The sequence below is a fragment of the Macrosteles quadrilineatus genome, unplaced genomic scaffold, assembly GCF_028750875.1.
Source record: "Macrosteles quadrilineatus isolate MER2022 unplaced genomic scaffold, UCM_ALF_1.0 Scaffold_9__3_contigs__length_116548681, whole genome shotgun sequence".
Classification (NCBI taxonomy): Eukaryota; Metazoa; Arthropoda; class Insecta; order Hemiptera; family Cicadellidae; genus Macrosteles; species Macrosteles quadrilineatus.
This window is the reverse complement of record NW_026542602.1, coordinates 15662629-16190957: the sequence shown is the minus strand read 5'-3', so window position 1 is coordinate 16190957 and position 528329 is coordinate 15662629. Positions and strand designations below refer to the sequence as shown.

Genomic DNA, 528329 nt, shown 5'->3' with positions numbered 1-528329 from the left:
CCACACCGTACCTGACTCGCCATATAATTTCTTATTTTATGTAGCTATAGGCTATGTATTCTAAAATTGACAAGACATTGTATTTTGTAATTACTTAACGGTCATTAAAATGCCATATGCCTTATGTCATAGCTGAAATTAATTCCCTCCATATAAAATAAGCCATAATCTAATAATTAATAATAACATAATCTCACCGATTTATAAGATAAAAGTGTGTTCATGATCACAAGTTGGTACAGTATTTAATTTATGACTCCACTCTTATTTCTCACGCGTTTACATTTTATAGTCAATGTTATGGGACGATCTGAGCACGGCAACCTTAAGGTGGCTGCCATCTGAGACACGGCAACTGGCTCTGTTGGCCATCCGAAAGTTGACGTCAGGCTGGCTGGGTCCGAAATAACGTTTGGTGCAATTTCCAATCAGACTGGCGGACAGCTATAGTATCGATAAGGGCAATGGACGTCTCGTCTAAGATAACCGTGTCGACGGAGGATCGGTCATCTCTGGGGATGCGTTCGTGGCCGACGGTGTTTGTGAATTCCTTTACGAAGCCGGGCGAGCTGCTCTACTGTTTGGAGGTCAGACAGTGTTCCACCCTAAAGGGCTCAGGTGACCCCCGTGGACTGAACGCGATTGGCGTTTTTCGAACCGAAGTTGTGTTGGTGAGTGAGCAACGCGCTGTATATCTGGCAATGGTAGCAACGCAGGACCTCGGGCCTCAGACACTCTTGGGATATCAAATCAAATCAAATCTTTATTCATCATTAAATAAAATGAGTTACAATAGATTTCGTCAAAAATGTATAATGTATAAACCTTAAAGACACCTCAAAAATATGACTACCGGTACACTTATATTGCCTACAAAAATATGAAGATAGGTGACCAGTTTCGTCGCAGTTCCAACACACGAACCGCTGATGGCCCATCGATCGTTCGGCCGTCACCAGGTGAACCAGCGTCCACATTCCCCCGCGAACGTATCTTGGCGAAGGGTCACACGACGCTGGTGGAGAAAGCCTCGTCCGCTTGTGTTTGTCGTCCAAGGGTTCACCAATCAGGACGAGACCTGGTCTTCCCCACCTGTGATCAATTGCGGCGCTGTCATAAAACCAGCTGATGATTTCACGAGCTGATGATTTCACCCAGCTGGTCACGAGCGTAGGCAGTTCCCGGCATCAGGGACATCGAAGGTCATGGTGGTCTGTTGGCGTGCGGAATGTTTGACAACTAAGAACATACTCCTCGTATCACTCTTTCTAGAGGGGTTTTCAGAGCTCTTTCAGCGACCTTAGAAAACAAAAATTGGTGCGACGTAAGGGGCAAGCTTGTACTATGGGCGCATGTTATGGTAGATGAGTTCGAGTTCCCCTTTGTAATATATGCATATTAATTTATAACATTTTATATTTGTAGTGGCAACATCAGTAATATAAAGGATAATTCAGTTAAATAAATTAATACCCTTGGTCGAGCATTAAACCAACCACCGATAGCGTCCTATCCCCCACCACCCCACCTGTCCGGTTCTCCGGTATGATCCTTCTGTTCGCTCTCAGCTGCAGCTCTCGGTTGCCCGCCACCTACACCGACTTTACCATGTAACATAAATATGGAACGTGTCTTACGACAGTCTGCTTAGACTCGAAATGCCAGACGAGACCCGCCTCGTTGGCTACGCCGACGACGTCGCTGCTCTCTGGTTGCAGGCAGAACCGTTGAAGAAGCAGAGCTTAAACGTGGTATAGTGATGCTCCGTGTCAACGAGTTGATGCGGGACCACGGCTTATCGTTGGCGGTTGAAAAAACAGAGATCGTGATCCTAACCAAGAAAATAATTCCCACCGTCCTTCCTTGCAAGTAGACCATGCCCAATTGGAGACCAAGCCGTATGCCAAATACCTTGGTGTTATGATTGACGGCAAAATGTCTTTCGGCGAGCAGATAAAGCGAACTGTTGACAAATCCGCCAAGGGAGTTGTTGCTCTTAGTAGGCTTATGCCAAACGTCGGCGGCCCCCACTCCTGCAAACGCCGACTAACTGATGTCTGCCGTCCAATCAGTACTCTTGTACGGCGCTGAGGTCTGGGCCCACGTGCTGGAGAGGCGTGTCTTCCGTGACAGGCTCTCCCGTGTTCAGCGTCGAGGTGCCTTGCGAGTTGTTTCCTCCTACCACACGGTTTCCGAGCCTGCAGTCATGGTGATTGCCAGTGTCATCCCCGTCTTTCATCTCGCGAGGGAGCGACAGGCGATCTAACGCAGGAGACCTGAAGTAGATAGAGAGACTGCCGCCAGAGAGGAACGCAACCGCAGTTTCGACCGCTGGCAGCGTGAATGGGAAGCCGAGTCTCGGGGACGATGGACCACTAGCTCATTCCTACCATGCTCATTCCTAGCATCCGACCATGGGTGGAACGGGAACATGGTGAGGTTGGGTAAACTACTTGACTCAATTTTTTTCGGGTCACGGGTACTTTCGGCCTTTTTTGCACAGAATGGGGAAGGCTGCCAGCCCAGACTGTTTGTACTGACCTGGCATTGCAGACACGGCTGAGCATACCTTCTTCTTCTGCGACATGTGGCATGTCCGCCGAGCCTCCTTGATCTCCGAGATCGGCGTCGATATTAATCCCGACAACATCGTTGGAGCTATGCTCCAGGGGGAAGGAAACTGGAACCGTGTAAAGCAGTTCCTCGAGGCCATACTTCGGGATAAGAAGGTCGACCTCGATCGGCCTTAGTTTTCTGAGGAAACCAGAAGGAAAGCCCTAGGAGCATAGTTTAAAAGGCCTAGCCCGAAGTAATGTGCTAAACAGTTCCAGGCTAGTGTCCTAGAAGACGAGGGGGTTTTTTAGCCGGTAGTCCGGGGACAATAAGCCCGCGGGAGTCCGGCACTACTGAGTGGCCATTGAGCACATCAGTGTGCGTAAATGCATTTTTACCTCATCCCCATAAAAAAAAATAATGTAACATATACCCTTCACTCTAATGTCAACCGGCGGTAATATAATTACAGTATAACGCGACTTCTTATTTTCACCCCGGTATTACCACAGCTCTTTAAGTAGTGTTTGAGAAGAATCAAGAATCAATAATTCAGTGAGTGCGAACAATTCATTTTGGCGACGAGGATGGGATATCTGGCTTTCACCCTGAAGGCCCGGGTTCGATTCTCGGCATGGGAACCCCCCCACAAAAAACGTATGGGAAGGCATACATGTTGATTTTTTGGGCCCTATCAATAGTAAATTGTACATTATCATAGTAGAAGCTCACAGTAATTGCGGGGTCTTGACTGAAATAAACCCAGCCAGATCCACACTTAATGAAAAACGTGCTGATTCCACTTCCCCATAGCACTCACGAAAACCCTGCTCAGCATAAGCCAGCTTTGATAGGTCTCAAATAAATAGATTAACTACATCTTATTCAACTCTAACTACTCCTCGCCATTGTGAAACGCCTGCAGCAACTTGCCCTAAACATGATATCGATAACCGTAAAGTTTAATTTAGTTACTTGAATTAATTTATTGTTGGTTGATCTTGGTCTAATTTAGAAAAAGATATGATTCCCCTTACCCCCTTTATCCCCCAAAAGATTAATTAACTACTTAGACATTATGGGTACCTTACTAACTGTAGAGTAGACCCAGGAGTCCTTCCCGGTGTGTGGTACAAGCAAGACAAACCTGGTTGCCGGCGGTTGGTCCTTTCCGGCCGGAGCGCTAGTGTCGCTCCGAGTAGAACTGTCTGCTCGCCTTTGGATCAGCTGATGGGGTTGACTCTTACCTTATACCATAATTGTTGGCGGTGATGTGGGTTATCCCCACAGCTCTCCCCCGCTCCCCCAAAAAAAAGGGCTGGAGCTAGGATGCTGGACCTGGAACTTCTGGTTAAAAGGGGCAAGAAAATAGTGTTTGGGGTTTTGGTAGGCAAGATTGCTGCTTGGGCCACACTGGACTGCAGTTCCAGTGGTGGTAATATACTTTGTTGGCGGGGCTTAAAAAAGGGCATTAATAAATATACAAATAGGATAGTAATCCATAAACAAATAAATAAATATCAATAACAAATAACAATGAATAGATAATTTGAACTATAACAATGCGATGAAACATATATCTTAATGATCTATGATCCTGTAGGGCGCTTTTATGCAGGTTCGCTGCCCTAAGGTTGGCATGTTGATAACAGAACTAACTTAATCTACTTAAAACTACCGGTTTGAATATGAGAGATGTGTTTGTGTAAGGATTGGTGTGTTAGTGTTGGTGAGCGTGTATCCTCAAACTATTTCGAAATAGGTTGAGGGGAACAATCCGCTCTTCCCCACGATCATTAGCCCCTGAACTGCGCTAAAAGATGAAAAAAGTTAAAAAAAAGGCTAGGCGCAGTTCACGGTCTAAAAATAAAATAATTTTAAATATGCGCAAAAAATGAATTTACTCTAAAACCAATGACGTGGAGGGGAGCTGCAGCTCAGGTTGTAATGGGCGATCGCTAAACCCTGCCGCCTTCTGAAGGGCGTGCCTACGCGAAACACGACCTTAGTCACAGTTGGCGACAGGTGCAGGCTCCATCACAACCCTGTGTGTGTGTGTGTGTGTGTTACGGAGTGAAAAATTGTACAGTATGGACTAACCTAACTTAATCTAATATCACCAGCTGAGAGGGTTCATGAGATGCGTGAGTTTTGATTTAACGGGTGGGTGGGGGTTTAATTGATGTGGTCGTTCGTGGAAGTCCCTGATTCGGGTGAAAATAGTGCTTGAGCTGAGAGACATGAGCTCGCCTCACAACTTTTCCTGTCTTTGGATCCATTAAAATTACTGTGACAGGTGATGTGTAGGCCTGTATAATAACGGGTTGTGACCAGAGTGGAAGCAATTTAGCATTGATTTTGTTGATTGCCTTGATCTGGTGGTGTAGTCTAAACATGACCCAATCGCCTATCTTGAAGGATGGGGGGTGTCTTCCCTGATTGTATTGTCTTTCGCGGGCTTCTCGTGCTTTAGTTAAATTTTGGTGCGCTTGTACCCATTTGTCCCTGGTTGTTTGGGGGTTTGTGTTGTAATTTAGTAATTGGTCCAAATCCCAGTTTAGTTCTAATGGATGATTGATGTGAAAACTTAAAAAAAGATCTGCTGGGGAAAATCCGGTGCTTGAGTGTTTGGCTGAATTAAAGGCTATTTGAAAAAGATGGATATTTTGGTCCCAATCAGTTTGATGATCTGAGTGATAAATTCGAATGGCTATTTTGATGTTCTTATTCACTCGCTCGGCATGGCTTGGGTTTGGATAGTATGGAGTGGTGGTTATGTGGCGGATCCCTAACTGAAGACACATGTCTGAAAATTCTTTAGATGTAAAAGACGAAACGTTGTCTGACACCAGATATTTTGGGAAGCCGAAGTAAGCAAAAAGGCCTGAGCGTAGAAGTGAAACTGTGGTTGCTGACGTTGTGTTCTTGGCCGGAAGAAAAATGGCAAATTTTGAAAATGAATCGACAATTGTGAGAAGGTATTTATTTCCTTTCTTGGAACGTGGTAACGGACCAATGTGATCTATGAAGATTTTTTCAAATGGTCTTGTCGGTACCTCGGAGGATAAGAGTCCTGCTCTAGTATTTAGGGCTTGCTTAGATCGTTGGCAGAAGGTGCAGGTTTTGACCATGTCGGTTATGGTTTCCTTAAGGGTTGGGGACCAAAAATGCTGCTCGATTCGAGACCAAGTCTTTTTGATGCCTAAGTGAGCTGTGGTTGGGGCTAGATGATAATATTTGAAGAGAAGTGGTATTAATCGGTCTGGAATAACTACTCTGGGTTTGGTTTGGCTCGGAAATTTGTGTGTCAGGATGTTGTCTACCATTGAATAGTTTGGTGGTGGTTTTTTTCCTTTCAATGACTTAATGATTTGTTGTGTAACTGTGTCTTCTGACTGATGTTCCCTAATATCTTTAAAAGCGTCTGGTAATTTAAATAAAACATTAATTTGATGTGTGTGATCTGGTGTGGGTGAACAAGCTACGGGTGATGTGATTGGGGGTGGACAAGCTATGGGTGATGTGATTGGGGGTGGGCCTTCCTCAAACATGCGAGAGAGACAGTCGGCTACTACGTTGTCTTTTCCCTTAATATGATAAACTGTGAATTGAAATGAGTTGATTAGGGTGATCCAACGTGCGATCTTGCCTACCTGTCTAGGATGGTTCAAAAGCCAGGTTAGTGCGTTAGAATCTGTATATAGCTCAAAAGTCAAAATGTCTATGTTCTAAATATACACGGAATTTCTCGAGGAAGTGAGTTATGGCGAGAGCCTCTAATTCGAAAGCACTGTAATTTTTCTCGTGTATGTTTGTGGGACGCGAACCATATACCACTGGTAGAAGTGCATCGTCGTACCTTTGGGACACTATTCCACTAACTCCGTGGATCGTAACCACGCTCTGCTACCAACTGCGGGGTCTTGACTGGAATAAACCCAGCCAGATCCACACTTAATGAAAAACGTGCTGATTCCACTTCCCCATAGCACTCACGAAAACCCTGCTCAGCATAAGCCAGCTTTGATAGGTCTCAAATAAATAGATTAACTACATCTTATTCAACTCTAACTACTCCTCGCCATTGTGAAACGCCTGCAGCAACTTGCCCTAAACATGATATCGATAACCGTAAAGTTTAATTTAGTTACTTGAATTAATTTATTGTTGGTTGATCTTGGTCTAATTTAGAAAAAGATATGATTCCCCTTACCCCCTTTATCCCCCAAAAGATTAATTAACTACTTAGACATTATGGGTACCTTACTAACTGTAGAGTAGACCCAGGAGTCCTTCCCGGTGTGTGGTACAAGCAAGACAAACCTGGTTGCCGGCGGTTGGTCCTTTCCGGCCGGAGCGCTAGTGTCGCTCCGAGTAGAACTGTCTGCTCGCCTTTGGATCAGCTGATGGGGTTGACTCTTACCTTATACCATAATTGTTGGCGGTGATGTGGGTTATCCCCACATAATGGTTGGAAGTAGAAAAAGTTAACTCTACTACAGCAGCCAAACAAACTATTGCTAAGCTCTGCAGGCCCCTATTTGAGAGATTTGGTCTTCCCCACCAAATAGTTTCTGATAACGGACCACCACCACTGTTGACTTCTTTTGAATTTAAAGATTTTTTGAAATCCAATGGAATCATTCACACACATTCCACACCACCATTTCACCCAGCTACAATTGGTACAAACTCAGTCAAAAATGTTAAGAAAAAAATTAAGCTAGGTAGCTATTATGAGGTACACAATTTAGATTTATCTCTTTGTAAGTTTTTTTTAGCCTATAGGAATTCTGTTCATTTAACTAACGAAACTCCTGCAAAATCAATGTTTAATAGACCTTAATGGTGTAGATTAGATTTGATCAGGACAAACCTACCACAGTTTGTACATAACCAGGGCCTAGGGGCAAGCGCCCGGGCCCCCCCCCCACCTCTTGCCCAGTAGTTCTTCTGAATAAGTTCAAAAAATAATTAAGCTTTACCGAATGGCTTCTCTCATTTTGGGTAGTTAAAATTACGTGGGAAACTATTCCAAATACCAGAAATTGCCGCGATCGAAAGAAATCATGACAGCTGTTGCCACGATTGTGGGAAATCATCAAGAATTTTGCCACGATTAAAATATGATCCCAGATAATGACCGCGATCACAAAAAACTGTCACGAGTATTGAGATAATTGTGGATGGTGCCGTGATCCTTTAAGACACCTACGTTACTGCAATTCGGTTGTTGTCGCGATCACGTCATAAACGAATCATCATAACTGACAGAGTAACAGACTAAGCAGATTGATAATTATAGCGGAAGTAAAACAAGAGATTTGTGTGAGGGCCAACCCGTATTCCGTAATTGTAAGAGACTATAGGGGTAGGAACAAATGGATTTCAGGTGTAATTGTAAAACCTCCAAGTACCTACTGTGTCTTACTTAGTAAAGTTGGAAAATGATGTTATTTATTTAGAAACGTCATATCGATCAGATAATTGAGTTAAATAGTGGAATTATTACAGTTATTGAACTTTACTAAGTTTTAAAGGCATATCTTTGGTACATAATGGATTTTTGAAATTCTTCGTTATTTTTCATGACACCACGCAGTTTCTATAAGATGTTTGGCTTTACCAACACACTAAAATTAAACCCTTTCATCATAGATTTCTGTCTTTGGTATCAATCTCTTCTTTAGTCTTGATTTTCATTGTTTTTGCAGGCAGAGAATGAAGAAGGATAATATTAATAATACGGTAAAAGTATATGATAGCACAAGATTTTATTGAACACTAAACAAATACAAGGAAGATAGAAGAAGCCACAGACATTGTATTTTTGCCAGCTCTCACTTATATCTTATGTTTTAAGGTAATTACTTTGCAAAATATTACGATTGGATGATGTAAAAACAAAACAAATAACTTTTCAGTATAGCCCTGTACAACCCATAGCAGTATTCTTTGGATAGTATGTGGTCTTACATTACATTTACATTGGGTTGTTTTTAATTATTGTAATTCTAATTAATTAAAATAACTAAATTTTAATAAATTAAAATTGGGTTTTAGATAATTATGCTAATGGACTATTTGCCACGGTATACCTAGGTTTTTTGGGATTTAATTAGTTTTAAGTAAAAAGTTTTATTTTATCTTAACAATTAATACATCATTATTATCACAATAAAATTTAACTAGCAAATGTAATCCTGCAGATTGCTTTACACAGTAGACCCCCTCTTAAACGAGCTCACATTAACCAATAATCAGATTATCTGCCTGAAAATTTCTCTTTGATCCCCCGGAAAAAATACACTTGTAAAATATTACAGTTTGTTTTAGCTGACCTTGTTTTGAGAGAGGTCTGATTTAACCACCACTTTCTAGGAATCTCGGCATTTCAGCTCCCATGCTCCGGGATGGGAACAATACGCTGAACTCTATACAGGATGTTACTTCCATTGAAAGTATTTGACTTTACCATGTTTTGGTTTGATTCGTCATATAATTATATACAATTCCAAATGAATAGCACTTTAATTTTTTTTAGTAGGCCTATTTAGGGATTGCCTGTTTTAATCGACTTTTTGAGTCCGGTCCCGTTGGGTTCAGTTAGGGGGTCTTACAATTATTTTGAAAGGAAAAAATTTTAATTGAAACAGACATTTTGTTAAAAGTTGGCGGTTAATTTTTTTCTACAATCTTTACCTTTTTCATCTTCAAATTCATTTATTTAGCAGGATTTTTTTAAAACAGAAAAATAACAGTAACATCTCACAATAAGACACTTACTTAGATCCAAACAAGGATACACTTATAAATCTCTGATGTTTTAATTTGCTGATCTTAATCCGTTCTAAAATAAAGAACAAAAATTAAAAGTGATAAAAAACAAAATTTTATTTGCAATGCTATAATTAAAAGAGAAATAATGTATTAATTGATTTTTGCTGATGACAACATATTTAGAAACATTTTCTAGACAACACGTTAAAGTTCTTTAAATAATTAAGAATAGAAACTATGGTTTTTAAAATTTCCTTTCAATAGATTTGGCCGTAGATGAGTTAATTACGCATCAGTGAAAAATCATCACTCCATTCTTCTTCTATCTAGATTACTAAAACAAGCAAATAAATCCCCGATTAACTTACTTTGACCGTCAACATTGTGCATCGTAAGAAACACAAAATCAGTGAAATAAACAAAAATCGTAAGTTCTTTTCACCCGATCAGTTGATTTTTCCAGTTACAGGGAGTAATTGTATAGACTATTCTAGATATTACAGTTATTATTTATGTATATAGGGAGGGGTCAGCGTTGGATATTTATTTTACGAGGAAAGTAAAATAAAGTATGTAAGCGGCGGCTGATCGGCTTCTCGGTTCTTCCATCGCGTCTCTTGCTCCCGTGTCTGTCCTTAGCCTCTCTCGAGGCGTTGCAAGCTTTCAACCGTGACTTTTGCTCGAGGTTTTCCACTTGCTGTGGAACGTTTCAATGTGTTCAATGGTGATCCCTAGAACAGCAGAACATTAGATTACTACATAAACCTAATAAACCAGTTGACGGTCTTTACTCAGGTGAGTTTTAAGTTCCATCAGTGACTTTTAAGCACTTAAGTAGACATCCCATCTATAAGGACTGGCTGTGGCAGATATTTAACAGAACACAATTGAATAAACCACTCTCCGAGTGTGTTGCTGTTAATATTTAATTTTCTCCTTAAGTTTTTCAAACTGTGATAAATGATATGACATATAGGACACTATAGTTTACTGACGATAAGTTGTACTCTCAATTTGGCTTCATTACAACAAACAGATTTGATTTTTTACTCAATAAAAATCAGTAATTGACATCTCTCGGACGGAGGCTCAATTCAGGTCTTGGAAACGGTTTGAATCCGAAGTCACAAAATATGGAGGATTTAGCAATCTTTGATAATCTTCAATATTGCAAGATTGGAGGGATTAATAATTAGTATACATTATTATCTTTATTGCAATAACAAAGGGTTGTTTCCTGTTGTCTGTCAAATCAAAACAATTCAATGTGGAACAAAGGGTTGTTTCCTGTTGTCTGTCAAATCAAAACAATTCAATGTGGTAAATCCGATCCGTTCTAAACTTGATGATAAGCTCTATTTCCAACAGCTCGAATCAGGTGTAGTTAATTGTACTATAACGGATCGTTTTGACTGAGTTACCTGACAGTTAAACCTTTATTGTTACTTCATACAATCCAGAGGCCATCCATAATGAGTTAAGAAGCTTATTTTACAGGTATGACCAGGGTACCTGCAGTGTTGGCGATGCCGAGGGGACTGAAGCCGTTGTTGGTGTTGGGAGAGAGCAGTGTGCGACTGCCAGTCAGTAGAGTAACCAGAGTATCCTTGTCTGTGGTGGCCTGCTGCTGTTGACTCATGAAGTGACAGCACTCAGCTACTTGGAAAAACATCCTGCAAACATACATTTTCTTCAGAGTCTACAGATGGAGAAGAAAAATTGCCAGTAAACTACGCTTCTTGGACTTAATGCCCTGAAACAATTTCACTTTTATCCTATGAAACCTGAAACCTTTACCCTATGAACTATTAAATTTAATTATGCTTCTATCATTTTAGGTGGACCTCTCACCTCTCAGACAGGTAGCCTAAACTGAAACTCCTTGTGAGTTGCAAACAGGACCTGGCCCAGAGAGTATTTAAACCCTATCAAAACGGCTTAATATTACCTTAGGTAGCTTAGCCATGGTCTACTGGACTAGCAACACTTGTTCAAATTCTCATGTGTTCTTAACTTGACTTTCGTTCTGCAGCAGCAGCACATCCCAGTTTCAGTAGTTATTGTTCAGTTATATTTGTACAGATGTAAGTGGGAGTTTGGTTATGTTACTCTAGTGTCCGATACATCTGCCATCAAAGCTCAAAGAGTTAAATTTAAATGCATTTTAATTTAAATAAGTTACTTTTGTACCAGTGGTTCTTAAATCCTGTGGAAATAGGGTTGAGTCAGTAAACTTGAAAAACGATTTAACTTACCAAGCTTCCTTATCCTTCTTCTTCGGATACTTGATGAGAGGTAGTGCTAGATGTTCGTTGGGACGTTGTGCACGCAGAAACCGATTGCCTCGTTGGAACTGAGTCTCGAGCCAACGGATGGTGTCTCGCACTCGTCGACTCGCTCTCTTCTGTTCATCCAGTGAAGAAACCACTAAAATATACAAGCACAGATTACTTAACGTTAAACATTTTTTACAAACTTTTTGTTTTTATTGGTATGGTTTTAGCGAATTTCCCTATAGGGAAGTAGCTATTACCGTAGGTGACACGGTAAGACCTAAACCCGGGCCGATTTACTTTTTCATTTTGATGTCCCCAGAGGCCAAAAACACCATTCGTTCAAATTTTTATATACGTATATATATATATATATAGAGATTTATATATATATATATATATACGTCCGTGAACGCGATAACTTGAGTAATTTTTGTCCGATTTTGATGGAATTTGGTTTAAATGTGTAAAGCGGGATAAACTTGAATGAGTTCGCGAACCAGCATGATCGGACCATGGGAACGGGGCTTTATTTTTGTTTGGTTATTAGTAACAGAGAAAATTAAAAAAATTGTAAATTTAAAATTCCCATGTTATTCTTACAGAGAATATTGTCAAATGTTGCAGTTTGCTTGTTTATGGATATATTTTGATCAAACTTGGCAAATTTATTTATTTTGTACTAAGCTTTCAATATTTTACTAAAAAACACACTTTATTAGTTTCCTTGTAGCAGCAAACCTAGGTACTCTTTAAACCTAATGTTATTAAAATATATTTAATTGAAAATCAATTCAGACAAATGGAAATTCGCTTAGTCAGCAGGTTTGCTGCGGCGGGGGTATTTATGTCAAACCAGGGTCCTCATTCAAACTTTTAAATACAATTTTTGTTTTTTTTACAGTTACATTTACATTATATTTTGTGACGTTGATATGAGTCAGTGGGCTTAGGCACAGACGGAATCACGAGCATTGCAGCATGTTGAAGCACACCTCAGAGACGAATGAAGCAGTAAACAAAGTGATCGGTGGTAGCGATAGATAACGCAGCGATGTTACTGTGTATCATAAAATTTTGCCAGCCCATGTTAAAATGATACACAATAAATACCCCTGCCGCAGCAAACCTGCAGACATATAGACAGAAAACTAGTCAACGGAGAATTATGTTTTTATTGTAAAATGTGTTTGTCTTGACCTAAGGAACAATTTTATACCAAATGTTCTAGAGAGTTCTAGGACACCCTGTATATATAAAAATGTATGAATTTAAACGGAGGGTATTTTTGGCCTCTGGGGACTTCAAAACAAAAATGTCCCGGATCCAGCTCTTACCATGAGACCTAACTTGTAACTAGGAAGATTTATTAACATTTTGACCAAACCCTCTGTATACAAATTTAAAAGTTTTGATATTTTTATTACTTTTTACTGGAAGAATTATAATAGTATAGCAGAGAGAATCTCTAGATGTTAAAGTTATTGCGAGAGATAACCACGATGTTGCTGCAATCGTAAAAGATGACCACAATGTCACTCACCTATGGAAGGTACGAGGATGATGAACTTCCTGGAGTGTACCAGTTGTTTGACCAGAGTAATGTGGTGTATCAGTGCTTCACAGTCCAATACCAGGTATGGAGGTAGAGAGGAGGTGCGTCGCACCTTGGTCTCCAACTCCTTCACTTCTGCCTTCAGCCATAACTGGCCCATGTCCTTCATCAGCCGACCCTTCTCATCAGTTGCCAACTTTTTTTCCTGCATTACATAATTAAAATGAAACTTTGGATGGCTTAAGTACAGTCACAACTAATTATTTTTAATTATATCGGTAATAACTGGTTTGATCCTGAGAAAAGTCAGATGCCATTTACTCCTTAATTTTTGGACTTTAAATAAATGGTTCTATATATTGGAAAGAACTGATCAATCCTAGTAACAATGCAGACAAATAATTTATTAAAAACTCGTCCTTCACTCATCTGTTGCCTTAAAATACACATACTGTATTGTTGTGATAGATTTGCGTTTTTTCTCCCTTCTTTAGTAGAACCTCGATTAACCAGGGGCGGATCAACCGTGTGGCGGATTAATGGTGATCAATAGATGCCTCTAAAATGATGTTATATAACTTCACTAACTCAAGGCAAATACCAAGAAAATTTTATAAAATGTGTTTTTTTAGTCTCATGTGTTAAAATGCTCCGGGCTGCAGTTAGCCATTATGCAACTGAAGCAAATGGGTTACACAAAGATTATTTTTAGGAAACTAATTACAATTTAAAAAGTGATGACAAAATCAAAATAGTCTGTCACTTATCCTTACCTGGATCTGAATCGTAGGTGTGGTCGGGGTGGGGGGCTCTGAGTCTTTAAGTTGAAACCAGTTTCTGTTCTGATCGTAATTCATGTCCGTGCCATCAGCACTGGCCAGCTTCTTGCCCAGCTGGACCAGCTTACAGACTCTCACATAGGCCTGGCAATTAGAGGGCATCTCAATTATAAAATTAATGACCTGAGTTTTGGTAAGCAAAACATATATTATCAGATTTCATAGTATAAAGATTAGTTATATACAGGCCTATAGCTATATAAGTAGCTAATTTGTTATAATAAAAGCCCAACAATCAAAAGGGCACACAGGTTTGTGATTTTACCCAGTGTTTAAGCTGCGGTTGCATTTTGCGACATGGGACACTTAAATCCGACAATTGTTGGACTGTGAATCGTGTTTCTGCTAGATGTGTGCGCATATCTGAAAATTCTGGTCGGATTCAGCGAATCAAGCACAAATTTCATACCCTACACTATCATCCGTTAAATATCTGACTTTTTCTGACAGACTGTATAGTAGCCTAAGATGTTTTAGACAGAAAAAAATCTTCATAAGTTAATTATCATTATTTTTCAATTTCCAAGGTCATTATTTCAACATTAAGTCTCCATTCAGCGGTCTATGACAAATAATGTCAAAACATTAATTGCATTATGAACATTATGAGCATCGTCGCTGTGAAAAATAATCAACAAACAAATGCTAATAACAATTGATGTGCTGCTTTCGGATGAAAATGAATCAGAAACAAGATGGTTATTTTTTATTGACACTAGCTACACAATTGACAGGACATTATATGTATATGAAACGAGTGCAGTTGAGCTGAATATTAACAATCAAAGTAACACCAAACACTTAATTTTAACCTTGTATTCATTCTTTTCTTTTTCGAGTTTTACTTTTGACTAGCCCAAAATATTTGTAATTAATTGTAAGCTCAAAGACAAAGCCGTATGATGCAATACCAAAATCTTTTTTCATAGTTTATCGGGGCTGTTCACTTGCGACTTGATTAATCTAGAACCAATAGATTTTTAGATATATAGATTTTTGCCGCCAGTCTTCTCTAGTCTCTTCGATATCGGAATTTAATTTACAACATCTAGTTTCAAATGTTGGTCGCTTGAATGCTCTTTTCAATCTGGCGGCTTTTTCGATTTTCAGACAACTTGCGACTGATGACAAACACTTGAGGTTATGTTGTTCCAGTTCTCACAAGACAATGAGTTCTATCTCAAGTTGTCGGTTTATATCATTCACACTTTTTGAGATGGATTATTGCCTACTACGGGTTTACCAAGTGTAGAAATCATCACTGATGCACTAAGCCGGGCAAAGCCCTAGCTCACAATTGAATGTTGCAGACGTGTTAATTTGGGCAATTAAGTTATATACTTAACTCTGTAATAGGTTTATATCACACATTTACTGAATAGCTAGATTTCATTCTACATTTGTTTACTGTAGAATTACATTACATATCCTCACTATCCCAAATAAAATACCAATATAATTAATTTAAAAACATTTTTTTAAATCGTAATCCTAGTTGGTTAAAATGAATTGTATGTTTAACAATTACAGTCCGTTATTGATATGCAGTAGGCTTCCAAATTACTGTTATTTTGAGGCTGCCTAAATAACATTTAAATAAATAATAATGTGTATTTAACAGAATTTAAAGAAATAAATAGCAACAAACTAAATGGTCTGTAGTGAAACTGTGAAACCAAGGAGGATACAGTAGACTCTCAGTAATCCGGCAGATATAGGACCATGATACTGTCGGATTAGTGAAAATGCCGGATTACTGGAATGTTATCAATATAAACACTTAAAATGCACTCTTAAACACGTCTCCGAAGATCGTGCGATCAAAAACCGCAATTGCCGCGATCGGGCATGATGACGATGATGTTTCCGTAATCGTGGGAGTCGTTGATAACGTCTAAACGTTAGTGGGAGATGTTCATGATTTTGCCACGATCATGCATGACGACGATGACGTTTCCGTTACCGCAGGATGCGATGATAATGTCTAAACGTCAGCGGGAGATGTTCATGATTTTGCCGCGATCGCGAATGACGGCGATGACGTTTCCGTGACCGCGGGAGTGGATAAGGATGTTTACACGACCAGGAGATGTTCATGATTTTGCCGCTATCGCCAAAGACGATGATGACGTTTCCATGACCGCGGGAGTGGATGATGATGTCTACACGGCCGTGGGAGATAATCAGAATTTTGCTGCGATCGCGGAAGACCTCACCCGTCTAAAGACGCCGGATTACTAGAGTGGTGTAGTGCCGGATTAGAGAGGGTCTACTGTACTTGAATAGCAAGGTTAGTATAGGCTGTACTAACCTTGCTTGAATAGTTCTTTGACTAGGCACCTTGTAGGTGAGGAAATTCAAAATTCTTTTAATAGTACTGTAAATATCACCTAATATGCCATGTTACAACATTTGACTTTTACCTTAAACCATAAGGCCAGAGCCTATATATAAATCATAAATGTAAATTAAGTAAAAAATATCGCAGCAAAATACGAGGCCTATCATATTTTACAAATTTGATGAAAATGCTACCAGATTTAGGGAGCTTGTTTGTAGCATTTTTTCTCCAAGAATATTTTTCCCAGCTTAAACTTTGTTTTACCCTTGGAAAGAAACTATAGGCCTACCCTACATCAATGGGCATTTAATAAATTATCCTAGTTGGCAACAAGCCCCTTTAATATTCAACTTACACATCATGCACTCCATTCTACAATCACCCCGCATTTACAATCAGTCATAGTTGGAGTGACCTGCCTTATTATCCTTCTTGGATGTTTTTTTTTTTAGAAATTGATAGGCCCAATTACAATTCACATCACTTACCTCTTGTCGGGGAGTAAGGGAGATGGTTTTTAGTTGTGCCCAGTCAATGTGTTGGTATGCTGGTTTAAGTGCCAGAAGTCCTCTGACACTAACTTCTTCTACTAATGGGATACGCTCATTCTCTATAACACCTAAAAAATCAAACAACAAATTTAAGAAAACATGATCTTCAGTTTCTAGTATTTTATTATTATGAGTTATTTTAAGACAACACTTTGAGAGTTACACAGAAAAGTTATGTGAGGTCAGAAATTGTCACATAATCAAACATTTTTTATCACAATAGATTTTGAAAAAGATGAAATCAATAACAAGGTATTAGGTATAGGCAGTTTACTAGGTTCTATATCAATGTTAAGGATAAAAAAAAAAATAGTTTGGCAGCCTCTTTTAACCAAGTTTGTTCACAAAGGCTACAGATCTGCACACGGAAAATATCCAGCAAAGCAAGGGGTGAGTCATTACATTACAAGGGTGAAGTGTACTGATATAGAGTAGTGGCAGGTACCATAATCCGAACCCATGACATCACTGGCTTGGGCCCGATGTTCGTGGCACTACTAAATCAGTTAACGACTCACCCTCATAAATATGAATAGATATGGTTGAATTAAGCAGCCAAGAAAACAAAGTCAAAAGAAAGACCATTTATCCAGATGTACTAGTTTAATTATTTATTGTTTATTCCATACTTAATTAAAAATATATTTTGGTATTTTACATAATAAATTATAAAGAAAAGAAATATCTGATATAGTGTACAGATCTACAAAAAATGTAAACAAATTTCAGTAGTTTAAAAATAAGACTGCCAAAATCTTCAATTTCGAAACTTTTGAATCTCAAAACTCGGTAATCGAATCTCGAAACCTAAACTTTTCCAAAGTTTTGATGGTTTTGAGATTTGAGATTCGGTTTTGACACATCACTACTACAGTTGATCTTTATAGATGAAATGTCTACTTCAGTATCCACAGCCTACCGTTGTTGATGACGTCTGGCCGCTCACTGGCTGCTGGAGGCAGTGGTACGACAGTGAGGTGGTTGAGGAACGCTACAGTTCTACCCAGCATTGGTTTTACAGTTTGTGCACAGGCTCGCAACACATCGTGGTTATTAACCATCCAGTCCAGGCAAATCTGCAACAATACCAGGAGTATGAATGTAAAAAATGTTAAACACATGAACAGGTACTAGAGACTATACATACAGAGGAGTGGGACAGCTAGTACTTAGTTAAGTACAGAAGTTATACAGTGGCCAAACTAATATTGTAAAAGTGTGGTGAATGAATTACTATATTTTACCTCCAAAGAACAATTTACTAATAATATAGTTTTGGGCAAATTTATTGATTGTAAATGAACAGATTTATGGAATATACTATGGGTAATGAGTAAGTCACATCAACTTTTGGCTGAATTTTGTCTTGTACCCACTAGAATCCTTGCCTCTGACTGTCATATACTTAGGAAATATCAATTAAAGCACCTTCAAATTGGAGTCCTATATTAATGCCCAATAGACATCTACATATTTTTGTCACATCTATTCCAAAACCTCAAGAAATATTATTCAGTACATCAATACAGTAAAAAACCAAACAAACAAATACATAGCATAGCTAACAGTAGAGATATTACCTTGATGGTCTGCAGCAGGAAGCCCTGTTGACACAGGTGCTCCACATGGTCCAGTGTTGTGTTGGTGGACAGTGCAGGCGTGTCTCCTAGCTGGACCTTCCTTGTGTCAAGCTCGGCCACCACTACCTCTGCAGGCTCACTGTCCGAGTCTGACGAATGAGTGTCAAACACCAACTCCTCCTCACTGAGGTCAGAGTCTGAGTTCAACGTCAACACCTGACAATGCAAAATATGACTTAGGATAGCATTTTTGTCTCTGTGTAAGTATTCTCAAAATCTCTTGCTAATACAGTACTACATTTGATTCATTTTGATACTTTCCAATCTTCAGGTCTAAACGAGTAAGTATGGGCAAAAAACTATAGTTCGATCATTTTGTGCATTGAACCTGGTAATTTCTAAGTTAAAGCCCTCCTTCTGCTGGTAAAGAGAGCAAGGAAACCAAAAGTCCACCACAAGTAATGTGCTGATTTGGATGAAATATGGGGGTTTGTATATTGTAACAAATTATGACTCACTGTCTCAGTGTGTTTCATGTTTATAAGTACTTGCTGATGAAAGAATTATACACTCAAAGAAAGAAAGCAGTTGTTCAGTAATTATTACTTCATAACCCATGTCAATTATTCTTATTTTATTAGTACGGTATCTGAATTCAGAGTAGGGGCCCTATTTTTGAAATTGTTAACTGTTGAGCCACTCACTTTCCAATCGTTTTTCTATTTTTCAAACGATTGACAGTTGACTTATCCAACTGTAATATATTTGTATATGTAAATCACCCCATGAGTCAACCTCCAGACCTCAGTTGTAGCCAGCTTCCATCTAGAGTAACTCCAGCCCGTTCGGTTGTTAGCAGTTTTATAGTGTTAAACAGTAGTTCTTATTAACTTCCTGATTCCCATAGTGTAAGACGTCAGGGTGACGTAGTGACATTAATAGTAACAGTGAATGAGGATAGCAACGTGTCAACGAAGACACTTCAGTGGCTACGATACTTCACCAACCAAAATTACTCACTATTCTTTCTTCTTCCACTCTTTTGGCAGAAATTGCTCTTTTTTAAGTCGACGCCATATTGTTTTAATTTACTAATAATTGCGATTTGCGATTAGAGGTTGTGTATTTGTTGTCATTGTCATAGCACCCAATACGTTATGCGATTGTTTTCTGTAGAATAAATTCCATTTTTAGTTTATTTACTGTGTCAATACTAGACTATTAAATCAAGGGTTCTATCCTTGTTGGTATGTTTGCAATACTTTGAAATGGACTAGGCCTACTAAGTGAACTTATTATAAGATAATTGCTATTGTGATTTATTAAAGATTGTGGTAAAGAGAAACAATATAATTTAGTTTGTTTCAATATCATAATTCACCTAAGAAAGGGATCAAATTTATTTATGTAACAGAATGCTTTCAGTGCAATGGTAAATATCCCTTAAAGCTTTAACTTAAACACAAAAACAATTTAAAATAATATGAAATAAAACGATGAAGGGAACTAAAATAAGGTGATTTATTCTCAAATGGAGATGAAGAAAGCAAATAATTTACTACAGGTATACCTATAACGAGCTATAGCCTAAAACAAGCTTCCATAGTAATTTTATTTTGAATACTTAAACAAGTTACTTTTTGAAATCACTAAGATTAAGACATAACCTCAATCTCTCACAGACGGAGCTGACAGTTTACCTCAGTTTCTCGAAATATTGCGGATTGAGATTAGCCGAGAAAAGGATCCAGAATTTAGAGTGAGAGGTTAGATTGAAGCTCGGAAGTCGCTCTGCACTGTGATTGGTTTAAAATGATGTCATCTGTATTTCGTGCGATGTTGCTGCTTTCTTTTCCAAACGAGTCACTCAACTAGTGATTACCAACTCACTTCTCAACTATTGGATTTCAAAAATACCAAATCCTGTTGTTGGTTGAGTGTTGACGATTAACTCAACTGTCAACCATTTCAAAAAGTAGGGCCCTATCTCACTTGGCAGGGGAGAATTACTCCCCATGGTTCCCCATGGTTAACTGATTCCCATGGTTATATTAATATTATTTTACCAACCACATGTTTTGGCATAATGCTATTTTTAAGATAACATTGTACGTTAAGCTTCACTATTAAATATATTGGTCCAAAAAATCCAGAAAAATATTTTTTACCACTTTGATAGGCTACGTGTACTCTCTTTTGACAGACTTTGGTCTTCTATGTAAGAAAAATATGAAGTAGGCTACAGATAGATCGACTAAGTGTGTACCTCTTCTTCATCGCTAATGTCCGAGGACACTTCACTGCTGTGTCGTCGCCGCCGTAGTCTCCGTCTTCGTTTGTGCCCATTGACAGCAGTCAGTGGTGGGGGTTGTGGAGGGGGCAGCACCTCCTCTAGTCTTCCCACTGCCTTCAGTATCAGATAGTTGACCACAGCCAGCATCACAGCCATCACAACATTCATCTGATCTGAACCTGCACAGTAAAATCTTATTGGTCACAGACAAGTTGTGTTGAGCATAATATAGACTTATTTGCCAACACCAGAAATAGTAGACTTGTTAAACAGGGTGTATACTATTTTATTAAAGTGAAATTCCAGGTTTTTTCCAGGTTTTTCCTGGTTTTTCGAAGTTTTTCCAGGTTCCCGCGTATTTGTTTGGTCCCACTTAAACTATAATCAATTTAAGACTTGCAGCTTAAGTATACAATATAAACTTGCATCAAATTTGTTTCAAAGTCCAGTGAGCTAGTTTTGAAAAAGTAATAATCCTTATTATAGAAATAATTTTCACTATCAACATTACTTAAGGCCACGGAAACATCGTCTCTCTCAATAGCAGAAAAATCATGAATATTATCTTCATTTTTTATGAACACATTATCAACGGCGGCAAAATCCTGAATATTTCATGCGGTCGTGTGGTCGCTTCCCACAGTGACGTAAACGTCATCACAGTCTTACGTTATCATAGAAAAATCCAGGACATCTCCCGCGGTATCGCCGTCTCTCGGGATCACAGAAACGTAATCATCGTCATCCACGATCGCGGCAAAATAACTAAAATGTTCCGAGGCCGTGTGGACATCATCATTGACTCCCACGGTCACGTAAACGTCATCGTCATCGACCGCGATCACGACAAAATAACGAAAATGTTCCGTGGCCGTGTAGACACCGGCAAAACGGGAGTCAATGATCTCCCGCGATCACGGGAACGTCATCGTCGTCGTCCACGATCGCGGCTAAATCATGAACATCTGCGGCCGTGTAGACATAATCATCATCGTCTTTCGCGGTCACGGCAAACCACGAATATTTTCCGCGGCCGTGTAGACATCATCATAGCCTCTCGCAGTTATGGAAACGTCATCGTCCGCGATCTCGGCAAAATAATGAATATTTCCTGTGGCAGTGTAAACATAATCGTTGATCTCGCGGTCACGGAAACGTCATAGTCGTTTCCCGCGGTCACGGAAACGTCATCGTCGTTAACCGTAATCACGGCAAAACACGAAAATCATGAGCATATCACGCGGTCGTGTAGAAATCATCATCGTCGTCTTTCGCGGTCACGGCAAATTTACGAAAATCTTCCGCGGTCGTGTAGACATCATCATTGCCTCTCGCAGTTATGGAAACGTCATCACCGTCGTCCGCGATCTCGGCAAAATCATAAACATCTGCGGCCGTGTAAACATAATCATCGTCGTCACCCGCGGTCACGGAAACGTCATCGCCGTCGTCTCGCGGTCACGGAAACGTCATCGTCGTCGGCCGCAATCACGGCAAAATCATAAGCATATCACGCGGCCGTGTAGAAATCATCATCGTCGTCTTTCGCGGTCACGGCAAATCACGAAAATCTTCCGCGGCCGTGTAGACATCATCATTGCCTCTCGCAGTTATGGAAACGTCATCACCGTCGTCCGCGATCTCGGCAAAATCATAAACATCTACGGCCGTGTAAACATAATCATCGTCGTCACCCGCGGTCACGGAAACGTCATCGCCGCCGTCTCGCGGTCACAGAAACGTCATCGTCGTTGGCCGCAATCACGGCAAAATCATAAGCATATCACGCGGCCGTGTAGAAATCATCATCGTCGTCTTTCGCGGTCACGGCAAATCACGAAAATCTTCCGCGGCCGTGTAGACATCATCATTGCCTCTCGCAGTTATGGAAACGTCATCACCGTCGTCCGCGATCTCGGCAAAATCATAAACATCTACGGCCGTGTAAACATAATCATCGTCGTCTCTAGCGGTCACGGAAACGACATGGTCGTCGTCCGCGATCTCGGCAAAATCATCCCGCGGCAGTGTATACATCATCGTTGATCTCGCGGTCACGTAAACGTCATCGTCGTCTCCCGCGGTCACGGAAACGTCATCGTTGTCGTCCGCAATCGCGGCAAATCACGAACATTTCCCGCGGACGTGTAGATGTCATTGTCGTATCCTGCGATCACTGAAACGTCATCGTCGTCTCCCGCGGTCACGAAAACGTCATCGTCGTCCCCCGCGGACACGAAAACGTCATCGTCGTCGCCCGCAATCGCGGCAAGACGCATTTTACGACTACTACAATCTTCTACCTGGGCTAAAATAAAAATCCCGGAATCGGTCCAAAAATCCCGGCTTTTTCCCGGTTTTTTCCAGGTCCCTTCAAATTCAAGGTTATTTCCCGGTTCTCCCGGTTGGTATACACCCTGTTAAAACAAATGTTGAAACAACCGTGTGGATACAAAATCTTTGAAATATGCAGCTTGTTCACGGATTAAGTTGACATATAAACTATAAATGATAGGTGTGAGCTATTGTATACGGTTCCGTTTACAGAATAAAACCACTACATTTTTTCAAGTTTTTAACGTCAATTCCTCATACGAAGAACTAACTTAAGCAAAATCTATTTATCTAGAGCTTTCCTAAATGAATGACACTAACAAATTAAATAGTTAAGTCCCTACTTATACTTTATTTTTAATGAAGTGATACAACAGGTGCAACAGGTTGTGTTTATTCTTAGTGAAGATACACAAATGAAATCGTATATAGAGTATGAAAACATAAACCTGACATAGATTGTTTACAAAAGTATCTGATGTCTCACCAATTTATAATGTCTTATGATAGTATCTTATAACGTCTATAATTTATTGGCAATCAGTGACCCAAGTTACAAACCTTTGCCCTGTAGTTGCTGAGTGCACATGACAGACACCAGGGTCAATTTGAACAGTATATCGTCAGTAAGCTGAGCTGGCTGGAGACTGTTGTCTTCACCTTCTCCATTGACTACTTCCCTAGTACACTGCAGCATCTCCGTACAGTTCAACCTCTCAATGGCTTCATGGCACAGCTGTAACAGTTGGTGAAAGTTGTATTACTGCAGTTTTAAATTTATTGAATTCTTAATCCCAAGCCTTACAGCTCTAATTCAGACAACATGCAGAAATTGTCAATGATATGATGGCAATACAAAGGTTTTTGGCTATAAAAAACATCTTAAAAAAGTGAAAAATTTGTACATTAAAAATTGACGATTTAGGTAGTTGGTGGGCTATACAGCTGCAACCTAACATGACGAAGGTAACTCTATTTAATGATTCAGTTACTAACACTTAGGCCTATTATGACATAAGAAAGAAAGTTGATCGAGTGCCTGAATGAGAATTCCTTTCTGAACTATGTCAACACTTGAAATGTTTATCTTTACCACTAAAAGTTTCAGGCATATCTACACTACACTGATTTTCTGATTATTCACAGGTAAACTTAGGTACTAAAACATTTGAGGGAGTTGGTCTCAAGTTTAAGATAATTATTTAAAGTGGGTAGGTATACCAGTGGGAATTGATCTACACTCTGCTTGTCAAAGTAGCAGAAGTCAACAATACTCAGAAACTTGGAGACGAGATGGTGGACTGGTGAGGGAGTCATGGTGCTCTCGTAATGTTTCCAGCTGCGCTCCAGCACTCCTGACAGGTTACTCTCTGTACCTTCAAAGGACTGAGCACTCGAGAGGCTGCAAAAATATTAAAATGTTAGAAATACTCACGCCATTTTCTAGAAATAAACAATGTTACAATTTAATTTTATAGGTTTTAGAGTTGGTAAAGATGTTCTGAGACAGATTTATCATATATTATCCATTATAAAGTTAATTGGCTCCCCTGAATTTTAATCAACCCAATATACTAAATCAAATCAAATAAAATCAAATTATCTTTATTCACTTTATACATTTTACATACATGAATAGTGTCAATGCATACAAAATTGGTTATACAATTTAATCTAAAAGACTTAACCATACAGTTTGAGTTTGACAATTATTTTAGAATGGGTAGCTAATTCATTTTTGATTTAAAAACTCATCTATACTATAGGGAGCCAGATTAATTAAGAACTGATTTTAGTTTCTTCAAAAAATTGGGTTTGTTTTGATATGTTTTTAGTAAAGCAGGCAAACTTCTTATAAATAAATTGTCAATATACGAAGGCTTCATTTTTTGAAGTTTTTAGCCAATGATGACTTTTTACAGTAAGACTTTTCCACCTTGTATTGTATTTATGGGATACTTCAGTGTTTATAACTTTATAAACATGCTGAATAGTTTTAAAAATATACAAACCATACACTGTAAAAAATTTCTCCTTGAATTTTTCAATAACTCTCTAATGGCCTGTTTTTGTAATTTTAAAACCTTTTTCAAAATTTTCAAATTTTTTTGTGCTGTCCCACCATAAATTTCGATTCCGTAGCCAATATGTCATTCTATAAGCGAGAGGTATATAAATTTTAACACAGCTTTATCACAGTGATACGCCATTGATCTTAAAAGAAACAAGCCTGAATTAATTTTACCAACCAAATACTTAATATGTTCATTCCAATGTAGAGGTTCATTAATTAACAAGCCTTATGATTTGGTTGATTTCACTTGATTGATCACTATTATTTAGAGTAATTTTAGGGGTTTGATCTTTTTTGATTTTATTTGTATGAAAGAGAACAACATTTGTCTTGTTTGTATTTAGTGTTAAATTGTTGTTTGTTAAAAATTGTTCAATATTTTTGAGCTCCAATTCAGTAAAATCTTTAATATCAGTAATTGAATTACCCGAAGTTTTAAGATTGATATCATCCGCATTAATACTTAATGTACTGGCTGACTCAGTCAATGCATTTGGGAGGTTTTTAATCTGGGCCGTTTGGACATCATCATCGTCTCCCGCGGTCACGGAAACGTCATTGTCGTCTTCGCGATCACGGAATCATCATCGTCGTCTCCCACGGCCACGGAAACGTCATCGTCTTCACCCACGACCACGGAAACATCATAGTAGTCTCCAACGGTCACAGAATCGTTATCGTCGTCACCCGAGGTCACAGAAACGTCATCTACTTGAGCGACTGCGGCAAATTGAAAATTCCCGGAAAAATCTATATAAATAAAATTAGAGTTTTGTCTGTACATTGCTCAGAATTATATATTTTTAGGACATTTTTACGTTTTATACATTAAAGAAGCAGAAACAAGTCTTATCTCTATTTCTGTCTGTCTTTCTGTCTGTCTGTAACACTCAAGATGGCATTTTACGCAATCTTCTCCATGAAAACGAGAGTACCTATCAAGATCCAAGTCATTTTAATGTATTCACTGGATTGGCGAGATGGTCTTTAGCCATTAAAATATGGCCTCACTACTTTGTAAATAAAATTACGGACGTTCAAAAATGCAGTTTTGTGCGATTTTTGTCAAATTTTCGTTCAATTTTTATCATAAAATCATCTATGAAATAACGAACAACTGTTCGGATCAAGATTATTTTTTCTAGCTGTCACTGATATGTTTACAAATACCGCAACCATTTCCGATCACGTTTTGAACGCAAATCCCAACTAAGTGAGATTTAAAACGTTTTTCTTACATAACGGATTTAATTAATCGCAAGTTCAATATTATAGTGTAACCGTAAATGAAATTAAATAACAGGAACCAGAAATTCTTTGCGTATAAATTGTTCTTCAGTTTTGATAACCAGAAAGAAGACCTTGAATCAGTGTTGTATAGGGCTGGGACACTTAATGATCGTCGTAAATAGTTTACAAACAAGGTTTCCACTCATTGACGGCTTCAATGGCGATTGTGTAAAGTGTGAAGTAAATAAAACACAACTGCAGTGGGTGATTGTAACAGAGGTTTAGGGATGATGCTAAACTCGCTTTTCCAATGTGTCACTTTCTACTCTACTTTGTTTCTACTCACCGTGTGATGCAATCGCTGGACCATACAGCCAATATGGGCCCATAGCCCATCTCTTGGGTACGTACGCCTACCTATTTATTCATAACAACCTTTTCGACGACGACCCTTGATACCGGTACTCTTCCGTAGAATACATGGCCTACCTACTTAAGAAATAAAATTACAAATGACCAAAAACCCAACATTGTGTAATTTTTGTCACATTCAACTGTCTACTTGTCTACTATAAGATCCCCGTGCGTAGAACGGGCACACAGCTAGTACGAAATATACGCATAATTCCCGGTAAAAAAAAAATCACGCATAAATCCCGGTTTTCCCCGTCGGTGCACACCCTGTATATCTACAGAAAAAATTAATTCTTACCATCTCATATAGTGATAGGCTGAGTCCAGAAAGAAGTTGTAGTTGCCTACCAGAGTGCCTAACTGATTGTGTGGCATGCCACACTCAGGTTTCCAATACAGCGCCTGAAAAACATATAATTGAAGATTGCGGTATTTAAAAAATTACCATCCATTAAAAAACCAACTAGCTTATAACAAACAACAATTTAACACTGTGTATCAAATAGTCAATGACTGTACCCTAACAAAGGAAAAACATAGTTTGGGCCTAACTAGGGTTTGGTGTTTAAAATAGTACAGTACACTTTCAATTATCCGATATCAATTTAGGAATGAATATATATTTTTGAATTTCTGGTTGGAAAACAATATTAAATTTAAGGAATGTTTCCATTGAAAAATAAAGTGTAAATACTGTAAATAGTAAGTAATTTGCGATTTCTTAAAATTAATACTTTAAATAATGATTACCAAGGTATTATTAAAACGAACAAATTATCAGCAATAACCTAGGTCAAAATAAAATTCCACACAGTACTAGGTTGGCCGATAACCATTACTAAGTTGGACAAGTCGTCTGCAGTACATCAACAAAAGCAGTGGTATTTCTGCCTGGGCATTGCCAGCTCGTATCACCTTTTGTCAGTGTTTGTCATTGCAATATTTGAATACTAACATAATTGTGTCAATTATAGTTAAAAAAAAAATAATTTTATACTTCCCTAACCTCAAAATTTAAGAGACCTTCGTGTTATCCAAGATTCTAGGTAACAGAGGTAGTCTCAGTTCCAACAACCTTGGTTCATCGAGAATGTACTGTACTCTAAATTACGTAAATTTTAAGTTCTGTAAAAATTCTGACTGCATAAAAAATAATCATTTATATCTGAAAGTAATAATAAAATCACAATATAAATACCACAAACGAACACATAATTGCAATTACATTTTGTAATTCAATATAATTATTTATAAGACCAATTAAATATACAAAAGCCTATTATTTTAGATCAAATGCAAGCAAAATGTATAGGAACAGTTAGACGTACTACAATATGTATCTGACTTCTAAGTTAGTCTTTGTAGGCCTATTCAGTACATAAAAGACCCATCTATATGTTAGACAAATAAAATGAAATGAAATGAAATTTATTTTCCTTTAAGCATTGTACAAAATGCAATGGGCATCGTCAAAAAATACACTTGTTATATACAATCATTACAAGACTGAAGTTAAAGTTTAAAAGAAATCAAAATTATTACTAGCAGGGTGTCCGCAGAAATTTTGTCATTAATTTCCCTGACTTTCCATGACCATAAACCGTTGATTTCCATCACAAACTTACTCGAAAATTATAATATACCGTAAACACACGAATAATACTGCCTGGACAGAAAATACTGAAATATGTATTAACAGATAAAAAATTCTACAATAGTCGGTGTTACGGCCGACAAGATCATTGAAAGGACCCTGAAATCCATCCATCATTGGGGATTTCCATAACTTTCCATGACTTTTTGCCTATTTCCATGACTTTCAATGACCAGAATTTTTTTCCATGACTTTCCAGAATGTGGACACCCTGACTAGTTACAATATTGCACGAGTTCATACCAATTTCAAAGCAACAGGTAATTGATAAAATTTTAACCAGGGCCATCATGACTGAATTTGTATGTTTGTACTTCCATCACACTGTGACTGACCTGATGGTAATATCTAGCTGGCAGTTCAGAGTGGTAGCCTGGACACATGTCACTCAGGTAGCGGCTAAGGTCTCCCAGATAGATGAGACAACGGTGAACTGCCTGCTGCGCCCACTCCACACAGCCTGGGTCTAGCGGCTTGTCTTTGCTGCTTGAACTTGACTTTGCTGCATGTCAAACACACAAGAACATAAGTACTTGGTGGGAAATGCTGAGCAGTATTAATGAACAACCTCAAACATAAATTTTGTGAATTTAAGTTTTGAAATGTGATACTGGGCCACACTTCCCGAATGAATAAAAATATCAAAATTCAATCAAGTTTTTTCAATCCTAAATAAAATGATCCTGGTAAGAGATATTGATCCAATGAATTTGAATAAACCAACAACTAGCCTTTATAAGAAATGTTAAATTACATACATTTTTTTAGCCCGTCCTCAGTAATTATCAAAGGAAAATCGATGATCCCTCGTAAGTCCATCTTGAAGTCCAACTGGAACTTGAGCAGTAGATGGTGGTAATGGCCAATACCAGCCTGTAGATGAGCTCTCAGGTGACATTCCTCCACAGGCTTCCACAGCGGTCCCTGAAAAATACTTGTACTGTTTACCTAAATAAGCTCATAGAATTATATTATTAGGAAAACTTGCTGTATAAAAATGTTCTACGCAAGACAATCAGTCCAGTATTTACCGCCAGACAAAATGATGCCTGAGAATATAGGAATTAAAATTTTCTTAGATTAAATTATTATTCTTTTAATTAATTGATAATTTTCAATAATTGTGCAGGTGAAAGTGATGGTGAAAATTATGATGTTGATGTCCTTGTAATTGTGAGATATCTACAACTTTGCCATGATCGAGTTCTATCGGGGAGGGGGGTTTAGGTTAATTGGGTCTAGGGCCGCAAGTACCCACAATCCGGCACTGAAGACAACGTAAATATTTACACCAAAAGAGTTTACACAATGATAGGACTAAGTTCACATTACCTTAGTTTTTTCACATTTAGAGAAAAGGTGTTGAAAGTTATGTTTTTCTACAACACTGCTTTAATTTTACTATGGAGAATATTACAAAACTAAGCTGTACACAATTCACTTTTGCTTCTAAAATCAATTAAATATTTGTAATTACATTCCTTTACTCAATGGTTAGTGTGTAAATCAATGTAAATACAATTAACTAAAGAACGAGTAAAAATAAAAACTGGTATGTATTATATGTTGTTGATTTCTTATTATACTTTTATTTTTATTAGGAACCGTACTCATTATAAATTATTATTCTTATTATTTTAAGGTTATGTTTTTAGGAAAAAGCATTTAGCTTGGATTAAATAAATAAATATAGGATGGAGAGGACACAGCTAACTCACCTGATGAAAGGTTGCAGACGAGTCAACCTAAACGAGTGTTCTTTGACTCGTCTGCAACCTTTCATCAGGTGAGTTAGCTGTGTCCTCTCCATCCTATATTTATTTATTTATTCTTATTATTATAATTTGTGTAGTATTATACAAATTGATCAAATCTGTGCCCTATTTTACAATAATAGGGGTTGGCTTTCTTAAAATCTATATAAATAAAATTAGAGTTTTGTCTGTACATTGCTCAGAATCATAAACTTTTAGGTTTTTTTTACGTTTTATACATTATAGAAACCGAAACAAGTATCATCTAAATTTCTGTCCGTCTTCCTGTCTGTTACGACCCAAGAGCCATTTTACGCGGCCTACTCCTGAAAAACGAGAGTACCTATCAAGTTCCAAATCATTTTAATGTATTCACTGGATTGGCGAGATTGTCATTAGCCATTAAAATATGGCGTCACCACTTTGTAAATAAAATGACAGACATTTAAAAAACCAATTTTGTGCAATTTTTTGTAAAGTTTTCTCCCAATGTCTAGCACATATTCTTCTATGAAATAATGAACAGCTGTTCAAATCAAGATTATTTTTCTTCTAGCTGTCACTGATATGTATACATTGAATGTTGTTTACAAACACCGCAACCATTTCCGATCACGTTTTGAAAGCAAATCCAAACCAATTAAGATTAAAAACGTTTTACCTTACATAACGGATTTAATTAATCGCAAGTGCAATAATATGTAGGGTAACAGTAAATGAAAATAGAGATTTTTTGTGTATAAAATTGTTCTTGAGTTTTGATAACCGGGAAAAAGACCTTGAATCAGTGTTGTACATTGCTGGGAAACTTACATTTTTTAAATGAGCGTTTTCAGTTGAGACTCGGCACACGACCGACGCGCGTCTACTTGTCCATAGTAAAAATAAAAGTAGGCCTACCGTGTATTTATGTTTTATTCGTCATGTATATAAGTGTACAGTTCGTGTATGTGTTTCAAAAACTCCAAGACGCAACTAATGGGGAAGCCCAAGACCTTACATTAGGACTGATGATGGCAATTTAATTTCGCCGAAATGCATCTCCTGTAATAGGATACATTAGGATCGACCGGCGGACACAGGTAATTTAGCCTTTTATTGATTGTCATACCGCAACAACAATCATCATAAAATGAAGTTATGTATAATAAATAGTTTGGCCAGCATATCTGAAAATATGCAAACCAATTGCTGTTCTTTATATAAGAAGGTTTCAACTGATTACTATAAGATCCCCGTGCGTAGAACGGGTACACAGCTAGTATGTAATACAAGTTATCCGTTATTTTATTTTTGCTTACTGTGATATTTATTTACATAATGAGCTGCAGGTAATTATTCCTGACAAATGTTCAGTAGGTAGGGTACAACATAGGCCTATCTATTTTATGTGAAATGATTATAAATTGTTTTTTTTTTGCTTTGATACAGTACCCTATGTTGTGAAATTATTTTTTAATCAACTTTTAATATGCAAGTTTTTAAACTAAGTAAACTTCTATCATCTGAAAATAAAATCGTATGTTACAGAATTTTCATACATGCATCAGCATGTTATATAATTTTTACTAGGAAGCCTTATAAGTTAGTCCAATGAAATTTTGTTCCTGAAATCAAAAGTGGATGTGGTAACTATTTTATACAACAGATTTAAACATCAATATTTTCTCTTCAGTGTCCTCTCCGTTGCAAAGCACGGGTACAGTAGCTAGTCTTTAAATACTTCCATGTTGCACTTTCCAGTATAAGTTTGTTCCATAAAAAAAAACCACAAATAACAGTTAGTTGTCCTACTTACTTTGTGCAGTCTTTTAGCGGTTGAGACAACCTCGTAGTACCCTTTCCTCCATAACAGTTCTTCTCCCTTCCTTCCGCAGCCAACTGGGTCGAGAAACATCAGCTTTTCACAGTACTCTCTTAATTTCATCTGCAAATAAAACCGTTTTTTTAAGAAACACTCAAGGAATTTTCTGACAGAATATAAACCAAATACCATTGTTGCTAATCTTTTTGTTAATTTTGTTATATATTGACTTAACAATACTGATAATTTAAGTATGGATATATATGGATAATAAGTACCTGTAAACATTAGAGAAAACGTTTATTTTAATAACAGTCCAAGAATAATAGTGTCCCTGAAAACATGGCAGAGCGGTTTTTGGAAAGTGGGGTGTGCAAAAAGGCAATTCCAGGAAATTTTCTCCTCACGCAGGAAGAAGGTTAACCATAAGATTTTATTATTTCATTAACAATATATATATGATATCTGCATCTCACAGAAAGTTGCACACTAATTATAAACCTGCAAAGAAGCTATGTTTACATAACAACTATTTATTCAAGTCTAGTTTTGGAGCATTTTGTTATTGCCTGATGTGTAGAACTGTAGTTTGGTAAACAATAAACATTGTTCCCCTTTCTCATGAAAGGGCTTACAAGCATAAATAATATTTATAAAACAATAAATCGATTCTTAAAGTAAGTTAGTTTAGTAACTTAGTCCACAATCAGCATGTTTTAGCGAATTTCCTTATAGCTTATACTGTAGGTGGCACGGTCAGACCTAGACCCGGGACCGATTTACTTTTCATTTTGATGTCCCCAAAAACACTATTTTTTAAATATTATTATGCATATGTCCGCAAACGTGATAACTTGAGTAATTTTTGTCCAATTTTGATGAAATTTGGCTTGAAGATGTAGGGCGGGATAGACTTGAATAAGTTCGCGAACCAGCATGATCGGACCATGGGAAAGGTCTTTTTAAACAAACATTGGGTTTCCTCATTTTTGGCTCTCTTAAAACATAAAATTTCCCATTTTCTCTTCAAACCATTATAAAGACTAAAAAAAAAACAAATAATTTAGTATATTGAAGTGTTTTTGTAATTATTGGTTACACAGAAAAAAAAATGTAAATTTAAATCTCTTATGTAATTTTTACGGAGAATAAGTATGCAGTTTGCTTGTTTATGAATATATATAAATTGATAAAACTTGTCTAATTTAATTATTGTATACTAAGCTATCAACACTTTACTAAAACACACTTTAGGCCTATTCCTTTTTCTGTAGCAGCAAACATATGCATTTGTTTAAGCTCATGTCATAAAAAAATAATTTAATTGAAAATCCATCTGGTAAATGAAAATTTGCTTAGTCTGCAGGTTTTCTGCGGCGGGGGTATTTATTTATTTGTCAAACAATACCACAGCCACTTAGCTGTAGATGTATTAGATTCTTAATTCTTATGAACAAAAATCTTGTTAAAGCCAAGAAGACATCCAAAATACCAGGTCTCTTACAAGTTAATTAATTTTAGATAAGGATAAGTGATGACGTCTCAGTCTTAAAGATTGTGTTATTAGTTAGGCCTAAACCATTAGTTTTTTTTGTAAGACTGCCGGTAACAGTCAAAGAATACCTACACGTTGAGCTTCAGCGGCTTGTGTGAACAAATCTGGGACAGAGTTGGCTTTCTGTCTTTGTTCATCCAAAGCCTTCACGACATCGGCAATGCATCTGTAAAAATAATATAGGGTAATAGGTTAAAAGTTTCACTATTAGAGTAATAACTTATTACAGTAGCCTACTTTTTGAACACAAATCAAGTTGGTGTTGGTACAACTTAGGGCGCAGTAAGTCACAGCTGTTAAGTTTAAAAAATCAACAGAATAGGAGGTATTTTTTTACACTACAAACACATGGGATTTTATTTAAGCAAATTTCCCATATAGGGAATAAGCTATTACCGTAGTACTCATGGTAAGACCCGGGACCGATTTACACTTAGGTTTTGAAGTCCCTAGAGGCCAAAAACACCATCCGTTCAAATTTATATATATATATATTTAATAAGCAAAATAATAAAAACTAGAGTACCCTGAAATTCATTTTTATTTAAACTGATACGTATTTCGGCACTAAGGCCATGATCACAGTATGAGTTATATAAAAGTATGTTATAGCATATTATACATACTTTTATATAACTCATACTGTGATCATGGCCTTAGTGCCAAAATACGTATCAGTTTAAATAAAAATGAATTTCAGGGTAGGCTACTCTTATTTTTATTATTTCGCTTAATAGTTGAAAAAGTAGCCCTAAAAAGTGAACAGAACTATCAAAATATACATATTTATACTATATTTGATATTGTTCATGTGTAGGGCTACTGTAATTAATATTAATAAATAATACACCATAGTACCTTTTTTTAAATTTCAAGAGGTTCTACCCGCGAATCCACAGGTATACAGAAGCCACCATTAAATTAATTTAATTAACTTTGACTTTATATTTAGTTTAAAGGGGCTAAGTTCAAAAGGGGAAAGTATGTTAAAAGCAGTGGTAGCTTCATACCTTACGTCCTAAGGTGGTCGAGGTGGGTAGCCTAAGGTTGTAATTGAACTCGTCGCTCTCTTTCACGACGTCTTTATTACTTGAATACTTTACTTTAATAGCCTACTTTTAAATGGTGACCTGTTAAAGATCGGTGACAACCTCTTAGAACAAACAACATACATGGTTTGTTAATCTCATATTCATCGTGATCCAAACACCTTTAATCACTCACTTGTATCAAACAGCTAGAAATAGCTTCACTGTCCATTCACTGCACCTCTTTTAAGAACATAAAAGTAAATAATAAAATAAGAAAACAAAAATGTAAACAAACAAACTATATTGTCAATTGCATTGGCCAGCTGATGTTCACTAAATTAATCGAATAACATTAACCATAGACTAAGCAACACAAGTAGACTCCTCATCCCATTGTACATTTTGAAGCTAGTTTTTTTTGTCTAGTTCATGTACGTCCACACCGATCGCTGGGGTGGACAAAATTTTGTTTCTATTATTTTAAGGTTATTTTCATGATTTGTGGTTTACTCTTTGGTTATATAACTAGGAGACCAGTTATTGTTTATGATTATATCGTTTTATTTGGTTAAATGAGGTTTTAAATTACTGAAATTGAAAGAAACCAATTGTAAACAAAACACAACCTCTACAGTTGGACGTACAGAACTAACAATTAAATTGGCTTCAGCTGTTACATAAGGATGACAAATCTACTAAGGGAGTATGTTTTATCTATGCATTAACTTCCAAAACATGCAAGGCATAGCCCTTTGGAATTCAGCCTGTGGGGCAGAACCCTTAGGGAATTCGTCCATATCAATACTTTTCGGCAAATCTACACACTCTAAGCTTCATTTTGATATGCCATATGCCTATATTTTTATTTGGTATTTTTTTATTTGGTGTTATTTGGTTATTTGTATTTGGCCTTAACCGTTTACATAAAAATTGATTGTATCACTTTAATAATATAATCGATTTTTAATGACTGATGCATTTCAACACTCTTAGAGTTGTTGAAATGCATTAGTCATTAAAAATAATTTAAAAAAGGGTACTATGGCGTATTATTTATTAATATATATATATATATATATATATGTCCCCGTTAGCACTATAACTCAAACTAAAAAGATCCGTTTTCTATGAAATTTGGTATAAACGTGTAAACCTACATTTATTCAAACGAGTTCACGAACCAGCATGATCGGACTATGGGAAGGGGGGTTTAATGGGGTGAAAATAGGATTTTCCCATATTTGGGGGTTTAATGGGGTGAAAATAGGATTTTCCCATATTTGAACCTAAAAATACAAAATTTCACAATTTCTTTCCAAACCATTTTTTAGAGCTTTAAAAAACAAATAATTTAGTATATTGAAGCGTTATTGCGCGCCTAATGAAATGGTTACAGAGAAAATAAAAAAAAATTGTAAATTTAAAATTCCCATGTTATTCTTATGGAGAATAAGTCAACTGTTGTAGTTTGCTTGTTTATGAACATATTTTGATCGAATTTGGAAAATACATTCATTTCTTACTAAACTATTGACATTTTACATAAAAAAATGTAACCCTCCCTGTTGCAGCAAACCTAAGTACTCGTTAAACTAATTCTAATTAAATAGGGAATAAATGTGATATTTTTAAGGAGGCATTTTAATGTAAATCCAATCAGGCTTATGTAAATTTGCTTAGTCTGCAGGTTTGCTGCTACGGGGGTATTTTTAACATGAGGTTGTGTAGCATAACTTAACACCTAGATCACCATTAGCCTATAAAGTTTTTTTCCGTCACTCTTTTTTTTAATAGAAAATGCGTTGAAATTGTTGAACTAGTTTTCAAATACATTTGCCATGTTTGATGGATGGATGACAAAGAACCATACTACGTGCACTCTAGCGGATATGGGTACAAACAACTGGAATGGAATATCCAAGGCTGTTGCATCACAAAATGGCTACCCTATTCTTAAACTTTTAGTCAAATAGCATCTTACGTTTTCCAATTCCAATTTATTCTCACGACAAAAAAATTACCGTACTCTAGATATTTTTTGTATGTACATTTTATTTAATATCTTTTACAATAGTTATTATTTACATACCGGTAGGCCTATTAGCCTACTAAAAGTTGGTGTTATGGTATGTCATAGAGAGGGGGAATGATAGCGGAACAGCCGACTACCTTAATCTTTTGCATTGTCCTCTTATAGCATCAACGATCATGGAAGTGAATGGGCCGTGCAATTAGTGTGTGTTGAGTCACTACCAACTGAGCCGACCCACTCACCTTAACTTTAACTACTAACTTATTTTTACCCACTTACTCACTTATTTATATGCATGTGAGTAGTGATGTAAAATACCAGGGTATTTAAAACGCGGGGTAAATACCCTGGGTATTTACCCGGGTAAATACCCAAAATCCATAAATACCCGGGTATATTGGGTATTTATGAAATCGATTGAAATTCATTTATACATACCCCTAATTATGTCATTGTTATCATTACATGATAAATTAGGACAGTCCTACACCTTTTACAGTAACTTGACGCTTTGCTAGTACCTTTTATTTAATGATTTAGCACTTTTTAAAATAATACATAAAGTTTCTAAATAAGCATGGGGTTTCGTGTCTTAAATCGAGTAACATCAGTTAAATTTAACTTAGCCTACTAAAAAATAGTATATTTTTAGGATATTATGACTTTTTAACACCTCGTCAGAGAAATAGTGAACCTAAACCTACTTCTACTGTTATTAAATTATGATAGTTAAAATTTGTATAGTATAAATGGATTGGAAGGCTAGACAGACCTAAGGCCTGATTGACATAGGCAGAATACTAAAAGTAATTAAACTTTTTTGTGTTACCTTTTAGTTGGAAACAACAATATATTTGGATAAACCTACTAAAAAATGTATCTCCTGTTATTTTGTCTAACTTAATATAATTTTGAAAGATTTATTGTGCTATAGATTCAAATGTTTTGTATCACAAGTTTATGAAATTAGTTTTTTTTTATTTCGATACCATTGATACCAACAAAAGACCTAGACAACAAATATTATTAAATCCTACCATCTTACAGATTAAATTTTAATTATTTTCTTAAGTTGTTTACACATTGTCCACTACTAGGTTAAATTTTCCTGTCTTTCTTAATAATAATTATTACTTTGCAAATTATTTTTCTTCACTTTCAATAAAATAAATTCATCTATCTATCATAGAAATTACAAAATCATAAGTAGCTGCATATCAAATACCAGTGCAACCATGCGACCAGGGTATTTATGCTCATTATGCTTTATTCTCAGACCTGGGTATTTATGGTGATTATACCCAGAAGTAAAATGCTAATAGTGACCATATGAAATTTTGTTTAATACATTTTATCATCATTTTACTATCCTTACAGGGTAATAATTGTAAAGAAACATCTCAATCTTCTCTAACTTTATTAAAAATTATAAATACCCAGTTTTTGGGTATTTACCCGGGCCTGGGGTAAATAACCAGGTAAATACCCAATTTATATTTACCTACCCACTGGGTATTTACCCGGCCCACATCACTGCATGTGAGGATGGCAGGTTGGTCTCTAAGTTATGCGAATTTGGGGCTTTGTTAACGAGATAAGTGTTTTGAAGTTTAGGTGGAATGTAAAGTTTAGATTCATTAAGGTGAGAACCTAACTTTACCTTGTCCTTAGGCTACATAATCCAACCTAATTTCCCTCTAAGGACTTAAGTTAATGCTCAAAAATCACATAAAGTACGACCCAAGTTAGGCTAACGTACCATCCTTGTGCCTTTTTTGACATGAAAATAAATTTGCTAACGATTATTAGTTTGTAGGCTAACAAATTAGGTTTCATCAAATTTGTTTCATTTTTAAGGCGAGTGCACCACACACTTTAGACCTTTTCTCGGTAATTATGTCAGACCAAGAGAACCATAGTAGGCTAATTTATTTATCATTAGAAACTAGATAGGCCTATTTAGCCTACTGTACCTGAAAACAATGGTGCAAACATTTTTCATTTGTCACAAAAACTGAATAGGTAAAACTACAATCGTTTGAATTTTATTTTGATGTTGTATTAGGAACGTTGATCTGCACATCAATATTTACACTGTAAAATCAAAGTTAACAGCCCAAGTCACATTTATTGATTGATTAGCCTATATGCCATTTTAAAGTAAATATTACTCCCAAAACCCACTTAGACAGGTAAATAAGTTCATTTAAGTAGGCTATATGAAATATTTGATTAAAATGGAATTAATAACGAGGGGACAAAGCAGCATGGCGGTCGTGAAGCATCAGCCTTTGTCGGGTATGTGTAAATTAACAGTTTAAGACAGTGAAAACGCCCTTGAATGTGAAGGTTATTGTTTATCTTGATTTCACACAAAGTGCCTTAAGTTATCAAAGAAGTAATACGATGCAACAAATATCGTTGCAGATAAAATGCAGTGGTTCTGTGCAACTTGCGATCAGCGAGTGAAATCAGCTATCAGCAGAGATTTAAGGACCTGGAGAAGAGGTCGATGAGGTCAAATCTAAAATAAAAATTTTAATAAAATCACATGATAATCTATAAACCAAGCTGGGAATCCATAATCAGAATCCATAAAACAGAATATTAGAGCAAACTGCAATAAACTTAAACTTATCAGAAGTTTTGGCAAACAATGCACGTGACTTGAAACAAAGTTATACATAGATGATGACGTCAGTGACAGCTTCATTCCGCAATAACTTAAGTCGAGTATAAACAGCTGTTTGCTCTCCTCACTCAGTCCCCAGCCCACATTCGGACCCGTCCAGACCACGCCATATTACCATCAGTAGGCCTATTGCTAAATGAACCTTAGATTCGTAATTTTAACCTTCCTTTTACAGCCACTTAGGAATCTCTCCGACAAAAACTGATTGCATTTTTGAATTCAGCGTGAAAAAATCTGTAATGTAGACATCTAAAATTTATATCATATCTCAGTGTAGACATATTAAATAGCTTAATTGCCGGACTGGATGATAAAAAACACATGAAAAGTAAAAATAGAAAATTTTCAAGCCCTAAAAATCATTAATTTCAAGCGTTTTTCGCGATGTTTAAACTCAATTTTCAGAGTGAATTACCCGTACCGTTTCCCCCAAAAGTGCCAAAGGTAAAAAGTGCTTAAAATAACATAATTTTGGTAGATAAGGTAACAAAAATGCAACATAATATAAGTAGTACAAGTTCAGTATTAAGTACCTGTTTATTGGTCAAGAACTTATCTGTAGGCCTACTAGTTTTAAGGTTAAAAATGAGATAGGCCTAAGTAGATGGTCTACCAATCATATGCTAAGTACTTGAAATTTGCTGTTACTGAATGGTTTATGAATCAGAATGGCATATAGAGGAATGGAATGGTTAAATCTCTATTATAATGATTAAAGCTACAACATTCAACTTAGGCCTACTGTAAAAATAGTGCAAGAATAAAGGCCTAGGCAACTTACTTGTATAAGCGTTTTGTCAGGTCAAGACTTTCATTCTTGACATCCGAGATAGGCATATAAGACTTCTTCATACTGTCAACTCATCTTTAAACGGATTGCTAAAACCTCACTCTTTCTCATTTAGAACGGAAATTACGAAAATAATAATTCATTTCTGAGTGATAACACTGAGAACTACAATCGCCTTCCATCACCAACACAAACTTGTTTTTGTAGGATTGTATTGTAGGTTTGGTTTGAATTGACGTCACATCAATCTTCCCCCACTCGGCACTCACTACTAAACCGTCGCAACACCATGACCACGTTTCAAGGGCATCGATCAAGATGACCGGCACACGAATTAAATAATCATCGGCTACAGAGGGTTTTTATAGTCAATGGGTGGTATCAACTAACTATTAGATTACTCAAAATTATTCATGTTTCTGGCCCCTGGACTGCTTTTTTAAGACAATAACAGGTATTATTTATTTCGTGCCTCCGTCAAATAGTCAAACGATTAAGGTCGATTCACACCACAGCCACCGACGGCCACCTTTAACTACAGGGCTGGCAACGTCGCAAGTGTTGTTGTTTAGTCACAGACGTCCCATAACATAAGATAACATGGCACTCATGGCAGACAGGTGACATCAGCTCATTAATTCGCACTTTATTGATTTAAATTTATGAACATATTTATTAAAATATTGAAAATAAAACCATAAAACATACAGAATTGAAAACCGAAACAATATGAATTAAAAATCTATATCTGTACATTTTAAGCGAAGTCAGTAACCAATCTTTCGAAATACACAAACCATTAGCTGCTTCCAAACAAAACAGCTTCAACACCACTTGCGACGTTGCCACTTCGAAGGCCGCGGCCGTGTTCACACATATCAGTTCAGTCACAGTAGTTGCATCCGCAATTTCTCAGTCAACTGTCCGTCAGTTGGTTTCAGTCAGTCTTCCGTCTCTAGTATTTACGGTAATTTACAGTCAACAAATTATCAATCTATATTCAATCAAATTTTCATCATCCATCTTGTAAATTGTTACAAACAGTACTCAAAATATAAACACGATCATTTAAATAAAAAATAAAAAAAACACTATTTTCTAACCTCAAACAGGTCCGTCAGGCGTCCCAATGATCCAAAGATATCGGTGGAAAGAAATCTGAAATTGACTGACCTGACAGGGCAGAGCGACTGACGGAACTGCAAAGGATGAGTGTAGATAGCGCAATAGAAAATCTATTAAAGAATATTTTTATTTAACTGTGACGTGCCGTAACTGATGTGTGTGAATCGACCTTATCCAGATTAGTTAGTAACAGTACCGGCAGCTTAACATTTTCAAAGCTTGCAACTCGTCAATTGAAATGCTTTATTTCCGTGAACATGACACATGTGTGGAAAAAGTCAAAATAAACTAATACCAAGTAAGAGTACTTAAAATTGCAACAATTACATGATTTGTTTGTTGGTTTGTTACTGCAACACTCCATGCATTAAAAATAAAATAAAACCACACTTGTAGAAGTCATAAAATAAAACATACTACAAGTTGTCAGGAAGTAAAAAAACCTCATGGATTTGAGTAAAGTGGGTTAGCCAAAAGAAACTCCCTCGCCTTTTTTTGGAATTCAGTGATTGGCAGGTTCCGAACTGTACAAGGCAAATTTGTTCGTTAATTTTCAAGCTGAAAACAGGTAATTCGTACCTTTGATGCCTTGCGCTGTCGGAGCACTACTCGTTGAGAGTTTGTACACTAACACCGGGGCATTAGAATACAACGATAAACGTATTCTTTCAATGTTAAAAGATGTTAATAATTACGTGATGTTAAAGTATTCTAATGCCCCGGTGTTAGTGTACACACTTTCAACGAGTAGTGCTCTCACAGCGCAAGGCATCAAAGGTACGAATTCACAGCCCAAACGAGTTAACATATCACATTTTTTTAAATTCCAACATACAGATAAATTTTTCCCAAAAACAAACAGCCATTTTTAATTTTTTTTTAATTTTTATAAAAAACAAAATTTTAAATTCTTTCAAAAATTTATAATTATTTTAAATAGCTAGTGATTATTATATTTTTTACCACACCTGAATGCCAATTTTGGTGAGAATTGGGCATTACCCATTCTCCCTGTGAATTGGTACCAAAGATGAAAAATGTACTACTTTCAAGGTCCATATCTCGCTTAATATTCAAAATAATTTTTTCTTACTGTCGGGACCACGTAAGTTTGCAGTTGGTGGCAGCCAAACACAAGACAAGGCTATTGCGACGTTGCCACATCGCCCGTTGACAACACTAATTAAATGTACTAAGCAATATTTTCAAATCAGCTGGTATTCTTAGATTTGGCAACACCGCACGGTTCTCATTGGTTCATTCAAAACCACATGGTAAATAGGCTCCTCCCTCAACTGCAAACTTACGTGGTCCTGACAATATATATTTGTATCTCTAATTTTTAGTACAATTGAACAATAACAAAAAATCAGACATGAAAATTTTCGCCAAACACCCTTAAATTTAAATATTTACAGCTGACTTCAATTGATATATTTACATTCTTCCAAAATGTAAACATTGAAAATTTGGGGCTTAGCCCAAGGGAAATTTGGAAATAAAATAATATAGTATTGCATTGTCATCCATTTGTGAGCTATGTTTCAAGTTTCACGTCTTTAGCTGATCGGGAAGTTAGTTTAAAATCGATATCAAAAATTGTACCGGACAAGAAAGCGAGCTAATAAAAACGTTTTAATAAGGGCGTTTAACGGTCTCATGGATACAAAATTGCAGAAAACATGTTAGTAACTGGGAAAAAGATTGCATCCTCAAACTGGAGACATTTATCAATGGCTTTAAAAAAATCTCTCAGGAATCCACCCCATGGGGTCTCAAAGTTTCAATGTACAGTAATCCTTATGGAAGCAGTATTTGACACATAAACAAAGGCATAAGATCAGCTAATGACTTGAATGCAGTAGATCAAGAAATAGCTTATGGCATTATTCCACGGATGTTTGAACAGAAACTGTATGGATCATAAATTTAATTAAAATTACGACACTATAGCTTCATTCTTATTAATAGCCCTAACATCTTGTTTGTATGTTTATTGATAGTTCAATTTTGAATATTAAAACAAACATGAAAGCTTTGGGCCCATCCAACTAAATTAACAGTTGAAGTTGTGTTTGAAATTTCTAAGCTTACTTGGGAAAAGCTTGTATTTAATCTTTTTAGTAGCCCGTATATTAGAGATCATTTGGTTTGTGATTAGTATACAAATCTTGTAGGATTTTAAAAGAACAGAACCACATATTTTAATGCGAACAAAGTTGACCCGTTTACATGGTAATACATATACAGCTTTTTAAAAATGTGTCTTGGTTGATATAGTTTTTTATGCTAAAGGCTTACTTGAGAAAAATTGAACTTTTAATATTAGATTTCAAAAAAAAAGTAATGAATTAGTTATGAATTAAAACTTAAAAAAGTTTACACATCATCCATACACCGGTTTCCTCGAGTATATAAATGATGTGTTTAAAATGCCGCTAGGTAGCAAGTAGTACGATCTTAACTAAGCACAACAATTTTAGCCAAAACTCAACGTCTCTTCGTCTTCGATCACTTTCCGATTGATTATAAAAATTATTAACGTGTTAACACATGGATTATGGTTCAACCATCGATCTCTATGTAGTAATAATAGAGATCGATGGGTTCAACAAACGCTGGAATCAATGCGAATGTGAATGTTAATATTTAACTGTTGTAAAAAATTTTATTTTGAAATGTTCACATTCATTAAAATCAAAATAAAGTCAAATTACAATTCATTTGAAGTAAATATAAGTTTGATAGGCTTATTGTAATTTTATAAAAAAACACGTTAAATTGTTTTACTGAGTATACTCATCTAGTTGACTAATTAGTTATGTTTTAGTAGTTATGAAGGTCTCAGATTTGAGAGAGTGATATATATTTCGTGTTTTCTCTTATATAATCACCATCACATGAAGTCCTCTTATATTATGCATTTATCAGTAGCCAAAATTGTAGAATCCGAAACTATGTAAGGGTTGATTTCTAGGTTATCACCAGCTGGAACCACTGAGCTAAAATTATAACTGGAGGTAGCACTGCCATGGCAGAAGTCTGTCAAAAGCGAGTCGCTGATTTTGTTAGGTTGGTATAGCAGTAAGTTTTCTTACCATAGCAATAACATGGCTTCTTATAACTAGGTTGTATAGCAGTGAGTTTTTTTGTCATAGCAATAACATGGCTTCTTATGGACACCCACCTCACGCAAACATGGCGGCTGGCGACACGCATCTTTGACATTCAGTGCTACCTCCAGTTAGAATTATAGCTCAGTGGCTGGAACTGTACCACCCAGTTTGGGAAAATTGAAGTTTTAAACTAAACAAGTTGTAGAAAAAAGAGAGAGGCATCTGTAAAATATTCTCTTTTCTGTGGTCATTTACATAAACTTTGACTTATACAGTCCTTATACTTTATACTTTGACTTGAGTTGGAGTAGTTCACTGATACTTACTGATTGATGGGGTCAGAATTTCAATATACAAAATACATTTAAAAACAACTGATGAAATATATGAAAGAGATGTTAAAAAGGCAGACACCAACCCGTAAAATAAATATAAGATAGTTCAATAAGAAATAATTGTAAGAGTTACTGTACTGTGATAAAATGATTTTCCACTGATTTCGTAATGGAACGTTATATTGCAAAACATGACATGATACAGAAGAAAATCAATTTTAAAATCAGAAAATTACATTGCAAATACATCTTTTGGACGATTCAGTAACTCCCAATAAAATGTGTGTTGTTTAAAATACAATTTTTAAATTAACAGCTGTTTCATTAAAAAATATTGTCCACATGGCCAAAATAAACAAATCTGCGTAGGGATCTTTAAAGGCTTCTGGGGCAGAGCCCTAAGCTAATTTACTTCGTTTTTCTTTTGATAACTCATCTACAGACCAAGACCTTTCTTTGGACACCTCTACTAATTTTCTACGCCCAGCCGTTCTCTCAAATTAGTGGAGACAAAGTTTCCAACTAAATATTTAGATTCCCCCATGTTAATCTTATGGGAGAAAACCCAACTTTGATGGAAGATCCTGCCCAAACTAATAAAGATAAACACGAAAAACACTTTGCAAAACTACAGATCAGGGCCATTTTTTTTACACTTTAATCATCAAAATCGGTTCAAAAATGAGGGAGGAGTTCTGTTTACAAAAATCGGCTTAGCGTATTATATATATAGATGTTTTTTACTCCCCTTTACTACTAAACAATGTGTAGCCTGTTTTTACTGTTAATACTGTTCAATGAAATGGCGACCATACAAAGTAGGTATTTTAAGCCAAGTATGAATGAGATGAGTGTAGGATGAGGCGCACGATCTTGTAGTCTTGTTAGTGACTAAGGCCATTGACTTTATATCTACACTGCTAAGGCCGACATTCCTTAGACACAGCTGTTTTATTATCAGCCCATACACCCAATGGCAACTGGACTGGACCTACAGTTTATAGTGGAATCCGAACCACATTTTCGCTTTGGTATGTACGAATTGGTCTAATTATCAGGATAGTACTGCGGATAGTCGTAGTACTCACTCGTGCGGACGTTAATCCACACCAGGGGGGGAGCGAGCTGGCGTAGCGGTTAGAGCGCGGGACTTCAGTCCCTGAGGTCCCGGGTTCGATCCCCGCCAAGTCACCAATGGATTTTATCTAAGTGATAATGCCGCAACCCCTAGGTCTAGTCTGAAGTAATGTGAAAAACAATCCCAGACTCGTGCCTAGAAAAAAAAAATCCACACCAGGGAGTATCGCATCCACAGTGCATGCCTATAAATATCCACAATTTCTGACCTCCTAGTAGTTAGATTACAGGCCAATCCAATTACTGTACCCCGATATTTATCTCTAGACAAATGTTGTCTTCGCTTAAAATTGTAGGTAAAAATAATTATGAAGCTCGATGGAGAAGGTATTACACATACCTTCTATTACACATACATAGAACAATATTACATTATATGAACCCTGATGAATCCGCTCATTTTTTGGACGCCTCTGTGAACGCCACCTAGTTACTGTATTGTGATCTTGTATGGATTAAAATTCCATACCATTATTAAAAACCGAATGAATTGCCGTTGGTATTTAGTTAGAGATACGGTACCACAGTATCCATTTTGTGTCCAAGAAAATTATTTATCAACAGTTTATAGTTAAAAGTAAGTATAACTTAGATAGGCAAAGACAGCTTGAAGGCCACAGCCAGTAGTGGAGCAATTTTATATCTTCTATCGATATAAATTCTACCGTGGCCATTCCGGATAACGAATTTTCCGTTTTCCGGTTAAACCGATGAAAACCATGAACCCCTTCTTCAGCATCTACTATTTAATCTACCTGTCGTCATCCAGTAATTGTATTACTGAGTGGAACAAACGGAACCGTCATGTTGAACAACTACTCGCTAATTTCTTTTGGCTTATACGCATTGATTAGACAAAAAAATTGTTTTGAAAAAGAATATACGAAAGTGCTTTATTTATCTTACATCCATTCAGTGATATCCTTTAGGCTATCTCTGTATGGTGCAAATTGTCGAAGCCGTTTATGAGCTCTTTGTGCAAGCAAACGTTGCTCATATAAACGCCTCTTTCACACGACGCGGCGCCCGCCGGATCCGGTGTAGGGCTATGGGAGTATACGAGCACAGACAATGGAATGTGATACGAGTCCTTTCACACTATGTCCGGCGCACGGCGCGCGAGTTACCGCCGGATGCACCTTTTAGCCGGACAACAGCGCCGCGCGGCGTCCACGCCGAACAACTCGGTGAAGGTGCATTGGTTCTTATGGGAGCTTTCACACGGTGCGGCGCGCGCCGCACGGCCCAACCCCTACGCTGTCTCAATTTAGGCAAACCACCTGACCAAGAGGGTGCAACAGTTAATTAAGAAATTATATATCGTTGTATCGGAAAATAATATATAAGTTATTACAAAACATATATTTTTATGTTCATTTTGACCATCTTGGATTGCATGATGATGTCAAATGGTGTACTCCATATGAAAAATAAATAAATAAGGCATGCTGACTTTTGCACACAATAGTGTACATGGAGAGACCATGAGTATTTATATTTTTGGAAGCACATGGCTTCGTAGAACCTTCCCAATCACATAAAGTGAAATTTCATGAGTTACAACTCAAGATTTTACTTAAATTTGGAAGAACATTGTATTTAGACACGTTAACACTGGTCTGAAATCTCTCCAAGAAGAAAGGTCATTTCAGTACTGCCTACTGAACTTCCTGCCGATCCAGTCCGGTTATTGTGATGTGATGATAAAATTGTCCAGTAAAAAAATATGTCAGTTCTGTGGGCGTGGTCCAGTTAAAAGGTGTTTGGATATGAGGAAGGATACTGTATTCCAATAATTTGTAACCACATGTTGAATTTAATTTGCAGTAATAACAATTTTTGTACAGCTACCTTGCACCAGTTCTACTGTCTACAAAATATTGCTTTCTTCAAACTTTCTCTTATTAACCTAATCAAATTAAATTCAATTTATTGTCATACTACAGCAAAAACAACTGTTTTTAATGTAGGCATTGCGGGTCTAAAGTAGGTAGCATTGTTACTCTCTAGGGAGTAAAATCGTTTTTAGCCCTTAGAGGGAGTAAAAATCAGTTGTCAACTCAGTTGTAAATTTTGATTGTAAACAATCGCATGTATCGAAAGTATAATGTACACTAACACAGCCGTAATACACGAAACAATTGAATCACCTCGGCTTTGCCTCGATCGTAAAACTTGAGGTCGGGTCAAAAAGAGTCACTTTAAGTACTTGTGATGAAAATATACTATTTTGACACATTTATTATGTGAACTGTTTGCAATATTTGCTCAAGTTTGAATTTTACTGAGGTTATTCTGTGCTCAAATTCTTTGAGATTATGCAGAACCTCTTTTATGTAACTTAAAGTTTTTTTGGGAACGTCACTTAAATAATATAAACTTTTCAATGGTCATGGGATCTGGATACTAAGAGATACATATCATTAGTCTGAAGTAACCTTTTGTATGTACTTTTGTTACGAGTTGTAATCCAAAGTTGTTCATTAGTACTAGAAATGTTACCTACCAGCTATTATAACTCTTTTGAGTCATCAGCAATGTTTTTTTAACATTTTCAACTGTAGTTGAAGGCAACCAAAACTTGAAAGTAATTTGACAGTTGATAGAATTCCAATTTTTAAATTTGTCTATGAAAAATCCTGGGGGGGGAGGGAGGCTTACCTTTTTTTGGAACTGGTAACACACCAACACTCCACATCCACAGATATACATTAGCTGTTGATGATTCCAATTATTGTGTTGAATAATTTTAAATTAACATTATCTTTTGTAAATAACTTTTACTGGCACCTAAATTTATTTATTTGAACCCAGGGAATAAATAAAACACAAGAGATTCTCATTTGGCCAACAATGATATTAATCATTTATCTTACAGTCGAGACAAAACAAAAAAACAATCTCTTCCGGAAGTTGACTGATTGATTGTCTGGGATAGTTTCAAAATTCACTTATTCGTATCTATATTCTATGCTACAAGAGGTAACACTTTCAAAACAATTTTCTATTAACCTGAGTGGTTTAAGTTTTTCTAAACATTCGGTTAGGTTCTCTGTGGGAATTCTGGATTGCATAAAATTCAATGAAACACAGTCAGTTGAATGATTTTCTAACCTTTTACAAGTTGGATGAAGAAAGTTAACAGCTTTATCAAATATGGAATTATTGATCTTGTAAAAAAATGAAATAATGACTAATCCTCATAACACTCTATTGTCAAAAGTAATCTTTTTTTATTTGCATAAAAATCTGTAGGAGAGTACTTAAGTCAATGCGGTGCTTTCGGAATATCAAAACCATCTTAACTGATTATGTCCGTCCATTTAAACTGAGAATGAATGTAAAGTTGTAAAAGTACTAATTTATGTTTTAATCCTATTCCTTTAGTGAGTGAAACCATTTCAGGCTCTTTAGTAATTTATTATCTTTGATGAATCTATTTAGTGTGCGATATATTCGTAACTCTTTAAATATCATTGACTACATTATTTCTACCGTACCGTAATTAGAATTGGATTATTTTTTAAACAGTTATTTGATATTTTACCAACAGTCTTTTTGATGTTAAGATTGTTAAGTTCATCTTTACTAATTTATATTATTTAGTTCTAACTAATAGCCTATAATTTCAAGGACTGGAGAACTTTACAAACAGTGTATGAAATTAACAACTGTGAACAAAACAAGATGAACCTGAATGTTATGCAAACCAGATTATAATTTATAGGTTTTGTGGACACCACTTCCACCAGTTGTCAGTTGACAATTCTAATATTAGTAATCTATGTTCTAATTTATAAGGTACATCTAAAAGAAAAACTATAAAAAAGTAGTCAAGGCACAAAAACTACGTTGAACTATTTAAAATCTAATGTAACAATTTATATTTTGATCTAGTTAAAATTGAATTAAATACTGTTTATTAACGTAACATTTAGTGAAATTAGCTCTAATGTTTTTAATATTTAAAAATAAAATGTTAAGAAGTTATTAGTTGTTTTAGTAACTGACTACAACACAGTATCTTTTAACAAGAACAAGACGATATAACTTCCTTTCTAACTAAGCTTATAAAAAGTAGTGTCCACATACTAAATGTTATTATTTTGATAATTTTTACTAGTCCTTAAGATAATTGCATTAAAACAAATTAACTTAGATTAAACAAGCTTTCTAAAATTAGTAAACAGAGTTAACATTTTTATAGTAATAGTATAATATTTTATTTTAGCCCCTAACATTCAGGGCCAAATATTATAATAGAACATTTAAGCTCTGTAAAATCTTTCACATTTGAATAATCATGGGAGTTATAGAACAATTATATTTAACCTTTATATAAAAGGAAACATTGTTTATATCAACACAACCTGGTAAAACAACTATATCGATAGTTTGTACACTTAACACTTTTAGTCCAAATGAACAACATATTATAAGAAGCCACATAGATTTTAACATACATTAGAAAATTTTACCTTTCAAACATTTTGCCTTTGTAATGTACAAATACAATTATTTGAAAAATTCAACAACTATGTTAAGGAATGAGAAATAGAAACAATTTATTTAGAAATTACATTATAAACGTAAGTTTTATTACAAACTACTACGATAATTTTAACTTTACTTTTAATGGTAAAACGGTTTATTCTTCAATGATAAATGTATATACATCTTCCCGGTGTCAAGTTTTAACAGTGACATCTGGGTACTTTGATGTCTCTCACCACAGGTTATAACAACAACATATCACAACATCTGACAGGCAGGACAGCAACATCAGCAAATTTACCTGTTTAGGGAATTAGAATTTGTAACCGTTTATGATTTATAATATCTTTATAATGGGGTTTTTACACTATGACCCCTTTATAAATAAAACAGATTGTATGTAATGATTTTTGTGATGTTTGCAAGAGTATTATTTGGATTTGTTATAGAACGTATATTCTTGTTTGTAGATTTATTTTGCCCTTATATCGATAGGAAATTCCTTGCAAAATTATCAAAAGCTTTACAGATCAACAATATGAAGTAGTTATATCCAAACTGAACCCTATAGACAACCTATTATTGATTGTAAAGTTTATACTGTCATATGAAGCTGTAACAAAATTTACATTAAGTTTTCTTGGTGTTAAAATGTATTGATCCTCAAAAATGTACAAAGCACGTATAAAAGTGAGAATTTTGCTTTCACTGTACATTTCATTTGTAATCATGTGAATACGAACATAATATGTGCATATTTAGCAGAACAAACTAACTATTAAGTAATAATGCAATGTAATATTTAGCAAATTATGAATACCTTTTAATTCCTTAATCGTGATGATAATTTTTCTACTCTTTAAAAAAATTCCTGACATATTAAAAAAATAAATTTTATAAATATTATTGTTTACCTTAAATGAGGCTTACTAAATCAGTATTTTGCCTGTTACTCCTTACTCTTTGCTTAACTTTGAATACACTTTACTAATAAAAAGATAAAACTTTCTGTGAAACTTGCTGATGTGACTGTGTAATTTGTTATATTGAAAATTACTTTACAGTGTTCACAAATTTATATTGGGTGTAGTTAACTATTTACACATATTTACAAAAGTTAGCGACAAGTTAGGAAGACTGCTGGTTGGGATTTGCCAGAATGATTAACGATTCCTACCACAGAATGGAATTTAATTTTTGTACAAATTTATAAAATTGTTAACCTTTTGTACCTAAATCTGCTAAGTTTCAATGAGCATAAACCTATTTTTCTTATAATAGCACCTAAGTAACAACCCATTTTTAACCTAAAGATAATATAGTAATACTTTCATATACCATCTACTCTGTTCCAAAAAATAACGAAAATACGTCTACTTTCTGATTTTATATTGTTATATCTCTAGAGAGAATATTTTTCTATTAGTTCACATCTTAGTAAAATATTTACAAACACTCTTGTTTGATGTTCATTTTTGTTGATGAAACTTCCATTAGGATTAACAAAAAACAAATTCTTTAACTAGGAAAATGTCTGTTATCAATTAAAAGACATTATAATCATTTTTAAAATACCACCCCAGTTGGTTTTTTTATCACAAAGTTGATTTGTATACCTTGCACATGACATTGTACAAAAGTATGACAAGAGATAAAATAAAGTTGTTTTTACGACATAACAAAGTTTTTATGGGTTATAAAGTTGTACTCATTGAGTGTAGTAATAAAATGACTTTCACCCCTCAAGTCATCTTCCCAACTCAGGGGGTTAAAGCCACCTTCAAAATTGTATTGTGTTAAACAAAACACATTGGTTTTATTCTTTAAAATTTAAGTTATTGTGAGTAAAAATGTGTTTTATACTTAAAATGTTTACCAAATTTAATTAATATAATTCACAATTTAATCTATGATTGTAATAGAAATTACTGAACAATCTTTCCTATTCTGCATTGATGTAAATTTTGTAGACATGAATTTTTTGAAAACTGACCACATGTTAAATAACTTGTAACATCTGTTAATGAGTGTCAAAACTTAATAGGAACCAGGTAGACTACACTTTTATAAGTCAAAACATTTTGTAAATTTTATAGTTTTATTTAATTATGCAAAATGTTGTACCATAATAAGGTACTAAGTCGAGGTTCAATTCCCTTATCTGCGAATGAGTGAACAATAAAATTATTCTTCTCTCTAAAGATAATAAAATAAGTCAAAATAATAAAAGTTTTGATTAACACAACACACTATCTGAGGCCCTCGTATTTACAACATACTCATATTGTTAAAAATATATAACAAAACTGCAAATTTAAAATTTTGCATTTGGTTTATAATTTGTTGAATTATGGATTTAAAACAATAATCTTATAAACACATAAAAAGTGTTCTTATAGTTTTACGAATTTATCAGGTAGTTAAGAAAACTGTTTTACATTTTTATGGGGGAGAGTGATAAGATCTCATCCTTGCAAGTTAGAGAATCAAGCAGCAGTAATTAATTGAAAACCCATTTTCTTATGTTTACCCAGTATCATAGTATAAAGTAATACTCAATACTGTATGGGAAAAATGGTACGGGAAAATTTATTTAAAATTAATTTAAATGACTTTAATATCCCTGCACACATTTATTACTTACTAGAGGTCGTCCAGTGGTCGGAAACTCAACCAAAAATATGTAATGTATAGACTTCTCTAGATTCACCCCAAGCTGTAAATAAAACATGTGTTTGGAATTTCTTCCATTTTGTTTTGATTTTCTATTTATATTTCGCTATTATTTTCATCATGAGCATGAATGGTTAGACTTAACCATAAATTATTAAGTCATATATGTTTCTAATTATTAAAACGTGTTTGTGTTTATTTAAAAAATGTAAATACAATATGAGTTTGTGAGTGAGTTTTTGAGTATTCTGAGTAAAATCAATATTTCTTTATGAGCATGGCAATCCATAAGGCCTATGTTAGTTTTAAAAAATTTTAGATTCAGTTGTTCAGTTGTGTTTATTTTTTAGCCTATTTTAATTTATGAAGGGATTCTCCACATTTACTGTAAAATATCTTCCTAACAGTATGCGTAGATTTTCTCTGCGATGCACACAGGCTGAGAAAACAGGTTTCCAATAGACATGCTTTCCTATTAATATATAGAAGGATGTATTGTAGTTCGTTTGGAAAATATGAATATTTCATTCGGAACGCCGAAGAAAATTCAGCTGATGCGAATATTGAGCAATATTATCTAATTTAATAAAATCCACTTAACCAAAACACCATTTCTTTTGACTACTTAACCTTTTACCACTACACCCCCACACAGTGCAAAAATAATTACCACTTACGAAACGCCTCAGATATTGTGTTTAAAATAAACTTTATTAGAAAAACACTCTCCAATCAGTCCTCCTCCGGTCCCATCATCATGAGCATTTTCTTCTTGGCTATCTTGGAATACAGGATGTCTATGGGCTTCGTGGTGTCGTATAGACTCGGTGCTTGTAGGATGATGAGGGCAGTCCCCATTACACAAGCTAGAGTGAACACCCACAGGAACAGACGATCTAGGACCATCGCGACGTACTTCCAGTCTTCTATAACCTGCAAAAATACAGCACTGATTAAAATAAGTAGGACATGAGTCATACATCTTCTTTCAGTTATGTCTTCTATAATTTACAGTCTTCCCTTGCCTGTGGTTTATTTGTAACAACTGATCGAGTTAGGAGTTCAGAAGAACTGATAATCCATTAACCGTTTGTGAAAACGTTAGTCACCTGTACTAGGACTCCAAAGCCCGTAGAACACCCAATTTCTGTAGACAAAATAATTTTTATTTTGCTGCACAATAAGAATTATCAATCTTTGGGAAGATCATTTTGTGTGTGTTTGGTTTCACACCATTGCGGGTAATGCAACTCCTGGATATCCAAATGAGGACAGGTCCTAGAGCAGTCATATGATTGTGGGACTAAAAGTCATATAAGGAGTTATGACTGTGAAATTCCTCTTTACATGAGTTACACGTTGATTTAAAAATGTTTGGAAACATGTTCTTTAATTATATGAGTGTAGCACATGAAACTATAACATCAGTTTTGTAGTGATAAGGGGTGAGATGCTAGAGTGAGTTGTTCCTTTTCTGACATTTTTAAAATAGCGTTTCCATACCCTCCTAATACTATCTCTCAAAATCATAACCCCTAAACAAATCCGACAGTAACATTTTAGACTGTACCACTACTGTCCACTGTACAAAGAACATGTTCGTTAATACTGTATATATTTTAAGATTATTAATTTAACAGAGAAAACTATTGGTTTAGTATAACCTTTGTAATGGTTGGTAGTCCATAATAACCGGTAACATTTTGTTGTGAACAAATCAGCTAATGTGTTAGAGAAATAGTTTTTGCATTGAATGGTTCCTTCATTAATAGCAATTTCTGTAATTATAAGCTGTTCAAACTATTCAACTTTACACAACGTTACATAGATTGCATAGATTTCACACATTATTTATTTTTATGCCACCTCCATTAGAAATGTTGAATAGTTTGAACAACTTATAATAAAAAAATTCTATTAATTTAGGAACCACTCAATACAAAAATCTCTCTAACTCATGAATGAGCTGAGCTGTCACAAGATAAGTAAGATAAATGTATCCCCATTCTAATCTAGTATCATAAAAGTTAAATAACTGATGAAATAATTAACTATACCTTTACTTGGCACAATTTGGCCCTGTTAATCCTTTTAGATTGACCTATATTTTTTAAATACTTAAACTTTTTAAATAAAATATTTATAATTTCTTTTCCTTTTACTATCAGATGCTGAATTTAACCCAAAGCAGGGCACAGCAGTGAATGGAAATTCACTTAGGTGGTTAAGTGACGTAGTCAATATGAAATCAATGACAAAGTGGGCTGGATCACTTGATACAATCACAGCCCAATCTGCATCCTATGGAGAGGCTTGGGACATTGGACATTGAGTTTCGATCAGACTGGTGTTACAATAGATTCAGAACCAATCAAACCTCGGAGCTAATCCTTCTTTTGTTATACTTTTTTGTACCGAGTAAAATCCTGATAAAGGAGTCTCACACCTCTCACTTACAAAAAACAACGTAAAACAGCAACAACAGTACTTCAATGGCTGAATGATATTGTACACGAATTTATACTGTAAGTTACACATTTTAATATTAATTGAATATAATAGCTATTAAGTAAACACCAAATAGGAAAAATAGTTAACTTTATTAGACTTAAAGGTGTTTCCTAACCACATCCACGTGAAAATACATGCATGATTTTTCTATGTAAATATTGTAATTTGTAATGCTGCTTACAAATATTGACAATGATTATTTGATTTATGCCTCTGTAAAATAGTTAACATCAGAAATTAGAGTAAAATTTTGAGTATTATGTCTTTTAATTAACTTTCCTCTTTTGGGTTTTGTTCCAATTTTATGTAAAATATCCTTACAAAGTTATTTTGAGAAAGTGCAATGAATATGAACAAATCATTACTACATGATTCATGTTGAGCCATAGTAATTAACTATAAAACTATAAATATCAATTTCCTTAACTTAAATAACTCGGTTGTAATGAGTACAAAATATTTGTTTTCATCAATGTTCTAAAATATAAAATAACATTCACTTCTTAGTAAATAAAAACTTTGTAACAACATTTGTTTAAGGTTTCTTCCTACAGTTACCTAACAATGTACATGTTCTCTCACCGATTTGAGAAAGCAAAGTGGCCAATTCGCTCACCAGTGAGACAATGTTAACATTGTCTCACTCTAATTACTTTGTCTCACTTCAGATTTGCAACGTGAAGGCACGAAATAGTGAGCGCGTAACATGCAGACAAAATTCGTATGCGCACGAAATACGTTGGCAGCACTGGCTGTAAATCAGCTGGTCAGCTGTTGTACTGTTGTAAAATTAAATGTCGTATTAAAAGTTCACTTCTGTGAAAAATATGTTACGTTTCTTTACCAATTTATTTCTTTTATGGTAACTGTAGGAAAAATATAATGTGCAACTCGAGTGCAAAGTACAATTGCCTCACTCGAGAAACCATTCCTCACTCGCCTACGCCTCGTGAGTAAGTATTTCTCTCGAGTGAGTCAATTGCTCACTTTGCTCACTAGCTGCACAAATAACTATAGTTGTAACTAGTTACCGTACTGTATTTGGGAATATCTGAGACATACATTTTAATATTAAATCAATTACTTCAGTATTTGACATAATGTACAAAATGCACCCCATTTTACATTTTTACAATTTACATGTTTACAGGCACATTCAATATGTTAAAATTTATAGGTTATTATTTTTGAATTGTCCTTATTTTTCCACTATGCTTATGCAAATCCAATATAACATTTTACTATAATAATGGTACTATACCTCGTCAAGTAATCCAAATGTTGTTTGAGGTTAACAACCTACATGTTTCGCCGTAAATACGGCATCGTCAGGGTTACAAAAACGAAGACATCGATGTCACACGCACACAATAAATACACTAATACGAACATTTAATTACGGAAAGACAAAGTAAACATTTAATTGACATTGATAGGCCTATCACACACATTGTCTTTCCGTAATTAAATGTTCGTATTCGTGTATTTATTGTGTGCGTGTGACATCGATGTCTTCGTTTTTGTAACTCTGACGATGCCGTATTTACGGCGAAACATGTAGGTTGTTAACCTCAAACAACATTTGGATTACTTGACGAGGTATAGTACCATTATTATAGTCATATAAAGTAATCCAGGGGCCATCAACATGGAATTTAATAACATTTTTTAATATAGTATTTACTTTCAGTAATCCCTTTTTGATATCATATACTCCTCAAATCATTCAAAATATGCTACTGGGGTAGGCAGCTTACACATTTAACAAAAACAAAACACGAGATTGAAATAAACTCGGAGAAATCGCAATCTAGAAACCAATCAGTGTAAAGTGTTTCTCGTTTTGGATAATCAAACAGATTTGTATTCGTTGAAGTTCTATAAAAGGAAGCTTTGTTCCGTTTCCGTTCTTTTAGTAGTTTACAGTTGGAGTCCACTTTTCACAAGTCCCGGGAGGAATGGATTTTCCATTATGCAAACATGTATTCATGACTCGCACACTGGGTACACTCTTGGGGAACAGTGTTGCCCCAAGGAAACTACACGCTGATCTGTTTTACTTCTTACTTATTCACAAGTACTATTGTATTGTGTTAAACAATAGGATATTGCAATAATTTTTAGAGTCTAATAGTTTTGTGATATTCCAGTAATAAAAATTGCTAATTGAATTATTGAAAACAATTTTGTAATATTCAAATTCACATTAAACAATTTTAAAACTGTTAATATTTTTATTCCTTTCTACAGTGACCATTATTATCTGGACCAATTAAAAAAAAACTAACCAAAAAGATGGATAACATTGATGTACGAGAATCAGACAGAATTAGTTAGAGGGATTATGTGGATTTTGAATATATTCACAGTCAAAAGTAGAGAATAATATTGTTCCATAATTTGTTAGAGGAAAAAACTTTAAATGTTTGGCTTAAACTAGAGATAACTACTAGTAGAGTAGACATCTTATTTCTGTTGTAAATTTTACAGCGAATTTTCGTGAACCAGACTTCACGCAGGAATAAGTTTCACTTAACAACGATAAAATGAGCTCCTATCAACAACAGTTTCATGGAGTTCAACTCTGTGTTCTTTTATATTGAACCTCTAAATTTTATAAAAAGAATACTTTCTAAGTATTATACGAATTTTAAAATAACAACTTCCCCGGAACTTTTTAATATGCATATACTTATATCTACTGTAAAATACGGTCTACACAAAAATAAAAAAGTAAAAAGATATAAAATGCCAATCAATTTCGACCAGTCACACTGGCTATTGTCAGGCCCAAATTTTAAGTTTTTCCAGTATAAATGGAAATAGTTATTTCTTTAAAAGCTGGCCGACGTATTTGATCATATTTGTATAAAAGCCCCAAACTTGTAAAATTATAGCCAAGAGTAATTTAAAAGTATTAAGTTTGAAATAATACCGAAATATTCTCCATTTGTTGATTTTTGGAATAATCTGTACTTAAATTATAGAAATCTTTAGCCTTCTTTCCTCCTTACAAAATAGCAACACATGGAATACTGTGATACCAAATCTACAAGTTGTGCATATTGTTTCAGAACAATTTGCTTCTAAAACATAAATGGCCTTGCAAACACACTTACGTTTTCAAATTTGTCTTTATTTTTGACATGTTGAGCAATAAACTTGGCATCCATGATGGTTTTCTCCATGGTGATGGGCTTGTCGAAGGTGGGACTGGTGTCACTTTGACAGATCGCCACACAGCCCGGGCTGAAGAGGTCGTCGTCTGCACTGGGCAGTGGTAGGGGGAGGGGGGGCTCGCCAAAGCAAGGGACCACTCCCCCGCCATCGTACCTAGACGGAGGGAGGGCGGGAATGTCGTAGTCACCACTAAACCTGAAAAAGTTTCAAATTTAGAGAGGGGATTGTCAAAACTTTAAACTTCAAGAAGTGGTCGAACAATGCTTATTGAGGTTCAACCTAAACGAATCCCTCGTGGGATTTGATCAGAGGCCAAAAGCCTTCAGTTTTTCAAACTGAATCATTATGGCACATACAACACATACAAATTGGCTGTACACACATAAATTGGCCATGTACCTTTACAATTGTACAGAAAAAGATATACATAGAGCATTATACAGTAGGGATGTAAGATATATAGATACAACTTACCTCTTCCCGCCGTAGCCTAAGTACTTGTCTATCTCGGCGGGAACGTCAAACACTCCAGTCAAGATGGCGTCCGGAGGTTTATCCTCATCATCTTCATCGTCTACAGAGTCCTCCGACTTCGGCCTGTCGATCAGCAAGACCTTTGGTAGCACCTAGAGAAGCAATATTTTTCAATGACAGTTACATGTATGTAATAGCTGAGGAGGTCTACTTCACCACAGAGATAACGCAACATTGCAATGTTCATCAAGCATTTGTATTTTACCACCCCAAGATGTGTGTCAAAAAAAGGTTAACAAATACGTCTCATAACAGAAAATTAGTGGCTGTTTAATGTGTGTCAAGATTCAAAAAAGGACATGCTGCAGTCTCTGTTATCCGCTAAGAGGGTTGAGAAACAATTTGAAACTATTTTCAGCTATGTTCTCCTTTTAGATTAAAATTCAAGGAAAATACGTTTATTTAGTCTTTCTTTGCTATATTCAGCTTCCAAAGTATAATCACTCTTTTTCAAAGTAAACGATCTAGACCCTTCATGCTGGTGTAGCTATGCCAAGACCTTTCAAACCCAAGACCTTTCAATATTGCACCAAAATTAAAGGCAAGACATAAAAAAAATATCTGACAAAAGTACACTGTTTTGGTGATCACTGTACACTGTACACTGTACAGTGTACATCTCTCGTAACTATTAAAATTGCATATTTGAATGTGGATGTTATGACAATCCCCTCTGCAATCCTTGTCTGCTACTATTTGAAGTATTAGTATAGCGAAGACTAGGTTTGGCATTGGTTTGGCTACTGATAACAGTTGTATCAGTCTCCTGGCAGAATTATTTGTGATTTTAATTTGTCCGATCATATATGTTGGCACATCGTACGTAAAAAAATGTTTAACTAGGTGCTAGTGTGGCATTTTTTACCTTACTTCGGACTAGGACTAGAGTTAGCAGCATTATCACTTCGATGAAATCCATTGGTGAATGGGAGGATTTTATCCCCGGACCTCACGGACTGAAGTCTCTCGCTCTACCATTAGACCAGCTCGCTCCCCCCTGATTATTGGTAATTGAAAACATCAGATGCCAGTTCCAGTTGTAGTCCCAAGAAAAAATAACCGCCAACTAGCTTTGCTTCAATCCTACATTTCATAGTTCTGTTGGGGAGACAATTTGTATGATTATGAGAAAACTTAAGACTCCTCATTTTTCTACTTCTATTAAATTACATATTTACCTGTATGAACAGTCTGTGAACCCAGGGTCGCATGCGATGCGTGACTGGAGACCTGAAGTTAACATTGAGTACGGCGATGGTGACCACCACCGACAGTGTGACGAGGACCATGGTGAACAGGAGATACTTGCCGAGGAGAGGAACAGTGAGCGAGGTGGGCGGAATGATCTCCGCCAACAGCAGGAAGAACACAGTAAGTGATAGCAGGATAGAGATACACAGTGACACCTGTAAACATGTGTTGTAGGGTTGTAGAGTGATTGCATAGCTGAGTAAATGACGAGGTTGGCAATCCTTTAAGAATTCTGGAATCAGCTTGCTTAGTGGGCGATTTGGTGGTCCCGCCCTACTACTTCATTGGAAATTACCATTCAAATTAACAAAGCTGGAGGACCAGAAAAAAGTTATAGGAATGTGTTATAGGAACCTGGGGGTAATAACAGTGGGAGTAATAACCTGGGTGTGGCAGTTTGCTCAGTGGAAAATTATTGAAGATATACACAACTGGATACACAGCTGAGGGTGGATAAAAAATACAGCATAGTCTACACTATAAAAATTAGAACTTATAGTTAAAAATCATAATCTAATCAATATATCAATATTGCTTCACTATTAAATTTCAAAGGCTTACCTTCTCGCCAGAGTCAGAGGGCAGGTAGAACACAAGTACAGACAGGAATGATATCCCAACGCAGGGTATGATGAGATTGACTGTGTAGAAGAGTGTTTTCCTACGTAGCGTGATGTTGAAAATGATGTCAGGGTAAGGCTCCTCACAGCAGCTGTAGAACTTCTCGTTACGAACAGCTGGCACTCTCATGATGTCCCACTCCACGGAGAGGTAGAAGTCCTGCAGATCGATTCCGACATCCACCGTGTCCGAGTCTGGAGACTGCATGATGTGTCGGAGATCCACCTGTCACAGGAGAAATAAGAATATCGACTGTTTCTTTGTCTGTTTACATGTTTTGCAAGGAAATTGTCCAAAACGTGATCTTGTTGAAACCTCGACCTCGATAGGCTACTTAGCTGATAGCCCCATAACAAATGGGATCTGGGTGCAGAATAGGACCCAATTGTGACCCAACTAGTAACATTCATGGGCGAGGGCTAAATCCACTTAAACGACCAACTATTTCATATGATAAAACTCTGAGAGCTGAAGTAATCGATTCATATACGTGATCTAATTCATCTGAGTGATTCATAACTAGAGTTAAACTTATGACCAACCTCTTTAGATTACAGTATTCATTACATCCCACAGGAACGTGGACATAAAATTAGGCAATTCTTGGTACATCAAATTATCTCAAACGGGAACTTTAAAAATCTTCGGAAACAAAACAAGTGAAACAAACATATTGACGAAAACGGCTCTTCCTATAACTACTTGCTCCTAATGGTGCTTACTAGGTGGCGTTCGCAGAGGCATCCACAAAATTGAGCGGAGTCATGAAGGGTTCATATTATATTGTTTTTGTCATACTGCAGTAAAAACGGTAGTTTTTAATGCATGCGTTGCGGGTCTAAAGTAGCATTTTTAATATTCAGGGAGTAAAAATCATTTTTAGCCTCTATGGAGTAAAAATCAGCTGTTGTCAACTCAGTTGTAAATTTCGATGGTAAACGATTGCATGTATCGAAAATATGTATCGATTCGTGCTTCGTAATCATTTTAACATACAGTCTACAGTCTCTTCCCGTAGCATTTTAGGATTGCAGATACATTAATGTATTTGCCAAAGACAGTTCCCACACTCTGCACTGCTAGCCCTACTACTTCCTTTACCATTTACTACGTCATAGACCTGTTTCCTTCCTTTCCCATAGCATTTAAGTATTACAGATACATTTACTGCCCAAACGTTTCCCCCACTCTGCACTGCCAGCCTTTACTACTCCTTCACCACCTCCTACGTCGTGGGTCCTGTTTCCTTCCCTTCTCATAGCATTTTAGTATTACAGATACATTAATCTAACTGCCACATACGGATCTCACACTATGCTGATGCTCATACTTTACTACTTCCTAAGCCACTTCCTACGTCGTGGACCTGTATTCATCACTTTCTATAGTATTTTAGATACTTTAATCTAATTTCCACAAACATTCCAGCACTCCGTACTGCTAGCCTTTACTAAGTCTTTCACCATGTCGCATGCTTCCATCCCTTCTCATAGCATTTCAGCATTGCAGATACATAAAAACTGCTACAAACGGTTTCCAGTTCCCACACTCCACACTGCTCACCTTACTACTTCTTTCACCACTTCCTACGTCGCGGACCTGTTTTCCTCCCTTCCCATAGCATTTTAAGATTGCAGATACCTTAATCTAATCGTCAAAAAAGTTCACACAGTCTGGACTGCTTGCCTTTACTACTTCCTTCACCACTACCTACGTCACGGACCTGTTTTCCTCCCTTCCCATAGCATTTTAGGATTGCAGATACCTTAATCTAATGGTCACAAACAGATCCCACATACTGGACTGCTTGCCTTTACTACTTCCTTCACCACTTCCTACGTCACGGACCTGTTTCCCTCCCTTCCCATAGCATCATAGGATTGCAAATACCTTAATCTGATGGTCACAAACAGATCCCACACCCCGAACAGCTCGACTTTACTACTTCCTTCACCACTTCCTACGTCGCGGACCTGTTTCCTTCCCTTCTAATAGCATATTAGGATTGCAGATACCTTAATCTAATCGTGATAAACAGTTCCCACATTCCGGACAGCTCGCCTTGACTACTTCCTTCACCACTTCCTACGTCGCGGACCTGTTTCCCTCCCTTCCCATAGAATTTTAGGAATGCAGATACCTTAATCTAATCGTCATAAACAGTTTCCACACTCCAGACTGCTCGCCTTGACTACTTCCTTCACCACTTCCTACGTCGCGGACCTGTTTTCCTCCCTTCCCATAGAATTTTAGGATTACAGATACCTTAATATAATCGCCATAAACAGTTTCCACACTCCAGACTGCTCGCCTTGACTACTTCCTTCACCACTTCCTACGTCGCGGACATGTTTTCCTCCGTTCCCATAGAATTTTAGGATTACAGATACCTTAATATAATCGTCAGAAACAGTTTTCACGCTCCAGACTGATTGGCTTTTTCTACTTCCTTTACCACTTCCTACGTCGCGGACCTGTTTTCCTCCCTTCCCACAGAATTTTAGGAATGCAGATACCTTAATATAATCGCCATAAACAGTTTCCACACTCCAGACTGCTTGCCTTTACTACTTCCTTATATATATTTTTTATATTTTTATTTTATCACACGATATCTTGTAATATAATAGTATTGTATTTTTAGTTAGTTTTGACCTGAGTTACTCTGAAAACAGTAATATTTATACTGAGAGACGCTTGGAAATAAAGGCATTTTTATTTATTTATTTATTTATTCCTTCACCACTTCCTACGTCGCGGACCTGTTTTCCTCCCTTCCCATAGAATTTTATTAATGCAGATACCTTAATCTAATCGTCATAAACAGTTTCCACACTCCAGACTGCTCGCCTTTACTACTTCCTTCACCACTTCCTACGTCGCGGACCTGTTTTCCTCCCTTCCCATAGAATTTTAGGAATGCAGATACCTTAATATAATCGCCATAAACAGTTTCCACACTCCAGACTGCTTGCCTTTACTACTTCCTTATATATATTTTTTATATTTTTATTTTATCACACGATATCTTGTATTATAATAGTATTGTATTTTTAGTTAGTTTTGACCTGAGTTACTCTGAAAACAGTAATATTTATACTGAGAGACGCTTGGAAATAAAGGCATTTTTATTTATTTATTTATTTATTCCTTCACCACTTCCTACGTCGCGGACCTGTTTTCCTCCCTTCCCATAGAATTTTATTAATGCAGATACCTTAATCTAATCGTCATAAACAGTTTCCACACTCCAGACTGCTCGCCTTTACTACTTCCTTCACCACTTCCTACGTCGCGGACCTGTTTTCCTCCCTTCCCATAGAATTTTAGGAATGCAGATACCTTAATATAATGACCATAAACAGTTTCCACACTCCAGACTGCTTGCCTTTACTACTTCCTTCACCACTTCATACGTCACGGACCTCAAGTTAGTGTCGTTATTTGATTATATTTATGATCCATACCGTTTCTGTTCTAATATCTGTGGAATAATGCTATCAGCTATTTCTTTATTTACTGCATTCAAAAGTCAACAGCTGATCATATGTCTTTGTTTATGTGTCAAATACTGCTTCCATAAGGATTACATTGAAACTTTGAGACCCAGTGGGGCGGATTCCTGAGAGACTTTTTTAACGCCATATAGATGTTGGCACTCACCGATATGGTCTTTATCACCATGCAAAATTTGAAAACGATTGATTCAGCCGTCTAGGAGGAGTTTGCGTATTACTAAATGCATAAGAGTCGACGTATAAGAGCTTCGCTCGCTTCGCTCGCTCCGCTCAATAAATTGAAACAAAAAACTGATTGTGATGATATTAAATATTATTTATATTTCAACTATATCATTACTATTCTTATTAAAAAGTTTGTTATTAGACCATCACTGTAAAACTAATCAAATACTATCTGAATGAGAAATATAATTACAAATCTGATAATAGATCTTCAGACGGGTCACAATCAAAAACAAAGGGTCTGTATCAAAGCTTCATGGAAAGATATTATTCCATGTAATTGCATTGAGAGCTGCTTTTCTTTGTACAATGAGTGGCTGCACTCAGCCTAATTTATATCTGGAGAGCCACTGCTTTTATATTTTTGCTGGTTTTGTTTATTTTTTGTTAATCCATCTCTTTGTACTGCCTCATGTTTGAATTAATGTTTTTTGGTGGGCCAGATTATTCATTAGCTCTGCGCTCTTTATAACTACCCTACCTGAACTTGTTAATGGCTAAATGTAGAATGAAAAGATTTCAAAGAATAATCTAAATAACCTTATAACAATTTTTGCATTTTATATTTGGAAAAATGTACATATCGATAGTATTACTCTTAATTGTTGTACTCCTGGTTAACTGTCAAATTGACGTATTTTATTGAAAAGTTGAATGGTTCTGACAGTTTTGCATTTAAGTTACTGTAATGTAAAAATGGCAATTGCCAGAGCACAGACTGTAGAGTAAACCTTAACTTGTTGTCTGGGGCTAGTTGGTTAACCTTTTAATTCCAAGGACACCAGTATTGTCCAAAAGGAGCAGTTTTGAGATGATTCAAACCATCTGTAATCGACGTTATGCTTTTCATGGCCAATAAATCAATAAAAACTAGAGATCGTCCAGTGGTCGAAAAATCGACCAAAAATAATGTACAGACTTTTCTATCTTCACCCCACACTGTAAATAGTACATGATATTGGAATTCCTTTTTTTTTAAATTTAAAATTAATTTATTGTGCTTAATTTTTTGTTTATTTTAACTTATAAAGGGATTCTGTACATCTAAGGGAAAATATTTTTCTAACAGCATGCATAGATTTTCCCTGCGATGCACACAAGCTGAGAAACGGATTTTCAAGAAATATGCTTGCCTATTATAGATTACTAAAGCATAATCTGAACTACGTAAATAACCCGGGTAAATATCAAGCTAAACTCACTCGATATTCATACCGACTTTAAAAATGACAAAAGTTATTGGATTGTCAAATAATAAAATTAATGATTGAAATACGGTCATTGCAGAACTTTTAAATATTATTTTAAAATCTTTTAGTTTAAAGGTATATACACTATTAATTGACAGCAAAACACTGTGTAATACAAATGTTCAACTCGACAGTTACAAAGTAGTGATCTTGGGAAAGTTTTACCAAGTCAAAAACTCGCCATGTGGTACAGATGTTTATAAAACTTAAACTTGTGCCTTCCTTCTTTGACTCACTCTCCCTCAGTTTAATGATGTGCGAGGAATGGAGATCCAATATGAATGTGTGGGAACAGTTTGGAAAGAATGATTTTGTTGCATTGGGTTAAAGTAAAAACTAAAATAATGATTAAGGTGATTAAATATGTCCAACATTGTTTATAAAAATGTAAAATAAAATATCTATATTTAAACGCTATATAATTCAAGTTTATTTATGTTTAAAACATCATATCACGGAGTACTTAGGTAAAAAAATATTGTTGAGGTACCCACAATAAACAAAATTTTGCCAGTTTTTGTGATGTAAATAAAAACTTAATTCATGAAGGAAATTCCAATCACATGTTTTTGATTTACAGTGTGGGGTGAAAATAGAGTAGGATGTACATTACTTATTTTTGGTTGAGTTTTCGACCACTGGACGACCTCTAGTAAGCAACAAATGTGTGCAGGGATGATAAAGTAATTTAAATTAATTTAAAATAAATTTCCGCTTTCCATTTTTCTCTACAATATTGAGCATTATTTTATTATTCAGTTATTTTATATTAAGTTTGCACAATAAATAGTTTTGGTCTTGTTTTCGATCACGAGGCGACCTCTAGTAATTTTTATTACAAAATAACAGGGTTTGTGTCATTTTGATTACAACATATTTACAAAATCTTTGTTTCCATCAAATTGTTTTTAAAAAGGATCTTACCGTAGGTGTTTCAAAAACCAAGGGAAATTTAGCTGAATATTAAACTATCAGTTGGTTTTTATTAAGTTTTGATGGAAGTGCCTTTTAATCACATTTTCGAGGGTGTTCGCTGGCTGAAAGTTGGCCTGAAAGTCGCGTATCGAGTGTTCATACATGAACAATGAGCCTGAGAGAAGCGGAGATGATCCTACTTTTATAGATCAGTCCGATTTTGTGCCGAGAACAGATTCATAAAAGTTTCAAAACAGCTTTTATCTGAAGGGAGGTTTATGTGTGAATGCTTTCCGAGCTTCGGAAACCAATCTCATTATGTGAGCTAAAACAGAAGAAGAACTTTCATCTCCATAGTAACGACGTACATATGAGATAGCGAATATCGATGCTATTATAGCTGAGATAATATATACATTATACCCCCGTCGCAGCAAACCTGCATCCTAAGCGAATTTCCATTTACCCGGCTTGATTTCTACTAAAATATTCCCTATGAATTTTCAGATTTATTTCCTATTTAAATAACATTAATTTTAGTGAGTAGTTAGGTTTGCTGCTACGGGGAAGATGTTGAGATGTGTTTTTTCAATTGAAATATTGATAGCTTAGTATAAAATAAACCAAATTGCCAAATTTGATTAAAATATATCCATAAACAAGCAAGCTAGAACAGTTTATTTATTCTCCATAAGAATAACATGGGAATTTTAAATTTACAATTTTTTAAATTTTCTCCGTAGTCAATGAACATTCAAAAACACTTCAATATACTAAATTATTTGTTTTTTTAAGCTCTTCAAAATGGTCTAGAGAGAAATTTAGAAATTTTAAGTTTTTAAGGTCAAAAATGAGAAAACCCCATTTTTACCCCATAAAACCCCCCATAAACCCCTGATCCCATGGTCCGATTATGCTGGTTCACGAACTCGTTCGAATAAATGTAGGTTTACACGTTTGTACCAAATTTCATCAAAATCGGATCAATTTTGCTCGAGTTATCGCGCTAACGGACACATATATAAATATATATATATATATATATATATGAATTTGAACGGATGGTGTTTTTGGCCTCTGGGGTCCTCAAAACGAAAAAGTAAATCGGTCCCGGGTCTAGGTCTTACCATGAGACCTACGGTAATAGCTTATTCCCTATATGGGAAATTCGCTAAAAGGAGGGAATATTTTATTTCAAGACGAACGCTACAACTACATTTATTTTTTAATAGAGTTAGTTGTACTGGAATGATATTTAAATCACAAAGATATTGAAAAAAGATCGTTATAGTATTAAAAATTCAGTAAAACCTCTGTTGTAGTTTCATAACTACATAGCATATATTTTATATGAACACACCATATTTGATTCAAAACACAATTATGTATAAACATTTCTATATTTAAAATTAAGGAAAGTATTTGTTAAATGCACAATATAAATCTTCATTGACAGACGATATTGTGCCTATTGCTAAGACTGTAGAGTATACTCATAAACGATTTTTAAATAAGACACTTAATAAGGGAATGTCTCCAAGGTAAATATTCTGATTAATGATTCTCGAGGGTGAAATTATGTAAGATATATACATATATTTGGTCCTTGCAGTCTTCTAAATCAGAGGTTAAAGTATACTGTACTACAGGCGTTTTAGAAGTTACTCCGTCGTTGAGTGTGTAGTAGTAGTACCATAGATGAACTTATATATTGCTTAAGTGTAGCGTTAAGAGTGAACTAATAAACTTAGCCTCGAAAGAGCTGAAGAGAAAATGGCTTTGTTGGACCGTAATCACCCGTGCCATCGTCAGTTTATTTTAAGTTTTTTTTTGTGGGATTGAAATTCATGAACACCGTTTTGTCGACAAATATTAGTTAAATTTCAATAATATACTGTCAAATTACAGTTATATAAATGGATGATTTATTGTTGTATAAATCTAAATAACGACTGTAGGATTAATCTGTGTAAATAACTACACAGATATATAGATATCTGTACAGTGTGTATGTTTGTTAGATACACAGCTGTCTGCGGTAATATTACGTACAAGGTAACAGTCGTAGTTTGATACTAGTTTATTGTAGGATATTTTATGATTGGTTTCTTCGTCTCTTAGATCAATCGTGCCTATCGTGGAAGAGAAATTCTAACCTAAAGAGAGTTTATCTGTTAATGGTGGAAACTCTGTGGTAGTAACAGGACTGTTCAGTAGTATCCATTGGCACTATGTATCGGCATGTATGAGCATTGGATATAATTTTAACGAATAATAACAACGAAAATTTATTTATTACCTACTAAACACAGTCAAAGAAAATGTAATAATGTTGCTTGTGTATGCAATCATATAAACCAGGTCAATGTATCACACCATTCAAAGGTTTTAAAGGTGGTCAGAGATTAACGCATCGGTGCTTCAAAATCAATTATTAATAAACCAACAAACTCTGTCGGTGACCCAACTACGCCTGCCATCATTCTAAAACTGACTACAACTTAAACATGGAAATGGAATGTCTAATTCTGTCAATGTCCAAAACTCAATGACTAACAATTAACAAACACAATAAAATGAGACCCTATGTTTCAAACAGTGACTATTGAAGTTCAATGCTAATGTAAAGTACTTACGTGATACCCGTCGTACGTCCAGGAGCCGAACTTCATGAAGCATGTTTGCTCGTCGAAGGGGAAGTATTCTACGTCTATCTCACAGAAGGACTTGTAAATGGCTGGAGGTTTCCACACCACCTTCCCCGTATGATGGAGAATAGCCTTTGTCATTATCGTCACCTCGTAGTTGCCATCCGCACTGTAGAGTAAATTCAAGCATTAATACAACTCCAAGTAAGAGGATTATGCACCAAAGTTTATATAATCCTGCACCACTCTAGTTTGAATCACTACTTAAAGTTTGAATTGGAAGTTTTTAAATCTTTTGTGGGAAAATATTTGGGGATTAAGAAAATCCCGCAGTTCTAATTAAGGTTTTAACACTTTTTTGGAAATGTGAGAGCACACATTGTCGGGTAGTCGAGAGATCATAGTGCTGGAATTCGAATCCGAACGTCGCTGGTTCGATCAATCCTGAAACCCAGATGTCATCGTCACAAAGGTTTGGACAGTTCCCATAGGAAAAGTAATAGATTTTGTGGGAAGGTAGAAAAAATTAAAGAACTGACACTTGAATCACCCCACTTGAAAAAAAATGATAATACCCCTGTCGCAACATAACTACAGACAAAGCGAAGGATAAACGTGATGATAACTTTGTTCCTGACTATGATCAAGTGGCTCTTTAAAAGCTAGGGCTGTTCATTAAAAGCCCAATGAGCAAATCCAGCTGGGCAAGAATCAAACCGGCGAGTTTCTGACTTCTAGCCGCACATTATACCCAGATAGCTGAGCTATCGCTGAAAGCGTTTATGCTCTAAACAGAAAGTAATTAACCAACAAAATCATCATCTCATTTATTACAGAATGCAAAACTAGACGTAATGGTTGAAAGTTTGATTTTTATAGGTAAAAATACAGGGACGAAAGAAAAAAAAACTCTTACAGTCTAGAAAGCTAAACAAACGCAGAAAGCTAAATGATACATGATTGAAATGTGCTTGATTTAATTCAGAATATTGATTAAGTTCAAATGGGCTTAAAAACAAATCGAGCTTAATTAATTTCATTATACCTCATGCTTGAAGGAGGTGATTTGAAAGAGAAGAACTTCCAATGGAATTAAATAATACAACAATAAGTATACTTGAAGGGGATATTTTAAAACACCGTAAAAACTGAGTCAAAGGAAATCCGTTTGATTACGTAGCCTAGTAGAACAATTTAGAACAGCCTGTAAAACCGAAGAAAATTGCAATACTTTGCAAATTGAAATACTCATAGAAGTGAATCATTTTACAAACTTATTCAGAAGAGAATGAAATGATCAATGTAAAATCTGTATTTCAAATAACCACCTTTTGGTTTACAACAATTTTAATTAAACAAAGTACTATTCTTAAGTTAACGAGTTATCCGAAGCTTTCAGAGTTTAGCCTGCAAAGAGTTTACTTGTCAAAGTTTCAATGATTAAAACTTTGAAGGCAACTCATTATTCGTTGAATAAGCTGAAAAGTTGGCCAAGCTTTGGTGGACTTTTCGCCTAAAATAATCTTATTGTTACATTACAGAAAGTTTCAATTGATTAAATAACCTTGCAGTTCGTCCCTGTCTAATTAACTATTTCGATCTCAATTCAGTAAAATCATTACACAATAGTTATTTTGGTTGTCATTTACATATACTTGGGTTTAAGTTGCACATCCATAGGTGATACACAAGGTATATTGAACACATTCTTAAGGGCTTCTCTTATATATCTTACAATATTTGATAAAATTGTTTTAAAACCTACTAATATTTTAAATTTCTCATGTTTACTAGCGTTTATCTATATTTTATACACGAGTATTCCTCCAATAATCACACTTCTAAACGGTATTAATGTTATAGGATTTTAAAATGTTGTAATAATGTTTTCAAGATTCTTCTTGAAATATTTTAATAATATATTCATATATTTATGAAAGATGAAAACGAGTACTACATCTAAAATATAAATAGTGTATTTATTAATTCACCCACAAATATAAACCAATTACTTATGAATAGAAATATGAATTTCCAAGTAATATACGACGAAGGAAGCCTCTCGACTTGTTCATACCTTTACGTCCACAGTTCATAGAGTATGGTCAAGCTCACCACATGTTTTGCCTATTAAATCATATATACATTGTCAAGTGATCCTTCAAGAACGTTTCATCCATTTGTAGACTGGTCAAGAAAATTCAAATACATACACATTTAAGACTACACATTGTATGACAAAACATTAAACAATTATTAGGCCTACTATTAACCGGTCGCGACACCGTACAACGTGTTGTCTTATATGTGTATTTACTTATATGTTCTTGACGAGTCTGATACTTTTCGTACGGATGAAATAAAAATTTTCCTTCTGTCACCATTTAATACCATGATAAATTTTCTGAACTATTATATTTAAAAAAACTAATATTAGCATTTCTATTTTGGCTAGGAGTTTTGAGATTATAATCAAATCTATAAATGGTTGACTACAGTATTTGCAAGTGTTTGAACATTACTATTTGACTATACTATTTGCTATTTACTATTGCACCTATTTGACCTAAGCAAATAATAATTTCAATTCACTCGAAAATCTATTAATTAGGCATAGGTCAACTATACAGCAACAGCGAAATACGTTGGTGTTGTATTAAAACGCAAACAATGAAAGTACAACTGCTGATTACATATTTACTCAATGTCTTCCTTTATGCATGGATGTTTTAGCATGACCATTTTTTTTACGTAGTTACTATTTTAGGTTGATCATCTTGTGAGGAGCGCAAGAAACAGCTATTTATAATCAATCCAAAATTGGCTGCTTTAAAAGAAACATATGATTTTCCCAGAGCGAAACTGTCGAGGCGTCAAAACAGCTAGCCAATAAAACAAACATTAATAGTACAATGTAGGCATAGAACAATGTAGTTTGAGAATTGCCAGATAACAACAATACAGATAATTAACTTATCACATATCTGTGGTTGAAATGTACAAAACAACTTCTTTGTTTAAACATGAATGTTGTAACAAAATAAATAAAAGTCTAAAAACAACAATTTTCGAGAAAAATCTAAATACAGTACCTTCTGAAAACAGCTTTGCTGTGTGTTGAAATAAGTGTAAGTGTCTTGGAAAAAAACAAAGTTATCATTAAATTAACCATATGATGCAATGGTACTGTAATTAAGTGAATTTCAATAGTCTAGTCTCGCCAAGAAGAAGACTCACATTCAGTTGAATTTTTTTATGACTCAAAAATACCATCCAAATAAATAAATACTTTCATAAAAGTATCACATGTTCAAAGTAGATAATAACATAGATTGTTCAGATAGATTGTATGGTAAAAATACGAATAAAAAATTCTTGGAAAATAAATAGCACAGAAATAAAAGTTAAAACGAATGCTTGAATTAGCCTACACTTTTCCAACGAATCCGGGAAATTTCAGAAAGTTTAAAACGAATACAAACTGGTAAACAACCAAATAAACTTTTAAATGAAGAAGATTGGGAAAGTAGTTGTCAGCCACAGCCTTGCTTAACATTAACTCGTTTGCTTGAAAAATCTTTCAGTTATAATTTAAAATAATCATCCAAAAATCAACAGTGCAGTAATCCCTAAATTGAGAAGAAGTTGCGAAATCATGCTAAATGTTAAAGCAATAGTTTAAGTTATTTTAAAGGGATATTTAAAGGTTTTCTCAAATTCAATGATATACTTTAAAACTGTGAGTCATTCGTGTTAATCGAAATTCAATTCCACGAAATCGTTTTGAACTGAAGCCATGACAAATTGTTTAATGGCTAGTTACTTGGCAAATTTTTATCACAAGTCACAATGAAAACTCATTCATTTCTATTATTTTTCCCTGTATTGGAAAACGACGGCAGAACCAATGCTTATTTACTATCCCTAATTCAGTTATTTAATGAGGCATCATTTGATATGCAACTATGTGATTTACATTTCGTTTATTTGTTAAGCGTTTTTGGTACAACACGGCAAACAGAAAATCCGCGATTTTCCAAATATTAAGAAAATAAATGATTCATTGTATGAAATACCCCCGTCGCAGCAAACCTACAGACTAAGCGAATTTCCAATAACTTGATTCGATTGACATTAAATATTTTACTATACCAGTAGGAATTGGGTTTGATGAGTACTTAGGTTTGCTGCTGCAGGGAACCTAAGAAAGATAATGTTTTGTAAAATGTTAATAGCTTAGTATAAAATTTAAAAAAAAATGTCCGATTTAAGTTTAATATAACCATATAGTCAATTGGCATAGTCTAACATGACAATTACAAATGTATATATATATTTTTTGAATTTTACCCGTAACAATTAAGCATACAACAACACTTCAGTATACCAAATTATTGTTTTTTAAGCTCTATAAAATTGTTTAGGGAAAAATTTCAGACATTTATGTTTTGAGGGGTAAAAATTGGAAATCCAAATTCTCACCCCATAAAACCCCGTTCTTATGGTACCTGGTTCGAGAACCATTTTGAATAAACGTAAGTTTACACGTCTGTACCAAATTTGACCAAAATTGGCTTCTGAAGGCATCAAAATGAAAAAGTACATCGGTCCCGGGTCTAGGTCTTCCCATGAGACCTATGCTAATAGCTTATTCTATATGTATGGTAAATTCGCTAGAATTACAACAACATAAATAATAATATTTATGCAATTATATAGTTATGTGAGTAAAACATTAAATAAACTGACCGGTGAAGTTAAAAATGTACCAGAAACTACTACATATTTACAATGTAAAAATATAAGTTAACGTAAACAAAGAACGGAAGAGTTAAAAAACTTGTCAATAGTATCGAACTAATTGAATTTACAGGTTATTTGAATTAACCGGTACTTTCCTGTTAAAGGGAACATTCATTATTATCGATTATTTATTTTCGATATATCGATAGTTTTGTTTTCCATCCGATATATTGATAGTAACAAATTGAAACATATCAGCTGACAAGTACGATATAGGATACAGTAAATAAATATTGTTCAGTATCAACAAACAAACAAAATATTAGCCTATATTAAAATGAAACTGTTCTAAACTAACCTAACCAACCAAACTTGCTGTAACATTTCAAAAATCCGTTTGATAGCCTATTCCCCATATGCCTTTTCTTTTCTGTTATCAAATGGAATTTTGAAATGGTAACTTAGCCTATACAGCAAGTTTGGTTAGTTATGTTAGGTTAGTTTAGAATAGTTTCATGTCCTAATCCAATATATAGGCTATTATTTTTGCCTAGACAAGGTTAGTTCTTAATTTGTAATTTAAATGCGTTTGAAGATAAAACAGAAGGAATACCAATCGTGAAGTAAAACAAAAATATCGATATATCGAAAATAAATCATCGATAATAATGAATGTTCCCTTTAACAGGAAAGTACCAATTAACCTTATGATAATAATTAACTCCTAGTTCGATACATTTTCAGTCACAAGCTTGAGTCGATGGGCAAGGTCAAAGAGGACGTCAACCTCTAGAAATGCATTATCCAGTTACTTAGGACAATCAATTGTTAACATATTTCGTAACTTTTTTTCTTTTTTCAAATGTGAGTAGGAATTGCTGCAGCTACTTCATTAGTGGTTTCATGGTCTATGGTTGAGTTAGTAACAAAAGAATCTTTTTCATACTTTTGGTGACATTTCCAGTAACACAATTAAGTTCGTAACAATGCACAGACCAAATTGTAAAAAATAAAACAGTATCTATTGTTTACTCTAGTCTCTTATCATAACGTAATTGTTAGGTATAGATACCAAATTTACTTTCAAGCTAAACGTAAGTAATATCTGTAGGTAAGATCAACAATTTTTGTTTACTGTATATTTTTATGTGATATAATAGATGATTATATATTATGGCATAATATATTGTTATATTTGCTATTTATATAGAATTGTTTCACGTATACATATTTTAAAATATGCAATTATGTAAGAAATGTGATTTTCCGTATGTAAATCATCAATTTAATTAAGATCTAGCAAATGAGACTAGATTAATTTATTGAACCAATCTTACTTAATTACAAGACAATGAAAACTATGCAAACTTAAAAACGGAAATGTTTGTTAAAATGGTGTTCAACATGTATCCAAACTTAACAGAAAAGTTAACGAAGAAAGAAAGATGAGAAAACGATTTGTCGCGTGTTTTTACGTTTAAAACACAATGCCTGCATAAATATTGCATTAAAATGTATTTTTTCCTAAAATACTCGTATATTCATAGGACGATTGTACGATGCAAATTGAAACGATCAAAAGAGGTTAACGAACATTAACTGCCTAACCAACTACCTATTATAAATGTTATGACGTATTCAATTGGTTGATATATCTATTGTGACCACTATATTATTTCCTCATCTCTGTGTCTAAGGAATATCGGCCTTAGTCACTAACAAGACTTCAAGATCGCGCCACTCATCATACACTCATCTCCATTCATTTGGCTTAAAATACCTACTTTGTATGGTCGCCATTTAATAAGAAAGTATTAAAGTATTAAACGTTGTTGTAAATAAATGATAAAACGATGCAATTGTTAATTCAAAACAATCGGAACCGAATGAAAACAAAAAACCATCAAAATAACATCCAAAGTACAAAGTTACAAATTCAAACAATAAAATAAAAATACATGGCTTGTTCATACAACACAATAATTCATATGCATAAATAATAAAACCGAAACAAAAGACTAGTTTCAAACGGAATGTTAAATAAAGGACTCTAATTATATGGAACAAAAAGACACGTTTTGGCAATTAAATAGAAATAATTATAATTCCAGCTTGTGACAAAACATGTGTTGGACAACCCCATGACGTGTTGTGGTCATCTATCGTAATTTGTCATCGCCGGGACAATTAAACCTGCCAATGTATTCGGTCCGAAAATTAGACTAAAGATAAAAATAGTTAGTTCAACTAATCAATATAATAGGAACAACTTTAATTTGCAAATAAAAATAAATCATGCTTTCAAGAATACATTGGGTTTTAGAGGGTAAAACTTGCCTTACTTCATGCGCATGGACGCATGGTGTTTTGTGATAAGAATAGCTTTTTAACAGCTATAATTAAAAATTATTATTCTTCAAAATTGAAAGAAAAGCTGAACTTTTAGAACCCTACACTTATGCATTGGTTCTTTATTACTCATATCTTTCAATAGGGATTCACGCATTGAAATGGAAAGAAAAGCCTTCTCAATCCAAAATGTATTTATTTACTGAAAGACAATCCAAATAAATAAGCTGCAGAAAACTCATATTTTCATCATTTTCATATAAAAAAAATCAGAAGAATATTTCTGAAACCAAGCGAATTTTCCCCCATGGTATTTAAGAATAACTTAAGTTTTGAAATCCAGAAGTGCAAATGTCCAATGCAAACTTCTCAAACGTCTATTAATCCTTCTAAATTCTTATAACCCTTACATAAATACAAAAAATACAAATAAAAATACAAAAAAGTACATAAAATAGTAGTACTATATATTTTTTTATAAATATACTCTATAGTTTAATAATAATAATAACAGTACGATACCAGTTTAAAATACGCTTTGTTAAATATACTATTTTACTACATGCACATAAAATATGGCAAATAAACATAAAATAGCTAGGAGTCATAGTTCAATAGTCAATAGTTCTTATGAGTCATTTTAACGGAATAATGTTTCTTGGATAGGGTAAGTTTACTTTATAAAATTACAATTTGCTTGACAGATCTAAAATACTTATTGGCAAAAGTGACATCTTTAATTTTATCGGATCTTGAACCGAGAGAAGAAAATGTAATCTTTACAAATATCCGCACCGGTTATCTAAGATGAGGCCATAAAACTAAATTGTCTTCTTTCCGAAACTGGTCGATCAGTCTTTCTACGTTCAGACTTTCATATAAACTATCGTACACAAAAAACGAACACGTTGGTCTCCTACAATATATCCCGAAGTTTCAAAATATTCATCCACACTTAAATGGGGTTAGTAAATGGAAGATATGCCATTTTGTGCGCTAGGTAACAAAAATAAAAACAAATACCCCCGCATCAGCAAACCTGCAGACTTAGTGAATTTCCATATGCCTGATTGGATTTGCACTAAAATGTATCCTTAAAAATATCACATTTATTTCCTATTTAAATATAATTAGTTTAACGAGTATTTAGGTTTGCTGCAACATGGAGAGTAAAAATCCAAAATATAAAAGTAAAAGATCAAAATCTAAAATGTACAATCCAAGAAGAATTTAAAATAGAACACGTTTCTTAATTAACTTGAAACAAAACATAGATTATAGATTCATGGAGGGTACCTCAAGAGTAAACAAGCTGCAATAATAATTTCATAATCTCCCCTTAAAGTGATCGGTCTCTTTTTTGTCACTCATATAAAGTTTTATTCTAAATTTTTAAATTGTCACAAGACGACATTTTTAGTACTCTATCCCGTTTGAGTGCAATCATCAATTGTATTTTAAATTGCATTGGCAAATTTTACTTCGGGTCAACTAATTAAATTTATTGTGAGAAAACACTTGAAAATCTTTGATCTAGCTAAAGAGGGGTGAAACGGAAAGCCCCACTGTATGAAAGAAAAAAAAAAACAAAATACATAGACTATTCGAAACAAAGACTTTATGCAGACATTTCGTTCTAAATAATTATGTTTTCCAATCAACAACAATTTTAATACACAACAGTTTAAATATTTTTTTTATTTACAGATAATTTTAGTAGAATATTTTATCAATCGAATTAGCTAAGATCTTTTGTTCCTGCATACTAGGAGAACACATATATTTTTATCCAAATCCTAATAAATATTATTTTCATTATTATTTAAATGTAATAAAACTATAAACTACACTGTGTGTATGTTATCAGATATAGAACAATATCATAAAAAAATAAAATAAAAATTCAGTTAGAAGATAAATAGTGTTAAAATGCTAGAAGTAATTCCCATTATTTAAATCTTCATAGAGGAAAAATCCAATATGATTGGTCTTCATCACGCTCTCTTTGGAACATGAATTATTCAGTTCAGTGTTTATTTACTGCCTCGAGGCAATTAGAATATTTCAAGCCCAAATCTTGCTAAATTTACTTTGATTTGATATTTTATGCTCAAATTCTCATTTTAATTGGTAATATTTTACAACGTGTTTCACATTTGATTGTTTGATCTATTTTATAGATAGAAGATGACAGGAACCCCAATTATTTTATATGATGGTGGCTTAGGTATAGATAAATTGATAAATGTATAAAGAACTATTAAAATATTTTTATATAATTAAATCTTAAAGTTTTTTTTAAAAGAGCAAAGAGTATTTAAGAACCAATTATGTCTGTTTCAAAACAAAACAAAAATTACATTCATCGAACATTTCAATAATACGAGTAGTTGTTTTCGCGTGACAACATGTTATCTCTGTTGAGTTGAATGGTTAGGACAGTTATACTAGTAAACAATAATTTGCATCTTTAAACGATACTTAAAACTATTAGTTGACATGTATAAAAGATCCCAGTTAAAACCGTAAATACATTTGGTACTAACGGTAATCTTTAGTCTTAACAGATTAATTTTTGTCACATAACGCACCAAAAAAATTACAATCAGCGATAATAAAATATTATTTTTTAATCGGGTTTACACAGCCATAAGCTAGGTAAGTCAATAACAATTTCACTCCTGCACGTGCAATGATTATCAATGATTTTAGGTCGAAAGCTTCTATCTAGTTTATTAACACTTGTTCATTTTATGTAAATAAAGCAGTGTAATTTATAACCCTGATAACATGTTGAGGGTCTGTTTAAAACTGTTTGCCGCACATTTTGTTGGGACTTTTTTATATGCAAATCTTGAATAAGTGAAATCGTTGACTATACACAGAGGGTTAAATAGTAAGAAAATCAAAAACTCCTAAGCCTATTTAAAGACGTTTTATATACGGTATTTTATTTTTAAGCTTTGGATATAACAAATGGTGTTTAAAACTTTAACCTCAGTACAAAATTTAATTTAATAATTCATGTATACGGTAATTTTGACTCATTTCCTTATTTTTGAGACAAAAAGGTTGCAAAAATATTAAAGAAATCATATAGTTGTCGAATACAGCGCGTTGTCTTATGGGAATTTCATGGAGACATGGTATATTATGTAATGACAAGCTGTAAACGTTGAGTTTGATGTATCCGACACCCTTCACCTCCCCCTTGTTCATCCACTACTTTCCCTCACTCATTTATCTTTGAAATTAACTCTATATACACCAGCTGTCGAGCTCTGTGAAAGGACTTACAGTCGGGATCACGTATAAGTTTTCAGTTGAGGGAGGAGCCTATTTATCATATAGTTTTGAATGAACCATTTAGAACCGTGCGGTGTTGCCAAATCTAATAATACCAGCTGATTTGAAAATATTGCTTAGTATATTTCAATTAGTGTTGTCAACGAGCGATGTGGCAATGTTGCACTAGCCTTGTCTTATGATTGGCTGCCAATTATGTTGGTCCCAGTTTTTCCGAAAAAAATAGTATTTTACCGATTTGATTTTAAAGCTTAAATTTTAAATTTGCTGCCTCGGCTTACTGAAATTCCCTATGTTTTTGAAATGACTTTTTTCTTTTAATTATGCGTTACGGTTTAATTACTGTATAAAATCACAAAAAAACCAGAAATAATGATAACAGTTTATCATTGCAAGAATACATTTGTTTTTATTATGTTTTATTTTTGTATGGGTTAAGATGAATCGTTATTTAACTGTCTAACGAAGACGTTTTTACAAGATGACATCATAAAATTGATAACCATATGATAGTAGCATATGGATCCAGAATTAATCTCACTTGAGATAAATCCAGAAGTTTTCAGTTTTGAAGGTGGGTACTATAACTCTGCTCCACACTATTAACGTTTTGATCCACACTTTATATATCCCTTCCACATGGATCACGTGTATTTAAAATAATATTATTTCCAAATTGCATAAGACATCCCCTCGTAAATCTGGAAACATAAGCTGTCTATGTTTGGTCAGTATTTACCATGAATGAATCTCCATCTAATGGTCCATATGGGTTGATCAAAGATTTTATTTTTTTAGAGAGGTAGGTGATTCCTTTCCGTACGTCCTTGAGCCTTGAGCATAGTCAAGCTACACAAGGCATCCCACTACATTCTACACTCATCCTCAACTTATATTTGAGCTGAAATTTGCCTAACCTCAATTTTAATTGCTTTTAATAATGATATTTGAATCTAAATACTGAAGGATAAAAGGTACTTACTTGTTATAGAGGACGATGTCCGGTAGCCAGATGTGTTCTGAAGGCACGTGAAGAGTGTCAACACCTCCGTACTCGTCGGGGTTCCACTTTAGCTTGTAGTCGTTCCATTCCTGCAACAATTGACGTAACATGTCAACAACAACACAACAACAACAGCAACAACAACAACAACAACAACATTATGATTATAGATTGTAAGAAATTTGGTTCAGGGTTTAGGTAGCTTCAGATTTTGACGCACACAATACTCTTTACTGATAATCTGAAGATCTCAAAAATACTTGTTTACAAGAGGCATTTAGTTTGACGTGAAAAAAATTTAAAACGGGTAGGCATATTTAAACTAAAGTTGAGTTTTAAAAGTACTTAAAATCTTGCTATATGAACGTATATTCGGTAAGAACTATGAAGAAAACTTAAAACCTGTTAATAAATTTTAATGTCAGAATTCGTGTGATAAAAACCGATCACATGTGATAACTCTAAGGCATCAGTATTTATGTAAATATATGAGGTGAAGTGTGCAAGGTGATTTGTATAATGGGTAATGAATGTATAAGGTAAATTATTTTTTGGTTATCATTTATGGGGAAAAAATGCTATGATTTTTGAGACGAGAAAGTAGGATGTCTTAAATCCTTGAGTTTCTGATATCTAATTATGCTGGTTTAATTGATTGGTCTATCGTTAGCTGTTTAATGATGTTGGTCTTAATTTGCAACAGAAAGTATGTTGACAAGTTAGTATTAATATGTGTAAACAAGTATGCAGTATCAAGCATGCAATGCACGTGAATAAGCTACAGACGAAACTGCAGCCATGATCTAATTTATGCTTGGTTATAAATACGACTGAGCTGTGTAAAACCTTAACGAGATGTTTGAAGATTTTGATTGGTTTTGGTGCAAATACAAACTAGAAATTTTTTCCTGAGACGCTAGGCGAGGAGGCGGGATTGTTTTTCACATTACTTTAGGCTAGACCCAGTTGCGGCATTATCACTTCGATAAAATCCATTGGTTATTTGGCGGGATTTGATCTCGGAACCTCAGGGACCGAAGTCACTTGCTCTCACTTGCACTCAGCTTGCTCCCCGGAGATTTGGTTTGACAGTGTTGTATGTTTTAATGTAGATGCAGAATCAAATTACTAAGCTACAGGAGCTTACAAATAAAACTCCAATCTATGTCTAACACATGACTTAAAATTCTCCTAACTGTCCCCAATCCAACATAAGATAATATGCCTACGCTCTCACAATCTCCATGCTCAACAGCAAATGTCAATAACTTGTACAAACAACTCCGCAATACGACCAGATGCCTCAGTTAATGGCTCAATGACGTATATCTTCCGTCAACAGATTCATCAATCGATCACCGTCAATTCCAGCGGTCATCGCAACTTTGGTGACGTGCGTCTGTTGATGGTTCTGTGATGATACGCCACAAACCATCTGAACCTTGTACACTTACACACCGCACATTATCATAATCGTTACATCAAATCTCACAGTCATTCATCCGTTCAAGTGTGGTTAACACTTCCTTTGTGTGTCGAAGAGTTGGTAATTGTGTTCGTATCCAACAAGATTTGGCTTGGAAGTGTATTTCTGGGCAGTTGTTTTTAAAAAAGTTGAAGAGCTTAGTTAGATTGATGATTCAAGAAGTATCGATTGAAGTGACAAAAAGCTGACAGGATATGTTATTATTCGTCACCTCATAAATATCTAGTGAAACCATTTTCGTTTTGCCAACTTATGCGATTCAAATTTATGGGCACAAATATGCGTATAGAAATACGAAATTTGCTTTATTAGAGATAATTAAAATCACTGGAGCATGGGTATCTGGTTTATCTTATAAAGTAAATCAAAATCAATAAATTGGTAAAAAATGTAGGAGACAAGACGCAAAAATACGAATTTCTCAGCGTTTTAATGAATACAAATATAAATAATGCTTTTCAATCTTATTATTTCGTCATATACAATTTTACGTTCACAAATTAAATGAGGAATTGAATTATTTCATTGTTATAACCAACAAGATTTATACAACAACCGAGTAATAGTCAGCAACATAATAATACTTCAATCCATCATTTTAAGCCAGCATTGTTTTAGAAATTGAGTGGAATACTATCATGTTTGGTCGATTCATATGTATGAGTTGACAACGTGAGGAGGTCCGTAAGGTTGTGCGCCGGTACCAACGCTGTTCCCTGTGGGAGTACTCGGCTGCTGAGAATTGCAAAACGCCTCCGTGTGGCCAAGTGCACTACACTGAACTTGAGACGAGCAAATGTTGACATAGTCCTTCGACGGTCAAGGGCAAAACCTTTTGACCTCGAGCTTTGGTGATACAGTATACGTGTTGTACCGCTTTTGAATAAACCTTTATAAACCTCGCAGTTTTAAAAACGGACAACCAGAAAATTGAACTTCTTCTGGCTTCTAAAATAAAATATTTTCTTATACATTCATTTCCATTTTAGTAAATTGGTTTTACTAAAAACTTTACTTTTCAAAATTTGAAACAGTATAATTAGAAATATATCAGTTTACTTTTTACAGTGCAGTTTAATTTAGCATTTTTTATAGTACAGTTTAGTTTTTGGAATAAAAGTATTTTGATTTTGATTTGATGATTTGAGAAAATAAACGGCTTGCTAACAACCTTTATCATGTGTAAGCGGTGGGAGTAACTATGATAATTTTGTAGGAAAACAGTTGCAATAACTTTTGAACCGTAATTGGTGTTGCATTATTTGTTTCGAATTACTGTATAAGGACCATAACAAATTAATTTTAATCAAAACCACGGTTTTTTCTAAAATCATATTTTAGTTATTTTATGGGAAAATAACATAAGTTACAATAACTTTTGAACCTTAATTTTACAAGAAATGTGGAATGGGATCTGTACAGTTTTGTTCAGAATCTAAAGGACTATAACATACTAAATTTGTATCAAGAGGCAAACTTTAGTAATATGAAATGCATATGTTCTATTAAAGCTATTGAATAATGTAATTTTATTAGTAGAAAATGAAAGATGTACGAGATTATATGCGTTTAATTACTGTACCAACTAAATACTAGGAATATAGTTTACAAATCTTGGGATGTTATACTGTAAATGTTTTTCTTAAGGGGACAACTAATAAATCTTTAAAATATTTTTTCCATTGAGGAAAGGCTGTAAAGGATGAAATATGAATACCCAATCAAATGGAGTGTAATACGAGGTTCAATGGCCAGCAGTGAACGTTTAGACTTTGTAAGATATTTAAGTAAACTTAAGTTAGAGATTGCACTTAAATGAAATGTGTTATACTAGGGAACCTTATGTATTAAAATGCTGACAAAATAGTTTTTATCCTTTTATAATGTATATTTTTTATGTAAATGCACTAATCCAATAGTGTTATTCTATAAATCAAAATCAACAGTATCTGAAAACTGACATAATACTTCTCCCATTTTCCATTAGCCTGACATTAAAATGGGATCTCTTATTACATTTATGAGCAAACATTCTAAACACTTATAATGTGTAACGAAAGGGGCTCACAGGGAATCGAACAACAGGTGTAGTCTGTAGCTGTACATTTTATTGTAATTAGTTGTGTTTTTATAAGGAATATATCACAAAAATTGCAATATCTTTTGCATAGTAACTTTTACAACGTTGAGTGTTGCATCATTGTAGGCAGGGATGAAAGGACTCTAACATACTAAATCTTTACCAACATCGTTATAGCGGGTTTTCCGTTATTTTATGAAAAAAAAACAACGAAATAAACAATTCGATGAAACTAAAGAATCCAGGAGATACCATTAGTTTTGAAATGATTAGGGAATTTAGAGAGGAGAAAATTTAGCTTTAGGCTTGAGTAATGGAATAGGAATAGAGATTTATCTTTGAATTAATTATTTCTAATCTTGATTACTTGTCTTGAGGTTATATAAATGTATTAGTATTGAAGAGAGAGAAAAATCCTTATAACTTGTTTAGATACTTAAATACTGTGGAGAAAATCCCCAAAAAATTAAAGTAAAAATGATTGAGTACAAATTTGAGATGTATTTCTTATTTAGAACATTTTTTTAAAACAATAATTATCACATGTAAAAACTCAAAAACATGTGTTGGAGGCAGACTAGAAGAAAAATAAACCATAGAACACTTAACAAGTTTACTCACATGTATGTTGTAGTGCATTAAGTTTACAAATAAAGTTAAATACAATAGAAATATTTAGCTCAGCATTCGATATTTAAAATGCACAACACAGTAGTTTGTGTGGAGACGTTCTTCATTCTAAGTGATTACCCACTAAGTTGGTTCAAGCCATTGGTTCGCACCTGAGAAATGCTCAGAGCTAATGGACTACTTGAAATATTACTGCGGAATCTCATTGTAGGAAAACACTCCTGTTTTGTATTTCATTTTATGAAAGTGAAATACTTTATAATCATTGTTGTGGTTGTTGAAAAGTATATAAAAGGGCTAAACTATTAAAAATAGTTCGTCGGAAACGCCCATTAAAATAACTTAAATTATATTTATACACCTGTAGTAATGGTAGTTAATGGTCTACTTCATTTTATAGTTGTATATCAAATGGAAAGGAGAATCAAAGCTATTTCAACTCGAATTTTCAATGCTAGTTATAAAATAATTTTGTAATAAATACAATAAATTCTTTCATGTCGAAGAGCATCTAAAGGTCTACCAAGCACTTTTTAGGTGACAATACTTTTAAATAGGGCTTTCATCCAGTGTTTTTTTAAATAAAAAATATATATCTGCGGTTTCACTAATCCAAAAGTCAGTTATGTATTTTGAAGTAGTTTCAGAGAGGTACTGTAAATATAAGTGGTAAATATTTGGTTTATTTAGAACAATCATAGTCAGTCCTTTGATCAATTAAACGGTGTTATTTAATAATAATTTTAATGAATGTTGTGTTGTGCGTTCTCACATTATTTAACTAGTATGTAGGCAAAGTATACACATGGGAAATAATAACGTGTGTATGTTTGATATATTAGAGTGGTCAATTCAAACTAGCGAGGTGGCGATCAAAGGATTATTGAGTGACATGGGAAAGCTTTCAGGCGAGCAGAACGCGTCAGGAATATTTATACTTAATGTCCACCGACGTAAAACACATCCATGTGAAATATATTAAAGTGCTCTAACTCGTTTTTGCCCATGAATATATAGTATTAAGTGTGACAACATTAGCTTTAATAATTAATTGCAAAATCAAATACAATGGACGGACTAAAACTCTATAAAACCGGTCAAAGCCTAAAAGAACCTTTTTGTCCTGAATCTCCAATTGAGGGGTAATTAATGACCTTGAAACCTTGTTCATAATTTCAAAGCCAGTGGAATGTTTTTAAGAGAGAACACTAAACGCTTTCTGGGATAGTAGTTGAAACTAATTTAAATATTTTGCAGGAATCGAACCCGACCTTTTTGCAACTAAAGCCTGAGACATTAATCACTGGGCGTGCTGCTATCAACACAACCATTTTAAATTTTTATTAGAAAAAAGAAGTCAATCATAACCGGTAGATCAAAAAATTAATGATTTGAATTACCCAATTGGGACAGTTTAAGTAATTAACAATTCGTTTGAAATAACTCAATTTAGTTAAACAACTTTTGTGACAAAATATAATATTAATTCAATTAATAAACTATCACAAGTTCTGAAGGTAGCGTCATTATTTTCAAATATTTAATACGGAGTTAAAAGTCACAAATTTATCGTCAGTTTTAGGAAAAGTTTACTAAGTCAAATCTATTACATAGTATAAAATTTTCATTGAGGTTGGTAACGATAGTTGTCCAATTGTTTCTCTTACATTATAAACATTCCTACTGACTATAATACCATAATCAAAATAGTCAATTTTAAGTAGTCATGTGGTGTCTGGACAAGAATTTACCTTATCAGTAAAAATCCATACAAAGTTGAGTTTCACTTTTAAAGTATAAAAAAAAACGAGCATTTAAAGAAACAAATAAAGTTAGCAAACGCCAAAATTAAAATTCGAAAAATATCCAAATCAAATTATCAAAATTAACTGAGAAAACTTGCGTAAATTCACTTTTTGTTGGGCTTCGATAGAACAAATAGCTCTTGAATTAAAAGTACGTACGTTGAAAACAGGTGTTTAATTGTTCTGAACCTAGGTTAGAGTAATTATCGTGCTATTGACATTTCAGATCGAACTGTTGTACAGTGGTAGTTTGAACAAAACAGGCTTGGTGATGTTACTACAAACATAAAAGGTAATGGCAATATATTTATCTTTCATACACTGTTATATTACTAATTCTATGGTATCGTTTGTAAAAGAGTTTATGCCATACGTATGTAGATATATTATTTAAAATTAATAAAAAATGTAGGCCTAAATTATACTGATTTAAAAATATACATAGCGTTAAATAGTATTCAAAATATTCTATATACTAAAATCCCAGTGTGTGTCTCTAAACAAGGAAAATTGTTTTCGTACAGAAACTTGTTACATTTGGATTACAGTTGGTTGTCAAAAGATTCGGTTGACACTATACAGAAAAAAAGCACAAACAGTGTTTCTGTCGTGATATGTTTTGGACTTACCTTCCTCCTTTTATGCATAGAGAATGAGGCTTATTATTTATAAGATTTTACATTTTGTGAAACGGGTTTTGTAAAAGTCTTCTAATGTCGCAACTCAGTCACTCAAGCTCTCGAGCACTCGAGCTTTGTTTTGTAGGGACCTAATTTCAGAGTATTTTTAGGAGCCTACTCATATATTATGTGTATACATATTTACGCAAAATTTTTAATTCGGAAATAAAATAATTTCCAATAATAATAATCCAATTAGACTAAACTCAAGCAGCAAGTGTACATCGTTTATAAAACTAGTAAGACTTATTTTAAACCCCTTTTAATTGAACATCCCGGTGAAGGCTTTATACATTATGAATGACTTTTATTATAGGAAGAAAGATTCTAGTGATTGCAGTCCCCCCCCCCCCCCAACATCGACAATTCTCCACAAATACTGAGAAGGCTTTGATTCGGATAAATTGCCTCGAATTCTGTTTGCCAAGGCTGGCCAAACGTCCTCTAGCTTTATATCGAATAAAACCGCTGTTTTTTACTTCATTTTCCGACTGATGCATTGAATTAAAGTATTGAAACACAAACGGAAACATTTAATTACGTTTTAGACTATTTTCCCGTGTTTAAAGTCTAACATTTTGTTACTGTTCGAGTTTTAACTTTGTGATGGCATTAGCATTTAGCTCAGTGGCTGAGAAATAAAGATTCGAATTGGGGTTTGAATTTCAAACCAAACGTTTCTTTATTAACGCATCAAGGGAATTAATTATTAAAGAAATTCATACGATATTGATATACTTTTAAACAATATGATAATTTGATAAGAAAAATTGAGTTTAACTCAAATCTCACTACCCTGCATGGTTCATTACAAATTTCTACACCAACTTGACAGAGAGTTTGTTCAAAAAACAATAACATACACACAAATAATGTACAAAATAAGTTTACTAACAGAATGCAAACACACTCGTATCAATTTATTTAATACCAAAACCAAACAAACAATGTTCAGATTTTACAGATTAGTTTGCTTTGATTGATGGTAAAACTTTAAAAACACATTTTGACACTATTAATAGGCATGCAGACATTGATTTTTGCAACCTCTTTAATTTGAATAGTACATTGGTAGTATGGTAATCCACATAATTATTATCATCATTTGAGATGGAGACGCCACCTATGTGCGTATTTTAACCCAGATATGAATGAAGCAAGAGTCTACGATAGAGTGTGATGCCTTGTATAGGTTTGTCACTAAGACCAGCTGTTACAATTTTACAATGTCTGGACAATTTTATTAAAAGTCCAATGATCAAGGACAAGGTGGGTCCAATTTAAATATAATTTTAATATCCCAGCACACAGTTAAACTTTAAATCACAAAAATATGAACTTGAACTTTAATTTGTATTCAATGTAAGTCCAAACAGTAGATCACACCAAAATTGATGGTATTCGAAAACGATCCGGATTGCAATCAGACACTGTAATCCGCAAAAAACAAATCTAATCCAACGGAAACTCAGCTGAGCTGCGCTTCTTCCATAGATTTTAATCAAAAATCTTTGTTTTGATTGTATACCGTACTTTGATTAAGGTCATAAACATTACTTCAATGCAACGAGCACTAGTTGACGAAATGTGAGAGGATTTGTCTCTGGGGTAATAATTTGTTTCATTATTCATTTATTCACGCAATGTGCTAATTAATTTCGAGTAGTCCATAGTAGGAGTATAATTTGCAAGAAAAGGTTTGGCAACAATAAGCATGCATAAAAATTCACAAACAGAAGGTGATGAGTAACCACAATGCAACAAATTAATAATTAAATAAGACAATTATAACAGATGATGAATGAACATGGCTATGGTGAAGAAATTTCTTACTAGTTACGCTACCGGTTAAGGCATCAGAACCAAGGTATTTTTTGAATGTGAAGTCTTTTCTAAAGTATATATTTACACTACAAGTGTACATACAAAAAATATATTCACTATGTGTAAAACCTTTTAAGCTGTGTCATGTATTGTCATGCTGTATTGGTGAAGTAATTAGAGTAATAAGATGATTTAATTTTGACGCAATAATTGATTTGATTTCAATAATTAATATTTGATTGTCCCTATCACAAACCACAATTGGAGTAAAAAAAACTATATTTGTTGAATTAGTTTGAGTGATATTACATGTAATATAAGCGACAATAGGGGCTAGAAAATAATATTCTACATTTTTACATAAAATATTTATAATAGTTTACTCTGGTCAAGGAGTATGTCACAGTGTTCATGCAAGAGTGTGAGAGGGCTTTAGATGATTTGTAGAACGTTTAAACTCTATCAATTCATACATATACAATTACAATAAGTATATCTGTATCGCATTTACAAACTCACAAAACCTAGAAATTGTAATTTGTACACTGATCAATAGTTTCGGAATAAGTCTATTTGATCAATTTTCATTACTAATGCTATATTATAGTTAATTATCCCGACATCCGTAAAACAAATAAAAAACTTGACACTTCCACAACGACACAATTCCACGAAACCACAATATCATCCAATATAAATTGTAATTGGCTGCGAAATTGCCTCATTATAAATGAACAGTATTTATTTACTGCCTAATTAAATAGCGATTTAATTAAATTAGAGATGGTGAATCGAGTTTATTATGTTGATAAATGTAGCAGTCCCAACAATTGCAGTGTTTACAGACCAACCCTGCAGGGCGGGGATGAGTTTGTTTTGTTGGGGGGGGGGGGGGGGGGTTGGATCTCATCACCTAGGGGCGTTTTTTTTAAGTCCCGCTTCACTTTAATACTGCACCTGCTGTTAGGAGTCTACTTAAAGCTGATTTACCCGAGGGTTGGAATAACTTAGCTACTTTTACATCCATTACATATTTCCTCGGGATTGAGAAAACAATTTTCTGGGATCTGTATTTTGGTTCTTTGTTTTGGATGAAATAGTCTTGGGGGGGATGGATATTTTTTTTCTTACTACACCAGTTCTTAGTAATATCGTAATTTTCATTTTGAGTACCTCACTAAAGAATAAATACTTATTCTTTTGACCAGCCATAAATAGGTTCTCATTTTCATAAGGTTGTTTCAAACAGTCATAACAAACAATGCACACACTGTGGACTATGGCTTGGGTAAGATCATCTTCGAAAGTTCAAAACAATATATAGATTGAAACTCTCCAAGAGCAATTTTGGGCCGACTTGGGAAAAGTTAGGGATTTCTATACTATAAGGTACTAGTTTAGAATTCGCTGTTCTTATTGATCTTATAATCTTATGAGCGTACTATTAAAATTCTCCCGCCGTAGCCTATCTGCAGACCAAGCGAACTTCCGTTTTCCTGATTTTTCCTTAATATGTTAGATTCATTCCGAATTTAAATAAGATTAGATTAAACGTGTACACAGGTTCGCTACTACGGGGAAGGTATTAGTGTGCGTGTTTTAGTAAAATGTTAATAGCTTAGGATGAAATAGGTAAGTTAGCCTAATTTAATATAATATATCCACAATACTGTGGTGCTTCCATAAACGGTTTACGTATTCCCTCGTAGATTTACACGTTTGTGGAAAATTTCTTAAAAATAAGATGCTATTTACTCGACCTGTCATGCTAACCTGCACATAAAAAAACAACACCCATATTTACATCAGAATTTGAACGAATGGCATTTTTGGCCTTTGGGGACATCAGAACAAATAATTAAATCAGTCCCGGGTCCAGGCCTTACAACGAGACCTTCAGTAATAGCTTATTCCCTATATGGGAAATATGCCAAAATGATAACGGTAATTTGTTAGTTTGTTAAACGAAATGCAATTAAAAACGTAATTTTGACGAAATTTATGACACTAAATAGAGTAGTAATTAACACGACCAGATATACATAAAGGGGGTCGTCGTGACAATATACCCAAGATTTATTCTCAGACCCAAATACAGACCAAACTTTAACTATTAAAAGTATTAATTTAATTAACTAGCAAGCCATTAAATTTAAATGCACTATTTGGATGTCTCCAACTCAAAAGCTCCAATTAACAAATCATCTCACTATAACAGCTACCCAATGATAAAGAAGTTGCCAGTAAATTAGTCAAGTCATCAAGTCAACATCAGTTAAATACACTGCAAGCCAATTGTGATTCATCAAAATAAAGAAAATGGTTCATATTAATGAATAATAGACGTAAACAGATAAAACCACATATTTATAGTAAATTCCCTATTATTAGCCTCTTAATATGCTATACATTTGTATTTTTAAATTTCAAATCAACCCATTACAATAAAACGTTTAAATATGATATTTATTTTTAATCTTTAAAAAATCCCAGGTACAAGTTGTCAAATCAAATCTAACATAAAATAAGACATATAAATTTACGATTTGATATAAAAAAGACAAACTATTGTGCAATGTTGTGATAGTCGTTGCTTAAATTTACTCTAAGGTTGGTAAAGTTGCAGATCACTTCTAGGGGGGAAAGGACGTGTTTTACGCCCAGACTAAGGGTGCGATGTTAGCTGGTATTGATTGCTTGAAGCTGTGCGGATTGCCCGAGATTGCGAAGGTCCGGGCACTATTTGGCTTAATTATTTATCCGATCTCAAATTTAACGTCTACCCAACTAGTTCATGATCGTCTCTTGAGGGACCAGGTGCTTCCGGATGGTGAATTAGGAACGCGACGTGAATAGTTCGATAGTTCACTGGTTTACGTTGTTGCACTTATATCAGATGTTTATTGTTTTTTTTGCATTGTTAAACATTTCATTGTTCAAGGACCCGTGACTTTGTAGGCAGTAATTGATACTTTTGAATTTTGGGACAGCTAAAACTCTGCAAAACGAAACAAATAGTTTTACATTTGTATCTGTAAGAGACTCTTTTATATACTGTATTTGATACAGTGGTTGTAAGGTAGCACAACTAGGAAAGATTCAAGCATAAGTTACTATCACCTTATTGCAGTTACTATCTAGCTTGTCTCATTCTGAGGGATCTGTTCAGTCAGTGTAATTTTTTGGCGTACAATAATAATGTTTAGTGTAGCAAACGAATTCAAATTGTTACCCGCATTAAAATTTAAATTGAACCCAACCATGACAGTAAAATCAATCAATCTTAATCAGTTTTCCTTAATTAAATCCACTGAAAACCGTCCCCTTAAATGTAATTGAAAATCAGTATATATACTTAACATTTATATATTTGTGAACTGTTACATTTAAGCCTAAGCACAACCTGATAGCCCAATAGCGAAATATGTTAAATCTCAATGATAATTTTAATATTGTATAATGAACACAATTAGTTATAGTAAAACTTATATTATTAACTTTAGCGTTTTAAGTAATTCGATGGATATATATATATATAACATTTGACGTGGGTGTATAAATATAATACCCCCGCCGCAGCAAACCTGCAGACTAAGCGAATTTCAACTTGTCTGATTAAATTTTTACAGAAATATTTCCATAAATAAGACTTTAATATGTTATTCCGAATTTAAATAACATTAGATTTAACGAGTGCTTAGGTTTAATGGTACGGGGAAGGTAAAAAGTGGTTTTGACCAAACGTTAATAGCATAGGATGAAATAAATAAATTTGCCAAATTTTATCAACATATATCCATAAACAAGTAAGCTACAACAGTTTTCATCTTCCCCATAAGAATGACATGGTAATTTTAAATTTACACTTTTTTGAATTTTTGCTGTAACCGTTAGACATACAACAGCGTGTCAATATACTAATTTACTTATTTTTTAAGCTCTACAAAATGGCTTAGAAAGAAATTTGCTGCAATATTTGCGGGTATACAAGTTTTTTTTTTGTTTGGAAAATGTTAATAGTTTAGTATGAAAAATAAATGCATTTTCCAAATGTGACCAAAATATGCTCATAAACAAGCAAACGACAAGTTCGTTTTTTTAAGTTCTACAAAATGGTTTGGAAAGAAACTACTAAATGTTATGCCTTTAGGGTCAAAAATGGGAAATACCCAGTTTTACCCCAAAAAGCCCCCCATTAACCCCGTTCCCATGGTCTGATCATGCTGGTTCGCGAACTCGTTCGAATAAATGTAAGTTTACACGTTTAAACCGAATTTCATCAAAATCGGATCATTTTTGCTCGAATTATCGTGCTAACGGACATATATATATATATGAGTTTGGACGGATAACGTTTTTGGCCTCTCTGGGGACCTCAAAATGAAAAAGTATATCGGTCCTGGGTCCAGGTCTTACTATGAGACCTACGGTTATAGCTTATTCCTTATCGGAAATTCACTAAAGCTGCAGTGACGTGAATAAAATAAAATAATCATTGCCCTTACATCTCAATCAGTAATTCTGTGTTAATGTCCCGTGTCAACTGCTCTTCTGTTACAAAAACGTCCATGAAATTTTCCTCAAATAATTGCAAACGCTGAATTGCTTGGAAAGCAATTTCATCAAGAGAAATTTCTTTGGATGTTCCAGTAAAGAAGTGAGAGATAGTTTACAATACGTAAATATAGAAATGGAGCGCCGGGTGCGCGGAGAGCATAGCACTGTCGAACAACAGGGGGCAGAGGATTCTGGGGTGGTAAATGTAAATATCCCCACCCCATAATACCTTCCTCTGTGACCATACAATAGGTGCTCAGTATGATAATACGGTATCGCGAACTGTACCATCCCTTTCATATCGAATGGTCTGTCGACAATACGAACCCAATTCCATGTTTTACGTTAGCTCACTTATAAGAACAGCTGGTTCTTCAAATGTAACAAGTATAAGTCATTAGAATAATGTTGGTCGTCAATAAAGGTAATGGAGTCACAGTAAATCGTTTTACATAAAAAACACATTGTTTCAATCTAATTTAGAACAATGAAACAAAGAAAGCAACTGGTTCATTACGTAACAATAAATTTCAGTTACGAAGTGTTTTATTAATCACAGGTTTTAAGGTAACCGGTAATTAACTAAACATGAGTGATTAACAACAAAAGCAAAATGTAACGGTTCTTGTTATGTAACGTTAGACTCGATTGAACCACTTGAAGTTTCCATGTAACGGGAACTCCTTTGGCAGCCCGATTTTAACGACTTTTTGTTGAACGGAGTGAACCTAAAGACGTTCATTTGAAGTTTTAAAACAATTGATTGGAAATCAAAAGCACAATTTCCTTGTATAGTGTCACTTAAAGTTTCAAATAAGTTCTGTTGGATCCATCGTCAAATGCTGACACATTATAGACGCTCGCTGTGTACGTGACGCCTATTTTAATTTATAAAGGGGCTCTTCACATCTACAGGAAAATATCTTTCTATCAATATGCGTAGATTTTCCCTGCGATGTACAAAAATGTTTTAAAGAAACATGCTTGCCTATTAATAAATAGATTCCTTTGACCCCTGCAATATTTATCTTACAGTTCTCACATCATTGGCCAAGCATGCCAGTAATCTTTGTTTGGGTGCCTCGGTCCGTTTGATTCTAAAGTAAAATGCAATAATTTACTGATGAAACTTCATCCATTAAATACATTTGTTCAACAATGAAAAACAGGTGAAATAATGTTACATACGTTATGACAAAAGGAAATACTAAAATTAATAGTTTTTTAACAATAAGAATGGGTACCTATTTTAAATAACAGAATTTGATTTTCTACGTATGGAATAATAGTAATTTTTCAGTACATGCTTCAGGTAGTTTACAGGTTAATCTAATATAAATTTATCTCTCAAAACTCTTATAAAATAGAGGAATAAAGAGCGATACAATATTTACTTTCAAGGGTTATTAGGCAGAATCCCCACCTCTATTGTTATTCTTATACATTTTAAGTTGGACAATTTAACTGCTTTATAAGAATGCAACATTGCGGAAAAATTTAAAGAATAAAAATTACTCGCAGGTTTTAAAATATGGTTATAAATGCATAAAGTAGAACAATATTTTAAATAAAAACTGCCATATAACAACAACTTTAAACACGAAAGCTTGATTGTTCAATTGAGGCAGAGTTCACTTCTTATAAGCTTCCTTATATTGTTGGCTTCCTCACACATATCAGTCAAAAATTCATAAAATGAAATTTCGTGAAACATCGAAAAAAAACACTCGAGTTAAAAAGGAAACCACATCAGTTACAGTAATTAGTTCTCTTAAAACTGATGTCACGATATATTTTCAATTGAATCACTTCAATTCATCAGAGTCCTAAACAATAGTCAATGTACTGTTGTACTGTAAAAGAACAGTCAAACATAAGGAACCTCTATGCTTGATGATGTTAACAATGTCAAGTCGAGCCTTATAAAATCTCGTTCGGTAAAATCACACCGAAACATGAACATACAAAACCTTGGTTACTAACAATGGACTTAAGTCCCATGAGGAAATGTGCGTTTCAATATCAAGACGAAACAGAGGAATGGCCGCTAGACACAGACGTGTAAACTGTGAAAGCAGTATTTTTACACATATATTTCATACTGCAGTTTCATTACACCATATTTTTGAAGTCTTGTTTAGAACATATGCATTAGTATTAAGTGACCACTTACATAGAAAATATGCAATAGCAAATCATCATTCTGGAAAATTAAATACAAATTTACAATTCTAGATACTTTTTTTGGGAAGCCAGTCGGTGCCAGTTTTTTTTTTGCTCAGTCGGTAGCATAATGGACTGTGAGTCTATGACAGCAATGTCTGTGAGTTTGTTCTACTGACTAATAAGACAGCAATGTCTGTGAGTTTGTTTTACTGACTAATAATGAGCCTACAGTTCGTTCTTGTCCTGTACATGATTACTCTTTGAATAATGTTTCACGGACAGGCTCGATAGCCACGTGATCAAGAAATTCAAGGTAAGAAGGCCAATAACCTCTTCTTACCACAAATTGCTAATAGTAATTATACTGTTAAATATTATAAGCTCAATATGATTTAACTCTAGAGGATTAACAATCTAATTTAATTTAATTTAACTAGAGGTCTTAGGTTTAAATCTGGTACTAATTCATCTAATTCATAATCTAATTAATCTAATTGATCTAATTCATAATCCAGAAAATCAATAACGTTTGTTTTTCATTGTGTAAATTAGAAATGCGTTTTCTGTCAGCAGATGTAAAATGTATATTTGTGGAATCAGAAACCTTTACAGAAGCCGAGAAAGGTGTTTGAAACACTTTTTCATAAAATTGACAAAATCACCCAATCTAGCAAAACATATTTTTTTCCTTTTTGCAAATTAATTTGGTAAATTCCATAATGAATCCCCCCGTTTAAGGAATTTCTTTTTGCAAACTCTATAATGCAAACACAATAAATTAAAAGAACATCATTCAAATATAATACATTTTGTAAGATAAGATTACACCTTATTCTACGTTTACTGATTACAATATGAAATCAAGCAATATACATTTTAAACACCTAAGTAAAATTTACTCTGCAGTTTATGGAAATGTTTTGAATAAAGTTTGTGTTGCACTTGAATTTATGAGTACTCGTGAAATTTGTGCAGTACTTATGTCGGAGAGTTTGAAGCGAGACTATTATTTACTCCAACCTCGTTTGAACGTGTCAGAGTAAACATACATTTACGGTTGTCTTTGTTTTGCCTTGTAATGCAAAATTATTCTCGCTGTTTTTAAGCTGGAACAATATTAAGTCTTTTGACGTTTGTTTTTATAAGTACGTGCACCTAGTAATTTTAAATTGTCTCGCTTTTCCCTCTTGCATGTTTCGACGATCAACTGTTTAATGATTATTACAATTTTGTATCTATTAAAGATGTAAATGAGTTTTTAATAAATTAAGTAAATCTAGAGATCATAAACTGGTTCTCCGAAATCCCTTTTAGCGAAGAAATACTCACGCGATAATTGTTTAGACGAAACGTATGTTATTGTAGTTGCTAGGTTTGATAAAATTATTACCTAATATTTTTAGTTTAACAGGTATAATTATCGATAAAACACTCATAGTAATGCTTTTTATGTACATTCTACTCAATACTAGAACAGTTAGTAAGATAGGCTTTATAATTTATAAGATTGTTGTAAGTTGGTTGCGCTGATTATTTATATAATGTTACCTACTGTGCTAGAAATAAGGTCGACTAATATTTGTACATGTTTTGATGTTCATGTTTCATGTGTTCATGTTTTGAAATTTATTTAAACATTGGTTTATCAGTCATTGACTCCCAGACGTAGTTGTAATTAGAAAGTCAATCTGATTATCAACACGATCGTGTCTTATTAATTATGAGATTTTTCATTTTGGTGTGTTATTTAGTTTCTTGTAGGTTAATAAATGTTTAACTGTTGACTGGTAATTGTTATTTGTTATGTTTATTATATTTATTGGGTTCAGTTTGAATTTTTTAAATATATTTCATATATGTTTACAACCGGTCTCGTGAAGAAATTTCTTTAGGATATATTACAATCATTCATTGTCAAAATATTCATACGTGTAAGGTCCTTATTAAATTTAGACTTAGGACAAATCGTCGTTTTGAAACAGTAGTGTGCTGTAAGTACAAAAAAATTCAGTGCAATACAAAATCAATAGAGTGGCGTTTAGTATTAAGAACACCGTATGTTAACATCCTCCCTTAAACTCACACAACGCTTTGCAAGACGTATATACCAGGTTGAGGTAGGGATAGGTTAATCTTTCTCATAATACGTTTTTAAACTGACCTCAAACAGTTAGTGATACCACAGTATCTTAATATACAACCAAGATAGAATATTACAGGAATACATAATTTTGTCTCACTGCAGCTCTTGTAAATTCAATTTTTTCAACGACGCACCCTTCAGCACGTATATGTACCTAAATATAAATGAAGGGCGAGTCTAGAAGGGAGTGAGATGATCTGTGTAGTTTTACTGACAAAAACATTTATTACAATCTCTAAGCTTAATCCCTGATAACCAAAATGAAATAGAAACTTAAATTTTCTCCACGAGAGACTTAGTCATGGAGTTAATCTCCATGAAATCACACGCTTGAAACACCTTGAGTTCCCAAATCGGACAATCATTGGACATTGGCAAACGTGTACATGACAATAAGGAACCGAATTAATCAGCTGTTTATTGTTGCAGCCCCCTCCACTGCGCTAGTCTTCGGTGACTCTCACTTGGGTGTTCAGTCGCTGACCGTCAGTCGGTGGTAGTACGAGGTCCAGCGGCGCGGTGTACCAGCGTTACCGGTGGATACAATCACGGCACGACAGGCCTGCAAATCCTAAAGGTAGGTCTAGGTTCAACGTCTATTTGTGGGTGTTAAATAAAGGTGGGGAAATCTGGATGAGTACAATCATGTTTTAGGATTTTAACAAAATGTTACAATTTTGAATAACGATTAAGTTGATCCCGATTGCGATTATTCAGCTGTTATTTGTGTCTTCAGTAGTTTTATTTATTACCATTCAATCTTTGATGTCATTACCATTACAAAACATGTTAAACCTTAAGGGAAGATTGCGTTCTTCTTTTGATGCTCATATTTTCGCAATATTGGTACAACAAGTTGTTACTTACTCCAAGAGCAGAGTGTACGAAAAATATAAAAATTAACAAACCTCCTGAATTATTCTAGGTTTCCCATGTCTTTCTTTGTGACAAAAATTTGCTTTTAATTTGCCCCCTTAATTTGCCCTTACGATTTAATTTCATATGACGCAAATTGATTGATTACCAAAACAATTAAGCCTTTGGTCTAGTATATTACTGAAAAATACCACTAGAAAGTAATAATATCGATGGTAATAAATCATTATGAACCGCAAAGTGAACAAAATCAACATTTGTTTTACCGAACAATGAAAAAACGAGCAACTATTGAAAATAAATAGTTATAGTTTTTTTGTACAATAGTAAAAAGATTGATATAGCTTATAATAATAATAGGAAGGGTAATAGTTAGCTTACATGTTTATCTCTTTCTATTTACGTCAATTGGGTCAAATAAAGGGAATCCAGAGAACAATAAGGGGGATGGAGAGTTTCCGATTTCAAGTTCCCTGAATTGGAACCAAAATTATTGTAACTAATTGGTGCATAAAGATATCCGCTTACCCCAAACATTTCTCAATTAGTTTTGGAACAGTTAAAAAAATCCTTTAGTTATTCTTTCAGTGAGTTTCTTTTTGGGGAGTAGCCATTAGAGCATTTGTTTTATTAAGACCTATTTTAGTGACCATAGTATTTTTTTGTTTTTTGGGTTCCCAAACCCCTAATTCTTTGAAATAGCGTTTTACCTTTATTACATTTAATTTTATTATGCTTTGATAGTGGTGGTTTTACATTTATTGCATAATAATTAGTGCCTAAATCTAAAAAAGTCCAAAACTAAATATTTATTAACAGATGAAAACCAACTCAATTATTTACTAGCCGACCGTAGGACATTCATTGTTTGATTTGTTTTCAAGCAGCGTTGGAAATGGTGTTCAGCAATTCTAGTCTAATTCAAGCAAGAAAAAAAATTAAATTAATCACCCACTCGTCAAATTAATGATTTACATGATACACATGATATTTTTAAAATTAGATAAACAATCAATTATTTTTCGTGTTTTCTACTCAAAGTACCCTTAAACCCCCAGCTGTTTTCCAACATTGTTCGAGTTTTGACAGGTGTGGAAACTTTTGTCGTTGCAACTACATCTTTCATCATGCAGCCAATCGCTTTCATCTGACCTGCAACTGGCTATTATAAGACCGGCTTGTTGGTAACGCTACTTTCCTACTTGTGGGGAAATACCCTATATCAAGAGTGAGAGGCTATGTGTTATTGTGTTTGAAACCGATCAAAAACATTACCTGGTGTGCTGCAATCGGGAGATGTACGCAGGAATACCACGATATGATAGTGTGTAATGTTTCACCTTTACATCCTGCGCTGGGATTAAGTGAAACTGCTACACTTTACTTCGGGCTAAGCCTTGAGGGTGGCAACATTCTTACATGGCTAAAACCATGTGTGATTGGCGGGGTTTGGACCCGGGAATTTGAGGAACGAAGCCGCGCTCTTTACCACTGCATCAGCTCGTTCCCCAATAGTAAAGTTTGAAAATAAAATATTTTCAGATCTGTTTAAACAACCGTATGCATTAATATAGGGTGAAACTAATCTGTTATATAAATAAATGGCAAGTGCATGAATGACATGCGGAAATAACAATACTGTATGTAGGTTAACTATCAACAAGTTAACATTAATGTACAATGTAATGTTACAGGAAAATATAAAGTTAAATACCTGCAAAACTAAAATGCTCCAAACTTTCGTTATAATAAACTTAGGTCTTACTCGAATTTATTACAGCTATATTTTTGCACCTATATATTTGGGTAAATCATTACAATTAATTTTAAGTATGAATTAAGTAAAAAGAAATTATAGTTTTTAGTTAAAACTATACCGGTAATTTATTTTTACTTAATTCATACCTAAAATTAATTGTAATGATTTACCCAGATATATAGCTGCAAAAATATAGCTGTGATCATTAATTCGAATAAGACCTACGTTTCCTATAACAATTATAGTTTAATCGGCATCTTAATCCAACTCTATCAAAAGGTATCAGCAATCTCACACACATTCGCAATTTGGCAAACAAGTTATTTATTGGACGTATGTATACCTATAAACTAATGTTTTTGAAAATGAGTGGGTTTATACAACTTGTGAGTATGCAAATCGACAAATTATAGTATACATGTTAAGTTCTATGTAAATGTATATAGATAAATATTTCGGTAAACATGTCAGGACCTATTGATGGTTCAACTGTACGAGGCATTTCGATGTTACGTTTACCTTGCACAAAGAAAAAAAAACTCTATAACAACAAAGCTATACGCAAAGCAAAACCCTAAAAACCATCCGTCAGATAACTAAATAAGTCCTTTTGATCACAATTAACCCAGAAATGAGAACAACGAGCCATCATTGTACGTATGTTATAAAAGCTTAATAAAGGACAATAACGCTCCACTAACCGAGTCAAATCAGCTCCGATTGTCGGCGTTTTAATTGTATCGTCGGCCAACATGATACAAACAGAATTTCTCACGGTAAACACAGACTGACGTTGTTTACATTGTTGTCATCGCACTCGAAGCCAGCGAGGCGGCATCGGCAAATCATGGACAAATGTTTGAACTTTGCAACTAACAAACTGGAGATAATTTATAACTTTGGGACGTGAACGAACTTTGTTTGAAATTACTAAGTCGAAATGGAAATTGGAATAAAACTATTAGATTGGATTTTTGAATGTAGGCCTAAAAACTAAGTTTGGAAATGTTGTGGTTGGGTTTGATTTTGTAAAACATATATTTTCTACGGCTAGCCCAAAATGAGAATCATAAAACATATTTTTATTACTCGATCTCATTTGTGTGTTTTTTCAAGTCCTAATGTTTTGACTTTTCCTCAGTTAGTAGCCAACCTACGGGATGTGCTTCCAAGTACATAACTAGTACGGAAGTAACAATGCATTGTACGCCAATGTTAACTAGCTAGCGCAAGTAGCGAAATCTACTTACTCCTGCATGCTTGGAAAATTTGGCCTTTCCAGCAGTTGAGGATATATTTGTTTAATTTTGCATAGCAGGAAGTCTAGTATATATTTGTATTCAATGCAAATGCAAATTAATAAAAAAAAACTGTAAATTAGCAAAATACTTTTAGTTGTTAGTCAAAATATCTTTTTATCCAGCATTTAGTTTATCATGTTATTAAACTGAAGTACATATTTCTTTGAGTCCAAACCTTAACTACCATAGCGCAGACCGCTCTCCAAATAGATTAAATCGAGCTGCCGTGTTTGGTAACTGGTACGACTACTAGTGGCACAGTAGTACAATTGAAGGTATATAGTAAATGGAAGTACTAAACCAGCCTCGGGGAAACTAAGTTACGAATCCACTGTTCTATTCGACCGTTTTGAATTGTAGAAAACGAAAGTAGGACCGTGGGCAACCTCTTGGGCCGGTGTAAAGTTTAAACCAATCACTGGCAATTATGACAGTCCCAGTCGGGCTGATGACTATTTTAGTTCAACCATTGACCGACTCCTTCAGAACTACTCGAAACCGGTTCTGGACTTGAACTCGTCCGTAGAGTCGACTCAGATGACCAATGTGTCTGTTCTTTTACTTTGTTTAATAAATATAAAGAATACCAATAGGCTTTATGTAAAGACTAGTAAATGTTAAGATGGTAACATGTTTCGTGGCTGTGCAGGTTGTTAAGGGTTAAATATTTCGGAACAACTACTGTGACTTGAAACTTTTAAACTAGCTGTAGGATAATAGAGATGACCTGGATAGCGGATGGCAGGGTTGTACTGGTGATTGGCGCAGTTGATTGTAATGGCTACTTTAAATGGGGGAAACGTGTCCACGACGTTGGGTGCGAATCAATACCATCATCGTCTATATCAATATGCAATGACGTAACCACTTTGCGAATATCGTAATATATAAATATAACTTAAAAATACCCCCGCCGCAGCAAACCTGCCGTCTAAGCGAATTTCCATTTGGCTGAATTGGTTTTTTAATTGATCTATTTAAATAACATTAGGTTTAACGAGTACCTAGGTTTGCTGCTACAAGGAAACTAATAAAGTAGTGTGTTTTTAGTAAAATATTTATAGCTTACTATAAATAAATAAATTTGCCAAGTTTGATCAAAATATATCCATAAACAAGCAAACTACAACATTTTACAATATTCTCCATAAGAATAACATGGGAATTTTAAATTTACCATTTTTTTAGTTTTCTCCGTAACCAATAACCGTACAAAAACACTTTGATATACTGAATTGTTTGTTTTTTTAAGCTCTTTAAGATGGTTTGGAGAAAAATTGGGAAATTTTGTATTTTGAGGGTCAAAAGTGAGAAAAACCAATTTTTACCCCATAAAACCCCCCATAAAACCCTGTTCCCATGGTCCGATCATGCTGGATCGCGAACTCGTTCAAGTTTATCCTGCCTTACACCTTCAAACCAAATTTCATCAAAATCGGATAAAAGTTACTCAAGTTATCGTGTTCACGGACACATATATATATATATATATATATATATATATATACTGTATATATATTAAACATGTCTAAACCAAAATTATTTTACGTTTGATCAAAAACTCTTCCAACAAAGAGAAGGCTTGGCAATGGGGTCCCCTTTATCTGGTTTGATAGCTGATATTTACATACATAATTTGGAAGAAAACAAAATTAACAATGATTTAAATCCATACCACTCAAAAATCAAATATTGGTACAGATATGTGGATGATGTAATTTGCCTTTTTGAAGGAAATGAAGAGGAAAGTAAAGAGTTTTTAAAATATTTGAACACATTGTCCAAGAAAATAAAATTTACCCAAGAAAATAACGATAATGAAATAAACTATCTCGACCTAACTATTTCAAAAAACATAAACAAACACGATTTCAAAATTTACAGAAAACCAACTCAATCAGACCTAATGATACCATCAAATTCTAACCATCCTTGGAAATACAAACTATCTGCTCTCAGATCCATGCTAAATCGTCTTTTGAACATTCCAATGACAAAGAAAAATTACGAGATAGAATTAAACAAAATTAAATACTTAGCATCAAGGAATGGATATAAGCAAAACATTATCTACAATATGATTAGAAACATCAAAAGAAAGAAAAATCAAAATCAAGAAAACAAAGAAAGAAAGAAGAAAGAGAAATTCATTAGTATCCCATTCAATACAACTCTTAACAGGACTACAAGAAAAACTTTTCAAAATTCTGAATACAAAATTGGCTTTAAAACAAAAAATAACGCTTTCAATATGATAGCAAATAACATTAATACAAATAAAGAACATCAAGACATCTATGACAAATCTGGCATTTACAAAATTAACTGCACTGATTGTGAACACTTCTACATTGGTCAGACAGGATGCTCTTTTAAATCTAGATTCAAAGAACACATTCAAGCTCTTAAGAGTAACAACAGAACATCCATGAAATCAAACTTTGCTGAACACCTTTTATCGACCAACCACAATTACACAAATTTAAAAAACAACATGAAAATTCTAAAAGTTCTAAACAAAGGAAATCGAATGGATTCAACTGAAGAATATTTCATATACGAAGAAAATCTAAAAAATCCAAATCATATTTTAAATAGCCAAATTCCTTCAAGAAACCCAATCTTTGACCAAATTTTAAAATTAAATAATCAGTAACAAAAAGTTTTTCCAAATCCTGTCTAGTTCTATAAACCATCTGTATATATAAATCATATTTATTTACAAACAAACAATATAAACAATGTTAATATATCAGCAGCCCTATTAAGTGAACACCTAAATTAAAACTGTATATATATATATACATATATAAAAATTTGAACGAATGGTGTTTTTGGCCTCTGGGGACATCAAAATGAAAAAGTAAATAGGTCCCGGGCCTAAGTCTTACCATGAGACCTACGGTAATAGCTTCTTCCCTATAGGGAAATTCGCTAAAAAGAATGTCACTGTTCTTACTCTAAAATATAGCTTATATTTCCTCATTTAAGTCAAAACATATTTTCCATCAAGAAATTAAAATATTATTACTTGATTAGTCCATAAAATTAATCAAGAAAGCGTTTACAATTGTAATGAAATACTCCGTTCAACATTAAGAGCAATTAATTCAATTTATTGCAGATAAATAACCCTTGCTGGTGGCCAAATGTCCTAGTATACCGGACATTAACTGCTGATATAAATTTAAACTGTTACAGTGCCATAAACACCAATGGCCTAATGCAACTATAAGCCTTAACTGAATGTCAGTGTTGGTAGCTATTATACTTAGGGCAATCTCAAACACATTGCACAAGTTTCATTCAACTTGGGAAGATAATTGATTTGAATTTAACTCAAATATTAAGTTAAAGCAGTTAAAATCAATGAAAACACAACTCAGTGTTATTTTGAAATAACAATTTTTTTAAGCTGTCTTCAATGACAAACATTTATCAACTCCTTTAAAGTGTAACCTAGGGTTGAATTATATTTATAATAATTAGTTAAAGGTTTCAAAAACCTACATTTATTGAAGCGAAATCGAATTGGCAATGCAGTAAATCGATTGCTAGCTTGAACGTTTGTACATAAGTAGTATCTGTTAAAAGCTATAGTTTTTCTTTATTTAGCTGTTATTTGATTTTAGTGAATTTTTTAAGACGATATAAGGACCAGAGAAGCAGCCTTAACCTTATGGGAAAATATTTTAATTTATTAAGTGTTATATTCATCAAATTCATAATACGACAAAAATTCCTCATTTATATCTCTCTCCTACTTCTTTCCTAGCTGATTAAATAACGCTAGTGGGTTGAATCTCAAACATCTGTGGATTCTCATTTATTTATTTATAGAATCTCGAACTGGTGTTACCCTTTGAACAAACACAAACAACAAAATCCCCACACTGTTGATTCAAAACAATACGAATTTGTTCAGCCAAATTACTTGGCCGACTTATTCTTCAATACTGCACAGAGATTGGTTACAAATCGATATAATATGGCGAGTGTACAAAGAAGTGAATGAATACACTTTTAATTTGAATTTGTGATTGCTATGGAAGGAACGAGAAAGAAAAGAAAGGAGAAGAAGGAAAGGGCAGAAGGGGGGGGGGGAGAGAGAGAGAGATAGAGAGCCAGACGACCTTACGTTATGCAACTTGTGAACACTTTCTACCTTGATGGTTCTACTGGCTCAGATGCGGTATTGATGCGTTCAACGTTACCTCATTCAGTTCTTGCAACTGTTACATCCTTGAAACGGACGTTACACATAAAATAACGGTTACAAGTGGGGTGGGGTCTAGCCGTGTTTGCATATCGTAAATTCAAGGGTTGATCATTTAGTAGATTATAAAATTGGATGTTTTACTGTTGCAACGGACCCTTATCTAAAATTAAAGGTATGGATAAACTTCTCAAACCAAGTGAGGCTTTACTCATATCTAAGTAGGTCATATCTTAACAGGCTAAACATATCTAAGAGGCTTGCCTATTGGAGGTTTGTCCTAAACCTAAGTAAAGTATTCTTATGTAACACGTAACTAAGCTAAATGAAATGTTATTTAAATATGCATTGCAAAGGTTAATGTAAAAAAATAGTAAAACTGCTCTTACTTGATGTATAGGCAATGTCATTTTGACGTCAAAATTAGTGCCGTTTTTGACAGAGGGTCAGGATATTCAGCAACTGTACGAGTTTCAAAGTTAGAGATCGGTCTTCGTGGCTCTCTATATTCTTCATGGAAGTACGTACACACTTTTTTGTGGGATCACACCTCCCTTAGAGATCATATTACTCGTCAGCCTTTTTTAAACAATACTGATTTGAGGTAATTTTTAATACAAATTGTAAATTAAAAATTAATATTTCATATTAGAAATTTGCCACTTAATATTATAATTTAATTGTATTTGAAAAGTTTTTTTCAACCAAACATTTGTAAACGTCACGGGAATATCCTTTAAAATAGTCAAAAATTGGAAAAGAAAATTGTCTACGATGGCAAGGAGAACTAATTAGGTCGAGTCAGCTGCAGAACGGAAAGTTTGAATGTAGGTTAAACCTCCCCTATGGGCTAAGCTATTCGGCTTACCCTGCCTTGTATCCGACTATGGTATGTAACTGTCACGTTCTAAGGGTGATCCATGTTAATTAGAGATGTAACTAATAGTACTTTTGGCCGAATACCGAACACCGAGTATTCGGTGAGGTCTTAGGCTGAAGCACCGAATATTCGGCAGCCGAATATTCTGCTCCAGTTGTAGTTCTTTTATGTTTAGGTTGAGCTATACTATGACTCATAGACAAGTCACTACTTGTCTGTTTGTTGTTATAGTGACAGGGAGTGGCATTGCACCATCATTTCAAACCATCACAATTTACTATTAATTAAGTTCGATTATTATTTTGTAAAGTTCTGAAAATAAATGTTGGTTCTTTTAATAATAAAAATCTTTTCAAAATAATTTATTAAGGTATTATTTTTTCCACAAAGTCTAATAATTATAACTAAATATGGGTATTCGGTATTGGGCCGAATGTCAACTAGTATTCGGCCGAATACCGAATACTGTACTGAAAAATTTGCCGAATATACCGAATACCGAATAGTAACTGAATATTCGTTACATCTCTAATGTTAATGACCTACCTTCATATCATTAGACGCTTTGACTCCAGCCTATGTTTAAGTGTAGGCAGTATTCCGGCACCGTTTTACACATTGTTTTAGGCTAAACCTACACACCCACGGCATTATAGCATTGCAGCATGAGTGATAAGCAGGATTTTAACCCCAGGACCTCACCAACCGAAACCCTGCACCACTAGACCATCTCGCTCCCCGCTACGAATGGTGTTATCAATTGAAGTATAAATATTTAATTCCCTGACAATACTACTTAGTTTTAATACGATAAAAAACTGCAAAATGAATTTTGTTGTAAAATATACCTCTCGTACAGCTAATTATCTAAAAATCACAATGAATGCAATACTCGTTTTAAGATAAAAATAATTAAAAATATTGGGTAAGGTAGTATACAGCAGTTTCTATCAGTTATACTAAACATGTATAATACAAGTTCCTAACAACCTTACTTCAGCTGTTGAACAGGTATTAAAAAATCTATGTGTTTTTTTAATTGAAAATAACTTTATTCGTGTGATTAACACGTACACATTGAATAACGTAATTACAACCGAACCAAACAAATCTACCAATCATAAAATTCATACAATGTTTTCTTATTTACCTATCGCTTTTACATTTGATTATGATCAAATAATAAATCAATATATTAAATAAACTAACACGTATTTGCTATTAACAAACTGGGTTATTTGTTATTCCTAGATTTGTTATCCTATATGGAGAAAGTTTACAATGTTAAAACTATTTTATTAATTGAAATCTTGTAACGTAAAATGTAACACTCTGCGATAATTATCGCTACATTTGCTAAGTGCTTCACTCATATAACGGTAAAAATTATGATATTTGATAGTCAATTTCCTATAAATACCAGTGAATGAAACTGGGTGTGCTTATGATTTGGGGCCTGTCAGACTGGCCCAGTATAAGCCTATAACCAGGTTAATGCCTTCGGTGACAGGCTATGACACACACTCAAGTGGGCAATGGTTGTCTTTAGTATCGTATAAAAACATGACCCGGTGCCTTCTACACAAACATAGTTCTATACAGTAGGCTTACTTATAATCATAATCAATAACATGAAATTGTTAACAGCTATTTAATATTTTAGCCTAATTTATTTGGTAAATTGATACCCATTTCGTGCTCTAGTCATGCTTTAACTAATGTTTTAAATTTTTTGAGTGTAATTTACTTTCAGTGATGAATTTTAACACTATTACTGACTAAAGCTATACAAGGTCACATGGTTAATGGTTCAGTTACAACCAATACATTTTTTTATCTTATCCCGCAAACTATTACAGTATAGAAATATTTTTATATACAGGGTGTCCAAAGAAACTGTTTCAGGACTTTGTATATGATTCATCATGGAAAAAAATAAATATAGGTATATCCAAAAATGCATTTTAATCATATATCCGCCTTTTTATTTTGAAACTCTTTCATCATTAACATTTTTCAACCGATCTTTGTGAAAAATAGTACGTGTGTTCTAATTTTAAATATCTATATTAGTAAAAAATAAGTTAATATTTTGTACTTTCGGACAAACATTCAAACAGTGATATAAACATATGGAGGTTTGTATGAAGGTTATACAGTTCTGGCCTACCAAAACAGCTTTTGCACTAATTTATAATGAAGCTTCTATGAAATATTTATGTTTAAAAATTACTGTTATCACCATGACAATTATAGGTTGGTGTGACATTGCCACACGCCAATGCCGCTGACTTGAGTTACATTTTCGAAGAGTTTAAGTTTTGCAAGTACACGATTTTGTCACCAAAATGTTTTGAACCGTAGTTATATAATCAATGTGACTGGAGTTCCATAGAGTTAAAATCTAGGTCAAAGTGGGTCGTCGCGTCTACTTGTTGAGTTAGTCTTGGTAAAACCTCAACAAACAAACAAATCTGGAAAAAAGGGAAAAAACACACACAAACTGGACACTACTTCAATAATATTGTTGTCAATTCGGATCAACTCAACTTCGGAGAATTCAATCATTACAAAATTCGTTATCATCCCCCAGCGCGTATCACCGATGCGTTTGACGAATTTAATTGAGTTGATGTATCCCCGTTATTGAAATTGTTTCAATTTCACAGAGTTGACATTTATATAGAAGGGTAAAATTTAATTTGTTAAGCCAATAACATCGATTATGTACCACACAATGGAGATCAAATAAAAAGAAAACAATAGAACGATATCATATTTCAAATAACAATAAACATTAGTTTTAGGTAGGTTGGAAAAAATATATATTTTGTAAAGGATTTCTGAGTCAATTCATTGTTTATAATTGTAAAGTAAAAAAATAGTTGATTTTTAGATTAGACAATTAATTGTCATATGAAAACATGCAATTATCTAAAGTGCAATTCGATTATAATTTTAATTTAACAATGCACTGCAAAACGACTATATTTACATATCTTAAAATGCAATTCCCCACCCTCCTAAAATGTTCAAGGATAGTGCACTTAGTTCGTAAACTTTTTAAGCTTATGCAAACAAATTTTATAAATCTAAATATAAATTCTACATTTAAAAATTTATTTAGTTAACATTGGCTTAGGACTACTGAAGGTGGACCAAATACGTAACAATGGCTCATTAAATTCATTTTTAAATTTTATACATGTTGAATTTCACTCAAAATATATTACAATAAACACAGAGTACATAAATCGCTATGCGTATTTAAAGGTAATGTTGATCATAAATTATTTTAAACGAATAAAGTACTTTTTCTTATAATTTTTAAACACGTAGTTTCAAAAGTTTTATATTACAGCTAAGTGGTGCTTGTCATAAATTTACAAATTTTCATTTGCTCACCGTGTTTCGTACAAATAAATCATCAAATACATGTTCAATAAAAAAAACTGGAAAATTAATTATTTAGCTTAAAGCGTGTCATAAGTTGTCAATACTCAAGACCACAACTTAGATTTTGTGATAACTATTTACATATGCCATTTATTACAATTTTATTTTGTGTGTTAAATCAAGTTTATAAACTCTCGTAGTTATGAGTAATGTAAACTATATCGACGGTAACCAAAGCCTTGTTTGGAATTCGAGGGAAATACCTGAATTATTGTGTGTAAGCTCCATCCAAATACACTTAATGATTAAAAAAATTACATTAATCCCAGAAGAGTTTTAGAGTTGCCTTGTAATGCATTGCGTATACAAAACTATTACGAGTAGAGTTTATGTAAACTATAAACTAAGTGATTCTGCAGCGCAAGTCATTTCTAGGCGGAACAAGAAACTCTCACCTTCATAGTTACGACTGCATTTGCAGCTATAATTTATCATAATACGTATATAATCGTCTAGCATCTCCTAGATGACTACCGCACTAGCGTGAGTAGTAGAAATCTAAGGCTTTAAATAGCACATGCTTGTAACATTGCACCTTAATGATCCAACAGGTGTTATGTGAACAATGAAAACCTTGATTGAAGGCTTAAATAATGTTAATTTAGATTTTTCTGCAGAAAAAGTCTTATTTTTCAGAAGAGGGAGTTTCATAGGTAGGTTGGTAGTTTGAAATAGAATTCATTTTTGTAAAAAGAAATTCTTTAATTATAAAAAAACATATTATTAGATTTTATTAATTAATTAAAAAATAACACAAGTGGACATGCATAAATTAAATGCATACAACAAATTTCAAGTACGTCGATTTAAAAGTTTTATTGTAAGTAAACTACCAACTGATGAGAACTTGATGACATAGAAAATCACTCTGCTGTTTGTTTTATTTTTAAAATTTTTTATTGTTAAAATAAAATAAAAGATTGCATTTTAAAAGGGAACATTTTTGCATTTTTCGTTTAAGGAATCTTTTTTCAGAGGTAATAATTGTATAAAATTGCATATTATTATATTTCCCATTCATAAAATAACAGGAATATGACTACAATGTTACAAGGAAAAGAATTTTTCAATATGTTCTCTGCGACCTTTCATTCCAAGAAAGCTTAGTCTTGAAGTAAGTCTGCTAGAAATACCACAACCCAGGAATGCTTTTCAAGAATTCATTTACAATGTGGACATGACATTTTATAAAAGTTACCAACAGGGAAAACTTGTGTAAACAAATTCTGATGATTAAAGTGGAATAATTTATTTGCAAGCATTATTATAACTTAGCAAGAACATTTTCAAGGCATTATGAGAATTTATTGCAAACTTGGGATGTAACAAATATTAGTTGGTTAAAATTCAAGTAAAAAAGAAACGTTGATATTTAGATTGTATAGAAGATAATTATTTCAAAGACGGGTTGCAACGATTGTTAAATAAATTTGTTTATTGCGTATTATTACACCCAATGGTTTTTAATTCAACCTTTGATTGTTCAACACTATACAGTCAACAAATCCAGAGTGGACGTTTTCATATGTTTAATTTACTCGTAGAATATCTTGCCTCACGATCTTTCGTGGTGCTTCCAAAACCTTTCTCAACCCCTTTCATTATCATCTAATCACATGCCCAAAGAAATATGAATTCCAAATAGTATCCTTTTACCTTACTGTTATTCTTTACTGAAAAATCTCTGTATGGCTTTCATGTAAAGAAGTCCAATCAAAATTTAATATCGATAAACGTCAGCGACAGTTATGATAGATTGGTTGAGTGGTGTGTGTTTAACGTAAGTGTCAAGACTGTTACAAAGCCTGTAGGCGAGGGGGGGGGGGTTAACGATAACCGACCATGAATGATGATGGTGGTTGAATGGCTTGTTTGTATTAGTAAGGTCAACCCCTAACACCAACAACGCTTGTATCTACTAAATCCGTCAGCTCAGCTACTTGAGGTATTACAGACTTAGGAAACACAAACACAAAGGCTCAGGTATATATTTTAGAATGTTAAATGGTTTAACTTCGAGAATCTTACTTTGATAGGTCTGTATTACGGGAGTTAGGTGATACTCAAGCTGTAGTTTCAATTCCATTTTTAGGGATTTATTGTTTTTTTTATTTCTTCTTGAAATTATGATAGAGATTTACAAAGTTTATAAGGTAAATTAATTCTAGATATTTTACTTATGAGGATTAGAAAAAGATGATTGCATATGACAAAGTTTGCTTACGAATTTCCTTTAAAAGGACTGAAGGACTTAAGGCAGTGAAAATTAGGTATTCAGAAGTAAATTTGTTAACGGATAAAAAAATTATGCAGTAATACTAGAATATGAACATTTTTCAATTCCGAATGTATTTAAGTGTTACAGCATTTTTTTATAGCAAAACCTTACGTACCAGACATTGTAATTTCAATAGCCAAACGTATATATTATACACATAACTTCATACACTTCTAAAAATAGACATTGTGTCAGTAGCATCGTAGGAATACGTGCGTGTCAAATACTTTCATACAATGTGTTGTCAATAAACAAGTTTCTTCAGCTTTACAATGATAAATACACGAAAACTAGAACATAAGTTATTCCTTGGAAGAAACAAGAAGTGTGGCATCTACAAAACAAATGGCTAATAAATTTATTCTTACTAGGTCAAGAACTTGCAACTTCATGTTTTATGTCCAGTCTTATACTTTACACCTCGACCGGAATTGAATGATCAAAAAGGGAACTTAATAGATTTCAAACTTGAAATAATTTATTGGAATAAACTAGAGAAATAGTACAAATATTTACTATTAACTCCTTACTATTAATCTTAGCAATTTTCCTACGTTAGAAACGTTTTTAGTTGATTTAGTCGTTACAATAACACGAAAGTTGTTGAATACAATTAAAAATGCTTACTTATTTGGATTTCAAGATCCTAAGATTGTTGATTTATTTAAATAAAAACAGAACGTGAACATGAATTTAAACCCTCTGAAGTCAAAATATTTACTTCATATTCATTGCTCCTAGAATAGACTCATTGTTCATCTAGGAACTACGAGTGCATCGATTTGAGTAAACACTTTTGGTAAAATATACTGCTATACTACCAAATAAAAATACTAGCCATTATATAAACTAGCTATTATTATAAAAATACTAGCTATTATTATAAATTGTCAATTATCAAGTCACAAAATAAGAATAATCAATTTCAGTACAACATTTCCATCACTATTTATTTACTCATTTTAACAATATTAAAACATGTGATAATTAATTAATCTTCACAAACAAATCATACAGCATAAATATAAAGATTAATCAATGGTCACACATATATATGAAATTAGTCATTAACACTAGCGGTTCTGAATTATATTCAGTTTAAATGAATACTAGATTCCCGTACGTAGGACGGGCCAACAGCTCGTAATACTAAAATTAAAATACGCATCGCATTATATAAATGTATAAATCCTCGGCTTGTTTCACTTTCATTCTATTGCAATGCATATTTGATTCATAACCACTGCCATTTTGTTGGCTTGTTATTTATGGGTATTGGCTTATAAGCACCTCTGCAAACTGTGACTCAACAAATTCACAATACATTTGAAATTAACACTATTTTTATGATTATTTAAAAATATGTTTCTAGTTATAATAAATGTGTACACTGAATTAAAAGACATTTACAAAATGCGTTTGCACATAGTGTTTTTTTTCACGTTACAGTCATTGTTGAGACATGCTGAGCTATTAAGGATTTATTTTCTGTACTACAGAATGTTTGAGTTGCTATGTTTAGTCAGCAAGGAGTTGGGTTGAAATGGACGTACAAGCGCAATCATTCAGCCTCCACGCGACAAGATCGGCGTCTGGTCCTTATTGCTTTTCCCATGTCGCGATTTCTTCTGGAAATGTTTTGTGAAACAGTCCTTTTATAAAATTCAACCTTGGCTGAAGTTTTTGTGCAGAAAGTTGTTTATTCGTGATCAACAGGCTAAGAAAATATAAATCCATTTCACGACATTTGCAATGCTTTGTTTTACACTCGATACATGAACGTTTTTATCAACAGTAAGATGTAACGAGTCTATGATATCACGTATGAAGATTAATTTAAGTAGTACAGAAACGGCCACAATGTCCTTACCGTGCACGCAATCTTATAGCTTTTGCATAGTTGAAAGATAACTGAACTGAGTGATGCATTCACTTAATATGTGTATGAACAGATGTGTTGTGTTTAGTTCCTGGTACCACTAAATGTATCAGTCGCTCGCCCCTTGCTTTGCTGTATACGTTCCTTGCACAGACCCTAAGTCTATGTGGACAGACAAATGCAAGGTCAAGATGTTGTCGAGCACATCAATGTATAAGTTTGTTAATTAAAAGTACTGTACTTAGTAAAAGTTTTAAACTATTTTCATATGGAATTCGGGTACTTGTATGACACAAAGACATACAGTTTTCAACTAGGACAAAGTCAGATGTGAGCCAACTTGTACACGTTTGAAGTTTGTTGCCCAGTGCCCAGATAAACTCGGACCGAAATCCGTCGACCTCTAACTTTGTCGTGGACCCTTTTCCACTCCGTTTGATATCTGTTTAATATTATCAACGGAATTCACTCTGTTAAGTTAATGGAATTTACCAAATTATTTATCCGAGGATGATCATTCTGTTACAATTAAATCCAGAATACTAAATTGGGAAACAGCCAAAGCTTTTAAGCTTTGAGTTGATCAAGCGAACTCTGACATAACGGCAATGACGTCATGACATTGTGACATCACTCTTGTCCCGTGCGACATAAGCCATCATGAGAGACATTATGTGGTTTATGAGCTCAGACGGAGCCATAAAGCCATAAGCTACCGACACTTATTGATTATGGCGCAGGCAATAAATAAGATCTGTGAGAATTGTGGGGGATACTGTACCATTATGTTTAATACATTGTCATACTTTAAATCGCATAAGGGAAATGTAAATACGATGGTGACATGTATTTTAAAACGCGTAATAAGTTTAAAGTATGATGCATTTGACCATGTATTTAATCCTTAGAGGTCGTTGTTGTCGAAAGACCTTACTTTTTACATTAGATAGTAGTAATTTATTGTACAAAAGAGAAAAAAATATCAGAAAAAAATGATGAATACATTTGAATTTTGTAAGTTACAAATGGGTTTGAGCCTATTTACTACTAATAAACACACAAAAACCTTTATAGCGTGAAACATATTTTCACAGTACCTACACGAATGACTTTTAAATTAAGGAATCACCTATACTATAAAGGGAAGCGGTCTAAACCCATAGTATTTTTGTGGATATGTTGGGATCGAACCCGTCCCCAAAGATGCAACCCGAGATGCAAATCACTAGGCAGTACACTAAATATATTTAAAAATTTTTTAAGGGAGAAAAAGATTTAAATTTAACCCTCCTAGATAATAAGTAAAATTTAACTATACACCTCAACAGTTAAACAACTTCCGACCCATAACTGTAGAGGCAACATTGTAAGACGCTTGCTTATCTAACATGACAAGTTCCACCTAAGTTTGTGTGACAAGACCGTCAAAAACATATGACTGATGAACTGTCACGTACGCTGAATAGTTAAACAGTTAGGATCAGCTGCAAGATGTGTGTAAACGTGACATTCTGTACAGTACACCTCCCGTACTGACGTGCTAGAAACAATTCGTGATCTTTATTTACCGGAGGATCCAAAATTAAAGGAAAATAGTTAAGATTTTGAATCCAAATAGAATGAATGTTTGTTCGGAGCAAGGCTATTGGCAATCATTGAATGCAATACCGAGTAAGTACGCTAAGTTTGCGATTTTACAGTTTAGGTTTCTATAACGTGATACCAAAGAGCAAAACAAACATTTTAGCTCCAATTCTAGCTCTAATGAAAAGAAATCTTTCTCTTCGACCCACTTAAAGCTCAATATATTTTAAACCAAAGTACGATCTTATGATGAGTATTGAAATGTAACTTCATTAACATAGTATGATTTTCTCTAATTAGAACTATATTGACATTTCTAACAAATATATTGCTATCAATAAATTTAATCGGTATGTCAATTACTAATTATTGAAAGCATTATTTATCGACGAAGACCAAATGTGACTAGCTTCGTTGGTCGTTTTGTGGGTAATTAAATATTTTCACTAGTTTTGTAAATTGAGTCTGCATTAAATAAGGTCACACATAATGAAGTCATAAATAAATTAAAGTAATTTGCTGTATTTTAATGAGATTTAGTATAAATTAATTAAGTTGGTTCGAAAGACATTTTCACTACGTTAAAATATTGCATTACAGTACTTAAGGTAAAATACTCAATTCGAACTTACAGAGATAATGATTTTTTAATGGATATTTTAAATAATTGTGCCTTTATACGCATTCATATTCCAAAATTGTATAAAAGAGATTTGCAAATGAGGAAAAATCAATCATGTCATTATAATGTGGATTAAAAAATTTGAAGAAATTTAAATATAACAAGTAAACGTTTTGTATACGTTAGTTAACTTAAAAAAAAAAAAAACTCAATCATTGTAGAAGTTTTTTAATGACGGCAAGTATACGTCAGTAAGATAACTGTACCATCAATAACATCAATGGCTTCAGATAATTGGGAAACAGTACAATGGTTGTAGCTCTAAATGAAAAAAATAATTGGACACGAAATAATTTCATATAGTTTGCGATTATACCTATTCCCTTTTACAAATGTTCTTACTTCATTGTTAAATGTTTGAATTTGAAGGCCAAGGAATCAGTTTTAGAATCTTCTTGAAAATCATAGTTCAAGTAAAAAATGTATTACTGGAAAATGTATAACTTAGATATGAAATATTTAAAATACAACTTTGTGAAAATATTCATACTCAAGACTTAAAAATTTAAAGTAGCCTTTAAATCTTAAACCACATCAAATAATGTTAATTATACCATAAAACATATTTTTCAATGAATTGAAAACATAATTACACTATTAGTTAACAAATGTCAAACGTGTGTGTGTCAAGACAAAGGTCAGGGTTTAATGTTTTCAAACGACCACGTTTCATCTAGGAAACTAGTGACATGAGAGTGGTATCATCGGATGGAAAATATCAAGAAACATTTGCGCAGAAAAATACCAAACAGATGTTGCTGAACGTGATACAGCGACCTTCTCTTTTTATTCCGTCGCTTGACAAATCTTTCCTTGAATATGGATCATGACTTCTTTTGTAATTTGAAATAAACTTTCTTGTACGTTAAAATACATATTGTATCTAACAATGCAACCGAAGCTGTATAGGTGTTATTAGTTTTTAGTCTACTGCGCATTTAGTGGTGGAAACTGAAATTTATAGTGTTTTCAAGGAATAGTTTGGTTTAATTACCAAAAACTAGGCTTTTACGATGGACGTGTGTTTGTTGGTGGCCGTGGAATGACAACACGCTTTCAGTATTGCCCTTGAGGTGAATCATTTCACACTAAATTTATGGTGAGGAAAAAAGGATCCACGGGTCAATGACAGTTACCGCCATAAAAATGTTCAAAACAATTTTACTACCAATAAAAATGGTAATTAATGCAAATTCTGTTAGTGACAATTGAAACATTACATTTAACTGGGCGTCATCGAGTTTTAAAAATATTCACATATACAATAAGCCATATTTAATAACTTTAATTCAGCATGACGGAGTACAAATAGTGAACTTTTTTTATTATACTGAAATTATACACGATTTCAATATAGGCCTAACATTCAGCTATAAATAGAATGACCATTTTCTTAGATCTTCTTACCATAGAAGAGAATGAAAATATTACCGACATTAACTCTTTGATTTATTTTCAAACAAAATAAAAAGATTGAAAGGTGAAAAACATTGTTCAACTAGTTACTAAGGGACAGTCAGCCTTCTATTGACAAAGTACTCGAGTTGTCCCTTGGAAATATTTCAGTCCTTACAGCAAAGAGGCGTAGCCAGGAGGACTGGGCAAACACGGCCTTGATAAGGACGTTCTTTACAAATAACTAAATCAGAGGGGAAAAGTCCGTGTTTAGGCGGGTTGCATAAATGCAACGTATACTGAAACTTCCGTTATCTAATTTTAAGAGTTTAATACATAAATGGATAAATAAACAATATGTGGTGTGAATGCAGTCTTTTAGATAGTGAATGTTTGTGAAGGAAATAAATAATTGAATAAAAGATTTATTTTGGATTAATAATATTTTAAGACTTTAATCAGTTCGAGGTTACTAAAATGAAGATTTCCAGCATAGGCCTACTCGTCTTCAATATAGTACAAAATTAATGCTCATAAATAATGCTATAAAAAGAAATCGAAATACATAGGTGTTTGATACCGTTTATTTTACGCGTAGTTAGGGTGTTTTAAATATAAATAAATTACCCATTTTCTCGTCCTTGAATACAGATTAGAAAAATGTATCCCACCTAAAATCTTAAGATACGACAACTGTAACACGCAAAGAAAATGCAGTACTTGTCATTGTACCATTTAAATGCTTCTGTTGCATGTTAAGATCGTTTCAGGAGATGAAACATGTTTAATGTGATTTGTACTTTCGACAATATAACCACTCACCACTCACCAGCAACCACGAATACTTGAACAGAACCGGCATGGATCATAAACAAAAAAATTACGTTGCTGACCTGAATCCTATACTATTAAACATATGATCTAGACAGTTCCATCCAAGCAAATTTAAATAATGTCCAAATTCGGGCCATTAAAATCATGTTCCTACAGCCACCTGACAAAGTGGCCTCCTTTACACTGATTATAAAACAGAAAATTGCTAATTACTGCATCTACTTACTTTTATTTCACAGTTTTTTTTTTGTTGCACACCAGTATTCCAACCGAACAACAAAAAATGCGTGCTTTTTTATGCGTGACACGTAATGCGTGTGCGCTTGAAAATGAGTTGGCAACTTTTAAATATATTACGCAGGGGTGCCCACAAGGGGGGGCCGTGACGCAGACTGCGTCATTGAAATTATTGGGGGGGGGGCTCAAAAAATTCAAATGGGGGGGGGGCTAAAGTTAATTGCAACAGTGTTCAATGTGACGACAATCCAAAATACATTACGAAGTCGCCAGATAGAAAGTCGATTAATTAATCACAATAGTTATATTATTGAATTAAATTAGTTAAAATAGGATTTTAGGATAGTTTAGGATTCGTGTAGAAAGTTATTATTTAAGATTAGCAAGACGTGAGATCTAAGAGGGAGCGCACGGGATGGCTCAACTGCTGTGATAGGTAAAGATAACGCGTGGTACAGACACGTCCAGCTACACCGCGACTTAGCACAGCAGAACGCTTTGTTGACATAAAGCTCGTTAAAATACAATCAAGTAGCAAGTAGCATAGGCTACAATACTTTACACTATTGTGTAGATACTCGATTACCTGAGTTAATAGTGAGAGGGGGGGGGAATGAAAAATACGGTTAATCCAGTATAGTATAAAAACAGATGACAAACTCATTAAAACACTGTAAACAGCCATTAACGTCACGATTTACATTTTTATAAACGAAATTCAATATTGCACAATCATTATTATTGTAAATTTCAAATCATTTATCTTTGTTCAGTTGTACAAACGGCAACGTTTAAAATTGTAGCTAACTCAAACTCAACTAATCAAACATTGCATGCAAACATTGCATTGCTATAAATAACGTAAATATTAAAGGAACCTTTAGAAAGTGTTATAAGGTACTGCTCATGATGGACAGAGGCTACCGATAGGTGCTGTATCACAGCATAGGAATTGATAGATAAGTAATAAAAAAGTGTAAATTATATTTAGAGATAATTAAAACACTCTTAAAAAAGAATGTAACGAGAACAATTGTTATTCTCTTTCTTTGTTCTTCTGTTCTTTAATAGGTTTCTCTTCAATTCATACACAAATTCAACAAGTCGCCATATTTAGGCCTACTCATTGGCCAATCACAGCCTTACTAAAGTTACCATGGTTATCACTCAATCACAGTGTACTAAGCATTATATCGTCATCTTTCCCCAGCTGTTGGACCTGAAATCTGTTGTAACATAGTGCACAGCAGACAGAAGTGTATAACGGAGCAGACGATTGTTGGCGCAAGCGTTGTTTCCTTTTCATTTTCATCAAAAGAGCTGTGATATTTCTAAAGGGAGGGAGATGGGATCGTTATATCGAGAAAGACGCTGACAATTCGTTAAGCAGAGGTTACGAACGCTATATAGATATTCTGGCAATAAATCAAATTCTTTTAATTGATGTGACTTATAATACTCTAATTTTATTTATATAGGAAGATAAGTTTTCCAGTCCTGTACAACACTGATTCACGGTCTTTTCCCTGTAATCAAAATTCAAGTACAACTTGATACACACAGAATCTCCCGTTCCCGACCTGGATGATGGCTAGTTATTTAATTTAATTTACAGTTACATATATTAGTACTCGTGATAAATCAAACCCGTTATGTAAGCCAAAGCCACACGGTTATTAATCTCACTTGGTTTTGGATTTGCTTACAAACGTGATCGGAAATGGTTAGGGCCTACACAGTATTCTTAAAGAACATTTATGTAAAAATATCAGTGACAGCTAGGAAAAGGAATCTTTATCAAAACAGCTGTTCGTAATTTCATATATGACGTGTTATCTTAACAGATTATTAGCATTTCATAAATTAATGACGTATATAGTAAACATGGAGAAAATAAACTAGAAAAATCACACAAAATTGTGTTTTTGATCGTCCGTTATTTTATTTCCAAAATAGTGAGGCCATATTTTAATGGCTATAAGGACTCTCTCGCCAATCCTGTGGATACAATTAAACCATTAGAATCATAATCGGTACTCTAGTTTTCTTTAGAGTAGGCCATGAGTAGGCTGCATAAAATGCCTTCTGGGCCGTGACAGACGGACATAAATTGAGATAAGACATGTTTCAACTTCTTCAATGTATAAAACATAAATAACCCAAAATATGTATAATTCTGAGCAATGTACAGACAAAACTATAACTTTATTGATATAGATTACCTGGGTTTGAATTTTAAATATCTAAAAAAATGTTAAAACTTCTTTTATAGTTTTACAAATAGTGCTGGGCGGGGGAATAATGTTTCTCATTTGTTGTGTACATTATTTATGGGGGGGGGCTGTTGCTCAATTGGGGGGGGGGGTGCGTCATGAGTCTAGGGGGGGATGGGCACCCCTGTATTACGACTACGATCAGCTGGTGCAGCGTTTCCCATTTCATTCAATGTTTGGATTTAACTTACCTAAAAATGTGTTGTACAGTGTTTGAAAGACTAACTATTTATATGCTTTATACAGTAGTGACTGTAGGAAAATGTGTAACGCGAGTTCAAACTGCCTATGCTGCACTCGAGAAACTTTCCACACTCGCCCACGGAAATAATTTAAGATCACCATTATTAATAAATTATATGTCCATCAATACAAATTTGGAATGAAAATAACATTTCTCATTATGTCTTTTCAAATACGCATTTCAAACGATTCCAAAGAAAAAGGTCAACTCCGTCTTCCAGCTGGTGATAGAATATATTTGTTCGCAAAGTCAAATATTTGCCCCAATCCATTAAACTCATCAACAATGCTCTTTGCTAAACTTCACAGTTGACCTGTCACTATCCCTTTGCCGAAATACTTGCTCGCGTCTCTGTTTGCACTACAACAGACGTGTTTGAGCTCGTCTGTTTGCTTCTGTATTCATCGTCCTCTGTCTTTCTGCGACTGGCTGTTTGTCGGGCTCACACTGTTGAATTTGTTACTAGAAACTAGCTTGATTAAATGTACTGTGTCTTTTGTCGTTTGGTTGGCTCAGAGGTTTTGTGTTTGATTAGGGAAATTGCACCGTTTATCGATTGTGTGAGGAAAAAGACTGCGTAGAATAGGTTTATAAAGTACGGACGAAGCAAATTTAACCTTAATTCAAGTTTACTAATAAAGAAAAGTAACGTGAGGTAAATCAACGACTAAAATTATTTGAAGCCGATCAAAAATAGTTTTCTTTATAAAAATATTTGAGTCGAAAATATTATAAAAATAAATTCCTGTCGAACTGACAGGAATTTATACATATGAATATTTACCCATATCTTTTATCAGTCTTATTGTGCATCAAGTTACAAAAATGTACTTGCTTCGTAAACTAACACTGCAATGTTTTAAAACTAAATTTCCTCTCAACATTGAAGTCTCTTTCCCGTCAGATTTTTACTGCGATAATAATAAATGTCTAAAGAAAACTTAATGTGGTCTAACAATCTTAGTTAAACATTTTTTTAAAAGCGACCAATAAAAGTCTATTGTTGGGAAAACATAAGGAAAACTATACCTACGTTTGAATATTATATTTTCTAGCCTAACAAATGATTACGCAAAATTTTCTGGCATGCATTTGGTTTCTAAAATTTAATTGCCTACAAGTAGATATTGCTGGATATAAGTTTTCTACATTAAGTTCAAAATAACTGATTCTCAGTGGTCTTCAATAGTTTAATATGAAATATACAGCATTACAAAAGCATTTTAAATCGAATATTAACTAACCGTTAGTTAATTGACTTAAAACAACCAGAGTGGCTCCACTTAATCAATATGTTATGAGCAAAGCTATAAATTTCGCTAGGGTTATGGGGATGACATATGGGGCTTTAAGTATTTAAAATAAACCAAGATCTACGGTGGGTCTGTCGTATAATTTTGGCTCCTTGCCTTGCATCTCAGATTACGGTTGGTGAATTTCAAATTCGTATAACCACTATCAGAAATAATATATTGTTGAGTTTTTATTATTTATACAAACTCTACGCGAGTTAAAAACATAAAAAAGTTAATTTATTTTGCCCATAGAGCTATTTTAGATTTAGAAGCAATGCAACAGTTGTTGATGGAAGCTTCAATTTTTGTTTTTAATAAACATATACAGAGTGTATGATTAATTTCGATTGAGTATACATACTTTCTGGCTACTTAAGAAATTATAGTTTAGTCCTTGTGAAAGTTTCCTAGAATAGAAGTTGTTTATATAACAGGTTTAAGTGGTCTATATGAAGTTTCTCCATTATCCGTTGCTTAGTCTATGTCCGTATTCACTAAAACCTAAAACGCAGTTATATCCCAGTATTTATTTTAGATTCGTCCAACTAACAATAAAATTGAAAACATTTAATAGTTTTAACTTTTATCATAAAGTAATAAATGTTTACAACGCAAAATGTATCGTGCTTATTTCTCTGGTTTGGTGTAAAAATTAAATAAGTTTGAAATCAGAGGAATTTTAAAGATACACCTGTTTGGTTGCCCACCATTAATTTATCATAGGTTTATAAGATTGGAAGTGAATGGATTTTTATTTCAATTGAACTATTTAAATATGATGCCTAAAATGTATACCATTCGAATAAATAAATTAATATAGTCCAATCGTCTTTACGGACAAAACCCTTATAACTTTTCTTTGCACTTTTTTGTCATATAAGCAAGAACTTAAAAAATCTTTAATGTCAAAACAGTCCAATGAAAAATCTCTTAACATATAATCGAAAAAAAACTGACATACTAGGTTATTCTTCAATGTCTGTTAAATTGAAAAAAAAAATTCTTCTCTAAGCTAAATTTATTCCTGTATTCCCGCTGTTCCAGATGCCCATGAAGCTACTGGAGCAGTCGTCGGAGTCCCGGACGCGGGTGTACCGGGAGTACGGGATGACGTCCCGTGGGGTCAGCCAGGATATCACAGCTCTCAAGGAATGGCTGGCGAAACAACCGCATCTGCCCATCATCAGGGGAGGTAAGGAATAGAAAAAAATGTATGCTCCTAGGTTAAAGGTCTACGTGAGTTTAAGCTTTGCATTTTGGATTAAATACATTCAAAATTTCCAATCATAAAATCTGAAAATGTTTCTTTAGATTTTAGTAATGTGTTGTATATGTGATATTAGAGATGATATAGCTCACAATAAGATGTCCTTATAGTTTGGTCTTATTGCAAGTTTTAGTATTTGACAGAAAGCAGTAGTGTACACTAGCGCACCCTCTCGGTAGCTCAATTAAAAAAAGTTAATTGTTATTGTTAAGTGGCTTCAGCTTTAACGCGGGATTGTGATATATTTATATATAAAAATTTAAAGGTTTAAGCGAACAATAGTAATTTTTAAAAACTTAGGTACGACGTTCGTAATCCCGTGCATTAACTTAGTTAGCTTCTTGTTGTATACAAGAGTGGGTACAGTCTAAAGAGGTTGGCGGTATAGTTTAACTCTGCATTCACCCATCCACAAGATCTCGGGCTTTTTATCCAGCAAATCAGGGGGTGAGTCGGTACAGTGCAGGAATGACTTGCAGGACAAGAACGCGAACCTACCACATCGCTGCCCAAGAATTGCGATCAAACACATTACCGACTGATCCGAGGAAAGAAATGTCCTTCAATATTTAAAACACAAGTATTTAAGGAAGAAAGTACAATTGAGTAAACCATTAAAGTGCAATGATTTCATTGCAGGGTTTTAAAATTAACCAAAACTAAATGAAAACAACAACATTTATTAATTTACAAAAAACTCGAGAAATCAAAGAAGGCTTACAACATAAAAAAAAATATTATTCATGCTTAAACTAAAAAGTACAACTTAATCTTGAGAACATTTTTCTCAAATAAATTTGAAACCCTCTCCAAGGAGTTTAGGGTGTCAAGAGACTCTAATTGGGATACATTCATCAAACAATCTCGCGGAAGCCTGTGATAAATAGCTTGTCCTTATCAGAAACTCCTGCTGCAGATAGCTAAGACACCCTAAAGATAAATCTGTCTCAGCTTACTTCTGAAACCGTATATCATAATCACTTCAAACGGGATTGGTAACTGGATCGATTATAAATTTGTCTACTTTGTGAAGTGGGATTTTCGATGGCTGCTGAGGAGTAAATGATTAGAAATGTTATCATTTATGTAGTATAGTAAGTAAGTGCTCGTTTTTATTTTTTCCAGAGGATAAGTTTATTTTAATGCGTGATAAATAATAATTAAACAATAAAACCGTCTTAGATAAATGCAGTTTACATTTAATTATATATTTTTGTAGGTAAGTACGTAATAATAAACTAGTCTCATATTTGCTAAAATATTCTAGAGAGAATTATTTAAAAATGCGATCGTTCATTCCAATTTTTAATACTTGAATAGCTATAAATGTTCAACAACTCTAGCTTGTATGAAATGTATGCGTTTTAATAGAAAATTCTTCCAATAAATTTAAGTTTTCACAGTAAAAACAAAAAAAAAAACAGACAGTCAGTGGCTAAACAGTCAAAATTGAGTTATGAAACTATCAGAAAACAAGAAACATCTATAGAAATCGAACAAACACACCCCTGCATATAAATATCACACACACGCCGACACACTGATAAGTTACTAATTCGATTGGCCCTAAATCCCCATAGCATTTTGCACTTCATGTGAGAGGGTTTGGCCATCACACTCAAATCGTTATTGAATATCTCATACGTTTATATGAGTATACAGTCAAATTCTAGTCTAATATCCTAAGGGACATTAAAAACAATACTATATGAATCCGAAGTTGAGTGTTTTGTTTAAATTAAAGTTCAGAATAAAGAAAAGAAGTTTAAGGGCCCATGACCTATTAGAGCAAGGTGAGGCACACCATTAGACTCCTATTTGGATAGCTTTTACAACCTCAAGACCAAACCAATCATTAAGCAACAAAACTGAGTAAAACCCTTTCAACCATTTTGATTTCCTTATGTCACTGACCATGACCTAAATTCATTACTAATTTAGAGTTCGCTGGATCTAAGCATTTCACTTGCCTTCCATGTGTCAGTGGAGTTTGCACCGACCACTTCACGTGTGCACTTTGACAGAACCGGACCAAAGAGCACGGCACATGTGGGACAAGGACAAACTCCAATGGAGTCCGTTGACTCCAAGTTTCTTCATAATGGCAACCTCCTGCTTTAGGATTGACATAAATTGTAGCTCTAGCCAGAAGATTACCTGGAGAACTCGTTATATCTGAAAATCCATTAAGATTCACTCCTATCTTCTCCAAGTTTTAGTGTCGAAAGTCCAATCGTGGAATTTCTTTTTGCTTATCGGTTATTCTGTCAATATTTTGTGAGTGGACATATTTACATTTTTGTGTCAAAGGAAGATTTTTGATTATTACTTATTACCATTTAAATAGGGAACAACTGGTCTATTTGAACCCTAGGAAGAGGGAAGGATGCGTATTGTGTGTAGAATAAATTGAGACGCCTTGTGTAGCTTTGTTACTGATTTTTGATTCTGACCAACTGTTACCAGGCCTCTATAATAAAAGCTCAACGATCAAGGATAGCTTGACCTAGTTTCAAACCATCATAAACTTTATATTAAAAATAGGATCCACCCTTCCTATATGGTAAAAAGGTCACAATATGATCAAACGTTATTGATAAGGACCAAGTTTGATTCTCAGTTTGCATATTATTATCATATTAGAAAGGCATTTTTAATTTTCGAAAATCAAGTCCGCTTATTTTGAAACCTTATTTGAGAGCTGTTTTCACCATATAAGTCTACGATATGAGTTATGTTTTTGTTTGTCCAATTTTATGGTTGTTGACAAAATTGACCAAAATGTTATAGCTGTTCAGCTGTCGTTATCACCAGGTGCAGTTTATGAGGCATCAAACGACCAACATATTTTGAGGCTGTAAAACTACCGTTAAACTATAATACTGTTATTGGGCCGGAAACTTCCATTAGTATACATTAAAGTGGTTCTATTCATCGGAAATTCACCAAATATCCTTTGGCTGTTCAGTACTTTTTGCATAGCATTGATTTTATAACGTTATGAAGTAATTGTTTCACTGGTGACTTAGGTAACTAGGTATAAATAATATAGGACCTCTTCAGTGGAAGGGGATACGTAAATTTATTTCCTTATAGTGGAAATTGGTATTGAATGAACACACCCACTAAAATAAACACACTTTACAAACATTAAAGTATTGTAAACGCACCCAAGTGTACGTAAAACGTTTTAAAGGATTCATTGATTGTACTAATTGGCACTGACAGTCTTTAAACACTTGGTTAAAATCACCGAAGTATGCACAGCACGAACGCACCATAGACCCGAATGTGTGGACACATATGGCACGAACTCTATGACGTACACTATGATGTTCTATAGTTTAGTGTAAGTGACCGGAAGTAGGTTAGGTGGTGGCGGAAGTCAGCTGACCGTGTTACATGCGTCTACTTTCACTTCAACGCGCGGCAGGTCCCATTGAATCATAGGACTTGCTCCTGGTAGGGGGGGGGTTGGACGATTATACGTACAAGTGTTAACAAACTGTTCACCAACTTGTCAAAACGTTCTTTAAGGCTGAGCCTCAAACCCTAAACTTTCGACCAAACCTTAAGTTAAAGCCTATGCAATGTCTTAACTACGAACGTCTTTGACGGTACACCGATTTCGATTACATATTTTACCTCCAAATATGTGTTTTACCGTGTTATGTTTTTTAACCACTAACTAAAAAATTGCTGTAACAAAATTTGTATTCCAAAAAAGTTTTGGTTTTCTGTCCGGGATAGAAAACAAATTCAGTAAAATACAAGTTAATCATAATCACGTTTGGTATAATATAATAAATCTGGCGATTGCAGACAATCAGCGAATGTAACATAGATTGATTATACACAGCGGCGCTTCCGTGTTTCATACTTCGGATGAATTGGGTTCATCAAACGTTGAACAAGCTGATTTATCTAGCAATTTACTGATGAATGAGGAGACGCAAAGACAGTAATGAAAACATATTGATCGATACTTGCCCTTATACGGAAAGCGGTTGAAACGAAAATATGAGACTGTTTAAATGGAAATCTATACTGTTTATACATTATACTGAAGTTTATTCATCTTTCACTATAGTGAGTCCGTAATTAATTTGAAACATCGTAAAAGGAACGTTTAAAATCATTTACTTTCGTGCTACTACGGCGATTAAAATATAAAGAGCTTCGGAAGTCATATAAATTTATTTTAATGAAATTTAAAACAATACATTTTACATCTACCCGTTACCGAACGCGTTATTACACTATAAATAAAAAACTTGTGTAAGAGCGAAAAAAACAAGCGTTAATGTTGTATTCTGCTTTATGCAACACAGGACTTTCTCTACCCAAACATTACTGAAATATAACATAACATTTTGGCGAAACTTATAAACATAGTCGCAGCCAATATAAGGTTATCAAATACAAACATCAGTTAAACAGACGTATAACCTTTATGCCAATCCATTTATCATCGAGTTTTGTTTAGTAGACAAATGCTAACTTGTCAATTAAACATTTATAGTTACACAAAATTACGTCCATTCGAGACCCCTTGCACATAATCCTCAATAAAAATATTAAATGACACAGTTTTCTCATGATATGGTTATGGTTGTGGAACCATCATCATCAGAAACTGAGATGATCAGGAGACCCGGGACTCCAAACTTCTGATAAATGCGTCTCTGGGGAGACATTCTAGACAACCCCTATCCAGCATACTGCGGATATTATCCCGTTAGCAGCTTCGGGGCCTACTACTAACTTGGCCCTAATGTAAATGATCATCTAGAAGGTTTCGGGTTTAGTGGAAAGTGTGGGGAAACAATTCCAATTTCACCAGTCGATACCGTGTGGCCCAGATGGTAAATATGTAATGGGATAAACCTGTAAGTAATTTTAAGACAAATTTAACCATCTCTGTAAAATTGCAGTTCTGTCATAATTAACATAATTTCAACAGTTTAAAAATGAGATTAAAGTGGTTTTATTAACATGTTAAATCCTATACAAGCAATGTTTGCTTGTATGTATGCTTGCACAGAGATCTCGAAAACGGCTTCGACGATTTCTTTCAAACGTTGTAAATAATTTATATCCAGCCCGGAAACGTGTTTACTGCAGTTAAAACTGCCAACAAAATTACGTAAAAAATTAAATTGAAGGTCAAATGTTTTAACGTTGGCCTTAAGGGTTGCCAAGTTGCCATGTTTGTTAAACAAAATAACAATTTGAAAACTAAACAAAAGATAAAAGACTTGTAGCATGAGTTTATAATAAGCCATCAACAGTATAATAACATACTACGATATTGCTACTATTTCTCAAAGGTTACACTGAAGATTACTTGAAACATGGGAAAATAGTTCCGATCAAATGCTAATTATTTTACTTGGCTCTATACTACTAAAACCTTAACCCCGAATTACTGAGGAAAATAATTGCTAGCAAATGTTGATTGAACAGTAAAATAAATATTTTACCTGCGACAGTTTTTTTAAAGTAGCTGTCTCAGTTCAGTTCTTAGAATTGAAAAAATTCACATAGCAGCATTGTTCACTTTCATAACAGCCTAGATTTACTCATAAAAACACGGGTAACGGATTGAGAGAGAAGAAGCAAAATTGTTATGACTCCAACCTCAACCAATCAGGTGTTCAGGCCAATTTAATTGTTGAGTGGTGCAATTAGTGTTTGGTACACAATGTTTCGTTGCATCACTGTCAGTGGCAATGAGAGGTTATAAACAAAAATATAGCCTCTCTTAGAAGTTATGAGTTGTGATTTTTAGTAATTAAAACACTGTCGTAGGTAAAGTATAGTACGCAACTCGCGTAAATAGTGTTAACGCAATCGTTGTGTAAACTATTATAATAATACTGTCCCCCGGTACTATTATTTTAATATGTTGTATGAATAAAACAAATATTTCTACAAATAAAAAGCTAGAAACAGGGAAACGAAAGAAACTAGGTTAGCAGCCAAACTTTCTCTGGAAGCTGCAAACCAGATCGACTTTTTCTAAACGAAGTTTTATGAGTTGAGTAAGTAGGTTGAAATAGTTTTTCTCCTTCTTAATATCCTAATTCAAAGTCAACACACTATCAGCCATAGTAGGTAGAACTTAAAACTAATAGGGGAAAACACATGATTTTTTATTAAATCAAAAAATCATGATATAAACTGAGTCTTTGTTTTGCCATTAATATAATAGTCCGTTTGTATATAATAGTTTTCACATCAACTTCAACATATTGAAACTATGCTTTACTATGATTCTAAGTTTGTGATTGTATGATCCAAAATCAATAAATTAATTAGAGTAATGTCTTATAAATGCTTTCTGAATGTTCCATTCTCAGAAAGGAGTTTGTGAAGATTTGTTTGCGAGTCAAGAGCAACATTTATCGCAGTTAGGGCGGTTGACCATTGGGAATCGCCGTACGTTCCGATAATGAATGTTTAGTGCCGAAGAACCGTCCTTGGTTCAGGTTGAGGTTGGTATACCACGATCGTTCTATCTTACAAGTTAAACGGGTAACTGGGCCAATCGATAAATAGGAATTGTATCTTATACCTAACGGATTATTTAGTAATGGTAGATAGGGTATTTATTCATCAAGAGTATATGCTGTTAAGTAAGGATGGAAATTCATAAATCACAGTTAACCTAAATTTAGAACATTCCCATGATTATGCATAATATTTTACATTAGGCGTATTGTGTGATTTTTACCACTATTGTCAAGAAGTTTTACAAATTAAAATATAAGCTCTAGTTTTTATTGAAAAATGAAGTGCTTCCTCCACAGCTCAAAGGAAATAACGGCTATGGATTTCGTAGAATATAAAATACTAAACACCTTTTCTTTAGAGGTTTGCTCGGAGATAGTGTGCAACACGTCTTACAATAACAAAGCTCAAGTTTTGTGAATTATATCGAGGCAACATTGTATTTCACTTTATTCAATTAATTATACGAATAAATGCTTAACAGCTCTTGAAGTCCGAAAACAATAAGCTCAGGCAGCCCTTAAAAATAAAAGAATTTGGACTATAGGCCTACTCCGGAAAAAACCCTAAATGTGGCTCAGAAAATATAACGGAAAACGACTCCTTTGCCCCCAATATAAATTGATACCCGTCTCAATTCTTAACAACGAGAAGCAAGAAAGAATACACTACGTAGTTTTCCTGACCAAGGCCAAATCTAAGTCAGATTAATCACATTGCGCATCATTAATCAGTTGTTAGGCTGCGATCTCATGAGACATCGCATCACTCTTTATCATTGATTAATAGTGTCTTATCATCAAACCACCCTCAACGTGGCATTGGCCTTCAGCCGCTGATCCTGCTCAAGTTCATTGTTAGGCAGATTGTGTTCTTTTGGAATTTTCAGAAGAAAAATGTAATGCGAAATGACGGATTACAAAAAGGTGTTATATTTTTTTCAAGCGAAATGGAGTGAGCATATGTTCACAATAGAATACTAGCAGGTAAATGCATGCCGAATCATTATTCAGCAAATGGTTTTAAACATAGGTATCTGTCATTTTTATGATTGAAATATGAAGTGACAGTTATCTGTTTTGTACCAGCTTGGAGCCTACTGCATATCAAAAAGTAAATTTTTAGAAATTTCACCTTAAAAAATTCAACTTAATTTTTAAATATTTGTTAAATGTGAGAAATAACGTACAGCTATAAACACAAAATGTGGGAAAACACTATCTTTAGACTGTTAGGGATACAAACAAATGATTGAATGTTTACTCACAATAAATTTTGTTTTGGTCTTTTAGATTGTTTATTACGGTATTCATTTGTTTACAGTGTGTAATCACTATTTCTATTTTTATCACAAAAATCGTTTCAAGTGCAGGAAATTTGTTAGTTAAACAACAAAGTTGTTCAAAACTATAATTAAGCACAAATTATACAATTATACACAATAAAAAAAAATGCCCACTATATTTTGAAAACTTGTAGCGTTACCAAAATACAAGTTTGATGTTTAGTAGTCCGAATAATGGGAGAAAACAAGCATAGAATACAAAAGTAGGCTTTGGCCAATTTTGAACGAAATCTTCACACCAAAGAAAATGTAATCGTACGAATAATTAAACAATTGTTACTTTTAGAGCTATGCAGAATGCAAAGCAGACGTTAATGCAGCGATGCAAAGAAAATCGTCCAAAACGACGTAATTTCTCGGGTTGAACAGCTGTAATTAACCGCAGTTTGCAATAGTTTCTCATAAACGTTTTAATCTTAAATGCTTGGGTTACACTCGTATTTAGGACAAAGAATGTTAAGTTTGTTTTGTTGGACCGGGTTGAAGAAATCGGTCCAGTGAGACGGGAAAATTAAAGCTTGACCGTTCATCCATTTCCTCTTGGTCTTTGTTAACCTCTGACTTGAAAACTACACAACTGTGCTCTAATTGAAATGCTATCGGATAATCTATTTGATAATGTATCCGAGCAGATATCTATTTGATTTTACACGGAAAAGTTTGATTTTTTGTCACCAAATGAATAATTACTTGGTTACAGATTTCACCTTGTTAACATTGTGTTTATGTAAATAATCTATTCGTTTTAGTGTAGGCAAATCTTTCATACCAGTGTGTTCGGTGTAGTATTTATGTGTGAGAGTGTTCTAGACTGCAGACCACACTAGTGTTCAGTTTACGTATGACAACATGTCTAGATTTATTAAATTCATAAGAAATTGTGAACATTTAAGAGTGGGTACCTAATTTTATTTTTTTTCTCAAGTCTAACCAAACCCCCCTTACCCGCTCTCATAGAGAGCCTTTTTCATAACACTAATGACAAAATGTTGTATACATTTTAACTGCATAAGTGATTAACAACGAAGTAATAAGCTACGGACTTGTTACAAGTATGCATACAGAATTTGAAAAAACTTTAGATGTAAAGGATATGTATCAAGTGTTCTCTCTCTTATATGCGTACATCTAAATAGATTCTTGATTCGCAAACATAGCATGTATTATGCCAGGTACGTAGTTAGTAGTTAGTGGTAGATCCCTTCATGACATAACCTCAATAAGATACACACACGTGCACAACGACCTTGATATAGAGAAAGTGACTTGACCAACACAGTACGGCGACTTATACCACAGCTGACTGTATAGATACTAGAAACACAGCCTGTGCATTTCAGTTCAATAAGTCAGTAAAATAAGATCCCACCTGTTCTTTATCACAGCTTGTATGGTATTGGTCAAAGAAACAGCCCACCTTAGTCAGTAAAAAGCTACACAGATGAAAACATTTCATTCTACATTCATAAACTAAAAAATTACTGTTAAAAAAATTATGTTGCTGTCTCAAAAGTGGTTCAGTACTGAAACAAACGTGTGATTGATTTGGTGTTCCATGGCCTTAGGCACTAAATCATAAAACTACTTACCTAGTATTGGTGAGTTATAGAACGTTTTCAGCACTTTTAGGTAACAGTAATATTGTATTTAAAAAAATAATTCAATTCCAATTAAAATTAAATGAGAACTAACTATACCAAATAATCATTGGCTTAAGTATTATACTGTTAAAACTAATTTCGATGTAAATTAATATTGTACTTTAACTAATGTGGGTCTCATGGACAGCGAGAAAGGCTGAAGTGAAAAAGAGCATTTCGTTGGAATAAAGCCCTTAAGTGGTTATAGTCCAGAGAACTAATTGATTCCCCTCCTATCGTTGCACGTAAAAGCAAAGTAATAATTTAAAAGCACTTTAAAGATTCGGCTCAAGAACCAAACAAGATCTTCATCCCACAGCTTTGGTGGCTAGGACCCTTAAGGTCTACAAAACAAATTAATTTGCCTAAGCTAGGCCATCAATTCTCGATGCCGGTTCTTTATCGAGGAGCAAAAAAAGTAATTTAACTCCTTCAATGGTGGCGTAATTAATTGAGATAAATTACAGTTCCAGCCTCTTTCTCTGCCTATCTTCACATAAATTTATTACAAACGTGTTAGTTACGTAGCTTTATGAGCTGGTTACTTTTAAAGTTTTGGCTAAGCTTATGTTTCCTTATAATTGAGGGATTAAAGTAAACAAAATGTCAGTTTTAACTACCTTATTTCTGTATGAAAATTATGAAGCTCACATTAATTTATTAATTGGTTTTATTTGGTTTAACCACCAATTTATCTTGTTGAGGGTGATGCAATTTTTGTTTGACCAATAATTAGTTATCATTCCTACTTAAATCAATACTTTTGGATTTAATAAGGGTTTTAGTAAGAGGATGTTGGGAGGATGCATATATTAAACAGAAACTATTAAAGGTCTTGTAAACATTTAATAGATATTCTATTTTCCCACTCAAAATATCAACAACAATTTTTTTCTATTGAAAAATGCTTTTAGTTTGCTGTGAAATGATACAGTAGTGTTTTTATTTGACTAGCCAAGGAGTATTACATATATTAAACAATGTTTCCTATACAATATTTAATGTTTCCTATAAATAAAATATATTTGTTTGACACTTGACCCAGGAGTTTGCATATTTAACCACCGAACCCAATTTTATAATCGTATGCAAACTGATGCAATATGCATACATATTACACAACAATACAATTGATCTATTAATCATTGGTTTGAATTAAAGTGATAAAACGTCAAAACAGTTTGTTGCCAGGCCTTGTTTGTGATTGGTTGGATTTGTTTTGGAGGCGATTAAATAACCCAACAAACAAACCACTCAGAGCCCAGTGCAGCTCATCACCCGATATTTGGTATTAAACATATTGAACTTCAAAATGGTGATTGCGAATTCCAATCAAACTCATATCTATCTATGCGATCGGGTTGTTGATATATCGCAATGCAATTAGAAATTGCTAATATAAATCAAAACATTGATGTTTAATGTTTGTTTGACATACCATGGTACGATTTATTTTTGTATAGACACCAATGCGTTTGTTTTATCTAAAAAAGTCATGTTTTCCGTGTTAAAATTCAGGTTAAGTAGATAAATCAGACTGAATGGATGTTTTAAAAGTTGTATTACCTATAACATAGAAATAATATAATGCAAAATACCAATGGCCTACTTTTTTTATTTTATCTTAAAAATTACTTATGAATTGGCCAGTTTTTCATTAAATTTCAAAAACGTTTCCTCAAATTAAGGGAGGAAAGCTACTGAAATTTCACTTGTTACTTAAATAGTCAACGCGAATGATGTAAAAATTAAAATATGCAAATATGCATTGGTCTCTCAACCGAGAACCTAAAATTATTAATTATTTACGGCATTACACCCTGTGTAATGATCACTAAGTATTTGAATCTATAGAAGCATTCAAGGAGTCCCTGGAAACTTTCGAGTGTTTTGTACGCGGAGTTAGTCCTCGAGGCCCTCCGTGAGCGGCATGTCGTGGCTTTTATCTAGATTTACACTTAACCTCCACAACTTTTGCCAAATAATCTAAAATTCTCTCCCCGTAGTGTTTTGAACACTAGCAACCTCAATGTTAAGGTTTATGTTGAGTTATGTCTGCCAATAATGTACGTGTCTAAACTGCATTTCCTGTAACATTCAATGAGGAAAATATCAAATTGTTGTCGAGAAACAAGTTTTGTTTCCTAAATGTGAATAGTCGAGGTAAGTTCTTAAATCCTTAGACGTTGTAATATTATCACAGGAAATCCCCTTTAATAATCAAAATATAAATAAATTGTTACTGAGAAGCTATAAGTTTCAAGGACTTTCAGCGTTATACCCTATGCAACACATTACATCACGTTTAAAAGGATTTTAACCATATAGTATTACCTCAATAACGACAAAATATGTTTCGTACCAATATTAATAGGACTTTTATTTACTCTCCGTAAATTTAATAACACGTACAATGCTGATCAAGAAGTTATTATAAGACAGTGAACAGCTTGGTGGGATTCTAATTTACCAACGTATCTTTAAATAAATTAAAATATCCATTAGATTGAAGAGACCAGACTGTTCTACGGTTGTTTGATAACTTTTAAAATTAAAACAAGAAATAAATAAAACAATATTGACTCAATACATAATAAATCCGAAATAAATAATTCTACCACGTGCTTATTAAACATCCATGCAGCGCAGATATCACAAAATGGAAGCAAATCAATGCAAATGTAGGGCAACATAGGCATAACAGACCCAAAGCCTTATACAATGGTGCACATAAAATACAAATTGCTATAGACAATCAAATATTAACCATGACACAATTTCTGTTTAGCCAATATGAAGCGATATTCTGACATTTGGAAGTTGAGTTCCATACGTTGGAATACAACTGAGCATCCGCCATTAAAATTAACGCGCCACATTAATATTGTCCGTTTTAATTATTTGGACGGCTGAACGTATTTGGCGTTTTCCATTTCCTGTTCCCAGTCCATTTATTAGTACCGGGGTGTAATGTTTGTATGATATAATACGATTGGTATTGTCACAGTCTAATTCTTTCCATGCTCATTCTGTAACAGCTGCGTTCCACGAAATCGTTATTAAGTAACGTGACATTACGGATTATATATTGTTTGATTGCCAACTTGTGTCGGAAATGCATGTAGTTAAATCTTAGCCGCTCTCTAAACCCGCATTCTGTACAGTGGATTAGACAAATTTTACAGTTATTAAATAAGAAATCGTTTTCAGGTTTTCACTTAAAAAATTGTATTTTTTTTTTCAATAATATGGTGGAGTTTCACATAAATATTAGTAAATATTGGGAATATTCAGGTGCGCTATTTTGACAATCACGGAAAGAAAACTAATGCAGTACATGCATATTCACTTGAAATTCACTCGCTTTTACACTCAAATCTTTAATGCCAGAGTTCAGAGAACCATTACCAATCCATCAAGCGTTTGTTTGAAATCAATTGCTTGTATAAAATGCAAACGTAGAATAGAGTACACTCCACAAAGGATATTCTCTGACGATTGAAACAATTATGAGACTATGGGATAAATATGAAATAAATAAAGATTAACTACTTTTCTTCTCTCAAATTTGGGTTAAAATACGCACCTAGCGGCGCCCCCAGGTTATGTAATTCATACAATTGTTAATTGATACTTACAAATACACAATACTGCATCAAATTACCTGAAACAAAGCTTAAATTAAGTATTTTAAATATTATAATCATACTTTCACATATCATTAATTTATATTAAAGGGCATCAGAGTTTAAGCAGTATGAATATCGTTTAAATTCAAGACGATAAATATAAATTGAACAAATTTATGTTACTAACGTGTTAGCGTGGTATCCCTCTTTATTAAAATATATTAAAATCTGAAATGCAATTTCTTTCATATTCACATTTAAAAATGAATACTAGTAGTTTAAAAACCATAACACATATTTTTGTGGAAGTTATTGTTTTAAAATGTGCTTGACAAAAATCGTTGTATTTAACTAGAAATGCTCTTTTGCTACATTAACCTACTGTTGTCAAATAAAATGAAAGTGACAAGTGTTAATTATTAGACAGTGATCAGGCTAGTATCTATAACACACAAAGAACAGCCATAAACTACTAATAATACTATATCTAAACAAATTGAAACATCAACAAATCAACAGTTCCCTGTGTTTTAATCCTGCTCGTCACCGGAGACACATGATATAATACGCAGGTCCAGTTGTGGTTATGTAAGATCAAACTTTCACCTTCCCTACCGGGCCGTTGCCTGTGTGATGTCGGTGGGGGGCTCCGCCCCACGGGCGAGCTGCAGTGTCCCCGGGGAGTCACGAAAGTGGGTGACTGGGTGCATCCCCCGTGGGTGTGGGTGAACGACCTAGTGAGATAAACGGGTGATTGTTATGGGATTGCATGGGTTAACAGGTCAACCGGTTAATTAGAATGGCCTGTGTTTATTGTCTTTACATTCGTACTGGAAAGTGTTGTACCACTTCAGTGTGGGAAAATAAAGTGGTTTTTTGTTGTGTTCGGTAATAGATATATTTGTTGGGATTTAATTATTTTTAAGTTTGGTATAAGTTTATATTAAATAAGTATTTACCTTGAAAAACCTCTTTTGAATATAGCTGAGACAGGTCAAAGCTCAACACACCATCGATATTTTCTACTTTGTTGACTAGTCACCAAAATATTAAGATGTTTTTACAACTTATAATACAGTAGCAGATGTGCATAACACGAAAAAATAAAAATTGAGTAGGACTGAAAGTAGGAAGACATATTATTACGCGACTTGAAATCGAAATGGAACTTTTTCACTCAATGAAATAAACTAACAACAAACAAACTTAAGGAAAAATAACGAGTACTCTTTTGCAAATTTATTTAAGTTATGCGAAAAAATATTTGAAAAATTCTATGGAAATGCCTAAATAAAGTGATTAAATTAAAAAATACGTAATAATTTTTACTATGTGTTAAATTGAGGTTCATCGTCACAGAATGAGTTAGTTAAAAATAATTAAGGTTCGTCGTTTTGGGTAACGAATTGCCGTGTATAATTAGAAAACAATGCCGCTTTGAAACACTTATAAATCCACATTTTTCAAATTTGTTTGAACATTGTACCTGTAAACAATAGATAGCCTACATCGACAGATTAGGTGGTTTACCACCTATAGTTTACATGCCTCGTTAAAGCAGCATTAGAACGCATTCATGTCAAAGATTCAATAGGAGTGAGTAATTAATAAGCTTATTATCCTACATGGAAAATCAGATACTGTGGACAATGTTAACAGTTTGAATAGGACTAGGAGTGAATAGAACAGTGAATGGGTAGGTTTAATTGAATGGACAGGAACATATAATTAATATGTCGCAGGATATCCACTTTGTGTGGTTATACATACCCAGCGTAGCGGAAATAGTAATTAGCATTATTGGGTAATCAGCTGATATTCAGGCCATATCATACTTATTGAGTAAAATTGTCTTTAATCAATACTAGTGTCCCTGTTGCTCGAATTCGAGCAATTGCTAAGTATTAGAGGCGTTATTTTAAAAGGATTAACGGTCATAATTTCTGATGACTTTAAAAGATTCGACAAAAAGATTATGGAAATACTCAAGATGTACATAACAGTATTATATCAATTTATCCAGGCTCTCTCGCTTTTTTCCATCGTAATATTTACACTAACCCAAATTCAAATAGTAATATTCCATTTCAACCAAGTCAGTAAATGTTTGTAGCTAACTGTATTAGCAAACTTATTGAATGTTTAGAATTAACATATGTTCTTCTTCTCACTTTTAACTTCTGACAACAGCTGGAGTTTCATAACAATTTTTGTTTCCCATGTTAATCTTATGGAGAAATACGAAACTTTAAAGGGTCCCAGGGCCTCACTCTCTAATTATTTCCCTAAAAAGAAAGTTTCCTGCACAACTTCACGTTACGCTCTTTCCAATGACACCGAAAACATGTCAATCGGTTCGTAATAAGTACTAGTGTACCTGTTGCTCGAAATCGAACAATTGCTAAGTATTACAGGCGTTATTTTAAAACGAGTATCAGTCATAATATTTTATGATTTTAAAAGATTCGACTCAAAGATTATGGAATACTCAAGATGTACATAACAGATCGATATAATCAAAATTTCTTGTAAATATCTTATTATTTTTCAAAAGCCGATTTTGTTTTTTAGTGTTTATAACACAGATTATTTCTATTTCTTCCCCTTGGAGGTGTTCTATGACTTTCCTATGTTTCCATAGTTTACAAATCGTCTCTTTCAATGATTACTAAGAAATGCAGCACAGTGTTAATTCAGTTTTCTTTTTAGTATATCAATTTATCCAGGCTCTCTTGTTTTTTCCCATTGTAATATTTACGCCAACCCAAATTCAAATAGTAACTATTTCATTTCAACCAAGTAAGTAAATGTTTGTGGCACACTAACTGTTAAATTAGCAAACTTATTGACTGTTTACAATTAACATATGTTCTTCTTCTCACTTTTAATTTCTGACAACAGCTGGAGTTTCATAACAATATTTGTTTCCCATGTTAATCTTATGGAGAAATACGAAACTTTAAAGGGCCCCAGGGCCTGACCCTCTAATTATTTCCCTAAAAAGAAAGTCTCCTGCACAACTTCACGTTACGCTCTTTCCAATGACACCAAGAACATGTAAATCGGTTCAGTAGTTTCGGAGAAGTAATTGTCACAAAAAACCTGCTTGCGTATTAAATAAGTAAATAGATGATCCTGTTTATGCGAAATAATTTTAATAGTGTTATTTTGTTCATGGCTAATAATAGATTTTAAAGGGCATCGCACATTCCGAAAATGAAGCATTTGTTTAAGAATTCAACAGGTAATTAATTCAGTAAAAATGCGATAAGGTACGTAAAAGGTAAATATATATACATTGAGCCGGTTCATTAGAATTTTTTTGTTTTATGATCCGGAATCTAAAATGACACTAATTTAATTCAAAAAACAATTTTACCAACCATACAGGGTGGGAAAAAGTCTCGGAACAGGTAAATATACAAAAAAAATATAGAGCTACAGAACGTATCAAAATGTTACTAGTAATAAAAACATTTTAAGCATTATTCCGTGGAATTCTTCGTCCTCAGGGGAATCTTAAACGTATTTAAAAAGCACATAAAATACAAGAGCTTTTGAAATAAAATACAATGCTACAAATTTAAACTCGGACGGACAACCCAATAAAAAATGACAGCCGTTCAAGATATATTTAATTTGGAATGCAATTATACACTACCTCCTCAGGGGGAGGGGGGGGCGGGTGCCTGCGAGAAGTGAGACGAAAATGAACGTAAGCATAGGCTGATATACACATCAAATTAATGTCCTTACTAGTAGAATACAATATCCCAAAACCGAACTCAAACGGACAACTGAGTCAAATATGGGAGCCGTCCAAAAATTCAAAATTGCAAATTTAAGAACTTTTTGGACGGCTGCCATTTTGACTCAGTTGTTCTTTTGAGCTCCAATTTGCGGCATTTTATTTTAATTTAATTTTAATTAAAGAAATTTTCATTTGATGTGCGTATAAACATATGCTTACGTTTAAGATTTTCTTCACACTCCTTATACAGGCCGCTACTTCGAGGAGGTAGCGTATCACTGAATAATGTTTTAAAATGCTTTTTATGTCCAGTAACCTTGTTCCACGTTGTGTACTCCTTAGTTATATATTTTTTAATATTTAACTGTTTCGGGATTTTTTTACCTCGTATAGTGTAACCAAGTAGCGTATTGTGCAAACCATACTTTACTTAAATTACTTTACAAACAAAGCAACGACGAACAAACTTTGGCGAGTTTGAGGTAAAACGTGGTAAAGTTCGGTGGAAGAATCGGCAAATATTTAGCCAACTGCGATAACGTTGTCCAGACAAGAGAACTATTTCTGTGTGAAGCGGTCAGAGATTGACCAGGTGAGATGGAATGTGGAGTTGCGGAGAGTGAACACTAGTGAAGCAGGGATTATATTGGCTTACGTTAACCTGAGATTCTGAGAAATAGGGAAAATATGAGAAATCAAAAACATCTCACGGTGAAATCATCGTTAAAGTATATCTCAAGATAACCAAAGAAAATGGTCTTTAAAACCTTCCTTTTATTTTCAATATCATCAGTATTTACGAGTTTTTCTATAAAACCAAATATGGCTCTAAACATTTAAAATTATATCAATAAATCAGTTTATTCATGTTGAAGCCTTCCGGAATTGGTAATCAATTATAACATTGACTAAGGAATTGTGGACGTCAAGGTATATAACCTGTTATAATAAATCAGTTGATCGTCATTAATCTGGAGGAAGCTGGTTCGATTCCAAGTGTAAACAATTTTTGCCATTTGTCATTAGGTGGTCAATTGATGATGCGATCCAACAAGACCACAGACCTTATCCTTAAACATGTAAAATCTTCCAAGGAAAAATGCAAATTAAAAAACTAAAACACAAACATTAGTTTGCAGTTAATTTGAATTTCAAACAAAACAATTTAAATATTTACAACACTTGAATACATTAACGGTTTAATGACTTCTATTTGCCAGTATACACTAAATTTAAATACGGTTAAAACTGATTCTTAATTTTTGTAATAATGAATGTGTTAACCATAATAGTATGATTGATATTTTTTGAAAATGCGATTCAGTGGCATAAAATATACCAGTACTTACAAAAAGGTTGTAAAACCCTTTTTTAGTCAGATAATAGCAACCAAAACACATTATGAAAATTTAAAGTTGAAGTTACAGTAACACAACCATCCAGTTTTACACAATATGAACCAAGCAAAGATCAGACGAGCTCTTCTACAATAATGAAGGGATCGCTACAATATATGTAGGTAGGTGACCAGGTCTACAGTTATATAATCTGCAAAGGTCAATGTCTGGGATCAGCTGTTTAGGGGTCATTGACCTCACTCTCGGTTTCTCCAGCAATTTCGCTCCTCTCTTAGCTAACCCGAGGAAACGACCTCAGATAACTTCCGTTAACACACTTAACGCAGCTTCCTTGAAAACTGACCAGTAAATTACTTAACGTGGTCACAAAACTGTTATGGGAACACTCATAACGTTTGTACTGTCTCCAACTACTGGTCTGGCTAGAAACATGTGTATTTATGGAACATTCATTCGAATTACGTGACTTAGCGTAGTGCTTTATCATAAGCGAAACTTAAGTTTACATTTTTTGTCAAATATTCACTCGGGCGCACTAGGGTATCGACTGATCATTCATTGAGAAAATTCATACTACTAATGTAATAGTGCTATAAAACTAAATAATGAATTACATTATGAAGTATTGTTAGCATTTACAATTTTTAAACGTTCAAACAATAATTAGAATATATTGTAATTGACAATCCTTCGATCTAAGCATAAATCCGAAAAATTATTTTTCGACACAGTTGCTAATAAGTAGTAAAATGATGTGTGTACTCCGGTTGACATGTGTTCTACGCTAAATCGTTAAGTAATCATGGAGGTGAACCAGTAAAGTGTTTTGCACGGGGAGACACGAGATCCAACTGTAGTAGGGAACGTTGTTTTAGCGGATGTGCATTTTTATTTGCGATCGTCAATGTTGGTCATGGAAACTACCGAGTTTAGTGGCAAGGTTGTAAAGAAGTGGAGACAAAATGCTTTATTTAGAGCCATTTGTCCCCCGGTACTAACTTCTTCGATTTATTAGTTTGTTTTATCTGTTTCGTCCGCGTTTTACAACACGGAATCTATTTGACCTGATTATACACAGTGATTTGGGGCCTTGTCGAGTTAGTCCAAATTAGTAGAGGAACGAATTGTTTGCACTTTGTGAAAATAGTGAGGAACTAATGCACAAAGAAATAAATAATTTTAGAACACAGTTTTTTTTTATAAATCTAAAACTCTTTCATGTTTCAAATGGATTGTTTAACCTGATGTTGAACTATATTTACATAACTAAGCAAATCAAACTTTCAAAACGTACATGATTTACATATTAATTTTTTAAATGTTCATAAACGTAAACTAAAAATATATTTGTCCAAATTTGTTTCATCATTGATCCAAGCATTAGATTTTGTAAATTTACGCTTTTACAACTAATTTCATTTCAGTTATTTTACTATGAAGAAAGTGAAAATATGAACAAGAATTGCAGTTATAAAGTGGAATACTGTTATTTTGTGTGAAATTTAAAAAGTGAAATATCATAGTCCGATGTTAATTACAGCAAGAGATTAATTTTGATAAAGGAATTCTCGGTATAAATTGCTCTAAAGATAGGATTGGACGTCTAGAATAATCAAAGTCTAGGGAAGTTCAACGAATAAAATCTAAACTAGTTATCTTTTACGTGTTCTTGAAGGGATTCACTCCATTACTTTGTCCAATCTACTGAATTATCAGATAGTTCACAACTTTGTCAATTTAGTTTGAGATTTATGATACTGTAAAACTATTAATTAACACTGAAATCAGAAATTTCTCTTTTTAAACAAAATATTGACTAAGAGATTTTGGGTTTTGAGTAACACGATTTGAGTAAATAAATAAATACCAATATTTATAGTTTAAGTTAAATTTGTTTAGTGGAAAACTAATTCCCACAAAAAAGCTCCGTTCGGACATTTATGGAAAATTAATTAAATTATATTCTGTTGTTTCAGAACACGTGGACCAGTGGCTGGAAAACTACTTGATCAGCAGTAAGAACAGTCTACAACGCGCCAAGGAGGGCCTGGACTGCTACTTCAGCGTCAGAACGATCATCCCTGAAGTCTTCACTCTGAGAGACCCACTGCTGCCAGCTGTCCAGAAGAGTTTTGAGGTTATGTAAGTTTCTATTGCACAATATTAAACCTTTGAACTGAAAATAGTATATTCAAAATATCTTAACTTACTTTCCTCAACCTAAGAGTCACATTTCTTCAAATGTTTATACCACTTATCTTTCTTGGTGTAAAACTAAAAACGGGTGAAAGAAAATCATAAATGTTTACCTGTGATTCTCTTACATTGGTTTTAGGTAAATATAAATTGATAATACGACACGGTAACGCTCTTCCTTGATAGATAATGGAAATAATTTTATCAGTGTGATTCTAACATGTTAATAATTCGATTAATAATGTATTCGACATAAAGGTTGTTTACAAGACATAAATGTTGTATTTCTCAGTAAACAGCAACTATTTTAGCATAGGGGGTTTGATAGACATTTACGTACCTCTGTTTAGCAAAACTTAAACATTCCTTCATTTCATGGCCAATCAAAAAAAAAAACTTGTACATTTAAAATGTTTCAATCACTCGTTGATAGATCATACCAGCCAAAAATACCAAGTTATCTTGATATTGGAAAGTATTAATTTTCAGAGTAGGTCAGACATTTTTCGGAATACGGTATTCAGCTACTATTGACTCAATATATCGCAGCTCACAATATTCATAGGGTTTCAATAAAAAGTTGCTTTGAAAAGCATAACAGCAAATTTGGCGATGTGCAGCTGAACCGGACGTGGCTTAGGTATTCTAGTGTTTCTGCTGCGGATTAAGTTCTAATAAGCAAAAACTATCTAGCCTACCTGACCCTCACAATTGCAACAGTTAAAATCTACAATCCAGAAATGGTTCACTGAAATTTTTTTCTCATTTGGTACGTCAGGTTTTAAAGTTATCATAAATGAATAAAAACTGTATGGAGTTGTAAACTAATAAAGGTTATACAAAATCGCAACGATAAGCAACTGTTTGTTTTGCATTGTTTCAAAATAGTAGTAGTTGGTGTTTTTGGATCGTAGTGGAGTAAAAATAATTTCGAAACTCAAAAGATTTTTTACAATGGCAGGTGTTTCAGTCTTTAGTTATCTTTGAGGGTCTTGGAATTTAAAAGTACGCATTTTTGTATTTCTAGAATATTTATTGCCAATTAAATACATTTTGGATTTTATACACACACATACATTTCAATTTTCAGACTGAATATCCTTTGTCCAATTCAATAACCTCGCAACTATGATACATATCTCTGTACTATTAAAATAATGATAGCACGGTTGTATAAACATTTGACTATATACCATAATAATATTTTATTTAGTCAGTCATGTTATAAAAGATAAAATTAACTAGTAAAATATAAAGAAATCTTTCTGAAATCACCAAAGCTGATATATAGGCTTCGATACAAATGATACAGACAACGAAGCAAATATCGCTCGCGCCTGCAAAACCTCAAACGGCAACCTAGGTGCTGCATTTGGTTTGCGTCCTGAGAAATGAAGGCTCTTTCAGACTCGTGCAGCATTAGAAGAGGTTTCGTATGTTTTCTTTTTAACAAATACATAGTTATTATTCTAAAGAACTTCAAGAATAAAAAAATTGTGATTAGACGTTGTAATTGTATACGAATGGAATATATATATATATATATATATACAGATTTATATACTTTTATACAGATTCAATCAAACACTAATACAAATCGTGTACTTTTTTTATAGTAAGTTTATTATAGAGGGATGATTGAAATTGAATAGAAAATCACTTAAACACATGATAAATAGTTACGCACATGACTTATCAATCTATGAGAGTAGACAAACTACATTCTATTTAGTGTGGTTAACTCTGCGATTAATTTTGTTAGTTGAAATTTTGTGTCTCAAAATATTTTGTGGCTCGCTATAGTAGTACTTTTATTATAGACGGGAATTTATATATCTTTTGAGTTTGAGTTTAAGCAATTGTAGCCAATTTTTAAGCCTGTATTGTGTATTATTTATTATACCTTTTTAAACTTCAATAAAATGTCTTGCGTACATTACACAGTATACATTTTGTATCAATACATTGTCCTAGGGGAGTGATTATCCTGCCTAAGCTGACTCCCGAGGGTCGCCGGGTGATCATGTTCTCCCACCTGACTCCCAGCGCGGACGAGTTCGACGCCACTGTGATGCTGAAGAGGATATCCATGATGATGGATGTGATGCTCCAGGAGGGAGTAGACTACACGGGGATGGATGTGCTGGTGGATACAAAGAACGTGGTGTTCGGTCATCTGGCCCGGTACAACGCCTCCATCCTCAGTAGAACTTTCAAGCTAGGATGGGTAAGTGCATGACGGTAACATGGGTACTTGGTACAATACAGGGTGGAACGAAGTTAGTGTTAAAAAATTTTATGTGTTAAACCACTAAGTATTGGTGACAAAATGGCACCAATTTAAGTTTCCATAACCTCACAGGTAGGGAATAACAGACAATTTAAGATTTTTTCAAAATATTTGTACTTGCTCACATAAAATTGCCATAAGTGCATTAAACATTGTTCATTGTAATTTTCAGAATCCAACTTCGTTCCACCCTGTATAACGTTTCCCCCCAACATTTCTTAGGATCAAGAGGACCCGGATATGTATATTTCTTGAAACATTCTATCTTCATTGGTCATTATGTGGGTACAGTGATTAGACTGCACGAATATAGAGGGGGGTCTTGGGCATAAGAAATGCCGTATTTGGAGATAGTTGTATTTTGTAAAATTCGATTGCTCCTAGGCAGATGGTGTACGGAGATGGGGGGATGAGACGTTATTGGGGATCGAAGTGGTATGGGGCAGCAATATTGTTGTATTTAATTGTCATACGAGCTGCTGGAATGGGTAGGTGTAGTAGGTAAGATAGGTGAAAAGAAAGTGAGTGGTGAAGAGATTATACCTACTTCAACTTGAATGTGTTTATTAACACTAACAACGTTTGTTTTGAAACCCAAAACCTGTTAAGTGCTACCTACAATTTGTGTCATAAAAAAGATCTTACATTTTTCTGTATAAAGTAGGTAGAGCATCTTACTGACCATGTCTAACTTGTTTGTACAGCATAAAAGAAAATGTATAGCAAGTGCACGTGGCAACCTACACAATGGAATAATGCTATGGCAATATGTGAATGGATTCTCTTGTGAAATATAACCAATTTCATTTCAGTCATTGTCTTGTTTTTCCAGAAAGGATACCCCTTGAGGGTGAACAAAATCCACGTGGTAAATCCCTGGCCAATGGTGGAGACGGGAATCGCTCTGTTTACTTCCTTCATGACAAACAAACTAAAGAGCAGGGTAAGTGCCCTTCAATAAATGCGGGGGTAAAGTGGGCCTTGAATAGTGGGAAAAATAAATAGAAAACAAAAGTAAAACGAATACAGGTTTTCTATAATTGTATTCATACAAAATCTGTGTTTTCTGGGTAAAATGGTTATACTTGATCCCAGAATAGGTGATGTGACGCATTTCAATGTACGAATAATTTTAAAGAAAATATAGTTTTTGCTTTTTTAAATGAAAATACAATGCTTTTGTAGTAGGTTATGCCAACAAAGTCATTACAGTTTAGAACGATGCAATTTATAAGAATTAAATATTCTATGATTATACTCGTAATCAGACCACATTATATTCACATTAGATACTCGGTAAAAAAATGATATCCAATTAAAGGATATAGAAAATTGTTTGTAAATAAAACCACACTGGCATTAAAAACCCAAGACTGTATTTAAAGTCTTCAAGAAATGTAAAGTATCAAATAACGCATAATTCTTATAAAAAACAGGTTTTGAGAGAAATAAACTTTTTCTAAGTTATATTTTATTTACTAAATTGAGAGTTTTTAAACCCTGAATGCATTTTGCAGATAGTAGTACACAGAAGTGTCAAAGATCTTCACAGACTCATACCTAAGAACGTGCTACCTGCTGATGTCGGAGGAGAAGAACCTTCGATTGCTGAGCTGAATAGTAAGTCCCTACACGGTACACACATCGCTAAACCTTACTTTATTGATGCTTCTGCAGTTCGTTATTCAGGTTTTGTTGGTAAAACTGAGTCTCGCTGACAAAAATGCACTTCAAATAACTATTATTTATGTCTTTAATTACTATTAAAACTCCAAGTCTAAACTAACCAACGTGGTAATTGTAATGCCTACTACCGTTTTGGATTTACAATCGATGCCACTACTTTCTCAACATCTATGAAAATAGGAGATTGCGCTAAAATCAACATTCGCTATAATCTCCTTTTTATGTTACGTTATAAATGTGGACATAAAAATACGACGAAAGTCCTTCTATCAAACGCTTACTTATTACAGTAGTACAGTAGTTGTATTAAGAAATTGTCCGATTTGAACTTGTAATACTAATTTAAATGTGAACTGTAGTGTAATTAATTTATGCAAGTCAGACTCAGTGAACTAAATAGGCCTAAAATTGAGTATTAGAATACATTTAATGAAGACCGCTTGCGACAGTACAGTTCGATCATCCTGTGTAAGGATTAATTTGCAAATATGAAACAAGAATTAAGAATTAAATTTTATTATCCATCAATCAAAAAAACAATGGTAAATCTCAACGCTGTCTAAAGGAAATGCAAAAGAAGTTAAGACTTAAGTTTTGTGACTGTGAAATATGTGACGTTGGGGACAAATCTATTGCCTTTTTTGTAACAAGTTTTATTTCCCAAAGTAGCGTCCCTTTAGGCAGGCTTACAGTTTGGGTCGCAAAAACGTTGCCCTTTTAAACGACAATTCATCGCAAGAATAACGTTTTCTTTATTATTTTGCATATTTAACAGTAAAAAAGAGGAAGTTTGGTTGGTTAACGCAAGTTTCTAATTGTAACTGATCAAAATTGCAATCAAAATTTGTAGTCGTTATTAGTTTTGCTGACTCACACTAACAAATAAGTCACCCACGTGGATTGTGCTGAGTAATTTTAATACTTGCTTCAATACTTAAATGCAATTTTAATCTATAATACATTCGTTGGACCTGGAGTTTTCCTGACCTTTGTGTATGTTATTTTAGATTCTGGGGTGCAGAGAATTGTTATAAAAATGTCAATTTTTCTGTGATTACCTCATTAGGCATATAACGTCCTTATTTATTCCCAACCAGGTTTTTCGCCTTTATAAAACCATCAGTTTTTTGGAGGCTTTGTCCTGAGTATGGTGTCGTTTTGAAGTCAGGTAATAATCTGACGAATAATGAAAATTGTTTAACGTATGCCTTGAAAAATTAAAAATTGAAGTAGCCTTTAGTCTGGCATTCCTGTCTGCTATTACTGTGACTAGCTTGTCATTTCAACATTAATTGAATCAAAACATTAATATTGACTAAATTTTCCTACTAACATCAATACTTTATATCATCTCAGCTCTAAATATTGAATCGTGTTGCAGAGGATGATACACAAATAAGAAAATAACACACAATAATACACAAATAAGTTAATTATTTTGCAATACTGTAATCTTTACCATAGGTGATTATAGAATTGATAAAACAACTCAATTTCTATATATTTTAAATTATTTATTGTGTTGTAGACAAATGGAAACAGAAGATCGAAGAGTACAGAGAATGGTTCATCTCCAACGAGAAAATCAAATCGGACGAAGCCAAGAGGGTGGGAAAATGCAGCTTCGAATCTGCAGCAGAATCTGCATTCGGAAATTCCGGTTCCTTTAGGAAAATCGAAGTTGATTGATAAACTCAACATGTGAGAGAAAACTATGGATAGAAAATTCCTTGTTGAAAACCCGAGATTAGCTTTATCTTTGATAAAGCTCTTTAGCTATGAAGAGTTTTAGTGTAAACGTTAGTAGATATAAAACGTTCAATGCGAGTACAATGTTCAATTCAATATTGATTAGTTATACCTGAATTACAAACGTTCAATTAGTGTGTAACTTTTTCTAATGTTATTACCAATACACAGATGATTTTAATGGTCAAGATGGTTTATCAGGCTTATTGGTAAAACATCTCTTTTCATTTTAAACCTGTTCGAACATTTGGTCCATTGTTTTAAGACCAAATAACCGACAAATTTGGTGTGTTTACAATGTGTTATCTATGCATAATAAGATTCTTCTTATTCTTACACCAACCTTTCTTATTATAGCTTTACATTGATATTGAATTGTTCAAAGTTCAAAGAGATATAACAAAGTGTTTTGTGCATATGGTGTATGAAGACTTCCTCCCTCTTTATATGTAGAAATTAGTTTAATTTTGTAGTTAGAAGGTTTTTTGTTTTAATTCTACAATATATCGTATGAGAATGTATTACATAAAAATCTTGTTTTTTAATATTATCAATATTAATAATATTAATATCTCTCCGCACTTCTAAATTATTAGTGAGAGTGTATGCACTTGATTGAAATAAAGTCTTTCCTTATGTACATACTTGTTATCGCTTGTTTGCAATATTGGTTGTAATTTATTAGTTACTCTGTTATGTAGAATAGTAAGTCCATTTGTAATTTTAATAAAGTGAGATTCTTAAAATTGATCTTATTCTACCAATTAAAATCTGATTAAGTTAAAACATGTAACATAAATCAAAGTTACAAACATGTCAATCACATGCTCTGGGAGCTTCAGTGTATGGGACTTAGTTTTAATTTAGTAATAAGACGCAACATTTCACTTGATAATTATAACAACTAAAATGATTGATTTAGGAATAGCTATGTTCCTCAAATGAATATTAATATTTCCCTCATCGCACGTTATCTTTATAATTGAAATATATATCTTACATATATCTCATTTCATACATCAGAAGTAATATTCAGAAGTAAAATAAGTTGCCTAACAATAGAAAATTATAAAAAGCTCTAAATATTAAGAAATGTCAAACCCCTATGTTAGTAATTTAGATTTTACCATAGCGGAAATTTTTAATGTTCACATAACAATAATGTTGTCAAAACTAAAGAAAACATGTACTAAATTGACTTGACTTCAAGTCTTATACATAATATTCATCTCAAATCTTAAGTAATTAGGACCCTTAAAGGTCTACGAAAAAACTCTACTTCCTTAAGCCAGGCCATCAATCCTGAAGGTTGATTCTTTATTGTGCGCAAAAAAGTAATTTAACTCCCTCAATAGCGTCGTGATTAATAGAGATAAATTATAGTACCATTAGCCCGTTGTTCACCCTTTTCACAGAAAAATCTCGTAAAATTACTTTGATATTTTGGCAAGGAATGCATGATTTGATTCTTTTTGCTCGTGTAACCAAAAGGTACATAACTATAAAAGCGTCAATAATTTGTCATTGTGTTAGTCGTAAAAAGATTAAATGATTAAATAACCGTTGCTTCTTTTTATAGATCAAATCATCCATACTTGGCAAGGTGATAAAATAAATGGTATTTAGGGCTAAAAATTGACTTGACATGATCTTGTTCGAATGTTAAGCACGAGAACATAAGCGACCAACCACAATCGAATAACAAAAGCAAACTATTTGTATTCAGGTTACGAACAGAATTCCATATGTATTGACTGAAATACATTACACGAAGCACGTCACATTAATACTGTCAGTTTGATTATTCGGGACGATTGTAATGTATTTGACATATTCCATTTCCTGTTCGCAATCCACTCTTTAGTTACCAACCCTGTCTGGAACAGAAATGCGAATATAATACTTGATATTTCATAATACCTTCGCTTTTCTTTCAGCAAAGTGGACTAAAATAACACAAAAATTAATTTCAATTCAATACACAATCATTGCAAAGGATATACTTTCATTTAGACAGGTTTAGGTCAACTACAATAGGTCTACTCATGAAATTAAGTAGGCTATACAAATTAAGTTAACTTTGTGGTTCAGGTTTGCCACTAAAATCCAGGCCTAAGTTACTTCCAGCTGTTGTGAAAACAATTATTTAATGGATAGAATAATTGCAAATACTTTAGCTGCAGAAAATGTCTATATCGGTATCGAACCGTGAACTTCTTGACTAGAAGGCGAGCGCTTGAATACCACTCTGGCCAATCTAAGAACATCGTTCTTTTATCGGTATATTTTCCATGACATACTCTACCCTTTGTGATGGGGGAGATCATAACCTTAGATAAATGAATTACTCCATAAATACCGACTCTAGAACCGTCCCATTTTATGGGGGTTCCGACGTAAACCGAGCACACATCTTACAGACAGGAATTGTTTCTCTTCCTGTGTAAATTTTACACAAACTCCCCATCGTAAATATTCTAAGTATTGCTCAAGCTAGACGTTTGTTATTTCTTCTTTAAAATGAACCTTCTAAAGCATGTTTACCAAATATATTAATTATTCAATTAGCTTCTACATGTAGATGACAATGTAACAAAATAGGAAAGATAAAAGTAACATTAAAACATAGTTTAACATTGCAATCTGATTAAAGCTTTTAAGAATCGAAAGATATAATTTTTTTAATGAAAGTTAATACTTGATTATAGATGTAACGCACAGTTATGTTACTATTTCATTATTTAAAACAGAAAAATGCAATGAAATTGGTTCTGCCGAACGAATTTTAATTTAGTTAACGAGTTTATAAAATATATTTAAAATAATTCCCTAACCATGTTTAATGAGACTAAAATACTCTACCTATCGTGTTTTAAAATGTAACTATGAAGTAGTAATAATGTAAGGTAAAAGATATTAATGCATTTTCTAAACTAGGTTAATAAAGATTTAAAGTAAGTTCAAAGATTGAAAAACTAAACTGATTGTATTTTAAGTGCGTCTTAAAAGGATTTTCTCCATCTCCCATCATCCTTTTAACGTAACTGATATATCTAATAGAAGAGAGAAAAGAGGGAACTTGGTTTAAAATCGATTTAAAAAGTACCCATGAAGAAAACGTTATTGAAAGTTAGTACCCGAATGAATAATACGTTACATTACATTTTGTTAGTAATAATAATACAGTAATTTAATTTACTTTGATAAATGGTTGATTTATGGTAATGCAAAATCTTTATAAGCCTAGTCAACCTAGTAGGTTGAAAAAAAAAAAAACGGTGTAAACAGTTTTTTTTTCATGACAATAAAATAATCAATTAGTTTACTAACCAGCCAATGATTAAAATTTATTGGTTAAATCGTTTCGTCCTGAAGTGTTAGTTTCCAAAATTAAGACAATAACAAGATTTCACCTCGTACAATCTTACCTAAGTCATAACTTTATGCCAGCAGAAGTTGAGTTTATGTTTATGGCTATAACATAATTGTAAATTCTGTAATGGCAGTTTTTAAAACCTTATTGCATTTATTAATGTAATTTTATATTGAAAAATGATTATGAATATGAGTATTTTTTTAGGAATAACATTTTATAGTTCATTCAAACTCTGTGACATAATATTGTAAGATAATAGTTCAAAACAAAGGACAGTAGCGTTCAAAAGCTTTGAAACCGATCGTTTTATAAAAACTTCATTAAACTGTGGCTTGACAGCACCAGTCTATAATGACAATTAACTATGCCCGAAATCATTCTTAGGATCTAACTAGCCAACTCCCGATTTATTGAAGGGTTATATTTTAAACGTATTATCTTAATTATTAAATGGAGATTTACAGTCTGTTACACACAATGAGTTATGCTGGATACACCATTTGACAAAAAGATTTTTAAATTACGCTTTGGGAATAATGCATGGAAATGAAATTGAATCGGTGAAAGGAGGGTTCTAAAATCATCACAACTACAAACCCTAACACTATTACACTTTTTATGTTTAATGGTTTATCTTTTGATAGTATCAGTACAAATGTTAAGATAGGTGTTACCCTTGATAAGCGTTCGCTATTTACAACTTAATCCTCAGTGGAGCCAGGTGCTGAATTAAGCATCGCTTAGCACAGCTGACCGCAGCTCTGCGGGTCTGTACATGGGCTTACATTGAAACTTGGCTAAACCACGGGGAACACATCTGGAATATATGTAAACCATAGTATTTGAAACGTAGTGACATTTGGAAATGGTAAAAGTATTATATAGCGAGATGGAGTCTAAAGATTGGTGATTGGATCTTTAGAAGAGAAGAATTTTAACTAAGATTCCGTTCTATCAAGCTGTGTATACAGGTCGACGATTAGGCAGTAAGACCCTACTACGGGCGTTTGGCCCGTACTATAGAAAAATAAAACAAAAACAAAGCAATACATCAAGCGTATCAAAGATTAGTAATCAATTAAAAAACTAATTATAAAACCAGCACTCAATTAAGTTAAATCGGGCTCAAGGTCTTAACACTTATCAATTACAGTGATTGAGCAGTTTAAGCCCCTTGGGGTTTACAAAACAATTTATTTTTCCTAAATTGGGTCGACTGTGTGAAGGTGGGTTATTGTGTATGAGGGCGCAAAAACGTAATTTAACTCCTTCAATATCGGCGTAGTAAATTAAAATAAATTATAGCTTCAGTGTTCCGTTGAATGTGTATTTCCTGACAAAAATCTTTTGAACCATGTTTGTTCTACTGTGAGTAAAAGCAAGTAGTACATTTGTTACGACAAGCATTCAAATATAGGCTGTTACCTTTTTTAGAATTTAGTAACTTCAAAATTTTGGAACTGCAAATATGTAGGTTTTACAACAAACACTTTATTTGTTTCTAGTTCTATCAGTAAAGACTTAGTGGACACATATTACGCAGGGCAAAATAACGAAAACAAAACGATTATTATTTAGATTTTAATGGTTTTCAAGCAAAACTAGTGGAAATATGTGGTTTCATTAAAAAAATAAATAATACATTATACCAATAGTCTGAATATGGTTAGTTAAAATTCCTTTGAATATATTATTTCATTTTATTTGCCATAAACTGATCCTGACTAACTAAACAAAACGGTTCTTAATTAATCTTAACAAACACCTGATCTTACCCAATAAATCTCCTAACTCATAATTTTTACATTAAACCTTTCTTCAAAACCTTCAGACCATCGACCGAATATAAGCTCAAATAAATGGAAATCAACTAAAAAACAGCAAAGTTTATCTTCACGAATAACAACTTTTTTTGTTTAACATAAAGTTTAAGATGGGCTTCAACCTACGGGCTCACATTATCATCACTTTGATGTTTGGCAGGATTTCAATTTACCATCAGGCCAGCTTCACCCTGTCTGGCTTATTAATAAAATTATAATTATTATGCAACCATAGATTATAGTGGAAATTTTACAAAGAAAATAATAGAATAAGTAGATAAAACTTCAGTACTTAAATAACCAATGAAAATTTGTTTCAGTTGGGCAGTAACCGCTTAAATAACAGATACTTGTAATATTCAAAAATTAATTTTAAACAATGGATATGTGTTTCTTACAGTCTTAATGCTATATTTGCTGTGGGAAGCCTGTTTAATAATCGAGATAGTACAAGGATATTAAATCAATACTTAGTACAGCAATACAATTTCTTGCCACAATAAAACCTTGGAATCTTTTAACTATAAGGGTGCATTCCAGTAGCATAACAGAAGATTATGAAAAAATAAATAGTCGTTTAGAATATTTCACGAAAAGTAAATTATGAAGAGCCTTGGAAGGGGGAAGCAGCCACAATTGTTCTCCAGAACTGCCTCAAGAGCAAATTCAGCGTCTGTTTAGTTTACTTGGGAGGTAAACCAAATCTTGCCTCGTTATCATTCACTGGATGCTAATATTATGGTTCAAATTCATTGTAAAATTTCAAACAATATAAAACAGTAACATAGTTAAATAGTAGTTAAGCTACATTGAAATTTTACCATATGTAATATTGTATATGTCTTTAACTATTTGATTTGCACTTAGATATTTTGTTGGGATTTATGGGGTAAAAATTGGGTTTTCTCATTTTTTACCCTAAAACACAACATTTTCCAATTTATCTCTAAACCTTTTTAAATAGCTTAAAAATCAAATAATTTAGTATATCAAAGTGTTTTTGTACGGTCATTGGTAACGGAGAAAATAAAAGAAAATGACAATGAAATCCCCATATATTCTTTAAGGAGAATACAGTATTGTAAAATGTTGTAGTTTGCTTTTTTATGGATATATTTTGACCAAACTTGGCAAATTTGTACTAAGCTATTAATACTTTACTAATAATCACACTTTATTAGTTTCCTTGTAGCAGCAACCCTAGGTACTCGTTAAACCTAATGTTATTGAATAGATTTAATTAAAAATCAATTCAGACAAATGGAAAATCGCTTAGTCGGCAGGTTTACTGCGGCGGGGGTATTAACTTATCACTCTGTAACACCTAAGCTAGTTAACCTTCATAACTATATACTATCAAAGGAAGTGTCCAGGAGAACGAATCTTTGTATAAAATACATAGTTTTCCGCTTTTCAAGTTTGGTGCTATTGTAGAAATTGGCGGCCACTTTTGAAATAATGGAATTTATATATTTTATAGTCTTTTTGTACTAAATGCAATTTTTAAGACTTTATTACTCTTCGCATTTTCGCTCTAAACGTACTACATGATGCAAAATCTACACCGGAAGTAATTTTTTCTTATGTTGTAACTCCTAATTTGAATTTGAATTTGAATCCCAAAACATAATAAATTATAGGGGCCTAGGGTGTTTGATAAGAAATTTCCAAGTTAGCCGCCATATTGGAAAATGGTGGCTGAATTTAGAAAAACTAAATTCATAATATTTTTAACTGCAACAAAAAATAAAGGAATGTCGCTCATTTTAAGTTTTCTCTAATTCTTATTGTTTCCGATATTCCAATGGCGACCTCATTGAGTTGATCACCCTGTAGACAGTATATGTAAGGGTGACATATACTGTGTCCATATGTATATTTGAGCATATTTGAGAGGGTGACAAATATGTAAGGGTGACCCTCTCAAATATGCTATATCATAAATAGGTTTACCTAAAATAATTTTTTTTTGTATTTTACCTACATATTGAACAACATTCTATTTTCGTGAACATAATTCTAATGTTTTAATGAAAATACTTAAACAGTTAATATGAACTATTTGTTATGGTTTTTACTAAAATTGTTTGTATCTTATATATGAAATCCTGTTACCATAATGAGAAATCATCTATATGGCAAACATCAAAATTAATCAGTCTTATAGCTGTATAATCCTTCGATATTTTATTCGTACTATTTTTCTGTGTCATTGGCAACCTTATTTTTTAAGGCAGAGGACAAATGATCTAACTACCAGAGACACCAAAGTCATAAGAATTCGGTGGAAGTACAACAAGAAAGTGTATCGCACAGCGAGAACCAACTTTACATGGGAAGGTTGTTTTACCGGATGTGAATTTTTATTTGCGATCGTCAATGTCTATTTTGTAAATTACTAAGTTAAACTGCAAGGCTTAATTATATTGTATATTAAAAATTAAAATTTATTTATCTCTTATCTTATTTATAATTTCAATAAACCCCACAACAATTATTCAAGAATAATCGTACTTATTCTGTTGTATGTTAGAATCAAAGTTGAGGTAGTAGGTGAGCGTTCTATTGTTGTAGTCTATTGTTGATTGTTCAGCAGATACCACGCTTTAGACAGATAAACAAGTAATACAAATCTACATAAACAAACCTGAAATTGAAAGTATAAGCGACAGTAGATGTTATTTTACTTTTCTTGAGAAACATTCCGTTTGGTTAGAAATACAGGGTGTCACGTAACTCTCTGGACACTTGTATATAGTGTTACTCCTTAGGTCAAGACAAACACATTTCACCATAGGAACATGTGTCTGTGGTGTCTAGTTTACCAACTGTCGGTATTTATGTGTTTTTTACAAAAAAACTAATAAATCCTAAACGGTTTGAGATACAGCTTTGATATTTTGCAAAAATGTTAATCTTAATAAGACCTATTATCGTTAGAAATTATACTAAAAAATCATTAACCGTTTTAAAATGGCGGCCATTTAAAATATTTGATGCCAAATTTCACAAAAACCGTTAACTTTACAAAAAATTTGTTAGCATTGTTTAAATAAAGAAAAGCGGTCATACTTTAGGAAAACAACACGTTTCTCTGTTATTATTTATCCAATCTTAACAAATATGGTATCATTGAAAACTACATATAATTTACAAACTTTTTTGTCTCTTGCAATTCTTTTGTAAAGTTAACGGTTTTCGTGAAATTTGACATAAAATATTTTAAGTGGCCGCCATTTTGAAACGGTTAATGGTTTTTTAATATAAATTCTAACGATAATAGGTCTTAATAAGATTAACATTTTTGCAAAATATCAAAGCTGTATCTCAAACCGTTTAGGAGTTATTAGTTTTTTTGTAAAAAACACATAAATACCGACAGTCGGTAAACTAGACACCACAGTCCCATTTTCCTGTGGTGAAATGTGTTTGTCTTGACCTAAGGAATAACGCTATATACAAGTGTCCAGAGAGTTACGGGACACCCTGTATAATAGCTGTTTAGTTATTTATCACCAAAAATAGTTTATATGCTACATAAACTTAAACTTAAATTTAACTAACATTTTAAAAACTTACATTCGCTACTCTCGTACCTGTAGGCAGTATATGGGGAAAGGCAAAGTAAATAAATATCTAACTGCGATGAAAACCTATATTATGTTAACATTTAAATTATTAATATGTTAAGGTTAAGTTTAAAAAATACATGAGTTTATATTAACAACATCTTACCTCGCAAGGCCTATTTATAATTCTTAAGTAAAAACCTAATGGTTTTAGACATTAAAAGTGGTTTAATTAACTTAAGTAACAGGCTGGTAGACCTGGACGAAAATATCTGACAGATTATGTTTTAATTTATTTTGTTCCAACCACAGATTAGTAGTAGCATAACTTGATCACCCGTATTGTCGTTGTTGCTTCGACTTTAAAAACCAACCCCATTACATTGTACTACAAATAAACATATGAGGTGCATGTGTTTATTGGATGAAAAGATTTTGTACTTGTTAGTTTAAATGTTTTAAATTCGTACTTGTAAAAGGGTTTTAAAGAGTAGGCCTATTGGAATATAGCGTTTTATAGCGTTACTTTGGGTAAAAAGTATCTTTTCAAATCCTCCTGCGATACCATCTCCTTAGGCCCTTGAGTAAAATGTATTATTTAATATTATTTGGCGGGAATGCAGTATACAGTGATTAGGAGTAAATTACATTTGACAATCTCATGTCTTTGCTCGCTAACGTGGTCTGATGCCACTATGTTTTGTTGTTTAGCTGGTTATAAAAAATATATATTAACATGTTGTCTTTCAATTAATTTCATCAGCAAATGATTAGTTGAAAGTGTTTTAAATATAAAAATAAAACAATCCATATTAATGGAATTAACTAACATGGTATGAAGCTTAGTTTTGCGGTTTATTCGTGATCCTGACGATTATTTTTTTCATTTTCACGTATACTACGGCTGGTTTATTGAAGGTTTTAGCCAAATTCAAGTGAATAAACCGGTGGCCTCTAATATGGCCTATTTGGGTATAGGCTATATATAAAACTAACTAACTATTGAAAATATTTTAAAAATGGATTTTCTATATGCTTAAACATTTTAGAAAGTATAGATTGAACTGAACACTAGTAGTATTGGGTAATTTTGACTGACTATCTAACTATTCAGATTAATATTTTGCCGATGTTCTTGAAGTAACAATAAATACATTTCTTCCCATCTTAGCTCAGGAAAGAAAATATAATTATAATTGCTAGTTCAAATAACCCAACAAATCTTTCTTATGAGTTCAAGAGACACACAAACTCTCACAATAGTGTCTACTTCGTTGCAAAAAATAACAAATATAAAACAGTTGGCCAAATAAATAAGCTGTGTTTGTAACTCCGCGAAGTCCCCTGTTGTAACAGAGCTATACCGTAGTAATAAGGACGAATTCCCCATAAATACCAATGGTGGACGACCCTCGCGAGTTTATGTCGGTTTCGACGTAAACTGGGAATAAATTTGACCAACCGTATTGTTTCACGCACCGCGTAAATTTTAAACAAACACTCGACGGAAATAAATGTGGAAACTAAAATATAGCTCTTTTGCAACATTGTTTCGTGCAACTTTCGCTAGAGATTTAAAAATGCTCAGCTTATAAACAATCGTGCTTCAGGATGATACAGGTGGGTTTCGGCACCAATGTTAAAAATATTAAAGACAGACAAGACAAAAAATAAATTAGTACTGTAGTTCCAAACATACGACATTTGAGGGGTTGACATTATTTCCAACATAACGTGGATATGTTTTTCAAAAACTTGCATTAATCCATGATAGAGATTGCCTATCAAGTTTGAACGTTTAATACACTAGATTCTATTAGGGTGAATTTTTCGGGAAATTGTATGAAATAATTGGGGATTGTTTGAATAATTATCACAATTTAGTAACAATTCATTGAGTTTAAATGTTTGATAGTAATATGCGTCTTAATTATGTTAGGTTTGTTTTATTTTAAGTTTTGATATTGAAGCTTTTCTCTTATTTATATATTTAGTTCAAAGTGTTTTAATAATTTAACCACCATCCAATTGGTTTCATTTAAATATTATTATTTACATTAAAATGAAAAATGTTGTAACTACGAACATGGGTAGTTTTGAAGGTATATTTTATGTCCCAACAAATAATCTTTAAAATACAAATTTATTTTTATACCACTTGTATAGACCTGTACCCAAATGACTGCAGATTATAATGAAAACGATTTAAAAGTAATCTTCCAACATCAACCACCTTATAATAGAATAATAACTCCACAGCTTTGGTTCATGACTTTCAAACAATAAATCTAAAAACTTTGATAACCTTTTAAATGAAATCATAAAGATAAAATGTGTTCTCAAACTGATCTGTCTGCTCATGAGGGTCTATTAAGAACTGAAATATACTTTTTAAATCGAAGTTTTAAATCTCTTCAATCACAAACAAGAATCTGTCGACTAAGCTGCTGTAACGAGTGTTGAAGAGAAGAAGCATCTCTTTAGCAAGTCTGATAATTACTGATCCTAGAGCGATCTGTTGGCGATAATTGGCAATTTGTCTTTTCATCAGTCTCCGATGAATGACGCGTACCCAAACAATTATGAGTTTACTGACTGTTCTGTTATTAAACTATGAACTTGATATTTGTATCGTGTTGCATATGCGTTGGAGATAATACTTAATAGGTTAAAAAATAAATTCGTGAAATACTTTAAACTCAACACGGTACTCTTAGTCAAGAGCTAGCTGGTATATTGGCAGATCGTGCGGCTTTGGTGCACAAACCCCCGGGTTTGAATCTCGCCAACTATTATGCAGTAGCTATGCGATAAACCCCCCTGAATTAATGTAAAAATCGGTGATAAGCTTTCCTGGTAGAAAGAAAAACTATATAGGCGTACACACGGATAATCCCGTAAGTAAGTACAAATAGTTCAGCAATAATGATTAGTGTGTCACAACCAAACGAAAATCAAGAAGAAATTCTTTTCCGACAACATTTACCTGGTGAGATATCCACCATTCAGCTTTTTTGTTTTAATTTTATATCGCTATAACTAGTTGATATTTATGAAATACTCTATACAATTTTAAAGAGTTGCTTGTTAAATAATTATTCAATCTATTTATTTATTCAAAAGTGGCGGTCATTTAAATTTGTATTAATACTATTAGAAAAAAAATTGCTGATCTTCTGGAAAAAGCCAAAAAGACGTTCATTTAGCATTTACAGTTTCCTATAAAGAACAATAAGTTAAAAACGTTGAATGATAAATAGATGAAAAAACACTATTTTTAGTTGTCCCGGCAAAATCAGGTGAACCCTAATAGCTGGGCTTGGGTAAGTTAAAAATAACTAGCAATTGGTTTGGTTAAATATAGTTTCAGAAAAAAAACAAGGCTTAGAAGTTACGCATCCATTCAGTGAACGGTTCAGTGAATATTGTTGAATCAGTCACACTTCAATAACTTCATTTTTGCAATTACTTTGGTTAACCGTAGAGTTTAGTTCAGTTATAAACAGCTGCAAGATAATCAACCAATCAACTTTGTAATGTTAAAGCTCATGCTTAACTTTAGTAAAACATGGAAACCGTATGTAATATTTCACTTAGATATTTTAACAGTGTTGAATTATATCAGCAACATAGGTTAGCTATGAATACCTCATATAATATGAGTCAAACCTAAAGAAATAATAAAACGCTTAGTGAATATTCAAAAATCAAGTTCATAGCTTAAGATTATGTATTCGACGGTCCACGCCCAATTTAAATAACATCAAACCCAATAATACAGATTGTTGCTTTGAGGATCACAAATTCTTTTGACGTCATTTTAATGGTCTATAGTTAAACTGGTAATTTCAAGCTATCCCGAGATAAGAATAAATTATACTTACATTAATCCTCCTAAACAACGAATCATGAACCGAATAATTAGCCTATTAGCTTTAGTGTCGCATTGAACCGTCTGTAAAACAACATAAGTAACCTACGATGATTATCTTTTGAAAAACGTCTCCAGTATTTTGGATGCATTAAAAAGTACTTTGAACAGATGGTCTTGGTTGCCACGTCCTATAGCGCCACTCATCTCCATTCATACTTGGCTTAAAATACCTACTTTGTTTGGTCGTCATTTCAAAGAAAAGTATTAAAGTAAAGTATAGATTCTATGTTTTGTCATTGCCGATGCGCACCTTCTTCATTCCCCTAATGCAATTTAGATCAATGCATTGGGGGGTTACTTTATACAAAATGTTAAGCTACATATTTACCATTTTGTTTGTTTTTGTCTTAGTAAGGTTAAGTGTAAGGAGGAGCCATATTGTCCTAACTTTGCTTCATAAAATAGACTAATTGATTTACTTTTAGTTTAGTTTACACTTACTACATTAATCTCTCAAGTGTATATTTTCAAAAAACTGCCTTGACATCCTGCTATGGTAAATGTTTAATTCTAAGGTTTAGTAAGCGTTAAAATGTGTTACCGATCCTTGTGGTTTAGCCAAGTTTCAACGTAAGCCAATGTACAGATTCAGACATGTAGACCGTGGTCAGCTTAAGCGATACTTTAGTTCAGCACCTGGCTCCATTGAGGATTAAGTTTTAATCAGCTATCACGTTATCTTTACCACCAAGACGCTAAATTATTAGTCCAGTTTAATTTGTTAGTCCATTTTGATTTTACTGTTTACAAGAAGTAATATTAAAATTTCAAATTTCGACACCTCTTCCCCAGGCTATTTTATTAGTTTAAAAGAAGGTATTTTATGTCAACTGTGCCCAAATTTAAAAATTATACCAAGACTCAGTAGATAACTGCTCAAATCATCTTGTTTTTCTATTGTTTCACACTATGAATTTTTTTATTGGAAATATGTTTATCATAAAGTTATACTTTTCTTCAATACTTATATGTTTATTCCCAAAATAACGTTTTGTTAAACGTGGGTGTTTTCTACCTTAACATACCAAGTTTCATAAATATCGGTAAAAATAACTAATAAGTAACTATGTATATGTACAAAATAAAAATGGCAGATATCTGGTTATCAAAGTAATTTAGGAAAAAGTTTTGTTCTTGATTTTCTCCTTTTTTACCCAAGAAATCACAATGTACATTAAGTCCCCACATTTTTGAATACTCAGAATGAAATCTACATGCAGTTGAAATATTACTTTTATGTCGACCCAAACTAAATTAACTTCTTACAAGCGTGACAACAATAACAAGCCTAATTAGAAACACTAAACTATTAATCTACTTAAGTCTTCGTTAAAGATTTAATCTTAGCTTTCCTTTCCCACGATACTATGACACATACACGTTGTTTTGTAGGTCATAAAGACGGTTGTTTTGTTGTTCGGTTATCCGACAAAACCATAGCTGAAGTCTATTATTTGGAAATTATTATTGCACCAAAAGTTAGTTCTTCCTGGCACAATAACATACTTCAGATATTGATCCTTTAACAGTCCACACTCTACCAGCCTCCAGTAAAAACGACTATTTAAAAAAACCGTCTAACTTAGTCCCCTCCTTAAACTTTTTCAAAAATTATTTTTTCAACAACTCTTGGTTGTTTTGCCTCTAGATTTATAATTGACTACGAACTTAGAATATTAGTAAGTTTCCAAGTTTAGCTTGCTCAAAAGAAATTCATTTAATAAACAAATATTGCTAAAGTATCTTCCTATAGTTGAAACGTACGACAGTATTAAAATTTTCGCAGGAAACTTTTTTCAATTACAATCTGTATTATTATCGTGTAAATATACACGATACTCAACTACTTCAAGTTAATTTTTGGCCCATAGATACTAAAAGTAATATTTATTACAGTTATTTATAACGTAGACAAACAATTAGATCATGATAGATAATTATTTAATACTATTTTCTCTTATAATAACAAGATTGAACGTATAAATTTCCAACGTATATAGACATAAGATTAACCATAAATAACCCAAGCTTAAGTTGATAGCACACTGTGGCAGCACATGGCCACACTATAGTGCAAAGGCAATAGGCCGTCAAAGTAAATTTACTCCTTATTGCTAGTGCATTAGCTCCTTGCTTGCACATCTCTAATGGATAAATCTGCCGACACCAAACGCTTCCCGGAGGCTATCTTCACTTTATAAACAAACTAAACCGATCACTCAGCAACAGTGTCAATTGGAAGTAAAGAACCTGTCATAAGTGTTGTTTATAATTTTTACGCCATGACATATTGAATTTTGTGTAAATTTGAACGCAAAGTTATTACAAATTTCAAGCTGTAAACATATTTTTATCGTGTACCTCGTGTTGTTAATTATAAAATACTTGATCGCTTGAAATTTCAGCACTGGTAAAACGACAGGGTTATTTCTACCGAGCATAATATTGATAAATTATTTTTCCAAACGACCATTTTTTTCTTGAATGGTACATCTTTAATCTCAGATACAGCTAACGACGATTTGAGAAGTATTTTTAGAATAGTCACAACAAAATATAATGGTATCCCATTAATAATAGCCAAACCATTTTTACACGCAACCTGTTTTCGAAATCATTCATAAGCTACGAAACCCAAACACGTTTAAGTACTGTAATAATCGTATAAAAGTCACAAGGCTTAAAAAAATTTTAAACAATTTGTTTGACTTTCTAGCATCACTAATTTTATCCGTGGCAGTATGATGAATTAGGTAATGGAAAAAATGTAAATAGCTTTAACATTTAATCAAGTGCTTGCCTTGTCTCTCGAAACCCACCTGTTGGTAGCACTTGTGTCGTTGTGTAAAACAGTGTACTTCAAGTTTTAGCATATTATACTGTAGTAAATGTGAAGAAATTGTAGACGCAGAGTAACATCTATTACATATACATAGAAGAATACATTTAGATTTAGATACTATTAAAGAATTAACTTATTATTTTCACATCCAGTTCCATACAAATTTGCAAAGGAAATTCGCCGTCTTTTATTAACGGCCAGGAATATTGAAAAACGGGGAATAATTACGTCTATTGGAGGAAAGCCAAAAGCTCTATATATAATTTGGTAAACTTACATTTCTTTAAAGACAAAACAGTTATCGGAAATTTAAGGACCCTTCTTTGAATTTCTACTTGATATTTACCTCTTAGCAAGTATTATTATGATATGGAAAAGGAGGCACAATATGGCTGAAAAGAGAATAAGATAATTACTTTCATTTTATATTGTGTCCATGTACTTTATATCCATATTGTAACTCGGAAAAAGGTTTAGCTTAGGTAGGTGTTTGAAAAACGTTTTCAAAACATCCCCTAATTTATTTTGAAATCATCAAATTTAGAAAAAAATATATTATTTACTTACAATTTAAGTGCGCATAGATAAATATAGGATAAATACGACGGAATGTCAAAAGCTAATTTAAAACAGTAATAAATTTAATTTTCGTTATAATTTAGTAATTCAAATTATATTGAATTAATAGGGTTATTTTAATGTATACGGAAACTACTAAAAATTCATATTTTGTTTCTGTGTTATTTCACACATCTATAGAGGAATAGAGGGCACACACTGCTGCTGATCCGAAATTTCATTTCCGTCCGTCACTATCGGATATAGGTCCCAATGTTTATTGAACCAATGTAGTGAAAAGGAAAAATAATATAAAACTAGATGTAACAAAATACTTTTGGACTTATCCAAGTTGTCCCACGAAACATAATTGAGCATTTGCAGTTCATTGTGTAAAATATTTTACATTTTTATCATATAGATATTACTTGGGCGGTCATTATATCATTAACGATAGTTACATTTACTTATAAATACACTTGAAGTACTGTTTTTAGTAAATAAATTATTAAATATTACCATTACTGCAAATTAAACTTATAAAATAAATAGTGTTTAGCCATGATTTTTAAAATAGTAAATACACATGTACATTTTACATTTTATTTCATAAATATTTACAATCATTTAATTAGTTGTATCTACATTTATAGTAAAATATTGCATGTTTGTCAAAAATGTATATCCAAACACAAATACAAAATTAACCCGATCAAAAACCAACCCCCTGGTGACCCCCGGTCATGATACCGATTTACTTTAACTAGCTGTTACCCACGGGCTTCACTCCGTTTGACTTCACAAGTATTAATAAAACTATTGATTGGTTAAGAAGCTGAAATAAACAAAACAGAATACAGTAATACAAACAAATAATCACACCTGATTTTAATAAAGTAAAAAATTGAAAGAATAACATACACACAAGTACTACTAAGGTATTTTTGACATTAGGTATATGGAAAGTTCCCTTTAGAAAGGAATTACGACCTTAAAGGGCAATTATTTATGAAATAATGGATAGTGTTGCGCAAGATTTCTCGTCATGACGAACATTTTAAGGATTTGTAGTTTTCTCAAAAGTTGATGGGTACTTTGAGATTTATATATGAATGAAATTGAACGTGCTTTATTGTACACTTGTTTTAACATGGATCAATCATAAATTCAAACAAAACAAAGGATAACGATTTAATTGTTTAATTGTTTAATTGTTTTTAGGAATGTATATGCCTTTCTCAAACGCTAAAATTAAGTATTGACGTAATTATTTATTCAGATAATTTTAATCTTTAAATGGAAATTGAAACAAAAAACTTAAACAAAGATTATTTTTACAAATACTTATCTATAAAGGCACACACATAAGGCATGACACATTTAAATAACTCAATTTAATCGCAATATAGTTCATAATTGAAACATTTTAATTGTGAGTTGGAATGTTCAAGGCTAGTGATTAGATTTTGAAAAACCTCCGATCATTAAAAAGAAAATTCAAAATATTTTACTATTGTATCAGTGCAATTTTGTACTTTCTAAAGGTTTAATAGTAAGTTGAAACGAAAACATTTCGCGAAAGAACACTTTGTAATATATTTTAAATTCTTAACTGTATTTCTAAAGCTTTCATTATTATTTGAATCATTCTCACAATAATTTAGAATCTTTATGATGCAGTAAAGATGCAAATAACTATGCAATAAAAATATTTAAACGTGTATAATAATAATCATTGTTATGAACTACCGAACCTAATAACACGAAGTATGGTTGCAAAAGGACACTGTGTCATATATCAAATGGTCCAAAAATATATGTTTTAATAATGTAGTGTACAATACACTTGTTTAATATGAACTTAGAATATACAAACAACAAGTGGCCTGCACGTCTCAGTTTAAGCTATGAATATATTATACATGTGTATAAAATGTATAAATATACATGTACACATCTAGCTAGAATCCCGTTTTACGGACACTCAGTACAGATCTTGTGCATATTGTGGTCAGTAGTCAGAACCTCACTGTATATTTAGAACAGCAGTTTGTTTCCATATCAAGTTTGCATTTTTCCAGATATTGAGGCAAATATATGACGTCACTTTTACGACAAACCTTGCAAAAGTGACAAAAGAGACAGGCCTTGTAGATAAATGTTACGCGGATGTACAATTTTGTTGTAGTCCGATGATAAAACCAAACACAGCAGTTTATAGATCTTTGGTTCATAACCCTGAGGTAATTTTGAAATTGTATTTAGATGATGGTAGTTATTTAAACAGTTTATGGAAGTGATAAAATAAAAACATTTAATATTCTTGAACATAGGATATACAGCTTACTAAACCTTCTACACTGGTAAATGTAGTAAATACCAGTTCATCATTGCACATCATATATCAGACGTTTTCATTAACAACGACACTCTTGTCTCTCCTATGAACCGCTGATAAATAAGGGCAATAACGCGTTACCAACAGACGTACAAACAAACATGCAGAATAAAAGACGGAATGGAGGTAGGGAATTGACTACTCTAAACAATATACAAAAAGTTAGTACTTAAAGACAATTTTATACATGACACGGTCTTCTCAAAATCATTACTGTTCACATTTACGACTTATTGTATATACTGTGTGATGACTGCTGGAGAATTAGGCCGGGCGTATGCTGAGACGCACGTGACACAACGCACGCAAGCCACGTTTTACGGCGCAAGCCACGCAGCACACGAATTTTTGACTAGCGCATGCTGAGACGCAGCACACGCAACACGCAGTCGCCAAGTAGTAACTGATTTTCAGCTGTTGTAGACAGTTGTAAATTTCGATTGTGGCAATCGTATATATCGAAATTATTTATCGATTGATTTATTAGGTTAGGTTTTAGCCTATTGTTGTCGATTGCTCAACATTTTGATGGTATAATAACACAATCGTAATAGACGAAATAATTTAATCACTTAAGTAAAAAGCTGCTTATTTGCATAGTAGAATTGAAAAGAAGCCGTTTTGAGAGGTTATATTTACATCAAAATTATTTCGTTTTATAGCTCTGTTTTTGTTCATTAATAATCAATATGACGAAAAATATAGTTTACCACACGGGCAAAAAGTTACTTTTTAGCCCTCGATGATTTTCCGACCTCTGCTTCGCATCGATCGTAAAACTTGACCTCTGGTCAAAAAGAGTCACTTTAGGCCCTAGTGACATACTGTACTAGTAATTAGTAAATATACTCAATTCCACCAATTCTTAGCGATATACTATTTATCTTAAATTCTTTTCTAAAGCTACTCGTTTAGGAGTTACAACTTGTTGCATTACAGACAATAGACAATTAATGGTGGTCTATTGTCTGTGGTTGCACCTAAGAAAAAATGGCACGTGGTGTACATTCTGCTCCTGTACCTCCTAAGCGAGTACGTTTTGAGAGGAAATGCTGGGAGTAAATACGTCTTGGTACTTAAAATAGCATCTAAAAAGACCATAAAATACAGAGTGTTTCAATTTTAAAGTTAGTTGTCATTTTAGGCAAATGGTAGTCATTTTTTAATAAATTGAATCAATATTTTTAATGTATTTTTTAGATGATAGATGTAGACATCATACATCATTAGACACTATTTAAGACTTATTTCTATATGCATTTTCCTCTCCAAACATACTTGTTTATGATCTACAGGATGCAGAATGTACAAAGCAAGCCATTTTCTTTAAGTTCAACAAGCCATAACTCCTAAACGAGTAGCTTTATACCTTTAATACCTGCTGCGACGTCGTTGACCACAATTCCTGGATAGACTGTGTCAATGATAAACTAAAAATAATATTTACACTATTTTCAATACTTTTGGCAAGATTTGAGCCTATACTCGGTGGAACGCATCAAAATACTCGTCAACTGAGTACAGTCGTCGGTCGACTAGCCAGGCTTAACTTTCTTTTTAAAAGCGGACGGTTCACAAGACTTAAATCTTTGGGGGAGATTGTTGTACATCTTCAGAGCCCTAATGCGGAAAAAGCTTTGCGTTTTGGACAGCCTGCAGTAAGGTATGTGGAGCTAGTCTCTGTTGCGAAGGTTGTGGGAGAATAAAAAGAACTTAAAGAAAATAAACGTTTTGAAATCACATTTAATTTCCAAAACAATCATCATAAAATAGGCTACACGTTGTTCCATAAAAACATTTAAGTTTGTCAGCAATATTGGAAAAGGCGGTCGTATAAAAAAAAAAACTTCTTAAGAAATCAAGGGGAGCGTCTCATAAGATTGTAAACCTACGTGTATTCGAACGTTTTCGCAAACGCATGATCGGAACATGGAAGTGGGGGGTTGTTCGGGTGTTTTATGGGGTAACAATTTAGTTTTCTCAATTTTGCTCCTAAAAACATATATTTTACCAATTTATCTCCAAACTATTTTGTAGGGTTTGAAAAGCAAATAACTTATGGTATCTTGAATTGTTTTTTTACTGGTAAAGAAAAAAAATCGAAAAATTGTAAATTCCAAATAGGCATTGAGAATGAGTGACTGATGTAGTTTTATTGCTTATCGTCTGAAACTTGGTATACAGTATATATATTTTATTTTATACTAAGCTATGAGTATGTTACTAAAAAAACACGTTATTACCCTACCTGAAGCAGCAAACCTAATTACTCGTTATACCTAATGTTATTTAAATAGGGAATAAATCTATCCTGTTGAAAGATATGTTTTAGTGAATATCCACTTAGGAAAACGGAAATTTTCTCAGTTTACAGGTTTGCTGTGGCGGGAGTATTTTTTCTTTTATTTTCTCCGTGCAATTAAGTTTAGTTTATGAACCTTTAATTTAAATTTTCAGCTCTAAACAGGATTTTAGGAACAAGTAAAATGTGTTACGTGTATTCAAAAATTGAAATAACAATATTTTAAAATTATAAAGTTCCGTTACGATGGTCCTATCATGACGTTTCAAAACTGCATGGTTTACTTCATACACCACAGATAATTCACATTGGAACTTAATGGACGCTCGTTTGTTGTCATCTTTCACTCGAGTTGTGTTGAGTGTGTCTGAAAATCTGTGTCTGTGCTACAAACTGAGACATGCCACGCAGCACACGCATTTAGTTACAGAGAGCACAGCTGGTTAGTTGTAAAGATGGCTGAAAGTACCTATTACTCCTAGTCCGACAAAGGAATTGAGGAATTGGTTCGTCTATATTGTGTTTCGTGCTTGCACCCAAGCTGTGTCGCATGCGTCGAAATCTGTGACATGCCGACCCACGCGTGTGTCAGACACATACACGCGTGGGTCTCAGCTTACGCGGCGCCGTAAGATAACATGACGGCACAGTTTTCTGCCTTGTGCTGCGTTGCGTGCGTTGCGCCGCGTGCGTCTCAGCATACGCCCGGCCTTAAAAAGGGCGTTTGACTGACCACAAAATCCCCACAGAACGGGCTCACAGCTCGCACGAATGAATTATTTCAACAGGATTTGTCTATTCAAAAGCTGGTTACAAAAAAATAAAATAATTATGTATCATCATAAGTATATTTTATCGTGACTTCTATGTGGTGTAGTTGACTTGCATCACGTATAAATTTTAATAAAACCCGAATAAATTACTATATAACGTCACCGTTAAAACATTTTCGGAACAGTTTATGGAGGTAATGAAATAAAAACAATTAATACTCTTGAACATCGACTATTCAAGTATGAGTTTTATTTTAATATGACATTCCTCAAAGGTTTGATATTCAATATAGAGCGTTTAAACTTTTAAATTACCATAGCTTATTCTGAGTTAATTCTGTTATGTAATAGAACAAATAAAAAACACATCATAGGTACTAGGTACTAGGTACTAGGTTTATTAATTTTGTTATGGAATTGCTGAGTTCAATTGCAACGATAAAATGTATAAAACAATCAACAGTTGTGTTCAAAACTTTTAAAATTAATAGTATTGCATCTTTTATTAAGTATTTTGCATACTAACTGCCATTCCATGTATATATTATCTTATGCAGTTGCTTAATCCATTTTAAACCTTCATTACACTTGGACAATATCACTATCTTGTTTCCCGTTTCAATTTACTGATTATCAAATCAAATGTTCATAAAATTAACCATCTTAATGTAATCCCAACATTCTATGCATACGAAGTTTTAAGATACCAAAGACTCTTAAAAGTCCCAATTTAATCTGGTACAAGTCTGCTTTACACAAAGGTCAACGGATTTACTTCAATACCCTGCACAGTCCATTTAATTATCTGATAGACCCTAAGCTTTCAAAGGTAGCGAGGATCCTTAAACAGGGTTTTGTGTGAGCCCTTATTTGTAATGAGGTTGCCTTATCTGTAATGACTACTACTCTTACATGTAATTCTTGAGTTAGCTCCTTGCCAAACCTATTTATGTTGCTTTCTCCTAAATTTAAATTACTTCATGATAAAAAAAGTCTTAAAAATATGTAAGGTTCTATTTATTTCTGACTCAAGCATAATTATTAAGATCCATTTTTAGGTAATTTACTTCGTTTTGGTCCTAATAAATGAGGCTGTGTGCGGTGATAAAGGTCAATTTTCAGGCTTCGGCGATGATTTCGCCAAACACTGTTTTTGGGATACTAAATTTTTATCCTTAGGCCTATGGTTTGGCTTAGTATACAAGTTGATATTATTGAACGGTACATTAACAGGCGTATAGATACGATTTGCATAAACATGTGATTTGAAAAGCAACCATTCTGTATTAAATAATAACGAGCTGTTGGCCCGTCCTACGTACGGGAATCAAATAGTCAATTAAAACTGTATATATTGTGTCTATTACTAATTCAAGCATAGTTTAAGCAGTCCAAAAATTCATAGTAAAGAAAAAGCTGCCAAGATGAATTAAAAACATGTGATCATTGTTATTTTCCCAACCTTTCCTCAAAAAGTCGTGAAGTAAAATAGTTTTCATAAGCTTTCTTTTAAAGATTCGCGAGCTTCGATTCGTATACAGCTATGGTTATAGAATCTTACTTATTTCCTATAATCAATGACAAAATTTCAGAGTAAATAAACTAACCTCATAGGTCTATAGAATATTTTTGTATTCAACCAGCTGTTAGTTATAACAAAGTATAATTCACAAAAACAAACTAAATATTTTAAAGACTGCTCAAAATAATAAATTAGAACATCTAGTACTTTACTATGAATATTTAAATAAACCCTCATCCTCTTACCGATTATGAACGTATCAATGATTATAGCAATACACATAGTATAAATTAAAATTTAAAACTTAATTTCTAAAAAACTGAAACCCTAAACTAAAAAATTATGGCTTCAACATTCCCTAGTTCTCAAATTTATCTTTCTTTCAACAAAAAAATCATGAAAATCCGTCAAGTGCTTGATTCAAAATCGTGAAATAAAAAAAAACCCTGTCACGTTTTAATATATATGATTTAAGTTTCCCGATTTTCAAATCACTTCCATATACAAATTTAATTATTTCGTTTAGTAGGTGCGTGGAAGTGGTTTAATAATAAATGCGTCTAACGTAAATAATGACTAACTATATAATGAAATTATTAAATTCATAAATTAAAACTAGAAAAAGATTTTTGACATCATACAAAAAGCTTTTGACGAAAACCATACTTTTTCCATATACCATGTATAGGGGGAGAGAGTAAAAACACCCTCCTTGTTTCTGTTGAAGACAGTAGTGTACGTTTGTTTTACCACCGTCGTTGTACAAGGTTTAAATTAACCTTTTAATGAAACTTCCGCCACAGAAGGAACTAATGTCGTCAACATACGGCCGTTGGGCGTACGCGAACTGTAATTGCTTTATTGTTGGTGTTAAATTAAAAACAATTTTGTGGCTTATAAAGGTGTCGCAGAAATATATCTCTGCAGTGAGCTATTGGCTTCAATACCTTTAAAAGTCATTTGAACAATCTATAAATAAATATTACTTATTAATATTATTTTTCCAACATTTAATAACATTTTATGACAAAAAGTAGGGTTGAATTCGCGTATTCCAACCAAATTATCGTTTAAAACTAAAACTAGAATTAAGGAGTACTTTATGTTTATTAACTTTTAACGGAATGTTTTTTTACATAAGGCGAAACAGTGTCTTGCATAATAACCGATAATTAAAATAATTCCTAATAAATAAACTGTTGAAAGCATTATTAATGAATAAGAAACTGTATAAATGATGGGTGTATCTATGACTTACTTTCTAGTGTCGTGAGTTAAGAATAAGAATACGAATATTTTTATTGATATTACATAAAACTGTACAATGAACAAAGTCAGAACGAATACTAATTTTCTATCGATTAGGTCAAGTGTATTGATAGAAACTAAATTACAACAGGAATAGAAAAACTACATATTAAATATTTAGTATCCTAAAAAATATTCCACAGTAAAAGACTTCGTTCAAGAAGCCAATCAGCCAATTGTTTTTTTTTTTTATTTAACAAAGTTAAGCTCTTGAAACAGTACAGGTAGCTTATGAAAGAGCTGTTTTATATGAGCTGAACTAAATACATTTCATATAGCTAACTGATCGTGGTCTAAAAAAAAAACACCAAAATAAATAATGTTTCATTTGAAAATAATTCGTCTAATGCTTCAATTTATGGGGGGGGGGAATTAAACATAACAATCTGTTTACTATGTTATTTATTGACTATTGACTCATATTTATAAGTTCATGTTTTGAATAAAAAATGACACCGTGAGAGTACCGCATACATGGCTCCAAGTCAAGTCGACCACTTAGAAAATTGGAGTCTCACCAAATGGGAACAGTATCTCTGTGGCGCTTAGGTTTATCTCGGCCAATCCTTGGAAACTTGAAGGATCTGTCCTCTCCAGGCGCGAAACAATAATGCCTGGATTGTAAATATGGTAAACTAGCTAGGAGGTTTGGACACATTAACGAGAATAAACTGTTGACCATTCTCTCTCAGATTTTATGATTTAAATTCATTAACTCCGTAAGAATTGATATCAATAGCTTATTGTTACAAGCAGTCATGAGTAAATCTATACTAATATAAAAAAATGAGATGGTGTGTGTTTGTGTGTCTGTATGCTTCCTTATAACGCAAAAATCACTGAACCGATTGAAATAAAAATTTGTATGAAGGTAGCTTATATACCTGGTTAACATATAGGCCTATTCCTTTTATCATATTCTCCTTGGGCTACGCCCCATGGGCTTCCAAAGTTTCAATGTTTACATTTTGGAAGAATTTAAATAGTAAAAAATATTAATTGAAGTCATTTGAAAATTGAATCATAAGGGTACATTATTTCCACCAGCGCCTCATATCATTCCTAGCCTTAAAGAAAGATATTTTTCAAACTAAGAGTTTTAATTGAGTTATGTTCCAGAAAACAAAAGGGATAGGGAACTATTTCATACAACAGAATTCAAGATCAAATGTTTCGCTTCAATGTCCTCTCCGTTGCAAAGCACGGGTACAACAGCTAGTACCTAATATGAAGATAAAAAACCTTTTTCACCTCCTTCTGTGTAAAATGCCACTGGGTTAATATGTTGTTTACACTCTAGGTTAAATACTATAATTATCTAACATATGTGGAGCATTTTTATCATGATGTAGTTCTAATTCATCAAAAGTCTTTTAATTAGTAGTTTGCCTAAGTTTAATTTTAAAAGTTTTAAGAAAGTAAATAATTGTTCTTTTCAGTATCTTAAAAATTGCACAAATATTTTCATATAAGGATGGTTGCAGAGTTGAAAGAAGTAGTCATAGTGTTACCTTAAAATATTTCACCGTTCTGATGTGTAGGCCTACTATTGAACTTCCAACCTGATATTGGTGATTCCAAACAAGTTCACTCAAAGTGTCAAGTGTAAAAGTTGAGAGACTCATGTTTCTAACGAGACATAACGAGAGTTAAGCAGGCATCGCTTTAGCAACTCTGATAATTACAGATTCCGGAGTGATCAGTTGATAATTGGAAACTCGTCTCACTTCATTGTCAGTCACGGTGGGTTTGTTCTTAACCAAGATTTGGAGTACGATTCTAAAAATCGTGAATATTTTAAATAAGTATTTAGTTTTAATTAACACTGTGCGAAGTACATGTGACGCACATGTGATATTAATCCTCGAATTTCTAATTTCTACGTTGTTGTGGAAAACATATTTGCTTCAACTTTTATATTTAAAACAGTTATGCGAAAAGTGCAATAGATTTTATTTTATAGATGTCAGCTTTCCTGTATGTTCGTATGCGTAGTAATGAAAAGCGTCATTCATTACTTGTACGCAATGCGATTTTCCGGTACTTCCATTTCTTATGTTCTCTGCTCCGTCTTGTACGTAAATCTCACCCTCACATGCATGGCTTTGCCCCTCACGTGCTCGGCTTTGCCCCTCACATGCATGGCTTTGCCCCTCACGTGCTTGGCTTTGTCCCTCACGTGCTTGGCTTTGCCCCTCACGTGCTTGGCTTTGTCCCTCACGTGCTTGGCTTTGCCCCTCACGTGCTTGGCTTTGCCCCTCACGTGCTCGGCTTTGTCCCTCACGTGCTTGGCTTTGCCCCTCACGTGCTCGGCTTTGCCCCTCACGTGCTTGGCTTTGCCCCTCACGTGCTCGGCTTTGCCCCTCACGTGCTTGGCTTTGCCCCTCACGTGCTCGGCTTTGTCCCTCACGTGCTTGGCTTTGCCCTCACGTGCAATGTGGTGTTCCTTTCTTCGGATTCGTATGACACATTAAACTTAAGAGCACACCAGAAGATTATTACTATTTGTACTTGTAATTAAAAATACTATTCCACAATTTAATCAAGGGATTTGTTTGGCTGATTTTATTAGATATTTCATTTTAACTGACTAACTTAGTATAGAATCTTTGACTATAAAGAAAACTAGACATTCCATTCACTTTTTGAATTTGTAGCCAGTTTGGTAAATAAAATTATTCTTGGATAGAGTAATTGTTTCTATGATTTCTTCATTATATGCCATTTTTCAACAAAACAAAGCCAAACTAAAAGACCAAACTTTTGTGAGCTATATACTATTTACGTTTCATAAACTGTAGTAATAGTAACAAAATATAGATAAGGAAAAAAAGTCTTTCAGTGGCTTAATCAATCAACTGCGGTCTTCCTTAAAATAAAAATCTGCTTCATCTGGCCCGTATATGGCTGTCTACTACAGGCTACAGTATCCAAATTCAATGACATAACTTATTTCATCACATCCCTTTATAAACATTTATTAAGTATGGTTCAACCATTGGTATATAGGTTATTAGCTTAGTTAAGAGGTATTATTAGTATTCCTATTCGTATTTTTTTACTTTAAAGTTTGTTGCATTCTAACGTTACGGTATTATTCATTCAGGATAATGTAAAATAAAACTTGTACTTTGATTGTAATTTTTTAGACTTAATATTCCCTGGAGTATTCTAGTGAAAGAGTCGAGAAGTAAGTACATATATGCTAATCTATTTATTAAATGCATAAACACTCATTTGATAAATTTTATTTGTAATACAACCATACAGCTATGGCCCAGAATCTAGATAAACTAATTCAAGAAGCACCATCAGCATTAACGCTGGATAGAGAACCCATTTGGGTTCTGAAAAAGCTTTTAAGCTATACCTTAATAGAGTCGTTTAAACTACATAGCATTGTCGTAAATAGGGGTTAAAAATCTATTTACGTAAAGCAGTCTTACCACTCCTAGTCTAAGCTGAGGGGTTCAATCTATATAAGTCGCTACTTAGCTGGATTTTAACTCGACGCGTGTTATTTATTTGGCATTAGGATCCATAGAACACCTTTGGCTGTTTAATTTTATAATATTCCCGAAAATATCTTCTATTAAAATTGTTTAATATGTGATTAATTCTGATATGTAAACTGTATTGCGAACGTTTTTGCTACGAAGCCATAAACCAACAATTGAGTCAGGTTTGTTTCGTTAACTCTTTGACAAGCAAATAAATTACATACAAAATAAAGATCTTTTAGTATCATTTCATTTCATTTCATTTCATTAAGTAAGTGACTCACACCGAGTTGCATATTTTAAGCTGAAAACGAATCAAGGCGAGTGTGAAATAAGATGATCTGTTTAGGCTTTGTTACTGACTAAGATCAGCTGTTATCTTAGCCAGGACCAATTAATTATTTAAATTCTAATGATCAGGGACAGCTGGGCCCAGTTTGGAAATATCAAAAAGCTACTTAGTTCTCTCAGGATCGAACCGCTGACCTTTTCATTGCCAGGCGAGCATTTTAATCGCCCAGCTTCCCAACCAGGTACAGTATAAGTAACAGTCAATAGTTAGTCTGGTTATTCACAGCCTTGGAATTAAACTTCGGTTCAATAGTAGTTGGTTCAATTTCATCCTTAAAACTACAGATCATCTACTAAATAAAACCGATGCAAGTTCTATTGATGAAAGTAAGAATAGGTGTGATAAAATGCATAATAAGGCTACGTATTGTTTTAAAGAATTTAATACAAACACCCACTTTAAAGAATATCGGATTGAAAATATAAACTTCAGTAATCTTTATAAGCTCAAACTTATGAAAACTAAACACCAATAACTTTAACCATTTAATTGGATGTCAAACAATTAAAAAGTGATTTAGTGCACACATAGGGACTCGTGGTAGATACAATTTTAGATAGGGTTTGTTTTATCTTTACTGCTCTCTAGGGTAAAACATAAGATAAAGATACTCGATTTTCTCCAAGCAACATATTAGGAGTCAAGCTTTAAAGTCCTTTGTTAGAGCTAAAAGTAGAAAATATAATAATAAACTTCCAAACTTCCACTTCTATTGAATTGACCTGTTTAGGTCCACTTATCGACGTTGCAGGTCTTATGATTGGAGCGCTGGAAGAAACATGCCACTTAAACACTCCGTTTGATCTCATTAGCAAAAGTAGTGAAAATGCAACGTCGCTCATCTCCTGATGATGTGGGACGAGCTGCTAACTATCGTCAACAGATTGCTCTAGGGTCTGTAATTATCTTGGTTGATAAAGATGTACCTCTTTATGACTAATTGCCCAAATTCTAGATATAGTATGGAATTTCATGTTAGTAATACAGTCAGAATGATACACTGGCCTAGTGATAATAGCATGAGATATTTGTCCTTTAATATCGGATCCTATTTTATAAACGAAAATGATAAACTCGTAAAAATATTTAACTTAATGCGCAATGTAGAATTATATTGTACATAGTTTGAAGTGTTGGCTCACACAGTCTAGTATTTAGGTTAAAGTTTAACCGCAAGCTAGTTACAACTTGTATAATAGAACAGCTGTACCCACTGCTACTTGCAGTGCAACAATTGCAATCCTGAATCGTAGAACGTAGTTCTTATCTTATATTAGTACGGCACACGTAGTGCAACTTCTACAAAGTTTAAATATTCTTTTACAATTTTTTATACGGAAAAGCAATATCATGTTTTATTCTGAAATTAAATTAGGCGTAGGTTTTTGTTAGGATTGTGTAAATAAATATCTAATAGTGACTAAAATTTTGAGTCATATTACTAAATTTACAATTCAAAACACGTTTCTGTGTTGCACCTAATTAATCAACAGGGGAAAATATACAATAACAAACAATGAACTGTCATACAACTGGGTTTAAAGATAAACAAAAGTTTCACAATTAATCAGCAAAGCCCATATTAAACCAGGTTTAACGTTTTATTACCAAAGTTGTTTTACAGCTATCAGTAATAGACTCGTGTTAATTAAGATCTTAGCACACGCACTTAAGACTTTGCTGCTGCTTAGTTTGAAAAGGGGGTTTGAATTTGTGCGGAAAGGCCTTAGGTTATTAGTAAGCTTACCATTTAAAAGACACAGCTTGTCTATAAGTACTAAGTTTTGTTTTACTTCACTAATAGCATTATTAACTGACAATCTATAATATTAAAACGAAAGTGTGTTTTTTTATTTCACGATTCTGAATCAACCACTCGACGGATTTTCACGATTTTTGTGTTGAAAGAAAGATAATTTTGAAAACTAGGGAATGTCGAAGCCATAATTTTAGTTTAGGGTCCCAGTTTTTTAGAAATTAAGTTTTAATTTTTAAAAAGTCTAGCAGCCGACGCTAAGATTCTAAACTAGCTTTTAGCATAAAGTAATTTGCTTAACATAACAGCTGTAAATATTCAGCTTTTGTGTCACAAATTAAGCATTTGGATAAAAATGTAAAGACATACTTAGGGTTGACTTATTTATACTATGTGTAATGCTAATCATTGATACGTTCAATTCTTCTGTAAGAGGATGACAGATTAATTAAATATACATAGTAAAATACTATTATGTTCAAATTATTTTTTAAAGCAATCTTTGTAATCTTCGATTTGTTTTAGAGCAATATAATTTGTTTTAACTAACAGCTGGTTAAATAAAAATTATGGAACTATGAGGTTATTTTATTGCTTTGTCATTGATTATAGGAAATAAGTAAGATTAGTAGAGATAATTAGACCACAGTTTAAACCAAAATTAATTAAACCACAGTAAAAATCGAGGCTCTGTACACGAGTCTTAATAAAAAAAGGATAAATTCAAATTATTTTACTGCTCCACTTTTCAAGGAAAGATTAGAAAAATAACAATGTTTACATGTTTTAATTCTTCATGGTAGCTTTCTGTTTAGAATTAATGTTTGTCTGCTTTAACTTTGTTTGGATTAGGCCCGGAAATATTGATGTCATAAAAAGAAGATGAAGAATAATCAGGAATCTCGATTTTAAATTACCACCACAACCTCAGCCGGGTTTTATACAAAGATAAACAGGTGGATGACATAGATTGAACACAACATCAACATTGACCTAGGATACTGCAATTAGACAAACCATCCTTTTATGAAATCGTTTTCAGTTGTAGTTACGTTTGGGGGCGTCTATATCAGCGCCCCCAAACGTGAAAATATCACTTTTATTTCAACTATGAATATATTGTTTAAACTAACTAATATGGGAAATTACGATGTACATTTATTCAATGAGGGTGGGTAATTATCAAGGATAGGACTGATAACGGTATGGATAATAAACATTGACAATTACGTCATTAGCTTTACTAGCGTAGAGTGTTTACTTTTTATATTCCTGCTACATGTGACCAGTTCTTTTTTTCAAATGAATGTTATTTGAACCAAACAGCTGTTTCAAAACAAACTGTTATTGTTTTTACTTTTCTTTGTTTACGCTTATTTATTTAGCAATTAATGCAGTGAAATTGATATAAAGGATAGAGGTGTGACGATTAGTTTTGATGTTATGACACCAAAGTTAAATTATGTGTACCGCGCATTTTATTGGATACTATCGTTTTATTTTAGGTCGTTTCTATTCAGACCTACCGGAAATTGTGTATCGTAGATTTTTGTATTGTGGTGATAATAATTATGGAAGAGGGAGGTATGCTATGGAAGGTGGTATCGTTGACTAGGTCTATACACTTCTCAATTGACTATTACTCTCTACTGTAGGTTACTTATAATCAGTGTGGGTCTGTGCGAATCGGCTGCAAATCTCACTTCAATGCTGTTTTATTGTAAAATTATCGGATTTAAAATGCATATCGTATAGGCCTATGATGGAATAAAAACATATTTGGTCACACAAAATTTGTTTACAAGATGATTTTTCACATTAAAACTGCAAGAAACTTGGTCTTTATATTTGTAAACTAGCTGATCTGAATTGTACACGGTTTTAACTGACTACTGAATTCCCGTACGTAGGACGGGCTAACACCTCGTATATGTTTTAAAACAACACTTTAGCATAATATATTCCTATGTCGTCTAATAAGGGAGTGAGCTGGTCTAGTTGTTAGAGCGCGGTATTTTAGTCCCTAAAGTCCCGAGTTCAAATCCCGCCAACACCAATGGATTTTATCTACGTGATATTTCTACAACTCCTAGGTCTAGCCTGAAGTAATGGGAAAACAATCCCGGGCTCGTGCTTAGCGTCCTAGGGAAAAATAAAATGTCGTCTAATAAACACTAATGGTAATACTACCAAGTAATATACAAACCTTACAACTCAGTGAATTTTTTATTCGTCATGGATTCAAAGAATAGTGTTGAGGGATAAACAGGATGCAGCATACTGAAGCAAAATTATACCATCCATGCTCACCTAAATCCTTAAGGCAAATATTAGACAGATTCTGCAGATCTAATGTAACATAACAGGGATCGCAGGAAATGTCTTTAAGAATCCAGATAGTTACACACACCATAGTTGGCGAAAGTTAGCTCGTTTTGCATAACCAGTCACTCTTAAAAGTGTCTTCACTCGTTGACTGTTGTTACTAGATAGCCATAACGAGTTAAAAGAGAAGCCCATATTGTAACGCTGACGATTGCAGACTCTGGAGTGCGTATACCAGTCAGGTTTGAAAGTTACGCTAATCTTTGGCTACCAATACGATGATAGGTACAGGTCACAACGAGTTTGAACAAGTGCATAATTATTATACATATAGTACGTGTATAATTCATATAGTCCATATATGTACGTATATATTGTATAGTACGCTGACTATTACAGATTCCAGGGCAATCTCTTCACATTAATCATCAACATATCCTACCTCATCACGCTTGAAAGCGTTTCTGCTCTCAGGCTATTGTCAGTAATGAGTCATAATTAGTTTGAAAGTGGAGCCTATCTAGTAACGCTGACAATTGCAGGATTCACCGTAATCTGTTGACTTGAAGTGGAAACTTTTTACAAATCGTCTTGTCGTTTTCGTCAGTTACTTCGGCAAATAACGTTGCTTTCGATTGGTGTCTAATGAGACTTAAGAAGAGTCAAAGAGGCATATCTTTAGCAGCTCAGATAATTACAGGTGCCAGAACGATCTGTTGGCGATAATAATTAGCAACTCACCTCACATCATCAATCACACTGGAGAGTGTTTAATTAAAATTTGAAATATTTTATAGCATCAGAATACTGCATTTATTGCCTGTTTTCAGAATATTAGAAAGAAATATTAGAAAGTAAATAAGATAGTAAATAAGATACCCTAGTGTTACCGTAGGGGATTTAAGTGCAACATTTAATGTTGAAATTAATTGGATATAAGTTCTCATGTATTTTAGTTTTACTGCTATTTCTCAAACTAAAGCTAGTGCTTTATTGATGTAGATAAACGGTTGTAATGATGTTGTAAATAATGATATTGTAATGATGTATTAACCGTGCAATGAACTATTTACAATGTTTATCAATCATTGTAAATAGTTTATTGCACGGTTTTTTAAAATTTTGCTAATCAAGATTACTAGCTTAAGGTTTGTTATTATTAAATATAAAAAGTGTTTACAAAGATTTAAATATCAAAGTTGTTCCCTGTCATTTTACTTGTTTGCTTCAACGAAACACGTGAAAACCGCTACAGGAGGTAAAGTGATATTAACTAAACTACACCAGGAATAAATGTTGGTACTTAGTTTTAAATTTTTATCTATGAACAACAATGATGTATCTACTTCGTATTTGTTATCGTAGTGTAACGTAATTCTCCAAATGGTGAATAAAATATTTCTTAATAACGAAGTTCTCTAAGTTTGATTGCTGAAAGAGATTTTGCGATTAATTTTTTATGTGATTTATACATAAATTGTAAAAACATTATAATAAATTTATCGTACTTGTGTAAGTAAAAGTAAAACTAACCTGTTCCACCCAAACGTTCGTAGTCATAATCTGATTCTTCAAGTTCTGAAACAACACAACCACAATATTAATTATGATTTCCAGTGTCAAAACTGCTGCGAACTGTTTTGTTATCTTTTGTAAATCATAATATTTATTTCAGTAGCCAGGCCTGGTAAGGAATAATTTTATTAACATTTATATCAGACATTAAGATGCTTATAGTTAGTTTTAATTGGTTACAATTAGTATTTTTACGCTCCTTTGTAAGGGAACGGTCCAAACCCTGGGATTGTTGCTGCCTAACGTTGACAATTACTAAACTCACTGAAAGAGCACCATAGCTCTAGTTGATAGGTAGCGTTAGACATAATTAATTAACATCCCAATGATGAATTGCATCTGGCTTTGGAGCTTAACCTACACAGCGAACCTTCATATTTGAAGATGACCACTAAAAATAATCGATTACCCTGACAGTTTTACTAAAAAGATAATGACAAACTCGATACTTGTTGTAAATATGGACTTTGTTCTGAAATAATGGATGTACAGGTACATGAACATATAGAAACCCTCTCGTTTTGATATTTCAATGATCATCGTGGTCAGAATCGTGGTATAACTATGTAGCTATGTAGTGATTTAAATATACAACCCAAATTCCTTAAAATAGTACAACATTAAAGCTTATTTATTCTCCAAAGAAATTGCATACAAGGAAAACCTACACTACACTTAATAATCCAAACGTACAAACAACGATCTAATCTAATTCATTAACTGACCAGCCAATTAATACTTAAAAGGGTTAAATACATGCTATGAAGCAATCCATTTAATTGCAGTTTCAACTAGTTTCGACTCCTATGTTGCGTCATCTTCAGGCGGTACAATGACTTCTTCAATTAAATGCAAATAAAAAACACTACAATACTGCAATGAATTAAATGGATTGCTTCATAGCATGTATTTAAACCTTTTTAATATTATTTGTTAATCCGGAGGCTACTCTCCACAATGCAATTAATACTATCAATCACTTAACTCATGTTACAGTGATTTTTTGTCCAACCCAATTTGAAAGTTTCAAAAACAAGAACTGAAATGCATTGATCAACCTAAATCCAAGCCTAACTAAAGACGGGTTATCGGCACTTCCATGTTATGATGAGGTAAATAATAAAAAAACTGTTATAGACTAATAACCAGGTTACTGAGTTTAATCGATCATTGCGTACCCATTTAACCGACTACAAAAGGTCAATGGAATTATCTTTTGCTCCGATGATCAATAGGTTGAGGTTAGGTGGGTATGGATCTGCGTAAAGGGATGATTTGGGGGGGGTGAGTGGGGGTTCTACGAGAACGCACCTGGGAGTAATGGCAGCATTTTGTAGTATTTTGGGAAGAAATTTATGCATTAGGGGTTGGTTTTACTATCTGCGCCAGAATGGGTTGTTTACGTCTTTACGCTTAGAAAGTGTGTTATCGTACGTTTCCCATCTCAAATGCAACCTTGGAATCTTCTTTATAGAACCGTAGAGATACGAGATCATTTGTTGCTCTTTAATTATACGAAAATTGAAATTTGTTGACGCATTGTCAGTTTATGACTTATTTGAAAAATACGGATTTCCTAATTTAAATGGATTGTAAATAGAGTAGTAGATAAAAAAGTAAGTGTAAATAAAGTTGTAGATTCATAGTAGTATTCAGTGGCATTTCATTTCCAAATTATACATTAAAATGTTTATAATATTATACTTTACGAATAGACACGTAAAATAAATTAGGCCAACAGGAGGATGACTAAACACTATAATACTATATTTTATAATAATAAAATATTATCCTTACTTGCGATTTTTTATTAATAATTTTTTTATTTAGGGATTTTTCCATAAATAGCAAATGTTTTGCAAAACACAACCGTTATGTAATTCAATAATTTTATTTATAACTAAATAGTTAATCTAAACGAAATATTTTTTTACTGACCATCGGCATTGACTATATAACATTATCATACATATCATAACATACAACATTATCATTATCATAATTGTTATATAGTCATTATTGACTATATAACACTAGTGTTAATAATAGTCAATGCCATTGGGCTTGAATTTAATTTTTTTTTTCAATTTTTTAACTAGTAGGCTATGTATATTTTTTAGAACGAAAATAATGCTTAACATGCTTTTACTTTGACTTAATCCAGAATGAAATGGTTATAGGATCTCTCTCAGAAAATATGTCTGTTTTTTTAAGAAACTCAAGTTTTAAATATAACATAATATCAGTGAAAACATTTATGAAGGTTATTACGACTTGGCCACATTAAATCAAGTTCATAGTTATATACAGTTATGGCTTTGTTATACCTAACTCGACAATAGTTTAAATGTTCAGTAAAAATTACCAAAAGAGATAAGGAAATTACCCAAATCGATTCTTTGAGCCGGATTATAAGTTAAAGGACTGAGTCAAAACATATATTTTTGGAAGATCATTCAAAGACAGTTCAGAGTTTCCAGATGTAAGACACGTTCACTTATTGATTGCAAAGTCGTCAAGGGAGTCAAGTTTTAGGAGGAACTTCTTCGTCCACTCTCGATTTTTCTTACTTTATCTTTGACATTTGGTACACTACCGGGCTTACATAGTATATACAGAACGAGATTTCTTATTTGAATGAACAGTACAAAGATAAACTCTGTAAAAAGTAGTGTGTTAGAAAACAAACTTTTAAACAATTGTAAGCTATTGATTTTTCTAAGATTTTTACTTTATAGTTTCTGAAAATTGCTGGGAGGGTTAAAAGTCCAATTCGGTATAAATGTTCACAACAAGAACACTATTCCAAAATTAGAAAATTGTGCCCCTCACAAATAAATGAAGACTTTTTATCTCCCTATGCCATGATTAAAAAGACAAAAAAAAAAGAATCCACAAGAATATTAGAATTTGTAGTAATGCGTAGTATATAACCATTAAATATTTGAAACCATTATATATATTTCAGAAACACAATAGTTTTTATATTTCTTTTAACTAACATTCATCTCATAGTATATCTTAACGTGTTTAATGTCTTATATCTTTGAATCCACTGAAGACAATTTCTTACAATAATAGTACACTTTTAGCTAAAGGTTTTGACATAATTGTATAAGGGGATACCTAATTTAAAGAAACGAAATACATAAACAGACCTAATTCTTTACTAGTCTGATGAAAGAACTATTTAAACACTATTGGTTACATTGACTATTTTAATTTAAATTAATTTTTTACTTATATGATGTGATACTCAGGTAATATTATTCACATATATTTTAACTTCTTATGTTAAGCTAGCAGATTCAGGGAGCCTAGCTGTAGAGTAGGCCTGTAAATAACTGAGTTATTTATTGCCCGACTTTCTTCCTTTCTCTTTTATTCTTGCTTTTAAGAGGAGAATTTATGGAAATCGCGCTAAGACGTATTGTGAAAAAGGGCTCTTTATTTTATACTATGCAGCCTTCTGACTAGTGTTAATTAAACACGTAATGTTGTTTGATTTTCGTTGCCTGGTTTCATAGTCAATAATAACAGTAAATATAAATGCCAATGAAAATAGCATCTATTTTAGTTTAATGCAAACTATCTAAGCAGAAATATCAATAACGCATTCTTTGCTTGCAATATCTTCTTTTAAAACAGTGTCCTGCAATGACGTAGTAACTGAAATTGTTACACTTACAACTATAATAAATGTATGGTAACTTTTAATTTAGTGAAACCAGATGATAATTTGTACAATTCGTTCTTCTTAAATAAATCATAATTAATATTGTTGTGTGAGTTTTATGTGGTGTCTTAGGATAACAATAAGATTTTAATGCACAATTGACCTCAATGTTTAAACACAATGTTGTTGAGTTCAGTTTACTTTTAAGTACTCAACAGCTATCTCCCTCGGTTTGAATGTGTATAGTTTTTGAATTTTTATTTACCTCCTTTTTTATACAACTTATAAATTTTTAAGTTTAATATTATATAAACTTAAACATAAGGACACCTTATGTAACATATTAACCTTGAAAGTGACTTTCAGTAAAACATCGGAAAGTAACCTTTTAATTAAGAAAATATAATAAGTTTTTTAATGTTATATGAATAAGAAAAAAACTAAAGTGATGACTAAAGACATGTTGATTGACGAACATAATAAAATCTAACATAACGAATTCACGGGAGTTCTGGTTGCGTTATTGTAGACCAATATTTAACAATCTGATTAATATTATTTTTAGGAAAGTAGTAATGAGGTTTATTTGGTTATTGTTACTAATAGACCCTTCAGTTTGTTAACGGGAAATATATATTATTTTATGCACTGTGTAAAGTAAAAACCTTGTATCTTGATAGTAACTGCGTACTTAACGACTTATTGTTGATCACATTGTTTATCAGTTATTTTACTTTCTCTCTTATAAGGGAACTAAAAATTAATTATATACGTTCTGCAAACAAACTACTTAACATATCTTATACTCCTTTTGCTTTGGTTTAAGGATTTCCTTTATATAATAAAATCTACAACAATAAATATTAAATATATCCAAGGCGATAGATATATTGGTTAAGGAATACATGTCATGCACAATTTCATAGTATTTTCAAAGTGCAAGGTGTAAGGTGAAAATACTGTTAAATGTTCACATTTACCAGGTTGTTTTCTTAAGGATGAGTTAATGGCGTTGGCAAGAACTCAGGGCTGTAGAAATAAAGAGAAAGGTTGTGAATTTTATTTCACCCATTGTGCCCTAAAACAGAACGAGCCGTGGCCGTTACTCGCAGGTGTGTTTCCATATTAAAATAACCCTTCCCTAACCTCTTTACCGAGATATCTCCCCTTTTGCGTCATCAGTATTTTAAATCGCAGTTTTACAGATTTTGCCAATAAAATTATGTATTTCTGCGCAAAATAATGAACCGCATTTAATAGTAGATATTGATTGAATTTGAATTTTAAATATATTTAAAATCTAAAATAAATAAAAAATACAACTCATTAGATTGGGCCAAATTTAACAAATATTATTGTGAATTTTTTTGTGTTTATTAACTTAATACAACATTAGATGAAATTGTGTCCCCTCTCAAGTAAGCCTACCTACAAAGTGGCACGTGCAAGGCGAAACCGATGACGAACATAGTATCTCACGCAGACGAACATAGACTCACGCATAGTAGCCTACCTCCATGTTTTTTAATTTTTTTTTTAATTTTTAATGGTGATTTTCCCACGAAACCCCTAAAAATAATGAAAAATTAAAATTTTATCAAAAACGGCCCGAATCATTTAAATGAAAATTTAGTTTAAAATATTCCTTTTAACTGTAAACAAAATGGTACAACCCCCATCGCCGTTACATACAATCGCCCAACTTTACATACATCGTTAAAAAAGCATTGAATATAATCGCTTTTTATATTGTCTTAATGTAACTATTCATCAAATAAAACTATTTAATAAATAAACATTTGCGACAATTTAAATGAAATACTACTCTCATGATAATTTTAAATTTAAAATATACAATCTTCATTTATATTTTACATTTTGTAACATAGAACTCGACATCACACAAGTCAAATTTGATGAACCATGATTAAAAATACAATTAACCGTAATTAGTTTGACGTTTTTGTGAATATTTGTGAGATTCAGTGTTATGGCGATGTTTTTTTCACTCTAAAACTGCCAAACTCCAGTGGAAACTAAGGTCGAGAAGCAATGCTTCTTGACAACAACAGTTGGATTGTAATCAATGACAACAATCAGTCTCGACATTTTGTGCAGTAGACTGGGACAATACCTCCCTCAACGAGTCTTATAAGTTAGACTTTCTTAATCTATCGGTGTTAACTAAAAGATTTTAGGCCTACATGCCACATGAAAATATACTTTCGTAAGAAGAAAAAAATACGACCCATCTAAACAGTATTGAACTGAATGATACTTTAAGTTCAGTTTCTTTTAGGAATACTTATATGTTTTAAAAATATTTTGTTCATCATGCGAGCAAATTGAAAAAAAAACATCTTTAAACATCAAAAACTATTTGTAACAAATTTCACAAAAATAATTTATTGTAAACATAATTAAAATGAACAATGATTAAAATTTTAGGGGGTGAAAATGATATAAGAACCATAGAATAGTCACATTTTTTACTATCGACGAGGAAATATTAAAAATGTCATTCAAATAAATATGGTTTAAATATGTTTGTAACAAACAGTTGTAGGGCCGTGAATACTGAAAACGGACTTATAATTGCTGCGATCCGATGATTTAAATAACAGTACATAGTTCTTATATTATTACTGTGTAACATTTCAAAAACAAGAATAATCTAAAATACTAGATCAATGTTGTCATGCGTCAAACTATGTTTTGTAGCCATCCGAAGAATTTAATGTAAATCCAATGTGAATTCAACAAAACCAAAGGAGAAATTCGTTAAATATTTTCCAATCGTTAACATTATTTTACCTAGTTTCATGAGTAAACTCGGACGAATGAACATCCAAACACAAATTCAAAAGTTGATTTTCCTCGTTTGCTCTGCCCTACATTACAGGATTAATCAGTGAGACACCAAAGTAAGCCTTGTAGCGTGTGTCACATGTGAACACTACACGCCAGATACAATGCTTCAGCGGCGATTGAACCCAGCGATATGTTTGTTTGGCGTTCAATAGTTAATGAAGCGAAGCTCATCAGGGCATTTTGCCTTTGTTCATCGAATGTTGCTATCTTAATTTAGTTATGTAGATAATTTCTGTTCCGTTTAGCCATTGTTGTTGTTTTTTTGTTACAATTGTTAAGTGAAGTTTAGGTTTTTATTGGATTTTTGTGAAACTAAACGTGAAATGAAAAAGGTCAGTATTTTTCATTTTTGGAAATCGTTATTTTAATTAAAGAACGAATGGTGTTTGTAGCTAAAAAGATACGTTATTACGGTTAGTAACATAGTTGAAAACTTTTAAATGTTATGATCATGTACATACAAAATACATATCTACACATCGTCGAAACATGAAAGCGATACAATGAAAAAAAGCGTCACGCATCTACTGTAAAGGCCAATCACAGATTGTAGCTGTCGGTTTTAAGATATAAATTAAACAAGAGAAATCCTATATAACAATGCGCTTTGTTAGAAATCATTGGAGAAGTTTTGGTACAATATTTGAAACGTTTTATCACCACTATGGAAAAGATTAAATCGGAAAGTAAGTGTTGTCCGTTTAAAAATTGTGTGAATAACTTTGATGGCATAGGAAATTATATCCAAATTGATCTTTATAGTTGACTTAGCTTTAAACCGATATTTTAAACTTGACCATTCATACTATATACTCGATGATTTTATGTTATCGTAAAATATTTTAGTGTGAACATTTGTTTTTAGTGGGTATCACTTAGTCACAGTGGGAACAAAATTATTAGAATTAAGTGTTTATATTATCTAAGATTCAGGTTGGACTTCAAGGACAAAAAAACTTGTCGAAAATCTACTTTATCATTTAGCTAAAGTTAAAAACCATTTGAACTCACAGCTTTAAGAACTATGTACCAGGACTTTGATGATTAATTTTTGTTTGCTTTTTCTATTTTATTTTATTCTGCTTCTAAACTAAATTGGTGAAATACTAAAGATTTGGAGACGGGTTGATTGAAGGGAGGATCTGTAGTTAATTTGTTAGTATGATTTACGATATAAAATAATTCAAAAATCATAATACAAGAAAGCTACACACAGTTTGCATTTGTTCACTAATATTAATTAATTTCGCGGCTATTAGGGATCAAATGTCAAAGAATAGAAAAAACAACTTTTAAAAAGTACCGTACCCCCAAAAGTATTTGAAACAATAAGTATTAATTTGTTGTAGTCCAAACCATCTAAAAGTCGTGTAAAATATAAAATATAATAAAATATAAAATAATTTTAATGTGAATATTTGTATAATAAACAAATTACATTAAAATACATCAATTTTTGCCCACGTCCCAGTTATGCATCATGAGAATATAACCTACATATGTAGAATTTAACAAAGTTGAGCAAGGTGGGTTCTATGAGGGAGTAACAGTGTAGATTTGGAGTGAGATAGGAGGGTGAGATAACTGAGATTAGGGGATGTAAGGGCGCGAGGGGATGAGAGGTGACTTGCTTTGTCTCCATGTAACCATTCTCTGTCAATCCCTCAATTACCAACTTTAATCGTACAACAAACATTTTTAAGTTATTAATACATGTTTTAGCTCAAATAGTTGCAAATAAATATTGTTTCAAAACTTTTGTGTTTGTATGGATCTGAAGTTTACAACAGTGCTTTGCACTTGCATACAGCGAACACTAAAATATGTGTGATATTCCCTACGACCTAATCCAATTCATAATTTAACGTGGTAGTTAGGTTTTAAAAAACAAAATACAATAAAAAATCATTAGGCAATAAATTTCATAAAAGAAGAAATCCAGTACTGAACCATGGATGTAACCCTGATAATAACCATCAGCGTATATTATATGAAGTGCATTAATTATATAATACTTTCCTATCTAAAATCAAGTGATAATATCGGCAAGAGCTTTCTCCAACTGTAGTTTTTACAATTAATTCGTTTTCCAGCCAAGCAGAGGAAAATTGTTTTTCTGTTGAGTGAAAGTGAAAAACTGCCCAAGTTGGTCGAAATATCAAAACCCCATCCATCGTCCGTCCCACTGGCTTTGCGGTAGGTCATTTGTCTCAAACCATTGTTTATATTTTGATCTCTACGTTTTTGTTTTGGCTAAAAAGAATTTATAAACCTATTTCAATGGTTTTGGCTGTATAGTAAGCAGGTTAGCATGGTTGATGCACCGAGCAGAAATGTATCGTGTGTGGGTTAAATTTAAATTTAATTTAACTGTCATAACCTAACCAAACTAACCAAACTTGCTGATGATGACAAATCGAATAAAGGTTTACTAATAAAAAAAAATAGTTCTGTTGATAAAATAAAATTACAAATGCCTAAAATTAATTTTTTTATTATATAATTAAACTATCATAACCTAAAACCAAATCAACCAAACTTGCTGATAATGAAAAAATCTAATAAAGGTTTACTAATCGGTGGGATTCAGAATTCTCGATTCCCCACCCCTCCTCCGGTGACCACTACCCTCAGGCCATAAATCAGTGGATTAACCCAAACAAAGATCTGGGCCGTTGTCCGTCTCCCCTGGTCTCCATGTCTCCGTCGAAGTCGGACTCACAGTTTTAGCTCGCAGACTATCCTAAATTGTGCGGTTATCCCGTACCGTCCTTCCGTGCCAAACCACCGTAGTGTGCGCGTAGCTTAAGATGGCCTTAATATTTTGTCATATACTGTATATTTTTTATTTGTCAATATGTAAATATTTTATTTAAATTATCATTACCAATTGTATAGCCGTTTAAGATAGAAAGGCATTTGGGCCATTATGGAAAAACGAGTTTTTTCGACACATGATAAAACAGTAAAGACCAGAAGTACATTGCCTATAATGAATAATTAAGTAATTATTATTCCTTTAGCGGTGTAAGTAAATAAAACATGACCTGTATTAGCATTACAATTGTTTTCCAAAGGTTTTGTCGATTAAAAACATTTTATAGAATATAATATGATTAGAATATGATTAGTTAACCTAACTCAAAGTTAAACCTGTGTTATAAGTTCAACTTGTGTAAAAAGAAAGCAAGGTGAAAGAAGTAAAACTTGTTTTGTGCCAAAAGAAAACAAATCAATAAGTAAGATTTTGTGCCAAAACTAAATACTACAAATATAAAAGAGCCTTCTGTAAACTGGTAACGATTTTTTAAACACTGTCACAGAAACTACATTTGATACAAAAATGGCAAACAATAAAGATACGCTGAAATGATTTCAAGCAGCGTCCGGAACCAGTATTAGGAAGGTGTCTGTTGTTTATGTTGGCAATATAGACAAAACGATGCTGTAACGTCCGATAAACATAATATATCACCAGTGGCTTTGGCGAAATCGACTCGTATTTCGCAGTTTTCGCCCAAGCTGAACATATTGTGTTGTTCAATACCGGCCGAGGACAATGGCACAATAACGCCTCTTTGAACCACAATCTTGCTTATAGTGCACAATGTCTCAATAACGTTGGTCCAAAACTGTTGAATAGCGCATTGTACCTAAACCAAACTGTTAGGGCTGGTCTTCATTAAAGCTTTTCTTTAGTCTGTACTAGCCTTCAAAAATTGTGTTGAAGTGATTTAATTTATAAAATCAGTCAAGTAATACATTTTTGTATATTATATACAGGGTTGTATTTAAAATTGTATTTGTATAGCTGGTGCTCAGTGTATAGCTCAGTGGTCATAGTGCTCGCCTGGTAATCAAAAGGTTACCTATTCGATCTTCGATTCGAGAGTGTTAAGTTATTTTAAGGTTCAAAATTCTCCCAGCTGTTTATGATCATTGTGCTTTGGTCCTGGCTAATGAAACAGCCGGTTTTAGTCAGTACATATTCTACATATTCTCATTCTTTTACTCGTATTTGGGCAAAATACGCACCATGCTGCATCCCTATCTCAATTGATGATAATACCAATGAAATTGTCACAAATGTAACACTATACTTAAATAAAACAAACAAACTAGGTACCTACAACACCCAACTTCGCAGAAAACCTACAGACTTCACAAGTTTCTAGTTGTTCAATTGATATTTTATTCAAACAGGTACATACGGGGGATAATTAATGTAAAATTATACTAAAATTATGACCAAAAACGGCTCAGCTTTGTAGGTTTTTCGCAATATTACAGCAAAACATATTTATAAATACAAGCGATGTGGGATGAAGTAGTTATTTTAATTCTAAAGAAAATTAAGAATAATCTGAATTTGAGGGCCCAGCTGTAATTTTGCCTTTTTAAGCCTTTTACTTTGCCTGAAGTCTTATTTACTTATATGTCAAAACACATTGTTTCGATTTAATTATGTTACTACATAGTAATTTGATCATAATTGTGTTTACTATTATGTTTTGATATAATAATACATTAATAATAATAATAACTTGTGGCTTGTAGGGACATAAGTCCATAAAAAACTCAAATGTAAAAAAAAATTTTGTAATAAAAAAAACCCCAGAATAAGATTATCAATGTGCCAGAATTCAAACTTATATCCCTTATCTTAATTAATGAAAAACAATTTTCTTTTAGCTTGTGAAGAGAAATTCACACCCAAGAGAAGAATAACACTTCTGTGTGTGGGCAGGAGTCTCAACTAAAACTTATAACAAACACAAGAAAAAATATCTGTAAAGGATGGCAAAATGAATTAGGAATTAATCCTTTAGTTCAATAATTGTTGAGTGAAAGCTAGTAAAAGACAAAAGAGAAAAACAATATTTACCAATATCTAGGAAGTAAAATGAAACATATGTACTATAATGAGAACACGTTTAAGAAGTGGAACGAAACACTGAAAACACAGATTCTGAAATACAAATACTTACAAAGACAATGCAATATGTATTTACTGAAAAACACTACCACTTAAACTACCACGAAAACAGTGATCCTGAACCTAGGTATCATTATGAATATGGTAATTTATGGCTAATTTGTTTATATGGGCACTCATATAAAATTTGTTACAGAAAGAATATTTTTATAAAATATAAATCCTTTGTCATATTTTTTAGCTGTTTCTTCACATAACGCTATAAAAATAGTGGACGTATATGAGTTGAACATTTCAGATTGAGGAACATAAATAATGAACCTGCTGATAAATGAACCTATTCATGTTACATTTAAAGAAGGAAAAGCCAAATTCGAATAAGGGCATTTAAAAAAGTATCACCATCTAAAATATTGACGGTAACAAAAGTTTGTTATCGGGCAACAATGTTATTTAATTTATTTTAAGATGTAGGAAAAGCTTAATACGACGGGATGGAGCCTTTAAGCATACTTGTGGCGAACTGCCTAAAATGTAATAACCGTTTCTTTAGAGGGGGTATTATGATAAGTTCTTAATAAACAGTGCAGATTACCTCATAACAAAAGTCTCTTGGTCAGTAATTTTAATATATTTATCATATCTACTATCACTAAACAGGCGATTAAAGTATATATAGGCTATTAAGTATATTAGCTCCACACTCGCTACACTTTTCAGATAACTCTTTTAATTTTGTTCCCTTCTGTTACTCTACTTAAGTTTGATACTAATAAAAACTAGTAGGCCTATTCATAACTTTTACTAGCATACAGTTTTACTCGAGGAAGATAACACAGGCTCCTCGTGAAGGTTAAATTCATCAATATTGAAAATTTGTTGTAGCATTTAAGCTTTTAACCATTAAACGTTTTAAGATAACACAAACCTTTTTAAGATGTCAACTGATAGTATATTATAAGATATTGCAGTTTACTATACGATTTTCGTAAATTTTAATGGCTTTGATTTCTTAGGTAAGAGACCACTCTTTGAAAGTGTTGTGTGCACGGCTGGTCATTTTTAGTTGTTATCAATGAGAAACAGTTCAAACTATTTTTAAAAATGGGCCGAAAATATACTTGCGACGAGCAAGGATGAGTCCGAGCGGCGAGCACTGCGCGGAAATTCCTATCGCACAGGGTCTTTCTCCACCGTGAGCGTTGTAGTACATGGTGGTGAGGCGGGTGGTGTTGGACTTTGCCCTAGACACCACTTAAGTGCACCATTTAATGTTTTCATTGTACTTTACTTCTCTTTAGTATAAGATAAAAATACATATATAAATCTGTTGAAAACTAGTCGTACTACCTTGTAATGTACATCATGCACATAACACCATTAACGCTCCATTGTAGGTATACTTCGTGTATTTTTCATTGTATACCATACAAAATTATACTTTTGTATAATCTGGCTGTAGAATTACAAGTTGAAAAACTTGTTAATATTTTGAAATCAACATAACTGCTAAAGGTATTAAAACAATTAATTTACATAATGTATTTGGCTTTACAAGAGTTGCAATTTTCTTAGAAATGAGAGTACTCAAGTGTAATATAATCAGTTCAAGTGTGAGGCGGCGCTTGAATTCAGCTGTGTGAAGATTGCAAGTCCACTTCAGTTAAACGGTCTACCGTAATAACAGTTTCCCCAAGGTGGCAAGAAGATTATAATTGGTTCAACAAGCATATTTCATTTCCCCTCACAGTAAAATGATTCAAGAGGATTTTAAAAACTTTTTACTTTTTCTGATTGGTGTCAACCATGCAATTCTGTAGGAGTATGAAGTTTGTTTTTAGATGTATGTCAAAAAGTATTTAGTAATGATTCAAAAATTACACATCTATAATTATTATACTCTAAACAAACGGGTGTACGGGCAAACCCTTTTTTCGTCCGAGGATTTTTGATTTTTTTTGTTGAACGAGAAATCGATTGGAGTTGGTCATACTGCTGGGGAAATCCGGTTTCTGTCCTACAGCCCTTGAAACTTCCCATGTTATTGGAAACATCTTTTTGTAGTGGCAGTAACAAAAACAGCTGTTACGGGTTTTTTTCATTTTCATAATTTTATTTGACGTGTAAACAAAATTAACTGTATTGGTTAGTTTGGACTAAACTCATGTCGGCGGATGGGGGATATTATAGAATAAAAATTAACTTATTCACGCACATTGCAAGCGGACAATATTAAAAATTTGAAATACCGTGCTACACTAAATGCCGAAACAGGAACGACATTATCCGAATGCTACTGGGAAATAAGAAGGTTTGAAAAAGTTCCAATTCAATAATTAACTCACTTAATAAATGTTTTATTAAATCCGAGCAAAACCCGGTCTTCCGGTACTGAAATATAAAAAAGTGAAACCAACATGAAATGTTAACCAAAATAGAATAACGTGATTATAGGAGTCCAAACCGTTCCATATTTATTCTAGTGAACAATAGTATTGGCTTGCTTTTAAACAATAACACAACAGTAAGCAGTTGTTGAAAACATATTCAAAGAGAGGAAATGTAATCAAACAAAGGATCTCCTGAGAGACGAGAACGACTGAAGTGAGTTAACAAGTTACCTTAGAGGGTTTCTAGCAAGGACGAAGCTTCTTGTTGACTGTTTGTTGTTGTTGTTCAACAGTGACGCTGTTGAATGTGCTACAATAATGATTGAGGACACGATAAAAGGGGATTTTACAGCAATTAGGTCAACATGTAAAATGTTTTAAATTTATTCTTGACAGAGTAATGTCAAAAATATGAGTCTTAGTTTTATAAAGTAATTGTTATAGACACGGGGTTATGTGTAAAAACATGAATGGAAAAATTATTACGATATAATTAATTATTACTAAACGGATTACTGACCATGGCTTAGAAGAAACTCACGGCTAAGCATTATAAGCTATTTAAAATGCTATGTACGCTAGGTTATGCTAATGTAAAAAAAATGTAAATTAACAATCATTTTATATTCCAACAAACTAGGCGATATATTCTCATAATCTTAGCTAATGTAAGTAAAAAACAGAACAGCAAATTAAATTACAAAAATTGAACAAGTACGTTCTTGCAGATTTATTCACCAAGGTTACAAATTTTAAAGTTAGGGACTTTGAGTGCCAGTGAGAAACATAAAGCATTCAGCGCTCGATTGAATACAAATACAAGATCGCGTTGAAACCTTGGTGATGAAACATGATATAAAATGAAATGCTGAAAAGGTCACACTATACTATTCAATGTGCAAGAAAGTGCGGTTTACTTCAGACATATCAATAACTGATACATTAAAAATGATCAAAACTACTATCCTTGGCCATTATATTATAACGTAATAGAGGTCTTGGTGTATCAGACAATTTATAGCACACAATAACGCTGGAAAATAAATCAAACCCATTGTCGGTGTTGCTATTGACTTGCGGGTGTTATAATTTTTCAAGAACTCTCAACTCGGAGACGAAGACAAATTTTAAGTTCACATTCCGATAATATTAAGCATAAATCTTTACGTTATTCTACTAAATGTTATGGAAAAACCGTGTACTCAATCTATGTAAGAATAAACTTTAGTAGAATTATAATGTAATTAATTTAAATTTGTATCTTATTTTCTTTATCTTAATCTGAACAAATAGTAATGAGAAGAATTTTGAAATGGCAATGGTGATGTGCAATCTGTCATGCATACCAAAATTATATTAATAATAATTATATTATATTATATTAATTTGGTCTGATTAAGACCAAAATTATAAAATCGGTTGTATAGAAGAGCCAAACGGACTCGGAAACGAAAAAACAAATTTAACTCCCATAAGAAATGTACAGATAGGAAGTTGCTTTTGTGGATAACTCGAAATATACGCCAGATAATCGTCTCAAAAGATGTATTTCAACTAACGCTACGGTCTCATATCTTAACAAAGAGTTGAATGAAATGGTAGTGGTCATGCTGAAAAATACGTTAAATTCTTTGTGAAAAACAACTATAACAACTACGCCTACTGTTGATACTCTATTTAAAAATAGAATTAGTAAATAGTAACAACTAGAAATTTAAGTATTAAATATTTAAGTGTCTTCACAACTCCGATGATAAAGTCAATCACAGCAAGTATAAAGAAAATGAAAATGACGATTAAAAGGTTAATAATAGATTTAATTATATTTGAATAAAAATATTACATATTAATTAATATTTACATTCTTACATTTTCATTACCATAAAACGAATATTAACGGATTTTAATGATTACGTTTACGGTTTTTGGAATGCATTTATAAAACAGATAAGTGTCAAATACACATCTATATATTAATAGGCAAGCATGTTTCTTTAAAACCTTTTTTCTCAGCTCGTGTGCATCGTAGGGAAAATCTACGCATACCGTTGGAAAGCTATTGTCCTGTAGGTGTGCAGAATCCCTTTATAAATTTAAATAGGCTCAAAGATAAGCACAAAAAATGAGTTTAAAAATTTGAAAAAATTAACATGGATCTTATGCGTTGCTATGCTGGTTACGAAATAACAACGAAATATAAACAGAAAATCAAAACAAATGGAGGAAACTCCAATCACATGTTTTATTTACAGTGTGGGGTGAAAATAGATAAGTGAGTACATTACATATTTTTGGTCGAGTTTCGACCACTGGACGACCTCTCGTTTACTTAATAGTCCAGTAAAATAAGACATTGTGGTATGCAAAAGGTCGGGTAGTTCTGATTTTTGGATATGTTGTTAGTGTTGGGTCCATAACATAAAATCCAATTTATCCACCTCGAGATACCACCGCGCGCCGCGGGGCGCGCCACTTGTTAACGAAATAGCAAAAATCTTACCATTCCTGTGGGTTTTCACTCTATCTCACGAACAGTTGATTTTACTGAAAGTATTACTTTATATAATTAAACTAGGATACATTTGTGACAGTTTAAGCCCAACAGCAAGTATGTAGCGTAAATAACGGTCAAAATACAGACCTTCAAAATAAAAAAGATTTTCCAAAGATGTATAATAATAGTGGTTTTTCAATTTTTCCGCAATATAGTTGTTTGAAGCAAACAGCGTATTGATTTAGAGAGTATGCCAGTCTATTTGCTATTAAAAATGAAAGTATGAATAAAAATACCCCCACCTCAGCAAACCTGCATACTAAGCGAATTTCCATTTGCTTGATTTGATTTTCACAAACCTATTAAATAACATTAGGTTTAACTAGTACCTAGGTTTGCTGCTACACGGAGGGTAATATAGTATATCTTTTAATAAAATAATAATGGTATGATAAGAAACAAATAAATTTACCCTATGTTATATAATGTCGCTATAAAAAAAGAAAAAAAACAATAATTAAAAATCTTCGCTATTAGAATAACATGGGGGTTTTTAATTTGAATTTTTTGTAATTTTCCCCGTAACCAATAACTGTAAAACACATTTTTATGTACTAAATTATTTGTTTTTAAGCTCTACAAAATGGTTTAAAGATATATTGTAAAATTGTATCTTTTGAGGGTCAAAATACGAAAAAGCTGTTCCTAGCAAAAAACCCCATAAAGCAACCGTTCCCATGGCCTGATCATGCTTCGCGAACTCGTTTTAATAAATGTAGGTTTACATGCCGAAAACAAACATTAAAAATATACCCTTCAACGACAAAACTACTCTTCCTAAAGAAGCTAAGCTTTGGGTACAATACTTTCACATGAAAACCAAATAAAAAAGTTTAACATAGTTAACAGTTTATTGAGGCTGAAAGATCAGGCAAATGAGATCTTCCAACTACAATCACTCTACAGATCTTCCATGCAGCGTAGGATTTTTCCATGTACGCCCATCAATACAGGACATGCTGAATATGAATTGAAATACAGGATTGATGTAGAAGAACACAAAAAATCACAGAGAACGGAAATTTCACTACAAGACGTACAGACAAATTCTGGTCTGGAATTTTGTCTGATTAGGCCATCGAACAGGCTCTCATAACGGCAATGGAAAGCTCTAGTGGATTGATTCGAGGACGAGGGATAACAGACTAAATGTTGTAACTTGATGGGCGCTTGGGATGATCCGTCCTCATCAAATCTGTAGGAAGTTGAGAAGTATTATAACAAATGACGTCAGTGACTATTGAGCAACATATTGACGTGCACCATTCTCGCATTGCTCGAGACCACGAAATTGATGAAAAGATTATATAGTGGTTTCCTCAACACACACCATTCAATATAAATAATGTGCTGATTATTAACAAATTTCCCTTATAGGGAATACGCTATTACCTTAGGTCTCATGGTTTGTGAAAATCTAATCAAGCAAATGGAAATTCGCTTAGTCTGCTGGTTTGCTGAGGTGGGGGTATTTTTATTTATACTTTTATTTATTTTCTAAATAGCAAACAAACTGGCATTTTCTCTAAATCAATAAGGTGTTTGCTTAAAACAACTATATTGTGGAAATATTGAAAAAAACAAATTTTTATACATCTTTGGAAAATTTATTTATTTTGAAGATCTGTATTTTGGCCGTTATTTACGCTATATACTTGCTGTTGGGCTTAAACTGTCACAAACTTATCCTAGTTTAATTATATAAAGTAATACTTTCAGTAAAATCAACTGTTCGCGAGATAGAGTGAAAATCCGAAGGAATGGTAAGATTTTTGCTATTTCGTTAACAAGTGGCGCGCCCCGTGGCACGCGGTAGTATCTCGAGGTGGATAAATTGGATTTTATGTTATGGACCCAACACTAACAACATATCCAAAAATCAGAACTACCAGACCTTTTGCACAACAACCCCCTATTTTTTTGACATATTTACTGGACTATAAGTAAAACAAATGTAGATTGTTAGATAAAAGAGAAACATGTATCAATCATGTTGTTTCTTATACATAATAAGTATAGACTTACAAAGGTAAGAAAATCAAAAGACACACATAGTTCACACATTTTTGAATTAATGACTATGGATTTAATTAGATACTAGCTGTGTGCCCGTTCTACGCACGGGGATCTTATATTAGTCAGTTGAATGTGACAAAAATCACACAATGTTGGGTTTTTGGACATTTGTAATTTTATTTCTTAAGTGGGTAGGCCATGTATTCTATGGAAAAGAACCGGTATCAAGGATTATCGTCGAAAAGGTTGTTATGAATAAATAGGTAGGCGTACGTACCCAAGAGATAGGCTATGGGCCTATTGGCTGTATGGTCCGTATGGTCCAGCGATTGCATCACACGGTGAGTAGAAACAGAAAGTGGCACATTGGAAAAGCGAGTTTAGCATCATCCGTATACCTCTGTTACAATCACCCACTGCAGTTGTGATTTTTTTACTTTACACTTTACACAATCGCCATTAAAGCGCCGACAATGTGTGGAAACCTTGTTTGTAAGCTATTAACGACGATATACACAAAGAATGTCTGGTTCCTGACCTGGATGATGCCTAGTTTTTTAATTTAATTTACGGTTACACTATAATATTGCATTTGCGATTAATTAAATCTGTTATGTAAGAAAAACGTTTTTAATTTCACTTGGATGGGATTTGCTTTCAAAACGTGATCGGAAATGGTTGCGGTATTTGTAAACAACATTTGTAAACTATCAGTGACAGTTAGAAAAAATAATCTTGATCCGAACAGCTGTTCGTTATTTCATAAATAAATGATTATGTGATAAAAATTGAACGAAAATTTGACAAAAATCGCACAAAACTGCATTTTTGAACGTCCGTAATTTTATTTACAAAGAAGTGAGGCCACATTTTAATGGCTAAAGACACTCTCGCCAATCCAGTGAATACATTAAAATGACTTGGATCTTGATATGTACTCTCGTTTTCATGGAGAGAAGATTGTATCAGTTTACTTAAATAATTTAAAAGAGACAAACTCATTTAGCTATTGCGATGATAATATATTGAATATTCACTATGAGTCACGTGCAACGAATAAAAAAAAAAACTTGAAGCTTTTGTTAACAGGCTTGGTAGCGAATGATTAAGTCGTCAGCTTTTCTTATTAAGAGTCTTGATTAAAATGCATCATAATGGTGTATTGTGTACTTTGTGTAGGTGTTGTTTTGTATAGCGGCAGATGCGAATCTGAACGAACAAGAAACCCTAATTAATTAATTTGTCTCAAGTTTTGAAAATATCGAGTCAAGTCCTGTTATTGGTACTATCATTATACTCCATTGTTGGATATGACCCATACTACTAGCAGATAGGCGAATGGCAAAAGACGTCAGAAACAGAATCGGGATCGAACCAGCAATCTTCAGACGTAAAGGCAAACACAAATTACCATTTAAAGTCTTAAAGTCTACTTACTACTTTAAAGTCAATGCTATTACCAATCCATCCTTGCCGGGATGGAAGCCAACGGATTTTGATGGGTTTCAATTGGTTTCGTTTGTTAAAAAGCTTTGTAATCAATGTTTTGATAAATATTTATACCTCTTAAATATTTAAAACCAAATCTTGTAATAATCGGAAAGAATTTATGGTTGTTTAAAATAAATTTTCTGATAAGAATGAACATTTTTGAAGATACGATTTTTAAACCCACCAATGAACCTTAGTTTTACATGTTTTAGGGATTTTCAAGCTGCACAAAATATACAGACCTACTATAGGACTTAACAAGATTGAAAGAAAGAAAAGGAGCGAGCTGGTCTAGTGGTAGAGCTCGGGGCCTCGGAACCAAAGTCCTGGGTTTAAATTTCGTTAATCACCAATGGATTTTATTCATGTGATAAACCCACGATCCTCTAGAACAGTTCCGGGCTTGAACCTAGTGTCATATAATGTGAAGGTAGGAAAAGCAAATTAAATGCAACTATTGTACCATTATGGGAATTTAGAAAAAAATCCCATGGACGAAACTGGGCGTTTTCAGTTCCACAAAACCACAGTCACATTTTTGTCTATGATAAAACTGAACTTTATTCCCTAAACATTTTAATCTTTTCGGTCCATTTTTACCTCGCCTCAAGCAAAAAGTGTCTCACAGAAATGAACGCTAAACGAGAGGTTCATCGCTTTCCTTGTATTGTGACACATAGCAATCAGGATTTTAATTTCACGGTGTGGCAGTTTTAATTTTTTCTTAGCACTTTGTGGTTTTTAGTCTCGAGGGAAAATGTTGATGTGTTGTTATGTAGGACATTGTTATTTCTTTGTTCTTTTTCTTAAGATCGGTGATGTTTTAATATTACAAAGAACAATAGGAAAGTTGTGTGATGCTTCGGACTTAAATTTAGTTCCGCTATAATATAACACGTTTACCTAAATAATTTACAATAAGTATTTTACTAATTTAACAATAGGAGCTATTTTCTAAAATACATCTCAATTTTTAACAGGTCAATATTTGTGTTAGTATTTATGTAAAAATTGAAATTAGGTAAAGTAAGTTCTATACTTATGCGCTTTAGCAAATTAATGTGATAAAATGCAATTTTGAAATCAACATAGCTTCACGGGAGTTTACAAAAATATATATTTCATACGAGTATTTTAGGTTTCTACTGATAAAACATTTAAAATGTCGATGATTTTCCTGTTAAGGAGTACAGTATAAAAGGTTGCTAGATTCCTATTTTAAAAGAGTAAATTCAAAGAACTTGACAAACCAGCAAAAGATAAGACTATGACCATTTAAGATTTTACTGATTTGTTTAACATTTTAGTAAACACATTCTGACATTGATACATAAAGGTATAAAGGTAAAATATATAAACAGTTCTAAAGACAAATGATCCTGTGCGAAGCCACTGCTACTTCGGAATGGATGAAGTTGTGATATTTCAGGCAACTTGGAGTTTTCACTCTTGGTCTGTCAAAAAACAATTTATCACAGCGTCACGGCAGAGCGGTATTTTTTAAATCCACAGCTGCAAATTGTATTTGTTTTCAGAATTAATTACTCAAATTTCCAACGTCCGTATTCCTCGTGAATTATTCCTTTGTGATTTCAGAGGATTGCAAGGCCTAATGGTTTTGGTTATGAATAAAGAAGTGGTTATTGGTTAGTTTCAAATGATAAACAGAATTAGGAGTTAGAAAATTTGATAAAATAAAAAAAAAAGTTATATATAAAATTGTATTTTTAATTTTCTCGCACTCTAATTGATTTAACTAGGTAATAACTATTAGATTAACTTCAGCTCTAGGTACTCAAAAGGTATTTTTGTAAAGTTTTCTGTTCAAATGAAAGTGTAACTATTGGATATAGAATATTAAATAAAGAAGGCCTAGGGGATAAGATTCCCCATTTAAAATTTCTTTCAACTAGTATAATTTGACCACATAACCTTTTTGGAAGGTATGGATACTAAAGAAAACAACGTAGGACTGTTGAGTTTATATTCCCTTCATACAGTCATAGGTCTTATAAATGCATTTTCTGGTCATTTTAGGTTTAAATAGTCTCTAACTGCTTACTGTAAAAACATATAACAGAGATTACCGTTACGATACGACTAGTTTGAAAACTATTGTAAATACAGTGACTGATCCTTTCTTTCATATTTACTACCTTAATTTCTTTTAGGTTTTATATTTCATCCAAATGAATATTTTTGTAATTCCTTTAGCTAGCACAAAGTATATATATAATTTGAAATGTTTTTTTTTTGTAAATTTGATATACTCTGCTACAATTGTTTTAGTTCAGGTTCTCCAAACTACCGTCGATATTATGTAAATACAGTTATTGGTAATACTGTGCAAAATGTTTGTAAGAACCTTGAGCACATAATGGAACATTAACTATATGATTAAATCTTAAGGTATTTATAAAAAAATATACGCAAGCCTAAGTTAAGTGTGGGTTTAGCTATTACTTATAACTCCGAACTAAGGTTACTACAGGTTCTTGCAATTGTTGGTACTGGCTTTTTTTGAGTTGCTACTCAAAAATTAGTGAAAATCATAAAAAATTAAAAAAATTCTTTTTGTTTGTAAGTTGTTTTATATATATATATATATATATATCTTTTAACGTCTTAAAACCACCCGAAATCATTTTTACATACATGGACATATATTGCTTACAAGTCTTCGAATCCGCCGGAAAACCTCCGTTTCCCGAAAGTTGTCTTTTTCCATGTTTCAGCCTAAAAAAATTGTTATGAAAAAAACCTACTAGAACTACAGTTCTGAAATTTTTCACATGGATTTTGCATATAAAAACCTAAAAAAACACGTATTTTAAGTCCATTTGGTAAAACACATTTTTATAAATAAATTAAAATAAAATTTAAACAATTATAACAAATTCTTAAATTTGCCGATCAATATAAAAAAATAGAGTTTTGTCTGTACATATACATATAAAACAATAAATGTTTCTGTAATACGATAAAAATATGGAATATTAAAGTGAATTACATCCTAACAAATATATACATCACGTAAGTTCTATAGTTTTCTTTCAATATAATTTTTTTATGTAAAAAAACAAAAGGCGAACCACTCTAAGGCGAAACAATTTTCAGGTGAATATTTTCATTTTGGTTTTAGGTCCTTCAAAGTATAAAGGCATGTTACAAAATGAAACTTAGTTATAATAAACATTTTAGAGATATCAGTAGCTACTCCCCTTAAAAATACTCAAAAATCAATGGACATTTTCTTAAAGTATTTCAATTAAACGACAAAATTTTACCATAGCATAATCATTTTATAGCAGACAGCTCAACACACTTGTATGACATACTCATACAAAATTAGAAGTATAGAGATAAAAATTCTTCCAAAACTTGTATTTACTGGAAACAAACCAAATGTATTTAACTCAATACCATCAAGGTTTAGAGAGGTCACGGAAGGTTCTATACGAATGGTTGCATCGAAAGACAAAGGAAATTACCTCTTCAACCCCATACATCCCTTAATCTTCGCTATCTCACTCGAAAGTCGGCAAAACCATGTCACACCTGCAGAAATCAACTCTGTTGTTACAAATGTTACACAATGTAAAGCAAGCATATTGATGTTTATTATTCTGTTGTTGCAAATCCCAAATACAAGCATTGCAATGTGTTTATTCTTTTAACGTTGGATATAACAATAGTTTTACGGTAAATTGTTAATTATTGTATTTATTACGTCTACTAGTTATGTGCGCCTTAACTATAGGGCACTACTGGTGGTGGACGCCGGAATTTATGCTAACCACAGCACTCCTGTCGGTCTATATTTTTCTATTTGTCCATGATTTAATTGAACGATCTTGATGATATTGTAAATAAACAAATTCGGTTGACCATCATCTATGTTGATAAATGACGGAGTTTGTATTTAGTTTTAAACCTTATGGAGTTTTTCGTTCAAATAATTTTCATAAGATCCGATAACTCAGACTTACTACTTGATCAATGACAGGTAAACCACATAAATGCAGATTTCATATCACGTTATCACAACAACCAAGTTAAACAACTTTATTGAAAAATAATCACGTGATAAAAATAATCTCGGATCACAGACAGTTAAACAATAAGCCAAACAACTATTAGTACACTGTTTAAAATTTTGTGGTTATTTGCTAACCAACAACATTGCAACAAATGTGGTTACCTATAATCTGTGGTTATAATTAATGTATTGAGAGTTGAGCGAGTGTTTTGACTAGATAAACTAACAATGATTGTAGGCATATTCCGCGAAAGGTTACTTTCTGCCATACAATTGAGTTCTTAAACAGCTAAAACATAATATTGAAAATATGCCAGTTCTAATAAATGTTCATTATGTATTAAAGTAGATTACATTGTCGGATTTTAATATGTACTGCAAAGTTAAACAAACCACTGATATTGGTAGAATACATTTACAGAATTTACAGATAGATTGTGTGGATCTATGGATCCTTCGGAGATTCGACCAATTTACTAGAATGGTTTTAACGGAAACTAAAATATAGTTTCTCTCACTACTGTTAAATCTCAGTTTGTTTAAAAGCAGTTCAGTTCAGTTTGGTGCAGTCTTTTGCCATTAGATTAAACCGTTTTAAGTAAAAGGTAAAAGCATAAAATTACTTACTTCCTGTTAACAGACAATGCATACCGGGTTTAGGACGATTAGTTATTTTGCAAAACATACTCAAGAGGCTTCTGTTGACTTGATAAAAACAACTGTTTATGCAATCAATGGAAACCGCATATTTATAAGTTTGTTTTCATTAGGCTATGTTTAAGTGTGCCCGACTTTTTTTTATCGATACGATTTTAAAGTGTGTACGTTTTTTTATCGGAGTTTGATGAGTTTTTTTACTAACTGGGGTTGATGTGACTGTTTAATAAAACTTCGTCATCCAAGCGCATGCAATTAAATCAAGGAAAACTTTTTTACATTTCCGATTTTTATGTTATGTTTTTATTTCCATCTTGAACGTCGAATCTTTTTGACTAAAAATGTTGTTTATCTTGGTTCAATTGCGAATATATTTTGGTGGTATTTTTGGTTCTTGACCGGCCAGTGAAGATTTATCTGCTTTTCAGGTTTGCATTGCAAACGAAGAAACCCCTACAGCGAATAAAATTACAATAATATTTGGGACAAAAAATGATCTGTTTGATTAAACCTCCTGTGCTGTTTGATAATCAGTCTATAATACACAAGAATAAATAGAAATACATTTTACCCACTTTTATTACGTTATCAATTAATAAACGATATAGCAGCTATATGTTATACTTAAACAGCTTTCTCAAAGTTTTGCCATAAGCATCACGAAGCAAATTGTAGAAGCTTCTTTTACAGTGAAACACGTTCAGCAAACTTAATAACAAGTTGGTTATTAGACTCGTTCAGAGAGTGCTTGATATAACTGCAAAGAAAATCGAGGTTTTTTAGTGTTTAAAAGTAGTTTACCTTTCAATTGGAAGAAGAGTAATAGCATTATCCAAGTAATAGGTATGACATTAAAGTCTTTTCTAGAGAGTAATCGTTGCGCAATCACGTACTGCTACGATTAGATCCTCGTTTGCCATTTATAATATTACTCTTTGCCTATGAAAACATCGTCGAGAATATTCCACATACAGCGTATCAATAAGACAATATAAATTTTTTATCGCTCTAAGTTTTTAGGAGGTAATTTTGGATGTTGCAAAATCAGTGATGATAACTTATATTGTTTTATACCCTAATTATACAACGTATTCATTTTTGAGTTTGTTACACTGAAGAAAAAATTAGCACGTTTCATTTCCAACACCAAGAGCCTAACCATCAATATGACTGGTAAAAAATGGTAAAAATGCATAGTTGTGAATGTTTAAGTTCTAATTTTAATCCAAACAAGGACATTTTTTGCTTAAGAATAGGGGCGGCCGTTTATATAAAACCATAAATATTGGGAACAACGTTATAAAGTCGTCGTGTAATATATAGAGGTTTTGAAATTCAACTTAAAAGAGTACTTGACCCCAGATTGAATACTATTAAGTAAATAAGTATCATACATAAGTATAACCACCTGTCTAATTTTGTAATGTTTGCTGATTTTCAGATGACTGTTTTTACTTCTCAATAGTCATAAACTCTGTGATACTAGTTTTAGACCAATTTATTAACTTAAAAATAAATTCTTTTCTTCGTTGACTTCAAAGTACACTCTGTACCTAACAAACTTATCAATTGGACAACTGCTCTGCATGAAACACTTCTAAAACATTGTAATATCCACTGGAAATAAACATGTCTTATGTCTTAGAATATCAAACATAAAAAAGCATTAAACGCAAAAAGAATGTTATGAAATGATGATTAAAACTTTGACAGCGTGCCAAGATGAGAGGTGTTAGGGTGATGTGGATGCCAAACATATCTCGTAGCCTGATATACAGCGAGGTGGCAGTTTGGCCGATATATCAAAACACGGAGCTGACATTGCGAATATTTCATATCGATACGACTACCACGTCTGGACAAGATATATTACAAGATCACCAGTCATTCCCCTGTTGTGTTAAATAATGTAGTAATATGTTTTAAACTGCAATCAATAAAAATATATCTTTATTCGCAAACAGATGCAATGCAGGATTTGTCCAAAATACACCAATAAGAAATTGAGGGGGTTACAAGAAAAATAAACCATCATGAGATGTTCTGTATTTATTACCTTTACGTTGAAAGCTATGTAAATAAAATGCGTATAATTCATTTAGTTGTTTGTTTCTATCTTTGCGAGAGAACAATATTAGCACCTATTATATATATATATAAAAAAAAAACTATTTTGAGAACAAATTTGGCTTATAATACGTGCCTATATGTCTCAAACGTAGTGCTAGTATAAGTAATGATAATGATAATGAGGACACAAGACTGCATACAAACCAAATCCAAAAAAGGTTGTAAGTAAGCTAATTTATTTTAATTGAAGTGCTTGGATACAGGAGAACAAGGTTACCAAGAACCATTAAGGTCTGTAAGGTGGATGTTTTATTCAAAAGATTACGTTTGCTTGAAAGTGGTAGAGCCATTGAGTAGAGGTCATTAAGTTCAAGCTGCCTAAAAATGTTTTTTACTTATTTTATACATTTATGGTATGTAATGATAACAGTTTGATTGGATTGGCAGTGTTAGGGAAATGCACTAGAAATAAAACTAATAAAACTACTGTACATTAGTAGATTAAGAATGGGTTAGGAAATGTTGTTTGAGATAAACTTACGTACCGTATTCATAAGTCTGGATAACATAACGTTATGCAGACAAATTTTATAAACAAAATGGATTATGATAATAGAATATAAAAAAATCTAAAATACCTCAAACATTTCCTAATGGAACGTAATTATAATGATAATCAATCAATGTATTATGGTAACTAATACTAATTTTCACATGAACTTACCAATGGTTGATCAGCACTTACGTTAAATATAGCTTATAAAGTTTCATAAGGCAAAGCTAGTCTAAGTTTTCGTGTTCTTTATCGTTATTCTCTGCCGAGACTCCTTATTTTTATAACGTGCTCTGAAACTTTAGCTATTAAAACTTTATTCACTCTTCTACACAAAAGCAAAGAAATGTTTGTCCTTTTGGTATAACCGTTTTCTCAACAAATTCTGAATAATGCTGTACGTCAAAAGTATTATTAGAAACTATAAAGTGATTAATCTTTTTCACAAGTTTTTGATAAATATTGTTTCCTCCCTTTTCAAGCCTACCTCACATTCAAAAAGGTTTTTAAAAATGCTTTCGACTAGGTGCGTTTGCAAATTCGTAGAAATATGCAGCGTCAGGTTTACAGACTCGACCAATATTGAATACAGATTCTCTCAACACTCAACAATTTCAGGGAGAATTGGTAGAGCTCGAAGACATTTTTGAGTGTTCAAAAACATACCGTAGTGGCCGGTTACTTCAACATTAAATGCGACACTCTGTCAATAATGCTTGAAGAGACAATCTTTTTTGGTCTTAAGGTTTGATCAATGGTCAATGCATAATACTGAAAACCTGTTTTTGCCAAGTAGATACTAGGCAAAATGCTGGAGTTACTCTAGGTGTTTTTTTTTTGTATGGAATGATAAGCTATGTTCATGTACTATGTCAGTGAACACTAAAATAATCCTCTTTGTTCTGAAAAATAACGAGTTTCCTAATAGAGATTTTGAATCCCAGTGATTGGGATCCATTACAGGCGGTAAAAATTTAAAAAGGAAACCCCTCAGTGCAACTAAATAAGCTCAGATGACGGTCTGTATGTTAACGACTGGGTGTTATAGAAAGGGAGGTTTTGAAGTATTTCGCATGTTCTAAATCATCCGGGGAAGTAAAAGGTGGCCATGGCGAAGCCGGTTGAGGATGTTGAACTCTATGAGAGTGTGAGTTAGGTAGAATAGCTCTGATACAGATGGTGATGACGTTCGTTCCAGCTGAAGCTCTAAAGGTTGTGACATGAAGTCAACCGAGGTTATAGTTGTATGTTTTGCCCGTGGTGCAAGACATTGAACTCTGCTTAGTGAACTAGTCATGACCTTATGCAAAACGTTCTGCCTTTACGCAGAGGATTACGTAGGTAATACTGTACGGTTTGAAAATATCGTCCGACAGTGTGTTATGAGTTCGTGCGATATGGTACCCCCCCATTGAATACAACAATAAAAAACTAAACCTTTGGGCACAAACGAATATTTTTGACGTGTTAAAACGGTTTTATTAGATTTCTAGCTTACAAGAAACATGATTGGATCCTCCACTATCCTATATACAATGCGGCTGTGACACTATTGTATCGTCTAATGTGGAATCATTTCACAGACAAAGCCCAAGCCGAGCCGCGGCAACCGTGATATATAATGTAAAACAATAGCGCTTGTATCGCGTCCTTGTCGATATTTAAGGCATTAACAACGCTCTAGTCCGCAACATTGTCGTTAACATAGTTTATGAAATAACGTTCACCCTTGGGAACGATCAAATGGCTTTTCTTTGTTTAAACTTCATTTTTGGTGATAGCGAGCTTATGATGTTTAAGAGACGATTACGGTCATTTCCCATCACGGTTGGAAAAAATGTTTTGTTTGTTTACCTTACAGTTCTCTGTGTGGGTTTTCTATTGTGATTTTACAGCTTTATCTGAATTTATCTAGTAATCTTGTTATGTTACAGGTAGTTTCTATCCCAAGGACGGGATTCAAGACCCAAAAAGATCGTAAAAACTGTGTTTTTTGTATTAACTGTGATTGAAAACGTCCGAAAAAGTCTTTAAAAAATAACTTAAAGTTGCTCGTATATGGAAAATTTGGTCTACGTATTGAGAAAATTCATAAAAAAAATTGTAATACATTTTGATATCTGAGGAAACTATTTAATCTTTTTTAAGCAAAGTCTAATGTCTCAACTATCTGCATACACGCATAAAAAATTTTGATTCAGAGGAAACTTAAACGTGACAATCGATTAATCTAAGTAGTGCGTAGTTTTCACTACATTACTACATTACACGAGATAAGTTTTCACTACATTACGAATTTAACAGCTTTTTGTAAAAAAAGGTACGATAGTTAATTACATGTAGATAGTTGTACATGTAGTATGCATTACTATTAGGCTATTGTAGTCCAAAGAAATTAACCCATAAAGCTCATAAATAATTCGAGGATCATCATGTCCAATAGTATCGTGTTTAATTAATGTAATTACACTACAAGCAACGCACCAGGCCTCGCTCAGGCCAATAGGCTACAGCCGGAATCATGTTACTTGTCTTGTATTAGACTAGTTAATCAACTAACTAAACTAAAACCACATGCATTGGCCTGTTTCCCCATACTGGGTCGAATTTCATGACGGAAAATGGTATTGCAGTTTCTAGGAAGAAAAATACAGACGAAGCTCATAACAAGCTTGAGATCTTTGACAACGTTGCATACTGTGAAGGCAGCTTTTAACATTAGCTTTCTGTTCCTGGAATACAACCTAGATCCTTTAATAATTCTTTCCCCTATTGCCATGTTATGGGTGACTGGCATTATTCTTTGAAGCCTTGTGTTTAAATAATAACGAATCTTATCGAATAATTTTTGTCATCATCTAATCCAATGTGAAGTTTATTTTTGTATATCATGTACAATTAAAGTATTAAATATTACGAAATACGTTCGCTTTTCATTTTAGTATATCTATATTAATTGTACTGTTTTATTATCTGACATTGTGATTGTAGTCATGATATTATACGCTATACGTTATATGAGGTTATATTTTTATGTTTTTAAATAATAAATTTCACCAAGATTAAAATATCTCAGTCCTGTACCAACTCATGTTAATAAATGTTTGAGCATTCCATTTATAGAGGCCACATGTTTCATTTTATCATATTGCTTGAAAACATAAATCTTTATTCTCGTAGGCCTAATAACTATTTAATACAGTTTATAGTATAATAAACGTAATCTTTTTCACAAATTGTTATAAAAGTAGATTGAGCATATTTTAAACTTTAGGTGGATTGTAACCGACACTATTTTATTTGTAATGAATAAACACACCTTCTTACAAAAATATGAATTTACAAGAGAAAAGTCGCCTAGTTACAATGAACTGTATAAAATAAAATCAAGGTACTTCAAAGGAAGGATTAATTTAAAATGATTATAATCAATTTATGTCGTATTGTAATGGACTTGAGGAACATATTCTTCTTAAGTGCGATCCCATTCTGTCTCAAAGAGTGTAAAGCTTTTCATTTTAGTATTTCTTTATTGTACTGTTTTATCCTCTGATATTGTATTATAATTTCATATTCAGTCTTAAACAAACATTCTTAATAATGACTTAAAGGTACAGGGTGTTATTTTTTTTTATAAAAACCTAATTATTGAATTACTAGTATACTATTTAATTAGAAATAACGCCATTTTCGACATTTAAATAGTTTATTAAAGAAGAACGGTTAGATAAAGTTAAAACGCGGGTTTATATTAAATTTACTGGAAAAAGGTTGCATCTACTAAACCTTCCTACGCCAAATTCAACATGTTTATGATCTGGTAAAATAATAAATACAGTTATATAAATAGCAGTTTGGAGTGAAAGTACAACTAAATTTCATCCTACCACTTAAAAAGGTAGGCAGAGTTCAGTGGACTGATAGTCACCTATTCAATTTAAATAATTAAAATTCGTTAAGTCTTATCTGCGTTCGTAATATTAGTTTTGAAGCACAAAAAGCACATAATGTAACTAAACCAATACAAAAAAGTGATTTCAACGGAAAAGGGTGGTCAAGGCTTAGTATCGTAATGTAACTAAATTAATTCATACATGTACTTGTAAGTTCAAAGAATTACGTAGTCTGAATGATGTATAGTTCAAAGTTCTATCAATAAAAAAATACTTATATTGTATATAGTTTAATTTCGACTATTTTTCATGGTTAAGGACAGCATTCTATAAACAAAAAATATTTGGTATTATTGATTACACCGTAAAAGCACTTACACTAAGTTATAGTGGATTGAAACAGCTGCTTGTGGTGTGCCATATACTATTGTAACCAATCTATTGCTGAGTTTACTACATAGCTTCCATAAAATTTAACTACGATTGCCGTTTGAAAGGTTATTGTAATGCTCAGCAAATAAAAAGGCACATTGCAAAGTAACTGGAGGTGTGTTGATTAAGTTAAATGGACAAAAGAGCGATTTATGCTTTTTGTTTGGATAAAATATGATCGTTCCACGTTTAGTTGACCATAAGCCCAATGTCAGCTGCAGACTGTCCTGTTGTTAGTTCTCGGAGCTTGCTCAGTTGTATGTTCTTGTTTGTTTGTTCTGTATGAAACTGTTTGCTGCACAGCCCACATTCAATTAAGGCTTGCCTACATAGCATTCTAGGTTGATATTGTTGAGTTAGTTAGTTTGCACGTGGGCTGGATGATTTTATAGTGATAGTTATAATGGTTGTAAATATATTAAAAACTTTTGTAAAACTGTATACTTAAAAAAATTATTAATTCCAAATAATGAGACTAACTATCATAGTAGAACATAATTTCTTGTGGTTTACTGTTCATAATGTGAGTTAGGATTTTGCTAAATTATGCAATATTTTTATCAAAACTATGTGTGGTAGTTTTTTTTTTCAATTAAGACATAAAACTGCATATTTATCGTTAAGGGTAAGTCGTTAAGTAGTAAAATACTTGAATGAAAACATATAAATATGTTTCACATCCAATATATATAAAATGGCGTTACAAGAAACAGTTGTTTTCATTTCAGATTTATCGTTGAAGGAGCTTAGTTGCGTACTTCAAGAAAACTTTCCATTATTGCTTTACATAAAACCAACTCCTTTGCATAAACAACAATACACCAGGATTAGATATTCTGGGTAGTGACCACCATTCTTTAAGAATACTGTTCTTTAGGAATACTATATGTCTGCAGCGGTGATCATAATCAATAAGTTATTCAAACTGCATAAAATATTGGACAAAAAACACAACCAAAGGAAGTAAAGCTGTTTTGGGGTAGGAAAGGTTAAAGGGCTTCAATCAACAAACACACTGATGCAGAAAATTGTGAATAGGAAGCTTTGGAGCGGATAAGGTCTTAGTGTACTCTACAGGTAAAACCTTTTCCATCGTCAAGTGAAGAGAGGGTGAAAAGAACTTGCTAATGGTGGACAACAAAGGAAAGGATCAGGCCAACGGCAACCATTATAAGCAACCATCTTAGTAGTATTAAGAACAAGAAAATTGCTATTTGATTTGCCGTTGTATATGAGCATGAAATCAATAGTATAGTTTGGAAAATTTGGTAGTTCACATGGATTCTTCACTACTTGAATCATTAGTATGAATGGTTTATATTGTCATATGTTGTTATTCTTTAATATTGACTTTTTAATTATTAAGATCATCTGTGATAGTTGTGGTTTTGTTTTTTACTTAGAATTCAGTTTGTAACCTTTATTCCTAAAATAAAAGTTGTTAAACCATTATAAAACTTCATTATTTGACATAGAGAATTGGACAAACTATATATAGAACCACACAAGCATTTCTTCAATAGATAAATTAATTACGGAATTGTTATTTATTATTATAATAATCTAAATTAAAAAAAAAAATGTATCCTATTTAGTCTTTAAGCTAAAAAATATTGTTCAAACATGAAACTGTTTTAGGCTTTTAAATTTCCTTCTAAATATATTTTGTAAATATCCACACGATTAACGAGTACAAACAAATAAGGCCATACCGGGCTGTAAGCGATGTTTCTCAACAATACGTGAAAATATATTCCACTTTCTTACTAGAAAAAAAACATTTTATTTGTAAAGAAATTGTAGGTAACGTAAAGCACGATTTTAAAAGTAATTTGTGGTAAGAAAGTTGACTGAGCGCTGGCAAGCACATTTCACCTTCTGGTAAAATGTTACGAGATTTTACAAGAGCTTAGTTGCAATTGCATTCTACAATTCATCCTCATTGTAAATCTTACACAATATAGTCCGTAGTTGCAGGTCAATATAAACATTTCATGCAAAATAATTTATAAATTAAATCAGTGTGTTTTAAAAATGTAGTCAACAATGTCAATCGGCAACTTAAGCAAGCGTATTTGGTAGCGTAAAGTATACGATTCAAAATGTAATTTTGTTACCATTACTTGTCTTTTGAATCTTCATATACAATTTATCCTACGTAGTTGGTAGTTCGGTTAAAATATTTTACCTTTAAAATGAATTATAAAGAATATAGTTTGAAAATATATTATAGTATTCCTGAAATACTCTTAATATTTTAACTATTATATTGGTTTTAACTATTAGCCGTTGATTCTATAGTTTTGTATGACAATAAAACCTATAGTTTTTGTAATACTGACATTTTAATTACTTACTTTTAAATTAAATTAGACTTCTAAAAGAAAAAAGGAGGTTTTTTAAATTGCATCAAGTCTTAAATATTGCACTAAGTATGCGATGTTAGGAATAGTTAACATTTAATTTATTATAAATTAACAATATAAACAACAATGATATTGTTCATTAACAATAGTAACAACATTTGTTGTTAATATTACACACATTCCCCTTTTAATAGGAAATACAATAAAATGAACTTTTATGAGGTTGAGTATACATATCAAGCGTACACCATCAACCACGCAAGTGATTGTATAAGGCCAGTGCCACATGAGGCTACAGGGTATCTTGTTAACTAACAAGTTTTTGTTACTCAAGCAACACAAATTATGGTAGTCAGAGACCTGATGGAAGAATTCTCGAGTCTTGTCAATGTCCTGGATTAAACAAAGAAACCCTTTCAAAGTCATTTGACACAGTCTTACACCATCATCTTGATACATTATAATCAACCATAATTTTTTGTAGTTATTGCTTTATCAGTAACCTAGATGCATCTAAAGTGATGCACTCTGAAGATTATGACATGTAATCCACGACCTGGTCGAAGCTTAGCTACAAAATGTACAAGATGACGTCATAATGGAGACACCGCCTCAAAGTGAGGTAATGCTCTTAGCCTGAACCTCTGCTTCTGACACACGGCAAAGCCGAGCGTACACAATGTCACGTTGTTATTATATTTCAAAATAATCTTAAATATAATGAGATTGAATCCAAAACAATTATTGTGACTTAGATTTTATGTAATCTCTCCATAACTACGGAGCCGAGTGGCTAGCCTTCAGATCTGAAGGTCATTGGTTCGTTCCCAAACGAAATCATATCTATACTCGGATGTCATTAGTCATTGGGTTATTAACTAATGATGTTACCCAACAAAAGGTCAACAAATACTAGAGGTTGGACCGTTACCTTACAAACGTAGATGAACACAAAACAATATAAAACATAAGTAACACCGAATACCACTAATACTTAGAGCGTTGGCGGTTGTACTAGTTATGGTTTAGTAAATGTCATGCAACGAATTCTTTTGAGGTATTTTATGTCTCTTATCTCAAGATAAAGATCTAGTGACAAGTAATTTATTTAAAACCTAAAATGTTTGCGCACCTTGGATTAAATCAAAGGGGAATTAGTATGTACAGTGAAATATACTAATTTTTATTGAACTTTAAGAGTATATTTAGTAATGACGAGTAATCCTATGGAACAATATGTACGATAAAATGTCAACTCATTATCATGGGTGCTCAAATCAACTAATCAGACAATTTCAAGTTGTATAAAACCAATTATAATATTTATTTGGTGGCTAATACATAGACGGTTCAATATGTTCAGTTAACCATTTCATTATCTGGTGGAAATTCAAAAGATGATATGTGAATATGGTTTGGTAAGATAGTCAAAGCGACAAAAGATACGAGCGGAAGCGGGGCTCGTATATCAGCTCCTATCTATTTATGGGGTGTTGAAAACAGTTAATGACAGTAAGTTTGGAGAGTAGCGTGAAAATCTGATAAGCTCTTCAAAACAATACAAAACTAGACTGTCTGTAATACAGTGATATTACACCCAAGTAACTCTTAGAATTATTTACATCCTCACTAAACAAATATTATTGTAAACCCTTATAGACTACATGTATTTAATTGTTTTATTTTGTTTTTAACAATATTTTTGTGTGTTTATCATTTGGGATATTGGAGATAAAAGTATAATAGAATTTATTTATCTTGGTAAATATATTATAACCAAGTTGTTTCTCCCTCTTTTAAGATAACAACTAGTAAAATTATTCCGATGAGATCTTTAAATAAGGTTATAAACACTGAAAACACAACTATGCATACCAATAGATAAAGTGTTATTTGCATACATAAAGAAAAACTAAATCAGTTTTTGGGAGAAATCGTTTTATAAATATTGCCAGACTGAAAACAAAGGGAATGAACATTTAGTTTAACGCTCGTATTCAGCTAGAACTTCCAACGATTTCCTCAGGGTTGTTTAACATATATTCTTCTTTTTTATATGCAAGATAATGTATTCATACATACAATGTAAATTACACCTAAATACTTCCGTGTAAATGCGTAAATGTATCAATTTTAGATTTGCCTTTAGGCATTATTGTATTGCTGTATAAATATAATATTGGTGCTACAGAAACGTTTGTAAAACATATAGTATGCTTGTCCTTTTAGCGAATTTTCCTATGGTATATACATAAATCTTTCTATAGTATATCCTATAGTGGCACGGTAAGACCTAGACTCGGTACCAATTTATTTTTAATTTTGATGTCTCCAGAGGCCAAAACACGATTCGTTCAAATGTTACTATACAGGGTGTTTTTTTTTAAAACTTGCATCTTTATTTATGTAAAAACCGCAATAGATAGAAATATGCAGTTTGCGGGAATCATCTATTGACGTAGGGGGCCCAATTTTTTTAATTCAACGTTACATTCACATTCCCCCCTTCCCCCCCTGCCACCAACTAATTTTTTTTAAACAGCAAGGTACCCTTTGTGACATATCAAATGAAAGAGCATGAAAAAAGAAAATGTTTGGTGAAATTTATTTTTCATTTGATATGTCACAAGGGGCACCTTGCTATTAAAAAAAAATAAGTTCCGAGGAGGGGAAAAGGGGGGATTATCTCACAAATTCATGAGCCGATTTTCAACCTTTTTTCGCCAACCATCTTATTTTGTCATGCTCTTTCATTTGATATGTCACAAGGGGTACTTTGCTATTAAAAAAAAATAAGTTCCGGGGAGGGAGGGGGGGAATATCTTACAAATTTATGAACCGATTTTAAATTTTTTTTTCATCAAACATTTTCTTTTTTTATGCTCTTTCATTTGATATGTCACAAGGGGTACCTTGCTATTTAAAAAAAAAATTAGTTGGTGTAAGGGGGGGAAAGGGGGGAATGTGAATGTAACGTTGAATTCAAAAAAATTGGGCCCCCTACGTCAATAGATGATTCCCGCAAACTGCATATTTCTATCTATTGCGGTTTTTACATAAATAAAGATGCAAGTTTAAAAAAAAAACACCCTGTATAGTAACATTTGAACGAATCGTGTTTTGGCCTCTGGAGACATCAAAATTAAAAATAAATTGGTACCGAGTCTAGGTCTTACCGTGCCACTATAGGATATACTATAGAAAGATTTATGTATATACTATAGGAAAATTCGCTAAAAGGACAAGCATACTATATGTTTTACAAACGTTTCTGTAGCACCAATAATACAGGGTGTTTTTTTAAAAACTTGCATCTTTATTTATGTAAAAACCGCAATAGATAGAAATATGCAGTTTGCGGGAATCATCTATTGACGTAGGGGGACCAATTGTTTTGAATTCAACGTTACATTCACATTCCCCCCCTTTCCCCCCCTGCCACCAACTTAATTTTTTTAAATAGCAAGGTACCCCTTGTGACATATCAAATAAAAGAGCATGAAAAAAGAAAATTTTTGATGAAAAAAAATTGAAAATCGGTTCATAAATTTGTGAGATATTCCCCCCCTCACCCCCCCGGAACTTAATTTTTTTTAATAGCAAAGTACCCCTTGTGACATATCAAATGAAAGAGCATGAAAAAAGAAAAATTTTGGCGAACTTTATTTTTCATTTGATATGTCACAAAGGCGGGTACCTTGCTATTAAAAAACAAGTTATGGGTAGGGGAAAAGGGGGGTGATTATCTCACAAATTCATAAGCCGATTTAAAATTTTTTTTCACCAAAAATTTTCTTTTTTCATGCTCTTTCATTTGATATGTCACAAGGGGTACTTTGCTATTTAAAAAAAATTAAGTTCCGGGGGGGTGAGGGGGGGAATATCTCACAAATTTATGAACCGATTTTCAATTTTTTTTCATCAAACATTTTCTTTTTTTATGCTCTTTTATTTGATATGTCACAAGGGGTACCTTGCTATTTAAAAAAAAATAAGTTGGTGGCAGGGGGGGAAAGGGGGGGAATGTGAATGTAACGTTGAATTCAAAACAATTGGTCCCCCTACGTCAATAGATGATTCCCGCAAACTGCATATTTCTATCTATTGCGGTTTTTACATAAATAAAGATGCAAGTTTTTAAAAAAACACCCTGTATATTTATACAGCAATACAATAATGCCTAAAGGCAAATCTAAAATTTATATGTATATATATATTTATATATATATTATATATATATATAGATATATATATATATATACCCTGTATGTATATATATTTATATAAACATATGTGTGTCCGTGGACGCGATCAACTCAGATAGTTTTCCCCTGATTTTGATAAAATTTGCTTGAAAGTGTAGGCTGAGATAAATCTTAATGAGTTCGTGAATCAGCAAGATCAGGTCATAGGAATGGGGTATTATGAATGGGGTTTCAAATTTTCAAAAATTGGCTATGCTCAATTTTCCTTAAAGCCATCGTGTTAAGCTTAAAAAACAAACACGATGGCTTTAATACAAATTAGGGAATACCAGTACCCAATTTTTGAAAATTTTAATCAAAGTAACATGTTTTAATATTAAAGGTCACATAGAAAGTTCTAAAAAATTTACATTTTAGATTCCCATGTTAATCTTATAGAGTAAAATACAACGATTGTAGTTTGCTTATTTATGGGTGTACGTAGATCAAAGTTTGCAAGTTTATTTATTTTGTCATATAAAATTAACATTTGAAAAAAAACACTTTTTATCTACTTTTTAATAGTAAACACTCATTAAATCTAATGTTATTTAAGTTTTTATTTATGGAAATATTGCAATCCAATAAGACAAATTGAAATTAGCTTAGTCTGCAGGTATGCTGTTGGGGGGGGGGGGGGGTGTTATTTCTTAAAAGTAACCTAAAGTATCTTCATGCTTAATCCAAAGAAATAATATTACAAATCACAAATATATATTCTTCACGCTAACCGGTATAATTTCGGTTAGGTAAATTGTTTAGTTAGACAATGATGAATAAAAAAATCTTCACTAGCCAAATGAAAGACGATCTATAATCTTTGGAGAAATACAATCTCATTAATGAAAATTACTAGTCTTAATTTGCACGTAAAATGTGTTTCAAAGTCTTTTGTTGAATAAAATTACCCTTTAACTGAAAAGATTAGCGAGCTAGGCAAATTGTTTAGTATATTCTGCGATTTAAGTCCTTGGGGTAGTTTTATGGTTAAAATCTAATACTTGAACTAATAAATAAACTATAATCTTTTCTTATTTTTTTTTTACAATACATTATATTGTTACAAGACTAAAAAGATTCAGTTGTTAAATCGATATGATGATGATTGCCTATTTAGAAGCATAATCGTACTTGAACGATAAATCATTATGTATGGCTTGATCGAGTTGTAATATTACTGGCTAATAATGTATGAGAGCCTCTGTAATAGGCAATCAGCTATTCAGTGTAGGGGTTGAATTGTTGTTAACTATAACTACAAGGAAATGTTGTCCAAAACAAGACAGTATTAGGACAAGTACATTTCAAACATATCAATTTCGAAAGGAGTTAAATTATACTAAGAATAAAATTTTCAGCCATACCAAGCACTTAGTTTAATAAAAAATATTAAAGAATTGTGTAAAAACTTCCTGATGCAGTATATCATAAAACTAAAAATCAGATTCTATTAGCTGATTATGATTTAAATTATCCTTCTTAGTTAATTTGAATGAAAACATTATTATTTTCTGCACATTTTGAATAATATTACGCAGTATACGAACATTGGCAAAGTTATATGCATTTAAAAATTCCTAAATATGTTTCTGGAAGTAGAAATACCCTCACCACAGCAAGCCTGCAGACTTAGTGAATTTTTACTTGTCTGATAGGAAAAAATATATTCATGCACAAGTCATATTTCTTTCCCCTTTTTTATAAAATAATATATGTAACTACATTTTTGGTTTGCATATACAGGAAAAGGAGTTTTTTTTTAAAACGTTAGTAGCAATTATAAAAGAAATCATACAACAGTTTTCCATTTTTCTCCATCAGAATAACATAGCAATTTTAAATGTACAGTTTTTGAAATATTCTCCGTAACCTTTATTTCTATAACATCACTTCAATATATAAACGCGTTTGTTCCTTTTAAGCTCTACATGAGGGCTGTAGGCTAACGAAACCTCCCATAACACCCCTTTCCGATGACCTGATCTTGCTGGTTGACGAACTTATTCAAGTGCATCTTGCACTACAAGTACATCCCAAATTTCATCAAAATTGGACCAGGATTACTAGAGTTAACGTAGTAACTGGTTCAAATATACAGAATGATACAGTGATGGTGTTACTATATGAAATAACCATATAGGTTGCACCATAAAATAACTAATTACCCATTTTTAAGTATAGAAATATTTTATAAATACTGCCTTTGACCTTAGGGGATATCAAAATGATAAAGTAATCTGTCCTGGGTCTAGGTCTTGCTGTGTCACGGTAATAATAGCTTCTTGCCAAGTGAAATTTTCAAAAATAAAATTGAACTGAATGGAATTGTATACAGTAGTACGTAAGAGGCGAATACAAGAAGGGTCATAAACATCTTATTTTTAAATGTAATATAGTAACTTCTACAGTACTCACTGTTTAAAGTGATTGACTGAATATATTAGCATACCTGAAATCAAATTAATTTCATCAGTAGACGTAATACAACAATAACCTACACATAACATAACCTACACAAGAATTTCTTGTAAAATATCAATTTTATTAGTAAAACTTTTGAGTAGTTTGGTCTAAGAAGTTGAAAGTCAACCGTCTTTACATAATATTATAGTAAACGTGGCTGATTTCCAAAAAAACTTTCTCGAAATTTGTTTACGTAAGTAGATTTATAATACATAAAATAAATAGTAAAAACTATTTATTTTTACAAATAAATGGTTATGTAGAAAACATTTACAAAACATGTCTTATGTTAACTTCTTACTCCATATAAAACGTAGTCATATATTTTAATAAACTTCTATGAACTTGTCTGATAAACCAAGCTATAACCTCTCTATTTATAAAATGGCAACATCAAGCTATTGATCTCTTGCACTATGTTTAAGTGTTAGTTATGCATGTTATATAGTGCACTTTACAACAGGATCCGGTAAATCACCATGATGTTTTTCTATATCTTATCATCATTATAACTCTTCCTCAAATGTTTTATAAAAGGACAAAATTGTTTTTATAACTGTAAAGGTTATAATTTAATAATACAAACCCCCACTTCTAGGGACCTATATAAAGTTAAAATTAAATCAAAGCCTTACCCTTATAAATAAGGTAATTAACTTATTATCTTCGTTGTTGAGTTAAATATCAAGAATGCTTATCCAAAATGTATTTAACTCCATTTTAAATTGAATTACTTATATACCTCTCGAGAAGTTTATGCGACTAAGCGTATTTAACCCAATTACAAATAAGAGATTAGTGTGCGATAAGTGTGGTGTCTTTTGCAGCTTTGTTACTGACTTATTAAATTGGATTGGCTTAAGATTTAAATGAGAATAAGAACTACTACCACACGGCCTAAAAACCGCTACAAGAATATACGTATTAGGACTACGACTTGAATAAACACTTGTTATTTGCATCATAACAACGTGTTTGATTCGCAGTCGCAGATTATTAAAGGCTTAATCGAATATACCTTGGATCAGTCTAGAACTATAATTGAAAACCCATAAAGATGGAGCATACGGCTACAAGATTACCAAGAAATTACTATGGATACATGATAACTTAGCCATTTAAAAGAATAAATTCACAATCTGTAGCCTACATTAAGTAAAGTCTCCATGACACATTAAGTAAATGTCATCGTGTAGCACAACCAATTCCAACAGAAAGGTATTCGAATAAATGGATTTAAAAGTAAGCCATATTCACTAAAATATTAACAACATTTGACACTATGACGTGCCCAGTATAAACTATTTACCCGGAGACCGCACTCAACACCACACACCTGCCATGGCCAACCCGTCTGTGGCGTGGTTCTGACACTCTTCCAGCTAAATGCGTTATAGCCTGTTAATTTATATGTAAGTTACACTGAAACTGTGCAGTCGGACAATGTAAGAAATTTGTATCCACCTCGCGATGTGTACAGTATGAAATACCCACTTCGGCGTCGCGGAGTGGGCAAACATTCTGACATCGGCCAAAGCGAATTCCCCAGAATGCGTTGGGTAAACTGGTTTACGAAAATGCCGACGTTTTACAGTTCTTTGGATATTGACTAAACAAAATACGCGGCGTGGGTGGTATTTATAGAACGCGAAACACCGAATAGCCTGTATAAAGAACTGCGTACTGTATGATGTATCAACATAAATATTAAATATTGTAGTTTGTAGGTAGTTACATTTTCAACTAGTCTATATATTATATACATTTATATAATGTATAAAAAACCTGAATAACCTGGAAAACCTATATATAATATAGTCTATAAAGAAACGTTTCTACACCAATGTTTCCTCTAGATGCGTCTAGGGGGTTCAGTAGCTATTTTTGTCTCCAAAGCAAAAAAATAATTAGCTGGAGTCGAGGACATCATACATCTCCTCTCTTGTAAACTCCAATTGCAAGAAAATGTCTATCGAGGGTAGATATTCATTTTACCGATTTTATATTTACTGGATTGTGACCAGTTAACATTGACTTTGATGAGATCGTGTTGAATTTTCACACGATAGACAATATACAGTTTAGTGAAATAATGCCTCAAGGGAAAGTGGTCCAAGCCCTCGTGTGGGTGTGCAGGGAATCCTAACGTCCCTCCATCACCGAATACCGAGACGCCTACTACTTGGCTATCAACACACAATATTACACCAGTGAAATTAAATATTGTCAGCTATTATTGTTGACCAGTTGAGCTTATGGCTAATTAGTGTTGTGTTTGGTGTATTTAAAAAAATCCAGCATGTTTTTAAGATTTCCAAGGCAGTTGTTTGGTAAATTTCGATGAATAAATCCACCATTTTGTTGTTACAAAGAATAATACTACAACGTAATCAGCTTCTCAATTTTAACCTATCGCTTTTAGTATCTACCTTTAGTTCTCTCTATCAGAATGATTTTTAAAATACAAATCTCAAATATAAACCTTTCACAGAATTTATCCATCTATACTTAATATTAATCTTATTTTAAAAGACAATTGTTTAAAAAATTTTTAGCTGATGGTTCAAAGTGTTTAAAATGTAGATAATTATTATTTATTCCAGGGTATTCTGACGATTTCTCAATAGAACAAATATTTATAAAGTTAAGTTAAGTTAAGTTATAAATAAAGTTGTTTATTTATAATATAAAATAAAAACAAAATGAAAAATAATTCATAATTTAGTAAGAAACTAATATAGTAAGTAATTTTATCAAGCAAAAAAGGATTTGCATTTTGTAACTATAAAAAGCAACATTTTGCTCATGTAGAAAAGAATAAATTCAAACAATAACAACGAAACGAACTAATAATAAGGCAACTGTTTTACACACAACAAAACTACCTCTTGTACCTGACAACGGGTAAATGCAAATTAGCAGATTGGGTACGTGTTAGTGTTACTATCCATGGGAAAATTATACACAAGCATAGCACAACTAGTATGTACAGGTAACACACGCCCATTATATAGGGCTACCTATTAGTAATGAGTATATATTCATAATGGATAGTTTACTAGGTGAATGGGGATACAGGATGTGGAAATAACTAGGTTTTCAATGGATGTTTTATTCATGATCATCATCCAATAATACTTTTAAAATGACCCACCATAAACGAATACGATAAAAAAAACATTCGGTTATACATAAAAAAGACACTCACCAGTGAGCACTTATCAAAGGTTTACGGTAAAAGTTGTTAGGATCATACAAACTGTATAGCAGATTGCGTAATATTCAGATTTAGCTCAGATGAATTACGTGAGACCAACTTTGTGTATGTAGTCTAAGCTGCCAATTAAACATGGAAACTAACTCCAATAAAATATGGACAAGTGTTTAAAACATGTATTTTGAATTTCAAAACTTATAAAAATTCACCATATGCTTAGGATGGTTGAGATTTTCTCTCTTAATATTTTTCGGATTATCTATCGATTATTAGGATCAAATTTGTAATCCCTTATTTTATTTATTTGTCACAACAATAACAAATTCAAAACCTGGAATTAAAGGAACAATTCTGATTAAATAAAAAATTAAATGAAAAATTATTGATTTACAAAGGCAAAGTTAGGGCTTCTTACATACGTGATCCACAATTTAAATATGTACAAACACACAAACATAGTCCATCCATTTATATTTTATCCACAAGAACTAAATACTGCGCATAAGAAACAACTTTGTAGCCATTAGAAACAACCTTTTCCTTCTTCGAAACACCAAATAGCCTGTATAAACAACTTCATACTGTATGATGTATCAACAGAAATACTAAATATTGTAGTTTGTAGGTGGTTACATTCATAGTTTGCGAAAACACAGAATAACCTGTATAAACAACTGCATACTGTATGATGTATCAACAGAAATATTAAATATTGTATTTTGTAGGTAGAAACATTTTAATATAGTCTATATATTATATACAATATGAATAATCTGAAAAGCCTGTATATACTGTATATATTGCATCGAGGGGTTTCAGTAGCTATTTTAGTCCCCAAAGCAAAAAATAATTAGCTGGAGTCGAGGACATCATACATTTCCTCTCTTCTAAACTCCAATTGCAAGAAAATGACTATCGAGGGTAGGTATTCATGGTTTTTACCGATTTTATATAGACTTTATCGTGACCAGTAGTTTACGTTGACTTTGATGAGATCGTGTTGAATTTTCACACGATAGACAATATGCAGTTTACTGAAATAATGCCTCAAGGGAAAGTGGTCCAAGCCCTCGTGTGGGTGTGCGGGGAATCCTAACATCCCTCCATCACCGAATACAGAGACGCCTACTACTTGGCTAGCAACACAATATTACACAAGTGAGATTAATTGTTGTCAGCGATTATTGTTGACCAGTTGAAGTGTTGCTTATCCAAAAGATTTCCAAGGCAATTGTGTTGTAAATTTCGATGAATAAATCCACCATTTTGTTGTTACAAAGAATAATACTACAACTTAATCAGCTTCTCAATTTTAACCTATCGCTTTTAGTATCTACCTTTATTTCTCTCTATCAGAATGAATTTTTAAAATACAAATCTCAAATATAAACCTTTCATAGAATTTATCCGTCTATACTTAATATTAGTCTTTTTTTGAGAAGACAATTGTTTAAAACATTTTTAGCTGATGGTTCAAAGTGTTTAAAATGTAGATAATTATTAATTATTCCAGGGTATTCTGACGAATTCTCAATGGAACAAATATTTAAATATAAGTTGTTTATTTATAATAGAAAATAAAAACGAGATGAAAAATGCTTCACAATTTAGTAAGAAACTAATATGGGAAGTAATTTTACCTAGCAAAAAAGGATTTGCATTTTTTAACTATAAAAAGCAACATTTTGCTCATGTAGAAAAGAATAAATTCAAACAATAACAACGAAACGAACTAATAATAAGGCAACTGTTTTACACCAACATGTTAAAAGTATTTGACTTATTTTGTAAAAAATACCATTCTGACAAGGTATAATAACAACAAATGCTTTACACATCTGTGTCGTCTGCCGTGTGTCAGAAGCAGAGGTTCAGTAAGAGCATTACCTCACTTTGTGGCGGCGGCTTTATTATGACGTCATCGCATATAACTAGGTCGTGCACTTCAAAGTGCATCACTTTAGATGCATCTAGGTTACCTACTGATAAAGCAATTACTACTAGAATCCAATTATCCAAGGAGTTGTGTAAGATTGCAATATGTTGACTTTGTGATGGGGTTCCTTTGGTAATATATAGAGATTTATATAAATTTATGACGTCATCGCATATAACTAGATCGTGCATTACATGTCATCATCTTCAAAGTGCATCACTTTAGATGCATCTAGGTTACCTACTGATAAAGCAATTACTACTAGAATCCAACTATCCAAGATTGTGTAAGAGACTTGTGCAAGATTGTAATATGTTGACTTTGTTATGGGGTTCCTTTGGTAATATATAGAGATTTATATAAATTTATGACGTCATCGCATATAACTAGATCGTGCATTACATGTCATCATCTTCAAAGTGCATCACTTTAGATGCATCTAGGTTACCTACTGATAAAGCAATTACTACTAGAATCCAACTATCCAAGATTGTGTAAGAGACTTGTGCAAGATTGCAATATGTTGACTTTGTGATGGGGTTCCTTTGGTAATATATAGAGATTTATATAAATTTATGACGTCATCGCATATAACTAGGTCGTGCATTACGTGTCATCAACTACAAAGTGCATCACTTTAGATGCATCTAGGTTACCTACTGATAAAGCAATTACTACTAGAATCCAATTATCCAAGATTGTGTAAGAGACTTGTGCAAGATTGTAATATGTTGACTTTGTTATGGGGTTCCTTTGGTAATATATAGAGATTCAAAAATACAGAAAGTAACAAGACTGCAAGGTTCTTTCAACACGTCTCTGAATACTACCATCTGTGTTACTTGTGTAACAAAAGCTTGTTGTTAGTTAACAAGATGGCCTAAGGCCTCATGTAGAGCTGGCCTTTGATACAATCACGTGCGTAGCTCTGGTGTATTTAATTTAAATTACTTTTTCAAAAGAGACGGTCCATTATGCTTTGATTATCATTTGCATCTTAAAGAAATATTCTTTAGAAAATGCATTTACTTGAATAATGCAAGGTTTTCATCTAACAATTAATTGCGACAATTAACTACTGGTTTTACAGCATTGTCATCAGACATTATTGCGTTCTTCAATATATATATTGTTATCTGAGACTTTTAAATGTCAAGAAGATGAAAGATGATTTTTTTATTTCACAACATTTTAGCTACAGTCTTACAGCTACTTCAGTAGAATTCTTCCTGTAGCAAAGAATTTTACGGCAGTATTAACATAAGCGTACTTTGGTAAGTAATGAAACAATGAACGGTTTCAGCAAACTGACACATATTCTCTCCCATCAGCTTGTCAAACCCCTTATTATTGATAAGCAGTGGGAGTAGCTAAGATGCGTAAAACCACATAAACTGCAATCCTTTGAACCATAATCTTTACAGAATTGGGGGTTGAGTTGTGGTTATGCATAATGTTCTTATTTGGAGTGACCCTAATGGTCTTTGTCATTCCTTTTAAGAATATCAAATGGGTTTTCCATATTTCTCAGTGAGATATAAACAAACAAAAAATTGTCAGTTCCTCAACATCGTAGGCCCTAACCAGTCTCTGGCACGAGCTATTTTGATATGGTATGTTTGTGCTGTTTTATTAGTGAAACGGAGGTGTGGAAGTTCCATCCACTATAAGCTCCGCCTCACTGGCAATGTAAAGTTAGGATTGTTTTTTTTAACTCCCTCAAACAACTACCTCAATCCCCTGACAAAACGACGTTTATCTGATTTTTCTAAGGTACTAAGCACTTTACCTGTTTACTTCTATATGTATAGATGATAATGTACAGAGTTTGGCAGATCTTGTTAAACCTAATGCACTGACGTTTCCTAGGAGGTATAATAAATCAAATCATATTTTACACAAATTGGGCCCATGTAATTAAATATAGGAAGACATATATTGTCTTTACTCAGTTGAGTTTGCTCAAAGTGCACTTGGTGTAGCCTCTGGGATGCTAGACAAAAGCTCGTAGTCAGCTAATGAGTTGCCCCAAGCTACGCTCATGCAAGCTGTAATTATGTTCGACTCAAACGTTTTCACACAGTTTTCACACTTTTCCTGTTTACTTCTATCTATATCATTAGTGGTTATATTACTAAAATACGCTAAAGCTGTTCTTTTATCGCTTTAATTATTATTTTGACTGCTCTTATATCTAAATGTTTTACAAACCAATACCAAAAGTAGGAATGGCGTTCCGTACAAATGCACAATAACGCTGAGTTTGCTATTGATGAAGAGAATTTCACTAATTTCTGTTGAGTATCAATTTTCGTATGGATGGATGAGGAAATAATATCAGTTTATTTTGGTGTTTGATGTTTAACGAGTTATTATATTTATGTTTGGATAATACAAGATGCAAATGAACGCGATGATAAGTATTGCGAAAAATATAGCCTCGAATAAAATTTTTCAACATAAATAATTTTACCAATTATTTGCAACATTTTTCATCAAACGTGCAAATTTTAAACGGAACAATACTGCAAATTTTCAATAGTAAAAAGTTAATGAGTCCTAAAGATCCTCCTATATTTTTACTCTATATTGCGATACGGCGTGTTGTAGGAAGTGAACAAATAAGGAGTGTTTTAGAGTAAACCTAAGGTTGTCTTCTTCCACAGATCGGTGAAAAAGTTAGATGGATGAAACTTCTAGTTAGGAGAGCAAACAGTTTGAAACAAGAACAACAATCTGAACAAACAAAACTACCTCTTGTACCTGACAACGGGTAAATGCAAATTAGCAGATTGGGTACGTGTTAGTGTTACTATCCATGGGAAAATTATACACAAGCATAGCACAACTAGTATGTACAGGTAACACACGCCCATTATATAGGGCTACCTATTAGTAATGAGTATATATTCATAATGGATAGTTTACTAGGTGAATGGGGATACAGGATGTGGAAATAACTAGGTTTTCAATGGATGTTTTATTCATGATCATCATCCAATAATACTTTTAAAATGACCCACCATAAACGAATACGATAAAAAAAACATTCGGTTATACATAAAAAAGACACTCACCAGTGAGCACTTATCAAAGGTTTACGGTAAAAGTTGTTAGGATCATACAAACTGTATAGCAGATTGCGTAATATTCAGATTTAGCTCAGATGAATTACGTGAGACCAACTTTGTGTATGTAGTCTAAGCTGCCAATTAAACATGGAAACTAACTCCAATAAAATATGGACAAGTGTTTAAAACATGTATTTTGAATTTCAAAACTTATAAAAATTCACCATATGCTTAGGATGGTTGAGATTTTCTCTCTTAATATTTTTCGGATTATCTATCGATTATTAGGATCAAATTTGTAATCCCTTATTTTATTTATTTGTCACAACAATAACAAATTCAAAACCTGGAATTAAAGGAACAATTCTGATTAAATAAAAAATTAAATGAAAAATTATTGATTTACAAAGGCAAAGTTAGGGCTTCTTACATACGTGATCCACAATTTAAATATGTACAAACACACAAACATAGTCCATCCATTTATATTTTATCCACAAGAACTAAATACTGCGCATAAGAAACAACTTTGTAGCCATTAGAAACAACCTTTTCCTTCTTCGAAACACCAAATAGCCTGTATAAACAACTTCATACTGTATGATGTATCAACAGAAATACTAAATATTGTAGTTTGTAGGTGGTTACATTCATAGTTTGCGAAAACACAGAATAACCTGTATAAACAACTGCATACTGTATGATGTATCAACAGAAATATTAAATATTGTATTTTGTAGGTAGAAACATTTTAATATAGTCTATATATTATATACAATATGAATAATCTGAAAAGCCTGTATATACTGTATATATTGCATCGAGGGGTTTCAGTAGCTATTTTAGTCCCCAAAGCAAAAAATAATTAGCTGGAGTCGAGGACATCATACATTTCCTCTCTTCTAAACTCCAATTGCAAGAAAATGACTATCGAGGGTAGGTATTCATGGTTTTTACCGATTTTATATAGACTTTATCGTGACCAGTAGTTTACGTTGACTTTGATGAGATCGTGTTGAATTTTCACACGATAGACAATATGCAGTTTACTGAAATAATGCCTCAAGGGAAAGTGGTCCAAGCCCTCGTGTGGGTGTGCGGGGAATCCTAACATCCCTCCATCACCGAATACAGAGACGCCTACTACTTGGCTAGCAACACAATATTACACAAGTGAGATTAATTGTTGTCAGCGATTATTGTTGACCAGTTGAAGTGTTGCTTATCCAAAAGATTTCCAAGGCAATTGTGTTGTAAATTTCGATGAATAAATCCACCATTTTGTTGTTACAAAGAATAATACTACAACTTAATCAGCTTCTCAATTTTAACCTATCGCTTTTAGTATCTACCTTTATTTCTCTCTATCAGAATGAATTTTTAAAATACAAATCTCAAATATAAACCTTTCATAGAATTTATCCGTCTATACTTAATATTAGTCTTTTTTTGAGAAGACAATTGTTTAAAACATTTTTAGCTGATGGTTCAAAGTGTTTAAAATGTAGATAATTATTAATTATTCCAGGGTATTCTGACGAATTCTCAATGGAACAAATATTTAAATATAAGTTGTTTATTTATAATAGAAAATAAAAACGAGATGAAAAATGCTTCACAATTTAGTAAGAAACTAATATGGGAAGTAATTTTACCTAGCAAAAAAGGATTTGCATTTTTTAACTATAAAAAGCAACATTTTGCTCATGTAGAAAAGAATAAATTCAAACAATAACAATGAAACGAACTAATAATAAGACAACTGTTTTAAACCAACATGTTAAAAGTATTTGACTTATACCATACTGACAAGATATAATAACAACAAATGCTTTACACATCTGTGTCGTCTGCCGTGTGTCAGAAGCAGAGGTTCAGTAAGAGCATTACCTCACTTTGTGGCGGTGGCTTTATTATGACGTCATCGCATATAACTAGGTCGTGCATTTCATGTCATCATCTTCAAAGTGCATCACTTTAGATGCATCTAGGTTACCTACTGATAAAGCAATTACTACTAGAATCCAATTATCCAAGGAGTTGTGTAAGATTGCAATATGTTGACTTTGTGATGGGGTTCCTTGGGTAATAGATAGAGATTTATATAAATTTATGACGTCATCGCATATAACTAGATCGTGAATTACATGTCATCATCTTCAAAGTGCATCACTTTAGATGCATCTAGGTTACCTACTGATAAAGCAATTACTACTAGAAACCAACTATCCAAGATTGTGTAAGAGACTTGTGCAAGATTGTAATTTGTTGACTTTGTTATGGGGTTCCTTTGGTAATATATTGAGATTCAAAAATACAGAAAGTAACAAGACTGCAAGGTTCTTTCAACACGTCTCTGAATACTACCATCTGTGTTACTTGTGTAACAAAAGCTTGTTGTTAGTTAACAAGATGGCCTAAGGCCTCATGTAGAGCTGGCCTTTGATACAATCACGTGCGTAGCTCTGGTGTATTTAATTTAAATTACTTTTTCAAAAGAGACGGTCCATTATGCTTTGATTATCATTTGCATCTTAAAGAAATATTCTTTAGAAAATGCATTTACTTGAATAATGCAAGGTTTTCATCTAACAATTAATTGCGACAATTAACTACTGGTTTTACAGCATTGTCATCAGACATTATTGCGTTCTTCAATATATATATTGTTATCTGAGACTTTTAAATGTCAAGAAGATGAAAGATGATTTTTTTATTTCACAACATTTTAGCTACAGTCTTACAGCTACTTCAGTAGAATTCTTCCTGTAGCAAAGAATTTTACGGCAGTATTAACATAAGCGTACTTTGGTAAGTAATGAAACAATGAACGGTTTCAGCAAACTGACACATATTCTCTCCCATCAGCTTGTCAAACCCCTTATTATTGATAAGCAGTGGGAGTAGCTAAGATGCGTAAAACCACATAAACTGCAATCCTTTGAACCATAATCTTTACAGAATTGGGGGTTGAGTTGTGGTTATGCATAATGTTCTTATTTGGAGTGACCCTAATGGTCTTTGTCATTCCTTTTAAGAATATCAAATGGGTTTTCCATATTTCTCAGTGAGATATAAACAAACAAAAAATTGTCAGTTCCTCAACATCGTAGGCCCTAACCAGTCTCTGGCACGAGCTATTTTGATATGGTATGTTTGTGCTGTTTTATTAGTGAAACGGAGGTGTGGAAGTTCCATCCACTATAAGCTCCGCCTCACTGGCAATGTAAAGTTAGGATTGTTTTTTTTAACTCCCTCAAACAACTACCTCAATCCCCTGACAAAACGACGTTTATCTGATTTTTCTAAGGTACTAAGCACTTTACCTGTTTACTTCTATATGTATAGATGATAATGTACAGAGTTTGGCAGATCTTGTTAAACCTAATGCACTGACGTTTCCTAGGAGGTATAATAAATCAAATCATATTTTACACAAATTGGGCCCATGTAATTAAATATAGGAAGACATATATTGTCTTTACTCAGTTGAGTTTGCTCAAAGTGCACTTGGTGTAGCCTCTGGGATGCTAGACAAAAGCTCGTAGTCAGCTAATGAGTTGCCCCAAGCTACGCTCATGCAAGCTGTAATTATGTTCGACTCAAACGTTTTCACACAGTTTTCACACTTTTCCTGTTTACTTCTATCTATATCATTAGTGGTTATATTACTAAAATACGCTAAAGCTGTTCTTTTATCGCTTTAATTATTATTTTGACTGCTCTTATATCTAAATGTTTTACAAACCAATACCAAAAGTAGGAATGGCGTTCCGTACAAATGCACAATAACGCTGAGTTTGCTATTGATGAAGAGAATTTCACTAATTTCTGTTGAGTATCAATTTTCGTATGGATGGATGAGGAAATAATATCAGTTTATTTTGGTGTTTGATGTTTAACGAGTTATTATATTTATGTTTGGATAATACAAGATGCAAATGAACGCGATGATAAGTATTGCGAAAAATATAGCCTCGAATAAAATTTTTCAACATAAATAATTTTACCAATTATTTGCAACATTTTTCATCAAACGTGCAAATTTTAAACGGAACAATACTGCAAATTTTCAATAGTAAAAAGTTAATGAGTCCTAAAGATCCTCCTATATTTTTACTCTATATTGCGATACGGCGTGTTGTAGGAAGTGAACAAATAAGGAGTGTTTTAGAGTAAACCTAAGGTTGTCTTCTTCCACAGATCGGTGAAAAAGTTAGATGGATGAAACTTCTAGTTAGGAGAGCAAACAGTTTGAAACAAGAACAACAATCTGAACAAACAAAACTACCTCTTGTACCTGACAACGGGTAAATGCAAATTAGCAGATTGGGTACGTGTTAGTGTTACTATCCATGGGAAAATTATACACAAGCATAGCACAACTAGTATGTACAGGTAACACACGCCCATTATATAGGGCTACCTATTAGTAATGAGTATATATTCATAATGGATAGTTTACTAGGTGAATGGGGATACAGGATGTGGAAATAACTAGGTTTTCAATGGATGTTTTATTCATGATCATCATCCAATAATACTTTTAAAATGACCCACCATAAACGAATACGATAAAAAAAACATTCGGTTATACATAAAAAAGACACTCACCAGTGAGCACTTATCAAAGGTTTACGGTAAAAGTTGTTAGGATCATACAAACTGTATAGCAGATTGCGTAATATTCAGATTTAGCTCAGATGAATTACGTGAGACCAACTTTGTGTATGTAGTCTAAGCTGCCAATTAAACATGGAAACTAACTCCAATAAAATATGGACAAGTGTTTAAAACATGTATTTTGAATTTCAAAACTTATAAAAATTCACCATATGCTTAGGATGGTTGAGATTTTCTCTCTTAATATTTTTCGGATTATCTATCGATTATTAGGATCAAATTTGTAATCCCTTATTTTATTTATTTGTCACAACAATAACAAATTCAAAACCTGGAATTAAAGGAACAATTCTGATTAAATAAAAAATTAAATGAAAAATTATTGATTTACAAAGGCAAAGTTAGGGCTTCTTACATACGTGATCCACAATTTAAATATGTACAAACACACAAACATAGTCCATCCATTTATATTTTATCCACAAGAACTAAATACTGCGCATAAGAAACAACTTTGTAGCCATTAGAAACAACCTTTTCCTTCTTCGAAACACCAAATAGCCTGTATAAACAACTTCATACTGTATGATGTATCAACAGAAATACTAAATATTGTAGTTTGTAGGTGGTTACATTCATAGTTTGCGAAAACACAGAATAACCTGTATAAACAACTGCATACTGTATGATGTATCAACAGAAATATTAAATATTGTATTTTGTAGGTAGAAACATTTTAATATAGTCTATATATTATATACAATATGAATAATCTGAAAAGCCTGTATATACTGTATATATTGCATCGAGGGGTTTCAGTAGCTATTTTAGTCCCCAAAGCAAAAAATAATTAGCTGGAGTCGAGGACATCATACATTTCCTCTCTTCTAAACTCCAATTGCAAGAAAATGACTATCGAGGGTAGGTATTCATGGTTTTTACCGATTTTATATAGACTTTATCGTGACCAGTAGTTTACGTTGACTTTGATGAGATCGTGTTGAATTTTCACACGATAGACAATATGCAGTTTACTGAAATAATGCCTCAAGGGAAAGTGGTCCAAGCCCTCGTGTGGGTGTGCGGGGAATCCTAACATCCCTCCATCACCGAATACAGAGACGCCTACTACTTGGCTAGCAACACAATATTACACAAGTGAGATTAATTGTTGTCAGCGATTATTGTTGACCAGTTGAAGTGTTGCTTATCCAAAAGATTTCCAAGGCAATTGTGTTGTAAATTTCGATGAATAAATCCACCATTTTGTTGTTACAAAGAATAATACTACAACTTAATCAGCTTCTCAATTTTAACCTATCGCTTTTAGTATCTACCTTTATTTCTCTCTATCAGAATGAATTTTTAAAATACAAATCTCAAATATAAACCTTTCATAGAATTTATCCGTCTATACTTAATATTAGTCTTTTTTTGAGAAGACAATTGTTTAAAACATTTTTAGCTGATGGTTCAAAGTGTTTAAAATGTAGATAATTATTAATTATTCCAGGGTATTCTGACGAATTCTCAATGGAACAAATATTTAAATATAAGTTGTTTATTTATAATAGAAAATAAAAACGAGATGAAAAATGCTTCACAATTTAGTAAGAAACTAATATGGGAAGTAATTTTACCTAGCAAAAAAGGATTTGCATTTTTTAACTATAAAAAGCAACATTTTGCTCATGTAGAAAAGAATAAATTCAAACAATAACAATGAAACGAACTAATAATAAGACAACTGTTTTAAACCAACATGTTAAAAGTATTTGACTTATACCATACTGACAAGATATAATAACAACAAATGCTTTACACATCTGTGTCGTCTGCCGTGTGTCAGAAGCAGAGGTTCAGTAAGAGCATTACCTCACTTTGTGGCGGTGTCTTTATTATGACGTCATCGCATATAACTAGGTCGTGCATTTCATGTCATCATCTTCAAAGTGCATCACTTTAGATGCATCTAGGTTACCTACTGATAAAGCAATTACTACTAGAATCCAATTATCCAAGGAGTTGTGTAAGATTGCAATATGTTGACTTTGTGATGGGGTTCCTTGGGTAATAGATTGAGATTTATATAAATTTATGACGTCATCGCATATAACTAGATCGTGAATTACATGTCATCATCTTCAAAGTGCATCACTTTAAATGCATTTAGGTTACCTACTGATAAAGCAATTACTAGAAACCAACTATCCAAGATTGTGTAAGAGACTTGTGTAAGATTGTAATATGTTGACTTTGTTATGGGGTTCCTTTGGTAATATATAGAGATTCAAAAATATAGAAAGTAACAAGACTGCAAGGTTCTTTCAACACGTCTCTGAATACTACCATCTGTGTTACTTGTGTAACAAAAGCTTGTTGTTAGTTAACAAGATGGCCTAAGGCCTCATGTAGCGCTGGCCTTTGATACAATCACGTGCGTAGCTCTGGTGTATTTAATTTAAATTACTTTTTCACAAGAGACGGTCCATTATGCTTTGATTATCATCTGCATCTTAAAGAAATCTTCTTTAGAAAATGCATTAATGCATAATGAAACAATGAACGGTTTCAGCAAACTGACACATATTCTCTCCCATCAGCTTGTCAAACCCCTTATTATTGATAAGCAGTGGGGTTATTTCCCCTTATTATTTCATAAGCTATGATGGGTAAAACCACATAAACTGCAATCCTTTGAACCACAATTTTTACAGAATTGGGGGTTGAGTTGTGGACATGCATAATGTTTTTATTTGGAGTGACCCTAATGGTCTTTGTCATTCCTTTTAAGAACATCAAATGGGTTTTCCATGTTTTCTACATGTCTTCAGTGAGATATAAACCCAAAAGAATTTTGTCAGTTCCTCAACATCGTAGGCCCTAACCCATCCCTTGTGAGAGGAAGGTGTGGAAGTTATGTTCCATCCACTATAAGCTCCACCTCACTGGCACTGTGAAGTTAGGATTGTTTTAACTCCCTCAAACGACTACTTCGATCACCCGACACAACGAAGTGCATCTGTTTTTTTCTAAGGTTATGTCATGGTTAAAGTTTTCGTAACATTAATTTCTCTAGCCCCTTTATATCTACGTAGAGGTGATAGCATTGCCCAAGAGTATATTTAAATAAAAATTTAGATGAAACTTTTTCAATTAAAATGTATTAGTATTATCGATAATTTTCCTTTAGGAGAGCGCTAAAACACAATCATCATCATCATGGTCTCTTTTTCTGTAATTTCCTTCTTTCTTCCCAAACACCTCTCATGTATTCACTGTGTTATCTCTTCATTTCTTCTGTCCACGTCTTCTTTCCAATCCTTTTCTTGTGAGGTGTTTCTGTGAACTTATGTTTTCTGATTTTTTATCTGCACTCAATCCTCTTTGATATTATATCTTCTTCAGAGATGTTTAGCTTTACGAGATACGTTCCATGGTTTCCTATCCAAGCAGTTTTAATTTCACTATTCTTTACTATATTAAAAATTTTCTTGGTGAGTCTGCTGTCGTTTATCCTGTAAATGTGACCATAAAATCTTGCTCGCCTTTTCCCAAAGTTGTCTGTAATAGTATCAGCCTGCTTGTATAACTCTACTGTAGGTCTCTTTCTCAATATTCCTTCTCTGTGAACTGGTCCATATAGATTTTTCTTAGTATTTTTTTTTGTTTTTCTAAGTCCTTGATCTTTGTTCTTGATGATGTTTCTGGAGCGTATAGGGCTTCCGGCAGCACTACTGTGTTATAATATCTCAGTTTAGCATTAGTGGAGATGTTTCTCTTGTTGTAGTGATTCCATGTGAATCTGTATGCTTTTTGTAATTTCATAATCCTTTCTTCGTTTGATGTTGTATTCAGTCCTATTTTATGTATAATTTCTCCTAGGTATGAAATTCTCTACTTGTTATATGCTTCCGTACTTAGTTTCTAATGGGTGTTTGTCAACGGATTTAGTATCCATATATTGTGTTTTTCGTATGGTATGTGTAATCCTGTTTTAGCTGAAATTTCATGGAGTGATTCTAAAGCTTCTTTTGCTTCTTTTCTATTATTTGTTACAATCACTATATCGTCAGCAAATGCTAGACATTAAACTCTGACGGCTATATCCTTGTGCTTTCCCATCTATATTCCCTTGACTCCTTTTTCCCAAGTCCTAAATATATTTTCTAAAAATGTGTTAAATAAAAAGGGTGAAAGGCCTCACACTTTCTTGCCTCACACCTGTATTAATTCTGAATGATTCCGATAACAATTAAAATATGCATAGGTTAAAAGCCAAAAGTACAATCTTTTGGTGCTCACCTTGAAACCAAAATATGAATGAAATGATGCTATATAACAAAAGATCGACGTTAGATAGTAACGATACGAGGGTTTGAACAGTCCCCTTACATAAAAGAAAAATAAACAAATTCCTACGGCTTAGAAATACACAAAAAAACCCACTCAAATAAATCTCAAGGATGAAATATGTATGGATAAAAATTTATAGAGTTTGGCAGATCTTGTTAAACCTAATGCACTGACGTTTCCTAGGAGGTATAATAAATCAAATCATATTTTACATATATTGGGCCAAATTAAAAATAAGTAATTAAATATATGAAGACATATTATATTATCTTTACTCAGTTGAGTTTGCTCAAAGTGCACTTGGTGTAGCCTCTGGGATGCTAGACAAAAGCTCGTAGTCAGCTAATGAGTTGCCCCAAGCTACGCTCATGCAAGGCGTAATTATGTTCGACTCAAACGCTTTCACACAGTTTTCGCACTTTTCCTGTTTGCTTCTATTTATATTACTAATATACGCTAAAGCTGTTCTTTTAATGCATTAACTTATATTGACTGCTCTTATATCTAAATGTTTTACAAACCAATACCAAAAGTAGGAATGGCGTTCCGTACAAATGCACAATAACTCTGAGTTTGTTATTGATGAAGAGAATCTTCACTAATTTCTGTTAAATATCAATTTTCGTATGGATGGATGAGGAAATAATAGCAGTTTATTTTGGTGTTTGATGTTTAACGTGTTATTATATTTATGTTTAGATAATACAAGATGCAAATGAACGCAAGGATAGGTACTGCGAAAAAGATAGCCTCGAATAAAATGTTTCAAAACATAAATAATTTTACCAATTATTTGCAAAATTTTTCATCAATCGTGCAAATTTTAAACGGAACAGTTCTGCAAATTTTCAATAGTAAAAAAGTTAATAAGTCCTAAAGATCCTCCTATATTTTTACTCTATATTGCGATACAGCGTGTTGTAGGAAGTGAACAAATAAGGAGTGTTTTAGAGTAAACCTAAGGTTGTCTTCTTCCATTTACAGATCGGTGAAAAAGTTAGATGGATGAAACTTCTAGTTAGGAGAGCAAACAGTTTCAAACAAGAACAACAATCTGAACAAACAAAACTACCTCTTGTACCTGACAACGGGTAAATGCAAATTAGCAGCTTGGGTACGTGTTAGTTTTACTATCCATGGGAAATTTATACAGAAGCAAAACACTATCTAAGTGAAAATTATACACAAGCATAGCACAACTAGTATGTAAAAGTAACACATGTCCATTATATAGGGCTACTAGTAGGGCTATTAGTAATGAGTATATATTCATAATGAATAGTTTACTAGGTGAATGGGGATACAGGATGTGGGAATAACTAGATTTTCGATGGATGTTTTAGTCATGATCATCATCCAATAATACTTTTAAAATGACCCACCATAAATGAATAAAATATAAAAAAAACATTCGGTTATACATGGAAAAGACACTCATCAGTGAGCACTTATCAAAGGTTTACGGTAAAAGTTGTCAGGATCATACATACGAACTGTATAGCAGATTACGTAATATTCAGATTTAGCTCAGATGAATTATGTGAGACCAACTTTGTGTATGTAGTCTAAGCTGCCAATTAAACATGGAAACTAACTCCAATAAAATATGGACAAGTGTTTAAAACATGTATTTTGAATTTCAAAACTTATAAATATTCACCATATGCTTAGGATGGTTGGTATTTTCTCTCTTAATATTTTTCCGATTATCTATCGATTATTAGGATCAAATTTGTAATCCCTTATTTTATTTATTTGTCACAAAAACACAACTGCATTGATTCATAACCTGCATTTAATGGAACGATTCTGCATATTTTCAATAGTTAAAAAATAATAGAAATGAAATAAAAATGAAATGAAAAATTATTGATTAACAAAGGCAAAGTTAGGGCTACATAAATACGTGATCCACAATTTAAATATATACAAACACACAAACATAGTCCATCCATTTATATGTTATCTATAAGAACTAAATACTGCGCATAAGAAACAACTTTGTAGCCATTAGAAACAACCTTTTTCTTCTTGAACCATCATAATTGTGTTTTACAGAATTTTTTGTAGATAGAAACCTTTTCATTGTTTTATTAATATGTTTCTATACAACCCCACTCTTGGGGAGTTAAACTGAAAACCCTTTAACTTTTAACTTAGAAAACCTAGTCAGTAAACAGTTAAGAGACTCAAGCTCCAAGGAACTTTTATGAAAATAAATTTAAAATGTATGTATGCAAGAAAGTTTGGTGATTTGCTTATGTCAAAGCTTCCCATATAAACTTTGGCGGTGCTTTCGGAAGTTTGTTAACGATCTTGTAAACTAATCTGCTCTATATATGTGTATTATAATTGGTTATTGAAAGTCGCTTGAATTGCAAATAGCTTTTGAAATTGGGATTGGTCCATATTTTTCTAAGATGATGGCAATCATAATACGGGGTGACCAGTAGATAGACACATTACTCTTGAAAAAAGTCTTTATGACAAAAGCGTGATGTTGCGGAAACGATTGATGATCCATATAGTCTGGCAGCCAAATGAGGATTTTGCCGCTATCCTGGTTTTGTTCTATTATGTTTTTTTATTTATTATTTGAGTTATTTAGGGTATGTATACCATAAAACACCGGGTACTTTTTTATAGTAACTATACACCAAATGGCATCAAATAAACATTCACTTTCAGCAACAATGAACTCTCCAGCTGAGTCACAACATTTTAAAATTGTCCCTGTTTTTTTTTTTTGGTCACCCCGTATTACTGTGTTAGCTTTATAGAGCTCTGATTATCGAATTTTTCCACACTTAAAAGATTATAACAAACCTTTGATTTCACCATGATGACCCTACTACACAACGTGAAACAATAGTCGCATAGCAAGAAAAATTCGATGAACGTATTTTTTCATGCAATATGCAATCGATCTGTGAACTGGCCTCTACGATCATCTTAGATCAATAGACCACTTCTTGTGGGTATATGTAAAGCAACTGACTAGTATCTGCCGTAAAAAACCAACATTGGACGATATGGACGCCAACATCCTTCGTGTGATAGTCGGTATACTGCTGCCCAAGCTGCTGGATAAAGTGTTCGTAAACTATCATTCCAAAATGCGCGCATACAAGTTAGCTACATCACCCATATGCCCACAATTCTTCTGGGTCTGTAGGGTGGTTAGGTAAACATGAATGAATATGTATTACAGTATTTCATTATCTCAAAATCAATTACAGTTACAAGGGGTTTCATTGTCAATATGGAAATGCAAAGTAAATCAGTTATATATATATATATATAACGGTTTGAAAAAGAGTTGTACCTTCTTTGTTGTTTATTTATAGACATACAATCAAAAAATTAATAAGCTAACTTATGTATAAGCAAACCTATTTATAGCTAAGCTAACTTATGTATAAACTAACTTATGTATAACCTAACTTATATTTAACTATTAACAATTAATATAGTTGAGTGGTAATCAATAATGACCTTGAATATACGAGGTAATTTTTTATGTATGAAATATTATTTATCACACGTTTCTTTTATGAGCTTCATTGATTTAATTTCCATTTTATTTTGTAAGCTTTGGTCCATTTTTTATGCGACACATTTCGTATTGGCCATTCACTATTCGAATTAAGATAAATTAGTTGTATTGTATTACATTTCAGAGTACAGCCACGTTTGAAAGCCTTACTTTTATTGTTTCACATACACATTTGTTACCCTGATAAATGACTTAGAACTGAATAATTACAACAGTATTATGTCTGCAACTTGTATAATAGTGTGGCTTTGGCTGGGGTTATAGCCCTCAGAAATAAATACATTTAAATATCACGTTGAGACTAGAACTAACAGTTTTTACCTATGTATTTATTTAATATTATTCTTATTTACTGCTAGACGAACATCTACGAAATTGTTAAAATGTCTCCTTATTAAAATAAATTACTTATTGCTTTTTTAAATTATGGCTTTTAATACTTATTTTATTGTTAAAAATAGTTAAAAATTTATTCACACACTATACAATTTATTGTAATGTTGAATTAAATGTGCAATGTTTACCTTACATATTCACTTTTTTGCCTTATATGTCTATACCATATGATAATGGTTGAGATGTCATATTGTTATAATGTTTTGATTGTACAGTATTTATGAAATGTCTGTTTATAATTGGTGTGGTTTTTTGTTGTTTACCGCTAAGTTGTAATATGTTAAACAGTTTTTTACATACCATGGAAATTTATCACTACATTTTATCTTAGCTATTTTACTTAAGTATCTTTATAAAAGTATACTTCATTTACTGGAAAACTAAGTATTTAAAATTAAGTTAGATTGCTTACTATATCAAGCAACAACTATATCAAGCAATATTGTTCATATATGTTGTTGTTGTTGTTGTTGTTATATATTGTTTCATATAGTTTTTTGTGGCAATCATTCATTATAGGCTACTTATGTTACATAAAATTTTTAAATTAAATGTTCAGTTACGTTGCCTATTATTCCTTCTTTGCCTCAGAAATAAGCTCGGTTACAAGTTATATGTATGGATTGAATTACTCAAAAACAATAATTTATGCAATTTAATTCGGATTAAAATAAAACCCCATTCCCAAATTGTTAGTCATTATTGGTCAAACCTATACTCAGGGACTATTTGCCAATATTTAAAATGTTCAATATTTAACATTTTCAATATTTTACGATCAAATAGTTTAACTATCAAATTACGGATCCCCGTTAGTTTATTGTACTATTTAAGTTAATTTTTAACTTAATATAACGGATTGGCAATCATCAATACGAGCTCCGACTGAAAAGCCTTGTCTCAAGGTAAATTGCATAGACACACTAACCCAGACGTGTACGAGCTGGCCATTAACTTATTAAACGTGAGCCGATGTGACCAAATCAGATGATACCAGGTGGAGGTTTCCTCGGATAACTCAATTAAACCACTGTTAACATCTACATGACAGCCTGACTGATCAGTCTCACTGAAATTGTTTCTAAACCGAGTGTAACTAAATACAATTATTTATTTTTTCCCTTTATGTTGGGTTGACAACAGTCGTGTCAAACTATGGCATAGTTTGTTTCAAAGTACGTAGATTTTACATTTATCAAAAGTACCCTATCTTTTTAGGGACACATACAATATTTTCGTAAAACCTTATATGTCTTGGCTTACATTAAACTACCTCAGGTTTACTACTATTATCGAACCCGTTACTCCCAACTGCAGACTTTATTTTGTTCAATTACAATTATTTTTTCAACCTGTAGTATTGAACGTACCTGTCAGTCAAACATTGATATTACGGTATGAGAGATTTTGCGAAAAATATCGTTTTATGAGTGTTAACTGGGCTTACGATTGCATTTATTATCCTTAGGAGTAGTTTCCCTATATTGAGGATTGAGTAAAGAGTATTACTAATTTTGAGTTAATAATTTTGTTCTCGTACAGTATTAGATGATTTATACACCATTTTGTATTCCCCCCTAATCATTCCTAAGAAGTATGCCATAGTTAACACAATAATACAATTAATAAATTAACTCATCTGTTTTCAAATCAACAAATTGAAAATAAATCTGTGTAAGTATATTCTATATTGTTATGGTAAAATTACAATGCCACAAAGATATACCCTAATAACAACAAATGCTTCACACATCTGTGCCGTCTGCCGTGTGTCAGAAGCAGAGGTTCAGGCTAAGAGCATTACCTCACTTTGAGGCGGTGTCTCCATTATGACGTCATCTCATACTACATTTTGTAGCTAAGCTTCAACCAGGTCGTGTATTACACGTCATCATCCTCAGAGTGCATCACTTTAGATGCACCTAGGTTAATGATAAAGTAATCACGACTAGAATCCAATCACCAAGGTGATTATGGAGAATAGAGCTGGTGACTTTGTTATTGGGGCTCTTTACTCATGGGTTCCCAGCTCAAGTTAATATTTTTTTTAATCATATAGCTATAATAACTTAACTCTAAAGCAATGCAAGAGCCAATGATTAGTCATCATAGATAATGGATTCCTCCAGCCTTTAAATATACGTGAACATAATCGTATCCTCCAAAATGTCTACGTGACCAAAGAGAAGGTTTCTAATATTTTTATTACTTTTATAGTGTAAAGTTTAAATTCTAAATTTGAAAGAAGAAATACGTCCGGATAAAAATGTATATGATTTGAAATATGGTAATACCATAGGTAAAACATACTCCCATATTTGGTATGTTTAATTTCCCTCGCTACCTTGTGTTTGTTAGACTATGGTAATACCTTTGACTGTAATACTTGTATTGAGGATTCCCATGAGGTACAATAAAGGGACTAATATTCCAATGAAATGAAATATAAGACGATATATATTAAGTTTACTCTCGGGAGCAAGTTGAGTTTGCTCAAAGTGCACTTGGTGTAGCCTCTGGGATGCTAGACAAAAGCTCGTAGTCAGCTAATGAGTTGCCCCAAGCTACGCTCATGCAAGGCGTAATTATGTTTGACACAAATACTTTGACACGGTTTTTTTTGCACTTTCTTACTTAAATGGTTATTACTAATCTACTAATGTGATATCTGAATTCGTCAATTATTTTATTGATTGTTTTACTATCTTCATGTTTAACCTTCAAAGGTAGGTAATACAATACGAGGTAATTATATCGATCACGGACGTGTCGCAAAATTTTTTTTTTCACTATTCTTATGCTAAATTACGTCCTGAATTCAAAAGTGATTGTCATTTTCGTCGGAAAAGCACCGTTTTCCCGGAAAAGCGGAAAAACGGGGAAAACAAAAATTTGGTAATTGGTCATGTGTATACTCAAATTAACCGGTAAAGCAAGCTGAACAAGAATATGCAAGAAATTTAAAGATCCGATTAATATTAACGGAGATACGGCCGAAAAAGCGCAGTTTCCCCGGAAAAACGAAAAAACCCATTTTTGCGGAAATGAGTCATGTGTATACTCAAATTAACCGGTACAGTGAACTGAACAAGAATATGCATTTTTTCAAGATCCGATTACTATTAACGGAGATACGGCAGGAAAAGCGTCGGTAAATCGAGTTAGCGTCAAAATGGCCAAAAAAGGTTAGGTTAGGTTAGGATAGGTTAGGTTAGGTTAAGTTAGGTTAGGTTAGGTTAAGTTAGGTTAGGTTAAGTTAGGTTAGGTTAGGTTAGGTTGGGTTAGGTTAAGTTAGGTTAGGTTAGATAGGTTATATTAGGTTAGACAACCTAATCTAACCTAACTTAACCTAACCTTACCTAACCTAACCTAACCTAACCTAACCCAACCTAACCTAACATTTAAGGGTATAAAGAATATATATTCACCAAATAACCTCTAAATCGCTCCCACAGACAGCAGCACCTACGGATCCTCCTGATACCGTTGTTCCTGTGACTAATGAACTTTTCCGGCCGTATCTCCGTTAATATTAATCGGATCTTGAAATATTTTCTTTTGCATATTCTTGTTCAGCTCGCTTTACCGGTTAATTTGAGTATACACATGACCCATTTCCACGAAATCTTAGTTTTTTTCCGGTTTTCCGCTATTCCGGGAAAACGGTGTTTTCCGACGAAAATGATAATCATTTTTGAATTCAGGACGTAATTTAGCATAAGAATAGTGAAAAAGAAATTTTTAGCGACACTTCCGTGATCGATATAATTACCCAATACGATTAGTATTTCATAATTTTTCCATGATTTATTTCATACAACTGCACAATACCTTTGAGTTTGTGAATTCGAAATTATACTTTTACAAATATAAGTTTTGTTGTATTGATGGCAAAACATGATACCTGTTTTATTGTTTTGTTAAGTTTGTATTTATTTTAATTTGATGTTTATGCTGCAGTTAAACAAAAGAGAATTAATAGAAAATTTTAATGCTTTAATGAAATACTTTTAACCTAAACTCTTTAATAAAGGGTGATACCGTTGAACAAATTAGAAGTTCTACGTAAGATTTGCGATTTAAATAGCGACAAAAAGTTAAATAAAACTGTGCATCCTCTTTTTGCAAACTTTTGAAGGTTTACGTTCGTTAACACGAACAAATGTCGATAGCATTACCCTAAAATAAATAAATCACCACTCTTTTGTGATGATTCCTTTTTAAGGACGTGGACACATGACAGTGTTTTAAAATGAGGTTGTCTTCTTCTATTTACAGATCTGTGAAAACGTTAGATGGATGAAACTTCTGGTTAGGAGAGCAAACAGTCTGAAACAAGAACAACAATCTGAACAAACAAAACTACCTCTTGTACCTGAAAACGGGTAAATGCAAATTAGCAGCTTGGGTACATGTTAGTGTTACTATCCGTGGGAAATTTATACAGAAGCAAAACACTATCCAAGTGAAAAATATACAGAAGCAAAGCAAAACTAGTATGAATGCAATTAACTGTTTAGTAAGTGAAAAAGGTTTTATAAAAAAATCTTACTCCATAAAGTTTTGAATGGATTGTTGTATATTGTGTTTATGAATACCTATGTTCCGTTTCTTTAATGCAATAATACCTATGTCCCGTTTCTTTAATGCAAGAATACCTATGTCAAAGTGCTTTTAAAACTAATTTAAATTTTATTATAATCTGATATGGGGAAAACTTGGTTTAACATTAGGAAGGTTACAGAAGAGAGGTCAAGAAAAATTAAAGAAAGGTTACATAGATGAACACTTAAAAAAGTTTAAGAAACCTGTGTTTTTTTAATATACAATTTTTAATAGTACTTTATACCATATTAGAGATTACCTAACTTGCAATCACAGTACAGATTACCTACATTACCGATTATGCTCATGCTTTACAGTTATGGTTGCGAAAAATCAATATGAAAAGGATGACGTATTTTAAATGTATGTTTTTAATGTATGTATGCAAAAGGTTTGGTGATTTTCTGGTGTCAAAGCTTCTCCTATAAACTTTGGCGGTGCAATCTGAAGTTTGTTAACGATCTTGTAAACTAATCTTGTCTTTACATGTGAATTATAATTGGATTCTTTTGTACGATCTTAGTTCTGAAACGAATTTATTAACCTCATTATACATTCTCAAAACGTGTTGTGCACTGTTATTGGAAGTCACCAAACCAATAGGCAATTAGGTTAAATAGCTTATTTTATTAACCAATACTTGCAATATTATTATTACAATACCATCAGATTGATCCAGACGAATTCCAACGTTTTATAACAGATGCTAGACTATTAATTACAACGTCATGTTAGTGGATATGTTAGTATAAACAAACTGGATCAAGTAGCCAGTCATATTTCTCTACATGTCATGTATTGTTATATTATGGTTTTGTGGGAAATAAACTTCATTATTCATTATTCAATATGTAGCAAGCAGGATCGCGTTAAAGTTTACTCAGCGGTAAATGTATTCATATATTTTCTTATATAAAATTGTAACTGTCCTTAAAGCCTTTTAATGTTTCAAACATGATTTAAAATTTGTATTTATTCATAGAGTTAATGGACGTCACTCCCAATTAAATGGGAAATATATCCATGTCATTTAAAATGTTTCATTAAAAGCTGCTTTCATTAGTAATATAAGACATTAATGCTACAATCAACATTGGGAAAAATAAATAATTACGTTTACAGGTAAAAAACACATTTCTTATCTTCGCTTACACTGAAGGCCCACAGGAATGAACGAATGTGCTAACATGGTAGGTATCTGATATAGTGACATCCTTGAATTTCGTTCCTCGGATTTCCCACTTGATATTGTATTTCCGAGATAGTATTTTAAATATATATGTTATTGTAAACGTTCGTTCCCTAAAGATTCGATACATTTATTTTACATGTTTCTCAGATTTCAATTAACGGACTGCTGTAGCAGATTGGCGGGTAATTGAATGAACTCGATTTAGATCCTCTCTCGTGTTGTGATCACCGACCAATCCATGAATCCAGAAACCATTCGTTTCATTTCACATAGATATCATACAATCATTATAATAACATCAATCGCTAACCAGCCAGCCTCCAAAATGTATAACTAAGTACGGTGTCAACTTTTGCACGAACGTTTACTAACAATGAAACTTTATTTTTTTAAGTGTCCGAAAGGTCGAGTGAAATGAATTGTGTAAGCCTCTTGTGTTAATTTACCTTAGATTAATAGTTTCTTGGGGTAAACATTTGACGTAGGCATACTACTGAAAAAAAAAATATGTGTCATTAAAACCACACATGTAAGTAAAGGAATGTACAAAAACGACTTCCTTCACAAGATCTGTAAGAAGAATGGTAAAATTAAATGTAGCTTAAATGATTATAACTTAATTCTTAACATTTCATACACTGTTGCATTTATCTATTACATGTAATGTCAATACGAAGAAACCACTACTAGTAAATTAACAAAGCAACTTTTTTCTTTTGGGTGGTTATTACTCTCTAGAGATATACTAATTGAGGGTGACCAATAAGCTAAATTACCTTTGACCACTAGCGTACTAATAGCAATAATCCACATTGATATAGATACATTAAATGTAAACATTCGATAAACTATTACTGTTTTTACAGTAGAATGATGAAAATAATTAAATACATAAAACTATAAGGTTAATTATCAATTGTAATATTATTAAATATAATTTGTTTACAGCTTGATAATTTACTTATTATGTAAACTTCTAAATCAATCATTAGATATGTAATCTAAAAGTTACATTGTATTTAACCATTTCATACATTTCAGAGTATAGCCACTGTTGAAAGCCTTACTTTCATTGTTTCACATACACATTTGTTACCCTGACAAATGACTTAGCAGTGAATAATTACAACAGTATTATGCCTGCAACTTGTGTTGCTGTGTGGCTTTGGCTGGTTTTAAAGCCATCAGAAATAAACATATTTAAGTATCACGATAAAGCGAACACCTTACATAAAAAATATCTTATTTTATTGCCTAGAACACTTTCGCATCCAACATTAAAAAGTGAAAAATAAGCCTCTATGGTGATCGATCAAGGGTTATTTGACGTATTTTTTTACTTTCAGGTAGTTTAATAACAAGTACGATGCTGATCAAGAAGTTGTTAGGTTATATATAATTTGTAAGGCTAGAATACAATTTGTACGGTACAGTTTAAATTCTTCTACACGACTTTGAAACCACAAGTCTAAGAAATAAGAAACAACACGATGTTGTTAGTAATACAACTTCAAGACTATCATTTCTATCCTGGTATTAAAAGCTGTGTTGAAGATGAACTGATACAACGGGCTTATTTAGGGAATGCATAACGACTGAAAAAGTTTCCTAAATAATCTAGAGAAGCTTGGTTTTGTTGATGAAACTCACCAAGTTGATAATCCTGAAATTAATGCTCTCAATTTACTGTCAGAATTGCATTCCAATGATGACAACACCCTCTTACTTTGTGCGATGTGCCTCATTAAAATATATCATCGTGTTAATGCTGGGCCTAAGCAGCAATTTTGGTGCAATATATTTGTTTTGCTAATTAACATTACCTTATTGTACTATCTAAGCAGCTTATTTCATTTTGTTTTCTGGGTATCAAAGGGAGTGGTGTATTTTATATAGGTATACTATTATTAAGTTACACTGAATACAATGTTCGCATTACTATATAGTACAGGTAAAATAATACCAAAAACGCCTCCAATAACAAAAAAATTGGTCCGTTGATGAAACTTGGTGAAAACTTTCCTTTTGTCATAAGAATTAAGAATCTAAAGAGTCCATAAAAATATTTTAGGTGGAAGGGTGTTTTTGGGGGGGGGGGTGGGGGGGAAATATCAGTTTGAAAAACTGAAAATTATATTTTGACCAAATATAGGCATGTGACCCATGTTTTTGGGGTTATTTTTTATGCTAAAACGAATAAAAATAAGATCCAGACAATATAACCTCCATATAAAGAGTTTTTGTTTTGATTACCTCTGATATTCAATAATTTTCCCAATTAGTACAGGTAAGATGGTACAAATATCACCATAGTATAACAAAGTTGGTCCGTTGATGGATCAGGGTGAAAACCTTTCTTTTTCCATAAGAATAATGGATCAAAATAATCCATCAAAATACCCCCGCCTCAGCAAACCTACAGACTAAGCGAATTTCCATTTAGGCATACCGGTATCTGATTGGATTTTCAATTAAATCTAGGTAATTTTTAAATACCTTTAGCACTATTATTTACAAATACCTAGGTTTGCTGCTACAGGGAGGGTAATATAGTTTGTTTTTAGTAAAATGCTAATAGCTTAGTTTTAAGTAAATACTTTTTCCAAGTTTGGTGGAAATATATTCATAAACAAGCAAACTACAACAGTTTACTTATTATCTTTAAGAATAACATAGGAAATTTAAATTTACAATTTATTGAATTTTCTTCGTAACCCTTAACCTTATAAACACACTTAAATATACTATATTATTAGTTTTTACACTATATTAAAAGGTGAAAAGATAAATTGAGGAATTTTATGTTTTGCTCCCCAAACCAATTGTTTTGAGAAAAATCAATTTTTACCCCATAAAAGCCCTCATAACCCGTTCCCAAGGTCCGATCATGCTGGTTCGCGAACTCATTCAAGTTTATTCCGCCCTACTCCTTCAACCGAATTTAATCAAAATCGGACAAAAAATCGTTCACGGACGTAATTTTTTTTTCACCGACTTCTCTACAACAGTAGTATTTAAACATCCACAACTACGTATTGCTGGGCCATCCATTTAGTGGTTGTGACAGCACTAGTGTTATATTTGGGAAAGGTAAAAAAAGATTCTTAAAATACTGGAATCTGAGGCTGCTATGGAGAAAGTCATATCAACTTTCAACTCAAAAGGTTCAACAGAAATTGAAGTGAATGAAGCTAGAGAAACTTTATTTTTCGATGTATGGGGAGAAAAAATTGTAAATATTCTCTAAATTGAATTGCAAGTTCTATAAAGACTATTTCAAAAGTCTTTGAAAAAGGCTAGTTCAAAACTGGAATCGCTGTCACCCTCGTCGGATGTAATGTTAAATCATATAGATGTAATAAAGTTCAGCTATGGTTTGGTAATAAATAAGTGCCTAAACAGAGGGGTTGGACACGACAGGATGGAAATTTGTTGCTACCAAATAATATGACATAAGATGTAACCCCAGAAAATATTCTGAAGTTGGTGTCATGTACATGCAAAGGCAATTGTTTAACAAAACAGTGCAGCTTCAAGAAGAGTGTAATCACATGTACACACCTACGCAAGGTGTGTGAAAGCCTTACAAGTCTGAATGCGGAAGTAGAAGAGAAGGAACCAACACTAATTTACCAAAAGACTTGAATGAAGGCAAACCATTTTTGTGAAGAAGATAATTAGTATAAACCTTATTATACTATTTTTTCTTTATTTTTTTCTTTTTCTTATAGTCAAATGATTAACCATAAGTTTTTTTCTTTAATCTTTGTATCATTATATTCTTCAATATATTCTTTATCGCCTAAACTGTTTGCTTATACTTGTATTAATACTTAGTGGTGGGCATGGCATACTTACTGCAGTATATTTTACCATCGCCATTTATTATGGTGAAAATCTAGAACTAGCACAGGAAAACCCAATATTTTTATGACAGATAACAATAGAGCATGTAATTTTAAGATACAGTATCTTTATTCTTAAGTACTTTCTTTTACAGCTGTAGGTTTTGGAGAAAACGGGTAGGTATACAAGTTTCCCAGGTGTAATTTTAATAGTAATAACCACAAAACAACACCCTTCGTTCAAATTTATATACATATATACAGTATATATATATACGTCCATGGACACGATAAACTGAGTAATTTGGTTCCGATTTTGATGAAATTTAGGTTGGAATAAACTTGAATGAGTTGGCGAACCAGCATGATCGGACCGTGGAAACAAGGTGTTACGGAGGCGTTTATGAGGTCAAAATTTGTTTTTCTAATTTTTAACCCTCAAAGCATAACATTCCTCAATTTCTCTTTAAACCTTTTAATATAGTGGAAAACAAATTTACAGTTACCGGTTATGGAGAAAATTCAATAAATTATAAATTTTAAAATCCTATGTTATTCTTAACGAGAATAAGTAAACTGTTGTAGTTTGCTTGTTTATGGATATATTTCCATCAAACTTGGCAAACGTATTTACTTTAAACTAAGCGATTCACATTTTACAAAAAAAACACACTTTATTACCCTAGTAGCACAAATATGTATTTTATAAATATTTTATATATTTAAAGTTGTATTTGATAGAACCTCGAATAAAATATATAAATAATATATCTTTAATAATAGTTTGATATATTCAAATATATATTTAAAATATTACCAAAAAGCAATGCAAAATATAAATTAAATATAAGTTTTGAATATATAAAATAGATTCATAATATATATTGATCAAATAAGTATAGAATCTATAATATACATATTTTATATGTATATTTTTCCTATTAAATATTTAAAAAAAATTATGTGTTGAGAATATTTTAAATATATATATAAAATATTTTTGAAACTATATTATATATTTAAAGTATTTATAAATATATTTTGAAACACGTCAGATATTTTTATTAATAAAATAACAATATATTTGTAGAATAAAGGCTATAGCCTATAATCTTTTATAATTAGCAAATAAATAATTTGCATCTTTTTGTTTTTTATAGTGTCTATCAATTTATACATGCATTTTTTGTATGATAATTGCTATTGTGAAAGCGTTAAAATTAAGTAAATAATAATACGTACTCTGAATGGTGTCACTCTATCATGCACGCAAAGAAAAAATTACGCATATGGTTAAGAGGCAGTATACATGTTCGGCAGCTACATTTGGGTCAAACGAAAAAAAGTGTTGATGGGTTTTATTTTTTAAATTGCAATATGTGACAATGAATGTGATCATAGAAATCTCGAATGATTGGCTAGAAAAGGGTGCTAGCGACTGGCGACCTTTTAAGAAACGAATTACGGAAAAACAGATTAACAGAATCATATTATACTGTAGTATCAAAAATTTTTCAAGTATTGCAACCATTGCAACTGACGGCCGCTCTTTCACCATTTGAAAACTTTGCTAGCAACAGTCACAAGTAGCTCAGAGGTAAGGTAAGAGGCTCATAAGTCGAAGGACCCAGGTTCGAGACCCACCCGGGCTAAACAAATTTTATCCAGTAATTTTTTCAAAATTTGTTTTTATGAACTATTTAATCAATTTACTCAACTGATAATTGTGCTCTTCATACTAAATCTTCATTATTTTATGTTTAGGCCCCATGTCATGTTTGGAAGAGATATTAAATACATTTTTATTTAAATATTATTCACTAAAATATATTTTTGGAACATATTTTTTTAATATTTAATAGATTCAAAAACATATTTTTTATTATATATATAATATATTTTAAATATTATATAAAATTGACATTAATACACACTTGAGATATATAAAATAGATTTTAAATATATTTATTCATATGTATTTAATATATATTTTTGCTACTAGGGTACCCTCCCTGTAGCAGCAAACCTAGGTACTCGTTAAAACTAATGTAATTTAAAGTTAAATAGATTTAATTGAAAATCCAATGAGGTAAATGGAAATTCGCTTAGTCTGCTGGCTTGCTGTGGCGGGGGTATTTTTATGGACTATTTTAATTCTTTATTCTTATGGAAAAAGAAAGGTTTCCATCCTGATTCATCAACGGACCGATATTTTTACACTACTGTAGCCTATATAGTGTTTTTGTACCATCTTACCTGTACTAATTGGGAAAATTATTGAATATACGAGGTAATCAAGACAAAAACTCTTTGTATGGAGTTTATATCGTCTGGATCTTATTTTTATTCGATTCAGCATAAAAAATAACCCCAAAAACATGGGTTGCATGCCTATATTTCGTCAAAATATAATTTTCAGTTTTTCAAACTGATATTTCCCCCCCACCCCCCCAAAAACACCCTTCCACCTAAAATATTTTTATGGACTCATTAGATTCTTAATTCTTATGACAAAAGGAAAGTTTTCACCAAGTTTCATCAACGGACCAATTTTTTTGTTATTACATGCCTATTTTACCTGTACTAATATGTAAACCACATAGACACGCATACTAATAAAAATTTAAGAATTAAGACTACAATTTTCAGTGTTGAGCAATGTTATTTCTCGTTTACCTCAGGTTGGCTAATTTTTAAAGTTAGTGTCTTTATCACAACCATGTGCTGCAATATATTTTAGGATCAACGAAAGCATTCCATCATTGTATGTCTGAAGTGTATGCACAGCTTTTCAGTTACTATTTAAAATACTAATACTTTTAGTTTACTAAGTGTATATACCAAGTTCTTTAAATAATACATAATGACGTTGGTACTAAAATCCTACTATTATTCTTTTCAAACGTGTCTTGTGTTTCATTCACTTGATAACGGGAGGAGTTGATCTACCTCCATGTTGGAAATTGCAATTTTATATTAGTAACAATTTAATATCCTTGTTTCAATTCTAATTAAACCTTTTAATTTTAATAACCATATTACTCAGCATTGTCAACTATTACTACCTGAAATGGTCAGAAGGCCTTGTGGTCTAAAAATAAACAGAATACTAACCCTGACATGCACCATCTGTGCATTAACTTATTGAACTCATGCCAATTTAACCACACCAGGTGGAGGTTTCCTCCGATAAATCAATTAAGCCACTGTTAACATCGACATGACAGCCTGACTGATCAGTCTCACTGAAATTGTTTCCAAAGCGAACTAGGTATTTCCTTACTATATTTTTAAGCTGGGTTAACTTTTAAAAGCAAACATTGTTATGGGTTGATTTGATGTAAGATTTATTAAACACAAATACTGTATTTAAAAAAAAACCCATGCATGACCTGGTTTACATTACATTTCCGTGAATTCCATGACAGATATCGATTCACCAATCCCTGACCAAATTCTCATCACTCTCAACTGCAGCTTTCATTGTTTGTTACTTTACTCAAACAAGCTCGGGAACTTGTAGGGAGTATTGTTACTGGATTTTGACTTGACAATTACAATGACCAATGAGGAAGAATTTGAGGCTAGATTTATATTAATTGATAAAGATACAGCCTACCATATTATGTTGATGGTTTAAAACCAAGTACTGTAGATGTACACTTTAAAAAACTCAGGGTGATATAAACCAACTTGGTTCCTTAAAGTTCAATTAATTTTCTGATCTATTTCAAAAACAATTAAGAAAGAATTTAAGGCTAATTGATGGTCTTTGCTGAAGATACAGTCTAAAAATAATATGGTGATGGTTTAACACCAAATGCTGCAGATGCACATTTTGCACAATGAAGGGTGATATAAACCTACTTGGTATTTGGTTGAAAATAATGTTTAGTGAGGAAACACCACATATTGAAATTTTAACATATAAGTTCGCTCAGCTCACTCACCTTTTGGTTGCAAATTAGCTGTTGTCATAAATTAAAAAAAATAATAGTGCTGCACGTTGTTGGTAAACCTATTAACTTTTTTTAATGATATTGAACATCATAGAATCAAATTTTTAGTTGAAACAGCTGTTAAGATTCTTTAATTCCATTTAAATATAAGTACACATAAGGTTAACTTAGGAAACTTCAGAGCCACTAGGGTGGAGCCTTTTGACGGATCTGCACCAAACTTCACACAAACCATCCTTGAGTAATGCTTAATTGAGCGGAGCGAGCGGAGCGAGCGTAGCTCTTTGGGATCAACTTCAATGCAACAAATAAAGCAACATCACTCAATAACGGCAGAACACATTTCAGCTAAACTTAAATTGGCCACTGCTAGGGTTAACAAGATTACTTAGACTAATAGTGAGATGGTTAATAAACAAACAAATTTCAATTAGATAATGCTAATGCAATTTAAAACGAACTTAAAATTTCCAAATTTTTACATTGGGCTTATGGGACTAAAGTAGCCATATGACAGTTTTTTGTTTACAAGAAAAATGTAAACAAGAGAATCATAAGGTATTTCTAAACTCTCTAGACTTTTCTTTTAAACGTTTTTAAACCATTCCTATGATTTTAATAAACAAGAAAATGCCGTTAAAACATTTTTTAAGACGCGGAATTCACTGAAAATCGAGAAAATATACGGAACTACTTTCTCAATGCGCGGAGCATAAAAAAGGAGCGGAGGGATACGGACCAGTGACTACTTTCTTGGGAACCTATTTGTCTTGCCAGCTGATTAGAAACAGCCAATGTTAGAAATCAGGATTTAATAAGCGATATATCGAACCGCATCGAAATCGATATTTAATCCGATAATACATCACAGGTCTACATTTCAGCCATCTTATTTTATTGTTCAATAAGTAAGTCTTTTTGCAGTTTTTACACATTGAAATACATGATTGATAATTCAGTTCATTTTAGTCTTTTAAAGGTGTTTTACATTTGAGTCTTACATTAAAATATCCCTACATTTTTCGTAGGCCTATGTTTTATCTTTGACTATCAATACAACTAGACATTCCATCCCCATGTTAAATTTGTAACCAGCAGTGTTTCCATTCGCGGGATTATCCCGAAAACGGGATTTTTAGACCTTGAGCGGGATTAAAACGGGATGCGGGATACAACGGGATTTTCGGCTGTGACGACTATTTTTATTTTTTTCTACTCAATTTTAGAGAAAAAATAACTCAAAATGTTTAAATACTGTAGCAAAATATAATAGTGATGCTTAAACAACTTATAAAAATGATACGTAAAGTTAAATACTAGGAATTGTACCAAAAAAAATCATGCGGGATAAAACGGGATTTTTCACCGATTTAAAAGCGGGATAAAACGGGATTTCTCGACTCAGTAAGCGGGATTATTTTTTTGGTCGTGTGGAAACACTGGTAACCAGCTTTTTCATCAAAATCTTCTGTATCCAATGGCCAATGGTGGGTATTATTAAGGACAGTAGACAGTATTAAAATGCCGTCTCTAAATCGTCCTAATAATGGTAGAAGACCTACATTCCAGTTACATTACAATCATATCCTCCATCAAGAATACTTGGTATTAACAATCATAAATTATTTCTAGCAAAGAAAGCTAAATTTAACCGATTGCAGGGGTTGAAATGAAGACCAATGTTTATGTTGCACAGTTGAATTTAAATGTCAAATTTCCCCTCCTGTTGTAATACTTTAATACTCGTTTTTTTAATAGTTACTGTTTTTTTTATACTTAAATATAGCCTACTTTAACCGATTGTAAGGGTGAAAAATGAAGTCCAATGTTTTTGTTGTAGGCTACAGTTGAATTTGAATGTTAAATTTCCTTTCTCTTTTTTATACTTTAATGCCCTTTTTGGATGTTAATACCAGATTCCAACTACTGTAATATTTTCCTGGTCAAAACTACCATAATGCACTTTTGGAAAAGGTATCTGAATAACAAGATGTAGTAAAAAAAATCTGAATTATTATAATTTTAATCAATAAAACCAGCATTAGTACATCTATTGACTTTTTTACATTTAGTTACTTATACTTAAACATAGTCCATCCATTTATATTTTATCTACAAGAACTAAATACTGCGCATAAGAAACAACTTTGTAGCCATTATAAACAACCTTTTCCTTCTTGAACCATCATAATTGTGTTTTATAGATTTTTTTGTAGATAGAAACCTTTTCATTTTTTTATTATTATGTTTCTATACAACCCCACTCTTGGGGAGTTAAACTGAAAACCCTTTAACTTTTAACTTAGAAAACCTAGTCAGTAAACAGTTAGAGACTCAAGCTCCAAGGAACTTTTATGAAAATAAATTTAAAATGTATGTATGCAAGAAAGTTTGGTGATTTGCTTATGTCAAAGCTTCCCATATAAACTTTGGCGGTGCAATCGGAAGTTTGTTAACGATCTTACAAACTAATCTGCTCTATATATGTGTATTATAATTGGTTATTGAAAGTCGCTTGAATTGCAAATAGCTTTTGAAAATGGGGATTGGTCCATATTTTTCTAAGATGATGGCAATCATAATACGGGGGACCAGTATATAGACACATTACTCTTGAAAAAAGTCTCTATGACAAAAGCGTGATGTTGTGGAAACGATTGATGATCCATATAGTCCGGCAGCCAAATGAGGATTTTGCCGCTAACCTAGTTTTGTTCTATTATGTTTTTTTTATTTATTTACTTTACTTTTACTTTTACTCCTGTGGCCACACAAATCCAAGGAGATTTTTGGCCTCGCCAACAAGGTGCCTCCATCTTTCTCTATCTTCTGCCTCTTCCAACTCTGCGCCCAGTCTTCCGATGTCTTCAGCAACCTGGTCATCCCATCTAAATCTCGGTCTCCCCAGTGGGCGTCTTCCTTCAGGCTTTCCCCTCCACACTCTTCTTATATTGCTGCCTTCTTCTCTTCTTCTAACATGCCCAAGCCATCTGACTCTCCTACTTCTAATTAAAGCTACAATATCAGGTCTTTTATAAAGGTCCCTTAACTCTTTATTCTTTCTAATCCTCCACGCCCCATCTTCCAAAGTTGGTCCGTATATTCTCCTCAGTATTTTATTCTCAAAAGTTATTAATTTTCTCTCTATGTTCTTTGTGAGGGTCCATACTTCCGAACCGTAGAGAAGAACAGGTTGGATTATTGCCAGATATATTCGAACCTTGGTGTTTCTTGACAGGAGTCTGCTTTTCAAAAGTTTTGATAAGCTCCAATAGCATCTATCAGCTCCATTCAATCTAGCTTGTATTTCCTGATCCATCTTATTCTGGCTGTTTATTATCACACCCAAATATTTAAATTCTTCTGTGACAGAAAATTTATAACTCAAACATTCCAGTGTTGAGGTCACATGTTCTGCCTGCCTTCCTATCTTCATAAATTTTGTTTTATCTTCATTCACTTGTAACCCTACCTTTCCTGCTTCTGTTATGAAGGCTTCAGCTAATACTTTTAGGTCATTTTTCTTTTCAGCCAATAAGGCTACATCATCAGCAAAAGCCAGTACATTGATTTGTCCTTCAATATTCGCACCCAACTGAATAGATCTGGTTGCTTTCAAGGCGTCTTCAAGGGCAAAGTTGAACAGAAGAGGAGACAGTCCATCTCCTTGTCTTACCCCAGTATTGATGTCAAAAGTGTCTGTAAGTTCTCTCTCTATCCTAACTTTACCTCTTGAACCCTCCACACACATCTTTGTCAACCTTATAATCTTTTCTGGAACATTACTTTTTCTTAATATTGACCATAGTTTTGATCTTGTAATGCTATCATAAGCTTTCTTAAAATCAATAAACAGAACATATAGATCTTTGTTATATTCCCAGTATTTTGAGGCCAGCTCTTTCATGATAAATATCTGGTCTGTTGTCGACTTTCCCTTCATAAATCCTGCTTGGTGCTCTCCTATAACTTCCTCTCCATACATTTTCAACCTATTTAAAATAATTTTGGACAATATTTTGTATGTACTTTATTATTTATTATTTGAGTTATTTAGGGTATGTATACCATAAAACACCGGGTACTTTTTTATAGTAACTATACACCAAATGGCATCAAATAAACATTCACTTTCAGCAACAATGAACTCTCCAGCTGAGTCACAACATTTTAAAATTGTCCCTGTTTTTTTTGTCACCCCGTATTACTGTGTTAGCTTTATAGAGCTCTGATTAACGACTTTTCCACACTTAAAAGATGTGGAACAATTCTTTGATTTCACCATGATGACCCTACTACACAACGTGAACAATAGTCACATTGAAAGAAACATTTGGTGAACGTATTGCAATATGCAATAGATCTGTGAACTGGCCTCTACAATCATCTGAGATAAATGGACCACTACTTGTGGGTATATGTAAAGCAACTGAGTAATATCTGCCGAAAAAAATCAACATTGGACGATATGGATGCCAACATCCTTCGTGTGATAGTCGGTATACTGCTGCCCAAGCTGCTGGATAAAGTGTTCGAAAACTATCATTCCAAAATGCGCGCATACAAGTTAGCTACATCACCCATATGCCCACAATTCTTCTGGGTCTGTAGGGTGGTTAGGTAAACATGAATGAATATGTATTACAGTATTTCATTATCTCAAAATCAATTACAGTTACAAGGGGTTTCATTGTCAATATGGGTATGCAAAGTAAATCAGTTATATATATAACTATTTGAAAAAGAGACCTTCTTTGTTGTTTATTTATAGACATACAAACAAAAGATTAATAAGCTAACTTATGTATAAGCTAACCTATTTATAGGTAAGCTAACTTATGTATAAACTAACTTATGTATAACCTAACTTATATTTAACTATTAACAATTAATATAGTTGAGTGGTAATAATTAATTACCTTGAATATACGAGGTAATTTTTGATGTATGAAATATTATTTATCACACGTTTTTTTTTAAGAGCTTCATTGATTTAATTTCCATTTTATTTTGTAAGCTTTGGCCCATTTTGTATGCGACTCATTGCATTTGGCCATTCACTATTTAAAGTAAAGATAAATTAGTTGTATTGTATTACATTTCAGAGTACAGCCACGTTTGAAAGCCTTACTTTTATTGTTTCACATACACATTTGTTACCCTGACAAATAACTTAGCAGTGAATAATTACAACAGTATTATGTCTGCAACTTGTATAATTTTGTGGCTTTGGCTGGGGTTATAGCCCTCAGAAATAAATACATTTTAATATCCCGTTGAGACTAGCACTAACAGTTTTTATTTATCTATTTATTTCATATTATTCTTTTTACTGCTAGACAAACATCTACAAATTGTTTAAAATGTCTCCTTATTAAAATAAATTACTTATTGTTTATATTTGAACTGTGACTCTTTATGCTTAATTTTATTGTTAAAAATAGTAAAACATTTATTAACACAAAGAATTTATTTTAATGTTGAATGTAATGTGTTGAATGCCATATTGTTATAATGTTTTGATTGTACTGTATTTATGGAATGTCTGTTTACAATTGGTGAGGTTCTTTGTTGTTTACCGCTAGGTTGTATTATGTTAAACAGTTTTTTACATACCATGGAAATTTATCACTACATTTTACCTCAGCTATTTTACTTAAGTATCTTTATAAAAGTATACTTCATTTACTGGAAAACTAAGTTGTTAAAATTAAGTTAGATTGCTTACTATATCAAGCAATAACTATATCAAACAATATAGTTCATATATATTGTTGTTGTTGTTATATGTTGTTTCATATTGTTTTTTTGTGGCAATCATTAAACTTCATCATCATCATTTTTTGTGTGGTACATATAGGCTACTTATGTAACATACAATTTTTAAATGAAATGTTCAGTTACGGGGCCTATTATTTCTCCTTTTCCTCAGAAATAACCTCGGTTACAAGTTATATGTAGTGATTAATTTACTCAAAAACAATAATTTCTGCAATATAATTAGGATTAAATAAAACCCCATTCCCAAATTGTTAGTTCCTAATTTGTTAAACCTTTACTCAGGGACTTTAAAATGCCAAAGTTTAACATTTTCAATATTTTACGATCAAATAGTTTAACTATCTTCTTATGGATCCGCGTTAGTTTATTGTACTATTTAAGTTAATTTTTAACTTAATATAACGGATTGGCAATCATCAATACGAGCTGCGACTGAAAAGCCTTGTCTCAAGATAAATTGCATAGACACACTAACCCAGACGTGTACTAGCTGACCATTAACTTATTAAACGTGAGCCGATGTGACCAAATCAGATGATACCAGGTGGAGGTTCCTCGGATAACTCAATTAAACCACTGTTAACATCAACATGACAGCCTGAATGATCAGTCTCACTGAGATTGTTTCTGAACCGAGTGTGACTAAATAAAATTATTTATTTTTTCCCCTTCATGTTGGGTTGACAACAGTCGAGTCAAACTATGGCATAGTTAGTTTCAAAGTACGTATATGTAACCTATCTTTTCAGGGACACATAAAATATTTTCGTAAAACCATGCATGACCTGGCTTACATTAAACTAACTCAGGTTTACGACTATTATCGAACTCACTACTCTCAACTGCAGACTTGATTTTTTTCAATTACAATTATTTAGTTCAACCTGTAGTATTGTCAGTCAAACATTGATCTTACGGTATGAGGGATTTTGCGAAAAATATTGTTTTATGAGTATTAACTGGGCTTACGATTGCATTTATTATCCGTAGGAGTAGTTTCCCTATATTGAGGATTGAGTAAAGAGTATTACTAATTTTGAGTTAATATTTTTTCTCGTAAAGTATTAGATGATTTATATACAATTTTGTATTCCCCTAATCATTCCTAAGAAGTATGCCATAGTTGACACAATCATACCACCAATAAATTAACTCATCTTTTTTCAAACCAACAAATTATAAAGAAATCTGTTTAAGTATATTGTTATGGTAAAATTACAATGCCACAAAGATATAATAACAACAAATGCTTCACACATCTGTGTCGTCTGCCGTGTGTCAGAAGCAGAGGTTCAGGCTAAGAGCATTACCTCACTTTGTGGTGGTGTCTTTATTATGACGTCATCTTGTACTACTTTGTAGCTTCAACCAGGTCGTGTATTACACGTAATCATCTTCAGAGTGCATCACTTTAGATGCATCTAGGTTAATGATAAAGTAATCACTACTAGAATCCAATCACCAAGGTGATTATGGAGAATAGAGCTGGTGACTTTGTTATGGGGGCTCTTTACTCATGGGTTCCCAGCTCAAGTTAATATTTTTTTAATCATATAGCTATTATAACTTAACTCTAAAGCAATGCAAGAGCCAATGATTAGTCATCATAGATAATGGATTCCTCCAGCCTTTAAATATACGTGAACATAATCGTATCCTCCAAAATGTCTACGTGACCAAGAGAAGGTTTCTAATATTTTTTATTACTTTAATAGTGTAAATTTCAAATTCTAAATTTGAAAGAAGAAATAGGTCCGGATAAAAATGTATATGATTTGACATATGGTAATACCATAGGTAAAACATACTCCCATATTTGGTGTGTTTAATTTCCCTCGCTACCTTGTGTTTGTTAGACTAAGGTAATACCTTTGACTGTAATACTTGTATTGAGGATTCCCATGAGGTACAATAAAGGGACTAATATTCCAATGAAATGAAATATAAGACGATTTATATTAAGTTTACTCTCGGGAGCAAGTTGAGTTTGCTCAAAGTGCACTTGGTGTAGCCTCTGGGATGCTAGACAAAAGTTCGTAGTCAGCTAATGAGTTGCCCCAAGCTACGCTCATGCAAGGCGTAATTATGTTTGACACAAACACTTTGACACAGTTTTTTTGCACTTTCATACTTATAATGGTTATTACTAATCTACTAATGTGATATCTGGATTCGTCAATTATTTTATTGATTGTTTTACTATCTTCATGTTTAACCTTCAAAAGTAATACAATACGATTAGTATTTCATAATTTTTCCATGATTTATTTCATAGAACTGCACAATGCATTTGAGTTTGTGAATTCGAAATGATTCTTTTACAAATATAAGTTTTGTTGTATTGATGGCAAAACATAATACCTGTTTTATTGTTTTGTTAAGTTGGTATTTATTTTAATTTGATGTTTATGCTGCAGTTAAACAAAAGGGAGTTAATAGAAGATTTTAATGCTTTAATGAAATACTTTTAACCTAAACTCTTCAATAAAGGGTGATACCGTTGAACAAATTAGAAGTTCTATGTAAGATTTGCGATTTAAATAGCGACAAAAAGTTAAATAAAACTGGGCATCCTCTTTTTGCAAACCTTTGAAGGTTTACGTTCGTTAACACGAAAAAATGTCGAAAGCATTACCCTAAAATAAATAAATCACCACTCTTTTGTGATGATTCCTTTTTCAGGACGTGGACACCTGACAGTGTTTTAAAATGAGGTTGTCTTCCTCTATTTACAGATCAGTGAAAAAGTTAGATGGATGAAACTTCTGGTTTGGAGAGCAAACAGTTTGAAACAAGAACAACAATCTGAACAAACAAAACTACCTCTTGTACCTGACAACGAGTAAATTCAAATTAGCAGCTTGGGTACGTGTTAGTGTTACTATCCATGGGAAAGTTATATAGAAGCGAAACACTATCCAAGTGAAAATTATACACAAGCATAGCACAACTAGTATGAATGCAATAAACTGTTAAGTAAGTGAAAAAGGTTTTATAAAAAAAATCTTACTCCATAAAGTTTTGAATGGATTGTTGTATATTGTGTTTATGAATACCTATGTTCCGTTTCTTTAATGCAAGAATACCTATGTTCCGTTTCTTTCATGCAAGAATACCTATGTCAAAGTGCTTTTAAAACTAATTTAAATTTTATTATATTCTGATATCGGGAAAACTTGGTTTAACATTAGGAAGGTTCCAGAAGAGAGGTCAAGAAAATTAAAGAAAGGTTACATAGATGAACACTTACTCAAAAGTTTAAGAAACCTGTGTTTTTTAATATACAATTTTTAATAGTACATTATACCATATTAGAGATTACCTAACTTCCAATCACAGTACAGATTACCTACATTACCGATTATTCTCATGCTTTACAGTCATGGTTGCGAAAAATCAATATGAAATGGATGACGTATTTTAAATGCATGTTTTTAATGTATGTATGCAAAAGGTTTGGTGATTTTCTGGTGTCAAAGCTTCCCCTATAAACTTTGGCGGTGCAATCTGAAGTTTGTTAACGATCTTGTAAACTAATCTTGTCTTTACATGTGAATTATAATTGGATTCTTTTGTACGATCTTAGTTCTGACACGAATTAATTAACCTCATTATACATTCTCAAAACGTGTTGTGCACTGTTATTGGAAGTCACCAAATCAATAGGCAATAAGGTTAAATAGCTTATTTTATTAACTAATACTTGCAATATTATTATTACAATAACATCAGATGCACAGTTCAGACGAATTCCAACGTTTTATAACAGATGCTAGACTATTAATTACAACGTCATGTTAGTGGATAAGTTAGTATAAACAAACTGGATCAAGTAGCCAGTCATATTGCTCTACATGTCATGTATACTTATATTGTGGTTTTTGTGGGAAATAAACTTCATTATTCATTATTCATTATTCAATATGTAGCAATTAGGATCGCGTAAAAGTTTACTCAGCGGTAAATGTATTCATATATTTTCTTATATACGATTTTAACTTCCCTTAATGCCTTTTAATGTTTCAAACATGATTTAAAATTTGTATTTATTCATAGAGTTAATGGACGTCACTCTCAATCAAATGGACAATATATCCATGTCATTTAACTGTTTCATTTAAAGCTGCTTTCATTAGTAATATAAGACATTAATGCTACAATCAACATTGGGAAAAAATAAATAATTTCGTTTACAGGTACAAACACATTTCTGATCTTCGCTTACAATGAAGGCCCGCAGGAATGAACGAATGCGCTAACATGGTAGGTATTTGATATAGTGACATCCTTGAATTTCGTTCCTCGGATTTCCCACTTGATATTGTATTTCCGAGATAGTATTTTAAATATATATGTTATTGTAAACGTTCGTTCCCTAAAGATTCGATACATTTATTTGACATGTTTCTCAGATTTCAATTAATGGACTGCTGTAGCAGATTGGCGGGTAATTGAATGAACTCTATTTAGATCCTCTCTCGTGTTGTGATCACCGACCAATCCATGAATCCGGAAACCATTCGTTTCATTCCACATTGATATCATACAATCATTATAATAACATCAATCGCTAACCACCCAGCCTCCAAAATGTATAACTAAGAAACTTCAGTAGCCTACGGTGTCAACTTTTGCACGAACATTTACTATCAATGTAACTTTTTTTTTAGTGTACGAAAGGTCGAATGAAATGAATTGTGTAAGCCTCTTGTGTTAATTTACCTTAGATTAATATTTTCTTGGGGTAAACATTTGATGTACTACTAAAAAAAATAATATGTGTCATTAAAACCACACATGTAAGTAAAGGAATGTACAAAAAACTACTTCTTTCACAGGATTTGTAAGAAGAATGGTAAAATTAAATGTAGCTTAAATGATTATAACTTAATTCCTAACATTTCTTACACTGTTGCATTTATCTAAAGTTACACGTAATGTCAATACGAAGAAACCGCTACTAGTAAATTAACAAAGCAACTTTTTTTCTTTTGGGTGGTTACTCCTCTCTAGAGATACACTAATTGAGAGTGACCAATAAGCTAAATTACCTTTGACCACTAGCGTACTAATAGCAATAATCCACATTGATATAGAGACATTAAATGTAAACATTCGATAAACTATTACTGTTTTTAAAGTAGAATGATGAAAATAATTAAATACATAAAACTATAAGGTTAATTATCAACTGTAATATTATTAAATATAATTTGTTTACAGCTTGATAATTTACTTAATATTATTACGTAAAGGTCTGAATCAATCCTTAGATATGTCATCTAAAAGTTACATTGTATTTTAGCCTTTTAAACTATTCGAAGCTGAGATGAATAAGTTGAATTGTATTACATTTCAGAGTATAGCCACTGTTGAAAGCGTTAGTTTTATTGCTTCACATACACATTTGTTACCCTGACAAATGACTTAGCAGTGAATAATTACAACAGTATTATGCCTGCAACTTGTGTTGCTGTGTGGCTTTGGCTGGTTTTAAAGCCATCAGAAATAAACATATTTAAATATCACGATAAAGCGAACACCTTACATAAAAAAATATAAAACTTTATTGCCTAGAACACTTCCACATCCAACATTATAAAGTGAAAACTATGCCTATAGAGGTGATCGATCCAGTGTTATTTGACGTTTTTTTGTACTTTCAGGTAATTTAATAACACGTACGATGCTGATCAAGAAGTTGTTAGGTTATATATAATTTGTCAGGCTTGAATACAATTTGTACAGTTTAAATTCTTATACACGACTTTGAAACCACAAGTCTAAGAAATAAGAAACAACACGATGTTGTTAGTAATACAACTTCAAGACTATCATTTCTATCCTGGTATTAAAAGCTGTGTTGAAGATGAACTGATACAACGGGCTTATTTAGGGAATGCATAACGACTGAAACAGTTTCCTAAATAATCTAGAGAAGCTTGGTTTTGTTGATGAAACTCACCAAGTTGATAATCCTGAAATTAATGCTCTCAATTTACTGTCAGAATTGCATTCCAATGATGACAACACCCTCTTACTTTGTGCGATGTGCCTTATTCAAATATATCATTTACCATTCCAGCCTAAGCAGCAATTTTGATGCAATATATCTGTTTTGCTAATTAACTTTACCTTATTGTACTATCCAAGCAGCTTATTTTATTTTGTTTCCTGGGTATCAAAGGGAGTTGTGTATTTTATATATGTTCACTATTATTAAGTTACACTGAATACAATGTTCGCATTACTATTTTGTAAACCACATAGACACGCATTCTAATAAAAATTTAAGAATTAAGACAATTTTCAGTGTTGAGCAATGTTATTTCTCGTTTACCTCAGGTTGGCTAATTTTTAAAGTTAGTGACTTTATCACAAACATATGTGCTGCAATGTATTTTAGGATCAACGAAAGCATTCCATCATTTTATGTCTGAAGTGTATGCACAGCTTTTCAGTTACTATTTAAAATACTAATACTTTTAAATTACTAAGTTTATATACCAAGTTCTTTTAAAAAAACATAATGACGTTGGTACTGAAATGCTACTATTATTATTTCCAACGTGTTTTATTCACTTGATAACGGGAGAAGTTGATCGACCTCTACGTTGGAATTTACAATTTAGTAATAGAAGCAAGTTTATATACTTGTTTCGATAAAAAAATAACAACTTAATAAAAATACGGGATTAATAAAACCGTTTAATTTTAATAACATTGCTAACTCACCATTGCCAACTATTATTACCTGAAACAAAAATAAACTGAATACTAACCCTGACATGCACCAACTGTGCATAAACTTATTGAACTCATGCCAATTTAACCACACCAGGTGGAGGTTTCCTCCGATAAATCAATTAAGCCAATGTTAACATCGACATGACAGCCTGACTGATCAGTCTCACTGAAATTGTTTCCAAAGCGAACTTAACCAATACTAGGTATTTCCTTACTATATTTTTAAGCTGGGTTAACTTTCAAAAGCAAACATTGTTTTGGGTTGATTTGATGTAAGATTTAAACACAAATACTGTATTTTCAAAAACCCATGAATGACCTGGTTTACATTACATTTCCGTGAATTCCATGACAGATATCGATTCATCAATTGAACCCTGACCAAATTCTCATCACTCTCAACTGCAGCTTTCATTGTTTGTTACTTTACTCAAACAAGCTCGGGAACTTGTAGGGAGTATTGTTACTGGATTTTGACTTGACAATTACAAAGACCAATGAGGAAGAATTTAAGGCTAGATTTGATAAAGATACAGCCTACCATATTATGTTGATGGTTTAAAGCCAAATACTGTAGATGTACACTTTACAAAATTCAGGGTGATATAAGTCAACTTGGTTCCTTAAAGTTCAATAAATTTTCTGATCTATTTCAGAGGCAATTACAAAAGAATTTAAGGCTAGATTGATGGTCTTTGCTTATGATACAGTCTAAAAATACTACGGTGATGGTTTAACACCAAATGCTGCAGATGCACATTTGCACAAAGCAGGGTGATATAAACCTACTTGGTTATTGGTTGAAAATAATGTTTAGTGAGGAAACACCACATATTGAAATTTCCATATACAAGTTCAGTCACCAACTTGAAAATATATTAATTCTATTTTTGGTTTTATTCTAAACGTGTGAAATATAAAAATCCCTAACGTAAAAAAAATACCCATTAGGTAATAATAATAGATGTGTACCGTAGGAGACACTGCATACCAAGCTTTCAGTGTGAATATATTGTAGCACTAAGAACATTGTGTTACCTTAATTATTTCTGAAGTATAAGGGTTGTTATATTTTTCTTCATTGGATTCAAACCTACAATAAGCCGTGATTTGCTATGAGTAAGCACTTTTATATTCCTAAACCATAAAAATCTTGCAATAATTGACCATACGAATAATATTAAGATAGATAACAGCATCCCTTCACTGAACTGTTATCTGTAATTCATAATTTGTAAATCAAATATTTAGACTTTTATAGAAGAAGTGGGAACGTGGAAAGCAACATTAATTCGTCAAAAGGTAGGCTTAACTCACTTTTGCATGTCTCAAGGCTTAAATATAAATCTTTAAGAAAGCATAGATTTAGTAATCTGGCCTAAAAAAGTATACAGCATTTATGGTACTGTAATTACAAAGCTTTTTTCGCTTTCTCTTAAGCTTGGTTCTTAAAAAGTCGTACCTAGCAAGCAGAAGAAAGTAGTTGAGATAAATTATGAAGAAGTAATGTTTGTTAAGCATGTACATTGATTAGAGATTGAGGTATCAACATAAAATCGTATTCTCTAAACAGTTTACCACACGCTGTTTCTATTTCATGACGTGATTTGATAAAGCTTCATTGCAAGTTTACCTCCAGTGTCTTATTTTTTCTTTATAAACCGTTGTAAAATTTACAAGTAAAAATATTTTCAATTTTATAAAACTTTCGAAGGTCTAATGCATAAACATAAATAAAATAGTTAATAATCTTTCACAATTAACAAAACATATTTAGGCTGAAATTCTAGTAAACCAACTCTAGATACCAGCGATATTCTATTCTTTAAACTTAACCATATACAGGGTTGGGCAAAAGTATGGACACCCCCTAATAACTTTTAATGGGTTACACCAAGAAAACCAAACTCTACACAACTCTATTAGGCATAGAAGTGCTCTTTTTGTTGGTAACCTACACCTATTTTGCCTGAAAACCCAAAGTGGGGGTTTTTGGGGGCGACTTAAAAGTTTTAATTAATTGATAAAAGTACAACTAATTTTGAAGATCATTATTATAAAAGAATATCGGCGAAAGCTAGAGGCCTCTATCTATCTCAACCCATTACAAAATGGCAGCAGTTTTATTTTTTAACTGCCTAAGATACACATTCTAAAAATATACATCAATAACCTCTATTAACGTGCTAATGCGTTTTACCAGGGAAACTAAACTCAGTATAACCATGGATAAAACATACACCCTTAGTTTACTGTAACAACAAAATAAAAACTACTTTTTCGTCACTACGAAAATTTTGCCTAGGACCCCAAAATGGGCTATATTGGGGGCAGCACAACATTGTTAAATATGAAGCCTCATCAAAGTGACACCTTATTTTTATGACCCCAAGTTAAAAATAATTTTGATGAAAACCAGAGGATCTAAGCCCAGTACAAAGTGGTGGCAGTTTTTAGTTGAGCGGTCCCAATATGCTTCATTTTGGGGTTCTCAGGGGGAATTGTGATACCAACTAAAAAGTACACGGTTTTTTATGAAAAAAGCATTCCTGGCACAACCTGATACAATTTTTTTATTGGATAGTAATGTGTATTTTTAAGTGGAGTCTCTTAGGTTGACGAAAACTAAAAAAACTGCCACCATTTTGTATTGGGTTAAGATACGGACCTCTAGTTTTTGCCGATATTCTTTTAAACTAATGGCCTTCAAAATAAGATGTAACTTTATCAGGCTTTTTATAAAAAAAATTAAGCAGTAGCCTACATACCCTATTTGGGGTCCCGGGCAAAACTGTCATACATACCAAAAAGTAGTTTTTAGTTTCTTTTTACATTAATCATGAATTTAGTTTACCTGGTTCAAACCATAAACACGTTAATAGGGGATATTAGTGTACAGTATATTTTTACAAGGTGTCTCTCAGGCTGACGAAAAACAAATTATGTAATGGGTTGAGATAGAGACCTTTAGTTTTCACCGATATTCTTTTAAACTAATGGCCTTAAAATTAAGTATCACTTTATGGGGCTTTTCATAGAAAACTTTTGAGTTGCCCTTAAAATACCCCATTTTGGGTTTACGGAAGAAATTGGGAGATCAACAAAAAAGTGTACTTTTATGTCATATAGAGGTGTGCAGAGTTTGGTTTTCCTGGTGTAACCCATTACACAGTTATTAGGGGGTGTCACGTAATCCACACAACTAGAAAAGAGAAAAACACTTTTCACAAGCTCTCACCTGATTGTTTTCATTACCAAGGTGGTAGTCAAGCAAGATGGTAGTCTGGATCTCATTTAGCCTAACGTGAATCTCGTATCGATTCTCGCTTAGACGTTTCGCATTTGCAGGTGATATTAGCGTGTATTTTACAGGATCCCAACCGTAAAATGACACCATCAAATTGTTTAAGCGATTACGTATGATCCTTAAAAAGACCATCCTGAGTATAAGGTTGTTAACATCGTGGCGTTGAAGTATTAATTGATCATCACTAAATTACTTGGATGGACTTTGGTAAGAGATAAATCATTCTTGTCTGGATGAGGAGATAGGAAAAGTGTAATGTACATGGTAAAGGCAAGGCTAACATATTAACATTTGCTAAAATGAAAACAAATTGATAAAGAGCAATAGAAAAACAATAGGTTGTGGAAGTCTTGTGATATTTAACTAATATAATCAGGAAATAAAGAAAACAACAAACTGTTCGATAAGCACCCTATTTGTATTATTTATACTATACCGTAAAACTGCTTAAAAGTAACCACTCGGGTAAGAATGTACAAGAAAGATACAAATGAACAGCTCAGTGCGTGCAACCTAGATTTCTCTATATACTAGACTTGTATACTTAGTTAGCCTAACTTAGCACCCAAACAACCAGGGACACAAACGTGTTACCTTAACTAAATCATTATAAGAAATCGACCTAAAGAGTTCAATCACTCTTGTAATTCAAGCATAGGAAGTATCATCTTTGCGTATTTGTAGGAGTAGACACCCTAATCCCATGTTTAAGTGCAAGCAGTTTGAGAATAACATTGAAAATGTTGAAGTAACTGATGTAACTTTGTAGCCAACCCGAATAGAATGCAAAACCTAGTGTAAGCTTTAGCATAATTTATGTCACATCGAGTATCATAGTACTTTGAGAAAATCGAATTCTGACAGCAGTAGCATCAACGAGTAGGTGGCTAATTCAACTTCAGTTGGTCTATTTAGATGGGATTTATACTGCATTAACCATAAGTAAATTATATTGTGACCTAAAGAAAACGATACATACAGTTGTAAGGAAAACTGCGAACACTTGATAATATTACTGTCACAGGTTTTTGTCCCAGAGAGGTAATTTTGTTTCAAAATAAGATAACATTTCTCCATCTGAGGAGTAAATAGTACAATAATAATAATCCAATATACACTTACCTCTAAATAAACTATTATTACACAGTCCAGAGACGTTCAAATGGGTGCTTCAATCGGAAAAACAGTCAAATTCCGTATTGAAAAAGCAAACAGGAAACATTTTTCCCTAGTGAAGCAATGACATCCTACTGGATGTCTCAGACTGCCAATAACAACGTGGCCTCGATACGGCGGTGTTGAGGTTTTCCATACTAAACATTTCCTACTAACACATGTTTTAGAATTTTAATTTAAAACTTATTCTATAAAACTAGAAATAGGTTTATAAATGATAAGTGTTTTGTATAAATGAACTGATATTTTTTCAACTGTGTTATGAGTTCTGTGATATAACTGATGAATTAAGATGAACATGGTTTTTGGGAAAATTCTGACTTCGTTAAACTGACTGTTCACCTCAGGAGGACGAATTTGTTTTTAAAATTATTCTATAATCCATTCAAATTCTTGCCAGACAAGGGGACTTTAAAATTCACTTTGATTTTTAAAGTTACTAAACTGAGTTAAATAAGTTAGTATTCATTTACTTTGGACAGAGCGTTTGTTGGAAATAAGCAAACTATACTTTTATTAAATCATAATATTACCTGGTTAAAAACTTAGTGATTCAGTGAAAACATCAATTCGAAACATCATTTACTAATCATCTTGTTAAGCTTATGAGAATTCACAATTAGAGACGGTGGTTGTAGAGTACACAAGTTCCATCATTAAATATAATACTTGGCGGATTAGCTTCAAACATAGATGGTCTTGGTGGTTTTTGTATTAGAATAAATAGAGGTCAGAAATTACCTGAATTACGTTATGGTGTATGAGATCTGAGCAGATTTAGCTTCAGTGATATTTATCATCTAAATTAGTAGGATCAGTCCTAGACATATATATGCATATTTAAGGTTCAAACTAAGAAATGATTGTAGTTTTATACAAAAAAGACTGTCAAATTTGAAATATAATAATGAGTATAACGTTGTCTTAGCAAAATACCAAATTTACGTTTAAATATTCTCAAGCTAGGTTTATTACGAAAAAACGTTTTAGCACATAGGTAAAGGGATGAAAACACAAGGAAAATATTATAAAGGAAAAAGTATTGTTTTTATAGGTTTCTCCCAATGATATATTAATTGCTGATACATATCCTTAAATCAAAACTCTTTGTCGGCTTTAAACCTAGCGCTATGTAATTAATATTTTAAAAATGTATTAATATTTGAAATAAAATGAGATTTTATTTACACTTTTTCCACTTAAAAATAAAGTCATTTACATTGGTTAATGTGGAATTATTTATAGAAAAAATGCATTGCTTTTTTAACTACTCAGCAAGGACTGCTTTGCACTATTTGGTTGGTTTTATAACTCCTTTATTTATTTACAGTGTCACAATTTTTACAATTTATCAACTTAGATATACACCAATGACTACTCTAAGGGGCCGCAAATTACAAAAAAAAAAAAAAACAAAAACACAACGGTCATTACGATACTTAATCATCACCAACAAAAATAGCTGTTGGTGGTAAACTATCATATTTATATCGTTAGTCTAACTATTGTAGGTGATTGTGAGTCGTGTTAATGGTAAATTAATGGAATTACAATTTGTGGTGTATTGCTGTCGTACAGTTAATTGATGTTGTATCTATTATATTCCATCCTCATCCATTTGATACACACAAATATAGTTTGTAATTTTATTTAACTAATAATATAATAGAGATTTGAACATTTTATAGGATTTCTCTTAATCGTGCATTTGACTTCATACCACGCAAAAATTCCCATTATGTTACACTTCGTAGTTTTCCCTTGGGTTTTTCTGTAGTTTTCGTTTATTGTTTTAAAGTAGCCTACGAGATTTCATTCTTTCCAATTCTTTCTCTACCATTGGAATATACATTGTACTATGGCATTTCCTCCTGGTGTGTTCATGCAATTCTTTTTAATTTTCCTCAGATGGGTTGTGTACCTAAATAGTATTTTTTTCTTCCCTTGCAAGTAACTTTACTTGATTTTCTACTTATGGGCATTTAAAAAAAATATCAGTATTTAAATTAGCACTATTACACGTATATTTTTTTATTTATATAAATCTAAATTTAACCAATAGCAGATTTCTCTAGTTCTGGTAATTTTAAATAACCTTTTGACACAAGGTGGTGAAACACTAGCCAAACTTAAAGAATAAGGAGATATTTATAATATCTAATATTCCACAGGGGTTTGTGAACCGTTGTGTAGTTATGAGTTAGGATGGATACTAGTCTTTCATAATTCTATTATATATTTTTTAGATACTCATAATACATGTGCTGTACCTGAAAAAATTCAACAAAGTCATATTGTCAACCTTACACGTTGACAACCAATATGTTCCATATTTGAAGGTTACCTGAAATTTGTTGTAAATCTACAACTTGAAAATATAATGTAGATATCTTAATGCAAGAAATTGATGGATAATTGTAATTGGAGGTGATAATTCTTCATTCAACATTTATGTTTTTAGCATTCGATTACGAATCAATCCCAGTGAGACTGATCAGTCAGGCTGCCATGTTGATGTTAACAGTGGCTTAATTGATTTATCAGAGGAACCTCCACCTGGTGTAGCATCTGGTGTGGTCGCATTGTCTCTTGCTCACGTCCAATAAGCTGATGTTTGACATGATCAGGAGCACAGATTTTAGTTGGAATCTTAGTCTTAGAGCTCTAGATATTTAGTGAGCATCTTCAGTCAATAAAATGTAAATTTAATAACTTATATTGGAGATATTGGCAATTAATAACGAAATGTATAACCCTGAATGAATAATTTTTATTTTTATGAAATGTAGAACTAAATTTAAATGTTCAAAAAAGGGTCAATATATAATAATTTGTTTAGTTTGGAAAATTAGTTTCCGAACGCTTTCGGAAACTAGGTTTCTATCTTCAGGCTGTGTTTTAACTAGTACAAAAAGTTAATATTTATTTAATAATAAATTAATTTTAAATCAAGTTAAAACAGATGGAAAGGATATTGGAAAAATAGATGAAAAAATAATATAAGAAAAAAAATCGTTTTAATTTTGGATATATTACAGTGTTTTTCTTGATGCACTGTAATTATTTTAAGTAATTCTGAAAAATGCACTTAATATTACTTGCAAATTTTGAGTTGTATATTACAATAACCCACTTCTTTTCTTTTTTTTCTTTTCGGAAATGTGGGTAGTTCTCTGACTTTTCTCTCTTTTTAATTAGGCGTTTCTTAACATGTTCTCTATTAATTTTGTAGTGTATCCATTAAAAGTCCCTACATTTTTATATATTTCAGTTCCTTTTAAATACTTTCTTCAGTTAAAGGTGTATTGAGTAACGTATGAATTAGTGAATGAAAAACAGCCCTCTTCTGAATTGGTTTTTTGCTTTCATTACCATCACATAAAAAATGGGAGTTTTCCAACTAAAACTTTTCTGACATGAACTTTATTGTTGCATAAATTCCGTTGATTTGGCCGGTAAATATTTTTATGTCTTGGTTTTTGTTAAAGACAGCATCAACGTATCTAATCCAAATTCTAGTTCTGGGAAAATATGGTAATGATTCTTTTGCCAAGATCTCGACATCTTTTGCTCATAAAATATCAGCGACAAAACATAAAAGAGAATTCCGCATTGCCGTGCCATTAGTTTGTGAGTAGAATTTATCTTGAAAAACAAACGTTGTTTGAGACATGCAAAGGTTTATCAAATTTAAGTATTCTTGTACTTCTAGTTTTAAAAATTATTTGAAATAAGCCAATCTTTGATCAGTTCTGGGGCCCTATTTTTGAAATGGTTGACTGTTGAGTTGAGTGTTGAGTAATTCCATTTCCAATCGTTTCGTAATTTTCAAACGATTGACGGTTGACTTATCCAACCAAAACTACTCACCACCTATAGCTGTTGAGTGGACGGTTGACTGTACTTTCTTCTTCCTCTTTCGGCAAAAAATTGCTCTTTTTGAGTCGACGCCATATTGTTATTGCTTTAATTTACTAATTGCGATTTAGAGGTTATGTATTTGTTGTCAATGTCTTAGCGTTAGCACCCGATACTTTGTGCGATTGTTTTCTGTAGAGTAAATTGCATTTTTATTTTATTTCCTGTGTCAATACTAGACTATTTAATCAAGGGTTTTATCCTTGTTAGTATGTTTGAAATACTTTGAAATAGACTAGGAATACTAATTGAACTTATTATAAGATAATTGTTTGTTAATAGACCTATGACTTAAGGTACCTATTAAAGATTGAGGTAAAGAGAAACAATATCATAGTTTGTTTCAATACCATAATTCACCTAATAAAGGGATCAAATTAATTTAAGTTAACATAAGTTATGCTTTCAGTGCAATGGCAAATAGCCATTTAAGCTTTAACCTAAATAAAACACAATTAAAAATAACATGAAACAAAACAATGAAGGAAACTAAAATAAGATGATGTGTTCTGAAATAAAGACGAAGAAAGCAAATAATTTATTTCGAGTATACCTATAATGAGCTACAGCCTATAACAAGCATTTAGCCTATAGTAAATTTTATTTTGAATACTTATACAAGGTACTTTTTCAATCACTGAGATTAAGACATAACCTCAATCTCTTACGGATGGAGTTGACAGTTTACCTCGGTGTCTCAAAATATGATAGATTGAGATTAGCTGATAAAAGGAACCAGATTTTAGAGTAAGAGGTTAGATCGAAGATCGCAAGAACTCGGCATTGTGATTGGTCCAAAATGACGTCATCTGAATTTCGTGCGGTCGTATGCCTTCATTTCCTAAACGAGTCACTCAACTAACTCACTTCTCAACTGTTCGATTTCAAAAATACCAAATCCTGTTGTTGGTTGAGTTGAGTATTGACAATTGACTCAACTGTCAACAATTTCAAAAATAGGGCCCCTGAAGTGACTTCTATTGGTACATTTGGGTAGAGTCCAACTACATCAAAAGACACTACACATTCATGATCTTTCAGTCTTTCACTGCACCCAATTATTAACTCGGAATTACAAATAGTATATTTCATTACTAGGACCGAAAGGGGCATTTTCCGGCGCGCGCTCAAGGATTTTGTGTGAGGCGAAGCCGAACACAGGGAACACCAATTTCACGTGCGAGGCGAAGCCGAGTACGTGGAGAGCTATTTTCACGTACGAGGCGAAGCCGAGGACGGGAATAATGGAGCAAGTGCCGGATAATAACTTTCGGTGCGAGTTATGAACGATACTTTTCATCACAACGTAAAAATACACAAACACAGAATAGCAGACCTCATCAGTAATATTACAATAATTATCTATCAAACAATTTGTTTAAACATAAAAATAAAATAAAATCTTCTAAAAGTAAACATATGTTCATTTTTGTTTGAGTTTTAAAACATAAAATAAAATAAAATATTCTAAAGGAAACCTTCGTATATTTCTCAATACTTCAAACATCAAAATAAAAGATTAAAACGACTTTGAACAATACATACAGCTGATTTGAATCATTAAATTAAACCGTAACAAAACACTAGCGCGCGTAGGGAATAAATGGAAAACTAATTGAGAGCGAGGGAAAGTAAATTTAGAGCGAGGGAAAATCAGCTGATCGATTTTCCCTCGCCCTAAATTAGAGCTTGGGAAACGGCTACTTTCATTGATGTCAGCTGTTATCGAAAATAGTTACTTTCGGTGAGGAGTGATGAAAAAATAATTACAACAAGAACAACTCTGTAATATATCGAAAATTATAAAGATTATTTTTTCTAATATTTTTTTCATTTTTCCAATATCTTTTACATAATTTTATTGAACTTTAATTAAAATTAAGTAAATATTCAATTTTCGTACTAGTTTAAACACAGCCTGACGATGGAAACCTAGTATCCGAAAGAGCTTGTGAATTAAAAAAAAATATTATATATTGGCCTTTTTTGGACATTTAAATTTAGTTATACATCTCATTAATTGAAAATTGATCATTCAGGCTTACATTGGCCTTTTGATAATGAACTTCTGTATGGATATAGACTGGCTACAACAAAATGTTAATTCAAAAAGAGGGTACTTGAATGAACTACTTATTGGGAGGGTTACTTACGGAAATAGTGGGTGAGACTTTTCTCTCGTATATAATCCCCCTCCTCAAATACTTATTGTTACTCATTTAATTGTCAGAAATTGTGTAGTTTCTTTTGAGTCTTAAGTGTTATCCATTGTAGTTTGATGGAACTCCGACCGTGATTTAAATTTAGCCATAAATGTAATATTGAACCTTGTAATATAATACAACGTATTTCAGCAACTTCACTTGTCTATACTAACAACACAGTTTTACTTGTGGAATAAACCCATAACACTTTTCATCAGTATTCAAACCCCCTCTAAACCTCACCTTCTTTTTCTTGTGAGAATGTTTTGTAGTAACAAAATCCAATAAGCGTTTCCGAGGAGAAATATACTCGTATATATCGAAGCAAAACGGAATTGAAAAGAGTGAAACGTTTCTCGGAACCAATGGATAGCTTGATATTTCTCCGCCAGTGTCAGACTACTTCTCATGAGCGGTCTCGGCGGAGCACTTGACTGTATGGCTACATGACACGTCCGAGAATTGTTAACTCTGAATGGGTTTTATTTTCAAAATGTTCTGAATTGTGTTTGCCTTTAGACGATGTAAAGTAAAATCACCCCTACAAAAGTTTGTAATTCTCATCACCAACTAAACTACAAAGCTTTAATTGGATAAAATAATTAGTAAACTGGCTTGAAAGGGGATGAACCAAACGCGGTTACTGTGTGTAAATACAAACTGCACAGTATCAATATTCATACGAACCACTGGCTGGTAGCCACGTATCGCTGATCAAGCGTTATACAGCTACTGTCGAGTCAGCAATCTAAGCGTCATTTATACTGTTACAAGTCCTCGCATGTGTATCCTGTTGGATATCCTGAATATCTTACACAATCCTGGCTATAGATTGCAGATTTTGACCATAAAACGCTATCTAGTATAAAATGAATAAAGGATAAATATATTCTATATTGTGATGAATTATTGTTGTACAAATACCCTAACTTTTTTTCTCATGAAACCCTAACATCTGGATTGGACTGGAACATTTGGATGTGTAATGTAATCAGAATTACTCCTTCACCAATACTTAAATAAAACATTTGGAAATACACCTACTTACTAAATAATGGAATACTAAATTGATAGTTTATTTAATGTTTTGATGATTTTCACAATGTTAAATATTGTTTTTTCGTAACCAATAACGTAAATAATGTTTAAATAGCACCATCGCGATTACAAGGTGTCGAGATAATGTTTTGGATAGTTTTTTTTGAGGTTGATAGTATTATCAATTTCTATAGTCACAAGTAAATGAGTCAGGCTGTAAAAGTCTCGGTCGTATACGAAGAAGGTAGCTTTTTGGCGTAGTTTATTATATTTATCTCTCTAAAATTCTCTTGATTACTCAAAGATTTAACAAGTAACACTAGTGCATTGACAGTTGGAAAGTATCCATTTAAAAACATTGGGATAGACTTATAATAATGCCTTTCCTTTACCACGACTATGATGCCTAATACACATATTAAAACTCCCTAAGGCCTAAAGATAATAAAAGACTCGTTAATAGATATACTTACCACATCAATAAGCTGGGAGAGTTTGAGGCCCAGTTTGACAGTCAACCTGTCCGAGTTGTTGCCAACGGGTCGTATCAGCCTGTTGTAGTTGCTCAGCAGGTCGTCGTAGAGACGCTTGGCTTCAGGGTTGGCTTGGGCGACCGCCATCACCGCCATCGCCACCAGAATACTCTCCATCTCAGCCCTTCACCATCCCTGAAACATCCATTGAGTCTCTTTTAGTCTTTCTACAACATTAAAACAGTATTCCTCTGAGGGGTTGGCTTGGGCGACCACCATCACCACCATCGCCACCAGAATACTCTCCATCTCAGCCCTTCACCATCCCTGAAACATCCATTTAGGCTCCGTTAGACTTTCTACAACATTATAGCAGTATTGGAATACTGCTATAATGTTGTATAATGTTGTAGAAATCCTGTAGTGGACTACAGGGTTTGCTTGGGCGACCGCCATCACCGACACCACCACCAGAATACTCTCCATCTCAGCCCTTCACCATCCCTGAAACATCCATTGAGTCTCTTTTAGTCTTTCTAAAGCATTATTTCAGTTTTTCAACATTTAAACGTTTCTTTTCAGAGTTGGCTTGGTTGACCGTCATGAACAAATAGTCATCTCTCATCCCTTCTTCATCCCAGGAACATTTGACGGATATCAGTCCCAGCACCAATACCAGGTCAGGATGGATCTGGCTGTCTAGCGTTAACCTGGGGATTGGTTGTCTAACACTTGAAAAAGGTAGACTACTAGAGCGTTGAAGAATGCATATGATGTACGATTTTGTTGAGTGAGGTTAGGTTAGGTAGGGTTTGAACGCCAAGTCTAAAAAATAGCACAGATGGTTTTTGTTAAAACTGATAGGATTTATTTAAAATTTCAAAGCTGCAATTTAAATAAAAGATTGTGCATGGTTCAGTTTGGTACTAGTATCTCACGCTTTTCTCCCTTGTAAGTGTTATACAACCAGTTCCAGAGCTAATGAGGACACTATTATTATCTAATACCCCCAACAATTTGTATCACCGATTCTTGCCAAGAAAACCCGATACTGAATAATAACCGGAAACATCAATGGAGGATCACTCTCTGGCCAGCTTTCCATAACCCCTGAAACATTCATTGGAGATCCTTTCTAATCAGTATTTTGCAGAAATTATCCAAACCTTTGTGATATATGATATACGAAATTCTGTTATGAACGATTTATAACAACAAAGAACTACGCTACTTTACATTCTATCGGGTGATATTAACCATCCTTTTTAATTTTTTGGAGCAACTTATTTTTCAACTATAAGTAACTATAAGTTTAACTAAATTTTTGCTCCAAAAGATTAAAAAGGACGGTTAATGTCACCCGATAGAATGTAAAGTAACGTAGTTCTTTGTTGTTATAAAGTGTTCATAACAGAATTTCGTTTTGGGCGAGAAATCCGATATTCGCGGTGGCCGACCGCCGGGTTTAAATATACCCAGAACACCCTTTGATATGGATATCCAACCTCACAGTTCTTAATAAGCTACACCAAACGAATTAATTTTATAAAATAAAAATAAAATTAATACAGTTAATTATTCTTAAATTTATATTTTGATGCAATTATACCTATGGTTGAGCAAACACTACTATTTAGAGTACACTAATGATTATTTCGATTAAGCTTACTTACTTACCCAGGTATCCTTTTTTATATCCGGATACTTTGACATAGTAATGTCTGATTGTTTGTGGATTTGCTAACCCGAATTATTTATTGAACTAGGTTATAATGTAAGGAATATAGAATTTTGGAGTTAACGAATATATTGGTGGGTCAGTATTGCAGGGAACTTTGAATGTTGCTGAGCAAACTCCTTGGTAACTAAAATACGTTGCATTGGACTTATGGAGTTTAAGTTTGGTAAAATCACAGAATCAGAAAGAAATGTAAGCTAATTACTTAAAAAAAAATCAATGTAAAAGAATTAAATAAGGGACTTTTATTGACATAAAAACTAATTTCCATACCCTAATGAAGGATCTGAATCTCAAATTAATGATTTAAAAAAGCTCACATGCGAACACTTTTCGTCACGAAATATACCACCATGGAATGAAAAACTTTGGGTTACATGATGAAAACTAAAGAGAGCCATTTAGAAACTATAAGATTTTCTTTACTTCATATTTTTCATCTGTTCTCATCAATTAACATGAGTGAATAGCGGGTCTTAATGAATAGCTTTAACTTCAAGTAAGATCATAATGCTTCAATGTTTAGTGTATAGCATATTTCACATTGCAGAGTTGTTATTATTTCAACGATCGTTTACGATTTGTAATGAAAACATTTTCTTAGATAAAAGAAAATGTCGTTTGTTTCAACGGTTGCACCTTGTTCACCTCTTCCAAACAACGTTTCTTTATTTATTTTGACAGTAAAACTATTTACAATACCTCAACAAAAATATTTACAATACTCTTGTATGTATTTATTATAATAGATGAGTGAACGAATCTATGTATCGTGTATAGCGGAGTCGGAGAAAAGTTGTCCGCTTGTCTGTGAGTCCGTGAGTCCGTGAGTGTGTTCGCACCAAAAACTCAAGAACCGTTGCACTTATAGCGTTCAAATTTTGCACAAATAATTATGACACCAGTGGGAAGACCTCATTAAAATTCTAGACGATTCCGTTCAGTAGTAATTATAAAAACCTTAAAAACATTTTTAAATTTGTCCCATAAGAATAACATTTGGAGCTACCTTCTTCTTCTTCTTATTTGATTACGTTTTGCGACCAACAATTTTGTTGTCTACTTAAGACAGAGAAAACGACTTTTACTCTAAGCTATTTTATTCATGGAGTAAACAGTTTGGCGTCTATGAATATATATCATTATAATTTCACAGGTTTCAGAATAATGTTGTTTAAGTTAATTAAATTTCACAACTTTCTGAATAATAAATTGAACTTTACAATATTTATCGGCAGTTATATACCGTTTATATTCAGTATTAAAATTCACCTTTAAATTAAAAATATATATGTATATATTTAGAACAAAGCAGCTTTATACATTATTCAATTTAATGTTGGCATTGAATAAATTCAAAGATTTTAGTTATACTAAACTGCTATGCGAAGAGGGGGGAAACACGTCCACGACCTAGAGAGTGGTAAAGGAAGCGGAAAGGTGAGCAGTGCGGAATGTGGAAATCCTTTGTGACTGTTAAATTAATATATCTGTAATACTTAAATGCTATGGAAAGAGAGGGAAACAGGTCTACGATGTAGGAAGTAGTGAAGGCAGTAGTCATGGCGAGCGCTCCGGAGTGTGGAAAGCCTCTGTGACAGTTATAATAATGTATCTACAATTCTAAAAACGTAATGGGAAGGGAGAGAAACAGGTCCACAACGTAGGAAGTGGTGAAGGAAGTAGTCGAGGCGACCATTCCGGAGCGTGGGAACCCTTTGTGACAGTTAGAATAATGTATCTGCAATTCTAAAAATGCTATAGGAAGGGAGAGAAACAGGTCCACGACGTAGGAAGTAGTAAAGGAAGTAGTCAAGGTGAGCACTCGGGAGTGTGGGAACCCTTTGTGACAATTAGATTAATGGATCTGCAATAATAAAATGCTAAAGGAAGGGAGGGAAACAGGTCCACGACGTAGGAAGTGGTGAAGGAAGTAGTCAAGGCGAGCAGTCCGGAGTGTGGGAACCCAATGTAACAATTAGGCCTAGATTAATGTATCTGCAATAATAAAATGCTAAAGGAAAGGAGGGAAACAGGTCCACGACGTAGGAAGTGTTGAAGGAAGTAGTCAAGGCGAGCAGTCCGGAGTGTGGGAACCCGTTGTGACAGTTAGATTAATGGATCTGCAATAAAAAAAATGCTAAAGGAAGGGAGGGAAACAGGTCCACGACGTAGGAAGTGGTGAAGGAAGTAGTCAAGGCGAGCAGTCCGGAGTATGGGAACCCTTTGTGACAATTAAGTTAATGTACCTGCAATACTAAAATGCTATAGGAAGGGAGGGAAACATGTCCACGACGTAGAAAGTGGTGATGGAAGTAGTCAAGGCGAGCAGTCCGGAGTGTGGGGACCCTTTGTGACTGTTAGGTTAATGTACCTGCAATACTAAAATGTCATAGGAAGGGAGGGAAACATGTCCACGACGTAGGAAGTGATGATGGAAGTAGTCAAGGCGAGCAGTCCGGAGTGTGGGGACCTTTTGTGACAGTTAGATTAATGGATCTGCATTAATAAAATGCTAAAGGAAGGGAGGGAAACAGGTCCACGACGTAGGAAGTGGTGAAGGAAGTAGTCAAGGCGAGCAGTCCGGAGTGTGGGAACCCGTTGTGACAGTTAGATTATTGGATCTGTAATAAAAAAACTCTAAAGGAAGGGAGGGAAACAGGTCCACGACGTAGGAAGTGGTGAAGGAAGTAGTCAATGCCAGCAGTCCGGAGTGTGGGAACCCTTTGTGGCAGTTAGATTAATGTATCTGCATTAATAAAATGCTAAAGGAAGGGAGGGAAACAGGTCCACGACGTAGGAAGTGGTGAAGGAAGTAGTTAAGGCGAGCAGTCCGGAGTGTGGGAACCCGTTGTGACAGTTAGGTTAATGTACCTGCAATACTAAAATACCATAGGAAGGGAGGGAAACATGTCCACGACGTAGGAAGTGGTGATGGATGTAGTCAAGGCGAGCAGTCCGGAGTGTGGGGACCCTTTGTGAGGGTTAGGTTAATGGATCTGCAATAAAACAAAATTCTAAAGGAAGGGAATTAAACAGGTCCATGACGTAGGAAGTGGTGATGGAAGTAGTCAAGGCGAGCAGTCCAGAGTGTGGGGGCCCTTTGTGACAGTTAGGTTAATGTACCTGCAATACTAAAATGCTATGGGAAGGGAGGGAAACATGTCCACGACGTAGGAAGTGGTGATGGAAGTAGTTGAGGCGGACAGTCCGGAGTGTGGGGACCCTTCATTAGTTAGATAAACATATATTGGATTTTTAATAGTTTTTAGATGATATAATTACGATATCGTTGTTTTAAATCATCATTGTAAGCCATACGATATTTTTTAGGAGATTCCTTACATCGTGCTTTGGCAATTAGGTTAAGTTAGATTAGTTCAGTTTGGCTTAGTTTTGTTTATGATAGGCCTCATAACAAATATGGAAATAGGCTTCATTTAATCAAAAGACATGTTGTACAGGAACGATGGATTTACGTCCTATCAATAACTGTTGGAAATCCATTACGTATATTACCAATGACTTTGGTTGATTAATGGATGAGAAGTTAGGATTGTTGTTGACTAAGATTTGGTTGATTTGCCCATACAAATAACATTGTGTTCACCAGTGACACCGGTAAGTAGGCTAGGTGTGGGTGGACTCTTTCATTACTGCGCTCATGTTCACTCATCCCGTTACGCGCGGAATAAGCGTACTACTAGTAAAATAGAAACTCTCTGATTACTGCAGTGGACGTATAAACGAAGTACAAAAAGTTACAACAATAATATATTTAGTTAAAAGACAAGTTAATGATAATGAAATTAAAAGGTAAACGAACATGGTTCGAGCAAGCGTGGACAAAATGAAGTAATCTCAAACAAAAATAAATGCAGGCCAAAATAAGAGTAGCTATATTGCATTCGTTTGTTTGGTTATCATATTAATAGTATGGACAGATTAAAATAAATATTCCACATGGTATTGTGACTTCCCTTTCTGTGGTTCCAGTTAATGGGATCCAGTTTAAATTATTCTATTTAAATTTATTTTATTATTTGTTTCGTTATATTAGTCATAGTATTTTAAAGAAGAACACTAAATACTCGTGCTAATTCAAAGTTATGAAAGCTTATCACTTGGAGCTAATAATGAAAGCTAGCAGCTAAAGGGTTCTCCAATTGCTTATTTCTTAGGAAACAATGCGCCTTCTGTTTAGCTGAAATTAAGAACTATTGATCGTACGACCATTTCGTTGGAAACAAACCAAAACTAGCCTCTAAGGTACTATAAGCCATATCATAGAGGCAAATCCAAAATTTCAAATATCACAGCTCTTGAGATAGGCCATAGACAGGCCTATTTTGGTGTTATTATTATAGTGTGTGTTGTGTGTGTTTTGAACCTCATGCTTAATAACATTGTCACAGTATATGAATGACAGCCAAAGTTCCAAATAAAACAACGAAACACTGTTAAAACTTTTTAATTGCTAGTCCTTTTGTAACGTACATGTTAAAAAGTCATAAGACACAACAGAATAACATTTAAAGTGTTTGTACGGAAGAAGGTTTACTGTATGCAATGCTATACGCATTCAAGGTCATCTCTTAATGGCTTTAGATGTATATCTAGAAATATAACACGTATAAAGAGTAATTAGAATAGCAAAATGTTAAATGAATCTGGTAATTTAGTAATACAACGATAAATTATAACTTCAAGTAACCTAATCATTCAGGTAATCTTATCATGACCTATTTTGTTGTAGGGTTGAACAATTGAGCTTGAAACGTATCAGGGCTTTATAGGAAATGAAAGGAATCGGAAAGTAAACAGCCTATTTTCTCCTTGGTAAGGAGTTGGGTTCCTCGAATCCTGTTTCGATCCGAGGGTTGTGCTCTCTGTTCCAATCTTATTAAATCCTTTCACTCGGCAGTTATTGCCAACATTACTTCAGGTCCACTGCTTCCATTAGAAGGACACTCGAAATCCTCTATTTAGCTACTTGTCCTTGTCTGTTATTTATATTTTTCCTTTTCCCCATCTTATTTATTCTCAATGTTTGTGATTGATTATTGATCCGGAGAAGTTTCCAAAATGTAGAAAATCTTGGAATTCGATTATATTTTTAATAAGTTACATCCAATTATATAAAGCAAGAATTCGGAATCGGTGACAAGATAAAAGGACTTGCTTTATTTTGTTTCTTTTTATATTAACCATTAGTTGAAATGAGGATTCAACTGAGCATATTTTAACTCAAATATGAATCTACGATAGATTGACATATCTTGTGCAACTTTATGAATGTAATGTACAGTTAAACAGTTTACAGTTAACAAATACAGTTAAATACGTCCTTTAAACTGTTTTATATGTAACATTCACTCAAACACTTACACAAAGGTAAATGTATGAATGATTTTAATTTGTTTATAATACAAACATATCTAACAAATCTGTATACATTTACCCTCTTTATCACCTTTTTATCTTGCATCTTTTTATCTTGTAACAACTTTTTAGATTGTTTATTTTGAATTCATGTAAATGTAAAATTTTAAACACGAAGTTATAAATGTTACCTTCTTATGGTATTTTTTACATAAAAGCAAACTATAACCCTAATTTAACCCTAAAAACCTAATTTAAATTAGGTTTAAAAGTATATTGTATTTGATGTTTTTTTTTAGTTTAGTAAACCATTTTATGTCAAGACGAATCCTTGTAGATTATTTTGCATGCAAACAGTATGTACTTGCAACTGTTTGTGTAGATTTATATCCCCTACGCTACAAATGGTTGGTATCTAACAATATCACCAGTGTGGTAGTTCCAGTCACAGTCACCACATGATTAATAATATTCAGAGGTCAGACATCACCAGCTGGTTTCCGTTTGGTCTACATTGCCTTCCAAAACTCCCCGTATAAATGAACCATCCTACCTTAAATCACTTACATAACAGTACCGCGGGACCAAGCCATGGCTCGGTCTACTTTATTTTGATTGTAAAAGCAATATAAAGGAATCTCACGTTTAATCTACAGCTAATTTATTTTTTATTTTTTAACCTTATACAAGAGATACAAGATTTTTACGACTATCACACTTTAATAAGAAATCAACGTTATTTCGAAGAGAATATAAATGTATTTTTACCATAGAATTTTCATGGATCATACAACTTTACTTACACTTTACTTTACTATTTAGAATTGAATGAACTTATAAACCAGATATGTTAACCATATAACAACGTAGATAAGATGTGAGATATTCATAAAGAACCTAAGCAAGGTTTAATTGAGCCCAAATTTCTGATATGCATAAATATGAAGAAAAAATTACGCTAATCACTAAAAAATAACCTAAACCTAAGGCTATGAAATTTATAGATTCAGCAAACATTTTGTGAGGTAACGGTACGAAATTTTAAAGGGGGTAAAACGTACTGTTACTAAACAAACACCAGAACTTACCCGTTTTTCATCCACAATTAGCCTACACTTGGGTTTATGCGTTGGTCGTTGCTTAGACTATGTGCCAAAGAACGTAAGCCTAGTCCCAAACACAATATTGCATAACCACACACTCCCACCATAAATGTATTCACAACAGCACTCCAAACCAACAAATAAAGTCTAACCAATCAATTTTACAAACAATGTTTAACGCCAACGGCGGCATAACATAACCCCAAACTGGTGTTTGTTGACAGACAACAGACGATGACTAGTAGACCAATGGCAACAGGATGTTTTTCCGATCAGCTGTTGTCTAGTACTTTTAACTCGCCACGAGAACGAGAGCGTATAAGTCTTGACCGAACAGGAGTGGAGTGAGAGGATTTTTCTTCAGGACCAAGGACAGTCGTTGAACGAATTTCCTTCGTACGCCATCAAAGTAACATAGTTTTTACACGCTACCTACACATCGATCATCGAAAATTAATTTACCGAAGGTAGGTAGATAATCCCTTTTCCACGATTTACGTTTAATTTTAATTTGACAAATGCATTCTCGTTCTACGAATATTTTAGTTTAAGAATTATATTTTGAATATCTAAATTTATAGCAAATTACGCACATTTGTTCTATACAAGTTCGATATAGGCTAAGTCATTCGAAATTACAACCGTTTCGCTCATTTAGTAAATTGTTACGTTGGTTAAGTATTTCTCGTTTTTCGCCGCTTTAATATACCGAGACTTGTTGCCAGGGTTCTAAATCCCATTGTTGCGGGTAATATAATTAAGTGTTGGGAGTATCCCGATTTTAATAATAACGAAGGATAGTATTCTTAATTTATTTAATCGTATCTCGATAAACTCTTCGTTTACATATATTAATCAGGCCCCGAAGACTCTGTGGGAATTTTTATTTTTATTTTGGGCAGTAAATAATTAACGCACACTCATTCATTTACCTCATAGCCTTTAGCCAAATAATTAAAAGTGTAACACGAGTAGTTTTATCGAATTTTGGCTAGGATAGAATACCTGTCTGTCTAACAGACATAATCTAAAAGCTAGGTAAAATTTTCAAAAACACTTTGACGAAGGCGAGGATTAAATAGCCCCACCTGAGCGTCTGCTGGATTTCCTAGAGCTCCAGACCTTCGATTGAAGTAAAATAAATAATCAGTCAAAACCGTATACAGCTTCATATTTACCCCTCTAATTATTTCGGCTCCTTCTGAGCACTCCGGAAAAATTTGAGTGTGGCTGATTCCAAGCCTAGGCGTAGGCTTCCAGTGAATACAATGTATCCTCCCTCCTAGAATTTCACGTTACAATTTGAAACACAGCGTTCAGAGTACATAAACCTAAATACAAAGCAGCCATAAGCCTTGTTTGTTGAGAAAATAGCTGATCAAAGAATGCTGCAAAAAGTTGGCATTTAGCCAGGAATTTTCACAACAAAGTCATAACACACATGTCTTGCTTTTGTGCTTGCCTCTTTCTCTCTGAGTCTTACGTAACCGGGTTTGAAATTTTCACTCTTGAAAATTAGAACATTTTCAAAGCAATATCGTACTAATAAAACATCTAAATTAGACTAGTTATAACTGTTGCGTTATTGATTGTTGTTCCACGTTTACATTAATAATATAGCTAGTCCTATTCAAGAAAAATAGCCTGATGTTGGCTCGAAACCGGAGTCTATTGCAGGTTTTAATACTTACTGTTTTATAATATAAGTGTTGTAGGGGAGCAAGCTGGTTTAGTGGTTAGAGCGCGGGACTTCAGTCCCTGAGGTCCCGGGTTCAAATCCCACCAAATTGCCAATGGATTTTATCTAAGTATAATCTAAGTCTAATTCTATATAATCTATATGGTGATATTTTAGTGATATTTCCTCAGTCCCTAGTAAGTAATGTGAAAAACAATCCTGGGCTCGTGCCTAGCGTCTTAGGACACAATTAATAATTATTTGTGTATTGTAAAATTGTATTATAGAGTTGGTTACATTTTGTTTAAATAAAGTTTTTTCAACCAAACACAATATTTCAACCATCTAAATCAAATTTATTTAATTGATTGTTATAAATTTGTTTGCTTTTACCTAGCTCTTGTTGTAAATAGTTATTTTTTTAAATTGCATTTTATCCAGGTTTATCACGTAGCATCTAAGTATATAAATGCATTTAAGCATTTACAAATTATGCTAAAACTATTTTTCACTTGAATTAATATGTTCTTAACAACAAAACACAAACTATGTTAAACTTTTATAGACATTTAATCGTATGGCTTTCTTCAGTTACTAAGGTAATTTACAATCCTGACATGTCTAAAAGCTAGGGATATAAGCTCTTTACATTAAGATAGAATTATTCATTCACATGAAGCCTCTTGACAGGCGAAGTCTTAGCCAGGAATATAACTAATTGCGACTTCTTCATTTTTCCTAGCAATAATAATTTGTACATGGCTTTCAAATATAATGTAGTATTAAAATCCGTTTAGTAGTTAACACAAATGTATTCATGCAATATCATTCATATGAAATCTTTCATAATCAATAGAAAAATGGAGAAGGCTACGTTATTGCAGTTATTGTTTGAAAATGAATTCACATTGACTCACATAAATGCAGTAATATATTTTCAATTCGGTATCTCACAGGGAACAATATAAATCTTGGCAATATTTGGTTCGATTTTATTGTTTCTATCAGTCAATATTGATACTCCCATGTTATTGGCATCTTACGTAGGGGAATTAATAATATCAATATTACGAGCCAAAAAATAAATGTTAATAGTTGTTCCAATTGAGTAGTGAATGTCATATTTATCGTGTTTTTTTTTTTGTTTGTTGTAAGCATTCTATTACAACTCGACGATAGTGCTAAATGAAACATACGGATGTATTTTACCATGCGAGTTCTCTTCTTATATAGCAATTTTGGTATTTTTTCAAAACCTTGTTAGCATAAGTATGCTTTAAGTTTATATTAAATAGAATAGATTGCCAGTATCAGTATTTTGAAAGCTAAAGACATCAATAAACACTTTTGGGCGTGTAAAATATTACCTTCTTATGAACCATCTAATTTTTGCTACTCTCTTTTGTTTGAAGAGCTTCGTCTGATTGTATGAACAAAAGCTGTTCAGTCGAGTAAAGAAAACTGCGCATTCCTAGAATCCGTCACTTCGTCGCTCAAAGACCGATCTTCGGTTCGTTAAACATTTTCACCCAGCTCAAAGTATTTCCGATGTAACAAACCTATTGTTGAGTTTGTGGAGCACAATCTTTACAAACCTTTACAGACTGGTACATTATATTATATTTCATAACAGGAGTAAAATGCGAGTCATTACATATTTGAGATCATGTTTAAAGTGCAAGATTCATTGATCAGGTAGTAAATTTATCTTAAAAATATAGTTAACATTAATTTTGCATAGTAAACATTACTTTTGCACGGTAAACATTATTTCTGCATAGTATGCAATGTAATGATGATTTTTTGCAGGTGATAAACATAGAACTAACCTCTCTTAGAGGTTATGAGTAGGCTAGTGATTGTTAGTAATTAAAACACGGTCGCAGGTAAAGTAGTGTACGCAGCTCGCGTAAATACGTCTTCACGCGATCGTTGCGTAAACTCCTATGACAAACGTATCGGATATTATTTTATGAAGTTGAATTTATCGGTTACAAATATTGTTATTTCCTGCCTAGGAACATAACACGTTTTACTAATATATTCAAAGATTATACGTTTATTTTGTATTTATTTTTAAAAATCTACTTCTTACAGGTAAAGGGAAAAACGAAATCATCTGAAATCAAATTGTGTAGGAAATTGGTAGGTAATGACGTTTACTTTGATCTCTGTGGCCGAACAAGAAACAACCAGGATCAAAAGAGGTTCACCTTCGTAATTTGTTGACTGCGAAAGCAGTCAATGCTCGGTAAATGTACTTTTACTTTTAGTTGAACTGAATAAATTCGCACTTGGTTTTAGAGACCTTCACACAATTTTGCAGTAGCCATCTCATAAACGAGAATTCTTTTAGATATAGGTTTCACCTTGCGTTATCAGGATATGGGATGATAAAGAGCATTACCGGTATTTAATATCTTCAAGATTTTATATAATTAGCATTAATCATTATTTAGTTGTGTTATTTCACTGAGGCAAACTGGAAACAAGAGAACTATGGATATTAAAAACCTAATAAAATGTTATACATGCAATTGCACTTAATCGCTTCAGTAAAAAAAAAATGAATATACATTTAATTTTATAACGTTGACAATGATGTAATCATAATCCATCCCACATACAACAAACCAACAAATATCTTTAAGGACAATAAAGTGGAGTTTTAACCTAACATAGAAATAATTATATTTATTGGTAACATAAATACCGAATAATGTGATAATGAAATAGTTTTGTACAATAGTTTGTTAAAATAACAAAAAAAAATTAATTAACTTCCATCAAACCATATTGTAAAGGTCTTTGATTCATTTGTGGCAATTCCCTAGCTAACTAACTGTGTATTCCTCTTTGTACCGCTGAATTATCAAAGACAATCAGAGCTGACTGACAATCCTATTCATCTGTGTTTTGTTGAGGTTCTCACATGACTGCATTTTAATTAGCAAATCAACTGCCAATTATCACATGATAAACGTTGATTGTTGAATATCATTGCATATTGTGGGTTGAAATAAGACTTGGATAAATTTAGCAATCCGAAACAATGCATAGGATATAAAAAAAATGTGAGGCGTACACATTTTAAATTAGTAGCCTAATGATACATTTTTGTCAAGCAAATAAATAGTTTTAGGATACGAAAACCTAGTTTAGGTCATACCTGATTTAATCTGCAATGTATTTTAGTAAAACTGAAGTTTTTTTCACACTGCAATTTAAAAAAAAAAAGACGTTTTATATAAATGTATTACCCTACTTGGATCATGAAACATATCACATTCTACTAAAACATACTTTCAGTGAATTTTTCAAATAGAAAGTAACCTATTAATATGTGTCTGATGGTAGGACCTAGTCACGGGACGGATTAAATATTTCGTTTTGGTGTCTCCATAAAACAAAAACACCATCCGTTCAAAGTTATAGTTTTTAGATATATTTTGGAAATTTAATAAACATTGGAGGAAGTAATCTAAATATCTCAATTCTACTAAAAAATACCTCTATTACGATATGTATTGCTTATTGTTAATATTCCCATGACCAGACCATTTAACCTACATTTAAGTACACGTAAGCTAATCTTTTGCCAAACATAAAATTCAAGGTAAAAAAATGTATTGGAACAAAGTTTTACAAATTCAAAACAAAGTTGACGGAAATAATCTGGCCAAGGTCTATAAACTGGATAACATTTATGGTATGCTGAAAGATCTGAACATCTAAAAATGTGAACCCTTTATTTGAAGATAGAGGCATTTTTAATTTAAAAATCTACAAAACTCCACCCAAACGTCATAAATTCTCATTAAACTCTCAATTCGGCCAATCCCATAGAGGATTACCTACGAAGGGGGAGGATTTCGAGGATGTTGCAGAGACGTGTTATACATATTTACACGACCATCTCATATGGAGATGTGAACCTATAAGCCCTATCGTGTATTAGGGTTGCATTTAGTTATGAAATGGGATTTTTGTGGTTTGTTAGCCTTTTGCATTTAGTATATTAGATTCATCAATATTTAGCTGGACGTAGTATTTCTTGGCCAACACATTTTGTTTCAATTTTTATATACTTAGAATTTTGTTCTATACGAAGTGGGGAGGAGGAGGTTACAAAAGGAGTTACACAAGATAGTAGAGTAGACTTCCGTATCTGTTGTCAAAAACAACCGAATGAAAATATTGATCGATATATCAATTATTTCATTCGATATATTGTTTGGTTAGTTAGGTTAACCTTACCTTAATTACCAAACGATATGTCGAATGAAATAATAGATATATCGAATTTTTCATTCGGTTGTTTTTGACAACAGATACTGAAGTGTATCCGATAGTAGGATATTAAAGTCGGTAACCGATATAGGCTACATGTTACTGAATCATTCGCATAGTGGTGACAAAGCATACATGTAACTAGTAGAGTTATCTAAAAAAAAAGTGTAGTTCCTTTTGCAGTACGGCACACTTATAACAAAGTACCCATAAAAAGCTTAAAGCTAAGTGTATAGCCCGGTATAGCTAAATATTTGTATTATTTAACAAAATGCGATCAGTTCAGTAAATTATTGAACGAATTATTTAAGTAACATTGTTCATAAAATTGCATGTTTATCCAAAACGGGTTTAATAGTATCCATCATAGAGGATTAGCTGTTATCATTGTATGAGAAAACGGGAGTCTTCGTCAAGATGGTCTAAATGCCTGTTTATAACTGATTTTCCTTTTTAATAATTGGGAATAAAATGGCTACACATTATGGTTTCTAAAGTCCATAGTGGAAGTGAAGTTTATTTACAACAAAAATAAACATAGCAAATACATGACATACAATATCATACATGGCAGCTGTTATAAACTTAAAACCAAGAAGGCAATGAGGAACAAGAATACAAATTCCAACATAAATAAGTATCTAAATTACAAGGGATCAGGGATCTCATCTTCAATTATAATCAGTCCAAAATACTACGGGAATTTCCCTGTCTTATAATGCTATTGAATGTGTTTTATGGGAAAGACGGTCGGAAAAACGGAATAAATCATATTATGTTACATGTAATACCGTTACATGTAATACGTACTTTTTACAAAACTAAAAACCCCATATTTTTGGGCCTTCAAAACACGAAAATAAAAGGTTTATCCAGTAAAATTCAGTCTAATCGTAATAATATTCCAAGAAATTAAGACTTATTGTCGTATTAAGACTAAAAGAAAGTTTTAAAACAGTTACACGTAACAACGGTTATTTACAAACAGACTGAATGTCGTAAGAAGCCTTTATCAAGATGAAACCGCTAACTTAGTTATGAGCCAAAATAAAGTACGTAAACAAAAGCCTTATTTTGTGTGACAAATAGATGCCCCAAGAATGCTGCAAAGCGTTGGGATATTGCCAGGAATTTTCCTCACAACAAAACACCAAGAACATATATCCGATACGGGTGTTAGAAATTTGTATGATTTTACTTGAATATAAAGAAGAAATTTAATAGAACAATTATATTATCAGTAGAAACAAACCACATAATCGGTTTGCAGTATGGTTCACCTGAAAGAACTTTAGTTTATTGAATTGGCGGCTAAATAAGAAACCATTTGTAAAGTCTTTCCGTCTGACAAAAACTATTTAATAAATGTTTTGCGGTAATCTACGTTAGTTCACACTTCATCGTTTGATGAATTAAATCACCATCATCAATGGAGTTATGAGGTGAAAATTATGAATATTTAATATTTTCCCTATGTATCAACAAGGAACTAAACTAACAGACAGCCTTTTATTTTGGATTAATTGGTTTGTTTGTTTAATCATTCGTAGTTTATCTTTACACTTGAGTTAGTGTTAAAATAAGATTGTAACATCCTTTAAATGCAACATCTAAAAACCCTTAATGTATGTGAATAAGAAAATATAGGTTTTCCATTTTTCTACTGACCAATATTCACATAATGTAGGCAGCCGTTTCTAAATATTTTGTAAATATAATAGTTGTATATTCAACTATAAATCAATTATTTACCAAACATTGAAAGATATCTAATAGTATATTTCGTACCAAGGGCCGAAAATGAGGTTTTGCCGGCTCGAGATAGTTTTTAAGTTCGAGACGAAGTCGAGAACTTAAATCGATCGAGAGCTGCAAAACCATTTCGGTCCGTGGTACGAACGCTATTTTTCACCACACTATATACCCTATGACCACTATTCACCACTATAATAATGCACACTGATAGTCAACACAACTACTGTAAGGTTATGTGAAGAAATAATTTGCAGCAAAAATAAAAATAAATAGTTGCCAGGCAACGGTGACAATAACACAATTCTATTGTAATGCTATGGATTTTGATTGTGTATTTAAAATGCATTCATGTTTTAAGTAAGTAAGTGGACAGCTGATTTTGCGGCCCCGGCCTGTAAAAACCTGCTCGGTCCCCAAATTATGATGACAGCTGGCATGGCCAGCAAAACGTAACTTTCAGCCACCAATTAACGTATGTAATACAGCCAAAAACATCATAGTGTGGTGAAAATATTCTTACAATAAAAACAGTTAAGTTAAGACTAAGCTCGAATTTAGCTTTTAAGCTGAGCAAGAACTAAACTATTTCCTTCAAGACTTCCAAACACAGAACCAAGCAGTGCCAACCAACAAAGGAGGTTTTGGATATCTCTTCTTTTGCCACACGATTAAATTTTACCGAGTAGACCTTCCTATTGTTGTTGGTCCAGAAATACAGTCGCATTTATCTTATTGTTTGTTGAACCACAACGAAAGTGCGCAACAAGGACTTCTTACTTGACAAAATGTTTAACTATTTAATATGTAGTTCAAGTATTATTATATAAAAAACCTGTCCAATTGTATATGTTTTCAGTCAGTGGTATACGTATGTGTATTTAAAAAGCAAATTCACATAACTAACTATATATTACAACACAAGTGCCGTTATCGTACACCGGAATATTAGGCTATCCTATAGTATCATAACCGTAATAGTATGATTTCATTCTAGAATCATGAAATAAACAAAATTTGCCTTCCTTTACCAAAGAATGTTTTGAACAACTAATTGACAAAAGAATATACTTAATGCGTTTAGCTTTTTGTAGAATAACAATTTAGAGTACGTAATCGTCTGCCTTTCCTAACAAAATTTAAACAATTATTGCGATCAGTGTTTATCAGAAACCCTATTGAATACATTACTTTTACATTACACCTATCTCGAAACTCCTCTTTCATGCTCATATCGAACTGATTCTCAATTGCTGTTAAAGAAATGTTTATTTTCATATATGATCCAAATACCTTCAAAATCAAGAATTTATGTATGTTATCGTACGGAAAACTGTTTTGAATAAATCATAACACATAGTTATCAAAACATTTCGAAAGCAGTGATATAAGTGTACTATTTTTAGGAGGATAAACAGAATAGCTGTGTCGGTACACTGCATTTATTTTTACGAATCATTTGCGATTGTTAATGAAATTTTGTGCGCTATTTTATCTTGGCTGGATAAGAAGGTTGAAATATTTAAGTCTTGCAAAGTTTGAGCCTAAAACTTCCTGTTATGTAGATAGCCAACATTTAGGAATGTCACCCGATAGTAAAGTAACCTAGTCCTTTGATGTTATAAAGTGTCCGTAAAAGAATTTCGTTTTTGGCGAGAAATACGATATTCGCGGTGCCGGCCGTGTTACCCAGAACACACCTTTGATATGGATATTTACCCTGCAGCTCTTGAAAAAACTTAATATAATGTTTCCCTCTAACTAAGCTACAGTGCAGTTTATCTTTTAAGGAAAATACTCGAATGTTAGGATGTTATGTGCGTTTTGACTTTGCAATTTTTAATGCTAGGGAATTACACTATTTATAAGTACTGTCATAGATAAAACATACTTACTGTGGTACTGTATAAGTTTACACACGGTTTTTACATGAAATTTTTATTTTTTTTAGTAAACGCTATGTGAAAAAACAAGGTTTAGTTCTTTAAAAAAACATTTAATTAAGGTACGATCGTAATTTATCCACATAATATATTTAAAGTTGAATAAAAATGAATATTATTAACTGAAAACCATACAGTCAGTTGCATCATAGATTCAACCTACTTGTTATGAATTTATTATCTTCAGTGAAAAGCTTAAAACCGGTTTAAAGTTAGTTAGTTCCATCTGTTTGGTTGTTTTTTATTTTTGTTTCTTGCTGTTTAACCGGTCTTAAAACAAATTTGCATTGTAAAGTATTTCCATCCTATAGTATCATAAGCACAGCGTATGTCTGAATCTAAAATCTACCTTTAAGTATGCGAGAATTATATTTCAACATCAGTGGGCTCATACGTTGCCAATATAAAAATCACAAATCAGGATTCTGATGTTACAATAGGATGATTATAAGTGCTTTAAGGTGCTTTAATCAAGACAATTGTTATTCACTGCGATGAGGGTAATCTCAGTCCAGTTTTGAACCATCGATAGTTATTTGTGTAACAAGTATACGAAGTGGCGTTTTGCTGTACATGACAGAAGTGTTTATGAGCCGCAGGCGAGTGTGGATAGTTTCTCAAGTGCAGCAAAGGAACTTTGCACTCGCATCACATTATATTTTTCCTACAGTTACTATAAAGCATATAAATAATTAGTCTTTCAAACACTACACAACACGTTTTTAGGTTAGGTTAATTCCAAACATTGAACTAAATGGGACTAGCTGCACCAGCTGATCGTAGTCGTAATATGTTTAAGTGTTACCAACTTATTTTCAAGCGTACACGTATTGCGTGCCTTATAAAAGCACACTGTTTTGTGTTGTTTGGTTGGAATACTGGAGTCCGGAAAAAAATGAGTGCGGCAAAAGTAAGTAAATGCATCAATTAGCCACTTGGCGTACTGTAATCAGTGTAAGGAAGCCCACTCTATCAAGTAACTGTAGGAAAAATGATTTGATTCTCTGTATCCTTTGGGGACTTTGTAATCAATAGGCAAGCATCATCTTCTAAAGATTGGATAGCTAGTTTCTCTCCTTGTATTGTGCGCGAAGGATCAACAATAAATATCTGCTTGGATAAGTGGGGTAACATATATTAATAATATTAGGCATAAATCACTTAAATTATAATTTTAAAACACATAAAAAAGTGTGCAAAACCATACAACACAACCACAAAAGCATCTATAATATTAAAACGAAACAGTGTTTTTTTATTTCACGATTCTGAATCAACCACTCGACGGATTTTCATGATTTTTGTGTTGAAAGAAAGATAATTTTGAAAACTAGGGAATGTCGAAGCCATAATTTTAGTTTAGGGTCCCAGTTTTTTTGAAATTTAATTTTAATTTTTAAAAAGTCTAGCAGCCGACGCTAAGATTCTAAACTAGCCTTTGGCATAAAATAATTTGCTTAACATAACAGCTGTAAACATTCAGCTTTTGTGTCACAAATTCAGCATTTGGATAAAAATGTAAAGACATACTTAGGGTTGACTTATTTATACTATATGTAATGCTAATCATTGATACGTTAAATTCTTCAGTAAGAGGATTACAGTAAAATTAAATATACATAGTAAAATACTAGGATGTTCAAATTATTTTTTAAAGCAATCATTGTAATCTTCGATTTGTATTAGAGCAATATAATTTGTTTTAACTAACAGCTGGTTAAATATAAACTATGGAACTATGAGGTTATTTTATTTACTTTTATTTTGTCATTGATTATAGGAAATAAGTAAGATTAGTAGAGATAATTAGACCACAGTTTAAACCACAGTTTGAACCTAAATTAATTAAACCAAAGTACAAATCGAGGCTCTGTACACGAGTCTTAATAAAAAAGGATAAATGCAAATTATTTTACTGCTCCACTTTTCAAGGAAAGATTAAAAAAATAACAGTGTTTACATGTATTAATTCTTAATGGTAGCTTTATGTTTACAATTAATGTTTGTGTTTATCTGCTTTAACTTTGTTTGGATTAGGCCCAGAAATATTTATGTCATAAAAAGAAGATCAAGAATAACCAGGAATCACGATTTTAAATTACCACCACAACCTCAGCCGGGTTTTATACAAAGATAAACAGATGGATGACAGATTGAACATAACGTCAACATTGACCTAGGATACTGCAATTAGACAAACCATCCTTTTATGAAATCGTGTTCAGTTGTGGTCACATTTCGTTTGGGGGTGCCTATATCAGCACCCCCAAACGTGAAAATATCACTTTTATTTCAACTATGAATATATTGTAGTTTAAATTAACTAATACGGGAAATTACGATGTACGTTTATTCAATGAGGGTGGGTAATTATCAAGGATAGAACTGATAACGGTATGGATAATAAACATTGACAATTACGTCATTAGCTTTACTAGCATTAGTTTGCATTAGTTTTATGGGTATATTACTCAACAAAGGAATACATACAAGAACACACTTATACACACTTACACTGGGCTAGCTGAAAGGCTGCCAAGAAGATGAAGAAGGAGAAATTTTGACGACTCCCCGATCTGAGGATTGTGGCGAAGAAAGAAGAGGTAAAAGGTAAAAGGTAAAGGTAGCGTGTTTACTTTTTATATTCCTGCTACATGTGAACAGTTCTTTTTTTCAAATGAATGTTATTTGAACCAAACAGCTGTTTCAAAACAAACTGTTGTTGTTTTTACTTTTCTTTGTTTACACTTATTTATTTAGCAACTAACGCAGTGAAATTGATATAAAGGATAGGTGTGACGATTAGTTTTGATGTTAGGACACCAAAGTTAAATTATGTGTACTGTGAATTTTATTGGATATTATCGTTTTATTTTAGGTCGTTTCTATTCAGACCTACGGTACTGGAAATTGTGTATAGTAATTGTATTTTGCTGATAATAATTATGGAAGAGGCAGGTATGCTATGGAAGGTGGTATCGTTGACTAGGCCTATACACTTCTCAATTGATCTTTCTACTGTAGGCTGCAATAAAATTTGTCTTTATACGTGTAAACTAGCTGTTCTGAATTATAGGCCTACACAGTTTTAACTGACTACTCCCGTACGTAGGACGGGCTAACACCTCGTAATCATTAAAACGAAACAGGATTTTTTTATTTCACGATTCTGAATCAACCACTTGACGGATTTTTATGATTTTTGTGTCGAAAGAAAGATAATTTTGAGATCTAGGGAATGTCGAAGCCATAATTTTAGTTTAGGGTTTCAGTTTTTTAGAAATTAAGTTTTAATTTTAAAAAAGTCTAGCAGCCGACGGACGAGCTAAAGTCGTTTTAGTGTTGGTTTAACTAACAGCTGGTTTCTAACTGTCGTTGAAATGTTTATGTTACAAGTTGTTTGTATACAAAAATATTGATCGTCAGAGTTTGCCTACACACTATTTTACTTTAAAATGCAGTTTATTTTATACCGTAAAAGATCTATGTTATCAGGAGATTGTGTAATTTTGAACTAAACATTTTAAACGTATAATCAAGTTTTGTCATAAATGCAATCCGTCTAAGTATAAGTACTTAATCCTTTAAGATATAAGTGGTTTACGTGTGAAACTTGATAAAGGGGTACATTCCAGAAGTAGACCAAAAGGCTTCGGATCTCGGATGGGCTGGGCAGGCTTTGCATGGCGGAGAGAAGATACACTAACTTTTAAAAGCGTATTCCAAGGAGTACTACAAGGTAGGCGACCACTTGGAAGACCAAGTAGTGAAAGACATATTCAGACTGGTATCTTCCTGTCATCCAGAAATGGCAGGGGATAGAAGAGAACGGGAGGCCAGAATCATTTTAGAGGTTTCAGTGGCCAAGGTGGTAAAATAAGGTACGGTAAGTGATAGTAGGCCTATGCAGTGGTAGGTGGTAGGCCTATGTAGCTACTGTACTCAAAGCCAGTGTGTGTGAATCGGCCACCAGGTTGTAAACTAGCTGTTCTGAATCATATTCAGTTTTAATTTACTACTCGATTCCCGTACGTAGGACGGGCCAACAGCTCGTTAATTATTAATATTGTTGCAATTATTGTAACAAGTTGTTTACAGAAATAATTCAGTTTGGATTGCTCAGTTTTCAACGCAGATAGTGAAGTTTTTTTAGAAATTTCAGATATAGACTCACTCATTGAATTTATGAGCTCCTGATTCTTTCTCGGAGTACTCGTGCTTCCTATGCAAAGTCAAATCTTATCTTAAGATTCGGAATCAGAAAACTTAGTAACAAAGGCTTTCGTTACTTCAATATGCAATCTCATTGTAATAAGATTGTTTTAGCGAATTTCCCTATAGGGAAGTAGCTATTACCGTAGGTCTCATGGTAAGACCTAAGCCCGGGACCGATTTACTTTTTCATTTTGATGTCCCCAGAGGCCAAAAACACCATTCGTTCAAATTTTTATATATCTATATATAGAGATATATATATATATATATATATATATATATATATATATATATATATATATGTGTCCATCCGCACGATAACTTGAGTAATTTTTGTCCGATTTTGATAAAATTTGGTTTGAAGGTGTAAGGCGGGATAAACTTGAATGAGTTCGCGAACCAGCATGATCGGACTATGGGAACGGGGGTTTATGGGGGGTTTTATGGGGTAAAAATAGGTTTTTCCCATTTTTGACCCTAAAAACACAAAATTTCACAATTTCTTTTCAAACCATTTTGTAGAGCTTAAAAAAACAAATAATTTAGTATATTGAAGCGTTATTATGCGCCTAATTGTTACGGAGAAAATTCAAAAAAATTGTAATTTTAAAATTCCCATGTTATTCTTATGGAGAATAAGTCAACTGTTGTAGTTTGCTTGTTTATGGACATATTTTGATCAAATTTGGAAAATACATTAATTTCTTACTAAACCGCAGTACCTTTTAATATTTTACATAAAAAAACTTTTTTACCCTCCCTGTTGCAGCAAACCTAAGTACTCATTAAACTAATTCTGTTTAAATAGGTAATAAATGTGATATTTTTAAGGAGACATTTTAGTTTAAATCCAATCAGGCAAATGGAAATTCGCTAAGTCTGCAGGTTTGCTGCGGCGGGGGTATTTGTATGTAATTTGACGAATTTTGTGCAATACTACCGTATAGCTGTTTCCTCAAAGTACATTAGTCTACTGAAGCCTTCCTTTCGTTAACAAACTTACAGAAGAAAATCAAATGTGTATAATTAATTTGGGTTATTAGAATTATAACTTTTTGGTAAAGATAGGTAAAGTAAATATTATGTCAGATCCCTTGAGTGAAAACCACCCAAAATCTGTTCTCGTTACCTAACAAAAAACAATTTAAAATTTGGTCACTTAACCGCTTATCAAACTGTAACATAAATCCTACAAACTTATCATACTGCGAACGACCTTGTTTTGACACGATATTTATCTGCCCCTGGCTACATCTGGCCAATATTTGACAGTATCGCCAGGGTGGCAGTTACACTCTCTGACCACATGGTTATTAATATTCAGAGGCTAGACATCACCAGCTGGTTTATGCAGGGTCTACGCTTACTCCCAAGCCTCCCTCATAAATGTACCCTTTGCAAATGTATTAGTTAACTCTGTCTGGGTATCTATTTACTTGAGGGATTTTAGTCCTTCGACTTTGCTTTAGCTACATATCAGAATGTTGTCCTCCCTTTCTACTAATTTATTCACGTAACTTTCTAGTAGAGTCTTAGATAATACACAAACAATTGTTGCCCTTGTAATTATGTGAAGCTAAACTACCTACTTTTTTATTCGTTTTACTCTGCTTGATCACTTAATTTAAACACAAACCCATAAACTCTGAATGTTACTGATTCAAAACCAAGTAAGATGGACTTTGAACCCAGTTAACATGAGTCAATGAGCTATGAAGTTACGATGATATCTAAGAAAGGTCTTCGTTAGATAGTAACATGTCCAGGGATTAAAAAGTTCTCTTACAAAGAACGTAAAATGTATAGCTATTTACAAAATGAAATATATGTAAAAGTTTGATTCACTTTTCTAGAGCATAGCCTAAAATATCAAATTCAGCATTTAGTTTTACTTAGGTATATTATATCGGAATTATTGTCTATTAAACTGCACGATGCGCGTCAGACACAAGCATTAGGTTTGTGAGAGTTCCAAGCATCCAAACCACATATATCTCCAAACCCAGCAGCTGATTCGTTGCTTAGCAACGCTCTCAAATACTTGACTCGCTTTTGACTGACTGCTTGTTAAATTACATGGACCGACTCCACCCAAACTATGCAGATAATATTGAAATATGCCCTAGCTGATATAGTTTAAGCTATAGTTTGTGATATGATTTTTGTTATACACCAAGTCTATTGCTATCACAAGAAATAAAACATCATACTGTAAAATACTGATGTTTAAGAACTCTTAGTGGACATTCTGATATTGAACATTTATCACATTGGTGTTTTTGTTTCATGACTATTTTTTTACTTAAGTTCCCAGGTAAGCTACCTTATAATTACTTGTTATTGAAACATATAGTATATTTTAACTTGGCATTATAGAATGCCTCCTTGATAAGTTAAAAGGAACTATACCAATCAAGTTTATAGATTTTAAGAATAGTTTAATTAGGACACATTTGGAAAAACTGTGGTGCAACATAAAAATTGTACGTTATTTCCTCTATCATTCTATTATTAAATATTGATTTATTTTTATTTTTATTAGCATATAGCAATAGATTTTGTTATTTGGGTTTAAAATTATGAAATAGTTTTGTGTTAAAGGTAACATTTGTAAAAGTTTTCAACACTATATTTTAATACTAAATTTCGGATTTCTCCACATGTTCATGCAATTTTTTTGCGTGTCATAACAAGTTAATTTTATATTAAATCTTATTAAAAATACTCATTGCAAAAACGTCATTAGGCTATGTCATAAGGATAAAACTAAACTAATACTAAATTAGTATGGGTCCTCTCTACTTTTTCCGATGATGTTGTAGTTTTAGTGCTATGTATACTATTTCAGTTGAATCAATAGAACACAAAGTTAGCCATAAAATATGTATTGTATACATATTCTGAGTCTATTTATATAATTCAAACACGTATAAACATTTATAACTTTATATTTTATTTAATTGCGGCGATGTTATCTATACAATTAATTTAGCAAATCAAATTAACATGTGTGTGTTTTTTATGCGTGGATTATTTAATTACACATATTTAAAGCTTCCTACTCTTTAGTTAAACACTATAAAAGACAGTTATAAAAAGTAATGGGTTGTTTAAATTCTATAAGTAAAGAAAAACGATGCATTTTCAGCGAGTGTCAATCCTCTACTCAAAGGATGCTCTATGGTTCAATGAACTGTGCATCGCGCTCAAAAGAACTTCAACGCTTGTAGCAAATCTATAGTCGAATTGATACAAATGGTCTTGGCTTGTTGTCATTCTCGCTTCACACACCAAAATGCTTTTCTAACCTCATCGTTTTGGAATTTACATACTCTACATGAAATCGAAACGATTAACATTTTTTTTTTTTTACTGGGACTCCAAAGAATAATTGTTCAATGACTCTCTAAATAACAATGAGGTCAGTTTATCATTAACAAATCCAACTGCCTAAACGTTTTCCAATTTTGATTTAAGGCTGTTGAAATAAAGTAAATAATAGGATTAATTTATTAAATCAGGTAGGTTTAGGTAAATAATAAAAATATTTTATATAACTAAAACTCTCTTTAAAATTACAATACACTCAAATGCAACAGCACCAAAACTCAAAGCTGTTTGAATCAAAACAATTAACTTTGTGCCAGCGTTCCCTTTAAAGTGTGGATAAGAATACATTCTAATTCTTAAAAGAATACCTCAGATATATGACAAACAATTATAACTGCATCCCCAAAACTACTTAGCTTTGTAGCAACACCAGTCAGGGAAAGTTGAATTGTTTTAATAATTAGAATAGTAATTGCCTTGTAGCAGTAATAAGCAAAGACATATTTCTTATCTGTGTAGGGATAAAATATATTTTTTAAACGAAAATTTTAATTTAAAACTGCCACGTGCCAAAGAGCTATTTGGACACACAACACGTCTCACAAAGAGCCCTGGCTTCCATGTCAACTATGAAAATATAACCTTCAGCTTCAATTTTATCTTTTCTACGAGACATTTACAAAAATATATTTTTTGATCTTACTTTGGTACTGTACTTTAGTCCCACGGCATACAATTATATGTTGTATATATAATATTAACTAACCTTTCAAAAAAAATTATTTGAATACACTTACTGAAAATATGTTTCATAATAGGGGGCGATTATTTAAACTCGATAAACATAACAAAGAATTATAAATAAGGTTACAATATTAAAAGTTATTTAAAATCAACCTTATACTGTACAGATTACAATTAAAAATATATTCATTTGTTACATTTCCCTCACCAAAACCGGCAAAGTTGATATTTTGTCTGAGTGTAAAACCCATACATATTAATGGTAAAACCAAGCAATCGATGTCATAAGTTCGCGTTTCTGGTGTTGCAACTTAAAATTCATCAGTACATTCATTCCTGTACTGTACCTGGTCATACTTAGTTTTGCTCTAAATTTGCTACACACAGACATTAAACAGCCATTATGGAACACCGTTAGTGTTCATGATTTGGCCATCAAAAGTCTAAGTTAAAAAACTGCAAATCTCTTTAACAATAACGCTTATGTTGACAATAATAGTCTCAATAATAGTAAGCAGTTAACCATCGATAGATATAGGGTTAACATACTTTATTCTTCATTATTTCTTACCGGTGGACAATCCATTTCATAATTTACGACAAAATATAGTAACATATTTTGTCTTTTAAAACCAGACAAAAGGAACTTCTAATCTTTTCTGAACCACAAAATATTAAATTTAAAACGAAAAACAATGTAAGCTGTTCAAGAATGTAAATTATATTATATTATTATCTATTATATTATTATCTATTATATTATTAAAGTGATACAATCAAATTTTATGTAAACGGTTAAGGTCATTTACCAAATAAAAATATAGGCATATGGCACATCAAAATGAAGCTTAGAGTGTGTAGATTTGCCGAAAAGTATTGATATGTTCAATTCAATTCAATTCAATTATTTAAGATGGGGACGCCACTATGTGCGTATTTTAACCCAAATATGAGTGAAGGATGAGTGTAGGATGAGTGGCGCGATCTTGTAGTCTTGTTAGTGACTAAGGCCGACATGTTCCTTAGACACAGCTGTTAATTAATAGCCCATACAGCTAATGGCAATTAAGGGACCTACAGTTTATAGTGGAATCCGAACCACATTTTTCCTTGTAATTTACGAATTGGTCTAATTATCAGGATAATACTGCGGATAGTCGTAGTACTCACTAGTGCGGACGTTAATCCACACCAGGGAGCATCGCATCCACAGTGCATCCCTATAAATATCCACAATTCGTGACCTCCCAGTAGCTGGATTACAGGACGACGCCACAGTAGTTATGGTTCGTTACCGTAGTCAACTTCATTTATTTACTCTGATAGCACAACAAGCATGCTAATAATTACAAAGCTCACTTTCTAACTTGATCTGGTTTGACCCTATGCTGGGCGGAATCGGTTATTGGGCAGTCATTTCACCATGCCATCCAATAACATATCTACGTTAAAAGAGCAAATGGTGTTTATAAGGACACAAAAATACATACAAAAAATTTTTAACATCAGTGTAGTTTGATTATAATCAGCCATTATCTTTGGACTCTACAGACAAATGGCAATACATGTCATTTAGCAGATCTATGAGAAAATGGTGCTAATTATAGAAGTAGATGATTCTGCATTTCCCAGAGGTCCTGTATAGTTCGGCTTAGAAAGATTTCAGTGATACTGATCAGTCAGGCTGTCATGTTGATGTTAACATTGTTTTAATTGAGTTATCCGAGGAAATATCCACCTAGCATCTGGTGTGGCAGCATTGACTCATGTTCAATAAGTTAATGCTAGGTTAGAAAATGGTTGACATAGTCATGGGCCCAGACTTGGGGATCTTAATAGTTCGAAGATATTTGACGATGATTCTATATCGTTTACAGATGCTGTTCTTTGTCATAGCGAATGTGAAAGGATATTAGAATAAAATACCTAATGGACTACAGATATACATACACCTTCCTGCAATTACATACGATACGGTATATTATATGTATGAAATACTTTTGAATGGTGATCGATTCTGATTTGACACTATAAACACACTGAGACATGTTGGGTGAGAACATACATAGCTTGGAGTACCTGTTTGAAGTACCCCAAGAATACTTAAGATCGAATATCATAGAAAGAATAATTGCTCAGTAAAACTACGGTGAACGAAATATCATCAAATAAGCAACTTTTAATTTCAATAAGCATTGTATCACAAGATCTCAAAGTAAATGTTGAAGCATGAAACATGGACTGCCCTTAAAACACAGAAAATTGTAAGTACGACCAAGGAATGAAGCAGTTTGAAAATGCTTAACATGCATGGGTAGAAAATGTATAAAGCGGATGAATATAGTAGAAAGAGGAAAAAGTTAATAATTGAACGAGTGAGCTTTAGTTATTTTAGAAACTTCATTCCTGGAACTTCCGATATCCAATGCTATTCAAAAAAAGGAACACTATTTCATTCTACTATTGGGACTGGGGAGGATTGAAGGATCCAATTGAAACCCATTTCCATTTAAATTATTTTACATATAATTTATTTACCGTATTGTACAGTATGTGGAGCTATACACCAAATAATTGCAAACAAACTTTAGAAATGTCCCCTAAATATTAGTTTTTCATTACCAGTGATATTTAGTAGAACTCCGATAGATATTGAACAACGTAATACGGAGCTAAGAAAAACCCTGTGGCATTACTTCTTTATAATTTAATATTTTTCAATTGTTGATACCAAATTATGTTTATATTCTGATCGTGCAATTTGTCGATTAATAGGCTACAAAGAAAGGTCACTGACATGCAGGTTACTAATACCAAATATTTCGATGACAAAAACATACACAAACTAAAAAAAAAAACAATAATAAAATAATAGGCAAAACATTTAGATGTTTAATATTACTAGGCTGTTTAACTCATGTATGGTAATTCCCTGGCTAACTAACCATGAACCTCTTTGTACACTGAATTAACAAAGACAATCAGAGCTGACTGACAATCCTATTAATCTGTGTTTTGTTGAGTTTCTTACATTACTTCAATTTAATTAGTAAACAACTAATAATTGTTTCGTCATGAACGATGGATTTTGACTATGCCTGCTGTTTATAACTAAAATTGCTATAGATAACTAATATGATAAATTTCGTTGTTGTTCCCAATTACCAATGAATATGATAAAGTCGTATGTGACAAACAGTAAGCTGAAACAATCATTAGTAGTTTTATAGTTTGAGGGAATGGCTTACAAATACTCGTATTTTTATTTTAAAATATTTGTGTAAAGAGAAAACGTAATAGAGAGAGAGACAGGGGGAAGAGAGGAGTATACATTAGTGAATAATGGACGAGGTAGAGCACTACTATGACCTTTGCTGTCCAAGATTTGTATGTATTAAAAGTCGTATCTCTGTTAGAAAAGCAAGTATGTAAATACTATATTTTACCTACGACCGTTTTTTAAACTAGCCTTTTCAATTAAGTTCTTAGAATTGAAAAATAAATCACTTAACAGTATTATTTACTTACTTTACAGCATTGTTTTGTTACTTTACAGTATAAGTTTGGACCAATAAGGTCCAGGGATAGAGAGAAAAGAAGTAAAATTTTAATGATTCAGATGTCAACTAATCAGCTGTTAAAGTTAATGAAATCGATTGGCCAATACAATGATTGCATCACAATCAGTGGCAAAGAGAGATTATAAACAAAAACATAACCTCTCTTACTAGTGATACACCACTACTTAAGTATGAGTAGTGATTGTTAATAATTAAAAAACTGTAGCTAAAGTAATGTAAGCAACTCGTGTAGTTAGCCTTTAAGTCACTCGTAGATGTATTAAAGGCACTCACCAAGGCTCGTACTTTAAATTTTTCACTCTTGTTTTAAAGACTATCTTTACGCGATCGTAGCGTTAACTATGATTACATAAACTTTCCACTTGGTTAAAAGAATATTTCAACAGTTATTTTGTTTTATGCTTTCTCAAGTAAAATATTTTTTTTTCATTGCAGAAAGGGCAAGAGTAATATTTATAATAGTGAGTTGGTCAATGTACTGGGAGCGAGCTGGTCTAGTGGTGAGAGGGTCCCGGGCTCAAATCCCACCGAATCAACAATGGATTTTATGCAAGTGATAATGCCGCAACCCCTTGGTCTAGCCAGGAGTAATGTGAAAACCAATTCCTTACTAGTTTCTAGCGTCCTAGGACAAAGAAATTTAATAATATAATTTGTTCTTACCGTCTACTCAATCAGGGGCGATACTTCACTACGGCCGTTTCGGAGACAACTCCATCGTCAGGTGGTACACTAAACTATGGTCTTGTTACACTTAATATGAAAAGTCTTTGTATCGTGTCAGGGGTTGAATAAATATTTGACATATAAAAACAGGACGGACACACGAAAAGATTTAGAGCACGTGCACGGCAAGTGTTCGTGGATGACTGGAACATCTGATAACTCGGTGTACCAACTTATCTACTCAAATTATTTCTTTCCTGTTTGATTTCTATTATTTTCTTAAATAAACGGTATCAGTATTCTGACACATACTTTCTCCCATAAGTTTGTCAACAACCTTTATCATGTGTAAGCAGTTAGAGTAAATATATGGAAATGGGATTTGTACAATTTTGTTCAGAATTTAAAGGACTATAACATACTAAATTTTTATCAAAATCGTTCTGGCCATTTTTGGGGAAATCCGATTTTTCCGTTATTTTATGGGGTTTTTATGGAAAAAAACATAATTTACTATAACTTTTAAACCGTAATTTTTACAGAAATGGGGTTTATACCATTTTGTTCAGAATAAAAAGGACTATAACATACTAAATTTTTATCAAAATAGTTCGGGCCATTTTTGAGAAAATTCTATTTTTCCGTTATTTAATGGGAAAATCCCCATTAAAAATCAAAATGTCTAAAAAATTAAAAAAAAAAACTATCAAAGCTGTAAGGACCATAACACACTATGTTAAATTAAAACCGGATTTTATTCGATAATCCTATTTTTCGTTATTTTATGGGGGTTTTATGGAAAATAGCATAATGTACAATAACTTTTGAACCGTAATTTTTACAGAAATGGGATTTGTACTATTTTGTTCAGAATTTAAAGGATATACTAAATTTTTATCAAAATCGTTCGGGCCATTTTTGAGAAAATTCGATTTTTCCGGTTTTTTATGGGGAAATTCCCATTAAAAATCAAAATTTCAAAAAAATGAAACAAAAACGCATGGATATACCATGGATTAGAACCTACATACCAAATTTCATCGAAATCGGACCACAGGTGTAGTCCCTAGCTCTGTACACATCCAGACACACAGACCCACAGACATCACTTCGAAAACCACTTTTTTGGGTCCAGGGGGACAGTATTATTCACGGATATATCCACTCAAAACTCAAACTCGAAAATTTTGACGAAAACAATACTTTCTCCATATACTATGGTATAGGGGGAGAAAGTAAAAATGGATTGGCTGCTGAATTTGTGTGGGAGTTAATTACCAAGTTGGTTTCTTTAGATGTACTGCTGTAGATTTGGAAATGTTTGATGCAATTACGTTTGTGACGTTTTGTGCCAATATGTGGTATTTCTAAACTGTTAATGTTGAAATACTGTTGGTAAGAACCAAATATACATTATTATATTTTCACGCAACCTGCCACACTCAAGAATACAAAAAAAAACCCCATGTACCGTGGATTTATTTGTCTTTAACGGGATGTACATATGTGGGAATAAATATTATGTCCTTTTTGAGCTAAAATACTAGTCTAACAGTATTTCAACTATATGAAGTTACTGCATGTACTGTAATATTTTTTCCCCTATACTCCCTATTATATATTCGTTTCATCATAAATACATTTAATAAGTCCTGCGATGAGTTTCATAAAAGTGGTTTAAATAAGCTAAGGATCTTCGGGAGGCTAAAAGAATCTTTTAGAACAATGAAGACTCTTCGATTTCAAACTCTTATTAGAAGTCACTGAATGAGAAAACATCCAAGCGATGTAAGGAATTTCCATTAAACTCCCAGTTTAGTCAATTACGAAGATGATTACTTTTAAAGTGGAAGGATTGCCAGAAGCTTTCAGAATACATGCTATAAATATTTACAAGGGGATCTCATATGGAGATGTGAGCCCTCAACCTTAGATCAGCTCAGTAATGTATAAAGCCTTAGACATGTATACATGCCTTGTATGTAGATGTATAAGCTTAGACCTTTCTAATGCTTTTAGTGAACTAGGATAGCTTCAAACACGTAATGCGTTACTACCAAACAGGATATGAAAAAGCTACTGTGATGTATGAAAAATAGTAATTTGTCCTTTCAAAAAACACGTTAAAAATTATATTTAAAAAAATACTCATTTAGGCAAGTAAATTCAAATGGGATGGTTATTGCCCTCGTTTGTAGTTTGGTTCGTTTTTTTTTGGTGTGGTGTATGCATTTCAATATGTATTTTGCCTAGCCATTCTGTAGAATGCGTGTTGGCACTAAATGTACTTAATACAGGAAAATAAGTATGAAGTACGCTGTTGTAGGACTTATGTTCACTTTTGTTTGTCTAGTTAAAAAAATAACATCAACCAACCCTATCCAACCATACAAAACATGTTGGTACTTTGGTATCATACCGACCACCACACCTAATAATTATAACCTAACCTAAGGGTGGACTATGTTTTAGGTTAGGTTAGGGTAGGGTTGGTTAGGAATGTTTTGTAATTTAAACTATTAAAAATTGTATTTGGAAGTCGATATATCGGTGTGGTCGGTATAATACCAAAGTACCAACATTTCATTAGTGTAAAGTAAATAGGTTTCATTAAGTTTTATATAAGTTGCGTGGTACAGTAGTGTGAGCTAAAAAATGCTGTTGTAACTACTTTAACTTTATCTCAAGTAAAAATAGTTGAGACCTCTGTACTTCTTGCTTTATTTACTTTTTCTATTTAAATAACAATTTAAAATAGTCAAACTAAAATGTTTCTTGGTTTTTAATATTATGAGGCTTGTTTTTGAATCGCCTGGAGTATTATTAGTGATTTTCTTGCGACATTTTTCTTAAAGATGAAAACACAAACATGGTTATAAGTCCAAACAACGTACGTAAACAAAGGCCTTATTTTGTGAGACAAATGGAAGTCACAAGAATGCTGCAAAGCGTTGGGATTTTGCCAGGAATCTCCTCACAACAAAATACCCAGAATCATAACACTTAGTCTGTATTGTGTCTTCCACGTTTGTCTCAAAGTTGACAAAGACGAATTCGCTGGAAGGTACCACTAATACTAAGCGAAATAAACTACAATTTGTCAGATTCAGTCATAATAGAATGCTATGTATACAGTAAATTTTTTCCGTATACATGAGTGCGTGTTCATAACATTAAACTTTTATTGCTGGGCTTTTTTGTTGACTACACTTTAAGGAATCATAATTTACTACTAATCTACTGTTTATATTTTAAATATAAAGTTTTTATTTATAGAGATGAATTACTATTTTTTATTGTCACATTTTGCTATGGCCTAAAAGATTTTCATGATTTTACTGAATACAACTCTATGTGACGAATAAGTAGCCTACTTTTACGAATGTTTGGGGAATCCATTTGAGCCTAAAATGTAAACTGAAATCGCCCAAAACGTGTATAATAGACAATCTATTGGGCTTTTTGCATTTATAATCATATATTAATCTTATAAAGAAAATCTCAATTATTTGACTAGATCATGATGTCAGTTTTGTTGGAATCTTTTAAAAACAAACGCTGACAAAACTTATTAACATGAAAAAGATGTAAGCTTAAAACATGTTTTTCTGTTAAAGAATACTTATCAAGGTTGCTTCTATTAAAAGCCAATTTACAATTCCAGTCGGTTTTAAGAGGCAAGATACGCCATGGATTAAGTATGCATTAGTGATGACTTCCTCCCCGAGGCTTTAAAGTAATATTTTTATATCACGTTTAAAATTGGCAAGTTAGCAGGTTGTTTTGCCAGGTATTAAAAAATATATATCATGTCTTGGTCGAACTATTGTTTTAATAAATATATTGATTAAAATACAATTGTAAAGAAACATATTGCATAAGCTATAAAATTTCGCACGTACGTACACCCTAAAATACAACAGGCAATGCCGGGTGGCTGTATGATCTTTTGTGTTTCCATAAAAATAAACTACAATAATATAAATGAAAAATCTGTTCCGTATAAATTCAGGCTTGTGCTAAGCTCGTTTAGAGATAATTTGATAATACGACTGGCAGCCGAATGTCTGGCATTGGCAGATTGGCTTTACATTAGTAATGCCTCACTGGACTGGCGGTATGCTAACTACTACAGAGAGATGTGAGGCTATGATTACTAAATACAATGGCCTAATTGATTTTGACAAGTTAGCCTTGTTCGTTATTTTCGTGTTAAGTCCACACGGGCAACGTACATTACTTACCTTTTTGTATTGAACAAGAAACAGTCATTAACTGTATACGACAGTATGGTCTATTCAACATTTTAAATACATAGCCAATGATAGAAAACGTTACGAAAATATAGAATTATATTATTCAATTGAAAGGATGATCTATAATCGCCTTTTTACATCTAATGTTCAAATAATAATTTTAGAAGGCCAAACTGTACTTCTGATAGTTTTTGAGTTTGTAATCTATTTGTTTATTGTATACTTAACATTGTTGAAAATATCTTTTTAATTTAAAAAAGTGTCATTACATTTAAATTAATAATGACAAATATGGCTAAAGTTACTAGGCCTAGCTTATTATGAGCGGTTACAAAAGATTTGAATCCGTCGGAAACATGGCAATTAATTTAATGCACATTTATTGTTCGAAGTAATAGTTTTAGACTAGAGCACCTGTTGCTCGAATTCGAGCAATTGCAAAGTATTACAGGCGTTATTTTAAAACGAATAGCAGTCATAATTTCCGATGACTTTAAACAATCAACTCAAAGATAATGTAATGAATTACTCCACTCCGGTTATCGAAACTGAAAACGAACACTCACTTCACTCCAGTTATCGAAACTGAAAACGAACACTCACTTCACTCCAGTTGTCGAAAATGAAAACGAACTCACTCTGAAAACGAAACGAACGCTCTTGTGTATATCATGTGTTTACTATGAACAAATGTTTTATTATGCAATTAATACAAATGATTCGTCTGTTTAAGTAAACAAAATATTTTCTTCATAAGCAATACATTGGGGTTTTGATCGCCTCTTAAGCAAAGCCCGAGGATTTTTACTACAGGAATTGGTGAAAGGGGGCGTCTACACAGAAAATACTGAATTTTGACACATCTTTTGTAAAAATCCGTCCACTATTAACGGAGGAGTAGTGTTTCGTAGAAATCGCCTTCACATATTATTTATAAGGATACGTTTTTTAAAGTGTGTTGCGTCAGTCAAACGTATTAGTTTGCCAAACTAATAAAGGATATGCTTAATGATTTTCATAGGTGTACCAAAATAAAGTGTATACAAATAAAGAATTTAAAAAATAAATTTTCGTTTTACCTAAGACTGTTAATAAAAAATAATAAAACTAAAAGCAATTAAAATTAAAATGTTTAAATGAACCCCTGCATTTAATTGATATTGACGGATTTAAGTGGTTTAAACAAATAGGACAAATATTGATATTCAATGACAGAAAAGCGAATGGCGCAATAAACCCACCGTCAGTCGGGCGTTAAAGCCAAGTCGTGTGTCAAGACTTTACTTCACAGCCTGCTCTTGACATGCAATACTGCTTATGTGTGTATACTTAACCAATACGTGCAATACTACTTATGTGTTTACTTAGCCAATACGTGCAATACTACTTATGTGTGTATACTTATAACCAATACGTGCAATAATACTTATGTGTGTATACTTAGCCATTACGTGCAATACTGCTTATGTGTGTATACTTAACCAATACGTGCAATACTGCTTATGTGCGTATGCTTAGCCAATACTTGCAATACTACTTATGTGTGTATACTTAGCCAATACGTGCAATACTACCTATGTATGTATACTTAGCCATTACGTGCAATACTGCTTATGTGTTTATACCTAGCCAATACGTACAATACTACCTATGTGTAGAACTATAGTGAAGTATTAGAGTAAAGTATTACTCTAGAAAATGGTGACTATAGTTTTATTTCTATTGTCATACGTTCTATAGGTGTTAAAACGGTGTTATAATATAAATATTATTAATCAGAAGGGAAATAAATCACTGAACCTTAACCTTTTTAGTAAACACAATGTGATCTACACAATGAGGGTTAAGGCTTGATAACCAATTGTAACAAAGGAAATATATATCAATATATGAATAAAATAATTTATCTTGAATTACACAACGCAAGGAGAGAAACTAAACCTCATTATACACTTGAGCTCACTTTAAATTATCACAATAATTGGGATAATTGTAATTGGGACTATTGTGATAATTTAACACAATAATTATTATTTCTGTCAAAGCCAAATTATTATACAGTACTAAAGTTTGGTAGAAAAATTCCGTTATGTTAATACTAAACTTTCTTGCCGTGGTTACAACTAAATTTTAGTATAACAAATATTAAATAGTGTTACGTTTTTTGTTGTTGTTTTATTGATATTACGTTTATTGAACTTATAATCTTTTGTTAAGGCAATTTGATGACTTGTAACCACAACATTATCAACAACAAACGTGACTTGAAAGATAGGATAGTGATGTCTACCTTCCACTCCATTACATTTTATCTTTTGAATCGTCTCATTAAACAGTTAAAGAACCAGACAGTTGAGTTATTCTGTAGATTTCCTTTAACTCAAAGGGCATAATATAAGTAGAACTCAAAGTTTTTTTCTTGAAAAGAAATTACTGCAACAGTCGTCAAGTTTAAATTAACGGATTTAATTTTGAGAGTTTATTATTTTATTGCAATAAATGTTTCCTGATTTTCCCTTCTCATTACAACTTACTTTATCACCTTCACTAATGGCCAATTTCATTAAGGAACCTTAAAGAGTGTTGTTCCGAATAAAATTTGAGAAACGAATTATTAGCTTAGAACTGCTTATAAAAATGCTTGGAGTCAACTCAATCCCTACACAAAGCGTTGTTTTTCATGCATAAGATTTATGCACGGAATGGCTGTAATATTATTTTCTCTAGCATTTAAGATAACTAAGATAAATTACAACTAACAGATACCGTGTGTTGTCGGTGTGTTGTTACAGCGTAGTTAACAAGGTTTATAGCATCCAGTAAACATCACATTGGGGATGCTATCTTCACCGATAAAATTGAAACTTGTAACAAAGTTACAACTTTTAGTTTTGTCAATCAAATGTAAGTTTAAACGTAAATAACTGGTTAAACAAAAACATCCTTGTTAGGTATTGTAAGTATTACACCAAATTTTAATAATTGGGGTCAGTTTTTTTAAAATAAAATCTAATTATGCTAAGAAATAGAAACAAATTCTACGTAATATATATTTGAAATAAGCTCTTAGATTACTCAATATGATTCCATCCTGACCTATTTCTTTGCAGCGCAAAAACTAATGGGGCGATTAATATGGCAAGTCTTTGGATGTTTGTAAGTTTTTCCACTTACTAATTTCGGAGGCAGAATGGTCTTGGAAGTGACGAAACTTACCTGTAAAAAGAAAATACAGTTTATCAATCAAATATAAAAAATGAATAAACTGGCATTATAACACTTTATAAAATATCCACCAAAGAAAAAAGCTACATACCGTATTACAATTTTTATTATGTAATACGTTCTTCTTTTAACCGGCACAATTTTTAGTCATAAACTCATAACATATACATCCGCCATAGTGACAACATCGTACAACTAAGCCGGAATTTACCAACGGCTGTGGTTTTCGTGTATAGTTCAAGCCTCATCTAGCATATTAATCTTAAGCCCTTAGCTAACGTCAAATTTAGACTGTTTATATACAACAATCATTAAGTTTGATCACATTTAAACAAAGCGAACAGGTTGACAAAGTCGCCATCCAAAACTATTTAAAAATGCATTTATCGGGGTAACTCTGCAGAAAGCTAATCTAGAGCCTTGGACAGACCGCGTTAAAAGATAATTTGATAATCCTAGCTGGACACGGATGCTTGGAGGGAGTAGATTGGCTTTACATTAGTGATGACTCTGGCCCGACGGTGGATAACGCTGTAAGGTGTCATGGAATCGCGTTTAGGTACTAATATTGTCAATGTGTAAGTGGATTTTCATTGTGTAAAATAATAAAAAAGATTTTGCAGCTGCGTAGACAATGATTCAAGAATAACGAGTGGTGTACCCGTACAGTGCAAAAGCTACTTAAACTGAGATTTTATTTCAAACACCGTAAGATAACAAAAATATTTTCACACAACACAAATAATGAGTTTTTCTTGAGTAAAACCATTTTTTTTTATTAATTTACAGCTTAAAATAAGGTTGATTAAATACTTCGCATTATTTTAAATCGTTTTATATCCAACATTTTCCTAAGGATAATGACATATAGTTGTGCAATAGTGTTAATAATCATTCGCATCATACGATTACAGAATCTACCCTCCCTTTGTGTTTGTACAACAAATAGATCCATGTTGTATTGCTTATTCAGGTGTCAAAGAATAACAACCTGATTACACAAGGCAGTTTGCTGAAGATACGTAAATGTACAGCGCTTTGCCAGCTCAAGGGCTTCAGATCTTAGAGTTGAGTGATCTAACCATATCTGATCAAAGGTGCTAATTAGGTTTGCGATTGAAGCCATGTTGAGACTGCTGTAATGGGTTCTTTTGAACTGTTTCCAAGAATTGACTTAGGGTTCTGTCTAAGGAGAAAATGTTAAATTGCTAACATTGGATGTTCTCACGACGTTTTATTGCTGCGTAGAAAACACATTCAAGAAGATTAATGTGATACTTTAGACTGCATAATGCTACCATTTTGATACAACGAGAAGTATAAATAAAAGCAGATCAGTTGAATACAACAAGCTGTTAATTTATTATTGGGTAATACACACATAATTAATACCCAAAAATCTATGTACAAAAAAGTTTCCGGTGAGTGGAAACTCGTAGAAATAATATAAGTTTAGGCATCGCTTGAAAAAATATTAATATGAAAAAATAATTTCAAAAACAAAATGACAAGTTTGTATAATCTATCATTTAACTATAAAATATTACTTTGCAATTAAATAATAATTGTCGATTTGCATAGAAACGGTTCTCCATAAAGATTTTTTTAGACGTCAATTTTGAACCGATATAGAACAAAACAATACATTTTTATGTCAGATACTTTTTTAAGGGAAGCTTCTGATGTTTGTATAACATTACATCAAACACATGGGAATGCAATAGGGAACTTGGCTCTATTTCTATGCTAAACAGTCATACGAGCATATTATGCTTATAGGTTTATGTGATGTTGTCCATACTATTTCAGTTTTTGGGACTAATGAATAAAAATTATAGTTTTACTTTCAAGCTTTCTTTTAAAATAATTGGCAATTATTAGTGAAATTATTTACTGAAATAGCATTGACAAAGTTAAGGTACGTAAACCTATTAATTACAAGTCATAGGGGGGGGGGCAATAAACAGTCAGCATTTCAATGTCAGTATCTACATTGTACTTCTTTTACAATAGATTCTTAACAAAGCTTGAACGTGCATTTGGTGCTCTTTAAGGATGTCCTATCTTGGTAAAAAAAAATAAATGTTAACAATTTGCTTCCTATTTTATCAGATAATAAAACACAATTCAAAGTTTTATTACTTTAATTAGTAGTCTTACATTTTTCTTTTATAGCCTAAAATATATAATTCCTCTCCACATACATTGTGTAAATTTCAGCACGGTTTAAAGCAGGACTGAAGTTGTCGCAAACTAGGTGTTTGTAGTTTTCTACCCAGATGCGTGTTGGTCCGTTGCTGGTTGCCTAGCAACACATGTAACGTCACTGCAGTAGCGATGCCGACCCTAGCGGCTTATCTAAATATCACTTCTCACCTAATAAACAGTGTTTGCGAATGGATATGAATTACTAAATATTCAACATTGGTAAGAGGTAGTCCCATGACAAACCAATATGGGTAAGAATTGTTAAGCCACAGATTGTCATGAGGTGCTTGCTTTACATATAATTTAGCAGTTAAAATAGTCTAGACGCAGCTGTTTGTGCGGGTAAAACCTAATAATTGGCACCACTTACAGAATGCAGGGATACAATTAACTGATAGTTTGGCTTTATTAAAACCTATTAGTTTTTGCCAGTTTTTTTTTTAAATTGGCGGATGTGTTAATTTATAGATGAACTTAAACAATTTCATTTGATAATTTTACATTTAAAGGAAGAAAGTGTTCGTATTGTATAAATATTCTTGGAATGTTTCATCATTGGGCTTGAAGGAACTAGATTATGTGTTCACATTTTAGGTGTCCAAAGATGAATTGTGTGGTTATTTTATTCTGTTAGTAGGTAATCACTAATTATTTCTTTTTAGTTAGCTAAAATATATTTTTTCTGCTAACATAAATATTATCCTCAGACAGTTTGCAATAATTAAGTTATGTATTCCTGTCATAAATAATTGTTTTTGAATTCGATCTCATGGATAATACAAGTTATTGTTTTAAACATAAAAAAGTAACACTGCTTACTAGTTGAGTCAAAAATATGTTATTAGGTATAGCTACAGTAGGACTAATTTGATTACATATCTTCTTATTTTAAAATAATATTATTCTTTATCAAACTCTACAGCAAAATGGTTGAATGTATAACAATGTAAATGACAAAAGTACGGCCTCATTAAACATAGCAATTAATTATTCTAATTAACTGCAGCCATTCAATATTGATTAGAAATAGACATAGTTTGAAAATTACGTAATCAGTTGGATACAACGGGAACATTGTTAGCTTCAGAATGGAGCGTAAATGTTGTTAATATTAATATTCGACTGACTTATTTAAACAATACAAGCATAATGATCCGGAATAATATATGTAAATAACATTGTTTAAATATAGTGCATAATTATAATTTATAAATATATTTATGTTTCCGGGTGTATTAACAACCTTATTGCTGAGTAAAAATACACACCCTTAACCTGCAATTTAGTTTACAAAAAGCAAAACAATTAGAAATACAATTGCTTCGTGTGGGATAAATAATTGATACAAAATAAGAGTTCAAAATTAGGATGGTTGAATACATAATGAACGTTTCAGTTATTTTGATGCACAATATATAGACAAGTGTATGGACTTAACCTTTATATATTATAAATCCATTGAACTTTTATTTATAAAGTTCAAACGATTCTGAACTGCCATTATTTGTGAACAGTTCCAGTAAATAAATTTAAAACATTATGCAGATGTTTTACGGTAAAAATATTTGCATAAAATTGCTGCAACCTAATACAATTTGGACATTCCACTGAAATGCGTTGCAGCCAATTGAGAATGGAATGAGCGGAATGAGCACTACTTAGAAAGAAAGGCAATTTTGGTTTTATTCCGCTGTGTTGATGTAATTTATAGGTCAATTCTTTATTGTGTTTTATATAAGCTTATAACAGTTAACATCAAGGGTTCAAAGTAGAGGGGCTTTGTAAAATATAAGTAGGGTAAAAACCCTTTAAAGTCATTGATCAGTAAAATCCTTATGATGAAAATGAAACCCTTGGAATTGACACTCCTGCATCCGGTTGCTCAATCATTGTTTATCAATAATTCGTTTGATTTCTGTACTTTCTGTCATCTGCTGTCAGAGCCATGCCTACGAAAGTTTAAAAGGAAGAAAATGTTTAATATATTATCAATATACAACTTTTATAAAACATAATTTGACTTAGAGATTCTTCACACATTTTGCAACATACTTTAACGTATAGAATCGCCCATTTTAATACAACAAAAATAGTACGAATACCTCAATTCGATAGTTTTAATACATAATCATAAATCATAGCATATCACGCAGTGAAGCCCAGTAAAAAAAAAATTATAAGCCTTTACAATCTTAGTAAATTTGCTAAAATATTTAAAAATATCCCTTTATTTACTACTAAAATGGAAATGGTTAACAATTTTGTCATTAGTAAGAAATTAGATGTAAACAGTTTAATTATTTTAAACAGAAATTGTGGTGAAATAAAAGAGATTATCCATTCAGATGATACTGAATCTCTTCTTCTTGAACCTAGAAACCTTGAAGCCCAGTGGGGCAAAAAAGAGAGATTTAAATTCAGAAAATTTAACTGTATAAGATTACATAATAAGCCTACTTTTTTGATCCTGGTCCACTGTTTTATATTTACACATACTAGAGGCATCCAGTGGTCGAAAACTCGAAAAAATATGTTGTGTACAGACTTCTCTATTTTCACCCCATGCTGTAAATAATGTGATTGGAATTTCTTCCGTTTGTTTTGATTTTTTCCTATTTAATTTCCTCAAAAGAATGGCAACCCATAACGCCCATTTCAAAACTTTCATAAATTTAAAATTAGTTTTTGGGCCTATTTTTGAGCCTATTTAAATTGATATAGTGATTCTGCACATCTACAGGAAAACACAATTCTAACATTATGCGTAGATTTTCCTTGCGTGCACACGAACTGAGAAAAAATGTTTTCAAGAAACATGCTCGCCTAATAATATAAAGATTAATTAAACTTTACTGTTAAAATAATGCTTTGGCTTCTGTCCCTGGCCTTTAAAACGTTTTAACTTTATCTCTAGATTTTTTAAGAAGTGGAAGCTCTTAAACGGATGTCCCTGTTTGGTAAAGAACTTATATAATACAAAGACTTTAGTCCATTTTGATTTGAAAGTGTTTACGATCATGTAACACATTTATATCTGTTTTTATTTAACTTTTATAAGTAATTTTGAAACTTACTAATTAACGCAGATTAAGTTAACAAATATTTAGGAAGATCATGACTCTTGGCGAATCAGAACTTTATCGACCTTAAATAATACCGAGTTAACTCATTAAAACTTCTTAGCTACAGACTAAATCTTTTATTTCATTAGGGTAGTGTTATTCAAGAACGATAAAAGCATCACTAAGGAACTTAATGATGTAAGATAAGAGTTGCAGATAAGCTGTGAAGGTGAGGTTACAATCACTAATGTAGAACCAATCTCCACGGAGCGCCGCAGGAGTGGTTGGTCTTGAAAATTGTTACTCAACTATGGTGCTCTAACCTGCGAAATTACAGCTCAACTTTGGTTAAGCATACTATTGGGTTCTATGGAAATTAAAAATAAATGTCTTAATTAGTTATTAGATGTGGCCAATCCATTGAATCCAAAAGAAATGTCCTAACATACAGAACAATGTCGGTTAAAATTCATCTGGGAAGTGATTTTATATTAATGATTTTATATTAATTTGTGTAGTTAAAAAACTCCTACAATGATAATGGATAATATAATCTTAATATTCTATAAGATTGAGTTAAATTATTTAATATAAAAATTACAGTGCCATTATGAAATTTATCCTTCAAAATTCTACAGAATTTTGATATCTCGTTGCTAAGCTTAAAAAAATACGTTGAAAGCATCGTAATTTTTTCCAAAAGTGGATAGATCTCAATATTTGTGAGTGGGAGTAATGCGTAAGAAAATCTTCATTCTTGTTCTATGTATTGAACTGATAAAGTGATTTATTATTCTGTTGCCTTTTTCTAATTTCGGAATTGATTTGGATACAGATAATTTTATATTCTGTATTCATTCAATTACATAACAAATTAAAATACATCAACATACAGTTGTTTTCATGTTTAAGTTCATGACTACCTTAAAGGTAATACAGTTATAATTTTAAGATTGTCCTTAGATTTAAGTGAAACTTATTGTGTTGGCAATTTACGTACTGCATATGCAAAAGTATTTATTATTTACTAATTATGGTTTGAATAAAATCAGCCCAAATCTTTAGCCTTAAGCACAGGTTAACATTTGTTTACACAAATGAGTAAATGTAAGTACAGTATATGCGTTTTGAATGTGAAATGAGTTAAATCTGTAAAACTGCACAATAGAGAGTCCTAGTTTAGAACAAATTAAAATAGCTATTTACATTACAAGTGTAGTAAGAGCGTTTTTACATCACGCAGGTGAATGTTGTGCAACGAGCGGAAGCGAGTTGCATAATTCACCTAAGAGATGTAAACACACTCTTGCGTGGGGTTACGTACAATATTTTTCATTATCCTTTCACTCATCGTCTAACAGTAACTTTCTTTTACAAACAAAAGCTAGGTTAGGAAAATACTTTAAAGCAAAGCATTAACAATAACATTCAAGCGCACAGCTGATTAGCGTTGAACGTCGATGCCTCCATAGAGGTATATTTTTTAAGTTAAGCACTCAATGTTATTTAAATGGGTTTCATTACATCACTGAGTGAGTTTTTTTTTTCAACTTTACATCACTCGAGAAGTAAGGAAGTTGTATACATCACGCTTGGGATAGGGAAGTTAAACATGGCGGGTTAGGTAAAATATATTTTTATTTCATACTCAAAACGGCTCCTAATCGATAATAAACGAAAACAACTGAAACCAATAAACAATTTGTGTATAGTTTTTTCATGTTTCCTAAAACAAATTTAATTAATTTTCAACATAATAATGATTTTTATGATTTTGAAAATTTTACATTTTAAAACCAACGTAGCAGTGCCAACACAGATGAACACTAACGATATCGCCAACCGGAAGCGGAAGCTGCACACCACTCCTGGTAAACCTACATCCGGTTAGTCCTTTGCCAAAATATTGAAAACAAATATATTCACCTGTCCTTTTTTATTGTACGTGTGACGTTTTAATTCTTTTCCCACGGATTTAATTGTGTCAATGCGCCATCAAATGTCAAAATTAATCAGTTCACATTATTATGTTTTGTTTTCCTTTACGATACAGGCTACAATAGATTATTGACAAAATCAGGTAACAGTTGGTTGAAATAATGTATTTTTTAATACTACAAATTATTATATAGTACAATTTTTTTGTAATTCCTAATTTGCAAAGGGCTGAGACACAAAACACGTGTTAGTCACCCCTATCGTAATCATTCTAGTAAACAATCTCAATCTAAGTAAGTCCTTCGATCATAAAGACTAAATAAACCCGCGTGATTTTAAGGTTTTCAACGCAATTTCTTGTTAAAGACTATAAAGAAGCTGAATATTTGCCAGAAAAGTAAGAAACGTCACCTAGTTATCTAATAAAGTTATTTATCTTCTGAACGACAATACTTGGCACCGAATTTTGAATATCTCTTTACTGGAGCTGTATTCTAGGCACTCTTAGGACGCAGTCCAAACGGATATGGCAGTTGTTTCCTGTCCGCTATTGTTGGCCAAATCATTATATTAAGATAACACAGCATTGCCTTATCATGGAAGGGGATTTTTCTTGTACTATTATTATGGGCACTAATGTTAGGAATGTTTTATGTTGATGTTTATAGTGTAGACAAATAAGTGTTAACAAATATACATATAGCTAGAATATTTTTAAAACAAACTTTTCATTTTTTCTGGGGAATATGCAAAACACTATCTAGCCTAATTTTTGTATACAGAAACACATTTATTAATATAATTAAGGTCTTTTAGTTATTACTTTAAGTTTTCCTGTTTATACAAAAAATGTGGTGGCTGAAAAGTAACTTGCATCCCCCCTTAAATTTTCAACCATTTGAGATATTCGAAATCGGTTTGCGGCAACCTTCTTAGATATGGCAAAATTTCCCATACTTATTGTAGCCCCTCATGTCTAAGAAGGTTGCCGCAAACCGATTTCAAATCTCTCAAATTTGAAAAGTTATGGGAGGGTGAAAGTTACTTTTCAGCCACCCTGTATTCTAAAAATTAAAATCAAAATACTTAATAATGTGTTTTATTGCAAAAATAATATTAAACAATTCAATATTATTTATGAAATACAATGTCTACTCTGTTATAAGTTTAAATTTGAAGCTCTTGGATAGTTTTAATTGTATTATTGTTTGTATTGTTGTATTTTATTTGTATTGTGTAGTATTTAAAAATAACATTCAAGATTAATAAGTTTTACTGGAAATATAATACGACTTGATGAAATGAACTCAGATAAACAATTTGTATATTAATTTAGCTATTTATTACTGTTGGTAATTACTCTGTTTGGTAGGTTGGAAGTTACGCTAAAACTAAATATTCATTAAAATGTAATCAAAATAAAACGCAACGTCTTAATTACTTTATTTTACAAACACTATTACGTATAAAAGTAACTAACTGTCTTATAATAATTGAGGTTTATTGATGAAAACTAATTTCATAATGTAAACAAACTGTTATAAGATGCGTTATAATTTCAAACTAATAATGGAAGTGATTTGTCTAAAAACAATGTGTTGAGTAAAACAGCTCCATTATTAGGTCGCTATCTATCTTATTCGTGACAAGATGTTCCAATGCTAATTCATCAACGTAATTAAATTTGATGTCACTATACAATGTTCAAACATGTATTATGCAAATTAAACTAATCGTGATTTAATACAGCAATTCACATATGGTATAAAGTAAATCAAAGTACACTAATACCGTTATTTGCACCAACAAGAGCCAAGTTCAACGTTAATTAGTTGTTTTATTGATTTAGGTTCTTTACGGAGTTACAAAAAAAGAAATGCTCTTTCCGTGTGTTTCTCGTCTTAAATTGTTTGATATATTTAGCCTAATAACAGACTGTGAAACCTTTACATATTTTAAATTTTTTTACAAAAGTGCAATGTGCATTAAAACACAGTTACCAAACACAATTAACTGCGAAAAATAGCTTTTAATTCCTATTGCATGGTGTGTGTGTGTGTGTGTGTGTTTTGTGCGGTACCAATTAAAAAAAACATTTCAGCGTAAGCTTAGTTAATTCCAAAACACCTAAAAATGTGTATGTAAAACAAATGTAGAACAAATTAAGAATATTGCCCATTTAATCCATTTCTAGTAATGCTGCAGGTTATTTCCATTAGCTTCGCAGAGTTTTTAGAGTGTGATCTTGTATTCTGCAAGCACAAGTATAATGTGCATCCTTATTGTTAAATAACAAGCCTTTTATAACCCATTGGTAATGCGTGGTCTTATAGTGCTTTAATTTCGCCAAAATATCTACTCTTATTTTAACCTAACTTGCGCTTGAGATAATTTGTATAAATTGCGATTAATTTAGTGGCTGTGTTTTGCTACATAACTTATTAAATCAAACCAAAGGCAACATTTACAAAAAAAAAAGTTCTATGCAGTTGACTTAAGCTTCTAAAATCACGTTGTGTACTAATCATTTTTTAAATATTGTAAATGTACATGTCTTGAACTGTAGAACGGACAAAGTGACACTAGATGAGTTTACAAATTAAACCAGTTGTTTGTATGTTATTAGTCGATGACATATTTTTCATTAATGTAATTCGTGTAGTAATTAGCAAATAATTAAAAAAAGACAAGACCGTAAGAGACTTACAATCCTAATGCAGTTCTTAAGTATTATTTTATGTCTTGTAGTTTGTAATGAATTAAGGTATTATCAAAAGAGTGGCCTAATGCAAGTCATGTGACACTCTCTTTGAAGCCTAGACTTGACTGGAAAAGCTTTATTCAATATTTATAACCTCTTCTTCAGAGAAGCTTTTAAGTCATCGTGATACAAGATGTAATACCTATGATGATATTTATCTTCCTTAGAGATAATTTTATGCCGTATAACTTTTGTGAGAGTGCATAAAGCTAATGCTAATTTAACATACTTTCTGAATTTAAAGTTAACACTCTGTAAATTTGGTGATATACTGAATAATAATATTAAAAAATTAAGCAAACATACTTATTTTACTGTACTTATGTATACGTTCAGAGAATTTTCTCTTTGATGAATAGGATATTACATATTACTGTAATCATCATAAGACCAATACATAGTGTCGATTTACTTTTTTTTTCTTATATTCCCAGAGCCAGAGGCTAAAACACCATTCATTCAAATTTATGAATTGTGTCTGTAAGTACGAGTTGCAATCATCACATGTGAATAATTTTGGCCATGCATCGAACCATCAACCTATAAGACAAGTAGTCTTAAAACTATGGAGAGTTTTAATTGACATATTATTATTGACACGAGATTTAATCAGTTAGCTAAGGCCCAATATTTACCAGGTACTATAAGTCCTTTGGTAGACATTATTATTAGGTATTATTATTATACAAACTATATATTAAATAGATCTTTATAATTAATACAATTGAGTTTTATACCTAAATTAGATAAGTCTTTTAACATTGTTGTCACTGAAACGTTCCTGAAATCTCCCTTATGCGATTACAAATATTAATTAACATCTATAATAATTAAAATTACACAAGTAATTACAAATTGTAATGCTTAGCTACAAAGAAAAAAAAGGGTCACTCATAAACTCGAATTAAATCGTATAACGCGTGATATACTAAATGGTAAGAATGGAGATATGTACTGAATGCGACGTGATGTGCGGTACATAAAACCGTAACATATCCGTTGCACTGTATTTGAATTTTAAGATCATATCCGAATAATAAGGGGTAATAGCCACTATTAAAGAAAATGAGCCTCTTAAATCTATTTAAAGGCGGAACTATCAACAATAACTGACTACAATGACGCCATTGTATGGCCTATCTGACGATATGTGAAGCTAATAAAAATAAGCCAAAGTACCGCCAGGAATGGGGAAGCTGGGGAAATGATATCACGTGTTGAAATTGTACGTAATAGTACACATCACGTCCTGCTACATGGTATTTAGTTAGTCAAGCTTACACATAATTGTTTTGGGTTGTTGCCGCACTGAAAATGATCTGTCAAAATCAAAATCAATTGTATGATAGTAAAACATTATTAGGATGTGTATAAGAAAAAAATACCCCCGCCGCAGCAAACCTGCCGTCTAAGCAAATTTCCATTTGGCTGAATTGATTTTCAATTGATCTATTTAAATAACATTAGGTTTAACGAGTACCTAGGTTTGCTGCTACAAGGAAACTAATAAAGTGTGTTTTTAGTAAAATATTGATAGCTTACTATTAAATAAATAAATTTGCCAAGTTTGATCAAAATATATCCATAAACAAGCAAACTACAACATTTTACAATATTCTCCATAAGAATAACATGGGAATTTTAAATTTACCATTTTTTTAGTTTTCTCCGTAACCAATAACCGTACAAAAACACTTTGATATACTGAATTGTTTGTTTTTTTAAGCTCTTTAAGAAAGTTTAGAGAAAAATTGGGAAATTTTGTGTTTTGAGAGTCAAAAGTGAGAAAAACCAATTTTTACCCCATAAAACCCTGTTCCCATGGTCTGATCATGCTGGATCGCGAACTCATTCAAGTTTATCCCGCCTTACACCTTCAAACCAAATTTCATCGAAATCGGATAAAAATTACTCAAGTTATCGTGTTCACGGACACATATATATATATATAAATCTATATATATATATACATATATAAAAATTTGAACGAATGGTGTTTTTGGCCTCTGGGGACATCAAAATGAAAAAGTAAATCGGTCCCGGGCCTAAGTCTTACCATGAGACCTACGGTAATAGCTACTTCCCTATAGGGAAATTCGCTAAAACCACTATTATAAAGGTCTCATTTACTGTTGAACATTAACCTTGTTGATGCAAAGAACTAACAATAAAATAATTACTATTTTTAGGGTACTCGCGTAAATTTAACACAATGAGAATGCTTGGCCTTAATGAATCTTAATTATACTAATTTTAATATTAAATGTTTGCATATTGTATGGTCACATGCAATTTAGTCATGTTGATGCGGTAATATCGTAGAGCCATAGATTTAAAGAAGTAGACAAATAGTGTCTATACTCCTTTTATCTATGGTAGAACCTTTGGCTCTAATGAGAGCTGTTTTACTCAACACAATGTTTTTGGAACAAATGATTAGCATACACTCAAATTAAACTACATGTTATTTCAGCTATCTTTGATACTATAATGTGTTCAACAACATAGTTTTTTTTTTGTTTTTTGTTTTTTTTTTGCCTAATATAGGTTTTATTTTGCATGCAGTGTTTTAAGCAGAATCATGGAGAAATATCGTTTTACTTTGGTTGAATGACAATAGGAACGTAAGCCTTCGGTGTTTATTTAACCTCTAAGTAATCAATAATAAAAAACTTCCCATAAAATATTAATCACTAAATTCAGTGGTAACTCAATTACTAAACCAACGTAAATACATTTAATTCAAAAAGTGAATAAATTCGGCTTATAAAGGTTACTCTAATCAAATTTTTTTTTAAGTTCTTGTGCAAAAATCTAGTAAGTAACATTCATAAAGTTAAAATTAAACAGAAATAACTGTTTATCAAAACACAATGGCTTTTTAAAAACGCACTTAGTTATATCTCAAATACAATATGTTATATGTTATATGTTAAAATAAAATAAAATGGTCAAACATAATTGTGCGCACAACAATTATAGGATTATACAATTATAAATAATGTTTTAATCCAACAATTATAACAATTACAGGCCTATAGTATATTATATAGTAGTATATCATATTTGTGAAGATAAATAATATTTTTCTAACTGTACAACAGCATGCAAATCTTATATAAACATAAGCTAATTATTAGTTAATTAAAAACGGATTTATCTCTTTTTTCTCAAATTCAATTTTCTAGCCTTATCTTGTACGGTAAACTTGGACAACAATGGCACTTAGGAAACGAATTCCACGACCGGTTGGACTGCGTCCTAAGAATGACTAAAATACAACTTCTTACAAAAAGAAACATTCAACATACGTGCCAAGTTCATAAGATAAATATGTTCAATATATAACAAGGCAATGTGTTTTGCTTTCCTGGCATTTATTCAGCTTATCTAGATGTTTAACACAAATTTGTAACAGCCTAGAACGTTGGAATAACTAGGTACTGTTCTCAATTTTAAGGATTTTATCATAATCAGGAAATACAAAAACGGATGATTTAAGACCATAGTATTGTAGTCAAATTATTATTGGCATTTGTTTCACTAATATTAAATCTACTGCCGTACCTATGAAATAAATTTATATACAAACATAAATCTAGTAGTTATAATTTTAGCATCACATTAGCATAATGGAATCAACAAGAAAGTTTTCAACATCGAGCATACTATTGAAAAAAATATCAAATAAAAATATATTATGATTCCAATGTTTAGCAGAGGACTAACCGGAAGTCGGTTTACCAGAAGTGACGTGCAGCTTCCCCTTCCTGTTGGCGATATAGTTAGTGTTCATGTGTGTTGTGCGTCCTATTGTTAAGTTTGTTTTGAAATGTCAACATTATGAAATTTTAAAAAGCAAACAAAGAAGGCACATTTTTTACTAAAGGAAATACTGTATACAAGTCAAGATTTCAACTAGTTGGTCACCATAGAGTCAAAATCACAATGTCAATTAAAATATAATAACCATGTTCCCGTTATTTTAATTTGTTGTTCAACAACTTTATAGAATTCACTCATATAATATTCAAGAATGGATAAACGTATATTTTCTTAAGATACGACGTGAACCCCTAATTTGAGTTATGCTCCTGCTTTATTCTTTTGACAAGTATCTATGACAAAATATACCAATTTTATAACAGCATTCTCAGTGGCGTAACAGAAGGGCCGAAAAATTGGAGTTCATCCTTATTTAAATGTATTATCTTTCATTCAATAATTGGATTGAACAAGTAATAACATTGATGTTATGAATAATTTGTTGTTATCAGTTATCGTTTCGTTAGGCCTCTTCAGTGATAACGAACAAGGGTAACAAATGTAACGTGTTATAACGTGGGTTTTATTATTTAGGTGTTTGAAATGGGCTTTGATTATTATGCAATCATACTTTCGTCACCGAGAAATATTTTACTTGTCGGTGATTTCGTACACTGCTTATGTCGTCCGCAAACATTTTGTTACTTTGGAGCCTGGAGTCATGAACGTTGGCTGGGGCTTTTAATATTGTATTATTTTTCATCTTAGTTTTGTCCTAACATTGATTTGATTTTGTCAAATACAATATACTGCTACTCTACAGACTGTGTTTGTAAGCCCATATCTTATTTTACCTCACAATTAACTAATACTAAAGACATTTGTTGTAAGATAAACGCTTAAAACATAATAAGACGCTTGAAATCCATACAAAGATAAAATAAAAAAATGCAATAGAGCCTGTGATTTTAGCCTGTGATAAAAGTACGTCAATATATTAAACTAACCAGGTTTTATTGTATAAGTTTATTATAACCAAAGATTAAACTAACCTAATAAATTAATACTTTCTCATCCTTCACTCGTATTTGGGTTAAAATACACAAATAGTGGCATCCCCATCTTAAATAATTTACTTTAATACTTTACTTTGAAATGACGACAATACCAATATAGGTATTTTAAGCCAAGACTTAATGGAGATGAGTGTAGGATGAGTGGACCAACCTTTTAGTTTCGAAAGGGACTAAGGCCGCAATATTCCTTAGACACAGATGCTAATTAATAGCCAATACAGCAAAAGGCAACTAAGGGGCCTAAGGGGGTTAATAGGTGAATTCAAACCACATTTTTGCCTTGTAATTAACGAATAATTCTAATTATCAGGGTAATAAAAATGGATAATATGTGTGATAAATTAAATGTAAAATGTTTAACCTCCTTGGCATAAACATTCTGATAGACTATTGGAAAATAAGTTTTTTTTGTTTGATTTCAAAACTATCTACAAACACTAATATTGATATTGTAATGTAGCGATGTAACACTTTCATCAAACCACAACTGAAATACTTAACACACCCTTTTATTGAACATAACCCATAGTTTAATGTTTTAATTTAATATTTTTTCATAATTTATTTACCACTCTTTTTATGGTTAATCTGTTTGATCATTGTATCGGTGGTCTAAAAATAACTCTGGGGGGAGGGGGAGGGCGTTTGATTATGTTGTATTGATTGGTCTAAAAATAACTCATGAGAGGGGGGCTGAAAAAATAAGTTTGCAGGGGGCCCGTAAAAGTTTGTTACGCCACTGAGTATTCTAAAAAAATAACTGAATACTATTACATAGCTCACAAAATAAACTGCATTTAACTTAAAATATCGTAACAAACATACCCAATTGATCTTGTATACTGTGTATATTATATTATATTGCCAATTAATATGGAAACGCCACCACAATATAAAGGTAAAGGGAGGTTCTTAAAAGTTCTTAAAGGTAATTAACATTTTAAGAATTTTAAAACTACATAACGTAAAATAAAATCACGGAATCCCCTCTTAAATGAATTCCCCCCCATAATGTTCTGTATGTTAATAAATTTCCCTTTAATAGACATAAGAACATCTACAACATGTACAACTGGATGTTGATGTATTTTAAACTGTTATGTGATTGAATGAATACAGAATATAAAATTATCTGTATCTAAATCAATTCCAAAATTATAAAAAAGGCAACAGAATAATAAATCACTATATCAGTTTTACACATAGAACAAGAATGCAAAGTTTTCTTACGTTTTCCTCCCACTTGCCAGTCATTAGATCTATCCAATTTTGGAAAAAAAATACGATGCTTTCACATAATTCAAGCTTCGCAACGAGAGATCAAAATTCTGTAGAATTTTGAAGGATAAGTTTCATAATGGCACTGTAATTTTTTTATTAAATTATTTAACTCAATCTTATAGAATATTAAGATTATATTATCCATTATCATTGTAGGAGGTTTTAAACTACACAAATTAATATAAAATCGAGAAATAACTTTTCAGATGAATTTTTAACCTATATTGTTCTGTATGTTAGGACATTTCTTTTTTAATGTATTAGCAACACCTAATAATAAATTAAGACATTTATTTTTAATTTCCATAGAACCCAATAGTATGCTTACCCAAAGTTGAGCTGTAATTTCGCAGGTTATAACACCAAAGTTGGGTAACAATTTTCAAGACCAACCACTCCTGCGGCGTTCCGTCGAGATTGGTTCTACATTAGTGATTGTAACCTCACCTTCGGAGCTTATCTGCAACTCTTATCTTACATCATTAAGTTCCTTAGTGAGGTTTGCTCTTGAACAATAATACTCTAATGAAGTATACGAGCATGAAGTTAGTTCGTCGTTTATCCTATTGAGTTAGTTCAATGATATTTTTAATGTTGATAGTAAAGTTAACAAAACAGCAATCATAAATCAACTCAATATTTTAAAGTAAAAATTAAACTATTTGTATTTATTTACTGTAAATGATTCGTTTCAATTATTCATTAAATATCTGGGTTCATTAAATATCTTTTATATCAACTGTTAATTTCACTTCTGCCAACCAGTGTGTCCTATATGTATGCTGTCGTATTCACCATATCTTGAAGTTTTTTGATTATGTGCACATGTTCCCTATTTTCATCCGTTTTGTCGACATACGTAGGTTTCTTTGCTCTCCATATACATGATTTAAAATAAAGTAGGAAAATCTTTTTTAAGTGTCTATCAGGATTCCTTAAAATATTGTAATGACTAAAGTACATTTAAGACCACCCTTGTTAGTGTTAGCATGGGCCCTTAACGTGATAAAAGTAAATATGGGTAAATTTCCTCGAACTAATTTATCGTGGTTGCAGTAGTACCAATCAAAAGTTATAGTATTTTAGAAAATTGTTACCGTTATTGTTCTGTGTTAAAGTTAATACGTCTACAAACTAATGTGTCAATACTGTTTTGGGTTATTTACCTCCATCAGCTGCAAAATCGGCTTGATAATAGGTTTTCCTGTATGGATAGGTTTAAGCGCCGTAGACTTGTCAATACATTCGTCGACATGACTTGTCCTATCATCCGTGGGTGGCAAAGCTTGTTTGTATGTATTCCTATACCAACAGCGGTTGTATCGTAGTGTGCACTATTCATGAGCACCATGTTTGTTCTGATTGGGGTTGTGGACGTGTTCTCGGGCTTTGCCTGTCTTTAGTGTGAGTTATCCATTGTTTTTTTGAAAATATGTATATCACCTCAAAGCTATATATTTATTTTCCTAATGTTATATGATGGATATGATTCTCGCTTGGCAGGTGAAGAAACGGTGCGTCTCAATCGACCTGATGCTCAGCTCTATGTAAACGAGATTGTTACATACGAAATTCTTTAGCTTCACCTCAGTTGGTGGGTGCACCACGATAAACATACAGGGTTTAAGTTTCATGTGTATAATGGGATGAGATGAATAATAGACATAGTAAAATACTAGACAAATATTTACCCGTTCTCCTTAAAAAGACAAATACTATGGTAAATAACTAAAACTTTAAAGTAAATCAAATATAGTTTATTGAAATGTTTTGTGGGTATTTATGAAATGTTCCCACTACTAATAAATCCTATATAACACAAAACACGAAAGAACACAACAAATACGATACTAAACCGGAAACAGGACTTGCACACCGATCCTGGGAAACTGACTTCCGGTAGTACTATGAACATCCAAATACCACCTTTTCTCATCCATTGTTTTACTAATATGTTCTTTTTCAGCTATTATAGGTTTATAGTGATACTGTTTTTGATTTTGTCGCGTAGCCGAGTAGTTAATAGCGAATTTACCTAAAGGATGATAACTAAAAATCTTATAATTTGTGTAATGAGCATATAGACACAATTTTATGGCTTTGTACTTAACAAGAGATTGTTATATTAAGTAGAAGAGAATATGAAAATCTAACTGTAGTAGTAAATTAACAAGAAAAAACTTTAAATAATTGAAATGATTAAGTTACACTGCATTACGCTAAAACTCAATGTGCAACAAATAAAGTAGACAATTTTTAAACAGCTACCAATACAACCGTTAATTACAATTAACAATTTTAGTTAAGTGAAAGTATAACGAGCTATTTTGCATATGCACAGGTCGGTGGATTTAAACCCTTTGATTCGGGTGGTTTAAATATTGCTCCAGAAGGATGAAGGCATTTCACCTAACCCTTACAAGAATTGTTTAATGGTTCATTCCGCAGGTACAATGAATTATTTTATAATTGAACTGAAGACCATTAAATGATTTTTTGACGTTTAACCAGTTACAGCTTGAATTACTTTTCAGACTACTTAGTAAGTAAATGATTGGTTCGACAGTTTCATAATTCATAATTTCATCATTCAGCTTGATGATTTATTTCATAGTGAAGCTTTGCATAAAGTGACTATTAAATAATATTTAAACAATGTAAATATTTAACTTTATTGATTTACAGTTAAGATTTCCATAACATTAAAAAATTATGGAATGCTCCTTAAACATATGAAGGATAAATTGCTCTTTTTGGATGACAAAACGTGCTGAATTCAAAATCTAATCCAGCCACTGACTGGTAGTCATATATTTCTAGAGTATGAGTTTGGAATGAATTTAAAAACCAGGTCACCTATTTATCTGTTAAGGGTACTGTCCTTTCAATGCTAATTTGCTTTGTCCAGGCCAATTTGAAAAGAATATGTAATGCGAACCCAAAACCTAAAGTCTTTCCGTATACCATTTACGTTTTCTTCAATTTATGGTTTAGGCGTATTACCTTAACTTAACCTCTCCCCATAATCACGCCTGTGTAAGTTTCATAATGCTTGTATCAGATCAAATGTGTTTTATCTCCATTTTAGTTTTGTTGTTTTTTTTTTGTTGTTGTATTTTTTAAACTAACAATAACGTGTTCTTATTGTTATTTGTTATATACCGGCTAAAAAGGAAAATTTACTTCAGTCTTTACTACCGCAAGATATTCCAAGAATGTGCTGAAGTTTTTCACAATTTTCTGTTAATTATTTGTACTTGGTTTTGAACCCAGGTAACCCAAACTATGGGCCTTGACTACAAAGTCTTTAAACTAGTTCACTTAAAATAACGAAAGATTGTTTAAACGAATCAGTCCCTGTTTTAATAGTAATATTTTTCTGGTATGAAATTATTGTGGCGATAACAACTGTAGTAGGTAATCAAGCTACAAGTGTTTAATACACAAAAAGCTGTCAAACCTTTTATGTTGGTGTGTACAAGTGTGAGTAAAAGTTTCGAACCATGTACACTAAAAGATTACTTAAGGAAATATTTTAAAGAGTGCCATGCCATACCATACCAAATTAAGTGCAATTGTATTTTAAGGTAGTATAAACATTCATGTGTCTCAGTTGATGTTATTTGTATAAAGTAGTAGTTATACCCCTTATACCATAGACTAACCAACACAAGTAGACTTCTCATCCCATTGTAAATTTTGAAGCACGTTTTTCGTGTCTAGTTCATGTACGTGATACAAAGGCGCTAGCGTCGATGAAACTTTGTTTCCATTATTTTAGTGTTAATTTCTTGATTTGTGCTTTACTGTTTGGTTATATAACATGGGGACAAGTTATTGTTTATGATTAGATCGTATTATTTGGTTAAACGAGGTTTTAAATGGCTGTAATAACGGGAAACAAATTGTAAACAAAACACGACCTCTACATAAACCGTACATGAACTAACAATAAAATTGTCTTCAGCTGTTCCATATGGATGAGAAATCTACTAAGGGAGTATGTTTTATCTATGCTTATACACAGTCAATTACCGTGAGATCTACAGGAGTATCGTGTTATTGAAACAATAGCCCATCTTAGGTGTGATTCTCGATATACAAAACCTTGTCACAGTATAATTGAGACGAGTCGTATAAAGTAGCGGTTACAAACCTTATACACAGTGAATACTCCTAACGAGAGATCTACAGGAGTGCCTTGTTATTGAAACAATAGACCATCTCAAGCGCAACGGTCTTCTCTCGTTATACAAAACTGTGTGTCACAGATGTGTTGTACTGTATAGTGTATAGTGAAAACACCTCTAGTTAAAACTGCCTCGTTTGATCCAATACTGCATTACCTTACTATAAGTGTATTTTGTTGCGGCGATCGTTATGGCTTAATTTTTTAACTGAACACCTTCTGTAATTCTATGTTCTTAGGCGCTTAACATTATTCACTAAGAAGAACACTCAACGCATATTTATCCTGTCAGGAAAAGTGGAGTTGAAAATAATATTGGGAAAACAAATATTGACCTTTTTGTTGCAATACCATTCAACAAAATACAGTAGTCAACATTATATTAACTTGTCTTATATATTTTACCTACGACTGTATTTAAAAGTAGCTGTTTCAGTTCAGCTTTTAGAATTATAAAACTTTAACATAACATCATTGTTTACTTTCATAGCAGCATAGTTTTACTTAACAAAACGGGTAACGGACCAATGAGGTTCAAGGAATAAGAGAGAAGAAGTAAAATTGTAATAATTCGAACTTCAACTAAACCATCTTTTCAGGCCAATTTAATTGTTGAGTGGTGCAATTAGTGTTTGGTACAAAGTTTCGTTGCATCACTTTCAGTGGCAATTAGAGGTTATAAAACGAAAACATAACCTCTCTTAGAAGTTATGAGTAGTGATTTTTAGTAGTTAAAACACTGTCGTAGGTAAAGTAGTGTACACAGCTCGCGTGAATTGTGTTAACGACACTCGTAGAAGTTTTTAAAGCACTCATCAAGACTCATATCTTAAATTTTCTACTTGTGTTCTACTTGTTACGTAAACTACTATAATTATTTATTTATCAACTAACTACTAACTATTTATTTAGATTAAATATATAATACGGCTATATTAACAATTATGCCGTGGGTAAACAATAAAGGGAGGATTGTAAGTTAGTAGGTTAGTAGGTAATGTAATACTCTCAATTAAGTTTTTCATGGATTTTTATAATCGATGATGTTGATAAAAATCGCAGTGTTAGTCTAGATATCTTTAAAAATATTTCGCTGTGAAAAATGTGCCTGCCATAAAGAAATTCACGTAACTTACATGATTATAATGAAGAGTAATTACAACTATAGTGCATAATCCCCTGGTATTATTTAGTCAACCATCTCTGGACTTTCTCGTGGCTTGATAACAAACAAAACAAAAACCTAACAATAGGACGCCAACACAGATGAACACTAACGATATCGCCAACCAGAAACGGATGCTGCACACCACTCCTGGTAAACTGACTTCCGGTTAGTCCTCTGCCAACTTTTCAAAGAGAGTTTTCCAACAAACCATTGCGTTCTGTGCTGCTGTTTTATTTTACTCATTTAATGTTTTAAGAATTTACATAGCTTCTAGGTTTAAACTAGCTAAAGATACCTCTAGACTAAAGACTGTTAAACACTACTGTATAATTCATGTGCGTGGATTTGTGCCGTAATTTTTACCGGTTTACTTACAAACGTCGAAAGCAAGGCCTTTGAAAATCATTTTGGTCCAGTCTGAATCCATTTTAAAACATTTACTTAGATCGCTTAGCCACATACTATTTAGTTATGCTGTACCATAGATTTAAGGAGTAGTCTATATGCTACTTGCTTCCACGAGCTTAACAAAACATTTCACTCAACCAATTCGTAAAAAAACACTTATCTTTGCCCCCACGCACACTAATTTAACGGAATTTTAGTATCAATAGAAAATAAACTAGCTATAACAGATATAAGATTATTATTATTTTAATCGAATTTCGCTTCATACAAACATAGTCAAATTCTGTAATAGCCTTTAAAAGATCATATTTATTTTCAAAATAAATATTTTATAAGAAAATAATTTACTTAAATGAGAATCACAACAAACTATTGATATATCGGTTGTTAGCTCTTCATCACATTGTTCGTCAAATGAGTATTGATAAAAGAGTAGTTACATTTTCATTGTGTTTAAGATTAATTTCGTAATTGGAAAACACCGGTGTTTATCATTTAATAATCTACTTACGGTTGAGAAAATTTCATTTATTTGTAACATTTACTGTGAGATAATTAATTGCCGAATTCCGTTTCACAAATATAATACCGACGATTTACATTCTGTTGGTTTGAACCAAACCATTGTTGGACTCGTGTAAAACAGAAGCTTCACTAGTAGAAAGGTAGTCGGTACTCAGTAGTAATACAATCTTAGTTGAACATTTTACGCACGGCTAACTTAAGATTTTCGGAGAAAGTTTTAATCTAAAGTTCTGAGCTTGGTTGTTAAAGGGAGTTAAAATGTCTCTTGAATTGTAGCTCTTAAAATCGATAGCACATGGAGCTCAAACAAAGTGCGTTCTCTCCTTTTACATGGGCGATTTAAAAAAAAAAACTGAGAGAGTTTAGCGGATAGAATAAACCTTTCGTGAAAACACTGTTGTGTGACGTTGTTTCTAACTAGGTATTTCCCTTTGCTTTACTCATAAAAATACTTTACATCACATTTTCTAACAAAAATAATTAAAAGTGATCACTTCATTAAATATTTTATATAAAGGTAGTTTCTTCAATGCAATGTTTGGTAACATTATTTAATAATATTATGTAAGTGTCGTAATTGTAAAAGAAAACTAAGTCCATCCATCCGGTTACAAGGGGTTTCGTAATTAATTTACTTAGCATATTTTTGTTTCCTAATCTTGTTGTGTAGCCATCATCGGTCCTGTTAAATTGTTCGTGTAGGTTTGTCTAGTTTTAAGTCATAATAAACGATCACAAGCGTTTCCATGAAATTTTGTTACGCTCCTCATAAGTTATTTTTCCATATTAGCCTACTTTCTGGAAAACAGCCATTTTTAGTTCTCTAAATCATGCGCAAAATCATTGTTTTCGAGAAACTTTAAATAGGGGGAAAAACACGATGCTAAATTTTCGATTCGCTAACCTCAGAATTTGTGTTGTTTTTTATTTGAAACACACATTAAGAAAACACACGATATTTTAAGTTATGTTTTTAAACAACAGAAATGTAAACATTTATGACGACTTTGAATAACCTCAAATTATGTGATATTATTATGTAACGATTAGAAGGTTATTTCCAGAGTATGAGAAAAAAAGTTGTTCATCACACAGAGCGAGTGTCTTTTTACGTATTTCCAAGCTCAGCTGCACCTCGATTGCGTACCGAAAAGAGCCACTTTCGCTCCTAGTGATCAGCCACTTTAGCTCTAATTATAATCCTTAAATCTGACACAATTCCTATAAGGAAACGAAACTAGTCGTCACCAAGGTACTATATGAAAGTATTTTAAACCAACGTATGTATTGTTATTTATCCTTGCAAATCAAAATTGTCTTGAATTGACGCATTGTACGTAATTCTGTACAGTACTTTCAGAAATATCATGGGTGTAAAGAAACCCCTCTTTACCGTAGTAGAGGAGAGTAGGCTGCTAGCCTAGAGGTTAGCGTCTCGGAATTAGGTATAAGAAGGAACGGGTTCGATTCCCTTCATACACACAAAGCATTTGGGTTTGGACCGCTTTCCAAAAAAACGTTTGTGTCTTCTATATCTCCTTGGAAAATGCCACATACGTAATGACCTTACATTGTATTTACAAAAACTCCCATGGTATTGAACGGATTAATTTTATATACAGAATATTGTCTATTAACATTATAAGAAACCACATTTATAACCATAATCATAATTAGGTTTAAACAAACTTGTAAAACTTGTATGCCATATTTACAATGTGTATTAAGATGTTGAGTTTTAAAATAAATTTGAATTTATATAAATTTATTTGTATATTCCAATCATAACCACAAATGGAGATTAAGGTCTTATCGTACTGTTATATTCAGTCTTGACAAGGCAATTTGTTATGGGCTCTTGTTACGACAAACATAGTAGTTAAGTTAAACCATGTCCATGAGTATATCCGTAGCCTAGATAATTATTATATGATCCAGCCGTTACAATTACACCTTAAATTTGCATATAGGGTGTCCGCAAAAGAAACGAAACATTTTAAAGGTCAATATCGATATAAAAAGTCTATGTTTAATGTTTCATACATGTATTTTAAGCTAAAATTCTCCTAAAAGCGTTGTATAACTTGATATGAGCACCATTGGTGCATTAACGTCAATTGTTTATTTGTTGTACATTTTTTACGACTAATCTGTTGATGTTCCTCGTTTGAACAGGCCTCATTGCGGTTCTGTGTGTAAATTGTTGAACATAAATCAGCTGTTATTATGAGTTAAAATATACATTTTTTATAATGTAGTGCAATTTCAACTCCACAACAAAAGGCCCAGTGCATTATATGGTTTGTGGAATCCTTAAACCTCGTTTCGACGATCGGTGGATTGGCAGGGAAGGACTCATCCAATGGCCTACTAGGAGTCCATATAAGACTCCTCTGGACTTTTTCCTTTGGGGGGGGGGGGGATAATGATGTCTACTCGGTGCAGATTCGGGATCTAAATCACCTCCGACAGAGAATAATCGCATGTGCTGGTGCAACATCCCCTAAGTACTGACCAAAACCTGGGAAGAGGTCAAATTTCGCTTAGATTTATGCCGGGCCACCAATGGTCCTTATATTGAGTCATAAGTTTCTAATGAAACTTGAGAATTTTAGCACGGACAATATAATACTTAAATGTTTTAACTTTAAATATATATATATAATTAAACATAGTCTCTTTGGTATCAGTATTTGCCTTTAAATTCTTTCTGTTCTTTTGTGGACCCCCTACTTTTACGAGATACAAATAAAAGTATTTTAAATCCTAAACTTTAAAGCAATTGGAAACACTTCCCTTGATGCCCGATCGTCAGGAAAATATTCCACAATGTGGTACAGTTAGTTGTTTATAGTGGTTATATAAAGTTTATGGCTTTCCAATACTGTAATTGCTTTTATGGACAAATAAGGAGACGTCTTTTGTGTATTTTTTTATGTTTATTAAAATGGATTGTTTTATGTAAAAAAAATCATAAAAACACTTTTATCACAGATTTCCTTTAAAGTTTTGGAAGAAAACTTGGATAGCAAAACATTTAATGATTTTCTCTATCTTATTTCGGGAATACGATAGTATTTTATAAGAAGATTTTTAGTTAACTGGCAGGACATTGTAATACTGAACCACTGTGCTTCATGAAAACATCTTAATTTTACACTAAATTCAGGCAACCTACTGTGAAAAATAGATTATGTATTTCAACAGACAAATGTATTGAGAACTTATTTCCTAAAAAATAGTTTAAATGACATAACTTAGTATATTTGCTCAAATATTTGGATTTTGCAAAAACTCATGCATTATGAAAATACTACGTTTAAAAGAGAGTGATTTTGTAAGTTCAACTAAAATGAGTTTAAATTCGTTACAGAATAAAGAAGCAAGATACAATGGAACGGAAAGATATTTTAGTTCTTTAAGGGAGCTAATGGCTGCTGGTCACACAAGCGTTTGTTTACTAACAGACAAACATAAATCTCTAATCCGGATTTATCTATGTTTGGAAATCAATATATTAACGGATTTTATGTTATACACCAGAGTGGTGCTACGACGTGGATGTAGTTTTTTACAAAAAAATTAAGTATGTTAAATTTTCTTATCACAATAGAACTTTTGTATATATCGTAGCATTTAAACATGAGTTTCTGTTTATTTTTGCAATAATTTCAAGCTTATTTTTAAGTAATATTATGGTTTCTCATTACCTATTTACATAGACTAATTTACTGCAAATGGGTGTCTTAAAACTACTGCACTTTGCGGTAAGAAGGAAGGATTAAATACACGTTTTGATATTTTATGTCTTTTTGTATACAGACTTGTTACGAAGAAACTAAAATAGATAAACAAATATATAAATGAATAAAATAATTATTTGATGGTATATAAATTATTGATACTATTAACAGTTTTATTTTATTTTCGAATCCCTAAAACGTTGAAGTTAATAACCATACAAACGTCTATGATGTCCCAAAGAACATCTATGTGTATGGAAACTCTTTTGCCGGAAAGATTCCTTGCTTACTTTGTGGAGGAAAGAAAAGTTAATTCCATATTTACAACTTTTAAGATAAATACTTAAGTCCTATCTTAACATGCGGCAAAGCTAGGTTTAAGTTTGAGCAAATTTGTCCTAAGGCGATTCCAAGAATTTGCAGCAGTTCGACCAAGAGTCCAGCTTATTGTCAACTTCGCAGCAGTGCTACAGGCTCCAACTTAGGAGTTAGACCGTTAACTAAGTTTTCTTATGTCAGATATTACAATCATGAATACAATAACAAACTATTCGATGAATTTATAATTTAAGTATACGGTAAAGTAACTTAAAATAGTTGTGTCCGTTATTTTAAATAGTTTCTAGTATCTTAACTCCAAAGATGGCACGCGTCCGTAAGCAATTAATTCAGTTTCTTGTGTTAAGTATTTTGCAAAATTTGTTTTGTTCCATTGAATTGAAACATGAAATAATAATCCATACACGTAAAGATTGAAATTCAGACTGACTATTCACTCGTCGTTTATATTTAAATTTCGTGTATATTTGTTCGTGTTTGTTATTACTTGCCATCATAAAAGCTATCTTTATTGAAATATACTCTGGATGTTGGCATTGTATGAAAGTTGTGAACACTGATGATGGTCGTAGTTCCTTGTATTTTGGACTTCCTTTTGATTGATTTGGTATATAATAATTATAAAAGTTGTTTCGCTACTCAAGCATTACTAAGAATATAAAAAATAAAAAGTAAATACACTAATATTATGCAACAAACCATTTATTAATAAAAAGTATTGGTTACATTGATAAAAACAATAAAAACAGTAAAAACAGTAAATAGTAGAATTAATGATCATGATAAATAACAATATATAATAATAACTGCAGAACCCAAAACGTAGGCAGAACGAACTCTTATTGTTGATAATTTATTAACGCAGCATAAAGGATAAAAAATACATTGGCTAACATATTTAATTGACTAAAAGATATAATTGGCATCAAGAAATACGTTATTTAAATAATGAGCTATATTATTAAACCATAAGCTCATTTAGAATCATGCCCAATATTTGTTTACTTACTTTGATCGGAATATATTTCGCATTATCGTTTAATATATAATCAGGTATTAGTTGTTGATTTAATTTAACGTAACGGAATGACTAGTTAGTTAATAAGACCTCTATAGTCAAATGAAACACTAATTACTTTCAAAAACGATAGTTAGTTTTTTGTTCGGATAACACTCGATTTTATGGAGTAAAATTATAGATACAAGTTAATATTAGTAGTTAGAAATACCAAAGAGAACCAGTAAGCTCAATAAAAACATATTATAATCATAAATGTATACAAAAAGTCGGTATTTGAGTGTGTATATGCTATGTATGTGAAAATTATTATAAATTAAATTTTTATTATTGTTATCAATCTTATTAATTATTATAATCACATTTTTAAAACTTTGAATTCGAAACAGTAACCTTGAATATGCAGTTATAGTTTGGTTCCAAAAATATATTAATATGCTTGTAATAATTGTTAGAATATGTATGGTCGACTAATTTACTTCACTCATAACATGAATAAAAAATATATGAGTAACTTTTATAATATTAGTACAAATTCGTGAAAAATACTTGATTGTAAGGTTTTATAAGGTATAATATTGTTTAAACTTAAAAGTATATAACACTATAATAAACGTTTTTTTCTTATTTAGCGTAGGTGATACATTTTTCAACAAGTGTTAGAACCTTGTACACATAACTGCTTTAATGTTCTAACTGATGAACATAATTTCACCAGCGTAGAAACCAGACCATTTCATTATTTTTACATTATATGCCTAACTATTATAAAAATAAATAATATTGAAAAGGTTTAAACAGGGTAACTAATGTTCTAAAAGGCCAATTTGTTAAAGTGGCAGTGCAGTATTAACCAATCAGTTCTTAATAAAGCGATTGCACTTACCCAATCATAAATGTAAATTATGTAGGTAATGTTGATAACGAGTAATGTAATCATATTCAGCAACAATATCTGCAACCGCTGTGGATTATAAATTAATTGAATACACTTGATCAACATTTCGTTACCACCTCGCTATTCACCTGTTTCAAATTAAATGTTAGGAATATTATAAGACTTAGCGTATTTAATGCTATCACACTTTATATAATCAACTATTCTGACTTTTTATTGGGTCTATATACGTCAGTGTGATTGTATACGTATTTTGAAAGGCAACGGTCCAAACCCAGGTCTCGTTACTATCTATGTATTTTCATTATATATGTTGATAAAATGGTTATTACATTATGTTTTCGACAACATGATTGGGTCATCAAAGTCTAAATCTAGTTGTTTCAATAAAAAATTGATAGCACGAAGGTAATCAGCTTTTCACCAATATTTTGTTTGAATTGTATATTTTTTAATTAAAACTAGAGTGTGCAACGTACGTATAAATATTAACAGCTGTGTTAAAGTGTATCAGCATTATGTAGTTAGCTCCTAATAACATGAATTGTATGGCTTCATTGCAGAGTTTGTGTGAATTTATCGAACAAGTTCAATAAATGGAAAGTAAACTACAAACCCCGTTGACTTTTTTAATTTTAATAGACCTTTATTAAGTAGATACTTAAATGTATGCAAATGTGGCATACCAAATAAGTAAATAATCTTTATTTTTAAAAGACAACTCAATGTTGAAATTTCAACAAAGCATTTACTACAACAATTGTGTGTTGTGTGTTACACAAAATGTATATCTGATTGAGTAAATGTTTAACAAATTCAAGGGACCTTTATTCAAAAACTGGGACGGGAGTTAAAATAATTAACAAGCATTTAGCCGGATCAATAGCGGGTCACGTTAGCTTCTTTGATCTCCGTTGCACAGCTTCGTTTGACCCTGCATCTCCTACCCGTATATACCAGCATTTAGCTAAATACACACTTTTTACACAGAGAGTCCTAACACTCTGTTCGGCTATGACACTAGGTAGACTAAGGACTCCGCCCAGTCGGCGGGTGGGGCGGAGCCCTACTGACTCTAGGTACTCACGGTAGAGCATGAAGGAGTATAATCATCGCCTGACCGGTGTATGGGACATCCCCGTACTCCAGAAGGACCACGGCAGTGCTGGGTCGCGCGGTTGCAGCTTCACTGACTAGGGTTGGTCTGTTAGTCCCGGAGTCAGGCTGCCACTGCGGGATTCCCTGTTGGGGCTAAAATTTCCCTCCGTCATGTAGCGCCACCCCCTACTCTCTCGAGGGTGAACTCGGAGAGTAAATATGCGGGTTTAAAAATTAAGGGTAAAATGGAGGTGTTTATTAACTATGTTTAAACACAATTGAATTGATCTAAGCACAGAGGAGTGTTGTCTATTTTGTCAAGGAAGTGAAAAAGTTATATGGATTTTTATTCGAGTTTTAATTTTATATTTCAAAGACAATTTTAAATAATATTTTTTATATGTTTAATTGCTGATGTATAAACCGTGTTTTGCCTAGTTTTTAAAAACTCGTGTCATTGTAATTATTTATAAAATTCCAGTGTATAATAAGATTAATTTTGCATAGGAAAAATGCATTGGGATCAATCGTCTATGTGTCACTATTTTTTTATTATTTAAGAACTGAAAACTGACAACTGGATTAGGGCTGCTATTAAAATAATTTTATGTATAAATTGAACTTTATTTAAAATTCAACATTTACTTCTCAACATTTAATTATGACCCATGGATATCTCATGCTTGGTTTAACAATTCTTAGCCATTATACAAAAGAAAAACATTTACATTTCCATTATCAATATTTAATTTAAAGTTTCCTTTGTAGCAGAGAAATATTGTCCTTCTGCATTAAATTATGTATACACCCTCGACAATTTTGGAAAATTAAGGAAATTCTTTTGTTTGATCCCATTGCAAAATCCGTAAGTTCAAATTTCGGCATTGAAGATGGTCGTCACATAATAGATTTTCGGTAGACATGCTCAATTAAATTAGTTGCTAATTAACAAAAGTTCATATTTAATTGAAGTAGGAAAGTTATTTAAATATTAATTACTTAATTACTTACTGTCCCCAAGCTGGTACTTGCCTCGTTAACACGTTGTCGACAATTCACTCGTTCCCCAAAATATTCCTTAACAAGACTCATTGTTATCTTTCCGGACTTGATCTCACCACCTGGCTTTTGCTCTTCCTACTAATATCTTTAGGATATTGTTCATACTAAATCATTCATGTATGTCAAACAAAATATTAAATTATCTATATACGAAATCTAATCAGATTATTTGGGAAAGTCATAAAACCTTTATCCATTGCTAACATTTGACTCTGAGGTATTTGAAACTATGAGTAAACCGTTATCGTTAAAACTAATAAAAGAGTAACCAACTATTTTCATGTACATGAAAATATTATTTGTTATTTTTTGGCAAATCACAAAGAAATTTTTTCATCTAAGACTTGTAGATCTGTTGCTGAATTTCTAGATACTAATGTTATAAATTTATTCCCCTGAATATCTTTATGTGAGGCAACAACGTGGACGTATCATACAAATGCATGCATATTACATAAACGATTGGCGTTTTGATGGTGAAATAATATGGCCAGTAAAAAAATATAATTTTCCTACTGAGATGTAGATTTTATGACAGTCGTCTTCAATATTTGTAGGTTCATGTTTTGAATAAACACTATACTATATTTTATCTCTGATACTTATGTCAAGAGTGGTCAAAACACACTGAGCACAGTTTTACCTATTGATGAAAATTTCATCAATTTCATCAATCATTCAATCATTTATGTGATCTAGACTCTAGTTCGTTGCAGTAGGGCAACTAATCTTAACTGACATCGGAGTCATCATCAGAACCGGAGCAGCTTACTTGTATTTTCTAGATCACATTAACGAAGGTGTTTACACCAATTTAATTTATTGAGATTTGGGAGTAGGCTAAGTATAGTAAAATAATCAAAGACCGTAAGTTTGCAGATGTCCTAAAAGCAATTATGTTTAATAATTCTTTTTAATCATATATTATTCCTAAATGGTAGAAAATACACTCCGTAAGTATAAACATGATAGATAACTTCTTTGTTATTAAACAATAAAAACAAAATAAAAATAGTGTTATGTACTTCATAAATAATATGTAAATTAATATGATTGTCGAAATTTACTTCTGTAAAAATTATGGTTCAAATGTGATTGTAACTTATGTTATTTTCCCATAAAAAGAGAGAAAATTGGATCTTCGAAAAACCCGGTTTTGATTGAAATTAGTATGTGATGGTCCTTATAACTCTTAAGACCCAACCCTCCCCCAAGCTGTAAAAATTACGGTTCAAAAGTTAATGCAACTTTTGTGATTTTACCTATATTAACATAGTTACTCTCATCGCTTACCCATGATAAAGGTTGTTGACAAGCTAATGGGCGAAAGTACGTTTCAGATTGCTGATACCTTTAATATGTTTATTGACAAACCAATATTAAAACCAACAACATAACGATCTCACTCAACTACAACAATGCACCAACATTAGCATTTACGTACATGAGGCAGTAAGAAGTTAGTGAAAGTATCCGAGAAGCAACGAAGATCTGCGAACATTTCCGAGAGTTTCCAGTCGATATATCCTGCCACAGACTACTAGAGGGCTGGAAGCTGTCTCGGATCTTCAACTGTACAAAAGCCGATCCTCATTAGTACAGCATCTTCCAACGCAAACCTACTTATGGTAATTGCCCTTGTTGGAAACACTCCGCATCATCAGCTGTCGTTAGGGATGCTTTCAACGTGTTTCAACCTGTCTCACGTCTCAACAACACGAGTTGAATAGTCAAAAGGTTGAGTGGTTGGAGTGATTAATTGAAGGCTGATTTTAAGGATGTGTTCATTTCTAGACGGTACGACTTTGTTGCTATGTAGGCTCGGTGGCGTTTTTAAACTTCAAACACTTAGAAACAAATATTTCCGGGTATACTTGTTGCTCCAAGTAGAGCTTAATCGTAGCTCAGGTAGTCTACTATGGCAGTTTTCCCGGTCTTAGTTGTATTAAAACACCTGTTAAACTCAACCACAAGCTAAACATATAAAATCCTAAAACCCTTTTGCAATTAAGAAGGAGTGTCAATAAGCAAAACGATTATACAGGGTGTTTCGAAACTCTCTCAAGAAATTCCGTGGTCATGTCCTTTAGGTAAAAAAAATCACATACACATATGACCTATATCGCTTAGTTTTTCTTCTGTCGGTGTGTATGCATTTTTACATATCTTCCCATAACTTTGGAACCACATGAGGTACCAGCTTCAAACATTGTACTAGTATGATGACTAAAAGCATCAAGGTTCTACTTTGTATAGTTTCAAAATGGCGGCCATTTTAACTTTTCAAAGCTTAATAACTCAAAAATCGTAGGATTTATGAAAAGGTTACAAAAGACAAAAAGGATCGAAGTTAAATTTTCTTTACAGAAATGGGCAATTTGTCTAGAGTCATAAAAGGGAGAAAAACTAAATTTTCTGAAGTAAAATACAAATGGGCAAATTAAATAGATTTGCAGGTTTTACCTTTATAAATATGAAAATTTCTCTGGTATTTGTGTTTTGACACTACGGTATACCAATTGTACATCCCTGTAAAGGGAATTAAATATCTATCCTGTTTACTGTTTGTAACCTTTGTATAAATCCTGTGGTTTTTGAGTTATTAAGCTTGAAAAAATTAAAATGGCCACCATTTTAAAAATTATACAAAGTAGAAACTGTATGCTTTGCGAAAAAATAGTTCCTATAAGTAATCATACAAGTACCAAGTGCGCCTTAAATTGGCCTGAATAGCTGATTAGTTGAAGCTCAAAATATTACAATTTTACTTCTTTTCTCTCAATCCTTGAACCTCATTGGTCCGTTACCCGTGCTGTTAAGTAAAAATATGTTGTTATGAAAGTAAACAATGCTGTTATGAGAAACCTTTCAATTCTAAGAATTGAACTGAAACGGTTACTTTAAAAAACGGTCTTAGGTAAAAAAAAATATCTAAATTCTGTGAAATGAAAGTCACGTAGGCAAGGCAGTGTCGACTACAAAGATAAGATGTTTCTGACCAAGCATCAATGACTAGTTTATAAATTTAAGCATTTTTACAGGACTATTGAAGCAATCGTTAGGCCAAACACATACACATAGCTGAACCCGAGCAGCCAAAGACATATGAGCGGCCTTGTTGCGTTATTATAGAACTTTATTTAACGTTCCAATAATTGTTCCAAAAAAGCTGGACTGTGACCTTAAACTGATTATACTGTTTAATGAATCCAACACAGTTGTCCCACTTTAGTACGAGTACTGAAGGACAAAGTCGTACCCAATTTTACTTTGATCTATACACATAACAACTCATCAACTCTGAGCCTACATACTAGATACTAATAAATATGGGGCATTCAAATTTAGTGTTTTAATTGAACATTTAGTTACTTAATTGTAAATATAAATTTAAATTAAGATTTCTAGTGACATACTTTGCTTATCGATCTGTTTTATACGTGATGCAATACATTTTACATAGAAGTGTTTGAAGTATTACGAGAATTGATGTATTTATTGAAGTAAAGACGGATCATTAATGTCATAAAACCAAAGAACAATTTCTATATTTGTTTAATTATTTAAGCGAATGAATTTAAATTAAGATTTCTAGTGACATACTTTGCTTATTGATCTTTTTTATACGTGATGCAATACATTTTACATAGAAGTGTTTGAAGTATGATAATTGATGTATTTATTGAAGTAAAGACGGATCATTAATGTCATAAAACCAAAGAACAATTTCTATATTTGTTTTATTATTTAAGCGAGTTAGCCCAGTAATGATAACTTTAAAACCCTTAAACGTGAATTTAATTACCTAAATGGTTGTCAAACTAAGTGACCACTCGTCCATGCTTGGGTTGTCAATTATTTATTGGATTCCAAACAGTTAATTACGATGGTAAAACGTTATTTCCCTGACATTGATTAAAACATTTTTACTTTTGAAGTATACACGGATTGTTCAGCTATTACAAAGCTGAGTTATGGTTTCGTAAGATTTTTTTAAGTTGATAATTTCTCAAGATTTTGTATTCAAGTATTTACTTTAAATTAAAAACGTATTTTCTCTAACCAAACAATTAATTATTGTTCGTTTGAGTCCGTCAAGTGCTTGATTATGAATCTTTGGACAGAATTCTCCTTCACGTTTTAATATAAAAAATTTAAATGTCCACTGAGTACATCATTATTGCTCTCAATTGGTAATCTGGTAATAACAATTGTAATATTCTTGGTCGAAATCAGACTTAATGCGTTACCCGTGCTAGCGTTTACCAGTTAACTCGTAAAGTTCATCAGCTGAAACTTTTTCAAAGATTTTGGTATCTACCGGCTGGCCGTGTCTGGCCTACAGGCTGTTTAAATAACTTAATATTTCATTGGGTATTGTTTTATTAGTGTTAAGTTCAACAATGCATTACTCGCCAGCTGTTAGTAGCAGCACAGAGGAATGATGTAGTAAAGGTGATGAGCTGTGGTATTTTTAGTTGATTGTTGTATTACTGAGAGCTCAACAGGTTATGAGACGACAGCTGCGGCTATTTGTGCTAGTACACAGTCAGTTTTTTCTATCATTGACTATACACCTACTTGGACAACTCGTAGACGGTTGTTTTTATTTCAATAGAATATTGCAGAATGAGCAACTCAAGGAGTGCTCTATCGTCAACATTGCTCTCTGTTAGTTTTTGTACGATATCATACACCATATGACAGAAAAGAGGTCAATTAAATGTATAACTATGTATATGAACAGTTTTCTAACAGTGTATTAATAGCAATGCCTATCATAGGTATTTATTAGTTTGTGGATGAATTTCCCTCTTTTCATTTCAGACTTTGACTTAGTCATTTACATTTTTAGTTCGACAAAATTTGCTGCGAACATAATCCTCAGGAAGCAATATGAACCAGATAGTAAATAGATTTAGCTTGGCTTTAAATAAGCCCTGTTTTTATGTTAACCAAGTAAGTCTGAAAAACACTGTGCAAATATTATTGTTTTCTTCTTTGCGAATGTTACCCGTAACATTCTAAGCCGTTTTCCGTACATTGTGAATTTTTCATTGCACTAGAAAGGCAAGCTGCAAAGCTACTCTACTCAAACACTCTTGAAACCAAGAGGCTTTTAAACAAATGGACTTTACCTTCACACTCAAACTGTATCAGATTCCAATAGTTTGGTTTAAAAATACTTTTTCGGGGTTTATTTTAATTGTTTTTTTCATAATGCAATTGCATCTTTTTCATGTTGACTTGTTATTGGTTGAGAGTAAAATCATCTTGCTCACTAAATGTATTTAAAATGCCACATCCATGGCACATCCATACAAATAATTCTTCAAAGAAATATTTTACTTGTTAAAACAAACTAAAAAAGAATTAGTCTTTTAAAATGGCGTACTGTGTATTTTTAAAACAAATCTTTAAACCAATCAACTAAGAATAAGTCAATTATAAGACCCAATATTTTAGGCAGGGACTTTTTCCAAAACACTAAGGTAATTACTTGCATATGATACATTGTTCTTTAAATAAGAGTATAGAGATTCACACTTTATCCAAACTAAAGTAATATAATGTTAACAAGTTAAATGTTGAATAATTATTAGACGGTACCTATGTTTATTGTAAAGAGTACTTTAAAATTGACAAATATTACAACATACATTATACTTAAAACTAAATAATTTCCTGATCACGCAAATAGTACAGAAGATTTAAGCGGAATGTTTTCAACATACAGTATATAATTTTGAAAGAGTTCTCGCGTTTTGCTTTTACAAGATAGTTGTTGACAGTCTAGCAACGTCTCAGAGCTCCATACTGATATTTATATTCAGTTCGTAGCGGGACCTTAATTTGGTTTAGCAAAATGTAGGCGTATGTTGGATGAAAAACACTACTTGTACAAATATATGTTATCAATATTCCGAAATGATCTAGGGTCATAAATCTACCTATTAGATAGGCCTATTATTATGGAATTGTCAGGTATACTTGGCTTTACTAGAATAGAATATAAATATCAGTCAATATTTCTAATAACAATGATGGTTGAACTGAATAAAAAAGTTTTAATATTATGAAAAAGTAATGCATCTTATTAATACGGGGTTAGTGAGTTACCTCATTTGACATAGAAGCTTCGGTCCACCTGAATATATATTTTTATTTATGATAACACCTTGTGTCGAAATAGTATAGTTTATCAATTGGCGTAAAGTGGCTCTTTTCGAAATGAGCTTAAGGTTCAAAAAATGAGCAACTGTTTACAGGACACTTTGTTGTCTTACTGTATCATTATTTAAGCAGACTGAGTTGCAAGAAAAACAAAATTCTGAGCTGTGACTACTTTCTAACGGCGAATGTCACGACTCATATTCAATGGTCAAGTTGTTTTTTTTTATATAGTATGTGTTTCACCATGCTACTGTTCATTGTTACCCTCTGTGACTCTTAGCGTCACGATTTTTTTAACTCCTGTCCCGGAATAGATAGGCCCCGAGACGTTGAACCCAAAACTACGTAAAAATTTTTAGAAACTATTTTTATCGTTTTTAATCTACTTGTACGTTTTCCAATATGCTAAGAAGTTTAGTTTTTTCTATTTGGTTTTTCTTCTGCGTTGTCATTGATTGAATTTTGAGCGCCAAGCGTGCTTGATGGGTAAGTTTTGGACATTTTCTCCGAACATAGTCCAAAGTGCCGTGAGCACGGTTTTTCACTGGGTTGAAACTATCTTCGGGGACGTTGAACAGTTGTGTTACTTAGTTTTCTAGATCCGATTATTTCTTGTTCATTTCAAGACTTCCCCCGGAATGCTAGGACAGAAATTTACTGGAAAATGTTTGTTTGAAAAACGCTGTTTGAGAGAAACTGCCGAGTCAGTCTTTTGTCCTTTGTCTGTTCATTACTAGGTTAGGCCTACAAATTTTTCCTTAAATGTCAATGTGTGATTAAGTCTTGATTAATGCCTAATGTTAATTAATTAATGTTATTAATGTCTTATTTATTAAGTTACCTAGTTTTAATAAGTTTTGAGAAAGTTATGAACCGTTTTGGGTTTGGCAAGTTTTCAGTCAGGTGTGACATGGGTAACCTGAAGGCCCACTGTTCTCAGAGACTGATTTAAGGCTTGGAATGGTCTGGAAAGGTTGCTGGAATATCCCCCCCCCAGCTTTTAAGACCCTTCTGAGCAAATTCTGAACTTATCTTTTAAAGTTATTAACAAAAATACATGAGTCGTAACGCTAGCCTAAATTTTTTTTCGTGGAACGTTTAAAGCTGTTTTTGAAGTATTTTTCTGTGTTTAATTGTAATTGTTTTGTTGTTAACTTTTACTTCTGGCCACTTTGGACCAGGGAAATTAAAGTTGTTGCCTCAATTGGTGATTTTTGTCACATTCACATATCCATACTGGCAATTTTTACCTCAAATATTAAATGTTTTTGATTTGTTCTAAGTTGATGTCTGTTTAAATGTTTTGTTTAAATTATTATTTATTATTTATATGTTTGAATCTTTAAGGAAACAAACCTTTTGAATATTTAGAATCTTTTTTGAAAATGATATGCTAGGCCTAACCAGTAAAATTTGAAACTTAGTGAAAACAGTGAATTTTGTGACAGTGAATTTCGTAGATTTGGACTTGACTGTTACTACTATGTTTGTGGGTTTTGGTTTTGTCACTCAGGCCCCGGTAGGAGAACTTTTTAAGTACCCTGAGTGGTGGCGGAGAAACTTCTCATCCTGGCCTGCTTGGGACTCTGACCCCCTTTCTCCGTCCAACTTCATGGTCCTCCGGTGTCCTACGCCCTGACGCCTGACTACTAAAACCGTTATACCGCAAGTTACCATGCATGTGCCAAATTAATTTTATTTATTGTTACCGCCATGGACTTAAAGACTTTATTCAGATCCAACCTAGGCGTAGTTGTTATTTACTGTTAAATTTATTGCACAGTCTTTATGAATTGTTCTTGCTTTTTAAATTTTATATCAAACTAGCCTACATTCCTTGTTATTGTTTTTCCTTGTTAAATAAGTATTTATTAACTATTAAATTTTTAAGTTCATTCCCTTTTGGGGGCCCCTAAATAATTAATGGTTATAATGTTCAATATGTATTTATAAAAAAAAATATAATTATATTGTTGTAGTTTGTTAATATAAAAACAATTTTTGAAGGTAAAGGTTAGTTAAATACTTATTTTTAAATTAGCCTATTTGAATGATTGAAGAAATGATTGTAAGGTAGTAGGTTAGATGGGTAATTTGAAATTCAGTTAAAGTTTTGAGAGTCATTTACATGTGTTGTTGTTAATGTCTGTTGTTTATTTAAAGTGTTTATTACAGATCGTTTCTCCAATGGCGCGTTGTTCTTGAACCTTCCTCCGCAGGGTTTCCTTGTTTGGTAGTTTCTTTTGTGAGCCGCTCCTCATCCCTGCACATGGAATCACGCTTCCAAGTCGTTTGCCTGGGTGCTGGGGTGGGGGCGTGGTTCAACTCTTAATACATCCATGCATTTGTATAAAACCGACCTACCAACCTGACATGCCAAAGGCCTAAGGCAACCTTAAAACGAACATTTTGGGGTGAAAAATGCTGTTCAACCCAATATTTACATAGGAAAAAGTGCTTAGATTTGCCTCATTTGGCCAAATAAATAAAGTTTTTAAAAAATTGCACGAGTAGCGTAAGTTCAAAACTACCTGAATTCGTTCAAGAAACCCCATTTTTGAAGAGTTATAATTAGATAACCAATAGTCAACCAATATTTTAAAATTAAAATTAAATAGACGAAAAAACCAATGGTATGAAATAAAAACAAATTAATAACTTAAAGGGTACTAATTATTTAATTAATTTACCAAAATCAGTATTTATATTGATGTTTGAAAATGGTTTAAGTTTTGAAATATGTACCTGCGAGAAAGTATGGTAATTTCAGGGTGGGCAGTTGAACTCAATTTACGGCCTTAATATTTATACATTTATGATTCCGTCAGCACGAAAATTCGAGCAATAATAAAATAAAAAATATCAAATGTTTATGAAATTTTAAAATTGGGTACAAACGTTTGGGACTACATTTATTGTAACGAGTTCGCAACCCAGCATGATTGGACTATAATGACTTTATGTTATTCTTATTGATAAGAAACAAACTGTTGTAGGTTGCTTCTTTACGGATATATTTGGTAAATTGATTTATTTCAATCCAAGCTATTAACGTTCCACTATACACTTCATTTATTTTATTCCTTTTAGCAGCAAACTAAAGTTATTAAACCTAATTTTGTAAATAGGGAATATAGGGTGATCAACTCAAGGAGGCCACCATTGGGATATCAAAAACGGTAAGAATTAGAGAAAACTTTAAATGGGGGACATTCCATTATTTTTTGTGGCAGTTAAAAATATGTTTTTATTTTCTCGAAATTCAGCCGCCATTTTCCAAAATGGCGGCCAACTTTGAAATTTTTTATGGAACACCCTATATTTTATCATGTTTTCGGATAGAACAGGCAATTTAAAAACTTTTTTATTCTTGACATTTTTTCGATAAACCCACTCGTTTAGGAGTTACAGCCTATGGAAAAATGACTTCCGGTGTACATTTTACATCATGTAGCTCCTAAACAAGTGGGTTTATAGCGAAAATGCGAAAAGTAAATTAGTCAAATAAGTCTTTAAATTGCATCCACATTCGAAAAAGACCATTAAATTTGTTAAAACTATTAATTCTATTATTTCAAAAATGGCGGCCATTTTCCAAAATGGCGGCAAACTTGAAAAGTGGAAAACTGTGTATTTTATGGTCTTTATGGAATGTGGATGCAATTTTAAGACTTATTTGACTTCTTTACTTTTCGCATTTTCGCTATAAACCCACTTGTTTAGGAAGCTACATGTTGTAAAATGTACACCGGAAGTCATTTTTCCATAGGCTGTAACTCCTAAACGAGTGGGTTTATCGAAAAAATGTCAAGAATAAAAAAGTTTTTAAATTGCCTGTTCTATCCGAAAACATCATAAAATATAGGGTGTTCTATAAGAAATTTCAAAGTTGGCCGCCATTTTGAAAAATGGCGGCTGAATTTCGAAAAAATAAAATCATAATTTTAACTGCCACAAAAAATAAAGGAATGTCCCCCATTTAAAGTTTTCTCTAATTCTTACCGTTTCTGATATCCCAATGGTGGCCTCCTTGAGTTGATCACCCTGTATATTACACGTTTAAGAATTTACATAAGAATATATATAATTTGATGAAAATCCATTTAGACATATGGGAATTCATTTAGTCAGCAGGTTTGCTGTAACGGGGGTATTTTCAATCCTATAGAAATATCAAAATACTGTATATAGTTGTTTAGAAATGTATATATCTTTTACATTTTAATTAAGATAGAAAGAAAGACGGGAACGAAACTGTTGAGTCGTTATTGGTATCTGGTTGCAACGCGGCTGACAGATGACAGGGCTTTGTGTGCAAATCAAATAAAAGTTGCCAATTAAAGGGAGGAAAGATACGTCCCGTTAGACATTCGTATCCACCACTGTCTCATTTCCTTCCAATAACAGTAAGCATGTAAACATTTAAGTAAGGCATAGGTAATATAATGTATGCTTGTATTTATATACATTTAAATAATACTGTACACTAAAAAATTTATAATATATTTCTGAGGGGGTCAACGACTAAACAAGCTAGACAGAATCGAAGTGAAATTTAAACCAGTACAGTGCAAGAATGGACTTACAAGATAAAATGTAGTAGTTGAAACAGGATTTGAACGCGTGTCATCACGTCAACCGTTGTTTCGCGCGACCAACTGATGAATATTTAGGATAACATAGCAAACACACTTTTTGTAGAAAATCGTAACGCAAAATTATTAACAAAATATTGCGTTGTTATCCTTATCCGGTTTAAAGTTATAGCTAAATTTCTAAGAGACTGTAAATTTATCTAAAAAGGGGTGGGGGGGGGTTGGTTAGAGGAAAGCACAAGGGGGAGGAGTGGGGACTTCTGGGAAAATGCTCATCTCAACATGGTCTAACAGCATAGAAAAATCCAGCTTTCCCAGAATTACTTGCAACATAAAACCTATATTGACTGTGGGCTACGTGCTATCCATGGCCTTGATGAACAAATGTTTGTTGTTGATGGCAAATGTGCCTACTACAAATGTTCCACGGCTACTCTTCCATAATTAAACGTAGCTCCGTTGTTTTTGCACAGATTTCCTTAAACTTGGTGTTGTTGTACTTCTTGTTAGTTTTTCTAACCATAAATCTTCTGTAACATGTCTTAAACTAGTACAATATTTCCGAAATTTGGTTTTAAAGTAGTTTCACATTTTCCTTTTTGCAATAAACGTTTATTGGGGCCAAAAGCATAAGAGATATAAGAAAGGTTGTAATAACCTTTTTGAAGGACAATATATTTAGGTGTAGATAGGCTAAACCACCTTTCTTTTACTAACCGTTTGAGAGTTAGACGCGGAAACGTAAACCACTGACGCGCGCAACTTCCCCCTCTCCCCCCAGAGTTGTGACCACAATAGAAATGCGACATGATCGACTTTTTTCATCTACTAGATGTCCCCAACAATAATCAAAAGTCAAATTTTGTCAGACTTTCAGTGCATACTCAACCCGTTTGGCACCCAGCCTAACATACGTGACAGTCTTTGTTTCTATTTTATGCTACACTTAGACCCAATCACATAGTTTGAGGTTTGTTGTGTTGCCAGGGGAACCGCATCCAATTCTACAATTGCCACTTCCATATGAACCCAGTTCTGGGTATAAACAGTATTAAACCACATCACCACATTGTTTCTCAGTATCAATCACAGACGCGATTCCATCTCATAGTAGATGTGTTATTGTTGAATAGTGTCCGCCCTCTCCTGTCTGAGGGGATTGTTTGGTTAAAACCAATATTTTAGAGTAATATTGCAGTGGTGTGGTTGCATTCTGAAATTAAATTTACAAATGTAGGTACATCGTTCATTTCATCACTAAAACAGATAATGGATTAGTTTCACAGTGAGCTATCACTTAGGTAATGACCAAACCACGTCATTGATTGAATATTCCGTCTATAGTTGAGAAAATACGTGTTCAATTCCTTTTATCAAATTGTGCACTCACGGCGCTCTTAAAATTGCAAAAATTGCTTTTAGAGTTTTTAAGATTTTCGTATAAGCGAAAACAATTCGTGTTAATGATTGATTAAGGAAGATAATCATAAAGCTAAGTCATTCTCACTTTTACATATTTGTATATCAATTCAAAACTTGTATAAAATAATTATTTTTCTATTATACAAGTTCACCAAATTGATTTCTAACAATATCTGAGTCAGTAATGTCGGTAATTACTATAAAAAGGTAATAGTTATTTTATTTAATTAAAGCTATTCCCACATACATAACACTATGAACTTACAAAGAGTTAACTAAAATTTTAACAACCAAGAAGAGTCCCCAGTTTGTTTATCTTATTTTCACCAATATGTAAATAAAGTCCTTTTTTAAAAAAATCGTTTTTCAAAGTTTTTTTACGTGACTCTATAATCATATAATACTTAAATCCAGGATGAAAGTGTTATAACTGTTCACGTTATATTGTGTTAGGTAAATTAGCTTCAGTCATCCATAACTTAAGCTCACGATAACTTTGACTGATCACTTAAACTCCTTGATAATGAATTGTTCCATCAGGAATGGAGTTCATTTAATGGAAACGCAGTATAAATTGATGGTGTCTACATCAAAAAATAAGTTACGTCATTCAGATTCTTACCAAACTCTTCATGTCCAGAGCGGGTTTATGGAAAATTGTAAGTAGAAGTAAATAAGAATGGCATTTTGATTACATGTCAGGGTTTTGTGATTATTTTCTTGACAATTTATACTATTAACACTTTTTTTTATAAGACGCTGGGCACGAGCCCAGGATTGTTTTGCAGATTACTTCAGGCTAGACATAGGGGTTACAGCAATATCACTTAGATAAAATGCATTGGTAATCGCCAGATCAGTGGGATTTGAACCCGGGACCTATGAGACCGAAGTCCCGCACTCTAATCACTAGACCAGCTCGCCCACCCCCCCCCCCCAACCATTACTACTGACACATTAAACACCATAACAATAATGGTAATTAATTCTACAAAATGTGCAAATGGATGAAAAAATACGTGTAGTCGAAGTTTTACAGGAATATTAGTACGTAGTGGTAAACTTCGTTCAGGTAATACCAATAATTGTCCTTTTTACCTTTTACTTTTTTATATAAGAAGATTGAGTAAATTTTGAAAAATTCAAACACATAAAAACATTTCTTACTATGTACGTTCTATTAAAATATTAAGATACCATTAATGTTTGATATTTCATCCATGTTTTAACATACCTATATTACCGATCATAAAATATACACACAAACACATTAACCATGCTTGTGTGTGTAGGTTTTGTGTCTTTTTAAAAAATAGGATACAGTAAAGATCTGATGCGGCTCTCGTTGTATACATTATTCAACTCTCGTCAAAATCATTTGTTTGGAAGATAAAATCTTTTGAACTTTTCGAACTTATAACATAAGGGAAACAGCTTTAAAATATGCCTATTGTGGCTACTTTTTGAAATTTCAATTCAGGTTTATGAAAAAGAATGCTATTAATAAAAAAACACTTAAATGTATGTAAATATACACTTGAGAGAAATATTATTATACCAAGTTTACCTATTTTATGTACTTAAATGATGTACTTTGGCCTATTTTATGTGTACGTTTCAGCGAATTTTCCATATACGGAATAAGCTATTACCGTAGTAGGCCTACTGATTATAGCACGATAACTCAAGCAAAAATGATCCGATTTTGATGAAATTTCGTATAAACGTGTAAACCTACATTTATTCGAACGAGTTCTCGAACCAGCATGATCGGACTATGGGAACGGGGGTATATGGGGGTTTTATGGGGTCAAAATTGGGTTTTCCCATTTCTGACCCCCCCCCCAAAAAAAAAATTAGCAATTTCTTTCCAAACTATTTCTAAGAGCTTAAAAACAAATAATTTAGTATATTGAGTGGTTATAAAACAAAAATTTAATTTTAAATTCCCATGTTATGCATTTGCTTTTTTATGAACATATTTTGATCAAATTTTGAAAATGCAATTATTTTTACTAAACTATTTACATTAAAAAACACTTTTCCTGTTTCAGCAAACCTAAGTACTCGTTAAACAAATTCAATTAAAATAGGAAATAGATTTGATATTCTTAAGGAGACATTTTAAAGTAAATCCAATCAGGAAAATGGAAATTCGCTTAGTCTGCAGGTTTGCTGCGGCCGGGGTGTTTCTTAATAGCATAGATCAGGCCACGGATGACTATACAAAGAGAAATCACATTTCAATGGATAGTTATCTACACAAATATTTAAGACTAGCAATTAATAAGTTTGTTTATTCCATGAACATCTCATTATAAAAGATTACAGGCAACAAATTGTGTACAGATCTATTGATATTAAGAGAACCAGTAGACGTAAATTAAAGTAACGTTGGAAATTGTAATTTTTTAAAAAAGTTACTTTTAGCCAGGGTTCAATAGATAGTTGTAATAAGCATATAAATAATTCAAACAAACTATTTCATATAGTACGCGTTTTTTTGGTAACATGATTTTGGTATTGAAACAATTACCATTTTGTTTATTAAACTTAATACACAAGTTTAATATTTTAACCTGATATTCAATGAACAGCATTATATTGGTAAATGAATTTAATATGATACTGAGTAATTAATTATTTAATTAATAATTAGTTTCTTGATGTTAGGAAAAATAGTTTCAAAATCCAATTCAAAAGAGATTGCAAATATGGCGTACGTCTGATCGATTGAGAGATGAAAGAAACATTCAATATTCTTTTCAATTTTGACAAACTTTGTTTAAGAAACACAATATATTCTATACACTCCGCCCTTGCGGCATCACGTCAATTTGATTGCTGCGGAGTTGTTCGAAGGAGAAGTCGTGACTCGAGTTTTTCCACAAAAAAACCAATTCCGTCCAACATTTCAGCTCAGTTTAAGATGAATCGACATTTTATTTTTTTTCAGACAAAGGAAACTGCGACTAAGTTAATTTACACATTTAACTTTTAAATTTTGTGATTAGGCATCGTAATCGTATCTTTTCCAAAGTTTAGAATCCTATTTTGTTGTTAAACATTCATTATATCCTACTTATACTATTGAGTGTATGTTAATAATATTGACTTTATTATCAATGAATCAATATGACGAAACACCTGTTCTGTATTAATTATTGTACCTTATAACGTTTTGTGTGAATAAAATATGTCTATTTATATGTCTATGTCAAAATTTATTGAGGTTTTTACGTAAAAATAACATCAACTGTTAAATTATATTCTATATTATTCCTTAGCTAACACCACTAACGACTTTTAACTCTATTTGGTTGTACAATTCTAGTGGTGCAACACTATTTTAAATATGCAAAACCATCATCAAAATAGATTCTTTAACTTAACATTGTTATTGTTAATTTTTTACATTACATTTCATTGACGTTTTTGTTGGTAACCTAGTAGTTAGATCAATATCTAAAACAATTTCAATATACGGTTTTAACATTAATCAAAATCATACAAATAAAATACAATACTGTGATTGGATACCCAATTAAATCCACTTTAATTCGATGATAAATAATTGACAGCAAAGCTGGGGATGAGCGGAGCCCGCCCGTGTCAGGATATCGGGCAACTGATAACCATTAGTTTGTCAGATTTTAGGATTGTTTTGTTCGCAAAGTAATCCAACTTTTGATTTGAATAATCCTAACAACATTATTAAAGTCATATTTTATCATGGATAAGCTCAGCGCATACCATAAAATTTATAACGTGTTCGTATTGTTGTTTATTGTTGTTAATTTGTAACTAGTTTGATCTAATGTGGTAACGTATTTGGATATAATTTGCTGAAATGTAATTATAGTAAAATGAGAAACTAATTTTATGTAATGTACTATCGAAGTACTTAGCTTGTTAACAACTAATACAAAATGTAGTCTGTTATTAATGATGATGCATCATAAAAGCATTAATAAGCTTAATGAAACAGCGAATACTGAGAAACATGTAGCTGAAGAAAATGATATAGAAGTAATTAATTTGTAAATTTTACTGCTTCAGGATAAAAAATAATTAGTTTTCAGAAATATTTTAATTGTAAGCAATTTAAATTTGGGTTGGCTTGAATACTACGAGGGATTTTTCCGTTTCGTACATTCTCAAGTGCATGTAAAATTTCATAAATTTTATTTTAAAAAAACTCGTGTTATTTGAAAGAGCTCAACTTTTTTCCCTTTTTTCCAAGCGAAAATAGTAAGAGTGCAAGAGAACAAACACTCAAGCAACAGCAAGACAGTAACAGTACGCGGTAACAGCAAGAGAATAATAAGTGACCTTTTCAATCGTATCATGTGAAAATTAGTCTGTAAACTCAATTTTTATTTAATATTGGAGTTTATAATAGACCCTGGATGTATTAAAAAGGTAAGAAGTGTTAAAACATGTAAACAACAAACGGTTTTATTTATACAACCTATAACATTCTCTAAGTACACTAAAAGATTTTTATTTTGATTAGTTGATGCCCAACATTGATTTGTGCTGCTCAGTGCATACTTCGGATATCACTTTGATGACATCATCAGGGGAGGTCTTTTCTACGCAAAGGTTGGCGAACTTGTATAGATGGGCCAATGCGTAAGTGTTCTGAAACAAGATTACGGTACTCAGAATTTATTTAAAAGTCACTATTTACATCAAATAATTTCAAATTTTGCGAATCACAATAAATTATAATATGTACAAAATAGTACTCAATACTCGAACAATAAACTAAGTATAAACAGACTGATTCTGATAACAAAAAAAACTATACCCAGAATACGTTTGTGCTAATCTATCATTAATTCATTAGCTTTTTGTAGTAGATCTGCTAAATAGAATAAAATCAAGTAATATATTAATTTAGATCATTTATTCTTTTAAACCCTAAACTTCACCGATAAAACTGTATAAAAAAAATCTTTCTTAAAAAAACTAAGTGTTGCTATTTGATAATTCCAATATTCCCTGTGGAGAACTGATTATGGAGCCTAGGAAAAGCTAGTCTATGTGTGCATTGTGAATTAATTGTTTCTCAAGTATAAATAATTAATACGGGAAACTAATAACTAATACTAATTAATTAGAACTAATAATTAATTAGTAGACATGTTACTCAAGTAGACTGAAACAATTCATTAGATACTCAAACAGTTAAGTAAATGTGTTGATATTTAGGTATATCTATGGTTTGGGTTCGATTCATTTTAACATATAAATCCAGTACGCTTGTAAAATCAAAACCAGTCTTCTCCAGACAACATTTATTATCTTCTAATTGTATGAGGTTGATACGTTTACTTTACGAATACCTGGACATTGACTTTTACTACATTTCTTACTAAGATGTGTACCACAATAGATTTCAATTACCTTGGTAATGTCGATACAGTTGCTCCTGAAGTGGTCCACTACAGTTTTGTAGCAAGGCATCATCTCCAAATTCAGAGGGTGGCGAATCTCTTCAATTGCATCAGCTCTATTCAGTTTTTCCATCATTTGAGAGAACAAATTATCCACAGATTTTCTTCCCTAAAATAAAGGTTTACTGTACATCAGGGTGCTTTTGTTGTTGTTTTATTGAAAATTACATTCGCAAATTATATTAACATCATATTTCCTTGTTAGCCATAGCGTTTTTGTTTTAAACCTTATTATAAATGTTACATTAATGGTTTTCAGAGGGCAATTGAAGGGGTTTTCTATTAATCATGTTAAGTATTATATACTATTGTCTTTCGTAAACAGTAATAATGGAAACTCCAACAAATGATTTGCAAAAAGTTTATTGGCACTTCCATGTATTTTGTAGCTTACATATTTTATTTTAAGTCAATGAATTAATTTTGAGCTAACCTGTTATAAAATAGATATATAAAGGCACAAGGGCATGAAGAAGTAAACTTACAATATAAGTTAAGCAATGATGACTTTTGACTTTTGTAATGACAATAGGGGTTCGTCTAAGATCATTTTTCAGGGTTTCATAGGTAGACTATTGTAGTTTGAATATTCGAATGATTACAAAATATACGAGTATTTAAATTATTAGTCCTTAGTAAATAACTTAAAATTTTTAAACTTATAAAACATAGAGAGGTTTCCCTGGTTTGATTTTTTCATTCATTGTACTTATGACAAATGATTAATGTATTAAAAAGTTTTCAATTACCTTTATCAAATTATCCCTTTTAAGGCTGAGTGTTTTTACTTTTTCCACGTCATTGGTCAACTCAATTTTCCTCTCCAATGTACGAAGGGCAACATCTCGGCTAGAAACAGCGTCCTGAAAAATATTTTATCTTAATTTAGTATTTTATAGTCAAAAAAATAAACGAATCTTGGCATATCCTACTTAAATTTAAACATCTTTGCCACCAAGACAGATTTTCAAATATATAATAGGTTATATACCTTATACAGTCTTCAGTCTTAAAAATTAGCATAATTCAGTCGTCCAAATTCAGTCTAATTTAAGACTGAAGACGGACTAAGGTATGGAGCTTTTCTCACGTCCACCAATTTCATTCTGAAACATTTGCCTATCACCAATTACAAAATGTATTATGATACATCTATATCTATATTTATAATTGAAATTTAATCACCTTAAATGGTCCCGACATGATGTTTGTGTCGACGAAGGACTTGTTGCTCATACCCATGTAATCAATGACCTTGTTCTTGTCCAAGGCCTTTTGGCCGTACATGCTGGGGTGACTCTCTTGCACTCGTTTTACCACATTTTTGTACTGTTTCAGAAGGGTTTCAGAGGTCATGTTCTTCTGATGTTCCTCCTGAAATTGTACAATTAAAATAACTTTATTCATATTACAACAACATCTTGGCCACGTGAAATTTACTAAAATATTCGGCAAGGGTCAATTAATGCATTGCATTTATTAACAAAATATAGATTTTTCGCTAGAAAAAATTATTAATATACTATCGTTTGGATACAATTTCGAGATGGTTTGTCTCGAGCACTAATCAAAAACACAATATTCAGTGGAAATGCACCTGATTTTAATTGCAGTTTAAATAAATTACCTACTGTAATATAGTATAATTAATAAAATATTATAGATTGAACTGTGTCATGACATTTCTGAAAATAATTTAGTAGTTTGGATTAAAATCGTAAATTGAATTCGAAAAAAATGCTACTATAAACAAATGAATAAGATATTTTAAATCATTAAATTATTTTGTATGGTTTTGTTGAAATAATATGAAACTTTTAACGACATCGTAAAATCTCAATGTGTTGAGACATATCAGTCAGTTCTTTTTATTTCGGCTGTTTCTTTTGTAGATATTTGACTCACAGAGTCGATATCCTCCATCCAGGAGATGCTGTACTCGTCGCCGAGGTAAGCCCCTATAGTGGCGTCGTAGTAACATGCGTACGAGCTCTCCTCCGGGTTGGCCGCTGTTGTGGCAAAAACTGAAAAATATATTTGACATGATAAAAAATGTATTTACAATTCTTCAAACTAAATTTCCACATGTGTACCCAGTCTAATACAAAAAGTACAAGTAAAGGAGAACTAAAAAGTAGAATACCAAGGCAAAGGACTATTAGTCCTTGTTACATATAATAATTAGTGGACTATATTTATTATAAATAATACTCTTTGACTTCCTTAAATGAGAATTCAAATGTTTTTGTTATACATATGTTTTTCCTGTTGTTTATTAAATGTTCTGTAAATAAGTTTGACTAATATAGTATATCATAAAATCTTCTTCAAGCATAGTATTATTTTAATTTAATTCTATTTAACGTGTAACAATATTATTTACAACAGTCCTTACGAGATAACTGTGTCAAAACTAGCACTAATTCGGGTGTGTTGCAGCTATCCATATTTGAAGAACACTACAAATAAGGTTTACAAATTAAGCTCCAGTTGAACTGTAGTTTTCTCCTCTGATGGATTTCTGCAACACGTCTAAAATGACTGCTTTTCTTTTTGACATTTCATCTCCAGAAGACATATGTGAAATAATTTACTTTGAATTGCATCAAAGTAAACTGGGAAAATGAACCTTTTTTATGTATTTATTTGTATCTCACAGTAATGTATTAACAAAGCTTAATGACTGCTCTTCAGGAGTATACGATGTTTTATACTTCAACCAACAAGTAATAACCAAAGAATAAATACACCGTCTCGACAATATACTTTGTTTCCAAGAACAATAACACAAGTTTGTTTTAGCAGTGACACACAATGTAGTATCTTGTAAGCTAACAATGCATGTTGGATCAACTGACAGGAAGTTGGTTATCAAAAACAAGTGGTTTGACATGTTGTGAAACACAACTTGTGAAATATGTAAGCTGTAATCAGTTTGTCTTATCTACATGTCTGTCAATCACTCACTGTTGATGTTGGGTGGGAGTATCTTGTCGAACATGGAGCCCGACTCGCACGCTTCCATGTAGAACACTAGCTGCAAATATTAATGCAATCTAATAAAATGTGTACAGTATACTGTTGGCATGTCCAAAATATTCAAACATACAAACTTAATTAAGGTTGTGGTTTAAAAACTTTCATATCCATAATTTTTTACAATCTCCCATATACCATAGTATATGGAGAAAGTATTGTTTTTACGAGTTTCAGTTGTTAGTGGATTATCAGTTTTGGGCCCCCTCAGCCCAAAAAAGTGGGTTTTTTAAATTTTCATTTTTGATGCTGATTCCCCCATAAAATAACAGAAAATTGGATTTTCTCGAAATGGCCCGAACGATTTTGATAACAAATTTAGTATGTTATATTCCTTTCAATTCTAAACAAATTGGTGGAAAATCCATTTCCGTAAAAATTACGGTTGAAAGGTTATTGTAACTTATGTTATTTCCCGTAAGAAAACCATAAAGTAACAAAAATCGGATTTTAGGAAAAAATCGATTTTGATTAAAATTAGTATATGTATGGTCTTTTAAATTTTGAACAAAATGGTACAACTCCCGTTTTCGTAAAAATTACTGTTTAAAAGTAATTGTAAATTATGTTATTTTTAAAATAAAAAAAACATAAAATAACAAAAATCTGATTTTAGGAATAAAGCCGGTTTTGAATCAATTCAATGTGTTATGGTCCTTCTAAAAAAATTGTGCAACAACCCATAGCTGAAACAATTATGGTTCAAAAGTTGTTCAAGCTTTTGAGGTGTTCCCTATAAAATATCATAGTTACTCTCACAGCTCACCCATGATAAAGGTTGCTGACAAGCTAATGGTAGATAGCATGTGTCAGATTGCTGATATCGTTAATTATTTAATTATTGTTTTTTTGTTTTTGTTGTAAGGTAACATATGAGACAATTTTCTTGTTAAGGTAGGTTAAGTATTTAATGGAATAAATTATTCAAGCTATTGTATTACGTACAAATTAATAAATATATTTATAGCGGGACCCACAAAAAAGACCGGATTGTCCGTGGATAAATGTATATCTCCAAAGTAAAGTAGATTTTGGAATCTCATATATATCACCATTTCTCTACATCGTAACCATACAACTACAACTAATTCCATTTAACTAATCTGCAGAAAATAAAATCCTGTAATGAACTACTCTATGAATCATTTGACCTATTATTCTCTGACGTTTCCTTTAGATTCTTAGTACTAGTATGCCTACAGACAACGCGTATTTATTTACTCTTTCGGTATATGGTACTTTTTTATTGTCCCACCTTCACATCCTAGGACGGTAGTTTCTAGCCCGGAACTGTTTTAAATATTACTTCAGGCTAGTCCTAGAGGGTTGTGGCATTATTATATGAATAAAATTCATAAATAAACCTGGGCCCTCAGGCTCCAAAGACCCGAGCTCTACCACTAGACCAGCTCGCTCGCCGACATAGGAGCGTTATATCTCCTGGTTCAGAAAGTCAAAGGTAGCTTACCTTCTTGTACATTTTCTTCTTGTGCATTGTCTTCAGTGCCTTGATAAGCTCACTGGCGTACATTACGTCATTGGGAAACCCTATGATCCCAGTGGCACCATGGTCGACGAAGTTGATGAAAACGTGGTCATTAGGCCCGCTGTAAACAGTGACAAGTCAATACCTGTCTTAGAGCCTTAAAGCATTTTACAAATGATCGGTGCAAATGGTACAAAATATAATTTATGAAATTATGATATTTCGTTTAAGAATTAATTTATATAAATATTGTGATTTGTGGTGTTTTACCCGTTGTTTAATGAAAGTGAATTTTACAACGATTAGACATTGCTTCAAAACAAAAGTAGAAGTTAATATATCAGTAATTAAGAAAAAGTCAAAGTTAAATTACCTTCGCATTACTTAAATAGGATAATGATTCAATTTACGTTACCTTTTTAAGACCTTTCCTGACCCTTTCCCGATCATTGCCGACTTGTTACCAGTCAACACATTGACAAAGTTTTGCGGAGTTACCTGTTTTGAACAATGAATTATTCAGTAATAGTTGACATATATAAATTTTTAACCTTAATGTTAAAATTTAAAACTTATAAATTACTGTTAATTTAAAAATAGATGAGTTTTGTAAAGTTTGCCTTTTTTTGCATAGACAAAATGTCTATGATTTTAGTGACTAATAATTTTAAAAACGATTGACTTAATTAAAATAATAGGCTATTCTAAATTCTTGTTGAGTAAAAAAATTATGCAAAATCCTTATTTGTATTCTCAATACTCTATTATCTTAACAACTTAGTACGTTATTGTTACACTTATAAATATTTAAAACCAACTTACATCATCACCAGTGTAGTCCTTCGGAACTTTTTTAGGTCCGTAAACATTAGGACCGTTGGGTTTGTTGATGATTACGCCCTTTTTGGGGTTCCTGTGAATATAGACAAAGAACGAAAATCAAGCAAATGTCATATTTCAAAAGAGTTGGCTAATTGGTACAGAACAGTAAAGAATAAAACTTAAAGACAGGAGTAAATTGAATGGAGTTGACTAATGTCATCGACAAATATCTGTCTATGCACACTTATACCTGGGAGATATACGATTCTGTTAGCTCTCTATTATTTCGTATCTGTACCTTCGTTATCTTGAACTGGTCCAAATAATTTTCTCTGCACTCTATTCAAACACAATAATAAGATTATTCGGATTCCTTGGTCCCAAGATTCTTAACATTGCATTACTACTGGGACTGGGGTAAGTTATGGTAGGTTATATGTTGATTTTTGTTTCTTCTGAAAGCCATTTGGACTTAAACAGTTGTTTAGAACCAATATTGAATACCAACTTCCGTACCGGGTACATTTTTATTACTAACCAACATTATGACATATCGATAGACAGACGTTTGAACAGAAAGAGAACTATCAACACGTAAACCACTTATCAATCAGGTTTTACAAATTACAAGACTAATATTATTAATTTGTATTTTTAATTTTTTTTATGAAACAGACCCCAGGTTTCCTGAAAAATATTTACCTACCACGAGTTATAACTTCCACAGCATGAACCTATAGTTACACAGATTACATTTATGATGAAACTCGATTATACGTGTTTAGGATATTAAAATCAATAGAGACATCGTAAAATATGTAATACGGCACTAATTTGTAAACAACTTGTAACTTAAACACTTTAGTGAAAGTTTTGATAAAGCTGTTCGGCCTAAACGAAATAACATTGAAACAAACTTGAAAAACCTAAATGTACAAATGTGCCAGTTTATATTCATGAATATCAGGTTAAGTGTAAGAAAGGGCCACGTGGCCCTAACTTTGCCTGAAAAACTAAAAGATTTTTATTTCGTTTTATGTAAAAAAAATTGCGTCATCTGCTTGTCTTTTAAAAACTAAAGCGAAACCCCAAACTAAAATTCAGTCTTTGACATTCCCTTCTTGCCATAACCATGTTTCTTTCAACACAAAAAATCATGAAAATGCGTTTTGTTTGATTCAGAATCTTAAAATAAAAAAAAAACAATCTATATTACTAAAACACGTTCATAAGCTCCACACCACTATGGTAAACAAAACATACGTTAATACATAAAAAACCAAAGTAATAAAATTCTAACTTAATTCCAAACAATACGAGATTTAAATGTAATTTATATAGTTGTTATACTTACTCGGCATTGTGGGCAATGTCGTCATACATCATAACAATGATGTTCGAGTCAGGAATTCCGTGACGGTGGAAAATCTGATACGCATGGCAAACGTCCGCCTACACAGAACACGTCACTAGTGAATGAGGCGTAATTTACATCACGAGTGAAATTCTACCCTTGAAACCTTGATGTAGGTCGTCTCTAAGGTAAATTGTCCTTGGGTTTCTCTAGTTCGTTGGATTAATTAAAGACGATTACATGTTAATTAATAAGATGTTAAACTGTGAGAAAATATTTAAAAAAAACTTGGGTTTTAAATAAAGATGGAGACCTAACTTACATTCTGTGAATTTACAATGGTTCAGTTAAAACTAAGATGTCACACAGTATAACAATAAGTAAAAAATAATTATTAAGTTGATCTTTAAACAAATGAATTCACAATGAAATGGTGAAAGGATGTAAAAAAGTTAACATAAAAAACATTCATAATCTTACCTGATGTCGGTAGTTATCAAAAGTATTGGAACCAGCAACCAAAACTGCCCAAATTTGGCCTTTGGCCTCTTCAGTAGGGGCAGCCAGGGTTGCCACCACAAACCATAGAGAAACAACCAGTTGTGCAAACCTTAAATTCAAATTAAGTGTTAACACAAGTTTAATAACCATTTGATTTAAAAAATCAAATTTCATAATACCTGGTACACCGGTTGAGATAAAAATGTTCATATTTGGCATGAGAATGTGGATTCACGATAGTTTTTCAGGTATCACACAGAGTTTTGGGAAGAAATTTAAATAATTAATTGTTAACTGTATTCTATAGTTATAAATAGCATTTTGAGTCTCAAACTTACAAAACTAAGTTAATGCTATGCAAACATGAATTTAACTTTTCTTTGTATTTTTCAACTTAAAACTTATATGTTTGGAAAATGCACGTTTACACTTAGATACTGTAAAGGTTTATGTGTATTTTAGGTCCCATTAAACATGTTTACATATTTGATTAAGGTAAAGTTCTACACTACACATTTTAATATGATAAACACCATGATTCCCATAAATTAAATTGAGATTTTATCCTCGTGTTAATGGCTGTTTCAGTTTCACATTAATTCCATAGTTCACATTGGACATTATTTTGTAATACCATGAGCAATAACCATCGCCAAACAGATTTTTAAATCAGATAATTTTAAGACGATTAGTTAAACCAACAAACGACTGCTCGTGATGCTGTGCTATAAATTTGCACTGTATTTTTATTATTAACTTAATTATTACAAAAATACTTACATTGTATGGATGTCAACGCTGTGAAATCTCACGGAGATTAATACCTTTTTATAGGATAATGATAAGATAATTTTAAAGAGCTTTCAAAAAGTAGTTGACAAGATAAAACAATGCTTACACTACTTAAAAACGTAGAATTTCCGACTAAAACACTTGTTTTCAATCTATTTCTTTAATGCACTTATCATACAGAGATAATAGTTGATAACAGTTCTTGTAGTGTTTTGTCCGTCCCAAAGATGGTAAAACACAAAGTAGTTTGGGAATACCTTGCATATTCAACTATAATTATAACTAGAACTGTCATGCCTATGCTTAAGGTTAAGCTATAGTCAGTTTACGGCTAAAATAAACGTCAAATTGGTTTAAACTACTTACAGAGTGCGCTGGTGTGAATGATTTCTGTCTTGTACGAAAACTTAAACTTTTTAACGAAGCCAATTACAGGCAGTTTATTGTCAACTATTGACGTAATAAACAGAAAATCAACTGTATCAATATTTTATGTTCCGCTCAACAATTTTCATTATTTATAATTGTTTCTCAACTGGTCTATATTGATAAGATGTTTTCTTTAGTAACCAAATGTCAACGGGGTTTTCAGTATGCAAAAGTAATGTACACAGTTCTAAATTGGTTTTATACTGCTCAAACTATGGAATACATACTACGGAATTTACTATACACAGAAAATTAAGACACTCGAAGTCCCTAAACTACTGTTTTATGTTTCTTAATATTCTATGATCAGTAAAATTAACATTAGCTGTGCTTATTTGTATTTTATTCTTTCAATTCATTGCCTTATTAAAATCAGATGTGATTATTTGTTTGTATTAGGTAATGTATTCTGTTTTGCTTATTTCAGCTTTACTTAACCAATCAATAGTTTTATTATTACTTATTAAGTCAAACGGGGTGAAGCCATCGAAGTATATAACAACACTTCGATGGGTGAAGCCCTTAGGTAACAGCTAGTTGTTCATAACTTCAAAATTAAATTTCAAAAATAAAATATCAACAACGGTTTTTTTGTTCTTTAATCTTGCAAAAATGTATTTGATTAAAAACTGGTACTCGGTAATCGGCCGTTATAAATGATTTTACGATGTGTTATAGCTGTTCATCCGATGGTTTGTATAATTATTTGTAATTGTTTGTAAAGGTTCACAACACATACAGATCAGTAGTATTTTGACCTTATAAATATAATAGTAAGCCCAGTATGATGTTTTTGTGTTTATATTTACTAAAGACACGTTGCAGTTCAAAATAAAAATCCTTTTAGTATCTGCAGTTTAAATTTTAAAAATAAATTTTAAATTGTATTTTACTTGTATCACATTAGGTTATAGAGTATAAAACATGTTTCCTCTCCCCAAAAAAATAGAATCAAAAGTAGAAACCAATGCTATTCTAACTCATATAAATAATGAGAGAATATAAGTTTTCTATACACTATGTTTATAACCCTAAAGTAAATTTATATCTGAATGGCTCGACAACGCAACGTTTTACGTATCTGGGAGTGAAGCCCATTTGCTTAAAAGCCTCTTGTTTTTGAGAGTTTTCGAGCCAAACCATAACTTAGGTTTTGAAATAGAATTCACATTTAAATTATTATACAGAAGCAAATGTTTGAACATTTCATCAGACTATTATCCTCTTTAAGCTGTCTCAATACATTTTCGGGTTATTTGTACTATATGGTATGGTTTGCTTTTTATTATTTCATTATTGTTTGTACCAAATAACACTATTCGTGAACCGTTGATTTTTCTTAAGTGTCAAAACGGAATAGTAAAACATAATTCATAAAGTCTTTACTAAAACGTTTATTCGACACTAGCACCCAAACGTCGAAAAAACTAAAAACAGTAACATAACAGAACACAGTACACATGGCGAAATGCCGTTTTACAGTTATTCCACACAAACATTATGAGGTAAATTTGTCTTGTTGGAAATTACTTCAACTAAAATATGCGTTGTATTTCGAGATGAGAAAGAACAGTTATGTATCACACGACGTGTTAACTATGCAAATATGCTACGAAAGCAACATATCATGTCTACTTCCCGACCCCAGATGCTTCATCATCCCTACAAGAACACTTTGTAAGCAAAGCTCTAGGATGTAAATGAAAAATGAAAATAGCATATTCAACCACTAAGGCTTAAAGTGACTCTTTTAAACAAGAGCTGAAGTTGATGACTGAGTTGGTGCAAAAAAAGGAGAAAATATACTTTTTGCCCTTAACACAGTGCTCGAAATCGATTTTCTGTGGTTTATCAAGCTTGAAAATGTTGACGTACGATGAACAATATGACACGATGAAAACACAGGGAAATTTACGAACGATACAACAATTTTTTTAATCGTAAAACTCTTTCTGTCAAATATGTGGAAAAAAAGTTATAAAAATGTTAATTTTATGTTTTCACCTCTAGCTACATCGTTTTGCCCCAGTGAGAAAAACGGCTCTTTCCCCCAAGAAAAGAATGTACTAAAGTCATTAGATTTTTGCATTATTGTAATATAAAATATTTCTTTCACTAAAGTCGGTGTTTCGCTACCGATGTTGGTAGTTTAAGCCACACAAGAGACAAACGCGCACTATTATTTCAAGAGATGTAAAGAAACTATGCTGTAAATCATTCACATACCAACAGTGTACGTAATTCTCTTGCGACATTGTACGTCAATTCCTCCGAAAACATTGTTGCTACACAATCCATATTACGGATACGTGATCCGACTAGATTTGCTTCTGAAAACAACCTGATGGAAAAGCTTCACTTGTTTTCATAAGATTTTCCTCTTCAATAATGTTACGTTGAGAACCAGTGAGCAAAATAAAGAAATGCGCACCTTAACTCGAATCCATTTAAGTATAATATTTAAAATGGATTGAGTTCTTTGAATGTTTGTGAATAAAACATACAGTACAAACATTCTTTAGAGAATAAAAAAACTCGGATGACATATTATTGATCAAGAAAGTGTGTATTAAAAATCAAATAAACTCATGAAATAAAATCAGTCTTAAAAATTGTATTGTTTTCTCTTTGTTTCAACAACGATCACAAATAACCAATATCAAATACAAGTCATACTTTTTATCGTTACTATTTTACCTTTAAATGATTGCAACGAGACAGAATTGCACTTGAAAAGATTTGTGCACGAATTTGATGTATTACAACTTATAAAAGAAACTAGGCTAAATAGCTCACAAAGACAGTTTTTTGTGTCATTCCATTCTACCATTGACTACTAGATACTGAAGAATCAAAAGTCCAAGATTCTACTAGCCTTGCAAGGCTGAGAGGAGAAATATCCAAGGTGTAAGGAGAATTGTCTACAAATGAACTGGAGTCATTCGTAATTCATTCAGTTATTTACACTAACCAAAACCACCGAACATAAAGTTAAAAAAAAAAAAACAACTTCTCACCTGGGTATAAAAGGTAGGCTTAACCTTGTGTTAAATCATCCTGTATTTGGCTGGATCCTGGATCCGAAATCAAAATGTATCATATAAGTCACAAATCAATCCATCATAGCAAAATATATTATAATTAACTGTTGTGTTTTGGTTAAATGTCATTTATGCTGCTTTATGCACGGCTATATGCACATTATAACATGTCAATATGCACAATCAGTTTTTTTATTGGAATCCCAAATCATGCTTTTAGCGAAGTGTTAAACTTCAGCAGTCCAGATGAGGGATGACAATACAATTAGTTAGGGAGAGGTTTTGGATTTTTCCTGGACCTTGTAGCACCAGCTGTTGGTTTTGTCGGGTTTGCATTTGGACTGGAACTAATTTATTCTCATCCAGTGGTATCTCATAGTTTATAGTCTTATTTTATTTAAATTTTAACAATCCGTTGTTATTATTTTATCTTGAGCTAATAATCGAATTACAGCTACACGAATTTTACGAATTTTGATTCTTCTGCACGTTCGCATTTTGAATCGTGTACAAAACAAGGTTTCTTCTAAACACTTAAATGCTTTAAAAGAAATAGATATTACTATAGTCATCATAGCGATAGCGTAGCGTACATAGGTATAAAACTACTGTCTTTTTTATAAAGCACAGTGCACAGAAGCTAAAACACCAGTTAGTTTACTTTCGCCATATTTTAAAATGCTTGCCCAACAATTTAGCGTCTTAATAAATTTTTATTCTGCGTCTGATTCATAACATGATCTACAAGGTGTACATAAAACCGTTTTACGACTTTGGAATGTGATTCTTCATAGAAATTAAATAACAATTGCGCATAAAGGGATGTACGAAAATGCATATTTACCAACATATTCGCCATTTTGTTAAACATGTTTATATTTTAATTGTTCGAACCAATATTAATGAAACTCGGTAAGGGTAAAGTAAAGAGACCATTACATAAAAAATTAAGTTGGTCCAATTTAAAATTTCCAAATGGAGGCCATTGTAATTTTTGAAATTAATGCTACCAACTAATTTTAGAGATTCGACCAATTATTTAGATGAATCCTTTTGATATTGTATTTTTTCCTTTTTCCATTGTTCTTTTCTTTAGGTTTTAAACTAAGAATTTGCAATTTTTTTGGTAAAAGGAAAAATATTTATAATTATTATAACAAAAATAATATTATTATTCAAAACCTTTCTATTTGCATTGCGAATGGTTGAAAAATCTTTCTACAAAAACAGTACCCCGAGGAGTACAAATCTTGTGAAGAAAAACTGTTTATAAGGTTTGATAAGATATATGCGGTTAAGTTTTTAGATTCAGGAAAACCCAACAATTCTAATCAAAATACCTGAGACAGAACTTTAGGGAAGGTATTTTAATTAGTTTCTGGCAAGGACAGTCCTGTAGTTTCTAGATTTTACGCCATAGGCGAAAGAAATTTCAGTGAATTTAGATTACATTAATTATGTAGAATAACTTAAATGTGTTTCTATGTAACAATGGTTTACTACTAAAAAGCAACAAATCTACAAAACATACTCTTTATTTACGTTTATTCTGCTATTTCATCTGTAAGATTCTTGATTATACTTTACTCGTATATTATATTATTATAGGAAAAACTAAGGCATCGAACTGAGATTAATAAATAAATGATTCAAATTACGTATTTTATTAGTTTAATGTTAATTTACAACTGAGAGGCTTTTCGTATATGTTTTTGATTTTATTTATGTTTTGAGATAAATTAATGACAATCGTTCAGATTCGTCTAACATACTTAAGAAATGTTTTTCATCAATTTTTGTTATTGGTTTCCAAAATAGCTGCAGGTTTTCAACAGGCATATTTCTTATTTTTTGACAATGATATGAAATGCAAAATAATATACTCTACTGGTTTTGTAATTCCAGGTGTTAAAAATTAAATTTTTTACCCATTTTTCTTAGCCAAAATTGGTAAGGAAACAAAAACGTAGATTTTTTGTATCTGAAGGAAAAGAGAATAGCTATCAAACGACCGAAATGTAATAACGTCACTTTTTACCACCTCTACTTATAAGCTCTTTTTACAGCGGGATGACAAAAGGATGTCCGCTTGGAGAAAAGAAAAGTGATAAACTGTGTCCAAGGAGAATACAGTCCAGCTGACAACATCTAAGTGGATTGTAAAGGTTTTTATCGCAACGCCACAGGTCACCTTAATGCTGCTTGGGAGTGGACGATCTTGCACAGAAACTATGGAGAAGGGTGAAACCTAAATATTACTAGGATCGCTTTCATAGCAGTAAAAGCCAGTTGAGTGGAGTGATCATGTTTCAGAGTTCTTTATAAAGCAATAAAAAAATTTTATAGATATAATACAAAATACAACTATTTCCACAATTTTACTTATCAGTTTCGCTCGGAACTATCACATCTATAAGACGTTTTATAAGTGAAGTTTTAAAGACAATCAATCTTACATGTAGGTTCAATTATTTCGTAGTAAATAACAGTTTTGTTCACATAGTTAAAAACAACTAACAATTTAACAGTCAACATTATGAATTAAACGTGGAAGTACAAACACCCAACCTTAATAAGAAATGCACTCATTTTAATGATCTGACAACAGTAGAACGTTGTCTTCATTGATACCTTCATTGCTTATTGCTGGGGCGTTATAATAATGTGTTTGTTACCTTGTGAAACTCTTTGCTCAGAATTCTTTATTCAAAGTAGGCTTGAAGGTAACAATGCATGTGTACTAATCAGGACGAGGTGAAACATTAAAGTGGTTTTGGTGGAACTTTTTTATAAGCATTTAAAATAATCATTTTAATAGGCAAAGATCGATAAGGAAATAGTGTTTGGATTTCTTCTGAAACATTCCCTTTTAATTACGTTAAGTAATAATTGCTATGGTTTAATTTCTGTCAATGACAAACAGACACGTAAAGAAGTTTCATAAAAAAGTTTAAGATGTCACAGCATTTCATCGTAAATATTCAGTAGGTTTTTTCAGTGGGAGTATACTTATTATACACACAATCACTTAAAATAACTTTCTATTCAACATAGTAAATAAGGATTGTCCTTTCTACATAAGCAAGCTTTGTTAAAAAAGTTATTCACATAAAAACCAAATGTATAATCAACAATAGCATTGTACTATTGTCCGATTATAGTAATAATTTTCTAAATGGGTACTTATAACTTTATAACATTAAAAGTATGCCTACATATCTCATGCCTTGCCAAAACGTAGTATATTGTGTTCTGGTTTAATTTGCGAATGCGGAAGATTAAATTATGCAACATTTGCGTATGATTTATCCGCTGTCGAGTGTATCGTCCCGACTTCAATAATGTTATCGCTCGTCGTATGTCACTGTCACATTTGCCTTCTCGACGTGTCTTCGCATGCTATTTATTACGTTAGGAGGAGAAAATATTGACAATATGGCGAATAGAAATTCCAATGGAGGATAAAACATGGTTCAACTTTAATTTCTTTCAATTCCCCGAAGGAAAGTGTGCACTTTCCGATATTGGTGTATATGTGAAGCCTTTATTGTCATGTTTGTTCCAGTCATTGGGTAGGGATTACCAAAAGGTATTAAGAACTTTTTTTCAATTGAAATGATATACTACTTCTTTCACATATCATGAATTAACATATACATCAGACAATTTTCCCAGATTTTGAATATTTGATTATATTTGATTTGAATAATAATTATCAAAAGACTTACTAGTGTTTGATTGGTACGTGATGTATTTTTTTACTCAAAAACTCTATGACGCTGAACTCGATCGAGGTAACGACAAAAATAACAAGCAAAAATTACAAACAAATAATTTTGACAGCAGATACTGTTACTTCATCTAAAAGGGAGATCATATATAATTTAAATTTATTTGAATGAAAGTAGGAATTACCTTTTATAAAGTTTGTAATTTAACATTACAATGACATTCTTTAATCTCATCTTAATGTAATCCATACCGAATATCGATATTGTTATTGAACTATAACCCATACAGCGAATGGAGATAGTATATTTAAAGAAATAAATTTCGAATTATGTACTATCAAATAAACGTATTTCCAAATAGTTATGCGTTGAATTGAATTTAAAAAAAAAAAAAAAAACTTATTCCGCCCATTAAAATTCATACGTAATCTAATCATCAGCTCCAAAACTGTTTGTTCAAAAGTAGAGAACATATAATACTGATTGGATCAGAGAAAATTCATTAGCCTAAATTTTATATCGTAAATATATTTTAAAACTTCTATGCTATTAATCTGTTACACAGTTTTGTAGCGTCAAAGCAACCTACGGTTAACAATACCTAATGGCACGAAATCGCAAAATGAAGGAAACATACTGAATGTAGAGGTAAAACTCACGAATATTTTTACAAATCCTACTAGAGTATTTTCAATATTTAAAACTTTGATTTACGCCTTTGTAGACATATAATTTAACAAGAAATCTGCTCAATTTGGTCGGTTGAATTAATAAATCACCGAGTTTCAAGTCTTACGCTGCAGAGTAGAGAAAATTATAGATATCAGCGGGAAATTTAGTGTTATTTATTATTGAAAGCATTGATTATAGTTCAAATGTATACGATAACTATAAACATTTCACAACAGCTATTCAAATAGACCGGTTACAAAAATAATTGCCTAGCCTCAACTCGTGTGTAGATTTCAACAATAAAAGTTAGACCTTTTTTTATTTAAGTGTTGTTAAATATTTCAAATTTAGTTGATTTCCACAATTATTATTTTGTAAAATTTTTCAAGTACTTTTGTTACATTATTTTATTATTTAAATTTTAGTTTAATCACATTTTCCTACGCTAAATGTGTTGACTACACTACGATTTGGCAGATTAGGGAATTTCCGCACGATTTTAAGCGATCCTAAACATAATCTATATTTACCTAATCACTTTATCCAACCTAACCCATCCAAGTTATTTTATTTTATTTTTTTAACTCATACATAACTTAATAATATATCATAAAATTAATCATTATGTACTTATAAATGATTGTACTACTTATCATAAAACACGATATTATTGTTTACCACCAGTTCTTAACTTGCGCTGAAGTGGTGGGAAACTATATATTTCAACGACTTAAACATTATTACAATTAGTTTCTTAATAGTTCAATTAATTCTACCTACACGCTATTCAACCACACCGGTTACATTATCTCTTAAGCCCCGTGTACACGTAGCTAGTTTACTAGCAGCTAGTATTCGCTGCTAGCACTAGCTGGGCACACTAGCGCGAAAATTCCCATCTACAAGTGGCTAGTTATTAGCGCTTATTATTAGCGCTAGTCATGTAGAAGTGAAGTGTTCATTGGTCGCAATAGTCATTTCAGTTTAGCACAAAATGTCTTCTGTTCCCTTAAATCGAAATGTTTCGAGACAAATTTTAAGAATTGGTGTACAAGAGTTGTGTGAACATGAACTTAATAAAAAGAGACGATCTGTGTGGGTTCGAAAGTGGATTAGGAGGCGAGAACTTATTGGTGCGTCCAATACTCTTTTAAGAGAACTGGCACTGGAAGACCCTACAGAGTATTTTAAGTTTTTGAGAATGAATGCTTTAAAGTTTGAAGAACTGTTGGAACTAATCACTCCACTGATTAAGAAAAATGATAATGTTATGAGAGAGGCTATAACGCCAAAAACTAAACTTCAAATAACTCTGAGGTATTTGGCAACAGTAGATTCATTTCCTTCTTTACAATACTTATTTCGTGTGCCTATGACATTTTAGGTACCTATGACACTTGAAGAGTGGAAAGCTATTCAAACTGATTATTATTTACAATGGAACTTCCCAAACTGTTGTGGAGCGCTGGATGGCAAACATATTCGCATAAAAAGGCCTTTGAATTCTACGTCTACATTTTTCAACTACAAAGGTTTCTATAGCATAATACTATTTGCTATGGTTAATGCCGACTACACTTTCAGTTTCATTGATGTAGGCTGTGACGGAAGAGCCAATGACAGCACAATTTTCAAAAACTCTGACTTAAATATAGCTTTGGAGCAAAATCTTCTTCATTTATTTATTTATTAATTTTACATACCAACGGACAACTCAATTTTTACATTAATACAACACAACAAGATGGAAACAATATTCATAACAATAATATAGCATTCGCTCTGGCCTTATAAAAATACATGCATTTGATAATAAAGAATTCTGCCTAATGATTCAACAAGAATAAATAATATTTACAACAAAACTCTAATTTTATTTATATAGATAAATAACATTAACAATAAATAACACTTACAATAAATAACATTTACAATAAATACTTATACAAATAACATAGGTAATAAATATATACTGAAATAACAAGAATAACAATACAAATAGACTACTATTAACAGAACACAGCCTTGCCAAGAAAGACCCTGCAATTAGATATAAAAATTTACGATTCAAATATATAATATTGACAATGAATTTTCAAAACAAGGGACTACGTTGAAGCTTCCTCTTCATCGAAGATACACTGTCCAGGAAGAAGTCTACAGTCTCTGGCACGCTGTTGCCCGCCCTTTGCATGCGGCATTCATCCCGTAGTTTGTGCGGTGATGCTGTCTAACAAACAGGTCTCTCGAACGAGTGCGTTGAGGAGTCCGAAATTGAATCTGCTGGAGCATATCAGGGCAGTCAAATGAGCCATTAAGGAGCTTGTGCAAGACAACGAGATCAGCGATGTTCCTCCTGGTCTCCAGATGCTGAAGACCCATCTCACTATAGATTTCATCAATCGGGACTTGGCCAAAGAATGGCTTATGTGTGGCTGATGATGCTTTCCCGCTACGTCACAATCTGTTAACACCCTATAGTCACAGAAACTTAGAATTAAGCGAGAGAGTATTCAATTACCGACTCTCAAGAGCCAGAAGGGTATCCGAAAATGCATTCGGAAATTCTGGCCTCAAGATTTCGAGTCTTCACAACACCTATTGCAGTATCAGTCGAAACTGATCACCGGCGTGTGGCGAGTGGCGATTAGGACTAGCAGAAGTGCAAATGCCCCGCTAGTACCGCGCTAGTTCGCTAGCGCTAGTGGTCACGTGACCACCCCCTCCACTTATTAGCGCTAGTAATATCAAACATGTTCAAAACGACTAGCAGCGAGTAAAATGCTAGCGCGCTAGTATTTTTTAACGCTAGTAGACCGTTTACACGGAGCGAATTTACTAGCGCTAATCAACTAGCTGCTAGTACTAGCCTCGTGTACACGGGGCTTTACGGAAGGGGAGATCACAGATAGGGCGGGAAACAGGGTGGGAATCGAAGGGAAATTCAGCGCGGCGCCAGCATCGACCGTGCTGCATCACTGGCGCGCTGAGGCTGAGGCGGGACTACTGCAGCTCCTGGACTACTGAGATGAACTGGTGATGGTGCTAAACACCCTGTCGGTGGCCGTGGTGTCGCTGTTGACGTTGCTGTCCCCGGGGGAGACGAATCCTGACGCCAAGAGGTTGTACGATGACCTCCTCAGCAACTACAACCGCCTCATCCGACCCGTCAGCAACAACACGGACACGGTGCTGGTGAAGCTAGGACTCCGCCTTAGTCAGCTTATAGATCTGGTGAGTACATTGTATTCTAGGGTGTGGAGCGTGGAGGATGATGCAGGGTGTAGCTTCCTGGGGGTCGTGATTAGTGTATCGGGGATGGGCGGTTGAAGGCTCAACATGTTAAATAAGTTGAATGTACGAAATGCATGATAAGAGAGCGCTTTAGCTAGGTATAGGTAACGGCATAGGTGTTTAAAGGCTAAATGCTGTCTGTGTTCATAAAATTTTATTCAGTAGACGACGAGAGGGCATTATGATGTTGGTAATTAATATTACGCTTAGGCAATGGGCAGCGTAAACAGACTTAAAAGTTAGCGGCGATTTGTATAAAACACACTTAATGGGCAAGCGAGCCATATAATTTCTAGGTTATATATCAAGGTGGATGATAATAGTCTACAATTTGGATAAGGGTACATAGTATGGTGATTTAACGTTACGCTTAGGCCAAGATCTAAGGACAGCTTTACAAGTTAAAATGTAATCCCTACTAAATTTGTAATTAATAATGTTTAATAACTAAACCATATACCTTCTAGGCAGTATTAAAGTTAAAGATTATCTGAGCTAAAGCGTAATATATTCGATCTTTCAGAATATATATGATGCTAATTTTAAGGTTACCTTTTAGGGAGGTTCCAGAAATGGGAGTAATATTAAATACGCATTAGTTAAATCATATAACTCTTTATTTCTTTGTATCCTTTGGAAATTTAGGATTTGAAGGATGATGATTTTAGGAAACAAATAAAAACATTGACACGGGAATAGCTTTAAATTCTTAAATGGTATGTGAGATCATAAGTTAAACTTATTTAATGTTATAAGGCCTTATAGGTTGTTAATTAGAAAATGTTTTAGCTAGATCAGGGGAAGAGTTGAAATTATTCAATAAACGGTTAAGGAATTAGTTTAAGGATTCAGGGGTTAGAAAATAACCTTTAGCTGTGTCCTGGAGATTACGGCTTATAACATTGTTTCAATGTAGTATGATGCCGGTTATGTTTGTTTATATGTTAAATATAACATACCTAACGTGTTTTGCAAATGTGGTTGTGTAAGATAATAAGTTTAATTATGAATCTTCTATTGAATACCTTCAGTAACCTGTTCCTTAATATATCGTTGGTATTATATAATAATACATACTAGTAATAACACTACCATTAATAATAATAATAATAACAATAAACACAACAACAACAACAATAATAATAATAATAGTAATAATGCTACTTGTATGTTACAGGTGTACAGTTATAACGGAACTATTATTACAAACTAGGCGTGTTGCATTTTAAGTGTCGTCAAGTAGGTTCTTTTCATGATATTGTAGGAATACGTCAAATTAAAAAGTAACTGTATATCATAAGCAATATAAAGATTTAGGAGGGTTTAAAATCAAAAGATAACCTGCAGGGTTTTTGTTATCAGGGTTTAAAAATATTCATGGTCTACTAGGGTACGTAGAGTTCTTAAAACCAGACAGCTTCAACCATTGAGTTAAAAAGTCCAAATTTTAGCAACAATTATTATTTCGAACAAAACTATTTTCAAGGTTTTCCGTCTCGTTTTGCTACTGAATAGGCAGGATAAATTGTCATGTCAAATTTCCTCATCGATCATAATTGTCTAGCAATTTTGCAGACGAGAAAATAGAATGAGTCTTTACATGTTATTGTAAATAGTAAATCCTTTTAATAATAATTGGGTATTTAGTTATACTGTACTTACGTTGGAAATGGCAAAGACTTAAAATATATATAACAAGGTCTATGATTATTTATATTTTATTAATGATTAGTTAACGGTATTTAATTTAATATATATGATTCGTTTATTATTCACACTGGTTAAAACTTTTACTTGCTAAGACCTATTTATTTTGGAGGAAGAGCAATAATAAATGTATTTATTACATGGGAATTTGAGTTGTTTTTTTTTAGTTTGGTGTAAGAGGTTAGTTAGAATATGAGAAAGAATATTAATACTCTAAGTGAGAGTGAATTATCTCCAAAATCCATAGAGAGATCAGAGCAACGGTTGTTTGCTAAATATTTAGTAGGGAAAACCGATTAGAATCACATCGTTTAAAGGCAAAAGAGAATACCCCGGCCACAGCAAACCTGTAGCCTAGGCAAACGTTCATTTGCCCGATTAAGTTTTCACTAAAATATATCTTTAAAACTGCCACATTTATTCCCTATTTAAATAACAGTAGTATCGGGGGACCTCGGGATGGTTGTTTTTCGATTGTAAAAGCAATATATAGGAAACCTAACGTTTTATATAAAACTAGTTTTAGCTTTTATTATTAAAGTTTCAGTGGAACTTAAATTTATAAAGTATTATGATGGAAATCTTAACCTGACAATTCATGACACATTAATTTATTTTACAGTCGATGGTAAAAATCACTCGTTTATAATATCCTGTAAAAAGCTGGGTTTTCCTAGCCGCGGAGTCGGCGAGCGGAGAGAGGAACGCGGAGAGCGGACTCCACTTGTCTTAGGCAATTTAATGTTACTGTTTTCCTAGAAGCGGAGCGGAATGCCATGTCAATTTCAATTCCGCTCTACGCGTTCCTCTCTCCGCTCTCCGCTTCCGCGCCTAGGAAAACCCAGCTTTAAGCCCACTTGCATAAACACTGTTTTGACAGTTTGTTTAAATTAACCCAGATGATTAAACATTGTTTTAAAATTCTAATTTAGGCCTACATCAAATACACATAATCCATATATAAATCCCATAGTACCCATGAACTTTTGAGAAAACTACAATTCACACCCCTATAAGCTATATACTTAAAATGTTCGTCATGACGAGAAACCTTGCATAAAACTATCCATTTTTTCATAAATTGTCCTTTAAGGTCGTAATTCTTTATAAAGGGAACTTTCCATATACTGAATGTTAAAAATACCTTAGCTGAACTTATTTGTATGTTATTCTTTCAATTTATTACCTTATTAAAATCAGGTGTGAATATTTGTTTGTATTACTGTATTCTGTTTAGTTTATTTCAGCTTAACATAACCAATCAATAGTTTTATTAATACTTATGAAGTCAAACGGGGTGAAGTCCGTTGGTAACAGCTAGAATTATTTTTTTTTTTTTCACTGTTAAACCAAAGTTTGATAATTATTCCCTTAGTACTTCGGAGATTAAGTTTTAGTAGGAGAGAGTCAAATAAAATAATCAGTATTTGATCGGAACTATTTTCCACTATATCGAGTAATCTTCAGTGTAATCCTTGCCCAATAGTAACGACTGGTGTTTTCCCACTGTACTGTATTTTTATTTAGTAATTTGCATGTATACTGCGTTTGGCTTGTTACAAGGGTATTTTATCTCCTTGTTATTTTGTTCAACCAACATACTAACAAATTGGCATCCCATAAAGCCAATGTTAAGTTTTTAAATTTTCAAATGAGTTATGTAGCGGAAAACGTACTTACCTGAGATAGTGGATGTCACCAATCACTTTTTTACCAGAAATAAATGATTTTACAACGTTTGAAGGAAATCGTCAAAGCCGTTTTTGAAATCTTTGTGCAAGCATACATACAAGCGAATATTGATCACAGAGTATAGGACTAGCTTAACGAGTAGATAGGTTTTCTGCTACAGGGAAGGCAATGGGCTTTTTAGATAAATTTTTTAGTAAAATGTATATAGTTTAGTATGAAATAAATATATTTCCCAAAATTTAATCAAAATATGTACATAAACTAAAACAGTTTTCATATTTTCCTTAAGAATAGCATGGGAATTTGAAAATTACAGGTTTTTGGAATTTTCTTTTTAACCATTGTGTGTATACCATCTCTCCAGTATACTAAATAATTTGTATTTTTTATTCTACACAATTTTAAAAAGGTTTAAAAAGAAAGTGCGGAATTTCATGTGTATATTTCAAAAATGAGGAAAGCCAATTTTTACCCGAATAAGACTCCGCTCCCATAGTTCGATCATGCTGACTCGCGAACTCTTTCAATTAAACCATGGTGTACATGTTTGTATCAAATGTCATAAAAATCTAGCATCTTGGGACTGAAAAACGTAAAAGTTTGTAGCGCTTCTCACTAAAAGCATGTTTGATACATTTTTTACAAGACCTATTTTTACACACACAAAATTAGCTGTTTGAAATTATTAGATTGTTTTTTAAAAATAGTCGTATTGCGTTTGTATATGTAAAAAAACTATAGTAATGCTTAAAACTACTGTAATGTTTAAAAACTATAGTAACTATAGTAATGTTTTTTACCATGCAAATTATATAAACACGCACACGAATATTACATTAATTGAATATGAATGTGGGATTGTAAACAAAACTATCTAGGCTCGTACCTTAAATTTTCCACTTTGTCGTTAACACTTTTTTTATGCAATAGTTGCGTAAACTACTATAAGTTTACGAGAGTTTAAATAGGAAAGTGATGATAGGGTTTTTAAATAGTTTGATAAACATAGCGCGAGCATATGTATATTTTTTAAACATAGCGTTTACATATTATAATATGCTTATGCTGTATTTATTTATACCAACATTTAACATTTATTAACATGTTTTATTATGTATTTGTAGTAAAAGTTCGCTCCCTTCCCATTTCAAATTGAATTATCTTTTCCAACCACATATTAAATCACTTTCAAAACTTGTAATTCAGTTTAAAAAGTTCATAAGCGTGTAATCTATTTGGAGATTCTAAATATATATAAGATGATTAAAGAACAAAAATCCACTATGTTTACTTTAAAGTGTTTACGAGTTATTTGAGAATGATATTCGCCAAATAATCATTATGTCTCCATTTCTTTAATAGTATATTTCATAACAAGAGTAGAAAGTGAGTCATTATGTATATTTGAGACCACGTAAAAGGTCGAGAATATGTATACATTTAAACACGTGTTTTGAACGTTACTTTTCCCTACACTACAAAGACAAATTAAAACAGACATTGGACTTATTACAGTTAGGAACATTACAAAACTCATAGTATTTTTTGGGTCATGACTTGAGTTTAAAGTTAATATTTACTTTGGTTTTACAGTTTTGGTTGTGTAAAATTTAAACAGTTGACAAAACAATAACAGATATTCGATAGTTTACGTCGGCAAAATAAAAAAAGATAGAAATATTACTTTCGCATAGTAAACACGATTTATCCATAGTAAACAATGTAATGATGAATTTTCCAAGGTGACAAACATGTAACGAAAACAGGTCATTTCACAGTGGTGTAGCGAAAAGATTATTACTAAACCTAGATAAAATCAAAAATGTTGACAGTGATCCGAGTTTTCCCAAGTAGAAATTGTTTAATGGTTTGAAAAAAAACTGCACTAATTAGTTTATTATACATTTTTTCTAACAAATATTGTTGTATACATTAAAAATCTTTTCCACATTGTTGATACTACAATTAGACTCATCAGTCAATAATTAAACTCTTTAAATTAACTGATTAAAGATGACGTATTTTTACACATTGTGAAACGAAATAACCAAACTGTCCAAGGAGTATAGCTTTTAATGACTTCGTTAATATTTAGACTAACAACTTAGAAATGTCAAATAAATGTTATTGATAGCGCCTTTTAGGGTCACTCGTGATCAGTGAAGTAGGCAAATTGCCAAAATCTGCCTTCCTACCAAACAACCGGGCGCCATCGTCATCGCCAACGGCGACGTTAAACTTGTTAAATCTACCATGATGACGTAAACAATATACTAGTGGATTTGACTATTGTTGAAGAGGCTTACTACATACAAGGTAAATATATTTAGCAAGGGTATCGTGAAATTATTTGTTTTTGACCATACACTATCTTTATATGTAAACACGTGTTTACTCACAATTATTTTGTAAAAAAATGCAAGAAATGAAAGAGTGAATTGTTAGAAATTCATCTGGATGGGAAATTAAAAATATAGGAATTTTTTTGTATTAGAAAGATATTGTTTGGCGTTTGATAACTTTCGTTTTAAGTTTGAATATTAATTTACTGCTCAAGTGTTATTATATGTCTATACTTATTTTCTTTGAGTATAGTACGAGGTGATAAGATAAAACAGATTCTGGTTATAATAGAATAAATAGTTATTTGTTATGTATATTCAAATTGTGTACTATTGTCGAAAATGACTATGGAAATTCAATTTAAAAGACAGCATGTCAGGCATGTTATTAACATTTATTGTGTAGTGTATTTTAAGAAAATCTTACTCAGTAATCTCAGTTTAGAAGATTATATTTCACGATGAAGACCTTTTAAAATATTATTATACTCCAAATAGATCCGGTACATGGATATGAAATCCGACCCTTGGTATACAACATACTAATTATCGCTCAACCTAATTCCTTATCTTTATGAAAGCAGAGCGGTATTAGTTTAACGTCAAAGTAACGTTTAACGTTTAAAGTCAGTGACACCATTTTGTTAACTATAGCCACATTAAACCCTCGTATCTGTATTATCATAATCGAAATAAGTTTATTAAATCCAAACAATCGGATATTTAAACAAGTAATGATCCAATAAGTCCTTTACACCCTTACTTGGCACTCTCTATTTATTTACTTTTTTTATTTGCTTTATTTTCTTGGGTACTGTTTATGTTTTTTTACATTCATCTAGAGTCTCTAAAATACTCCTTACCCTAGCCCGAGAAGTTTACTTGTTGAGTGTTTTTGACTTGCAAGATAATCAGAAGTACAAACTCAGTATTGGTTTTATCTAAAGAAACACTTAATTTTTAATATTTATATCTACTATTGATTTTAACAAAAGCCGTTACCGATCACTATCCAAACACAACTTCATACAATGAACCTGTTTAGGGAAATAAACACACTAGGGAAAGGTTTGTTTCCCTATTTTGTGATACAATGTACCAACTCGTCAAATACATTCTTAGTCAACTCTAAAGCCGCTAAGTGTAAGCTGGTGTTGTAATCTGAATTAATGGGTTATCCAACTCTCGACGGTAGAGTACAGAATACCAGCCTAGCCCGGGGTGAGTGTTGTTGGGGAGCTAATTATATTGACACAGTCAATCGCTACAGGCGGCTCGGGTGAAGTATCCAACATCCATTTTCGTTTAAAGTTAACAGCTTCAATGAAATATTAACAAAACATAAAACACTGAGCCACGTTATAAATTGTACTGATTTGAATATCCCAATAGTTGTGATTCATGTAGTGAAGATTGATATTTTAAAACTGTATATTGTGCTATACAATAATACCACTAAAATATAGTCAACCAGATTACAGAAAATGATGATGATTTCATGACTTATATAAAAAATACAAAGTAAACACCTTCAAAACACTGTACATTGTACATAGTTAAAATTAAGTAATTTTACATTCAGTATTTTATGTTTAGTAATTTAAACTCACATGAATTAAAACCAGTAAATCCCTTATATCTGCATTCGGAATCTTACGCTCGTAAATAAGGTTTTTCCAGAGCGGAGGAAAACCATTGTATTGGACATCGACAAATCAAGAGCTCAATACCAACATGGCGTGAGGGATGGCAGAAATTAAATTAATAAATCAAATGATAAATTGCAAATGAATCAAGTCTAATGTAAATCATTTAAAATGTTGATTATAATGATTTTTTTAATTGTCTTACACATAAAGGTAGTATATTTTTAAATTAATCCAGAAGCAATATGAATCTTTGATAGTTATTATATTCTACAGAAATTTATTAACCTTGCTTCTTGAAAGGCAGTACAATGTTTGCAACATTTGCTCACCCCATAAAAAAATAAACACTGAAATAAAGATTGCACCTTAAAGGTACAAAAATGTGCTATTGAATTAATTCGTACCAACCGATGTTTAACTATGTAAACCACGTGTCAAATTTGATACACCCCTTAAGTTAGACTAAACAACGGCAAATTTAACGTACTTTTGGGTTAAACACATCTTTATAAAATATGGGGCGAATCTGTAATGTTTTCCCTTGTACGCTTTCTTTATATTAGCTGGCAACGGAACAATGTAAGTTATTTAGTAACACTAGTACAATTATTTCTGTACTAAGCTAAAGTACCTTGGTGGTATGACATTGGGCTAGTCGTCAGACACGGAAGTGTATTATTTATATATAAACAATAGCACATTCACACAGAACAAAAAACGTTTCAAAGCACATTAGACAGTGCAACTACATAAATTGGCAACGCCATTGCGGCAAAAAACATACGTTCGACCTCTCGATTTTGAACATGACAAATGTCCCAATATCGTAGCAGCCGTATGAAACATTTCCCAATAAAAGTGTGCGATTTGAACTCGACGTCGTTGTGACAGATGTGTCTCTGTTACAATAAAGTGGCCAGTGCGACATGTGTCAGATTTGTTATTCAAGATGGCCGCCAGTAAAGTCCAAACTGTTGGAGGTGATCCAAAACACTCTGGACTGCATCTCCAGTGACTATCCGGCAAATATTTAATGCTCGGAGAGCCCCCGAACATGTACAACGGTGAGCTTTTTACGACCTACATTTTCAGTGTTGCTCTCCAAAAATAAATAAGCCGAGCAAAAATGAACATAATATATTGTTCTTGTATGAATTTTTTATCTTATATTTCATTCTATTCCGTGTTTTCCGATTATTAATGATTTGTATTTATATTTAAACTCTGGAATTGTTGTAACCTACGGGATGTTGTTAGAAAAGAAAGCACTATGAATTAAATGCCCAAATATGGTAAAACATATTCACGATTGTTCTCAGTAATAAGCCAATAAGCTGTTGGATTTATATATTTATTTATATCTTTTTCTAAAAACTTTTGTTGTTTCAATAATATGATACACAACCGTACAACCCAGAGTTACACAATATGTGAAACAATAACCACCAACTTAATCAACCTGATTTGGTGGATTTACACAATCACTTTGATATAATAAACTCAAATATTAGTTGGGTGGCACATCGGTCACGTATTATTCCATTAATAATTAATAAACACATAATAAACATGAATACACTATTCAACGTCTCCTATATTTATTCCAACCTATAGCCGTAATTTTGATTACAATCTTGTATAAAGGTTTGTTACTTTGACCATGAGCGAACAAATAGACCTAAAAGCATTCAATAGCTCTTGGGCACTCATCATACACTCTCCCTACATTCGTATGGTCACAATTTCAAAGTAAAGTATTTACGTATTTACAGGATTAACTCTAGATTGAGCAAAGGTAAACAATAAATTGCCATCGGATTGACTCATCATATATATATATATATACATCAAGTCATCTATATACTTAGTAATGTTAGTAGGTACAGATCTTGTGATTTACCATTAAGATACAAGAAATACTTAGGGCTTTGTCCAATAATACAAAGGAATACGATTAGGGTTGGGACAGTTTTATTTATACTGTGATTAAAAAAGGAAAACTAATATTAAAAATAACTAACCCAAAGTAAAATAATTGAAATACTAAATCACTGAATTAAATACTAACAACTCCCAAAAATTAATAATTGAGCTACTTGCATGGAATAATCGATTGAAAAATTATTACAGAAAATAGTACTTCAGATATAAAAAAAATAGACGGTATATTAAAATGTTACGAGAAAAGTGTCAGAAACAGTAAGAGGCATGTATGTTTTCATTACCTATACAATTTTACAATACTGTTTTTACTTTGTTTACAGGGTTTAAATATGTAGCATATTACTATTATGCTTTTATAAGAAGATAAATATGCACCTATTGTAATCTTTTTTATATACGATGAAAAAGGTTCACGAGACTGAATTGCATTAAAAGGGTTAAGTCGAAGCGAAGCATGTATGAAGAGGGATCGCTATAAAGCTTCGCCGCCTCTACTTCCCTTACTTCAAAGTAGGTTCTGTAAAAGACGCCATCTTGAATATTATCTGCATAACTTAAAAAAAACCTATCTCTTTTGTGGATGTTTCGTAAATGGTCCATGCAATGCATTTTACTGACCTCTTTAGATTATACTCAAGCTTTTATCAACACACTCTATTTTCAAGGGAGTTTGCTTTTTATTATGTGGTTTTATGGTTTGGATCCGTTGTTGGTAAAATGAAGTTGTTCTATACACCCCCGGGTAGGTTTGTGTGGATTCGAATTTTGGAAAACTCCTAAATTGGTAAGGTAGAAAAGCCAAACGAACTAGGAAAATAAAAAGTAAATTTAACTCACATAATAAATGTTCAGGGAGGAAGTTGATTTTGTGCATTACTCGAAATATATATGTGAAATAAATGAAAGCCGATGATTGATGGGAAATCTGTTTGTGCATACCTTTAATTTAAGACCAAATATATCAACCCTCCACGATTATGTAATGGCACACGACTAATAGTGAAGAAACCGATAGTGACCAATGTAATAGAAGCGAAAATTTAAATGCAAATTTATGGGAGAAGAAGTTCTCTGACCACATATTTCACCGAACCCTACAGATGTGCCCTTGGAATTCAATCGTTTACAGTTCTGTTCGTCTCGCTTTTGCGATAACTATACACAAATCTCAAGGGAATTCACAAGTGTGTGAATTAGACTTAACAAATCCATGTTTCTCACATGGGCAACTTTATGTGGCCTGCTCTCGCGTTGGAAAACCAAATAGAGAATGTGTTTACGCACCAAACGAAGAAACTAAAAAAATATTGTTTACAAAAGAGAACTTGATTAATTGTTTTGAAACGAAATAAGGTTTTATAACTATACTGTATGGTAAATGATATGTATTATTAAAAATAACAAAAAATGGAGTGCTCTAAAATGTAAAACACCCTTCAGAGATTCATATGAAATGCTTAACTTTCTTGAAATCGCAGCAACACGCGACAGGTAAGCTAATTTTTGGATAAAGTTAATTAAGTGTTCATAGGTTTAGGCTTATAACCAACTTAATACTGATGTACGGTACATTTATTTTTAAATACCTTCACTAATGTGGGGCTCAATACTTTTATCTTCACCTCATTAATTCCTCGCCTAAATAACAACGCAACGTTAACATTGATGTGGATAGCTATAAAATATTTCTTACTTAGCTCACTTAACAAATCTGGAGGAATAACGAAAAATTGTATCAGAACAAGTTAAGCCAAGGCATTAAAAATAAAACTGATCTAGACAGCTCTTTGTATCCTTTGGCAAAACAGAACGGAGTCTGAACAGTATCTAAGCCCCTCTGCCAAATCCAACCCCGACCCTCACTACTTACAACCCCCCCCCCCCCCCCAGAACCACCCATATAAGCTTTGTTGCCATGGAGACCGGAGACGGATGAAGCCACTTAGCACTGCATTGTGAGTTGTTTTCAAAAATATATTGGTAGAAATTATTTGAGAAAAATGTAATCTAGTCATTACACGCCTCGAAATCTTCATTTTTATTTACTCTAGCTAAATTATGGCTAAATTTAGATCTTTAGGATTTATTATTGGTAAACAATTATTTTTCTTTCTCAAACACTTATTTGTACGCATATTTGCACCTATTTTATCTACCTTAGCTACAATAATAATATGGTTAAGATCGTATGTTTACTTTCCTTAAATAATATCAGTAAATCACATAATATTAACATGTTCTTTACTTGAAAATTCAATCATAAAAAAGTCAAAGCAATTAAAAAGGTTTAAAATAAAACAGGAACGTGTATGGTTTATTTAATTTAAATTCTTTTATCAGTGAGAGTGAGGTAATAATATATGTTGTCTTAAATAGGCGTACCCTACAAGCTTAATCAAATGTTTTGACAAATTTTGTCTTTTCTCTATAGACCTTTTATCAAATAGTAACGCTTTAAAAATAAAATATCCGCAGGCTCAAGGTACCCCGACTACCGGCTAAAAACCTCCTCATCTCCCAAAGACAGGGATGACACCGACAATCACCATTAGGACCACGATCTTTTCCGACTGCCAGCGACAAGTCGCTTTTCTGCACCCACTCGTTGACTCAGAGGCTCACTACTTAAATTTTTTTCTTCTCTCCTCGACGTTTCTGCCTATAACCAAATCGTATCGTCATCGGCGTAGCCAACGAGGTGGGTATCGTCGGGAATTCAGAACCTTAACATACTTTACCTCAACATACATTAACATACCTAGGACCGATCCTTGTACAAAACCAGAAATGATTGCGATCAGACGCTGGCCTTCCTTCGGTGGTGGCACAATGCAAGACAAGGTCCGTAAGGTAGAATTAACTCGCGAGGCATCAAGAACGGATGTTGTTCTAACCCACATTTCAAGGTAAAACGAGTAAGCTATACATTTTATTATAAGCTGTTACAGTTTGGATCAAAGAGCCAATCTCAATGAAATAAATTATTTATTTTACAATAAATATCAAACTATTATGACGTTTGGTATTCAAATTATCTCTTTTCCTTTTTCAGGAAAAAAATAAACTAGAAACTGACAAAAAAGAACATTTGGTATAATAAAGCTTTGTTGAAATAATAATCGTTTTATAGCCTTGCTTTCAGCAAAACATACATTTTTATCCCAAATGTCTTTGATAACAATGGCCACTCAGTTGTGGTTCAAACCACTAACGAACCACAATATAGTGGTTACGTGTCGAGTCACGTGATGCGGGGAAGTCATATTCTGGTGAAAAGCCGATTATCTTTTCTACTTTTTACATTTCAGAACAGTGGTTTGCTTTTACCTGCCGGAAGCCTGGTATTAATACCTTTATAATCTGGGATTTGTGCTGTCATATTAATGCAATACAGGGTAAAGAAGTACTTAATATATATTTGGCATATATATTAACGGTTTCATAAATCCAGTTTTTTTTTATTTGGTTCGTTTGTACATACATACATATACAAATTTGCTTATTCAAAGCTGTGACCTGGATTTCAGGGTGTAATTGTTTAGTTATTTTTTTAGCTAAGCCATTATAAGTACGTCTATTGAAGTTGCGTGGTTGTCGTATAGTTTCATCATTAGCTGTAAACAACATAAATATTGTTCATGAAATTCTGATATAGCTTCAACTCTTAGAAAATGTTGTTACTACTAAAATACATCAGGACACAAAGGGATATTTATCAAAATATAATTGTATTAATAGTTGGCTGTTTGAGAACGTTCGAAATAATAAAACTTTAGTATCAAATTATTTGGATAAATTCTACAAAATTAATTGCAACGATTGTGATAGCTTTTACATTGTACACACTGCGAACCTTCAAAAACGACATGTTCGTGTGGAGGAACAACAAACTGGAAAGATCAAGTGTCGCACAACACCTATTACAATAGGCGGTGGTTCCGTAGTGACCACTCATACGAAAAATTGAGGATAATATATGTATTTTAAAGAATTCTAAGAAAGGAAATGTAATGAATGCTTGGGAAGAATTGTCGAATTGTGGGTATATTTACAAGGAAAATTTTAAAAATATAAATAAGCTGATTGACGAACAAGTAGATTTTGACTCCTGTTGTACTTATAGAAATGTCTTGGCTGTTACTAATTTCCAACGAGTTCAACACTATTGCTTACATCTCACAATTATTTTATTTTTAACCTTTTTTTTTAAGTAGGTAGTTTTAACTATTCTTCCATTTCAAGCGAAATATCATGATGAATTGATTTATGTGGTAACCAACTAACTGGAGCACACAAAATGAGATGTATGAGATGTATGTAAAATGGACCCTACTAAATAAGGGCCCTACTTATTTTTACAATATCTCAACAAAAGAACATAACTTCTAAATGATTTCATTTGTAGCCTTGTTATCGTGTTGAATGGTAAGAGTAAAGTGTAAAAAATAAGTAAAATTACGTTATGAAGCAACTAACACACCAGAGCACACAACAAGTATATGCGGTGTTCCGCACGACAACCGTTTGCAAAATGAATTATTATTTGATCAGAAAGTTCTCAGTGAATCTCCGGTTAAGCTAAAAAGTTGAAGAAATGTGCCTGATAAAATTGCCATACGCGTCTCACTTGGGGGTGCGTTAAAATCTCTAATAGTCGTATCTTACACACAGCAGCCTTGCCGAATATATTGCGTGGATATGAACGTGTGTAAAAAGTGTTATCAGTTGATTGAAGTGGTAAAATAGACGGAGGATTTACGATCAGTCGACGTCGGTGATATGATCAGAGAGCGGCATATTTCATCACACAGTGACGTCAGCGGGCCTTATCATTCGCCATGGGACTTCGGCCGAATATCAACTATGTATTGATGTTTCATTTAAACCGGGTTCTTATTGGATCTATTTTACAAACCTTATCATCATTTTAATGAGTATCAATGTTCTTCGGAAGCGCCTTCGTGCGTTACTTCCATCTTCGGTCTCTGGGTTTTTACCACTGGGTTTTTACTGTGTTCAATATATTTGAACCCACACGAGAATAAACCTACAATTCTGAATACATCAGATGAATTAGTTTTGAAAAAATAAATAATACAGTATTCCTACGGTATGATTTTATTTCCGTTAATGGTTTACGAGTTTTTTGAAAATAAACGGTTCATCATCATGTTGAAAAACCAAATATACAATATTTTACCCACTAAAAAATTTTAATTCAAGTGACCGTGTGTACGTGATATTTATTCCAATATGACATGACATTGACAACAATTGACCATGTCAATGTCGATTTGCAGAGCTTTGCCCACCGGTTGGTTATGAACGGTCTCGACTTTGAGTATTTATAAGTGGTGTTGTGCAATCATTCACTCATGTGCTTGGATCAGCAAATCCAACATAGAAGCCACTCCTATGACAATATATTGTTTGTTTGTGATATTAATACGTTTGAGAAAATTAATTGTCAAAGTACTATTTTCTCGGCTCATAGCCCGTCGGATAGCTTTCAGTGTATTTAAAGTTTAAACGGGCTTAAGTACTTGTGCTAGAATATATCAAAATCGATATTATTCTATGCATCCAGCCTTTTCCTATCCTACCAAGCTGGTCTAGGGGTAGAGTCAGAGTTTCAGTCCCATAAGTCACAGGTTCAAATTCTGCTATTCACTAAATACTTTAGCCTGGTAATAATACCACGACCCTCCAAGCCTAGCCCGAAGTAACCTGTTAAATGATGCTTAGCCTGGCGTCCTATGATGTTTAGAAAGTATATTTGACGTAATAACCGTATTTTTTGGATTACCAAAACCAAGTAATGTACTTGAACACTAAGTGCCTTACTGTGTGTGTGACAGTGGATCATCAAGATCAATCTGTTAACGGTGCTCGATTGCTTTTACACATTCTTCTAATTCAAGATTTAATCAGCTTGTATTTGTTTAAACAATGAAAACAATGCTTTAATTAAAACTGTATCTAAAGCAAGCTCCAAAAACCTTCTAATCCCAAATTACAAACGGCCAACTATATATTTGACTACCTATACTAACGTAATTCAATGTAAACACCAACATATATTTGAAATTAATTACAAGAAGCACTACAACTAACCAAAGGTCGAGTCTGAACAAACTAGTAATTATTTCAAGACATGCGCCGCCAGAATCACCGCCTTCATTAGAGATGCTCTTGCCCTTACGGTAGCCCTTGAACCTTTAACTTTTGTCCTTAGAGCCATTCTTTAATTTGAATACATAAAGAAGCAAGCTTTATATTACGTCGTCTTTGGTTAACATGGAGTCAAAGATAATGAGTTTTGTATTGTAGTATTTTTTGGAATCTATTCAACTTTTTTTTGTAAAGCGTAGTGCATGATAACTGATTGGTGTATTTTAAATCCAAGATTTTTTTAAAGGTTACTTATTCATTTTAATACCATTACGAGCTGCCATACCCGTGCTACACCAAGGGGGGAATACGCGAAAGAAAATGCAGTTAGCTAGATCTGCTGTAAGAAATAGTTACGCATCTATATATTTACTTAAAAAACAAAAACCATATTTTACCACTTAGTATTAAATTCAAGTAATGCAGATGGTATTCAAATACTTTAGGAGACCAAACACATAAGTGGCGCAAATAGGTGTTTATAAATACTTTTAACTCTATGATTTAATTTGAAAACTTTCAAATACAACTCATTATTACTTTTATACAGATTTTTTTCTGGTTATTACTATTTATACTTTTATAATTTATATTACTTTGTATTCCTCCAACGACATTTCACCAATAAAATGATGAGGCATCATAGATTATTTGTATTTAAAATAATAAATCATTCATCAAGCCATTTTACTTGATTCTGGCAAACGAGCTTAACATGGTGTTTTATTTAAAGTCATTAGTAGGCTCTATGGTGTATTGGTTTTTACCATTGTAATGGGAAATGTCGGCTATAAACCTTTAAACAACATTATAATTTTAATTGGTAACTGCGAATTGAAATGGTGTAAGATTAACATTGAAGTTTTCAAAGTGCTCACAACCACGTCCATTACTATGAATTGACTTTGTTTTGTTCGGAATTCAATATTGGTTGTGCAGAGACAGTATTTGAGTCAAACAATTTCCCAAGAACTGTTGTAAAAGTAAGCTACAACTCCGGGAATACTTGAAGATGTTTATTGTTGTACGGTCTCTGTGGTTGTATAACCTGACGACTAGCGCCAATAACAACAAGGCTCTGGGGTCGAGGCGCCGACTCCTTCAAACTTTGACCAGCATCAAAACATTATATTGGCTGTAATAATAACCATTTTACACAACGAATATAACAACTTTTACAACTCTTGTTTATTATACACGAGATCATTTTTAACTTCTGATACATAAGTGTATGGCCTTTTCAATTGATTTTCACGTTTCCATGATAAAGACAACTGAGCGTTTTACTTCGTTGTCCAGATGTCCCGTGACCAAATTCCTCTAATTACTAATAGCTTTAGATTGGTAATAATGTCATGACAATTTAAGTAAAGTGTAAATCCATTGACCTATTCACCTCTACGTAGAGAGGTATACTGTTCTGAACTGAGCCCTAGAGTAGTAGTATGTGCGGCCTTAAGAGTCTTCCGTAGTGGAAGCCATGTTGGATTTCTTCCCCATAAGAACAATGTTAAACATTACATCATTTGTGGACACGTAACGGCGTTATTTGTTAAGATATAGCTTTGAAATTTAAAATTTGTATTTTTAACATAATAGACTCGTGACTGAGGTTTTTGAATTTCGAAAATCCATTTTCATTTCCTTTCAATAATTAGCTTAATTTTAAGCTAATTAACAATCAATTATTCATTATAAAAATTAAAAATTGTGAAATAAAAAACGTCAATCTCTAGAGGACCGCAATTCCTTAAATTTAACTCCTTATCCATAATTATATGACAATTTGCTGATGAGATATTTGGACCCAAAGTTAACATTGTTCTTATGGGGAAGAAATCTAACATGGCTTCCACTACGGAAGACTCTTAAGAAAACTATTCTTCTGTACCTTCAGGAGCCGTGCTTAAATCATTTAAACAGCCCCCCGCCGTGGGTGTATTCATGGAACATATACAGGGTGTCCATAAAAACGTTTCAGGACTTTGGGAAATGAATCCTCATTCTAAAAGGAAGAAAAAAGTTTATGTGAAGGTATGTCCGAAAATGCATATTTACCCAGTTATCCGCCATGTTGTTTTTTGTATATAAATATTTTCATCTGTGAAGTTTTTCATTTGATGATTATGAAATTTTGTAACCTTGTTAATATTGTACACCTATTATAGGAAAAATAATAAAGTTGTTCCGTTTCTAAATTTCAAAATGGCGGCCGTTTGAATTTTTCTAACTTAAATAACTCAAAAACGGCTAATTCTATAAAAAATATCAAGAATACTTTTTTATCATTTTTTATTCTTTTATCAAACGATACTAAGATCAAAAATATAGGACGACAAATAACTGAAATATAAAATTTTTTAGCTGTAAGACCAAGCAAAATTAAGGGTTCCCCGAATAACTTTGCCTAATTTTTACACAAAAGCCGTTATATTTAAGTTATATCTATTGTTCGATCTTTTTAATCTTGGTATCGTTTGATAGGGAGTTTAAAATTCTAAAAAAAAATATTCTTGAAATTGTTCATAGAATTCGCCGTTTTTGAGGTATTTAAGTTATAAAATTTCGAACGGCCGCCATTTTGAAATTTAGAATTGGAACAACTTTATTATTTTTTCTATAATAGGTCTTGTCTATTTTAACATAACAGCATTAAAGTCATTCAATCTGTGTTCCAAGGTATATTTCAACTAACTTTAAGTAGCAGACGGATGAAAGTAACGAGCAAGTCTGAGTAATCTAGTAATTATTTCAAGTCATGCGCCGCGAGAATTGCCGCCTTCATTAGAGATGCTCTTGCCCTTACTGCAGCCCTTGAATCCTTAACTTTTGTCCTCAGAGGTGTTCTTTAATTTTATTAAGAATAATATACTTTGATAAATAAGCAATATTTTTATCTTTGGTAAATAGGTCATAGAAAATGAGTTTAGTATTGTGGCCGGATTTGCTTCGTTTGTAAAGAGTAATGCATGACAATCCTATGCTAGGTTATCAATCTAAGATATTCCATTTGAATTTCAAAACTTATAACTTAGTTTTCGTCTCCAATTTTACCTCGTTGTATTTTAAGTAGAAAAGTTGGGTATAAAATCTCATCATTAATAAATTCGGATTTTGGTATGAAAGAAAAAACTGAAAATTACCTGCAAAGTTTTGTTTCACGCCAATATTAATATTTTGTGATTAAAATTTATGACCCCCTGGAGCGACCAGTATGGTTTGCATGGCAAATTTCGTGTTTCGTACTTTTTCCCCTCGAGCCCTGTAAAACTCGTTGTTTCGCCGAATTGACTATCAACAGCCTTCATTATAGCTGAAACTAAATAAGGTATATACATACCATTATTACTTTTATGTTGAGGTTTCCCCTGGTAGATCTTTTGAGCTTTTCTTTGTTAATTTATATTTAGTTGTTTTTTTTTTCAATTGAACCATGTTACCACCTTTTGTACTTAAAATAAAATGATGAGCCACGATGTATGTTCGTGTTTTAAAAACTAATGAAAATATCATTAAAATTTTTTTAAATAAATTTAACAAACACCATCACCGTCGTGATAACTTGGCTTAGTTTTATTTGGAATTCAACGATGGTAGTGAGGAAACAGTAGTTAATTAAATCAAAGAATTTTCAACAACCTCTGGTAACAGTTAACTTCAACCTCAGGAATACTTGAATATGTTTATTGTTGTAAGGTCTCTGAGGTTGTATAACCTGTAGAATAGCGCCAATAACGTCAAGGCTCTGGGGAAGAGGCGCCGCGCTCCTTCAAACTTTGACCAGCATCAAAACATTTATATCAGATGTAATAATAACCACCCTAGACCTCAATATCCTAAACATTACAGCTATTGGTCGTAAAAGCGATGATTGTTTTAAACAATAGAATTATTTATATCTTTGTTTTTACATATCTATAACAGAAAGATAACGTAACATAAAATTAAGATGAGCTAGGTGAAACCTGTCAAAATCGACGGTAACTGTTGAGGTTTCAATAAAAATTATTAAATATCAATCGAAGATAAATTACTCAATTTTTGAAGAGTTCGTGATTCAGCAGCGTGCATTAAGTAGTCTAACGTTAAGAATAAAATAACTTAAAGAAATCTGATATCTCACTGAAGGTTCTTAGACCGGTACATATAGGATATCGTAGTTATAATAGAAAAATATATCTAAAATAATATTCCATATCAGGGAAATAATAAAACTTAACGTTTTTAGCGAATTTCCCTATAGGAAAGTAGCTATTACCGTAGGTGGCACGGTAAGACCTAGACCCGGGACCGATTTACTTTTTCATTTTGATGTCCCCAGAGGCCAAAAACACTATTCGTTAACATTTTTATAATAAATATAGACTTATATATATATATATATATATATATATATACGTCCGTGAACGCGATAACTTGAGTAATTTTTGTCCGATTTTGATGAAATTTGGTTTAAAGGTGTAAAGCGGGATAACCTTGAATGAGTTCGCGAACCAGCACGATCGGACCATGGGAACGGGGCTTTACGGGGGGTTTTATGGGGTAAAAATTGGTTTTTCTCACTTTTGACCCTCAAAACACAAAATTTCCCAATTTCTCTTTAGACCCTTTTAAAGAGCTTAAGAAAACAAATAATTTAGTATATAAAAGTATTTTTGTTCGATTATTAGTAACGGAGAACATTAAAAAAAATTTTAAATTTAAAATTCCCATGTTATTCTTAGGGAGAATATTGTCAAATGTTGTAGTTTGCTTGTTTATGAATATATTTTGATCAAACTTGGCAAATTTATTTATTTTTTACTAAGCTATCAATATTTTACTCAAAAACACACTTTATTAGTTTCCTTGTAGCAGCAAACCTAGGTACTCGTTAAACCTAATGTTATTAAAATATATTTAACTGAAAATCAATTCAGACAAATGGAAATTCGCTTAGTCGGCAGGTTTGCTGCAGCGGGGGTATTAATTTGAGTAATACAGAAAGCCTATCTTGAGCTTAACTGATTATCCTGTATTTCTGGGAGTATTCAAAGACCAAGACATATAAAATAACTAAAATAAAAAGGAGTTACGTTTTATTGATTGCAGATAAGAACTAAAACGATTATAATTATTCTTGATTCGTGATTCAGCAGCAGGTTTCAGGTAGGTACCATGTTTATAATCAATAGCTTAAATGAAAGCCGGTATTTCACTGAAGGCTCTTAGACCGAAACATATAGCATAATGTAAATCACAACTAACTGGTGAAATACATGTTTTATTGAAGTAAGAATTGGAAAAAAGTATAATGTTTGATGTCAAGGAATATAGTGCTAGTAGATACATTAATGATGATGCTTGATGATACATCTATGCGTGCATACCTTAATTTAAGACGGAAATTATAAAAATCGGTCGGGTAAAAGAGCCAAACGGAATCGGAAAATAAAAACCAATATATTTTAATATATGGACTAAAGCTCACCCCGTGGTCGAAAACTCGACTAAAAGTTTGTTTATGCAAACTTATCAATTTTCACCCAGATATGTCAGATATGTTTTTCTCGTACTGAAAAAAAATTTTAAAATTGCTATGAGAATAGGAGTTAGTCCCGTAATAGTATATTTCATAACGATATTAGAAATTGAGTCATAACATATTTTATATGTTTGAAGTGCGTGATATATCGAGAACTTTTAAATTGATGAGAATATGTATAGACGCACTTTTACTCGTGCTTTGAACGTTACTTTTCTCTACACTACTAAGACTAATTAATTTATTACTTATTTATTAATTAATTTATGACATTGAAACAGACATTGGATATTTCTTTAATACAGTTCGGAACATCACAAAACTCATAGAATGTTTTTAGGTTATGCCTTCAATTTAAAGTTAATATTTATTTTGGTTGTACAGTTTTGGTTGTTGAAAATTGAAACAGTTGACAAAACAATAACAAATCTTTGTTTTTTTACGGCATCAAACATCAAATTTTTTTTAACAAGTATTTATTTACAATCTATTCTATACTAGAATAATAAGTAAATTTAATAACCATTTTAACATGGGTTAGTTACACTCCATCAAGTGCACTAACATACAAAAACTTTTAAAAAGTTTAACTAAAAACGATTTGGAAGGTCTATTGGATTAACTCTTTTGAGCCTATATGTAGCTTCACTATTGTCGAGGAGGTTGACTGCCAGGAAATTTGGATGGGTTTCTAATTTTCTTTGGTATTTTTCACTTCGTTTCTTTATTTCTTCTTTAACATAGGGTAATTTTGTATCTTGATGAATTACTTTATTTCTGACCAACCAAGGTGCTTGTAAAGTTTTTCTCAGTGTTTTCGATTGAAACCTTTGAACTATTTCTATGTTTGAGTTGGAAGTGGTTCCCCAGAGTTAGATACCGTAGGTCCAAATAGGTTTCAATATAATTTTGTATAAAAGTAATTTATTTTCAACAGATAATTTTGAATTTCGACCAATGAGCCAATTTAGTTTATTTGTTTTCAAATGTAAATGAAGTCGTTTGTTCCAAATGTGTGAATGCCATGTAAGCCGTCTGTCGAGATGCATACCAAGGTACTTAACTTCGTTGGATTGTGGAAGCATGACATTATTCATTGTTACTGGGGGACAAGTTCTTGTAGACATAGTAAATGTAACTTGAACGGATTTTGTTTCATTTACTTTAATTTTCCAATTCTGCAGCCACTGAGACAAATCGTCTAATGCAGACTGAAGGTTTGATGATGCCAGAATAGGATCCTGATTTGATGATAAAAAAGCAGTGTCGTCTGCAAATGTTGCAACCGTAATACCCTGTGTACTTGGAAGGTCATAAGTGAACAAAATATATAAAATAGGTCCAAGAACACTGCCTTGTGGTACACCTGATTCAATTTCATGCACATCTGTAACTATATCTTGATATTTAATTTGAAAAAAGCGTTTGGACAAATACGATTTCAACACTCCATAGTATGTATGGGATAGCAAAGTTTTAATTTTGAACAATAATCCTGTGTGCCAGACTTTATCAAACGCTTGGGCTACGTCCAAAATAGCAGATGAACAAAAACGTTTATTTTCAAGATCTTCCTTGATTACATTCACTATTCTATGCACTTGCTCAATGGTGGAATGCCTTCGGCGGAATCCAAACTGATGGGAAGGCAACAATTCTTTTTCATCAATTATAATTTGGAGTCTTTTTAAGAAAAGTTTTTCAAAAACTTTAGAAACCACAGGAAGAAGAGATATAGGCCGATACGAGGATGCTTGATTTAAAGGTTTACCAGGTTTCGGAATAACAACAATTTGTGAAACCTTCCACTGTATTGGGAAGTATTCAAGGCGTAAAACTGCATTGAAAAGTACTGTAAGGAAAACTATTCCTTTTCTAGGAAGCTCTTTCAACACTTTACCTATTATCAGATCATAACCGGGGGCTTTTTTGCAGTTTAAATCGTCTTTTATTACTTTAGCTACTTCAGATGGTGTGAACAATTTTATTGGTAAATTAAGTTGATTTGGAGAACACACGAAAACATTTATATTTACAAATCATGTACATGCGCGTGAGGCCGGCCAAGGACAAAACCAGACTGCCAAACCAGACCAAACCAACTGGCAGTCTGGTTTTGTCCTTGGCCGGCCTCACGCGCATGTACATGATTTGTAAATATAAATGTTTTCGTGTGTGTTTATGTGTATGTGTGAAGTAATTTTGACGACGGCTTATGCAAGAAAATATGTTTGACTTTTGAAGACTGAAGGGATTTGAAAATGGGGTTTTAACGCCGAAACTAGTCATCCAAGACAATAGAGGACTGATTGACGACAGGTTAGTAACCTCATTTTATGTCAAATTAGCTGTTGTAATAAATGCTAAAAAATATAGTGCTGCACCCTGTTGGTAAATCTTATAACTTTTTAATGCTTTATATATCATAGAACCAACTTTTTAAGTTGAAACAGCTGACTAAATTCTTTAATTCCCTTTAAATATGAATACTCATAAGGTTAACATGGGGAACTACAGAGCCTCTGGGGCGGAGCCCGAAAGAATTTTTGAGATAAGAATATGCCTATATGTTATAGTTAATGCGTGATTGAACTTCAAACAAACAAACACACAAACTTTCACATTTATAATATTAGTAAGATTCTATTTCCGTAGTAAACAATGTAATGATGAATTTTCGTAGGTGATAAACATGTAACGAAAACAGGTCATTTCACAGTAGTGTAGCGATAAAAAACGTATTAAGCCAAAAAAAATTTTTTTTTCTTAACCATAATAATGTATGATTATAAATTAAGACTCCTGCTTGTAGGTAACGATATATAAGTCTCTAGAGGTTTTGTTATCATTTCTCCTAGGACTCTGACAAAAACAAATGCTGCACTGAGGTGGAACTGGAGTTAATGTATTGTTTGTAGTCATTGGCAGTGGGACATATAAGTCTCTTGAGGCATGCAGCTGTTGTTTGTATCTTTGATTCTGTAGAAGGAAAATCAACATTGTAGTAGCATAAAAAATATATAGCGATTGACCTAAGTACAGAAGGATCTCAAGGCTTGAAGCTCTTGTTTCCAGCCCACGCTCTGGTTCTGTCAACAAGGTATGCTACTTTGATGTACACTTGTATGTGGTGATTGACGTATCTCTAGGCATACATCTTTTGTTTGAATCCTCTGGGTTTCTGTCAACAACAGATGTTTCATCAAGGTGCACTGTAGTTATATACGTTTATCAGCGTAGCACATTGTTTGTAGTTGAACGGACACGTTTGGAGAGTCTTGCACTTGTTTGTTTATTACTACCCTTGCACTAGGCATATGGATTTATCACTAAATGACAGTCATTGAGCTTTGTGGAGGAGTCATCTTTTCCTCAGATATAGGCCAGCTGCAGCTAATTTTTCGTTCAAAAATAAAATAGTTCAATGAACCACTCACAGACAGATCTACTGTCGAAAATAAATGAATAGATGAAATAATATGTTTATTTCCACATAAAATACAGTAAACAAAATACATACTTTTAAGTACATATAATTCATTACAAAAATATTATCTAAGGTTAAAATAAAATACCTCACCGCAGCAAACATACAGACGAAGTGAATTTCCATTACCACTCAAATGTTCCCTTACAATTAATTCTCAGATATTTATTATCTATTCAAATAACATTAATTTTAATGAGTACTTAGGTTTCTGCTACAGGGGAGGTAATGAGGTGTGTTTTACTTTGAAATCTTGATAGCTTAGTATGAAATAAACAAAACTACCAATCTTTTAATAGATGTCCACACGCAAGCACACTTCTATAGTTTTTATTCTCTATAAGAATAACATGGGAATTTTCAATTCACATTTTTTTTATTACATCCGTTGTTGGGCATACAACAACACTTCAATATACAAAATTATGTTTTAAGCTCCACAAAATAGTTTGGAAATAAATAATTGTGAATTATATTTTTTAGAGTAAAAATGGGAAAGCCAAAAATTCAATGTTATATAATTACCTCAGAATAGATGGAGTAAATATAGCGAAAATATAATTTTTAGACATTCCACCACTACCTTTTACAATCTGTTCTCCACTTTATATTGCATCATAGACATGATGCGGTTACTATCGATATTAGCTTAAGTAAATGTCACTTGATGGCAACATCACCATAAAACTAACTCATCACATAACGCAGATTTGAAAAGCCAAAGATTACCTGATGTTCTGATGTCATGCTCTACAATGTCATTAAAGGGAAAGAGGTTAAATCGGAAATATAAAAATCTCATATTTAATTCAACTCTTTTGGCTCATCTATTCTTTCCCAAATTTATACAGTTTAAAAATATCAAAATATTGAGGCAAAAATAGGTAAACCTATTCAAGAGAATAAACAAAAATTTATGACATAAAAATGCGACCAATTAAACCTATTTCGGGGTAGTCTGAAACAACTAAACTCAAGGCCTAACATTGTAGGGTTGTCTACTGATAGTATAGTTAAATTATGTATATAACATACTGTGTATTACTGAAAAGTCTTAGGGTTACCAGTACAACATACAAATACATACAAATACATTGTACAACGTACAGATGTATGAAATCTTTACTTGTTGTGGTGTAATATGCAGCCCCGAACAAACTGCCCTGGTTAACAACGTGTATTAAACACAGGGAAGTATGGACATAGAGCTCTTCTGTACCTTTGTATACATCGTGGAACGAATATATGTACCTTCTTTATGTTTATGATTTATGTTTATGTTATTTTTATGTTTATGTTTATGATTCATGTTGTAGTACAGTTTTTATCTTGACGTAAGCTAATAACAAATAACGAAATAAAAATATGCAGTGTTTCCAAAAATAACAAATCGTCAATTCTGTGAAACTTATTACGATTTCAATAATGCCTACGGTTTCCTTTATTGCGTGCCAAATTAAGGCTTAATACCTGACATTATTGTATGGCCATAGGGTACTGTACTGAGGCATGAATTAAATTGACATACTTTTTGATCCCTTAGTGTTTTTTTTTTTTTCTAGAAAATAGACTACTTAAAGAAAAGCAATAAAATATTATTCAATTTTAATAAACAAAATGGCTTATAACATCACATAAGAGCATGGCAATAAGCACATAGCATGATTAAAACCAGGGAGGACAAGACGACAATATTACAATACATATATCGAATGTTCCAACACGTAACTTAATAATACTTATCAAGAATTTATTTCGACTTTTGTCACAGGGAGTAAAAGAGCTGTATTAGCCTCGTAGCCGTAGCCTCCTCTAATACAAGGTCGAGCCGAGACAAAAGTGGACCCGGCAATTTGAATAAATTGTTGCACTAATTCATAATCGAGCGTCTGATCTTTGTTAATTTTTACATGTATATCAATTTTATATAAATTATTTAAGATGGGGACGCCCCTATGTGCGTATTTTAACCCAAATATGAGTGAAGGATGAGTGTAGGATGAATAGTGCCATCTTGTAGTCTTGTTAGTGATTAAGTCCAACATTTACTTTAGACACAGCCCTACTAGCCCATACATAAACCTGCAAACCAGATAAATGGCAACTAAAGAACCTACAGTTTATAGTGGAATCCGAACCACATTTTTCTTTGTAATTAATAAATTGGTCCAATTATCAATATTACTGAGGATAGTCGTAGTACTCACTAGTGTGGACGTTAATCCACACCAGGGAGCATCGCATCCACAGACAATGCCTATAAATATCCACAATTCGTGACCTCCTAGTAGCTGGATTACAGAACGACGCCACCGTCCCAGTCCATTACATTATTAATGTTACAGTATGCTATGGCAATCTGGTGATACACAGTAACTCCATGGCTTAGTATTAGAGGAGGCTACGCCCGTAGGCCTAATGCATGTATTGAAAACAGAATTTTTTCTGAAGGATGAAATATATATATATATATATATATATATTCCCAAATTTTTTATGCAATCGAAATCCCGAGGTATACATACACACTTAGGTAAAGACACTTTTTTTAATGTGTGTCTTTTAAAAATAGCTATTAATATTTTTACATTTGGGACACCGAAAGCACAAGAATTCTATCAAGTAATCTATTAATTCCAATAATAAAACTGTAAGGTTCTTGTATAAAGTAAAATGTGTGTTTTTAAAGTTCAAATTCCTCGGGGGTTCCGTGTAAATTGTTTACTTGTTTGAGACTCCTACAAGCATACTCAAGGGACCTCCACACTTTGTAAGCTTCCTGAACATTAAATACGTTTTACACAACTTTTTATTTCATACTGGTAAATAATCTAAAGTGGTAAAATCGTGTTGTATGCATGTACGATCAATTATGGGATGGTTAAAAAAGGTTTTGTTGTACATTCTTTGTAAATTCAAACACAGAGAAACCCTTGTTGTATCAAGTATATACATAAATGGATTTTTTAGCTAATTTCAGTTGTTTAGTATGTCACAAATGGTGTTTTATTTGTGTTACAAACAGACTATTTATCTTATTTATTCCTAAACTTACTTCGAATCATTGTTTAATCCCTGTGAGACAATAGCATTTTGCACCTTTTGATCGCAATGTTTGAATTTAAAGTTTTGTATCAGAAATTAAAAATAAAAGTAGAAATTCTAATGCAATATTTACTATGTCAACGAACATATGCAGCGAAAGTGTTTCTAACTAGTCAAGGCCAACACAAATCTAGCTTCAGTCAATCAGCAAGCTTATAGGAGCTTATCGCAGTTGTTTTTCCCAATGGAATATCTAACATAAAAACAAAATATTTCGATGATTTGCAATATCGTTGTAATTAGTTAACCAAAATCCCTTCTCTTTGAAATTTTGCCGCAAACACTCCAAATAAAATATCTAAATTTCTAAATCTGAATTCAACAAACGTTGTATTAATTTTTTCCCACAACAGAAAATGAAATATGAAAATATGTGCGGAATGATTCGCTAGAATAATGTCTGTGTCTAGAAGCTAAGCGATAACAGTTTAAAGTGATTTATCCAAAGGAAAGTGTCCTGTGTGTGATTTATAATGGAGACGGTTGATAATTTTAACCACTCTAATGGGCAAGTGGCCAAATGAGATACCGTCATTCTACTCGGACGTTTTTAGGAGACCGTTTTAATTAAAAAAATATTTGACAAATTGAAAAATTTTCAATACATTCAAAATACGTTTTCAAGTATGCAAATATAACTTTAATAACTTTATAAATATCTAGTAAAATATTTGATACATGTTTGAAAATTTAAAATAAAATTTTTTGAATCATATGTTTATTTAATTATTTTTGTTGTCCGCCATTTTCCCGGCGCGCTATATAGATGTGCAAGCACGTAATCGAATTGATTTTGTTAGACGTTTTTCAGTTATAAAATGTAACTATATGGATTTTTTGGTGTCGTCATCAACTTTCTTATTCCACACTACTAAGTGAAGTTCAGTATTAAAACAGAAAATCTTAAAACAGAAAGTATTAAAACGTCATGGTTTTTTCTTAGAAAAACAGAGAAAACGAGAGTAAAAATGTAAAAATTACTTGGACTATACATTTATTAACTGAAAACCAAATAAAAAACGAGATACAATGTATGATTACCAAGAGTCAAGGCCCGCATACCAGAGTGATTTGTTGGGAGGAGTAACACAATGAAACAACGATAAAATGTTCTTCTGCCGCAAAACACCCCCTGCATTACTCTGATGAAATTCCCCGTCCGTTGTCCCTCCCGATATTGCCGTCTTAAAAACTGCCCCTAATTGGACTTATTTCTCAAAAGAACCACTTTCTCTCTATCTCCCACAAAATGTACAGGCTCGAAATATTTCTTGCTTTCATTCTCTAAATGTGCTTTGAGATAAAACGTCCCTTCGTTAATTAAACTGATTATCTTGGTCAAAGATGCAAATTACGTTTTACGTAATGGTTATGAACAAAGTTAATTACGCGCAGAAATAAAATTATAAATCAGGATGTCTAACCAATGAAAATCATAGTACTAATTCGTATAAGGCGAAATGCCCCGTAAAAGTGAGTGCGAGCATACATACATTTATAAAAATCTTAAAGGCATTATTTGGAGGGATTTAGTATTTTATTAATTTTCTTGTGTAAGCCTATATCAATATAGTACTTCGTTATACATTTTGGAACCAAACTAACTTTTTCGTGACTACCTAAAACTTTAGCCAATAGTGGTACATCAAAGAAGTGCTGGATTTTCAAACCTTATTACGTCACAATTTATATTTGCCTTTTTATAGAACTTTTACTACTAAATTGTAATGGTTAATATTTTTTCCGGAAGTCCCTAACTTCGAATTTAAACCTTGTACAGAAACTGGTACATTCAGTTCTATAACATATGTTGTATAGTAATTCCAAATGATCCTCTGACCACTCTCCTGGAGGCATTCGTTGTTGGGATGTCCAGCCTTCAAAATCTGTACTGTGATTCTAAATAGCCGTAGATTATTCCTAGTGTACCAGTCCTTGTGACTAGGGGTTGCAATTAGACGAATAAGTGTCATGGATGTACATTTGTACAATAGTCATACTTCCACTATAGTGAGAGTATTATACATCGATAGTGGGTGCTAGGTCCTTCTTGGAAATATAGATCCCTAGACAGCGGCGCTGTATGAGCAAGCACTGAAAAAGCACGACACCATCAATTTGGTGTCATTGTTGGCTTTCAATATTATGATAGTTTAAGAAAGTATGGGAAAAAGACTAATGACTAAATTATTAAAAATCTTTTTATTGCAGTGTCACAGACCATACAAGGAATCACAAGTGTTTAGATTATTTACAGGATGTTTGCTGCTTCAGAACCAGCAACAGATGAAGCTGATGCCATGGAGGCGGCAGAGGCACCGGCTACTGAGGCTGGGGCGGCGACTATGGGGACGGTAGCGGGGGCGGGGGCGGCGACGAATGGTGCGAACGGTGCGATGGGTGCGTAGTAGCGAGAAGCAAAGTAGCTGGGGGCGTAGTAGCTATGGTAGACGCTGGGGGCAAAGCTAGGGTAGAACTTGGGGGAGAACTCCAGAGAGCTTCTGTGGAATGGGAAAAAGGCCTTAGCCTCTGGAGAGGCAACGGGGAAAGCCGGCTCATTGATCGGTGCGGGGACGATTGGTGCGGGGGCAATGGGGGCGAAGCTATGGTAGAACTTGGGGGAGAATTCCAGAGAGCTTCTGTGGAATGGGAAAAAGGCCTTAGCCTCTGGAGAGGCAACGGGGAAAGCCGGCTCATTGATTGGTGCGGGAGCGATTGGTGCGGGGGCAATGGGGGCGAAGGGGGTGGTATAAGGCACGAGCTTATATGCAGGCTTAGCGTAGTAAATGGGCTCGTAAGCTGAGAAGTGCTTGAACATCGGGAACTTCAGATCAGGGATGTAAGCGTAATGGAAGTCGGGTGTTTCGGAACGGATAAACGGGAAGTAGCTCTTGTAGAAGGCAGGAGAGGCTGTTTGGTGGGGGAAAGCCGCCTTGCCGTACACGTGGTAGTGGGTCATCGCTGGGGAGAACGCAGGGAAGGCTGACTTGGCGTAGAAGTTGGATGAGGGGAATCCAACGGGGTAGTCAGCGTCGAACAGGCTCAGGGCAACTGGGCTCTTGTAAGCGTAAGGGAACTCCTCAATGTTAAACTTTGCGTAAACTGGAGTAGTCTCGGGATAAATGTCAGCGATTTCGGCTTTCTTGAAAATCGCGTGCTCGAAGGGCATGGGGAAAGCCTCCATTCCAGAGCGCATAATCTTGACTAGTCCAGCGTGGTGGGAGGGGACAAAAAAGTGACCGGGGAGCACACTCTTGTAGGAGCCCAGGAAAGACTCTGGGTTGTAGACTATAGCCATGGAGTCAGCGGCTCCCATGACGCTGGGGAAGATCGCTTTCATCTCCGGAGATTGCATAGCCTTCTCAATACCACCGGCAGCATAGTAGGAGACGATGTTGTCCACAGGGTCGATGAAGAACATAACTGCAGGCTCCTCATAGAGGGAGCGGAGATGGCTCATGGTGGGATAGTCGGCTCCCATGGACCGGGCGAAGGTGATGAAGCTGGAGTCAAGGGCTGGCTTGACAAAGCCGTACCTCAGGAACATCGCGCGCGTCATCATGGGAGACGCGGCAAATCCCTCGGGAGCGTAGACGGCATCATAGCCTGTAACATCAGCAAGAGGACTTGAACAAACCATGTCATTTCACAAATAACATGTAAAATTTCATCTTTAAAAATGTATTCTTTGGTTTTTATATGTTTTTAAGTATTGATGGACTCTGTTGGTCATTCCTTGCATCAACAAACTAGTTAATTTCACTCGTAGTAAATTATTATTTTTCAAGACATTAGTGATATGTATTTTCTCTAGTGGTTGGTCTGGTGGTCTATGCATACAATTCCTCTACACATCTCCAAGTATTCGGTCGAACCCATTTTTACTGGTAAATCTAAATATCAAATATATCTGTATAAAAACTAGTTGTTACTCACGGGCAACTGTTTGACTCCATAAGTATTAATAAAATATTGATTGGTTAGCTTAAGCTGAAATAAACAAAACAGAATACAGTAATAAAAGAAAACCTCAATTTTAAGCTATAAGCCCCTGTTGCCGTTGTCCGGTCATAGAATGAGAACAGTGGCTTAGGGGGTAAAAATGGGATTTTCTCATTTTTGAACCCTAAAAAATTTAATTTTACAATATCTTTCTAATAATTTTGTAAAGCTTAAAAAAGAAATAATTTAGTATATTAAAGAGTAATTTTACGTTTAACGGTTATGAAGAAAATTAAAATAAGGAGTTGATAAAAAACTCTTTGTTTTTCGTATGGAAAATACATAAGAGTTTGCTTGGTTATGAACATATTTTGATCAAATTTGGAACATGTATTAATTTCATATTAAACTATTGACATAAAAAAACACCCTATTTCCTTTCCTGTAGCAGCAAACCAATGTACTAGTTAAGCTAATGTTATTTAAATAGGTAATAAATATGACATTTTAAGGAGATATTTTAGTAAAAATCTAATCAGGCAAATGGAAATTCTAGTAGTCCGCAGGTTTGCTGCGTTGGGTTTTTTATTCAAAGATTCAGAATCAATCATTTTGAAATTTTGTTTCTATTTTTTTGTCAATTTCAATATTTGATTTTTACTGTTTGGTTATATAACATGAGGATGAGTTATCGCTAGTGATTAGATCGTTGTATTTCGTGAAATGAAGGTTTTTAAGCGTTTCCCATCAACTAAGATAACCAACTTGATTCCTGTGCGGAGGATGGCTCCACAGCTAGTCTACTATTAAGGTTACTAATTATATATTGAGATTAAACTCTACAATTGAGATGTAATGGTGAATCTTAGTGTGAACTTTGATTAATGAGGATAATAGTTTACTGTGATTGTAATATAAATGGCTATATCTGTCATCAATAGGCGTAGAACTACGCAGTTATAAGGTCTTTTCGACGGCTTTTTACTTTTTATAATCAGCCTTCGTAGTTATTCGGTTTTTGAGCTGGACTGGTCAGAACTCAGAACACCAAGATTAATTTTAATTTGTTATTTCGATTAATTACTGATATTTATCTGTTTGTTAACACGTTTTAACACTGTTAATATTTTGCATTATATAAACCAGAAGATATACTTATACCTTTTTAATTATTCCTTTATAAATATATGAATACATGTTTATATTATGAAATCTAATGGGTAGGCCGATCCGTACCATCGACATATGTATGACACATTCACAAGCTATTATTTCAGAATAATCTTGAAACACTCTTTAGTTCTGAATTCAGATTTTTCCTGAATAATTCCAAAGAGTAAAGTCAGAGTTTTGCTCTTTGTTTATTTTTATTTTTTTACATAATCCTAAAGCCAGTTACAATTGAAATTAATATAATGTTATTTCTAATTTGCCGACTACAAATTCTTACAAGACAGCAATTCGTCAATCAAAATTAGGAAATTGTCCATTTCAAATCGTTTGTAATATTATTATGCGTTTTATAAAATACTAAAATTACGAAATTAAAAAACATTAAATATTTTCCATTCAACATATTTTACCAAAGGAACATTGTGTTATTTGCCATTCTTCTCATGATTATTTTAATTATTTTAAAAGTACAAATTATTTTTAACGCATTTTTTTATCTTAAAGTTACTTCTTTTCCTCCTTTTAATTGTAGAAGTGGTTGAACGAAAACGTGTTTATTCTCTACAGTAAAATACTTGGTGAGCAATAACAACCTTAGTTTATTTACTTTTAGCAATCTATTCTGTTTTTATTCAGAAATGAAGAAGCCAAGTAGTAGTAATCAGAAATAACAATTGGCAAACTAAAACTAAAGTTTTTGCTGAATTAAGATAAAATTTGACACTAGAGACCGATAAAATATAAAAACACACATGCCTTAAGAGGTAACTATATTTTAAAAAATTCAATAAGCATTACAAATAGTTTTTAAAAATTTCTTAAAACTATAAATTACCGAATTGGGAGGCCTGGGCTATGGCCAGGAAGGCTAGTGCGACTACAGCTTTCATCCTTGCTCGTTGTCTTCAGGGAGAACTAACAGCTTCTCCGAGTCTAGGGGAAGTTATATACTAACTCTATCAGCTGACCTAGTCAAAAACAAGACGTAACGACCCGCGCTCTAGGCTTTGTTTGGGTCAGAGAATCGCTCATTTGGCCTAATAGCTTTCCAATGGAAATTATGCCGAGATTTGCACATATGATTGAAATGTGGAACGATTTAGTTTAAATTTGTTTGCGTGTTTGGGTGTCTTGCTAGTATTTCAAATCTTGGATTCTGGTAAAAGAGGTACTTTAACCCTTGGGATTATCACCAAACAAATGCAAATATTTGTTTTGAGATGTCAGAATTACTTCTGATTTAAATAATAACAGGTAATAAGTATTATGAGTACTCAGGTATGCAGCTACAGAGAAGGAAATTAATGAGTGTTTCGTGTGTGTTTTGCATATACAATGTTAGTAGGTTAGTACAAAATAAATAGATTTACCAAATGTAGAACTCTTGAATTAAAAATCTCAAATTACAAGAATATCTAACCATAAAATTAACTGTGAAAAGAGCCAATTACAATAAGTTCACTAAAACAATTAACAAACAACCTGATGCACAGTGTTTTAAAAGTCATTCGCTGAATACAGCCTACAGAACGTTTTATTAAGCCTTTACTGCGCTTCTTATTGTTTTTAATTGAATAACACTGTTAAATGTGCCAATGAACTTTAGTTTTTTTTTTTTATAATAAGGTTTCTTTCATAAAGTTTTAAAGCTTTTTTTTCATCCCATCGTCACTGATGGTATGATTTACAATATGAAGCAGTAATAAAAAATCAATATGTTTATATCACTAGGCGGATATTAAATACTATAATGTTATTTCTAGTGATTAGTCTATATGTGGTTGTGATATAATTGAAATACATTACTTAATATTTAAATACATAGTAAAATATGCAAGTAAAGTGCACGGAAATACGAACAATTTTGTCCATTTCTCTTACAGAAGCAATATTATTAATTGCATAATGACAATAGTCCAAGCTCAGCTGATCTTATTACTTGATAATGACCTGGAGTTAGACATCATTATTCAACGTCGCTAGCATGAATTAATTTTCCCATCATGACGATAAGGGTATTCGACTTATCTACCAACAATACAGAATCTTTAACAAGAACAATTATGTTATTTGAAAAAATATATTATCGCCCACCTAAGCATTGCAGGTCTAATGGTACAAAGTAAAGCACAAGACTTCTGTCCCAGAGTACCGAGTTAGAATCCGGACAATTGCCATTGGTATTCCATTTGTGACCTGGTTATAAGTGCCCCACCCCTTAGGCTATAGTGCTATCTATCCAGACCCCCAAAATATTCAGACCTGTTAGGTGAGGAAATATTTAGCTGGTGAAGAACTCCCTACTGTAGTAAAAAACCATTCGATTATCTGCTCCTTCCTAAAAATCCAAGATAAATTAACCACTTCACAAGTCAATAGTACACTTCACACCGCTATCGGTGGATTAGTTACATCTTTGTAGAATTACTCTAAGTGAAGGGCTTACTTCCACCTTCAGTTAAGTTGATAAACTTGGAAGCTCAAGAACGGATCTGGTTGCAAAATTTAAACGAGATTAGAGAGCGGCGCGCAAAACGTCATCTCGGATGAGGCTAACATGCGCCACCATCTTGAAACTGTAAGCAGCTCGCTCCTTAACTGTCTCGAATAATCTTGTACTTCTGGCGCGAAGATATAACGTGCTTTTGGAGGGATGAAATAACGTCTCAGAACCCTCTTACGTGCTTAGAATGGTGCTTAGAACGGGAGATTATACAGTATATTAAAGTGCTTATACGATGTGCGTCATTCTTCTATATGTAGCTGAATGATTTTTTTAAGAATTATTAAACACTACATATAAAATTTAATATCATATTATAACTAAAGTTTATTAAACGTTAAATAATTAAACCAATTTAATAAACATTACTAAGAGAAAAATGTATGTACCTAACTGATACTGTAGCAGCTAACTATATAAAATATAAAACAAATAATAAAAAAGTACAATTGAGTGGTTTTAAAACACATTTTATAATTGTGTGTTTTTCATATATCTTCAGTATTATATTACAAGCCAATACACTGTATTATATCAATTTAAAACTTTTATGTAAAACACCAAAATACAAAGTAAATTTTCTCAATAGAGATCAATACAATATAATGTACGCGATCTCTATCGGGTAGGGTTGTAAAGAACACAATGTCAAATATTTCTCTTCAGTTGGAACAAGGGTGTTGTAAAACCAGTATCGACTAGTACGCCAGTTAAGCTATAAAGTATTACTTTACTCTGTTCAACATCCAAGCTATATGTCAACATCCACGGTCTATATCCCAAGCTAGATTCAGACTCCATAATTTACCTTTCTTAAAGAAACTTTAACTTCGTGAGCACCTAACTCCTCATAGTATATTTTAATGGTATTTCTTATGCAGAAACTTGGATGACTTTTCAAATACAATATACAGTACATGGTAAAGATTATTATTCTTATAATCTAATACATGGATTTTTTTGTTTCAGAATCTGAAGGACCAGATCTTAACGACAAACGTCTGGCTTGAACATGTAAGTTGTTTCAATTATATTTCGTGTGTGCTTCGTATTGAATGACATCAAGTTGTGAGAATCGTATTGAGTGATTTTTTTACACCCAATTTCAAGATTTCTCCTTACGCTTTCTACAAGTAGTGTAGTACAGTTTGAGTAAAATATACAGTAAATCTAATGCAAATTATAATGAAGAATCAGTAGCGTTAATTTAATACGTAAAAATGATAAGAAAATTCACACGAACGCCTAATCAAAGCCCTTCAAATCAATGGATGTTTTTACAAACGTATGTACAAAACCGGAAGTAAAAACCTTACACAATTTAGCCCACCTTGGCAAACGTTAGCAATGTCTAGAGACGCGTTCCTATAATTGAGCCAAGCTCTTATACGTCGACTCTTATGCATTTCGTAATACGCAAACTCCTCCTAATCGTTTTCAAATTTTGCATGGTGATAAACACCATATCGGTGAGTGCCAACATCTATATGACGTCAAACAAATCTCTTAGGAATCCGCCCCACGGGCCTTCAAAGTTTCAATGTAATCCTTATGGAAGCAGTATTTGACACATAAACAAAGGCATAAGGAGCTGGTGAATTTTGAATGAAGTAGATCAAGAAATAGCTGATAGCATTATTCCACGGATATTAGAACAGAAACGGTCAATAACAATGTATATGGAACCCTGATGACTCCGCTCAATTTTGTGGATGCCTCTGCGAACGCCACCTAGTCATAGAATAATGAAAAATCATACGGATAAGCTTATGCACATTGCACAGTACACCTGAGTACAACTATTGTAGTGACAGGAATACATACAAAACATTGTATTAGACCCAGTCAACACGCCTCAACCTAACCACCTAGGACAACCTAAGATATTTGTTCAGCCAGCACATAGTCCATATAAAGCAATTACCATATGCATGCATCGCCATGTTCTAATAACAAAAGTTGTTAAAACTTCTATTCATCTATCTATCTATATACTTAGTACAACAAGGGTTTTCCCTGTAACATCCCTTTTCCAGGATTTCTTCTAAACCGATTTTACAGATTTAAGTTTCATTTAAATGCTTATAGTCTAGCGCAACTTCGGTAGGTAATTTCCTTTAGGACTTCGCCCCCCCCCTCACGTTTAATTAATTTCAAGAATCCAATGTCAAAGATCCAGTTATTCTGACCAACTTTTATTTATAAGGGTTTAAAAGTGAATTGTGATTTGACAGTTATTTCTTCAGTTGAATGTTTAACCACAGTCAGATTGTATACAAGAGACTGAACAGTTTATGAAAATATATTTGAAATAGGCTACTTTTTTGACAACTGTGACCTGATTGAGTTGGTAGATCATTATTTATAGTGTAGGCCTGTATCTAAAATCAACAAAGTTATTGTAAATTAGTTGCTATATTTACCCAATTACTTACTGCTCCGAACAAAACAAATCGTATAAGGTAGATGGATATTACACTCCATATCTTATATATTAAAAAAACTTTTCCTAAACTTATGACAGCTAGCCCATACTACTGGACCGAATTACACTCGGTTTGTACCAAAAGAAAGGTTATCGGTCCTATATGTGCAGGCTTTAATTGTATTTTGAAAATATTTATGTTAATTGGGTCAAAGATGGAAATTAAACTTTTCTTAGGGAGATTTAACATGGGGCCAAATTCTTCAGATTACGATAGCCTGACCAACTAATGGACCGATTTAAACGCGGGTTGTACAAAAAGAAAGGTTATTGTTGGTCATATATGTGCAGGTTTGTGTATATTTTGAGATATCTTATGTAAGAAGTTTCACAGACATTTCAACTTCTGTTCCAAGCTGATATCTCTGAACTTAACAAAAAGTCCTGAATGAGAATGTTAGTATTTAGTGCAGCGTCTTTTAACTGGTCAACGTTGTGGATGTATTACAGTAACATATCTTTGTGACATGTTAAATTGTAGCTTGCTCCAATTTGTTTCAACGCATCCGAAAAGTTCACCAGATGAACGACCCTGTCATGTGCGAAGACCAAGACTTAGTAATATACTTTGACCTTGGAAACCTACCAACTTTAACTTTAAGAGTTCTGAATGTGTGTTGTGGTTGACAGGAGTGGCAAGATCACAAGTTCCGGTGGGACCCGGCGGAGTACGGTGGAGTTACAGAGCTGTACGTACCTTCGGAACACATCTGGCTTCCGGACATCGTGCTGTACAACAAGTAAGCTCACCTCAGTGGCTCAGAATAAGAATCAGGAGTGTGAGAGAGAGAGGTAGAGTAGAAATATATAAATAAGTGTATGAATTCCAGTGAGGACTAAACAACCCTCATAGCAACCATCACTAACAACCATCACTACCGACAGCGCCTCAAAGCCCAACAACTTTATGCTGTTTTATACTTAAATCTCTGTAATGTTTGACGCCTATTCTGTACTCTATGTTCAAGAATAAAGTATTCTGATTCTGATTCTGATTCTGATTCTGATAGGCAGGCAACAATAATAGTTCTAATATAAAAATATTATTACTAACCTCTGTCATCCTCGTCTTTACGCAATGCATAATTAAACAGGTTTGGTAGTCACTGAACATATATTAAAGTCTTGTTAAAGTAAATATTTTTCATGCATATCGTCATTAAAAAGCATAAACTATCTCCGTTGGTATTCGCCTAGCGGACGGTATACTCTCCATGCTCACTTTACATGTTCATGTTTTTACTGCGTAAGTGTACAGTTAAAGTTAACAAACGAATATTAGTGTAGATAGGTTATCAAAATTACTTACTCTCATCACACATGATGGTGGAGTTTTATACTCTTAAAACTGTGGTTGTTATGTGGATATTGTAGAGAATATATGGGTTAACTGTATTATAATGTATTCAGAACCACCTTTAAAGGTAACATAATTATGAAAAAAGGAACAGTCATAGATAGGAGAATAGATAGGAATAGTAGAAATAAGAATATGTATCGGGTTGTAAAAATAAAATAATAATACAGTGTGTATCTGTGTGGCTCTCCCCATAAAAATTCATGGGATTCATGGGAAAAATTCATGGTATCGATGCAAACTAAACCAATTCATGAAAGGTCATCTAAGTTATTATTATTTTAAATGAATCAATACTGCCATAAATGTATTAAAATAGCTTATTCCCTATATGGGAAATTCGCTAATAGGAGACAGGGTTGGTGTGAGTTCCAAGAATAAGAATCAGGATGGAGATGCAGCACATTAATGAAGTACGTGTAATTGAAAAAGATTTCTCACAGTCCATATAAATCGCAATTGTTACAGTATTGTATGTAACAACAGCTTACTTGCTGATGTAACGGTAGAAGAAAAATGGATTCTTTTTCTTAAGTATTTATCATCTCTGAGTTATAGTGAATTGGTAGTTTTACTCTATCCAACTCCTTAGATACGATAATCTGGACAAGCATAGAGATTAAGTTAGTAGGCTAACTGTTACAGGACAATATTTTAAACTTTAAATAATGCCAAAACCAATCCTAATCAGATTCGTTTTTGTTGAATTCATCTATACAAAACTAATTTTCTAAACTTTTCACGATAAAACTAAGGTCACATTTTTCAAGTAGATGGTATAGACTAATAAAATGGAATTTAATAGATGGTATAATCTTGTATTCGAATACAGCCTTACATAAAACACTGTTCTCGACGGAGCAACTCCTCGGAATTATCTTGGAAAAGAAAGTAACAAGATCAATATCAATATACCACCGGCTCTATACTTCACAAGAACTAAAAAGCCGTATATTTTCTCAACTTGGGAAGGAAGTGGAAGTGATGTGCTGATGCCGCACGTGACTCACTTCCGGTATGAGGCAACTTCCGGATGCTTTGCTTCTTACCCCGCTCTGATAATCAATTAATATTGAGCTCAATCTCCTGGAACAACCCTAGTGGATAGGGTTGAGCTAAAATCAAAGGTGGAGGTTAGTGAAATAGTGTGTGAAAATTTTGTAATGCCATTACTTAGCCTATATTGAGTTTTATTTTTATGGTATCTTTGGCGATGAAACGTTTGTTCTATTGTAGGCTACTCATTTATAGTTTGTAGTTTTCAGTTGATAATTTTATCATGGTCATTGAAATTATATTATTACAATTAATGGCTTAATTGAGCAACTGTTAGTGGATTTTTCGATGTATCAACAATAAAATGTAGACCAGCCTTACATAAATTGAAGGTGCATTGTTAATTCGTTATATAATAATCTCGAAGATTATTATATAATTTTTTTATACACTTAATGTATATTCTGTATTTGTTTAAATCATGTCCTTAACATCTTGGCACCTTGCATTGACCACAAAACCTAATCCTATGATCAACCCATTTTTTTACCAAACCATAAATTTTCCTCATGACCTTGTTTCACTACTCGTTTCAAACTCTTTTCACTCACGTTGATCCAACCACGTGTTTAGTTTATCGTTCGAAACTTTTGTTTCACTTTTTGTTCCGAATCTATTTCACGCCCGATGGCTTATTCTTGTAATCGCAGTTATTTTTTTGCTAACGTGTATCAGTGACTATTATAGGCAATCCCTGTACTTACCTCTTTTTAATCCTCTGGGACTACTCTTCCTATAAACTCGAGTTTCACCTGCCTGTGTTCTCCAGTTTACAAGGCTGGATTCCACACTTGATAGTTTAAAGCCGTGTTCAATCTCATTCTTCTGAGGCTTTCCTCCCATCTTTCGCTGTTAACTACAAGAAAGGACCATGTGGTCTTAGTGTTCGCATCAATAAGACAGTATCCTAATTTCATCTCCAAACACTCATTTAGTCTTTAGTTTTAAGTCTCTGACACACCTATTGTTTCTAAACACACATTTTTTCTCTTGTTCCAGACATAACTCAGTTCTGTATGTTTCAGTGCGGACGGCGAGTACGTAGTGACGACGATGACCAAAGCAGTTCTCCATCACACAGGCAAGGTGCTATGGACGCCACCCGCCATCTTCAAGTCTTCCTGTGAGATAGACGTACGATATTTCCCCTTCGATCAGCAAACCTGCTTCATGAAGTTCGGCTCATGGAGCTACGACGGTGACCAGGTGGGTTTGAGAGGGAGATTTGCAAGTGAAAGTGGCCCGTCCCTGTTAATCGACTCTGTGTCAACAACCCTACAAACGATGACGAAGTTAAACTCATCCACTTTCCCCTAGGAATTCACCCAATGACATATAGATAACTGTTGTTTGAGATATTTAGCATGTATAGCAAATTGAGATTTCTTATATTTCAAACAATTTACACACTCCAATATAGCATGTAGAGTGTAGGTAATTCCAAAACTACTGTAACAAAATATATGAAATAAAATAGGTTTTTCTTTATACAGTCATAGTAAAACTTTATAACAGCTACCTTAAACAAAAATATTACCAAACAGACATAAATGTACAGGTGTATCCACTTTTACATCCTTTCGTATATTACCGGAGAGCTAGTTTGTGTGTTTTCGATCATTTCGCCAATATGATAACACTCTAAAACTATCGAAAGCAAAATATCACAAGGATTACATTGATACTTTAACACTAAAATGAATTACGCATCTTCTTATTATATTAAAAGATTTAGATTGGAAAAAATCTAAAAAATGCATTAAATATAGAGTGAACTTTTGTATCCATCCTCTTTCCTTGCCATACAATCCATGTTTTAGTCGGGTGTTTATGTATCATGGTAAATTTTCGCCACACTACTCTGTTTTAACGGGCTTTCCACGCAAGGATTTAGTCGGGAAACAACTGTTTGTCACCTGCTTAACCGAATGGGATTTCATTACGTACTACTAATAATAAATGTAATAAAATGCAATGTAATAATTGTTTTGCTACTTTACGCTGTTTTAATGGAATTTCCACACCAGGATTTAGTCTGGGAATCAGCTGTTTGCCCCCTATTTCCCGGACTAGTAACGTAGGCTGACACCCGATTGCGCCGATGGTCCAAGATATGTAAAAGGGTCCTAATCCCTCGACCACCATTTACTACCCGACTGCCCCGAAGGTCAAAATCTGCCTCCCCATGCGCTTCCCCTTTCAAAGATAATATACCGTTTCCGGACACCAGCTGATTACGATTAGCCTAGTGAACTAAACACCTAAACTAAAAACACCTTTCGTATTTTATAAACATAAAGTAGTCATAAGTCCAGGCTTAGAACAATTTAAAAGTCATATCGAATGAACTTTATTTTACAAAGAAATGTCTTTATAATTTCGTCATCATTCTTAACCTACGAAAAAAAATTATATTGTACAGTAAATAATACGCACCTGTTCCCATGAATCTGATTGAAGTTACTAATCATGTGTATACAATTTTCCTCACTTATAATTTGTTTATGTTTCACACTAAACCTAATTCTGAAGATAAAATTACAAACAACATTTTGTAATAAGTAGTCTAATATTCTAGTGGCAGCAATAGATTACAAACTAAAACATAAACTTACAGAGAGGTTATGAGTAGTGATTGTAAATAATTAAATATGTAGGAACATATTACCTATTTGACAGTTTTGTATTGTTAAAAAATTATACGTCCAAAATCTGCACCTATTTTACGGGCTAGTAATGTAATAGTATATTTCGTACCTAGGGCCGAAAATGGGGTTTTGCCGGCTCGAGATAGTTTTTAAGTTCGAGACGAAGTCGAGAACTTAAATCGATCGAGAGCTGCAAAACCATTTCGGTCCGTGGTACGAACGCTATTTTTCACCACACTATACCCCCCTATTACCACTATTCACCACTATAATAATGCACACTGATAGTCAACACAACTACAACTTTCAGGTTATGTGAAGAAATAATTTGAGGAATCAGCAAAAATAAAAATAAATAGTTGCTAGGCAACGGTGACAATAGCACAATTCTAATTACAATGCTATGGATTTTGATTGTGTATTTAAAATGCATTCATGTTTTAAGTAAGTAAGCGGACAGCTGATTTTGCGGCCCCGGCCTGTAAAAACCTGCTCGGTCCCCAAATTACGATGACAGCTTACATGGCCAGCAAAACGTAACTTTCAGCCACAAATTAACGTATGTAATGCAGCCAAAAACATCATGGTGTGGTGAAAAATACTATTACTTAATATTATGTACATCCATGACAGTTATTATTCAGAATACTACCAAACCGTGTTTTACTAAACTGTTAGGCTATGGCCATTTTATTCAATTATGTTTCATAAAAATGAAGAGTAAAAAGAATACCTGTATATTGAGCAATTGATATACTGCACATAGTTATAAAACATTAATTAGTCAATAAAACACAGCAGTTATATTAGATAGTCTTTGATAGCTAGTTATTTCTCAAGAGTACATTGCTTATAAATTCTTATAAAAAAACCTTCCACGACTATCTTAATAAACTCTACCAACTAATTACATGTAAAGCTTTTTTATCAGGCATAACTTTTGACAAACAAAACTACTACTATTACGTCAAACATTCACCGTTTCAAAAGGGTGAAATTGTAAGGACAAGTAATGGTGACAAACTTGATCCATTTGTCAAAACTAGACAAGGCAAGTTACGTGGATCGTACAATGGGACTGTGAGGTCAGAGATTGTCAAGAGTCCGGCAACAGTTGAAGGGTCTGTAATCTACATCGACCCAGAGTCGCCAAGTTGTGCTCAACTTCTGATCTGAGAGTTTGGTTGTTGGCGAACGTCAAGTTGAGTTGTAGCACCGGCAAACACTGACAATTTCACATTTTCCTGGTAGAAGACTCAAGTGATGTTTCCTCTTTTTACCAGAAAAAAAATATTGTTCACATCTCTAATGAATATGATAAAAGTCAATTGTACACCGGAATAAAAGATTATGCTGTAATGATATAATTAAATAAATAAGTTAGTGTATGTCTAGGCACAATTTTAAGCTGAGTTGTATGTTTTTAGAAATAACACATTTTCCCTCCTCTTTTTGAGTTCTACGTTAATATTTTTCCAAACAAATTACCTACACTAAAATGTTATCTAAATATTTAACCTATTTAACAAAATAAACATAACACTTTCTTTGCTATTGCTTGAAAAGAAACACTTAAAGAACACTAGGCCCTACGGTGTTTGAGACCAATCTAATATGTGATAGTGTGATTGCAATGAATCTAAAACAAAGTGAGTTGGGCATGATTTGTTTGAAATATTGAACAGCTTATAAATATGTCAGAATCATCGATGGCCAAATAAAGGGCAGCCAAGTTCCGGAGTCGTGCAATACAACTGTTAAAGTTGTTTTAAATCAACTCCTTGAACAAGTCTACTTCCTTCAGCTTATAAACCATTGTGCTCGATAGTATTATCTAGTGTTTTATGTCTTATTCAAAACACAAACTGTCAAACTACCCTAGCATATTTATATTTTATCCAAGCTATCATGGTATCAAAGTATCATGGACAAACTATCCTTGTAACTTATTGTTAAAACACACCTTATATCCAATTATTCAGCAGATTCAATGACCTTGTGGCTATTTTACAATTACCATTTTGTAATGATTCTTTTAGAATATGTTGACTGTTATATTTCTAATTACCATGTAATCGCAATGAGAAACTTTATTTATTGCATCGACCAGTAATGCATGACTGACATTCTAGTTTGTGTATACTTTCCCCATTGTAACAATGCTCTATAATTTATCTATCTATACTATAATATGAGTAACGTTTCGCACAATGAAGTAGCTGTGGTAGTTTTACGAAGACATAAATGACTTGTTACATATGCTTGTTACAACTCATCTACAGTACAGTAGCAAATTACTGAAAGTAGTACAAAAAAGAATAAGACATTGCTATGGATGTGATTGAGCATTGATTTTACAATACACTTTGGTTGTATGATTATTACCACATTGGCCATAATGGTTCTATGGACTGTGGACCATAATGGTCTATAGTCTGTGTTATACTAAGAATTGGGGTAATTACGAATGTTCAAAAACGTAAAGTCTTTTACCGCAAAACTTTATACACTAATATTGAACTAAAAATCTTGAGGAAAAGCAAAAAATGTTTTGTTGTTTTCGACAACGCGACACCTGAATGGGTGTGCGTTCTTCCATAATTAGTTGCTAGCGACGTTCCGCTATCCCAGTGATTAAATCACAAAATTAATTACAAAACAAATGTTATATGTCATGAGTTTTTTTACTAAAGATTATTGTAGAAATGTTTGTATATAGATTGTTTGTCCATATTGAAGAGTGTGTTAGGTAAATTGATTTACCGTAAAGGTAAAACTAACAAGTTATATGTTTTAATAGGTTAATTAGAGTTTCATTCCAAATTAATATTTTTTCGAAACACATTTGTTTTATTTAGACTTATTCAAATGTGGTTTAGTATAAAAACTAATGGCTTGACACTCATGTAATAATAATATCACACATAGACTCTTAGAGCATAGTATAAAGGCCCTGATATTCTTGTCTTACAAACCCTTACATTTAGCCTTTGAAACTAAGTTATCTAGCCTAAAACCATATATTAGCGCATTCAGAGTGTTTATGTGCAGTTTTAAAATTTTTTTTGTTTACGTTTACACTACATTTTATACATTTCTAGGAGTAGGTTTATAAGTGGAATTCGTTGGTTTGGATAACATTTCCTGTAGGCCTAGCACAAAATTGTGTTTTAACAATGGTTTTTAACCACTTAATACGACAAGGTTGTTAACAAAATGCTGTATGCCTATACAGCACCAATAACTGAGCATGATAGGATGTTATTAAATGTATCATATATTTTATTCCATATCTTAGATTGTATTTTTTATACTATCATGGAAATCGTACATTTGTAGGCCTATATTAAATTTTTTACCTCTCAAAAAATTAAACACTTCAAATCAATGCTCTGGCTCGTGGTACTTCATGAACTATGAGCTCCAGCATTAAATGCATTAAACTACATTTTTTGCACTTTTACATGCATACTCGTGAGTGGGGAAAATCAAGTGTTTAATAAGAGCAAATAATATTAAAGAAAACAAGGTTTCTCCTAAAACAATTATTGATATTTGGTACTTATAACCAAGAGAGGTGCAAAACTATAAACCTTACATACCCCTACACAACCGCATAACATCACAAACGCAACCATAACAATAACGTTGCTGTTTTAGATTCACCAAACAATAAGTTAGACCTTTGTAACTTTTTGTACTTAAATAAATCTCTTCATTTTTTGCAGAATACTGAGATACTTCTATAACAAGTACAGTTAACACTCAGAAGAAACGTTGTGGACCAAGTTGTTGAATAGAAGAACCAAATAAGTCTTCCAAAACTATTCCACCCGTGAGACGAAGCGTTTTGTAATTTTAACAAACTTTAGTATCTTTACAAGATAAGTTTAGTTCTAGGGATCAAACTGTTACATAAACTAATCCAACGCAAACTAAGCATGTAGTTGATTCTCAGCATTTACTAAGCGAGAGTTCGCAACGGTAAACTATTCCGCACAGACGCAAAGTAAGTGACTACCACTGAGTAGGGGATTGAGGGCCCTTGCAAGGTGGAACAATTAGTACTCGAGTTGTTGAAACTTGTTGAGTTGAGAGCAGAAAGTTAGCTGGACAGCGAGCGCTCACGAGTAGTTGGAAATTCAATTCCGGGATCCCAGACCGGCCTACTCATGTGCTCTCTGTGAAAGCAGCATTCTGGAATATTGGGCCTACGTTTTAGTGTTGACTATACATAATGTGCATTTTGTGATTTCCTTCTCCAGAAATTATACGCAAAAGGTTAAGTTAACTTATTCTGTCCAAGTAATCCTAGATTCCGGGAATGTGTCCTAGTAATAAGGCGACTAATTCGATATCTATACATAATCAATGGTTTTAGAGTAATTTAACATTACCTTAACAAGTTGGCTAGTGCAACTACATAATTAATTAAATAAATAATGTTTGTGATACTCAATTCCACGAACTAAGCTGTTAAACAAATCACAGAGGACTTAATATTGAACGAGCGACCTTATCGGCAACTTGTAACACCTTAGCAAGACATGCGTTGTAATTAATTCTTCCACAAATGATTATAACATCTGAATTCATTATCAAATGTCCGTTAAGTTATTTCTTTCCATCTTCTCTTCCTGATAATTGAAAGTCGAAATCATTCTTCTTAAAATAAATCTGGTACTCACCTTTGATAGGACCCTACAAGAGTTAATTGTTTACAAAATGTTATAACAATTTAAATACTGTTACTAAAATGTTTGATTCACCACACTATGATGTTTTTAGCTGTTTTACATACGTTAATTCGTGGCTGAAAGTTTCGTTTTGCTGGCCATGCCAGCTGTCATCGTCATTTGGGGACCGAGCAGGTTTTTTCATCCCTAGGGCTGCAAAATCAGATGTCCGCCTACTTTCTTAAAACACGAATCTATCTATCTATATATTAATAGGCAAGCATGTTTCTTTAAAACCTTTTTTCTCAGCTCGTGTGCATCGTGGGGTAAATCTACGCATACCGTTAGAAAGTTATTTTCCTGTAGGTGTGCAGAATCCCTTTATAAATTTAAATAGGCTCAAAGATAAGCACAAAAAATGAGTTAAAAATTTTGAAAAAATTAACATGGATCTTATGCGTTGTCATGCTGGTGACGAAATAACAACGAAATATAAACATAAAATCAAAACAAATGGAAGAAACTCCAATCACATGTTTTATTTACAGTGTGGGGTGAAAATAGAGAAGTGAGTAAGTTTACATTACATATTTTTGGTCGAGTTTCGACCACTGGACGACCTCTCGTCTATATATTAATAGGCAAGCATGTTTCTTTAAAACCTTTTTTCTCAGCTCGTGTGCATCGCAGGGAAAATCTACGCATACCGTTAGAAAGATATGTTCCTGTAGAAGTGCAGAATACCTTTAAAAATTAAAATAGGCTCAAAAATAAGCACAAGAAATGAATTTGAAATTTAAACAAATTAACATGGGCTTTATGTGTTGCCATGCTGGTGACGAAATAACAACGAAATATAAACAGAAAATCAAAACAAATGGAAGAAATTACAATCACATGTTTTATTTACAGGGTGGGGTGAAAATAGAGAAGTCTGTTCAGTGCAATTGGATTTTTTTAGCTAGAAGCGGTTATTAAGCTGTGGTGGAATATCTTTGAAGATGAACCTTTTTAGTGCGATCATGTGTTCATACGTGTCAAATTTTGAGGTTAAATCAAAACAAACAAACTGTCATAACATATTCTTTTAATTGACAATAGTTAAATATACTTACTCTACTTTAATATAATCACTTGGTCATTATTAGAGAATATTTACTGTGAAATAAAGACGAGATTCCTATTTCCAAATCAACTAATGAATAAATTGTTATTTAATTATTGTCTTCAAATAAAGTGATGGTTGCTTTGAAAATAATTAATTCAACATGAGTGAATATTAAAATATTGAATCTTATAGCAAAATTAATGTAGATCATTATATTAATAAAATAATGTAGTTGTTGTGACTGGGATACACATGTTAAACTGTTGGGACATAATGACGTTTCGTTTGGAAATATCTCAAGATCCAGGCCCACCTTTTAAGAGTTTCAAGTTAGGGGTCAGAATTATATACTCTCGAGATGACTAGATAAATCTTTATAGACTAACTTTTTGAGTTTTAACCCATTTAAATGATAATTAACAGCTAAATTGTATTGCTAATAATTCACTTATGCAATCTGATAAGTTTTACCAGGTATCAAACAGGAAAACGTTATACCATTTGCATTTTTATTGTGATGAATAGTGGTAATAGGGTATAGTGTGGTGAAAAATAGTGTTTGTACCACGGACCGAAATGGTTTTGCAGCTCTCGATCGTTTTAAAACCTCATTTTCGGCCCTAGGTACGAAATATACAATTTTTTTTGGGGGGGGGGAGGGAACCCAATCTCTTAAAAAGTAATATAAATGTAACAGCGAAGATAATATTTTGAAACTTGTTTATAGGTCAGGTATTTATCTGTTTAGTGTTTTTCTAGCTAGCCTGATCACACATATTTTTTATTTTTTATTATTAAGATGGTTTTGAGGATGCGTTTCAAAATTTTACTATAAAACTACTTTAAAGATGGTATACTTTTGTAGGATAGATATTAAGTTTCTATCGCTTTTGTTATGTATGACTAATGTTCTTTTCCCAAGATCCCGGTATTAAAAGAATCAGGCCGACATTAATTCATCTCATTAATCGAACTAGAGAAGAAGCCTATCTGCATTCAGCCGGAACATAACACTTGAAAAGCCAACCAATCGAAGCTTGGTGCTTACCCTAGTTGGATGTTGTTATACCAATGGTTATACGAACTTAAATGAGAGGCACTGTATTAGACTAAGCTTTCCATAAAATAAAGATGCTTAGCATCATCAAGTCATTTGTTATAAGGAGGTGCTGTTTTGGCTTCTTACTAATTAGTCCAGTCAATGAATGATCCAAAAGTAGGTGTAGAGTGCGTGAGCAGGTAACTAAGCGATTCCTTCAGAAACTTGTTCAGGGGGCTTAGGGTGTTAACATACCAAAAGTCCTGACTCCTAGGTGGTGAGCCAGGGGGTGGAGGGGGGAAAAAGGGGGGGAAAAGGTACGCATTTTGGGTTTTTTGATTATATCTCGAAAACTATCAACTTTTTGTATACTATAGTAAATTATAAAATTGAAGAAGATTAAATTTTCTACAAGAAAAGTATATAATGTGTTTATTTTGGTTCAACAGATTACGAGTTATAACTTATTTAATTGATATCTTATTAAAATACTCCTTCCATAAAAAATACATGTAAATTAGTATGCGAAATGGGGCGAATCCTATCCGCCCAAAGGAAATATAACTGATATTCTGGAAATATTGACAAAATTTCCAGTAATTTTACACTTTAATCATGAAATTTTGACAAAAATTAAAGCGAGGGTGAGCGTTTAAAAATGGGATGATTTAAGGTTTTTTTTATATTTCCAATAAAAAAACACCAAAACTCGAAATTTTGTTACCTCGCCCTCGCCTTAATTTTGGATCAATTTTAATGATTAAAGTGTCAAATTACTGGAAATTTTGTCAAGATTTCCAGAATATCATTTATATTTCCTTTGGGTGGATAGGATTCGCCCCATTTCGCATACTAATTTACATGTATTTCTTATGGAAGGAGTATTTTAATAAGATATCAATTAAATAAGTTATAACTCGTAATCTGTTGAACCAAAATAAACACATTATATACTTTTCTTGTAGAAAATTTAATCTTCTTCAATTTTATAATTTACTATAGTATACAAAAAGTTGATAGTTTTCGAGATATAATCAAAAAACCCAAAATGCGTACCTTTTCCCCCCCCTTTTTCCCCCCTCCACCCCCTGGCTCACCACCTAGGAGTCAGGACTTTTGGTATGTTAACACCCTAAGCCCCCTGAACAAGTTTCTGAAGGAATCGCTTAGTTACCTGCTCACGCACTCTACACCTCATTCCTTGACTGGACTAAATGTATTCTTATACAGCAAAACTTAATTAACCGTAACTTTCCACAATATTACCTTAAACTGAAGATATAAAGTTTCCAGTCATAGCATTGTAGTTGTATCCCAAAAAAACAGAAACGTTTATAGAAAGAATGATAATTTACCCAATTAAGCTACAGGGAACAAAATGTATGATCTTAATAAATTGTAAAATCAAATGTAACTCAATTGCTTACAAATAATAGGCACTATGGCTATTCGCTAGGTACCAGAAATTGAATTGAGTTCGAACCAAAATGGACGTTTTGAATTTTTACTTGGGTAGATACGACCTCTCAAGCTGTTTGAATTTATTTTGTATATTACACAATAACATTCTCAACTACTGTGGCGTTCTTAATTATTCTTTGTTTGGTAACAGTTCAAATACTGGTCTTATTTCCATATATAATCAATCATCATAATTAATAACCCGATAAAAAGTACACAACTAGACTTCCTAGAGTTTCAACAACTCAGCCCTCGTATTTGAAAGTTACCGCTCTGACTAGTAAATTAATCAGGATGATCTGTAGTTCTGTAATTAAATAGTGTATTTTAACTCTTGTTGCATACTAATATAAAATACTTTTTGACACCTTAAACTAGTTATTCCGAAATGGTTAACTTCAGTGTGAGATGAGACACACTAGCTAACTAAACTGATGAAAGCAAATGTTGCATTATCCACCGTTTTGTACAGTAGCAATCCAAACAACTTTTGAAGAAAAGTCTTTTGTATCTGGTACATCAGCTCAGTGACGAATGGACTGCAAGTTTAATATTGTCGCATTAGACGACCACGACAATAGCAGTGTACATAGCTAAGGATTGGGACCCAAGGCGGTACTAAGCTGTGGTCTCTGGTCTTCCTCGACAAAAGCCAATATCAAGGCATCACAATAGTCTACCGTCCTCTGAGATTTCCCTTTGTACATCCTTCTCTTTTATACAACTAACGATTCCCGCAATTCTCTCATCTCTTTTGAACGCGTTGAGACTTGTATGCCCTTTGATTGTGTTTTAATATGTTTGTATATAATTCTGTGAGTAGGTTAGAGTTGGCGTCTCTAATGATTCACCTTTGTAAAGTATCTCTTTAGGTGTATGGATACGTTTGCTTTTACGTTTCATTCATTAGCTCTAGGTAATGGTAATGAATTATTAATATAGTTTTTATTTAAAGCTATGCATACAAGTTACGATAATGCAAAAAATTCAGAACATACTTCACCAGCCAGCCACCAGTTTATGGTATTGTGAACCTTAAAAACTCAATCACATGCATCGTTCCTACATAGCTTAAAGCTTGCTCTTTAAATATGTGGAAACATTTGTTTATACAAAGGAAATATATTTACAGTGTTTTGTGTTTCAGATCGATTTAAAACATATCAACCAGAAGCTCGGGGAGGACAAGGTGGAGATTGGTATCGACCTAAGGGAGTACTACCCCAGTGTCGAGTGGGATATTCTGGGCGTCCCAGCTGAGAGACATGTCAAGTTCTACACCTGTTGTAACGAGCCATACCCAGGTAGGTTATATCCAGGTAGGCATTGGTGTCGACCTAAGAGAGTATTACGCCAGTGTGGAGTGGGACATTTTGGGCGTCCCAGCTGAGAGACATGTCAAGTTCTACACCTGTTGTAACGAGCCATACCCAGGTAGGTTATATCCAGGTAGGCATTGGTGTCGACCTAAGAGAGTATTACGCCAGTGTGGAGTGGGACATTCTGGGCGTCCCAGCTGAGAGACATGTCAAGTTCTACACCTGTTGTAACGAGCCATATCCAGGTAGGTGGTGATTGGTGTCGACCTAAGAGAGTATTACGCCAGTGTGGAGTGGGACATTTTGGGCGTCCCAGCTGAGAGACATGTCAAGTTCTACACCTGTTGTAACGAGCCATACCCAGGTAGGTGGTGATTGGTGTCGACCTAAGAGAGTATTACGCCAGTGTGGAGTGGGACATTTTGGGCGTCCCAGCTGAGAGACATGTCAAGTTCTACACCTGTTGTAACGAGCCATACCCAGGTAGGTGGTGATTGGTGTCGACCTAAGAGAGTATTACGCCAGTGTGGAGTGGGACATTTTGGGCGTCCCAGCTGAGAGACATGTCAAGTTCTACACCTGTTGTAACGAGCCATACCCAGGTAGGTGGTGATTGGTGTCGACCTAAGAGAGTATTACGCCAGTGTGGAGTGGGACATTTTGGGCGTCCCAGCTGAGAGACATGTCAAGTTCTACACCTGTTGTAACGAGCCATACCCAGGTAGGTGGTGATTGGTGTCGACCTAAGAGAGTATTACGCCAGTGTGGAGTGGGACATTCTGGGCGTCCCAGCTGAGAGACATGTCAAGTTCTACACCTGTTGTAACGAGCCATACCCAGGTAGGTGGTGATTGGTGTCGACCTAAGAGAGTATTACGCCAGTGTGGAGTGGGACATTTTGGGCGTCCCAGCTGAGAGACATGTCAAGTTCTACACCTGTTGTAACGAGCCATACCCAGGTAGGTGGTGATTGGTGTCGACCTAAGAGAGTATTACGCCAGTGTGGAGTGGGACATTTTGGGCGTCCCAGCTGAGAGACATGTCAAGTTCTACACCTGTTGTAACGAGCCATACCCAGGTAGGTGGTGATTGGTGTCGACCTAAGAGAGTATTACGCCAGTGTGGAGTGGGACATTTTGGGCGTCCCAGCTGAGAGACATGTCAAGTTCTACACCTGTTGTAACGAGCCATATCCAGGTAGGTTATATCCAGGTAGGCATTGGTGTCGACCTAAGAGAGTATTACGCCAGTGTGGAGTGGGACATTTTGGGCGTCCCAGCTGAGAGACATGTCAAGTTCTACACCTGTTGTAACGAGCCATACCCAGGTAGGTGGTGATTGGTGTCGACCTAAGAGAGTATTACGCCAGTGTGGAGTGGGACATTTTGGGCGTCCCAGCTGAGAGACATGTCAAGTTCTACACCTGTTGTAACGAGCCATATCCAGGTAGGCATTGGTGTCGACCTAAGAGAGTATTACGCCAGTGTGGAGTGGGACATTTTGGGCGTCCCAGCTGAGAGACATGTCAAGTTCTACACCTGTTGTAACGAGCCATACCCAGGTAGGTTATATCCAGGTAGGCATTGGTGTCGACCTAAGAGAGTATTACGCCAGTGTGGAGTGGGACATTTTGGGCGTCCCAGCTGAGAGACATGTCAAGTTCTACACCTGTTGTAACGAGCCATACCCAGGTAGGTTATATCCAGGTAGGCATTGGTGTCGACCTAAGAGAGTATTACGCCAGTGTGTAGTGGGATATTCTGGGCGTCCCAGCTGAGAGACATGTCAAGTTCTACACCTGTTGTAACGAGCCATACCCAGGTAGGTTATATCCAGGTAGGCATTGGTGTCGACCTAAGAGAGTATTACGCCAGTGTGGAGTGGGACATTTTGGGCGTCCCAGCTGAGAGACATGTCAAGTTCTACACCTGTTGTAACGAGCCATACCCAGGTAGGTTATATCCAGGTAGGCATTGGTGTCGACCTTAGAGAGTATTACGCCAGTGTGGAGTGGGACATTTTGGGCGTCCCAGCTGAGAGACATGTCAAGTTCTACACCTGTTGTAACGAGCCATATCCAGGTAGGTGGTGATTGGTGTCGACCTAAGAGAGTATTACGCCAGTGTGGAGTGGGACATTTTGGGCGTCCCAGCTGAGAGACATGTCAAGTTCTACACCTGTTGTAACGAGCCATACCCAGGTAGGTGGTGATTGGTGTCGACCTAAGAGAGTATTACGCCAGTGTGGAGTGGGACATTTTGGGCGTCCCAGCTGAGAGACATGTCAAGTTCTACACCTGTTGTAACGAGCCATATCCAGGTAGGTGGTGATTGGTGTCGACCTAAGAGAGTATTACGCCAGTGTGGAGTGGGACATTTTGGGCGTTCCAGCTGAGAGATAAGTCAAGTTCTACGCCTGTTGTAACGAGCCATATCCAGGTAGGGGGTGATTGGTGTCGACCTAAGGGAGTATTACGCCAGTGTGGAGTGGGACATTTTGGGCGTTCCAGCTGAGAGATAAGTCAAGTTCTACGCCTGTTGTAACGAGCCATATCCAGGTAGGTGGTGATTGGTGTCGACCTAAGAGAGTATTACGCCAGTGTGGAGTGGGACATTTTGGACGTTCCAGCTGACTACTTGACAGTGTAGTCAAGTTCTACACCTGTTGTAACGAGCCTTATCAAGGTAGGTGGAGATTGGTGTCGACCTAAGGGAGTACTTCCCCAGTGTGGAGTGGGACATTTTGGGCGTTCCAGCTGAGAGATAAGTCAAGTTCTACGCCTGTTGTAACGAGCCATATCCAGGTAGGGGGTGATTGGTGTCGACCTAAGGGAGTATTACGCCAGTGTGGAGTGGGACATTTTGGGCGTTCCAGCTGAGAGATAAGTCAAGTTCTACGCCTGTTGTAACGAGCCATATCCAGGTAGGTGGTGATTGGTGTCGACCTAAGAGAGTATTACGCCAGTGTGGAGTGGGACATTTTGGACGTTCCAGCTGACTACTTGACAGTGTAGTCAAGTTCTACACCTGTTGTAACGAGCCTTATCCAGGTAGGTGGAGATTGGTGTCGACCTAAGGGAGTACTTCCCCAGTGTGGAGTGGGACATTTTGGGCGTCCCAGCTGAGAGAAAAGTCAAGTTCTACACCTGTTGTAACGAGCCATATCCAGGTAGGTGGAGATTGGTGTTGACCTAAGGGAGTACTAGTAGAGGTGTATAGTCAATGGTACTACCCCAGTGTGGAGTGGGACATTTTGGGCGTCCCAGCTGAGAGACATGTCAAGTTCTACACCTGTTGTAACAAGCTATATCCAGGTAGGTCGGTAGGTTGAGATTGGTGTCGACCTAAGGGAGTACTACCCCAGTGTGGAGTGGGACATTTTGGGCGTCCCAGCTGAGAGATAAGTTAAGTTCTACACCTTGTGTCGAGCCATACGTTGGTGGAGAAACTAGCGAAGATTCTACAGATATGTAGGTGAAATGTCATTTACTTATACCTACTGGGCATAAACACCCTTCAAATACTTTCAAATACCTAGGAAGAAACGAAAACAAAATTTAATAGCGGTAAACCTAGGGCGTGTGCTAGATAACAAGGATTTTTCACTCTTCCGCTTAACTGAGGTTTACTTACACACCACAAAAACGGGTAAAAAATTAGCATAGTTATGAATATTTGTTTTACCTGATGTGCTGCCACTTTTACGACATGTCTCTTATTATTTTCCGAATGTTTTTAATCTCTGAATTATTTGCAGAACTTTGATCTCATTTATCATATAATATTTCGTATTATCTTTAGGTATTTCATATCATTGAAATCATGTTCATTGTACCATACTTTGAGAGAAAGAAGTATAACAATTAGTTTTCCCTTGTATTGAAAATCCTCCTAGGATCTGGGATGCTATTGACCGTTGGTTGCTATTATCATTACTGGCTTACCCAAAATGCAGGAATACCTTTTGAATGCTTAAACACACCATCGCAAGTAAAGCTGTTTTGAGTTTATCTATTTACTCAACTGCTTACCTTAACTTTATCAATCAACTCCGCAGACATTTTCTTCAACATCACCCTCCGCCGGAAGACCCTCTTCTACACAGTGAACCTGATCGTCCCCTGTGTGGGCATCTCCTACCTGTCAGTGCTGGTGTTCTATCTCCCGGCCGACTCCGGTGAGAAGATCGCCCTCTGCATCACCATTCTCCTGTCGCAGACCATGTTCTTCTTGCTCATCTCCGAGATCATCCCCTCGACCTCACTAGCGCTGCCTCTCCTCGGCAAGTACTTGTTGTTCACCATGTTGTTGGTGGGACTCTGCGTCGTCATCACTATCATGGTGCTGAATGTTCACTACCGCAAGCCGAGCACTCATAAGATGGCCTCGTGGGTCAAGAAGATCTTCATCCGCAGACTCCCCAAGCTGCTGCTAATGCGGGTGCCGGACCAACTCCTCGAGGAGATGGCGCACAAGAAACGCGTTCACAGGGACAACAAGAGGTGAGCAAAGATACTAAGAAATGTATTGAATTATAATCTAATTTGATAGTTAGAAAATAAGTTAACCGATAATAAGTAGTTAGTGAACAAGTTAGATGAGCTATAATAATTTCAATTATTATTGGACCCTATATTTTAAGAAAATCCGTATACCTGTTCGTATTTTTTATCCCCCATATAGATCGCAATGTTCCTCATGTGATTAATTTAACATGCTATCTAGCTACCATCTTGAGTATGTAAGCAGATATGTTTAAAACTATATTAGAAGCTGATTCTTAAATAATAATTGGATCTATTAATTACAATTAATCCTTTTAGCCAGCCTTTGAGTTCTTTAAACAGGTAAATGTTTTCAAATGATATGCGACCTCTTTGAATGCTTACTAGATTTTGTATTGCAAACTAGGTTACTAAAAATATAAATCAAATGCTGTTGTGTAGCTAAGACAACACTTCCCAGTAACAGGTTGACTTTAGGTAGCGGTGAGAAAAGTGATTATAGTCCCTTTACCTAATAAAGGTAAATTTTAATTTTAAATTTTATAAACGTGGCATTCAGAAAAGGAAACACGAACAAAATATGGAAAAAACGTATCAAGTTTTTCATTCTTTTATTGGCTATGTATCGAAATTAACTATTTTATTTTGCTGTGCATGTTAGTATTTGCTTTAAGATATTTTGTTTGCAGGAATTCATTAGATTCATGTAACGTTCATAGAACTTATTAACGAATTAAACACATAGAACAGATGTATAAGAATAAATATTTGTTTTTCATTTTCATAATTCAGATTTCAAGAAAGCCTAATAAATAAACACGATAAATGTAGCTAAACTCAATTGCTAACTATAAACAATCAACTGGACACGTTTGTGACTTTTATTTCAACAAAAACTAGGCCACACCACAACACAGGTAGTACACTAATTATGACCAAAAATGGTGTTCTTATAGGATATTAACACAAAGTTTACACTGGAACACGTGAGTTATTAATTTTTACAATCACAATCGTATTTACTTGCCTCTTAGTAGTTTATCCGCATGCATTTTGAACAGCTTTGCTTAGTTATTTCGTTGGCTATAAATATCATATAAAAGCAATGATCGTATTTTTATTGTGTAGGTCTCGTCTAAACGCGGCCATCGCTGCCGCCAACTCCTCGGGGGCGTCCTCCCCTGACTCCATGAGGCACTTCCCTCCACGGCCGGGTGGCTGCAACGGTCTACACTCATCCTCCACCACCAACAGGTAAGACGAGGAGAACTAATGCCACCATGGTACCATACTATACTGACAGGTAAAATCACTGGTTCTCTCGAATTCTCCCAATCACCGAACATAATGCATCCTAAAATATAATTAGCCTAGCCATTCTGAATTCAGTTTCTCCCTATATCTTTGGAAGTAATGAAATCACGAAGCCCCTAAGCTCGATGTTTGGACAGTAACTTAAGAAAGGTTTTGATGGTATTTATAACTAAAAGGTCTTACTGTTAAACTGTCAATTAAAAAAACATACATGAACGAAAGAAAAGTTTACAAAATATTTATTGCCGTTATAATTCCCTTAATGAACCTGTGGGGATTCCTTGATAATGTTGTTGCCTAAAGAATAATTAAGACATCCTAAAAGATCTTGTCGAAAATTAAAGTACGTATGTGAATAAATAATGAGAAAATCAATCGGAATAATTAATCGGAATAACAATTCTGTAAACGAAATTATGACTAAATATTTTGTTATAGCGAATTTTCCTTGTAGGGAATACACTATTACCGTTGGTCTTAAGGTAAGACCTGGACCCGGGGCCAATTTATTTTATTATTTTCCTTGCTTAATATTGTGAATGAACGTGTGTGATGGAACGCTCATTTATAATGCTGATATCATTGCCTAAAATATTATAGCCGTTGGATTGAACGATGCTCTGCCAAACTTCTGATTGGCAACTAACGCCAGCAACTCCTCCTTCAATAACTCCTAATGTTGAGTGTTACTGTCCCCTTGAGAGCGATATGTTGCTTGCAAAGCTCTCTATTTTGCCAGAACTATATTTTGTATTAGTTAAAAAGTAAGTTTTAATGTTTTTTTACAATGACGACCGTATTTTTTTGATTGAAAATGGCTTTTCGAAAGTGAGGTCTTTTTTAAACCAAGCATTATCAAAATAGATCATGACTTGGTAGGTATGTAATAATTTCATAATCTTACTCCAACACTTAAATTGGTAATAAGTGACCTTATTTTTTTCTAAATTATATCAAGTTATTTTGAATTGCTAATTGACAAATACTTAATATTAAGTATTTTGAGAAATGTGTCTTATATCTGTCTACTAGTTCTTATGGTTAGTAGTTATTGATTACTGATTATGAGTACTACTGATTTTACAAGCTAAACGGAGGGAGATCGTTTGACCTATGTTGCACCCCCCCCCCCCTTTGCAAGTTATCATTGCTTAATTGGCGATTCGATGGCTCATATGGTAGCGGGATGGAGCTAAGTCCCAAGATGGCTGTGTTACTACGGTGGTTGGGATACTACACTGGTGTCCATTACTAAGTTATATCAGTACAGCTCACTCACTATTCTACTGCACCTCATAACCCACCAACAACATGAGGACATTCGTATGTAAGGAGGCTGTGTGCACCTTGGCTCACGCCTTGCTTTGCTGGATACATTCTGCGTACATGGTCGAGTCCAATGTATAGACTGGGGAATGCAAGGGGGGGAGCTGCCTACCTTTTTAACAAAGCTTAATATATTAAAAGTGTTAAGTGCTCTTTACTGGTCAATACTAAGAAACTATATCAAGATAAAATGTTTTAATGAGTTAGGACTGAACTTAGCTGCCCCTGATTATTGGGCTTGGGATCAAGTCCTCTCCAATGAAACAGCGACAAATATTAATTTTCAGTGAAAAATCCAAGCAATTTTACACTCGCCCTACATTCACATTCATCTAAAAAAAAAACTTATATAAGAGGGTGTCATTGTCTTCACACGGAGATACGTATGGTACCACTGTTGTAAATACATATCTATCAACAGGTTCAGTGGTTTGATTGGAGCCCTGGGAGGGTCTGGGTACAACGGATTGCCCTCTATGGTCGGGCTAGACGACAGCATCAGTGACATCGCCGTCAGGAAAAAGTATCCGTTCGAGTTGGAGAAAGCCATTCATAACGTGACCTTCATACAACATCACATGCAGAGGCAGGACGAGTTTGACGCGGTAAGACTCGGTGTGGAGAGGTAACGCATGTGCATCGGCTCCTCTACACAGACAACGATATCTACTACAAAAATATTCTATAAACATCATACCACACATCGTAATTTATATAAAACATGGATATTTCAGATAATTTTGGATACTAAAATCAGATGCTTTAAAGGTCATGGATATAATAAAAAACAAACTCTTACATTTTCCAAACTATCACGAAAAACAAATACCAGAGATATCTAAAAGATATTTTCTTCAACTAAATTAAGGAGTACATTTTACTATTATTAATTAAATGTATTAAATATAAAAAATATATAATTAACTAAATGAGTATAGATGTGTTCCATCGAAAAACTCTTTAGTTCTTGTGTCCAATATACACTCTCAAATGAGGTAAAACCTATAAAAAGGAATTTAATTATTGGATAAGAGTTACAATTATACCTCCTTGTGGAAATGAAGTATATAAAAGACGTTCAATAAAAACCTGTGCAAATGATATGCATAAAAACTATATATTTAAAATACGTTTTATGTGTTACTAGGCTCAACTTTTTAAAAAGGAATAGTTGTAAATAAGCATTTTAACCAAGCAAAAGAAATAAGTACTTTTATTAAGAATTAAATCAGAATTGAATTGTTATATTTCTTGTTTAAAAACAACATTTATAATCGAAACCCACTCAAAACAAACCTTATCAAAACTACTTCAATACAACTTTTAACTCTTCTCAAATAATTTGATGAATCTCATTAGCATGTAATAATATTTCATTTATAACTGCTCACAATCCAACTTATTTTTAGTGACGATTTCTAAGTACTTATTTCTTCTATTTTACATGCAATTATTACTAACAGCGTTTTCCTGTGTAAAACATATTATATCAAACAAACTAACACTTTACAAGTCAAATACAGCCTGCTTGTCAAATCAGGTATTTCTTTTGTTACTTGCTGCTTGGTTGTGGTGTATTAGGCTAGTGCTTTGTGTGTGCTTGATGTGTTCATATTATTGTGATATTCTTCTCACTCTCTGTCCTCTGGCATTGTGTTCCTTCTATTTTCCTCTATCTTTAAAACTATCCCTTTACGATTATCTTCCACTTATAACCCTTTGAAATTTACATACACAATACTTCAAAGAAATTATTTTACTTCTTCTTTTGTGAGATTATTTAAACGGGAGGTTATATTTATGTTTTACTTAATTCATAATACGTAGATTTTTATTTTCTAGGGTTTCTTTTTTAATCGATCGCCTAACATTTAAGCGATTTAAGAGATGAACGAAATCTTTAATAATTTTAAATCCCAGCATTGGTTGGTTTTAGAAATAAAATACAGTATAATAGCGATGGGCTGTTTTATAATGTAATATGTATTTTTTTATAAATGGGTTTGATTTATTTTATACAATACTTTCAAGAAGTTTTTTTTTATTGAACTAATTAACCCAAAATTTTAACCGAAACTATACTCCTACAAGGGTTCATAGACCTACGCACAAATCAATACACAGAGCTAAATTAAACCTTGGTTAAGTCATTTTGGTTGTTTATTTCAGCCGTGCTTTCTCGCGATTTTGTTCAGGACCGTTTCTCCTAGCCCACCTCCGGCCAGCCCAGAACCCCATGTACACCCACCACACAGGTCAGGCTGACCACAACCCACATTTCACACCTACTACTCTGTGTTCAACAGGAGGACCAAGACTGGGGCTTCGTGGCGATGGTTCTGGACCGCCTCTTCCTCTGGGTCTTCACCATTGCCTCTTTCTTAGGCACGGTCCTGATCCTTTGCGAAGCCCCTGCTCTCTACGACGACACGCAGCCCATAGACGTGGAAATATCGCGTGTTTACCGCACGCAATACCTGGACCTGTCTAACTCGAAATTATAAACTAAGTGTAGTGCGAAACTCTAAATACGTTACTCCAAGCAAAATAACCGAGTAAAGTGTCCTACAATAATGATTTTGTACTTAACGTGTTTTACAACTTTATAACATTGCCAGAGTTTTAATGGAGGAGCCAGCATACAAGATAAATGTGATGCGGAGGTAAGGCGTATACATTTACCCTAAACAATGCACAAGTTTAAGTAGTTGTTTGTAATTTAAATATGAAAATGAATAATAAAATAAATAAATAAACAAGATTAAAACCTAAAATTAACTCCAAATCTAATAAATAAATCTACTGTGCTATATGAATAAAACTCAATTCATAAATAATGAATTTAATTAACACAAATTGAATAAACGATCCACTACTATTAAAAAAACTACAACTTTATTAACGAATAAATTTAAAATGTGCAGTAGTGTAAACATTTGTGTCCCCATATTACTCGAAGAGGGATTATAAGAATTATCTATATACCTAAAAAGTTCCATTTTCAGTTTAAATTTGCATGACTGACTTTTGGTGTCGAATGTTTGCACACTTCTGCTGCTGCACTCATGGTGTGTTAGAACTGTTCTATTGTCAACTACTTTTTCAGAATTTATAGTTGACACATTGAAAGGAATGTAGTTGGTAAGTATTATAGTTTATAATATGTTTCTCAGTTACATTTGATAGCTATTTAATGTAATTTTTAACATTTAAAGAAGCCTTTCAAATGGCAATTAGTGGTTAATTTTTTAAAACATATTTTGAGTGTTATCATTGACTATTTGATACAGAAGAAGACATCCCATCTATATGGATCAGCTGTCACTAATTGTTTACTAGAAAAGATAAAAATAATTTAGTTGTGTGAGCCAGTCACAGATTGCACTAGCGTCTAAAACTCTATTTTGTATTCTATGTTGTTGTATTAATAGTCAATGTTTTATTTAGATAAGCTAAACTATTAATTGAAACCTACATTTTCTATATTTCCATAAAATTGATTTATTTGGTTCTATTCGTAATAAATATATATCCAATGTTCAGGATGAATAAGATTAATTTAGAATCCAAGAATCCTACTTACCTAAACAATGATTATTGCTTAACTACATCAAGCAAAACGAGTAGGTTCCTTCGAATGCTATTTAAACATACTTAACCATCTCCTTTAAATACCCCTTGTCTCTCTTTGACTAAATGTAAAATTTAGTAAGCCTATTCCCTTAAAGCTCTTGCATTCAAATGAATTATCAACACCATCTTGGGCTTTAACTTTCTCTTACCAATAAAAGCTGTATAGTACAAGGCAAAAGATAAATTGTCCCAGCAATGCTTTGTTTATTTTCCGTATAAAAATTAGCTTGCCTTTCTTGAAAATTGTGTTAACAATATAAGATCGTTAAAAAAACATCTGTGCAAACGTGCCAGTCGCGGCTTTATGGCCATAGATCATGCAACTCCATATAAGATAACAATATGGAAATGTCATTAAAAACATACACTTGATGAAATGTATGATCATGAAAACAGCCTATAACTATTGGGTTTTATGCGGGGAGCGAGCTGGCGTAGTGGTTAGAGCGTGTGACTTCAACCCCTGAGGTCAAGGATCATCCCTGCCAAGTCACCAATGGATTTTATCTATACGATAATGCCGCAACCCCTAGGTCTAGTCTGAAGTAATTTGAAAAACAATCCCAGGCTCGTGCCTAGCGTTCAAGGAAACCAAATTGGGTTTTATGCCGAATATCGGTGTTTTTCACAAATATTTATTTTAAAACTGCCAAAGTGTAATAGCGTATTTGTACATCATGCTAAAACATAACCAGTGCGGTTTTCAGTAAATTGTTACATGTAATATGAAACACCAATCGTTTACTATTACGAGTATAATCAATCGTTTATATTACATAATCAAAAGCATTGAGATTTAAACTATATAGTTACACAAATTTAACGTAAAATATGTACAAGAACAATTTCACTGAGCTAATTTGCAATTTAGTTTTCCATCAGGTCTGAGTGGGTTCCTTAACCCACGCTAAACATAAATATCCTCCATGTAAAGTAATGTAATTCATTACAATAATATGAATGTTACATTTACTGCCAACTCCGTTTGTCATACGTGACATCATTATCAGCAACGATCATAATGACGTCATCATAGCTCCAGAACTCTCATTTTACACCTACTGTTCTTGTTCCGCAGGAGGACCAGGACTGGGGTTTCGTCGCGATGGTTCTAGACAGACTGTTTCTCTGGATCTTCACCATTGCCTCCATCGTCGGTACCTTCACCATCCTCACCGAGGCCCCCTCGCTCTACGACGACACTCAGCCCATTGACGTAAAGCTCTCGTGGGTCTACAAAAACCAGTTTCTTCCAGATGTCGACTTCGATTCTCGACTTTAAAAATTTAATCTTTTGTGTACTTTCGTAAACTCGTTCTAGTTATCGTTAAAACATGTCGATGTCGAAATGCGTGTGATCCAACCGTCTTCTATTATACATAGTTTGGTCTTTTAGCAGTTGTTTTATTTCCTCTCTAATTCTAATCGGGTGTTCAACTATTTCTTAAGTGGGTTTTAACAATATTTTTATTATTCAACGACGGTCCTAGCTTCTGTAGGCCTATCAGAGAATTTGGAACAACCACTGGAACATGGTTCTAAGGTCTATACTATCATTACTATTATTAAAATGGTTGGTATTTGTAAGATTTACAAAAGTTTTTAAGTACATAAAAAATTAAAATTCGTTTTAATGGTCCTATATTTTACATTTCTCCTACAAAACCTACGTATTCATGGTGTAGTCTAAAGACATTCATGGCGATTGAAACACGTTTTTATTAAACGTTCTTATTATATCCAGAAATACCGCAGCTTCACACAATATATTTAAAACATTATTTTATGTATTTAGATGTTCCTATATGTGAATAAGAAATTTTTTGTAATTAATAATTTTGTAATTTTGTTTAACACTAAATGTACATAGATATCACACTTTAACCGCTGCCTCAGCTGGTTTTAAATTACTTGAACCACGTAAGTACGCCTGACTCAAGGTTATTATGGGCCTGACTAGGTAAACAATTTCTTATACTCTAATTTTTGTTTACATTAAAACGTTTAATGTTTTATTTTAGATGGAAACTGGCTAGATTTTGGACTGACAAAAACCAAATTTCATCCTATTCAACCGATTGTTTCGATTGAAGTGTTAATTCAAATCTTATGATCTAGCGCATCTGCAAACGGTAATAAGAAAGGAATTTGCTTTAGGGCTTCGCCCCCTCACATTGAATTTATGTCTAGAGACCGGGTTCAAAGATAAAGTTATGCTGACCAGCATAGTTATTTTAACTATTAAAAAATAATTTATAAAAAAAATGAAACTTTCAAAAGTAGCCTAAACATTTTTTAACTAATTAAAAAGCAGAAAATAATTAATACATGTGTGGAGAGAATAAATACTTGTAAGATTCAAAACGAAAAACGTGGAGTGCATGCAATAGATAATTTACGATTATTATCTTCACCTATTCAACTATTATTATCTATTGCATACGCCCACGTTTTTAGTTTTTAATCTTACAATATTATTTTTTTCCCTCCACATACTGTATTTATAAATTATTTTCTAGTTTTTAGTTCGTTTAAAAAGGTGTATTTTAATAAGTTTTATTTATTTTGTTCTACTTTTTACTCTTTAATATGTAAATATATTAAATCTATTGCATATTAACCCTTTTAACTGTAATCAGATTCTGTTGCTACTATTCTCATAATCCTAAAACTTTTGAATCGCTCGGGAGCAGAAACTGTACTTCCACAAGGACACCACAAGCCAAAGGGTTCTCTGCTCTTTGAACAAACTGTCAAATTATAGTATTTACATCTGTTTCCAATTGATGTATTTACATTCTTCCAAAATGTAAGCATTAAAAATGTTGAACTCCATGAGGCGTCGACCAAGGGAAATATGAAAATAATACCCCCGCCGCAGCAAACCTGCCGACTAAGCGAATTTCCATTTGTCTGAATTGATTTTCAGTTAAATATATTTTAATAACATTAGGTTTAACGAGTACCTAGGTTTGCTGCTACAAGGAAACTAATAAAGTGTGTTTTTGAGTAAAATATTGATAGCTTAGTACAAAATAAATAAATTTGCCAAGTTTTATCAAAATATATCCATAAACAAGCAAACTACAACATTTGACAATATTCTCCATAAGAATAACATGGGGAGTTTAAATTTACAATTTTTTTTAAATTTTCTCCGTTACTTATAATCGTACAAAAATACTTATGTATACTAAATTATTTGTTTTTTTAACCTCTTTAAAAAGGTCTAAAGATAAATCGGGAAATTTTGTGTTTTGAGGGTCAAAAGTGAGAATAACCTATTTTTACCCATAAAACCCCCCGTAAAGCCCCGTTCCCATGGTTCGATCGTACTGGTTCGCGAACTCATTCAAGTTTATCCCGCTTTACACCTTTAAACCAAATTTCATCAAAATCGGACAAAAAATACTCAAGTTATCGCGTTCACGGACGTATATATATACAGGGTGTTCATTTGAAAACTTTCCATATCTGTTGTGTGCAAAGGTAAGGCTTTTAACACTTGTTTGTTCTCATTTCCCCCTAATTTGGACATGCCAAATCCAATAAAATTATTTTCAATTTTGAAAAATGCCCCAAAAGGGCCCAATTTGGGGGGTAGGGGTGCTTTTTGAGAAATTTTCAAATGTAAACATGGGTTGTGTGATACATCAATTTAAAGGTCTAATCACCCTGATCATTTTGGTGCAAAAAAAGTTTAATTATCTTTAACCGTATTTACAGGGTGGGTCAAAACGTTTTAAAAAAGGACTTTGAAGTTAAGTACCGTATTACCGTAACTACTGAACGGAACAGCGCCAAATTTCTTTCCAAGCTTATTCTTGAGCTACTCTTTAAGATAAATTGTAGTAAGGGCATTTTCCAAGTTATTTTCTAATTTTTAAAAAATCTCAAATTTTAAGAATAAAAGAAAGCTGAAAACTCAAAATTCTTAAATAGCAAGGTATAACAAATTTCATACCACGTGAAAGGTCCTTTTTTAACAAACATTTTACGTATTTAAGTTTTCTTTCTATCTCTTACCATTTAAAAATTGCAGTAGAAAAACATAATTTTCTATGGTAAAATTGTAACTAGTTTTCTAATAAAACAGCCAAAATTCGTCTCTAGACACATTAAATGGTGCAATTACTGAAGGAAACAATTCATTATTTTTTTTAGGCAGATAGGCAAACAAGTCATTACGTTTTACTTTGTGAAAAACAAGTTTTATAGCTGATGAGAAAAATCCAAGCGTGGGCCGCTTTCTGTAGTACCATTGACTAGTCAATGGTAGTACTAATTTCAAAAGTACCATTTCCTGTAGTACCTAATCAAATATGGTGTAAACTTAAAAAATAGACTTAATTTTACTTATTGGTCATAACAAAAGTGTTCCAGGATAACTGCAAAGTGTTTAACAATAGATATCCAGGTATAACCTTGAGTCACATGGCTGTAAATGATTTAGTTAGGAAGTTTTCTGAAACTGGCTCAGTTACCAATGAGAAAAGAACAGGATGAAGGGTCCAAGATGAATTCTGACACACGTAAAAGTAGTCGATCAATTTGTTATGAATCCTACTACATCGTTGAACAAAGTGCAATGTGTTTTATTAGAAAACTAGTTATAATTTTACCATAGAAAACTATGTTTTTCCACTGAAATTTTTAAACGGTAAGAGATATAAAGAAAACTTAAATACGTAAAATGTTTGTTAAAAAAGGACCTTTCTTGTGGTATGAAATTTGTTATACATTGATATTTAAGAATTTTGAGTTTTCAGCTTTCTTTTATTCTTAAAATTTGAGATTATTTAAAAATTAGAAAATAACTTGGAAAATGCCCTTACTACAATTTATCTTAAAGAGTAGCTCAAGAATAAGCTTGGAAAGAAATTTGGCGCTGTTCCGTTCAGTAGTTACGGTAATACGGTACTTAAATTCAAAGTCCTTTTTTAAAACGTTTTGACCCACCCTGTAAATACGGTTAAAGATAATTAAACTTTTTTGCACCAAAATGATCGGGGCGATTATACCTTTAAATTGATGTATCACACAACCCATGTTTACATTTGAAAATTTCTCAAAAAGCACCCCTACCCCCCAAATTGGGCCCTTTTGGGGCATTTTTCAAAATTGAAAATAATTTTATTGGATTTGGCATGTCCAAATTAGGGGGAAATGAGAACAAACAAGTGTTAAAAGCCTTACCTTTGCACACAACAGATATGGAAAGTTTTCAAATGAACACCCTGTATATATATACATATATAAAAATTTGAACGAATGGTGTTTTTGGCCTCTGGGGACATCAAAATGAAAAAGTAAATCGGTCCCGGGTCTAGGTCTTACCGTGCCACCTACGGTAATAGCTACTTCCCTATAGGGAAATTCGCTAAAATGATATAACATTGCATTGTCATCCATTTGTGAGCTATGTTTAAAGTTTCGAGTCTCTAGTACATCGGGAAGTTAGATTAAAATCGATTGCAAAATTTTTACCGAACAGACAAGAAAGCTAGCTAATAAAAACTTTGTAATAAGGTACTTAACAATTTATCAAAATGTATTTGAAATAAGCTACTTTTTGACGACTGTGCACTAATTGAGTTAGTCAAATCACTCTTTATAGTATAGATCTAAAATTGACAAATTTATTATAAATAAGTAGTTCTATTCACCCAATAACTGTTTCAAACAAACACAACTTGAAATAGGTATTGTACTGGATTCATGTTGCCTCGAAAACAAGCTTTTCACCTGTTTTAACTGTGCTATATGGGCGCAGATTCCCTCGTACTGCATGCATGCCTAATGTATTGGTTTAATTATTATATTTCTCTAACACGAGTTGAGAGATAAAACAATAAATACAACAATAAAACAACTCTTCTATACGCAAACTAAACAGTTTTGTTATAATATATTGTAACATGTAAGTACTCGGTAAATTAATTAACCATTCATTACCTTTATAGATTAGGTATGCAAAATGTAGTCACTTTGGAGAGTGTATTCTCATTTTGGAAGACCTGGCTGAATCGATTCTTCGTTATGTTCATGGCGTTTAACATAACATCGGTAAATTTGAAAAATAATCTACATAAAACTAGACGTCTATCGGCCGATATTCCTTTCACAGTATTGTTACAACAGTATCACGGCTTCAAGATTTCAGGCTTGACAACAGCAAAACAAACATATTTAGGGGAGTGGAGTAAAAAGCTGTATTTGCTGTACTTGTATTTCTATATTTTATATCCCTTTAATATGTCTTCAAAATATTTTATAGGAAATAATAGCATAATATTGCATTTTGTATTGAGTTAGTAAAGTTTAATCAAGTTTATTTTGAAATTTACTCCAAGAAGATTTACGGCCCTGTCAAAAGTCAATTTAAGTGGAACTCCTGGTTTTATCATCTCATAAACTGACGGATCATAAATTTCCTATAAGACTTTTTGTTTGGTGACTGTTTTATTAACTCCTGAGTGGGTGGTTTATATATGGTAAAGTTGGATGTATGTATATAGGAAAGTCTTAGAATTAATCATTTATGGATTAAATATACTATTTTATGAAACTATTTGAAAATATATCTCCTGACTACGTATGACAAAAATTCGCAGTACTCTTTAAAACTGCATGTTTTTACCTGAGAAACATACATCGATTGATAAAAGATAATAAAAGTAAATAAATACACACAACAAAATTAAGGAAAAATAGAATATGCTGTTAACAACTCCAGGCTCAGACCACATGTAACTCAGCCGAATGATGCACATACTATTGTTGAATTTCTTAAACATAATTTTATTTTATCTGGTTACTAGGGGTTGTAGATTTGGAAGGAAGGTGAGGAAGATGTCACTTGGGAACGAATTTCAATACCAAGTATCCTCGTCTTTCGTAAATCGTCATGTTTGATAAATGTTGTAAGATGAGAACTCTTACACACGTTTTTCTTACTGTAGTCCTAATTCTTACACAAAATCCTGATTAAAATGTTTACGCTAATTGAGTGTAAACTGTTTGGGAAAGCATGAAGTAACAAAATGTGGTTTGATTCAGTGAAGTAGACATAATCTCATGATTAAATTTTTCAATAAACAAGTAATTCATTTCAGAACCAATTTTCGAAGTCTAGGACGTTTTTTTAAGAGATGCCTTTGTGTTTTATTGATACGAGTAATTATGTGAACAAATAAAAAGCAAACTCTTAATTAATATAGATATGTTCGTGTTATAACTAATATTGAAGAAGTAGTGTTGATAATATAACAACCTTTAGCAAACCAAATCTGGACTGACTGGATACACAATAGCTCTTAAACAGAGTTACCCTTCTACGAACCCCTTCTCCAACTATAAGAGTCGCCATTATACATGAGTACCAAGAAATACCTATTATATTATCAATACCTCTTGATAAAATGTAAACTCTAAAATATTTATTTGAGTGCTTTGAAAGATCAAATACTGTTCTGTGAAATATTTTGTATATCATCTGCTTAGAGTCTTGCTGTAATTAAACATGTGCCGTGTAAAACCAAAGAGGACATCTTTCTTTTGGCAAGCATAATATGAACATCAAGATAAGTCGTGTTTGAACTAATTAATTCAGGATTGCAGTTTCGAATTTTATAAATATTTACTAATCGCTTAGATTAGATAACTGATTTAAAGACTACATCAGTTAGTAAATACCCCCGCCGCAGCAAACCTGCAGACTAAGCGAATTTCAACTTGTCTGATTACATTTTTACTCAAATATTTCCATAAATAAGACATATTTATTCCCTATTTAAATAACATTAAATTTAACAAGTGCTTAGGTTTGCTGCTACGGGGGAGGTAAAAAGTGTTTTTTGACCATACGTGAATAGTATGGGATGAAATAAATAAATTTCCCAAATTTTATCAATATATATCCATAAATAAGTAAACTACAACAATTTTTGTTTTCTCCATAAGAATAACATGGGAATTTTAAATTAAACTATTTTTGAATTTTCTCCGTGACCGTTAGGCATACAACAGCGCTTCAATATACTAAATTATTCCATGGTCCGATTATGCTGGATCGCGAACTCGTTCGAATAAACGTAGGTTTACACGATTGTACCAAACTTCATCAAAATCGGATCATTTTTGCTCGAGTTATCGCGCTAACGGACACATATATATATGACACATATATATATATATATATACACATATATATATATATATATATATATATATATGAATTCGAACGGATGGTGTTTTTGGCCTTTAGGGACCTCAAAATGAAAAAAATCGGTCCCGCGTCCAGGTCTTACCATGAGTACTACGGTAATAGCTTATTCCCTATATGGGAAATTCGCTAAAAGACCTTAAATTATACAAATCACTGTGTTTGTTTTTCGTTTTACCAAACAATGCATTATAAGACTGTCTTTTAGAATAAGTTTTATATTTGCTATCATCTTTTCGTTATTGCAAATTATTATTAATGCAGGACAATAAGGGGACATTAATATTAATATTTTCACTAGGGCATTAATATTATCACTTTCCATTAATATCATGCTCGGTCAATATTTATTTTGCAATATATTGCGCAAACTTATTGAAGAGCGACCATACACAGTTCAATAGATTTGCACAGCCCGCGGTTGTGCTAGTCGTCAATATTGGTTTCAGCGTTTATTAGGGTACTCACTTGTAAAGTTATCATATCATGCGTGATTTGCATGTGGCAGCCTGTATGGTAGTCGCATTGTTGACGAAGAATAGGAAGAAGAGGATATGGACAAAGGAGTGGTTAAAAAAGGGGTGACTTTACTCATGAAAGACTGCTGAATGAGCTTCAGATAGGTAGAGCAAGTGACTTGAAAAACTCTCTAGATTATACTCATAATCGTTTGATACTAAAAAACTCACCAAGTTAAAATGTCCAAAACACAATTTTAACAAAAAAACTACCTACCTCGAGCAGATAAACTGGCAGACTGCTGCGCAATTCTACCCTTACATCGTTAAATGTTTTGGAGATTGTACAGTAATTTATTTTCTAAACTTTTTGTATTTACTCAATATATTTCACAATCTGATTTTCGCCTTCAATACAGCCCATACCCCATTGTGAAATAATATTGACCGTGGGGCCCTGGGTGTGAAACTTTGCTTATACATATCAAGCCTGATGTGTTTACTACAATAACACCAAACATATACAGCAGCTCAGAAGCCGTTATAATAAAAAAAATCATAATCTAAAATTTAATAGTGGTCCAAAAATTTAGTTTATGGTGGCTGCCTTTAATCATCGTAGGCCATACATATAAATGAATCATTATGAACCATCAGTGAATCAACTTAACTTCCTGAACAATATACATTTATGGTGTGGAGCATATAGAGCTTCAAACATAACAAGGAATTTATAAGTTTTACCAATGACAAAAAAGTGTTATTCCAATGGTTTCATTCTTTACTACAACAAATACTTACACTTATTTTAATAAATATTATAATTTCTTTAATTCTCTATTCATTATTCATTATTTATATTATTCTTTATTCATCTGAGTTTTAATTTTTATAATTTGATAATTAGATCGTTTTCTTTTGAAAATCTGAAATAAACTGTTGACATTCTTTAACATTGTAGTTCGGAAGTGATAGATTCCATTAAATTAAATAATAACGCCCACCAATTAAAACGTTTACGGTAACATAGTTTTTTGTAAACAAATCAAAATTGGATGTGTTTAGTTAGTTGCACAAGACAAAAAATCCAAGTGAAAAAGCTCGTCAAAATGCTCGGTAATAAATAAATCTTCAACCCTTGGAACACAACTTGCTCTGTTCTGAGATTATCCCAAGTTTCAAGTTGGGCCAAGTTAATGACGTAATCCGCCATAAGTCATGGGTATTATTCCCGGGACGCCTCTTCATGACGTCATAAATTACAACACCTGTTTCCAAACTTACACTGTTGTCTCTACAGCTGATTTTTATCACTGTAACTTTGTTTATTTGGAAACAATTTATTTGAACGCCTATGCATGTTTGATATGTTTATAGATATTAATATCAATGTTTGGTTGATCTCAACATATTTTTCTAGAGATTGTTTGATCCCTATATACGTTAAAACTACTGAGTTTTGTTGTTAAAATTGGTTTCATCTCAATTCACAGCTAGTCTTAAGTTAGCTATGAAGGGAATGTACAGTATCAATTTCCTGTCTAGCTGGACGGTTTCCCTACAAATTTTCCTATAAGGAAGAAGATATTATCGCAGGTGTGACGGAAATACCTAGACCCAGGACAAAAAATTATACATACAAATTTACATAAGAAAACGTTTTATGAAATGCATTTTTATGAGATTTGGCATTATTACACATTTATGCTTAATATCTTATCAAAAAGGTATTATTCACATGGATAAACTTCTTTGAATTAGCAAACCAGCAAGATCGGATAACGAGAACTAGGTGTAATGATTAACAACTCATCACAATTTTGATTCCAAATGTTGACCCTTAAAACATAAAAGTTTTTATTGTATCCATCGTGTACAGCTAAAAATACAAACAATATTGATAACTGAACCATTATCTATTAATTAATTAAATGAATTAAAGGTCAAGAAAAAAATTATGAAATAACTGTAAATTTAAAATTGCTATTCTTATGGAGGAATGGACCATTTTTGTTTGCTTGATTACGTATAAATTTTGATAAATTTGGCAAATGTATTTATTTCATCAAATAATATTAAGATTTGGTTTTTAAAAACAAAATTCCCGCTACAACGGGGGCAAAAATCTAAATAATGGCTTCGTTATGTTCCTTAAATAGGGAATAAATTTGTCTTGTTTATGGAAATGTTTAGGTAAAAATCGAAATAAACAAATTTAAATCCATTTCGTATGTAGGATTGCTGTGGGGGGTGTGGGTTCATATTATATACCAATGTGATTCAAATAATTCAACCTGTATTGTTTATTAGATCTGATTCTGTTTATGTCCCAGCACCTACCATGAAATCAAATGATCATGAAAAGTAGAAAAATTTAACTATTTGTTACCCTAGTAAATCAAGAAAACATTCTAAGTAATATAAGTTGTCACAAACACATTTTAGGTTTGACAGGAAACTGTTAAAATTTAAAAAATACAATTATCTCACTGCTAAAATGGTTACCTTACATAGGATATTGAGAACTCCCCTCAGTGGAGCCATAAGTTGTGATTGGATGATGTAACATATGTTATAGCAATTTAAGGATTGGGAAAACAATTATGTTACAACGGATGGAAACTGTTCCCTCCAAAATGACCGCCCTTATCAGCTGTTATCAGAGTACGTGACCACTTTAGTGTTACCGTTAATTTTACACCCCTTTTCACATCAGTTTTGGCTTTTTTCTTGGCTATGTCCAATCAAACAATTAATGCTCCAATTAAGCCCCACGTTTTAGATTGAATTTAAAAATGGCAATTATTGTATTATGGCCATGACAATGTTGAAACTATTTTGATGTCTGATCTACATAAAAGTTCAACACTATTAAAAAAAAAATTAATAACTACTGATGGATTAATAAAGATACTGAGTTTTAACTGCTCAATTCAACCAATCACTTTTAGAAAATCGAAGCAGTTAAACTCATTTTAGAATATTTTAAAGGATGGTTTAAAGGTCAAACATTATTGATGCTTATTAAGATTTTCCGCCCATCTACTCCAGTAATCGCTGTCAGCTGTTGTGAATGCAAGGCACAACAATCGGCAAGTTGTTTTGTTGCACATAAACTACGTATTACGACTACAAAACCCGAGCTATCTCACAGATGTTAGAGTAAGAACACGGGTGTTTCTTGCTCCTTCGACATACTACATTCAACATTCCAACACAAAACATTCAGCATAACGTTGCACAACTTGTGAGCTAGAACCGGCGTGTTTTGTATCGTCAAATGAAACTATCAAGTTTATAACAAGAAACAATGAATGAGTGATTAATAATTAACTGGTTTCAAAATTATAAAGGAATTGATTTGAAATAGTTTACACTATTAAGTAAATAATTGAATAGGCCTAATTGTTACCGGTTCCATGTTAAGAATGAATGATTCTGTACTCAGTTTTTTTTTCTACGTGGAACTGTTTCAACCAAGCCTTTGCCCTCCCCTATTGTAGATGAAATTTAAAATTAACATAAAAACCTTTGATAATTTCTAATTTCTATACAATTTCCCCCTTTCCTTGGGCACCTTTTAACCTCCTTTTTTAAAGAATAAATTAAATTGTATCTTTAATGAATCTAAGTACTTTTTATAGATCAATGACGGTTAAATGCAAGGCTCAGTGCTTGCTCTAACTCTGTACCTTTTACCACGTATTTACGAACCACATTCCAATACGATTGATTATGAACTTTAGTAACCTTAATAAATTATGCTTTCTTAATAATTTTAAAATTAGATACAATAATATAAATACCATATTTTAAACCATTTCCCCCCTAAACTATATCAATTCCATCAGCAAATGGTAATAATATTTATACAAAAGGTGGATATATAATATATTATTAAATAACTAGATCCGTATCTTTCTTATAAGACTTAAATTTGGTCTTTCTTTTCCGTGTTCGTTTCGCTCTTCTACCAAACTGATTTTCATACTCTTGGTCTTAAATTAAAGGTATGCACACGCATCAAGCATCATCTTTCATTTATGTACTGTATTACTCGATCAAAATAAATAAATTTGATTTTATTTTCGAATTCTTACTTCAATGAAAGATGTATTTCACCAGTTCTAATTACATTATCCTACATGTGTATTGTTTGAGTCTAAGAACCTTCAGTGAAATAACAGCTTTTATTTGAGCTATCGATTATTAAGATCGGAAGTGCGTAAAGCAGGCTGCTAAATCATAAATCAACAATAATCATAATTGTTTTAGGACTTTTCTACATTCAATGATACGTAACTCCATTTTTATATTTCTTCTTTGTTAGGTCTTTGTCTTAAAATACTCCTAGAATTATAAAGGCTTTCATTTGAGATATTGATCGTTTGAATCAGTTAAGTTCAAGATACTGTATTTCTCAATAAAAAACATAAATTAGATTTTTTTCAGATATGGAATTAAATTTTAGATATTTACTCAATTATAATTAACATATCCAATATGTTTTGATCTAAGAACCTTTATTCTAGTACCAGCTTGCATCTGAGTTATTGATTATTAAGATCGGACTTAAAGAATGGTGCTGAATCACGAACAACAGTAATTGTAAAAAAAAAGTTATTTATCATCGATTGGTAGTTAGATTATTTTTCTTGAAACCTCAACAGTAACCATCCACTTCGACGGGTTTCACGTAGTTTAAGTTATTAAAATTGAAACCAAACTTTTCAAAATTGATTTTATGACGAATATTGCATCACCAAAATAATGTTGGCTGGGCTGTGGTTTTAATAAAGTCAAGCTTTCGTGCCACAAAAAGTGTAATCAAAATTCTGGATTCCACATTTTACAAACCAGGTAATAATCTAATGCAAGCAATTTTATCGTTCTGGAATTTGAATTCTGTGGCTATCCTTATTGCAAAAATTAAACTTGATATGTTCTTATGTGTTTGGTCAACTTAAACGTGTATAATTATTTCAACATCATCTTTAAGTATCGTTACATTTTCATGTATTAAAAACTTTCTATTTTATAAAACGCTTATTACCCTTAGTTTAAACTACAAAATCAAATCAAAATTAAATAATCCCAACCATTTCACCCAACAAACTCGACATTTTCGTCTCATTGATGGAGTAGGTAGCAAATACTTTTCCAGACAATATCCCTGATTTTCCTGCTCTATAATTTCCTGAGCTCAGTAAAGTGAGGCGGCCTTAATAACGTTGCAGTTGCTACCACAACAACCACTATATCATACTGTATCTGTGATTATGTTGTGGCTTTAACCAATGAGCCATTAATTTACTCCAGACATTACACACATGTGTGAGGATATAAAATAAGTTTATTAGTTATTTTATTAAAGCTTCATACTGATTGTGTGCTTGATTGGAAGAAAACCCTTTAGCAGTTCAGTACCTAATCTTATTCATGGCTTTTTCTGCGATTTTTTTCAATCTTTTATTATACTTGCAAAGATAATAAAAGACGTTTATTCACACTTTCACAATTTTCATTTTAAAAGTTTTTTTTTGCTTACGTTTATTTCACTTTGTCTAGGAAGCGTTTAAGATTACGTATTTCCAGATGTTATGAATCCCAAACATAATTAACGCTTGAGTGGTTACTGTAATTTGGTTAGCTATTAAGGTCTGAATCTTAAAACAAAAATTTGATTATAATAAACTACCGGTAATTAATATTAAAAATAAAGCAAACCTGTTATAACCCACTTATAGTATAAGAAGGATACTCTAAAAATCTGTTGTTCTTGATACAAGGGAAACATTGCTGTATATTAAATTTAATTCCTTATAGATTATGTTAATGCTAGTTCTAGAGTTACAATGGTGACGAATAAAGGATGAGATCATGTTAAGACAATACTCATATTTGTTTGAATTATTAGATATTTCCTCCTGTGTTTCTGATTTGTGTGCAAGAGAAACATTACACAAATCAAGCAACACGTCAACTACAAATGAGACAGGCAAACACAAGCCAGCGTCTCACGTATTCTCTACGAGGCTTGATTTGATGGAGAACTTCTAAAAAAAAATGTAAAAACAGCTCAGATTTATTGACGTTTTGTGATCTAGAATCTGATCCCGTTCTTAAGTGTGAAAGTACCTGAAACCATACATAAAAAATACCCCCTCAGTAGATTTCTCATCCTTATGGAACAGCTAGACAATTTTATTGTTAGTTCTATACGGTGTACCGCAGGAGTCGTATTTTGTTTACAATTTGTTTATTGGTATTTCATACTTTAAAACCTCGTTTAAACAAATAATACGATCCATTCATAAACAATAACTCGTCCCCTAGTTATATAACCAAACAGTAAAGCACAAATAAAAAAATTAACCCTAAAATAATAGAAACCAAATTTTGTTGAAACTAGTGCCCAGTGTCACCAAAGGGTCTATATGAGCTACACACGAAAAATTAGTGTTTTTTTTAATTTACAATGGGATTAGAAATCTACTTGTGTTGGTTAAAACACACTTTTAGGTACTTGATGTACCTTCTCACTTGAAGACGGGGTCAGAATCCAGATCCCGAAACATCGAGAAAACTTGTTTTTTATAGTTTGAGATGGATAATGTCCGAAGTAATCCCTCTAACTATAGGGTGTTTTTTTTTTTTAACTTGCATCTTTATTTATGTAAAAACCACAATAGATAGAAATTGATGCAGTTGGCGGGAATCATCTATTGACGTAGGGGACACATTTTTTTTAATTCAACGTTACATTCACATTCCCCCCTTCCCCCCTGCCCCCAACTTAATTTTTTTAAGTAGCAAGGTACCCCTTGTGACATATCAAATAAAAGAGCATGAAAAAAGAAAATGTTTGATGAAAAAAAAATTGAAAATCGGTTCATAAATTTGTGAGATATTCCCCCCTCCCCCCCCCGGAACTTAATTTTTTTTAAAGCAAGGTACCCCTTGTGACATATCAAATAAAAGAGCATGAAAAAAGAAAATTTTTGGTGAAAAAAATTTTAAATCGGCTGATGAATTTGTGAGATAATCCCCCCCCTTTTCCCCTACCCATAACTTGTTTTTTAATAGCAAGGTGGTGCCCTTGTGACATATCAAATGAAAAATAAATTGCACCAAACATTTTCTTTTCTCATGCTATATTTCTATCTATTGCGGTTTTTATATAAATAAAGATGCAAGTTAAAAAAAAACACCCTGTATAGCCACAGGTTGCCACTAACATTCACCCGCCATTCAAATCAAAATTCACCTTTACAAAACACAAACACATTAAGCTTTATACTAAAGTAGTAGTTAGAAATTATGTGGTATATTTCAAAGCGTTAAAAACTTTCGAAGAATCTCCATTTCTAACCTATTTGCATTTGTTCACTTTAATATACTTTAAGAGGACCATTCTTGTTTGAACTTTTTTGAAGATAATTTTTATGAAGAATGGAACATGTTTTGCTCTAAGCTGCACAGTTTCAGTAATATTTCATAAAAACGCAAAAACTAATCAAAATTTAAACTTTAACCACCCATTCCCCAAACCCAACGCTCAAAATTATGTAGCTTTTTACCATACATTATTGGGAGCTATACCAAACGGTTTGTCAAAATGTGCCATTCCCTTTCAAAGTTGTTAAGGACCATTTTTCTGCTAATTGGACCAAATGCAAATTTATGCTACAAATCAAAAAAAAAAATACATTATCATGGTAATGCTAGCTTGTAAATGGAATAAGGCTGCCGAACAATTTCAGCTTACAAGCAGAACATGAGAGTTTGGACGAAGGCCAAATGAATGGACAGCGGTTAATGGGTACGGTAAATGGCTTTAGGGTAAGTAACAGTGGAAAATTAACAACACCAGCAACCGCCTGGGTCCACTGCTGACACTGATAAGAGCTGTGTTTGGAGATGACACGCGCGTCGTTCTTAAACGTGTTAGTTTTGTAAGATATTGCTAGTAAATTTAAAATTGTTCAAAGCATTCATTTTTTCGTTACTTGAGATACAAGAATTTTAGAATATTATTTATTGGTGTCATACGCCTTCATATACCATATATAAAAATGAGTCGTGGCATTCGTCGGTGGAACGTAGTCACGGCTCAACAGAAGAAATATCAATTGTATTTACGGGATATTTTTTATTCTGTATCATAATTTTGTCAAAACAGTTTTCTTCAACCCCTTTGGCATTAGTTGGTTAGTTTGCATTACCTAACTATGAATCATGTCCTAAAGGGACTAAGTCAATTTCCTTTGTGCATCATATATAAACACGTTTAGTTTCCCTCCTTAATGTTGAGTTTTAGCTCAACAGTACTAAAACTCTTGCAATTTAATGCCTCCCCTATTTAACATTGTTGGTAGCCTTGCTATATCATTAAAGAGAAATATATATGTAAATAATTAATTAATTTCAGTAAAGATTGGCAAACAAACATATATATATCTATTAACATGTGAATTTGTGTGTACACCAATACCATTCTAGCTTTATCACAACTCATAAAAATGAAAATACCATTATTAAATAGAGGAAATAATATTCATTCTCATTATTCGCGGTCTTACTTTGATGGCTTCGAAATCGTAAAAGCCGGAGAGGAGTTTGAGTATTTGTGGTATATCATGAAGCATTGGGTCTAATATAGTGTACACTTTATTTTATAAGGCGTGAAATGTATGACTGACTTCAGTTGGTTCTACTCTGATACTGTATAAGGGGACGTCATTACCATCTCAAAATAACAGAATATTTCACTCACTTTAATAGTAACTTTATGATCATTTTTACGTTTCAAGACAGAATAACGTCACAATTAGCTTCATTTACAGTCAAAACAGAACAGACTTCATGTTGCCAGGATGAAGTGGGATATTAATTAGTTAGTTTGATGTTGTTACGTTGTTTCCTTAAGATATTTATTTTTGGTTTTAAGACATACAAGTTTATACATCTATCCTCTGCAATCTGTAAGTAGTTAAAACAGTTTTTGAGAGATGGAGTGAGATTACCTTGGCCTGGAAAGAAGTCAATCTCGTCTTCGATCGATCATAAACGTATGAGTTGAAGGCGTGCAAAATAATTCAATCAATTTAGATCTTACCATTATTAAATGGTTAGTGGTAAATTATTAGTTTTAAAAACTACCAAAAGCTTTTCTCTTTACGGAATAATCAAGTATACATTGTCAGTTGATGAAAATTGTTAGGTCACCCACCAAACATAAAATACAATATTTGTGTATATGACTAAGCTAGAACATTTAAGAATGTAAGTTGTTTTTACTCTATTTAAAAACACAGTATATATAACCAGCGAATCCTGAATAATAGTGTGAACGCTTTGAACGTGAAGATTTTCATAGAAAGCAAACGTAGACATTCAGTCCAACTATTATAGATTCGGTTGGTTGAGTCACCAGTAATCCCACTGAACTACTCTTAAGATCCACCGTGGAACTGGGTTTTGTGAGTGTGACGTAAACTTTTAACACATACCAATAAAAAAAATCATACGTTCAAATATTGTGACCTTGGGCCAAGGAATATCTCCGAAACGTGAAATAACCCTCCCTTGAAACATAGCAATTCGTGAAAGTAAACTCTGACCGTTTAAAATACATCCGGTTCCTGTCGGCCACTCTGCATATTTTAACAAAAATAAAATTTCAAGAGAATAGAACTGTTTCAGGGCTTTTCTTCTTATTAAAATACAATACATACAGAATAAAACAACTAACAGTTTTTAACGCGAGTTAACCTTATTCTGTTCCAATAAAATATTAAAATGCTTAAAAACCTGACTAGTCACTCCTTCCCAATGTGATAGATTAATCTTGCAAAAATTGGAGTGTGAAAATTGTTTTCTTAAAACCATAACAGGCAGATTAAGAACAGACAGAGATATTGAATAGATTAAATGGTCTTTGTTGACGTCATAATATAAACGTGAAGTTGTTTGGTGCCGAAATTCATCTGCATTAAATTAGCGGTATGACTGCTACAAGTTTGTCTATAAAAATGTAGGGGGAAAGTTTTCAGGAAAACCAGGCTTTCTGACCTGTCAAACAGAACCTCTGTCCAACAGAAAAAAACATGTTCATTGCAACAAAGGGTAACAATAATTTTAATGATTATTTTGTTTTTATTTCAACTAAAAATTTCTTATAACATGCCCATAAAACTGTTTTATAGAAAGTAACAACACGTTATAATTTTATTGTGCTTTTAAAAGTTTTAAATATTGATTTAGGAATTTACTCCCGGAGAATTTACAGCTCCGCCAAAAGCCAATTTAAGTCCTGGAACTCCTGGTTTTATAATCGCATAAACTGTCGGATCATAAACTCGCTATAAAACCTTTATGTTTGTTGATAGTTGACAGTTTTATTAACTCCTGAGTGGGTGTTCGATGTATGGATCGATAGTGTTAAAACGCAGTTTATATACTTGTTGTACCTATTAAGAAATAATTTTCGTATGCATCAATAACCACAATACTCGTTTCCAATTAGTGTCTGTATTCTTATCAGTAAAATATGCATTGATAAATCCAATCTAATGGAATTTAAGGAATACATTGTAATACTTGTTTTAAGGAAAAATAAAAATCTGTTTATTTGGTAGAGAACAAAGTTAGTTTTTCCCGTAATCCCTATATAACTTTTGTACAGTATACCTTTCAGTCTAAAATTGTAATTTGAAAAGGAGGATTTGTCTCTGAAGAATTTTTACAATAATATCCTGTTGTAGGTACGGTTCTTCCACTAATCTGCTGCTTACTGTCTTTTCTGAATTTATAGTACAAATTGTCATATGATCAGCTTACTTCATATTATGCTTTAATTTAATTTGATGTTGTTCTTTCAGAATATAAAAAATGTTTAAATGATTTATCGACTCTCCATTAAAAGGTAACTTAATTTTGTTTTAGTAAATTTATTTAAGGATGAAATAGCTCTTAGCGTTTGGGTTTCCTTTTTTGCACCACCCTGTACTTGCCAACAATCATACTCCCACAGATTGGGAATCCGTTCTAAACGGGTACGATACCAATGTTTGTTATGAGTGTTTTAACGAAAACATTTCAGTGATCTTCGATCACGCTCAATCTCGTTCTGTAAATCCGTGAGAGGGATCAACCTAGCAAACCCCTAGAAACAACATTTTCATGAGAGCCTAGCAGTTATGAATGTCAGAAGAAATTTAAGTGGATAAAAAAATGCTAAGAGAGAATATTATAGAAGAAAAATTATTTAGAGGTATAAAGCACCTAAATTTCATGAGGTAGTTATCAATGAGTTGTCTGGGAAAGTCAACTCTCAAGATGCGTTTTCTTTCTGCTAGGAAGTTTTTACCTCAACCACGCATTAGGAACCGGGAACGTCTAATTATGTCAATAACTTTTCCTCTCTTTTTGGTCAATAATATTGATTCTAGATAACTCCAATACTGAACGACGCTGACTACAGACATGACTCGCAGATCATGCTATACACAGTCACTGAACACTACGTTACACATATTACGCACTTAGGGAAGTGAGTAACACCAGAGAGCACAGAATAGAAAAGTAACACAAATTTACCAGAGTGTTGTCAGTGCCCTGGATTTGAAAATATATCTCCCGATTTTCTAGACCAAATATGTATATATTTTTCTTTTACCACTTAACTCATTTAATCAACCTTCGATTAACATCAGGCACTTTCGCTTCCCCTTTTAAGACAGCCAAAGTATAATTATTTTCATAAATCTAAAGATTTTTCAGACGTCAACACGCATTTATATTCCCAATGTTTAATAAGATATTGCGGATTATGAGTTTTTATTAATATGTGTATGTTAAGTTTAAAAACGTAGTTTTTTTTTAATATTTTAACTACTTTCAGGTTAAATTACTTAAGGTACAGTATCATTTATTTCCCAAAATGATTTTCAAAAGAATAAAGTACCTGTAAATTTGTTTAAATTGTTAAATGATTATAATTCACTAATGGTATCTGAAATGCATTAGACAACATGTATAATAAATGTCCATAATCATGGTAGGGTATACATATTAAACGTCATTGATGCACCTCAGTGCATTACTAATAAGTCCCTAAATAATAAACATATATAATGTGTATCAATTTATATTATAAAACTAAAGGGATATCTAGTACTAATTGGACGGGTTTTCCTCAATTGCCAAATTTATTTTTTCTAATCATACTTTCTTTACTACTATGTCTCCCACTCACCATGACGCAACGAAAATCGGGAGGTTATTTTGCTGCACCCTGTACAAGGAATATTCACAACTAATGTTTTGTATTACATGTTGTACATACTAATGTCCTTACATTAACCAATTTGATATTTATAAATCCTTACCAACCGTTAATCTATTATTAGTTAATAACGGTTATATAAGTAAACATTTTGGTAGATATAGTGCATGCATACTGATACTGCTATGTAATCAAATACCCAAACACTATAGTTTAACGAATAGAACGAAATAGTTACCATCTTTAATTTAACTGTTTAAAGCAAATCGCTAATTGATTATAATGCAAGAGTAGTATGATTTTAAATGCGGAGGTAACTCTGAAAACAAAATATAAGCTGCAAACTCACCCAGTACCTTAACATAAATTCCTGAATCATGAAAATGTTAGCACATGGAATGTGACTGACGAATAATTTCAGCTAAACAGGCGGAACATGGGAGTTTGGACCAAGGCCAAATGAATGGACAGCGGTTAATGGGTACGGTAAATGGCTGGAGGGGGAGTATTGTTGGAAAATTAAAAATAACTGTTACCTGCATCCTCCTACACTGACACACTGATGAGAACTATGTTTGGAGAAAACACACGTGACCTTCTTAGAATAGGGTACTTCCAATGATTTACAATGTGATTACAATGTGTAAGAGTTTGTATATAATTGATTTTTTTCTTCAATTAATCGTAGTGCTGAAAAATCTGTTAATGCATCAATCATACAGGTAGGACAATTTAAAGATCAACTGAAAGATGAAGTCTTATGGATAATCTTTTAAGTCTTCTAAACTATATGCATCTTAATTTGAGAGAACCGATAAGCACTGTCTTACAACAAATTTAAAACTCGCCTGAAGAATTTGTAATTAATTTTTTATTTTGTTTCGTAGTGTTAAGAATTTTTGTTTCGTTTTAGTCCTGACTTAAGTCAATTTGTAAAACAGTATTGTTACTGAAATTCGCTCTCGGACCTTATTTATTTATTTATTTTTATTTATAAGTTTTAAGGGATTTGATCTGTAATCTCCATAATGTTGCCCTAATTTGAACTAATTTAAGAACATAAGAATCAACAAATTGTATCACTAAATTAAAATTCTACACATTGCACTATAAAACACGGAGAAAATTATTAAAACATTTGATTTTTTGTCGCTCAAATGGACGGCAACGGTAAGTAAAGCCAATTCCCTAAACATGGATTGCTAGCTGTAAAAACCTTTGGCAAGTAGCATTCGACTCTATTTGAATATTACATTTCCTTTTCAATTGCCTTGTTTCAATGAATAAATGTTACCCCACTATTCCTCTTTTTATTAAGACTTTTGGATGAACATGAATAAATTTGCGTTCCTCGAACAAAGTTAATTTGATGCAACTTTTTGAAATTCAGATTATGAGTGTATTTGAGAACGAGGTATTTTTATTGTGTCTCATAATGTTCATACTATAGGTAATTGAACCAAACTTCATACATCTCTAAACTTTGAGGGGTGATAAATGTTTGCATCCATTATTTATTCAAACTATAAGAAGCCAATGCTTCATGCCTGCATATTTACGTTATTTCTGAAGGTTTTCTCATGATCGGGATCACCTCATGGAGACGTTTATTTAATTTAAAGAGAATCTAATTAATTTCTATTTAAGTCTTGTGGTAATATATTTTTGCATTTATTTTTCTTTGGAATATATAATGACGGCCCATTATCCATCAAATGTATTGTCAAAACCCCAAAATCAGGTTTAACATTGCCTAAAAGATTTATTCAAACCCCTTTCGCCTTGGGTTGGTTAGTTGGGATTACCTAGTTTATGCATCATGTCCTTAAGGGCCTTTCCCTCGCGAATCATATGTTAACACCGTTCAGTTTCCCTCCTTAAAGTTGAGTTATAATTAAGTTACTTACCATAAATTTTGCAATCTAATACATCTATTTAGCATTATGGATAGCATTGGTTTTACACAGTCAAAAATTGCAGCCGTTCAAAGATTTCTTTAATCTTTTAACGGCTGCCATTTATTTACTCAATTGATCTTTTGAGCTCAAATTTGCGGCATTTATTCTACTAATAAATTCCTTAATTTTATGTGTACGGTATATCGAAATATGCTTGCTTATCTTATTTTCTTCCGTCTTCTAGCGGGGCCCCTCCGAGGAGGTAGCGTGTAATAGCATTGCAAATTTAATGAATATTTGAACAGCTGTATTTTTTTACTTGATTGTCCATTTGACGGTTTGCAGCATTGTATTAAACTCAACAAGGCATTTAATTCAATGTACATATCAACCTAGGCTTCCCTTTAAATTTGTCAACCTACCCCCAATTCCCCATAGCGACTTTCGATTACAATAAACACTAAAAAGTAGATTACTATTACAAGTAATGATATGCCAAATTTGTTTGTCACATCTCATTTCGTTTTAAAGTTATGAAGCCGTACTAAGACTTAATTGTCACCCAGTATTTAGGTTTGGTTGTGTACTATAATTGTTTTTCGGCAACAGTTCCCATACATGCTCACATAAAAAGGGAGATTTATGATAAATGAGGGATTAAAATAGGTTTAATGGGTAAAACTAACTTATACACTTGTTCGTAAAATTGTTCTCATCTTCTACTAATTTGTTCATATTTATTCTTAAATCTAGAAAAGAATTCTGAGAAATAAAATGTAACTATTTATGATTTAAAAAAATGTTATGATGAAAAAGTAAATGATTTTACATTTGTAAGCTTACTTTACGCGCACTGAAACTTAGGTTGTGGCAAGATTCTGTAAAACTGTATTATAACAATATATACAACAATATATAACAACAGTATAACTTTATATGGAGAAGACAATCGTGTTACAACGGATGGAAGCTGTTCCCTCCAAAATGACCACCCTTATCAGCAGTTATCAGAGTACGTGGCCACTTTAGTGTAACTGTTAATTTTACACCCCTTTCACACCAACTGTTAGCTTCCCGATTGTTTTGCTTCCCTTTAAAAAGAGCCCGACGTTTAAAATTGAATATTTAAATTCAGATTATATTTTTGCTAAGACAATATTAATGCTATTTTGACATCTGATCACCGTGGAAAGGCCAATTAAAAACTATTGCAGTATCGATGGACTCTTATGGATATTGTGTTGCAAATGGTGTATTAACATATTTTTTTAGACGCTCACAGGAGGAGGTGCTGGGAAAAAAACATTTAGTCTATGTTTGTAGCAAAGCTGCACCACGTTGAGCCGCACAGATAACTATATCACCCCATTCTACTATCACTTTACATTTAAACATAGCTTAAAGTACAAGGTTTTTAGAGTACAATCCCTAAATAGGATAGTGTTGTATATAAACTTGGATAACATTTTTTAAATAAAACAAAAACTACATGGCTAAAGGCCAACATAAATAAAAACATGAACCACATATCCGCGTATTTTGCTATCCCTGAGTTTTGTTTAAAATTACCTAAATAGCCTAGTTATACTTTCAAAATTTGCTTAAGTATTTTATATGATTTATTTGTTGTAATATTTAGATTAAATAAATTTGGTTAACGATGTCTATTCTGTAACAGGTTTGTTTTGGCTTATATATTTTGTTTTGATTAACCTTTACACTAGCTCTTGCAAAAAATACAAGTAACTCAAAAAATGTCAAAAGTAAATATCATAGAAAATAGTTATAGTTAGTAGAGGTTAAGTGCCAAATATCTCTTTAGGTTAAAATCGTGTGACCCATTGAAAATGTCACGGTGTGACCATAGACTAAGCAACACAAGGTAGTATGTTTTATCTATGGTGTGACTTAAATCATACTTTTGCAGATTTTAAAACCTACACGAATTGGGGTTTATTTAGATTTTCCACCCAATCCAGTGATTACAGTCAGCTGTTGAGAATGCAAGACACACCAAGGAGTATTACGACAGCAAACCCTAAACTATCTCACAGAAAGACGTTAGACATGTTTCTTGCTCTTTCAACATCATAATCAAATCATCTTGCTAAATAATGCACAACATGTAACACAGCAAACTAATGTGTCATTTGTGTTTGTAATACCTAAAACGACGTGTAACTAGAGTTCGTGTTTGGCCAAATTAAAGCCAGAGGAAATACTTTCCGACAAACCTAAACTCTTATTTTAATTAGTTTTATTTTGCTTGGGATTATAACTGGACCGTACAGAAGGAAGTGAATAAAAACTTGCCAAAGATAAGTACTGGATTGCAAAAATTATAATTCTTAGAATAATGTAGTTTTTATCAAATATAAGGATTTTATGACAACAATAATTGTGTGAATCAACCGTAATGTTGTAAATAGTGTCATATTAAAAAGACATATAAATTCTCTCTACTTTGACAGTTTTCTGTAGATTTTGTGCGCTTCGCTTAACATTTCCTTCCATTGAATTCTTTATAGTAAAAATACTTCACTCTGTTTCAACAGATAGTGCTGGTGCGTACATTACTAAATGTTTTATTGCTAAAAGGACATCTGATTTACTTACGCTAACGCAGCCAGATATTTTAACTACTTGTAAGCTCGAAGGCTACATAAAAGCAAGAACAAAACTGACTCCAGGTCTCTTATTATTTTTGATTTATCAAAAATAACCTTTATATAATTTTATAGTGCTTAAACATTATGTTAAACTGTTAAGTTATGTTGGAGATGTTTTTTGTTTAGTAAACACAGCTCTCTACGGTCTGCACGTGACAGCTCAGTTCTTGACATTACATTAAATTTCTAGAAACTTCTAGTTCATTCTTCCTTGTGAGTGGTCGTATTCCATTTGTTTTACAAATGTAACAATTCGTTTTCTAGACTTTCTGCGTACTTGACAATTTCATTTTCACTGCAGTTAAATGTATTAAACATATTTCGTGATATAATCTTAAAGTAATAAAACCTCACATGCTAATTTGAATGTTTTTCAATATTAGGAACGACCAATTTTTCACACTACTTTTATTTCATTTTGCACTTGTAACCAAGTTATTGTCTCCGCTTTATTGGATGGGTTGAATGTAATATGATCACCTCTGTCAATTAATAAATTATGTCACAAGTTACCATTAAAATGTGTTCTGTTGTGCTTTTTAACTTCCATGCTTTAGAACAGAATATATAAATATATCCATAGTGTAAACAAAGAACTTTTCACGATTCAAGGACAGTTTTTCGCAAGGTCCAAAGCCTGCTTTATTACTTTTCAATGTATAAACGACCAACAAGCCCATACTTTTTATTGTGAACTCAATTTCTCATCAATCAAGATGTTCTATACCAAAATGTTGAGGTTAGTCATTGTAAAAACTAGAGTTTGAGGGGTTTTCATACCATAAGATACCATAGAGATATAATTCATTATAGAAGTTTAAGAATTCAGTATCCAAACAAACATTTCCTTTTAGCTGTTCAAATTAAAACTATCCCTTCCCGAATTGGTTCAATGGGGATTATTGCAAAACAACAACGTTGGCTGGGCTGTGGTTTTAATAAAGTCAAACCCTCTTGCAACAAAAATTGTGAACCGAAATTAGGGTTTCTACATTCCCATACGAATAATACGATTGGCGATAACTCCATTGGCGAAATACAACGTTATTTCTCAATCCCAGAAAATGATTATATGACTTGGTAGACACTAAGAACCTCTAAAAAACATTTCTACTGTATATACACTTGGTATTATACATGTAATATATCATAAGAATATTAGTAAAATACGTGTTGTATAGAGTTTTAAAGACTAATTATTTATAACTTTACAATGACTGTAGGAAAAATAAAATGTGTAACACGAGCACAAAGTCCCACTTTGCTCACTAGTTACACAAACAATCATTTAAAATTAGTTTCATGCTTCTTTTCTATGTAATATACAAATATATTATTTCTTAGGTTTTTTCTGTTGGTTAGTTCAACCAAAAATTGTTATAATTCTTTAAAAGTAATGGTTTAAAAAATGTTAATTAAATGTTGAGAGGTAATTTAGGAATGATTTTCTTATTGGTCATATTCTTAAAGTTTATCTCCTGTAGAACTCGGCTTATAGTAGTTTCCCTGTTCAAGCCCCACGGGAAATAATCTATCCTTTCTACCGCCACCCCGTAACAACAACGGCAGGAATAATTCACATCGACAGTTTAATGCATCTCAACGGGACGCAATGTTTTCCTTGGCCTTATGTGGAATTTGTAAAATATAATTTTTAATTCGTTAGGGCCAATTTTTATTTTATTTTTCGCGTGTTTTTGCGCCAGTGGCATTTTTTACTTTTTGAAAGGGAACGGTCGAAACCCTGGTCTTGTTATTATCTAACGTCGACCTTTTTGATAGATAGCATCATTAATTCATAGCCCAATGATAAATAACATCTTAGTCTGGACACAATCTCGCTTGGATTTGAACCAGCGACAACTAATTAAGAGTCAGTTGTAAAATATTTACACAAATTACTTTGAACACTGAAAATAAACACTTTCAGTTAAGATTTGTTCAAAATTCAACAAAATAAAATATCATGTTTACGATTAAATCAAACTTCAATTGTACTTTCAATCGTAATGTTCCCTAAAAGTCAGGTTTGTCGTCGCCCAAACGATATATTAAATCCTTTGTGACACTGGGTAGGTTAGTTTGGATTACCTAAACTATAAACCGCGCTCTAAAGAGCTAAGTTGATTTTCTTCGTGCATTATAGATTATCACAGTCAGTTTCCCTACTTGGTTTTGTATGGATCTCCTATTGGACTACTTAAAAAACATTGCAGATAACATTTATACTTTTAGTAAGTAGGTAGGTTGAAATACGTTTACGCATACTTAGACACTCTATGTCGTCTTAGTAGTGCCAGACTCCCGTGGGCTCAATGACAAGACAATGTCCCCCAAATGCCGACTGTAAACCCCTCTCATTTCACTCTAAGTATGTTCTTTAGCAAGAAAACACCACGTTCTTCTCTCGGCCATGCATAGTCTGACCACCCGAGTCTTTTACTTTTGGAAAGCACCCCCATACTGTATACCGGTGATCATATACTTCTCTTAGCTCTCTGTCTTTCGTATCTCAACCTTTATTATGTTAAATTGGTCCATACTGGTTTTTTTCTGGACTCTATTTTCAAACGGAATAATTAGGGATTTCGGATTCCTTGGTTAATGCCCTGAACATTACAGTGGTACTGGGATAAGTATGGTACATTATAGGTTGATTTTGGTTTCTATTGACAGCCATTTGGACTTCAGGGCTTCAGACTTGGAAACACTTTTCTAGAGATAAATTTTGAAAACCTACCTTGTACCAGTTGACATTTTTATATCCAACCAAAATGTTGATATTTCGACATGCAGACGTTCGAACATAAATATAACAGAAAAAATATTTCCCCAACATATTTACAAAGATTATATTTACGACGAAACGTGATTGTGCGTAAGTTTTTAGAATATAGTTCAAAATGAACACATTTCCTGAAAACGCAAATCCTTTACGGTTAGAAAAAACTACATTGAGTAACAGCGAAAAAACATGTAATACCGCAATAATTTCGTAAACAACTTGTAACGTAAGCATTTCAGTGACAGTTTGAAACCAGCTGTTGGTTAAACCAGATAGAGTTGAAACAAAGTGATAGCGTCGGCTAATAGAATTGTTAACAGGGCCGTCCGAAGGGGGGGGCAACCGGGGCAAGCTACCCCGGGCGCCGCGGCTGGGGGGGCGCCGTGACTAAGGGGGCGCCGCGCAGCGGCTACTGGTATCAACGCACGGGTCCCGAAATTTCGGAAAATTTTCGGGAAAAAAATATTCTCGATTTTTGGGACGGGATTTAATTTGATTCTGGAATTTTTCGGGACGGGATTTGATCCGATCATTGGCAATTTTGACGCTTCGCGAGTGAAAATGACGCTGCTATCGCGAGAGATGTTCACGGTAATTCCACGAACGCAGGAGCCGAAGTCATTTCGACGATCGCACCGTGACCGCAAGTCATTTGGACGATCGCGCCGTGACCGCGAGTAATACCGACGATTTCACCGTGACCGTGAGTCATATATACCGACGATTCCACCATGACCACGAGTCATGCCGACGATTCCGCTGTGACCGCGAGTCATACCGATGATAACGAAGTGACCGCGAGTCAAACCGACGATCACGCTGTGACCGCGAGTCATACCGACGATAACGCCGTGACCGCGAGTCAAACCGACGATCACGCTGTGACCGCGAGCCATACCGGGGCAGACTCAACTGGTCCCGTAAGCCAGGTACCCTACTTCTACTGGTCCCAGTCTCAAGTAAGGTCTCTTAATCCGCACTTCCACTGGTCCCGTCGGCAGCCCCTTTGTAATTTGTCTAACAGGATTACGGCTAGTGTTTTTATAGCTATCAATACCCATTCATCAGTAGGAGGAAAGGGCCTGAGGTGTTTCGTTGTCTCTAAAAACAAATGTTTGGAGAGTGTTTAATAGATTTAGATAGTGTTATCAGTAACATTAAAAAGTACAGCATTAATGTTTATATACTTTCAAGTGTTTAAAAGGTGATTCAGCGAATGAGTATCAGTAATATGGCATGTTATAGAATTCATTGGGTTTTAATTCTTAAGGATACTAATACACAGTGTTGTGAATAATTTTCGATTATTTCATGCTGAAAATATTTATTATAAAATACAAATGCGTTAAGAAAAGAACTGAAAATATACAAAGACATGTGTTTAAAACAATCTATATAAATAAAACTAGAGTTTTGTATGTACATTGCTCAGAATCATAAATTTTTAGGTTATTTTTACGTTTTATACATTAAAGAAGCCGAAACAAGTCTCATCTCAATTTCTGTCTGTCTGTCTTCCGTCTGTCACGGCCCAAGAGCCATTTACGCGGCCTTCTCCTGAAAAAACGAGAGTACCTATCAAGATCCGAATCATTTTAATGTATTCACTGGATTGGCGAGAGTGTCTTTAGCTATTAAAATATGGCCTTACTACTTTTTAAATAAACCTACGGACGTTTAAAACTCCAATTTTGTGCGATTTTTGTCAAGTTTTCTCCCAGTTTTTATCACATAATCATCTATGAAATAGCGAATAGCTGTTCGGATCAAGATTATTTTTCTCTAGATAATAATAATAATCAATCGTTGAGATGGGGACGCCACCTAGGTGCGTATGTCACTGATATGTTTACATTTAATGTTATTTACATCACGTTTCAAAAGCAAATCCAAACCAAGTTGGATTAAAACAGTTTTTCCTTACATAACGGATTTAATTAATCGCAAGTTCAATAATTTGTGGGGTAACCGTAAATGAAAATAGAGATTCTTTGTGTATAAAAGTTTTCTTGAGTTTTGATAACCGGGAAAAAGACCTTGAATCAGTGTTCTATATGGCTGGGAAACTTACATTTTTTACATAAGCATTACTAATAGCTTACATAAAAGTTTTAAACTCATTGACGGCACTTCAATGGTGGTTGTGTAAAGTGTAAAGTAATTTGAAAATATGAAAACCAACTCCTGTTCTTTATATAGGAAGGTTTCAACTGACCACTATATAAGATCCCCGTGCGTAGAACGGGCACACAGCTAAAAAATTAATATTTACGATTTAATAATAACTAAGTACATTTAAAAACACATTTCACAAAAATTGACATAAACATTGATCAAAATCCTGACCAAATACGATGATATATGAAATTAAATTGCGGAAAAGATATATTTACAATTGATAACAAAACAAAAAACTCATAAAATATACGAAAAAACGAAAAATACGACAAACTGAATGCTTACAAAGATTTTACAAACAAACTACCATATTACAAATGACTAAAAACTATATTTACAGCGACTATATTTAATCATCCCTAAACTATATTTAACTCTATTCCCCTCGACTAAACCTCTCTGGGTAAGGAAACGTTTGATACACATTTTTAAATACCCCCGCCGCAGCTAACCTGCAGACTAAGCGATTTTCCATTTGCCTGATTGGTTTTACACTAAAATGTATCCTTAAAAATTTCACATTTATTCCCTATTAGTTTAACATTTAACATTAGTTTAACGAGTATGCCTACTTAGGTTTGCTGCAACAGGGAGGGTAACAATGTGTTTTTTTTTATGTTAATAGTTTAGTATAAAATTAATGCATTTTCCAAATTTGATCAAAATATGTTCATAAACAAGCAAACTACAACAGTTAACTTATTCTCCATAAGAATAACACGGGAATTTTAAAATAACAGATTTTTGGAATTTTCTCCGTAACAATTAGGCGCATAATAACGCTTTAATATACTAAATAATTTGTTTTTTAAGCTCTACAAAATGGTTTGAAAATAAATTGCTAAATTTTAAGTTTTTAGGGTCAAAAATGGGAAAACCCCATAAAACCCCCATAAACCCCTGTGCCCATAGTCCGATCATGCTGGTTCGCGAACTCATTCGAATACACATAAGTTTACACGTTTGTACCAAATTTCATCAAAATCGGAACATTTTTGCTCGAGTTATCTCGCTAACGGACGGTGTGGTGTTATATATGAATTTGAACGGATGGTGTTTTTTGCCTCTAGGGACCTCAAAACGAAAAAATAAATCGGTCCCGGGTCCAGGTCTCACCATGATTACTACGGTAATAGCTTATTCCCTATAGGGGAAATTCGCTAAAAGTGACCAGGTCGATCTCCCCTGTTGAAAGAGATTCTAGCTTTTTGTCGATGAAGTATTTCATTGCTACAGTCTTTTTTTTCCTCCACGTTCCTTCTCTCCCCTTAACATTTGATTTTGAACATAAATATCCCTACTAACTTTGCTTATTACAGTACTACCTCTTGTACTCAATTTTGTTTACTTCCCTCATAGATGTTTAAAGGTATATTTATCAACTTCCCCTTATGGTAGGTGAGTGCTACAAAACCCCAAATTCGCAACATTCTTTGATACCGAGAGCGCTGCAAGTATTTGCTGTTGTTGGCGTGTAGAGTGAGTTGATGCATTGTTTAGAGCTTCGCGATGGGACGATGACCTGGCGAGGGAATTCCAAAATTCGCACCATTCATTGCCGAGGACAGGACTGCAAGTATTTATTGTTTGTTTACATCACGCTTCATGCCTCATTGCCCCACTGGATTAGCCGCCCCAAAACTACCTGGACCTCTCGGGACCAGTGGAGTCGTTTTATTGCCCCAACCTTTTTCGACCCTCGGATTACGGGACCAGCTAACCATTACCCGCCATACCGACGATAACGCCGTGACCGCGAGTCATACCGATGATAACGCCGTGACCGCGAGTCATACCGATGATAACGCCGTGACCGCGAGTCAAACCGACGATCACGCTGTGACCGCGAGTCATACTGACGATAACGCCGTGACCGCGAGTCATACTGATGATAACGCCGTGACCGCGAGTCAAACCGACGATCACGCTGTGACCGCGAGTCATACTGACGATAACGCCGTGACCGCGAGTCATACCGATGATAACGCCAAACGCTGTGACCGCGAGTCATACCGATGATAACACCGTGACCGCGAGTCATACCGATGATAACGCTGTGATCGCGAGACATTTCGACCGCGAGTCACAAGTTTCTATGCCTGTAAAGTTTTGCCATAAATAGTAAAATTGATTTTGTTTGTCTTTTTTTGTAACTACAATACTCAAGACTTTCTTTTTATGCACAGGAAAAATCCCGTCCCGTCCCGAATTAAAAATTCAATCCCGTCTATCCCTCATTAACATAGTATTAAAATATGTGAATGCGACTATTACTGGGGGGGGGCGCCACGACCACATTTGCCCCGGGCGCCGCTAACCCTAGGGACGGCCCTGATTGTTAAGCATTGAATATTAATTGCTAAAATACTGAAAACTCGAAATTAAAGTTATGGCTTTGACATGCCCTTCCATTCAAAATTATCGTTATTTCAACATAAAAATCAAGAAAACCCTTCAAGTTATTGAATCTAAAAAATCCCTCTCACGTTTTAGTATAAGTCATGATATTAGATGTTTATTTTATTCCAAAACGTTCCTTACTTTCTGAATCACACTCTTATTTTTAATTTTATTTTTTATATACAGACAAACTAAGTGTAGCCTACCATGATAGTAAAACTTTAAAGTACTAAGTTAATTTGTAACAAATTAAAGTTATCTATATAAATTGGAAATGGGTATGTTAAATTTCCGTATGATTAAAAATTTAAAAATTTAAGCAATTTCAATTTTAAAATTGCTATTTCAAAAACATCCTATGATGAAAGTAAAATTTTAATACCCCCGCCACAGCAAACCTGCAGACTATGCGAATTTCAACTTGTCTGATTACATTTTTACTAAAATATTTCCATAAATAAAGACATATTTATTCCCTATTTAAATAACAATAGATTTAACGAGTGCTTAGGTTTGCTGCTATGGGGAAGGTAAAAAGTGTTTTTGACCATACGTCAATAGTAAAGGATGAAATAAATAAATTTGCCAAGTTTTATTAATATATATCCATAAACAAGTAAACTACACCAATTTTAATTTTCTCCATAAGAATAACATGGTAATTTTAAATTACACTGTTTTTGAATTTTCTCCGTGACCGTTAGACATACAACAACGGTGCAATATGCTAAATTATTTCTTTTTTTAAGCTCTACAAACCGGTTTGGAAAGAAATTGCAAAATTTGTAGTTTTTAGGGTCAAAACGAGAAACCCCTATTTTTACCCCATAAAACCCCCCATAAACCCCCGTTCCCATGGTCCGATTATGCTGGATCGCGAACTCGTTCGAATAAACGTAGGTTTACACGTTTGTACCAAATTTCAACAAAATTGGATTATTTTTGCTCGAGTTATCGCGCTAACGGACACATGTATATACGTATATATATATATATATATATACACTGTATATGAATTTTGAACGGATGGTGTTTTTGGCTTCTAGGGACCTCAAAATGAAAAATTAAATCGGTCCCAGGTACAGGTCTTACCATGAGTACTATGGTAATAGCTTATTATATAAGAAATTCGCTAAAAGCACGTTATACTGAAGACAATGGATTGAGTTGTTTGTGGAAATAAAGAGGAAACGAGAAAAGAGGGTGGGGTATGACCAGTGAAAGGAAGAATCAACTAGAAGTTTATAGAATGTAATGTCTTAAATTGTAATGCCAAGAACTGAGCTGACACGGCCAAACCTTATTGAATTGTATTGATTCAATTCAAAATATCTTCAAGGTTCACTAAACATTTTACATTTAACAGAATTTTTCGAAATTAAAAAAATAATCAAATAGTTAGTTCTTGTAAATTGAAAAGGCTTTTCAAGCATGATTCATCTTAATTCTTGTCTCTCTACCATTTCAAATAGCAAGAACATAGCAGATTTCCTTGGTGCAAAAGACGTCACCATGTTTTGTAGGAACTACAAACATATTTATTCGTGTACTCATTAACTTCATCTATAAACTTAAAGTGTAGATATTGTACTATAATTAAGTCAATGGAAGAAAACGTTTATTCACTTTGACATCATTGTAGATGTTAGCCTTTGGATTGCCAAATACCGAATAAATAAAAAGGTTTAAAAACCTGTTACTAAGAAATCCATTAAATTTCAGCTGCAACTATAAATTACATGATATGTTCGACAGTGTAATTTTCCATGATTAGTATAATCACCAACTAATCGTATTGAAATAGTTTTTATAATCTCTTAAATTTTACAATCAATTATCTTTTTCCACCTAAAGAATCAAATAAAAATTTTATAATTCTAACCACTCATTCTACAACTTCAACATTTTAGTCTACACTAACTGGATGGATTAGTTGGCAAATACTTATCAAGCCACCGTCACTGGTTTTCCTGCTTTAAAATTTGCTGAGCTCAGTAAACTGAGGTGGCCTTAATTAACGTTACAGTTGCTACCACAACAACCACTATATCATACTGTATCTGTGATTATGTTGTGGCTTCTATTAATGAGCAATCAATCGGTATCCTCTGTTACAATTTTTTTCAAGAGTAAATTATCGTGTTCGTTTTGTATCTGAGTATATTTTTACCTGTCTGTTTAGTTGAAACAGACAAATTCTTCCAATTTTTAGTTTCTATTAAATGTTTACAAAATCCTTTTTACAACTTGTATTGCTTACTTTAATTTCACGCTGTCTAGAACGCTCCTGCCTTGTGTACTCCCAAGTAACCAAGGTTGTACGTACTTAACTGAAATTTAGGATGTTAGTTAGTTGAAAATGTAAACGTGTGTATTTTATACAAGATATTTAAACCAATCCCAATAAATATGGTAAAAAATACTGTGCGAACATGTAATAACAACGCTATGATATAGTTATATCAGTCAAAATATTGTCTTCTTGATGCGAGTGGACCTTTGATCCTTACTTATATGCTTATAAATATAAATATAATATTTAGTATATATAATATAAATATATATAATCTCAGCTTACAAGCTTAACACGAGAGTTTAGACGAAGTACAAATGAATGGACAGCGGTTAATGGGTACGGTAAATGGCTTTAGGGTAAGTAACGGTGGAAAATTAACAACACCAGCAACCGCCTGGGTCCACTGCTGACACTGATAAGAGCTCTGGTTGGAGATAACACCAGAGTTGGAGTGTTTCGCTAAGTGAAAGTACATTAAGATTGTTTAGTAACTGTCACATGGAAAATATATAATTTATTTTGTTTAAGGAATTGGTTAAATAGTTAAAAATACATTGGGCTCAGTGAATCTATACGCATAAAATATATCTCTAAATATTTTCCCTGTATAGATTTTGTTTGTATGATTAGATAACTATCATATTATAACAGTTTGGTATTCATATATTTTTATCTTAGAAATTTAATGATTATGTCGATGAGTATTTTGTAACCATATCTTTACATAATACGTAACACGTAATATTATTATTTAGTTTCAATAACAGTTTTAAATGGATTCTTGTTATTTCCATGATACACTTACAAGCTTACAAGCTTGATAAGCTGAGATATGGCTAATCCCTCTTAAACCTTCAGCCAGTCAGAAAAATGAACTTTTCTGTGTACTGTCCATAACTCAACAGGTGGCGTGTATGCCTCCATAGCGCTCCTTATGGCTAAGCACATTTATATTTCGATGTGACGCAGTCAACGGCGTCCAACTCTCACAGAATTAGCTACTCTTTGCCTTTTCAACCTCTTCTCGGGACATTATTTGTCAATTTTTTCAACGAATCATTATATCTGGCCGTATTTATCTCAATAACTGTATACTTTAATAATATTTATATTTTATAACTCTCCTTTTGTTCGAATATAAACTTGTGATCAAGTGTATCAGCCTAAGCACAGAAAACATACTACTATAGTATGTTTTCTGTGGCCTAAGTGACTGAGCAGACTTCAAGACAGTGTGTGCAGATCCGAGTATTATCGTCTAGAAATTTCGTTTGTTTTTTTCCGTGACTCCCCTGTTTTAGTGAGCTCATATCTTTCCATTAGTTTTGGTGCGTTGCGATTTCAATAGTTTCAAGAAAGAAGCCATTGGTCTAGGACCACCAACGCCATGATACCAGACCCTTCGTCTCTTTATAGCTTGCTTTTTGGATTCAAGTTACCAATTAAAGTTTATATGTGTGTTTTAGTTTTAATATATATCATTACTGACCCCTTGCTTGACATGTTATATAACCCTGGGACTCCAAGTGCCCAGTAAAATTTAAGATTCGTAAATATTCATTAATTAATTTCTATCAATTAGTTCTGGTTTTTGGAATTAATTTAACTAATATCTCATTCTTTTACCACCCAAAAATAAAAAACCTAACTGTTGATGTTTTTCACATACAAAGACATAATAATTGAGATTTTTTTCTTAAAACTCCGGTATCAGTCTTTTTCGTGTATGAATTTTATAGAACTAAATAGATGTCCAAATAAGAAAAAGGAATTTTTATCCACCATACAATTTACTTTAAGATAACAATATAAATAAGAGTGACATCACAAAATAACAGAGAATATTTCTTTCACTTTTATACCAACGTTATGATAATTCTTGACGTTTCAAGATGGAATGGCGTCATCAGTGTTAGCTTCATTTACAGTCAAAACAAAACTGACAGTTGAGATTACAGATAGCTACTACCATTATTCAAATGTTATGCCAAAAGAATACCTTATCAAACTGATGTTTTAGACTTATATTCAAATCATTTTGCACTCTATGTAGAGGTAATGGTTTGAAATGTTAGTCAAATCAATAACTTGCAGGTATTTAACTTGGAAATTTAATATAAATATTTACATTTAAGGCTTCAAAACCTAAGCTTTCCTTGGACTAAGTTATCTCCATATATTTGTTGTTATAATTCACAATTAGGGTAATATAATATTGCCTTAAAATGAAATTAAAATGTTAAACTTTAAAATATTATTTTTAGTATACAACTTTTTAGTTATTTGTGAAGTGATAAATTTAAGTTAATTTAAATCCTTGCGAATAAAAAAATCAATTAATATTATGCAATTTCCCTAACATTATAACCCATAAAAATCTGTGGTTGTCTGTATACTGTATATTTATATGAATTATTAACATTCCGTACTAATTCTTATAGAACAACGTTACAGGGCTTGGGTAATTGTACAACACAAGTTTATATCGTTGGAGTATAACTGTCAGAGTAGCTATATTCAAGGGTCTACCTTTTGATCTGGATCTCCCACGTTGTTGTTTACATTTAATTACATAATCCACGTTACATGACAGATAAGCAATTTTCAGTGCAGTCGGTCATATTGTGAAAATTGTATGTATTTGACTTTCCATCTTCTATAACAATTTAAGCTTTGCTTTTACTTTTTATGTAGAAAGTCTAATGCACAGACAGTTTTTATTTTGGAAAAAATATTATTTTCTATTTCACTAGAGGGTGTACAGTTGAAAAAGGACTGCATATCACCATACTGCTGCGTTATCGTATGGCGATTTACCATTGGTAACTAGTAGGATTTGCGACAGAATTCTAGTGAAGCTTTTCCCACTAGAGCTGTACTCCCTCAATATTTAAACTAATTATTTAATTGTTTAAGCACAAACACTGTGTTGAAATTTAGTCTTTGAAAAGTGCATTTTCACGCTGTTAAATATGGATAACAGTGAAATAAGTGTAAACATTCTAGAGATTTGTAAACCTATGTAATATTTGAATTTATGTTTCATCACGTCTTTAAATTTTTGATGATATTATGTTTAATTTGTCAGCCCTTAGAATAAAATAATTGATACATTTTTGTGATTTAGTTTTATACAAGTAGTAGCCGAACGTTATGTAAGGTTATCTAAGCTGTTAAAGTGCTCAAACACTTGCTTTAAAATTTGAAATTCCATAAAAATATTTGTAGATATTTATGGAGGCTAGAAACAGGAGTAAGCTTTCTGGATCATACATTAATAACAAAAATGTATACTAACCAGTAACTACGTGCATTAGCAAAAAGGCTCTATCGCTTGTTCAAGATCAAATTTAAATTAAATGGACAAATTACGTTTACTAGTATGTCAGTGTCATACAATAAAATTAAAATAATTTTAAAACCTTATTTTTAACTTACTTCAAAAGAAAAACAGACTTTTATTTCATATAAAATACTTAGCAGAAGATCCAACTAGGAATTCTCGCTATTTCACCTGCTTACGCTCCCTTTAGTAGCTTCCCCTGGGAAATTAAACTCCAGTAGCAGCAACTTAGTGACGTCACTAGAAACAACCATCAATCTTTATTGACAAACCCAATAAAGACAACGAGGAAGGAAAGGCGGAGTTTAAAAGTTTAGGCCTACCAGAACAAACCACTCTACCTCGCCGTGCCAAATCAGTGCAAGTATACCATATCTCCGATATATTATCCACACAACGATTCATAGCATAAAGACTTTTGGTGCAAAGTTTAGGAAAATGTTCTAAGTTACACTTTCTACATGTCTATTCTCACATGTTCTATTTCTCGTACGTAGTACCTTCTTTAAGGGGATTTGGGTTATCATTTGTCCCATATTTCGTCCAGATTGGTTAAATATACTATGCGTTGCGTAGCTCTTTAGGATCGGCTTCTATGGACATTTTCTTACACAACAATAACAGCTAAATATTTTTCAGCCAAACTTACCAAGGTTGTTCCGACAACCAGTGTTTGTGGAGGAAAATAATTCAATTTGATAATGCATTTATAATTTAAAATAAATTTTCTTTATATTTTAAACATTAGGTCAATGGGGTTGCCGTGATGATTACGAAATTACAACGTAAACGTAAACAAAGAATCAAAAGTTCTAACCACACTAATCGCATTACAATGGAAAACTATTCGGGTAAAGACCATTGATCAAAGATTATGGCATATTACAGGGCTTTTGAATACTCTCCCGGTTTAAAAAGGTAAAGTATTTGACAGAATTTTGTCATTTAATATAAGCTAGGACTAAAATCGTATAAATTAGCTGCCTTCAACTTAAATGTACAACCTCAAGTCAATGCTATGATAAGGCTATTAGAAGCAATTTGTTTGACCATTAACTGAAAATAGTAAATGACTTTGAAGTATGAAAAGTCCTGGAAATGATTAAGTAGGCTGATGTGAACTAAATGTTTGTTTCAACAACACATAATATTGGTTGTACACTTAAACATGCGATTTGATATTTGCTTCAAAAAGGTTCAAGTTGACTTTCTCATTCTATTGCAAAAAATGTATTGTTAGTGAAGGTTTAATCCAGGAGGCAGTAGTAGCAACCAACATAACTCATTCCCCTTTGTACACAAAAAATTAGCCAGTAACAAAAACTACCATATGACTCATTCAACAAGCATCTTTCAGTCATATAGCCGAACTATATTTACAGATGAAAAAACTTTTTACATTCTATAAAAAATTACTATTTTTATTATATATAAAACTACCTGTTAAACCCGTACCTTGCAATGGGAAGAGAATGATGTGGTTCCCAAGAAGTGCTGCATAAAATAATTACACATTCACTATTGAATCTAGAATAAAAACTTAATTTCACCGTCTAATTAGTTTTATAAATTGTTTTAAGTTTAGGAGCAGAATTCTAGGAGCAGAATTAAGTAGGATAATTCTATCCTACTTCTCTGTGGTTCAGGCAGGGTTTACATTTCCTAGCCAACCTAGCATGATATATGAGTGGTGCTGATGCGTGTTTGAAAACTGTAACTAGGAAGTTACATTTAAAAGTGTACTTTCTTTAATCTCCTACTTATATTTTCCTACAGCTATCTGGCAAAGCGGGTTTACTTGCACTGATTATGAGATGCAAAGTAATTAATTCCTGCATTTACTTACTTTCCGTGCTTATTTCACTTTCTCGCACTCATTTTACTTTCCCACACTCCATTATTTAAACCAAACAAGACCAAATAGTCTGCATTCAGGAAACATGTAATAGGAGTAGGCCTACGCTTGAAAACAAGTTGACAGCACTATTAAGAGTCTTCATCAGTGGTAGCCATATTGGATTTTAGTCCCATAAGAGCAATGTTATATTTGACAATACATACTACCATCATTTGAAACAGCATGCCTGTGTTATTTATAAAGACATAATTTTGAAAATGTATAATTAGTTTTATAACATAAACATAGATACTACGATAACAAAGAGTACTATGGAACAAGAAAATTATATTATTAAATTATATTATTATAAATTATATTTTATGGGTTTGTGGGAGAATTTCATGTAGGGTTGGATATGTTAATTTGTGAAACTGCATAGTAAAAGTTGGCCTGTATATAAATACAATCACCCATTATTTATTTATATGATTTGTTGTAACCGTAGGAAAAATATAATGTGTAACACGAGCGCAAAGTCTCTTTGCTGCACTCAAGAAACGGCAATCAGTAGCTGAGCAAGGGAAACATAGTGACGTCACTAGAAACAACCACCAAACTTTATTGACAAACCCAATAAAGACAACGTGGAAGGGAGAGCTAATTTAAATGTTAACCTACTAGAATAGACCCTTTGACACAAAAAATATTCATGAACGTATATAAATATATACATTAAGCATGCATGTATGGGAACGTAACCATACTTAATGCTGGCGCTACGTTTCAATGAATAAAATTATATGTATTGTATACTACTTCAACCATAACACAGTACATGATACATGTAAATAGGGTCGACCCAAGAATATTCTAGACCATTGTACCCCGCCATGCCATAAATTCAACACATAAGAGCAGTGCTAGTACTGTATATCATATCACTGATATATTACTGTATCAACACAACGATTCATTTCGTAAAATATCTTTGGGAGAGAATTTTAGAAAAACATTCACTGTAATTAAAAACTCTTTTAATGTCTGTTGAGTATTTTATTTGCAAACTAATTATTTTGCCCATATATATCCTTTAGGAAAACTCGCTAAAAAGTATAGGATCAATTATCTTAAGTGAACCCATCCATTGAAAGAAAGCTTGTAACATTACAATGTTTAAAAATATTAAAATTTTGTTATGTTGTGCCTAACGTGTTATTAGTTTTAAAACATCAATGTCTCTTTCAATATAAACATTTTTAATTTTTAATTGATCACATAAACATTTTTTTAACTCTCAATATAAACATTTTCTAAATGACTGGTTTTTATTTATTTCTGAAAGACTGACACACATGATTGACACACTTATTTAGTCATGTGTTATTATTGTTTTGAAAATGTAATCAAGTTTAATTTGTCGTTTTAATTTGGTTTAACACAAGCATTCTTCTTCTTAAATAAATCTCACGTTTTGTCATTGGATTTATATATTAAATAGTCCGTGATTTAAAAAATAATTGATTCGCTTACTACTAAGGTGAAAACTATGACTTAAAAGTTATTTAATTGCCGTTACTAGAGATAACATCGTCATAAAACTAATTACAGCTTAAATATTTGAAATTGTTAATTACAACAAAATGCAGTGTTGCAGAAAATGTTAATTAAGCCAACAGACGGTCTACAGTTTAGTGTATTCAGCAAATTATGGCAAAGCTAGAAATTGTAGTTGTGTTATATGAAATCATTGAAAAATTAAGTTCAATTTATCATTGTTTATTTTACCAATCATAATCCTTAAATTAATTTTATTTATTCATTAATTTCCTTAGTCATACGTATACTGCGTTAAATGACTATTTCAAAAAGATTTTTTATTGGCCTACACTACTTAAAACGTAACCTTTTATCATGCTTTGATGAAACCTCAAAAGTGAGCCTGAAACTCAAATAAATATGGGTAAGTTGAGTATATAAGTATAATAATAATGCTGAAAATATGTTAACCAGATAAATATAGTAAACATAATGGTTGTTATAACAAAATTGTTTTGAATCTTGAAATTATTAGCGAATAGTAGTTTACGCAACGATTGCGTAAAGTCAGTGTTAACGACAAGAGTAAAAAATTTAATTTAAATTTAATTTTCAAGTTGCGTACACTACTTTACCTACGACAGAGTTTTAATTGCTAAAAATCACTGCTCATAACTTCTAAGAGAGGTTCCTTATGCTTTCATTTATAACCTCTCATTGCCATTGCCAGTGATGCAACGAAACATTGTACCAAACACTGATTGCACCACTCAACAATTAAATTGGCCTGAACAGCTGATTAGTTGAAGTTCAAATCATTACAATTTTACTTCTTCTCACTCAATCCTTGAACCTCATTGGTCCGTTACCAGTGTTCTTATGAACAACTATGCTGTATGAAACTAAACAATTTTGTTATGATAAAACTTTTCATTTCTAAGAACTGAACTGAAACGGTTACTTTAAAAACGGTCTTGGGTAAAAAATATAAAATAATTATTTCTCAAAGAAATTAGTAAGCTTCTTTATCGAATCCAAAGTCATGACTGATCCAAAAACAAAACATTGTAATTTCGAGAAAGAAAGAAAAAAACATCCTCAACTTTTACTATCAAAATACATGCATTTTATTTGTAAGAAGATATGTTGGGAATAATTCGTGGTTTAAATATTTGTCTTTACATAGTTAGCGACTAATTAAAATTCCAATACAGTAGGTCTAAAAGTTGACTGAGGAATATGTTAATATCCCATAGAGACGCATACACTGTCAATAGCCAATGGCCGGATAGCCGAGTGGTGTATGGTGCTCGCCTTCAAAATCTTTCGAAGGTCGCTTGTTCGATCGTTTCCAGACCCAGATGGCATTTGTCATTCGGCTATAAACTATGCTATATTACAAAAGGTTTACGATAGTAACAAGAGGAGGGTTTGGACCGATCCCTCTCAAAGTGTAAAAAAATCCATATGGAGTAGAAACACAAGAAACACACAATTCAAATAGGAAGTTGTTCTATGCGTTGTTGTTACATTGGTACAAAGGCCGGATAATTTCCCGTGGGTCTTGACAATTTACTGCAAGCTGGCATCAACAAATGCAGGAAACAATCTCTGAATTTTAAGATTCGGTGTACAATAAACAAAAAATATTCGTCATAGTGGAAATTAAAGCTTAGTTTTTTTTCCAATGTTATTGAGGCAACTCAAACCCTATTTAGCATATAGGCCTACACAAACTCCAATTATAACACTTAAACGATTACTTACAAACACCGTGGTAACAGACTTTAGATTTTTAATGGTCCTACGCTGGTTTTAAGTAATACATCATCTTGAAACCTGCCAATAGCTTGAAGCAAATAGCGTGTCTTGTGTCAATTTGGCCAAGCAAGATAGATGTTGAAAGTTCAATATAAATACTACAACACGGAACAGCTTTCACGACGTTTCAGTCTGCATTGAACTGTGATCAATATACAGAGATATATTTCACTGTGGAAAACGAATATTTCCACAAGGATTCTAGCATTACAATAATTCCGTTGTATTAAAATGCAATCTAAATAATTCCAACCATAGTAAAATATTCATCATATCAGGAATCCTGTCGACAAGTTTAAAATGCAGCTATTAAAAATACCATAAAATAATGGTATTTTTCAAATACAATGAAGACAAATATTTTTACATTTGGATAAGTTTAATATTGTTTACGTTTATTAGTATAAAGAGGATGCCATTTGACAATAATTGTGATACGAAATCACTGCATTCCATTACTCAACAACAATGAGAATCTACAAAAAAACCCAAATTCTCGACCACTCCGATGTTTTAATCAAGATAGCAATAGCAAAAAGTACTAACTGACACTGGACAGTTGAAAGAAAATTGAACATTCAAATAAACTCTAATGTTTCTCAATGAATGTTTTAAAAGGCAGCAATTTCAAGTTTACGGAATTGGCTTTACTTACCCTTACCGTCCTTCTAAACGGCCACACTATACAACCTTATGCTTCAGTAATACTCAACTTGAGAACAATAGCACGGTGATAAAAATCCTCGTGACTTTGAGAACTATGAAGAATGAATTTTCATTTTTTATAGGGAATTAAAGAGTTTTAAGATGTATTGTTAGTTTTGAGATGTTTGGTTGGTGGAACACCTCATTGATTTTGCGCATTAATAGCTGAATATCATCAGGTAAGCATAAAAATGGTATAAGATAGAATTAAATTTCTTTAGTTTATTTACCACAAAAAACAAGATTGTTAATCAAAATCCGAAATTTAAAAAGATTACGTACTATATTAAAGTGTATCAAAAAATGGCCGTTAAGTTTTTTTTTATCACACTATGATGAGCTTCTTCTTAGCTTCTTAGTTCTTAGCTGTTTTACATACGTTAATTGGTGGCTGAAAGTTACGTTTTGCTAGCCATGCCAGCTGTCATCGTCTTTTGGGAACCGAGCAGGATTTTACATCACAAGGGCCGCAAAATCAGCTGCCCGCTTACTTTCTTAAGACACGAATGCATATTAAAAATACACAATCAGTATCCATAGCATTGCAATATAATTGTTTTATTTTCACCTCTGCCTAGCAACTATTTATTATTATTTTTGCTGATTCCATAAATTATTTCTTCACATAACCTTACAGTTGTAGTTGTGTTGACTATCCGTGTGCATTATTATTGTAGTGAAGAGTGGTAATAGAGTAAGTGTGGTGAAAAATACTATTACGAATTTTTAATTAATTTTTTGTTTAATTTTTTACAACTATACCAACAACAAAATTCGTTTTTCACTAAAGAGCCTTTAATGAAAATTAAAATAATATTGTAACTGTGCCCATCATTATCATTAACCATCTGGGAATTTCAAATATCCATAAACAAATAACAAGCAATTTATCAACCACCATTTTAACAACAAAATACGAACAAAAAACTAATTTAAATGAAATTTAAATTATTTAATTATAGAAATGATAACATCGGCCATTTTGAAATGGCAAAGTGATTTTTTCCTCAACATACAAATTCCCGACTCTTTAACTTATATCTGTATCTTTATATCTTTAACTTAAACGGATATCTGAGTAAACATGCATTTTAGCGCATAAATTTCATGTTACACTTTTCATTCCTTTGGTATCATTACAAAACCAAATATATTAACATGTCCACTCGAATTGCAGTACTGTATGTTTTTCTGTCTAACATTCTAGTATTCTGTATTAATAAATCGGTTAATAATCCAGTCAGCACTAACTATTATTGTCGTTGATACCTAACCGGAAATTCATGCTACGTGTTTGTTGCTTTTGTAGCTTCTGTATAGTATAAACTATTCTGTAAACTATGGCTAAACAAAATTCGACCGTATGACCAAACCTTATACCTACATTTGGTTTGTTTCACCATGCTATGTGGTGGGATAACAATAAAAATCTAATCGGAAAGTAGGCAAAGTAAATATGAACAGTGCAAATGTAAACATTATTTTTTTATGTTTCTTGCCATAAATTACAATTAGTAATTAGTTTTGGGAACCCCCAATGAAAAAATCATACGTACACGGAGTTAATTCTACAAGGCTTTTAAGGACATTGGATAAGCCTTTACATTGGCCAGGTGCCATGAGGTACTTTTGTGTATAGTTTTAGCCTACTACGTTCATTTTTTGCGTTCGCCCGGAATAAACACAAGGAAACGATAGTTTCGTTATATAAAAACTATGTATTATTATATAAATATTCAATTATTTAAAACCAAGTTTAAAATCACAATAATAGTATTTATTAAAACTTCTTAAAGTCTTCATGGTCGAAGCTTCTTAAAGTGTTAAATTAATAATCAGCGTGTGTACATTGTTCTAAATTAAATATATAACTATTATTATAGGTATTACAGTGACATTGACACTGTTTCCAAAAGCCAGGCAAAGCAGTTAAGCCAAAGTTTTCGCCTTAACCTTCTACAAGTTATAAGTTATATGCCCGGGTCGGCCCTATCTGTTATGTTGTGAATTATTGTGCAGACCTGAACAGTTTAGATCTCGCTTTTAAGGATAGCTCGTGTTTCAATATGTATTAAGATTGTATGTAATATTAAGCTGATGTACCCGTGTTTTGCAATGGGGAGGGACCACGGAAGGAAAAATGTTTGTTCTTCAATTCTAACGTATGAAACATTTTAATCGAATTTAGGAACAAAATTCATTTAATACGGTTTTGTCATACGAGTATAAAAGTATAATTTTGTGTAGTTTTTGAAAGGTACTAAGTCTAATGTATTAATCGATTCTGTGCAATATGAGTAGCGCTAATGAACGTATGCAACTTTGTGATAAAATTGTGAACATTTACGCTTACTAAAACAAGTATTTACTTAAAAAAAATCTACCTATAATTAAATGAAGGTGCATCAGGGTACAACTTAGTTTGTGGTATTCCTTTTTCTTTGGAAGTAAATTATTATAAATAAACGTCAGATATATGATTCTGTTTAATTTTTATTATTTACAAGTAAATGTTGTATTATTATGAAGAAAATTTGAACATATTTTAACATGCAAAACATTTCAACAACAGTTACAAAAACTTTGTCAAAATAGGTCTTCCGATTATTTCAAATAGAAAGTACTGAACACATACATATTAAAATCAAATTAAATTAAACTAGAAAACATCGATAAAAAGTCAGTTATAAATGTTGGAGAAAAACGTACTCTAAAGTGTTACAAACTTGTCTCAGTTAATAACTCAACAATCTACTGTATCTAAAAATGGGTTTGTCAGTAGTGAGAGTGGTTACAGGTAAAAAATTTCCGTCATTGTATTACATTATCGTTCCCTAATTTATAAGTATATTACTAAAAACATCATTATAGTGATGTTTATAGTGATGCAACTGAAAAAAGGGATTTTTAATTTGAATTTTGAAGATTGTCTTATCGTTTCATGAATGGAAAGTACATATATATATTTAAAGATTATAGGTGCCATATAGAATGTACGAAAAGTGGAATATGTCTTCTTTAATCTAATAAAATCTTTGGTCCCATAATAATTCCATAATTGATTACTAGCATTTTATATTTCAAATATTAATAATAAGATATCAACGCTTCAGCATGTTTAGGCCTTTTGAAAATAATTATTTTAAAATAGTACTCACTTGCAAGTAGGACGCACGTGTCATCTCCAAACACAGCTCTTATCAGTGTCAGCAGTGGGCCCAGGCGGTTGCAGTTATTGTTAATTGTCCACCCCTAGCCTTACCCCATTACTTCCCCTCCAGCCATTTACCTTATCCATTAACCGCTGTCCATTCATTTGGCCTTCGTCCAAACTCTCATGTTCTGCTTGTAAGCTTAAATTATTTGTCAGCCATATTCCGTTTACGAGCTAACATCCACATAATCATGATAACCATTTTTTTTTAGTTGCTGAATACATATTCTCTACATTTCCATATAAATAAACCTTTTTTTCAAAATCATTGTCATTAGTTGGAGTTGTACATTTTTACTTCTAAGTGATAATGCCCCAACCCCTAGGTCTAGCCTGAATTAATGTGAAAAACAATCCCAGGCTCGTGCCTAGCGTCCTTAGAACAAAAAAAGTAGGTTTTCTCGGCAAGAGCTGTTAGAATCAATAATGGTTTTTGGTGCCAAACATGTTGTCAACTAGAGACTGCTGCCAGACAGACTTTCTGCAATTACTTTGAAGATGTTAAGTTAGTGACTAGGTATAAAATAAAATATTAACACTTAAATTGACTTAAAATTAAAAAAATAAATTAAATAAGAACATACCTTGAGTAAATTTTGTAATCTATTTTAATTTTCTATGAGCGTGGCTGCTTCTCTTGACCTTCAAAATACATGGTGGAATTAATAAGTCGGTATTATATAAATTAATTTAAAAACTATTATGACATTTATTTTGTAATGACTTTTGTAATGCTTGGTAATTTTTTCGAGCAACGGATACACTAATAAACTAATCTTAATTATGTTTATTAACTATACCGAAAACCTTAATTGCACTTTTTAGTAGAACAGCATTTTATTTGGAAAAGTGATAATGAAAACATAATCACTTCTTTGTATTTTACAACAAATATTTATTACTATTATACTTATATACTATATTTATTTTTGTATTTATAACTACGTAGTTATAATAACTATCTAACAAAATGTTATGCAATTTTTCAGTTTTGATTGTTTGGCAAAGAAAAAAACAGTGATTGCTTGAACCAATTGCAATTTCAACCAACGCATTAAATTTAAGCATGATTGTGTTTGTAGATCCTGTGCTTCTTGAAAATAGGTTAAGTTAAAGTGTTCTAGACAGCGTGAAATTAACTTAAGGAACACTACTTGTAAAAACAACTGAGCAAGCCTTAAGCGAGATACACCAAATGTGTACGTGTTTTACAGTAATTTTGATCGCTGGTTAACCACAGACTAATTATAGCCTAGTAATGCCAAAGTAATAATAAAAGCATGAAACAAAAGAATGCATGATAATTCTTTTCTTCAGTTCATTAAATGCAAGAAAATGTAGCATTTAGAAAATTAAAATTGAATTACCATATTTAGGTAGAAAAGCATAGCAGACTTAATATTTGATAATGATGCTAGTGTAAATCAACGACTAAGCATGTTTTACCAAACCCAACATGGAAATAATTACAGATTTCGAAAGAAACATTCATTATTTCATTCCTTATCCAGAAACATTCTCGAGTCTTTAGTTTTTTAAGTACAAATGTTTTTAATCAATACCACAACATAATCTCAGTTGCAGAATGATATAGTGGTTGTTGTTATAGCAGCTTTAACGTTAATTAAGGCCACCTGAGTTTACTGAATTTAGAAAATTTTAGAGCAGGAAAACCAGTGACGTTTCCTTGATAAATACTTGCTAACTACTCCGTCATTAGTTGAAGCAGACTAACATGTTGCGCTTGTAGAGCGAGTACTAAAAAGCTTAATTAGTTTTTACCCTTCCCTCATCATTTGCCGTTGATTGATATAGGTCTAATTAGGTTTTTTGTTAGTGTAGGCATACCCGACTCTTTTTAAAGTAAAAAGTCCTACTGTAACAAATTATTAATATTTACAAATTAAATTCAAAATGTTTTCGATGAACATTAAGCACTAATAATGTCAAATAAAACGTGGATATCATAGTTTCATGGAAGAACATATTATAACCGCAATTAAAAAAGTGTGAGTTTATAAACTCATCGTGGTGGTAAGAGAAATGGTAACTATTCAAATATTTAACTTCTAAAATTATGGTTTACATTGTCAATGGATTATTTTACTTTCAGAAGTACAGTTAGCCTCGTACCAATCAATGTAGAAGTAGGTAGTTAACTTATTATCATTTTTTTATAAGCTGTGCAAATATGCATTTTTACCTCTAGAAGAGTAACAATGCGTCACTCTACCCTCGAATATTTCAACATTAAAATAATCCCTTAATACCTGTAAAAATGCATCATCAAAGTATTTAGTTTAGTTTCATTGAAATGTATGTAACTATACAATTTCCTCCATTTTAAGAAATCGGCCTACGAGTAACACTTTATCAACTATACTTTCAACTCCACTAGCTGATACCTATTTCATACTTACGTTTTTACCACTGATCTATAACATTTTTTTATTAAATCAGGTAAATCAAACCTAGGCAAATAATTAGAATGATGACGTTCTGATTTCAATGGTACCAACCCAAAAACTATTCTTATAATTAATTCATCTTGATTAATTTACAAGTTGAAACAATGAAACAACCAAAATGAGTTATTACAGTTTTAAAAAGTAGTAATGAAAAGTACGTCATTGTAAAACTTGGGCGAAATTATAAAATAGGTATTTTCAATGGAACCAACACTAACAAAATACTATAAAATAATCACCTCAAAGTTATTTTAATTAACTTTATTGGATTATATTAATGTTTTTTTAGAACGCGAGACAGATGCATCCATAGTAAAAAGGTATAGCAAAAATTATTTAAAATAAATCAAACTCTAGAACAATAATTCCTCCATTTTAATCAAACATAACTATTCAAGGGCAACCATAACAATAATGAATCAAAGAAAACAGTAATTGAAAATATAAACAAAACATATGATCAATTAACTAAGAAATAAATCATATAGTACGGTGTGTACACAAAAAAAAGCTGCACTTTTTGATTGAGATATGGCACTTTCAGTGGTCATAGCTGATACCAAAAGGGAACTTTTCAGATAGGGAGCCACTTCAAATTCCGTGTAGGACACCAAAATGGCGGCCATTAAAGATGGCCGCCATATGCCCACGTGCTGTTGCACAATATTTGTTGTATCTCAGCTTCTGATGGTCTGATTTCAATAATTCTTTTTTTATATTAAAGCTGTTTTGTAGAGGAAATTTTTTTATGTTTAACATTTAACTGTAAAACCTAAGCGTTCTGCAGAATCTTTATAAAAACTAAAAAATATAATATTTTATGAAAGTTTTGGTAAGTAACATTATAGTTGTGCTAAAAATACAGTAATCAGATTTTTAAGAAATGTTGTATAAACGCGTAACCCTACATTTATTCCAAATAAGTTTGTGAACCAGCATGATCGGACCATAAGAACGGGGAATTATGGGGGTTTTATGGGGTAAAAATCGGTTTTTACCATTTTCGAACTTAAACACATAAAATTTTGCAATTTCTTTCTAAACCATTATTTTGTAGGGCTTAAAAAAAGAAATAATTTAGTATTCTGAAGCACTGTTGTATGAATAACGGTTACAGAGAAAATTAAAAACAAGCGTAAATAAAATAAAAAATCCCATGTTATTCTTATGGAGTAATTGGACACTGTTGTAGTTTACTGGTTGTGTTGATTAAATTGGTAAAATTTATTTATTTAATCCAATGCTATTAACGTTTGGTCAAAATACACTATTTACCTTCCCCGTAGCAGCAAACCTAAGCACTCGTTAAATCTAGTGTTATTTTTAAATTGGGAATAAATATGTCTTATTTATGGAAATATTTTAGTGAAAATGTAATCAGACAAGTTGAAATTTGCTTATTCTGCAGGTTTTCTGCAGGGGTGTTTCTATTATATACAATTTGTTTCATTCTGTTAGAAATGCCAATAGTCAAATTGCTTAAACTATGATTATTGTGGTATTTTTTTGTTTCCTGTCTCTAACAGCCAACTGACAAATGTAAGTCTATTTGCTCCTATTAAAAAAATCGGACCAACTTTTTTGGCTTTGCTCGAAAAAATAGTTCTCACCCCAATATTATTGACCTAAAAAATTATGTTGAACTATTCTCTAGGGCTTTTATTGGAAGCCATAACAGACGGTTGGATTTGGAAAAGTTTTTTGAGCAAGAAAATACCAGTGCACCACCATCGCTTTCTTAAAATGGGGTTCTTAGATCATGTCAGAAATTTCAGCTATTGAAAATCCTTGAAGAAACCGTTCATCAACCACTTCAGGATTTGGGGAAACAATTATTTTCGATGGAGCAGCACTAGTATATGCTATTCCACCAAAAACATCACGTACCTTTGGAGAATACTGCAATTCGGAATTCAAAAACAGAATTTTAAATTATGCTGAGAGGTTCCATGTAAATAGAACACATATTTCATGGGACACGTACTCAAAAGCCTGCCCTAAGAAAGTTGTGAGAAATAAGAGAGGCGTTGGTATTCGTCGGCAAGTGACACTAGGAAATATGCTACCAATCAATTTGAAAGATTTCCTCTGCTACGATCAAAATAAGACAGAACTCTTCAAGTTACTTAGAGAACAAGCACTTTCCAATTTTCAAAGGACACATATCATCACTGAGATCAATGACATTATTCGTGTGGCTCGGCCTGATGAATCTTCAATTGATGGAGTCAAATGCAAGCAACAGGAAGAAGCTGACGGCAGGGAGCTGAGGCACGCCAAAAACAGTGTCAAACATGGAGCAAAAATGTCATTATTTTTACAGCAGATACTGATGTTGTTGCTTTAGCAATATTTTTTTCCACATCCTCAAAAATTCTGGACTTCAGGAGATGTGGATTCTCTTCGGTGCTGGGAAGAGTCAAAGATTTATAAATATTAATGCAATATTTGATAGTATGGGCATAGACAAAGAATTTGTCTATGGTACGGTTGAGCACAAAGCCGTTGCATTGAGAGGATTTCATGCATTCACAGGATCAGATGTGACATCATAATTTGCAATGAAAGGAAAACTGACAGCTTGGACTGTGTGGAATGGAAATCATTTCCTGAAGCCTACAGCCTTTCATGCAATCTCTCTACCACAAGAGTCAATTTCGGTCTAGATTTTACAAGTCATGGAGAAGTTTATATTCTTCCTTTACTACAAAGATGCTGATGATTTCTCGGTTAATGGTATTAGAAAGTTTCTCTTTACTTCAAAGAATCGTGGTTTACAAAGTCTACCCCCAACTACAGAGGCACTAAGGCAGCACTGCCTTCGATCAGCATCAGGGCAGGCCAGGATTGGGGTCGTGCGTGCTCAGTGAAGGAAAACACTCCAGAAACAGACGGATGGGGATGGACCAGAGTTGCTGAGGAGTGGACACCTGTTTGGTCTTCTCTTCCTCCAATTCTGTCAGCCTGCAGAGAATTAGTTAAGTGTAGTTGCACTGAATGCCATACAAGATGCTCCTGTTTGAAGGCTAATGTTCCATGCACGCTACTTTGCAAGAACTGCTCTGGGAGTCGACTTTGTATCAATAAGTATAATGAAAGCTATGATGAAGTGGAAGATGAATAAGATGACTACGTGATCTGAAATTATAGAGAAGCGCTCAATTACATGAGGACTCTTTCTTGATTTGTATTGTTTTTTTTTTATCATAATAGTGTTACCTACTTTTAATTCCTGCTTTATACTATAGTAAAATATGTGATTTTTCTAAAGCTAAGTATCTCTTTTTTATTTACTTAATGCTTTACATGTCTCTTTTTAATTTTAAGATGAGTTTTTAGCACAACTGTAATGTTACTGACCAAAACTTCATAAAATATTATTTCCTTTAGTTTTTATAAAGATTCTGCAGATCGCTTAGGTTTTACAGTTAAATGTTAAATATGAAAAAGTTTCTTCTACAAAACAGCTTTAATATAAAAAAAGAATTATTGAAATCAGACCATTAGAAGCTGAGATACAATAAATATTGTGCAATAGTACGTGGGCATATTAAAGATGGCCGCCATTTTGGTGTCCTACACGGAATTTGAAGTGGCTCCCTACCTGAAAAGTTCCCTTTTGGTATCAGCTATGACCACTGAAAGTGCCATATCTCAATCAAAAAGTGCAGCTTTTTGCCATATATGGCCCTGTACACAACGTACTAATATGGGGACAGTCAATATACATCATTCTCCCGCCTTTTGAGTCTTATTAATCAGAGAGTCAGTATCAATCAAAGACTAAAAAAAAATGTTAGAACGCGAGACTGATTCATCCATAGTAAAATGAGATGGCAAAATTACTTTAAACTCAAAATATAGAAAAAAATTCTTCTATTTTAATCTAACAAAACTATACAATTTCAACTGTAACAATAATGAATCAAAGAAAACATCCATTGAAAATGTAAACACATGATTCGTTATCGATTTAAAATAATCATCTGGAAACAGTCCAATTGCAACATTTGTGTTAAGAGTTCAATATTTTCCACTTCGCACAACGATGCAAACATTAATAGGATGGAAAATTGCATTGCTACGATCAAAAATAATAATTTGGATAGAACAGTGAAACCTGATTACTATAACAAAACATCAATACTGTATTGACCTCATTCATTACTGTTAATCTCGTTGTTCAAACGTTGTAATAACAGGAAACCAGCGTATAAAGATACGAATTAAATTCAAAAATTCAATCTGAAACGTGGCACTCCATATAGTGGATATAAACGAGAAACTGAAACTGGATGTGAAAAGGGGTGTAAAATTAACAGTTACACTAAAGTACTCTGATAACTGCTGATAAGGGTGGTCATTTTGGAGGGAACAGCTTCCATCCGTTGTAACACGATTGTCGACATACACCGTCCATGCTTTTATGGTTTGACTGAAGCCCGGTATATTAACCCGCATATTAAAAATCATAGAAATAGCTACCCGAGATGGCCTACTCGATACTTGGGAATACTGTATCTCAAAACATTGCACGTTCTGTTCCATGGTTTCAAGATTAATTTATTATTGAGCGTTTTAATGAGCGTTTACCCTTGTTGTTTTATCTTAAACAAATAAATGTTTGATAAGACTACCACAACTTTTTTTAACTTCGATATTAATGAATTGCTTTGTTAACAAATGAATGCATGTATTTTATAGAATATTTACAATGTTTTGCAAGTTTTTAAAGATTACTTCAGGCCAGTAACTGTATATATATAGACTTTTGCATTTGGTTTACCATTAGTCATAAATCATGGCTCATTTTATCATTTACGGAAACGTAGGATGCATATACTACTAGTTTAAAAATATGTAATTTAAAATGGTTTGTTCATATATTGTTCTGGCTGGTTAAACGTGTTTTCTGCAATCGCTTTAAGATCTCCAAGATTACCTATTACGAGTCACATGTGACATGTAAAATTGCAACATACATTGCATGTATTGTTGCAGAAAATAGCTCTATTTTCCTGTTGAATAAAAACAATGAATCAACTGCAGTTTTATCATGGAGGTGTTTCAAACATTTTACTACGGAAACAATTTTGCGTTGAATTCCACACAACACCACCAACATTTAAAAACTGATTAAGAGTTTGATTTGCATTTTAGCAGATCGCTAGAGTATCCCGATGAGTATTTGATGTATCATCAGTTGCGAAAGTTATAAACTTGATTAACAACTTCATCAACTAAGTTGTAAGAAGTGAGTTAAACTTCAGGTTAAACTTAAGTATTGATCATGAATCGGTTCTGATACATCAAACCAACTTTGTTCAACGTCACAATATGGTCCATAAACTATAACAATAGTTATTTGTGCAACTAGAGAGAAAAGTGAGCAATTGACTCACTCAAGAGAAATCCTTACTCATGAGCCGTAGGCGAGTGAGGAATGGTTTCTCGAGTGAGGCAATTGTACTTTGAAGTCAAGTTGCACATTATACTTTTCCTACAGTTACAATAAAACAAATAAATTGGTGAAGAAACATAACCTATTTTTACACAGAAGTGAACTTTTAATATATCATTTAACGTGAAGTGACAAATACAACAGTACAACAGCTGACCAGCTGATTTACAGCCAGTGCTGCCAACGTATTTCACGCGCATACGACGTTGCCTGCATGTTTCGTGCTCACTATTTCGTGCCTTCACGTTGCAAATCTGGAGTGAGACAAAGTAATTAGAGTGAGTTAATGTTAACATTGCTTTGCTTTCTCAAATGAGTGAGAGAACATGTACATTGTTAGGTAACTGTAGGAAAAATAAATAATGCATGAAATAAAAAGTAGGAATATAATACCATTTGACATATGTGCATAGGATGTTGAAAGTGAAAATGTAATCTACAAAGGGAAATGTGATTACATTTAAGAGGGTGTTTTCAGTTGGGTAGACTAAGAAGGGGACTGGACAATCTTACGACGGAAATTTATTTTAAAGAAATAAGGCAAACAAATGCATGAATTTGGAGAGGAAGATACTGTGTGTTCCCTTGATCAGGTTCTGTGTTAAAAGTCCCTGACAAAAAGTATTGGTTTGCAAAGTAAACTAATTGTGTTTACTTTATAATTTGCTACTTTAAACCGTTAAAAGCATTGTATACAATGCCATTTTTTGTTACTTAAACGTAATAGATACATTTTAACCTGTATGGAATTTACTTTCCAATACCAACCAAGTAATCGTTAAATTATAATACCACCACCACAGCAAACCTGCAGACTAGTGAATTTAAATTTTTCTGATTGAAATTTTACTAAAATAATTAAATAACACTGGATTTAACGAGAATTTAGGTTATAATTGGGCATCTCAATGTTTAAAGGGTAAAGATTTAAAAAATCCAATTTTTGAACATTTCAAAACCCCTTTGTACCATATACTCTTGAACCAATCTTGCTGGTTTATGTAATCATTCAATTATATCCCGCCCTTCAGCTTCAAGCCAAGTTGCATAAAAATCGGACCAAAATTACTCAAGTTATCACTTTTATGGACAAACACATATATACAATTTTGAACTAATAGAGTTTTTAGCCTCTTGAGACATCAAAATGAAAAGGTTAATCCATCCCGGGCCAAGGTCATACCGTGCCACCTATTGTAATAGCTACTTCCCCATGGGGTTTTCGTTCAAATAAGGATTCAGTGTCAAATTTGAGAAGAAACGAAAACATTAAAGCCCCGATATTAATATTACAGATTGAGATTTCAGAGCTTCTGTTCCAGAATGTACAATGTACAGTAGTTTCCACGGGGAGATGAATGTATTCATGGTTTGGTCCAGGCTATGTTCAATAATTACCTTGATTTCGGCTAATTGTCAATTAGGCTGATGTCAGGTCCGTGTTGACTGAGAACACTCAAGAGATGAATAGCAAATATGTAATGAGCTGACTGCATAGAGATGTTACTTATAGAACATCAATAAATGTAACAGTTACTGTAACAGATGCCATTGTGTTTTTATCTAAAATACAATATAGAGACTGTTTCAATAGTTAAAATACACGAAACGGAGTAGTTTTAAAATTTACGCTTTTCTTGTCACTAAATGCAAAGTTTGCAAAGGTTGGTAAGGGATTTATGTAAGATAATCAATGGGAGTAGTACCATCCATTGCTGTGTTGTAAATCGTATTATCATTGCATATTTATTCTATTGCTGTATCATAGTAAACATGGAATTAAAGCAGGCCTATCAAAACAGCAAAGTAATTCTTCTGCAATTCTGAAAATCTCTTTCCTAAACTACATTTAATATTTAAACTTATTTTACATTGAAAATGATTTATTATTATTAGTAGTGGATAATTCTATTTCGCAGAACTATGATACAAGTGATGCCGATAAAGTTGAGTGGGTGATGCTGATAGAAGTAAAATTATGACATTTTTCATTTTTTTTAAACCTATAGAATCATGGTTATGTTATGACATACACTGTTTTAAGAAACGTATTATATAACCGCTGTGTATGCTATACATACACTTATAAACTAACTAATAATTACACTTATTTCAAACGTAGGTATAATTTTTTGATTTTACTGACTTCAGTGGTACCATAGCGAGTTCGGTAACCATTTAGCGAGCATGCAGAAATACCTATGCAAAACTATAAAATCGAATAAGTTACTTCCACATCCATAAGTCAAGAGTTACGGACGAAGTTTTAATTTTGGTGGCAGTGAAGTAGTTTGCTGCTTGGGCGAAAGATTAAGTTACAGAACTTTACTTTACAACATTAGCGTTGACGTTTTTTCTTTAATCTTTTTACCTTAAAAGAACTGTAATGTGAAATGTATGTATAAGAAATAAGTGTTATGTATAAATATGTTTATGAAATATATACAAAATGGCGTATATCTGGTAAATGAAGTGGTTTGGTACAATGTCATTCTTTATTTTCTATTAATTTTTACTAATAAAACCATTTCGCAGAGTTTGAAACATTAATGATTCTGACTGTATTTTCTGTTGGAACCCAACTTTTTACTACAACCTGTCGTGAAAAAGTAGCACCATGGTATGAAAGTATTTTATTAGTTTTGATTGTCTTTAATCACGATCGGATGAATTTTGCGCGAGTTATCGTTCTAACGAAATATACAGTATACAGTATTTGAATTTGAGCTAATGGTGTTTTTGGCCTCTTGGAACATCAAATCGAATAAGTAAATCGGTTCCGGGTCTGGGTCTCACCATGAGACAGCTTATTCACATTTTGGATATTCACTGAAATGTCTCAGATTATGCTACGAAATAAAATTATCCAATCTTTTTGTCACAGAAATTGATTGATGGACAATTTTGCTCCTAGTCTATTAGGACTAAAACGTGAACGATGATATGATTCGCTAATTGAAATCGTAACGGAGGATTGATAACAGTTTTGACAAGAGAATATCGTTTTCTTGATTGATGTATCCAATTATCAGAAGGTTCTGAATGTTTATTTCTGGTCATTTGAAATGCAGTATTGCGTTTAATTTCTACATCGAAGACATGTTGGCTTTTTACTTTCTGTAATAACTAATTTAAAAAATCCATAACGGATTAATTTCAGTATTTAATCCATCCGGTAAACCATTTAATGAAATAAAGTAATATAAAATCAAATAACACAAGGAAATATTTATTCATGCATTAAGTACGTAAGCATTTCTGGATTCCCTTAAATGCCAACTTTTATGATTATGGTCGATACAAAAAATATCATGTGTTAACAAAATTAACACTTGGATAAAGATAAACTGAAAAAATGAGTTTCTATCTCCGACTCAGATGTCAAGTTCAGGCAGATATGAAGGGTGATTTTTGCCCATTCTCCCAAGCTGCTTGTGATGGGTTGGAGATCGTATATTGTCATACCCAGGTTGACTAAAGCTACAAAAGATAAAAATTCCCTTCGTAAAAACTTGTATTACTGGAGAATAAATTTCTATAAATCAAAAGTTGATTTGTTATGAAAACCCTACGGTAATTAGTAAATAATTTTAATTCTAACAATTTCCCTATTGCATATACAATGTATTTGTTAAATCGTGGGTTTTCAAATCGACATAATATTATTGATTTCTTCGATACGTGTAATTGTTTCATTTTGGTATTATACACGGTGATTGGTACTCAGTGTGAGAAAAAAATCGTGTAAGTAATCATGTAAATGAAGTGTGATGATACATACAAGAGGTCCCAAGTCTAAAAATTGACGACAAAATTAAATTAAACAACATACCTCGTCTAGTGTAACATTGAAAGTGGATTTTAATTTAAAAGTGAGATAGAAGTACAAGTGGGAGCGGGCAAGCGGTATAGTTGTTAACAGATGTTATGTTTTGTAACAAACTCACCATGAATTGGTTACTGTGATCAACCAAGAACTGTTACAGTAACAATAATATTAGACTTGTAGTACAGGAAGTTCTCTACTAACATAAAGTTTTCTCGGGGGTCTTTTTAAATAGGATTACGGGGGCTTTGATCTTTCGTAGGCTACCATTTACATCCTACTGAAGGGGGAAATAGTTTTCAAAGGTTTAGAGGTCACAATTTTATAAGGGTTTTAATCTTTCCACCGTTAGACCTAAACATCAAGCTAAAACTATTGACGCATAATCTATAACAACTTCATCTGCTTCCACGTCTACAAGTTGAAGAATATTAATGATTCCAAGATCAAACGAATAGTTTGAGGCTAGTGTTCGTTTATCAGCTTTCGGTTTCGTTTATCTACAAAAAAAGGTAACTTAACTGATTACTAAAGGTGATACCAGTTATACCATAAATGCGCCAATAATTTGCCACTTCGAGAGCTATTTTTAATGATGGGGGTTTTCGCAAAAAAACATACAACACCAAGAACTAAGAATATATACATAATCGGAAAAGAAATTTTGGAGTTACTGGTTTCCTCCGAAGTGTTTCACTATAGTCAATGAGAATGCCGGATTAGAGTTCCGTCACGTTTTATATGATTAAGTAAAAAGTCATTTTGCCAATATAACTATGTAATTTCTATGAATTTGAATGTTTCCACATTTTGAGAGGCGATAAATTATCAATTTACGCTGTGATATATCAAAGCCTAAAATTCAAAGTTAATTTCCTACCTTGTAGATCTCCGCTAGCAGTAAATTGCTTTAAAGTCAAGACCCATGGGAAATTATTTGGCCTTTCTACCACCGTAACAACAATGGCGGAAGAATTCACATTGACAGTTTAATGTATCTCTACGGGATACAATGTCTTCTTTGGGCTTTTGTGGTTTTGGTATTAGTTACTTTTCAACTAATTAAATAGTGTGAGGGCTAGAAAGTGTATTGAAAGATAAAACCAGGAACATAAATGTACATTAAACATTAAAAGATAACCTTTTAACTAACCTGTTTATCTAACTAATATCACAGATCTATACCTACTGCAAATTAAAATTATTCTTTATCTTACAAAGGTTGGATGCCCTGAATTGTTTACAATTGCGTGACTTGGATTTTTTGCAACATTTGTTTTAATTATTTATTTTATAAAAAAAGTAGGAATCATACTATTTTTTTAAAGGGATTTATATTGAACATGTGAACAAAAACTAAACTGGAAAATAAAAATACAAACCATTGTAATACTATAGTATATTTCATCACTACGGCGATCTTTTTGATCCAAGCTCAATTTTTATACGAAAATCAGTGACGGTTGAAAAGACCATCTTTGCCCTGTGATAAACTATATTTTTTGCTATACTACAACATTACTTAACAAACTAAGATAGAAAACGAAAATATATTTCATCTCAAAATAATCTCTCAAAACTATTTTCAACTTGTTTTCAATATTTTGCTAATGCTAACAAGCAGCTGTTTAGTAAGTGCTTCAATCATTTCGAATATTCTGATTGTGTTAGCGTACATTATACCATAGACAAAAAGAGTTAAATAAAATTCTTTTTGTCTATGATTATACTATCAATGTCTCACACTATTGACAAGAATGTAACAATAAGCTACAACCGATTACATTGATCGATACATGCGATTACTTACAATCAAAGTTTACTACAGCTAAATTTTACTCCCTAGGGACTTAAAAAACTTTAGAGCTACTTTAGCCCCGCAATGAATGTATTTAAAACAGCCGTTTTCACTGCAGTATGATCAAATGGAATATTTTCAAATAGTATAATTTCTTTTTGCCAGTGTGATGAACTGTATTTTCGCCACATTGTATTATTAATTAATAAACTAAGCTATGAAACGAAAATACTTTAGATAACCTCTCAAAACGATTTCTAACTGGTTTAAATGTTAATAAGCATCTGTTAAGTAAATGAATCAATCATTGCATCTATTACGATTGTGTCACTGTATAATATACCATCGATATGTCGAACTATTAACAAGAATACCACAATAAGCTAAAACCTTACAAATCCATTGATGAATAATTTCGATCCATTCGATTTCTATAGTCAAAATTTACAATTGTTTACAACAGCTGATTTTTACTCCCTAGGGACTAAAAAGGCTTTTTATTCACTATAGAGTAAATATGCTACTTTAGACCGGCCACGCATGCATTTAAACCGGTTTTTTTTTTTTTTTTTTTTTTTTTTTATTTACCCTATAGAGAGTAAAAATCGTTTTTAGAACCTAGGGAGTAATAATCAGAGGTTGTCAACTCAGTTGTAAATTTTGATTGTTAACAATTGCATGTATCGAAAGTGTATGTTTTGTTTGCTCGACTGTTGTTAATTGTTGTCTTATTGTAAATAGTTCGACATATCGATGGTATATTGTACACTAACACAATTGTAATTGACGAAACGATTGAACGGCTTACAAAACAGCTGCTTGTTTCCATTAGCAAATTAAATTGAAAACAAGCTAGAAGTTTCAAACCTCGGTTAAAAACTTGAGCTCGTGTCAAAAACAGTCACTTTAGGCCCTAGTGATGAAATATACTATTCTGCTGATATAGGCCTAACAATTTTATAATATCAAAGGTGTTATACGTTAGACCCATATTCATCTGGTCTTAGTAAACTTGTTACAATATTATGAATTCTATATTTTTAAAATGTTGTCTTTTTTTAAGTAAAGCAGTAGCTTAACAGTTTTGTTAAATCTTGATGTAACCCTGTAACCACCGTGAGCCAGGCTCTGATTGGCTGTCCATTGTTCGATCCCATGTATAATCAAAGTGCCTGGAAGTGGTATTTTTATTTAATCATTTTTATTTTTATGTAAAAGTATAATTTGGCCCCTCAGGCGATTTAAACTATCTTTTGTTTTTAGGTTCAACTACCAGTGAGGAATGAATAAATAAATGGGAATGAATACAAAAAAGACTGTATTACTTAAGAACGCCATCCAATACCTGCATAATACTTAACCTGCATAATATTTAATTTCTGTGTGAATACGGCTATTCAAAAACATTTATAAAAGTTGTACTGGTTTGAAAAGACATTTTAAAGTAAAACTGTACAAACTAATCAAGTACTTATTATATTATGAATTATTCTGATATAAATAATAACAATAGAATCATACAAAGAATTCATACAATTAGAAGTTTAACGAATCTGCAGATGATTCTAAAATATTAACAATGGAATTTGAATGAAATCTCTGTGCCCTTCTTTCCAAACCAGATTATATCAAATCTAACTTTTCGCGATGGCAAAGTTATAAATAATATACCCAGTGCGCCACTATGTACGCTTTGACATTTAGAGCAATGTAGAAACTTGCTGGAGCAAATTAGGTTAGTCCAACACAATATTCCTCTCTGCCATATTCGATGTAGAATATCTTAATTTAGATATGTTTATACAATTTTAAGCTAACCTTTCCAAAGTCAATGCTACATCTGTTTCTTGTAAATGAGATCTATACTTGCAGTATCTAAACTCAATGTAAAATCTGGTTCACATAATGAGAAATCTACTTGCATTATCCAAATCTAATGGTATAATTGGTTCACATAAATTGAATGTCTACTTGCAGTATCCAAAGTCAATGATACGCCTGGTTCACGTAAATAAAATATCTACTTGCAGTATCTAGCGCTAATTTTTCATCTGGTTTATAAATTAAATGTCCACTTGCAGTATCCAAAGTCAATGGTACGTCTGGCTCACTTGAATGGAATGTCTATTAGCAGTACCCAAAGTCAATGGTACGTCTGGCTCACTTGAATGGAATGTCTATTAGCAGTATCCAAAGTCAATGGTACGTCTGGTTCACTTGAATGGAATGTCTATTTGCAGTATCCAAAGTCAATGGTACGTCTGGTTCACTTTAATGGAAAGTCTACTTGCAGTATCCAAAGTCAATGGTATGTCTAGTTCACGTGAACTAAGACCTGGGCCGGAGCTGGAGGAGGTTTATAATTCAGTTTATCTCGCAAACAAACTTCATATTCCTCAGCCATCCTTATCATACTTGATACACTAACTGCATCCCGGCGCCTTATGTACAATTTATAGTTAGGGTGCATGTTCAGGAACACTCTTTGCTTCAAGCTATTGGTTTGGCTCAGAAATCGTCAGCGTCGGGCCATTGCCAATTAGAGAATGTAAAAAATGACATTAGCGTTAATGTTTACAATAGCATTAAGTACTGAAGAGCAGATTATTTTTTATATCGAGTCTGTGAAAACTAATTGGGTCTTCATTTTTATTTTATTTTTGTAACTATCTAATTGGATTGATTATGCATACTATAGGAGGTATTAATAAATTCGTATTAAGATCGAACGGAAAATATGTCTCGCATTGTACTAGAGCTTTTTCAATCAAAACTTCGTCAGGAAGTTAAGAATCTTTGAAATTTGTTAATTCCTATCCTTTAACTTCAAATGCTCTTCCCTTCTTTTGTGAATCTCAGATAGCAGTAAATTGTTTAAAAGTCAAGACCCACGGGAAATTAGTTGGCCTTTCTACTACCTTAACAACAACGCCTGGAACACCTTTCTATTCACATTGACAGTTTAATGTGTCTCTACGGAAAACTAAACCTGTTTCCCAGCTCAATTAGGCTCACTGGATTGGCACTGTGTAACGATTTACTCATCACTAAATTTTTTAATTACATAAACATTTCTTTCAAATACGATTGTTTTTTTTTTCACTAGCCATGTTTTTACTGATAAAATTTGCTTTGTATGTACTACAATTTAAGGAATTTCATACATAATACATTCAATTTATTTGTTTGCATACCAAATGAACAGATTATTCAAACTACATACATTCCACATGATGCAAAAAATTAGATTCAGCATTTTGAAATTTTTAATGCATTTTTATTAAAGTCAACAATATGTTTGCTGCCGTGTACCCTGTGTTGTATCCATATATATCTTGTACAGTACGTGATATATGTGTAGAATGTCGACCCAAGAATAGTTTTGACTAAACTGCCATGCCATAAATTCTACACATAAAAGCCGTGGCTGTATATCATTCAATAATATATTGTTAACATTATGGCTTTAATTAAAGGTTTTTGATAAAAACCTAGGAAATATGTTGCTTAGTATCTTTTCCACTATTCATCTCAACATCATCATCATCCTCATCATCATCATCATCATCTATATTAAAACGTCTCCGGGTTTTTTTTTATTTCACGATTCTGAATCAACCACTTTTGTGCTGAAATAAAGATAATTTTGAAAACTTGGGAATGTCGAAGCCATAATTTTACTTTAGGGTTTAAGTTTTTTTATAAATTAAGTTTGAATTTTTTAAAAATCTAGCAGCCGACGTCAACATTCTAGACTAGCTTTTATTTGCTATTATACCATTTTCGGTACTTTCCTGTTAAAGGGAACATTCATTATTATCGATGATTTATTTTCGATATATCGATGTTTTTGTTTTACTTCACGATTGGTATTCCTTCTGTTTTAATATCTTCAAACGCATTTAAATTACAAATTAGTAAGTAACCTTGTCTAGGTAAAAATAATAGCCTATATATTGGATTAGGACATGAAACTATTCTAAACTAACCTAACATAACTAACCAAACTTGCTGTATAGGCTAAGTTACCGTTTCAAAATTCCATTTGATAACAGAAAAGGCATATGGGGAATAGGCTATCAAACGGATTTTTGAAATGTTACAGCAAGTTTGGTTGGTTAGGTTAGTTTAGAACAGTTTCATTTCAATATAATTTTTTTTAATTGTTTGTTAATACTGAACAATATTTATTTACTGTATCCTATATCGTACTTGTCAGCTGATATGTTTCAATTTGTTACTATCAATACATCGGATGGAAAACAAAACTATCGATATATCGAAAATAAATCATCGATAATAATGAATGTTCCCTTTAACAGGAAAGTACCCCATTTTCTTAACATAACAGCTGCAAACATCAGCGTTTGCGACACAAATTTAGCATTTTTAAGTAAAAATTTAATGACGTACTTAGGGTTGAATTATTTATACTATGTGTAATTCTTTAATAATTGTTTGTTCTATTTGCTTGCTTTTGATTTTTTTTTATAATTGCTTATTTTGAACTTTTATATTTATTTTGTTTTGTCTTATATTCAAAATTGTAGCATGGTAGCTTATTAAGGAACTCATTATTATATAAGGAACGCAAGACAGTAGATAAGTTTGCGAAGACAGTAAGTAACCTATATTTATATCTACACGCAATCTGCTACACTAAAAAAACCTAGAAAAGTCGTATCATTGACTATACACAGAATATTCTGTGTATAGTCAATGGTCGTATTGCAATGTAGGATTTGCTAAGCCTCATCACTAAATTAAATCAGATCGAAAATAATTGTTGATTCTGGTGAAAATGGATGTTAAGATATTTTTACTCTTTGAATTTTGTCTGTTGAGTAGAGTTAAATAAAAAATACTATCAGAAACAGTTGCGTTTATTGTGTTATCAAACTTTCTTAAATGGTACAAACAAAATATCCCAGAAAATATTTTATCTTCTTGATGAAGATAACTCTAGGATATGAATCCTTTGCTTTCAAGAATTCCTAGCGTTGCTCGCTTGCGGGTACACAGTGTTCATCGCATTCCTTCCTCAGCCAGGACATACTTCTGACATGATGTTGCGGCAGTAGAATGCAGATTAAAACTTGTTAAAATAAATATTGCTTGATAATTCTTCACTATAACTTTATACCGTAGCACAATCCCATTTTGTACGTTTGAACATTTACACAATCATTTTGCTCAGTAATTGCTTTGAGGACTTCCGTTAAATGTTATACCTTTTTAATATATACCCAGTCATTCAAATTGGATTATTTTTTTAATCTAACATTCTAGCATTCACAACGTGTTTTTTTTTTTTTTTTTCTTATGTCAGACTATGATTTGTATACATTTAAACATGATTATTGTTTGAAATATTTCTACATTAGTAACTTCAAATTAACATTATACAAGTATCTTGAAAACTATCCTTACAAACACAATTGATTAGACAGACGTATATGGAGCCTTTAATTATTATTTATTTACTTATATATTTCAATGCGAATGCAATGTCAACTAAGAAGGTTACCTTAAGTCGTACAGTTTGTTAGCCGTTAAGTCAATAATAGGTTATTTATTTAGAACGACGAATCCGTCTTTTGATACAGAGCATGGAACCAACTACATTACAAATCCTAATAAGTATGCAATAGGTTTTAAAGCACCATATAGTATGAGTTTTTATGTGTAATATCTGCATTAAATTACTCTTAAATCAATCTGCAAGAAACGGAAACCCTAAAACACATTTTAATTTATCTTAATGTCGAACTTTTATTTGGTTTATATGTCTTCTGAAACAAAGTGGATATAGGTCTTAAATATTTACAAATAGGTAAATCGAACACTAGCGACTTTGCCACTTGGATTTAACTTTGCGGAGAGAAGTTCTCATCTGTGTTGTTGTTTTAGACTGTTTAGGTGTTATTAACTCAAATAGATCATACTGAAACCTTCGATGACTTGAATTACCTCTGGAAGCTAACTGAAGAAGTCATACTATAATTATATTTACAATATTATGAATCAGTTAATTTTAAAGGCCTAAATTTCAAGGTCTATAATAACTTAATCAAATATTAACTAAGTTCATCAACAATTGTAATCGTATGTAAGCAAATTCCCCATAGAAGATAAGCTATTACCGTAGGTCTCGTGATAGGACCTAGTCCTGGGACCGACTTTTTCGTTTAAATGTCCGCAGAGTCCAAAAATACTATCGGCTTGAATTCACATGCTATAATTCATTTTTAAACTAACTTTATTTACCACTGGAGTTTCTTGAGTTTCTTATCTTTAAATTCAGCACAATCGAAAAATGGGAAAGGGGTTTCATTGTGTAAAAATTTATTTTTCCCATGTTTACCCTCGAGACATAATATTTTGCAATATCTTTCTTAATCATTTTGTTCAGCTTTAATAGAGAATAAATCGAACAATTTTCAGGAAATGTTTGAGTAAAAGTTCAATCGTTCATAATATGCATTTGCTTGGACTGCAGGTTTGCTGCGGCGGGTCTATGTCAATCTCTCAGATCTTTTACGGTTGGTTGGTGTATGAAAGACAAACTTATCACTAATGGTCAAAGTTAGGTTTAGTAACTTAATCTTCTGCCCAAGCAACAAACTACTTCACCTCTACCAAAATTAAAACTTCGTCCTAACTCTTGTCTCATGATTGTGGAGGCACGGGTTTTCATAGGTTATTTTTTTTTTTTTTGTGAATTACAAGTACCGGTAAGCGTTTTAACTAAGAAGATTGACCGAAATTACTTAACTATTCCATAACTAAAGCTCTCTATGCCTGTCTTTTAAAACATTTGCATGGTTTCAAAAGATTAAATAGGTATTAAGGGAGTCGTTACATATATACTCTAGTCTCAATACAAACTGAAATTGAATTTTTTTATCATAACTTTCAAAATATTTGCTAAGTTTAATGAAACCATCGTCTCAATTGAGCTTGTTTCATTACAATAACATTTTAATGTGAAATACTTTACTACTGTATTGTGTACATTCTAAAGTTCATTTACATTAACAAAAAATTTAAGTCTCATTTACTGAATTGATTGATGTATTATAAGTAACATCTCAATGCAGTAAGCTCATTACATATTTGCTATTAATCTCTTGAGTGTTCTCGGACAACACGGACATGACATCTGCCTAATTGACAATTAGCTGACATCACCGTAATTATTGAACATCCCCGGGGCCAAACAATTGATACTTTACAACTGCATTTTGGCAAACAAACTTCGGTCATCCAATGTGAAGTATTAGGGGCTTTAAAGGTGTTTTAGGGGGTTTTAATGATTCTCCAATTCAGCAGCAAAGATCTATTTATATTTCCAGAATTATAAGGTTGTTCTTTTAAACTAAATTCTATACACGTCCATCTGTTTGGGTGGTTTTTATTTCACTTCGAAGTTGAAGGTATATGCTACAAATTCTGTCATGCTAAAATTTTAGTTACAGAAAAAAAAACAGTTAAACAAATGATCTTGTAAGTCACGGTTACGTTAGTATTTAAAATTTAACCGTTGCGAATCTTTCAGGTATTGGAAAACGTCCAATGTTTATTACCGTTCAAAAGTATAATGATTTTCACTCAGAGGCTTTTAACACAAAGCCTGATGTACAAAAAGGCTTAATGCACACAAACATTCCACTCCAAATATAGACATTTGTTTGTCATTCTCAAAAAATAAATTAGGTTCATAAGATTTTCCTGCCACTTTTTAAGTATAGGTACGCAATTGAATACACTTCCTTTGGATATAACTACATTTCCCTCGGAAACTATATTTACCTACGACCGTTTTTTAAAGTAGCCATTTCAGTCCAGTTCTTAGAATTGAAAAGTTTCACTTTACAGCTGTTTACTTTCATATCCGCATAGTTTCATTTCATATCCGCATAGTTTTCTCATATCCACACAGGTAACGGACCAATGAGGTTCAAGTATTGAGAAAAAAGAATTAAAATTGTAATGCTTCGAACGTCAACTAATCAGCTGATCAGCTGATCAGCTGATCAGCTGATCAGTTGACCAATTTAATTGTTGATCCGACTTGTTCATGTTGATACTCGCGTATTCTTAATTAAGTTGGTGGAAGTCCAAAAATAAATGAAATATTTGCCGAATTGTACCTGATACAATATTATTTATGGTAAGAATGCTGCTAGCAATGTAATATTTAACGAAGTTTAACAAACACGTATTACAGGAAATCAGCTGATTATACAACAAGTCGTTGCATCACTTTCAGTGGCAATGACAATACACGAAAACATAACCTCTCTAAAAAGTTATCATTAGTGATTGTTAGTAATTAAATCCAGATTGATAGTAATTAAAAAACGGTCGTAGGTAAAGTAGTGTACGCAACTCGCGTTAATAGTTTTTACGACACTCGTAGAAGTTTTTAAGGCACTCGCCAAGGCTCGTGCCTTAAATTTTCTACTCGTGTCGTAAAGACTCACTTAACGCAATCGTTGCGTAAACTACTATTCCTCTTTTATATAAAAGCATAACAAATACACGACTTTTGAATTCATGCATTTTGTAGTTTTTAGATCATCTCTTTTTAGAGTTAGCTAATCTTGACAATACTTCTACAAACATTTGGTTATTTCATTGTCCTTTGTGTTTTGTAGTATTGAAAACGGATTTTTATTTTTGAACCCGTCTCTTACGCTTCAAAGTCCGAGACGCTAACTACTTGGCTAGCAAAACATCCACTTCATAACTAACTTAATTTTATAACTTAATGTTATAATTGTTAAATAAAGTGATATAATTTTAAAATATGTCTTGTAACAGTACAATGACTTGCTTTGCCGTAATTTGCTGAGTGCACTAAACTGTTAATCGTCTGTTGGATGTTGCAGATCATTTTCCATTCGAAAAGAAAATATTTTTCCTTTATTTTTTCTTAATTTGGAAATAAATCTGAAGCAGTTTTTGTTGAAACAAATAAAAACTTATTCAACGTCTTTCATTATTCCCATTAGCAATCATACATTTCTGCAAAACACATTTACTATTAAAATATTTAAGTTAGGCTTTTTGGTCCGATACATATTTTTATTATATAAACGTGATTCTGAACTAGCTTATAATATCGGTTCCTCCGGCAAGTTTAGACAAGTCACGTATGTCGCCGCCATCTTGGACCACGAGGCATTGTGGCGTTTCACTGCAGATGTTCCTCGATCCACATTTGTTGTGTTTGGTATTTTGTATACAAAGTGGCTCAAAATGTTAACAAAAGACATTAAAACAAACTATACATACTGTTTTTTATTTTCATTCTTTATTTGATTTGTATTTATGCCGTTATTTTTATACATTCCTTTTAAATAGCTTTACGCAAACCATTTCGTAATGTATAACTACTGTACAGTTTGTGGCCTATTAGATACAACATGTAACATATCATGTATTTCCTGTAAAATGGTGTAACCGTTGAGAGGAAATAAATAAATAAATATAGCGTGACATTAAAGCAAAATTACCAGTATACTACAAGACTATGCTATAATCAAATAAAAATAAAAATAAAAATTCGTTAGTGTGTCAATTGTTAGTACATTTTGAATAGTACGAACTAAACAAAATTTTTAGCGGAAATTTTAAAGTTTCTTGTAGGGGAACGGGCCGAGCCTCGTTCTGTTAGTATCCAATAATTGGAAGCCCAATGAAAAATGGCATCTGGGTCTGGAAACGATTATACTAAGAGCTAAACCAGGGACTTAATATTTGAAGGTGAGCACTACATCCACTCTTCTACCCAGACGATAAAATGCTTGCTCGTAAGCTAGTTTTTACACCGTTTGACCTAGCAAATAACAATGCTATCCGATTGCTTATGTTTCGTAAGCACTTTTATAAGTATGCACCAAAAATGTTTATAAAATAACACTTTTACCTTTTACCTATATATGATTTATTAAAACAAAACGTTGATTTAAAATAGAGTTAGGTACTAGGGTTCAACTTAAAAAAGTAGCGTTAAAAACAGTAAGTAATGGATAACAAGTTTAATTTGAAACACGTTGGTCTTTTTAGTAATTGTAAGCATGATATTTTATGTGTATGTACTCGAGAATAATTTGCTTCAAATTTATGTTCAATCTGGATAACATATGCAGTAGTTTGCATACGTATGTATTACCTGCTAACAGCAAGATGTACAGTTACTGTTGCCATCAGTGGTAATATGTTCCATTGTATCTGCCATTGCGTGAATGCTTGGAATACATTACGTTCTTGACTCGATAAATTTCCATTCGAAACAGTTTTCATAAAAAATCTAAATTTAACATCAAATGTGAGTTTTTTACTATTTCTAGTGGTGTACGTGTGATGAATTTCTCGGATGTGGTCTTTAATAACCAGTACAACAATAATGTCTGGAAACAGCGACATGTCGGCAATCATCATATAACATACGCCATGTAGGGGCGACTCGTACTGCAATCAATAATAATGTATCATCCAAATATCTGTAAATAGGTTCGTAGCCAGATGCATCAAAGTTGTACAGGATGGAGGCCTTCTCAAATACAATTGATATGGTGGCACAATCAAAATGGCTTTAAATAAATTATCCTGGCTTCTGGCTACTGAGACAGCTGATCTTGATATATCTTGTGGTATCTTCCGCATGATCTTGTATCTATATTTGTGGATGTGTACAGAGCTACAGACTACACCATCCTGTGGTCCGATTTTGATGAAATTTAGTATGTAAGTACTAATCCATGGTATCGCCAAGCGTTTATTTTTTTATTTTATTTTTAATGGTGAGTTTTCCATAACACCCATAAAATAACGGAAAAATAGGATTTTCTCGAAAATGGCCCGAACGATGTTGATAAATTTACTATGTTGTAGCTTTTTAAATTCTGAACACAATGATAGAACTCCCATTCCCTGTAAATGTTACTGTTCAAAAGTTATTGCAACTTTTGTTATTTTCCATATAAAATATCTCCATCGCTTACCCATGCATGATAATGGTTGTTGACAAGCATATACTATTAGAGTAGTAGTAGTAGTAGTAGTAGTAGTATATTATAGTAGTAGTTATATAGTATAATAGTAGTAGTAGTATTATATTATATAGTATAATAGTGCGGGGTGGGGCTCATTCTACCGCGTCGCTGGAAGGGTCGCGAAACAAGCAAATGCGCCGATCCTCAAGATCGCGTCGTAGGAAGGGGGGATGAAGAGTCGGAACGCACATCAAGATATCCGTTCGATTCCCACCTTCGCGATTGATGTTTCCGCGTATCTCCTTAAGTTGTTTTTTTTTCTTGTTTATTGTCAACCGGTGGTAGGTTGACGTTTTAACCAGGGGGGTGTAAGAAAGGGGATTAACCCCGTACCCACGGTGCTCATCTATGCAGACACTCTGTTCACATTACACTTAGTCGACCAGTTGGTGTGAACAGAGTTGAACAGTAGCATGAGCATCGATTTACAAATTCCTTTCCCAGCTGATGTGAGCTAGGCGATGACCGGTAGGGCTGACTTCCAAGAAACATCGTTAACCTATAAGCCACACACCCTATCGGTAATCAGCCAATGAGAAGGGCTAATGAAGAAGAAGGAGGGGTCAAGAGTCTCGGAGCTAGAGGACCTGGAGAGGACAATCGAGGAGATCACTACGGGCCACCGGAGAAAGAAGATCAGGGGTTTGGGAGTGCGTGTATCGGTGCGTGTGCTTCTGGGACAATTAACAGTATGTAAAAACTAAAGTATATAACTAAAGTTTTGTCAAACATACAAGTCATGTAATTTGTCAGTAACTAGTTCTTTTAAATTTTCAATTGATTTTCTGTTCTTGTAAATTTAACGTTGCAATTTAATTTATCTTACTATTGTTGTTTTTTTGCATTTTCAAAGTTTGCTTTCGCTGTTGTTACACTTTGTAACTTTTGTTGTTTTTCTAAATTTTATTTTTGTTCATTACACATTGAGTAACACCCTTAAGCAGTCTTGTGTCTCATTGACCTAACACCTCTTCACTAAGCTAAGCGAGTGTGAAATTTTAGGAAACTTAAACTTAAAGTGAGGCATGGGACTTGCAATATATACATATGATATATATTGTTGGAGAAGGTATATGTGAGATTTCTGATCCCGTTTATTTATAACTGTAACCCTGATTGATGTAGGTAAATCAATCTTCTTGTCGTAGATCTAATAGTAAAATAGTTGACTTATTGTAAAATATGGTAAAAATTTTAGTTATGTTCACCTAATTACTGTCTAAAAAATAATATATTCTTTGAAAAGTAAAGGGGTATTGCATTATTTGTTTTGCCTCCGAATCGAACCCTATAAAACTATGCTGTTTGCGCACGTGTGTACTACGTGTCATTTTAATAGGGAATAAAAATATGACTCGTTTATGGAAATATAATAGTTATAGCTTAATCCAATCATACGAATTGAAGGGACGGGTGGCGTCGTTCTGTAATCCAGCTACTAGGAGGTCACGAATTGTGGATATTTATAGGCATGCACTGCAGAAGTGATGCTCCCTGTTTTGGATTAACGTACACACTAGTGAGTACTACTACTATCTGCAGTACTATCCTGATAATTAGACCAATTCGTTAATTACAAGGAAAAAATTTGGTAAATAATTGATTGATTGATTAATTGAATGCACTTAGTCTGCAGGTTTGCTGCGCAGGGAATATTTTGTATTATATCTTTAAACTATTCTCCACTAAACAATCAAAATCCGAACAGAGTATTAATATTATAAAGTCTCGAACTACAAGCTAGTACATAAATTCTGTTGACATGATATTTGAATAATGGTAGTTGCTATCTGTTATCTCCGCTGTCAGTTTTGTTTTGACTGTAAATGAAGCTAACACTGATGACGCCATTCCATCTTGAAACGTCAGGAATTATCATAACGTTGAACGAAAAGATATGCTCTATCATTCTACTCTGTTGAGGCAGCTAGCTCTATTAAATATGGACTTTTCGGAAGATGTTGGGATATATATTTTTGTTTACTGTATTATATCTTCAAGCTATTTATCCTGTTTTCATAAGTAATTTTTCCTGGCTGTCTTAGAGGATTTGAATTCATCCAAAGTAGCTGGGACGGAACATGAGCCCTTGACATCGCTGCCTACGTTCACAGTCCTATTGCTACAGACCGAGCCTCAAACTTAACATAACCCACCAAATTTGGCCTCACATTTTTCTTTGTTGGACGCTGTATTTAAATACTTACATTAATGAAACTCTTCTGGATTGCATTGCTATTTTTCTACATCATGACTTTAAACTCTCTGCCCCTTTTTACTCCTACGGAGACAGTATTGTTTTCTTCAACATTTTAGAGTTTGAGTTAACCCCCATTCCTGCAAAAATTACGCTTCAAGTGCTATTGAACCTTTTGTGATTTTACCCATAAAATACTACACTTTTTCCACCACTTGCCTGTGATATAGGTTGTGCAGCTAATGGGAGAAAGTGTGAGTCAGATTGCTGATATCGATTATTTCTTCTAGTAAAGGCTTTGAAAGTACTCGTACGTATTTAACTATTTCTATAGCTATTATATCCTAGCTCAATTAGTCAAGAGGACATTTAAAAGAACGTCAATACGAACACTTATGTGGCAAAACTAGGACTGGCGGGAGTTGTATTTT

At 32.9% G+C, this 528329-nt stretch overlaps 5 protein-coding genes across 5 annotated transcripts; 2 read left to right on the top strand and 3 right to left on the bottom strand.

The window, feature by feature from the left end:
- Window positions 1-8308: 8308 nt before the first annotated feature.
- LOC129003236 (nonsense-mediated mRNA decay factor SMG5-like) lies at window positions 8309-40349 on the bottom strand. The gene is made up of 17 exons (XM_054431529.1): window positions 40121-40349; window positions 33657-33750; window positions 32024-32152; window positions 29230-29395; window positions 28807-28973; window positions 27116-27219; window positions 24321-24501; window positions 23661-23835; window positions 20739-20944; window positions 18473-18688; window positions 17812-17968; window positions 16830-16960; window positions 13935-14084; window positions 13150-13366; window positions 11589-11760; window positions 10846-11006; window positions 8309-10064 (listed from the first exon to the last, which is right to left on the bottom strand). Exons 1-17 carry the CDS (start codon window positions 40189-40191, stop codon window positions 9997-9999), a joined length of 2565 nt encoding a protein of 854 aa, XP_054287504.1. The 5' UTR covers window positions 40192-40349; the 3' UTR covers window positions 8309-9996.
- An 8329-nt stretch (window positions 40350-48678) lies between these two features.
- LOC129002913 (acetylcholine receptor subunit alpha-like 1) lies at window positions 48679-352483 on the bottom strand. The gene is made up of 10 exons (XM_054431032.1): window positions 352381-352483; window positions 285012-285206; window positions 184919-184963; window positions 81043-81152; window positions 69651-69831; window positions 61047-61331; window positions 60413-60640; window positions 59175-59326; window positions 58640-58895; window positions 48679-53942 (listed from the first exon to the last, which is right to left on the bottom strand). The coding sequence occupies exons 2-10, from the start codon at window positions 285186-285188 to the stop codon at window positions 53742-53744; spliced, it is 1635 nt and encodes a 544-aa protein (XP_054287007.1). The 5' UTR covers window positions 285189-285206; window positions 352381-352483; the 3' UTR covers window positions 48679-53741.
- Window positions 98881-151778, top strand: LOC129002914 (alpha-tocopherol transfer protein-like). Its single transcript, XM_054431033.1, has 7 exons — window positions 98881-99011; window positions 124668-124815; window positions 145103-145268; window positions 147297-147549; window positions 148445-148555; window positions 149130-149232; window positions 150827-151778. The coding sequence occupies exons 2-7, from the start codon at window positions 124668-124670 to the stop codon at window positions 150985-150987; spliced, it is 942 nt and encodes a 313-aa protein (XP_054287008.1). The 5' UTR covers window positions 98881-99011; the 3' UTR covers window positions 150988-151778.
- A 17603-nt stretch (window positions 352484-370086) lies between the features above and the next one.
- On the bottom strand, window positions 370087-379123 carry LOC129002584 (legumain-like). Its single transcript, XM_054430504.1, has 12 exons — window positions 379086-379123; window positions 378285-378414; window positions 377805-377902; window positions 376451-376541; window positions 376044-376126; window positions 375611-375749; window positions 374074-374143; window positions 373012-373130; window positions 372292-372480; window positions 371856-371969; window positions 371057-371215; window positions 370087-370288 (listed from the first exon to the last, which is right to left on the bottom strand). Coding segments are annotated over exons 1-12 (1326 nt in total). The 5' UTR covers window positions 379088-379123; the 3' UTR covers window positions 370087-370156.
- Window positions 379124-389894: 10771 nt separating this feature from the next.
- On the top strand, window positions 389895-454824 carry LOC129004023 (acetylcholine receptor subunit alpha-L1-like). Its single transcript, XM_054432395.1, has 9 exons — window positions 389895-390204; window positions 426473-426517; window positions 428619-428728; window positions 431427-431607; window positions 442481-442637; window positions 446709-447153; window positions 448285-448410; window positions 450218-450401; window positions 454508-454824. The coding sequence occupies exons 1-9, from the start codon at window positions 390010-390012 to the stop codon at window positions 454709-454711; spliced, it is 1647 nt and encodes a 548-aa protein (XP_054288370.1). The 5' UTR covers window positions 389895-390009; the 3' UTR covers window positions 454712-454824.
- Window positions 454825-528329: the final 73505 nt, after the last annotated feature.

Coding starts and splice junctions, on each gene's coding strand:
- LOC129003236 (XM_054431529.1), bottom strand. CDS start 40,191: ATGAAGAAGTCTTATATGCCTATCTCGGATGTCAAGAATGAAAGTCTT. Junction 24,502..27,115: donor GCCTATCACTATATGAGATG/GTAAGAATTAAT, acceptor ATATTTTTGCAG/CCTCTCGAGTGCTCAGTCCT. Junction 23,836..24,320: donor GTGTAGATCAATTCCCACTG/GTATACCTACCC, acceptor CAACTGTTACAG/CTGTGCCATGAAGCCATTGA.
- LOC129002914 (XM_054431033.1), top strand. CDS start 124,668: ATGCCCATGAAGCTACTGGAGCAGTCGTCGGAGTCCCGGACGCGGGTG. Junction 147,550..148,444: donor GAACTTTCAAGCTAGGATGG/GTAAGTGCATGA, acceptor TTGTTTTTCCAG/AAAGGATACCCCTTGAGGGT. Junction 148,556..149,129: donor CAAACAAACTAAAGAGCAGG/GTAAGTGCCCTT, acceptor TGCATTTTGCAG/ATAGTAGTACACAGAAGTGT.
- LOC129002913 (XM_054431032.1), bottom strand. CDS start 285,188: ATGGAGAGTATTCTGGTGGCGATGGCGGTGATGGCGGTCGCCCAAGCC. Junction 81,153..184,918: donor CGAACGTTTGGGTGGAACAG/GTTAGTTTTACT, acceptor CAATTGTTGCAG/GAATGGAACGACTACAAGCT. Junction 59,327..60,412: donor TTCACAGACTGTTCATACAG/GTAAATATGTAA, acceptor TTGCTTCTCTAG/GTGCTACCAAAGGTCTTGCT.
- LOC129002584 (XM_054430504.1), bottom strand. Junction 377,903..378,284: donor TTGATAACTACCGACATCAG/GTAAGATTATGA, acceptor TGTTCTGTGTAG/GCGGACGTTTGCCATGCGTA. Junction 371,970..372,291: donor TCATGTCGGGACCATTTAAG/GTGATTAAATTT, acceptor AATATTTTTCAG/GACGCTGTTTCTAGCCGAGA.
- LOC129004023 (XM_054432395.1), top strand. CDS start 390,010: ATGGTGCTAAACACCCTGTCGGTGGCCGTGGTGTCGCTGTTGACGTTG. Junction 426,518..428,618: donor CAAACGTCTGGCTTGAACAT/GTAAGTTGTTTC, acceptor TGTGGTTGACAG/GAGTGGCAAGATCACAAGTT. Junction 447,154..448,284: donor GTTCACAGGGACAACAAGAG/GTGAGCAAAGAT, acceptor TTTATTGTGTAG/GTCTCGTCTAAACGCGGCCA.